The following is a 576,716-nucleotide window of genomic DNA, read 5'->3' on the forward strand; positions in this document are numbered from 1 at the left end:
TCCATTCCTTACATATATATGGGGAGGTACTAGCTCCAACTCGGTTTTACAGTGAAAACTGCAGGAACTTCAAACCGGCACTAGTAAACAGACTGAGAAAGCAGAGAAAAAGTGTCAGCTGCCACCCGATCCCTTGGTGCTAGATGAACGAACGTCTCTCCACTTGCTCAGTTCTGAGAGATCAGTGTGTGTGAAAGCCGTCCTTCAACTAACTTGTTGGGAACACAAAGTTTCTTTTCAGTTGCAAACTCCATTCCATACATATACATGGGGAGGTACCAGCTCCAACTCGGATTTACAGTGAAAAATGCAGGAACTTCAAACCGGCACTAATAAACAGACTGAGAAAGCAGAGAAAAAGTGTCTCCTCAACCCGTTCCCCTGGTGCTAGATGAACGAACGTCTCTCCACATACTCAGTTCTCAGAGATAAGTGTGTGTGAAAGCCGTCCTTCACCTAGCTTGTTGGGAACACAAAGTTTCTTTTCAGTTGCAAATTCCATTCCATACATATATATGGTGAGGTACATGCTCCAACTCGGTTTTACAGTGAAAACTGCAGGAACTTCAAACCGGCACTAGGAAACAGACTGAGAAAGCAGAGAAAAAATGTCTCCTGCAACCCATTCCCTTGGTGCTAGATGAACGAACGTCTCACCACTTGCTCAGTTCTGAGAGATAAGTGTGTGTGAAAGCCGTCCTTCAACTAACTTGTTGGGAACACAAATTTTCTTTTCAGGTGCAAACTCCATTCCATATATATACATGGGGAGGTACCAGCTCCAACTCGGATTTACAGTGAAAACTGCAGGAACTTCAAACCGGCACTAATAAACAGACTGAGAAAGCAGAGAAAAAGTGTCTCCTGCAACCCGTTCCCCTGGTGCTAGATGAACGAACGTCTCTCCACATACTCAGTTCTGAGAGATAAGTGTGTTTGAAAGCCGTTCTTCAACTAGCTTGTTGGGAACACAAAGTTTCTTTTCAGTTGCAAACTCCATTCCATACATATATATGGGGAGGTACAGGCTCCAACTCGGTTTTACAGTGAAAACTCCAGGAACTTCAAACCGGCACTAGGAAACAGAGTGAGAAAGCAGAGAAAAAGTGTCTCCTGCAACCCGTTCCCTTGGTGCTAGATGAACGAAAGTCTCTCCACTTGCTCAGTTCTGAGAGATAAGTGTGTGTGAAAGCCGTCCTTCACCTAGCTTGTTGTGAACACAAAGTTTCTTTTCAGTTGCAAACTCCATTCCATACATATATATGGGGAGGTACTAGCTCCAACTCGGTTTTACAGTGAAAACTGCAGGAACTTCAAACCGGCACTAGGAAACAGAATGAGAAAGCAGAGAAAAAATGTCTCCTGCAACCCGTTCCTTTGTGCTAGATGAACGAACGTCTCTCCACTTGCTCAGTTCTGAGAGATGTGTGTGTGAGAGCAGTCCTTCACCTAGCTTGTTGGGAACACAAATTTTTTTCAGTTGCAAACTCCATTCCTTACATATATATGGGGAGGTACTAGCTCCAACTCGGATTTACAGTGAAAACTGCAGGAACTTCAAACCGGCACTAGGAAACAGACTGAGAAAGCAGAGAAAAAGTGTCTCCTGCAACCCGTTCCCTTGGTGCTAGATGAACGAACGTCTCTCCACTTGCTCAGTTCTGAGAGATATGTGTGTGTGAAAGCCGTCCTTCAACTAACTTGTTGGGAACACAAAGTTTCTTTTCAGTTGCAAAATCCATTCCATACATATACATGGGGAGGTACCAGCTCCAACTCGGATTTACAGTGAAAATTGCAGGAACTTCAAACCGGCACTAATAAACAGACTGAGAAAGCAGAGAAAAAGTGTCTCCTCCATCCCGTTCCCCTGGTGCTAGATGAAAGAACGTCTCTCCACATACTCAGTTCTCAGAGATAAGTGTGTGTGAAAGCCGTCCTTCACCTAGCTTGTTGGGTACACAAAGTTTCTTTTCAGTTGCAAATTCCATTCCATACATATATATGGGGAGGTACAGGCTCCAACTCGGTTTTACAGTGAAAACTGCAGGAACTTCAAACCGGCACTAGGAAACAGACTGAAAAAGCAGAGAAAAAGTGTCTCCTCCAACCCGTTCCCCTGGTGCTAGATGAACGAACGTCTCTCCACATACTCAGTTCTGAGAGATAAGTGTGTTTGAAAGCCGTCCTTCAACTAGCTTGTTGGGAACACAAAGTTTCTTTTCAGTTGAAACTCCATTTCATACATATATATGGGTAGGTACATTCTCCAACTCGATTTTACAGTGAAAACTGCAGGAACTTCAAACCGGCACTAGGAAAAATGCTGAGAAAGCAGAGAAAAAGTGTCTCCTGCAACCCGTTCCCTTGGTGCTAGATGAACGAACGTCTCTCCACTTGCTCAGTTCTGAGAGATAAGTGTGTGTGAAAGCCGTCCTTCACCTAGCTTGTTGGGAACACAAAGTTTCTTTTCAGTTGCAAACTCCATTCCATACATATATATGGGGAGGTACATTCTCCAACTCGGTTTTACAGTGAAAACTGCAGGAACTTCAAACCGGCACTAGGAAACAGACTGAGAAAGCAGAGAAAAAGTGTCTCCTGCAACCCGTTCCCTTGGTGCTAGATGAACGAACGTCTCTCCACTTGCTCAGTTCTGAGAGATAAGTGTGTGTGAAAGGCGTCCTTCACCTAGCTTGTTGGGAACACAAAGTTTCTTTTCAGTTGCAAACTCCATTCCTTACATATATATGGGGAGGTACTAGCTCCAACTCGGTTTTACAGTGAAAACTGCAGGAACTTCAAACCGGCACTAGTAAACAGACTGAGAAAGCAGAGAAAAAGTGTCTCCTGCAACCCGTTCCCTTGGTGCTAGATGAACGAACGTCTCTCCACTTGCTCAGTTCTGAGAGATAAGTGTGTGTGAAAGCCGTCCTTCAACTAACTTGTTGGGAACACAAAGTTTCTTTTCAGTTGCAAACTCCATTCCATACATATACATGGGGAGGTACCAGCTCCAACTCGGATTTACAGTGAAAAATGCAGCAACTTCAAACCGGCACTAATAAACAGACTGAGAAAGCAGAGAAAAAGTGGCTCCTCAACCCGTTCCCCTGGTGCTAGATGAACGAACGTGTCTCCACATACTCAGTTCTCAGAGATAAGTGTGTGTGAAAGCCGTCCTTCACCTATCTTGTTGGGAACACAAAGTTTCTTTTCAGTTGCAAATTCCATTCCATACATATATATGGTGAGGTACATGCTTCAAATCGGTTTTACAGTGAAAACTGCAGGAACTTCAAACCGGCACTAGGAAACAGACTGAGAAAGCAGAGAAAAAGTGTCTCCTGCAACCCGTTCCCTTGGTGCTAGATGAACGAACGTCTCTCCACTTGCTCAGTTCTGAGAAATAAGTGTGTGTGAAAGCCGTCCTTCAACTAACTTGTTGGGAACACAAATTTTCTTTTCAGGTGCAAACTCCATTCCATATATATACATGGGGAGGTACCAGCTCCAACTCGGATTTACAGTGAAAACTGCAGGAACTTCAAACCGGCACTAATAAACAGACTGAGAAAGCAGAGAAAAAGTGTCTCCTCCAACCCGTTCCCCTGGTGCTAGATGAACGAACGTCTCTCCACATACTCAGTTCTGAGAGATAAGTGTGTTTGAAAGCCGTCCTTCAACTAGCTTGTTGGGAACACAAAGTTTCTTTTCAGTTGCAAACTCCATTCCATACATATATATGGGGAGGTACATTCTCCAAATCGGTTTTACAGTGAAAACTGCAGGAACTTCAAACCGGCACTAGGAAACAGACTGAGAAAGCAGAGAAAAAGTGTCTCCTGCAACCCGTTCCCTTGGTGCTAGATGAACGAAGGTCTCTCCACTTGCTCAGTTCTGAGAGATAAGTGTGTGTGAAAGCCGTCCTTCACCTAGCTTGTTGGGAACACAAAGTTTCTTTTCAGTTGCAAACTCCATTCCATACATATATATAGGAAGGTACTAGCTCCAACTCGGTTTTACAGTGAAAACTGCAGGAACTTCAAACCGGCACTAGGAAACAGACTGAGAAAGCAGAGAAAAAGTGTCTCCTGCAACCCGTTCCCTTGGTGCTAGATGAACGAACGTCTCTCCAATTGCTCAGTTCTGAGAGATAAGTGTGTGTGAAAGCCGTCCTTCAACTAACTTGTTGGGAACACAAAGTTTCTTTTCAGTTGCAAACTCCATTCCATACATATACATGGGGAGGTACTAGGTCCAACTCGGTTTTACAGTGAAAACTGCAGGAACTTCAAACCGGCACTAAGAAACAGACTGAGAAAGCAGAGAAAAAGTGTCTCCTGCAACCCGTTCCCTTGGTGCTAGATGAACGAACGTCTCTCCACTTGCTCAGTTCTGAGAGATAAGTGTGTGTGAAAGCCGTCCTTCAACTAACTTGTTGGGAACACAAAGTTTCTTTTCAGTTGCAAACTCCATTCCATACATATACATGGGGAGGTACAAGCTCCAACTCGGATTTACAGTGAAAAATGCAGGAACTTCAAACCGGCACTAATAAACAGACTGAGAAAGCAGAGAAAAAGTGTCTCCTCAACCCATTCCCCTGGTGCTAGATGAACGAACGTCTCTCCACATACTCAGTTCTCAGAGATAAGTGTGTGTGAAAGCCGTCCTTCACCTAGCTTGTTGGGAACACAAAGTTTCTTTTCAGTTGCAAATTCCATTCCATACATATATATGGTGAGGTACATGCTCCAACTCGGTTTTACAGTGAAAACTGCAGGAACTTCAAACCGGCACTTGGAAACAGACTGAGAAAGCAGAGAAAAAGTGTCTCCTGCAACCCATTCCCTTGGTGCTAGATGAACGAACGTCTCTCCACTTGCTCAGTTCTGAGAGATAAGTGTGTGTGAAAGCCGTCCTTCAACTAACTTGTTGGGAACACAAATTTTCTTTTCAGGTGCAAACTCCATTCCATATATATACATGGGGAGGTACCAGCTCCAACTCGGATTTACACTGAAAACTGCAGGAACTTCAAACCGGCACTAATAAACAGACTGAGATAGCAGAGAAAAAGTGTCTCCTCCAACCCGTTCCCCTGGTGCTAGATGAACGAACGTCTCTCCACATACTCAGTTCTGAGAGATAAGTGTGTTTGAAAGCCGTCCTTCAACTAGCTTGTTGGGAACACAAAGTTTCTTTTCAGTTGCAAACTCCATTCCATACATATATATGGGGAGGTACATTCTCCAACGCGGTTTTACAGTGAAAACTGCAGGAACTTCAAACCGGCACTAGGAAACAGACTGAGAAAGCAGAGAAAAAGTGTCTCCTCCAACCCGTTCCCCTGGTGCTAGATGAACGAACGTCTCTCCACTTGCTCAGTTCTGAGAGATAAGTGTGTGTGAAAGCCATCCTTCACCTAGATTGTTGGGAACACAAAGTTTTTTTCAGTTGCAAACTCCATTCCTTACATATATATGGGGAGGTACTAGCTCCAACTCGGTTTTACAGTGAAAACTGCAGGAACTTCAAACCGGCACTAGGTAACAGACTGAGAAAGCAGAGAAAAAGTGTCTCCTGCAACCCGTTCCCTTGGTGCTAGATGAACGAACGTCTCTCCACTTGCTCAGTTCTGAGAGATAAGTGTGTGTGAAAGCCGTCCTTCACCTAGCTTGTTGGGAACACAAAGTTTCTTTCCAGTTGCAAACTCCATTCCTTACATATATATGGGGAGGTACTAGCTCCAACTCGGTATTACAGTGAAAATTGCAGGAACTTCAAACTAGCACTAGGAAACAGACTGAGAAAGCAGAGAAAAAGTGTCTCCTGCAACACGTTCCCTTGGTGCTAGATAAACGAACGTCTCTCCACCTGCTCAGTTCTGAGAGATAAGTGTGTGTGAAAGCCGTCCTTCAACTAACTTGTTGGGAACACAAAGTTTCTTTTCAGTTGCAAACTCCATTCCATACATATACATGGGGAGGTAACAGCTCCAACTCGGATTTACAGTGAAAATTGCAGGAACTTCCAACCGGCACTAATAAACAGACTGAGAAAGCAGAGAAAAAGTATCTCTTCCAACCCGTTCCCCTGGTGCTAGATGAACGAACGTCTCTCCACATACTCAGTTCTCAGAGATAAGTGTGTGTGAAAGCCGTCCTTCACCTAGCTTGTTGGGAACACAAAGTTTCTTTTCAGTTGCAAATTCCATTCCATACATATATATGGTGAGGTACATGCTCCAACTCGGTTTTACAGTGAAAACTGCAGGAACTTCAAACCGGCACTTGGAAACAGACTGAGAAAGCAGAGAAAAAGTGTCTCCTGCAACCCATTCCCTTGGTGCTAGATGAACGAACGTCTCTCCACTTGCTCAGTTCTGAGAGATAAGTGTGTGTGAAAGCCGTCCTTCAACTAACTTGTTGGGAACACAAATTTTCTTTTCAGGTGCAAACTCCATTCCATATATATACATGGGGAGGTACCAGCTCCAACTCGGATTTACACTGAAAACTGCAGGAACTTCAAACCGGCACTAATAAACAGACTGAGATAGCAGAGAAAAAGTGTCTCCTCCAACCCGTTCCCCTGGTGCTAGATGAACGAACGTCTCTCCACATACTCAGTTCTGAGAGATAAGTGTGTTTGAAAGCCGTCCTTCAACTAGCTTGTTGGGAACACAAAGTTTCTTTTCAGTTGCAAACTCCATTCCATACATATATATGGGGAGGTACATTCTCCAACGCGGTTTTACAGTGAAAACTGCAGGAACTTCAAACCGGCACTAGGAAACAGACTGAGAAAGCAGAGAAAAAGTGTCTCCTCCAACCCGTTCCCCTGGTGCTAGATGAACGAACGTCTCTCCACTTGCTCAGTTCTGAGAGATAAGTGTGTGTGAAAGCCATCCTTCACCTAGATTGTTGGGAACACAAAGTTTTTTTCAGTTGCAAACTCCATTCCTTACATATATATGGGGAGGTACTAGCTCCAACTCGGTTTTACAGTGAAAACTGCAGGAACTTCAAACCGGCACTAGGTAACAGACTGAGAAAGCAGAGAAAAAGTGTCTCCTGCAACCCGTTCCCTTGGTGCTAGATGAACGAACGTCTCTCCACTTGCTCAGTTCTGAGAGATAAGTGTGTGTGAAAGCCGTCCTTCACCTAGCTTGTTGGGAACACAAAGTTTCTTTCCAGTTGCAAACTCCATTCCTTACATATATATGGGGAGGTACTAGCTCCAACTCGGTATTACAGTGAAAATTGCAGGAACTTCAAACTAGCACTAGGAAACAGACTGAGAAAGCAGAGAAAAAGTGTCTCCTGCAACACGTTCCCTTGGTGCTAGATAAACGAACGTCTCTCCACCTGCTCAGTTCTGAGAGATAAGTGTGTGTGAAAGCCGTCCTTCAACTAACTTGTTGGGAACACAAAGTTTCTTTTCAGTTGCAAACTCCATTCCATACATATACATGGGGAGGTAACAGCTCCAACTCGGATTTACAGTGAAAATTGCAGGAACTTCCAACCGGCACTAATAAACAGACTGAGAAAGCAGAGAAAAAGTATCTCTTCCAACCCGTTCCCCTGGTGCTAGATGAACGAACGTCTCTCCACATACTCAGTTCTGAGAGATAAGTGTGTTTGAAAGCCGTCCTTCAAATAGCTTGTTGGGAAGACAAAGTTTCTTTTCAGTTGCAAATTCCATTCCATACATATATATGGTGAGGTACATGCTTCAAATCGGTTTTACAGTGAAAACTGCAGGAACTTCAAACCGGCACTAGGAAACAGACTGAGAAAGCAGAGAAAAAGTATCTCTTCCAACCCGTTCCCCTGGTGCTAGATGAACGAACGTCTCTCCACATACTCAGTTCTCAGAGATAAGTGAGTGTGAAAGCCGTCCTTCACCTAGCTTGTTGGGAACACAAAGTTTCTTTTCAGTTGCAAATTCCATTCCATACATATATATGGTGAGGTACATGCTTCAAATCGGTTTTACAGTGAAAACTGCAGGAACTTCAAACCGGCACTAGGAAACAGACTGAGAAAGCAGAGAAAAAGTGTCTCCTGCAATCCGTTCCCTTGGTGTTAGATGAACGAACGTCTCTCCACTTGCTCAGTTCTGAGAAATAAGTGTGTGTGAAAGCCGTCCTTCAACTAACTTGTTGGGAACACAAATTTTCTTTTCAGGTGCAAACTCCATTCCATATATATACATGGGGAGGTACCAGCTCCAACTCGGATTTACAGTGAAAACTGCAGGAACTTCAAACCGGCACTAATAAACAGACTGAGAAAGCAGAGAAAAAGTGTCTCCTCCAACCCGTTCCCCTGGTGCTAGATGAACGAACGTCTCTCCACATACTCAGTTCTGAGAGATAAGTGTGTTTGAAAGCCGTTCTTCAACTAGCTTGTTGGGAACACAAAGTTTCTTTTCAGTTGCAAACTCCATTCCATACATATATATGGGGAGGTACATTCTCCAAATCGGTTTTACAGTGAAAACTGCAGGAACTTCAAACCGGCACTAGGAAACAGACTGAGAATGCAGAGAAAAAGTGTCTCCTGCAACCCGTTCCCTTGGTGCTAGATGAACGAACGTCTCTCCACTTGCTCAGTTCTGAGAGATAAGTGTGTGTGAAAGCCTTCTTTCACCTAGCTTGTTGGGAACACAAAGTTTCTTTTCAGTTGCAAACTCCATTCCATACATATATATAGGAAGGTACTAGCTCCAACTCGGTTTTACAGTGAAAACTGCAGGAACTTCAAACCGGCACTAGGAAACAGACTGAGAAAGCAGAGAAAAAGTGTCTCCTGCAACCCGTTCCCTTGGTGCTAGATGAACGAACGTCTCTCCAATTGCTCAGTTCTGAGAGATAAGTGTGTGTGAAAGCCGTCCTTCAACTAACTTGTTGGGAACACAAAGTTTCTTTTCAGTTGCAAACTCCATTCCATACATATACATGGGGAGGTACTAGGTCCAACTCGGTTTTACAGTGAAAACTGCAGGAACTTCAAACCGGCACTAGGAAACAGACTGAGAAAGCAGAGAAAAAGTGTCTCCTGCAACCCGTTCCCTTGGTGCTAGATGAACGAACGTCTCTCCACTTGCTCAGTTCTGAGAGATAAGTGTGTGTGAAAGCCGTCCTTCAACTAACTTGTTGGGAACACAAAGTTTCTTTTCAGTTGCAAACTCCATTCCATACATATACATGGGGAGGTACAAGCTCCAACTCGGATTTACAGTGAAAAATGCAGGAACTTCAAACCGGCACTAATAAACAGACTGAGAAAGCAGAGAAAAAGTGTCTCCTCAAACCGTTCCCCTGGTGCTAGATGAACGAACGTCTCTCCACATACTCAGTTCTCAGAGATAAGTGTGTGTGAAAGCCGTCCTTCACCTAGCTTGTTGGGAACACAAAGTTTCTTTTCAGTTGCAAATTCCATTCCATACATATATATGGTGAGGTACATGCTCCAACTCGGTTTTACAGTGAAAACTGCAGGAACTTCAAACCGGCACTTGGAAACAGACTGAGAAAGCAGAGAAAAAGTGTCTCCTGCAACCCATTCCCTTGGTGCTAGATGAACGAACGTCTCTCCACTTGCTCAGTTCTGAGAGATAAGTGTGTGTGAAAGCCGTCCTTCAACTAACTTGTTGGGAACACAAATTTTCTTTTCAGGTGCAAACTCCATTCCATATATATACATGGGGAGGTACCAGCTCCAAATCGGATTTACACTGAAAACTGCAGGAACTTCAAACCGGCACTAATAAACAGACTGAGATAGCAGAGAAAAAGTGTCTCCTCCAACCCGTTCCCCTGGTGCTAGATGAACGAACGTCTCTCCACATACTCAGTTCTGAGAGATAAGTGTGTTTGAAAGCCGTCCTTCAACTAGCTTGTTGGGAACACAAAGTTTCTTTTCAGTTGCAAACTCCATTCCATACATATATATGGGGAGGTACATTCTCCAACGCGGTTTTACAATGAAAACTGCAGGAACTTCAAACCGGCACTAGGAAACAGACTGAGAAAGCAGAGAAAAAGTGTCTCCTCCAACCCGTTCCCCTGGTGCTAGATGAACGAACGTCTCTCCACTTGCTCAGTTCTGAGAGATAAGTGTGTGTGAAAGCCATCCTTCACCTAGATTGTTGGGAACACAAAGTTTCTTTTCAGTTGCAAACTCCATTCCATACATATATATAGGAAGGAACTAGCTCCAACTCGGTTTTACAGTGAAAACTGCAGGAACTACAAACCGGCACTAGGGAAATAATTAGAAACAGAGAAAAAATTTCTCCTGCAACCCGTTCCCTTTGTGCTAGATGAACGAACGTCTCTCCACTTGCTCAGTTCTGAGAGATGTGTGTGTGAAAGCCATCCTTCACCTAGATTGTTGGGAACACAAAGTTTTTTTCAGTTGCAAACTCCATTCCTTACATATATATGGGGAGGTACTAGCTCCAACTCGGTTTTACAGTGAAAACTGCAGGAACTTCAAAGCGGCACTAATAAACATACTGAGAAAGCAGAGAAAAAGTGTTTCCTCCAACCCATTCCCCTGGTGCTAGATGAACGAACGTCTCTCCACATACTCAGTTCTGAGAGATAAGTGTGTGTGAAAGCCGTCCTTCACAAAGCTTGTTGGGAACACAAAGTTTATTTTCAGTTGCAAACTCCATTCCATACATATATATGGTGAGGCACATGCTCCAACTCGGTTTTACAGTGAAAACTGCAGGAACTTCAAACCGGCACTAGGTAACAGACTGAGAAAGCAGAGAAAAAGTGTCTCCTGCAACCCGTTCCCTTGGTGCTAGATGAACGAACGTCTCTCCACTTGCTCAGTTCTGAGAGATAAGTGTGTGTGAAAGCCGTCCTTCACCTAGCTTGTTGGGAACACAAAGTTTCTTTCCAGTTGCAAACTCCATTCCTTACATATATATGGGGAGGTACTAGCTCCAACTCGGTATTACAGTGAAAACTGCAGGAACTTCAAACTAGCACTAGGAAACAGACTGAGAAAGCAGAGAAAAAGTTTCTCCTGCAACACGTTCCCTTGGTGCTAGATAAACGAACGTCTCTCCACCTGCTCAGTTCTGAGAGATAAGTGTGTGTGAAAGCCGTCCTTCAACTAACTTGTTGTTAACACAAAGTTTCTTTTCAGTTGCAAACTCCATTCCATACATATACATGGGGAGGTAACAGCTCCAACTCGGATTTACAGTGAAAATTGCAGGAACTTCCAACCGGCACTAATAAACAGACTGAGAAAGCAGAGAAAAAGTATCTCTTCCAACCCGTTCCCCTGGTGCTAGATGAACGAACGTCTCTCCACATACTCAGTTCTGAGAGATAAGTGTGTTTGAAAGCCGTCCTTCAAATAGCTTGTTGGGAAGACAAAGTTTCTTTTCAGTTGCAAACTCCATTCCATACATATATATGGGGAGGTACAGGCTCCAACTCGGTTTTACAGTGAAAACTGCAGGAACTTCAAAACGGCACTAGGAAACAGACTGAGAAAGCAGAGAAAAAGTGTCTCCTGCAACCCGTTCCCTTGGTGCTAGATGAACGAACGTCTCTCCACTTGCTCAGTTCTGAGAGATAAGTGTGTGAAAGCCGTCCTTCAACTAACTTGTTGGGAACACAAAGTTTCTTTTCAGTTGCAAACTCCATTCCATACATATACATGGGGAAGTACCAGCTCCAACTCGGATTTACAGTGAAAACTGCAGGAACTTCAAACCGGCACTAATAAACAGACGGAGAATGCAGAGAAAATGTGTCTCCTCCAACACGTTCCCCTGGTGCTAGATGAACGAACGTCTCTCCACATACTCAGTTCTCAGAGATAAGTGTGTGTGAAAGCCGTCCTTCACCTAGCTTGTTGGGAACACAAAGTTTCTTTTCAGTTGCAAACTCCATTCCATACATATATATGGGGAGGTACATTCTCCAACTCGGTTTTACAGTGAAAACTCCAGGAACTTCAAACCGGCACTAGGAAAAAGACTGAGAAAGCAGAGAAAAAGTGTCTCCTCCAACCCGTTCCCCTGGTGCTAGATGAACGAACGTCTCTCCACATACTCAGTTCTGAGAGATAAGTGTGTTTGAAAGCCGTCCTTCAACTAGCTTGTTGGGAACACAAAGTTTCTTTTCAGTTGCAAACTCCATTCAATACATATATATATGGAGGTACATTCTCCAACTCGGTTTTACAGTGAAAACTGCAGGAACTTCAAACCGGCACTAGGAAACAGACTGAGAAAGCAGAGAAAAAGTGTCTCCTGCAACCCGTTCCCTTGGTGCTAGATGAACGAACGTCTCTCCACTTGCTCAGTTCTGAGAGATAAGTGTGTGTGAAAGCCGTCCTTCAACTAACTTGTTGGGAACACAAAGTTTCTTTTCAGTTGCAAACTCCATTCCATACATATACATGGGGAGGTACAAGCTCCAACTCGGATTTACAGTGAAAAATGCAGGAACTTCAAACCGGCACTAATAAACAGACTGAGAAAGCAGAGAAAAAGTGTCTCCTCAAACCGTTCCCCTGGTGCTAGATGAACGAACGTCTCTCCACATACTCAGTTCTCAGAGATAAGTGTGTGTGAAAGCCGTCCTTCACCTAGCTTGTTGGGAACACAAAGTTTCTTTTCAGTTGCAAATTCCATTCCATACATCTATATGGTGAGGTACATGCTCCAACTCGGTTTTACAGTGAAAACTGCAGGAACTTCAAACCGGCACTTGGAAACAGACTGAGAAAGCAGAGAAAAAGTGTCTCCTGCAACCCATTCCCTTGGTGCTAGATGAACGAACGTCTCTCCACTTGCTCAGTTCTGAGAGATAAGTGTGTGTGAAAGCCGTCCTTCAACTAACTTGTTGGGAACACAAATTTTCTTTTCAGGTGCAAACTCCATTCCATATATATACATGGGGAGGTACCAGCTCCAACTCGGATTTACACTGAAAACTGCAGGAACTTCAAACCGGCACTAATAAACAGACTGAGATAGCAGAGAAAAAGTGTCTCCTCCAACCCGTTCCCCTGGTGCTAGATGAACGAACGTCTCTCCACATACTCAGTTCTGAGAGATAAGTGTGTTTGAAAGCCGTCCTTCAACTAGCTTGTTGGGAACACAAAGTTTCTTTTCAGTTGCAAACTCCATTCCATACATATATATGGGGAGGTACATTCTCCAACGCGGTTTTACAATGAAAACTGCAGGAACTTCAAACCGGCACTAGGAAACAGACTGAGAAAGCAGAGAAAAAGTGTCTCCTCCAACCCGTTCCCCTGGTGCTAGATGAACGAACGTCTCTCCACTTGCTCAGTTCTGAGAGATAAGTGTGTGTGAAAGCCATCCTTCACCTAGATTGTTGGGAACACAAAGTTTCTTTTCAGTTGCAAACTCCATTCCATACATATATATAGGAAGGAACTAGCTCCAACTCGGTTTTACAGTGAAAACTGCAGGAACTACAAACCGGCACTAGGGAAATAATTAGAAACAGAGAAAAAATTTCTCCTGCAACCCGTTCACTTTGTGCTAGATGAACGAACGTCTCTCCACTTGCTCAGTTCTGAGAGATGTGTGTGTGAAAGCCATCCTTCACCTAGATTGTTGGGAACACAAAGTTTTTTTCAGTTGCAAACTCCATTCCTTACATATATATGGGGAGGTACTAGCTCCAACTCGGTTTTACAGTGAAAACTGCAGGAACTTCAAAGCGGCACTAATAAACATACTGAGAAAGCAGAGAAAAAGTGTTTCCTCCAACCCATTCCCCTGGTGCTAGATGAACGAACGTCTCTCCACATACTCAGTTCTGAGAGATAAGTGTGTGTGAAAGCCGTCCTTCACAAAGCTTGTTGGGAACACAAAGTTTATTTTCAGTTGCAAACTCCATTCCATACATATATATGGTGAGGCACATGCTCCAACTCGGTTTTACAGTGAAAACTGCAGGAACTTCAAACCGGCACTAGGTAACAGACTGAGAAAGCAGAGAAAAAGTGTCTCCTGCAACCCGTTCCCTTGGTGCTAGATGAACGAACGTCTCTCCACTTGCTCAGTTCTGAGAGATAAGTGTGTGTGAAAGCCGTCCTTCACCTAGCTTGTTGGGAACACAAAGTTTCTTTCCAGTTGCAAACTCCATTCCTTACATATATATGGGGAGGTACTAGCTCCAACTCGGTATTACAGTGAAAACTGCAGGAACTTCAAACTAGCACTAGGAAACAGACTGAGAAAGCAGAGAAAAAGTTTCTCCTGCAACACGTTCCCTTGGTGCTAGATAAACGAACGTCTCTCCACCTGCTCAGTTCTGAGAGATAAGTGTGTGTGAAAGCCGTCCTTCAACTAACTTGTTGTTAACACAAAGTTTCTTTTCAGTTGCAAACTCCATTCCATACATATACATGGGGAGGTAACAGCTCCAACTCGGATTTACAGTGAAAATTGCAGGAACTTCCAACCGGCACTAATAAACAGACTGAGAAAGCAGAGAAAAAGTATCTCTTCCAACCCGTTCCCCTGGTGCTAGATGAACGAACGTCTCTCCACATACTCAGTTCTGAGAGATAAGTGTGTTTGAAAGCCGTCCTTCAAATAGCTTGTTGGGAAGACAAAGTTTCTTTTCAGTTGCAAACTCCATTCCATACATATATATGGGGAGGTACAGGCTCCAACTCGGTTTTACAGTGAAAACTGCAGGAACTTCAAAACGGCACTAGGAAACAGACTGAGAAAGCAGAGAAAAAGTGTCTCCTGCAACCCGTTCCCTTGGTGCTAGATGAACGAACGTCTCTCCACTTGCTCAGTTCTGAGAGATAAGTGTGTGAAAGCCGTCCTTCAACTAACTTGTTGGGAACACAAAGTTTCTTTTCAGTTGCAAACTCCATTCCATACATATACATGGGGAAGTACCAGCTCCAACTCGGATTTACAGTGAAAACTGCAGGAACTTCAAACCGGCACTAATAAACAGACGGAGAATGCAGAGAAAATGTGTCTCCTCCAACACGTTCCCCTGGTGCTAGATGAACGAACGTCTCTCCACATACTCAGTTCTCAGAGATAAGTGTGTGTGAAAGCCGTCCTTCACCTAGCTTGTTGGGAACACAAAGTTTCTTTTCAGTTGCAAACTCCATTCCATACATATATATGGGGAGGTACATTCTCCAACTCGGTTTTACAGTGAAAACTCCAGGAACTTCAAACCGGCACTAGGAAAAAGACTGAGAAAGCAGAGAAAAAGTGTCTCCTCCAACCCGTTCCCCTGGTGCTAGATGAACGAACGTCTCTCCACATACTCAGTTCTGAGAGATAAGTGTGTTTGAAAGCCGTCCTTCAACTAGCTTGTTGGGAACACAAAGTTTCTTTTCAGTTGCAAACTCCATTCAATACATATATATATGGAGGTACATTCTCCAACTCGGTTTTACAGTGAAAACTGCAGGAACTTCAAACCGGCACTAGGAAACAGACTGAGAAAGCAGAGAAAAAGTGTCTCCTGCAACCCGTTCCCTTGGTGCTAGATGAACGAACGTCTCTCCACTTGCTCAGTTTTGAGAGATAAGTGTGTGTGAAAGCCGCCCTTCACCTAGCTTGTTGGGAACACAAAGTTTCTTTTCAGTTGCAAACTCCATTCCATACATATATATGGGGAGGTACATTCTCCAACTCGGTTTTACAGTGAAAACTGCAGGAACTTCAAACCGGCACTAGGAAAGAGACTGAGAAAGCAGAGAAAAGTGTCTCCTGCAACCCGTTCCCTTGGTGCTAGATGAACGAACGTCTCTCCACTTGCTCAGTTCTGAGAGATAAGTGTGTGTGAAACCCGTCCTTCATCTAGCTTGTTGGGAACACAAAGTTTATTTTCAGTTGCAAACTCCATTCCTTACATATATATGGGGAGGTACTAGCTCCAACTCGGTTTTACAGTGAAAACTGCAGGAACTTCAAACCGGCACTAGGAAACTGACTGAGAAAGCAGACAAAAAGTGTCCCCTGCAACCCGTTCCCTTGGTGCTAGATGAACGAACGTCTCTCCAATTGCTCAGTTCTGAGAGATAAGTGTGTGTGAAAGCCGTCCTTCAAGTAACTTGTTGGGAACACAAAGTTTCTTTTCCGTTGCAAACTCCATTCCATACATATACATGGGGAGGTACCAGCTCCACCTCGGATTTACAGTGAAAATTGCAGGAACTTCAAACCGGCACTAATAAACAGACTGAGATAGCAGAGAAAAAGTGTCTCCTCCAACCCGTTCCCCTGGTGCTAGATGAACGAACGTCTCTCCACATACTCAGTTCTCAGAGATAAGTGTGTGTGAAAGCCGTACTTCACCTAGCTTGTTGGGAACACAAAGTTTCTTTTCAGTTGCAAATTCCATTCAATACATATATATGGGGAGGTACAGGCTCCAACTCGGTTTTACAGTGAAAACTCCAGGAACTTCAAACCGGCACTAGGAAACAGACTGAGAAAGCAGACAAAAAGTGTCCCCTGCAACCCGTTCCCTTGGTGCTAGATGAACGAACGTCTCTCAACTTGCTCAGTTCTGAGAGATAAGTGTGTGTGAAAGCCGTCCTTCAACTAACTTGTTGGGAACACAAATTTTCTTTTCAGGTGCAAACTCCATTCCATATATATACATGGGGAGGTACCAGCTCCAACTCGGATTTACAGTGAAAACTGCAGGAACTTCAAACCGGCACTAGGAAACAGACTGAGAAAGCAGAGAAAAAGTGTCTCCTGCAACCCGTTCCCTTGGTGCTAGATGAACGAACGTCTCTCCACTTGCTCAGTTTTGAGAGATAAGTGTGTGTGAAAGCCGCCCTTCACCTAGCTTGTTGGGAACACAAAGTTTCTTTTCAGTTGCAAACTCCATTCCATACATATATATGGGGAGGTACATTCTCCAACTCGGTTTTACAGTGAAAACTGCAGGAACTTCAAACCGGCACTAGGAAAGAGACTGAGAAAGCAGAGAAAAGTGTCTCCTGCAACCCGTTCCCTTGGTGCTAGATGAACGAACGTCTCTCCACTTGCTCAGTTCTGAGAGATAAGTGTGTGTGAAACCCGTCCTTCATCTAGCTTGTTGGGAACACAAAGTTTATTTTCAGTTGCAAACTCCATTCCTTACATATATATGGGGAGGTACTAGCTCCAACTCGGTTTTACAGTGAAAACTGCAGGAACTTCAAACCGGCACTAGGAAACAGACTGAGAAAGCAGACAAAAAGTGTCCCCTGCAACCCGTTCCCTTGGTGCTAGATGAACGAACGTCTCTCCACTTGCTCAGTTCTGAGAGATAAGTGTGTGTGAAAGCCGTCCTTCAAGTAACTTGTTGGGAACACAAAGTTTCTTTTCCGTTGCAAACTCCATTCCATACATATACATGGGGAGGTACCAGCTCCAACTCGGATTTACAGTGAAAATTGCAGGAACTTCAAACCGGCACTAATAAACAGACTGAGATAGCAGAGAAAAAGTGTCTCCTCCAACCCGTTCCCCTGGTGCTAGATGAACGAACGTCTCTCCACATACTCAGTTCTCAGAGATAAGTGTGTGTGAAAGCCGTACTTCACCTAGCTTGTTGGGAACACAAAGTTTCTTTTCAGTTGCAAATTCCATTCAATACATATATATGGGGAGGTACAGGCTCCAACTCGGTTTTACAGTGAAAACTCCAGGAACTTCAAACCGGCACTAGGAAACAGACTGAGAAAGCAGACAAAAAGTGTCCCCTGCAACCCGTTCCCTTGGTGCTAGATGAACGAACGTCTCTCAACTTGCTCAGTTCTGAGAGATAAGTGTGTGTGAAAGCCGTCCTTCAACTAACTTGTTGGGAACACAAATTTTCTTTTCAGGTGCAAACTCCATTCCATATATATACATGGGGAGGTACCAGCTCCAACTCGGATTTACAGTGAAAACTGCAGGAACTTCAAACCGGCACTAGGTAACAGACTGAGAAAGCAGAGAAAAAGTGTCTCCTGCAACCCGTTCCCTTGGTGCTAGATGAACGAACGTCTCTCCACTTGCTCAGTTCTGAGAGATAAGTGTGTGTGAAAGCCGTCCTTCACCTAGCTTGTTGGGAACACAAAGTTTCTTTCCAGTTGCAAACTCCATTCCTTACATATATATGGGGAGGTACTAGCTCCAACTCGGTATTACAGTGAAAATTGCAGGAACTTCAAACTAGCACTAGGAAACAGACTGAGAAAGCAGAGAAAAAGTGTCTCCTGCAACACGTTCCCTTGGTGCTAGATAAACGAACGTCTCTCCACCTGCTCAGTTCTGAGAGATAAGTGTGTGTGAAAGCCGTCCTTCAACTAACTTGTTGGGAACACAAAGTTTCTTTTCAGTTGCAAACTCCATTCCATACATATACATGGGGAGGTAACAGCTCCAACTCGGATTTACAGTGAAAATTGCAGGAACTTCCAACCGGCACTAATAAACAGACTGAGAAAGCAGAGAAAAAGTATCTCTTCCAACCCGTTCCCCTGGTGCTAGATGAACGAACGTCTCTCCACATACTCAGTTCTGAGAGATAAGTGTGTTTGAAAGCCGTCCTTCAAATAGCTTGTTGGGAAGACAAAGTTTCTTTTCAGTTGCAAATTCCATTCCATACATATATATGGTGAGGTACATGCTTCAAATCGGTTTTACAGTGAAAACTGCAGGAACTTCAAACCGGCACTAGGAAACAGACTGAGAAAGCAGAGAAAAAGTATCTCTTCCAACCCGTTCCCCTGGTGCTAGATGAACGAACGTCTCTCCACATACTCAGTTCTCAGAGATAAGTGTGTGTGAAAGCCGTCCTTCACCTAGCTTGTTGGGAACACAAAGTTTCTTTTCAGTTGCAAATTCCATTCCATACATATATATGGTGAGGTACATGCTTCAAATCGGTTTTACAGTGAAAACTGCAGGAACTTCAAACCGGCACTAGGAAACAGACTGAGAAAGCAGAGAAAAATTGTCTCCTGCAACCCGTTCCCTTGGTGTTAGATGAACGAACGTCTCTCCACTTGCTCAGTTCTGAGAAATAAGTGTGTGTGAAAGCCGTCCTTCAACTAACTTGTTGGGAACACAAATTTTCTTTTCAGGTGCAAACTCCATTCCATATATATACATGGGGAGGTACCAGCTCCAACTCGGATTTACAGTGAAAACTGCAGGAACTTCAAACCGGCACTAATAAACAGACTGAGAAAGCAGAGAAAAAGTGTCTCCTCCAACCCGTTCCCCTGGTGCTAGATGAACGAACGTCTCTCCACATACTCAGTTCTGAGAGATAAGTGTGTTTGAAAGCCGTTCTTCAACTAGCTTGTTGGGAACACAAAGTTTCTTTTCAGTTGCAAACTCCATTCCATACATATATATGGGGAGGTACATTCTCCAAATCGGTTTTACAGTGAAAACTGCAGGAACTTCAAACCGGCACTAGGAAACAGACTGAGAATGCAGAGAAAAAGTGTCTCCTGCAACCCGTTCCCTTGGTGCTAGATGAACGAACGTCTCTCCACTTGCTCAGTTCTGAGAGATAAGTGTGTGTGAAAGCCGTCCTTCACCTAGCTTGTTGGGAACACAAAGTTTCTTTTCAGTTGCAAACTCCATTCCATACATATATATAGGAAGGTACTAGCTCCAACTCGGTTTTACAGTGAAAACTGCAGGAACTTCAAACCGGCACTAGGAAACAGACTGAGAAAGCAGAGAAAAAGTGTCTCCTGCAACCCGTTCCCTTGGTGCTAGATGAACGAACGTCTCTCCAATTGCTCAGTTCTGAGAGATAAGTGTGTGTGAAAGCCGTCCTTCAACTAACTTGTTGGGAACACAAAGTTTCTTTTCAGTTGCAAACTCCATTCCATACATATACATGGGGAGGTACTAGGTCCAACTCGGTTTTACAGTGAAAACTGCAGGAACTTCAAACCGGCACTAGGAAACAGACTGAGAAAGCAGAGAAAAAGTGTCTCCTGCAACCCGTTCCCTTGGTGCTAGATGAACGAACGTCTCTCCACTTGCTCAGTTCTGAGAGATAAGTGTGTGTGAAAGCCGTCCTTCAACTAACTTGTTGGGAACACAAAGTTTCTTTTCAGTTGCAAACTCCATTCCATACATATACATGGGGAGGTACAAGCTCCAACTCGGATTTACAGTGAAAAATGCAGGAACTTCAAACCGGCACTAATAAACAGACTGAGAAAGCAGAGAAAAAGTGTCTCCTCAACCCGTTCCCCTGGTGCTAGATGAACGAACGTCTCTCCACATACTCAGTTCTCAGAGATAAGTGTGTGTGAAAGCCGTCCTTCACCTAGCTTGTTGGGAACACAAAGTTTCTTTTCAGTTGCAAATTCCATTCCATACATATATATGGTGAGGTACATGCTCCAACTCGGTTTTACAGTGAAAACTGCAGGAACTTCAAACCGGCACTTGGAAACAGACTGAGAAAGCAGAGAAAAAGTGTCTCCTGCAACCCATTCCCTTGGTGCTAGATGAACGAACGTCTCTCCACTTGCTCAGTTCTGAGAGATAAGTGTGTGTGAAAGCCGTCCTTCAACTAACTTGTTGGGAACACAAATTTTCTTTTCAGGTGCAAACTCCATTCCATATATATACATGGGGAGGTACCAGCTCCAACTCGGATTTACACTGAAAACTGCAGGAACTTCAAACCGGCACTAATAAACAGACTGAGATAGCAGAGAAAAAGTGTCTCCTCCAACCCGTTCCCCTGGTGCTAGATGAACGAACGTCTCTCCACATACTCAGTTCTGAGAGATAAGTGTGTTTGAAAGCCGTCCTTCAACTAGCTTGTTGGGAACACAAAGTTTCTTTTCAGTTGCAAACTCCATTCCATACATATATATGGGGAGGTACATTCTCCAACGCGGTTTTACAATGAAAACTGCAGGAACTTCAAACCGGCACTAGGAAACAGACTGAGAAAGCAGAGAAAAAGTGTCTCCTCCAACCCGTTCCCCTGGTGCTAGATGAACGAACGTCTCTCCACTTGCTCAGTTCTGAGAGATAAGTGTGTGTGAAAGCCATCCTTCACCTAGATTGTTGGGAACACAAAGTTTCTTTTCAGTTGCAAACTCCATTCCATACATATATATAGGAAGGAACTAGCTCCAACTCGGTTTTACAGTGAAAACTGCAGGAACTACAAACCGGCACTAGGGAAATAATTAGAAACAGAGAAAAAATTTCTCCTGCAACCCGTTCCCTTTGTGCTAGATGAACGAACGTCTCTCCACTTGCTCAGTTCTGAGAGATGTGTGTGTGAAAGCCATCCTTCCCCTAGATTGTTGGGAACACAAAGTTTTTTTCAGTTGCAAACTCCATTCCTTACATATATATGGGGAGGTACTAGCTCCAACTCGGTTTTACAGTGAAAACTGCAGGAACTTCAAAGCGGCACTAATAAACATACTGAGAAAGCAGAGAAAAAGTGTTTCCTCCAACCCATTCCCCTGGTGCTAGATGAACGAACGTCTCTCCACATACTCAGTTCTGAGAGATAAGTGTGTGTGAAAGCCGTCCTTCACAAAGCTTGTTGGGAACACAAAGTTTATTTTCAGTTGCAAACTCCATTCCATACATATATATGGTGAGGCACATGCTCCAAATCGGTTTTACAGTGAAAACTGCAGGAACTTCAAACCGGCACTAGGTAACAGACTGAGAAAGCAGAGAAAAAGTGTCTCCTGCAACCCGTTCCCTTGGTGCTAGATGAACGAACGTCTCTCCACTTGCTCAGTTCTGAGAGATAAGTGTGTGTGAAAGCCGTCCTTCACCTAGCTTGTTGGGAACACAAAGTTTCTTTCCAGTTGCAAACTCCATTCCTTACATATATATGGGGAGGTACTAGCTCCAACTCGGTATTACAGTGAAAACTGCAGGAACTTCAAACTAGCACTAGGAAACAGACTGAGAAAGCAGAGAAAAAGTGTCTCCTGCAACACGTTCCCTTGGTGCTAGATAAACGAACGTCTCTCCACCTGCTCAGTTCTGAGAGATAAGTGTGTGTGAAAGCCGTCCTTCAACTAACTTGTTGTTAACACAAAGTTTCTTTTCAGTTGCAAACTCCATTCCATACATATACATGGGGAGGTAACAGCTCCAACTCGGATTTACAGTGAAAATTGCAGGAACTTCCAACCGGCACTAATAAACAGACTGAGAAAGCAGAGAAAAAGTATCTCTTCCAACCCGTTCCCCTGGTGCTAGATGAACGAACGTCTCTCCACATACTCAGTTCTGAGAGATAAGTGTGTTTGAAAGCCGTCCTTCAAATAGCTTGTTGGGAAGACAAAGTTTCTTTTCAGTTGCAAACTCCATTCCATACATATATATGGGGAGGTACAGGCTCCAACTCGGTTTTACAGTGAAAACTGCAGGAACTTCAAAACGGCACTAGGAAACAGACTGAGAAAGCAGAGAAAAAGTGTCTCCTGCAACCCGTTCCCTTGGTGCTAGATGAACGAACGTCTCTCCACTTGCTCAGTTCTGAGAGATAAGTGTGTGAAAGCCGTCCTTCAACTAACTTGTTGGGAACACAAAGTTTCTTTTCAGTTGCAAACTCCATTCCATACATATACATGGGGAAGTACCAGCTCCAACTCGGATTTACAGTGAAAACTGCAGGAACTTCAAACCGGCACTAATAAACAGACGGAGAATGCAGAGAAAATGTGTCTCCTCCAACACGTTCCCCTGGTGCTAGATGAACGAACGTCTCTCCACATACTCAGTTCTCAGAGATAAGTGTGTGTGAAAGCCGTCCTTCACCTAGCTTGTTGGGAACACAAAGTTTCTTTTCAGTTGCAAACTCCATTCCATACATATATATGGGGAGGTACATTCTCCAACTCGGTTTTACAGTGAAAACTCCAGGAACTTCAAACCGGCACTAGGAAAAAGACTGAGAAAGCAGAGAAAAAGTGTCTCCTGCAACCCGTTCCCCTGGTGCTAGATGAACGAACGTCTCTCCACATACTCAGTTCTGAGAGATAAGTGTGTTTGAAAGCCGTCCTTCAACTAGCTTGTTGGGAACACAAAGTTTCTTTTCAGTTGCAAACTCCATTCAATACATATATATATGGAGGTACATTCTCCAACTCGGTTTTACAGTGAAAACTGCAGGAACTTCAAACCGGCACTAGGAAACAGACTGAGAAAGCAGAGAAAAAGTGTCTCCTGCAACCCGTTCCCTTGGTGCTAGATGAACGAACGTCTCTCCACTTGCTCAGTTTTGAGAGATAAGTGTGTGTGAAAGCCGCCCTTCACCTAGCTTGTTGGGAACACAAAGTTTCTTTTCAGTTGCAAACTCCATTCCATACATATATATGGGGAGGTACATTCTCCAACTCGGTTTTACAGTGAAAACTGCAGGAACTTCAAACCGGCACTAGGAAAGAGACTGAGAAAGCAGAGAAAAGTGTCTCCTGCAACCCGTTCCCTTGGTGCTAGATGAACGAACGTCTCTCCACTTGCTCAGTTCTGAGAGATAAGTGTGTGTGAAACCCGTCCTTCATCTAGCTTGTTGGGAACACAAAGTTTATTTTCAGTTGCAAACTCCATTCCTTACATATATATGGGGAGGTACTAGCTCCAACTCGGTTTTACAGTGAAAACTGCAGGAACTTCAAACCGGCACTAGGAAACAGACTGAGAAAGCAGACAAAAAGTGTCCCATGCAACCCGTTCCCTTGGTGCTAGATGAACGAACGTCTCTCCACTTGCTCAGTTCTGAGAGATAAGTGTGTGTGAAAGCCGTCCTTCAAGTAACTTGTTCGGAACACAAAGTTTCTTTTCAGTTGCAAATTCCATTCAATACATATATATGGGGAGGTACAGGCTCCAACTCGGTTTTACAGTGAAAACTCCAGGAACTTCAAACTGGCACTAGGAAACAGACTGAGAAAGCAGACAAAAAGTGTCCCCTGCAACCCGTTCCCTTGGTGCTAGATGAACGAACGTCTCTCAACTTGCTCAGTTCTGAGAGATAAGTGTGTGTGAAAGCCGTCCTTCAACTAACTTGTTGGGAACACAAATTTTCTTTTCAGGTGCAAACTCCATTCCATATATATACATGGGGAGGTACCAGCTCCAACTCGGATTTACAGTGAAAACTGCAGGAACTTCAAACCGGCACTAGGAAACAGACTGAGAAAGCAGAGAAAAAGTGTCTCCTGCAACCCGTTCCCTTGGTGCTAGATGAACGAACGTCTCTCCACTTGCTCAGTTTTGAGAGATAAGTGTGTGTGAAAGCCGCCCTTCACCTAGCTTGTTGGGAACACAAAGTTTCTTTTCAGTTGCAAACTCCATTCCATACATATATATGGGGAGGTACATTCTCCAACTCGGTTTTACAGTGAAAACTGCAGGAACTTCAAACCGGCACTAGGAAAGAGACTGAGAAAGCAGAGAAAAGTGTCTCCTGCAACCCGTTCCCTTGGTGCTAGATGAACGAACGTCTCTCCACTTGCTCAGTTCTGAGAGATAAGTGTGTGTGAAACCCGTCCTTCATCTAGCTTGTTGGGAACACAAAGTTTATTTTCAGTTGCAAACTCCATTCCTTACATATATATGGGGAGGTACTAGCTCCAACTCGGTTTTACAGTGAAAACTGCAGGAACTTCAAACCGGCACTAGGAAACAGACTGAGAAAGCAGACAAAAAGTGTCCCCTGCAACCCGTTCCCTTGGTGCTAGATGAACGAACGTCTCTCCACTTGCTCAGTTCTGAGAGATAAGTGTGTGTGAAAGCCGTCCTTCAAGTAACTTGTTGGGAACACAAAGTTTCTTTTCCGTTGCAAACTCCATTCCATACATATACATGGGGAGGTACCAGCTCCAACTCGGATTTACAGTGAAAATTGCAGGAACTTCAAACCGGCACTAATAAACAGACTGAGATAGCAGAGAAAAAGTGTCTCCTCCAACCCGTTCCCCTGGTGCTAGATGAACGAACGTCTCTCCACATACTCAGTTCTCAGAGATAAGTGTGTGTGAAAGCCGTACTTCACCTAGCTTGTTGGGAACACAAAGTTTCTTTTCAGTTGCAAATTCCATTCAATACATATATATGGGGAGGTACAGGCTCCAACTCGGTTTTACAGTGAAAACTCCAGGAACTTCAAACCGGCACTAGGAAACAGACTGAGAAAGCAGACAAAAAGTGTCCCCTGCAACCCGTTCCCTTGGTGCTAGATGAACGAACGTCTCTCAACTTGCTCAGTTCTGAGAGATAAGTGTGTGTGAAAGCCGTCCTTCAACTAACTTGTTGGGAACACAAATTTTCTTTTCAGGTGCAAACTCCATTCCATATATATACATGGGGAGGTACCAGCTCCAACTCGGATTTACAGTGAAAACTGCAGGAACTTCAAACCGGCACTAGGAAACAGACTGAGAAAGCAGAGAAAAAGTGTCTCCTCCAACCCGTTCCCCTGGTGCTAGATGAACGAACGTCTCTCCACATACTCAGTTCTGAGAAATAAGTGTGTTTGAAAGCCGTCCTTCAACTAGCTTTTTGGGAACACTAAGTTTCTTTTCAGTTGCAAACTCCATTCCATACATATATATGGGGAGGTACTAGCTCCAACTCGGTTTTACGGTGAAAACTCCAGGAACTTCAAACCGGCACTAGGAAACAGACTGAGAAAGCAGAGAAAAAGTGTCTCCTGCAACCCGTTCCCTTGGTGCTAGATGAACGAACGTCTCTCCACTTGCTCAGTTCTGAGAGATAAGTGTGTGTGAAAGCCGTCCTTCAACTAACTTTTTGGGAACACAAATTTTCTTTTCAGGTGCAAACTCCATTCCATATATATACATGGGGAGGTACCAGCTCCAACTCGGATTTACAGTGAAAACTGCAGGAACTTCAAACCGGCACTAATAAACAGACTGAGAAAGCAGAGAAAAAGTGTCTCCTCCAACCCGTTCCCCTGGTGCTAGATGAACGAACGTCTCTCCACATACTCAGTTCTGAGAGATAAGTGTGTTTGAAAGCCGTCCTTCAACTAGCTTGTTGGGAACACAAAGTTTCTTTTCAGTTGCAAACTCCATTCCATACATATATATGGGGAGGTACATTCTCCAACCCGGTTTTACAGTGAAAACTGCAGGAACTTCAAACCGGCACTAGGAAACAGACTGAGAAAGCAGAGAAAAAGTGGCTCCTGCAACCCGTTCCCTTGGTGCTAGATGAACGAAAGTCTCTCCACTTGCTCAGTTCTGAGAGATAAGTGTGTGTGAAAGACGTCCTTCACCTAGCTTGTTGGGAACACAAAGTTTCTTTTCAGTTGCAAACTCCATTCCTTACATATATATGGGGAGGTACATTCTCCAACTCGGTTTTACAGTGAAAACTGCAGGAACTTCAAACCGGCACTAGGAAACAGACTGAGAAAGCAGAGAAAAAGTGTCTCCTGCAACCCGTTCCCTTGGTGCTAGATGAACGAACGTCTCTCCACTTGCTCAGTTCTGTGAGATATGTGTGTTGAAAGCCGTCCTTCAACTAACTTGTTGGGAACACAAAGTTTCTTTTCAGTTGCAAACTCCATTCCATACATATACATGTGGAGGTACCAGCTCCAACTCGGATTTCAAGTGAAAATTGCAGGAACTTCAAACCGGCCCTAATAAACAGACTGAGAAAGCAGAGAAATAGTGTCTCCTCCAACCCGTTCCCCTGGTGCTAGATGAACGAACGTCTCTCCACATACTCAGTTCTCAGAGATAAGTGTGTGTGAAAGCCGTCCTTCACCTAGCTTGTTGGGTACACAAAGTTTCTTTTCAGTTGCAAATTCCATTCCATACATATATATGGGGAGGTACAGGCTCCAACTCGGTTTTACAGTGAAAACTCCAGGAACTTCAAACCGGCACTAGGAAACAGACTGAAAAAGCAGAAAAAAAGTGTCTCCTCCAACCCGTTCCCCTGGTGCTAGATGAACGAACGTCTCTCCACATACTCAGTTCTGAGAGATAAGTGTGTGTGAAAGCCGTCCTTCAACTAGCTTGTTGGGAACACAAAGTTTCTTTTCAGTTGAAACTCCATTCCATACATATATATGGGGAGGTACATTCTCCAACACGGTTTTACAGTGAAAACTGCAGGAACTTCAAACCGGCACTAGGAAACAGTCTGAGAAAGCAGAGAAAAAGTGTCTCCTGCAACCCGTTCCCTTGGTGCTAGATGAACGAACGTCTATCCACTTGCTCAGTTTTGAGAGATAAGTGTGTGTGAAAGCCGTCCTTCACCTAGCTTGTTGGGAACACAAAGTTTCTTTTCAGTTGCAAACTCCATTCCATACATATATATGGGGAGGTACATTCTCCAACTCGGTTTTACAGTGAAAACTGCAGGAACTTCAAACCGGCACTAGGAAACAGACTGAGAAAGCAGAGAAAAAGTGTCTCCTGCAACACGTTCCCTTGGTGCTAGATGAACGAACGTCTCTCCACTTGCTCAGTTCTGAGAGATAAGTGTGTTTGAAAGGCGTCCTTCACCTAGCTTGTTGGGAACACAAAGTTTCTTTTCAGTTGCAAACTCCATTCCTTACATATATATGGGGAGGTACTAGCTCCAACTCGGTTTTACAGTGAAAACTGCAGGAACTTCAAACCGGCACTAGTAAACAGACTGAGAAAGCAGAGAAAAAGTGTCTCCTGCAACCCGTTCCCTTGGTGCTAGATGAACGAACGTCTCTCCACTTGCTCAGTTCTGAGAGATAAGTGTGTGTGAAAGGCGTCCTTCACCTAGCTTGTTGGGAACACAAAGTTTCTTTTCAGTTGCAAATACCATTCCATACATATATATGGGGAGGTACAGGCTCCAACTCGGTTTTACAGTGAAAACTCCAGGAACTTCAATCGGCACTAGGAAACAGAGTGAGAAAGCAGAGAAAAAGTGTCTCCTGCAACCAGTTCCCTTGGTTCTAGATGAACGAAAGTCTCTCCACATGCTCAGTTCTGAGAGATAAGTGTGTGTGAAAGCCGTCCTTCACCTAGCTTGTTGTGAACACAAAGTTTCTTTTCAGTTGCAAACTCCATTCCATACATATATATGGGGAGGTACTAGCTCCAACTCGGTTTTACAGTGAAAACTGCAGGAACATCAAACCGGCACTAGGAAACAGAATGAGAAAGCAGAGAAAAAATGTCTCCTGCAACCCGTTCCTTTGTGCTAGATGAACGAACGTCTCTCCTCTTGCTCAGTTCTGAGAGAGGTGTGTGTGAGAGCAGTCCTTCACCTAGCTTGTTGGGAACACAAATTTTTTTCAGTTGCAAACTCCATTCCTTACATATATATGGGGAGGTACTAGCTCCAAATCGGATTTACAGTGAAAACTGCAGGAACTTCAAAACGGCACTAATAAACAGACTGAGAAAGCAGAGAAAAAGTGTCTCCTCCAACCCGTTCCCCTGGTGCTAGATGAACGAACGTCTCTCCACATACTCAGTTCTGAGAGATAAGTGTGTGTGAAAGCCGTCCTTCACCTAGCTTGTTGGGAACACAAAGTTTCTTTTCAGTTGCAAATTCCATTCCATACATATATATGGGGAGGTACAGGCTCCAACTCGGTTTTACAGTGAAAACTCCAGGAACTTCAAACCGGCACTAGGAAACAGAGTGAGAAAGCAGAGAAAAAGTGTCTCCTGCAACCCGTTCCCTTGGTGCTAGATGAACGAACGTCTCTCCACTTGCTCAGTTCTGAGAGATAAGTGTGTGTGAAAGCCGTCCTTCACCTAGCTTGTTGTGAACACAAAGTTTCTTTTCAGTTGCAAACTCCATTCCATACATATATATGGGGAGGTACTAGCTCCAACTCGGTTTTACAGTGAAAACTGCAGGAACTTCAAACCGGCACTAGGAAACAGAATGAGAAAGCAGAGAAAAAATGTCTCCTGCAACCCGTTCCTTTGTGCTAGATGAACGAACGTCTCTCCACTTGCTCAGTTCTGAGAGATGTGTGTGTGAGAGCAGTCCTTCACCTAGCTTGTTGGGAACACAAATTTTTTTCAGTTGCAAACTCCATTCCTTACATATATATGGGGAGGTACTAGCTCCAACTCGGATTTACAGTGAAAACTGCAGGAACTTCAAAACGGCACTAATAAACAGACTGAGAAAGCAGAGAAAAAGTGTCTCCTCCAACCCGTTCCCCTGGTGCTAGATGAACGAACGTCTCTCCACATACTCAGTTCTCAGAGATAAGTGTGTGTGAAAGCCGTCCTTCACCTAGCTTGTTGGGTACACAAAGTTTCTTTTCAGTTGCAAATTCCATTCCATACATATATATGGGGAGGTACAGGCTCCAACTCGGTTTTACAGTGAAAACTGCAGGAACTTCAAACCGGCACTAGGAAAAAGACTGAAAAAGCAGAGAAAAAGTGTCTCCTGCAACCCGTTCCCTTGGTGCTAGATGAACGAACGTCTCTCCACTTGCTCAGTTCTGAGAGATAAGTGTGTGTGAAAGCCGTCCTTCAACTAACTTGTTGGGAACACAAAGTTTCTTTTCAGTTGCAAACTCCATTCCATACATATACATGGGGAGGTACCAGCTCCAACTCTGATTTACAGTGAAAAATGCAGGAACTTCAAAACGGCACTAATAAACAGACTGAGAAAGCAGAGAAAAAGTGTCTCCTCAACCCGTTCCCCTGGTGCTAGATGAACGAACGTCTCTCCACATACTCAGTTCTCAGAGATAATTGTGTGTGAAAGCCGTCCTTCACCTAGCTTGTTGGGAACACAAAGTTTCTTTTCAGTTACAAATTCCATTCCATACATATATATGGTGAGGTACATGCTTCAACTCGGTTTTACAGTGAAAACTGCAGGAACTTCAAACCGGCACTAGGAAACAGACTGAGAAGGCAGAGAAAAAATGTCTCCTGCAACCCATTCCCTTGGTGCTAGATGAACGAACGTCTCTCCACTTGCTCTGTTCTGAGAGATAAGTGTGTGTGAAAGCCGTCCTTCAACTAACTTGTTGGGAACACAAATTTTCTTTTCAGGTGCAAACTCCATTCCATATATATACATGGGGAGGTACCAGCTCCAACTCGGATTTACACTGAAAACTGCAGGAACTTCAAACCGGCACTAATAAACAGACTGAGAAAGCAGAGAAAAAGTGTCTCCTCCAACCCGTTCCCCTGGTGCTAGATGAACGAACGTCTCTCCACATACTCAGTTCTGAGAGATAAGTGTGTTTGAAAGCCGTTCTTCAACTAGCTTGTTGGGAGCACAAAGTTTCTTTTCAGTTGCAAACTCCATTCCATACATATATATGAGGAAGTACATTCTCCAACTCGGTTTTACAGTGAAAACTGCAGGAACTTCAAACCTGCACTAGGAAACAGACTGAGAAAGCAGAGAAAAAGTGTCTCCTGCAACCCGTTCCCTTGGTGCTAGATGAACGAACGTCTCTCCACTTGCTCAGTTCTGAGAGATAAGTGTGTGTGAAAGCCGTCCTTCACCTAGCTTGTTGGGAACACAAAGTTTCTTTTCAGTTGCAAACTCCATTCCATACATATATATAGGAAGGTACTAGCTCCAACTCGGGTTTACAGTGAAAACTGTAGGATATTCAAACCGGCACTAGGAAAAAGACTGAGAAAGCATAGAAAAAGTGTCTAATGCAACCCATTCACTTGGTGCTAGATGAACGAACGTCTCTCCACTTGCTCAGTTCTGAGAGATAAGTGTGTGTGAAAGCCGTCCTTCAACTAACTTGTTGGGAACACAAAGTTTCTTTTCAGTTGCAAACTCCATTCCATACATATACATGGGGTGGTACTAGGTCCAACTCGGTTTTACAGTGAAAACTGCAGGAACTTCAAACCGGCACTAGGAAACAGACTGAGAAAGCAGAGAAAAAGTGTCTCCTGCAACCCGTTCCCTTGGTGCTAGATGAACGAACGTCTCTCCACTTGCTCAGTTCTGAGAGATAAGTGTGTGTGAAAGCCGTCCTTCAACTAACTTGTAGGGAACACAAAGTTTCTTTTCAGTTGCAAACTCCATTCCATACATATACATGGGGAGGTACCAGCTCCAACTCGGATTTACAGTGAAAAATGCTGGAACTTCAAACCGGCACTAATAAACAGACTGAGAAAGCAGAGAAAAAGTGTCTCCTCAACCCGTTCCCCTGGTGCTAGATGAACGAACGTCTCTCCACATACTCAGTTCTCAGAGATAAGTGTGTGTGAAAGCCGTCCTTCACCTAGCTTGTTGGGAACACAAAGTTTCTTTTCAGTTGCAAATTCCATTCCATACATATATATGGTGAGGTACATGCTCCAACTCGGTTTTACAGTGAAAACTGCAGGAACTTCAAACCGGCACTAGGAAACAGACTGAGAAAGCAGAGAAAAAGTGTCTCCTGCAACCCATTCCCTTGGTGCTAGATGAACGAACGTCTCTCCACTTGCTCAGTTCTGAGAGATAAGTGTGTGTGAAAGCCGTCCTTCAACTAACTTGTTTGGAACACAAATTTTCTTTTCAGGTGCAAACTCCATTCCATATATATACATGGGGAGGTACCAGCTCCAACACGGATTTACACTGAAAACTGCAGGAACTTCAAACAGGCACTAATAAACAGACTGAGAAAGCAGAGAAAAAGTGTCTCCTCCAACCCGTTCCCCTGGTGCTAGATGAACGAACGTCTCTCCACTTGTTCAGTTCTGAGAGATATGTGTGTGTGAAAGCCGTCCTTCAACTAACTTGTTGGGAACACAAAGTTTCTTTTCAGTTGCAAACTCCATTCCATACATATACATGGAGAGGTAACAGCTCCAACTCGGATTTACAGTGAAAATTGCAGGAACTTCCAACCGGCACTAATAAACAGACTGAGAAAGCAGAGAAAAAGTATCTCTTCCAACCCGTTCCCCTGGTGCTAGATGAACGAACGTCTCTCCACATACTCAGTTCTGAGAGATAAGTGTGTTTGAAAGCCGTCCTTCAACTAGCTTGTTGGGAAGACAAAGTTTCTTTTCAGTTGCAAACTCCATTCCATACATATATATGGGGAGGTACTAGCTCCAACTCGGTTTTACAGTGAAAACTGCAGGAACTTCAAAACGGCACTAGGAAACAGACTGAGAAAGCAGAGAAAAAGTGTCTCCTCCAACCCATTCCCCTGGTGCTAGATGAACGAACGTCTCTCCACATACTCAGTTCTGAGAGATAAGTGTGTGTGAAAGCCGTCCTTCACCAAGCTTGTTGGGAACACAAAGTTTATTTTCAGTTGCAAACTCCATTCCATACATATATATGGTGAGGTACATGCTCCAACTCGGTTTTACAGTGAAAACTGCAGGAACTTCAAACCGGCACTAGGTAACAGACTGAGAAAGCAGAGAAAAAGTGTCTCCTGCAACCCGTTCCCTTGGTGCTAGATGAACGAACGTCTCTCCACTTGCTCAGTTCTGAGAGATAAATGTGTGTGAAAGCCGTCCTTCAACTAGCTTTATGGGAACACAAAGTTTCTTTCCAGTTGCAAACTCCATTCCTTACATATATATGGGGAGGTACTTGCTCCAACTCGGTTGTACGGTGAAAACTGCAGGAACTTCAAACTAGCACTACGAAACAGACTGAGAAAGCAGAGAAAAAGTGTCTCCTGCAACCCGTTCCCTTGGTGCTAGATAAACGAACGTCTCTCCACCTGCTCAGTTCTGAGAGATAAGTGTGTGTGAAAGCCGTCCTTCAACTAACTTGTTGGGAACACAAAGTTTCTTTTCAGTTGCAAACTCCATTCCATACATATACATGGAGAGGTAACAGCTCCAACTCGGATTTACAGTGAAAATTGCAGGAACATCCAACCGGCACTAATAAACAGACTGAGAAAGCAGAGAAAAAGTATCTCTTCCAACCCGTTCCCCTGGTGCTAGATGAACGAACGTCTCTCCACATACTCAGTTCTGAGAGATAAGTGTGTTTGAAAGCCGTCCTTCAACTAGCTTGTTGGGAAGACAAAGTTTCTTTTCAGTTGCAAACTCCATTCCATACATATATATGGGGAGGTACAGGCTCCAACTCGGTTTTACAGTGAAAACTGCAGGAACTTCAAAACGGCACTAGGAAACAGACTGAGAAAGCAGAGAAAAAGTGTCTCCTGCAACCCGTTCCCTTGGTGCTAGATGAACGAAAGTATCTCCACTTGCTCAGTTCTGAGAGATAAGTGTGTGAAAGCCGTCCTTCAACTAACTTGTTGGGAACACAAAGTTTCTTTTCAGTTGCAAACTCCATTCCATACATATACATGGGGAAGTACCAGCTCCAACTCGGATTTACAGTGAAAACTGCAGGAACTTCAAACCGGCACTAATAAACAGACGGAGAATGCAGAGAAAATGTGTCTCCTCCAACACGTTCCCCTGGTGCTAGATGAACGAACGTCTCTCCACATACTCAGTTCTCAGAGATAAGTGTGTGTGAAAGCCGTCCTTCACCTAGCTTGTTGGGAACACAAAGTTTCTTTTCAGTTGCAAACTCCATTCCATACATATATATGGGGAGGTACATTCTCCAACTCGGTTTTACAGTGAAAACTCCAGGAACTTCAAACCGGCACTAGGAAAAAGACAGAGAAAGCAGAGAAAAAGTGTCTCCTCCAACCCGTTCCCCTGGTGCTAGATGAACGAACGTCTCTCCACATACTCAGTTCTGAGAGATAATTGTGTTTGAAAGCCGTCCTTCAACTAGCTTGTTGGGAACACAAAGTTTCTTTTCAGTTGCAAACTCCATTCAATACATATATATGGGGAGGTACATTCTCCAACTCGGTTTTATAGTGAAAACTGCAGGAACTTCAAACCGGCACTAGGAAACAGACTGAGAAAGCAGAGAAAAAGTGTCTCCTGCAACCCGTTCCCTTGGTGCTAGATGAACGAACGTCTCTCCACTTGCTCAGTTCTGAGAGATAAGTGTGTGAAAGCCGTCCTTCAACTAACTTGTTGGGAACACAAAGTTTCTTTTCAGTTGCAAACTCCATTCCATACATATACATGGGGAAGTACCAGCTCCAACTCGGATTTACAGTGAAAACTGCAGGAACTTCAAACCGGCACTAATAAACAGACGGAGAATGCAGAGAAAATGTGTCTCCTCCAACACGTTCCCCTGGTGCTAGATGAACGAACGTCTCTCCACATACTCAGTTCTCAGAGATAAGTGTGTGTGAAAGCCGTCCTTCACCTAGCTTGTTGGGAACACAAAGTTTCTTTTCAGTTGCAAACTCCATTCCATACATATATATGGTCAGGTACATGCTCCAACTCGGTTTTACAGTGAAAACTGCAGGAACTTCAAACCGGCACTAGGAAAAAGAATTAGAAACAGAGAAAAAATGTCTCCTGCAACCCGTTCCCTTTGTGCTAGATGAACGAACGTCTCTCCACTTGCTCAGTTCTGAGAGATGTGTGTGTGAAAGCCATCCTTCACCTAGATTGTTGGGAACACAAAGTTTTTTTCAGTTGCAAACTCCATTCCTTACATATATATGGGGAGGTACTAGCTCCAACTCGGTTTTACAGTGAAAACTGCAGGAACTTTAAACCGGCACTAATAAACAGACTGAGAAAGCAGAGAAAAAGTGTCTCCTCCAACCCATTCCACTGGTGCTAGATGAACGAACGTCTCTCCACATACTCAGTTCTGAGAGATAAGTGTGTGTGAAAGCCGTCCTTCACCAAGCTTGTTGGGAACACAAAGTTTATTTTCAGTTGCAAACTCCATTCCATACATATATATGGTGAGGTACATGCTCCAACTCGGTTTTACAGTGAAAACTGCAGGAACTTCAAACCGGCACTAGGTAAAAGACTGAGAAAGCAGAGAAAAAGTGTCTCCTGCAACCCTTTCCCTTGGTGCTAGATGAACGAACGTCTCTCCACTTGCTCAGTTCTGAGAGATAAATGTGTGTGAAAGCCGTCCTTCAACTAGCTTGTTGGGAACACAAAGTTTCTTTCCAGTTGCAAACTCCATTCCTTACATATATATGGGGAGGTACTAGCTCCAACTCGGTTTTACAGTGAAAACTGCAGGAACTTCAAACTAGCACTAGGAAACAGACTGAGAAAGCAGAGAAAAAGTGTCTCCTGCAACCCGTTCCCTTGGTGCTAGATAAACGAACGTCTCTCCACCTGCTCAGTTCTGAGAGATAAGTGTGTGTGAAAGCCGTCCTTCAACTAACTTGTTGGGAACACAAAGTTTCTTTTCAGTTGCAAACTCCATTCCATACATATACATGGAGAGGTAACAGCTCCAACTCGGATTTACAGTGAAAATTGCAGGAACTTCCACCCGGCACTAATAAACAGACTGAGAAAGCAGAGAAAAAGTATCTCTTCCAACCCGTTCCCCTGGTGCTAGATGAACGAACGTCTCTCCACATACTCAGTTCTGAGAGATAAGTGTGTTTGAAAGCCGTCCTTCAACTAGCTTGTTGGGAAGACAAAGTTTCTTTTCAGTTGCAAACTCCATTCCATACATATATATGGGGAGGTACAGGCTCCAACTCGGTTTTACAGTGAAAACTGCAGGAACTTCAAAACGGCACTAGGAAACAGACTGAGAAAGCAGAGAAAAAGTGTCTCCTGCAACCCGTTCCCTTGGTGCTAGATGAACGAACGTCTCTCCACTTGCTCAGTTCTGAGAGATAAGTGTGTGAAAGCCGTCCTTCAACTAACTTGTTGGGAACACAAAGTTTCTTTTCAGTTGCAAACTCCATTCCATACATATACATGGGGAAGTACCAGCTCCAACTCTGATTTACAGTGAAAACTGCAGGAACTTCAAACCGGCACTAATAAACAGACGGAGAATGCAGAGAAAATGTGTCTCCTCCAACACGTTCCCCTGGTGCTAGATGAACGAACGTCTCTCCACATACTCAGGTCTCAGAGATAAGTGTGTGTGAAAGCCGTCCTTCACCTAGCTTGTTGGGAACACAAAGTTTCTTTTCAGTTGCAAACTCCATTCCATACATATATATGGGGAGGTACATTCTCCAACTCGGTTTTACAGTGAAAACTCCAGGAACTTCAAAACGGCACTAGGAAAAAGACTGAGAAACAGAGAAAAAGTGTCTCCTCCAACCCGTTCCCCTGGTGCTAGATGAACGAACGTCTCTCCACATACTCAGTTCTGAGAGATAAGTGTGTTTGAAAGCCGTCCTTCAACTAGCTTGTTGGGAACACAAAGTTTCTTTTCAGTTGCAAACTCCATTCAATACATATATATGGGGAGGTACATTCTCCAACTCGGTTTTACAGTGAAAACTGCAGGAACTTCAAACCGGCACTAGGAAACAGACTGAGAAAGCAGAGAAAAAGTGTCTCCTGCAACCCGTTCCATTGGTGCTAGATGAACGAACGTCTCTCCACTTGCTCAGTTCTGAGAGATAAGTGTGTGAAAGTCGTCCTTCAACTAACTTGTTGGGAACACAAAGTTTCTTTTCAGTTGCAAACTCCATTCCATACATATACATGGGGAAGTACCAGCTCCAACTCGGATTTACAGTGAAAACTGCAGGAACTTCAAACCGGCACTAATAAACAGACGGAGAATGCAGAGAAAATGTGTCTCCTCAAACACGTTCCCCTGGTGCTAGATGAACGAACGTCTCTCCACATACTCAGTTCTCAGAGATAAGTGTGTGTGAAAGCCGTCCTTCACATAGCTTGTTGGGAACACAAAGTTTCTTTTCAGTTGCAAACTCCATTCCATACATATATATGGGGAGGTACATCCTCCAACTCGGTTTTACAGTGAAAACTCCAGGAACTTCAAACCGGCACTAGGAAAAAGACTGAGAAAGCAGAGAAAAAGTGTCTCCTCCAACCCGTTCCCCTGGTGCTAGATGAACGAACGTCTCTCCACATACTCAGTTCTGAGAGATAAGTGTGTTTGAAAGCCGTCCTTCAACTAGCTTGTTGGGAACACAAAGTTTCTTTTCAGTTGCAAACTCCATTCAATACATATATATGGGGAGGTACATTCTCCAACTCGGTTTTACAGTGAAAACTGCAGGAACTTCAAACCGGCACGAGGAAACAGACTGAGAAAGCAGAGAAAAAGTGTCTCCTGCAACCCGTTCCCTTGGTGCTAGATGAACGAACGTCTGTCCACTTGCTCAGTTTTGAGAGATAAGTGTGTGTGAAAGCCGTCCTTCACCTAGCTTGTTGGGAACACAAAGTTTCTTTTCAGTTGCAAACTCCATTCCATACATATATATGGGGAGGTACATTCTCCAACTCGGTTTTACAGTTAAAACTGCAGGAACTTCAAACCGACACTAGGAAAGAGACTGAGAAAGCAGAGAAAAGTGTCTCCTGCAACCCGTTCCCTTGGTGCTAGATGAACGAACGTCTCTCCACTTGCTCAGTTCTGAGAGATAAGTGTGTGTGAAAGCCGTCCTTCATCTAGCTTGTTGGGAACACAAAGTTTATTTTCAGTTGCAAACTCCATTCCTTACATATATATGGGGAGGTACTAGCTCCAACTCGGTTTTACAGTGAAAACTGCAGGAACTTCAAACCGGCACTAGTAAACAGACTGAGAAAGCAGAAAAAAGTGTCCCCTGCAACCCGTTCCCTTGGTGCTAGATGAACGAACGTCTCTCCACTTGCTCAGTTCTGAGAGATAAGTGTGTGTGAAAGCCGTCCTTCAAGTAACTTGTTGGGAACACAAAGTTTCTTTTCAGTTGCAAACTCCATTCCATACATATACATGGGGAGGTACCAGCTCCAACTCGGATTTACAGTGAAAATTGCAGGAACTTCAAACCGGCACTAATAAACAGACTGAGAAAGCAGAGAAAAAGTGTCTCCTCCAACCCGTTCCCCTGGTGCTAGATGAACGAACGTCTCTCCACATACTCAGTTCTCAGAGATAAGTGTGTGTGAAAGCCGTCCTTCACCTAGCTTGTTGGGAACACAAAGTTTCTTTTCAGTTGCAAATTCCATTCAATACATATATATGGGGAGGTACAGGCTCCAACTCGGTTTTACAGTGAAAACTCCAGGAACTTCAAACCGGCACTAGGAAACAGACTGAGAAAGCAGAGAAAAAGTGTCTCCTGCAACCCATTCCCTTGGTGCTAGATGAACGAACGTCTCTCCACTTGCTCAGTTCTGAGAGATAAGTGTGTGTGAAAGCCGTCCTTCACCTAGCTTGTTGGGAACACAAATTTTCTTTTCAGGTGCAAACTCCATTCCATATATATACATGGGGAGGTACAAGCTCCAACTCGGATTTACAGCGAAAACTGCAGGAACTTCAAACCGGCACTAATAAACAGACTGAGAAAGCAGAGAAAAAGTGTCTCCTCCAACCCGTTCCCCTGGTGCTTGATGAACGAACGTCTCTCCACATACTCAGTTCTGAGAGATAAGTGTGTTTGAAAGCCGTCCTTCAACTATCTTGTTGGGAACACAAAGTTTCTTTTCAGTTGCAAACTCCATTCCATACATATATATGGGGAGGTACAGGCTCCAACTCGGTTTTACGGTGAAAACTCCAGGAACTTCAAACCGGCACTAGGAAACAGACTGAGAAAGCAGAGAAAAAGTGTCTCCTGCTACCCGTTCCCTTGGTGCTAGATGAACGAACGTCTCTCCACTTGCTCAGTTCTGAGAGATAAGTGTGTGTGAAAGCCGTCCTTCAACTAACTTTTTGTGAACACAAAGTTTCTTTTCAGTTGCAAACTCCATTCCATACATATACATGTGGAGGTACCAGCTCCAACTCGGATTTAAAGTGAAAATTGCAGGAACTTCAAACCGTCCCTAATAAACAGACTGAGAAAGCAGAGAAAAAGTGTCTCCTCCAACCCGTTCCCCTGGTGCTAGATGAACGAACGTCTCTCCACATACTCAGTTCTCAGTGATAAGTGTGTGTGAAAGCCGTCCTTCACCTAGCTTGTTGGGTACACAAAGTTTCTTTTCAGTTGCAAATTCCATTCCATACATATATATGGGGAGGTACAGGCTCCAACTCGGTTTTACAGTGAAAACTCCAGGAACTTCAAACCGGCACTAGGAAACAGACTGAAAAAGCAGAGAAAAAGTGTCTCCTCCAACCCGTTCCCCTGGTGCTAGATGAACGAACGTCTCTCCACATACTCAGTTCTGAGAGATAAGTGTGTGTGAAAGCCGTCCTTCAACTAGCTTGTTGGGAACACAAAGTTTCTTTTCAGTTGAAACTCCATTCCATACATATATATGGGGAGGTACATTCTCCAACTCGGTTTTACAGTGAAAACTGCAGGAACTTCAAACCGGCACTAGGAAACAGTCTGAGAAAGCAGAGAAAAAGTGTCTCCTGCAACCCGTTCCCTTGGTGCTAGATGAACGAACGTCTATCCACTTGCTCAGTTTTGAGAGATAAGTGTGTGTGAAAGCCGTCCTTCACCTAGCTTGTTGGGAACACAAAGTTTCTTTTCAGTTGCAAACTCCATTCCATACATATATATGGGGAGGTACATTCTCCAACTCGGTTTTACAGTGAAAACTGCAGGAACTTCAAACCGGCACTAGGAAAGAGACTGAGAAAGCAGAGAAAAAGTGTCTCCTGCAACCCGTTCCCTTGGTACTAGATGAACGAACGTCTCTCCACTTGCTCAGTTCTGAGAGATAAGTGTGTGTGAAAGCCGACCTTCATCTAGCTTGTTGGGAACACAAAGTTTCTTTTCAGTTGCAAACTCCATTCCTTACATATATATGGGGAGGTACTAGCTCCAACTCGGTTTTACAGTGAAAACTGCAGGAACTTCAAACCGGCACTAGGAAACAGACTGAGAAAGCAGACAAAAAGTGTCCCCTGCAACCCGTTCCCTTGGTGCTAGATGAACGAACGTCTCTCCACTTGCTCAGTTCTGAGAGATAAGTGTGTGTGAAAGCCGTCCTTCAACTAACTTTTTGGGAACACAAATTTTCTTTTCAGGTGCAAACTCCATTCCATATATATACATGGGGAGGTACCAGCTCCAACTCGGATTTACAGTGAAAACTGCAGGAACTTCAAACCGGCACTAATAAACAGACTGAGAAAGCAGAGAAAAAGTGTCTCCTGCAACCCGTTCCCTTGGTGCTAGATGAACGAACGTCTCTCCACTTGCTCAGTTCTGAGAGATATGTGTGTGTGAAAGCCGTCCTTCAACTAACTTGTTGGGAACACAAAGTTTCTTTTCAGTTGCAAACTCCATTCCATACATATACATGGGGAGGTACCAGCTCCAACTCGGATTTACAGTGAAAATTGCAGGAACTTCAAGCCGGCCCTAATAAACAGACTGAGAAAGCAGAGAAAAAGTGTCTCCTCCAACCCGTTCCCCTGGTGCTAGATGAACGAACGTCTCTCCACATACTCAGTTCTCAGAGATAAGTGTGTGTGAAAGCCGTCCTTCACCTAGCTTGTTGGGTACACAAAGTTTCTTTTCAGTTGCAAATTCCATTCCATACATATATATGGGTAGGTACAGGCTCCAACTCGGTTTTACAGTGAAAAATCCAGGAACTTCAAACCGGCACTAGGAAACAGACTGAAAAAGCAGAGAAAAAGTGTCTCCTCCAACCCGTTCCCCTGGTGGTAGATGAACGAACGTCTCTCCACATACTCAGTTCTGAGAGATAAGTGTGTGTGAAAGCCGTCCTTCAACTAGCTTGTTGGGAACACAAAGTTTCTTTTCAGTTGAAACTCCATTCCATACATATATATGGGGAGGTACATTCTCCAACTCGGTTTTACAGTGAAAACTGCAGGAACTTCAAACCGGCACTAGGAAACAGTCTGAGAAAGCAGAGAAAAATTGTCTCCTGCAACCCGTTCCCTTGGTGCTAGATGAACGAACGTCTTTCCACTTGCTCAGTTTTGAGAGATAAGTGTGTGTGAAAGCCGTCCTTCACCTAGCTTGTTGGGAACACAAAGTTTCTTTTCAGTTGCAAACTCCATTCCATACATATATATGGGGAGGTACATTCTCCAACTCGGTTTTACAGTGAAAACTGCAGGAACTTCAAACCGGCACTAGGAAAGAGACTGAGAAAGCAGAGAAAAAGTGTCTCCTGCAACCCGTTCCCTTGGTGCTAGATGAACGAAAGTCTCTACACTTGCTCAGTTCTGAGAGATAAGTGTGTGTGAAAGCCGTCCTTCATCTAGCTTGTTGGGAACACAAAGTTTCTTTTCAGTTGCAAACTCCATTCCTTACATATATATGGGGAGGTACTAGCTCCAACTCGGTTTTACAGTGAAAACTGCAGGAATTTCAAACCGGCACTAATAAACAGACTGAGAAAGCAGAGAAAAAGTGTCTCCTGCAACCCGTTCCCTTGGTGCTAGATGAACGAACGTCTCTCCACTTGCTCAGTTCTGAGAGATAAGTGTGTGTGAAAGCCGTTCTTCAACTAACTTTTTGGGAACACAAATTTTCTTTTCAGGTGCAAACACCATTCCATATATATACATGGGGAGGTACCAGCTCCAACTCGGATTTACAGTGAAAACTGCAGGAACATCAAACCGGCACTAATAAACAGACTGAGAAAGCAGAGAAAAAGTGTCTCCTACAAACCGTTCCCCTGGTGGTAGATGAACGAACGTCTCTCCACATACTCAGTTCTGAGAGATAAGTGTGTTTGAAAGCCGTCCTTCAACTAGCTTGTTGGGAACACAAAGTTTCTTTTCAGTTGCAAACTCCATTCCATACATATATATGGGGAGGTACATTCTCCAACCCGGTTTTACAGTGAAAACTGCAGGAACTTCAAACCGGCACTAGGAAACAGACTGAGAAAGCAGAGAAAAAGTGGCTCCTGCAACCCGTTCCCTTGGTGCTAGATGAACGAAAGTCTCTCCACTTGCTCAGTTCTGAGAGATAAGTGTGTGTGAAAGCCGTCCTTCACCTAGCTTGTTGGGAACACAAAGTTTCTTTTCAGTTGCAAACTCCATTCCTTACATATATATGGGGAGGTACTAGCTCCAACTCGGTTTTACAGTGAAAACTGCAGGAACTTCAAACCGGCACTAGGAAACAGACTGAGAAAGCAGAGAAAAAGTGTCTCCTGCAACCCGTTCCCTTGGTGCTAGATGAACGAACGTCTCTCCACTTGCTCAGTTCTGAGAGATATGTGTGTGTGAAAGCCGTCCTTCAACTAACTTGTTGGGAACACAAAGTTTCTTTTCAGTTGCAAACTCCATTCCATAAATATACATGGGGATGTACCAGCTCCAACTCGGATTTACAGTGAAAATTGCAGGAACTTCAAGCCGGCCCTAATAAACAGACTGAGAAAGCAGAAAAAAGTGTCTCCTCCAACCCGTTCCCCTGGTGCTAGATGAACGAACGTCTCTCCACATACTCAGTTCTCAGAGATAAGTGTGTGTGAAAGCCGTCCTTCACCTACCTTGTTGGGTACACAAAGTTTCTTTTCAGTTGCAAATTCCATTCCATACATATATATGGGGAGGTACAGGCTCCAACTCGGTTTTACAGTGAAAACTCCAGGAACTTCAAACCGGCACTAGGAAACAGACTGAAAAAGCAGAGAAAAAGTGTCTCCTCCAACCCGTTCCCCTGGTGCTAGATGAACGAACGTCTCTCCACATACTCAGTTCTGAGAGATAAGTGTGTGTGAAAGCCGTCCTTCAACTAGCTTGTTGGGAACACAAAGTTTCTTTTCAGTTGAAACTCCATTCCATACATATATATGGGGAGGTACATTCTCCAACTCGGTTTTACAGTGAAAACTGCAGGAACTTCAAACCGGCACTAGGAAACAGTCTGAGAAAGCAGAGAAAATTGTCTCCTGCAACCCGTTCCCTTGGTGCTAGATGAACGAACGTCTCTCCACTTGCTCAGTTTTGAGAGATAAGTGTGTGTGAAAGCCGTCCTTCACCTAGCTTGTTGGGAACACAAAGTTTCTTTTCAGTTGCAAACTCCATTCCATACATATATATGGGGAGGTACATTCTCCAACTCGGTTTTACAGTGAAAACTGCAGGAACTTCAAACCGGCACTAGGAAAGAGACTGAGAAAGCAGAGAAAAAGTGTCTCCTGCAACCCGTTCCCTTGGTGCTAGATGAACGAACGTCTCTCCACTTGCTCAGTTCTGAGAGATAAGTGTGTGTGAAAGCCGTCCTTCATCTAGCTTGTTGGGAACACAAAGTTTCTTTTCAGTTGCAAACTCCATTCCTTACATATATATGGGGAGGTACTAGCTCCAACTCGGTTTTACAGTGAAAACTGCAGGAACTTCAAACCGGCACTAGGAAATAGACTGAAAAAGCAGACAAAAAGTGTCCCCTGCAACCCATTCCCTTGGTGCTAGATGAACGAACGTCTCTCCACTTGCTCAGTTCTGAGAGATAAGTGTGTGTGAAAGCCGTCCTTCAAGTAACTTGTTGGGAACACAAAGTTTCTTTTCAGTTGCAAACTCCATTCCATACATATACATGGGGAGGTACCAGCTCCAACCCGGATTTACAGTGAAAATTGCAGGAACTTCAAACCGGCACTAATAAACAGACTGAGAAAGCAGAGAAAAAGTGTCTCCTCCAACCCGTTCCCCTGGTGCTAGATGAACGAACGTCTCTCCACATACTCAGTTCTCAGAGATAACTGTGTGTGAAAGCCGTCCTTCACCTAGCTTGTTGGGTACACAAAGTTTCTTTTCAGTTGCAAATTCCATTCCATACATATATATGGGTAGGTACAGGCTCCAACTCGGTTTTACAGTGAAAAATCCAGTAACTTCAAACCGGCACTAGGAAACAGACTGAAAAAGCAGAGAAAAAGTGTCTCCTCCAACCCGTTCCCCTGGTGCTAGATGAACGAACGTCTCTCCACATACTCAGTTCTGAGAGATAAGTGTGTGTGAAAGCCGTCCTTCAACTAGCTTGTTGGGAACACAAAGTTTCTTTTCAGTTGAAACTCCATTCCATACATATATATGGGGAGGTACATTCTCCAACTCGGTTTTACAGTGAAAACTGCAGGAACTTCAAACCGGCACTAGGAAACAGTCTGAGAAAGCAGAGAAAAATTGTCTCCTGCAACCCGTTCCCTTGGTGCTAGATGAACGAACGTCTTTCCACTTGCTCAGTTTTGAGAGATAAGTGTGTGTGAAAGCCGTCCTTCACCTAGCTTGTTGGGAACACAAAGTTTCTTTTCAGTTGCAAACTCCATTCCATACATATATATGGGGAGGTACATTCTCCAACTCGGTTTTACAGTGAAAACTGCAGGAACTTCAAACCGGCACTAGGAAAGAGACTGAGAAAGCAGAGAAAAAGTGTCTCCTGCAACCCGTTCCCTTGGTGCTAGATGAACGAAAGTCTCTACACTTGCTCAGTTCTGAGAGATAAGTGTGTGTGAAAGCCGTCCTTCATCTAGCTTGTTGGGAACACAAAGTTTCTTTTCAGTTGCAAACTCCATTCCTTACATATATATGGGGAGGTACTAGCTCCAACTCGGTTTTACAGTGAAAACTGCAGGAATTTCAAACCGGCACTAATAAACAGACTGAGAAAGCAGAGAAAAAGTGTCTCCTGCAACCCGTTCCCTTGGTGCTAGATGAACGAACGTCTCTCCACTTGCTCAGTTCTGAGAGATAAGTGTGTGTGAAAGCCGTTCTTCAACTAACTTTTTGGGAACACAAATTTTCTTTTCAGGTGCAAACACCATTCCATATATATACATGGGGAGGTACCAGCTCCAACTCGGATTTACAGTGAAAACTGCAGGAACATCAAACCGGCACTAATAAACAGACTGAGAAAGCAGAGAAAAAGTGTCTCCTACAAACCGTTCCCCTGGTGGTAGATGAACGAACGTCTCTCCACATACTCAGTTCTGAGAGATAAGTGTGTTTGAAAGCCGTCCTTCAACTAGCTTGTTGGGAACACAAAGTTTCTTTTCAGTTGCAAACTCCATTCCATACATATATATGGGGAGGTACATTCTCCAACCCGGTTTTACAGTGAAAACTGCAGGAACTTCAAACCGGCACTAGGAAACAGACTGAGAAAGCAGAGAAAAAGTGGCTCCTGCAACCCGTTCCCTTGGTGCTAGATGAACGAAAGTCTCTCCACTTGCTCAGTTCTGAGAGATAAGTGTGTGTGAAAGCCGTCCTTCACCTAGCTTGTTGGGAACACAAAGTTTCTTTTCAGTTGCAAACTCCATTCCTTACATATATATGGGGAGGTACTAGCTCCAACTCGGTTTTACAGTGAAAACTGCAGGAACTTCAAACCGGCACTAGGAAACAGACTGAGAAAGCAGAGAAAAAGTGTCTCCTGCAACCCGTTCCCTTGGTGCTAGATGAACGAACGTCTCTCCACTTGCTCAGTTCTGAGAGATATGTGTGTGTGAAAGCCGTCCTTCAACTAACTTGTTGGGAACACAAAGTTTCTTTTCAGTTGCAAACTCCATTCCATAAATATACATGGGGATGTACCAGCTCCAACTCGGATTTACAGTGAAAATTGCAGGAACTTCAAGCCGGCCCTAATAAACAGACTGAGAAAGCAGAAAAAAGTGTCTCCTCCAACCCGTTCCCCTGGTGCTAGATGAACGAACGTCTCTCCACATACTCAGTTCTCAGAGATAAGTGTGTGTGAAAGCCGTCCTTCACCTACCTTGTTGGGTACACAAAGTTTCTTTTCAGTTGCAAATTCCATTCCATACATATATATGGGGAGGTACAGGCTCCAACTCGGTTTTACAGTGAAAACTCCAGGAACTTCAAACCGGCACTAGGAAACAGACTGAAAAAGCAGAGAAAAAGTGTCTCCTCCAACCCGTTCCCCTGGTGCTAGATGAACGAACGTCTCTCCACATACTCAGTTCTGAGAGATAAGTGTGTGTGAAAGCCGTCCTTCAACTAGCTTGTTGGGAACACAAAGTTTCTTTTCAGTTGAAACTCCATTCCATACATATATATGGGGAGGTACATTCTCCAACTCGGTTTTACAGTGAAAACTGCAGGAACTTCAAACCGGCACTAGGAAACAGTCTGAGAAAGCAGAGAAAATTGTCTCCTGCAACCCGTTCCCTTGGTGCTAGATGAACGAACGTCTCTCCACTTGCTCAGTTTTGAGAGATAAGTGTGTGTGAAAGCCGTCCTTCACCTAGCTTGTTGGGAACACAAAGTTTCTTTTCAGTTGCAAATTCCATTCCATACATATATATGGGGAGGTACATTCTCCAACTCGGTTTTACAGTGAAAACTGCAGGAACTTCAAACCGGCACTAGGAAAGAGACTGAGAAAGCAGAGAAAAAGTGTCTCCTGCAACCCGTTCCCTTGGTGCTAGATGAACGAACGTCTCTCCACTTGCTCAGTTCTGAGAGATAAGTGTGTGTGAAAGCCGTCCTTCATCTAGCTTGTTGGGAACACAAAGTTTCTTTTCAGTTGCAAACTCCATTCCTTACATATATATGGGGAGGTACTAGCTCCAACTCGGTTTTACAGTGAAAACTGCAGGAACTTCAAACCGGCACTAGGAAATAGACTGAAAAAGCAGACAAAAAGTGTCCCCTGCAACCCATTCCCTTGGTGCTAGATGAACGAACGTCTCTCCACTTGCTCAGTTCTGAGAGATAAGTGTGTGTGAAAGCCGTCCTTCAAGTAACTTGTTGGGAACACAAAGTTTCTTTTCAGTTGCAAACTCCATTCCATACATATACATGGGGAGGTACCAGCTCCAACTCGGATTTACAGTGAAAATTGCAGGAACTTCAAACCGGCACTAATAAACAGACTGAGAAAGCAGAGAAAAAGTGTCTCCTCCAACCCGTTCCCCTGGTGCTAGATGAACGAACGTCTCTCCACATACTCAGTTCTCAGAGATAACTGTGTGTGAAAGCCGTCCTTCACCTAGCTTGTTGGGAACACAAAGTTTCTTTTCAGTTGAAAACTCCATTCCTTACATATATATGGGGAGGTACTAGCTCCAACTCGGTTTTACAGTGAAAAATGCAGGAACTTCAAACCGGCACTAGGAAACAGACTGAGAAAGCAGAGAAAAAGTGTCTCCTGCAACCCGTTCCCTTGGTGCTAGATGAACGAACGTCTCTCCACATACTCAGTTCTGAGAGATAAGTGTGTTTGAAAGCCGTCCTTCAACTAGCTTGTTGGGAACACAAAGTTTCTTTTCAGTTGCAAACTCCATTCCATACATATATATGGGGAGGTACAGGCTCCAACTCGATTTTATGGTGAAAACTCCAGGAAGTTCAAATCGGCACTAAGAAACAGACTGAGAAAGCAGAGAAATAGTGTCTCCTGCAACCCGTTCCCTTGGTGCTAGATGAACGAACGTCTCTCCACTTGCTCAGTTCTGAGAGATAAGTGTGTGTGAAAGCCGTTCTTCAACTAACTTTTTGGGAACACAAATTTTCTTTTCAGGTGCAAACTCCATTCCATATATATACATGGGGAGGTACCAGCTCCAACTCGGATTTACAGTGAAAACTGCAGGAACTTCAAACCGGCACTAATAAACAGACTGAGAAAGCAGAGAAAAAGTGTCTCCTCCAACCCGTTCCCCTGGTGCTAGATGAACGAACGTCTCTCCACATACTCAGTTCTCAGAGATAACTGTGTGTGAAAGCCGTCCTTCACCTAGCTTGTTGGGAACACAAAGTTTCTTTTCAGTTGAAAACTCCATTCCTTACATATATATGGGGAGGTACTAGCTCCAACTCGGTTTTACAGTGAAAAATGCAGGAACTTCAAACCGGCACTAGGAAACAGACTGAGAAAGCAGAGAAAAAGTGTCCCCTGCAACCCGTTCCCTTGGTGCTAGATGAACGAACGTCTCTCCACATACTCAGTTCTGAGAGATAAGTGTGTTTGAAAGCCGTCCTTCAACTAGCTTGTTGGGAACACAAAGTTTCTTTTCAGTTGCAAACTCCATTCCATACATATATATGGGGAGGTACAGGCTCCAACTCGATTTTATGGTGAAAACTCCAGGAAGTTCAAACCGGCACTAAGAAACAGACTGAGAAAGCAGAGAAATAGTGTCTCCTGCAACCCGTTCCCTTGGTGCTAGATGAACGAACGTCTCTCCACTTGCTCAGTTCTGAGAGATAAGTGTGTGTGAAAGCCGTTCTTCAACTAACTTTTTGGGAACACAAATTTTCTTTTCAGGTGCAAACTCCATTCCATATATATACATGGGGAGGTACCAGCTCCAACTCGGATTTACAGTGAAAACTGCAGGAACTTCAAACCGGCACTAATAAACAGACTGAGAAAGCAGAGAAAAAGTGTCTCCTCCAACCCGTTCCCCTGGTGGTAGATGAACGAACGTCTCTCCACATACTCAGTTCTGAGAGATAAGTGTGTTTGAAAGCCGTCCTTCAACTAGCTTGTTGGGAACACAAAGTTTCTTTTCAGTTGCAAACTCCATTCCATACATATATATGGGGAGGTACATTCTCCAACTCGGTTTTACATTGAAAACTGCAGGAACTTAAAACCGGCACTAGGAAACAGACTGAGAAAGCAGAGAAAAAGTGGCTCCTGCAACCCGTTCCCTTGGAGCTAGATGAACGAAAGTCTCTCCACTTGCTCAGTTCTGAGAGATAAGTGTGTGTGAAAGCCGTCCTTCACCTAGCTTGTTGGGAACACAAAGTTTCTTTTCAGTTGAAAACTCCATTCCTTACATATATATGGGGAGGTACTAGCTCCAACTCGGTTTTACAGTGAAAACTGCAGGAACTTCAAACCGGCACTAGGAAACAGACTGAGAAAGCAGAGAAAAAGTGTCTCCTGCAACCTGTTCCCTTGGTGCTAGATGAACGAACGTCTCTCCACTTGCTCAGTTCTGAGAGATATGTGTGTGTGAAAGCCGTCCTTCAAATAACTTGTTGGGAACACAAAGTTTCTTTTCAGTTGCAAATTCCATTCCATACATATACATGGGGAGGTAACAGCTCCAACTCGGATTTACAGTGAAAATTGCAGGAACTTCAAACCGGCACTAATAAACAGACTGAGAAAGCAGAGAAAAAGTGTCTCCTCCAACCCGTTCCCCTGGTGCTAGATGAACGAACGTCTCTCCACATACTCAGTTCTGAGAGATAAGTGTGTTTGAAAGCCGTCCTTCAACTAGCTTGTTGGGAACACAAAGTTTCTTTTCAGTTGCAATCTACATTCCATACATATATATGGGGAGGTACATTCTCCAACTCGGTTTTACAGTGAAAACTGCAGGAACTTCAAACCGGCACTAGGAAACAGACTGAGAAAGCAGAGAAAAAGTGGCTCCTGCAACCCGTTCCCTTGGTGCTAGATGAACGAAAGTCTCTCCACTTGCTCAGTTCTGAGAGATAAGTGTGTGTGAAAGCCGTCCTTCACCTAGCTTGTTGGGAACACAAAGTTTCTTTTCAGTTGCAAACTCCATTCCTTACATATATATGGGGAGGTACTAGCTCCAACTCGGTTTTACAGTGAAAACTGCAGGAACTTCAAACCGGCACTAGGAAACAGACTGAGAAAGCAGAGAAAAAGTGTCTCCTGCAACCCGTTCCCTTGGTGCTAGATGAACGAACGTCTCTCCACTTGCTCAGTTCTGAGAGATATGTGTGTGTGAAAGCCGTCCTTCAACTAACTTGTTGGGAACACAAAGTTTCTTTTCAGTTGCAAACTCCATTCCATACATATACATGGGGAGGTACCAGCTCCAACTCGGATTTACAGTGAAAATTGCAGGAACTTCAAACCGGCCCTAATAAACAGACTGAGAAAGCAGAGAAAAAGTGTCTCCTCCAACCCGTTCCCCTGGTGCTAGATGAACGAACGTCTCTCCACATACTCAGTTCTCAGTGATAAGTGTGTGTGAAAGCCGTCCTTCACTTAGCTTGTTGGGTACACAAAGTTTCTTTTCAGTTGCAAATTCCATTCCATACATATATATGGGGAGGTACAGGCTCCAACTCGGTTTTACAGTGAAAACTCCAGGAACTTCAAACCGGCACTAGGAAAGAGACTGAAAAAGCAGAGAAAAAGTGTCTCCTCCAACCCGTTCCCCTGGTGCTAGATGAACGAACGTCTCTCCACATACTCAGTTCTGAGAGATAAGTGTGTGTGAAAGCCGTCCTTCAACTTGCTTGTTGGGAACACAAAGTTTCTTTTCAGTTGAAACTCCATTCCATACATATATATGGGGAGGTACATTCTCCAACTCGGTTTTACAGTGAAAACTGCAGGAACTTCAAACCGGCACTAGGAAACAGACTGAGAAAGCAGAGAAAAAGTGTCTCCTGCAACCCGTTCCCTTGGTGCTAGATGAACGAACGTCTCTCCACTTGCTCAGATCTGAGAGATAAGTGTGTGTGAAAGCCGTCCTTCACCTAGCTTGTTGGGAACACAAAGTTTCTTTTCAGTTGCAAACTCCATTCCATACATATATATGGGGAGGTACTAGCTCCAACTCGGTTTTACAGTGAAAACTGCAGGAACTTCAAACCGGCACTAGGAAACAGACTGAGAAAGCAGAGAAAAAGTGTCTCCTGCAACCCGTTCCCTTGGTGCTAGATGAACGAACGTCTCTCCACTTGCTCAGTTCTGAGAGATAAGTGTGTGTGAAAGCCGTCCTTCAACTAGCTTGTTGGGAACACAAAGATTCTTTTCAGTTGCAAACTCCATTCCTTACATATATATGGGGAGGTACTAGCTCCAACTCGGTTTTACAGTGAAAACTGCAGGAACTTCAAACCGGCACTAGTAAACAGACTGAGAAAGCAGAGAAAAAGTGTCTCCTGCAACCCGTTCCCTTGGTGCTAGATGAACGAACGTCTCTCCACTTGCTCAGTTCTGAGAGATATGTGTGTGTGAAAGCCGTCCTTCAACTAACTTGTTGGGAAAACAAAGTTTCTTTTCAGTTGCAAACTCCATTCCATACATATACATGGGGAGGTACCAGCTCCAACTCGGATTTACAGTGAAAAATGCAGGAATTTCAAACCGGCACTAATAAACATACTGAGAAAGCAGAGAAAAAGTGTCTCCTCCAAACCGTTCCCCTGGTGCTAGATGATCGAACGTCTCTCCACATACTCAGTTCTCAGAGATAAGTGTGTGTGAAAGCCGTCCTTCACCTAGCTTGTTGGGAACACAAAGTTTCTTTTCAGTTGCAAATTCCATTCCATACATATATATGGTGAGGTACATGCTCCAACTCGCTTTTACAGTGAAAACTGCAGGAACTTCAAACCGGCACTAGGAAACAGACTGAGAAAGCAGAGAAAAAGTGTCTCCTGCAACCCATTCCCTTGGTGCTAGATGAACGAACGTCTCTCCACCTGCTAAGTTCTGAGAGATAAGTGTGTGTGAAAGCCGTCCTTCAACTAACTTGTTGGGAACACAAATTTTCTTTTCAGATGCAAACTCCATTCCATATATATACATGGGGAGGTACCAGCTCCAAATCGGATTTACAGTTAAAACTGCAGGAACTTCAAACCGGCACTAATAAACAGACTGAGAAAGCAGAGAAAAAGTGTCTCCTCCAACCCGTTCCCCTGGTGCTAGATGAACGAACGTCTCTCCACATACTCAGTTCTGAGTGATAAGTGTGTTTGAAAGCCGTCCTTCAACTAGCTTGTTGGGAACACAAAGTTTCTTTTCAGTTGCAAACTCCATTCCATACATATATATGGGGAGGTACATTCTCCAACTCGGTTTTACAGTGAAAACTGCAGGAACTTCAAACCGGCACTAGGAAACAGACTGAGAAAGCAGAGAAAAAGTGTCTCCTGCAACCCGTTCCCTTGGTGCTAGATGAACGAACGTCTCTCCACTTGCTCAGTTCTGAGAGATAATTGTGTGTGAAAGCCGTCCTTCAACTAACTTGTTGGGAACGCAAATTTTCTTTTCAGGTGCAAACTCCATTCCATATATGTACATGGGGAGGTACAAGCTCCAACTCGGATTTACAGTGAAAACTGCAGGAACTTCAAACCGGCACTAATAAACAGACTGAGAAAGCAGAGAAAATGTGTCTCCTCCAACCCGTTCCCCTGGTGCTAGATGAACGAATGTCTCTCCACATACTCAGTTCTGAGAGATAAGTGTGTTTGAAAGCCGTCCTTCAACTAGCTTGTTGGGAACACAAAGTTTCTTTTCAGTCGCCAACTCCATTCCATACATATATATGGGGAGGTACATTCTCCAACTCGGTTTTACAGTGAAAACTGCAGGAACTTCAAACCGGCACTAGGAAACAGACTGAGAAAATAGGGAAAAAGTGTCTCCTGCAACCCGTTCCCTTGGTGCTAGATGAACGAACGTCTCTCCACTTGCTCAGTTCTGAGAGATAAGTGTGTGTGAAAGCCGTCCTTCACCTAGCTTGTTGGGAACACAAAGTTTCTTTTCAGTTGCAAACTCCATTCCATACATATATATAGGTAGGTACTAGCTCCAACTCGGTTTTACAGTGAAAACTGCAGGAACTTCAAACCGGCACTAGGAAAAAGAATTAGAAACAGAGAAAAAATGTCTCCTGCAAACCGTTCCCTTTGTGCTAGATGAACGAACGTCTCTCCACTTGCTCAGTTTTGAGAGATGTGTGTGGGAAAGCCGTCCTTCACCTAGATTGTTGGGAACACAAAGTTATTTTCAGTTGCAAACCCATTCCATACATATACATGGGGAGGTACCAGCTCCAACTCGGATTTACAGTGAAAACTGCAGGAACTTCAAACCGGCACTAATAAACAGACTGAGAAAGCAGAGAAAAAGTGTCTCCTCCAACCCATTCCCCTGGTGCTAGATGAACGAACGTCTCTCCACATACTCAGTTCTGAGAGATAAGTGTGTGTGAAAGCCGTCCTTCACCTAGCTTGTTGGGAACACAAAGTTTATTTTCAGTTGCAAACTCCATTCCATACATATATATGGTGAGGTACATGCTCCAACTCGGTTTTACAGTGAAAACTGCAGGAACTTCAAACCGGCACTAATTAACAGACTGAGAAAGCAGAGAAAAAGTGTCTCCTGCAAAACGTTCCCTTGGTTCTAGATGAACGAACGTCTCTCCACTTGCTCAGTTCTGAGAGATAAGTGTGTGTGAAAGCCGTCCTTCACCTAGCTTGTTGGGAACACAAAGTTTCTTTCCAGTTGCAAACTCCATTCCTTACATATATATGGGGAGGTACTAGCTCCAACTCGGTTTTACAGTGAAATCTGCAGGAACTTCAAACCGGCACTAGGAAACAGACTGAGAAAATAAAGAAAAAGTGTCTCCTGCAACCCGTTCCCTTGGTGCTAGATGAACGAACGTCTCTCCACTTGCTCAGTTCTGAGAGATAAGTGTGTGTGAAAGCCGTCCTTCACCTAGCTTGTTGGGAACACAAAGTTTCTTTTCAGTTGCAAACTCCATTCCATACATATATATAGGAAGGTACTAGCTCCAACTCGGTTTTACAGTGAAAACTGCAGGAACTTCATACCGGCACTAGGAAAAAGAATTAGAAACAGAGAAAAAATGTCTCCTGCAACCCGTTCCCTTTGTGCTAGATGAACGAACGTCTCTCCACTTGCTCAGTTTTGAGAGATGTGTGTGGGAAAGCCGTCCTGCACCTAGATTGTTGGGAACACAAAATTATTTTCAGTTGCAAACTCCATTCCTTACATATATATGGGGAGGTACATTCTCCAACTCGGTTTTACAGTGAAAACTGCAGGAACTTCAAACCGGCACTAATAAACAGACTGAGAAAGCAGAGAAAAAGTGTCTCCTACAACCCATTCCCCTGGTGCTAGATGAACGAACGTATCTCCACTTGCTCAGTTCTGAGAGATAAGTGTGTGTGAAAGCCGTCCTTCACCTAGCTTGTTGGGAACACAAAGTTTCTTTTCAGTTGCAAACTCCATTCCATACATATATATGGTGAGGTACATGCTCCAACTCGGTTTTACAGTGAAAACTGCAGGAACTACAAACCGGCACTAATTAACAGACTGAGAAAGCAGAGAAAAAGTGTCTCCTGCAACCCGTTCCCTTGGTGCTAGATGAACGAACGTCTCTCCACTTGCTCAGTTCTGAGAGATAAGTGTGTGTGAAAGCCGTCCTTCACCTAGCTTGTTGGGAACACAAAGTTTCTTTCCAGTTGCAAACTCCATTCCTTACATATATATGGGGAGGTACTAGCTCCAACTCGGTTTTACAGTGAAATCTGCAGGAACTTCAAACCGGCACTAGGAAACAGACTGAGAAAGCAGAGAAAAAGTGTCTCCTGCAACCCGTTCCCTTGGTGCTAGATGAACGAACGTCTCTCCACTTGCTCAGTTCTGAGAGATAAGTGTGTGTGAAAGCCGTCCTTCACCTAGCTTGTTGGGAACACAAAGTTTCTTTTCAGTTGCAAACTCCATTCCATACATATACATGGGGAGGTACCAGCTCCAACTCGGATTTACAGTGAAAATTGCAGGAACTTCAAACCGGCACTAATAAACAGACTGAGAAAGCAGAGAAAATGTGTCTCCTCCAACCCGGTCCCCTGGTGCTAGATGAACGAACGTCTCTCCACATACTAAGTTCTCAGAGATAAGTGTGTGTGAAAGCCGTCCTTCACCTAGCTTGTTGGGTACACAAAGTTTCTTTTCAGTGGCAAATTCCATTCCATACATATATATGGGGAGGTACAGGCTCCAACTCGTTTTTACAGTGAAAACTCCATTAACTTCAAACCGGCACTACGAAACAGACTGAAAAAGCAGAGAAAAAGTGTCTCCTCCAACCCGTTTCCTTGGTGCTAGATGAACGAACGTCTCTCCACATACTCAGTTCTGAGAGATAAGTGTGTTTGAAAGCCGTCCTTCAACTAGCTTGTTGGGAACACAAAGATTCTTTTCAGTTGAAACTCCATTCCATACATATATATGGGGAGGTACATTCTCCAACTCGGTTTTACAGTGAAAACTGCAGGAACTTCAAACCGGCACTTGGAAACAGACTGAGAAAGCGGAGAAAAAGTGTCTCCTGCAACCCGTTCCCTTGGTGTTAGGTGAACGAACGTCTCTCCACTTGCTCAGTTCTGAGAGATAAGTGTGTGTGAAAGCCGTCCTTCACCTAGCAAGTTGGGAACACAAAGTTTCTTTTCAGTTGCAAACTCCATTCCTTACATATATATGGGGAGGTACTAGCTCCAACTCGGTTTTACAGTGAAAACTGCAGGAACTTCAAACCGGCACTAGGAAACAGACTGAGAAAGTAGAGAAAAAGTGTCTCCTGCAACCCGTTCCCTTGGTGCTAGATGAACGAACGTCTCTCCACTTGCTCAGTTCTGAGAGATAAGTGTGTGTGAAAGCCGTCCTTCACCTAGCTTGTTGGGTACACAAAGTTTCTTTTCAGTTGCAAACTCCATTCCTTACATATATATGGGGAGGTACTAGCTCCAACTCGGTTTTACAGTGAAAACTGCAGGAACTTCAAACCGGCACTAGGAAACAGACTGAGAAAGCGGAGAAAAAGTGTCTCCTGCAACCCGTTCCCTTGGTGCTAGATGAACGAACGTCTCTCCACTTGCTCACTTCTGAGAGATAAGTGTGTGTGAAAGCCGTCCTTCACCTAGCTTGTTGGGAACACAAAGTTTCTTTTCAGTTGTAAACTCCATTCCTTACATATATATGGGGAGGTACTAGCTCCAACTCGGTTTTACAGTGAAAACTGCAGGAACTTCAAACCGGCACTAGGAAACAGACTGAGAAAGTAGAGAAAAAGTGTCTCCTGCAACCAGTTCCCTTGGTGCTAGATGAACGAACGTCTCTCCACTTGCTCAGTTCTGAGAGATAAGTGTGTGTGAAAGCCGTCCTTCACCTAGCTTGTTAGGAACACAAAGTTTCTTTTCAGTTGCAAACTCCATTCCTTACATATATATGGGGAGGTACTAGCTCCAACTCGGTTTTACAGTGAAAACTGCAGGAACTTCAAACCGGCACTAGGAAACAGACTGAGAAAGCACAGAAAAAGGGTCTCCTGCAACCCGTTCCCTTGGTGCTAGATGAACGAACGTCTCTCCACTTGCTCAATTCTGAGAGATAAATGTGTGTGAAAGCCGTACTTCACCTAGCTTGTTGGGAACACAAAGTTTCTTTTCAGTTGCAAACTCCATTCCTTACTTATATATGGGGAGGTACTAGCTCCAACTCGGTTTTACAGTGAAAACTGCAGGAACTTCAAACCGGCACTTGGAAACAGACTGAGAAAGCAGAGAAAAAGTGTCTCCTGCAACCCGTTCCCTTGGTGCTAGATGAACGAACGTCTCTCCACTTGCTCAGTTCTGAGAGATAAGTGTGTGTGAAAGACGTCCTTCAACTAACTTGTTGGGAACACAAAGTTTCTTTTCAGTTGCAAACTCCATTCCATACATATACATGGGGAGGTACCACCTCCAACTCGGATTTACAGTGAAAATTGCAGGAACTTCAAACCGGCACTAATAAACAGACTGAGAAAGCAGAGAAAAAGTGTCTCCTCCAACCCGTTCCCCTGGTGCTAGATGAACGAAAGTCTCTCCACTTGCTCAGTTCTCAGAGATATGTGTGTGTGAAAGCCGTCCTTCATCTAGCTTGTTGGGAACACAAAGTTTCTTTTCAGTTGCAAATTCCATTCCATACATATATATGGGGAGGTACAGGCTCCAACTCGGTTTTACAGTGAAAACTCCAGGAACTTCAAACCGGCACTAGGAAACAGAGTGAGAAAGCAGAGAAAAAGTGTCTCCTGCAACCCGTTCCCTTGGTGCTAGATGAACGAACGTCTCTCCACTTGCTCAGTTCTGAGAAATAAGTGTGTGTGAAAGCCGTCCTTCACCTAGCTTGTTGGGAACACAAAGTTTCTTTTCAGTTGCAAACTCCATTCCATACATATATATGGGGAGGTACTAGCTCCAACTCGGTTTTACAGTGAAAACTGCAGGAACTTCAAACCGGTACTAGGAAACAGAATGAGAAAGCAGAGAAAAAATGTCTCCTGCAACCCGTTCCTTTGTGCTAGATGAACGAACGTCTCTCCACTTGCTCAGTTCTGAGAAATGTGTGTGTGAAAGCCGTCCTTCACCTAGCTTGTTGGGAACACAAATTTTTTTCAGTTGCAAACTCCATTCCTTACATATATATGGGGAGGTACTAGCTCCAACTCGGATTTACAGTGAAAACTGCAGGAACTTCAAAACGGCACTAATAAACAGACTGAGAAAGCAGAGAAAAACTGTCTCCTCCATCCCGTTCCCCTGGTGCTAGAAGAACGAACGTCTCTCCACATACTCAGTTCTGAGAGATAAGTGTGTGTGAAAGACGTCCTTCAACTAACTTGTTGGGAACACAAAGTTTCTTTTCAGTTGCAAACTCCATTCCATACATATATATGGGGAGGTACCACCTCCAACTCGGATTTAAAGTGAAAATTGCAGGAACTTCAAACCGGCACTAATAAACAGACTGAGAAAGCAGAGAAAAAGTGTCTCCTCCAACCCGTTCCCCTGGTGCTAGATGAACGAAAGTCTCTCCACATACTCAGTACTCAGAGATATGTGTGTGTGAAAGCCGTCCTTCACCTAGCTTGTTGGGAACACAAAGTTTCTTTTCAGTTGCAAATTCCATTCCATACATATATATGGGGAGGTACAGGCTCCAACTCGGTTTTACAGTGAAAACTCCAGGAACTTCAAACCGGCACTAGGAAACAGAGTGAGAAAGCAGAGAAAAAGTGTCTCCTGCAACCCGTTCCCTTGGTGCTAGATGAACGAACGTCTCTCCACTTGCTCAGTTCTGAGAGATAAGTGTGTGTGAAAGCCGTCCTTCACCTAGCTTGTTGGGAACACAAAGTTTCTTTTCAGTTGCAAACTCCATTCCATACATATATATGGGGAGGTACTAGCTCCAACTCGGTTTTACAGTGAAAACTGCAGGAACTTCAAACCGGCACTAGGAAACAGAATGAGAAAGCAGAGAAAAAATGTCTCCTGCAACCCGTTCCTTTGTGCTAGATGAACGAACGTCTCTCCACTTGCTCAGTTCTGAGAGATAAGTGTGTGTGAAAGCCGTCCTTCACCTAGCTTGTTGGGAACACAAAGTTTCTTTTCAGTTGCAAACTCCATTCCATGCATATATATGGTGAGGTACATGCTCCAACACGGTTTTACAGTGAAAACTGCAGGAATTTCAAACCGGCACTAGGAAACAGACTGAGAAAGCAGAGAAAAAGTGGCTCCTGCAACCCGTTCCCTTGGTGCTAGATGAACGAAAGTCTCTCCACTTGCTCAGTTCTCAGAGATATGTTTGTGTGAAAGCCGTCCTTCACCTAGCTTGTTGGGAACACAAAGTTTCTTTTCAGTTGCAAATTCCATTCCATACATATATATGGGGAGGTACAGGCTCCAACTCGGTTTTACAGTGAAAACTCCAGGAACTTCAAACCGGCACTAGGAAACAGAGTGAGAAAGCAGAGAAAAAGTGTCTCCTGCAACCCGTTCCTTTGGTGCTAGATGAACGAACGTCTCTCCACTTGCTCAGTTCTGAGAAATAAGTGTGTGTGAAAGCCGTCCTTTACCTAGCTTGTTGGGAACACAAAGTTTCTTTTCAGTTGCAAACTCCATTCCATACATATATATGGGGAGGTACTAGCTCCAACTCGGTTTTACAGTGAAAACTGCAGGAACTTCAAACCGGTACTAGGAAACAGAATGAGAAAGCAGAGAAAAAATGTCTCCTGCAACCCGTTCCTTTGTGCTAGATGAACGAAAGTCTCTCCACTTGCTCAGTTCTGAGAGATGTGTGTGTGAAAACCGTCCTTCACCTAGCTTGTTGGGAACACAAATTTTTTTCAGTTGCAAACTCCATTCCTTACATATATATGGGGAGGTACTAGCTCCAACTCGGATTTACATTGAAAACTGCAGGAACTTCAAAACGGCACTAATAAACAGACTGAGAAAGCAGAGAAAAACTGTCCCTTCCAACCCGTTCCCCTGGTGCTAGATGAACGAACGTCTCTCCACATACTCAGTTCTGAGAGATAAGTGTGTGTGAAAGCCGTCCTTCACCTAGCTTGTTGGGAACACAAAGTTTCTTTTCAGTTGCAAACTCCATTCCTTACATATATGGGGAGGTACAGGCTCCAACTCGGTTTCACAGTGAAAACTGCAGGAACTTCAAACCGGCACTAGGAAACAGACTGAGAAAGCACAGAAAAAGTGTCTCCTGCAACCCGTTCCTTTGTGCTAGATGAACGAACGTCTCTCCACTTGCTCAGTTCTGAGAGATGTGTGTGTGAAAACCGTCCTTCACCTAGCTTGTTGGGAACACAAATTTTTTTCAGTTGCAAACTCCATTCCTTACATATATATGGGGAGGTACTAGCTCCAACTCGGATTTACATTGAAAACTGCAGGAACTTCAAAACGGCACTAATAAACAGACTGAGAAAGCAGAGAAAAACTGTCCCTTCCAACCCGTTCCCCTGGTGCTAGATGAACGAACGTCTCTCCACATACTCAGTTCTGAGAGATAAGTGTGTGTGAAAGCCGTCCTTCACCTAGCTTGTTGGGAACACAAAGTTTCTTTTCAGTTGCAAACTCCATTCCTTACATATATGGGGAGGTACAGGCTCCAACTCGGTTTCACAGTGAAAACTGCAGGAACTTCAAACCGGCACTAGGAAACAGACTGAGAAAGCACAGAAAAAGTGTCTCCTGCAACCCGTTCCCTTGGTGCTAGATGAACGAACGTCTCTCCACTTGCTCAGTTCTGAGAGATAAGTGTGTGTGAAAGCCGTCCTTCAACTAACTTGTTGGGAACACAAAGTTTCTTTTCAGTTGCAAACTCCATTCCATACATATACATGGGGAGGTACCAGCTCCAACTCGGATTTACAGTGAAAATTGCAGGAACTTCAAACCGACACTAATAAACAGACTGAGAAAGCAGAGAAATAGTGACTCCTCCAACCCGTTCCCCTGGTGCTAGATGAACGAACATCTCTCCACATACTCAGTTCTCAGAGATAAGTGTGTGTGAAAGCCGTCCTTCACCTAGCTTGTTGGGTACACAAAGTTTCTTTTCAGTTGCAAATTCCATTCCATACATATATATGGGGAGGTACAGGCTCCAACTCGGTTTTACAGTGAAAACTCCAGGAACATCAAACCGGCACTAGGAAACAGACTGAAAAAGCAGAGAAAAAGTGTCTCCTCCAACCCGTTCCCCTGGTGCTAGATGAACGAACGTCTCTCCACATACTCAGTTCTGAGAGATAAGTGTGTTTGAAAGCCGTCCTTCAAATAGCTTGTTGGGAACACAAAGTTTCTTTTCAGTTGCAAACTCCATTCCATACATATATATGGGGAGGTACATTCTCCAACTCGGTTTTACAGTGAAAACTGCAGGAACTTCAAACCGGCACTAGGAAACAGACTGAGAATGCAGAGAAAAAGTGTCTCCTGCAACCCGTTCCCTTGGTGCTAGGTGAACGAACGTCTCTCCACTTGCTCAGTTCTGAGAGATAAGTGTGTGTGAAAGCCGTCCTTCACCTAGCTTGTTGGGAACACAAAGTTTCTTTTCAGTTACAAACTCCATTCCTTACATATATATGGGGAGGTACTAGCTCCAACTCGGTTTTACAGTGAAAACTTCAGGAACTCAAACCGGCACTAGGAAACAGACTGAGAAAGCAGAGAAAAAGTGTCTCCTGCAACCCGTTCCCTTGGTGCTAGATGAACGAACGTCTCTCCACTTGCTCAGTTCTGAGAGATAAGTGTGTGTGAAAGCCGTCCTTCACCTAGCTTGTTGGGAACACAAAGTTTCTTTTCAGTTGCAAACTCCATTATATACAAATATATGGGGAGGTACTAGCTCCAACTCGGTTTTACAGTGAAAACTGCAGGAACTTCAAACCGGCACTAGGAAACAGACTGAGAAAGCAGAGAAAAAGTGTCTCCTGCAAACCGTTCCCTTGGTGCTAGATGAACGAACGTCTCTCCACTTGCTCAGTTCTGAGAGATAAGTGTGTGTGAAAGCCGTACTTCACCTAGCTTGTTGGGAACACAAAGTTTCTTTTCAGTTGCAAACTCCATTCCATACATATATATGGGGAGGTACATGCTCCAACACGGTTTTACAGTGAAAACTGCAGGAACTTCAAACCGGCACTAGGAAACAGACTGAGAAAGCAGAGAAAAAGTGGATCCTGCAACCCGTTCCCTTGGTGCTAGATGAACGAAAGTCTCTCCACTTGCTCAGTTCTGAGAGATAAGTGTGTGTGAAAGCCGTCCTTCACCTAGCTTGTTGGGAACACAAAGTTTCTTTTCAGTTGCAAACTCCATTCCTTACATATATATGGGGAGGTACAGGCTCCAACTCGGTTTCACAGTGAAAACTGCAGGAACTTCAAACCGGCACTAGGAAACAGACTGAGAAAGCACAGAAAAAGTGTCTCCTGCAACCCGTTCCCTTGGTGCTAGATGAACGAACGTCTCTCCACTTGCTCAGTTCTGAGAGATATGTGTGTGTGAAAGCCGTCCTTCAACTAACTTGTTGGGAACACAAAGTTTCTTTTCAGTTGCAAACTCCATTCCATACATATACATGGGGAGGTACCAGCTCCAACTCGGATTTACAGTGAAAATTGCAAGAACTTCAAACCGGCACTAATAAACAGACTGAGAAAGCAGAGAAAAAGTGACTCCTCCAACCCGTTCCCCTGGTGCTAGATGAACGAACGTCTCTCCACATACTCAGTTCTCAGAGATAATTGTGTGTGAAAGCCGTCCTTCACCTAGCTTGTTGGGTTCACAAAGTTTCTTTTCAGTTGCAAATACCATTCCATACATATATATGGGGAGGTACTAGCTCCAACTCGGTTTTACAGTGAAAACTCCAGGAACTTCAAACCGGCACTAGGAAACAGACTAAAATAGCAGAGAAAAAGTGCCGCCTCCAACCCGTTCCCCTGGTGCTAGATGAACGAACGTCTCTCCACATACTCAGTTCTGAGAGATAAGTGTGTTTGAAAGCCGTCCTTCAACTAGCTTGTTGGGAACACAAAGTTTCTTTTCAGTTGCAAACTCCATTCCTTACATATATATGGGGAGGTACAGGCTCCAACTCGGTTTCACAGTGAAAACTCCAGGAACTTCAAACCGGCACTAGGAAACAGACTGAGAAAATACAGAAATAGTGTCTCCTGCAACCCGTTCCCTTGGTGCTAGATGAACGAACGTCTCTACACTTGCTCAGATTTGAGAGATATGTGTGTGTGAAAGCCGTCCTTCAACTAACTTGTTGGGAACACAAAGTTTCTTTTCAGTTGCAAACTCCATTCCATACATATACATGGGGAGGTACCAGCTCCAACTCGGATTTACAGTGAAAATTGCAGGAACTTCAAACCGGCACTAATAAACAGACTGAGAAAGCAGAGAAAAAGTGACTCCTCCAACCCGTTCCCCTGGTGCTAGATGAATGAACGTCTCTCCACATACTCAGTTCTGAGAGATAAGTGTGTTTGAAAGCCGTACTTCAACTAGCTTGTTGGGAACACAAAGTTTCTTTTCAGTTGCAAACTCCATTCCATACATATATATGGGGAGGTACATTCTCCAACTCGGTTTTACAGTGAAAACTGCAGGAACTTCAAACCGGCACTAGGAAACAGACTGAGAAAGCAGAGAAAAAGTGTCTCCTGCAACCCGTTCCCTTGGTGCTAGATGAACGAACGTCTCTCCACTTGCTCAGTTCTGAGAGATAAGTGTGTGTGAAAGCCGTCCTTCTCCTAGCTTGTTGGGAACAAAAAGTTTCTTTTCAGTTGCAAACTCCATTCCTTACATATATATGGGGAGGTACAGGCTCCAACTCGTTTTCACAGTGAAAACTGCAGGAACTTCAAACCGGCACTAGGAAACAGACTGAGAAAGCACAGAAAAAGTGTATCATGCAACCCGTTCCCTTGGTGCTAGATGAACGAACGTCTCTCCACTTGCTCAGTTCTGAGAGATATGTGTGTGTGAAAGCCGTCCTTCAACTAACTTGATGGGAACACAAAGTTTCTTTTCAGTTGCAAACTCCATTCCATACATATACATGGGGAGGTACCAGCTCCAAATCGGATTTACAGTGAAAATTGCAGGAACTTCAAACCGGCACTAATAAACATACTGAGAAAGCAGAGAAAAAGTGTCTCCTCCAACCCGTTCCCCTGGTGCTAGATGAACGAACGTCTCTCCACATACTCAGTTCTCAGACATAAGTGTGTGTGAAATCCGTCCTTCACCTAGCTTGTTGGGTACACAAAGTTTCTTTTCAGTTGCAAATTCCATTCCATACATATATATGGGGAGGTACAGGCTCCAACTCGGTTTTACAGTGAAAACTCCAGGAACTTCAAACCGGCACTAGGAAACAGACTAAAAAAGCAGAGAAAAAGTGTCTCCTCCAACCCGTTCCCCTGGTGCTAGATGAACGAACGTCTCTCCACATACTCAGTTCTGAGAGAAAAGTGTGTTTGAAAGCCGTCCTTCAACTAGCTTGTTGGGAACACAAAGTTTCTTTTCAGTTGCAAACTCCATTCCTTACATATATATGGGGAGGTACAGGCTCCAACTCGGTTTCACAGTGAAAACTGCAGGAACTTCAAACCGGCACTAGGAAACAGACTGAGAAAGCACAGAAAAAGTGTCTCCTGCAACCCGTTCCCTTGGTGCTAGATGAACGAACGTCTCTCAACTTGCTCAGTTCTGAGAGATATGTGTGTGTGAAAGCCGTCCTTCAACTAACTTGTTGGGAACACAAAGTTTCTTTTCAGTTGCAAACTCCATTCCATACATATACATGGGGAGGTACCAGCTCCAACTCGGATTTACAGTGAAAATGGCAGGAACTTCAAACCGGCACTAATAAACAGACTGAGAAAGCAGAGAAAAAGTGACTCCTCCAACCCGTTCCCCTGGTGCTAGATGAACGAACGTCTCTCCACATACTCAGTTCTCAGACATAAGTATGTGAGAAAGCCGTCCTTCACCTAGCTTGTTGGGTACACAAAGTTTCTTTTCAGTTGCAAATTCCATTCCATACATATATATGGGGAGGTACAGGCTCCAACTCGGTTTTACAGTGAAAACTCCAGGAACTTCAAACCGGCACTAGCAAACAGACTAAAAAGCAGAGAAAAAGTGTCTCCTCCAACCCGTTCCCCTGGTGCTAGATGAACGAACGTCTCTCCACATACTCAGTTCTGAGAGATAAGTGTGTTTGAAAGCCGTCCTTCAACTAGCTTGTTGGGAACACAAAGTTTCTTTTCAGTTGCAAACTCCATTCCATTCATATATATGGGGAGGTACATTCTCCAACTCGGTTTTACAGTGAAAACTGCAGGAACTTCAAACCGGCACTAGGAAACAGACTGAGAAAGCAGAGAAAAAGTGTCTCCTGCAACCCGTTCCCTTGGTGCTAGATGAACGAACGTCTCTCCACTTGCTCAGTTGTGAGAGATAAGTGTGTGTGAAAGCCGTCCTTCACCTAGCTTGTTGGGAACACAAAGTTTCTTTTCAGTTGCAAACTCCATTCCATACATATATATGGGGAGGTACATTCTCCAACTCGGTTTTATAGTGAAAACTGCAGGAACTTCAAACCGGCACTAGGAAACAGACTGAGAAAGCACAGAAAAAGTGTCTCCTGCAACCCGTTCCCTTGGTGCTAGATGAACGAACGTCTCTCCACTTGCTCAGTTCTGAGAGATATGTGTGTGTGAAAGCCGTCCTTCAACTAACTTGATGGGAACACAAAGTTTCTTTTCAGTTGCAAACTCCATTCCATACATATACATGGGGAGGTACCAGCTCCAACTCGGATTTACAGTGAAAATTGCAGGAACTTCAAACCGGCACTAATAAACAGACTGAGAAAGCAGAGAAAAAGTGTCTCCTCCAACCCGTTCCCCTGGTGCTAGATGAACGGACGTCTCTCCACATACTCAGTTCTCAGACATAAGTGTGTGTGAAATCCGTCCTTCACCTAGCTTGTTGGGTACACAAAGTTTCTTTTCAGTTGCAAATTCCATTCCATACATATATATGGGGAGGTACAGGCTCCAACTCGGTTTCACAGTGAAAACTGCAGGAACTTCAAACCGGCACTAGGAAACAGACTGAGAAAGCACAGAAAAAGTGTCTCCTGCAACCCGTTCCCTTGGTGCTAGATGAGCGAACGTCTCTCCACTTGCTCAGTTCTGAGAGATATGTGTGTGTGAAAGCCGTCCTTCAACTAACTTGTTGGGAACACAAAGTTTCTTTTCAGTTGCAAACTCCATTCCATACATATACATGGGGAGGTACCAGCTCCAACTCGGATTTACAGTGAAAATTGCAGGAAATTCAAACCGGCACTAATAAACAGACTGAGAAAGCAGAGAAAAAGTGACTCCTCCAACCCGTTCCCTTGGTGCTAGATGAACGAACGTCTCTCCACATACTCAGTTCTCAGAGATAAGTGTGTGTGAAAGCCGTCCTTCACCTAGCTTGTTGGGTTCACAAAGTTTCTTTTCAGTTGCAAATACCATTCCATACATATATATGGGGAGGTACTAGCTCCAACTCGGTTTTACAGTGAAAACTCCAGGAACTTCAAACCGGCACTAGGAAACAGTCTAAAATAGCAGAGAAAAAGTGTCGCCTCCAACCCGTTCCCCTGGTGCTAGATGAACGAACGTCTCTCCACATACTCAGTTCTGAGAGATAAGTGTGTTTGAAAGCCGTCCTTCAACTAGCTTGTTGGGAACACAAAGTTTCTTTTCAGTTGCAAACTCCATTCCTTACATATATATGGGGAGGTACAGGCTCCAACTCGGTTTCACAGTGAAAACTCCAGGAACTTCAAACCGGCACTAGGAAACAGACTGAGAAAATACAGAAATAGTGTCTCCTGCAACCCGTTCCCTTGGTGCTAGATGAACGAACGTCTCTCCACTTGCTCAGATTTGAGAGATATGTGTGTGTGAAAGCCGTCCTTCAACTAACTTGTTGGGAACACAAAGTTTCTTTTCAGTTGCAAACTCCATTCCATACATATACATGGGGAGGTACCAGCTCCAACTCGGATTTACAGTGAAAATTGCAGGAACTTCAAACCGGCACTAATAAACAGACTGAGAAAGCAGAGAAAAAGTGACTCCTCCAACCCGTTCCCCTGGTGCTAGATGGATGAACGTCTCTCCACATACTCAGTTCTGAGAGATAAGTGTGTTTGAAAGCCGTCCTTCAACTAGCTTGTTGGGAACACAAAGTTTCTTTTCAGTTGCAAACTCCATTCCATACATATATATGGGGAGGTACATTCTCCAACTCGGTTTTACAGTGAAAACTGCAGGAACTTCAAACCGGCACTAGGAAACAGACTGAGAAAGCAGAGAAAAAGTGTCTCCTGCAACCCGTTCCCTTGGTGCTAGATGAACGAACGTCTCTCCACTTGCTCAGTTCTGAGAGATAAGTGTGTGTGAAAGCCGTCCTTCACCTAGCTTGTTGGGAACACAAAGTTTCTTTTCAGTTGCAAACTCCATTCCTTACATATATATGGGGAGGTACAGGCTCCAACTCGTTTTCACAGTGAAAACTGCAGGAACTTCAAACCGGCACTAGGAAACAGACTGAGAAAGCACAGAAAAAATGTCTCTTGCAACCCGTTCCCTTGGTGCTAGATGAACGAACGTCTCTCCACTTGCTCAGTTCTGAGAGATATGTGTGTGTGAAAGCCGTCCTTCAACTAACTTGATGGGAACACAAAGTTTCTTTTCAGTTGCAAACTCCATTCCATACATATACATGGGGAGGTACCAGCTCCAACTCGGATTTACAGTGAAAATTGCAGGAACTTCAAACCGGCACTAATAAACATACTGAGAAAGCAGAGAAAAAGTGTCTCCTCCAACCCGTTCCCCTGGTGCTAGATGAACGAACGTCTCTCCACATACTCAGTTCTCAGACATAAGTGTGTGTGAAATCCGTCCTTCAACTAGCTTGTTGGGTACACAAAGTTTCTTTTCAGTTGCAAATTCCATTCCATACATATATATGGGGAGGTACAGGCTCCAACTCGGTTTTACAGTGAAAACTCCAGGAACTTCAAACCGGCACTAGGAAACAGACTAAAAAAGCAGAGAAAAAGTGTCTCCTCCAACCCGTTCCCCTGGTGCTAGATGAACGAACGTCTCTCCACATACTCAGTTCTGAGAGAAAAGTGTGTTTGAAAGCCGTCCTTCAACTAGCTTGTTGGGAACACAAAGTTTCTTTTCAGTTGCAAACTCCATTCCTTACATATATATGGGGAGGTACAGGCTCCAACTCGGTTTCACAGTGAAAACTGCAGGAACTTCAAACCGGCACTAGGAAACAGACTGAGAAAGCACAGAAAAAGTGACTCCTGCAACCCGTTCCCTTGGTGCTAGATGAACGAACGTCTCTCCACTTGCTCAGTTCTGAGAGATATGTGTGTGTGAAAGCCGTCCTTCAACTAACTTGTTGGGAACACAAAGTTTCTTTTCAGTTGTAAACTCCATTCCATACATATACATGGGGAGGTACCAGCTCCAACTCGGATTTACAGTGAAAATGGCAGGAACTTCAAACCGGCACTAATAAACAGACTGAGAAAGCAGAGAAAAAGTGACTCCTCCAACCGGTTCCCCTGGTGCTAGATGAACGAACGTCTCTCCACATACTCAGTTCTCAGACATAAGTATGTGTGAAAGCCGTCCTTCACCTAGCTTGTTGGGTACACAAAGTTTCTTTTCAGTTGCAAATTCCATTCCATACATATATATGGGGAGGTAAAGGCTCCAACTCGGTTTTACAGTGAAAACTCCAGGAACTTCAAACCGGCACTAGCAAACAGACTAAAAAGCAGAGAAAAAGTGTCTCCTCCAACCCGTTCCCCTGGTGCTAGATGAACGAACGTCTCTCCACATACTCAGTTCTGAGAGATAAGTGTGTTTGAAAGCCGTCCTTCAACTAGCTTGTTGGGAACACAAAGTTTCTTTTCAGTTGCAAACTCCATTCCATACATATATATGGGGAGGTACATTCTCCAAATCGGTTTTACAGTGAAAACTGCAGGAACTTCAAACCGGCACTAGGAAACAGACTGAGAAAGCAGAGAAAAAGTGTCTCCTGCAACCCGTTCCCTTGGTGCTAGATGAACGAACGTCTCTCCACTTGCTCAGTTCTGAGAGATAAGTGTGTGTGAAAGCCGTCCTTCACCTAGCTTGTTGGGAACACAAAGTTTCTTTTCAGTTGCAAACTCCATTCCATACATATATATGGGGAGGTACATTCTCCAACTCGGTTTTATAGTGAAAACTGCAGGAACTTCAAACCGGCACTAGGAAACAGACTGAGAAAGCACAGAAAAAGTGTCTCCTGCAACCCGTTCCCTTGGTGCTAGATGAACGAACGTCTCTCCACTTGCTCAGTTCTGAGAGATATGTGTGTTTGAAAGCCGTCCTTCAACTAACTTGATGGGAACACAAAGTTTCTTTTCAGTTGCAAACTCCATTCCATACATATACATGGGGAGGTACCAGCTCCAACTCGGATTTACAGTGAAAATTTCAGGAACTTCAAACCGGCACTAATAAACAGACTGAGAAAGCAGAGAAAAAGTGTCTCCTCCAACCCGTTCCCCTGGTGCTAGATGAACGGACGTCTCTCCACATACTCAGTTCTCAGACATAAGTGTGTGTGAAATCCGTCCTTCACCTAGCTTGTTGGGTACACAAAGTTTCTTTTCAGTTGCAAATTCCATTCCATACATATATATGGGGAGGTACAGGCTCCAACTCGGTTTCACATTGAAAACTGCAGGAACTTCAAACCGGCACTAGGAAACAGACTGAGAAAGCACAGAAAAAGTGTGTCCTGCAACCCGTTCCCTTGGTGCTAGATGAACGAACGTCTCTCCACTTGCTCAGTTCTGAGAGATATGTGTGTGTGAAAGCCGTCCTTCAACTAACTTGTTGGGAACACAAAGTTTCTTTTCAGTTGCAAACTCCATTCCATACATATACATGGGGAGGTACCAGCTCCAAATCGGATTTACAGTAAAAATGGCAGGAACTTCAAACCGGCACTAATAAACAGACTGAGAAAGCAGAGAAAAAGTGACTCCTCCAACCCGTTCCCCTGGTGCTAGATGAACGAACGTCTCTCCACATACTCAGTTCTCAGAGATAAATGTGTGTGAAAGCCGTCCTTCACCTAGCTTGTTGGGTACACAAAGTTTCTTTTCAGTTGCAAATTCCATTCCATACATATATATGGGGAGGTAAAGGCTCCAACTCGGTTTTACAGTGAAAACTCCAGGAACTTCAAACCGGCACTAGGAAACAGACTAAAAAAGCAGAGAAAAAGTGTCTCCTCCAACCCGTTCCCCTGGTGCTAGATGAACGAACGTCTCTCCACATACTCAGTTCTGAGAGATAAGTGTGTTTGAAAGCAGTCCTTCAACTAGCTTGTTGGGAACACAAAGTTTCTTTTCAGTTGCAAACTCCATTCCATACATATATATGGGGAGGTACATTCTCCAACTCGGTTTTACAGTGAAAACTGCAGGAACTTCAAACCGGCACTAGGAAACAGACTGAGAAAGCAGAGAAAAAGTGTCCCCTGCAACCCGTTCCCTTGGTGCTAGATGAACGAACGTCTCTCCACTTGCTCAGTTCTGAGAGATAAGTGTGTGTGAAAGCCGTCCTTCACATAGTTTGTTGGGAACACAAAGTTTCTTTTCCGTTGCAAACTCCATTCCATACATATACATGGGGAGGTACATTCTCCAACTCGGTTTTATAGTGAAAACTGCAGGAACTTCAAACCGGCACTAGGAAACAGACTGAGAAAGCAGAGAAAAAGTGTCTCCTGCAACCCGTTCCCTTGGTGCTAGATGAACGAACGTCTCTCCACTTGCTCAGTTCTGAGAGATAAGTGTGTGTGAAAGCCGTCCTTCACATAGCTTGTTGGGAACACAAAGTTTCTTTTCAGTTGCAAACTCCATTCCTTACATATATATGGGGAGGTACTAGCTCCAACTAGGTTTTACAGTGAAAACTGCAGGAACTTCAAACCGGCACTAGGAAAAAGACTGAGAAAGCAGAGAAAAAGTGTCTCCTGCAACCCGTTCCCTTGGTGCTAGATGAACGAACGTCTCTCCACTTGCTCAGTTCTGAGAGATAAGTGTGTGTGAAAGCCGTCCTTCAACTAACATGTTGGGAACACAAAGTTTCTTTTCAGTTGCAAAATCCATTCCATACATATACATGGGGAGGTACCAGCTCCAACTCGGATTTACAGTGAAAATGTCAGGAACTTCAAACCAGCACTAATAAACAGACTGAGAAAGCAGAGAAAAAGTGACTCCTCCAACCCGTTCCCCTGGTGCTAGATGAACGAACGTCTCTCCACATACTCAGTTCTCAGAGATAAGTGTGTGTGAAAGCCGTCCTTCACCTAGCTTGTTGGGTACACAAAGTTTCTTTTCAGTTGCAAATTCCATTCCATACATATATATGGGGAGGTACAGGCTCCAACTCGGTTTTACAGTGAAAACTCCAGGAACTTCAAACCGGCACTAGGAAACAGACTGAAAAACAGAGAAAAAGTGTCTCCTCCAACCCGTTCCCCTGGTGCTAGATGAACGAACGTCTCTCCACATACTCAGTTCTCAGAGATAAGTGTGTTTGAAAGCCGTCCTTCAACTAGCTTGTTGGGAACACAAAGTTTCTTTTCAGTTGCAAACTCCATTCCATACATATATATGGGGAGGTACATTCTCCAACTCGGTTTTACAGTGAAAACTGCAGGAACTTCAAACCGGCACTAATAAACAAACTGAGAAAGCAGAGAAAAAGTGTCTCCTGCAACCCGTTCTCTTGGTGCTAGATGAACGAACGTCTCTCCACTTGCTCAGTTCTGAGAGATAAGTGTGTGTGAAAGACGTCCTTCACCTAGCTTGTTGGGAACACAAAGTTTCTTTTCAGTTGCAAACTCTATTCCATACATATATATGGGGAGGTACATTCTCCAACTCGGTTTTACAGTGAAAACTGCAGGAACTTCAAACCGGCACTAGGAAACAGACTGAGAAAGCAGAGAAAAAGTGTCTCCTCCAACCCGTTCCCCTGGTGCTAGATGAACGAACGTCTCTCCACATACTCAGTTCTGAGAGATAAGTGTGTTTGAAAGCCGTCCTTCAACTAGCTTGTTGGGAACACAAAGTTTCTTTTCAGTTGTAAACTCCATTCCTTACATATATATGGGGAGGTACAGGCTCCAACTCGGTTTCACAGTGAAAACTGCAGGAACTTCAAACCGGCACTAGGAAACAGACTGAGAAAGCACAGAAAAAGTGTCTCCTGCAACCCGTTCCCTTGGTTCTAGATGAACGAACGTCTCTCCACTTGCTCAGTTCTGAGAGATATGTGTGTGTGAAAGCCGTCCTTCAACTAACTTGTTGGGAACACAAAGTTTCTTTTCAGTTGCAAACTCCATTCCATACATATACATGGGGAGGTACCAGCTCCAACTCGGATTTACAGTGAAAATTGCAGGAACTTCAAACCGGCACTAATAAACAGACTGAGAAAGCAGAGAAAAAGTGACTCCTCCAACCCGTTCCCCTGGTGCTAGATGAACGAACGTCTCTCCACATACTCAGTTCTCAGAGATAAGTGTGTGTGAAAGCCGTCCTTCACCTAGCTTGTTGGGTACACAAAGTTTCTTTTCAGTTGCAAATTCCATTCCATACATATATATGGGGAGGTACAGGCTCCAACTCGGTTTTACAGTGAAAACTCCAGGAACTTCAAACCGGCACTAGGAAACAGACTAAAAAAGAAGAGAAAAAGTGTTTCCTCCAACCCGTTCCCCTGGTGCTAGATGAACGAACGTCTCTCCACATACTCAGTTCTGAGAGAAAAGTGTGTTTGAAAGCCGTCCTTCAACTAGCTTGTTGGGAACACAAAGTTTCTTTTCAGTTGCAAACTCCATTCCATACATATATATGGGGAGGTACATTCTCCAACTCGGTTTTACAGTGAAAACTGCAGGAACTTCAAACCGGCACTAGGAAACAGACTGAGAAAGCAGAGAAAAAGTGTCTCCTGCAACCCGTTCCCTTGGTGCTAGATGAACGAACGTCTCTCCACTTGCTCAGTTCTGAGAGATAAGTGTGTGTGAAAGCCGTCCTTCACCTAGCTTGTTGGGAACACAAAGTTTCTTTTCAGTTGCAAACTCCATTTCATACATATATATTGGGAGGTACATTCTCCAACTCGGTTTTATAGTGAAAACTGCAGGAACTTCAAACCGGCACTAGGAAACAGACTGAGAAAGCAGAGAAAAAGTGTCTCCTGCAACCCGTTCCCTTGGTGCTAGATGAACGAACGTCTCTCCACTTGCTCAGTTCTGAGAGATTAGTGTGTGTGAAAGCCGTCCTTAACCTAGCTTGTTGGGAACACAAAGTTTCTTTTCAGTTGCAAACTCCATTCCTTACATATATATGGGGAGGTACTAGCTCCAAATCGGTTTTACAGTGAAAACTGCAGGAACTTCAAACCGGCACTAGGAAACAGACTGAGAAAGCAGAGAAAAAGTGTCTCCTGCAACCCGTTCCTTTGGTACTAGATGAACGAACGTCTCTCCACTTGCTCAGTTCTGAGAGATAAGTGTGTGTGAAAGCCGTCCTTCAACTAACTTGTTGGGAACACAAAGTTTCTTTTCAGTTGCAAACTCCATTCCATACATATATATGGGGAGGTAGCAGCTCCAACTCGGATTTACAGTGAAAATGGCAGGAACTTCAAACCGGCACTAATAAACAGACTGAGAAAGCAGAGAAAAAGTGACTCCTCCAACCCGTTCCCCTGGTGCTAGATGAACGAACGTCTCTCCACATACTCAGTTCTCAGAGATAAGTGTGTGTGAAAGCCGTCCTTCACCTAGCTTGTTGGGTACACACAGTTTCTTTTCAGTTGCAAATTCCATTTCATACATATATATGGGGAGGTATAGGCTCCAACTCGGTTTTTCAGTGAAAACTCCAGGAACTTCAAACCGGCACTAGGAAACAGACTGAGAAAGCAGAGAAAAAGTGTCTCCTGCAACCCGTTCCCTTGGTGCTAGATGAACGAACGTCTCTCCACTTGCTCAGTTCTGAGAGATAAGTGTGTGTGAAAGCCGTACTTCACCTAGCTTGTTGGGAACACAAAGTTTCTTTTCAGTTGCAAACTCCATTCCATACATATATATGGGGAGGTACATTCTCCAACTCGGTTTTACAGTGAAAACTGCAGGAACTTCAAACCGGCACTAGGAAACAGACTGAGAAAGCAGAGAAAAAGTGTCTCCTGCAACCCGTTCCCTTGGTGCTAGATGAACGAACGTCTCTCCACTTGCTCAGTTCTGAGAGATAAGTGTGTGTGAAAGCCGTCCTTAACCTAGCTTCTTGGGAAAACAAAGTTTCTTTTCAGTTGCAAACTCCACTCCTTACATATATATGGGGAGGTACTAGCTCCAACACGGTTTTACAGTGAAAACTGCAGGAACTTCAAACCGGCACTAGGAAACAGACTGAGAAAGCAGAGAAAAAGTGTCTCCTGCAACCCGTTCCCTTGGTGCTAGATGAACGAACGTCTCTCCACTTGCTCAGTTCTGAGAGATAAGTGTGTGTGAAAGCCGTCCTTCAACTAACTTGTTGGGAACACAAAGTTTCTTTTCAGTTGCAAACTCCATTCCATACATATACATGGGGAGGTACAAGCTCCAAATCAGATTTACAGTGAAAACTGCAGGAACTTCAAACCGGCACTAATAAACAGACTGAGAAAGCAGAGAAAAAGTGTCTCCTCCAACCCGTTCCCCTGGTGCTAGATGAACGAACGTCTCTCCACATACTCAGTTCTCAGGGATAAGTGTGTGTGAAAGCCGTCCTTCACCTAGCTTGTTGGGAACACAAAGTTTATTTTCAGTTGCAAACTCCATTCCATACATATATATGGTGAGGTACATGCTCCAACTCGGTTTTACAGTGAAAACTGCAGGAACTTCAAACCGGCACTAATAAACAGACTGATAAAGCAGAGAAAAAGTGTCTCTTCCAACCCGTTCCCCTGGTGCTAGATGAACGAACGTCTCTCCACTTGCTCAGTTCTGAGAGATAATTGTGTGTGAAATCCGTCCTTCAACTAACTTGTTGGGAACACAAAGTTTATTTTCAGTTGCAAACTCCATTCCATACATATATATGGTGAGGTACATGCTCCAACTCGGTTTTACAGTGAAAACTGCAGGAACTTCAAACCGGCACTAATAAACAGACTGATAAAGCAGAGAAAAAGTGTCTCTTCCAACCCGTTCCCCTGGTGCTAGATGAACGAACGTCTCTCCACTTGCTCAGTTCTGAGAGATAATTGTGTGTGAAATCCGTCCTTCAACTAACTTGTTGGGAACGCAAATTTTCTTTTCAGGTGCAAACTCCATTCCATATATATACAAGGGGAGGTACCAGCTCCAACTCGGATTTACAGTGAAAACTGCAGGAACTTCAAACCGGCACTAATAAACAGACTGAGAAAGCAGAGAAAAAGTGTCTCCTCCAACCCGTTCCCCTGGTGCTAGATGAACGAACGTCTCTCCACATACTCAGTTCTGAGAGATAAGTGTGTGTGAAAGCCGTCCTTCAACTAGCTTGTTGGGAACACAAAGTTTCTTTTCAGTTGCAAACTCCATTCCATACATATATATGTGGAGGTACTAGCTCCAACTCGGTTTTACAGTGAAAACTGCAGGAACTTCAAACCGGCACTAGGAAAAAGAATTAGAAACAGAGAAAAAATATCTCCTGCAACCCGCTCCCTTTGTGCTAGATGAACGAAAGTCTCTCCACTTGCTCAGTTCTGAGAGATGTGTGTGTGAAAGCCGTCCTTCACCTAGATTGTTGGGAACAAAAAGTTTTTTTCAGTTGCAAACTCCATTTTTACATATATATGGGGAGATACTAGCTCCAACTCGGTTTTACAGTGAAAACTGCAGGAACTTCAACCCGGCACTAATAAACAGACTGAGAAAGCAGAGAAAAAGTGTCTCCTACAACCCATTCCCCTGGTGCTAGATGAACGAACGTCTCTCCACATACTCAGTTCTGAGAGATAAGTGTGTGTGAAAGCCGTCCTTCACCTAGCTTGTTGTGAACACAAAGTTTATTTTCAGTTGGAAACTCCATTCCATACATATATATGGTGAGGTACATGCTCCAACTCGGTTTTACAGTGAAAACTGCAGGAACTTCAAACCGGAACTAGGAAACAGACTGAGAAGGCAGAGAAAAAGTGTCTCCTGCAACCCGTTCCCTTGGTGCTAGATGAACGAACGTCTCTCCACTTGCTCAGTTCTGAGAGATAAGTGTGTGTGAAAGCCGTCCTTCACCTAGCTTGTTGGGAACACAAAGTTTCTTTTCAGTTGCAAACTCCATTCCATACATATACATGGGGAGGTAACAGCTCCAACTCGGATTTACAGTGAAATTTGCAGGAACTTCCAACCGGCACTAATAAACAGACTGATAAAGCAGAGAAAAAGTGTCTCTTCCAACCCGTTCCCCTGGTGCTAGATGAACGAACGTCTCTCCACATACTCAGTTCTGAGAGATAAGTGTGTTTGAAAGCCGTCCTTCAACTAGCTTGTTGGGAAGACAAAGTTTCTTTTCAGTTGCAAACTCCATTCCATACATATATATGGGGAGGTACAGGCTCCAACTCGGTTTTACAGTGAAAACTGCAGGAACTTCAAACCGGCACTAGGAAACAGACTGAGAAAGCACAGAAAAAGTGACTCCTGCAACCCGTTCCCTTGGTGCTAGATGAACGAACGTCTCTCCACTTGCTCAGTTCTGAGAGATATGTGTGTGTGAAAGCCGTCCTTCAACTAACTTGTTGGGAACACAAAGTTTCTTTTCAGTTGCAAACTCCATTCCATACATATACATGGGGAGGTACCAGCTCCAACTCGGATTTACAGTGAAAATGGCAGGAACTTCAAACCGGCACTAATAAACAGACTGAGAAAGCAGAGAAAAAGTGACTCCTCCAACCCGTTCCCCTGGTGCTAGATGAACGAACGTCTCTCCACATACTCAGTTCTCAGACATAAGTATGTGTGAAAGCCGTCCTTCACCTAGCTTGTTGGGTACACAAAGTTTCTTTTCAGTTGCAAATTCCATTCCATACATATATATGGGGAGGTACAGGCTCCAACTCGGTTTTACAGTGAAAACTCCAGGAACTTCAAACCGGCACTAGCAAACAGACTAAAAAGCAGAGAAAAAGTGTCTCCTCCAACCCGTTCCCCTGGTGCTAGATGAACGAACGTCTCTCCACATACTCAGTTCTGAGAGATAAGTGTGTTTGAAAGCCGTCCTTCAACTAGCTTGTTGGGAACACAAAGTTTCTTTTCAGTTGCAAACTCCATTCCATACATATATATGGGGAGGTACATTCTCCAACTCGGTTTTACAGTGAAAACTGCAGGAACTTCAAACCGGCACTAGGAAACAGACTGAGAAAGCAGAGAAAAAGTGTCTCCTGCAACCCGTTCCCTTGGTGCTAGATGAACGAACGTCTCTCCACTTGCTCAGTTCTGAGAGATAAGTGTGTGTGAAAGCCGTCCTTCACCTAGCTTGTTGGGAACACAAAGTTTCTTTTCAGTTGCAAACTCCATTCCATACATATATATGGGGAGGTACATTCTCCAACTCGGTTTTATAGTGAAAACTGCAGGAACTTCAAACCGGCACTAGGAAACAGACTGAGAAAGCACAGAAAAAGTGTCTCCTGCAACCCGTTCCCTTGGTGCTAGATGAACGAACGTCTCTCCACTTGCTCAGTTCTGAGAGATATGTGTGTTTGAAAGCCGTCCTTCAACTAACTTGATGGGAACACAAAGTTTCTTTTCAGTTGCAAACTCCATTCCATACATATACATGGGGAGGTACCAGCTCCAACTCGGATTTACAGTGAAAATTGCAGGAACTTCAAACCGGCACTAATAAACAGACTGAGAAAGCAGAGAAAAAGTGTCTCCTCCAACCCGTTCCCCTGGTGCTAGATGAACGGACGTCTCTCCACATACTCAGTTCTCAGACATAAGTGTGTGTGAAATCCGTCCTTCACCTAGCTTGTTGGGTACACAAAGTTTCTTTTCAGTTGCAAATTCCATTCCATACATATATATGGGGAGGTACAGGCTCCAACTCGGTTTCACATTGAAAACTGCAGGAACTTCAAACCGGCACTAGGAAACAGACTGAGAAAGCACAGAAAAAGTGTGTCCTGCAACCCGTTCCCTTGGTGCTAGATGAACGAACGTCTCTCCACTTGCTCAGTTCTGAGAGATATGTGTGTGTGAAAGCCGTCCTTCAACTAACTTGTTGGGAACACAAAGTTTCTTTTCAGTTGCAAACTCCATTCCATACATATACATGGGGAGGTACCAGCTCCAAATCGGATTTACAGTAAAAATGGCAGGAACTTCAAACCGGCACTAATAAACAGACTGAGAAAGCAGAGAAAAAGTGACTCCTCCAACCCGTTCCCCTGGTGCTAGATGAACGAACGTCTCTCCACATACTCAGTTCTCAGAGATAAATGTGTGTGAAAGCCGTCCTTCACCTAGCTTGTTGGGTACACAAAGTTTCTTTTCAGTTGCAAATTCCATTCCATACATATATATGGGGAGGTAAAGGCTCCAACTCGGTTTTACAGTGAAAACTCCAGGAACTTCAAACCGGCACTAGGAAACAGACTAAAAAAGCAGAGAAAAAGTGTCTCCTCCAACCCGTTCCCCTGGTGCTAGATGAACGAACGTCTCTCCACATACTCAGTTCTGAGAGATAAGTGTGTTTGAAAGCAGTCCTTCAACTAGCTTGTTGGGAACACAAAGTTTCTTTTCAGTTGCAAACTCCATTCCATACATATATATGGGGAGGTACATTCTCCAACTCGGTTTTACAGTGAAAACTGCAGGAACTTCAAACCGGCACTAGGAAACAGACTGAGAAAGCAGAGAAAAAGTGTCCCCTGCAACCCGTTCCCTTGGTGCTAGATGAACGAACGTCTCTCCACTTGCTCAGTTCTGAGAGATAAGTGTGTGTGAAAGCCGTCCTTCACATAGTTTGTTGGGAACACAAAGTTTCTTTTCCGTTGCAAACTCCATTCCATACATATACATGGGGAGGTACATTCTCCAACTCGGTTTTATAGTGAAAACTGCAGGAACTTCAAACCGGCACTAGGAAACAGACTGAGAAAGCAGAGAAAAAGTGTCTCCTGCAACCCGTTCCCTTGGTGCTAGATGAACGAACGTCTCTCCACTTGCTCAGTTCTGAGAGATAAGTGTGTGTGAAAGCCGTCCTTCACATAGCTTGTTGGGAACACAAAGTTTCTTTTCAGTTGCAAACTCCATTCCTTACATATATATGGGGAGGTACTAGCTCCAACTAGGTTTTACAGTGAAAACTGCAGGAACTTCAAACCGGCACTAGGAAAAAGACTGAGAAAGCAGAGAAAAAGTGTCTCCTGCAACCCGTTCCCTTGGTGCTAGATGAACGAACGTCTCTCCACTTGCTCAGTTCTGAGAGATAAGTGTGTGTGAAAGCCGTCCTTCAACTAACATGTTGGGAACACAAAGTTTCTTTTCAGTTGCAAAATCCATTCCATACATATACATGGGGAGGTACCAGCTCCAACTCGGATTTACAGTGAAAATGTCAGGAACTTCAAACCAGCACTAATAAACAGACTGAGAAAGCAGAGAAAAAGTGACTCCTCCAACCCGTTCCCCTGGTGCTAGATGAACGAACGTCTCTCCACATACTCAGTTCTCAGAGATAAGTGTGTGTGAAAGCCGTCCTTCACCTAGCTTGTTGGGTACACAAAGTTTCTTTTCAGTTGCAAATTCCATTCCATACATATATATGGGGAGGTACAGGCTCCAACTCGGTTTTACAGTGAAAACTCCAGGAACTTCAAACCGGCACTAGGAAACAGACTGAAAAACAGAGAAAAAGTGTCTCCTCCAACCCGTTCCCCTGGTGCTAGATGAACGAACGTCTCTCCACATACTCAGTTCTCAGAGATAAGTGTGTTTGAAAGCCGTCCTTCAACTAGCTTGTTGGGAACACAAAGTTTCTTTTCAGTTGCAAACTCCATTCCATACATATATATGGGGAGGTACATTCTCCAACTCGGTTTTACAGTGAAAACTGCAGGAACTTCAAACCGGCACTAATAAACAAACTGAGAAAGCAGAGAAAAAGTGTCTCCTGCAACCCGTTCTCTTGGTGCTAGATGAACGAACGTCTCTCCACTTGCTCAGTTCTGAGAGATAAGTGTGTGTGAAAGACGTCCTTCACCTAGCTTGTTGGGAACACAAAGTTTCTTTTCAGTTGCAAACTCTATTCCATACATATATATGGGGAGGTACATTCTCCAACTCGGTTTTACAGTGAAAACTGCAGGAACTTCAAACCGGCACTAGGAAACAGACTGAGAAAGCAGAGAAAAAGTGTCTCCTCCAACCCGTTCCCCTGGTGCTAGATGAACGAACGTCTCTCCACATACTCAGTTCTGAGAGATAAGTGTGTTTGAAAGCCGTCCTTCAACTAGCTTGTTGGGAACACAAAGTTTCTTTTCAGTTGCAAACTCCATTCCTTACATATATATGGGGAGGTACAGGCTCCAACTCGGTTTCACAGTGAAAACTGCAGGAACTTCAAACCGGCACTAGGAAACAGACTGAGAAAGCACAGAAAAAGTGTCTCCTGCAACCCGTTCCCTTGGTTCTAGATGAACGAACGTCTCTCCACTTGCTCAGTTCTGAGAGATATGTGTGTGTGAAAGCCGTCCTTCAACTAACTTGTTGGGAACACAAAGTTTCTTTTCAGTTGCAAACTCCATTCCATACATATACATGGGGAGGTACCAGCTCCAACTCGGATTTACAGTGAAAATTGCAGGAACTTCAAACCGGCACTAATAAACAGACTGAGAAAGCAGAGAAAAAGTGACTCCTCCAACCCGTTCCCCTGGTGCTAGATGAACGAACGTCTCTCCACATACTCAGTTCTCAGAGATAAGTGTGTGTGAAAGCCGTCCTTCACCTAGCTTGTTGGGTACACAAAGTTTCTTTTCAGTTGCAAATTCCATTCCATACATATATATGGGGAGGTACAGGCTCCAACTCGGTTTTACAGTGAAAACTCCAGGAACTTCAAACCGGCACTAGGAAACAGACTAAAAAAGAAGAGAAAAAGTGTTTCCTCCAACCCGTTCCCCTGGTGCTAGATGAACGAACGTCTCTCCACATACTCAGTTCTGAGAGAAAAGTGTGTTTGAAAGCCGTCCTTCAACTAGCTTGTTGGGAACACAAAGTTTCTTTTCAGTTGCAAACTCCATTCCATACATATATATGGGGAGGTACATTCTCCAACTCGGTTTTACAGTGAAAACTGCAGGAACTTCAAACCGGCACTAGGAAACAGACTGAGAAAGCAGAGAAAAAGTGTCTCCTGCAACCCGTTCCCTTGGTGCTAGATGAACGAACGTCTCTCCACTTGCTCAGTTCTGAGAGATAAGTGTGTGTGAAAGCCGTCCTTCACCTAGCTTGTTGGGAACACAAAGTTTCTTTTCAGTTGCAAACTCCATTTCATACATATATATTGGGAGGTACATTCTCCAACTCGGTTTTATAGTGAAAACTGCAGGAACTTCAAACCGGCACTAGGAAACAGACTGAGAAAGCAGAGAAAAAGTGTCTCCTGCAACCCGTTCCCTTGGTGCTAGATGAACGAACGTCTCTCCACTTGCTCAGTTCTGAGAGATAAGTGTGTGTGAAAGCCGTCCTTAACCTAGCTTGTTGGGAACACAAAGTTTCTTTTCAGTTGCAAACTCCATTCCTTACATATATATGGGGAGGTACTAGCTCCAAATCGGTTTTACAGTGAAAACTGCAGGAACTTCAAACCGGCACTAGGAAACAGACTGAGAAAGCAGAGAAAAAGTGTCTCCTGCAACCCGTTCCTTTGGTACTAGATGAACGAACGTCTCTCCACTTGCTCAGTTCTGAGAGATAAGTGTGTGTGAAAGCCGTCCTTCAACTAACTTGTTGGGAACACAAAGTTTCTTTTCAGTTGCAAACTCCATTCCATACATATATATGGGGAGGTAGCAGCTCCAACTCGGATTTACAGTGAAAATGGCAGGAACTTCAAACCGGCACTAATAAACAGACTGAGAAAGCAGAGAAAAAGTGACTCCTCCAACCCGTTCCCCTGGTGCTAGATGAACGAACGTCTCTCCACATACTCAGTTCTCAGAGATAAGTGTGTGTGAAAGCCGTCCTTCACCTAGCTTGTTGGGTACACACAGTTTCTTTTCAGTTGCAAATTCCATTTCATACATATATATGGGGAGGTACAGGCTCCAACTCGGTTTTTCAGTGAAAACTCCAGGAACTTCAAACCGGCACTAGGAAACAGACTGAGAAAGCAGAGAAAAAGTGTCTCCTGCAACCCGTTCCCTTGGTGCTAGATGAACGAACGTCTCTCCACTTGCTCAGTTCTGAGAGATAAGTGTGTGTGAAAGCCGTACTTCACCTAGCTTGTTGGGAACACAAAGTTTCTTTTCAGTTGCAAACTCCATTCCATACATATATATGGGGAGGTACATTCTCCAACTCGGTTTTACAGTGAAAACTGCAGGAACTTCAAACCGGCACTAGGAAACAGACTGAGAAAGCAGAGAAAAAGTGTCTCCTGCAACCCGTTCCCTTGGTGCTAGATGAACGAACGTCTCTCCACTTGCTCAGTTCTGAGAGATAAGTGTGTGTGAAAGCCGTCCTTAACCTAGCTTCTTGGGAAAACAAAGTTTCTTTTCAGTTGCAAACTCCACTCCTTACATATATATGGGGAGGTACTAGCTCCAACACGGTTTTACAGTGAAAACTGCAGGAACTTCAAACCGGCACTAGGAAACAGACTGAGAAAGCAGAGAAAATGTGTCTCCTGCAACCCGTTCCCTTGGTGCTAGATGAACGAACGTCTCTCCACTTGCTCAGTTCTGAGAGATAAGTGTGTGTGAAAGCCGTCCTTCAACTAACTTGTTGGGAACACAAAGTTTCTTTTCAGTTGCAAACTCCATTCCATACATATACATGGGGAGGTACAAGCTCCAAATCAGATTTACAGTGAAAACTGCAGGAACTTCAAACCGGCACTAATAAACAGACTGAGAAAGCAGAGAAAAAGTGTCTCCTCCAACCCGTTCCCCTGGTGCTAGATGAACGAACGTCTCTCCACATACTCAGTTCTCAGGGATAAGTGTGTGTGAAAGCCGTCCTTCACCTAGCTTGTTGGGAACACAAAGTTTATTTTCAGTTGCAAACTCCATTCCATACATATATATGGTGAGGTACATGCTCCAACTCGGTTTTACAGTGAAAACTGCAGGAACTTCAAACCGGCACTAATAAACAGACTGATAAAGCAGAGAAAAAGTGTCTCTTCCAACCCGTTCCCCTGGTGCTAGATGAACGAACGTCTCTCCACTTGCTCAGTTCTGAGAGATAATTGTGTGTGAAATCCGTCCTTCAACTAACTTGTTGGGAACACAAAGTTTATTTTCAGTTGCAAACTCCATTCCATACATATATATGGTGAGGTACATGCTCCAACTCGGTTTTACAGTGAAAACTGCAGGAACTTCAAACCGGCACTAATAAACAGACTGATAAAGCAGAGAAAAAGTGTCTCTTCCAACCCGTTCCCCTGGTGCTAGATGAACGAACGTCTCTCCACTTGCTCAGTTCTGAGAGATAATTGTGTGTGAAATCCGTCCTTCAACTAACTTGTTGGGAACGCAAATTTTCTTTTCAGGTGCAAACTCCATTCCATATATATACAAGGGGAGGTACCAGCTCCAACTCGGATTTACAGTGAAAACTGCAGGAACTTCAAACCGGCACTAATAAACAGACTGAGAAAGCAGAGAAAAAGTGTCTCCTCCAACCCGTTCCCCTGGTGCTAGATGAACGAACGTCTCTCCACATACTCAGTTCTGAGAGATAAGTGTGTGTGAAAGCCGTCCTTCAACTAGCTTGTTGGGAACACAAAGTTTCTTTTCAGTTGCAAACTCCATTCCATACATATATATGTGGAGGTACTAGCTCCAACTCGGTTTTACAGTGAAAACTGCAGGAACTTCAAACCGGCACTAGGAAAAAGAATTAGAAACAGAGAAAAAATATCTCCTGCAACCCGCTCCCTTTGTGCTAGATGAACGAAAGTCTCTCCACTTGCTCAGTTCTGAGAGATGTGTGTGTGAAAGCCGTCCTTCACCTAGATTGTTGGGAACAAAAAGTTTTTTTCAGTTGCAAACTCCATTTTTACATATATATGGGGAGATACTAGCTCCAACTCGGTTTTACAGTGAAAACTGCAGGAACTTCAACCCGGCACTAATAAACAGACTGAGAAAGCAGAGAAAAAGTGTCTCCTACAACCCATTCCCCTGGTGCTAGATGAACGAACGTCTCTCCACATACTCAGTTCTGAGAGATAAGTGTGTGTGAAAGCCGTCCTTCACCTAGCTTGTTGTGAACACAAAGTTTATTTTCAGTTGCAAACTCCATTCCATACATATATATGGTGAGGTACATGCTCCAACTCGGTTTTACAGTGAAAACTGCAGGAACTTCAAACCGGAACTAGGAAACAGACTGAGAAGGCAGAGAAAAAGTGTCTCCTGCAACCCGTTCCCTTGGTGCTAGATGAACGAACGTCTCTCCACTTGCTCAGTTCTGAGAGATAAGTGTGTGTGAAAGCCGTCCTTCACCTAGCTTGTTGGGAACACAAAGTTTCTTTTCAGTTGCAAACTCCATTCCATACATATACATGGGGAGGTAACAGCTCCAACTCGGATTTACAGTGAAATTTGCAGGAACTTCCAACCGGCACTAATAAACAGACTGATAAAGCAGAGAAAAAGTGTCTCTTCCAACCCGTTCCCCTGGTGCTAGATGAACGAACGTCTCTCCACATACTCAGTTCTGAGAGATAAGTGTGTTTGAAAGCCGTCCTTCAACTAGCTTGTTGGGAAGACAAAGTTTCTTTTCAGTTGCAAACTCCATTCCATACATATATATGGGGAGGTACAGGCTCCAACTCGGTTTTACAGTGAAAACTGCAGGAACTTCAAAACGGCACTAGGAAACAGACTGAGAAAGCAGAGAAAATGTGTCTCCTGCAACCCGTTCCCCTGGTGCTAGATGAACGAACGTCTCTCCACTTGCTCAGTTCTGAGAGATGTGTGTGTGAAAGCCGTCCTTCACCTAGATTGTTGGGAACACAAACTTTTTTTCAGTTGCAAACTCCATTCCTTACATATATATGGGGAGGTACTAGCTCCAACACGGTTTTACAGTGAAAACTGCAGGAACTTCAACCCGGCACTAGGAAACAGACTGAGAAAGCAGAGAAAAAGTGTCTCCTGCAACCCATTCCCTTGGTGCTAGATGAACGAACGTCTCTCCACTTGCTCAGTTCTGAGAGATAAGTGTGTGTGAAAGTCGTCCTTCAACTAACTTGTTTGGAACACAAATTTTCTTTTCAGTTGCAAACTCCATTCCATATATATACATGGGGAGGTACCAGCTCCAACTCGGATTTACAGTGAAAACTGCAGGAACTTCAAACCGGCACTAATAAACAGACTGATAAACCAGAGAAAAAGTGTCTCCTCCAACCCGTTCCCCTGGTGCTAGATGAACGAACGTCTCTCCACATACTCAGTTCTCAAAGATAAGTGTGTTTGAAAGCCGTTCTTCAACTAGCTTGTTGGGAACACAAAGTTTCTTTTCAGTTGCAAACTCCATTCCATACATATATAAGGGGATGTACATTCTCCAACTCGGTTTTACAGTGAAAACTGCAGGAACTTCAAACCGGCACTAGGAAACAGACTGAGAAAGCAGAGAAAAAGTGTCTCCTGCAACCCGTTCCCTTGGTGCTAGATGAACGAACGTCTCTCCACTTGCTCAGTTCTGAGAGATAATTGTGTGTGAAATCCGTCCTTCAACTAACTTGTTGGGAACGCAAATTTTCTTTTCAGGTGCAAACTCCATTCCATATATATACATGGGGAGGTACCAGCTCCAACTCGGATTTACAGTGAAAACTGCAGGAACTTCAAACCGGCACTAATAAACAGACTGAGAAAGCAGAGAAAAAGTGTCTCCTCCAACCCGTTCCCCTGGTGCTAGATGAACGAACGTCTCTCCACATACTCAGTTCTGAGAGATAAGTGTGTGTGAAAGCCGTCCTTCAACTAGCTTGTTGGGAACACAAAGTTTCTTTTCAGTTGCAAACTCCATTCCATACATATATATGTGGAGGAACTAGCTCCACCTCGGTTTTACAGTGAAAACTGCAGGAACTTCAAACCGGCACTAGGAAAAAGAATTAGAATCAGAGAAAAAGTGTCTCCTGCAACCCGTTCCCTTGGTGCTAGATGAACGAACGTCTCTCCACTTGCTCAGTTCTGAGAGATAAGTGTGTGTGAAAGCCATCCTTCACCTAGCTTGTTGGGAACACAAAGTTACTTTCCAGTTGCAAACTCAATTACTTACATATATATGGTGAGGTACATGCTCCAACTCGGTTTTACAGTGAAAACTGCAGGAACTTCAAACCGGCACTAATAAACAGACTGATAAAGCAGAGAAAAAGTGTCTCTTCCAACCCGTTCCCCTGGTGCTAGATGAACGAACGTCTCTCCACTTGCTCAGTTCTGAGAGATAATTGTGTGTGAAATCCGTCCTTCAACTAACTTGTTGGGAACGCAAATTTTCTTTTCAGGTGCAAACTCCATTCCATATATATACAAGGGGAGGTACCAGCTCCAACTCGGATTTACAGTGAAAACTGCAGGAACTTCAAACCGGCACTAATAAACAGACTGAGAAAGCAGAGAAAAAGTGTCTCCTCCAACCCGTTCCCTTGGTGCTAGATGAACGAACGTCTCTCCACATACTCAGTTCTCAGAGATAAGTGTGTGTGAAAGCCGTCCTTCACCTAGCTTGTTGGGTTCACAAAGTTTCTTTTCAGTTGCAAATACCATTCCATACATATATATGGGGAGGTACTAGCTCCAACTCGGTTTTACAGTGAAAACTCCAGGAACTTCAAACCGGCACTAGGAAACAGTCTAAAATAGCAGAGAAAAAGTGTCGCCTCCAACCCGTTCCCCTGGTGCTAGATGAACGAACGTCTCTCCACATACTCAGTTCTGAGAGATAAGTGTGTTTGAAAGCCGTCCTTCAACTAGCTTGTTGGGAACACAAAGTTTCTTTTCAGTTGCAAACTCCATTCCTTACATATATATGGGGAGGTACAGGCTCCAACTCGGTTTCACAGTGAAAACTCCAGGAACTTCAAACCGGCACTAGGAAACAGACTGAGAAAATACAGAAATAGTGTCTCCTGCAACCCGTTCCCTTGGTGCTAGATGAACGAACGTCTCTCCACTTGCTCAGATTTGAGAGATATGTGTGTGTGAAAGCCGTCCTTCAACTAACTTGTTGGGAACACAAAGTTTCTTTTCAGTTGCAAACTCCATTCCATACATATACATGGGGAGGTACCAGCTCCAACTCGGATTTACAGTGAAAATTGCAGGAACTTCAAACCGGCACTAATAAACAGACTGAGAAAGCAGAGAAAAAGTGACTCCTCCAACCCGTTCCCCTGGTGCTAGATGGATGAACGTCTCTCCACATACTCAGTTCTGAGAGATAAGTGTGTTTGAAAGCCGTCCTTCAACTAGCTTGTTGGGAACACAAAGTTTCTTTTCAGTTGCAAACTCCATTCCATACATATATATGGGGAGGTACATTCTCCAACTCGGTTTTACAGTGAAAACTGCAGGAACTTCAAACCGGCACTAGGAAACAGACTGAGAAAGCAGAGAAAAAGTGTCTCCTGCAACCCGTTCCCTTGGTGCTAGATGAACGAACGTCTCTCCACTTGCTCAGTTCTGAGAGATAAGTGTGTGTGAAAGCCGTCCTTCACCTAGCTTGTTGGGAACACAAAGTTTCTTTTCAGTTGCAAACTCCATTCCTTACATATATATGGGGAGGTACAGGCTCCAACTCGTTTTCACAGTGAAAACTGCAGGAACTTCAAACCGGCACTAGGAAACAGACTGAGAAAGCACAGAAAAAATGTCTCTTGCAACCCGTTCCCTTGGTGCTAGATGAACGAACGTCTCTCCACTTGCTCAGTTCTGAGAGATATGTGTGTGTGAAAGCCGTCCTTCAACTAACTTGATGGGAACACAAAGTTTCTTTTCAGTTGCAAACTCCATTCCATACATATACATGGGGAGGTACCAGCTCCAACTCGGATTTACAGTGAAAATTGCAGGAACTTCAAACCGGCACTAATAAACATACTGAGAAAGCAGAGAAAAAGTGTCTCCTCCAACCCGTTCCCCTGGTGCTAGATGAACGAACGTCTCTCCACATACTCAGTTCTCAGACATAAGTGTGTGTGAAATCCGTCCTTCAACTAGCTTGTTGGGTACACAAAGTTTCTTTTCAGTTGCAAATTCCATTCCATACATATATATGGGGAGGTACAGGCTCCAACTCGGTTTTACAGTGAAAACTCCAGGAACTTCAAACCGGCACTAGGAAACAGACTAAAAAAGCAGAGAAAAAGTGTCTCCTCCAACCCGTTCCCCTGGTGCTAGATGAACGAACGTCTCTCCACATACTCAGTTCTGAGAGAAAAGTGTGTTTGAAAGCCGTCCTTCAACTAGCTTGTTGGGAACACAAAGTTTCTTTTCAGTTGCAAACTCCATTCCTTACATATATATGGGGAGGTACAGGCTCCAACTCGGTTTCACAGTGAAAACTGCAGGAACTTCAAACCGGCACTAGGAAACAGACTGAGAAAGCACAGAAAAAGTGACTCCTGCAACCCGTTCCCTTGGTGCTAGATGAACGAACGTCTCTCCACTTGCTCAGTTCTGAGAGATATGTGTGTGTGAAAGCCGTCCTTCAACTAACTTGTTGGGAACACAAAGTTTCTTTTCAGTTGCAAACTCCATTCCATACATATACATGGGGAGGTACCAGCTCCAACTCGGATTTACAGTGAAAATGGCAGGAACTTCAAACCGGCACTAATAAACAGACTGAGAAAGCAGAGAAAAAGTGACTCCTCCAACCCGTTCCCCTGGTGCTAGATGAACGAACGTCTCTCCACATACTCAGTTCTCAGACATAAGTATGTGTGAAAGCCGTCCTTCACCTAGCTTGTTGGGTACACAAAGTTTCTTTTCAGTTGCAAATTCCATTCCATACATATATATGGGGAGGTACAGGCTCCAACTCGGTTTTACAGTGAAAACTCCAGGAACTTCAAACCGGCACTAGCAAACAGACTAAAAAGCAGAGAAAAAGTGTCTCCTCCAACCCGTTCCCCTGGTGCTAGATGAACGAACGTCTCTCCACATACTCAGTTCTGAGAGATAAGTGTGTTTGAAAGCCGTCCTTCAACTAGCTTGTTGGGAACACAAAGTTTCTTTTCAGTTGCAAACTCCATTCCATACATATATATGGGGAGGTACATTCTCCAAATCGGTTTTACAGTGAAAACTGCAGGAACTTCAAACCGGCACTAGGAAACAGACTGAGAAAGCAGAGAAAAAGTGTCTCCTGCAACCCGTTCCCTTGGTGCTAGATGAACGAACGTCTCTCCACTTGCTCAGTTCTGAGAGATAAGTGTGTGTGAAAGCCGTCCTTCACCTAGCTTGTTGGGAACACAAAGTTTCTTTTCAGTTGCAAACTCCATTCCATACATATATATGGGGAGGTACATTCTCCAACTCGGTTTTATAGTGAAAACTGCAGGAACTTCAAACCGGCACTAGGAAACAGACTGAGAAAGCACAGAAAAAGTGTCTCCTGCAACCCGTTCCCTTGGTGCTAGATGAACGAACGTCTCTCCACTTGCTCAGTTCTGAGAGATATGTGTGTTTGAAAGCCGTCCTTCAACTAACTTGATGGGAACACAAAGTTTCTTTTCAGTTGCAAACTCCATTCCATACATATACATGGGGAGGTACCAGCTCCAAATCGGATTTACAGTGAAAATTGCAGGAACTTCAAACCGGCACTAATAAACAGACTGAGAAAGCAGAGAAAAAGTGTCTCCTCCAACCCGTTCCCCTGGTGCTAGATGAACGGACGTCTCTCCACATACTCAGTTCTCAGACATAAGTGTGTGTGAAATCCGTCCTTCACCTAGCTTGTTGGGTACACAAAGTTTCTTTTCAGTTGCAAATTCCATTCCATACATATATATGGGGAGGTACAGGCTCCAACTCGGTTTCACATTGAAAACTGCAGGAACTTCAAACCGGCACTAGGAAACAGACTGAGAAAGCACAGAAAAAGTGTGTCCTGCAACCCGTTCCCTTGGTGCTAGATGAACGAACGTCTCTCCACTTGCTCAGTTCTGAGAGATATGTGTGTGTGAAAGCCGTCCTTCAACTAACTTGTTGGGAACACAAAGTTTCTTTTCAGTTGCAAACTCCATTCCATACATATACATGGGGAGGTACCAGCTCCAAATCGGATTTACAGTAAAAATGGCAGGAACTTCAAACCGGCACTAATAAACAGACTGAGAAAGCAGAGAAAAAGTGACTCCTCCAACCCGTTCCCCTGGTGCTAGATGAACGAACGTCTCTCCACATACTCAGTTCTCAGAGATAAATGTGTGTGAAAGCCGTCCTTCACCTAGCTTGTTGGGTACACAAAGTTTCTTTTCAGTTGCAAATTCCATTCCATACATATATATGGGGAGGTAAAGGCTCCAACTCGGTTTTACAGTGAAAACTCCAGGAACTTCAAACCGGCACTAGGAAACAGACTAAAAAAGCAGAGAAAAAGTGTCTCCTCCAACCCGTTCCCCTGGTGCTAGATGAACGAACGTCTCTCCACATACTCAGTTCTGAGAGATAAGTGTGTTTGAAAGCAGTCCTTCAACTAGCTTGTTGGGAACACAAAGTTTCTTTTCAGTTGCAAACTCCATTCCATACATATATATGGGGATGTACATTCTCCAACTCGGTTTTACAGTGAAAACTGCAGGAACTTCAAACCGGCACTAGGAAACAGACTGAGAAAGCAGAGAAAAAGTGTCCCCTGCAACCCGTTCCCTTGGTGCTAGATGAACGAACGTCTCTCCACTTGCTCAGTTCTGAGAGATAAGTGTGTGTGAAAGCCGTCCTTCACATAGTTTGTTGGGAACACAAAGTTTCTTTTCCGTTGCAAACTCCATTCCATACATATACATGGGGAGGTACATTCTCCAACTCGGTTTTATAGTGAAAACTGCAGGAACTTCAAACCGGCACTAGGAAACAGACTGAGAAAGCAGAGAAAAAGTGTCTCCTGCAACCCGTTCCCTTGGTGCTAGATGAACGAACGTCTCTCCACTTGCTCAGTTCTGAGAGATAAGTGTGTGTGAAAGCCGTCCTTCACATAGCTTGTTGGGAACACAAAGTTTCTTTTCAGTTGCAAACTCCATTCCTTACATATATATGGGGAGGTACTAGCTCCAACTAGGTTTTACAGTGAAAACTGCAGGAACTTCAAACCGGCACTAGGAAAAAGACTGAGAAAGCAGAGAAAAAGTGTCTCCTGCAACCCGTTCCCTTGGTGCTAGATGAACGAACGTCTCTCCACTTGCTCAGTTCTGAGAGATAAGTGTGTGTGAAAGCCGTCCTTCAACTAACATGTTGGGAACACAAAGTTTCTTTTCAGTTGCAAAATCCATTCCATACATATACATGGGGAGGTACCAGCTCCAACTCGGATTTACAGTGAAAATGTCAGGAACTTCAAACCAGCACTAATAAACAGACTGAGAAAGCAGAGAAAAAGTGACTCCTCCAACCCGTTCCCCTGGTGCTAGATGAACGAACGTCTCTCCACATACTCAGTTCTCAGAGATAAGTGTGTGTGAAAGCCGTCCTTCACCTAGCTTGTTGGGTACACAAAGTTTCTTTTCAGTTGCAAATTCCATTCCATACATATATATGGGGAGGTACAGGCTCCAACTCGGTTTTACAGTGAAAACTCCAGGAACTTCAAACCGGCACTAGGAAACAGACTGAAAAACAGAGAAAAAGTGTCTCCTCCAACCCGTTCCCCTGGTGCTAGATGAACGAACGTCTCTCCACATACTCAGTTCTCAGAGATAAGTGTGTTTGAAAGCCGTCCTTCAACTAGCTTGTTGGGAACACAAAGTTTCTTTTCAGTTGCAAACTCCATTCCATACATATATATGGGGAGGTACATTCTCCAACTCGGTTTTACAGTGAAAACTGCAGGAACTTCAAACCGGCACTAATAAACAAACTGAGAAAGCAGAGAAAAAGTGTCTCCTGCAACCCGTTCTCTTGGTGCTAGATGAACGAACGTCTCTCCACTTGCTCAGTTCTGAGAGATAAGTGTGTGTGAAAGACGTCCTTCACCTAGCTTGTTGGGAACACAAAGTTTCTTTTCAGTTGCAAACTCTATTCCATACATATATATGGGGAGGTACATTCTCCAACTCGGTTTTACAGTGAAAACTGCAGGAACTTCAAACCGGCACTAGGAAACAGACTGAGAAAGCAGAGAAAAAGTGTCTCCTCCAACCCGTTCCCCTGGTGCTAGATGAACGAACGTCTCTCCACATACTCAGTTCTGAGAGATAAGTGTGTTTGAAAGCCGTCCTTCAACTAGCTTGTTGGGAACACAAAGTTTCTTTTCAGTTGTAAACTCCATTCCTTACATATATATGGGGAGGTACAGGCTCCAACTCGGTTTCACAGTGAAAACTGCAGGAACTTCAAACCGGCACTAGGAAACAGACTGAGAAAGCACAGAAAAAGTGTCTCCTGCAACCCGTTCCCTTGGTTCTAGATGAACGAACGTCTCTCCACTTGCTCAGTTCTGAGAGATATGTGTGTGTGAAAGCCGTCCTTCAACTAACTTGTTGGGAACACAAAGTTTCTTTTCAGTTGCAAACTCCATTCCATACATATACATGGGGAGGTACCAGCTCCAACTCGGATTTACAGTGAAAATTGCAGGAACTTCAAACCGGCACTAATAAACAGACTGAGAAAGCAGAGAAAAAGTGACTCCTACAACCCGTTCCCCTGGTGCTAGATGAACGAACGTCTCTCCACATACTCAGTTCTCAGAGATAAGTGTGTGTGAAAGCCGTCCTTCACCTAGCTTGTTGGGTACACAAAGTTTCTTTTCAGTTGCAAATTCCATTCCATACATATATATGGGGAGGTACAGGCTCCAACTCGGTTTTACAGTGAAAACTCCAGGAACTTCAAACCGGCACTAGGAAACAGACTAAAAAAGAAGAGAAAAAGTGTTTCCTCCAACCCGTTCCCCTGGTGCTAGATGAACGAACGTCTCTCCACATACTCAGTTCTGAGAGAAAAGTGTGTTTGAAAGCCGTCCTTCAACTAGCTTGTTGGGAACACAAAGTTTCTTTTCAGTTGCAAACTCCATTCCATACATATATATGGGGAGGTACATTCTCCAACTCGGTTTTACAGTGAAAACTGCAGGAACTTCAAACCGGCACTAGGAAACAGACTGAGAAAGCAGAGAAAAAGTGTCTCCTGCAACCCGTTCCCTTGGTGCTAGATGAACGAACGTCTCTCCACTTGCTCAGTTCTGAGAGATAAGTGTGTGTGAAAGCCGTCCTTCACCTAGCTTGTTGGGAACACAAAGTTTCTTTTCAGTTGCAAACTCCATTTCATACATATATATTGGGAGGTACATTCTCCAACTCGGTTTTATAGTGAAAACTGCAGGAACTTCAAACCGGCACTAGGAAACAGACTGAGAAAGCAGAGAAAAAGTGTCTCCTGCAACCCGTTCCCTTGGTGCTAGATGAACGAACGTCTCTCCACTTGCTCAGTTCTGAGAGATAAGTGTGTGTGAAAGCCGTCCTTAACCTAGCTTGTTGGGAACACAAAGTTTCTTTTCAGTTGCAAACTCCATTCCTTACATATATATGGGGAGGTACTAGCTCCAAATCGGTTTTACAGTGAAAACTGCAGGAACTTCAAACCGGCACTAGGAAACAGACTGAGAAAGCAGAGAAAAAGTGTCTCCTGCAACCCGTTCCTTTGGTACTAGATGAACGAACGTCTCTCCACTTGCTCAGTTCTGAGAGATAAGTGTGTGTGAAAGCCGTACTTCAACTAACTTGTTGGGAACACAAAGTTTCTTTTCAGTTGCAAACTCCATTCCATACATATATATGGGGAGGTAGCAGCTCCAACTCGGATTTACAGTGAAAATGGCAGGAACTTCAAACCGGCACTAATAAACAGACTGAGAAAGCAGAGAAAAAGTGACTCCTCCAACCCGTTCCCCTGGTGCTAGATGAACGAACGTCTCTCCACATACTCAGTTCTCAGAGATAAGTGTGTGTGAAAGCCGTCCTTCACCTAGCTTGTTGGGTACACACAGTTTCTTTTCAGTTGCAAATTCCATTTCATACATATATATGGGGAGGTACAGGCTCCAACTCGGTTTTTCAGTGAAAACTCCAGGAACTTCAAACCGGCACTAGGAAACAGACTGAGAAAGCAGAGAAAAAGTGTCTCCTGCAACCCGTTCCCTTGGTGCTAGATGAACGAACGTCTCTCCACTTGCTCAGTTCTGAGAGATAAGTGTGTGTGAAAGCCGTACTTCACCTAGCTTGTTGGGAACACAAAGTTTCTTTTCAGTTGCAAACTCCATTCCATACATATATATGGGGAGGTACATTCTCCAACTCGGTTTTACAGTGAAAACTGCAGGAACTTCAAACCGGCACTAGGAAACAGACTGAGAAAGCAGAGAAAAAGTGTCTCCTGCAACCCGTTCCCTTGGTGCTAGATGAACGAACGTCTCTCCACTTGCTCAGTTCTGAGAGATAAGTGTGTGTGAAAGCCGTCCTTAACCTAGCTTCTTGGGAAAACAAAGTTTCTTTTCAGTTGCAAACTCCACTCCTTACATATATATGGGGAGGTACTAGCTCCAACACGGTTTTACAGTGAAAACTGCAGGAACTTCAAACCGGCACTAGGAAACAGACTGAGAAAGCAGAGAAAAAGTGTCTCCTGCAACCCGTTCCCTTGGTGCTAGATGAACGAACGTCTCTCCACTTGCTCAGTTCTGAGAGATAAGTGTGTGTGAAAGCCGTCCTTCAACTAACTTGTTGGGAACACAAAGTTTCTTTTCAGTTGCAAACTCCATTCCATACATATACATGGGGAGGTACAAGCTCCAAATCAGATTTACAGTGAAAACTGCAGGAACTTCAAACCGGCACTAATAAACAGACTGAGAAAGCAGAGAAAAAGTGTCTCCTCCAACCCGTTCCCCTGGTGCTAGATGAACGAACGTCTCTCCACATACTCAGTTCTCAGGGATAAGTGTGTGTGAAAGCCGTCCTTCACCTAGCTTGTTGGGAACACAAAGTTTATTTTCAGTTGCAAACTCCATTCCATACATATATATGGTGAGGTACATGCTCCAACTCGGTTTTACAGTGAAAACTGCAGGAACTTCAAACCGGCACTAATAAACAGACTGATAAAGCAGAGAAAAAGTGTCTCTTCCAACCCGTTCCCCTGGTGCTAGATGAACGAACGTCTCTCCACTTGCTCAGTTCTGAGAGATAATTGTGTGTGAAATCCGTCCTTCAACTAACTTGTTGGGAACACAAAGTTTATTTTCAGTTGCAAACTCCATTCCATACATATATATGGTGAGGTACATGCTCCAACTCGGTTTTACAGTGAAAACTGCAGGAACTTCAAACCGGCACTAATAAACAGACTGATAAAGCAGAGAAAAAGTGTCTCTTCCAACCCGTTCCCCTGGTGCTAGATGAACGAACGTCTCTCCACTTGCTCAGTTCTGAGAGATAATTGTGTGTGAAATCCGTCCTTCAACTAACTTGTTGGGAACGCAAATTTTCTTTTCAGGTGCAAACTCCATTCCATATATATACAAGGGGAGGTACCAGCTCCAACTCGGATTTACAGTGAAAACTGCAGGAACTTCAAACCGGCACTAATAAACAGACTGAGAAAGCAGAGAAAAAGTGTCTCCTCCAACCCGTTCCCCTGGTGCTAGATGAACGAACGTCTCTCCACATACTCAGTTCTGAGAGATAAGTGTGTGTGAAAGCCGTCCTTCAACTAGCTTGTTGGGAACACAAAGTTTCTTTTCAGTTGCAAACTCCATTCCATACATATATATGTGGAGGTACTAGCTCCAACTCGGTTTTACAGTGAAAACTGCAGGAACTTCAAACCGGCACTAGGAAAAAGAATTAGAAACAGAGAAAAAATATCTCCTGCAACCCGCTCCCTTTGTGCTAGATGAACGAAAGTCTCTCCACTTGCTCAGTTCTGAGAGATGTGTGTGTGAAAGCCGTCCTTCACCTAGATTGTTGGGAACAAAAAGTTTTTTTCAGTTGCAAACTCCATTTTTACATATATATGGGGAGATACTAGCTCCAACTCGGTTTTACAGTGAAAACTGCAGGAACTTCAACCCGGCACTAATAAACAGACTGAGAAAGCAGAGAAAAAGTGTCTCCTACAACCCATTCCCCTGGTGCTAGATGAACGAACGTCTCTCCACATACTCAGTTCTGAGAGATAAGTGTGTGTGAAAGCCGTCCTTCACCTAGCTTGTTGTGAACACAAAGTTTATTTTCAGTTGCAAACTCCATTCCATACATATATATGGTGAGGTACATGCTCCAACTCGGTTTTACAGTGAAAACTGCAGGAACTTCAAACCGGAACTAGGAAACAGACTGAGAAGGCAGAGAAAAAGTGTCTCCTGCAACCCGTTCCCTTGGTGCTAGATGAACGAACGTCTCTCCACTTGCTCAGTTCTGAGAGATAAGTGTGTGTGAAAGCCGTCCTTCACCTAGCTTGTTGGGAACACAAAGTTTCTTTTCAGTTGCAAACTCCATTCCATACATATACATGGGGAGGTAACAGCTCCAACTCGGATTTACAGTGAAATTTGCAGGAACTTCCAACCGGCACTAATAAACAGACTGATAAAGCAGAGAAAAAGTGTCTCTTCCAACCCGTTCCCCTGGTGCTAGATGAACGAACGTCTCTCCACATACTCAGTTCTGAGAGATAAGTGTGTTTGAAAGCCGTCCTTCAACTAGCTTGTTGGGAAGACAAAGTTTCTTTTCAGTTGCAAACTCCATTCCATACATATATATGGGGAGGTACAGGCTCCAACTCGGTTTTACAGTGAAAACTGCAGGAACTTCAAACCGGCACTAGGAAACAGACTGAGAAAGCACAGAAAAAGTGACTCCTGCAACCCGTTCCCTTGGTGCTAGATGAACGAACGTCTCTCCACTTGCTCAGTTCTGAGAGATATGTGTGTGTGAAAGCCGTCCTTCAACTAACTTGTTGGGAACACAAAGTTTCTTTTCAGTTGCAAACTCCATTCCATACATATACATGGGGAGGTACCAGCTCCAACTCGGATTTACAGTGAAAATGGCAGGAACTTCAAACCGGCACTAATAAACAGACTGAGAAAGCAGAGAAAAAGTGACTCCTCCAACCCGTTCCCCTGGTGCTAGATGAACGAACGTCTCTCCACATACTCAGTTCTCAGACATAAGTATGTGTGAAAGCCGTCCTTCACCTAGCTTGTTGGGTACACAAAGTTTCTTTTCAGTTGCAAATTCCATTCCATACATATATATGGGGAGGTACAGGCTCCAACTCGGTTTTACAGTGAAAACTCCAGGAACTTCAAACCGGCACTAGCAAACAGACTAAAAAGCAGAGAAAAAGTGTCTCCTCCAACCCGTTCCCCTGGTGCTAGATGAACGAACGTCTCTCCACATACTCAGTTCTGAGAGATAAGTGTGTTTGAAAGCCGTCCTTCAACTAGCTTGTTGGGAACACAAAGTTTCTTTTCAGTTGCAAACTCCATTCCATACATATATATGGGGAGGTACATTCTCCAACTCGGTTTTACAGTGAAAACTGCAGGAACTTCAAACCGGCACTAGGAAACAGACTGAGAAAGCAGAGAAAAAGTGTCTCCTGCAACCCGTTCCCTTGGTGCTAGATGAACGAACGTCTCTCCACTTGCTCAGTTCTGAGAGATAAGTGTGTGTGAAAGCCGTCCTTCACCTAGCTTGTTGGGAACACAAAGTTTCTTTTCAGTTGCAAACTCCATTCCATACATATATATGGGGAGGTACATTCTCCAACTCGGTTTTATAGTGAAAACTGCAGGAACTTCAAACCGGCACTAGGAAACAGACTGAGAAAGCACAGAAAAAGTGTCTCCTGCAACCCGTTCCCTTGGTGCTAGATGAACGAACGTCTCTCCACTTGCTCAGTTCTGAGAGATATGTGTGTTTGAAAGCCGTCCTTCAACTAACTTGATGGGAACACAAAGTTTCTTTTCAGTTGCAAACTCCATTCCATACATATACATGGGGAGGTACCAGCTCCAACTCGGATTTACAGTGAAAATTGCAGGAACTTCAAACCGGCACTAATAAACAGACTGAGAAAGCAGAGAAAAAGTGTCTCCTCCAACCCGTTCCCCTGGTGCTAGATGAACGGACGTCTCTCCACATACTCAGTTCTCAGACATAAGTGTGTGTGAAATCCGTCCTTCACCTAGCTTGTTGGGTACACAAAGTTTCTTTTCAGTTGCAAATTCCATTCCATACATATATATGGGGAGGTACAGGCTCCAACTCGGTTTCACATTGAAAACTGCAGGAACTTCAAACCGGCACTAGGAAACAGACTGAGAAAGCACAGAAAAAGTGTGTCCTGCAACCCGTTCCCTTGGTGCTAGATGAACGAACGTCTCTCCACTTGCTCAGTTCTGAGAGATATGTGTGTGTGAAAGCCGTCCTTCAACTAACTTGTTGGGAACACAAAGTTTCTTTTCAGTTGCAAACTCCATTCCATACATATACATGGGGAGGTACCAGCTCCAAATCGGATTTACAGTAAAAATGGCAGGAACTTCAAACCGGCACTAATAAACAGACTGAGAAAGCAGAGAAAAAGTGACTCCTCCAACCCGTTCCCCTGGTGCTAGATGAACGAACGTCTCTCCACATACTCAGTTCTCAGAGATAAATGTGTGTGAAAGCCGTCCTTCACCTAGCTTGTTGGGTACACAAAGTTTCTTTTCAGTTGCAAATTCCATTCCATACATATATATGGGGAGGTAAAGGCTCCAACTCGGTTTTACAGTGAAAACTCCAGGAACTTCAAACCGGCACTAGGAAACAGACTAAAAAAGCAGAGAAAAAGTGTCTCCTCCAACCCGTTCCCCTGGTGCTAGATGAACGAACGTCTCTCCACATACTCAGTTCTGAGAGATAAGTGTGTTTGAAAGCAGTCCTTCAACTAGCTTGTTGGGAACACAAAGTTTCTTTTCAGTTGCAAACTCCATTCCATACATATATATGGGGAGGTACATTCTCCAACTCGGTTTTACAGTGAAAACTGCAGGAACTTCAAACCGGCACTAGGAAACAGACTGAGAAAGCAGAGAAAAAGTGTCCCCTGCAACCCGTTCCCTTGGTGCTAGATGAACGAACGTCTCTCCACTTGCTCAGTTCTGAGAGATAAGTGTGTGTGAAAGCCGTCCTTCACATAGTTTGTTGGGAACACAAAGTTTCTTTTCCGTTGCAAACTCCATTCCATACATATACATGGGGAGGTACATTCTCCAACTCGGTTTTATAGTGAAAACTGCAGGAACTTCAAACCGGCACTAGGAAACAGACTGAGAAAGCAGAGAAAAAGTGTCTCCTGCAACCCGTTCCCTTGGTGCTAGATGAACGAACGTCTCTCCACTTGCTCAGTTCTGAGAGATAAGTGTGTGTGAAAGCCGTCCTTCACATAGCTTGTTGGGAACACAAAGTTTCTTTTCAGTTGCAAACTCCATTCCTTACATATATATGGGGAGGTACTAGCTCCAACTAGGTTTTACAGTGAAAACTGCAGGAACTTCAAACCGGCACTAGGAAAAAGACTGAGAAAGCAGAGAAAAAGTGTCTCCTGCAACCCGTTCCCTTGGTGCTAGATGAACGAACGTCTCTCCACTTGCTCAGTTCTGAGAGATAAGTGTGTGTGAAAGCCGTCCTTCAACTAACATGTTGGGAACACAAAGTTTCTTTTCAGTTGCAAAATCCATTCCATACATATACATGGGGAGGTACCAGCTCCAACTCGGATTTACAGTGAAAATGTCAGGAACTTCAAACCAGCACTAATAAACAGACTGAGAAAGCAGAGAAAAAGTGACTCCTCCAACCCGTTCCCCTGGTGCTAGATGAACGAACGTCTCTCCACATACTCAGTTCTCAGAGATAAGTGTGTGTGAAAGCCGTCCTTCACCTAGCTTGTTGGGTACACAAAGTTTCTTTTCAGTTGCAAATTCCATTCCATACATATATATGGGGAGGTACAGGCTCCAACTCGGTTTTACAGTGAAAACTGCAGGAACTTCAAACCGGCACTAGGAAACAGACTGAGAAAGCAGAGAAAAAGTGTCTCCTCCAACCCGTTCCCCTGGTGCTAGATGAACGAACGTCTCTCCACATACTCAGTTCTGAGAGATAAGTGTGTTTGAAAGCCGTCCTTCAACTAGCTTGTTGGGAACACAAAGTTTCTTTTCAGTTGCAAACTCCATTCCTTACATATATATGGGGAGGTACAGGCTCCAACTCGGTTTCACAGTGAAAACTGCAGGAACTTCAAACCGGCACTAGGAAACAGACTGAGAAAGCACAGAAAAAGTGTCTCCTGCAACCCGTTCCCTTGGTTCTAGATGAACGAACGTCTCTCCACTTGCTCAGTTCTGAGAGATATGTGTGTGTGAAAGCCGTCCTTCAACTAACTTGTTGGGAACACAAAGTTTCTTTTCAGTTGCAAACTCCATTCCATACATATACATGGGGAGGTACCAGCTCCAACTCGGATTTACAGTGAAAATTGCAGGAACTTCAAACCGGCACTAATAAACAGACTGAGAAAGCAGAGAAAAAGTGACTCCTCCAACCCGTTCCCCTGGTGCTAGATGAACGAACGTCTCTCCACATACTCAGTTCTCAGAGATAAGTGTGTGTGAAAGCCGTCCTTCACCTAGCTTGTTGGGTACACAAAGTTTCTTTTCAGTTGCAAATTCCATTCCATACATATATATGGGGAGGTACAGGCTCCAACTCGGTTTTACAGTGAAAACTCCAGGAACTTCAAACCGGCACTAGGAAACAGACTAAAAAAGAAGAGAAAAAGTGTTTCCTCCAACCCGTTCCCCTGGTGCTAGATGAACGAACGTCTCTCCACATACTCAGTTCTGAGAGAAAAGTGTGTTTGAAAGCCGTCCTTCAACTAGCTTGTTGGGAACACAAAGTTTCTTTTCAGTTGCAAACTCCATTCCATACATATATATGGGGAGGTACATTCTCCAACTCGGTTTTACAGTGAAAACTGCAGGAACTTCAAACCGGCACTAGGAAACAGACTGAGAAAGCAGAGAAAAAGTGTCTCCTGCAACCCGTTCCCTTGGTGCTAGATGAACGAACGTCTCTCCACTTGCTCAGTTCTGAGAGATAAGTGTGTGTGAAAGCCGTCCTTCACCTAGCTTGTTGGGAACACAAAGTTTCTTTTCAGTTGCAAACTCCATTTCATACATATATATTGGGAGGTACATTCTCCAACTCGGTTTTATAGTGAAAACTGCAGGAACTTCAAACCGGCACTAGGAAACAGACTGAGAAAGCAGAGAAAAAGTGTCTCCTGCAACCCGTTCCCTTGGTGCTAGATGAACGAACGTCTCTCCACTTGCTCAGTTCTGAGAGATAAGTGTGTGTGAAAGCCGTCCTTAACCTAGCTTGTTGGGAACACAAAGTTTCTTTTCAGTTGCAAACTCCATTCCTTACATATATATGGGGAGGTACTAGCTCCAAATCGGTTTTACAGTGAAAACTGCAGGAACTTCAAACCGGCACTAGGAAACAGACTGAGAAAGCAGAGAAAAAGTGTCTCCTGCAACCCGTTCCTTTGGTACTAGATGAACGAACGTCTCTCCACTTGCTCAGTTCTGAGAGATAAGTGTGTGTGAAAGCCGTCCTTCAACTAACTTGTTGGGAACACAAAGTTTCTTTTCAGTTGCAAACTCCATTCCATACATATATATGGGGAGGTAGCAGCTCCAACTCGGATTTACAGTGAAAATGGCAGGAACTTCAAACCGGCACTAATAAACAGACTGAGAAAGCAGAGAAAAAGTGACTCCTCCAACCCGTTCCCCTGGTGCTAGATGAACGAACGTCTCTCCACATACTCAGTTCTCAGAGATAAGTGTGTGTGAAAGCCGTCCTTCACCTAGCTTGTTGGGTACACACAGTTTCTTTTCAGTTGCAAATTCCATTTCATACATATATATGGGGAGGTACAGGCTCCAACTCGGTTTTTCAGTGAAAACTCCAGGAACTTCAAACCGGCACTAGGAAACAGACTGAGAAAGCAGAGAAAAAGTGTCTCCTGCAACCCGTTCCCTTGGTGCTAGATGAACGAACGTCTCTCCACTTGCTCAGTTCTGAGAGATAAGTGTGTGTGAAAGCCGTACTTCACCTAGCTTGTTGGGAACACAAAGTTTCTTTTCAGTTGCAAACTCCATTCCATACATATATATGGGGAGGTACATTCTCCAACTCGGTTTTACAGTGAAAACTGCAGGAACTTCAAACCGGCACTAGGAAACAGACTGAGAAAGCAGAGAAAAAGTGTCTCCTGCAACCCGTTCCCTTGGTGCTAGATGAACGAACGTCTCTCCACTTGCTCAGTTCTGAGAGATAAGTGTGTGTGAAAGCCGTCCTTAACCTAGCTTCTTGGGAAAACAAAGTTTCTTTTCAGTTGCAAACTCCACTCCTTACATATATAAGGGGAGGTACTAGCTCCAACACGGTTTTACAGTGAAAACTGCAGGAACTTCAAACCGGCACTAGGAAACAGACTGAGAAAGCAGAGAAAATGTGTCTCCTGCAACCCGTTCCCTTGGTGCTAGATGAACGAACGTCTCTCCACTTGCTCAGTTCTGAGAGATAAGTGTGTGTGAAAGCCGTCCTTCAACTAACTTGTTGGGAACACAAAGTTTCTTTTCAGTTGCAAACTCCATTCCATACATATACATGGGGAGGTACAAGCTCCAAATCAGATTTACAGTGAAAACTGCAGGAACTTCAAACCGGCACTAATAAACAGACTGAGAAAGCAGAGAAAAAGTGTCTCCTCCAACCCGTTCCCCTGGTGCTAGATGAACGAACGTCTCTCCACATACTCAGTTCTCAGGGATAAGTGTGTGTGAAAGCCGTCCTTCACCTAGCTTGTTGGGAACACAAAGTTTATTTTCAGTTGCAAACTCCATTCCATACATATATATGGTGAGGTACATGCTCCAACTCGGTTTTACAGTGAAAACTGCAGGAACTTCAAACCGGCACTAATAAACAGACTGATAAAGCAGAGAAAAAGTGTCTCTTCCAACCCGTTCCCCTGGTGCTAGATGAACGAACGTCTCTCCACTTGCTCAGTTCTGAGAGATAATTGTGTGTGAAATCCGTCCTTCAACTAACTTGTTGGGAACACAAAGTTTATTTTCAGTTGCAAACTCCATTCCATACATATATATGGTGAGGTACATGCTCCAACTCGGTTTTACAGTGAAAACTGCAGGAACTTCAAACCGGCACTAATAAACAGACTGATAAAGCAGAGAAAAAGTGTCTCTTCCAACCCGTTCCCCTGGTGCTAGATGAACGAACGTCTCTCCACTTGCTCAGTTCTGAGAGATAATTGTGTGTGAAATCCGTCCTTCAACTAACTTGTTGGGAACGCAAATTTTCTTTTCAGGTGCAAACTCCATTCCATATATATACAAGGGGAGGTACCAGCTCCAACTCGGATTTACAGTGAAAACTGCAGGAACTTCAAACCGGCACTAATAAACAGACTGAGAAAGCAGAGAAAAAGTGTCTCCTCCAACCCGTTCCCCTGGTGCTAGATGAACGAACGTCTCTCCACATACTCAGTTCTGAGAGATAAGTGTGTGTGAAAGCCGTCCTTCAACTAGCTTGTTGGGAACACAAAGTTTCTTTTCAGTTGCAAACTCCATTCCATACATATATATGTGGAGGTACTAGCTCCAACTCGGTTTTACAGTGAAAACTGCAGGAACTTCAAACCGGCACTAGGAAAAAGAATTAGAAACAGAGAAAAAATATCTCCTGCAACCCGCTCCCTTTGTGCTAGATGAACGAAAGTCTCTCCACTTGCTCAGTTCTGAGAGATGTGTGTGTGAAAGCCGTCCTTCACCTAGATTGTTGGGAACAAAAAGTTTTTTTCAGTTGCAAACTCCATTTTTACATATATATGGGGAGATACTAGCTCCAACTCGGTTTTACAGTGAAAACTGCAGGAACTTCAACCCGGCACTAATAAACAGACTGAGAAAGCAGAGAAAAAGTGTCTCCTACAACCCATTCCCCTGGTGCTAGATGAACGAACGTCTCTCCACATACTCAGTTCTGAGAGATAAGTGTGTGTGAAAGCCGTCCTTCACCTAGCTTGTTGTGAACACAAAGTTTATTTTCAGTTGCAAACTCCATTCCATACATATATATGGTGAGGTACATGCTCCAACTCGGTTTTACAGTGAAAACTGCAGGAACTTCAAACCGGAACTAGGAAACAGACTGAGAAGGCAGAGAAAAAGTGTCTCCTGCAACCCGTTCCCTTGGTGCTAGATGAACGAACGTCTCTCCACTTGCTCAGTTCTGAGAGATAAGTGTGTGTGAAAGCCGTCCTTCACCTAGCTTGTTGGGAACACAAAGTTTCTTTTCAGTTGCAAACTCCATTCCATACATATACATGGGGAGGTAACAGCTCCAACTCGGATTTACAGTGAAATTTGCAGGAACTTCCAACCGGCACTAATAAACAGACTGATAAAGCAGAGAAAAAGTGTCTCTTCCAACCCGTTCCCCTGGTGCTAGATGAACGAACGTCTCTCCACATACTCAGTTCTGAGAGATAAGTGTGTTTGAAAGCCGTCCTTCAACTAGCTTGTTGGGAAGACAAAGTTTCTTTTCAGTTGCAAACTCCATTCCATACATATATATGGGGAGGTACAGGCTCCAACTCGGTTTTACAGTGAAAACTGCAGGAACTTCAAAACGGCACTAGGAAACAGACTGAGAAAGCAGAGAAAATGTGTCTCCTGCAACCCGTTCCCCTGGTGCTAGATGAACGAACGTCTCTCCACTTGCTCAGTTCTGAGAGATGTGTGTGTGAAAGCCGTCCTTCACCTAGATTGTTGGGAACACAAACTTTTTTTCAGTTGCAAACTCCATTCCTTACATATATATGGGGAGGTACTAGCTCCAACACGGTTTTACAGTGAAAACTGCAGGAACTTCAACCCGGCACTAGGAAACAGACTGAGAAAGCAGAGAAAAAGTGTCTCCTGCAACCCATTCCCTTGGTGCTAGATGAACGAACGTCTCTCCACTTGCTCAGTTCTGAGAGATAAGTGTGTGTGAAAGTCGTCCTTCAACTAACTTGTTTGGAACACAAATTTTCTTTTCAGTTGCAAACTCCATTCCATATATATACATGGGGAGGTACCAGCTCCAACTCGGATTTACAGTGAAAACTGCAGGAACTTCAAACCGGCACTAATAAACAGACTGATAAACCAGAGAAAAAGTGTCTCCTCCAACCCGTTCCCCTGGTGCTAGATGAACGAACGTCTCTCCACATACTCAGTTCTCAAAGATAAGTGTGTTTGAAAGCCGTTCTTCAACTAGCTTGTTGGGAACACAAAGTTTCTTTTCAGTTGCAAACTCCATTCCATACATATATAAGGGGATGTACATTCTCCAACTCGGTTTTACTGTGAAAACTGCAGGAACTTCAAACCGGCACTAGGAAACAGACTGAGAAAGCAGAGAAAAAGTGTCTCCTGCAACCCGTTCCCTTGGTGCTAGATGAACGAACGTCTCTCCACTTGCTCAGTTCTGAGAGATAATTGTGTGTGAAATCCGTCCTTCAACTAACTTGTTGGGAACGCAAATTTTCTTTTCAGGTGCAAACTCCATTCCATATATATACATGGGGAGGTACCAGCTCCAACTCGGATTTACAGTGAAAACTGCAGGAACTTCAAACCGGCACTAATAAACAGACTGAGAAAGCAGAGAAAAAGTGTCTCCTCCAACCCGTTCCCCTGGTGCTAGATGAACGAACGTCTCTCCACATACTCAGTTCTGAGAGATAAGTGTGTGTGAAAGCCGTCCTTCAACTAGCTTGTTGGGAACACAAAGTTTCTTTTCAGTTGCAAACTCCATTCCATACATATATATGTGGAGGAACTAGCTCCACCTCGGTTTTACAGTGAAAACTGCAGGAACTTCAAACCGGCACTAGGAAAAAGAATTAGAAACAGAGAAAAAGTGTCTCCTGCAACCCGTTCCCTTGGTGCTAGATGAACGAACGTCTCTCCACTTGCTCAGTTCTGAGAGATAAGTGTGTGTGAAAGCCATCCTTCACCTAGCTTGTTGGGAACACAAAGTTACTTTCCAGTTGCAAACTCCATTACTTACATATATATGGTGAGGTACATGCTCCAACTCGGTTTTACAGTGAAAACTGCAGGAACTTCAAACCGGCACTAATAAACAGACTGATAAAGCAGAGAAAAAGTGTCTCTTCCAACCCGTTCCCCTGGTGCTAGATGAACGAACGTCTCTCCACTTGCTCAGTTCTGAGAGATAATTGTGTGTGAAATCCGTCCTTCAACTAACTTGTTGGGAACGCAAATTTTCTTTTCAGGTGCAAACTCCATTCCATATATATACAAGGGGAGGTACCAGCTCCAACTCGGATTTACAGTGAAAACTGCAGGAACTTCAAACCGGCACTAATAAACAGACTGAGAAAGCAGAGAAAAAGTGTCTCCTCCAACCCGTTCCCCTGGTGCTAGATGAACGAACGTCTCTCCACATACTCAGTTCTGAGAGATAAGTGTGTGTGAAAGCCGTCCTTCAACTAGCTTGTTGGGAACACAAAGTTTCTTTTCAGTTGCAAACTCCATTTCATACATATATATGTGGAGGTACTAGCTCCAACTCGGTTTTACAGTGAAAACTGCAGGAACTTCAAACCGGCACTAGGAAAAAGAATTAGAAACAGAGAAAAAATATCTCCTGCAACCCGCTCCCTTTGTGCTAGATGAACGAAAGTCTCTCCACTTGCTCAGTTCTGAGAGATGTGTGTGTGAAAGCCGTCCTTCACCTAGATTGTTGGGAACAAAAAGTTTTTTTCAGTTGCAAACTCCATTTTTACATATATATGGGGAGATACTAGCTCCAACTCGGTTTTACAGTGAAAACTGCAGGAACTTCAACCCGGCACTAATAAACAGACTGAGAAAGCAGAGAAAAAGTGTCTCCTACAACCCATTCCCCTGGTGCTAGATGAACGAACGTCTCTCCACATACTCAGTTCTGAGAGATAAGTGTGTGTGAAAGCCGTCCTTCACCTAGCTTGTTGTGAACACAAAGTTTATTTTCAGTTGCAAACTCCATTCCATACATATATATGGTGAGGTACATGCTCCAACTCGGTTTTACAGTGAAAACTGCAGGAACTTCAAACCGGAACTAGGAAACAGACTGAGAAGGCAGAGAAAAAGTGTCTCCTGCAACCCGTTCCCTTGGTGCTAGATGAACGAACGTCTCTCCACTTGCTCAGTTCTGAGAGATAAGTGTGTGTGAAAGCCGTCCTTCACCTAGCTTGTTGGGAACACAAAGTTTCTTTTCAGTTGCAAACTCCATTCCATACATATACATGGGGAGGTAACAGCTCCAACTCGGATTTACAGTGAAATTTGCAGGAACTTCCAACCGGCACTAATAAACAGACTGATAAAGCAGAGAAAAAGTGTCTCTTCCAACCCGTTCCCCTGGTGCTAGATGAACGAACGTCTCTCCACATACTCAGTTCTGAGAGATAAGTGTGTTTGAAAGCCGTCCTTCAACTAGCTTGTTGGGAAGACAAAGTTTCTTTTCAGTTGCAAACTCCATTCCATACATATATATGGGGAGGTACAGGCTCCAACTCGGTTTTACAGTGAAAACTGCAGGAACTTCAAACCGGCACTAGGAAACAGACTGAGAAAGCACAGAAAAAGTGACTCCTGCAACCCGTTCCCTTGGTGCTAGATGAACGAACGTCTCTCCACTTGCTCAGTTCTGAGAGATATGTGTGTGTGAAAGCCGTCCTTCAACTAACTTGTTGGGAACACAAAGTTTCTTTTCAGTTGCAAACTCCATTCCATACATATACATGGGGAGGTACCAGCTCCAACTCGGATTTACAGTGAAAATGGCAGGAACTTCAAACCGGCACTAATAAACAGACTGAGAAAGCAGAGAAAAAGTGACTCCTCCAACCCGTTCCCCTGGTGCTAGATGAACGAACGTCTCTCCACATACTCAGTTCTCAGACATAAGTATGTGTGAAAGCCGTCCTTCACCTAGCTTGTTGGGTACACAAAGTTTCTTTTCAGTTGCAAATTCCATTCCATACATATATATGGGGAGGTACAGGCTCCAACTCGGTTTTACAGTGAAAACTCCAGGAACTTCAAACCGGCACTAGCAAACAGACTAAAAAGCAGAGAAAAAGTGTCTCCTCCAACCCGTTCCCCTGGTGCTAGATGAACGAACGTCTCTCCACATACTCAGTTCTGAGAGATAAGTGTGTTTGAAAGCCGTCCTTCAACTAGCTTGTTGGGAACACAAAGTTTCTTTTCAGTTGCAAACTCCATTCCATACATATATATGGGGAGGTACATTCTCCAACTCGGTTTTACAGTGAAAACTGCAGGAACTTCAAACCGGCACTAGGAAACAGACTGAGAAAGCAGAGAAAAAGTGTCTCCTGCAACCCGTTCCCTTGGTGCTAGATGAACGAACGTCTCTCCACTTGCTCAGTTCTGAGAGATAAGTGTGTGTGAAAGCCGTCCTTCACCTAGCTTGTTGGGAACACAAAGTTTCTTTTCAGTTGCAAACTCCATTCCATACATATATATGGGGAGGTACATTCTCCAACTCGGTTTTATAGTGAAAACTGCAGGAACTTCAAACCGGCACTAGGAAACAGACTGAGAAAGCACAGAAAAAGTGTCTCCTGCAACCCGTTCCCTTGGTGCTAGATGAACGAACGTCTCTCCACTTGCTCAGTTCTGAGAGATATGTGTGTTTGAAAGCCGTCCTTCAACTAACTTGATGGGAACACAAAGTTTCTTTTCAGTTGCAAACTCCATTCCATACATATACATGGGGAGGTACCAGCTCCAACTCGGATTTACAGTGAAAATTGCAGGAACTTCAAACCGGCACTAATAAACAGACTGAGAAAGCAGAGAAAAAGTGTCTCCTCCAACCCGTTCCCCTGGTGCTAGATGAACGGACGTCTCTCCACATACTCAGTTCTCAGACATAAGTGTGTGTGAAATCCGTCCTTCACCTAGCTTGTTGGGTACACAAAGTTTCTTTTCAGTTGCAAATTCCATTCCATACATATATATGGGGAGGTACAGGCTCCAACTCGGTTTCACATTGAAAACTGCAGGAACTTCAAACCGGCACTAGGAAACAGACTGAGAAAGCACAGAAAAAGTGTGTCCTGCAACCCGTTCCCTTGGTGCTAGATGAACGAACGTCTCTCCACTTGCTCAGTTCTGAGAGATATGTGTGTGTGAAAGCCGTCCTTCAACTAACTTGTTGGGAACACAAAGTTTCTTTTCAGTTGCAAACTCCATTCCATACATATACATGGGGAGGTACCAGCTCCAAATCGGATTTACAGTAAAAATGGCAGGAACTTCAAACCGGCACTAATAAACAGACTGAGAAAGCAGAGAAAAAGTGACTCCTCCAACCCGTTCCCCTGGTGCTAGATGAACGAACGTCTCTCCACATACTCAGTTCTCAGAGATAAATGTGTGTGAAAGCCGTCCTTCACCTAGCTTGTTGGGTACACAAAGTTTCTTTTCAGTTGCAAATTCCATTCCATACATATATATGGGGAGGTAAAGGCTCCAACTCGGTTTTACAGTGAAAACTCCAGGAACTTCAAACCGGCACTAGGAAACAGACTAAAAAAGCAGAGAAAAAGTGTCTCCTCCAACCCGTTCCCCTGGTGCTAGATGAACGAACGTCTCTCCACATACTCAGTTCTGAGAGATAAGTGTGTTTGAAAGCAGTCCTTCAACTAGCTTGTTGGGAACACAAAGTTTCTTTTCAGTTGCAAACTCCATTCCATACATATATATGGGGAGGTACATTCTCCAACTCGGTTTTACAGTGAAAACTGCAGGAACTTCAAACCGGCACTAGGAAACAGACTGAGAAAGCAGAGAAAAAGTGTCCCCTGCAACCCGTTCCCTTGGTGCTAGATGAACGAACGTCTCTCCACTTGCTCAGTTCTGAGAGATAAGTGTGTGTGAAAGCCGTCCTTCACATAGTTTGTTGGGAACACAAAGTTTCTTTTCCGTTGCAAACTCCATTCCATACATATACATGGGGAGGTACATTCTCCAACTCGGTTTTATAGTGAAAACTGCAGGAACTTCAAACCGGCACTAGGAAACAGACTGAGAAAGCAGAGAAAAAGTGTCTCCTGCAACCCGTTCCCTTGGTGCTAGATGAACGAACGTCTCTCCACTTGCTCAGTTCTGAGAGATAAGTGTGTGTGAAAGCCGTCCTTCACATAGCTTGTTGGGAACACAAAGTTTCTTTTCAGTTGCAAACTCCATTCCTTACATATATATGGGGAGGTACTAGCTCCAACTAGGTTTTACAGTGAAAACTGCAGGAACTTCAAACCGGCACTAGGAAAAAGACTGAGAAAGCAGAGAAAAAGTGTCTCCTGCAACCCGTTCCCTTGGTGCTAGATGAACGAACGTCTCTCCACTTGCTCAGTTCTGAGAGATAAGTGTGTGTGAAAGCCGTCCTTCAACTAACATGTTGGGAACACAAAGTTTCTTTTCAGTTGCAAAATCCATTCCATACATATACATGGGGAGGTACCAGCTCCAACTCGGATTTACAGTGAAAATGTCAGGAACTTCAAACCAGCACTAATAAACAGACTGAGAAAGCAGAGAAAAAGTGACTCCTCCAACCCGTTCCCCTGGTGCTAGATGAACGAACGTCTCTCCACATACTCAGTTCTCAGAGATAAGTGTGTGTGAAAGCCGTCCTTCACCTAGCTTGTTGGGTACACAAAGTTTCTTTTCAGTTGCAAATTCCATTCCATACATATATATGGGGAGGTACAGGCTCCAACTCGGTTTTACAGTGAAAACTCCAGGAACTTCAAACCGGCACTAGGAAACAGACTGAAAAACAGAGAAAAAGTGTCTCCTCCAACCCGTTCCCCTGGTGCTAGATGAACGAACGTCTCTCCACATACTCAGTTCTCAGAGATAAGTGTGTTTGAAAGCCGTCCTTCAACTAGCTTGTTGGGAACACAAAGTTTCTTTTCAGTTGCAAACTCCATTCCATACATATATATGGGGAGGTACATTCTCCAACTCGGTTTTACAGTGAAAACTGCAGGAACTTCAAACCGGCACTAATAAACAAACTGAGAAAGCAGAGAAAAAGTGTCTCCTGCAACCCGTTCTCTTGGTGCTAGATGAACGAACGTCTCTCCACTTGCTCAGTTCTGAGAGATAAGTGTGTGTGAAAGACGTCCTTCACCTAGCTTGTTGGGAACACAAAGTTTCTTTTCAGTTGCAAACTCTATTCCATACATATATATGGGGAGGTACATTCTCCAACTCGGTTTTACAGTGAAAACTGCAGGAACTTCAAACCGGCACTAGGAAACAGACTGAGAAAGCAGAGAAAAAGTGTCTCCTCCAACCCGTTCCCCTGGTGCTAGATGAACGAACGTCTCTCCACATACTCAGTTCTGAGAGATAAGTGTGTTTGAAAGCCGTCCTTCAACTAGCTTGTTGGGAACACAAAGTTTCTTTTCAGTTGCAAACTCCATTCCTTACATATATATGGGGAGGTACAGGCTCCAACTCGGTTTCACAGTGAAAACTGCAGGAACTTCAAACCGGCACTAGGAAACAGACTGAGAAAGCACAGAAAAAGTGTCTCCTGCAACCCGTTCCCTTGGTTCTAGATGAACGAACGTCTCTCCACTTGCTCAGTTCTGAGAGATATGTGTGTGTGAAAGCCGTCCTTCAACTAACTTGTTGGGAACACAAAGTTTCTTTTCAGTTGCAAACTCCATTCCATACATATACATGGGGAGGTACCAGCTCCAACTCGGATTTACAGTGAAAATTGCAGGAACTTCAAACCGGCACTAATAAACAGACTGAGAAAGCAGAGAAAAAGTGACTCCTCCAACCCGTTCCCCTGGTGCTAGATGAACGAACGTCTCTCCACATACTCAGTTCTCAGAGATAAGTGTGTGTGAAAGCCGTCCTTCACCTAGCTTGTTGGGTACACAAAGTTTCTTTTCAGTTGCAAATTCCATTCCATACATATATATGGGGAGGTACAGGCTCCAACTCGGTTTTACAGTGAAAACTCCAGGAACTTCAAACCGGCACTAGGAAACAGACTAAAAAAGAAGAGAAAAAGTGTTTCCTCCAACCCGTTCCCCTGGTGCTAGATGAACGAACGTCTCTCCACATACTCAGTTCTGAGAGAAAAGTGTGTTTGAAAGCCGTCCTTCAACTAGCTTGTTGGGAACACAAAGTTTCTTTTCAGTTGCAAACTCCATTCCATACATATATATGGGGAGGTACATTCTCCAACTCGGTTTTACAGTGAAAACTGCAGGAACTTCAAACCGGCACTAGGAAACAGACTGAGAAAGCAGAGAAAAAGTGTCTCCTGCAACCCGTTCCCTTGGTGCTAGATGAACGAACGTCTCTCCACTTGCTCAGTTCTGAGAGATAAGTGTGTGTGAAAGCCGTCCTTCACCTAGCTTGTTGGGAACACAAAGTTTCTTTTCAGTTGCAAACTCCATTTCATACATATATATTGGGAGGTACATTCTCCAACTCGGTTTTATAGTGAAAACTGCAGGAACTTCAAACCGGCACTAGGAAACAGACTGAGAAAGCAGAGAAAAAGTGTCTCCTGCAACCCGTTCCCTTGGTGCTAGATGAACGAACGTCTCTCCACTTGCTCAGTTCTGAGAGATAAGTGTGTGTGAAAGCCGTCCTTAACCTAGCTTGTTGGGAACACAAAGTTTCTTTTCAGTTGCAAACTCCATTCCTTACATATATATGGGGAGGTACTAGCTCCAAATCGGTTTTACAGTGAAAACTGCAGGAACTTCAAACCGGCACTAGGAAACAGACTGAGAAAGCAGAGAAAAAGTGTCTCCTGCAACCCGTTCCTTTGGTACTAGATGAACGAACGTCTCTCCACTTGCTCAGTTCTGAGAGATAAGTGTGTGTGAAAGCCGTCCTTCAACTAACTTGTTGGGAACACAAAGTTTCTTTTCAGTTGCAAACTCCATTCCATACATATATATGGGGAGGTAGCAGCTCCAACTCGGATTTACAGTGAAAATGGCAGGAACTTCAAACCGGCACTAATAAACAGACTGAGAAAGCAGAGAAAAAGTGACTCCTCCAACCCGTTCCCCTGGTGCTAGATGAACGAACGTCTCTCCACATACTCAGTTCTCAGAGATAAGTGTGTGTGAAAGCCGTCCTTCACCTAGCTTGTTGGGTACACACAGTTTCTTTTCAGTTGCAAATTCCATTTCATACATATATATGGGGAGGTACAGGCTCCAACTCGGTTTTTCAGTGAAAACTCCAGGAACTTCAAACCGGCACTAGGAAACAGACTGAGAAAGCAGAGAAAAAGTGTCTCCTGCAACCCGTTCCCTTGGTGCTAGATGAACGAACGTCTCTCCACTTGCTCAGTTCTGAGAGATAAGTGTGTGTGAAAGCCGTACTTCACCTAGCTTGTTGGGAACACAAAGTTTCTTTTCAGTTGCAAACTCCATTCCATACATATATATGGGGAGGTACATTCTCCAACTCGGTTTTACAGTGAAAACTGCAGGAACTTCAAACCGGCACTAGGAAACAGACTGAGAAAGCAGAGAAAAAGTGTCTCCTGCAACCCGTTCCCTTGGTGCTAGATGAACGAACGTCTCTCCACTTGCTCAGTTGTGAGAGATAAGTGTGTGTGAAAGCCGTCCTTAACCTAGCTTCTTGGGAAAACAAAGTTTCTTTTCAGTTGCAAACTCCACTCCTTACATATATATGGGGAGGTACTAGCTCCAACACGGTTTTACAGTGAAAACTGCAGGAACTTCAAACCGGCACTAGGAAACAGACTGAGAAAGCAGAGAAAATGTGTCTCCTGCAACCCGTTCCCTTGGTGCTAGATGAACGAACGTCTCTCCACTTGCTCAGTTCTGAGAGATAAGTGTGTGTGAAAGCCGTCCTTCAACTAACTTGTTGGGAACACAAAGTTTCTTTTCAGTTGCAAACTCCATTCCATACATATACATGGGGAGGTACAAGCTCCAAATCAGATTTACAGTCAAAACTGCAGGAACTTCAAACCGGCACTAATAAACAGACTGAGAAAGCAGAGAAAAAGTGTCTCCTCCAACCCGTTCCCCTGGTGCTAGATGAACGAACGTCTCTCCACATACTCAGTTCTCAGGGATAAGTGTGTGTGAAAGCCGTCCTTCACCTAGCTTGTTGGGAACACAAAGTTTATTTTCAGTTGCAAACTCCATTCCATACATATATATGGTGAGGTACATGCTCCAACTCGGTTTTACAGTGAAAACTGCAGGAACTTCAAACCGGCACTAATAAACAGACTGATAAAGCAGAGAAAAAGTGTCTCTTCCAACCCGTTCCCCTGGTGCTAGATGAACGAACGTCTCTCCACTTGCTCAGTTCTGAGAGATAATTGTGTGTGAAATCCGTCCTTCAACTAACTTGTTGGGAACACAAAGTTTATTTTCAGTTGCAAACTCCATTCCATACATATATATGGTGAGGTACATGCTCCAACTCGGTTTTACAGTGAAAACTGCAGGAACTTCAAACCGGCACTAATAAACAGACTGATAAAGCAGAGAAAAAGTGTCTCTTCCAACCCGTTCCCCTGGTGCTAGATGAACGAACGTCTCTCCACTTGCTCAGTTCTGAGAGATAATTGTGTGTGAAATCCGTCCTTCAACTAACTTGTTGGGAACGCAAATTTTCTTTTCAGGTGCAAACTCCATTCCATATATATACAAGGGGAGGTACCAGCTCCAACTCGGATTTACAGTGAAAACTGCAGGAACTTCAAACCGGCACTAATAAACAGACTGAGAAAGCAGAGAAAAAGTGTCTCCTCCAACCCGTTCCCCTGGTGCTAGATGAACGAACGTCTCTCCACATACTCAGTTCTGAGAGATAAGTGTGTGTGAAAGCCGTCCTTCAACTAGCTTGTTGGGAACACAAAGTTTCTTTTCAGTTTCAAACTCCATTCCATACATATATATGTGGAGGTACTAGCTCCAACTCGGTTTTACAGTGAAAACTGCAGGAACTTCAAACCGGCACTAGGAAAAAGAATTAGAAACAGAGAAAAAATATCTCCTGCAACCCGCTCCCTTTGTGCTAGATGAACGAAAGTCTCTCCACTTGCTCAGTTCTGAGAGATGTGTGTGTGAAAGCCGTCCTTCACCTAGATTGTTGGGAACAAAAAGTTTTTTTCAGTTGCAAACTCCATTTTTACATATATATGGGGAGATACTAGCTCCAACTCGGTTTTACAGTGAAAACTGCAGGAACTTCAACCCGGCACTAATAAACAGACTGAGAAAGCAGAGAAAAAGTGTCTCCTACAACCCATTCCCCTGGTGCTAGATGAACGAACGTCTCTCCACATACTCAGTTCTGAGAGATAAGTGTGTGTGAAAGCCGTCCTTCACCTAGCTTGTTGTGAACACAAAGTTTATTTTCAGTTGCAAACTCCATTCCATACATATATATGGTGAGGTACATGCTCCAACTCGGTTTTACAGTGAAAACTGCAGGAACTTCAAACCGGAACTAGGAAACAGACTGAGAAGGCAGAGAAAAAGTGTCTCCTGCAACCCGTTCCCTTGGTGCTAGATGAACGAACGTCTCTCCACTTGCTCAGTTCTGAGAGATAAGTGTGTGTGAAAGCCGTCCTTCACCTAGCTTGTTGGGAACACAAAGTTTCTTTTCAGTTGCAAACTCCATTCCATACATATACATGGGGAGGTAACAGCTCCAACTCGGATTTACAGTGAAATTTGCAGGAACTTCCAACCGGCACTAATAAACAGACTGATAAAGCAGAGAAAAAGTGTCTCTTCCAACCCGTTCCCCTGGTGCTAGATGAACGAACGTCTCTCCACATACTCAGTTCTGAGAGATAAGTGTGTTTGAAAGCCGTCCTTCAACTAGCTTGTTGGGAAGACAAAGTTTCTTTTCAGTTGCAAACTCCATTCCATACATATATATGGGGAGGTACAGGCTCCAACTCGGTTTTACAGTGAAAACTGCAGGAACTTCAAAACGGCACTAGGAAACAGACTGAGAAAGCAGAGAAAATGTGTCTCCTGCAACCCGTTCCCCTGGTGCTAGATGAACGAACGTCTCTCCACTTGCTCAGTTCTGAGAGATGTGTGTGTGAAAGCCGTCCTTCACCTAGATTGTTGGGAACACAAACTTTTTTTCAGTTGCAAACTCCATTCCTTACATATATATGGGGAGGTACTAGCTCCAACACGGTTTTACAGTGAAAACTGCAGGAACTTCAACCCGGCACTAGGAAACAGACTGAGAAAGCAGAGAAAAAGTGTCTCCTGCAACCCATTCCCTTGGTGCTAGATGAACGAACGTCTCTCCACTTGCTCAGTTCTGAGAGATAAGTGTGTGTGAAAGTCGTCCTTCAACTAACTTGTTTGGAACACAAATTTTCTTTTCAGTTGCAAACTCCATTCCATATATATACATGGGGAGGTACCAGCTCCAACTCGGATTTACAGTGAAAACTGCAGGAACTTCAAACCGGCACTAATAAACAGACTGATAAACCAGAGAAAAAGTGTCTCCTCCAACCCGTTCCCCTGGTGCTAGATGAACGAACGTCTCTCCACATACTCAGTTCTCAAAGATAAGTGTGTTTGAAAGCCGTTCTTCAACTAGCTTGTTGGGAACACAAAGTTTCTTTTCAGTTGCAAACTCCATTCCATACATATATAAGGGGATGTACATTCTCCAACTCGGTTTTACAGTGAAAACTGCAGGAACTTCAAACCGGCACTAGGAAACAGACTGAGAAAGCAGAGAAAAAGTGTCTCCTGCAACCCGTTCCCTTGGTGCTAGATGAACGAACGTCTCTCCACTTGCTCAGTTCTGAGAGATAATTGTGTGTGAAATCCGTCCTTCAACTAACTTGTTGGGAACGCAAATTTTCTTTTCAGGTGCAAACTCCATTCCATATATATACATGGGGAGGTACCAGCTCCAACTCGGATTTACAGTGAAAACTGCAGGAACTTCAAACCGGCACTAATAAACAGACTGAGAAAGCAGAGAAAAAGTGTCTCCTCCAACCCGTTCCCCTGGTGCTAGATGAACGAACGTCTCTCCACATACTCAGTTCTGAGAGATAAGTGTGTGTGAAAGCCGTCCTTCAACTAGCTTGTTGGGAACACAAAGTTTCTTTTCAGTTGCAAACTCCATTCCATACATATATATGTGGAGGAACTAGCTCCACCTCGGTTTTACAGTGAAAACTGCAGGAACTTCAAACCGGCACTAGGAAAAAGAATTAGAAACAGAGAAAAAGTGTCTCCTGCAACCCGTTCCCTTGGTGCTAGATGAACGAACGTCTCTCCACTTGCTCAGTTCTGAGAGATAAGTGTGTGTGAAAGCCATCCTTCACCTAGCTTGTTGGGAACACAAAGTTACTTTCCAGTTGCAAACTCCATTACTTACATATATATGGGGAGGTACTAGCTCCAACTCGGTTTTACAGTGAAAACTGCAGGAACTTCAACCCGGCACTAATAAACAGACTGAGAATGCAGAGAAAAAGTGTCTCCTCCAACCCATTCCCCTGGTGCTAGATGAACGAACGTCTCTCCACATACTCAGTTCTGAGAGATAAGTGTGTGTGAAAGCTGTCCTTCACCTAGCTTGTTGGGAACACAAAGTTTATTTTCAGTTGCAAACTCCATTCCATACATATATATGGTGAGGTACATGCTCCAACTCGGTTTTACAGTGAAAACTGCAGGAACTTCAAACCGGCACTAATAAACAGACTGATAAAGCAGAGAAAAAGTGTCTCTTCCAACCCGTTCCACTGGTGCTAGATGAACGAACGTCTCTCCACATACTCAGTTCTGAGAGATAAGTGTGTTTGAAAGCCGTCCTTCAACTAGCTTGTTGGGAAGACAAAGTTTCTTTTCAGTTGTAAACTCCATTCAATACATATATATGGGGAGGTACAGGCTCCAACTCTGTTTTACAGTGAAAACTGCAGGAACTTCAAAACGGCACTAGGAAACAGACTGAGAAAGCAGAGAAAATGTGTCTCCTGCAACCCGTTCCCCTGGTGCTAGATGAACGAACGTCTCTCCACTTGCTCAGTTCTGAGAGATGTTTGTGTGAAAGCCGTCCTTCACCTAGATTGTTGGGAACACAAAGTTTTTTTCAGTTGCAAACACCATTCCTTACATATATATGGGGAGGTACTAGCTCCAACTCGGTTTTACAGTGAAAACTACAGGAACTTCAACCCGGCACTAATAAACAGACTGAGAAAGCAGAGAAAAAGTGTCTCCTCCAACCCATTCCCCTGGTGCTAGATGAACGAACGTCTCTCCACATACTCAGTTCTGAGAGATAAGTGTGTGTGAAAGCCGTCCTTCACCTAGCTTGTTGGGAACACAAAGTTTCTTTTCAGTTGCAAACCCCATTCCATACATATACATGGGGAGGTACAGGCTCCAACTCGGTTTTACAGTATAAACTCCAGGAACTTCAAACCGGCACTAGGAAACAGACTGAAAAAGCAGAGAAAAAGTGTCTCCTCCAACCCGTTCCCCTGGTGCTAGATGAACGAACGTCTCTCCACATACTCAGTTCTGAGAGATAAGTGTGTTTGAAAGCCGTCCTTCAACTAGCTTGTTGGGAACACAAAGTTTCTTTTCAGTTGCAAACTCCATTCCATACATATATATGGGGAGGTACATTCTCCAACTCGGTTTTACAGTGAAAACTGCAGGAACTTCAAACCGGCACTAGGAAACATACTGAGAAAGCAGAGAAAAAGTGTCTCCTGCAACCCGTTCCCTTGGTGCTAGATGAACGAACGTCTCTCCACTTGCTCAGTTTTGAGAGATAAGTGTGTGTGAAAGCCGTCCTTCACCTAGCTTGTTGGGAACACAAACTTTCTTTTCAGTTGCAAACTCCATTCCATACATATATATGGGGAGGTACATTCTCCAACTCGGATTTACAGTGAAAACTGCAGGAACTTCATACCGGCACTAGGAAAGAGACTGAGAAAGCAGAGAAAAAGTGTCTCCTGCAACACGTTCCCTTGGTGCTAGATGAACGAACGTCTCTCCACTTGCTCAGTTCTGAGAGATAAGTGTGTGTGAAAGCCGTCCTTCAACTAGCTTGTTGGGAACACAAAGTTTCTTTTCAGTTGCAAACTCCATTCCTTACATATATATGGGGAGGTACTAGCTCCAACTCGGTTTTACAGTGAAAACTGCAGGAACTTCAAACAGGCACTAGGAAACAGACTGAGAAAGCAGAGAAAAAGTGTCCCCTGCAACCCGTTCCCTTGGTGCTAGATGAACGAACGTCTCTCCACTTGCTCAGTTCTGAGAGATAAGTGTGTGTGAAAGCCGTCCTTCAAGTAACTTGTTGGGAACACAAAGTTTCTTTTCAGTTGCAAACTCCATTCCATACATATACATGGGGAGGTACCAGCTCCAACTTGGATTTACAGTGAAAATTGCAGGAACTTCAACCCGGCACTAATAAACAGACTGAGAAAGCAGAGAAAAAGTGTCTCCTCCAACCCGTTCCCCTGGTGCTAGATGAACGAACGTCTCTCCACATACTCAGTTCTCAGAGATAAGTGTGTGTGAAAGCCGTCCTTCAACTAGCTTGTTGGGAACACAAAGTTTCTTTTCAGTTGCAAACTCCATTCCATACATATATATGGTGAGGTACATGCTCCAACTCGGTTTTACTGTGTAAACTGCAGGAACTTCAAACCGGCACTAGGAAACAGACTGAGAAAGCAGAGAAAAAGTGTCTCCTGCAACCCGTTCCCTTGGTGCTAGATGAACGAACGTCTCTCCACTTGCTCAGTTCTGAGAGATAAGTGTGTGTGAAAGCCGTCCTTCACCTAGCTTGTTGGGAACACAAAGTTACTTTCCAGTTGCAAACTCCATTCCTTACATATATATGGGGAGGTACTAGCTCCAACTCGGTTTTACAGTGAAAACTGCAGGAACTTCAAACCGGCACTAGGAAACAGACTGAGAAAGCAGAGAAAAAGTGTCCCCTGCAACCCGTTCCCTTGGTGCTAGATGAACGAACGTCTCTCCACTTGCTCAGTTCTGAGAGATAAGTGTGTGTGAAAGCCGTCCTTCAACTAACTTGTTGGGAACACAAAGTTTCTTTTCAGTTGCAAACTCCAATCCATACATATACATGGGGAGGTAACAGCTCCAACTCGGATTTACAGTGAAAATTGCAGGAACTTCCAACCGGCACTAATAAACAGACTGAGAAAGCAGAGAAAAAGTGTCTCTTCCAACCCGTTCCCCTGGTGCTAGATGAACGAACGTCTCTCCACATACTCAGTTCTGAGAGATAAGTGTGTTTGAAAGCCGTCCTTCAACTAGCTTGTTGGGAAGACAAAGTTTCTTTTCAGTTGCAAACTCCATTCCATACATGTATATGGGGAGGTACAGGCTCCAACTCGGTTTTACAGTGAAAACTGCAGGAACTTCAAAACGGCACTAGGAAACAGACTGAGAAAGCAGAGAAAATGTGTCTCCTGCAACCCGTTCCCTTGGTGCTAGATGAACGAACGTCTCTCCACTTGCTCAGTTCTGAGAGATAAGTGTGTGAAAGCCGTCCTTCAACTAACTTGTAGGGAACACAAAGTTTCTTTTCAGTTGCAAACTCCATTCCATACATATACATGGGGAGGTACCAGCTCCAACTCGTATTTACAGTGAAAAATGCAGGAACTTCAAACCGGCACTAATAATCAGACGGAGAAAGCAGAGAAAATGTGTCTCCTCCAACACGTTCCCCTGGTGCTAGATCAACGAACGTCTCTCCACATACTCAGTTCTGATAGATAAGTGTGTGTGAAAGCCGTCCTTCACCTAGCTTGTTGGGAACACAAAGTTTCTTTTCAGTTGCAAACTCCATTCCATACATATACATGGGGAGGTACAGGCTCCAACTCGGTTTTACAGTAAAAACTCCAGGAACTTCAAACCGGCACTAGGAAACAGACTGAAAAAGCAGAGAAAAAGTGTCTCTTCCAACCCGTTCCCCTGGTGCTAGATGAACGAACGTCTCTCCACATACTCAGTTCTGAGAGATAAGTGTGTTTGAAAGCCGTCCTTCAACTAGCTTGTTGGGAACACAAAGTTTCTTTTCAGTTGCAAACTCCATTCCATACATGTATATGGGGAGGTACATTCTCCAACTCGGTTTTACAGTGAAAACTGCAGGAACTTCAAACCGGCACTAGGAAACAGACTGAGAATGCAGAGAAAAAGTGTCTCCTGCAACCCGTTCCCTTGGTGCTAGATGAACGAACGTCTCTCCACTTGCTCAGTTTTGAGAGATAAGTGTGTGTGAAAGTCGTCCTTCACGTAGCTTGTTGGGAACACAAAGTTTCTTTTCAGTTGCAAACTCCATTCCATACATATATATGGGGAGGTACATTCTACAACTCGGATTTACAGTGAAAACTGCAGGAACTTCAAACCGGCACTAGGAAAGAGACTGAGAAAGCAGAGAAAAAGTGTCTCCTGCAACCCGTTCCCTTGGTGCTAGATGAACGAACGTCTCTCCACTTGCTCAGTTCTGAGAGATAAGTGTGTGTGAAAGCCGTCCTTCACCTAGCTTGTTGGGAACACAAAGTTTCTTTTCAGTTGCAAACTCCATTCCTTACATATATATGGTGAGGTACTAGCTCCAACTCGGTTTTACAGTGAAAACTGCAGGAACTTCAAACAGGCACTAGGAAACAGACTGAGAAAGCAGAGAAAAAGTGTCCCCTGCAACCCGTTCCCTTGGTGCTAGATGAACGAACGTCTCTCCACTTGCTCAGTTCTGAGAGAGAATTGTGTGTGAAAGCCGTCCTTCAAGTAACTTGTTGGGAACACAAAGTTTCTTTTCAGTTGCAAACTCCATTCCATACATATACATGGGGAGGTACCAGCTCCAACTCGGATTTACAGTGGAAATTGCAGGAACTTCAACCCGGCACTAATAAACATACTGAGAAAGCAGAGAAAAAGTGTCTCCTCCAACCCGTTCCCCTGGTGCTAGATGAACGAACGTCTCTCCACATACTCAGTTCTGAGAGATAAGTGTGTTTGAAAGCCGTCCTTCACCTAGCTGGTTGGGAACACAAAGTTTATTTTCAGTTGCAAACTCCATTCCATACATATATATGGTGAGGTACATGCTCCAACTCGGTTTTACTGTGTAAACTGCAGGAACTTCAAACCGGCACTAGGAAACAGACTGAGAAAGCAGAGAAAAAGTGTCTCCTGCAACCCGTTCCCTTGGTGCTAGATGAACGAACGCCTCTCCACTTGCTCAGTTCTGAGAGATAAGTGTGTGTGAAAGCCGTCCTTCACCTAGCTTGTTGGGAACACAAAGTTACTTTCCAGTTGCAAACTCCATTCCTTACATATATATGGGGAGGTACTAGCTCCAACTCGGTTTTACAGTGAAAACTGCAGGAACTTCAAACCGGCACTAGGAAACAGACTGAGAAAGCAGAGAAAAAGTGTCCCCTGCAACCCGTTCCCTTGGTGCTAGATGAACGAACGTCTCTCCACTTGCTCAGTTCTGAGAGATAAGTGTGTGTGAAAGCCGTCCTTCAACTAACTTGTTGGGAACACAAAGTTTCTTTTCAGTTGCAAACTCCAATCCATACATATACATGGGGAGGTAACAGCTCCAACTCGGATTTACAGTGAAAATTGCAGGAACTTCCAAGCGGCACTAATAAACAGACTGAGAAAGCAGAGAAAAAGTGTCTCTTCCAACCCGTTCCCCTGGTGCTAGATGAACGAACGTCTCTCCACATACTCAGTTCTGAGAGATAAATGTGTTTGAAAGCCGTCCTTCAAATAGCTTGTTGGGAAGACAAAGTTTCTTTTCAGTTGCAAACTCCATTCCATACATGTATATGGGGAGGTACAGGCTCCAACTCGGTTTTACAGTGAAAACTGCAGGAACTTCAAAACGGCACTAGGAAACAGACTGAGAAAGCAGAGAAAATGTGTCTCCTGCAACCCGTTCCCTTGGTGCTAGATGAACGAACGTCTCTCCACTTGCTCAGTTCTGAGAGATAAGTGTGTGAAAGCCGTCCTTCAACTAACTTGTAGGGAACACAAAGTTTCTTTTCAGTTGCAAACTCCATTCCATACATATACATGGGGAGGTACCAGCTCCAACTCGTATTTACAGTGAAAAATGCAGGAACTTCAAACCGGCACTAATAATCAGACGGAGAAAGCAGAGAAAATGTGTCTCCTCCAACACGTTCCCCTGGTGCTAGATCAACGAACGTCTCTCCACATACTCAGTTCTGAGAGATAAGTGTGTGTGAAAGCCGTCCTTCACCTAGCTTGTTGGGAACACAAAGTTTCTTTTCACTTGCAAACTCCATTCCATACATATACATGGGGAGGTACAGGCTCCAACTCGGTTTTACAGTAAAAACTCCAGGAACTTCAAACCGGCACTAGGAAACAGACTGAAAAAGCAGAGAAAAAGTGTCTCTTCCAACCCGTTCCCCTGGTGCTAGATGAACGAACGTCTCTCCACATACTCAGTTCTGAGAGATAAGTGTGTTTGAAAGCCGTCCTTCAACTAGCTTGTTGGGAACACAAAGTTTCTTTTCAGTTGCAAACTCCATTCCATACATATATATGGGGAGGTACATTCTCCAACTCGGTTTTACAGTGAAAACTGCAGGAACTTCAAACCGGCACTAGGAAACAGACTGAGAATGCAGAGAAAAAGTGTCTCCTGCAACCCGTTCCCTTGGTGCTAGATGAACGAACGTCTCTCCACTTGCTCAGTTTTGAGAGATAAGTGTGTGTGAAAGTCGTCCTTCACGTAGCTTGTTGGGAACACAAAGTTTCTTTTCAGTTGCAAACTCCATTCCATACATATATATGGGGAGGTACATTCTACAACTCGGATTTACAGTGAAAACTGCAGGAACTTCAAACCGGCACTAGGAAAGAGACTGAGAAAGCAGAGAAAAAGTGTCTCCTGCAACCCGTTCCCTTGGTGCTAGATGAACGAACGTCTCTCCACTTGCTCAGTTCTGAGAGATAATTGTGTGTGAAAGCCGTCCTTCAACTAACTTGTTGGGAACACAAATTTTCTTTTCAGGTGCAAACTCCATTCCATAAATATACATGGGATGGTACCAGCTCCAACTCGGATTTACAGTGAAAACTGCAGGAACTTCAAACTGGCACTAATAAACAGACTGAGAATGCAGAGAAAAAGTGTCTCCTCCAACCCCTTCCCCTGGTGCTAGATGAACGAACGTCTCTCCACATACTCAGTTCCGAGAGATAAGTGTGTTTGAAAGCCGTCCTTCACCTAGCTTGTTGGGAACACAAAGTTTCTTTTCAGTTGCAAACTCCATTCCATACATATATATGGGGAGGTACATTCTCCAATTCGGTTTTACAGTGAAAACTGCAGGAACTTCAAACCGGCACTAGGAAACATACTGAGAAAGCAGAGAAAAAGTGTCTAATGCAACCCGTTCCCTTGGTGCTAGATGAACGAACGTCTCTCCACTTGCTCAGTTCTGATAGATAAGTGTGTGTGAAAGCCGTCCTTCAACTAACTTGTTGGTAACAAAAATTTTCTTTTCAGGTGCAAACTCCAATCCATATATATACATGGGGAGGTACCAGCTCCAACTCGGATTTACAGTGAAAACTGCAGGAACTTCAAACCGGCACTAGGAAACAGGCTGAGAAAGCAGAGAAAAAGTGTCTCTTCCAACCCGTTCCCCTGGTGCTAGATGAACGAACGTCTCTCCACATACTCAGTTCTGAGAGATAAGTGTGTTTGAAAGCCGTCCTTCAACTAGCTTGTTGGGAACACAAAGTTTCTTTTCAGTTGCAAACTCCATTCCATACATATATATGGGGAGGTACATTCTCCAACTCGGTTTTACAGTGTAAACTGCAGGAACTTCAAACCGGCACTAGGAAACAGACTGAGAAAACAGAGAAAAAGTGTCTCCTGCAACCCGTTCCCTTGGTGCTAGATGAACGAACGTCTCTCCACTTGCTCAGTTCTGAGTGATGTGTGTGTGAAAGCCTACCTTCACCTAGATTGTTGGGAACACAAAGTTTTTTTCAGTTGCAAACTCCATTCCTTACATATATATGGGGAGGTACTAGCTCCAACTCGGTTTTACAGTGAAAACTGCAGGAACTTCAACCCGGCACTAATAAACAGACAGAGAAAGCAGAGAAAAAGTGTCTCCTCCAACCCATTCCCCTGGTGCTAGATGAACGAACGTCTCTCCACATACTCAGTTCCGAGAGATAAGTGTGTGTGAAAGCCGTCCTTCACCTAGCTTGTTGGGAACACAAAGTTTATTTTCAGTTGCAAACTCCATTCCATACATATATATGGTGAGGTACATGCTCCAACTCGGTTTTACAGTGAAAACTGCAGGAACTTCAAACCGGCACTAGGAAACATACTGAGAAAGCAGAGAAAAAGTGTCTCCTGTAACCCGTTCCCTTGGTGCTAGATGAACAAACGTCTCTCCACTTGATCAGTTCTGAGAGATAAGTGTGTGTGAAAGCCGTCCTTCAACTAACTTGTTGGGAACACAAAGTTTCTTTTCAGTTGCAAACTCCATTCCATACATATACATGGGGAGGTACCAGCTCCAACTCGGATTTACAGTGAAAATTGCAGGAACTTCCAACCGGCACTAATAAACAGACTGAGAAAGCAGAGAAAAAGTGTCTCTTCCAACCCGTTCCCCTGGTGCTAGATGAACGAACGTCTCTCCACATACTCAGTTCTGAGCGATAAGTGTGTTTGAAAGCCGTTCTTCAACTAACTTGTTGGGAAGACAAAGTTTCTTTTCAGTTGCAAACTCCATTCCATACATATATATGGGGAGGTACAGGCTCCAACTCGGTTTTACAGTGAAAACTGCAGGAACTTCAAAACGGCACTAGGAAACAGACTGAGAAAGCAGAGAAATAGTGTCTCCTGCAACCCGTTCCCTTGGTGCTAGATGAACGAACGTCTCTCCACTTGCTCAGTTTTGAGAGATAAGTGTGTGTGAAAGCCGTCCTTCACCTAGCTTGTTGGGAACACAAAGTTTCTTTTCAGTTGCAAACTCCATTCCATACATATATATGGGGAGGTACATTCTCCAACTCGGTTTTACAGTGAAAACTGCAGGAACTTCAAACCGGCACTAGGAAAGAGACTGAGAAAGCAGAGAAATAGTGTCTCCTGCAACCCGTTCCCTTGGTGCTAGATGAACGAACGTCTCTCCACTTGCTCAGATCTGAGAGATAAGTGTGTGTGAAAGCCGTCCTTCACCTAGCTTGTTGGGAACACAAAGTTTCTTTTCAGTTGCAAACTCCATTCCTTACATAGATATGGGGAAGTACTAGCTCCAACTCGGTTTTACAGTGAATACTGCAGGAACTTCAAACCGGCACTAGGAAACAGACTGAGAAAGCAGAGAAAAAGTGTCCCCTGCAACCCGTTCCATTGGTGCTAGATGAACGAAAGTCTCTCCACTTGCTCAGTTCTGAGAGATAAGTGTGTGTGAAAGCCGTCCTTTAAGTAACTTGTTGGGAACACAAAGTTTCTTTTCAGTTGCAAACTCCATTCCATACATATACATGGGGAGGTACCAGCTCCAACTCGGATTTACAGTGAAAATTGCAGGAACTTCATACCGGCACTAAGAAACAGACTGAGAAAGCAGAGAAAAAGTGTCTCCTCCAACCCGTTCCCCTGGTGCTAGTTGAACGAACGTCTCTCCACTTGCTCAGTTCTGAGAAATAATTGTGTGTGAAAGCCGTCCTTCACCTAGCCTGTTGGGATCACAAAGTTTCTTTTCAGTTGCAAACTCCAATCCATACATATACATGGGGAGGTACCAGCTCCAACTCGGATTTACAGTGAAAATTGCAGGAACTTCCAACCGGCACTAATAAACAGACTGAGAAAGCAGAGAAAAAGTGTCTCTTCCAACCCGTTCCCCTGGTGCTAGATGAACGAACGTCTCTCCACATACTCAGTTCTGAGCGATAAGTGTGTTTGAAAGCCGTTCTTCAACTAACTTGTTGGGAAGACAAAGTTTCTTTTCAGTTGCAAACTCCATTCCATACATATATATGGGGAGGTACAGGCTCCAACTCGGTTTTACAGTGAAAACTGCAGGAACTTCAAACCGGCACTAGGAAACAGACTGAGAAAGCAGAGAAATAGTGTCTCCTGCAACCCGTTCCCTTGGTGCTAGATGAACGAACGTCTCTCCACTTGCTCAGTTTTGAGAGATAAGTGTGTGTGAAAGCCGTCCTTCACCTAGCTTGTTGGGAACACAAAGTTTCTTTTCAGTTGCAAACTCCATTCCATACATATATATGGGGAGGTACATTCTCCAACTCGGTTTTACAGTGAAAACTGCAGGAACTTCAAACCGGCACTAGGAAAGAGACTGAGAAAGCAGAGAAATAGTGTCTCCTGCAACCCGTTCCCTTGGTGCTAGATGAACGAACGTCTCTCCACTTGCTCAGATCTGAGAGATAAGTGTGTGTGAAAGCCGTCCTTCACCTAGCTTGTTGGGAACACAAAGTTTCTTTTCAGTTGCAAACTCCATTCCTTACATAGATATGGGGAAGTACTAGCTCCAACTCGGTTTTACAGTGAATACTGCAGGAACTTCAAACCGGCACTAGGAAACAGACTGAGAAAGCAGAGAAAAAGTGTCCCCTGCAACCCGTTCCCTTGGTGCTAGATGAACGAAAGTCTCTCCACTTGCTCAGTTCTGAGAGATAAGTGTGTGTGAAAGCCGTCCTTTAAGTAACTTGTTGGGAACACAAAGTTTCTTTTCAGTTGCAAACTCCATTCCATACATATACATGGGGAGGTACCAGCTCCAACTCGGATTTACAGTGAAAATTGCAGGAACTTCATACCGGCACTAAGAAACAGACTGAGAAAGCAGAGAAAAAGTGTCTCCTCCAACCCGTTCCCCTGGTGCTAGTTGAACGAACGTCTCTCCACTTGCTCAGTTCTGAGAAATAATTGTGTGTGAAAGCCGTCCTTCACCTAGCCTGTTGGGATCACAAAGTTTCTTTTCAGTTGCAAACTCCAATCCATACATATACATGGGGAGGTAACAGCTCCAACTCGGATTTACAGTGAAAATTGCAGGAAATTCTAACCGGCACTAATAAACAGACTGAGAAAGCAGAGAAAAAGTGTCTCTTCCAACCCGTTCCCCTGGTGCTAGATGAACGAACGTCTCTCCACATACTCAGTTCTGAGAGATAAGTGTGTTTGAAAGCCGTCCTTCAACTAGCTTGTTGGGAAGACAAAGTTTCTTTTCAGTTGCAAACTCCATTCCATACATATATATGGGGAGGTACATGCTCCAACTCGATTTTACAGTGAAAACTGCAGGAACTTCAAACCGGCACTAGGAAACAGACTGAGAAAACAGAGAAAAAGTGTCTCCTGCAACCCGTTCCCTTTGTGCTAGATGAACGAAAGTCTCTCCACTTGCTCAGTTCTGAGAGATAAGTGTGTGTGAAAGCCGTCCTTCACCTAGCTTGTTGGGAACACAAAGATTCTTTCCAGTTGCAAACTCCGTTCCTTACATATATATGGGGAGGTACTAGCTCCAACTCGGTTTTACAGTGAAAACTGCAGGAACTTCAAACCGGCACTAGGAAACAGACTGAGAAAGCAGAGAAAAAGTGTCTCCTGCAACCCGTTCCCTTGATGCTGGATGAACGAACGTCTCTCCACTTGCTCAGTTCTGAGAGATAAGTGTGTGTGAAAGCCGTTCTTCAACTAACTTGTTGGGAACACAAAGTTTCTTTTCAGTTGCAAACTCCATTCCATACATATACATGGGGAGGTAAAAGCTCCAAATCGGATTTACAGTGAAAATTGCAGAAACTTCCAACCCCCACTAATAAACAGACTGAGAAAGCAGAGAAAAAGTGTCTCTTCCAACCCGTTCCCCTGGTGCTAGATGAACGAACGTCTCTCCACATACTCAGTTCTGAGAGATAAGTGTGTTTGAAAGCCGTACTTCACCCAGCTTGTTGGGAACACAAAGTTTCTTTTCAGTTGCAAACTCCATTCCATACATATACATGGGGAGGTACCAGCTCCAAATCGTATTTACAGTGAAAACTGCAGGAACTTCAAACCGGCACTAATAAACTGACGGAGAAAGCAGAGAAAATGTGTCTCCTCCAACCCGTTCCCCTGGTGCTAGATGAACGAACGTCTCTCCACATACTCAGTTCTGAGAGATAAGTGTGTGTGAAAGCCGTCCTTCACCTAGCTTGTTGGGAACACAAAGTTTCTTTTCAGTTGCAAACTCCATTCCATACATATACATGGGGAGGTACAGGCTCCAACACGGATTTACAGTGAAAACTCCAGGAACTTCAAACCGGCACTAGGAAACAGACTGAAAAAGCAGAGAAACAGTGTTTCCCCCAACCCGTTCCCCTGGTGCTAGATGAACGAACGTCTCTCCACATACTCAGTTCTGAGAGTTAAGTGTGTTTGAAAGCCGTCCTTCAACTAGCTTGTTGGGAACACAAAGTTACTTTTCAGTTGCAAACTCCATTCCATACATATATATGGGGAGGTACATTCTCCAACTCGGTTTTACAGTGAAAACTGCAGGAACTTCAAACCGGCACTAGGAAACAGACTGAGAAAGCAGAGAAAAAGTGTCTCCTGCAACCCGTTCCCTTGGTGCTAGATGAACGAACGTCTCTCCACTTGCTCAGTTTTGAGAGATAAGTGTGTGTGAAAGCCGTCCTTCACCTAGCTTGATGGGAACACAAAGTTTCTTTTCAGTTGCAAACTCCATTCCATACATATACATGGGGAGGTACTAGCTCCAACTCGGTTTTACAGTGAAAACTGCAGGAACTTCAAACCGGCACTAGGAAAAAGAATTAGAAACAGAGAAAAAATGTCTCCTGCAACCCGTTCCCTTTGTGCTAGATGAACGAACGTCTCTCCACTTGCTCAGTTCTGAGAGATGTGTGTGTGAAAGCCGTCCTTCACCTAGATTGTTGGGAACACAAAGTTTTTTTCAGTTGCAAACTCCATTCCTTACATATATATGGGGAGGTACTAGCTCCAACTCGGTTTTACAGTGAAAACTGCAGGAACTTCAAACCGGCACTAATAAACAGACTGAGAAAGCAGAGAAAAAGTGTCTCCTCCAACACATTCCCCTGGTGCTAGATGAACGAACGTCTCTCCACATACTCAGTTCTGAGAGATAAGTGTGTGTGAAAGCCGTCCTTCACCTAGCTTGTTGGGAACACAAAGTTTATTTTAAGTTGCAAACTCCATTCCTTACATATATATGGTGAGGTACATGCTCCAACTCGTTTTTACAGTGAAAACTGCAGGAACTTCAAACCGGCACTAGGAAACAGACTGAGAAAGCAGAGAAAAAGTGTCTCCTGCAACCCGTTCCCTTTGTGCTAGATGAACGAACGTATCTCCACTTGCTCAGTTCTGAGAGATAAGTGTGTGTGAAAGCCGTCCTTCAACTAACTTGTTGGTAACAAAAATTTTCTTTTCAGGTGCAAACTCCAATCCATATATATACATGGGGAGGTACCAGCTCCAACTCGGATTTACAGTGAAAACTGCAGGAACTTCAAACCGGCACTAGGAAACAGGCTGAGAAAGCAGAGAAAAAGTGTCTCCTCCAACCCATTCCCCTGGTGCTAGATGAACGAACGTCTCTCCACATACTCAGTTCTGAGAGATAAGTGTGTTTGAAAGCCGTCCTTCAACTAGCTTGTTGGGAACACAAAGTTTCTTTTCAGTTGCAAACTCCATTCCATACATATATATGGGGAGGTACATTCTCCAACTCGGTTTTACAGTGTAAACTGCAGGAACTTCAAACCGGCACTAGGAAACAGACTGAGAAAACAGAGAAAAAGTGTCTCCTGCAACCCGTTCCCTTGGTGCTAGATGAACGAACGTCTCTCCACTTGCTCAGTTCTGAGTGATGTGTGTGTGAAAGCCATCCTTCACCTAGATTGTTGGGAACACAAAGTTTTTTTCAGTTGCAAACTCCATTCCTTACATATATATGGGGAGGTACTAGCTCCAACTCGGTTTTACAGTGAAAACTGCAGGAACTTCAACCCGGCACTAATAAACAGACAGAGAAAGCAGAGAAAAAGTGTCTCCTCCAACCCATTCCCCTGGTGCTAGATGAACGAACGTCTCTCCACATACTCAGTTCCGAGAGATAAGTGTGTGTGAAAGCCGTCCTTCACCTAGCTTGTTGGGAACACAAAGTTTATTTTCAGTTGCAAACTCCATTCCATACATATATATGGTGAGGTACATGCTCCAACTCGGTTTTACAGTGAAAACTGCAGGAACTTCAAACCGGCACTAGGAAACATACTGAGAAAGCAGAGAAAAAGTGTCTCCTGCAACCCGTTCCCTTGGTGCTAGATGAACAAACGTCTCTCCACTTGATCAGTTCTGAGAGATAAGTGTGTGTGAAAGCCGTCCTTCAACTAACTTGTTGGGAACACAAAGTTTCTTTTCAGTTGCAAACTCCATTCCATACATATATATGGGGAGGTACTAGCTCCAACTCGGATTTACAGTGAAAATTGCAGGAACTTCCAACCGGCACTAATAAACAGACTGAGAAAGCAGAGAAAAAGTGTCTCTTCCAACCCGTTCCCCTGGTGCTAGATGAACGAACGTCTCTCCACATACTCAGTTCTGAGAGATAAGTGTGTTTGAAAGCCGTCCTTCAACTAACTTGTTGGGAAGACAAAGTTTCTTTTCAGTTGCATACTCCATTCCATACATATATATGGGGAGGTACAGGCTCCAACTCGGTTTTACAGTGAAAACTGCAGGAACTTCAAAACGGCACTAGGAAACAGACTGAGAAAGCAGAGAAATAGTGTCTCCTGCAACCCGTTCCCTTGGTGCTAGATGAACGAACGTCTCTCCACTTGCTCAGTTTTGAGAGATAAGTGTGTGTGAAAGCCGTCCTTCACCTAGCTTGTTGGGAACACAAAGTTTCTTTTCAGTTGCAAACTCCATTCCATACATATATATGGGGAGGTACATTCTCCAACTCGGTTTTACAGTGAAAACTGCAGGAACTTCAAACCGGCACTAGGAAAGAGACTGAGAAAGCAGAGAAATAGTGTCTCCTGCAACCCGTTCCCTTGGTGCTAGATGAACGAACGTCTCTCCACTTGCTCAGATCTGAGAGATAAGTGTGTGTGAAAGCCGTACTTCACCTAGCTTGTTGGGAACACAAAGTTTCTTTTCAGTTGCAAACTCCATTCCTTACATAGATATGGGGAAGTACTAGCTCCAACTCGGTTTTACAGTGAAAACTGCAGGAACTTCAAACCGGCACTAGGAAACAGACTGAGAAAGCAGAGAAAAAGTGTCCCCTGCAACCCGTTCCCTTGGTGCTAGATGAACGAAAGTCTCTCCACTTGCTCAGTTCTGAGAGATAAGTGTGTGTGAAAGCCGTCCTTTAAGTAACTTGTTGGGAACACAAATTTCTTTTCAGTTGCAAACTCCATTCCATACATATACATGGGGAGGTACCAGCTCCAACTCGGATTTACAGTGAAAATTGCAGGAACTTCATACCGGCACTAAGAAACAGACTGAGAAAGCAGAGAAAAAGTGTCTCCTCCAACCCGTTCCCCTGGTGCTAGTTGAACGAACGTCTCTCCACTTGCTCAGTTCTGAGAAATAATTGTGTGTGAAAGCCGTCCTTCACCTAGCCTGTTGGGATCACAAAGTTTCTTTTCAGTTGCAAACTCCAATCCATACATATACATGGGGAGGTAACAGCTCCAACTCGGATTTACAGTGAAAATTGCAGGAAATTCTAACCGGCACTAATAAACAGACTGAGAAAGCAGAGAAAAAGTGTCTCTTCCAACCCGTTCCCCTGGTGCTAGATGAACGAACGTCTCTCCACATACTCAGTTCTGAGAGATAAGTGTGTTTGAAAGCCGTCCTTCAACTAGCTTGTTGGGAAGACAAAGTTTCTTTTCAGTTGCAAACTCCATTCCATACATATATATGGGGAGGTACATGCTCCAACTCGAATTTACAGTGAAAACTGCAGGAACTTCAAACCGGCACTAGGAAACAGACTGAGAAAGCAGAGAAAAAGTGTCTCCTGCAACCCGTTCCCTTTGTGCTAGATGAACGAACGTCTCTCCACTTGCTCAGTTCTGAGAGATAAGTGTGTGTGAAAGCCGTCCTTCACCTAGCATGTTGGGAACACAAAGTTTCTTTCCAGTTGCAAACTCCGTTCCTTACATATATATGGGGAGGTACTAGCTCCAACTCGGTTTTACAGTGAAAACTGCAGGAACTTCAAACCGGCACTAGGAAACAGACTGAGAAAGCAGAGAAAAAGTGTCTCCTGCAACCCGTTCCCTTGATGCTGGATGAACGAACGTCTCTCCACTTGCTCAGTTCTGAGAGATAAGTGTGTGTGAAAGCCGTTCTTCAACTAACTTGTTGGGAACACAAAGTTTCTTTTCAGTTGCAAACTCCATTCCATACATATACATGGGGAGGTAAAAGCTCCAAATCGGATTTACAGTGAAAATTGCAGGAACTTCCAACCCCCACTAATAAACAGACTGAGAAAGCAGAGAAAAAGTGTCTCTTCCAACCCGTTCCCCTGGTGCTAGATGAACGAACGTTTCTCCACATACTCAGTTCTGAGAGATAAGTGTGTTTGAAAGCCGTACTTCACCCAGCTTGTTGGGAACACAAAGTTTCTTTTCAGTTGCAAACTCCATTCCATACATATACATGGGGAGGTACCAGCTCCAAATCGTATTTACAGTGAAAACTGCAGGAACTTCAAACCGGCACTAATAAACTGACGGAGAAAGCAGAGAAAATGTGTCTCCTCCAACCCGTTCCCCTGGTGCTAGATGAACGAACGTCTCTCCACATACTCAGTTCTGAGAGATAAGTGTGTGTGAAAGCCGTCCTTCACCTAGCTTGTTGGGAACACAAAGTTTCTTTTCAGTTGCAAACTCCATTCCATACATATACATGGGGAGGTACAGGCTCCAACACGGATTTACAGTGAAAACTCCAGGAACTTCAAACCGGCACTAGGAAACAGACTGAAAAAGCAGAGAAACAGTGTTTCCTCCAACCCGTTCCCCTGGTGCTAGATGAACGAACGTCTCTCCACATACTCAGTTCTGAGAGATAAGTGTGTTTGAAAGCCGTCCTTCAACTAGCTTGTTGGGAACACAAAGTTTTTTTCAGTTGCAAACTCCATTCCTTACATATATATGGGGAGGTACTAGCTCCAACTCGGTTTTACAGTGAAAACTGCAGGAACTTCAAACCGGCACTAATAAACAGACTGAGAAAGCAGAGAAAAAGTGTCTCCTCCAACACATTCCCCTGGTGCTAGATGAACGAACGTCTCTCCACATACTCAGTTCTGAGAGATAAGTGTGTGTGAAAGCCGTCCTTCACCTAGCTTGTTGGGAACACAAAGTTTATTTTAAGTTGCAAACTCCATTCCTTACATATATATGGTGAGGTACATGCTCCAACTCGTTTTTACAGTGAAAACTGCAGGAACTTCAAACCGGCACTAGGAAACAGACTGAGAAAGCAGAGAAAAAGTGTCTCCTGCAACCCGTTCCCTTTGTGCTAGATGAACGAACGTATCTCCACTTGCTCAGTTCTGAGAGATAAGTGTGTGTGAAAGCCGTACTTCACCTAGCTTGTTGGGAACACAAAGTTTCTTTCCAGTTGCAAACTCCATTCCTTACATATATATGGGGAGGTACTAGCTCCAACTCGGTTTTACAGTGAAAACTGCAGGAACTTCAAACCGGCACTAGGAAACAGACTGAGAAAGCAGAGAAAAAGTGTCTCCTGCAACCCGTGCCCTTGGTGCTGGATGAACGAACGTCTCTACACTTGCTCAGTTCTGAGAGATAAGTGTGTGTGAAAGCCGTTCTTCAACTAACTTGTTGGGAACATAAAGTTTCTTTTCAGTTGCAAACTCCATTCCATACATATACATGGGGAGGTAAAAGCTCCAAATCGGATTTACAGTGAAAATTGCAGGAACTTCCAACCCCCACTAATACACAGACTGAGAAAGCAGAGAAAAAGTGTCTCTTCCAACCCGTTCCCCTGGTGCTAGATGAACGAACGTCTCTCCACATACTCAGTTCTGAGAGATAAGTGTGTTTGAAAGCCGTCCTTCACCCAGCTTGTTGGGAACACAAAGTTTCTTTTCAGTTGCAAACTCCATTCCATACATATACATGGGGAGGTACCAGCTCCAAATCGTATTTACAGTGAAAACTGCAGGAACTTCAAACCGACACTAATAAACAGACGGAGAAAGCAGAGAAAATGTGTCTCCTCCAACCCGTTCCCCTGGTGCTAGATGAACGAATGTCTCTCCACATACTCAGTTCTGAGAGATAAGTGTGTGTGAAAGCCGTCCTTCACCTAGCTTGTTGGGAACACAAAGTTTCTTTTCAGTTGCAAACTCCATTCCATACATATACATGGGGAGGTACAGGCTCCAACACGGTTTTACAGTGAAAACTCCAGGAACTTCAAACCGGCACTAAGAAACAGACTGAGAAAGCAGAGAAAAAGTGTCTCCTCCAACCCGTTCCCCTGGTGCTAGATGAACGAACGTCTCTCCACATACTCAGTTCTGAGATATAAGTGTGTTTGAAAGCCGTCCTTCAACTAGCTTGTTGGGAACACAAAGTTTCTTTTCAGTTGCAAACTCCATTCCATACATATATATGGGGAGGTACATTCTCCAACTCGTTTTTACAGTGAAAACTGCAGGAACTTCAAACCGGCACTAGGAAAAAGACTGAGAAAGCAGAGAAAAAGTGTCTCCTGCAACCCGTTCCCTTGGTGCTAGATGAACGAACGTCTCTCCACTTGCTCAGTTTTGAGAGATAAGTGTGTGTGAAAGCCGTCCTTCACCTAGCTTGTTGGGAACACAAAGTTTCTTTTCAGTTGCAAACTACATTCCATACATATACATGGGGAGGTACTAGCTCCAACTCGGTTTTACAGTGAAAACTGCAGGAACTTCAAACCGGCACTAGGAAAAAGAATTAGAAACAGAGAAAAAATGTCTCCTGCAACCCGTTCCCTTTGTGCTAGATGAACGAACGTCTCTCCACTTGCTCAGTTCTGAGAGATGTGTGTGTGAAAGCCGTCCTTCACCTAGATTGTTGGGAACACAAAGTTTTTTTCAGTTGCAAACTCCATTCCTTACATATATATGGGGAGGTACTAGCTCCAACTCGGTTTTACAGTGAAAACTGCAGGAACTTCAAACCGGCACTAATAAACAGACTGAGAAAGCAGAGAAAAAGTGTCTCCTCCAACACATTCCCCTGGTGCTAGATGAACGAACGTCTCTCCACATACTCAGTTCTGAGAGATAAGTGTGTGTGAAAGCCGTCCTTCACCTAGCTTGTTGGGAACACTAAGTTTATTTTAAGTTGCAAACTCCATTCCTTACATATATATGGTGAGGTACATGCTCCAACTCGTTTTTACAGTGAAAACTGCAGGAACTTCAAACCGGCACTAGGAAACAGACTGAGAAAGCAGAGAAAAAGTGTCTCCTGCAACCCGTTCCTTTTGTGCTAGATGAACGAACGTATCTCCACTTGCTCAGTTCTGAGAGATAAGTGTGTGTGAAAGCCGTCCTTCACATAGCTTGTTGGGAACACAAAGTTTGTTTCCAGTTGCAAACTCCATTCCTTACATATATATGGGGAGGTACTAGCTCCAACTCGGTTTTACAGTGAAAACTGCAGGAACTTCAAACCGGCACTAGGAAACAGACTGAGAAAGCAGAGAAAAAGTGTCTCCTGCAACCCGTTCCCTTGGTGCTGGATGAACGAACGTCTCTACACTTGCTCAGTTCTGAGAGATAAGTGTGTGTGAAAGCCGTTCTTCAACTAACTTGTTGGGAACATAAAGTTTCTTTTCAGTTGCAAACTCCATTCCATACATATACATGGGGAGGTAAAAGCTCCAAATCGGATTTACAGTGAAAATTGCAGGAACTTCCAACCCCCACTAATACACAGACTGAGAAACAGAGAAAAAGTGTCTCTTCCAACCCGTTCCCCTGGTGCTAGATGAACGAACGTCTCTCCACATACTCAGTTCTGAGAGATAAGTGTGTTTGAAAGCCGTCCTTCACCCAGCTTGTTGGGAACACAAAGTTTCTTTTCAGTTGCAAACTCCATTCCATACATATACATGGGGAGGTACCAGCTCCAAATCGTATTTACAGTGAAAACTGCAGGAACTTCAAACCGACACTAATAAACAGACGGAGAAAGCAGAGAAAATGTGTCTCCTCCAACCCGTTCCCCTGGTGCTAGATGAACGAACGTCTCTCCACATACTCAGTTCTGAGAGATAAGTGTGTGTGAAAGCCGTCCTTCACCTAGCTTGTTGGGAACACAAAGTTTCTTTTCAGTTGCAAACTCCATTCCATACATATACATGGGGAGGTACAGGCTCCAACACGGTTTTACAGTGAAAACTGCAGGAACTTCAAACCGGCACTAAGAAACAGACTGAGAAAGCAGAGAAAAAGTGTCTCCTCCAACCCGTTCCCCTGGTGCTAGATGAACGAACGTCTCTCCACATACTCAGTTCTGATATATAAGTGTGTTTGAAAGCCGTCCTTCAACTAGCTTGTTGGGAACACAAAGTTTCTTTTCAGTTGCAAACTCCATTCCATACATATATATGGGGAGGTACATTCTCCAACTCGGTTTTACAGTGAAAACTGCAGGAACTTCAAACCGGCACTAGGAAACAGACTGAGAAAGCAGAGAAAAAGTGTCTCCTGCAACCCGTTCCCTTGGTGCTAGATGAACGAACGTCTCTCCACTTGCTCAGTTTTGAGAGATAAGTGTGTGTGAAAGCCGTCCTTCACCTAACTTGTTGGGAACACAAAGTTTCTTTTCAGTTGCAAACACCATTCCATACATATACATGGGGAGGTACAAGCTCCAAATCGGTTTTACAGTGAAAACTGCAGGAACTTCAAACCGGCACTAGGAAACAGACTGAGAAAGCAGAGAAAAAGTGTCTCCTGCAACCCGTTCCCTTGGTTCTAGATGAACGAACGTCTCTCCACTTACTCATTTCTGAGAGATAAGTGTGTGTGAAAGCCGTCCTTCACCTAGCTTGTTGGGAACACAAAGTTTCTTTTCAGTTGCAAACACCATTCCATACATATACATGGGGAGGTACCAGCTCCAACTCGGTTTTACAGTGAAATCTGCAGGAACTTCAAACCGGCACTAGGAAACAGACTGAGAAAGCAGAGAAAAAGTGTCTCCTGCAACCCGTTCCCTTGGTGCTAGATGAACGAACGTCTCTCCACTTGCTCAGTTCTGAGAGATAATTGTGTGTGAAAGCCGTCCTTCACCTAGCTTGTTGGGAACACAAAGTTTCTTTTCAGTTGAAACTACATTCCATTCAAATTTATGGGGAGGTACTAGCTCCAACTCGGTTTTACAGGGAAAACTGCAGGAACTTCAAACCGGCACTAGGAAACAGACTGAGAAAGCAGAGAAAAAGTGTCTCCTGTAAACCGTTCCCTTGGTGCTAGTTGAACGAACGTCTCTCCACTTGCTCAGTTCTGAGAGATAAGTGTGTGTGTAAGCCGTACTTCACCTAGCTTGTTGGGAACACAAAGTTTCTTTTCAGTTGCAAATTCCATTCCATACATATATATGGGGAGGTACCAGCTCCTAACACGGTTTTACAGTGAAAACTGCAGGAACTTCAAACCGGCACTAGGAAACAGACTGAGAAAGAAGAGAAAAAGTGTCTCCTGCAACCCGTTCCCTTTGTGCTAGATGAACGAACGTCTCTCCACTTGCTCAGTTCTGAGAGATGTGTGTGTGAAAGCCGTCCTTCACCTAGATTGTTGGGAACACAAAGTTTTTTTCACTTGCAAACTCCATTGCTTACATATATATGGGGAGGTACTAGCTCCAACTCGGTTTTACAGTGAAAACTGCAGGAACTTCAAACCGGCACTAATAAACAGACTGAGAAAGCAGAGAAAATGTGTCTCCTCCAACCCATTCCCCTGGTGCTAGATGAACGAACGTCTCTCCACATACTCAGTTCTGAGAGATAAGTGTGTGTGAAAGCCGTCCTTCACCTAGCTTGTTGGGAACACAAAGTTTATTTTCAGTTGCAAACTCCATTCCTTACATACATAAGGTGAGGTACATGCTCCAACTCGGTTTTACAGTGAAAACTGCAGGAACTTCAAACCGGCACTAGGAAACATACTGAGAAAGCAGAGAAAAAGTGTCTCCTGCAACCCGTTCCCTTTGTGCTAGATGAACGAACGTCTCTCCACTTGCTCAGTTCTGAGAGATAATTGTGTGTGAAAGCCGTCCTTCACCTAGCTTGTTGGGAACACAAAGTTTCTTTCCAGTTGCAAACTCCATTCCTTACATATATATGGGGAGGTACTAGCTCCAACTCGGTTTTACAGTGAAAACTGCAGGAACTTCAAACTGGCACTAGGAAACAGACTGAGAAAGCAGAGAAAAAGTGTCTCCTGCAACCCGTTCCCTTGGTGCTGGATGAACGAACGTCTCTCCACTTGCTCAGTTCTGAGAGATAAGTGTGTGTGAAAGCCGTCCTTCAACTAACTTGTTGGGAACACAAAGTTTCTTTTCAGTTGCAAACTCCATTCCATACATATACATGGGGAGGTAAAAGCTCCAACTCGGATTTACAGTGAAAATTGCAGGAACTTCCAACCCCCACTAATAAACAGACTGAGAAAGCAGAGAAAAAGTGTCTCTTCCAAACCGTTCCCCTGGTGCTAGATGAACGAACGTCTCTCCACATACTCAGTTCTGAGAGATAAGTGTGTTTGAAAGCCGTCCTTCAACTAGCTTGTTGGGAAGACAAAGTTTCTTTTCAGTTGCAAACTCCATTCCATATATGTACATGGGGAGGTACCGGCTCCAACTCGGATTTACAGTGAAAACTGCAGGAACTTCAAACCGGCACTAATAAACAGACGGAGAAAGCAGAGAAAATGTGTCTCCTCCAACACATTCCCATGGTGCTAGATGAACGAACGTCTCTCCACATACTCAGTTCTGAGAGATAAGTGTGTGTGAAAGCCGTCCTTCACCTAGCTTGTAGGGAACACAAAGTTTCTTTTCACTTGCAAACTCCATTCCATATATATACATGGGGAGTTACCAGCTCCAACTCGGATTTACAGTGAAAACTGCAGGAATTTCAAACCGGCACTAATAAACAGACTGAGAATGCAGAGAAAAATTGTGTCCTCCAACCCGTTCCCTTGGTTCTAGATGAACGAACGTCTCTCCACTTGCTCAGTTCTGAGAGATAATTGGGTGTGAAAGCCGTCCTTCACCTAACTTGTTGGGAACACAAAGTTTCTTTTCAGTTGCAAACACCATTCCATGCATATACATGGGGAGGTACCAGCTCCAAATCGGTTTTACAGTGAAAACTGCAGGAACTTCAAACCGGCACTAAGAAACAGACTGAGAAAGCAGAGAAAAAGTGTCTCTGCAACCCGTTCCCCTGGTGCTAGATGAACGAACGTCTCTCCACATACTCAGTTCTGAGAGATAAGTGTGTGTGAAAGCCGTCCTTCACCTAGCTTGTTGGGAACACAAAGTTTCTTTTCAGTTGCAAACTCCATTCCATACATATATATTGGGAGGTACTAGCTCCAACTCGGTTTTACAGTGAAAACTGCAGGAACTTCAAACCGGCACTAGGAAACAGACTGAGAAAGCAGAGAAAAAGTGTCTCCTGCAACCCGTTCCCTTGGTGCTAGATGAACGAACGTCTCTCCACTTGCTCAGTTCTGAGGATAAGTGTGTGTGAAAGCCGTCCTTCACCTAGCTTGTTGGGAACACAAAGTTTCTTTTCAGTTGCAAACTCCATTCCATACATATATATGGTGAGGTACATGCTCCAACTCGGTTTTACAGTGAAAACTGCAGGAACTTCAAACCGGCACTAGGAAACAGACTGAGAAAGCAGAGAAAAAGTGTCTCCTGTAACCCGTTCCCTTGGTGCTAGGTGAACGAACGTCTCTCCACTTGCTCAGTTCTGAGAGATAAGTGTGTGTGTAAGCCGTCCTTCACCTAGCTTGTTGGGAACGCAAAGTTTCTTTTCAGTTGCAAATTCCATTCCATACATATATATGGGGAGGTACTAGCTCCAACTCGGTTTTACAGTGAAAACTGCAGGAACTTCAAACCGGCACTAGGAAACAGACTGAGAAAGCAGAGAAAAAGTATCTCCTGCAACCCGTTCCCTTGGTTCTAGATGAACGAACGTCTCTCCACTTACTCAGTTCTGAGAGATAAGTGTGTGTGAAAGCCGTCCTTCACCTAGCTTGTTGGGAACACAAAGTTTCTTTTCAGTTGCAAACACCATTCCATACATATACATGGGGAGGTACCAGCTCCAACTCGGTTTTACAGTGAAATCTGCAGGAACTTCAAACCGGCACTAGGAAACAGACTGAGAAAGAAGAGAAAAAGTGTCTCCTGCAACCCGTTCCCTTGGTGCTAGATGAACGAACGTCTCTCCACTTGCTCAGTTCTGAGAGATAAGTGTGTGTGAAAGCCGTCCTTCACCTAGCTTGTTGGGAACACAAAGTTTCTTTTCAGTTGCAAACTCCATTCCATACATATATATGGGTAGGTACTAGCTCCAACTCGGTTTTACAGTGAAAACTGTAGGAACTTCAAACCGGCACTAGGAAACAGACTGAGAAAGCAGAGAAAAAGTGTCTCCTGCAACCCGTTCCCTTGGTGCTAGATGAACGAACATCTCTCCACTTGCTCAGTTCAGAGAGATAAGTGTGTGTGTAAGCCGTCCTTCACCTAGCTTGTTGGGAACACAAAGTTTCTTTTCAGTTGCAAATTCCATTCCATACATATATATGGGGAGGTACCAGCTCCTAACACGGTTTTACAGTGAAAACTGCAGGAACTTCAAACCGGCACTAGGAAACAGACTGAGAAAGAAGAGAAAAATTGTCTCCTGCAACCCGTTCCCTTGGTGCTAGATGAACGAACGTCTCTCCACTTGCTCAGTTCTGAGAGATAAGTGTGTGTGAAAGCCGTCCTTCAACTAGCTTTTTGGGAACACAAAGTTTCTTTTCAGTTGCAAACTCCATTCCATACATATATATGGGGAGGTACTAGCTCCAACTCGCTTTTACAGTGAAAACTGCAGGAACTTCAAACCGGCACTAGGAAACATACTGAGAAAGCAGAGAAAAAGTGTCTCCTGCAACCCGTTCCCTTGGTGCTAGATGAAAGAACGTCTCTCCACTTGCTCAGTTCTGAGAGATAAGTGTGTGTGAAAGCCGTCCTTCAACTAGCTTGTTGGGTACACAAAGTTTCTTTTCAGTTGCAAACTCCATTCCATACATATATATGGGGAGGTACTAGCTCCAACTCGGTTTTACAGTGAAAACTGCAGGAACTTCAAACCGGCACTAGGAAACAGACTGAGAAAGCAGAGAAAAAATGTCTCCTGAAACCCGTTCCCTTGGTGCTAGATGAACGAACGTCTCTCCACTTGCTCAGTTCTGAGAGATAAGTGTGTGTGAAAGCCGTCCTTCACCTAGCTTGTTGGGAACACAAAGTTTCTTTTCAGTTGCAAACTCCATTCCATACATATATATGGGGAGGTACTAGCTCCAACTCGGTTTTACAGTGAAAACTGCAGGAACTTCAAACCGGCACTAGGAAACAGACTGAGAAAGCAGAGAAAAAGTGTCTCCTGCAACCCGTTCCCTTGGTTCTAGATGAACGAACGTCTCTCCACTTACTCAGTTCTGAGAGATAAGTGTGTGTGAAAGCCGTCCTTCACCTAGCTTGTTGGGAACACAAAGTTTCTTTTCAGTTGCAAACACCATTCCATACATATACATGGGGAGGTACCAGCTCCAACTCGGTTTTACAGTGAAATCTGCAGGAACTTCAAACCGGCACTAGGAAACAGACTGAGAAAGAAGAGAAAAAGTGTCTCCTGCAACCCGTTCCCTTGGTGCTAGATGAACGAACGTCTCTCCACTTGCTCAGTTCTGAGAGATAAGTGTGTGTGAAAGCCGTCCTTCACCTAGCTTGTTGGGAACACAAAGTTTCTTTTCAGTTGCAAACTCCATTCCATACATATATATGGGTAGGTACTAGCTCCAACTCGGTTTTACAGTGAAAACTGTAGGAACTTCAAACCGGCACTAGGAAACAGACTGAGAAAGCATAGAAAAAGTGTCTCCTGCACCCGTTCCCTTGGTGCTAGATGAACGAACATCTCTCCACTTGCTCAGTTCAGAGAGATAAGTGTGTGTGTTAGCCGTCCTTCACCTAGCTTGTTGGGAACACAAAGTTTCTTTTCAGTTGCAAATTCCATTCCATACATATATATGGGGAGGTACCAGCTCCTAACACGGTTTTACAGTGAAATCTGCAGGAACTTCAAACCGGCACTAGGAAAAAGACTGAGAAAGAAGAGAAAAAGTGTCTCCTGCAACCCGTTCCCTTGGTGCTAGATGAACGAACGTCTCTCCACTTGCTCAGTTCTGAGAGATAAGTGTGTGTGAAAGCCGTCCTTCAACTAGCTTTTTGGGAACACAAAGTTTCTTTTCAGTTGCAAACTCCATTCCATACATATATATGGGGAGGTACTAGCTCCAACTCGCTTTTACAGTGAAAACTGCAGGAACTTCAAACCGGCACTAGGAAACAGACTGAGAAAGCAGAGAAAAAGTGTCTCCTGCAACCCGTTCCCTTGGTGCTAGATGAACGAACGTCTCTCCACTTGCTCAGTTCTGAGAGATAAGTGTGTGTGAAAGCCGTCCTTCAACTAGCTTGTTGGGAACACAAAGTTTCTTTTCAGTTGCAAACTCCATTCCATACATATATATGGGGAGGTACTAGCTCCAACTCGGTTTTACAGTGAAAACTGCAGGAACTTCAAACCGGCACTAGGAAACAGACTGAGAAAGCAGAGAAAAAATGTCTCCTGAAACCCGTTCCCTTGGTGCTAGATGAACGAACGTCTCTCCACTTGCTCAGTTCTGAGAGATAAGTGTGTGTGAAAGCCGTCCTTCACCTAGCTTGTTGGGAACACAAAGTTTCTTTTCAGTTGCAAACTCCATTCCATACATATATATGGGGAGGTACTAGCTCCAACTCTGTTTTACAGTGAAAACTGCAGGAACTTCAAACCGGCACTAGGAAACAGACTGAGAAAGCAGAGAAAAAGTGTCTCCTGCAACCAGTTCCCTTGGTGCTAGATGAACGAACGTCTCTCCACTTGCTCAGTTCAGAGAGATAAGTGTGTGAAAGCCGTCCTTCACCTAGCTTGTTGGGAACACAAAGTTTCTTTTCAGTTGAAACTCCATTCCATTCAAATATATGGGGAGGTACTAGCTCCAACTCGGTTTTACAGTGAAAACTGCAGGAACTTCAAACCGGCACTAGGAAAAAGACTGAGAAAGCAGAGAAAAAGTGTCTCCTGTAACCCGTTCCCTTGGTGCTAGGTGAACGAAAGTCTCTCCACTTGCTCAGTTCTGAGAGATAAGTGTGTGTGTAAGCCGTCCTTCACCTAGCTTGTTGGGAACACAAAGTTTCTTTTCAGTTGCAAATTCCATTCCATACATATATATGGGGAGGTACCAGCTCCTAACACGGTTTTACAGTGAAAACTGCAGGAACTTCAAACCGGCACTAGGAAACAGACTGAGAAAGAAGAGAAAAAGTGTCTCCTGCAACCCGTTCCCTTGGTGCTAGATGAACGAACGTCTCTCCACTTGATCAGTTCTGAGAGATAAGTGTGTGTGAAAGCCGTCCTTCACCTAGCTTGTTGGGAACACAAAGTTTCTTTTCAGTTGCAAACTCCATTCCATACATATATATAGGGAGGTACTAGCTCCAACTCGGTTTTACAGTGAAAACTGCAGGAATTTCAAACCGGCACTAGGAAACAGACTGAGAAAGCAGAGAAAAAGTGTCTCCTGCAACCCGTTCCCTTGGTGCTAGATGAACGAACGTCTCTCCACTTGCTCAGTTCAGAGAGATAAGTGTGTGTGAAAGCCGTCCTTCACCTAGCTTGTTGGGAACACAAAGTTTCTTTTCAGTTGCAAACTCCATTCCATACATATATATGGGGAGGTACTAGCTCCAACTCGGTTTTACAGTGAAAACTGCAGGAACTTCAAACCGGCACTAGGAAACAGACTGAGAAAGCAGAGAAAAAATGTCTCCTGAAACCCGTTCCCTTGGTGCTAGATGAACGAACGTCTCTCCACTTGCTCAGTTCTGAGAGATAAGTGTGTGTGAAAGCCGTCCTTCACCTAGCTTGTTGGGAACACAAAGTTTCTTTTCAGTTCCAAACTCCATTCCATACATATATATGGGGAGGTACTAGCTCCAACTCGGTTTTACAGTGAAAACTGCAGGAACTTCAAACCGGCACAAGGAAAGAGACTGAGAAAGCAGAGAAAATGTGTCTCCTGCAACCCGTTCCCTTGGTGCTAGGTGAACGAACGTCTCTCCACTTGCTCAGTTCTGAGAGATAAGTGTGAGTGAAAGCCGTCCTTCACCTAGCTTGTTGGGTACACAAAGTTTCTTTTCAGTTGCAAACTCCATTATATACAAATATATGGGGAGGTACTAGCTCCAACTCGGTTTTACAGTGAAAACTGCAGGAACTTCAAACAGGCACTAGGAAACAGACTGAGAAAGCAGAGAAAAAGTGTCTCCTGCAACCCGTTCCCTTGGTGCTAGATGAACGAACGTCTCTCCACTTGCTCAGTTCAGAGAGATAAGTGTGTGAAAGCCGTCCTTCACCTAGCTTGTTGGGAACACAAAGTTTCTTTTCAGTTGAAACTCCATTCCATACAAATATATGGGGAGGTACTAGCTCCAACTCGGTTTTACAGTGAAAACTGCAGGAGCTTCAAACCGGAACTAGGAAACAGACTGAGAAAGCAGAGAAAAAGTGTCTCCTGTAACCCGTTCCATTGGTGCTAGGTGAACGAACGTCACTCCACTTGCTCAGTTCTGAGAGATATGTGCGTGTGTAAGCCGTCCTTCACCTAGCTTGATGGTAACACAAAGTTTCTTTTCAGTTGCAAATTCCATTCCATAAATATATATGGGGAGGTACTAGCTCCAAATCGGTTTTACAGTGAAAACTGCAGGAACTTCAAACCGGCACTAAGAAACAGTCTGAGAAAGCAGAGAAAAAGTGTCTCCTGCAACCCGTTCCCTTGGTTCTAGATGAACGAACGTCTCTCCACTTACTCAGTTCAGAGAGATAAGTGTGTGTGAAAGCCGTCCTTCACCTAGCTTGTTGGGAACACAAAGTTTCTTTTCAGTTGCAAACACCATTCCATATATATACATGGGGAGGTACCAGCTCCAACTCGGTTTTACAGTGAAAACTGCAGCCACTTCAAACAGGCACTAGGAAACAGACTGAGAAAGCAGAGAAAAAGTGTCTCCTGCAACCCGTTCCCTTGGTGCTAGATGAACGAACGTCTCTCCACTTGCTCAGTTCTGAGAGATAAGTGTGTGTGAAAGCCGTCCTTCACCTAGCTTCTTGGGAACACAAAGTTTCTTTTCAGTTGCAAACTCCATTCCATACATATATATGGGGAGGTACTAGCTCCAACTCGGTTTTACAGTGAAAACTGCAGGAACTTCAAACCGGCACTAGGAAACAGACTGAGAAAGCAGAGAAAAAGTGTCTCCTGTAACCCGTTCCCTTGGTGCTAGGTGAACGAACGTCTCTCCACTTGCTCAGTTCTGAGAGATAAGTGCGTGTGTAAGCCGTCCTTCACCTAGCTTGTTGGGAACACAAAGTTTCTTTTCAGTTGCAAATTCCATTCCATACATATATATGGGGAGGTACTAGCTCCAAATCGGTTTTACAGTGAAAACTGCAGGAACTTCAAACCGGCACTAGGAAACAGCCTGAGAAAGCAGAGAAAAAGTGACTCCTGCAACCCGTTCCCTTGGTGCTAGATGAACGAACGTCTCTCCACTTGCTCAGTTCAGAGAGATAAGTGTGTGTGAAAGCCGTCCTTCACCTAGCTTGTTGGGAACACAAAGTTTCTTTTCAGTTGCAAACTCCATTCCATACATATATATGGGGAGGTACTAGCTCCAACTCGGTTTTACAGTGAAAACTTCAGGAACTTCAAACCGGCACTAGGAAACAGACTGAGAAAGCAGAGAAAAAATGTCTCCTGCAACCCGTTCCCTTGGTGCTAGATGAACGAACGTCTCTCCACTTGCTCAGTTCTGAGAGATAAGTGTGTGTGAAAGCCGTCCTTCACCTAGCTTGTTGGGAACACAAAGTTTCTTTTCAGTTGCAAACTCCATTCCATACATATATATGGGGAGTTACTAGCTCCAACTCGGTTTTACAGTGAAAACTGCAGGAACTTCAAACCGGCACAAGGAAAGAGACTGAGAAAGCAGAGAAAAAGTGTCTCCTGCAACCCGTTCCCTTGGTGCTAGGTGAACGAACGTCTCTCCACTTGCTCAGTTCTGAGAGATAAGTGTGTGTGAAAGCCGTCCTTCACCTAGCTTGTTGGGTACACAAAGTTTCTTTTCAGTTGCAAACTCCATTCCATACAAATATATGGGGAGGTACAAGCTCCAACTCTGTTTTACAGTGAAAACTGCAGGAACTTCAAACCGGCACTAGGAAAAAGACTGAGAAAGCAGAGAAAAAGTGTCTCCTGCAACCCGTTCCCTTGGTGCTAGTTGAACGAACGTCTCTCCACTTGCTCAGTTCAGAGAGATAAGTGTGTGAAAGCCGTCCTTCACCTAGCTTGTTGGGAACACAAAGTTTCTTTTCAGTTGAAACTCCATTCCATACAAATATATGGGGAGATACTAGCTCCAACTCGGTTTTACAGTGAAAACTGCAGGAACTTCAAACCGGCACTAGGAAACAGACTGAGAAAGCAGAGAAAAAGTGTCTCCTGTAACCCGTTCCCTTGGTGCTAGGTGAACGAACGTCTCTCCACTTGCTCAGTTCTGAGAGATAAGTGCGTGTGTAAGCCGTCCTTCACCTAGCTTGTTGGGAACACAAAGTTTCTTTTCAGTTGCAAATTCCATTCCATACGTATATATGGGGAGGTACTAGCTCCAAATCGGTTTTACAGTGAAAACTGCAGGAACTTCAAACCGGCACTAGGAAACAGACTGAGAAAGCAGAGAAAAAGTGTCTCCTGCAACCCGTTCCCCTGGTGCTAGATGAACGAACGTCTCTCCACTTGCTCAGTTCAGAGAGATAAGTGTGTGTGAAAGCCGTCCTTCACCTAGCTTGTTGGGAACACAAAGTTTCTTTTCAGTTGCAAACTCCATTCCTTACATATATATGGGGAGGTACTAGCTCCAAATCGGTTTTACAGTGAAAACTGCAGGAACTTCAAACCGGCAGTAGGAAACAGACTGAGAAAGCAGAGAAAAAGTGTCTCCTGCAAACCGTTCCCTTGGTTCTAGATGAACGAACGTCTCTCCACTTGCTCAGTTCTGAGAGATAAGTGTGTGTGAAAGCCGTCCTTCACCTAACTTGTTGGGAACACAAAGTTTCTTTTCAGTTGCAAACACCATTCCATACATATACATGGGGAGGTACCAGCTCCAACTCGGTTTTACAGTGAAATCTGCAGGAACTTCAAACCGGCACTAGGAAACAGACTGAGAAAGCAGAGAAAAAGTTTCCCTGCAACCCGTTGCATTGGTTCTAGATGAACGAACGTCTCTCCACTTGCTCAGTTCAGAGAGATAAGTGTGTGTGAAAGCCGTCCTTCACCTAGCTGGTTGGGAACACAAAGTTTCTTTTCAGTTGCAAACTCCATTCCATACAAATATATGGGTAGGTACTAGCTCCAACTCTGTTTTACAGTGAAAACTGCAGGAACTTCAAACCGGCAATAGGAAACAGGATGAGAAAGCAGAGAAAAAGTGTCTCCTGCAACCCGTTCCCTTGGTGCTAGATGAACGAACGTCTCTCCACTTGCTAATTTCTGAGAGAAAAGTGTGTGTGAAAGCCATCCTTCACATAGCTTGTAGGGAACACAAAGTTTCTTTTCACTTGCAAAATCCATTCCATACATATATATGGGGAGGTACTAGCTCCAACTCGGTTTTACAGTGAAAACTGCAGTAACGTCAAACCGGCACTAGGAAACAGAATGAAAAAGCAGAGAAAAAGTGTCTCCTGCAACCCGTTCCCTTGGTGCTAAATGAACGAACGTCTCTCCACTTGCTCAGTTCTGAGTGATAAGTGTGTGTGAAAGCCGTCCTTCACCTAGCTTGTTGGGAACACAAAGTTTCTTTTCAGTTGCAAACTCCATTCCATACAAATATATGGGGAGGTACTAGCTCCAACTCCGTTTTACAGTGAAAACTGCAGGAACTTCAAACCGGCACTAGGAAAAAGACTGAGAAAGCAGAGAAAAAGTGTTTCCTGCAACCCGTTCCCTTGGTGCTAGATGATCAAACGTCTCTACACTTGCTCAGTTCTGAGAGATAAGTGTGTGGGAAAGCCGTCCTTCACCTAGCTTGTTGGGAACACAAAGTTTCTTTTCAGTTGCAAACTCCATTCCATACAAATATATGGGGAGGTACTAGCTTCAACTCGGTTTTACAGTGAAAACTGCAGGAACTTCAAACGGGCGCTAGGAAACAGAATGAGAAAGCAGAGAAAAAGTGTCTCCTGCAACCCGTTCCCTTGGTGCTAGATGAACGAACGTCTCTCCACTTGCTCAGTTCTGAGAGATAAGTGTGTGTGAAAGCCGTCCTTCACCTAGCTTGTTGGGAACACAAAGTTTCTTTTCAGGTGCAAACTCCATTCCATACATATATATGGGGAGGTACTAGCTGCAACACGGTTTTAAAGTGAAAACTGCAGGAACATCAAACCGGCACTAGGAAACAGAATGAGAATGCAGAGAAAAATTGTCTCCTGCAAACCGTTCCCTTGGTGCTAGATGAACGAACGTCTCTCCACTTGCTAATTTCTGAGAGAAAAGTGTGTGTGAAAGCCATCCTTCACCTAGCTTGTAGGGAACACAAAGTTTCTTTTCACTTGCAAAATCCATTCCATACATATATATGGGGAGGTACTAGCTCCAACTCGGTTTTACAGTGAAAACTGCAGTAACGTCAAACCGGCACTAGGAAACAGAATGAAAAAGCAGAGAAAAAGTGTCTCCTGCAACCCGTTCCCTTGGTGCTAGATGAACGAACGTCTCTCCACTTGCTCAGTTCTGAGAGATAAGTGTGTGTGAAAGCCGTCCTTCAACTAACTTGTTGGGAACACAAATTTTCTTTTCAGGTGCAAACTCCATTCCATATATATACATGGGGAGGTACCAGCTCCAACTCGGATTTACAGTGAAAACTGCAGGAACTTCAAACCGGCACTAGGAAACAGACTGAGAAAGCAGAGAAAAAGTGTCACCTTCAACCCGTTCCCTTGGTGCTAGATGAACGAACGTCTGTCCACTTGCTCAGTTCTGAGAGATAAGTGTGTGAAAGCCGTCCTTCAACTAACTTGTTGGGAACACAAAGTTTCTTTTCAGTTGCAAACTCCATTCCATACATATACATGGGGAGGTACCAGCTCCAACTCTTATTTACAGTGAATACTGCAGGAACTTCAAACCGGCACTTATAAACAGACGGAGAAAGCAGAGAAAATATGTCTCCTCCAACACGTTCCCCTGGTGCTAGATGAACGAACGTCTCTCCACATACTCAGTTCTGAGAGATAAGTGTGTGTGAAAGCCGTACTTCACCTAGCTTGTTGGGAACACAAAGTTTCTTTTCAGTTGCAAACTCCTTTCCATACATATACATGGGGAGGTACCAGCTCCAACTCGGATTTACAGTGAAATCTGCAGGATCTTCTGCCGGCACTAATAAACAGACTGAGAAAGCAGAGAAATATTGTGTCCTCCAACCCGTTCCCCTGGTGCTAGATGAACGAACGTCTCTCCAATTGCTCAGTTCTGAGAGATAATTGGGTGTGAAAGCCGTACTTCACCTAGCTTGTTGGGAACACAAAGTTTCTTTTCAGTTGCAAACTCCATTCCATACATATATATGGGGAGGTACTAGCTCCAACTCGGTTTTACTGTGAAAACTGCAGGAACTTCAAACCGGCACTAGGAAACAGACTGAGAAAGAAGAGAAAAAGTGTCTCCTGCAACCCGTTCCCTTGGTTCTAGATGAACGAACATCTCTCCACTTGCTCAGTTCTGAGAGATAATTGTGTGTGAAAGCCGTCCTTCACCTAACTTGTTGGGAACACAAAGTTTCTTTTCAGTTGCAAACACCATTCCATACATATACATGGGGAGGTACCAGCTCCAACTCGGTTTTACAGTGAAAACTGCAGGAACTTCAAACCATCACTAGGAAACAGACTGAGAAAGAAGAGAAAAAGTGTCTCCTGCAACCCGTTCCACTGGTGCTAGATGAACGAACGTCTCTCCACTTGCTCAGTTCTGAGTGATAAGTGTGTGTGAAAGCCGTCCTTCACCTAGCTTGTTGGGAACACAAAGTTTCTTTTCAGTTGCAAACTCCCTTCCATACAAATATATGGGGAGGTACTAGCTCCAACTCGTTTTTACAGTGAAAAAAGCAGGAACTTCAAACCGGCACTAGGAAACAGACTGAGAAAGCAGAGAAAAAGTGTCTCCTGCAACCCGTTCCCTTGGTGCTAGATGATCGAACGTCTCTACACTTGCTCAGTTCTGAGAGATAAGGGTTTGTGAAAGCCGTCCTTCACCTAGCTTGTTGGGAACACAAAGTTTCTTTTCAGTTGCAAACTCCATTCCATACAAATATATGGGGAGGTACTAGCTTCAACTCGGTTTTACAGTGAAAACTGCAGGAACTTCAAACGGGCACTAGGAAACAGAATGAGAAAGCAGAGAAAAAGAGTCTCCTGCAACCCGTTCCCTTGGTGCTAGATGAACGAACGTCTCTCCACTTGCTCAGTTCTGAGAGATAAGTGTGTGTGAAAGCCGTCCTTCACCTAGCTTGTTGGGAACACAAAGTTTCTTTTCAGGTGCAAACTCCATTCCATACATATATATGGGGAGGTACTAGCTCCAACTCGGTTTTACAGTGAAAACTGCAGGAACTTCCAAAGGCACTAGGAAACAGACTGAAAAAGCAGAGATAAAGTGTCTCCTGCAACCCGTTCCCTTGGTGCTAGGTGAATGAACGTCTCTCCACTTGCTCAGTTATGAGAGATATGTGTGTGTGAAAGCCGTCCTTCACCTAGCTTGTTGGGAACACAAAGTTTCTTTTCAGTTGCAAACTCCACTCCATACATATATATGGGGAGGTACTAGTTCCATCTCGGTTTTAAAGTGAAAACTGCAGGAAATTCAAACCGGCACTAGGAAACAGACTGAGAATGCAGAGAAAAAGTGTCCCCTGCAACCCGTTCCCTTGGTGCTAGATGAACGAACGTCTCTCCACTTGCTCAGTTCTGAGAGATAAGTGTGTGTGCAAGCCGTCCTTCACCTAGCTTGTTGGGAACACAAAGTTTCTTTTCAGTGCAAACTCCATTCCTTACATATATATGGGGAGGTACTAGCTCCAAATCGGTTTTACAGTGAAAACTGCAGGAACTTCAAACCGGCACTAGGAAACAGACTGAGAAAGCAGAGAAAAAGTGTCTCCTGCAAACCGTTCCCTTGGTTCTAGATGAACGAACGTCTCTCCACTTACTCAGTTCTGAGAGATAAGTGTGTGTGAAAGCCGTCCTTCACCTAACTTGTTGGGAACACAAAGTTTCTTTTCAGTTGCAAACACCATTCCATACATATACATGGGGAGGTACCAGCTCCAACTCTGTTTTACAGTGAAATCTGCAGGAACTTCAAAACGGCACTAGGAAACAGACTGAGAAAGCAGAGAAAAAGTGTCCCTGCAACCCGTTCCATTGGTTCTAGATGAACGAACGTCTCTCCACTTGCTCAGTTCTGAGAGATAAGTGTGTGTGAAAACCGTCCTTCACCTAGCTTGTTGGGAACACAAAGTTTCTTTTCAGGTGCAAACTCCATTCCATACATATATATGGGGAGGTACTAGCTCCAACACGGTTTTACAGTGAAAACTGCAGGAAATTCAAACCGGCACTAGGAAACAGACTGAGAAAGCAGAGAAAAAGTGTCTCCTGCAACCCGTTCCCCTGGTGCTAGATGAACGAACGTCTCTCCACTTGCTCAGTTCAGAGAGATAAGTGTGTGTGAAAGCCGTCCTTCAAATAGCTTGTTGGGAACACAAAGTTTCTTTTCAGTTGCAAACTCCATTCCTTACATATATATGGGGAGGTACTAGCTCCAAATCGGTTTTACAGTGAAAACTGCAGGAACTTCAAACCGGCACTAGGAAACAGACTGAGAAAGCAGAGAAAAAGTGTCTCCTGCAACCCGTTCCCTTGGTGCTAGATGAACGAACGTCTCTCCACTTGCTCAGTTCTGAGAGATAAGTGTGTGTGAAAGCCGTCCTTCACCTAGCTTGTTGGGTACACAAAGTTTCTTTTCAGTTGCAAACTCCATTCCATACAAATATATGGGGAGGTACAAGCTCCAACTCTGTTTTACAGTGAAAACTGCAGGAACTTCAAACCGGCACTAGGAAAAAGACTGAGAAAGCAGAGAAAAAGTGTCTCCTGCAAACCGTTCCCTTGGTGCTAGTTGAACGAACGTCTCTCCACTTGCTCAGTTCTGAGAGATAAGTGTGTGAAAGCCGTCCTTCACCTAGCTTGTTGGGAACACAAAGTTTCTTTTCAGTTGAAACTCCATTCCATTCAAATATATGGGGAGATACTAGCTCCAACTCGGTTTTACAGTGAATACTGCAGGAACTTCAAACCGGCACTAGGAAACAGACTGAGAAAGCAGAGAAAAAGTGTCTCCTGTAACCCGTTCCCTTGGTGCTAGGTGAACGAACGTCTCTCCACTTGCTCAGTTCTGAGAGATAAGTGCGTGTGTAAGCCGTCCTTCACCTAGCTTGTTGGGAACACAAAGTTTCTTTTCAGTTGCAAATTCCATTCCATACATATATATGGGGAGGTACTAGCTCCAAATCGGTTTTACAGTGAAAACTGCAGGAACTTCAAACCGGCACTAGGAAACAGACTGAGAAAGCAGAGAAAAAGTGTCTCCTGCAACCCGTTCCCCTGGTGCTAGATGAACGAACGTCTCTCCACTTGCTCAGTTCAGAGAGATAAGTGTGTGTGAAAGCCGTCCTTCACCTAGCTTGTTGGGAACACAAAGTTTCTTTTCAGTTGCAAACTCCATTCCTTACATATATATGGGGAGGTACTAGCTCCAAATCGGTTTTACAGTGAAAACTGCAGGAACTTCAAACCGGCAGTAGGAAACAGACTGAGAAAGCAGAGAAAAAGTGTCTCCTGCAAACCGTTCCCTTGGTTCTAGATGAACGAACGTCTCTCCACTTACTCAGTTCTGAGAGATAAGTGTGTGTGAAAGCCGTCCTTCACCTAACTTGTTGGGAACACAAAGTTTCTTTTCAGTTGCAAACACCATTCCATACATATACATGGGGAGGTACCAGCTCCAACTCGGTTTTACAGTGAAATCTGCAGGAACTTCAAACCGGCACTAGGAAACAGACTGAGAAAGCAGAGAAAAAGTTTCCCTGCAACCCGTTGCATTGGTTCTAGATGAACGAACGTCTCTCCACTTGCTCAGTTCAGAGAGATAAGTGTGTGTGAAAGCCGTCCTTCACCTAGCTGGTTGGGAACACAAAGTTTCTTTTCAGTTGCAAACTCCATTCCATACAAATATATGGGTAGGTACTAGCTCCAACTCTGTTTTACAGTGAAAACTGCAGGAACTTCAAACCGGCAATAGGAAACAGGATGAGAAAGCAGAGAAAAAGTGTCTCCTGCAACCCGTTCCCTTGGTGCTAGATGAACGAACGTCTCTCCACTTGCTAATTTCTGAGAGAAAAGTGTGTGTGAAAGCCATCCTTCACATAGCTTGTAGGGAACACAAAGTTTCTTTTCACTTGCAAAATCCATTCCATACATATATATGGGGAGGTACTAGCTCCAACTCGGTTTTACAGTGAAAACTGCAGTAACGTCAAACCGGCACTAGGAAACAGAATGAAAAAGCAGAGAAAAAGTGTCTCCTGCAACCCGTTCCCTTGGTGCTAGATGAACGAACGTCTCTCCACTTGCTCAGTTCTGAGTGATAAGTGTGTGTGAAAGCCGTCCTTCACCTAGCTTGTTGGGAACACAAAGTTTCTTTTCAGTTGCAAACTCCATTCCATACAAATATATGGGGAGGTACTAGCTCCAACTCCGTTTTACAGTGAAAACTGCAGGAACTTCAAACCGGCACTAGGAAAAAGACTGAGAAAGCAGAGAAAAAGTGTTTCCTGCAACCCGTTCCCTTGGTGCTAGATGATCGAACGTCTCTACACTTGCTCAGTTCTGAGAGATAAGTGTGTGGGAAAGCCGTCCTTCACCTAGCTTGTTGGGAACACAAAGTTTCTTTTCAGTTGCAAACTCCATTCCATACAAATATATGGGGAGGTACTAGCTTCAACTCGGTTTTACAGTGAAAACTGCAGGAACTTCAAACGGGCGCTAGGAAACAGAATGAGAAAGCAGAGAAAACGTGTCTCCTGCAACCCGTTCCCTTGGTGCTAGATGAACGAACGTCTCTCCACTTGCTCAGTTCTGAGAGATAAGTGTGTGTGAAAGCCGTCCTTCACCTAGCTTGTTGGGAACACAAAGTTTCTTTTCAGGTGCAAACTCCATTCCATACAAATATATGGGGAGGTACTAGCTGCAACACGGTTTTAAAGTGAAAACTGCAGGAACATCAAACCGGCACTAGGAAACAGAATGAGAATGCAGAGAAAAATTGTCTCCTGCAAACCGTTCCCTTGGTGCTAGATGAACGAACGTCTCTCCACTTGCTAATTTCTGAGAGAAAAGTGTGTGTGAAAGCCATCCTTCACCTAGCTTGTAGGGAACACAAAGTTTCTTTTCACTTGCAAAATCCATTCCATACATATATATGGGGAGGTACTAGCTCCAACTCGGTTTTACAGTGAAAACTGCAGTAACGTCAAACCGGCACTAGGAAACAGAATGAAAAAGCAGAGAAAAAGTGTCTCCTGCAACCCGTTCCCTTGGTGCTAGATGAACGAACGTCTCTCCACTTGCTCAGTTCTGAGAGATAAGTGTGTGTGAAAGCCGTCCTTCAACTAACTTGTTGGGAACACAAATTTTCTTTTCAGGTGCAAACTCCATTCCATATATATACATGGGGAGGTACCAGCTCCAACTCGGATTTACAGTGAAAACTGCAGGAACTTCAAACCGGCACTAGGAAACAGACTGAGAAAGCAGAGAAAAAGTGTCACCTTCAACCCGTTCCCTTGGTGCTAGATGAACGAACGTCTGTCCACTTGCTCAGTTCTGAGAGATAAGTGTGTGAAAGCCGTCCTTCAACTAACTTGTTGGGAACACAAAGTTTCTTTTCAGTTGCAAACTCCATTCCATACATATACATGGGGAGGTACCAGCTCCAACTCTTATTTACAGTGAAAACTGCAGGAACTTCAAACCGGCACTTATAAACAGACGGAGAAAGCAGAGAAAATATGTCTCCTCCAACACGTTCCACTGGATCTAGATGAACGAACGTCTCTCCACATACTCAGTTCTGAGAGATAAGTGTGTGTGAAAGCCGTACTTCACCTAGCTTGTTGGGAACACAAAGTTTCTTTTCAGTTGCAAACTCCTTTCCATACATATACATGGGGAGGTACCAGCTCCAACTCGGATTTACAGTGAAATCTGCAGGAACTTCTGCCGGCACTAATAAACAGACTGAGAAAGCAGAGAAAAATTGTGTCCTCCAACCCGTTCCCCTGGTGCTAGATGAACGAACGTCTCTCCAATTGCTCAGTTCTGAGAGATAATTGGGTGTGAAAGCCGTACTTCACCTAGCTTGTTGGGAACACAAAGTTTCTTTTCAGTTGCAAACTCCATTCCATACATATATATGGGGAGGTACTAGCTCCAACTCGGTTTTACTGTGAAAACTGCAGGAACTTCAAACCGGCACTAGGAAACAGACTGAGAAAGAAGAGAAAAAGTGTCTCCTGCAACCCGTTCCCTTGGTTCTAGATGAACGAACATCTCTCCACTTGCTCAGTTCTGAGAGATAATTGTGTGTGAAAGCCGTCCTTCACCTAACTTGTTGGGAACACAAAGTTTCTTTTCAGTTGCAAACACCATTCCATACATATACATGGGGAGGTACCAGCTCCAACTCGGTTTTACAGTGAAAACTGCAGGAACTTCAAACCATCACTAGGAAACAGACTGAGAAAGAAGAGAAAAAGTGTCTCCTGCAACCCGTTCCACTGGTGCTAGATGAACGAACGTCTCTCCACTTGCTCAGTTCTGAGTGATGTGTGTGTGAAAGCCGTCCTTCACCTAGCTTGTTGGGAACACAAAGTTTCTTTTCAGTTGCAAACTCCCTTCCATACAAATATATGGGGAGGTACTAGCTCCAACTCGTTTTTACAGTGAAAAAAGCAGGAACTTCAAACCGGCACTAGGAAACAGACTGAGAAAGCAGAGAAAAAGTGTCTCCTGCAACCCGTTCCCTTGGTGCTAGACGATCGAACGTCTCTACACTTGCTCAGTTCTGAGAGATAAGGGTTTGTGAAAGCCGTCCTTCACCTAGCTTGTTGGGAACACAAAGTTTCTTTTCAGTTGCAAACTCCATTCCATACAAATATATGGGGAGGTACTAGCTTCAACTCGGTTTTACAGTGAAAACTGCAGGAACTTCAAACGGGCACTAGGAAACAGAATGAGAAAGCAGAGAAAAAGAGTCTCCTGCAACCCGTTCCCTTGGTGCTAGATGAACGAACGTCTCTCCACTTGCTCAGTTCTGAGAGATAAGTGTGTGTGAAAGCCGTCCTTCACCTAGCTTGTTGGGAACACAAAGTTTCTTTTCAGGTGCAAACTCCATTCCATACATATATATGGGGAGGTACTAGCTCCAACTCGGTTTTACAGTGAAAACTGCAGGAACTTCCAAAGGCACTAGGAAACAGACTGAAAAAGCAGAGATAAAGTGTCTCCTCCAACCCGTTCCCCTGGTGCTAGGTGAACGAACGTCTCTCCACTTGCTCAGTTATGAGAGATATGTGTGTGTGAAAGCCGTCCTTCACCTAGCTTGTTGGGAACACAAAGTTTCTTTTCAGTTGCAAACTCCACTCCATACATATATATGGGGAGGTACTAGTTCCATCTCGGTTTTAAAGTGAAAACTGCAGGAAATTCAAACCGGCACTAGGAAACAGACTGAGAATGCAGAGAAAAAGTGTCCCCTGCAACCCGTTCCCTTGGTGCTAGATGAACGAACGTCTCTCCACTTGCTCAGTTCTGAGAGATAAGTGTGTGTGAAAGCCGTCCTTCACCTAGCTTGCTGGGAACACAAAGTTTCTTTTCAGTGCAAACTCCATTCCTTACATATATATGGGGAGGTACTAGCTCCAAATCGGTTTTACAGTGAAAACTGCAGGAACTTCAAACCGGCACTAGGAAACAGACTGAGAAAGCAGAGAAAAAGTGTCTCCTGCAAACCGTTCCCTTGGTTCTAGATGAACGAACGTCTCTCCACTTACTCAGTTCTGAGAGATAAGTGTGTGTGAAAGCCGTCCTTCACCTAACTTGTTGGGAACACAAAGTTTCTTTTCAGTTGCAAACACCATTCCATACATATACATGGGGAGGTACCAGCTCCAACTCTGTTTTACAGTGAAATCTGCAGGAACTTCAAAACGGCACTAGGAAACAGACTGAGAAAGCAGAGAAAAAGTGTCCCTGCAACCCGTTCCATTGGTTCTAGATGAACGAACGTCTCTCCACTTGCTCAGTTCTGAGAGATAAGTGTGTGTGAAAGCCGTCCTTCACCTAGCTTGTTGGGAACACAAAGTTTCTTTTCAGTTGCAAACTCCATTCCTTACATATATATGGGGAGGTACTAGCTCCAAATCGGTTTTACAGTGAAAACTGCAGGAACTTCAAACCGGCAGTAGGAAACAGACTGAGAAAGCAGAGAAAAAGTGTCTCCTGCAAACCGTTCCCTTGGTTCTAGATGAACGAACGTCTCTCCACTTACTCAGTTCTGAGAGATAAGTGTGTGTGAAAGCCGTCCTTCACCTAACTTGTTGGGAACACAAAGTTTCTTTTCAGTTGCAAACACCATTCCATACATATACATGGGGAGGTACCAGCTCCAACTCGGTTTTACAGTGAAATCTGCAGGAACTTCAAACCGGCACTAGGAAACAGACTGAGAAAGCAGAGAAAAAGTTTCCCTGCAACCCGTTGCATTGGTTCTAGATGAACGAACGTCTCTCCACTTGCTCAGTTCAGAGAGATAAGTGTGTGTGAAAGCCGTCCTTCACCTAGCTGGTTGGGAACACAAAGTTTCTTTTCAGTTGCAAACTCCATTCCATACAAATATATGGGTAGGTACTAGCTCCAACTCTGTTTTACAGTGAAAACTGCAGGAACTTCAAACCGGCAATAGGAAACAGGATGAGAAAGCAGAGAAAAAGTGTCTCCTGCAACCCGTTCCCTTGGTGCTAGATGAACGAACGTCTCTCCACTTGCTAATTTCTGAGAGAAAAGTGTGTGTGAAAGCCATCCTTCACATAGCTTGTAGGGAACACAAAGTTTCTTTTCACTTGCAAAATCCATTCCATACATATATATGGGGAGGTACTAGCTCCAACTCGGTTTTACAGTGAAAACTGCAGTAACGTCAAACCGGCACTAGGAAACAGAATGAAAAAGCAGAGAAAAAGTGTCTCCTGCAACCCGTTCCCTTGGTGCTAGATGAACGAACGTCTCTCCACTTGCTCAGTTCTGAGTGATAAGTGTGTGTGAAAGCCGTCCTTCACCTAGCTTGTTGGGAACACAAAGTTTCTTTTCAGTTGCAAACTCCATTCCATACAAATATATGGGGAGGTACTAGCTCCAACTCCGTTTTACAGTGAAAACTGCAGGAACTTCAAACCGGCACTAGGAAAAAGACTGAGAAAGCAGAGAAAAAGTGTTTCCTGCAACCCGTTCCCTTGGTGCTAGATGATCGAACGTCTCTACACTTGCTCAGTTCTGAGAGATAAGTGTGTGGGAAAGCCGTCCTTCACCTAGCTTGTTGGGAACACAAAGTTTCTTTTCAGTTGCAAACTCCATTCCATACAAATATATGGGGAGGTACTAGCTTCAACTCGGTTTTACAGTGAAAACTGCAGGAACTTCAAACGGGCGCTAGGAAACAGAATGAGAAAGCAGAGAAAAAGTGTCTCCTGCAACCCGTTCCCTTGGTGCTAGATGAACGAACGTCTCTCCACTTGCTCAGTTCTGAGAGATAAGTGTGTGTGAAAGCCGTCCTTCACCTAGCTTGTTGGGAACACAAAGTTTCTTTTCAGGTGCAAACTCCATTCCATACAAATATATGGGGAGGTACTAGCTCCAACTCGTTTTTACAGTGAAAAAAGCAGGAACTTCAAACCGGCACTAGGAAACAGACTGAGAAAGCAGAGAAAAAGTGTCTCCTGCAACCCGTTCCCTTGGTGCTAGACGATCGAACGTCTCTACACTTGCTCAGTTCTGAGAGATAAGGGTTTGTGAAAGCCGTCCTTCACCTAGCTTGTTGGGAACACAAAGTTTCTTTTTAGTTGCAAACTCCATTCCATACAAATATATGGGGAGGTACTAGCTTCAACTCGGTTTTACAGTGAAAACTGCAGGAACTTCAAACGGGCACTAGGAAACAGAATGAGAAAGCAGAGAAAAAGAGTCTCCTGCAACCCGTTCCCTTGGTGCTAGATGAACGAACGTCTCTCCACTTGCTCAGTTCTGAGAGATAAGTGTGTGTGAAAGCCGTCCTTCACCTAGCTTGTTGGGAACACAAAGTTTCTTTTCAGGTGCAAACTCCATTCCATACATATATATGGGGAGGTACTAGCTCCAACTCGGTTTTACAGTGAAAACTGCAGGAACTTCCAAAGGCACTAGGAAACAGACTGAAAAAGCAGAGATAAAGTGTCTCCTCCAACCCGTTCCCCTGGTGCTAGGTGAACGAACGTCTCTCCACTTGCTCAGTTATGAGAGATATGTGTGTGTGAAAGCCGTCCTTCACCTAGCTTGTTGGGAACACAAAGTTTCTTTTCAGTTGCAAACTCCACTCCATACATATATATGGGGAGGTACTAGTTCCATCTCGGTTTTAAAGTGAAAACTGCAGGAAATTCAAACCGGCACTAGGAAACAGACTGAGAATGCAGAGAAATAGTGTCCCCTGCAACCCGTTCCCTTGGTGCTAGATGAACGAACGTCTCTCCACTTGCTCAGTTCTGAGAGATAAGTGTGTGTGAAAGCCGTCCTTCACCTAGCTTGTTGGGAACACAAAGTTTCTTTTCAGTGCAAACTCCATTCCTTACATATATATGGGGAGGTACTAGCTCCAAATCGGGTTTACAGTGAAAACTGCAGGAACTTCAAACCGGCACTAGGAAACAGACTGAGAAAGCAGAGAAATAGTGTCTCCTGCAAACCGTTCCCTTGGTTCTAGATGAACGAACTTCTCTCCACTTACTCAGTTCTGAGAGATAAGTGTGTGTGAAAGCCGTCCTTCACCTAACTTGTTGGGAACACAAAGTTTCTTTTCAGTTGCAAACACCATTCCATACATATACATGGGGAGGTACCAGCTCCAACTCTGTTTTACAGTGAAATCTGCAGGAACTTCAAAACGGCACTAGGAAACAGACTGAGAAAGCAGAGAAAAAGTGTCCCTGCAACCCGTTCCATTGGTTCTAGATGAACGAACGTCTCTCCACTTGCTCAGTTCTGAGAGATAAGTGTGTGTGAAAACCGTCCTTCACCTAGCTTGTTGGGAACACAAAGTTTCTTTTCAGGTGCAAACTCCATTCCATACATATATATGGGGAGGTACTAGCTCCAACACGGTTTTACAGTGAAAACTGCAGGAAATTCAAACCGGCACTAGGAAACAGACTGAGAAAGCAGAGAAAAAGTGTCTCCTGCAACCCGTTCCCCTGGTGCTAGATGAACGAACGTCTCTCCACTTGCTCAGTTCAGAGAGATAAGTGTGTGTGAAAGCCGTCCTTCACCTAGCTTGTTGGGAACACAAAGTTTCTTTTCAGTTGCAAACTCCATTCCTTACATATATATGGGGAGGTACTAGCTCCAAATCGGTTTTACAGTGAAAACTGCAGGAACTTCAAACCGGCACTAGGAAACAGACTGAGAAAGCAGAGAAAAAGTGTCTCCTGCAAACCGTTCCCTTGGTTCTAGATGAACGAACGTCTCTCCACTTACTCAGTTCTGAGAGATAAGTGTGTGTGAAAGCCGTCCTTCACCTAACTTGTTGGGAACACAAAGTTTCTTTTCAGTTGCAAACACCATTCCATATATATACATGGGGAGGTACCAGCTCCAACTCGGTTTTACAGTGAAATCTGCAGGAACTTCAAACCGGCACTAGGAAACAGACTGAGAAAGCAGAGAAAAAGTTTCCCTGCAACCCGTTGCATTGGTTCTAGATGAACGAACGTCTCTCCACTTGCTCAGTTCAGAGAGATAAGTGTGTGTGAAAGCCGTCCTTCACCTAGCTGGTTGGGAACACAAAGTTTCTTTTCAGTTGCAAACTCCATTCCATACAAATATATGGGTAGGTACTAGCTCCAACTCTGTTTTACAGTGAAAACTGCAGGAACTTCAAACCGGCAATAGGAAACAGGATGAGAAAGCAGAGAAAAAGTGTTTCCTGCAACCCGTTCCCTTGGTGCTAGATGAACGAACGTCTCTCCACTTGCTAATTTCTGAGAGGAAAGTGTGTGTGAAAGCCATTCTTCACCTAGCTTGTAGGGAACACAAAGTTTCTTTTCACTTGCAAAATCCATTCCATACATATATATGGGGAGGTACTAACTCCAACTCGGTTTTACAGTGAAAACTGCAGTAACGTCAAACCGGCACTAGGAAACAGAATGAAAAAGCAGAGAAAAAGTGTCTCCTGCAACCCGTTCCCTTGGTGCTAGATGAACGAACGTCTCTCCACTTGCTCAGTTCTGAGTGATAAGTGTGTGTGAAAGCCGTCCTTCACCTAGCTTGTTGGGAACACAAAGTTTCTTTTCAGTTGCAAACTCCATTCCATACAAATATATGGGGAGGTACTAGCTCCAACTCGGTTTTACAGTGAAAACTGCAGGAACTTCAAACCGGCACTAGGAAAAAGACTGAGAAAGCAGAGAAAAAGTGTTTCCTGCAACCCGTTCCCTTGGTGCTAGATGATCGAACGTCTCTACACTTGCTCAGTTCTGAGAGTTAAGTGTGTGGGAAAGCCGTCCTTCACCTAGCTTGTTGGGAACACAAAGTTTCTTTTCAGTTGCAAACTCCATTCCATACAAATATATGGGGAGGTACTAGCTTCAACTCGGTTTTACAGTGAAAACTGCAGGAACTTCAAACGGGCGCTAGGAAACAGACTGAGAAAGCAGAGAAAAAGTGTCTCCTGCAACCCGTTCCCTTGGTGCTAGATGAACGAACGTCTCTCCACTTGCTCAGTTCTGAGAGATAAGTGTGTGTGAAAGCCGTCCTTCACCTACCTTGTTGGGAACACAAAGTTTCTTTTCAGGTGCAAACTCCATTCCATACATATATATGGGGAGGTACTAGCTGCAACACGGTTTTAAAGTGAAAACTGCAGGAAATTCAAACCGGCACTAGGAAACAGAATGAGAATGCAGAGAAAAATTGTCTCCTGCAAACCGTTCCCTTGGTGCTAGATGAACGAACGTCTCTCCACTTGCTAATTTCTGAGAGAAAAGTGTGTGTGAAAGCCATCCTTCACCTAGCTTGTAGGGAACACAAAGTTTCTTTTCACTTGCAAAATCCATTCCATACATATATATGGGGAGGTACTAGCTCCAACTCGGTTTTACAGTGAAAACTGCAGTAACGTCAAACCGGCACTAGGAAACAGAATGAAAAAGCAGAGAAAAAGTGTCTCCTGCAACCCGTTCCCTTGGTGCTAGATGAACGAACGTCTCTCCACTTGCTCAGTTCTGAGTGATAAGTGTGTGTGAAAGCCGTCCTTCATCTAGCTTGTTGGGAACACAAAGTTTCTTTTCAGTTGCAAACTCCATTCCATACAAATATATGGGGAGGTACTAGCTCCAACTCGGTTTTACAGTGAAAACTGCAGGAACTTCAAACCGGCACTAGGAAAAAGACTGAGAAAGCAGAGAAAAAGTGTTTCCTGCAACCCGTTCCCTTGGTGCTAGATGATCGAACGTCTCTACACTTGCTCAGTTCTGAGAGATAAGTGTGTGGGAAAGCCGTCCTTAACCTAGCTTGTTGGGAACACAAAGTTTCTTTTCAGTTGCAAACTCCATTCCATACAAATATATGGGGAGGTACTAGCTTCAACTCGGTTTTACAGTGAAAACTGCAGGAAATTCAAACGGGCACTAGGAAACAGAATGAGAAAGCAGAGAAAAAGTGTCTCCTGCAACCCGTTCCCTTGGTGCTAGATGAACGAACGTCTCTCCACTTGCTCAGTTCTGAGAGATAAGTGTGTGTGAAAGCCGTCCTTCACCTAGCTTGTTGGGAACACAAAGTTTCTCTTCAGGTGCAAACTCCATTCCATACATATATATGGGGAGGTACTAGCTGCAACACGGTTTTAAAGTGAAAACTGCAGGAAATTCAAACCGGCACTAGGAAACAGAATGAGAATGCAGAGAAAAATTGTCTCCTGCAAACCGTTCCCTTGGTGCTAGATGAACGAATATCTCTCCACTTGCTCAGTTCTGAGAGATAAGTGTGTGTGAAAGCCTTCCTTCACCTAGCTTGTTGGGAACACAAAGTTTCTTTTCAGTTGCAAACAACATTCCATACATATACATGGGGAGGTACCAGCTCCAACTCGGTTTTACAGTGAAATCTGCAGGAACTTCAAACCGGCACTAGGAAACAGACTGAGAAAGCAGAGAAAAAGTGTCTCCTGCAACCCGTTCCCCTGGTGCTAGATGAACGAACGTCTCTCCACTTGCTCAGTTCTGAGAGATAAGTGTGTGTGAAAGCCGTCCTTCACCTAGCTGGTTGGGAACACAAAGTTTCTTTTCAGTTGCAAACTCCATTCCATACAAATATATGGGGAGGTACTAGCTCCAACTCTGTTTTACAGTGAAAACTGCAGGAACTTCAAACCGGCAATAGGAAACAGGATGAGAAAGCAGAGAAAAAGTGTCTCCTGCAACCCGTTCCCTTGGTGCTAGATGAACGAACGTCTCTCCACTTGCTAATTTCTGAGAGAAAAGTGTGTGTGAAAGCCATCCTTCACTTAGCTTGTTGGGAACACAAAGTTTCTTTTCACTTGCAAAATCCATTCCATACATATATATGGGGAGGTACTAGCTCCAACTCGGTTTTACAGTGAAAACTGCAGTAACGTCAAACCGGCACTAGGAAACAGAATGAAAAAGCAGAGAAAAAGTGTCTCCTGCAACCCGTTCCCTTGGTTCTAGGAGAACGAACGTCGCTCCACTTGCTCAGTTCTGAGTGATAAGTGTGTGTGAAGGCCGTCCTTCACTTGGCTTGTTGGGAACACAAAGTTTCTTTTCAGTTGCAAACTCCATTCCATACAAATATATGGGGAGGTACTAGCTCCAACTCGGTTTTACAGTGAAAAATGCAGGAAATTCAAACCGGCACTAGGAAAAAGACTGAGAAAGCAGAGAAAAAGTGTTTCCTTCAACCCGTTCCCTTGGTGCTAGATGATCGAACGTCTCTACACTTGCTCAGTTCTGAGAGATAAGTGTGTGTGAAAGCCGTCCTTCACCTAGCTTGTTGGAAACACAAAGTTTCTTTTCAGGTGCAAACTCCATTCCGTACATATATATGGGGAGGTACTAGCTCCAACTCGGTTTTACAGTGAAAACTGCAGGAACTTCAAACCGGCACTAGGAAACAGACTGAGAAATAGAGAAAAAGTGTCTCCTGCAACCCGTTCCCTTGGTGGTATGAGAACGAACGTCTCTCCACTTGCACAGTTGTGAGAGGTAAGTGTGTGTGAAAGCCGTTCTTCACGTAGCTTGTTGGGAACACAAAGTTTCTTTTCAGTTGCAAACACCATTCCATACATATATATGGGGAGGTACTAGCTCCAACTCGGTTTTACAGTGAAAACTGCAGGAACTTCAAACCGGCACTAGGAAACAGGCTGAGAAAGCAGAGAAATAGTGTCTCCTTCAACCCGTTCCCTTGGTGCTAGATGAACGAACGTCTCTCCACTTGCTCAGTTCTGAGAGGTAATTGTGTGTGAAAGCCGTCCTTCACCTAGCTTGTTTGGAACACAAAGTTTCTTTTCAGTTGCAAACTCCATTCCATACAAATATATGGGGAGGTACTAGCTCCAACTCGGTTTTACAGTGAAAACTGCAGGAACTTCAAACCGGCACTAGGAAACAGACTGAGAAAGCAGAGAAAAAGTGTCTCCTGCAACCCGTTCCCTTGGTTCTAGGTGAACGAACGTCTCTCCACTTGCTCAGTTCTGAGAGAAAAGAGTGTGTGAAAGCCATCCTTCACCTAGCTTGTAGGGAACACAAAGTTTCTTTTCACTTGCAAAATCCATTCCATACATATATATGGGGAGGTACTAACTCCAACTCGGTTTTACAGTGAAAACTGCAGTAACGTCAAACCGGCACTAGGAAACAGAATGAAAAAGCAGAGAAAAAGTGTCTCCTGCAACCCGTTCCCTTGGTGCTAGATGAACGAACGTCTCTCCACTTGCTCAGTTCTGAGTGATAAGTGTGTGTGAAAGCCGTCCTTCACCTAGCTTGTTGGGAACACAAAGTTTCTTTTCAGTTGCAAACTCCATTCCATACAAATATATGGGGAGGTACTAGCTCCAACTCGGTTTTACAGTGAAAACTGCAGGACCTTCAAACCGGCACTAGGAAAAAGACTGAGAAAGCAGAGAAAAAGTGTATCCTGCAACCCGTTCCCTTGGTGCTAGATGATCGAACGTCTCTACACTTGCTCAGTTCTGAGAGTTAAGTGTGTGGGAAAGCCGTCCTTCACCTAGCTTGTTGGGAACACAAAGTTTCTTTTCAGTTGCAAACTCCATTCCATACAAATATATGGGGAGGTACTAGCTTCAACTCGGTTTTACAGTGAAAACTGCAGGAACTTCAAACGGGCGCTAGGAAACAGACTGAGAAAGCAGAGAAAAAGTGTCTCCTGCAACCCGTTCCCTTGGTGCTAGATGAACGAACGTCTCTCCACTTGCTCAGTTCTGAGAGATAAGTGTGTGTGAAAGCCGTCCTTCACCTAGCTTGTTGGGAACACAAAGTTTCTTTTCAGGTGCAAACTCCATTCCATACATATATATGGGGAGGTACTAGCTGCAACACGGTTTTAAAGTGAAAACTGCAGGAAATTCAAACCGGCACTAGGAAACAGAATGAGAATGCAGAGAAAAATTGTCTCCTGCAAACCGTTCCCTTGGTGCTAGATGAACGAACGTATCTCCACTTGCTAATTTCTGAGAGAAAAGTGTGTGTGAAAGCCATCCTTCACCTAGCTTGTAGGGAACACAAAGTTTCTTTTCACTTGCAAAATCCATTCCATACATATATATGGGGAGGTACTAGCTCCAACTCGGTTTTACAGTGAAAACTGCAGTAACGTCAAACCGGCACTAGGAAACAGAATGAAAAAGCAGAGAAAAAGTGTCTCCTGCAACCCGTTCCCTTGGTGCTAGATGAACGAACGTCTCTCCACTTGCTCAGTTCTGAGTGATAAGTGTGTGTGAAAGCCGTCCTTCATCTAGCTTGTTGGGAACACAAAGTTTCTTTTCAGTTGCAAACTCCATTCCATACAAATATATGGGGAGGTACTAGCTCCAACTCGGTTTTACAGTGAAAACTGCAGGAACTTCAAACCGGCACTAGGAAAAAGACTGAGAAAGCAGAGAAAAAGTGTTTCCTGCAACCCGTTCCCTTGGTGCTAGATGATCGAACGTCTCTACACTTGCTCAGTTCTGAGAGATAAGTGTGTGGGAAAGCCGTCCTTAACCTAGCTTGTTGGGAACACAAAGTTTCTTTTCAGTTGCAAACTCCATTCCATACAAATATATGGGGAGGTACTAGCTTCAACTCGGTTTTACAGTGAAAACTGCAGGAACTTCAAACGGGCACTAGGAAACAGAATGAGAAAGCAGAGAAAAAGTGTCTCCTGCAACCCGTTCCCTTGGTGCTAGATGAACGAACGTCTCTCCACTTGCTCAGTTCTGAGAGATAAGTGTGTGTGAAAGCCGTCCTTCAACTAACTTGTTGGGAACACAAAGTTTCTTTTCAGGTGCAAACTCCATTCCATACATATATATGGGGAGGTACTAGCTGCAACACGGTTTTAAAGTGAAAACTGCAGGAAATTCAAACCGGCACTAGGAAACAGAATGAGAATGCAGAGAAAAATTGTCTCCTGCAAACCGTTCCCTTGGTGCTAGATGAACGAATGTCTCTCCACTTGCTCAGTTCTGAGAGATAAGTGTGTGTGAAAGCCGTCCTTCACCTAGCTTGTTGGGAACACAAAGTTTCTTTTCAGTTGCAAACAACATTCCATACATATACATGGGGAGGTACCAGCTCCAACTCGGTTTTACAGTGAAATCTGCAGGAACTTCAAACCGGCACTAGGAAACAGACTGAGAAAGCAGAGAAAAAGTGTCTCCTGCAACCCGTTCCCCTGGTGCTAGATGAACGAACGTCTCTCCACTTGCTCAGTTCTGAGAGATAAGTGTGTGTGAAAGCCGCCCTTCACCTAGCTGTTGGGAACACAAAGTTTCTTTTCAGTTGCAAACTCCATTCCATACAAATATATGGGGAGGTACTAGCTCCAACTCTGTTTTACAGTGAAAACTGCAGGAACTTCAAACCGGCAATAGGAAACAGGATGAGAAAGCAGAGAAAAATGTCTCCTGCAACCCGTTCCCTTGGTGCTAGATGAACGAACGTCTCTCCACTTGCTAATTTCTGAGAGAAAAGTGTGTGTGAAAGCCATCCTTCACTTAGCTTGTTGGGAACACAAAGTTTCTTTTCACTTGCAAAATCCATTCCATACATATATATGGGGAGGTACTAGCTCCAACTCGGTTTTACAGTGAAAACTGCAGTAACGTCAAACCGGCACTAGGAAACAGAATGAAAAAGCAGAGAAAAAGTGTCTCCTGCAACCCGTTCCCTTGGTTCTAGGAGAACGAACGTCGCTCCACTTGCTCAGTTCTGAGTGATAAGTGTGTGTGAAGGCCGTCCTTCACCTAGCTTGTTGGGAACACAAAGTTTCTTTTCAGTTGCAAACTCCATTCCATACAAATATATGGGGAGGTACTAGCTCCAACTCGGTTTTACAGTGAAAAATGCAGGAAATTCAAACCGGCACTAGGAAAAAGACTGAGAAAGCAGAGAAAAAGTGTTTCCTTCAACCCGTTCCCTTGGTGCTAGATGATCGAACGTCTCTACACTTGCTCAGTTCTGAGAGATAAGTGTGTGTGAAAGCCGTCCTTCACCTAGCTTGTTGGAAACACAAAGTTTCTTTTCAGGTGCAAACTCCATTCCGTACATATATATGGGGAGGTACTAGCTCCAACTCGGTTTTACAGTGAAAACTGCAGGAACTTCAAACCGGCACTAGGAAACAGACTGAGAAATAGAGAAAAAGTGTCTCCTGCAACCCGTTCCCTTGGTGGTATGAGAACGAACGTCTCTCCACTTGCTCAGTTGTGAGAGGTAAGTGTGTGTGAAAGCCGTCCTTCACGTAGCTTGTTGGGAACACAAAGTTTCTTTTCAGTTGCAAACACCATTCCATACATATATATGGGGAGGTACTAGCTCCAACTCGGTTTTACAGTGAAAACTGCAGGAACTTCAAACCGGCACTAGGAAACAGGCTGAGAAAGCAGAGAAATAGTGTCTCCTTCAACCCGTTCCCTTGGTGCTAGATGAACGAACGTCTCTCCACTTGCTCAGTTCTGAGAGGTAATTGTGTGTGAAAGCCGTCCTTCACCTAGCTTGTTTGGAACACAAAGTTTCTTTTCAGTTGCAAACTCCATTCCATACAAATATATGGGGAGGTACTAGCTCCAACTCGGTTTTACAGTGAAAACTGCAGGAACTTCAAACCGGCACTAGGAAACAGACTGAGAAAGCAGAGAAAAAGTGTCTCCTGCAACCCGTTCCCTTGGTTCTAGGTGAACGAACGTCTCTCCACTTGCTCAGTTCTGAGAGAAAAGAGTGTGTGAAAGCCATCCTTCACTTAGCTTGTTGGGAACACAAAGTTTCTTTTCACTTGCAAAATCCATTCCATACATATATATGGGGAGGTACTAGCTCCAACTCGGTTTTACAGTGAAAACTGCAGTAACGTCAAACCGGCACTAGGAAACAGAATGAAAAAGCAGAGAAAAAGTGTCTCCTGCAACCCGTTCCCTTGGTTCTAGGAGAACGAACGTCGCTCCACTTGCTCAGTTCTGAGTGATAAGTGTGTGTGAAGGCCGTCCTTCACCTAGCTTGTTGGGAACACAAAGTTTCTTTTCAGTTGCAAACTCCATTCCATACAAATATATGGGGATGTACTAGCTCCAACTCGGTTTTACAGTGAAAAATGCAGGAAATTCAAACCGGCACTAGGAAAAAGACTGAGAAAGCAGAGAAAAAGTGTTTCCTTCAACCCGTTCCCTTGGTGCTAGATGATCGAACGTCTCTACACTTGCTCAGTTCTGAGAGATAAGTGTGTGTGAAAGCCGTCCTTCACCTAGCTTGTTGGGAACACAAAGTTTCTTTTCAGGTGCAAACTCCATTCCGTACATATATATGGGGAGGTACTAGCTCCAACTCGGTTTTACAGAGAAAACTGCAGGAACTTCAAACCGGCACTAGGAAACAGACTGAGAAATAGAGAAAAAGTTTCTCCTGCAACCCGTTCCCTTGGTGGTATGAGAACGAACGTCTCTCCACTTGCTCAGTTTTGAGAGGTAAGTGTGTGTGAAAGCCGTCCTTCACGTAGCTTGTTGGGAACACAAAGTTTCTTTTCAGTTGCAAACACCATTCCATACATATATATGGGGAGGTACTAGCTCCAACTCGGTTTTACAGTGAAAACTGCAGGAACTTCAAACCGGCACTAGGAAACAGGGTGAGAAAGCAGAGAAATAGTGTCTCCTTCAACCCGTTCCCTTGGTGCTAGATGAACGAACGTCTCTCCACTTGCTCAGTTCTGAGAGTTAATTGTGTGTGAAAGCCGTCCTTCACCTAGCTTGTTTGGAACACAAAGTTTCTTTTCAGTTGCAAACTCCATTCCATACAAATATATGGGGAGGTACAAGCTCCAACTCGGTTTTACAGTGAAAACTGCAGGAACTTCAAACCGGCACTAGGAAACAGACTGAGAAAGCAGAGAAAAAGTGTCTCCTGCAACCCGTTCCCTTGGTGCTAGATGAACGAACGTCTCTCCACTTGCTCAGTTCTGAGAGTTAATTGTGTGTGAAAGCCGTCCTTCACCTAGCTTGTTTGGAACACAAAGTTTCTTTTCAGTTGCAAACTCCATTCCATACAAATATATGGGGAGGTACAAGCTCCAACTCGGTTTTACAGTGAAAACTGCAGGAACTTCAAACCGGCACTAGGAAACAGACTGAGAAAGCAGAGAAAAAGTGTCTCCTGCAAACCGTTCCCTTGGTTCTAGGTGAACGAACGTCTCTCCACTTGCTCAGTTCTGAGAGAAAAGAGTGTGTGAAAGCCATCCTTCACTTAGCTTGTTGGGAACACAAAGTTTCTTTTCAGTTGCAAACACCATTCCATACATACATATGGGGAGGTACTAGCTCCAACTCGATTTTACAGTGAAAACTGCAGGAACTTCAAACCGGCACTAGGAAACAGACTGAGAAACCAGAGAAAAAGTGTCTCCTGCAACCCGTTCCCTTGGTTCTAGATGAATGAACGTCTCTCCACTTACTCAGTTCTGAGAGATAAGTGTGTGTGAAAGCCGTCCTTCACCTAACTTGTTGGGAACACAAAGTTTCTTTTCAGTTGCAAACACCATTCCATACATATACATGGGGAGGTACCAGCTCCAACTCGGTTTTACAGTGAAATCTGCAGGAACTTCAAACCGGCACTAGGAAACAGACTGAGAAAGCAGAGAAAAAGTGTCTCCTGCAACCCGTTCCCCTGGTGCTAGATGAACGAACGTCTCTCCACTTGCTCAGTTCAGAGAGATAAGTGTGTGTGTAAGCCGTCCTTCACCTAGCTGGTTGGGAACACAAAGTTTCTTTTCAGTTGCAAACTCCATTCCATACAAATATATGGGGAGGTACTAGCTCCAACTCTGTTTTACAGTGAAAACTGCAGGAACTTCAAACCGGCAATAGGAAACAGGATGAGAAAGCAGAGAAAAAGTGTCTCCTGCAACCCGTTCCCTTGGTGCTAGATGAACGGACGTCTCTCCACTTGCTAATTTCTGAGAGAAAAGTGTGTGTGAAAGCCATCCTTCACCTAGCTTGTTGGGAACACAAAGTTTCTTTTCACTTGCAAAATCCATTCCATACATATATATGGGGAGGTACTAGCTCCAACTCGGTTTTACAGTGAAAACTGCAGTAACGTCAAACCGGCACTAGGAAACAGAATGAAAAAGCAGAGAAAAAGTGTCTCCTGCAACCCGTTCCCTTGGTTCTAGGAGAACGAACGTCGCTCCACTTGCTCAGTTCTGAGTGATAAGTGTGTGTGAAGGCCGTCCTTCACCTAGCTTGTTGGGAACACAAAGTTTCTTTTCAGTTGCAAACTCCATTACATACATATATATGGGGAGGTACTAGCTCCAACTCGGTTTTACAGTGAAAAATGCAGGAAATTCAAACCGGCACTAGGAAAAAGACTGAGAAAGCAGAGAAAAAGTGTTTCCGGCAACCCGTTCCCTTGGTGCTAGATGATCGAACGTCTCTACACTTGCTCAGTTCTGAGAGATAAGTGTGTGTGAAAGCCGTACTTCACCTAGCTTGTTGGGAACACAAAGTTTCTTTTCAGTTGCAAACACCATTCAATAAATATACATGCGGAGGTACCAGATCCAACTCGGTTTTACAGTGAAAACTGCAGGAACTTCAAACCGGCACTAGGAAACAGACTGAGAAAGAAGAGAAAAAGTGTCTCCTGCAACCCGTTCCCTTGGTGCTAGATGAACGAACGTCTCTCCACCTGCTCAGTTCTGAGAGATAAGTGTGTGTGAAAGCCGTCCTTCACCTAGCTTGTTGGGAACACAAAGTTTCTTTTCAGTTGCAAACTCCTTCCCATACATATATAAGGGGAGGAACTAGCTCCAACACGGTTTTACAGTGAAAACTGCAGGAACTTCAAACCGGCAATAGGAAACAGGATGAGAAAGCAGAGAAAAAGTGACTCCTGCAACCTGTTCCCTTGGTGCTAGATGAACGAACGTCTCTCCACTTGCTCATTTCTGAGAGAAAAGTGTGTGTGAAAGCCATTCTTCACCTAGCTTGTTGGGAACACATAGTTTCTTTTCACTTGCAAAATCCATTCCATACATATATATGGGGAGGTAAAAGCTCCAACTCGGTTTTACAGTGAAAACTGCAGTAACGTCAAACCGGCACTAAGAAACAGAATGAAAAAGCAGAGAAAAAGTGTCTCCTGCATCCCGTTCCCTTGGTGCTAGATGAACGAACGTCTCTCCACTTGCTCAGTTCTGAGTGATAAGTGAGTGTGAAAGCCGTCCTTCACCTAGCTTGTTGGGAACACAAAGTTTCTTTTCAGTTGCAAACTCCATTCCATACAAATATATGGGGAGGTACTAGCTCCAACTCGGTTTTACAGTGAAAACTGCAGGAACTTCAAACCGGCACTAGGAAAAAGACTGAGAAAGCAGAGAAAAAGTGTCTCCTGCAACCCGTTCCCTTGGTGCTAGATGATCGAACGTCTCTACACTTGCTCAGTTCTGAGAGATAAGTGTGTGTGAAAGCCGTCCTTCACCTAGCTTGTTGGAAACACAAAGTTTCTTTTCAGGTGCAAACTCCATTCCGTACATATATATGGGGAGGTAATAGCTCCAACTCGGTTTTACAGTGAAAACTGCAGGAACTTCAAACCGGCACTAGGAAACAGACTGAGAAATAGAGAAAAAGTGTCTCCTGCAACCGGTTCCCTTGGTGGTATGAGAACGAACGTCTCTCCACTTGCTCAGTTGTGAGAGGTAAGTGTGTGTGAAAGCCGTCCTTCACGTAGCTTGTTGGGAACACAAAGTTTCTTTTCAGTTGCAAACACCATTCCATTCATATATATGCGGAGGTACTAGCTCCAACTCGGTTTTACAGTGAAAACTGCAGGAACTTCAAACCGGCACTAGGAAACAGGCTGAGAAAGCAGAGAAATAGTGTCTCCTTCAACCCGTTCCCTTGGTGCTAGATGAACGAACGTCTCTCCACTTGCTCAGTTCTGAGAGGTAATTGTGTGTGAAAGCCGTCCTTCACCTAGCTTGTTTGGAACACAAAGTTTCTTTTCAGTTGCAAACTCCATTCCATACAAATATATGGGGAGGTACTAGCTCCAACTCGGTTTTACAGTGAAAACTGCAGGAACTTCAAACCGGCACTAGGAAACAGACTGAGAAAGCAGAGAAAAAGTGTCTCCTGCAACCCGTTCCCTTGGTTCTAGGTGAACGAACGTCTCTCCACTTGCTCAGTTCTGAGAGAAAAGAGTGTGTGAAAGCCATCCTTCACTTAGCTTGTTGGGAACACAAAGTTTCTTTTCACTTGCAAAATCCATTCCATACATATATATGGGGAGGTACTAGCTCCAACTCGGTTTTACAGTGAAAACTGCAGTAACGTCAAACCGGCACTAGGAAACAGAATGAAAAAGCAGAGAAAAAGTGTCTCCTGCAACCCGTTCCCTTGGTTCTAGGAGAACGAACGTCGCTCCACTTGCTCAGTTCTGAGTGATAAGTGTGTGTGAAGGCCGTCCTTCACCTAGCTTGTTGGGAACACAAAGTTTCTTTTCAGTTGCAAACTCCATTCCATACAAATATATGGGGATGTACTAGCTCCAACTCGGTTTTACAGTGAAAAATGCAGGAAATTCAAACCGGCACTAGGAAAAAGACTGAGAAAGCAGAGAAAAAGTGTTTCCTTCAACCCGTTCCCTTGGTGCTAGATGATCGAACGTCTCTACACTTGCTCAGTTCTGAGAGATAAGTGTGTGTGAAAGCCGTCCTTCACCTAGCTTTTTGGGAACACAAAGTTTCTTTTCAGGTGCAAACTCCATTCCGTACATATATATGGGGAGGTACTAGCTCCAACTCGGTTTTACAGTGAAAACTGCAGGAACTTCAAACCGGCACTAGGAAACAGACTGAGAAATAGAGAAAAAGTGTCTCCTGCAACCCGTTCCCTTGGTGGTATGAGAACGAACGTCTCTCCACTTGCTCAGTTGTGAGAGGTAAGTGTGTGTGAAAGCCGTCCTTCACGTAGCTTGTTGGGAACACAAAGTTTCTTTTCAGTTGCAAACACCATTCCATACATATATATGGGGAGGTACTAGCTCCAACTCGGTTTTACAGTGAAAACTGCAGGAACTTCAAACCGGCACTAGGAAACAGGTTGAGAAAGCAGAGAAATAGTGTCTCCTTCAACCCGTTCCCTTGGTGCTAGATGAACGAACGTCTCTCCACTTGCTCAGTTCTGAGAGTTAATTGTGTGTGAAAGCCGTCCTTCACCTAGCTTGTTTGGAACACAAAGTTTCTTTTCAGTTGCAAACTCCATTCCATACAAATATATGGGGAGGTACAAGCTCCAACTCGGTTTTACAGTGAAAACTGCAGGAACTTCAAACCGGCACTAGGAAACAGACTGAGAAAGCAGAGAAAAAGTGTCTCCTGCAACCCGTTCCCTTGGTTCTAGGTGAACGAACGTCTCTCCACTTGCTCAGTTCTGAGAGAAAAGAGTGTGTGAAAGCCATCCTTCACTTAGCTTGTTGGGAACACAAAGTTTCTTTTCAGTTGCAAACACCATTCCATACATACATATGGGGAGGTACTAGCTCCAACTCGATTTTACAGTGAAAACTGCAGGAACTTCAAACCGGCACTAGGAAACAGACTGAGAAACCAGACAAAAAGTGTCTCCTGCAACCCGTTCCCTTGGTTCTAGATGAATGAACGTCTCTCCACTTACTCAGTTCTGAGAGATAAGTGTGTGTGAAAGCCGTCCTTCACCTAACTTGTTGGGAACACAAAGTTTCTTTTCAGTTGCAAACACCATTCCATACATATACAAGGGGAGGTACCAGCTCCAACTCGGTTTTACAGTGAAATCTGCAGGAACTTCAAACCGGCACTAGGAAACAGACTGAGAAAGCAGAGAAAAAGTGTCTCCTGCAACCCGTTCCCCTGGTGCTAGATGAACGAACGTCTCTCCACTTGCTCAGTTCAGAGAGATAAGTGTGTGTGTAAGCCGTCCTTCACCTAGCTGGTTGGGAACACAAAGTTTCTTTTCAGTTGCAAACTCCATTCCATACAAATATATGGGGAGGTACTAGCTCCAACTCTGTTTTACAGTGAAAACTGCAGGAACTTCAAACCGGCAATAGGAAACAGGATGAGAAAGCAGTGAAAAAGTGTCTCCTGCAACCCGTTCCCTTGGTGCTAGATGAACGGACGTCTCTCCACTTGCTAATTTCTGAGAGAAAAGTGTGTGTGAAAGCCATCCTTCACCTAGCTTGTTGGGAACACAAAGTTTCTTTTCACTTGCAAAATCCATTCCATACATATATATGGGGAGGTACTAGCTCCAACTCGGTTTTACAGTGAAAACTGCAGTAACGTCAAACCGGCACTAGGAAACAGAATGAAAAAGCAGAGAAAAAGTGTCTCCTGCAACCCGTTCCCTTGGTTCTAGGAGAACGAACGTCGCTCCACTTGCTCAGTTCTGAGTGATAAGTGTGTGTGAAGGCCGTCCTTCACCTAGCTTGTTGGGAACACAAAGTTTCTTTTCAGTTGCAAACTCCATTACATACATATATATGGGGAGGTACTAGCTCCAACTCGGTTTTACAGTGAAAAATGCAGGAAATTCAAACCGGCACTAGGAAAAAGACTGAGAAAGCAGAGAAAAAGTGTTTCCGGCAACCCGTTCCCTTGGTGCTAGATGATCGAACGTCTCTACACTTGCTCAGTTCTGAGAGATAAGTGTGTGTGAAAGCCGTACTTCACCTAGCTTGTTGGGAACACAAAGTTTCTTTTCAGTTGCAAACACCATTCAATAAATATACATGCGGAGGTACCAGATCCAACTCGGTTTTACAGTGAAAACTGCAGGAACTTCAAACCGGCACTAGGAAACAGACTGAGAAAGAAGAGAAAAAGTGTCTCCTGCAACCCGTTCCCTTGGTGCTAGATGAACGAACGTCTCTCCACCTGCTCAGTTCTGAGAGATAAGTGTGTGTGAAAGCCGTCCTTCACCTAGCTTGTTGGGAACACAAAGTTTCTTTTCAGTTGCAAACTCCTTTCCATACATATATAAGGGGAGGAACTAGCTCCAACACGGTTTTACAGTGAAAACTGCAGGAACTTCAAACCGGCAATAGGAAACAGGATGAGAAAGCAGAGAAAAAGTGTCTCCTGCAACCTGTTCCCTTGGTGCTAGATGAACGAACGTCTCTCCACTTGCTCATTTCTGAGAGAAAAGTGTGTGTGAAAGCCATTCTTCACCTAGCTTGTTGGGAACACATAGTTTCTTTTCACTTGCAAAATCCATTCCATACATATATATGGGGAGGTAAAAGCTCCAACTCGGTTTTACAGTGAAAACTGCAGTAACGTCAAACCGGCACTAAGAAACAGAATGAAAAAGCAGAGAAAAAGTGTCTCCTGCAACCCGTTCCCTTGGTGCTAGATGAACGAACGTCTCTCCACTTGCTCAGTTCTGAGTGATAAGTGAGTGTGAAAGCCGTCCTTCACCTAGCTTGTTGGGAACACAAAGTTTCTTTTCAGTTGCAAACTCCATTCCATACAAATATATGGGGAGGTACTAGCTCCAACTCGGTTTTACAGTGAAAACTGCAGGAACTTCAAACCGGCACTAGGAAAAAGACTGAGAAAGCAGAGAAAAAGTGTCTCCTGCAACCCGTTCCCTTGGTGCTAGATGATCGAACGTCTCTACACTTGCTCAGTTCTGAGAGATAAGTGTGTGTGAAAGCCGTCCTTCACCTAGCTTGTTGGGAACACAAAGTTTCTTTTCAGGTGCAAACTCCATTCCATATATATATATGGGGAGGTACTAGCTGCAACACGGTTTTAAAGTGAAAACTGCAGGAAATTCAAACCGGCACTAGGAAACAGAATGAGAATGCAGAGAAAAATTGTCTCCTGCAAACCGTTCCCTTGGTGCTAGATGAACGAACGTCTCTCCACTTGCTCAGTTCTGAGAGATAAGTGTGTGTGAAAGCCGTCCTTCACCTAGCTTGTTGGGAACACAAAGTTTCTTTTCAGTTGCAAACTCCATTCCATACAAATATATGGGGAGGTACAAGCTCCAACTCGGTTTTACAGTGAAAACTGCAGGAACTTCAAACCGGCACTAGGAAACAGACTGAGAAAGCAGAGAAAAGTGTCTCCTGCAACCCGTTCCCTTGGTTCTAGGTGAACGAACGTCTCTCCACTTGCTCAGTTCTGAGAGAAAAGAGTGTGTGAAAGCCATCCTTCACTTAGCTTGTTGGGAACACAAAGTTTCTTTTCAGTTGCAAACACCATTCCATACATATATATGGGGAGGTACCAGCTCCAACTCGGTTTTACAGTGAAATCTGCAGGAACTTCAAACCGGCACTAGGAAACAGACTGAGAAAGCAGAGAAAAAGTGTCTCCTGCAACCCGTTCCCCTGGTGCTAGATGAACGAACGTCTCTCCACTTGCTCAGTTCAGAGAGATAAGTGTGTGTGTAAGCCGACCTTCACCTAGATGGTTGGGAACACAAAGTTTCTTTTCAGTTGCAAACTCAATTCCATACAAATATATGGGGAGGTACTAGCTCCAACTCTGTTTTACAGTGAAAACTGCAGGAACTTCAAACCGGCAATAGGAAACAGGATGAGAAAGCAGAGAAAAAGTGTCTCCTGCAACCCGTTCCCTTGGTGCTAGATGAACGAACGTCTCTCCACTTGCTAAATCTGAGAGAAAAGTGTGTGTGAAAGCCATCCTTCACCTAGCTTGTTGGGAACACAAAGTTTCTTTTCACTTGCAAAATCCATTCCATACATATATATGGGGAGGTACTAGCTCCAACTCGGTTTTACAGTGAAAACTGCAGTAACGTCAAACCGGCACTAGGAAACAGAATGAAAAAGCAGAGAAAAAGTGTCTCCTGCAACCCGTTCCCTTGGTTCTAGGAGAACGAACGTCGCTCCACTTGCTCAGTTCTGAGTGATAAGTGTGTGTGAAGGCCGTCCTTCACCGAGCTTGTTGGGAACACAAAGTTTCTTTTCAGTTGCAAACTCCATTCCATACATATATATGGGGAGGTACTAGCTCCAACTCGGTTTTACAGTGAAAAATGCAGGAAATTCAAACCGGCACTAGGAAAAAGACTGAGAAAGCAGAGAAAAAGTGTTTCCGGCAACCCGTTCCCTTGGTGCTAGATGATCGAACGTCTCTACACTTGCTCAGTTCTGAGAGATAAGTGTGTGTGAAAGCCGTACTTCACCTAGCTTGTTGGGAACACAAAGTTTCTTTTCAGTTGCAAACTCCATTACATACAAATATATGGGGAGGTACAAGCTCCAACTCGGTTTTACAGTGAAAACTGCAGGAACATCAAACGGGCACTAGGAAACAGAATGAGAAAGCAGAGAAAAAGTGTCTCCTGCAAACCGTTCCCTTGGTGCTAGATGAACGAACGTCTATCCACTTACTCAGTTCTGAGAGATAAGTGTGTGTGAAAGCCGTCCTTCAACTAGCTTGTTGGGAACACAAAGTTTCTTTCCAGTTGCAAACACCATTCAATAAATATACATGCGGAGGTACCAGCTCCAACTCGGTTTTACAGTGAAAACTGCAGGAACTTCAAACCGGCACTAGGAAACAGACTGAGAAAGAAGAGAAAAAGTGTCTCCTTCAACCCGTTCCCTTGGTGCTAGATGAACGAACGTCTCTCCACCTGCTCAGTTCTGAGAGATAAGTGTGTGTGAAAGCCGTCCTTCACCTAGCTTGTTGGGAACACAAAGTTTCTTTTCAGTTGCAAACACCATTCCATACATATACATGGGGAGGTACCAGCTCCAACTCGGTTTTACAGTGAAATCTGCAGGAACTTCAAACCGGCACTAGGAAACAGACTGAGAAAGCAGAGAAAAAGTGTCTCCTGCAACCCGTTCCCCTGGTGCTAGATGAACGAACGTCTCTCCACATGCTAAGTTCTGAGAGATAAGTGTGTGTGAAAGCCGTCCTTCACCTAGCTTGTTGGGAACACAAAGTTTCTTTTCAGTTGCAAACTCCTTTCCATACATATATAAGGGGAGGTACTAGCTCCAACACGGTTTTACAGTGAAAACTGCAGGAACTTCAAACCGGCAATAGGAAACAGGATGAGAAAGCAGAGAAAAAGTGTCTCCTGCAACCTGTTCCCTTGGTGCTAGATGAACGAACGTCTCTCCACTTGCTCATTTCTGAGAGAAAAGTGTGTGTGAAAGCCATTCTTCACCTAGCTTGTTGGGAACATATAGTTTCTTTTCACTTGCAAAATCCATTCCATACATATATATGGGGAGGTAAAAGCTCCAACTCGGTTTTACAGTGAAAACTGCAGTAACGTGAAACCGGCACTAAGAAACAGAATGAAAAAGCAGAGAAAAAGTGTCTCCTGCAACCCGTTCCATTGGTGCTAGATGAACGAACGTCTCTCCACTTGCCCAGTTCTGAGTGATAAGTGTGTGTTAAAGCCGTCCTTCACCTAGCTTGTTGGGAACACAAAGTTTCTTTTCAGTTGCAAACTCCATTCCATACAAATATATGGGGAGGTACTAGCTCCAACTCGGTTTTACAGTGAAAACTGCAGGAACTTCAAACCGGCACTAGGAAAAAGACTGAGAAAGCAGAGAAAAAGTGTCTCCTGCAACCCGTTCCCTTGGTGCTAGATGATCGAACGTCTCTACACTTGCTCAGTTCTGAGAGATAAGTGTGTGTGAAAGCTGTCCTTCACCTAGCTTGTTGGGAACACAAAGTTTCTTTTCAGTTGCAAATTCCATTCCATACAAATATATGGGGAGGTACTAGCTCCAACTCGGTTTTACAGTGAAAACTGCAGGAACTTCAAACGGGCACTAGGAAACAGAATGAGAAACCAGAGAAAAAGTGTCTCCTGCAACCCGTTACATTGGTGCTAGATGAACGAAAGTCTGTCCACTTACTCAGTTCTGAGAGATAAGTGTGTGTGAAAGCCGTCCTTCACCTAACTTGTTGGGAACACAAAGTTTCTTTTCAGTTGCAAACACCATTCCATACATATACATGGGGAGGTACCAGCTGCAACTCGGTTTTACAGTGAAAACTGCAGGAACTTCAAACTGGCACTAGGAAACAGACTGAGAAAGAAGAGAAAAAGTGTCTCCTGCAACCCGTTCCCTTGGTGCTAGATGAAAGAACGTATCTCCACTTGCTCAGTTCTGAGAGATAAGTGTGTGTGTAAGCCGTCCTTCACCTAGCTGGTTGGGAACACAAAGTTTCTTTTCAGTTGCAAACTCCATTCCATACAAATATATGGGGAGGTACTAGCTCCAACTCTGTTTTACAGTGAAAACTGCAGGAACTTCAAACCGGCAATAGGAAACAGGATGAGAAAGCAGAGAAAAAGTGTCTCCTGCAACCCTTTCCCTTGGTGCTAGATGAACGAACGTCTCTCCACTTGCTAATTTCTGAGAGAAAAGTGTGTGTGAAAGCCATCCTTCACCTAGCTTGTTGGGAACACAAAGTTTCTTTTCACTTGCAAAATCCATTCCATACATATATATGGGGAGGTACTAGCTCCAACTCGGTTTTACAGTGAAAACTGCAGTAACGTCAAACCGGCACTAGGAAACAGAATGAAAAAGCAGAGAAAAAGTGTCTCCTGCAACCCGTTCCCTTGGTTCTAGGAGAACGAACGTCGCTCCACTTGCTCAGTTCTGAGTGATAAGTGTGTGTGAAGGCCGTCCTTCACCTAGCTTGTTGGGAACACAAAGTTTCTTTTCAGTTGCAAACTCCATTCCATACATATATATGGGGAGGAACTAGCTCCAACTCGGTTTTACAGTGAAAAATGCAGGAAATTCAAACCGGCACTAGGAAAAAGACTGAGAAAGCAGAGAAAAAGTGTTTCCGGCAACCCGTTCCCTTGGTGCTAGATGATCGAACGTCTCTACACTTGCTCAGTTCTGAGAGATAAGTGTGTGTGAAAGCCGTACTTCACCTAGCTTGTTGGGAACACAAAGTTTCTTTTCAGTTGCAAACTCCATTCCATACAAATATATGGGGAGGTACAAGCTCCAACTCGGATTTACAGTGAAAACTGCAGGAACTTCAAACGGGCACTAGGAAACAGAATGAGAAAGCAGAGAAAAAGTGTCTCCTGCAAACCGTTCCCTTGGTGCTAGATGAACGAACGTCTCTCCACTTACTCAGTTCTGAGAGATAAGTGTGTGTGAAAGCCGTCCTTCAACTAGCTTGTTGGGAACACAAAGTTTCTTTCCAGTTGCAAACACCATTCAATAAATATACATGCGGAGGTACCAGCTCCAACTCGGTTTTACAGTGAAAACTGCAGGAACTTCAAACCGGCACTAGGAAACAGACTGAGAAAGAAGAGAAATAGTGTCTCCTGCAACCCGTTCCCTTGGTGCTAGATGAACGAACGTCTCTCCACCTGCTCAGTTCTGAGAGATAAGTGTGTGTGAAAGCCGTCCTTCACCTAGCTTGTTGGGAACACAAAGTTTCTTTTCAGTTGCAAACACCATTCCATACATATACATGGGGAGGTACAAGCTCCAACTCGGTTTTACAGTGAAATCTGCAGGAACTTCAAACCGGCACTAGGAAACAGACTGAGAAAGCAGAGAAAAAGTGTCGCCTGCAACCCGTTCCCTTGGTGCTAGATGAACGAACGTCTCTCCACATGCTCAGTTCTGAGAGATAAGTGTGTGTGAAAGCCGTCCTTCACCTAGCTTGTTGGGAACACAAAGTTTCTTTTCAGTTGCAAACTCCTTTCCATACATATATAAGGGGAGGTACTAGCTCCAACACGGTTTTACAGTGAAAACTGCAGGAACTTCAAACCGGCAATAGGAAACAGGATGAGAAAGCAGAGAAAAAGTGTCTCCTGCAACCTGTTCCCTTGGTGCTAGATGAACGAACGTCTCTCCACTTGCTCATTTCTGAGAGAAAAGTGTGTGTGAAAGCCATTCTTCACCTAGCCTGTTGGGAACACATAGATTCTTTTCACTTGCAAAATCCATTCCATACATATATATGGGGAGGTAAAAGCTCCAACTCGGTTTTACAGTGAAAACTGCAGTAACGTCAAACCGGCACTAAGAAACAGAATGAAAAAGCAGAGAAAAAGTGTCTCCTGCAACCCGTTCCATTGGTGCTAGATGAACGAACGTCTCTCCACTTGCTCAGTTCTGAGTGATAAGTGTGTGTGAAAGCCGTCCTTCACCTAGCTTGTTGGGAACACAAAGTTTCTTTTCAGTTGCAAACTCCATTCCATACAAATATATGGGGAGGTACTAGCTCCAACTCGGTTTTACAGTGAAAACTGCAGGAACTTCAAACCGGCACTAGGAAACAGACTGAGAAAGCAGAGAAAAAGTGTCTCCTGCAACCCGTTCCCTTGGTTCTAGGTGAACGAACGTCTCTCCACTTGCTCAGTTCTGAGAGAAAAGAGTGTGTGAAAGCCAACCTTCACCTAGCTTGTTGGGAACACAAAGTTTCTTTTCAGTTGCAAACACCATTCCATACATATATATGGGGAGGTACTAGCTCCAACTCGGATTTACAGTGAAAACTGCAGGAACTTCAAACCGGCACTAGGAAACAGACTGAGAAAGCAGAGAAAAAGTGTCTACTGCAACCCGTTTCCTTGGTTCTAGATGAATGAACGTCTCTCCACTTTCTCAGTTCTGAGAGATAAGTGTGTGTGAAAGCCGTCCTTCACCTAACTTGTTGGGAACACAAAGTTTCTTTTCAGTTGCAAACACCATTCCATACATATACATGGGGAGGTACCAGCTCCAACTCGGTTTTACAGTGAAATCTGCAGGAACTTCAAACCGGCACTAGGAAACAGACTGAGAAAGAAGAGAAAAAGTGTCTCCTGCAACCGTTCCCTTGGTGCTAGGTGAACGAACGTCGCTCCACTTGCTCAGTTCTGAGTGATAAGTGTGTGTGAAGGCCGTCCTTCACCTAGCTTGTTGGGAACACAAAGTTTCTTTTCAGTTGCAAACTCCATTCCATACAAATATATGGGGAGGTACTAGCTCCAACTCGGTTTTACAGTGAAAAATGCAGGAACTTCAAACCGGCACTAGGAAAAAGACTGAGAAAGCAGAGAAAAAGTGTTTCCTGCAACCCGTTCCCTTGGTGCTAGATGATCGAACGTCTCTACACTTGCTCAGTTCTGAGAGATAAGTGTGTGTGAAAGCCGTCCTTCACCTAGCTTGTTGGGAACACAAAGTTTCTTTTCAGTTGCAAACTCCATTCCATACAAATATATGGGGAGGTACAAGCTCCAACTCGGTTTTACAGTGAAAACTGCAGGAACTTCAAACGGGCACTAGGAAACAGAATGAGAAAGCAGAGAAAAAGTGTCTCCTGCAACCCGTTCCCTTGGTGCTAGATGAACGAACGTCTCTCCACTTACTCAGTTCTGAGAGATAAGTGTGTGTGAAAGCCGTCCTTCACCTAACTTGTTGGGAACACAAAGTTTCTTTTCAGTTGCAAACACCATTCCATACATATACATGCGGAGGTACCAGCTCCAACTCTGTTTTACAGTGAAAACTGCAGGAACTTCAAACCGGCACTAGGAAACAGACTGAGAAAGCAGAGAAAAAGTGTCTCCTGCAACCCGTTCCCTTGGTGCTATATGAACGAACGTCTCTCCACTTGCTCATTTCTGAGAGAAAAGTGTGTGTGAAAGCCATCCTTCACCTAGCTTGTTGGGAACACAAAGTTTCCTTTCACTTGCAAAATCCATTCCATACATATATATGGGGAGGTAAAAGCTCCAACTCGGTTTTACAGTGAAAACTGCAGTAACGTCAAACCGGCACTAAGAAACAGAATGAAAAACAGAGAAAAAGTGTCTCCTGCAACCCGTTCCCTTGGTGCTAGATGAACGAACGTCTCTCCACTTGCTCATTTCTGAGAGATAAGTGTGTGTGAAAGCCGTCCTTCACCTAACTTGTTGGGAACACAAAGTTTCTTTTCAGTTGCAAACTCCATTCCATACAAATATATGGGGAGGTACTAGCTCCAACTCGGTTTTACAGTGAAAACTGCAGGAACTTCAAACCGGCACTAGGAAACAGACTGAGAAAGCAGAGAAAAAGTGTCTCCTGCAACCCGTTCCCTTGGTTCTAGGTGAACGAACGTCTCTCCACTTGCTCAGTTCTGAGAGAAAAGAGTGTGTGAAAGCCAACCTTCACCTAGCTTGTTGGGAACACAAAGTTTCTTTTCAGTTGCAAACACCATTCCATACATATATATGGGGAGGTACTAGCTCCAACTCGGATTTACAGTGAAAACTGCAGGAACTTCAAACCGGCACTAGGAAACAGACTGAGAAAGCAGAGAAAAAGTGTCTACTGCAACCCGTTTCCTTGGTTCTAGATGAATGAACGTCTCTCCACTTTCTCAGTTCTGAGAGATAAGTGTGTGTGAAAGCCGTCCTTCACCTAACTTGTTGGGAACACAAAGTTTCTTTTCAGTTGCAAACACCATTGCATACATATACATGGGGAGGTACCAGCTCCAACTCGGTTTTACAGTGAAATCTGCAGGAACTTCAAACCGGCACTAGGAAACAGACTGAGAAAGAAGAGAAAAAGTGTCTCCTGCAACCGTTCCCTTGGTGCTAGGTGAACGAACGTCGCTCCACTTGCTCAGTTCTGAGTGATAAGTGTGTGTGAAGGCCGTCCTTCACCTAGCTTGTTGGGAACACAAAGTTTCTTTTCAGTTGCAAACTCCATTCCATACAAATATATGGGGAGGTACTAGCTCCAACTCGGTTTTACAGTGAAAAATGCAGGAACTTCAAACCGGCACTAGGAAAAAGACTGAGAAAGCAGAGAAAAAGTGTTTCCTGCAACCCGTTCCCTTGGTGCTAGATGATCGAACGTCTCTACACTTGCTCAGTTCTGAGAGATAAGTGTGTGTGAAAGCCGTCCTTCACCTAGCTTGTTGGGAACACAAAGTTTCTTTTCAGTTGCAAACTCCATTCCATACAAATATATGGGGAGGTACAAGCTCCAACTCGGTTTTACAGTGAAAACTGCAGGAACTTCAAACGGGCACTAGGAAACAGAATGAGAAAGCAGAGAAAAAGTGTCTCCTGCAACCCGTTCCCTTGGTGCTAGATGAACGAACGTCTCTCCACTTACTCAGTTCTGAGAGATAAGTGTGTGTGAAAGCCGTCCTTCACCTAACTTGTTGGGAACACAAAGTTTCTTTTCAGTTGCAAACACCATTCCATACATATACATGCGGAGGTACCAGCTCCAACTCTGTTTTACAGTGAAAACTGCAGGAACTTCAAACCGGCACTAGGAAACAGACTGAGAAAGCAGAGAAAAAGTGTCTCCTGCAACCCGTTCCCTTGGTGCTATATGAACGAACGTCTCTCCACTTGCTCATTTCTGAGAGAAAAGTGTGTGTGAAAGCCATCCTTCACCTAGCTTGTTGGGAACACAAAGTTTCCTTTCACTTGCAAAATCCATTCCATACATATATATGGGGAGGTAAAAGCTCCAACTCGGTTTTACAGTGAAAACTGCAGTAACGTCAAACCGGCACTAAGAAACAGAATGAAAAACAGAGAAAAAGTGTCTCCTGCAACCCGTTCCCTTGGTGCTAGATGAACGAACGTCTCTCCACTTGCTCATTTCTGAGAGATAAGTGTGTGTGAAAGCCGTCCTTCACCTAACTTGTTGGGAACACAAAGTTTCTTTTCAGTTGCAAACACCATTCCATACATATACATGGGGAGGTACTAGCTCCAACACTGTTTTACAGTGAAAACTGCAGGAACTTCAAACCGGCACTAGGAAAAAGACTGAGAAAGCAGGGAAAAAGTGTCTCCTGCAACCCGTTCCCTTGGTGCTAGATGATCGAACGTCTCTACACTTGCTCAGTTCTGAGAGATAAGTGTGTGTGAAAGCTGTCCTTCACCTAGCTTGTTGGGAACACAAAGTTTCTTTTAAGTTGCAAACTCCATTCCATACAAATATATGGGGAGGTACTAGCTCCAACTCGGTTTTACAGTGAAAACTGCAGGAACTTCAAACGGGCACTAGGAAACACAATGAGAAAGCAGAGAAAAAGTGTCTCCTGCAACCCTTTTCCTTGGTGCTAGATGAACGAACGTCTGTCCACTTGCTAATTTGTGAGAGAAAAATGTGTGTGAAAGCCATACTTCACCTAGCTTGTTGGGAACACAAAGTTTCTTTTCACTTGCAAAATCCATTCCATACATATATATGGGGAGGTACTAGCTCCAACTCGGTTTTACAGTGAAAACTGCAGTAACGTCAAACCGGCACTAGGAAAAAGGCTGAGAAAGCAGAGAAAAATTGTTTCCTGCAACACGTTCCCTTGGTGCTAGATGATCCAACGTCTCTAAACTTGCTCAGTTTTGAGAGATAAGTGTGTGTGAAAGCCGTCCTTCACCTAGCTTGTTGGGAACACAAAGTTTCTTTTCAGTTGCAAACCCCATTCCATACAAATATATGGGGAGGTACAAGCTCCAACTCGTTTTTACAGTGAAAACTGAAGGAACTTCAAACGGGCACTAGGAAACCGAATGAGAAAGCAGAGAAAAGTGTCTCCTGCAAACCGTTCCCTTGGTGCTAGATGAACGAACGTCTCTCCACTTACTCAGTTCTGAGAGATAAGTGTGTGTGAAAGCCTTCCTTCACCTAACTTGTTGGGAACACAAAGTTTCTTTTCCGTTGCAAACACAATTCCATACATATACATGGGGAGGTACCAGCTCCAACACGATTTTACAGTGAAAACTGCAGGAACTTCAAACCGGCACTAGGAAACAGACTGAGAAAGCAGAGAAAATGTGTCTCCTGCAACCCGTTCCCTTGGTGCTAGATGAACGAATGTATCTCCACTTGCTCAGTTCTGAGAGATAAGTGTGTGTGAAAGCCGTCCTTCACCTAGCTTGTTGGGAACACAAAGTTTCTTTTCAGGTGCAAACTCCATTCCGTACATATATATGGGGAGGTACTAGCTCCAACTCGGTTTTACAGTGAAAACTGCAGGAACTTCAAACCGGCACTAGGAAACAGACTGAGAAAGCAGAGAAAAAGTGTCTCCTGCAACCCGTTCCTTTGGTGCTAGATGAACGAACGTATCTCCACTTGCTCAGTTCTGAGAGATAAGTGTGTGTGAAAGCCGTCCTTCACCTAACTTGTAGGGAACACAAAGTCTCTTTTCAGTTGCAAACCCCACACCATACATATATATGGGGAGGTACTAGCTCCAACTCGGTTTTAGAGTGAAAACTGCAGGAACTTCAAACCGGCACTAGGAAACAGACTGAGAAAGCAGAGAAAAAGTGTCTCCTGCAACCCGTTCCCTTGGTGCTAGATGAACGAACGTCTCTCCACTTGCTCAGTTCTGAGAGGTAATTGTGTGTGAAAGCCGTCCTTCAACTAGCTTGTTGGGAACACAAAGTTTCTTTTCAGTTGCAAACTCCATTCCATACAAATATATGGGGAGGTACTAGCTCAAACTCGGTTTTACAGTGAAAACTGCAGGAACTTCAAACCGGCACTAGGAAACAGACTGAGAAAGCAGAGAAAAAGTGTCTCCTGCAACCCGTTCCCTTGGTTCTAGGTGAACGAACGTCGCTCCACTTGCTCAGTTCTGAGAGATAAGTGTGTGTGAAAGCCGTCCTTCACCTAGCTTGTTGGGAACACAAAGTTTCTTTTCAGTTGCAAACACCATTCCATACATATACATGGGGAGGTACCAGCTCCAACTCGGTTTTAAAGTGAAATCTGCAGGAACTTCAAACCGGCACTAGGAAACAGACTGAGAAAGCAGAGAAAAAGTGTCTCCTGCAACCCGTTCCCTTGGTGCTAGATGAACGAACGTCTCTCCACTTGCTCAGTTCTGAGAGATAAGTGTGTGTGAAAGCCGTCCTTCACCTAGCTGGTTGGGAACACAAAGTTTCTTTTCAGTTGCAAACTCCATTCCATACAAATATATGGGGAGGTACTAGCTCCAACTCGGTTTTACAGTGAAAACTGCAGGAACTTCAAACCGGCAATAGGAAACAGACTGAGAAAGCAGAGAAAAAGTGTCTAATGCAACCCGTTCCCTTGGTTCTAGATGAACGAACGTCTCCCACTTGCTCATTTCTGAGAGAAAAGTGTGTGTGAAAGCCATCCTTCACCTAGCTTGTTGGGAACACAAAGTTTCTTTTCACTTGCAAAATCCATTCCATACATATATATGGGGAGGTAAAAGCTCCAAATCGGTTTTACAGTGAAAACTGCAGTTACGTCAAACCGGCACTAGGAAACAGAATGAAAAAGCAGAGAAAAAGTGTCTCCTGCAACCCGTTCCCTTGGTGCTAGATGAACGAACGTCTCTCCACTTGCTCAGTTCTGAGTGATAAGTGTGTGTGAAAGCCGTACTTCACCTAGCTTGTTGGGAACACAAAGTTTCTTTTCAGTTGCAAACTCCATTCCATACAAATATAGGGGAGGTACAAGCTCCAACTCGATTTTACAGTGAAAAATGCAGGAACTTCAAACCGGCACTAGGAAAAAGACTGAGAAAGCAGAGAAAAAGTGTCTCCTGCAACCCGTTCCCTTGGTGCTAGATGATCGAACGTCTCTACACTTGCTCAGTTCTGAGAGATAAGTGTGTGTGAAAGCCGTCCTTCAACTAGCTTGTTGGGAACACAAAGTTTCTTTTCAGTTGCAAACTCCATTCCATACAAATATATGGGGAGGTACTAGCTCCAACTCGGTTTTACAGTGAAAACTGCAGGAACTTCATACGGGCACTAGGAAACAGAATGAGAAAGCAGAGAAAAAGTGTCTCCTGCAACCCGTTCCCTTGGTGCTAGATGAACGAACGTCTCTCCACTTACTCAGTTCTGAGAGATAAGTGTGTGTGAAAGCCGTCCTTCACCTAACTTGTTGGGAACACAAAGTTTCTTTTCAGTTGCAAACACCATTCCATACATATACATGGGGAGGTACTAGCTCCAACTCGGTTTTACAGTGAAAACTGCAGGAACTTCTAACCGGCACTAGGAAACAGACTGAGAAAGCAGAGAAAATGTGTCTCCTGCAACCCGTTCCCTTGGTGCTAGATGAACGAACGTATCTCCACTTGCTCAGTTCTGAGAGATAAGTGTGTGTGAAAGCCGTCCTTCACCTAGCTTGTTGGGAACACAAAGTTTCTTTTCAGGTGCAAACTCCATTCCTTACATATATATGGGGAGGTACAAGCTCCAACTCCGTTTTACAGTGAAAACTGCAGGAACTTCAAACCGGCACTAGGAAACAGACTGAGAAAGCAGAGAAAAAGTGTCTCCTGCAACCCTTTCCCTTGGTGCTAGATGAACGAACGTCTCTCCACTTGCTCAGTTCTGAGAGTTAATTGTGTGTGAAAGCCGTCCTTCACCTAGCTTGTTCGGAACACAAAGTTTCTTTTCAGGTGCAAACTCCATTCCGTACATATATATGGGGAGGTACTAGCTCCAACTCGGTTTTACAGTGAAAACTGCAGGAACTTCAAACCGGCACTAGGAAACATACTGAGAAAGCAGAGAAAAAGTGTCTCCTGCAACCCGTTCCCTTGGTGCTAGATGAACGAACGTCTCTCCACTTGCTTAGTTCTGAGTGATAAGTGTGTGTGAAAGCCGTCCTTCACCTAGCTTGTTGGGAACACAAAGTTTCTTTTCAGTTGCAAAATCCATTATATACAAATATATGTGGAGGTACTAGCTCCAACTCGGTTTTACAGTGAAAACTGCAGGAAATTCAAACCGGCACTAGGAAACAGACTGAGAAAGCAGAGAAAAAGTGTCTCTTGCAACCCGTTCCCTTGGTTCTAGGTGAACGAAAGTCGCTCCACTTGCTCAGTTCTGAGAGATAAGTGTGTGTGAAAGCCGTCCTTCACCTAGCTTGTTGGGAACACAAAGTTTCTTTTCAGTTGCAAACACCATTCCATACATATATATGGGGAGGTACTAGCTCCAACTCGGTTTTACAGTGAAAACTGCAGGAACTTCAAACCGGCACTAGGAAACAGACTGAGAAAGCAGAGAAAAAGTGTCTCCTGCAACCCGTTCCCTTGGTTCTAGATGAATGAACGTCTCTCCACTTACTCAGTTCTGAGAGATAAGTGTGTGTGAAAGCCGTCCTTCACCTAACTTTTTGGGAACACAAAGTTTCTTTTCAGTTGCAAACACCATTCCATACATATACATGGGAAGGTACCAGCTCCAACACGGTTTTACAGTGAAAACTGCAGGAACTTCAAACCGGCACTAGGAAACAGACTGAGAAAGCAGAGAAAAAGTGTCTCCTGCAACCCGTTCCCTTGGGGCTAGATGAACGAACGTCTCTCCACTTGCTCAGTTCTGAGAGATAAGTGTGTCTGAAAGCCGTCCTTCACCTAGCTGGTTGGGAACACAAAGTTTCTTTTCAGTTGCAAACTCCATTCCATACAAATATATGGGGAGGTACTAGCTCCAACTCGGTTTTACAGTGAAAACTGCAGGAACTTCAAACCGGCAATAGGAAACAGACTGAGAAAGCAGAGAAAAAGTGTCTCCTGCAACCCGTTCCCTTGGTGCTAGATGAACGAACGTCTCTCCACTTTCTCATTTCTGAGAGAAAAGTGTGTGTGAAAGCCATTCTTCACCTAGCTTGCTGGGAACACAAAGTTTCTTTTCACTTGCAAAATCCATTCCATACATATATATGGGGAGGTAAAAGCTCCAACTCGGTTTTACAGTGAAAACTGCAGTAACGTCAAACCGGCACTAGGAAACAGAATGAAAAAGCAGAGAAAAAGTGTCTCCTGCAACCCGTTCCCTTGGTGCTAGATGAACGAAAGTCTCTCCCCTTACTCAGTTATGAGAGATAAGTGTGTGTGAAAGCCGTCCTTCACCTAACTTGTTGGGAACACAAAGTTTCTTTTCAGTTGCAAACACCATTCCATACATATACATGGGGAGGTACCAGCTCCAACATGGTTTTACAGTGAAATCTGCAGGAACTTCAAACCGGCACTAGGAAACAGACTGAGAAAGCAGAGAAAAAGTGTCCCTGCAACCCGTTCACTTGGTGCTAGATGAACGAACGTCTCTCCACTTGCTCAGTTCTGAGAGATAAGTGTGTGTGAAAGCCGTCCTTCACCTAGCTTGTTGGGAACACAAAGTTTCTTTTCAGGTGCAAACTCCATTGCATACATATATATGGGGAGGTACTAGTTCCAACACGGTTTTACTGTGAAAACTGCAGGAACTTCAAACCGGCACTAGGAAACAGACTGAGAAAGCAGAGAAAAAGTGTCTCCTGCAACCCGTTCCCCTGGTGCTAGATGAACGAAAGTCTCTCCACTTGCTCAGTTCAGAGAGATAAGTGTGTGTGAAAACCGTCCTTCACCTAGCTGGTTGGGAACACAAAGTTTCTTTTCAGTTGCAAACTCCATTTCATACAAATATATGGGTAGGTACTAGCTCCAACTCGGTTTTACAGTGAAAACTGCAGGAACTTCCAACCGGCACTAGGAAAAAGACTGAGAATGCAGAGAAAAAGTGTCTCCTGCAACCCGTTCCCTTGGTGCTAGATGAACGAACGTCTCTCCACTTGCTCAGTTCTGAGAAGTAACTGTGTGTGAAAGCCGTCCTTCACCTAGCTTGTTGGGAACACAAAGTTTCTTTTCAGTTGCAAACTCCATTCCTTACATATATATGGGGAGGTACTAGCTCCAAATCGGTTTTACAGTGAAAACTGCAGGAACTTCAAACCGGCACTAGGAAACAGACTGAGAAAGCAGAGAAAAAGTGTCTCCTGCAACCCGTTCCCTTGGTTCTAGATGAACGAAAGTCTCTCCACTTACTCAGTTATGAGAGATAAGTGTGTGTGAAAGCCGTCCTTCACCTAACTTGTTGGGAACACAAAGTTTCTTTTCAGTTGCAAACACCATTCCATACATATACATGGGGAGGTACCAGCTCCAACACGATTTTACAGTGAAAACTGCAGGAACTTCAAACCGGCACTAGGAAACAGACTGAGAAAGCAGAGAAAAAGTGTCCCTGCAACCCGTTCACTTGGTGCTAGATGAACGAACGTCTCTCCACTTGCTCAGTTCTGAGAGATAAGTGTGTGTGAAAGCCGTCCTTCACCTAGCTTGTTGGGAACACAAAGTTTCTTTTCAGGTGCAAACTCCATTCCATACATATATATGGGGAGGTACTAGTTCCAACACGGTTTTACTGTGAAAACTGCAGGAACTTCAAACCGGCACTAGGAAACAGACTGAGAAAGCAGAGAAAAAGTGTCTCCTGCAACCCGTTCCCCTGGTGCTAGATGAACGAACGTCTCTCCACTTGCTCAGTTCAGAGAGATAAGTGTGTGTGAAAGCCGTCCTTCACCTAGCTGGTTGGGAACACAAAGTTTCTTTTCAGTTGCAAACTCCATTTCATACAAATATATGGGTAGGTACTAGCTCCAACTAGGTTTTACAGTGAAAACTGCAGGAACTTCAAACCGGCAATAGGAAACAGGATGAGAAAGCAGAGAAAAATTTTCTCCTTCAACCCGTTCCCTTGGTGCTAGATGAACGAACGTCTCTCCACTTGCTAATTTCTGAGAGAAAAGTGTGTGTGAAAGCCATCCTTCACCTAGCTTGTTGGGAACACAAAGTTTCTTTTCACTTGCAAAATCCATTCCATACATATATATGGGGAGGTACTAGCTCCAACTCGGTTTTACAGTGAAAACTGCAGTAACGTCAAACCGGCACTAGGAAACAGAATGAAAAAGCAGAGAAAAAGTGTCTCCTGCAACCCGTTCCCTTGGTGCTAGATGAACGAACGTGTCTCCCCTTGCTCAGTTCTGAGTGATAAGTGTGTGTGAAAGCCGTCCTTCACCTAGCTTGTTGGGAACACAAAGTTTCTTTTCAGTTGCAAACTCCATTCCATACAAATATATGGGGAGGTACTAGCTCCAACTCGGTTTTACAGTGAAAACTGCAGGAACTTCAAACCGGCACTAGGAAACAGACTGAGAAAGCAGAGAAAAAGTGTCTCCTGCAACCCGTTCCCTTGGTTCTAGGTGAACGAACGTCGCTCCACTTGCTCAGTTCTGAGAGATAAGTGTGTGTGAAAGCCGTCCTTCACCTAGCTTGTTGGGAACACAAAGTTTCTTTTCAGTTGCAAACTCCATTCCATACAAATATATGGGCAGGTACTAGCTCCAACTCGGTTTTGCAGTGAAAACTGCAGGAATTTCAAACCGGCACTAGGAAACAGACTGAGAAAGCAGAGAAAAAGTGTCTCCTGCAACCCGTTCCCTTGGTTCTAGGTGAACGAACGTCTCTCCACTTGCTCATTTCTCAGAGAAAAGTGTGTGTGAAAGCCATCCTTCACGTAGATTGTTGGGAACACAAAGTTTCTTTTCACTTGCAAAATCCATTCCATACATATATATGGGGAGGTACTAGCTCCAACTCGGTTTTACAGTGAAAACTGCAGTAACGTCAAACCGGCACTAGGAAACAGAATGAAAAAGCAGAGAAAAAGTGTCTCCTGCAACCCGTTCCCTTGGTGCTAGATGAACGAACGTCTCTCCACTTGCTCAGTTCTGAGTGATAAGTGTGTGTGAAAGCCGTCCTTCACCTAGCATGTTGGGAACACAAAGTTTCTTTTCAGTTGCAAACTCCATTCCATACAAATATATGGGGAGGTACTAGCTCCAACTCGGTTTACAGTGAAAAATGCAAGAACTTCAAACCGGCACTAGGAAAAAGACTGAGAAAGCAGAGAAAAAGTGTTTCCTGCAACCCGTTCCCTTGGTGCTAGATGATCGAACGTCTCTACACTTGCTCAGTTCTGAGAGATAAGTGTGTGTGAAAGCCGTCCTTCACCTAGCTTGTTGGGAACACAAAGTTTCTTTTCAGTTGCAAACTCCATTCCATACAAATATATGGGGAGGTACTAGCTCCAACTCGGTTTTACAGTGAAAACTGCAGGAACTTCAAACCGGCACTAGGAAACAGAATGAGAAAGCAGAGAAAAAGTGTCTCCTGCAACCCGTTCCCTTGGTTCTAGGTTAACGAACGTCGCTCCACTTGCTCATTTCTGAGAGATAAGTGTGTGTGAAAGCCGTCCTTCACCTAGCTGGTTGGGAACACATAGTTTCTTTTCAGTTGCAAACACCATTCCATACATATATATGGGGAGGTACTAGCTCCAACTCGGTTTTACAGTGAAAACTGCAGGAACATCAAACCGGCACTAGGAAACAGACTGAGAAAGCAGAGAAAAAGTGTCACCTGCAACCCGTTCCATTGGTTCTAGATGAATGAACGTCTCTCCACTTACTCAGTTCTGAGAGATAAGTGTGTGTGAAAGCCGTCCTTCACCTAACTTGTTGGGAACACAAAGTTTCTTTTCAGTTGCAAACACCATTCCATACATATACATGGGGAGGTACCAGCTCCAACTCGTTTTTACAGTGAAATCTGCAGGAACTTCAAACCGGCACTAGGAAACAGAATGAGAAAGCAGAGAAAAAGTGTCTCCTGTATCCCGTTCCCTTGGTTCTAGATGAACGAACGTCTCTCCACTTGCTCAGTTCTGAGAGATATGTGTGTGTGAAAGCCGTCCTTCACCTAACTGGTTGGGAACACAAAGATTCTTTTCAGTTGCAAAATCCATTCCATACAAATATATGGGGAGGTACTAGCTCCAACTCGGTTTTACAGTGAAAACTGCAGGAACTTCAAACCAGCACTAGGAAAAAGACTGAGAATGCAGAGAAAAAGTGTCTCCTGCAACCCGTTCCCTTGGTGCTAGATGAACGAACGTCTCTCCACTTGCTCAGTTCTGAGAAGTAACTGTGTGTGAAAGCCGTCCTTCACCTAGCTTGTTGGGAACACAAAGTTTCTTTTCAGTTGAAAACTCCATTCCTTACATATATATGGGGAGGTACTAGCTCCAAATCGGTTTTACAGTGAAAACTGCAGGAACTTCAAACCGGCACTAGGAAACAGACTGAGAAAGCAGAGAAAAAGTGTCTCCTGCAACCCGTTCCCTTGGTTCTAGATGAACGAAAGTCTCTCCACTTACTCAGTTATGAGAGATAAGTGTGTGTGAAAGCCGTCCTTCACCTAACTTGTTGGGAACACAAAGTTTCTTTTCAGTTGCAAACACCATTCCATACATATACATGGGGAGGTACCAGCTCCAACACGGTTTTACAGTGAAATCTGCAGGAACTTCAAACCGGCACTAGGAAACAGACTGAGAAAGCAGAGAAAAAGTGTCCCTGCAACCCGTTCGCTTGGTGCTAGATGAACGAACGTCTCTCCACTTGCTCAGTTCTGAGAGATAAGTGTGTGTGAAAGCCGTCCTTCACCTAGCTTGTTGGGAACACAAAGTTTCTTTTCAGGTGCAAACTCCTTTCCATACATATATATGGGGAGGTACTAGTTCCAACACGGTTTTACTGTGAAAACTGCAGGAACTTCAAACCGGCACTAGGAAACAGACTGAGAAAGCAGAGAAAAAGTGTCTCCTGCAACCCGTTCCCCTGGTGCTAGATGAACGAACGTCTCTCCACTTGCACAGTTCAGAGAGATAAGTGTGTGTGAAAGCCGTCCTTCACCTAGCTGGTTGGGAACACAAAGTTTCTTTTCAGTTGCAAACTCCATTTCATACAAATATATGGGTAGGTACTAGCTCCAACTCGGTTTTACAGTGAAAACTGCAGGAACTTCAAACCGGCAATAGGAAACAGGATGAGAAAGCAGAGAAAAACTTTCTCCTTCAACCCGTTCCCTTGGTGCTAGATGAACGAACGTCTCTCCACTTGCTAATTTCTGAGAGAAAAGTGTGTGTGAAAGCCATCCTTCACCTAGCTTGTTGGGAACACAAAGTTTCTTTTCACTTGCAAAATCCATTCCATACATATATATGGGGAGGTACTAGCTCCAACTCGGTTTTACAGTGAAAACTGCAGAAACGTCAAACCGGCACTAGGAAACAGAATGAAAAAGCAGAGAAAAAGTGTCTCCTGCAACCCGTTCCCTTGGTGCTAGATGAACGAACGTGTCTCCCCTTGCTCAGTTCTGAGTGATAAGTGTGTGTGAAAGCCGTCCTTCAACTAACTTGTTGGGAACACAAAGTTTCTTTTCAGTTGCAAACTCCATTCCATACAAATATATGGGGAGGTACTAGCTCCAACTCGGTTTTACAGTGAAAAATGCAGGAACTTCAAACCGGCACTAGGAAAAAGACTGAGAAAGCAGAGAAAAAGTGTTTCCTGCAACCCGTTCTCTTGGTGCTAGATGATCGAACGTCTCTACACTTGCTCAGTTCTGAGAGATAAGTGTGTGTGAAAGCCGTCCTTCACCTAGCTTGTTGGGAACACAAAGTTTCTTTTCAGTTGCAAACTCCATTCCATACAAATATATGGGGAGGTACTAGCTCCAACTCGGTTTTACAGTGAAAACTGCAGGAACTTCAAACCGGCACTAGGAAACAGACTGAGAAAGCAGAGAAAAAGTGTCTCCTGCAACCCGTTCCCTTGGTTCTAGGTGAACGAACGTCGCTCCACTTGCTCAGTTCTGAGAGATAAGTGTGTGTGAAAGCCGTCCTTCACCTAGCTTGTTGGGAACACAAAGTTTCTTTTCAGTTGCAAACTCCATTCCATACAAATATATGGGCAGGTACTAGCTCCAACTCGATTTTACAGTGAAAACTGCAGGAATTTCAAACCGGCACTAGGAAACAGACTGAGAAAGCAGAGAAAAAGTGTCTCCTGCAACCCGTTCCCTTGGTTCTAGGTGAACGAACGTCTCTCCACTTGCTCATTTCTCAGAGAAAAGTGTGTGTGAAAGCCATCCTTCACGTAGATTGTTGGGAACACAAAGTTTCTTTTCACTTGCAAAATCCATTCCATACATATATATGGGGAGGTACTAGCTCCAACTCGGTTTTACAGTGAAAACTGCAGTAACGTCAAACCGGCACTAGGAAACAGAATGAAAAAGCAGAGAAAAAGTGTCTCCTGCAACCCGTTCCCTTGGTGCTAGATGAACGAACGTCTCTCCACTTGCTCAGTTCTGAGTGATAAGTGTGTGTGAAAGCCGTCCTTCAGCTAGCATGTTGGGAACACAAAGTTTCTTTTCAGTTGCAAACTCCATTCCATACAAATATATGGGGAGGTACTAGCTCCAACTCGGTTTTACAGTGAAAAATGCAAGAACTTCAAACCGGCACTAGGAAAAAGACTGAGAAAGCAGAGAAAAAGTGTTTCCTGCAACCCGTTCCCTTGGTGCTAGATGATCGAACGTCTCTACACTTGCTCAGTTCTGAGAGATAAGTGTGTGTGAAAGCCGTCCTTCACCTAGCTTGTTGGGAACACAAAGTTTCTTTTCAGTTGCAAACTCCATTCCATACAAATATATGGGGAGGTACTAGCTCCAACTCGGTTTTACAGTGAAAACTGCAGGAACTTCAAACCGGCACTAGGAAACAGAATGAGAAAGCAGAGAAAAAGTGTCTCCTGCAACCCGTTCCCTTGGTTCTAGGTTAACGAACGTCGCTCCACTTGCTCATTTCTGAGAGATAAGTGTGTGTGAAAGCCGTCCTTCACCTAGCTGGTTGGGAACACATAGTTTCTTTTCAGTTGCAAACACCATTCCATACATATATATGGGGAGGTACTAGCTCCAACTCGGTTTTACAGTGAAAACTGCAGGAACATCAAACCGGCACTAGGAAACAGACTGAGAAAGCAGAGAAAAAGTGTCTCCTGCAACCCGTTCCATTGGTTCTAGATGAATGAACGTCTCTCCACTTACTCAGTTCTGAGAGATAAGTGTGTGTGAAAGCCGTCCTTCACCTAACTTGTTGGGAACACAAAGTTTCTTTTCAGTTGCAAACACCATTCCATACATATACATGGGGAGGTACCAGCTCCAACTCGTTTTTACAGTGAAATCTGCAGGAACTTCAAACCGGCACTAGGAAACAGAATGAGAAAGCAGAGAAAAAGTGTCTCCTGTAACCCGTTCCCTTGGTTCTAGATGAACGAACGTCTCTCCACTTGCTCAGTTCTGAGAGATATGTGTGTGTGAAAGCCGTCCTTCACCTAGCTGGTTGGGAACACAAAGATTCTTTTCAGTTGCAAAATCCATTCCATACAAATATAAGGGGAGGTACTAGCTCCAACTCGGTTTTACAGTGAAAACTGCAGGAATTTCAAACCGGCACTAGGAAACAGACTGAGAAAGCAGAGAAAAAGTGTCTCCTGCAACCCGTTCCCTTGGTTCTAGGTGAACGAACGTCTCTCCACTTGCTCATTTCTGAGAGAAAAGTGTGTGTGAAAGCCATCCTTCACCTAGATTGTTGGGAACACGAAGTTTCTTTTCACTTGCAAAATCCATTCCATACATATATATGGGGAGGTACTAGCTCCAACTCGATTTTACAGTGAAAAATGCAGGAACTTCAAACCGGCACTAGGAAAAAGACTGAGAAAGCAGAGAAAAGTGTCTGCTGCAACCCGTTCCCTTGGTTCTAGATGAACGAACGTCTCTCCACTTACTCAGTTCTGAGAGATAAGTGTGTGTGAAAGCCGTCCTTCACCTAACTTGTTGGGAACACAAAGTTTCTTTTCAGTTGCAAACACCATTCCAAACATATACATGTGGAGGTACCAGCTCCAACTCGGTTTTACAGTGAAAAATGCAGGAACTTCAAACCGGCACTAGGAAACAGACTGAGAAAGCAGAGAAAAAGTGTCTCCTGCAACCCGTTCCCTTGGTGCTAGGTGAACGAACGTCTCACCAATTGCTCAGTTCTGAGAGGTACGTTTGTGTGAAAGCCGTCCTTCACCTAGCTTGTTGGGAACACAAAGTTTCTTTTCAGTTGCAAACACCATTCCATACATATATATGGGGAGGTACTAGCTCCAAATCGGTTTTACAATGAAAACTGCAGGAACTTCAAACCGGCACTAGGAAACAGACTGAGAATGCAGAGAAAAACTGTCTCCTGCAACCCGTTCCCTTGGTGCTAGATGAACGAACGTCTCTCCACTTGCTCAGTTCTGAGAGAAAAGTGTGTGTGAAAGCCGTCCTTCACCTAGCTTGTTGGGAACACAAAGTTTCTTTTCAGTTGCAAACTCCATTCCTTACATATATATGGGGAGGTACTAGCTCCAACACGGTTTTACATTGAAAACTGCAGGAACTTCAAACCGGCACTAGGAAACAGACTGAGAAAGCAGGGAAAAAGTGTCTCCTGCAACCCATTCCCTTGGTGCTAGATGAACGAACATCTCTCCACTTACCCAGTTCTGAGAGATAAGTGTGTGTGAAAGCCGTCCTTCACCTAACTTTTTGGGAACACAAAGTTTCTTTTCAGTTGCAAACACCATTCCATACATATATATGGGGAGGTACCAGCTCCAACTCGGTTTTACAGTGAAATCTGCAGGAACTTCAAACCGGCACTAGGAAACAGACTGAGAAAGCAGAGAAAAAGTGTCTCCTGCAAACCGTTCCCCTGGTGCTAGATGAACGAACGTCTCTCCACTTGCTCAGTTCTGAGAGATAAGTGTGTGTGAAAGCCGTACTTCACCTAGCTTGTTGGGAACACAAAGTTTCTTTTCAGTTGCAAACTCCTTTCCATACATATATATGGGGAGGTACTAGCTCCAACACGGTTTTACATTGAAAACTGCAGGAACTTCAAACCGGCACTAAGAAACAGACTGAGAAAGCAGAGAAAAAGTGTCTCCTGCAAACTGTTCCCCTGGTGCTAGATGAAAGAACGTCTCTCCACATACTCATTTTTGAGAGATAATTGTGTGTAAACGCCGTCCTTCAACTAGCTGGTTGGGAACACAAAGTTTCTTTTCAGTTGCAAACTCCATTCCATACATATATATGGTGAGGTACATGCTCCAACTCGGTTTTACAGTGAAAACTGCAGGAACTTCAAACCGGCACTAGGAAACAGACTGAGAAAGCAGAGAAAAAGTGTCTCCTGCAACCCGTTCCCTTGGTGCTAGATGAACGAACGTCTCTCCACTTGCTCAGTTCTGAGTGATAAGTGTGTGTGAAAGCCGTCCTTCACCTAGCTTGTTGGGAACACAAAGTTTCTTTTCAGTTGCAAACTCCATTCCATACAAATATATGGGTAGGTACTAGCTCCAACTCGATTTTACAGTGAAAAATGCAGGAACTTCAAACCGGCACTAGGAAAAAGACTGAGAAAGCAGAGAAAAGTGTCTGCTGCAACCCGTTCCCTTGGTTCTAGATGAACGAACGTCTCTCCACTTACTCAGTTCTGAGAGATAAGTGTGTGTGAAAGCCGTCCTTCACCTAACTTGTTGAGAACACAAAGTTTCTTTTCAGTTGCAAACACCATTCCAAACATATACATGTGGAGGTACCAGCTCCAACTCGGTTTTACAGTGAAAACTGCAGGAACTTCAAACCGGCACTAGGAAACAGACTGAGAAAGAAGAGAAAAAGTGTCTCCTGCAACCCGTTCCCTTGGTGCTAGATGAACGAACGTATCTCCACTTGCTCAGTTCTGAGAGATAAGTGTGTGTGAAAGCCGTCCTTCACCTAGCTTGTTGGGAACACAAAGTTTCTTTTCAGGTGCAAACTCCATTCCATACATATATATGGGGAGGTACTAGCTCCAACTCGGTTTTACAGTGAAAACTGCAGGAACTTCAAACCGGCACTAGGAAACAGACTGAGAAAGCAGAGAAAAAGTGTCTCCTGCAACCCGTTCCCTTCGTGGTAGGTGAACGAACGTCTCTCCACTTGCTCAGTTCTGAGAGGTAAGTGTGTGTGAAAGCCGTCCTTCACCTAGCTTGTTGGGAACACAAAGTTTCTTTTCAGTTGCAAACACCATTCCATACATATATATGGGGAGTTACTAGCTCCAACTCGGTTTTACAGTGAAAACTGCAGGAACTTCAAACCGGCACTAGGAAACAGACTGAGAAAGCAGAGAAAAAGTGTCTCCTGCAACCCGTTCCCTTGGTGCTAGATGAACGAACGTCTCTCCACTTGCTCAGTTCTGAGAGATAAGTGTGTGTGAAAGCCGACCTTCACCTAGCTTGTTGGGAACACAAAGTTTCTTTTCAGTTGCAAACCCCATTCCATACATATATATGGGGAGGTACTAGCTCCAACTCGGTTTTACAGTGAAAATTGCAGGAACTTCAAACCGGCACTAGGAAACAGACTGAGAAAGCAGAGAAAAAGTGTCTGCTGCAAACCGTTCCCTTGGTTCTAGATGAACGAACGTCTCTCCACTTACTCAGTTCTGAGAGATAAGTGTGTGTGAAAGCCGTCCTTCAACTAGCTTGTTGGGAACACAAAGTTTCTTTTCAGTTGCAAACTCCATTCCTTACATATATATGGGGAGGTACTAGCTCCAACTCGGTTTTACAGTGAAAACTGCAGGAACTTCAAACCGGCACTAGGAAACAGACTGAGAAAGCAGAGAAATAGTGTCTCCTGCAACCCATTCCGTTGGTTCTAGATGAACGAACGTCTCTCTACTTACTCAGTTCTGAGAGTTAAGTGTGTGTGAAAGCCGTCATTCACCTAACTTGTTGGGAACACAAATTTTCTTTTCAGTTGCAAACACCATTCCATACATATACATGGGGAGGAAATAGCTCCAACTCGGTTTTACAGTGAAAACTGCAGGAACTTCAAACCGGCACTAGGAAACAGACTGAGAAAGCAGAGAAAAAGTGTCTCCTGCAACCCGTTCCCTTGGTGCTAGATGAACGAACGTCTCTCCACTTGCTCAGTTCTGAGAGATAAGTGTGTGTGAAAGCCGTCCTTCACCTAGCTTGTTGGGAACACAAAGTTTCTTTTCAGTTGCAAACTCCATTCCATACAAATATGTGGGTAGGTACTAGCTCCATCTCGGTTTTACAGTGAAAACTGCAGGAACTTAAAACCGGCACTAGGAAACAGACTGAGAAAGCAGAGAAAAAGTGTCTCCTGCAACCCGTTCCCTTGGTGCTAGGTGAACGAACGTCTCTCCAATTGCTCAGTTCTGAGAGGTACGTTTGTGTGAAAGCCGTCCTTCACCTAGCTTGTTGGGAACACAAAGTTTCTTTTCAGTTGCAAACACCATTCCATTCATATATATGCGGAGGTACTAGGTCCAAATCGGTTTTACAGTGAAAACTGCAGGAACTTCAAACCGGCACTAGGAAACAGACTGAGAAAGCAGAGAAAAACTGTCTCCTGCAACCCGTTCCCTTGGTGCTAGATGAACGAACGTCTCTCCACTTGCTCAGTTCTGAGAGAAAAGTGTGTGTGAAAGCCGTCCTTCACCTAGCTTGTTGGGAACACAAAGTTTCTTTTCAGTTGCAAACTCCATTCCTTACATATATATGGGGAGGTACTAGCTCCAACACGGTTTTACATTGAAAACTGCAGGAACTTCAAACCGGCACTAGGAAACAGACTGAGAAAGCAGGGAAAAAGTGTCTCCTGCAACCCGTTCCATTGGTGCTTGATGAACGAACGTCTATCCACTTGCTCAATTCTGAGAGATAAGTGTGTGTGAAAGCCGTCCTTCACCTAGCTTGTTGGGAACACAAAGTTTCTTTTCAGTTGCAAACTCCATTCCATACAAATATATGGGCAGGTACTAGCTCCAACTCGGTTTTACAGTGAAAACTGCAGGAACTTCAAACGGGCACTAGGGAACAGAATGAGAAAGCTGAGAAAAAGTGTCTCCTGCATCCCGTTCCCTTGGTTCTAGGTGAACGAACGTCTCTCCACTTGCTCATTTCTGAGAGAAAAGTGTGTGTGAAAGCCATCCTTCACCTAGATTGTTTGGAACACAAAGTTTCTTTTCACTTGCAAAATCCATTCCATACATATATATGGGGAGGTACTAGCTCCAACTCGGTTTTACAGTGAAAACTGCAGTAACGTCAAACCGGCACTAGGAAACAGAATGAAAAAGCAGAGAAAAAGTGTCTCCTGCAACCCGTTCCCTTGGTGCTAGATGAACGAACGTCTCTCCACTTGCTCAGTTCTGAGTGATAAGTGTGTGTGAAAGCCGTTCTTCACCTAGCTTGTTGGGAACACAAAGTTTCTTTTCAGTTGCAAACTCCATTCCATACAAATATATGGGGAGGTACTAGCTCCAACTCGGTTTTACAGTGAAAAATGCAGGAACTTCAAACCGGCACTAGGAAAAAGACTGAGAAAGCAGAGAAAAAGTGTTTCCTGCAACCCGTTCCCTTGGTGCTAGATGATCGAACGTCTCTACACTTGCTCAGTTCTGAGAGATAAGTGTGTGTGAAAGCCGTCCTTCACCAAGCTTGTTGGGAACACAAAGTTTCTTTTCAGTTGCAAACTCCATTCCATACAAATATATGGGGAGGTACTGGCTCCAACTCGGTTTTACAGTGAAAACTGCAGGAACATCAAACCGGCACTAGGAAACAGACTGAGAAAGCAGAGAAAAAGTGTCTCCTGCAACCCGTTCCCTTGGTTCTAGGTGAACGAACGTCGCTCCACTTGCTCATTTCTGAGAGATAAGTGTGTGTGAAAGCCGTCCTTCACCTCGCTTGTTGGGAACACATAGTTTCTTTTCAGTTGCAAACACCATTCCATACATATATATGGGGAGGTACTAGCTCCAACTCGGTTTTACAGTGAAAACTGCAGGAACATCAAACCGGCACTAGGAAACAGACAGAGAAAGCAGAGAAAAAGTGTCTCCTGCAACCCGTTCCCTTGGTTCTAGATGAATGAACGTCTCTCCACTTACTCAGTTCTGAGAGATAAGTGTGTGTGAAAGCCGTCCTTCACCTAACTTGTTGGGAACACAAAGTTTCTTTTCAGTTGCAAACACCATTCCATACATATACATGGGGAGGTACCAGCTCCAACTCGTTTTTACAGTGAAATCTGCAGGAACTTCAAACCGGCACTAGGAAACAGAATGAGAAAGCAGAGAAAAAGTGTCTCCTGCAACCCGTTCCCTTGGTTCTAGATGAACGAACGTCTCTCCACTTGCTCAGTTCTGAGAGATAAGTGTGTGTGAAAGCCGTCCTTCACCTAGCTGGTTGGGAACACAAAGTTTCTTTTCAGTTGCAAAATCCATTCCATACAAATATATGGGGAGGTACTAGCTCCAACTCGGTTTTACAGTGAAAACTGCAGGAATTTCAAACCGGCACTAGGAAACAGACTGAGAAAGCAGAGAAAAAGTGTCTCCTGCAACCCGTTCCCTTGGTTCTAGGTGAACGAACGTCTCTCCACTTGCTCATTTCTGAGAGAAAACTGTGTGTGAAAGCCATCCTTCAACTAGATTGTTGGGAACACAAAGTTTCTTTTCACTTGCAAAATCCATTCCATACAAATATATGGGGAGGTACTAGCTCCAACTCGGTTTTACAGTGAAAACTGCAGGAACTTCAAACCGGCACTAGGAAAAAGACTGAGAAAGCAGAGAAAAGTGTCTGCTGCAACCCGTTCCCTTGGTTCTAGATGAACGAACGTCTCTCCACTTACTCAGTTCTGAGAGATAAGTGTGTGTGAAAGCCGTCCTTCATCTAACTTGTTGGGAACACAAAGTTTCTTTTCAGTTGCAAACACCATTCCAAACATATACATGTGGAGGTACAAGCTCCAACTCGGTTTTACAGTGAAAACTGCAGGAACTTCAAACCGGCACTAGGAAACAGACTGAGAAAGAAGAGAAAAAGTTTCTCCTGCAACCCGTTCCCTTGGTGCTAGATGAACGAACGTATCTCCACTTGCTCAGTTCTGAGAGATAAGTGTGTGTGAAAGCCGTCCTTCACCTAGCTTGTTGGGAACACAAAGTTTCTTTTCAGGTGCAAACTCCATTCCATACATATATATGGGGAGGTACTAGCTCCAACTCGGTTTTACAGTGAAAACTGCAGGAACTTCAAACCGGCACTAGGAAACAGACTGAGAAAGCAGAGAAAAAGTGTCTCCTGCAACCCGTTCCCTTCGTGGTAGGTGAACGAACGTCTCTCCACTTGCTCAGTTCTGAGAGGTAAGTGTGTGTGAAAGCCGTCCTTCACCTAGCTTGTTGGGAACACAAAGTTTCTTTTCAGTTGCAAACACCATTCCATACATATATATGGGGAGGTACTAGCTCCAACTCGGTTTTACAGTGAAAACTGCAGGAACTTCAAACCGGCACTAGGAAACAGACTGAGAAAGCAGAGAAAAAGTGTCTCCTGCAACCCGTTCCCTTGGTGCTAGATGAACGAACGTCTCTCCACTTGCTCAGTTCTGAGAGATAAGTGTGTGTGAAAGCCGTCCTTCACCTAGCTTGTTGGGAACACAAAGTTTCTTTTCAGTTGCAAACTCCATTCCTTACATATATATGGGGAGGTACTAGCTCCAACTCGGTTTTACAGTGAAAATTGCAGGAACTTCAAACCGGCACTAGGAAACAGACTGAGAAAGCAGAGAAAAAGTGTCTGCTGCAAACCGTTCCCTTGGTTCTAGATGAACGAACGTCTCTCCACTTACTCATTTCTGAGAGATAAGTGTGTGTGAAAGCCGTCCTTCAACTAGCTTGTTGGGAACACAAAGTTTCTTTTCAGTTGCAAACCCCATTCCTTACATATATATGGGGAGGTACTAGCTCCAACACGGTTTTACAGTGAAAACTGCAGGAACTTCAAACCGGCACTAGGAAACAGACTGAGAAAGCAGAGAAATAGTGTCTCCTGCAACCCATTCCGTTGGTTCTAGATGAACGAACGTCTCTCCACTTACTCAGTTCTGAGAGATAAGTGTGTGTTAAAGCCGTCATTCACCTAACTTGTTGGGAACACAAATTTTCTTTTCAGTTGCAAACACCATTCCATACATATACATGGGGAGGAAACAGCTCCAACTCGGTTTTACAGTGAAATCTGCAGGAACTTCAAACCGGCACTAGGAAACAGACTGAGAAAGCAGAGAAAAAGTGTCTCCTGCAACCCGTTCCCTTGGTGCTAGATGAACGAACGTCTCTCCACTTGCTCAGTTCTGTGAGATAAGTGTGTGTGAAAGCCGTCCTTCACCTAGCTTGTTGGGAACACAAAGTTTCTTTTCAGTTGCAAACTCCATTCCATACAAATATGTGGGGAGGTACTAGCTCCATCTCGGTTTTACAGTGAAAACTGCAGGAACTTAAAACCGGCACTAGGAAACAGACTGAGAAAGCAGAGAAAAAGTGTCTCCTGCAACCCGTTCCCTTGGTTCTAGGTGAACGAACGTCTCTCCAATTGCTCAGTTCTGAGAGGTACGTTTGTGTGAAAGCCGTCCTTCACCTAGCTTGTTGGGAACACAAAGTTTCTTTTCAGTTGCAAACACCATTCCATTCATATATATGCGGAGGTACTAGCTCCAAATCGGTTTTACAGTGAAAACTGCAGGAACTTCAAACCGGCACTAGGAAACAGACTGAGAAATCAGAGAAAAACTGTCTCCTGCAACCCGTTCCCTTGGTGCTAGATGAACGAACGTCTCTCCACTTGCTCAGTTCTGAGAGAAAAGTGTGTGTGAAAGCCGTCCTTCACCTAGCTTGTTGGGAAAACAAAGTTTCTTTTCAGTTGCAAACTCCATTCCTTACATATATATGGGGAGGTACTAGCTCCAACTCGGTTTTACATTGAAAACTGCAGGAACTTCAAACCGGCACTAGGAAACAGACTGAGAAAGCAGGGAAAAAGTGTCTCCTGCAACCCGTTCCCTTGGTGCTAGATGAACGAACATCTCTCCACTTACTCAGTTCTGAGAGATAAGTGTGTGTGAAAGCCGTCCTTCACCTAACTTTTTGGGAACACAAAGTTTCTTTTCAGTTGCAAACACCATTCCATACATATACATGGGGAGGTACCAGCTCCAACTCGGTTTTACAGTGAAATCTGCAGGAACTTCAAACCGGCACTAGGAAACAGACTGAGAAAGAAGAGAAAAAGTGTCTCCTGAACCCGTTCCCCTGGTGCTAGATGAACGAACGTCTCCCACTTGCTCATTTCTGAGAGAAAAGTGTGTGTGAAAGCCATCCTTCACCTAGCTTGTTGGGAACACAAAGTTTCTTTTCACTTGCAAAATCCATTCCATACATATATATGGGGAGGTAAAAGCTCCAAATCGGTTTTACAGTGAAAACTGCAGTAACGTCAAACCGGCACTAGGAAACAGAATGAAAAAGCAGAGAAAAAGTGTCTCCTGCAACCCGTTCCCTTGTTGCTAGATGAACGAACGTCTCTCCACTTGCTCAGTTCTGAGTGATAAGTGTGTGTGAAAGCCGTACTTCACCTAGCTTGTTGGGAACACAAAGTTTCTTTTCAGTTGCAAACTCCATTCCATACAAATATAGGGGAGGTACAAGCTCCAACTCGATTTTACAGTGAAAAATGCAGGAACTTCAAACCGGCACTAGGAAAAAGACTGAGAAAGCAGAGAAAAAGTGTCTCCTGCAACCCGTTCCCTTGGTGCTAGATGATCGAACGTCTCTACACTTGCTCAGTTCTGAGAGATAAGTGTGTGTGAAAGCCGTCCTTCAACTAGCTTGTTGGGAACACAAAGTTTCTTTTCAGTTGCAAACTCCATTCCATACAAATATATGGGGAGGTACTAGCTCCAACTCGGTTTTACAGTGAAAACTGCAGGAACTTCATACGGGCACTAGGAAACAGAATGAGAAAGCAGAGAAAAAGTGTCTCCTGCAACCCGTTCCCTTGGTGCTAGATGAACGAACGTCTCTCCACTTACTCAGTTCTGAGAGATAAGTGTGTGTGAAAGCCGTCCTTCACCTAACTTGTTGGGAACACAAAGTTTCTTTTCAGTTGCAAACACCATTCCATACATATACATGGGGAGGTACCAGCTCCAACTCGGTTTTACAGTGAAAACTGCAGGAACTTCAAACCGGCACTAGGAAACAGACTGAGAAAGAAGAGAAAAAGTGTCTCCTGCAACCCGTTCCCTTGGTGCTAGATGAAAGAACGTATCTCCACTTGCTCAGTTCTGAGAGATAAGTGTGTGTGAAAGCCGTCCTTCACCTAGCTTGTTGGGAACACAAAGTTTCTTTTCAGGTGCAAACTCCATTCCTTACATATATATGGGGAGGTACAAGCTCCAACTCCGTTTTACAGTGAAAACTGCAGGAACTTCAAACCGGCAATAGGAAACAGACTGAGAAAGCAGAAAAAAAGTGTCTCCTGCAACCCTTTCCCTTGGTGCTAGACGAACGAACGTCTCTCCACTTGCTCAGTTCTGAGAGTTAATTGTGTGTGAAAGCCGTCCTTCACCTAGCTTGTTGGGAACACAAAGTTTCTTTTCAGGTGCAAACTCCATTCCGTACATATATATGGGGAGGTACTAGCTCCAACTCGGTTTTACAGTGAAAACTGCAGGAACTTCAAACCGGCACTAGGAAACAGACTGAGAAAGCAGAGAAAAAGTGTCTCCTGCAAACCGTTCCCTTGGTGCTAGATGAACGAACGTCTCTCCACTTGCTTAGTTCTGAGAGGTAATTGTGTGTGAAAGCCGTCCTTCACCTAGCTTGTTGGGAACACAAACTTTCTTTTCAGTTGCAAACTCCATTATATACAAATATATGTGGAGGTACTAGCTCCAACTCGGTTTTACAGTGAAAACTGCAGGAAATTCAAACCGGCACTAGGAAACAGACTGAGAAAGCAGAGAAAAAGTGTCTCTTGCAACCCGTTCCCTTGGTTCTAGGTGAACGAAAGTCGCTCCACTTGCTCAGTTCTGAGAGATAAGTGTGTGTGAAAGCCGTCCTTCACCTAGCTTGTTGGGAACACAAAGTTTCTTTTCAGTTGCAAACACCATTCCATACATATATATGGGGAGGTACTAGCTCCAACTCGGTTTTACAGTGAAAACTGCAGGAACTTCAAACCGGCACTAGGAAACAGACTGAGAAAGCAGAGAAAAAGTGTCTCCTGCAACCCGTTCCCTTGGTTCTAGATGAATGAACGTCTCTCCACTTACTCAGTTCTGAGAGATAAGTGTGTGTGAAAGCCGTCCTTCACCTAACTTTTTGGGAACACAAAGTTTCTTTTCAGTTGCAAACACCATTCCATACATATACATGGGAAGGTACCAGCTCCAACACGGTTTTACAGTGAAAACTGCAGGAACTTCAAACCGGCACTAGGAAGCAGACTGAGAAAGCAGAGAAAAAGTGTCTCCTGCAACCCGTTCCCTTCGTGCTAGATGAACGAACGTCTCTCCACTTGCTCAGTTCTGAGAGATAAGTGTGTGTGAAAGCCGTCCTTCACCTAGCTGGTTGGGAACACAAAGTTTCTTTTCAGTTGCAAACTCCATTCCATACAAATATATGGGGAGGTACTAGCTCCAACTCGGTTTTACAGTGAAAACTGCAGGAACTTCAAACCGGCAATAGGAAACAGACTGAGAAAGCAGAGAAAAAGTGTCTCCTGCAATCCGTTCCCTTGGTGCTAGATGAACGAACGTCTCTCCACTTTCTCATTTCTGAGAGAAAAGTGTGTGTGAAAGCCATTCTTCACCTAGCTTGCTGGGAACACAAAGTTTCTTTTCACTTGCAAAATCCATTCCATACATATATATGGGGAGGTAAAAGCTCCAACTCGGTTTTACAGTGAAAACTGCAGTAACGTCAAACCGGCACTAGGAAACAGAATGAAAAAGCAGAGAAAAAGTGTCCCCTGCAACCCGTTCCCTTGGTGCTAGATGAACGAAAGTCTCTCCCCTTACTCAGTTATGAGAGATAAGTGTGTGTGAAAGCCGTCCTTCACCTAACTTGTTGGGAACACAAAGTTTCTTTTCAGTTGCAAACACCATTCCATACATATACATGGGGAGGTACCAGCTCCAACACGGTTTTACAGTGAAATCTGCAGGAACTTCAAACCGGCACTAGGAAACAGACTGAGAAAGCAGAGAAAAAGTGTCCCTGCAACCCGTTCACTTGGTGCTAGATGAACGAACGTGTCTCCCCTTGCTCAGTTCTGAGTGATAAGTGTGTGTGAAATCCGTCCTTCAACTAACTTGTTGGGAACACAAAGTTTCTTTTCAGTTGCAAAATCCATTCCATACAAATATATGGGGAGGTACTAGCTCCAACTCGGTTTTACAGTGAAAACTGCAGGAACTTCAAACCGGCACTAGGAAAAAGACTGAGAATGCAGAGAAAAAGTGTCTCCTGCAACCCGTTCCCTTGGTGCTAGATGAACGAACGTCTCTCCACTTGCTCAGTTCTGAGAAGTAACTGTGTGTGAAAGCCGTCCTTCACCTAGCTTGTTGGGAACACAAAGTTTCTTTTCAGTTGAAAACTCCATTCCTTACATATATATGGGGAGGTACTAGCTCCAAATCGGTTTTACAGTGAAAACTGCAGGAACTTCAAACCGGCACTAGGAAACAGACTGAGAAAGCAGAGAAAAAGTGTCCCTGCAACCCGTTCCCTTGGTGCTAGATGAACGAACGTCTCTCCACTTGCTCAGTTCTGAGAGATAAGTGTGTGTGAAAGCCGTCCTTCACCTAGCTTGTTGGGAACACAAAGTTTCTTTTCAGGTGCAAACTCCATTCCATACATATATATGGGGAAGTACTAGTTCCAACACGGTTTTACTGTGAAAACTGCAGGAACTTCAAACCGGCACTAGGAAACAAACTGAGAAAGCAGAGAAAAAGTGTCTCCTGCAACCCGTTCCCCTGGTGCTAGATGAACGAACGTCTCTCCACTTGCTCAGTTCAGAGAGATAAGTGTGTGTGAAAGCCGTCCTTCACCTAGCTGGTTGGGAACACAAAGTTTCTTTTCAGTTGCAAACTCCATTTCATACAAATATATGGGTAGGTACTAGCTCCAACTCGGTTTTACAGTGAAAACTGCAGGAACTTCAAACCGGCAATAGGAAACAGGATGAGAAAGCAGAGAAAAACTTTCTCCTTCAACCCGTTCCCTTGGTGCTAGATGAACGAACGTCTCTCCACTTGCTAATTTCTGAGAGAAAAGTGTGTGTGAAAGCCATCCTTCACCTAGCTTGTTGGGAACACAAAGTTTCTTTTCACTTGCAAAATCCATTCCATACATATATATGGGGAGGTACTAGCTCCAACTCGGTTTTACAGTGAAAACTGCAGAAACGTCAAACCGGCACTAGGAAACAGAATGAAAATGCAGAGAAAAAGTGTCTCCTGCAACCCGTTCCCTTGGTGCTAGATGAACGAACGTGTCTCCCCTTGCTCAGTTCTGAGTGATAAGTGTGTGTGAAAGCCGTCCTTCAACTAACTTGTTGGGAACACAAAGTTTCTTTTCAGTTGCAAACTCCATTCCATACAAATATAAGGGGAGGTACTAGCTCCAACTCGGTTTTACAGTGAAAAATGCAGGAACTTCAAACCGGCACTAGGAAAAAGACTGAGAAAGCAGAGAAAAAGTGTTTCCTGCAACCCGTTCTCTTGGTGCTAGATGATCGAACGTCTCTACACTTGCTCAGTTCTGAGAGATAAGTGTGTGTGAAAGCCGTCCTTCACCTAGCTTGTTGGGAACACAAAGTTTCTTTTCAGTTGCAAACTCCATTCCATACAAATATATGGGGAGGTACAAGCTCCAACTCGGTTTTACAGTGAAAACTGCAGGAACTTCAAACCGGCACTAGGAAACAGACTGAGAAACCAGAGAAAAAGTGTCTCCTGCAACCCGTTCCCTTGGTTCTAGGTGAACGAACGTCGCTCCACTTGCTCAGTTCTGAGAGATAAGTGTGTGTGAAAGCCGTCCTTCACCTAGCTTGTTGGGAACACAAAGTTTCTTTTCAGTTGCAAACTCCATTCCATACAAATATATGGGCAGGTACTAGCTCCAACTCGATTTTACAGTGAAAACTGCAGGAATTTCAAACCGGCACTAGGAAACTGACTGAGAAAGCAGAGAAAAAGTGTCTCCTGCAACCCGTTCCCTTGGTTCTAGGTGAACGAACGTCTCTCCACTTGCTCATTTCTCAGAGAAAAGTGTGTGTGAAAGCCATCCTTCACGTAGATTGTTGGGAACACAAAGTTTCTTTTCACTTGCAAAATCCATTCCATACATATATATGGGGAGGTACTAGCTCCAACTCGGTTTTACAGTGAAAACTGCAGTAACGTCAAACCGGCACTAGGAAACAGAATGAAAAAGCAGAGAAAAAGTGTCTCCTGCAACACGTTCCCTTGGTGCTAGATGAACGAACGTCTCTCCACTTGCTCAGTTCTGAGTGATAAGTGTGTGTGAAAGCCGTCCTTCACCTAGCATGTTGGGAACACAAAGTTTCTTTTCAGTTGCAAACTCCATTCCATACAAATATATGGGGAGGTACTAGCTCCAACTCGGTTTTACAGTGAAAAATGCAAGAACTTCAAACCGGCACTAGGAAAAAGACTGAGAAAGCAGAGAAAAAGTGTTTCCTGCAACCCGTTCCCTTGGTGCTAGATGATCGAACGTCTCTACACTTGCTCAGTTCTGAGAGATAAGTGTGTGTGAAAGCCGTCCTTCACCTAGCTTGTTGGGAACACAAAGTTTCTTTTCAGTTGCAAACTCCATTCCATACAAATATATGGGGAGGTCCTAGCTCCAACTCGGTTTTACAGTGAAAACTGCAGGAACTTCAAACCGGCACTAGGAAACAGAATGAGAAAGCAGAGAAAAAGTGTCTCCTGCAACCCGTTCCCTTGGTACTAGGTTAACGAACGTCGCTCCACTTGCTCATTTCTGAGAGATAAGTGTGTGTGAAAGCCGTCCTTCACCTAGCTGGTTGGGAACACATAGTTTCTTTTCAGTTGCAAACACCATTCCATACATATATATGGGGAGGTACTAGCTCCAACTCGGTTTTACAGTGAAAACTGCAGGAACATCAAACCGGCACTAGGAAACAGACTGAGAAAGCAGAGAAAAAGTGTCTCCTGCAACCCGTTCCATTGGTTCTAGATGAATGAACGTCTCTCCACTTACTCAGTTCTGAGAGATAAGTGTGTGTGAAAGCCGTCCTTCACCTAACTTGTTGGGAACACAAAGTTTCTTTTCAGTTGCAAACACCATTCCATACATATACATGGGGAGGTACCAGCTCCAACTCGTTTTTACAGTGAAATCTGCAGGAACTTCAAACCGGCACTAGGAAACAGAATGAGAAAGCAGAGAAAAAGTGTCTCCTGTAACCCGTTCCCTTGGTTCTAGATGAACGAACGTCTCTCCACTTGCTCAGTTCTGAGAGATATGTGTGTGTGAAAGCCGTCCTTCACCTAGCTGGTTGGGAACACAAAGATTCTTATCAGTTGCAAAATCCATTCCATACAAATATATGGGGAGGTACTAGCTCCAACTCGGTTTTACAGTGAAAACTGCAGGAATTTCAAACCGGCACTAGGAAACAGACTGAGAAAGCAGAGAAAAAGTGTCTCCTGCAACCCGTTCCCTTGGTTCTAGGTGAACGAACGTCTCTCCACTTGCTCATTTCTGAGAGAAAAGTGTGTGTGAAAACCATCCTTCACCTAGATTGTTGGGAACACGAAGTTTCTTTTCACTTGCAAAATCCATTCCATACATATATATGGGGAGGTACTAGCTCCAACTCGATTTTACAGTGAAAAATGCAGGAACTTCAAACCGGCACTAGGAAAAAGACTGAGAAAGCAGAGAAAAGTGTCTGCTGCAACCCGTTCCCTTGGTTCTAGATGAACGAACGTCTCTCCACTTACTCAGTTCTGAGATATAAGTGTGTGTGAAAGCCGTCCTTCACCTAACTTGTTGGGAACACAAAGTTTCTTTTCAGTTGCAAACACCATTCCAAACATATACATGTGGAGGTACCAGCTCCAACTCGGTTTTACAGTGAAAACTGCAGGAATTTCAAACCGGCACTAGGAAACTGACTGAGAAAGCAGAGAAAAAGTGTCTCCTGCAACCCGTTCCCTTGGTTCTAGGTGAACGAACGTCTCTCCACTTGCTCATTTCTCAGAGAAAAGTGTGTGTGAAAGCCATCCTTCACGTAGATTGTTGGGAACACAAAGTTTCTTTTCACTTGCAAAATCCATTCCATACATATATATGGGGAGGTACTAGCTCCAACTCGGTTTTACAGTGAAAACTGCAGTAACGTCAAACCGGCACTAGGAAACAGAATGAAAAAGCAGAGAAAAAGTGTCTCCTGCAACACGTTCCCTTGGTGCTAGATGAACGAACGTCTCTCCACTTGCTCAGTTCTGAGTGATAAGTGTGTGTGAAAGCCGTCCTTCACCTAGCATGTTGGGAACACAAAGTTTCTTTTCAGTTGCAAACTCCATTCCATACAAATATATGGGGAGGTACTAGCTCCAACTCGGTTTTACAGTGAAAAATGCAAGAACTTCAAACCGGCACTAGGAAAAAGACTGAGAAAGCAGAGAAAAAGTGTTTCCTGCAACCCGTTCCCTTGGTGCTAGATGATCGAACGTCTCTACACTTGCTCAGTTCTGAGAGATAAGTGTGTGTGAAAGCCGTCCTTCACCTAGCTGGTTGGGAACACAAAGATTCTTATCAGTTGCAAAATCCATTCCATACAAATATATGGGGAGGTACTAGCTCCAACTCGGTTTTACAGTGAAAACTGCAGGAATTTCAAACCGGCACTAGGAAACAGACTGAGAAAGCAGAGAAAAAGTGTCTCCTGCAACCCGTTCCCTTGGTTCTAGGTGAACGAACGTCTCTCCACTTGCTCATTTCTGAGAGAAAAGTGTGTGTGAAAACCATCCTTCACCTAGATTGTTGGGAACACGAAGTTTCTTTTCACTTGCAAAATCCATTCCATACATATATATGGGGAGGTACTAGCTCCAACTCGATTTTACAGTGAAAAATGCAGGAACTTCAAACCGGCACTAGGAAAAAGACTGAGAAAGCAGAGAAAAGTGTCTGCTGCAACCCGTTCCCTTGGTTCTAGATGAACGAACGTCTCTCCACTTACTCAGTTCTGAGATATAAGTGTGTGTGAAAGCCGTCCTTCACCTAACTTGTTGGGAACACAAAGTTTCTTTTCAGTTGCAAACACCATTCCAAACATATACATGTGGAGGTACCAGCTCCAACTCGGTTTTACAGTGAAAACTGCAGGAATTTCAAACCGGCACTAGGAAACTGACTGAGAAAGCAGAGAAAAAGTGTCTCCTGCAACCCGTTCCCTTGGTTCTAGGTGAACGAACGTCTCTCCACTTGCTCATTTCTCAGAGAAAAGTGTGTGTGAAAGCCATCCTTCACGTAGATTGTTGGGAACACAAAGTTTCTTTTCACTTGCAAAATCCATTCCATACATATATATGGGGAGGTACTAGCTCCAACTCGGTTTTACAGTGAAAACTGCAGTAACGTCAAACCGGCACTAGGAAACAGAATGAAAAAGCAGAGAAAAAGTGTCTCCTGCAACACGTTCCCTTGGTGCTAGATGAACGAACGTCTCTCCACTTGCTCAGTTCTGAGTGATAAGTGTGTGTGAAAGCCGTCCTTCACCTAGCATGTTGGGAACACAAAGTTTCTTTTCAGTTGCAAACTCCATTCCATACAAATATATGGGGAGGTACTAGCTCCAACTCGGTTTTACAGTGAAAAATGCAAGAACTTCAAACCGGCACTAGGAAAAAGACTGAGAAAGCAGAGAAAAAGTGTTTCCTGCAACCCGTTCCCTTGGTGCTAGATGATCGAACGTCTCTACACTTGCTCAGTTCTGAGAGATAAGTGTGTGTGAAAGCCGTCCTTCACCTAGCTTGTTGGGAACACAAAGTTTCTTTTCAGTTGCAAACTCCATTCCATACAAATATATGGGGAGGTCCTAGCTCCAACTCGGTTTTACAGTGAAAACTGCAGGAACTTCAAACCGGCACTAGGAAACAGAATGAGAAAGCAGAGAAAAAGTGTCTCCTGCAACCCGTTCCCTTGGTACTAGGTTAACGAACGTCGCTCCACTTGCTCATTTCTGAGAGATAAGTGTGTGTGAAAGCCGTCCTTCACCTAGCTGGTTGGGAACACATAGTTTCTTTTCAGTTGCAAACACCATTCCATACATATATATGGGGAGGTACTAGCTCCAACTCGGTTTTACAGTGAAAACTGCAGGAACATCAAACCGGCACTAGGAAACAGACTGAGAAAGCAGAGAAAAAGTGTCTCCTGCAACCCGTTCCATTGGTTCTAGATGAATGAACGTCTCTCCACTTACTCAGTTCTGAGAGATAAGTGTGTGTGAAAGCCGTCCTTCACCTAACTTGTTGGGAACACAAAGTTTCTTTTCAGTTGCAAACACCATTCCATACATATACATGGGGAGGTACCAGCTCCAACTCGTTTTTACAGTGAAATCTGCAGGAACTTCAAACCGGCACTAGGAAACAGAATGAGAAAGCAGAGAAAAAGTGTCTCCTGTAACCCGTTCCCTTGGTTCTAGATGAACGAACGTCTCTCCACTTGCTCAGTTCTGAGAGATATGTGTGTGTGAAAGCCGTCCTTCACCTAGCTGGTTGGGAACACAAAGATTCTTATCAGTTGCAAAATCCATTCCATACAAATATATGGGGAGGTACTAGCTCCAACTCGGTTTTACAGTGAAAACTGCAGGAATTTCAAACCGGCACTAGGAAACAGACTGAGAAAGCAGAGAAAAAGTGTCTCCTGCAACCCGTTCCCTTGGTTCTAGGTGAACGAACGTCTCTCCACTTGCTCATTTCTGAGAGAAAAGTGTGTGTGAAAACCATCCTTCACCTAGATTGTTGGGAACACGAAGTTTCTTTTCACTTGCAAAATCCATTCCATACATATATATGGGGAGGTACTAGCTCCAACTCGATTTTACAGTGAAAAATGCAGGAACTTCAAACCGGCACTAGGAAAAAGACTGAGAAAGCAGAGAAAAGTGTCTGCTGCAACCCGTTCCCTTGGTTCTAGATGAACGAACGTCTCTCCACTTACTCAGTTCTGAGATATAAGTGTGTGTGAAAGCCGTCCTTCACCTAACTTGTTGGGAACACAAAGTTTCTTTTCAGTTGCAAACACCATTCCAAACATATACATGTGGAGGTACCAGCTCCAACTCGGTTTTACAGTGAAAACTGCAGGAACTTCAAACCGGCACTAGGAAACAGACTGAGAAAGCAGAGAAAAAGTGTCTCCTGCAACCCGTTCCCTTGGTGCTAGGTGAACGAACGTCTCACCAATTGCTCAGTTCTGAGAGGTACGTTTGTGTGAAAGCCGTCCTTCACCTAGCTTGTTGGGAACACAAAGTTTCTTTTCAGTTGCAAACACCATTCCATACATATATATGGGGAGGTACTAGCTCCAAATCGGTTTTACAATGAAAACTGCAGGAACTTCAAACCGGCACTAGGAAACAGACTGAGAAAGCAGAGAAAAACTGTCTCCTGCAACCCGTTCCCTTGGTGCTAGATGAACGAACGTCTCTCCACTTGCTCAGTTCTGAGAGAAAAGTGTGTGTGAAAGCCGTCCTTCACCTAGCTTGTTGGGAACACAAAGTTTCTTTTCAGTTGCAAACTCCATTCCTTACATATATATGGGGAGGTACTAGCTCCAACACGGTTTTACATTGAAAACTGCAGGAACTTCAAACCGGCACTAGGAAACAGACTGAGAAAGCAGGGAAAAAGTGTCTCCTGCAACCCATTCCCTTGGTGCTAGATGAACGAACATCTCTCCACTTACTCAGTTCTGAGAGATAAGTGTGTGTGAAAGCCGTCCTTCACCTAACTTTTTGGGAACACAAAGTTTCTTTTCAGTTGCAAACACCATTCCATACATATATATGGGGAGGTACCAGCTCCAACTCGGTTTTACAGTGAAATCTGCAGGAACTTCAAACCGGCACTAGGAAACAGACTGAGAAAGCAGAGAAAAAGTGTCTCCTGCAAACCGTTCCCCTGGTGCTAGATGAACGAACGTCTCTCCACTTGCTCAGTTCTGAGAGATAAGTGTGTGTGAAAGCCGTCCTTCACCTAGCTTGTTGGGAACACAAAGTTTCTTTTCAGTTGCAAACTCCTTTCCATACATATATATGGGGAGGTACTAGCTCCAACACGGTTTTACATTGAAAACTGCAGGAACTTCAAACCGGCACTAAGAAACAGACTGAGAAAGCAGAGAAAAAGTGTCTCCTGCAAACTGTTCCCCTGGTGCTAGATGAAAGAACGTCTCTCCACATACTCATTTTTGAGAGATAATTGTGTGTAAAAGCCGTCCTTCAACTAGCTGGTTGGGAACACAAAGTTTCTTTTCAGTTGCAAACTCCATTCCATAGAAATATATGGGGAGGTACAAGCTCCAACTCGGTTTTACAGTGAAAACTGCAGGAACTTCAAACCGGCACTAGGAAACAGACTGAGAAAGCAGAGAAAAGTGTCTCCTGCAACCCGTTCCCTTGGTGCTAGATGAACGAACGTCTCTCCACTTGCTCATTTCTGAGAGAATAGTGTGTGTGAAAGCCATCCTTCACGTAGCTTGTTGGGAACACAAAGTTTCTTTTCACTTGCAAAATCCATTCCATACATATATATGGGGAGGTACAAGCTCCAACTCGGTTTTACAGTGAAAAATGCAGTAACGTCAAACCGGCATTAGGAAACAGAATGAGAAAGCAGAGAAAAAGTGTCTCCTGCAACCCGTTCCCTTGGTGCTAGATGAACGAACTTCTATCCACTTGCTCAGTTCTGAGAGATAAGTGTGTGTGAAAGCCGTCCTTCACCTAGCTGGTTGGGAACACAAAGTTTCTTTTCAGTTGCAAACTCCATTCCATACATATATATGGGGAGGTACTAGCTCCAACTCGGTTTTACAGTGAAAACTGCAGGAACATCAAACCGGCACTAGGAAACAGACTGAGAAAGCAGAGAAAAAGTGTCTCCTGCAACCCGTTCCATTGGTGCTAGATGAACGAACGTCTCTCCACTTGCTCAGTTCTGAGTGATAAGTGTGTGTGAAAGCCGTCCTTCACCTAGCTTGTTGGGAACACAAAGTTTCTTTTCAGTTGCAAACTCCATTCCATACAAATATATGGGGAGGTACTAGCTCCAACTCGGTTTTACAGTGAAAAGTGCAGGAACTTCAAACCGGCACTAGGAAAAAGACTGAGAAAGCAGAGAAAAAGTGTTTCCTGCAACCCGTTCCCTTGGTGCTAGATGATCGAACGTCTCTACACTTGCTCAGTTCTGAGAGATAAGTGTGTGTGAAAGCCGTCCTTCACCTAGCTTGTTGGGAACACAAAGTTTCTTTTCAGTTGCAAACTCCATTCCATACAAATATATGGGGAGGTACTGGCTCCAACTCGGTTTTACAGTGAAAACTGCAGGAACATCAAACCGGCACTAGGAAACAGACTGAGAAAGCAGAGAAAAAGTGTCTCCTGCAACCCGTTCCCTTGGTTCTAGGTGAACGAACGTCGCTCCACTTGCTCATTTCTGAGAGATAAGTGTGTGTGAAAGCCGTCCTTCACCTAGCTTGTTGGGAACACATAGTTTCTTTTCAGTTGCAAACACCATTCCATACATATATATGGGGAGGTACTAGCTCCAACTCGGTTTTACAGTGAAAACTGCAGGAACATCAAACCGGCACTAGGAAACAGACTGAGAAAGCAGAGAAAAAGTGTCTCCTGCAACCCGTTCCCTTGGTTCTAGATGAATGAACGTCTCTCCACTTACTCAGTTCTGAGAGATAAGTGTGTGTGAAAGCCGTCCTTCACCTAACTTGTTGGGAACACAAAGTTTCTTTTCAGTTGCAAACACCATTCCATACATATACATGGGGAGGTACCAGCTCCAACTCGTTTTTACAGTGAAATCTGCAGGAACTTCAAACCGGCACTAGGAAACAGAATGAGAAAGCAGAGAAAAAGTGTCTCCTGCAACCCGTTCCCTTGGTTCTAGATGAACGAACGTCTCTCCACTTGCTCAGTTCTGAGAGATAAGTGTGTGTGAAAGCCGTCCTTCACCTAGCTGGTTGGGAACACAAAGTATCTTTTCAGTTGCAAAATCCATTCCATACAAATATAGGGGGAGGTACTAGCTCCAACTCGGTTTTACAGTGAAAACTGCAGGAATTTCAAACCGGCACTAGGAAACAGACTGAGAAAGCAGAGAAAAAGTGTCTCCTGCAACCCGTTCCCTTGGTTCTAGGTGAACGAACGTCTCTCCACTTGCTCATTTCTGAGAGAAAACTGTGTGTGAAAGCCATCCTTCAACTAGATTGTTGGGAACACAAAGTTTCTTTTCACTTGCAAAATCCATTCCATACAAATATATTGGGAGGTACTAGCTCCAACTCGGTTTTACAGTGAAAACTGCAGTAACGTCAAACCGGCACTAGGAAACAGAATGAAAAAGCAGACAAAAAGTGTCTCCTGCAACCCGTTCCCTTGGTGCTAGATGAACGAACGTCTCTCCACTTGCTCAGTTCTGAGTGATAAGTGTGTGTGAAAGCCGTCCTTCACCTAGCTTGTTGGGAACACAAAGTTTCTTTTCAGTTGCAAACTCCATTCCATACAAATATATGGGTAGGTACTAGCTCCAACTCGATTTTACAGTGAAAAATGCAGGAACTTCAAACCGGCACTAGGAAAAAGACTGAGAAAGCAGAGAAAAGTGTCTGCTGCAACCCGTTCCCTTGGTTCTAGATGAACGAACGTCTCTCCACTTACTCAGTTCTGAGAGATAAGTGTGTGTGAAAGCCGTCCTTCACCTAACTTGTTGGGAACACAAAGTTTCTTTTCAGTTGCAAACACCATTCCAAACATATACATGTGGAGGTACCAGCTCCAACTCGGTTTTACAGTGAAAACTGCAGGAACTTCAAACCGGCACTAGGAAACAGACTGAGAAAGAAGAGAAAAAGTGTCTCCTGCAACCCGTTCCCTTGGTGCTAGATGAACGAACGTATCTCCACTTGCTCAGTTCTGAGAGATAAGTGTGTGTGAAAGCCGTCCTTCACCTAGCTTGTTGGGAACACAAAGTTTCTTTTCAGGTGCAAACTCCATTCCATACATATATATGGGGAGGTACTAGCTCCAACTCGGTTTTACAGTGAAAACTGCAGGAACTTCAAACCGGCACTAGGAAACAGACTGAGAAAGCAGAGAAAAGTGTCTCCTGCAACCCGTTCCCTTCGTGGTAGGTGAACGAACGTCTCTCCACTTGCTCAGTTCTGAGAGGTAAGTGTGTGTGAAAGCCGTCCTTCACCTAGCTTGTTGGGAACACAAAGTTTCTTTTCAGTTGCAAACACCATTCCATACATATATATGGGGAGTTACTAGCTCCAACTCGGTTTTACAGTGAAAACTGCAGGAACTTCAAACCGGCACTAGGAAACAGACTGAGAAAGCAGAGAAAAAGTGTCTCCTGCAACCCGTTCCCTTGGTGCTAGATGAACGAACGTCTCTCCACTTGCTCAGTTCTGAGAGATAAGTGTGTGTGAAAGCCGTCCTTCACCTAGCTTGTTGGGAACACAAAGTTTCTTTTCAGTTGCAAACTCCATTCCATACATATATATGGGGAGGTACTAGCTCCAACTCGGTTTTACAGTGAAAATTGCAGGAACTTCAAACCGGCACTAGGAAACAGACTGAGAAAGCAGAGAAAAAGTGTCTGCTGCAAACCGTTCCATTGGTTCTAGATGAACGAACGTCTCTCCACTTACTCAGTTCTGAGAGATAAGTGTGTGTGAAAGCCGTCCTTCAACTAGCTTGTTGGGAACACAAAGTTTCTTTTCAGTTGCAAACTCCATTCCTTACATATATATGGGGAGGTACTAGCTCCAACTCGGTTTTACAGTGAAAACTGCAGGAACTTCAAACCGGCACTAGGAAACAGACTGAGAAAGCAGAGAAATAGTGTCTCCTGCAACCCATTCCGTTGGTTCTAGATGAACGAACGTCTCTCCACTTACTCAGTTCTGAGAGATAAGTGTGTGTGAAAGCCGTCATTCACCTAACTTGTTGGGAACACAAATTTTCTTTTCAGTTGCAAACACCATTCCATACATATACATGGGGAGGAAACAGCTCCAACTCGGTTTTACAGTGAAATCTGCAGGAACTTCAAACCGGCACTAGGAAACAGACTGAGAAAGCAGAGAAAAAGTGGCTCCTGCAACCCGTTCCCTTGGTGCTAGATGAACGAACGTCTCTCCACTTGCTCAGTTCTGAGAGATAAGTGTGTGTGAAAGCCGTCCTTCACCTAGCTTGTTGGGAACACAAAGTTTCTTTTCAGTTGCAAACTCCATTCCATACAAATATGTGGGGAGGTACTAGCTCCATCTCGGTTTTACAGTGAAAACTGCAGGAACTTAAAACCGGCACTAGGAAACAGACTGAGAAAGCAGAGAAAAAGTGTCTCCTGCAACCCGTTCCCTTGGTGCTAGGTGAACGAACGTCTCTCCAATTGCTCAGTTCTGAGAGGTACGTTTGTGTGAAAGCCGTCCTTCACCTAGCTTGTTGGGAACACAAAGTTTCTTTTCAGTTGCAAACACCATTCCATTCATATATATGCGGAGGTACTAGGTCCAAATCGGTTTTACAGTGAAAACTGCAGGAACTTCAAACCGGCACTAGGAAACAGACTGAGAAAGCAGAGAAAAACTGTCTCCTGCAACCCGTTCCCTTGGTGCTAGATGAACGAACGTCTCTCCACTTGCTCAGTTCTGAGAGAAAAGTGTGTGTGAAAGCCGTCCTTCACCTAGCTTGTTGGGAACACAAAGTTTCTTTTCAGTTGCAAACTCCATTCCTTACATATATATGGGGAGGTACTAGCTCCAACACGGTTTTACATTGAAAACTGCAGGAACTTCAAACCGGCACTAGGAAACAGACTGAGAAAGCAGGGAAAAAGTGTCTCCTGCAACCCGTTCCCTTGGTGCTTGATGAACGAACGTCTATCCACTTGCTCAATTCTGAGAGATAAGTGTGTGTGAAAGCCGTCCTTCACCTAGCTTGTTGGGAACACAAAGTTTCTTTTCAGTTGCAAACTCCATTCCATACAAATATATGGGCAGGTACTAGCTCCAACTCGGTTTTACAGTGAAAACTGCAGGAACTTCAAACGGGCACTAGGGAACAGAATGAGAAAGCTGAGAAAAAGTCTCTCCTGCAACCCGTTCCCATGGTTCTAGGTGAACGAACGTCTCTCCACTTGCTCATTTCTGAGAGAAAAGTGTGTGTGAAAGCCATCCTTCACCTAGATTGTTTGGAACACAAAGTTTCTTTTCACTTGCAAAATCCATTCCATACATATATATGGGGAGGTACTAGCTCCAACTCGGTTTTACAGTGAAAACTGCAGTAACGTCAAACCGGCACTAGGAAACAGAATGAAAAAGCAGACAAAAAGTGTCTCCTGCAACCCGTTCCCTTGGTGCTAGATGAACGAAAGTCTCTCCACTTGCTCAGTTCTGAGTGATAAGTGTGTGTGAAAGCCGTCCTTCACCTAGCTTGTTGGGAACACAAAGTTTCTTTTCAGTTGCAAACTCCATTCCATACAAATATATGGGTAGGTACTAGCTCCAACTCGATTTTACAGTGAAAAATGCAGGAACTTCAAACCGGCACTAGGAAAAAGACTGAGAAAGCAGAGAAAAGTGTCTGCTGCAACCCGTTCCCTTGGTTCTAGATGAACGAACGTCTCTCCACTTACTCAGTTCTGAGAGATAAGTGTGTGTGAAAGCCGTCCTTCACCTAACTTGTTGGGAACACAAAGTTTCTTTTCAGTTGCAAACACCATTCCAAACATATACATGTGGAGGTACCAGCTCCAACTCGGTTTTACAGTGAAAACTGCAGGAACTTCAAACCGGCACTAGGAAACAGACTGAGAAAGCAGAGAAAAAGTGTCTCCTGCAACCCGTTCCCTTGGTGCTAGATGAACGAACGTCTCTCCACTTGCTCAGTTCTGAGAGATATGTGTGTGTGAAAGCCGTCCTTCAACTAACTTGTTGGGAACACAAAGTTTCTTTTCAGTTGCAAACTCCATTCCATACATATACATGGGGAGGTACCAGCTCCAACTCGGAATTACAGTGAAAATTGCAGGAACTTCAAACTGGCCCTAATAAACAGACTGAGAAAGCAGAGAAAAAGTGTCTCCTCCAACCCGTTCCCCTGGTGCTAGATGAACGAACGTCTCTCCACATACTCAGTTCTCAGAGATAAGTGTGTGTGAAAGCCGTCCTTCATCTAGCTTGTTGGGTAAACAAAGTTTCTTTTCAGTTGCAAACACCATTCCATACATATACATGGGGAGGTACCAGCTCCAACACGGTTTTACAGTGAAAACTGCAGGAACTTCAAACCGGCACTAGGAAACAGATAGAGAAAGCAGAGAAAAAGTGTCTCCTGCAACCCGTTCCCTTGGTGCTAGATGAACGAACGTCTCTCCACTTGCTCAGTTCTGAGAGATAAGTGTGTGTGAAAGCCGTCCTTCACCTAGCTTGTTGGGAACACAAAGTTTCTTTTCAGTTGCAAACCCCATTCCTTACATATATATGGGGAGGTACTAGCTCCAACTCGGTTTTACAGTGAAAACTGCAGGAACTTCAAACCGGCACTAGGAAACAGACTGAGAAAGCAGAGAAATAGTGTCTCCTGCAACCCATTCCGTTGGTTCTAGATGAACGAACGTCTCTCCACTTACTCAGTTCTGAGAGATAAGTGTGTGTGAAAGCCGTCATTCACCTAACTTGTTGGGAACACAAATTTTCTTTTCAGTTGCAAACACCATTCCATACATATACATGGGGAGGAAACAGCTCCAACTCGGTTTTACAGTGAAATCTGCAGGAACTTCAAACCGGCACTAGGAAACAGACTGAGAAAGCAGAGATAAAGTGTCTCCTGCAACCCGTTCCCTTGGTGCTAGATGAACGAACGTCTCTCCACTTGCTCAGTTCTGTGAGATAAGTGTGTGTGAAAGCCGTCCTTCACCTAGCTTGTTGGGAACACAAAGTTTCTTTTCAGTTGCAAACTCCATTCCATACAAATATGTGGGGAGGTACTAGCTCCATCTCGGTTTTACAGTGAAAACTGCAGGAACTTAAAACCGGCACTAGGAAACAGACTGAGAAAGCAGAGAAAAAGTGTCTCCTGCAACCCGTTCCCTTGGTGCTAGGTGAACGAACGTCTCTCCAATTGCTCAGTTCTGTGAGGTACGTTTGTGTGAAAGCCGTCCTTCACCTAGCTTGTTGGGAACACAAAGTTTCTTTTCAGTTGCCAACACCATTCCATTCATATATATGCGGAGGTACTAGCTCCAAATCGGTTTTACAGTGAAAACTGCAGGAACTTCAAACCGGCACTAGGAAACAGACTGAGAAAGCAGAGAAAAACTGTCTCCTGCAACCCGTTCCCTTGGTGCTAGATGAACGAACGTCTCTCCACTTGCTCAGTTCTGAGAGAAAAGTGTGTGTGAAAGCCGTCCTTCACCTAGCTTGTTGGGAAAACAAAGTTTCTTTTCAGTTGCAAACTCCATTCCTTACATATATATGGGGAGGTACTAGCTCCAACACGGTTTTACATTGAAAACTGCAGGAACTTCAAACCGGCACTAGGAAAAAGACTGAGAAAGCAGAGAAAAAGTGTCTCCTGCAACCCGTTCCCTTGGTGCTAGATGATCGAACGTCTCTACACTTGCTCAGTTCTGAGAGATAAGTGTGTGTGAAAGCCGTCCTTCAACTAGCTTGTTGGGAACACAAAGTGTCTTTTCAGTTGCAAACTCCATTCCATACAAATATATGGGGAGGTACTAGCTCCAACTCGGTTTTACAGTGAAAACTGCAGGAACTTCATACGGGCACTAGGAAACAGAATGAGAAAGCAGAGAAAAAGTGTCTCCTGCAACCCGTTCCCTTGGTGCTAGATGAACGAACGTCTCTCCACTTACTCAGTTCTGAGAGATAAGTGTGTGTGAAAGCCGTCCTTCACCTAACTTGTTGGGAACACAAAGTTTCTTTTCAGTTGCAAACACCATTCCATACATATACATGGGGAGGTACCAGCTCCAACTCGGTTTTACAGTGAAAACTGCAGGAACTTCAAACCGGCACTAGGAAACAGACTGAGAAAGAAGAGAAAAAGTGTCTCCTGCAACCCGTTCCCTTGGTGCTAGATGAACGAACGTATCTCCACTTGCTCAGTTCTGAGAGATAAGTGTGTGTGAAAGCCGTACTTCACCTAGCTTGTTGGGAACACAAAGTTTCTTTTCAGGTGCAAACTCCATTCCTTACATATATATGGGGAGGTACAAGCTCCAACTCCGTTTTACAGTGAAAACTGCAGGAACTTCAAACCGGCACTAGGAAACAGACTGAGAAAGCAGAAAAAAAGTGTCTCCTGCAACCCTTTCCCTTGGTGCTAGATGAACGAACGTCTCTCCACTTGCTCAGTTCTGAGAGTTAATTGTGTGTGAAAGCCGTCCTTCACCTAGCTTGTTGGGAACACAAAGTTTCTTTTCAGGTGCAAACTCCATTCCGTACATATATATGGGGAGGTACTAGCTCCAACTCGGTTTTACAGTGAAAACTGCAGGAACTTCAAACCGGCACTAGGAAACAGACTGAGAAAGCAGAGAAAAAGTGTCTCCTGCAACCCGTTCCCTTGGTGCTAGATGAACGAACGTCTCTCCACTTGCTTAGTTCTGAGAGGTAATTGTGTGTGAAAGCCGTCCTTCACCTAGCTTGTTGGGAACACAAAGTTTCTTTTCAGTTGCAAACTCCATTATATACAAATATATGTGGAGGTACTAGCTCCAACTCGGTTTTACAGTGAAAACTGCAGGAAATTCAAACCGGCACTAGGAAACAGACTGAGAAAGCAGAGAAAAAGTGTCTCTTGCAACCCGTTCCCTTGGTTCTAGGTGAACGAAAGTCGCTCCACTTGCTCAGTTCTGAGAGATAAGTGTGTGTGAAAGCCGTCCTTCACCTAGCTTGTTGGGAACACAAACTTTCTTTTCAGTTGCAAACACCATTCCATACATATATATGGGGAGGTACTAGCTCCAACTCGGTTTTACAGTGAAAACTGCAGGAACTTCAAACCGGCACTAGGAAACAGACTGAGAAAGCAGAGAAAAAGTGTCTCCTGCAACCCGTTCCCTTGGTTCTAGATGAATGAACGTCTCTCCACTTACTCAGTTCTGAGAGATAAGTGTGTGTGAAAGCCGTCCTTCACCTAACTTTTTGGGAACACAAAGTTTCTTTTCAGTTGCAAACACCATTCCATACATATACATGGGAAGGTACCAGCTCCAACACGGTTTTACAGTGAAAACTGCAGGAACTTCAAACCGGCACTAGGAAGCAGACTGAGAAAGCAGAGAAAAAGTGTCTCCTGCAACCCGTTCCCTTGGTGCTAGATGAACGAACGTCTCTCCACTTGCTCAGTTCTGAGAGATAAGTGTGTGTGAAAGCCGTCCTTCACCTAGCTGGTTGGGAACACAAAGTTTCTTTTCAGTTGCAAACTCCATTCCATACAAATATATGGGGAGGTACTAGCTCCAACTCGGTTTTACAGTGAAAACTGCAGGAACTTCAAACCGGCAATAGGAAACAGACTGAGAAAGCAGAGAAAAAGTGTCTCCTGCAATCCGTTCCCTTGGTGCTAGATGAACGAACGTCTCTCCACTTTCTCATTTCTGAGAGAAAAGTGTGTGTGAAAGCCATTCTTCACCTAGCTTGCTGGGAACACAAAGTTTCTTTTCACTTGCAAAATCCATTCCATACATATATATGGGGAGGTAAAAGCTCCAACTCGGTTTTACAGTGAAAACTGCAGTAACGTCAAACCGGCACTAGGAAACAGAATGAAAAAGCAGAGAAAAAGTGTCCCCTGCAACCCGTTCCCTTGGTGCTAGATGAACGAAAGTCTCTCCCCTTACTCAGTTATGAGAGATAAGTGTGTGTGAAAGCCGTCCTTCACCTAACTTGTTGGGAACACAAAGTTTCTTTTCAGTTGCAAACACCATTCCATACATATACATGGGGAGGTACCAGCTCCAACACGGTTTTACAGTGAAATCTGCAGGAACTTCAAACCGGCACTAGGAAACAGACTGAGAAAGCAGAGAAAAAGTGTCCCTGCAACCCGTTCACTTGGTGCTAGATGAACGAACGTGTCTCCCCTTGCTCAGTTCTGAGTGATAAGTGTGTGTGAAATCCGTCCTTCAACTAACTTGTTGGGAACACAAAGTTCCTTTTCAGTTGCAAAATCCATTCCATACAAATATATGGGGAGGTACTAGCTCCAACTCGGTTTTACAGTGAAAACTGCAGGAACTTCAAACCGGCACTAGGAAAAAGACTGAGAATGCAGAGAAAAAGTGTCTCCTGCAACCCGTTCCCTTGGTGCTAGATGAACGAACGTCTCTCCACTTGCTCAGTTCTGAGAAGTAACTGTGTGTGAAAGCCGTCCTTCACCTAGCTTGTTGGGAACACAAAGTTTCTTTTCAGTTGAAAACTACATTCCTTACATATATATGGGGAGGTACTAGCTCCAAATCGGTTTTACAGTGAAAACTGCAGGAACTTCAAACCGGCACTAGGAAACAGACTGAGAAAGCAGAGAAAAAGTGTCCCTGCAACCCGTTCGCTTGGTGCTAGATGAACGAACGTCTCTCCACTTGCTCAGTTCTGAGAGATAAGTGTGTGTGAAAGCCGTCCTTCACCTAGCTTGTTGGGAACACAAAGTTTCTTTTCAGGTGCAAACTCCATTCCATACATATATATGGGGAAGTACTAGTTCCAACACGGTTTTACTGTGAAAACTGCAGGAACTTCAAACCGGCACTAGGAAACAGACTGAGAAAGCAGAGAAAAAGTGTCTCCTGCAACCCGTTCCCCTGGTGCTAGATGAACGAACGTCTCTCCACTTGCTCAGTTCTGAGAGATAAGTGTGTGTGAAAGCCGTCCTTCACCTAGCTGGTTGGGAACACAAAGTTTCTTTTCAGTTGCAAACTCCATTTCATACAAATATATGGGTAGGTACTAGCTCCAACTCGGTTTTACAGTGAAAACTGCAGGAACTTCAAACCGGCAATAGGAAACAGGATGAGAAAGCAGAGAAAAACTTTCTCCTTCAACCCGTTCCCTTGGTGCTAGATGAACGAACGTCTCTCCACTTGCTAATTTCTGAGAGAAAAGTGTGTGTGAAAGCCATCCTTCACCTAGCTTGTTGGGAACACAAAGTTTCTTTTCACTTGCCAAATCCATTCCATACATATATATGGGGAGGTACTAGCTCCAACTCGGTTTTACAGTGAAAACTGCAGAAACGTCAAACCGGCACTAGGAAACAGAATGAAAAAGCAGAGAAAAAGTGTCTCCTGCAACCCGTTCCCTTGGTGCTAGATGAACGAACGTGTCTCCCCTTGCTCAGTTCTGAGTGATAAGTGTGTGTGAAAGCCGTCCTTCAACTAACTTGTTGGGAACACAAAGTTTCTTTTCAGTTGCAAACTCCATTCCATACAAATATATGGGGAGGTACTAGCTCCAACTCGGTTTTACAGTGAAAAATGCAGGAACTTCAAACCGGCACTAGGAAAAAGACTGAGAAAGCAGAGAAAAAGTGTTTCCTGCAACCCGTTCTCTTGGTGCTAGATGATCGAACGTCTCTACACTTGCTCAGTTCTGAGAGATAAGTGTGTGTTAAAGCCGTCCTTCACCTAGCTTGTTGGGAACACAAAGTTTCTTTTCAGTTGCAAACTCCATTCCATACAAATATATGGGGAGGTACGAGCTCCAACTCGGTTTTACAGTGAAAACTGCAGGAACTTCAAACCGGCACTAGGAAACAGACTGAGAAAGCAGAGAAAAAGTGTCTCCTGCAACCCGTTCCTTTGGTTCTAGGTGAACGAACGTCGCTCCACTTGCTCAGTTCTGAGAGATAAGTGTGTGTGAAAGCCGTCCTTCACCTAGCTTGTTGGGAACACAAAGTTTCTTTTCAGTTGCAAACTCCATTCCATACAAATATATGGGCAGGTACTAGCTCCAACTCGATTTTACAGTGAAAACTGCAGGAATTTCAAACCGGCACTAGGAAACTGACTGAGAAAGCAGAGAAAAAGTGTCTCCTGCAACCCGTTCCCTTGGTTCTAGGTGAACGAACGTCTCTCCACTTGCTCATTTCTCAGAGAAAAGTGTGTGTGAAAGCCATCCTTCACGTAGATTGTTGGGAACACAAAGTTTCTTTTCACTTGCAAAATCCATTCCATACATATATATGGGGAGGTACTAGCTCCAACTCGGTTTTACAGTGAAAACTGCAGTAACGTCAAACCGGCACTAGGAAACAGAATGAAAAAGCAGAGAAAAAGTGTCTCCTGCAACACGTTCCCTTGGTGCTAGATGAACGAACGTCTCTCCAGTTGCTCAGTTCTGAGTGATAAGTGTGTGTGAAAGCCGTCCTTCACCTAGCATGTTGGGAACACAAAGTTTCTTTTCAGTTGCAAACTCCATTCCATACAAATATATGGGGAGGTACTAGCTCCAACTCGGTGTTACAGTGAAAAATGCAAGAACTTCAAACCGGCACTAGGAAAAAGACTGAGAAAGCAGAGAAAAAGTGTTTCCTGCAACCCGTTCCCTTGGTGGTAGATGATCGAACGTCTCTACACTTGCTCAGTTCTGAGAGATAAGTGTGTGTGAAAGCCGTCCTTCACCTAGCTTGTTGGGAACACAAAGTTTCTTTTCAGTTGCAAACTCCATTCCATACAAATATATGGGGAGGTACTAGCTCCAACTCGGTTTTACAGTGAAAACTGCAGGAACATCAAACCGGCACTAGGAAACAGACTGAGAAAGCAGAGAAAAAGTGTCTCCTGCAACCCGTTCCCTTGGTTCTAGGTGAACGAACGTCTCTCCACTTGCTCATTTCTGAGAGAAAAGTGTGTGTGAAAACCATCCTTCACCTAGATTGTTGGGAACACGAAGTTTCTTTTCACTTGCAAAATCCATTCCATACATATATATGGGGAGGTACTAGCTCCAACTCGATTTTACAGTGAAAAATGCAGGAACTTCAAACCGGCACTAGGAAAAAGACTGAGAAAGCAGAGAAAAGTGTCTGCTGCAACCCGTTCCCTTGGTTCTAGATGAACGAACGTCTCTCCACTTACTCAGTTCTGAGATATAAGTGTGTGTGAAAGCCGTCCTTCACCTAACTTGTTGGGAACACAAAGTTTCTTTTCAGTTGCAAACACCATTCCAAACATATACATGTGGAGGTACCAGCTCCAACTCGGTTTTACAGTGAAAACTGCAGGAACTTCAAACCGGCACTAGGAAACAGAATGAGAAAGCAGAGAAAAAGTGTCTCCTGCAACCCGTTCCCTTGGTGCTAGGTGAACGAACGTCTCACCAATTGCTCAGTTCTGAGAGGTACGTTTGTGTGAAAGCCGTCCTTCACCTAGCTTGTTGGGAACACAAAGTTTCTTTTCAGTTGCAAACACCATTCCATACATATATATGGGGAGGTACTAGCTCCAAATCGGTTTTACAATGAAAACTGCAGGAACTTCAAACCGGCACTAGGAAACAGACTGAGAAAGCAGAGAAAAACTGTCTCCTGCAACCCGTTCCCTTGGTGCTAGATGAACGAACGTCTCTCCACTAGCTCAGTTCTGAGAGAAAAGTGTGTGTGAAAGCCGTCCTTCACCTAGCTTGTTGGGAACACAAAGTTTCTTTTCAGTTGCAAACTCCATTCCTTACATATATATGGGGAGGTACTAGCTCCAACACGGTTTTACATTGAAAACTGCAGGAACTTCAAACCGGCACTAGGAAACAGACTGAGAAAGCAGGGAAAAAGTGTCTCCTGCAACCCATTCCCTTGGTGCTAGATGAACGAACATCTCTCCACTTACTCAGTTCTGAGAGATAAGTGTGTGTGAAAGCCGTCCTTCACCTATCTTTTTGGGAACACAAAGTTTCTTTTCAGTTGCAAACACCATTCCATACATATATATGGGGAGGTACCAGCTCCAACTCGGTTTTACAGTGAAATCTGCAGGAACTTCAAACCGGCACTAGGAAACAGACTGAGAAAGCAGAGAAAAAGTGTCTCCTGCAAACCGTTCCCCTGGTGCTAGATGAACGAACGTCTCTCCACTTGCTCAGTTCTGAGAGATAAGTGTGTGTGAAAGCCGTCCTTCACCTAGCTTGTTGGGAACACAAAGTTTCTTTTCAGTTGCAAACTCCTTTCCATACATATATATGGGGAGGTACTAGCTCCAACACGGTTTTACATTGAAAACTGCAGGAACTTCAAACCGGCACTAAGAAACAGACTGAGAAAGCAGAGAAAAAGTGTCTCCTGCAAACTGTTCCCCTGGTGCTAGATGAAAGAACGTCTCTCCACATAATCATTTTTGAGAGATAATTGTGTGTAAAAGCCGTCCTTCAACTAGCTGGTTGGGAACACAAAGTTTCTTTTCAGTTGCAAACTCCATTCCATACAAATATATGGGGAGGTACAAGCTCCAACTCGGTTTTACAGTGAAAACTGCAGGAACTTCAAACCGGCACTAGGAAACAGACTGAGAAAGCAGAGAAAAGTGTCTCCTGCAACCCGTTCCCTTGGTGCTAGATGAACGAACGTCTCTCCACTTGCTCATTTCTGAGAGATAGTGTGTGTGAAAGCCATCCTTCACGTAGCTTGTTGGGAACACAAAGTTTCTTTTCACTTGCAAAATCCATTCCATACATATATATGGGGAGGTACAAGCTCCAACTCGGTTTTACAGTGAAAAATGCAGTAACGTCAAACCGGCATTAGGAAACAGAATGAGAAAGCAGAGAAAAAGTGTCTCCTGCAACCCGTTCCCTTGGTGCTAGATGAACGAACTTCTATCCACTTGCTCAGTTCTGAGAGATAAGTGTGTGTGAAAGCCGTCCTTCACCTAGCTGGTTGGGAACACAAAGTTTCTTTTCAGTTGCAAACTCCATTCCATACATATATATGGGGAGGTACTAGCTCCAACTCGGTTTTACAGTGAAAACTGCAGGAACATCAAACCGGCACTAGGAAACAGACTGAGAAAGCAGAGAAAAAGTGTCTCCTGCAACCCGTTCCATTGGTGCTAGATGAACGAACGTCTCTCCACTTGCTCAGTTCTGAGTGATAAGTGTGTGTGAAAGCCGTCCTTCACCTAGCTTGTTGGGAACACAAAGTTTCTTTTCAGTTGCAAACTCCATTCCATACAAATATATGGGGAGGTACTAGCTCCAACTCGGTTTTACAGTGAAAACTGCAGGAACTTCAAACCGGCACTAGGAAAAAGACTGAGAAAGCAGAGAAAAAGTGTTTCCTGCAACCCGTTCCCTTGGTGCTAGATGATCGAACGTCTCTACACTTGCTCAGTTCTGAGAGATAAGTGTGTGTGAAAGCCGTCCTTCACCTAGCTTGTTGGGAACACAAAGTTTCTTTTCAGTTGCAAACTCCATTCCATACAAATATATGGGGAGGTACTGGCTCCAACTCGGTTTTACAGTGAAAACTGCAGGAACATCAAACCGGCACTAGGAAACAGACTGAGAAAGCAGAGAAAAAGTGTCTCCTGCAACCCGTTCCCTTGGTTCTAGGTGAACGAACGTCGCTCCACTTGCTCATTTCTGAGAGATAAGTGTGTGTGAAAGCCGTCCTTCACCTAGCTTGTTGGGAACACATAGTTTCTTTTCAGTTGCAAACACCATTCCATACATATATATGGGGAGGTACTAGCTCCAACTCGGTTTTACAGTGAAAACTGCAGGAACATCAAACCGGCACTAGGAAAGAGACTGAGAAAGCAGAGAAAAAGTGTCTCCTGCAACCCGTTCCCTTGGTTCTAGATGAATGAACGTCTCTCCACTTACTCAGTTCTGAGAGATAAGTGTGTGTGAAAGCCGTCCTTCACCTAACTTGTTGGGAACACAAAGTTTCTTTTCAGTTGCAAACACCATTCCATACATATACATGGGGAGGTACCAGCTCCAACTCGTTTTTACAGTGAAATCTGCAGGAACTTCAAACCGGCACTAGGAAACAGAATGAGAAAGCAGAGAAAAAGTGTCTCCTGCAACCCGTTCCCTTGGTTCTAGATGAACGAACGTCTCTCCACTTGCTCAGTTCTGAGAGATAAGTGTGTGTGAAAGCCGTCCTTCACCTAGCTGGTTGGGAACACAAAGTATCTTTTCAGTTGCAAAATCCATTCCATACAACTATAGGGGGAGGTACTAGCTCCAACTCGGTTTTACAGTGAAAACTGCAGGAATTTCAAACCGGCACTAGGAAACAGACTGAGAAAGCAGAGAAAAAGTGTCTCCTGCAACCCGTTCCCTTGGTTCTAGGTGAACGAACGTCTCTCCACTTGCTCATTTCTGAGAGAAAACTGTGTGTGAAAGCCATCCTTCAACTAGATTGTTGGGAACACAAAGTTTCTTTTCACTTGCAAAATCCATTCCATACAAATATATTGGGAGGTACTAGCTCCAACTCGGTTTTACAGTGAAAACTGCAGTAACGTCAAACCGGCACTAGGAAACAGAATGAAAAAGCAGACAAAAAGTGTCTCCTGCAACCCGTTCCCTTGGTGCTAGATGAACGAACGTCTCTCCACTTGCTCAGTTCTGAGTGATAAGTGTGTGTGAAAGCCGTCCTTCACCTAGCTTGTTGGGAACACAAAGTTTCTTTTCAGTTGCAAACTCCATTCCATACAAATATATGGGTAGGTACTAGCTCCAACTCGATTTTACAGTGAAAAATGCAGGAACTTCAAACCGGCACTAGGAAAAAGACTGAGAAAGCAGAGAAAAGTGTCTGCTGCAACCCGTTCCCTTGGTTCTAGATGAACGAACGTCTCTCCACTTACTCAGTTCTGAGAGATAAGTGTGTGTGAAAGCCGTCCTTCACCTAACTTGTTGGGAACACAAAGTTTCTTTTCAGTTGCAAACACCATTCCAAACATATACATGTGGAGGTACCAGCTCCAACTCGGTTTTACAGTGAAAACTGCAGGAACTTCAAACCGGCACTAGGAAACAGACTGAGAAAGAAGAGAAAAAGTGTCTCCTGCAACCCGTTCCCTTGGTGCTAGATGAACGAACGTATCTCCACTTGCTCAGTTCTGAGAGATAAGTGTGTGTGAAAGCCGTCCTTCACCTAGCTTGTTGGGAACACAAAGTTTCTTTTCAGGTGCAAACTCCATTCCATACATATATATGGGGAGGTACTAGCTCCAACTCGGTTTTACAGTGAAAACTGCAGGAACTTCAAACCGGCACTAGGAAACAGACTGAGAAAGCAGAGAAAAGTGTCTCCTGCAACCCGTTCCCTTCGTGGTAGGTGAACGAACGTCTCTCCACTTGCTCAGTTCTGAGAGGTAAGTGTGTGTGAAAGCCGTCCTTCACCTAGCTTGTTGGGAACACAAAGTTTCTTTTCAGTTGCAAACACCATTCCATACATATATATGGGGAGTTACTAGCTCCAACTCGGTTTTACAGTGAAAACTGCAGGAACTTCAAACCGGCACTAGGAAACAGACTGAGAAAGCAGAGAAAAAGTGTCTCCTGCAACCCGTTCCCTTGGTGCTAGATGAACGAACGTCTCTCCACTTGCTCAGTTCTGAGAGATAAGTGTGTGTGAAAGCCGTCCTTCACCTAGCTTGTTGGGAACACAAAGTTTCTTTTCAGTTGCAAACTCCATTCCATACATATATATGGGGAGGTACTAGCTCCAACTCGGTTTTACAGTGAAAATTGCAGGAACTTCAAACCGGCACTAGGAAACAGACTGAGAAAGCAGAGAAAAAGTGTCTGCTGCAAACCGTTCCATTGGTTCTAGATGAACGAACGTCTCTCCACTTACTCAGTTCTGAGAGATAAGTGTGTGTGAAAGCCGTCCTTCAACTAGCTTGTTGGGAACACAAAGTTTCTTTTCAGTTGCAAACTCCATTCCTTACATATATATGGGGAGGTACTAGCTCCAACTCGGTTTTACAGTGAAAACTGCAGGAACTTCAAACCGGCACTAGGAAACAGACTGAGAAAGCAGAGAAATAGTGTCTCCTGCAACCCATTCCGTTGGTTCTAGATGAACGAACGTCTCTCCACTTACTCAGTTCTGAGAGATAAGTGTGTGTGAAAGCCGTCATTCACCTAACTTGTTGGGAACACAAATTTTCTTTTCAGTTGCAAACACCATTCCATACATATACATGGGGAGGAAACAGCTCCAACTCGGTTTTACAGTGAAATCTGCAGGAACTTCAAACCGGCACTAGGAAACAGACTGAGAAAGCAGAGAAAAAGTGTCTCCTGCAACCCGTTCCCTTGGTGCTAGATGAACGAACGTCTCTCCACTTGCTCAGTTCTGAGAGATAAGTGCGTGTGAAAGCCGTCCTTCACCTAGCTTGTTGGGAACACAAAGTTTCTTTTCAGTTGCAAACTCCATTCCATACAAATATGTGGGGAGGTACTAGCTCCATCTCGGTTTTACAGTGAAAACTGCAGGAACTTAAAACCGGCACTAGGAAACAGACTGAGAAAGCAGAGAAAAAGTGTCTCCTGCAACCCGTTCCCTTGGTGCTAGGTGAACGAACGTCTCTCCAATTGCTCAGTTCTGAGAGGTACGTTTGTGTGAAAGCCGTCCTTCACCTAGCTTGTTGGGAACACAAAGTTTCTTTTCAGTTGCAAACACCATTCCATTCATATATATGCGGAGGTACTAGGTCCAAATCGGTTTTACAGTGAAAACTGCAGGAACTTCAAACCGGCACTAGGAAACAGACTGAGAAAGCAGAGAAAAACTGTCTCCTGCAACCCGTTCCCTTGGTGCTAGATGAACGAACGTCTCTCCACTTGCTCAGTTCTGAGAGAAAAGTGTGTGTGAAAGCCGTCCTTCACCTAGCTTGTTGGGAACACAAAGTTTCTTTTCAGTTGCAAACTCCATTCCTTACATATATATGGGGAGGTACTAGCTCCAACACGGTTTTACATTGAAAACTGCAGGAACTTCAAACCGGCACTAGGAAACAGACTGAGAAAGCAGGGAAAAAGTGTCTCCTGCAACCCGTTCCATTGGTGCTTGATGAACGAACGTCTATCCACTTGCTCAATTCTGAGAGATAAGTGTGTGTGAAAGCCGTCCTTCACCTAGCTTGTTGGGAACACAAAGTTTCTTTTCAGTTGCAAACTCCATTCCATACAAATATATGGGCAGGTACTAGCTCCAACTCGGTTTTACAGTGAAAACTGCAGGAACTTCAAACGGGCACTAGGGAACAGAATGAGAAAGCTGAGAAAAAGTCTCTCCTGCAACCCGTTCCCATGGTTCTAGGTGGACGAACGTCTCTCCACTTGCTCATTTCTGAGAGAAAAGTGTGTGTGAAAGCCATACTTCACCTAGATTGTTTGGAACACAAAGTTTCTTTTCACTTGCAAAATCCATTCCATACATATATATGGGGAGGTACTAGCTCCAACTCGGTTTTACAGTGAAAACTGCAGTAACGTCAAACCGGCACTAGGAAACAGAATGAAAAAGCAGACAAAAAGTGTCTCCTGCAACCCGTTCCCTTGGTGCTAGATGAACGAACGTCTCTCCACTTGCTCAGTTCTGAGTGATAAGTGTGTGTGAAAGCCGTCCTTCACCTAGCTTGTTGGGAACACAAAGTTTCTTTTCAGTTGCAAACTCCATTCCATACAAATATATGGGTAGGTACTAGCTCCAACTCGATTTTACAGTGAAAAATGCAGGAACTTCAAACCGGCACTAGGAAAAAGACTGAGAAAGCAGAGAAAAGTGTCTGCTGCAACCCGTTCCCTTGGTTCTAGATGAACGAACGTCTCTCCACTTACTCAGTTCTGAGAGATAAGTGTGTGTGAAAGCCGTCCTTCACCTAACTTGTTGGGAACACAAAGTTTCTTTTCAGTTGCAAACACCATTCCAAACATATACATGTGGAGGTACCAGCTCCAACTCGGTTTTACAGTGAAAACTGCAGGAACTTCAAACCGGCACTAGGAAACAGACTGAGAAAGAAGAGAAAAAGTGTCTCCTGCAACCCGTTCCCTTGGTGCTAGATGAACGAACGTATCTCCACTTGCTCAGTTCTGAGAGATAAGTGTGTGTGAAAGCCGTCCTTCACCTAGCTTGTTGGGAACACAAAGTTTCTTTTCAGGTGCAAACTCCATTCCATACATATATATGGGGAGGTACTAGCTCCAACTCGGTTTTACAGTGAAAACTGCAGGAACTTCAAACCGGCACTAGGAAACAGACTGAGAAAGCAGAGAAAAGTGTCTCCTGCAACCCGTTCCCTTCGTGGTAGGTGAACGAACGTCTCTCCACTTGCTCAGTTCTGAGAGGTAAGTGTGTGTGAAAGCCGTCCTTCACCTAGCTTGTTGGGAACACAAAGTTTCTTTTCAGTTGCAAACACCATTCCATACATATATATGGGGAGTTACTAGCTCCAACTCGGTTTTACAGTGAAAACTGCAGGAACTTCAAACCGGCACTAGGAAACAGACTGAGAAAGCAGAGAAAAAGTGTCTCCTGCAACCCGTTCCCTTGGTGCTAGATGAACGAACGTCTCTCCACTTGCTCAGTTCTGAGAGATAATTGTGTGTGAAAGCCGTCCTTCACCTAGCTTGTTGGGAACACAAAGTTTCTTTTCAGTTGCAAACTCCATTCCATACATATATATGGGGAGGTACTAGCTCCAACTCGGTTTTACAGTGAAAATTGCAGGAACTTCAAACCGGCACTAGGAAACAGACTGAGAAAGCAGAGAAAAAGTGTCTGCTGCAAACCGTTCCATTGGTTCTAGATGAACGAACGTCTCTCCACTTACTCAGTTCTGAGAGATAAGTGTGTGTGAAAGCCGTCCTTCAACTAGCTTGTTGGGAACACAAAGTTTCTTTTCAGTTGCAAACTCCATTCCTTACATATATATGGGGAGGTACTAGCTCCAACTCGGTTTTACAGTGAAAACTGCAGGAACTTCAAACCGGCACTAGGAAACAGACTGAGAAAGCAGAGAAATAGTGTCTCCTGCAACCCATTCCGTTGGTTCTAGATGAACGAACGTCTCTCCACTTACTCAGTTCTGAGAGATAAGTGTGTGTGAAAGCCGTCATTCACCTAACTTGTTGGGAACACAAATTTTCTTTTCAGTTGCAAACACCATTCCATACATATACATGGGGAGGAAACAGCTCCAACTCGGTTTTACAGTGAAATCTGCAGGAACTTCAAACCGGCACTAGGAAACAGACTGAGAAAGCAGAGAAAAAGTGTCTCCTGCAACCCGTTCCCTTGGTGCTAGATGAACGAACGTCTCTCCACTTGCTCAGTTCTGAGAGATAAGTGTGTGTGAAAGCCGTCCTTCACCTAGCTTGTTGGGAACACAAAGTTTCTTTTCAGTTGCAAACTCCATTCCATACAAATATGTGGGGAGGTACTAGCTCCATCTCGGTTTTACAGTGAAAACTGCAGGAACTTAAAACCGGCACTAGGAAACAGACTGAGAAAGCAGATTAAAAGTGTGTCCTGCAACCCGTTCCCTTGGTGCTAGGTGAACGAACGTCTCTCCAATTGCTCAGTTCTGAGAGGTACGTTTGTGTGAAAGCCGTCCTTCACCTAGCTTGTTGGGAACACAAAGTTTCTTTTCAGTTGCAAACACCATTCCATTCATATATATGCGGAAGTACTAGGTCCAAATCGGTTTTACAGTGAAAACTGCAGGAACTTCAAACCGGCACTAGGAAACAGACTGAGAAAGCAGAGAAAAACTGTCTCCTGCAACCCGTTCCCTTGGTGCTAGATGAACGAACGTCTCTCCACTTGCTCAGTTCTGAGAGAAAAGTGTGTGTGAAAGCCGTCCTTCACCTAGCTTGTTGGGAACACAAAGTTTCTTTTCAGTTGCAAACTCCATTCCTTACATATATATGGGGAGGTACTAGCTCCAACACGGTTTTACAGTGAAAACTGGAGGAACTTCAAACCGGCACTAGGAAACAGACTGAGAAAGCAGGGAAAAAGTGTCTCCTGCAACCCGTTCCATTGGTGCTTGATGAACGAACGTCTATCCACTTGCTCAATTCTGAGAGATAAGTGTGTGTGAAAGCCGTCCTTCACCTAGCTTGTTGGGAACACAAAGTTTCTTTTCAGTTGCAAACTCCATTCCATACAAATATATGGGCAGGTACTAGCTCCAACTCGGTTTTACAGTGAAAACTGCAGGAACTTCAAACGGGCACTAGGGAACAGAATGAGAAAGCTGAGAAAAAGTGTCTCCTGCAACCCGTTCCCATGGTTCTAGCTGAACGAACGTCTCTCCACTTGCTCATTTCTGAGAGAAAAGTGTGTGTGAAAGCCATCCTTCACCTAGATTGTTTGGAACACAAAGTTTCTTTTCACTTGCAAAATCCATTCCATACATATATATGGGGAGGTACTAGCTCCAACTCGGTTTTACAGTGAAAACTGCAGTAACGTCAAACCGGCACTAGGAAACAGAATGAAAAAGCAGAGAAAAAGTGTCTCCTGCAACCCGTTCCCTTGGTGCTAGATGAACGAACGTCTCTCCACTTGCTCAGTTCTGAGTGATAAGTGTGTGTGAAAGCCGATCTTCACCTAGCTTGTTGGGAACACAAAGTTTCTTTTCAGTTGCAAACTCCATTCCATACAAATATATGGGGAGGTACTAGCTCCAACTCGGTTTTACAGTGAAAAATGCAGGAACTTCAAACCGGCACTAGGAAAAAGACTGAGAAAGCAGAGAAAAAGTGTTTCCTGCAACCCGTTCCCTTGGTGCTAGATGATCGAACGTCTCTACACTTGCTCAGTTCTGAGAGATAAGTGTGTGTGAAAGCCGTCCTTCACCTAGCTTGTTGGGAACACAAAGTTTCTTTTCAGTTGCAAACTCCATTCCATACAAATATATGGGGAGGTACTGGCTCCAACTCGGTTTTACAGTGAAAACTGCAGGAACATCAAACCGGCACTAGGAAACAGACTGAGAAAGCAGAGAAAAAGTGTCTCCTGCAACCCGTTCCCTTGGTTCTAGGTGAACGAACGTCGTTCCACTTGCTCATTTCTGAGAGATAAGTGTGTGTGAAAGCCATCCTTCACCTAGCTTGTTGGGAACACATAGTTTCTTTTCAGTTGCAAACACCATTCCATACATATATATGGGGAGGTACTAGCTCCAACTCGGTTTTACAGTGAAAACTGCAGGAACATCAAACCGGCACTAGGAAACAGACTGAGAAAGCAGAGAAAAAGTGTCTCCTGCAACCCGTACCCTTGGTTCTAGATGAATGAACGTCTCTCCACTTACTCAGTTCTGAGAGATAAGTGTGTGTGAAAGCCGTCCTTCACCTAACTTGTTGGGAACACAAAGTTTCTTTTCAGTTGCAAACACCATTCCATACATATACATGGGGAGGTACCAGCTCCAACACGTTTTTACAGTGAAATCTGCAGGAACTTCAAACCGGCACTAGGAAACAGACTGAGAAAGCAGAGAAAAAGTGTCTCCTGCAACCCGTTCCCTTGGTTCTAGATGAACGAACGTTTCTCCACTTGCTCAGTTCTGAGAGATAAGTGTGTGTGAAAGCCGTCGTTCACCTAGCTGGTTGGGAACACAAAGTTTCTTTTCACTTGCAAAATCCATTCCATACAAATATATGGGGAGGTACTAGCTCCAACTCGGTTTTACAGTGAAAACTGCAGGAATTTCAAACCGGCACTAGGAAACAGACTGAGAAAGCAGAGAAAAAGTGTCTCCTGCAACCCGTTCCCTTGGTTCTAGGTGAACGAACGTCTCTCCACTTGCTCATTTCTGAGAGAAAACTGTGTGTGAAAGCCATCCTTCAACTAGATTGTTGGGAACACAAAGTTTCTTTTCACTTGCAAAATCCATTCCATACAAATATATGGGGAGGTACTAGCTCCAACTCGGTTTTACAGTGAAAACTGCAGGAACTTCAAACCGGCACTAGGAAAAAGACTGAGAAAGCAGAGAAAAGTGTCTGCTGCAACCCGTTCCCTTGGTTCTAGATGAACGAACGTCTCTCCACTTACTCAGTTCTGAGAGATAAGTGTGTGTGAAAGCCGTCCTTCATCTAACTTGTTGGGAACACAAAGTTTCTTTTCAGTTGCAAACACCATTCCAAACATATACATGTGGAGGTACAAGCTCCAACTCGGTTTTACAGTGAAAACTGCAGGAACTTCAAACCGGCACTAGGAAACAGACTGAGAAAGAAGAGAAAAAGTTTCTCCTGCAACCCGTTCCCTTGGTGCTAGATGAACGAACGTATCTCCACTTGCTCAGTTCTGAGAGATAAGTGTGTGTGAAAGCCGTCCTTCACCTAGCTTGTTGGGAACACAAAGTTTCTTTTCAGGTGCAAACTCCATTCCATACATATATATGGGGAGGTACTAGCTCCAACTCGGTTTTACAGTGAAAACTGCAGGAACTTCAAACCGGCACTAGGAAACAGACTGAGAAAGCAGAGAAAAAGTGTCTCCTGCAACCCGTTCCCTTCGTGGTAGGTGAACGAACGTCTCTCCACTTGCTCAGTTCTGAGAGGTAAGTGTGTGTGAAAGCCGTCCTTCACCTAGCTTGTTGGGAACACAAAGTTTCTTTTCAGTTGCAAACACCATTCCATACATATATATGGGGAGGTACTAGCTCCAACTCGGTTTTACAGTGAAAACTGCAGGAACTTCAAACCGGCACTAGGAAACAGAATGAGAAAGCAGAGAAAAAGTGTCTCCTGCAACCCGTTCCCTTGGTGCTAGATGAACGAACGTCTCTCCACTTGCTCAGTTCTGAGAGATAAGTGTGTGTGAAAGCCGTCCTTCACCTAGCTTGTTGGGAACACAAAGTTTCTTTTCAGTTGCAAACTCCATTCCTTACATATATATGGGGAGGTACTAGCTCCAACTCGGTTTTACAGTGAAAATTGCAGGAACTTCAAACCGGCACTAGGAAACAGACTGAGAAAGCAGAGAAAAAGTGTCTGCTGCAAACCGTTCCCTTGGTTCTAGATGAACGAACGTCTCTCCACTTACTCATTTCTGAGAGATAAGTGTGTGTGAAAGCCGTCCTTCAACTAGCTTGTTGGGAACACAAAGTTTCTTTTCAGTTGCAAACCCCATTCCTTACATATATATGGGGAGGTACAAGCTCCAACTCGGTTTTACAGTGAAAACTGCAGGAACTTCAAACCGGCACTAGGAAACAGACTGAGAAAGCAGAGAAATAGTGTCTCCTGCAACCCATTCCGTTGGTTCTAGATGAACGAACGTCTCTCCCCTTACTCAGTTCTGAGAGATAAGTGTGTGTGAAAGCCGTCATTCACCTAACTTGTTGGGAACACAAATTTTCTTTTCAGTTGCAAACACCATTCCATACATATACATGGGGAGGAAACAGCTCCAACTCGGTTTTACAGTGAAATCTGCAGGAACTTCTAACCGGCACTAGGAAACAGACTGAGAAAGCAGAGAAAAAGTGTCCCCTGCAACCCGTTCCCTTGGTGCTAGATGAACGAACGTCTCTCCACTTGCTCAGTTCTGTGAGATAAGTGTGTGTGAAAGCCGTCCTTCACCTAGCTTGTTGGGAACACAAAGTTTCTTTTCAGTTGCAAACTCCATTCCATACAAATATGTGGGGAGGTACTAGCTCCATCTCGGTTTTACAGTGAAAACTGCAGGAACTTAAAACAGGCACTAGGAAACAGACTGAGAAAGCAGAGAAAAAGTGTCTCCTGCAACCCGTTCCCTTGGTGCTAGGTGAACGAACGTCTCTCCAATTGCTCAGTTCTGAGAGGTAAGTTTGTGTGAAAGCCGTCCTTCACCTAGCTTGTTGGGAACACAAAGTTTCTTTTCAGTTGCAAACACCATTCCATTCATATATATGCGGAGGTACTAGCTCCAAATCGGTTTTACAGTGAAAACTGCAGGAACTTCAAACCGGCACTAGGAAACAGACTGAGAAAGCAGAGAAAAACTGTCTCCTGCAACCCGTTCCCTTGGTGCTAGATGAACGAACGTCTCTCCACTTGCTCAGTTCTGAGAGAAAAGTGTGTGTGAAAGCCGTCCTTCACCTAGCTTGTTGGGAAAACAAAGTTTCTTTTCAGTTGCAAACTCCATTCCTTACATATATATGGGGAGGTACTAGCTCCAACACGGTTTTACATTGAAAACTGCAGGAACTTCAAACCGGCACTAGGAAACAGACTGAGAAAGCAGGGAAAAAGTGTCTCCTGCAACCCGTTCCCTTGGTGCTAGATGAAAGAACATCTCTCCACTTACTCAGTTCTGAGACATAAGTGTGTGTGAAAGCCGTCCTTCACCTAACTTTTTGGGAACACAAAGTTTCTTTTCAGTTGCAAACACCATTCCATACATATACATGGGGAGGTACAAGCTCCAACTCGGTTTTACAGTGAAAATTGCAGGAACTTCAAACCGGCACTAGGAAACAGACTGAGAAAGCAGAGAAAAAGTGTCTCCTGCAACCCGTTCCCTTGGTGCTAGGTGAACGAACGTCTCTCCAATTGCTCAGTTCTGAGAGGTACGTTTGTGTGAAAGCCGTCCTTCACCTAGCTTGTTGGGAACACAAAGTTTCTTTTCAGTTGCAAACACCATTCCATTCATATATATGCGGTGGTACTAGCTCCAAATCTGTTTTACAGTGAAAACTGCAGGAACTTCAAACCGGCACTAGGAAACAGACTGAGAAAGAAGAGAAAAACTGTCTCCTGCAACCCGTTCCCTTGGTGCTAAATGAACGAACGTCTCTCCACTTGCTCAGTTCTGAGAGAAAAGTGTGTGTGAAAGCCGTCCTTCACCTAGCTTGTTGGGAACACAAAGTTTATTTTCAGTTGCAAACTCCATTCCTTACATATATATGGGGAGGTACTAGCTCCAACACGGTTTTACATTGAAAACTGCAGGAACTTCAAACCGGCACTAGGAAACAGACTGAGAAAGCAGGGAAAAAGTGTCTCCTGCAACCCGTTCCCTTGGTGCTAGATGAACGAACATCTCTCCACTTACTCAGTTCTGAGAGATAAGTGTGTGTGAAACCCGTCCTTCACCTAACTTTTTGGGAACACAAAGTTTCTTTTCAGTTGCAAACACCATTCCATACATATACATGGGGAGGTACCAGCTCCAACTCGGTTTTACAGTGAAATCTGCAGGAACTTCAAACCGGCACTAGGAAACAGACTGAGAAAGAAGAGAAAAAGTGTCTCCTGCAACCCGTTCCCCTGGTGCTAGATGAACGAACGTCTCTCCACTTGCTCAGTTCTGAGAGATAAGTGTGTGTGAAAGCCGTCCTTCACCTAGCTTGTTGGGAACACAAAGTTTCTTTTCAGTTGCAAACTCCTTTCCATACATATATATGGGGAGGTACTAGCTCCAACACGGTTTTACATTGAAAACTGCAGGAATTTCAAACCGGCACTAGGAAACAGACTGAGAAAGCAGAGAAAAAGTGTCTCCTGCAACCCGTTCCCTTGGTGCTAGATGAACGAACGTCTCTCCACTTGCTCATTTCTGAGAGAATAGTGTGTGTGAAAGCCATTCTTCACCTAGCTTGTTGGGAACACAAAGTTTCTTTTCACTAGCAAAATCCATTCCATACATATATATGGGGAGGTACAAGCTCCAACTCGGTTTTACAGTGAAAACTGCAGTAACGTCAAACCGGCATTAGGAAACAGAATGAGAAAGCAGAGAAAAAGTGTCTCCTGCAACCCGTTCCCTTGGTGCTAGATGAACGAACTTCTATCCACTTGCTCAGTTCTGAGAGATAAGTGTGTGTGAAAGCCGTCCTTCACCTAGCTGGTTGGGAACACAAAGATTCTTTTCAGTTGCAAACTTCATTCCATACATATATATGGGGAGGTACTAGCTCCAACTCGGTTTTACAGTGAAAACTGCAGGAACATCAAACCGGCACTAGGAAACAGACTGAGAAAGCAGAGAAAAAGTGTCTCCTGCAACCCGTTCCATTGGTGCTTGATGAACGAACGTCTATCCACTTGCTCAGTTCTGAGAGATAAGTGAGTGTGAAAGCCGTCCTTCACCTAGCTTGTTGGGAACATAAAGTTTCTTTTCAGTTGCAAACTCCATTCCTTACATATATATGGGGAGGTACTAGCTCCAACTCGGTTTTACAGTGAAAACTGCAGGAACTTCAAACCGGCACTAGGAAACAGACTGAGAAAGCAGGGAAAAAGTGTCTCCTGCAACCCGTTGCCTTGGTTCTAGATGAACGAACGTCTCTTCACTTACTAAGTTCTGAGAGATAACTGTGTGTGAAAGCCGTCCTTCACCTAGCTTGTTGGGAACACAAAGTTTCTTTTCAGTTTTAAACACCATTCCATACATATACATGGGGAGGTTCCAGCTCCAACTCGGTTTTACAGTGAAAACTGCAGGAACTTCAAACCGGCACTAGGAAACAGACTGAGAAAGGAGAGAAAAAGTGTCCCCTGCAACCCGTTCCCTTGGTGCTAGATGAACGAACGTCTCTCCACTTGCTCAGTTCTGAGAGATAAGTGTGTGTGAAAGCCGTCCTTCACCTAGCTTGTTGGGAACACAAAGTTTCTTTTCAGTTGCAACTCCATTCCTTACATATATATGGGGAGGTACTAACTCCAACTCGGTTTTACAGTGAAAACTGCAGGAACTTCAAACCGGCACTAGGAATCAGACTGAGAATGCAGAGAAAAACTGTCTCCTGCAACCCGTTCCCTTGGTGCTAGACGAACGAACGTCTCTCCACTTGCTCAGTTCTGAGAGATAAGTGTGTGTGAAAGCCGTCCTTCACCTAGCTTGTTGGGAACACAAAGTTTCTTTTCAGTTGCAAACTCCTTTCCATACATATATTTGGGGAGGTACTAGCTCCAACACTGTTTTACAATGAAAACTGAAGGAACTTCAAACCGGCACTAGGAAACAGACTGAGAAAGCAGAGAAAAAGTGTCTCCTGCAACCCGTTCCCTTGGTGGTAGATGAACGAACGTCTCTATTCTTGCTCAGCTTTGAGAGATAAGGGTGTGTGAAAGCCGTCCTTCACCTAGCTTGTTGGGAACACAAAGTTTCTTTTCAGTTGCAAACTTCATTCCTTACATATATATGGGGAGGTACTAGCTCCAACTCGGTTTTACAGTGAAAACTGCAGGAACTTCAAACCGGCACTAGGAAACAGACTGAGAAAGCAGAGAAAAAGTGTCTCCTGCAACCCGTTTCCTTGGTTCTAGATGAACGAACATCTCTCCACTTACTCAGTTCTGAGAGATAAGTGTGTGTGAAAGCCATCCTTCACCTAACTTGTTGGGAACACAAAGTTTCTTTTCAGTTGCAAACACCATTCCATACATATACATGGGGAGGTACAAGCTCCAACTCGGTTTTACAGTGAAATCTGCAGGAACTTCAAACCGGCACTAGGAAACAGACTGAGAAAGAAGAGAAAAAGTGTCTCCTGCAACCCGTTCCCCTGGTGCTAGATGAACGAACGTCTCTCCACTTGCTCAGTTCTGAGAGATAAGTGCGTGTGAAAGCCGTCCTTCACCTAGCTTGTTGGGAACACAAAGTTTCTTTTCAGTTGCAAACTCCTTTCCATACATATATATGGGGAGGTACTAGCTCCAACACGGTTTTACATTGAAAACTGCATGAACTTCAAACCGGCACTAGGAAACAGACTGAGAATGCAGAGAAAAACTGTCTCCTGCAAACCGTTCCCCTGGTGCTAGATGAACGAACGTCTCTCCACATACTCATTTCAGAGAGATAATTGAGTGTAAAAGCCGTCCTTCAACTAGCTTGTTGGGAACACAAAGTTTCTTTTCAGTTGCAAACTCCTTTCCATACATATATATGGGGAGGTACTAGCTCCAACACGGTTTTACAGTGAAAACTGCAGGAACTTCAAACCGGCACTAGGAAACAGACTGAGAAAGCAGAGAAAAGTGTCTCCTGCAACACGTTCCCTTGGTGCTAGATGAACGAACGTCTCTCCACTTGCTCATTTCTGAGAGAAAAGTGTGTGTGAAAGCCATCCTTCACCTATCTTGTTGGGAACACAAAGTTTCTTTTCACTTGGAAAATGAATTACATACGTATATATGGGGAGGTACAAGCTCCAACTCGGTTTTACAGTGAAAACTGCAGTAACGTCAAACCGGCATTAGGAAACAGAATGAGAAAGCAGAGAAAAAGTGTCTCCTGCAACCCGTTCCCTTGGTGCAAGATGAACGAACGTCTCTCCAATTGTTCAGTTCTGAGAGATAAGTGTGTTTGAAAGCCGTCCTTCACCTAGCTTGTTGGGAACACAAAGATAATTTTCAGTTGCAAACAGCACTCCATTCATATATATGGGGAGGTTCAAGTTCCAAATGAGTTTTACAGTGAAAACTGCAGGAACTTCAAACCGGCACTAGGAAACATACTGAGAAAGCAGAGCAAAAGTGTCTCCTGCAAACCGTTCCCTTGGTGCTAGATGAACGAACTTCTCTCGACTTGCTCAGTTGTGAGAGATAAGTGCGTGTGAAAGCCGTCCTTCACCTAGCTTGTTGGGAACACAAAGTTTCTTTTCAGTTGCAAATTCCATTCCATACATATATAAGGGAAGGTACTAGCTCCAACTCGGGTTTACAGTGAAATCTGCAGGAACTTCAAACCGGCACTAGGAAACAGACTGAGAAAGCAGAGAAAAAGTGTTTCCTGCAACCCATTTCCTTGGTTCTAGATGAACGAACATCTCTCCACTTACTCAGTTCTGAGAGATAATTGTGTGTGAAAGCCGTCCTTCACCTAACTTGTTGGGAACACAAAGTTTCTTTTCAGTTGCAAACACCATTCCATACATATACATGGGGAGGTACCAGCTCCAACTCGGTTTTACAGTGAAATCTGCAGGAACTTCAAACCGGCACTAGGAAACAGACTGAGAAAGAAGAGAAAAAGTGCCTCCTGCAACCCGTTCCCCTGGTGCTAGATGAACGAACGTCTCTCCACTTGCTCAGTTCTGAGAGATAAGTGTGTGTGAAAGCCGTCCTTCACCTAGCTTGTTGGGAACACAAAGTTTCTTTTCTGTTGCAAACTCCTTTCCATACATATATATGGGGAGGTACTAGCTCCAACACGGTTTTACATTGAAAACTGGAGGAACTTCAAACCGGCACTAGGAAACAGACTGAGAATGCAGAGCAAAAGTGTCTCCTGCAACCCGTTCCCCTGGTGCTAGATGAACGAACGTCTCTCCACTTGCTCAGTTCTGAGAGATAAGTGTGTGTAAAAGCCGTCCTTCACCTACCTGGATGGGAACACAAAGTTTCTTTTCAGTTGCAAACTCCATTCCATACAAATATATGGGGAGGTACCAGCTCCAACTCGGTTTTACAGTGAAAACTGCAGGAACTTCAAACCGGCACTAGGAAACAGACTGAGAAAGAAGAGAAAAAGTGCCTCCTGCAACCCGTTCCCCTGGTGCTAGATGAACGAACGTCTCTCCACTTGCTCAGTTCTGAGAGATAATTGTGTGTAAAAGCCGTCCTTCACCTAGCTGGATGGGAACACAAAGTTTCTTTTCAGTTGCAAACTCCATTCCATACAAATATATGGGGAGGTACCAGCTCCAACTCGGTTTTACAGTGAAAACTGCAGGAACTTCAAACCGGCACTAGGAAACAGACTGAGAAAGCAGAGAAAAAGTGTCTCCTGCAACCCGTTCCCTTGGTGCTAGATGAACGAAAGTCTCTCCACTTGCTCATTTCTGAGAGAAAAGTGTGTGTGAAAGCCATACTTCACGTAGCTTGTTGGGAACACAAAGTTTCTTTTCACTTGCAAAATGAATTCCATACATATATATGGGGAGGTACAAGCTCCAACTCGGTTTTACAGTGAAAACTGCAGTAACGTCAAACCGGCATTAGGAAACAGAATGAGAAAGCAGAGAAAAAGTGTCTCCTGCAACCCGTTCCCTTGGTGCAAGATGAACGAACGTCTCTCCACTTGCTCAGTTCTGAGAGATAAGTGTGTGTGAAAGCCGTCCTTCACCTAGATTGTTGGGAACACAAAGATACTTTTCAGTTGCAAACTCCACTCCATTCATATATATGGGGAGGTTCAAGTTCCAAATCGGTTTTACAGTGAAAACTGCAGGAACTTCAAACCGGCACTAGGAAACATACTGAGAAAGCAGAGCAAAAGTGTCTCCTGCAACCCGTTCCCTTGGTGCTAGATGAACGAACGTCTCTCCACTTGCTCAGTTCTGAGAGATAAGTGTGTGTGAAAGCCGTCCTTCACCTAGCTTGTTGGGAACACAAAGTTTCTTTTCAGTTGCAACTCCATTCCTTACATATATATGGGGAGGTACTAGCTCCAACTCGGTTTTACAGTGAAAACTGCAGGAACTTCAAACCGGCACTAGGAAACAGACTGAGAATGCAGAGAAAAACTGTCTCCTGCAACCCGTTCCCTTGGTGCTAGATGAACGAACGTCTCTCCACTTGCTCAGTTCTGAGAGAAAATTGTGTGTGAAAGCCGTCCTTCACCTAGCTTGTTGGGAACACAAAGTTTCTTTTCAGTTGCAAACTCCATTCCTTACATATATATGGGGAGGTACTAGCTCCAACACGGTTTTACATTGAAAACTGCAGGAACTTCAAACCGGCACTAGGAAACAGACTGAGAAAGCAGGGAAAAAGTGTCTCCTGCAACCCGTTCCATTGGTGCTAGATGAACGAACATCTCTCCACTTACTCAGTTCTGAGAGATAAGTGTGTGTGAAAGCCGTCCTTCACCTAACTTTTTGGGAACACAAAGTTTCTTTTCAGTTGCAACTCCATTCCTTACATATATATGGGGAGGTAGTAGCTCCAACTCGGTTTTACAGTGAAAACTGCAGGAACTTCAAACCGGCACTAGGAAACAGACTGAGAATGCAGAGAAAAACTGTCTCCTGCAACCCGTTCCCTTGGTGCTAGACGAACGAACGTCTCTCCACTTGCTCAGTTCTGAAAGATAAGTGTGTGTGAAAGCCGTCCTTCACCTAGCTTGTTGGGAACACAAAGTTTCTTTTCAGTTGCAAACTCCTTTCCATACATATATTTGAGGAGGTACTAGCTCCAACACGGTTTTACATTGAAAACTGCAGGAACTTCAAACCGGCCCTAGGAAACAGACTGAGAAAGCAGAGAAAAAGTGTCTCCTGCAACCCGTTGCCTTGGTGCTAGATGAACGAACGTCTCTCCACTTGCTCAGTTCTGAGAGAAAATTGTGTGTGAAAGCCGTCCTTCACCTAGCTTGTTGGGAACACAAAGTTTCTTTTCAGTTGCAAACTCCATTCCTTACATATATATGGGGAGGTACTAGCTCCAACACGGTTTTACATTGAAAACTGCAGGAACTTCAAACCGGCACTAGGAAACAGACTGAGAAAGCAGGGAAAAAGTGTCTCCTGCAACCCGTTCCATTGGTGCTAGATGAACGAACATCTCTCCACTTACTCAGTTCTGAGAGATAAGTGTGTGTGAAAGCCGTCCTTCACCTAACTTTTTGGGAACACAAAGTTTCTTTTCAGTTGCAAACACCATTCCATACATATACATGGGGAGGTACCAGCTCCAACTCGGTTTTACAGTGAAATCTGCAGGAACTTCAAACCGGCACTAGGAAACAGACTGAGAAAGAAGAGAAAAAGTGTCTCCTGCAACCCGTTCCCCTGGTGCTAGATGAACGAACGTCTCTCCACTTGCTCATTTCTGAGAGAATAGTGTGTGTGAAAGCCATCCTTCACCTAGCTTGTTGGGAACACAAAGTTTCTTTTCACTTGCAAAATCCATTCCATACATATATATGGGGAGGTACAAGCTCCAACTCGGTTTTACAGTGAAAACTGCAGTAACGTCAAACCGGCATTAGGAAACAGAATGAGAAAGCAGAGAAAAAGTGTCTCCTGCAACCCGTTCCCTTGGTGCTAGATGAACGAACTTCTATCCACTTGCTCAGTTCTGAGAGATAAGTGTGTGTGAAAGCCGTCCTTCACCTAGCTGGTTGGGAACACAAAGTTTCTTTTCAGATGCAAACTCCATTCCATACATATATATGGGGAGGTACTAGCTCCAACTCGGTTTTACAGTGAAAACTGCAGGAACATCAAACCGGCACTAGGAAACAGACTGAGAAAGCAGAGAAAAAGTGTCTCCTGCAACCCGTTCCATTGGTGCTTAATGAACGAACGTCTATCCACTTGCTCAGTTCTGAGTGATCAGTGTGTGTGAAAGCCGTCCTTCACCTAGCTTGTTGGGAACACAAAGTTTCTTTTCAGTTGCAAACTCCATTCCATACATATATATGGGGAGGTACTAGCTCCAACTCGGTTTTACAGTGAAAGCTGCAGGAACTTCAAACCGGCACTAGGAAACAGACTGAGAAAGCAGAGAAAAAGTGTGTCCTGCAACCCGTTCCCTTGGTGCTAGATGATCGAAAGTCTCTACACTTGCTCAATTCTGAGAGATAAGTGTGTGTGAAAGCCGTCCTTCACCTAGCTTGTTGGGAACACAAAGTTTCTTTTCAGTTGCAAACTCCATTCCATACAAATATATGGGCAGGTACTAGCTCCAACTCGGTTTTACGGTGAAAACTGCAGGAACTTCAAACGGGCACTAGGAAACAGATTGAGAAAGCTGAGAAAAAGTGTCTCCTGCAACCCGTTCCCTTGGTGCTAGGTGAACGAACGTCTCTCCACTTGCTCAGTTCTGAGAGATAAGTGAGTGTGAAAGCCGTCCTTCACCTAACTTATTGGGAATATAAAGTTTCTTTTCAGTTGCAAACTCCATTCCTTACATATATATGGGGAGGTACTAGCTCCAACTCGGTTTTACAGTGAAAACTGCAGGAACTTCAAACCGGCACTAGGAAACAGACTGAGAAAGAAGAGAAAAAGTGTCTCCTGCAACCCGTTCCCCTGGTGCTAGATGAACGAACGTCTCTCCACTTGCTCAGTTCTGAGAGATAAGTGTGTGTGAAAGCCGTCCTTCACCTAGCTTGTTGGGAACACAAAGTTTCTTTTCTGTTGCAAACTCCTTTCCATACATATATATGGGGAGGTACTAGCTCCAACACGTTTTTACATTGAAAACTGGAGGAACTTCAAACCGGCACTAGGAAACAGACTGAGAATGCAGAGAAAAAGTGTCTCCTGCAAACCGTTCCCCTGGTGCTAGATGAACGAACGTCTCTCCACATACTCATTTCTGAGAGATAATTGTGTGTAAAAGCCGTCCTTCACCTAGCTGGATGGGAACACAAAGTTTCTTTTCAGTTGCAAACTCCATTCCATACAAATATATGGGGAGGTACTAGCTCCAACTCGATTTTACAGTGAAAACTGCAGGAACTTCAAACCGGCACTAGGAAAAAGACTGAGAAAGCAGAGAAAAGTGTCTGCTGCAACCCGTTCCCTTGGTTCTAGATGAACGAACGTCTCTCCACTTACTCAGTTCTGAGAGATAAGTGTGTGTGAAAGCCGTCCTTCACCTAACTTGTTGGGAACACAAAGTTTCTTTTCAGTTGCAAACACCATTCCAAACATATAGATGTGGAGGTACAAGCTCCAACTCGGTTTTACAGTGAAAACTGCAGGAACTTCAAACCGGCACTAGGAAACAGACTGAGAAAGAAGAGAAAAAGTTTCTCCTGCAACCCGTTCCCTTGGTGCTAGATGAACGAACGTATCTCCACTTGCTCAGTTCTGAGAGATAAGTGTGTGTGAAAGCCGTCCTTCACCTAGCTTGTTGGGAACACAAAGTTTCTTTTCAGGTGCAAAATCCATTCCATACATATATATGGGGAGGTACTAGCTCCAACTCGGTTTTACACTGAAAACTGCAGGAACTTCAAACCGGCACTAGGAAACAGACTGAGAAAGCAGAGAAAAAGTGTCTCCTGCAACCCGTTCCCTTCGTGGTAGGTGAACGAACGTCTCTCCACTTGCTCAGTTCTGAGAGGTAAGTGTGTGTGAAAGCCGTCCTTCACCTAGCTTGTTGGGAACACAAAGTTTCTTTTCAGTTGCAAACACCATTCCATACATATATATGGGGAGGTACTAGCTCCAACTCGGTTTTACAGTGAAAACTGCAGGAACTTCAAACCGGCACTAGGAAACAGACTGAGAAAGCAGAGAAAAAGTGTCTCCTGCAACCCGTTCCCTTGGTGCTAGATGAACGAACGTCTCTCCACTTGCTCAGTTCTGAGAGATAAGTGTGTGTGAAAGCCGTCCTTCACCTAGCTTGTTGGGAACACAAAGTTTCTTTTCAGTTGCAAACTCCATTCCTTACATATATATGGGGAGGTACTAGCTCCAACTCGGTTTTACAGTGAAAACTGCAGGAACTTCAAACCGGCACTAGGAAACAGACTGAGAAAGCAGAGAAATAGTGTCTCCTGCAACCCATTCCGTTGGTTCTAGATGAACGAACGTCTCTCCACTTACTCAGTTCTGAGAGATAAGTGTGTGTGAAAGCCGTCATTCACCTAACTTGTTGGGAACACAAATTTTCTTTTCAGTTGCAAACACCATTCCATACATATACATGGGGAGGAAACAGCTCCAAATCGGTTTTACAGTGAAATCTGCAGGAACTTCAAACCGGCACTAGGAAACAGAATGAGAAAGCAGAGAAAAAGTGTCTCCTGCAACCCGTTCCCTTGGTGCTAGATGAACGAACGTCTCTCCACTTGCTCAGTTCTGAGAGATAAGTGTGTGTGAAAGCCGTCCTTCACCTAGCTTGTTGGGAACACAAAGTTTCTTTTCAGTTGCAAACTCCATTCCATACAAATATGTGGGGAGGTACTAGCTCCATCTCGGTTTTACAGTGAAAACTGCAGGAACTTCAAACCGGCACTAGGAAACAGACTGAGAAAGCAGAGAAAAAGTGTCTCCTGCAACCCGTTCCCTTGGTGCTAGATGAACGAACGTCTCTCCACTTGCTCAGTTCTGAGAGGTACGTTTGTGTGAAAGCCGTCCTTCACCTAGCTTGTTGGGAACACAAAGTTTCTTTTCAGTTGCAAACACCATTCCATTCATATATATGCGGAGGTACTAGCTCCAAATCGGTTTTACAGTGAAAATTGCAGGAACTTCAAACCGGCACTAGGAAACAGACTGAGAAAGCAGAGAAAAAGTGTCTGCTGCAAACCGTTCCCTTGGTTCTAGATGAACGAACGTCTCTCCACTTACTCAGTTCTGAGAGTTAAGTGTGTGTGAAAGCCGTCCTTCAACTAGCTTGTTGGGAACACAAAGTTTCTTTTCAGTTGCAAACTCCATTCCTTACATATATATGGGGAGGTACTAGCTCCAACTCGGTTTTACAGTGAAAACTGCAGGAACTTCAAACCGGCACTAGGAAACAGACTGAGAAAGCAGAGAAATAGTGTCTCCTGCAAACCATTCCGTTGGTTCTAGATGAACGAACGTCTCTCCACTTACTCAGTTCTGAGAGATAAGTGTGTGTGAAAGCCGTCATTCACCTAACTTGTTGGGAACACAAATTTTCTTTTCAGTTGCAAACACCATTCCATACATATACATGGGGAGGAAACAGCTCCAACTCGGTTTTACAGTGAAATCTGCAGGAACTTCAAACCGGCACTAGGAAACAGACTGAGAAAGCAGAGAAAAAGTGTCTCCTGCAACCCGTTCCCTTGGTGCTAGATGAACGAACGTCTCTCCACTTGCTCAGTTCTGAGAGATAAGTGTGTGTGAATGCCGTCCTTCACCTAGCTTGTTGGGAACACAAAGTTTCTTTTCAGTTGAAAACTCCATTCCATACAAATATGTGGGGAGGTACTAGCTCCAGCTCGGTTTTACATTGAAAACTGCAGGAACTTCAAACCGGCACTAGGAAACAGACTGAGAAAGCAGAGAAAAAGTGTCTCCTGCAACCCGTTCCCTTGGTGCTAGGTGAACGAACGTCTCTCCAATTGCTCAGTTCTGAGAGGTACGTTTGTGTGAAAGCCGTCCTTCACCTAGCTTGTTGGGAACACAAAGTTTCTTTTCAGTTGCAAACACCATTCCATTCATATATATGCGGAGGTACTAGCTCCAAATCGGTTTTACAGTGAAAACTGCAGGAACTTCAAACCGGCACTAGGAAACAGACTGAGAAAGCAGAGAAAAACTGTCTCCTGCAACCCGTTCCCTTTGTGCTAGATGAACGAACGTCTCTCCACTTGCTCAGTTCTGAGAGAAAAGTGTGTGTGAAAGCCGTCCTTCACCTAGCTTGTTGGGAACACAAAGTTTCTTTTCAGTTGCAAACTCCATTCCTTACATATATATGGGGAGGTACTAGCTCCAACACGGTTTTACATTGAAAACTGCAGGAACTTCAAACCGGCACTAGGATACAGACTGAGAAAGCAGGGAAAAAGTGTCTCCTGCAACCCGTTCCCTTGGTGCTAGATGAACGAACATCTCTCCACTTACTCAGTTCTGAGAGATAAGTGTGTGTGAAAGCCGTCCTTCACCTAACTTTTTGGGAACACAAAGTTTCTTTTCAGTTGCAAACAACATTCCATACATATACATGGGGAGGTACCAGCTCCAACTCGGTTTTACAGTGAAATCTGCAGGAACTTAAAACCGGCACTAGGAAACAGACTGAGAAAGAAGAGAAAAAGTGTCTCCTGCAACCCGTTCCCCTGGTGCTAAATGAACGAACGTCTCTCCACTTGCTCAGTTCTGAGAGATAAGTGTGTGTGAAAGCCGTCCTTCACCTAGCTTGTTGGGAACACAAAGTTTCTTTTCAGTTGCAAACTCCTTTCCATACATATATATGGGGAGGTACTAGCTCCAACACGGTTTTACATTGAAAACTGCAGGAACTTCAAACCGGCACTAGGAAACAGACTGAGAAAGCAGAGAAAAAGTGTCTCCTGCAACCCGTTCCCTTGGTGCTAGATGAACGAACGTCTCTCCACTTGCTCATTTCTGAGAGAATAGTGTGTGTGAAAGCCATCCTTCACCTAGCTTGTTGGGAACACAAAGTTTCTTTTCACTAGCAAAATCCATTCCATACATATATATGGGGAGGTACAAGCTCCAACTCGGTTTTACAGTGAAAACTGCAGTAACGTCAAACCGGCATTAGGAAACAGAATTAGAAAGCAGAGAAAAATTGTCTCCTGCAACCCGTTCCCTTGGTGCTAGATGAACGAACTTCTATCCACTTGCTCAGTTCTGAGAGATAAGTGTGTGTGAAAGCCGTCCTTCACCTAGCTGGTTTGGAACACAAAGTTTCTTTTCAGTTGCAAACTCCATTCCATACATATATATGGGGAGGTACTAGCTCCAACTCGGTTTTACAGTGAAAACTGCAGGAACATCAAACCGGCACTAGGAAACAGACTGAGAAAGCAGAGAAAAAGTGTCTCCTGCAACCCGTTCCATTGGTGCTTGATGAACGAAAGTCTGTCCACTTGCTCAGTTCTGAGAGATAAGTGAGTGTGAAAGCCGTCCTTCACCTAAATTATTGGGAACATAAAGTTTCTTTTCAGTTGCAAACTCCATTCCTTACATATATATGGGGAGGTACTAGCTCCAACTCGGTTTTACAGTGAAAACTGCAGGAACTTCAAACCGGCACTAGGAAACAGACTGAGAATGCAGAGAAAAACTGTCTCCTGCAACCCGTTCCCTTGGTGCTAGACGAACGAACGTCTCTCCACTTGCTCAGTTCTGAGAGATAAGTGTGTGTGAAAGCCGTCCTTCATCTAGCTTGTTGGGAACACAAAGTTTCTTTTCAGTTGCAAACTCCTTTCCATACATATATTTGGGGAGGTACTAGCTCCAACACGGTTTTACATTGAAAACTGCAGGAACTTCAAACCGGCACTAGGAAACAGACTGAGAAAGCAGAAAAAAAGTGTCTCCTGCAACCCGTTTCCTTGGTGCTAGATGAACGAACGTCTCTATTCTTGCTCAGTTCTGAGAGATAAGGGTGTGTGAAAGCCGTCCTTCACCTAGCTTGTTGGGAACACAAAGTTTCTTTTCAGTTGCAAACTCCATTCCTTACATATATATGGGGAGGTACTAGCTCCAACCCGGTTTTACAGTGAAAACTGCAGGAACTTCAAACCGGCACTAGGAAACAGACTGAGAAAGCAGAGAAAAAGTGTCTCCAGCAACCCGTTTCCTTGGTTCTAGATGAACGAACATCTCTCCACTTACTCAGTTCTGAGAGATAAGTGTGTGTGAAAGCCATCCTTCACCTAACTTGTTGGGAACACAAAGTTTCTTTTCAGTTGGAAACACCATTCCATACATATACATGGGGAGGTACAAGCTCCAACACGGTTTTACAGTGAAATCTGCAGGAACTTCAAATCGGCACTAGGAAACAGACTGAGAAAGAAGAGAAAAAGTGTCTCCTGCAAACCGTTCCCCTGGTGCTAGATGAACGAACGTCTCTCCACTTGCTCAGTTCTGAGAGATAAGTGTGTGTGAAAGCCGTCCTTCACCTAGCTTGTTGGGAACACAAAGTTTCTTTTCAGTTGCAAACTCCTTTCCATACATATATATGGGGAGGTACTAGCTCCAACACGGTTTTACATTGAAAACTGCAGGAACTTCAAACTGGCACTAGGAAACAGACTGAGAATGCAGAGAAAAACTGTCTCCTGCAAACCGTTCCCCTGGTGCTAGATGAACGAACGTCTTTCCACATACTCATTTCTGAGAGATAATTGTGTGTAAAAGCCGTCCTTCACCTAGCTTGTTGGGAACACAAAGTTTCTTTTCAGTTGCAAACTCCTTTCCATACATATATATGGGGAGGTACTAGCTCCAACACGGTTTTACAGTGAAAACTGCAGGAACTTCAAACCGGCACTAAGAAACAGACTGAGAAAGCAGAGAAAAAGTGTCTCCTGCAACCCGTTCCCTTGGTGCTAGATGAACGAACGTCTCTCCACTTGCTCATTTCTGAGAGAAAAGTGTGTGTGAAAGCCATCCTTCACCTATCTTGTTGGGAACACAAAGTTTCTTTTCACTTGCAAAATGAATTCCATACGTATATATGGGGAGGTACAAGCTCCAACTCGGTTTTACAGTGAAAACTGCAGTAACGTCAAACCGGCATTAGGAAACAGAATGAGAAAGCAGAGAAAAAGTGTCTCCTGCAACCCGTTCAATTGGTGCAAGATGAACGAACGTCTCTCCACTTGCTGAGTTCTGAGAGATAAGTATGTTTGAAAGCCGTCCTTCACCTAGTTTGTTGGGAACACAAAGATACTTTTCAGTTGCAAACTCCACTCCATTCATATATATGGGGAGGTTCAAGTTCCAAATGAGTTTTACAGTGAAAACTGCAGGAACTTCAAACCGGCACTAGGAAACATACTGAGAAAGCAGAGCAAAAGTGTCTCCTGCAAACCGTTCCCTTGGTGCTAGATGAACGAACTTCTCTCGACTTGCTCAGTTGTGAGAGATAAGTGCGTGTGAAAGCCGTCCTTCACCTAGCTTGTTGGGAACACAAAGTTTCTTTTCAGTTGCAAATTCCATTCCATACATATATATGGGAAGTTACTAGCTCCAACTAGGTTTTACAGTGAAAACTGCAGGAACTTCAAACCGGCACTAGGAAACAGACTGAGAAAGCAGAGAAAAAGTGTTTCCTGCAACCCGTTTCCTTTTTCTAGATGAACGAACATCTCTCCACTTACTCAGTTCTGAGAGATAAGTGTGTGTGAAAGCCGTCCTTCACCTAGCTTGTTGGGAACACAAAGTTTCTTTTCAGTTGCAAACACCATTCCATACATATACATGGGGAGGTACCAGCTCCAACTCGGTTTTACAGTGAAATCTGCAGGAACTTCAAACCGGCACTAGGAAACAGACTGAGAAAGAAGAGAAAAAGTGTCTCCTGCAACCCGTTCCCCTGGTGCTAGATGAACGAACGTCTCTCCACTTGCTCAGTTCTGAGAGATAAGTGTGTGTGAAAGCCGTCCTTCACCTAGCTTGTTGGGAACACAAAGTTTCTTTTCTGTTGCAAACTCCTTTCCATACATATATATGGGGAGGTACTAGCTCCAACACGGTTTTACATTGAAAACTGGAGGAACTTCAAACCGGCACTAGGAAACAGACTGAGAATGCAGAGAAAGAGTGTCTCCTCCAAACCGTTCCCCTGGGGCTAGATGAACGAACGTCTCTCCACATACTCATTTCTGAGAGATAATTGTGTGTAAAAGCCGTCATTCACCTAGCTGGATGGGAACACAAAGTTTCTTTTCAGTTGCAAATTCCATTCCATACAAATATATGGGGAGGTACCAGCTCCAACTCGGTTTTACAGTGAAAACTGCAGGAACTTCAAACCGGCACTAGAAAACAGAATGAGAAAGCAGAGAAAAAGTGTCTCCTGCAACCTGTTCCCTTGGTGCTAGATGAACGAACGTCTCTCCACTTGCTAATTTCTGAGAGAAAAGTGTGTGTGAAAGCCATACTTCACGTAGCTTGTTGGGAACACAAAGTTTCTTTTCACTTGCAAAATGAATTCCATACATATATATGGGGAGGTACAATCTCCAACTCGGTTTTACAGTGAAAACTGCAGTAACGTCAAACCGGCATTAGGAAACAGAATGAGAAAGCAGAGAAAAAGTGTATCCTGCAACCCGTTCCCTTGGTGCAAGATGAACGAACGTCTCTCCACTTGCTCAGTTCTGAGAGATAAGTGTGTGTGAAAGCCGTCCTTCACTTAGCTTGTTAGGAACACAAAGATACTTTTCAGTTGCAAACTCCACTCCATTCATATATATGGGGAGGTTCAAGTTCCAAATCGGTTTTACAGTGAAAACTGCAGGAACTTCAAACCGGCACTAGGAAACATACTGAAAAAGCAGAGCAAAAGTGTCTCCTGCAAACCGTTCCCTTTGTGCTAGATGAACGAACTTCTCTCGACTTGCTCAGTTCTGAGAGATAAGTGTGTGTGAAAACCGTCCTTCACCTAACTTGTTGGGAACACAAAGTTTCTTTTCAGTTGCAAACACCATTCCATACATATACATGGGGAGGTACCAGCTCCAACTCGGTTTTACAGTGAAATCTGCAGGAACTTCAAACCGGCACTAGGAAACAGACTGAGAAAGAAGAGAAAAAGTGTCTCCGGCAACCCGTTCCCCTGGTGCTAGATGAACGAACGTCTCTCCACTTGCTCAGTTCTGAGAGATAAGTGTGTGTGAAAGCCGTCCTTCACCTAGCTTGTTGGGAACACAAAGTTTCTTTTCAGTTGCAAACTCCTTTCCATACATATATATGGGGAGGTACTAGCTCCAACACGGTTTTACATTGAAAACTGCAGGAACTTCAAACCGGCACTAGGAAACAGACTGAGAATGCAGAGAAAAATTGTCTCCTGCAAACCGTTCCCTTGGTGCTAGATGAACGAACTTCTCTCGACTTGCTCAGTTCTGAGAGATAAGTGTGTGTGAAAGCCGTCCTTCACCTAGCTGGTTGGGAACACAAAGTTTCTTTTCAGTTGCAAACTCCATTCCATACATATATATGGGAAGGTACTAGCTCCAACTCTGTTTTACAGTGAAAACTGCAGGAACTTCAAACCGGCACTAGGAAACAGTCTGAGAAAGCAGAGAAAAAATGTCTCCTGCAACCCGTTCCCTTGGTGCTTGATGAACGAACGTCTCTCAACTTGCTCAGGTCTGATAGATTAGTGTGTGTGAAAGCCGTCCTTCACCTAGCTTTTTGGGAACACAAAGTTTCTTTTCAGTTGGACACCTCATTCCATACATATATATGGGTAGGTACTAGCTCCAACTCGGTTTTACAGTGAAAACTGCAGGAACTTCAAACCGGCACTAGGAAACAGGCTGAGAAAGCAGAGAAAAAGTGTCTCCTGCAACCCGTTCCCTTGGTGCTAGATGAACGAACGTCTCTCCACTTGCTCAGTTCTGAGAGATAAGTGTGTGTGAAAGCCGTTCTTCACTTAGCCTGTTGGGAACACAAAGTTTCTTTTCAGTTGCAAACTCCATTCCTTACATATATATGTGGAGGTACTAGCTCCAACTCGGTTTTACAGTGAAAACTGCAGGAACTTCAAACCGGCACTAGGAAACAGACTGAGAAAGCAGAGAAAAAGTGTCTGCTGCAACCCGTTCCATTGGTTCTAGATGAACGAACGTCTCTCCACTTACTCAGTTCTGAGAGATAAGTGTGTGTGACAGCCTTCCTTCACCTATCTTGTTGGGAACACAAAGTTTCTTTTCAGTTGCAAACACCATTCCATACATATAGATGGGGAGGTACCAGCTCCAACTCGGTTTTACAGTGAAATCTGCAGGAACTTCAAACCGGCACTAGGAAACATACTGAGAAAGCAGAGAAAAAGTATCACCTGCAACCCGTTCCCTTGGTGCTAGATGAACGAACGTCTCTCCACTTGCTCAGTTCTGAGAGATAAGTGTGTGTGAAAGCCGTCCTTCACCTAGCTTGTTGGGAACACAAAGTTTCTTTTCAGTTGCAAACTCCTTTCCATACATATATATGGGGAGGTACTAGCTCCAACACGGTTTTACATTGAAAACTGCAGGAACTTCAAACCGGCACTAGGAAACAGACTGAGAAAGCAGAGAAAAAGTGTCTCCTGCAACCCGTTCCCTTGGTGCTAGATGAACGAACGTCTCTCCTCTTGCTCAGTTCTGAGAGATAAGTGTGTGTGAAAGCCGTCCTTCACCTAGCTTGTTGGGAACACAAAGTTTCTTTTCAGTTGCAAACTCCATTCCTTACATATATATGGGGAGGTACTCGCTCCAACTCGGTTTTACAGTGAAAACTGCAGGAACTTCAAACCGGCACTAGGAAACAGACTGAGAAAGCAGAGAAAAAGTGTCTCCTGCAACCCGTTTCCTTGGTTCTAGATGAACGAACATCTCTCCACTTGCTCAGTTCTGAGAGATAAGTGTGTGTGAAAGCCGTCCTTCACCTAACTTGTTGGGAACACAAAGTTTCTTTTCAGTTGCAAACACCATTCCATACATATACATGGGGAGGTACCAGCTCCAACTCGGTTTTACAGTGAAATCTGCAGGAACTTCCAAACGGCACTAGGAAACAGACTGAGAAAGAAGAGAAAAAGTGTCTCCTGCAACCCGTTCCCCTGGTGCTAGATGACTGAACGTCTCTCCACTTGCTCAGTTCTGAGAGATAAGTGTGTGTGAAAGCCGTCCTTCACCTAGCTTGTTGGGAACACAAAGTTTCTTTTCAGTTGCAAACTCCTTTCCATACATATATATGGGGAGTTACTAGCTCCAACACGATTTTACATTGAAAACTGCAGGAACTTCAAACCGGCACTAGGAAACAGACTGAGAATGCAGAGAAAAAGTGTCTCCTGCAAACCGTTCCCCTAGTGCTAGATGAACGAACGTCTCTCCACATACTCATTTCTGAGAGATAATTTTGTGTAAAAGCCGTCCTTCACCTAGCTGGTTTGGAACACAATGTTTCTTTTCAGTTGCAAACTCCATTCCTTACAAATATATGGGGAGGTACAAGCTCCAACTCGGTTTTACAGTGAAATCTGCAGGAACTTCAAACCGGCACTAGGAAACAGACTGAGAAAGCAGAGAAAAGTGTCTCCTGCAACCCGTTCCCTTGGTGCTAGATGAACGAACGTCTCTCCACTTGCTCATTTCTGAGAGAAAAGTGTGTGTGAAAGCCGTCCTTCACCTAGCTTGTTGGGAACACAAAGTTTCTTTTCACTTGCAAAATGAATTCCATACATATATATGGGGAGGTACAAGCTCCAACTCGGTTTTACAGTGAAAACTGCAGTAACGTCAAACCGGCATTAGGAAACAGAATAAGAAAGCAGAGAAAAAGTGTCTCCTGCAAACCGTTTCCTTGGTGCTAGATGAACGAACGTCTCTCCACTTGCTCAGTTCTCAGAGATATGTGTGTGTGAAAGCCGTCCTTCACCTAGCTTGTTGGGAACACAAAGATTCTTTTCAGTTGCAAACTCCACTCCATTCATATATATGGGGAGGTTCAAGTTCCAAATCGATTTTACTGTGAAAACTGCAGGAACTTCAAACCGGCACTAGGAAACATACTGAGAAAGCAGAGCAAAAGTGTCTCCTGCAAACCGTTCCATTGGTGCTAGATGAACGAACGTCTATCCACTTGCTCATTTCTCAGTTATAAGTGTGTGTGAAAGCCGTCCTTCACCTAGCTTGTTGGGAAAACAAAGTTTGTTTTCAGTTGCAAACTCCATTCCATACATATATATGGGGAGGTACTAGCTCCAACTCGGTTTTACAGTGAAAACTGCAGGAACTTCAAACCGGCACTAGGAAACAGACTGAGAAAGCAGAGAAAAAGTGTCTCCTGCAACCCGTTCCCTTGGTGCTAGATGATCGAACGTCTCTACACTTGCTCAGTTCTGAGAGATAAGTGTGTGTGAAAGCCGTCCTTCAACTAACTTGTTGGGAACACAAAGTTTCTTTTCAGTTGCAAACCCCATTCCATACAAATATATGGGCAGGTACTAGCTCCAACTCGGTTTTACAGTGAAAACTGCAGGAACTTCTACGGGCACTAGGAAACAGAATGAGAAACCTGAGAAAAAGTGTCTCCTGCAACCCGTTCCCTTGGTGCTAGGTGAACGAACGTCTCTCCACTTGCTCAATTCTGAGAGATAAGTGTGTGTGAAAGCCGTCCTTCAACTAACTTGTTGGGAACACAAAGTTTCTTTTCAGTTGCAAACCCCATTCCTTACATATATATGGGGAGGTACTAGCTCCAACTCGGTTTTACAGTGAAAATTGCAGGAACTTCAAACCGGCACTAGGAAACAGACTGAGAAAGCAGAGAATAAGTGTCTCCTGCAACCCGTTGCCTTGGTTCTAGATGAACGAACGTCTCTCCACTTACTAAGTTCTGAATGATAAGTGTGTGTGAAAGCCGTCCTTCACCTAACTTGTTGGGAACACAAAGTTTCTTTTCAGTTGCAAACTCCATTCCATAAAGATATATGGGGAGATACCAGCTCCAACTCTGTTTTACAGTGAAAACTGCAGGAACTTCAAACCGGCACTAGGAAACAGACTGAGAAAGCAGAGAAAAAGTGTCTCCTGCAATCCGTTCCCTGGGTGATAGGTGAACGAACGTCTCTCCACTTGCTCAGTTCTGAGAGATAAGTGTGTGTGAAAGCCGTCCTTCAACTAGCTTGTTGGGAACACAAAGTTTCTTTTCAGTTGCAAACTCCATTCCTTACATATATATGGGGAGGTACTAGCTCCAACTCGGTTTTACAGTGAAAACTGCAGGAACTTCAAACCGGCACTAGGAAACAGACTGAGAAAGCAGAGAAAAAGTGTTTCCTGCAACCCGTTTCCTTGGTTCTAGATGAACGAACACCTCTCCACTTACTCAGTTCTGAGAGATAAGTGTGTGTGAAAGCCGTCCTTCACCTAACTTGTTGGGAACACAAAGTTTCTTTTCAGTTGCAAACACCATTCCATACATATACATGGGGAGGTACCAGCTCCAACTCGGTTTTACAGTGAAATCTGCAGGAACTTCAAACCGGCACTAGGAAACAGACTGATAAAGAGGAGAAAAAGTGTCTCCTGCAACCCGTTCCCCTGGTGCTAGATGAACGAACGTCTCTCCACTTGCTCAGTTCTGAGAGATAAGTGTGTGTGAAAGCCGTCCTTCACCTAGCTTGTTGGGAACACAAAGTTTCTTTTCAGTTGCAAACTCCTTTCCATACATATATATGGGGAGGTACTAGCTCCAACAAGGTTTTACATTGAAAACTGCAGGAATTTCAAACCGGCACTAGGAAACAGACTGAGAATGCAGAGCAAAAGTGTCTCCTGCAAACCGTTCCCCTGGTGCTAGATGAACGAACGTCTCTCCACATACTCATTTCTGAGAGATAATTGTGAGTAAAAGCCGTCCTTCACCTAGCTGGTTTGGAACACAATGTTTCTTTTCAGTTGCAAACTCCATTCCATACAAATATATGAGGAGGTACAAGCTCCAACTCGGTTTTACACTGAAAACTGCAGGAACTTCAAACCGGCACTAGGAAACAGACTGAGAAAGCAGAAAAAAGTGTCTCCTGCAACCCGTTCCCTTGGTGCTAGATGAACGAACGTCTCTCCACTTGCTCATTTCTGAGAGAAAAGTGTGTGTGAAAGCCATCCTTCACCAAGCTTGTTGGGAACACAAAGTTTCTTTTCACTTGCAAAATGAATTCCATACATATATATGGGGAGATACAAGCTCCAACTCGGATTTACAGTGAAAACTGCAGTAACGTCAAACCGGCACTAGGAAACAGACTGAGAAAGCAGAGAAAAAGTGTCTCCTGCAATCCGTTCCCTGGGTGATAGGAGAACGAACGTCTCTCCACTTGCTCAGTTCTGAGAGATAAGTGTGTGTGAAAGCCGTCCTTCAACTAGCTTGTTGGGAACACAAAGTTTCTTTTCAGTTGCATACCCCATTCCATACAAATATATGGGGAGGTACTAGCTCCAACTCGGTTTTACAGTGAAAACTGCAGGAACTTGAAACCGGCACTAGGAAACAGACTGAGAAAGCAGAGAAAAAGTGTCTCCTGAAACCCGTTCCCTTGGTGCTAGATGAACGAACGTCTCTCCTCTTGCTCTGTTCTGAGAGATAAGTGTGTGTGAAAGCCGTCCTTCACCTAGCTTGTTGGGAACACAAAGTTTCTTTTCAGTTGCAAACTCCATTCTTTACATATATATGGGGAGGTACTAGCTCCAACTCGGTTTTACAGTGAAAACGGCAGGAACTTCAAACCGGCACTAGGAAACAGACTCAGAAAGCAGAGAAAAAGTGTCTCCTGCAACCCGTTTCCTTGGTTCTAGATGAACGAACATCTCTCCACTTACTCAGTTCTGAGAGATAAGTGTGTGTGAAAGCCGTGCTTCACCTAACTTGTTGGGAACACAAAGTTTCTTTTCAGTTGCAAACACCATTCCATACATATACATGGGTAGGTACCAGCTCCAACTCGGTTTTACAGTGAAATCTGCAGGAACTTCAAACCGGCACTAGGAAACAGAATGAGAAATAAGAGAAAAAGTGTCTCCTGCAACCCGTTCCCCTGGTGCTAGATGAACGAACGTCTCTCCACTTGCTCAGTTCTGAGAGATAAGTGTGTGTGAAAGCCGTCCTTCACCTAGCTTTTGGGAACACAAAGTTTCTTTTCAGTTGCAAACTCCTTTCCATACATATATATGGGGAGGTACTAGCTCCAACACGGTTTTACATTGAAAACTGCAGGAACTTCAAACCGGCACTAGGAAACAGACTGAGAATGCAGAGCAAAAGTGTCTCCTGCAAACCGTTCCCCTGGTGCTAGATGAACGAACGTCTCTCCACATACTCATTTCTGAGAGATAATTGTGTGTAAATGCCGTCCTTCACCTAGCTGGTTTGGAACACAATGTTTCTTTTCAGTTGCAAACTCCATTCCATACAAATATATGGGGAGGTACAAGCTCCAACTCGGTTTTACAGTGAAAACTGCAGGAACTTCAAACCGGAACTAGGAAACAGACTGAGAAAGCAGAGAAAAAGTGTCTCCTGCAACCCGTTCCCTTGGTGCTAGATGAACGAACGTCTCTCCACTTGCTCATTTCTGAGAGAAAAGTGTGTGTGAAAGCCATCCTTCACCTAGCTTGTTGGGAACACAAAGTTTCTTTTCACTTGCAAAATGAATTCCATACGTATATATGGGGAGATACAAGCTCCAACTCGGTTTTACAGTGAAAACTGCAGTAACGTCAAACCGGGACTAGGAAACAGACTGAGAATGCAGAGAAAAAGTGTCTCCTGCAATCCGTTCCCTGGGTGATAGGAGAACGAACGTCTCTCCACTTGCTCAGTTCTGAGAGATAAGTGTGTGTGAAAGCCGTCCTTCAACTAGCTTGTTGGGAACACAAAGTTTCTTTTCAGTTGCATACCCCATTCCATAAAAATATATGGGGAGGTACTAGCTCCAACTCGGTTTTACAGTGAAAACTGCAGGAACTTGAAACCGGCACTAGGAAACAGACTGAGAAAGCAGAGAAAAAGTGTCTCCTGAAACCCGTTCCCTTGGTGCTAGATGAACGAACGTCTCTCCTCTTGCTCTGTTCTGAGAGATAAGTGTGTGTGAAAGCCGTCCTTCACCTAGCTTGTTGGGAACACAAAGTTTCTTTTCAGTTGCAAACTCCATTCTTTACATATATATGGGGAGGTACTAGCTCCAACTCTGTTTTACAGTGAAAACTGCAGGAACTTCAAACCGGCACTAGGAAACAGACTGAGAAAGCAGAGAAAAAGTGTCTCCTGCAACCCGTTCCCCTGGTGCTAGATGAACGAACGTCTCTCCACATGCTCAGTTCTGAGAGATAAGTATGTGTGAAAGCCGTCCTTCACCTAGCTTGTTGGGAACACAAAGTTTCTTTTCAGTTGCAAACTCCTTTCCATACATATATATGGGGAGGTACTAGCTCCAACACGGTTTTACATTGAAAACTGCAGGAACTTCAAACCGGCACTAGGAAACAGACTGAGAATGCAGAGCAAAAGTGTCTCCTGCAAACCGTTCCCCTGGTGCTAGATGAACGAACGTCTCTCCACATACTCATTTCTGAGAGATAATTGTGTGTAAAAGCCATCCTTCACCTAGCTGGTTTGGAACACAATGTTTCTTTTCAGTTGCAAACTCCATTCCTTACAAATATATGGGGAGGTACAAGCTCCAACTCGGTTTTACAGTGAAAACTGCAGGAACTTCAAACCGGCACTAGGAAACAGACTGAGAAAGCAGAGAAAAAGTGTCTCCTGCCACCCGTTCCCTTGGTGCTAGATGAACGAACGTCTCTCCACTTGCTCATTTCTGAGAGAAAAGTGTGTGTGAAAGCCATCCTTCACCTAGCTTGTTGGGAACACAAAGTTTCTTTTCACTTGCAAAATGAATTCCGTACGTATATATGGGGAGGTACAAGCTCCAACTCGGTTTTACAGTGAAAACTGCAGTAACGTCAAACCGGCATTAGGAAACAGAATGAGAAAGCAGAGAAAAAGTGTCTCCTGCAACCCCTTCCCTTGGTGCAAGATGAACGAACGTCTCTCCACTTGCTCAGTTCTGAGAGATAAGTGTGTTTGAAAGCCGTCCTTCACCTAGCTTGTTGGGAACACAAAGTTTCTTTTCAGTTGCAAACTCCACTCCATTCATACATATGGGGCGGTTCAAGTTCCAAATCAGTTTTACAGTGAAAACTGCAGGAACTTCAAACCGGCACTAGGAAACATACTGAGAAAGCAGAGCAAAAGTGTCTCCTGCAAACCGTTCCCTTGGTGCTAGATGAACGAACTTCTCTCGACTTGCTCAGTTGTGAGACATAAGTGCGTGTGAAAGCCGTCCTTCACCTAGCTTGTTGGGAACACAAAGTTTCTTTTCAGTTGCAAACTCCATTCCATACATATATATGGGAAGGTACTAGCTCCAACTCGGTTTTACAGTGAATTCTGCAGTAACTTCCAACCGGCACTAGGAAACAGACTGAGAAAGCAGAGAAAAAGTGTCTCCTGCAACACGTTTCCTTGGTTCTAGATGAACGAACATCTCTCCACTTACTCAGTTCTGAGAGATAAGTGTGTGTGAAAGCCGTACTTCACCTAACTTGTTGGGAACACAAAGTTTCTTTTCAGTTGCAAACACCATTCCATACATATACATGGGGAGGTACCAGCTCCAACTCGGTTTACAGTGAAATCTGCAGGAACTTCAAACCGGCACTAGGAAACAAACTGAGAAAGAAGAGAAAAAGTGTCTCCTGCAACCCGTTCCCCTGGTGCTAGATGAACGAACGTCTCTCCACTTGCTCAGTTCTGAGAGATAAGTGTGTGTGAAAGCCGTCCTTCACCTAGCTTGTTGGGAACACAAAGTTTCTTTTCTGTTGCAAATTCCTTTCCATACATATATATGGGGAGGTACTAGCTCCAACACGGTTTTACATTGAAAACTGGAGGAACTTCAAACCGGCACTAGGAAACAGACTGAGAATGCAGAGAAAAAGTGTCTCCTGCAAACCGTTCCCCTGGTGCTAGATGAACGAACGTCTCTCCACATACTCATTTCTGAGAGATAATTGTGTGTAAAAGCCGTCCTTCACCTAGCTGGTTGGGAACACAAAGTTTCTTTTCAGTTGCAAACTCCATTCCATACAAATATATGCGGAGGTACCAGCTCCAACTCGGTTTTACAGTGAAAACTGCAGGAACTTCAAACCGGCACTAGGAAACAGACTGAGAAAGCAGAGAAAAACTGTCTCCTGCAACCCGTTCCCTTGGTGCTAGATGAACGAACGTCTCTCCACTTGCTCATTTCTGAGAGAAAAGTGTGTGTGAAAGCCGTCCTTCACCTAGCTTGTTGGGAACACAAAGATACTTTTCAGTTGCAAACTCCACTCCATTCATATATATGGGGAGGTTCAAGTTCCAAATCTGTTTTACAGTGAAAATTGCAGGAACTTCAAACCGGCACTAGGAAACATACTGAGAAAGCAGAGCAAAAGTGTCTCCTGCAAACCGTTCCCTTTGTGCTAGATGAACGAACTTCTCTCGACTTGCTCAGTTCTGAGAGATAAGTGTGTGTGAAAGCCGTCCTTCACCTAGCTTGTTGGGAACACAAAGTTTCTTTTCAGTTGAAAACTCCTTTCCATACATATATATGGGGAGGTACAAGCTCCAACACGGTTTTACATTGAAAACGGCAGGAACTTCAAACCGGCACTAGGAAACAGACTGAGAAAGCAGAGAAAAAGTGTCTCCTGCAACCCGTTCCTTTGGTGCTAGATGAACGAACGTCTCTCCTCTTGCTCAGTTCTGAGAGATAAGTGTGTGTGAAAGCCATCCTTCACCTAGCTTGTTGGGAACACAAAGTTTCTTTTCAGTTGCAAACACCATTCCATACATATACATGGGGAGGTACCAGCTCCAACTCGGTTTTACAGTGAAATCTGCAGGAACTTCAAACCGGCACTAGGAAACAGACTGAGAAAGAAGAGAAAAAGTGTCTCCTGCAACCCGTTCCCCTGGTGCTAGATGAACGAACGTCTCTCCACTTGCTCAGTTCTGAGAGATAAGTGTGTGTGAAAGCCGTCCTTCACCTAGCTTGTTGGGAACACAAAGTTTCTTTTCAGTTGCAAACTCCTTTCCATACATATATATGGGGAGGTACTAGCTCCAACACGGTTTTACATTGAAAACTGCAGGAACTTCAAACCGGCACTAGGAAACAGACTGAGAATGCAGAGAAAAAGTGTCTCCTGCAAACCGTTCCCCTGGTGCTAGATGAACGAACGTCTCTCCACATACTCATTTCTGAGAGATAATTGTGTGTAAAAGCCGTCCTTCACCTAGCTGGTTTGGAACACAATGTTTCTTTTCAGTTGCAAACTCCATTCCTTACAAATATATGGGGAGGTACAAGCTCCAACTCGGTTTTACAGTGAAATCTGCAGGAACTTCAAACTGGCACTAGGAAACAGACTGAGAAAGCAGAGAAAAAGTGTCTCCTGCAACCCGTTCCCTTGGTGCTAGATGAACGAACGTCTCTCCACTTGCTCATTTCTGAGAGAAAAGTGTGTGTGAAAGCCATCCTTCACCTAGCTTGTTGGGAACACAAAGTTTCTTTTCACTTGCAAAATGAATTCCATACATATATATGGGGAGGTACAAGCTCCAACTCGGTTTTACAGTGAAAACTGCAGTAACGTCAAACCGGCATTAGGAAACAGAATAAGAAAGCAGAGAAAAAGTGTCTCCTGCAAACCGTTCCCTTGGTGCTAGATGAACGAACGTCTCTCCACTTGCTCAGTTCTGAGAGTTATGTGTGTGTGAAAGCCGTCCTTCACCTAGATTGTTGGGAACACAAAGATTCTTTTCAGTTGCAAACTCCACTCCATTCATATATATGGGGAGGTTCAAGTTCCAAATCGGTTTTACAGTGAAAACTGCAGGAACTTCAAACCGGCACTAGGAAACATACTGAGAAAGCAGAGCAAAAGTGTCTCCTGCAAACCGTTCCCTTGGTGCTAGATGAACGAACTTCTCACGACTTGCTCAGTTCTGAGAGATAAGTGTGTGTGAAAGCCGTCCTTCACCTAGCTGGTTGGGAACACAAAGTTTCTTTTCAGTTGCATACTCCATTCCATACATATATATGGGAAGGTACTAGCTCCAACTCGGTTTTACAGTGAAAACTGCAGGAACTTCAAACCGGCACTAGGAAACAGACTGAGAAAGCACAGAAAAAATGACTCCTGAAACCCGTTCCCTTGGTGCTTGATGAACGAACGTCTCTCCACTTTCTCAGTTCTGAGAGATAAGTGTGTGTGAAAGCCGTCCTTCACCTAGCTTGTTGGGAACACAAAGTTTCTTTTCAGTTGAAAACTCCTTTCCATACATATATATGGGGAGGTACCAGCTCCAACTCGGTTTTACAGTGTAAACTGCAGGAACTTCAAACCGGCACTAGGAAACAGAATGAGAAAGCAGAGAAAAAGTGTCTCCTGCAACCCGTTCCCTTGGTGCTAGATGAACGAACGTCTCTCCTCTTGCTCAGTTCTGAGAGATAAGTGTGTGTGAAAGCCGTCCTTCACCTAGCTTGTTGGGAACACAAAGTTTCTTTTCAGTTGCAAACACCATTCCATACATATACATGGGGAGGTACCAGCTCCAACTCGGTTTTACAGTGAAATCTGCAGGAACTTCAAACCGGCACTAGGAAACAGACTGAGAAAGAAGAGAAAAAGTGTCTCCTGCAACCCGTTCCCCTGGTGCTAGATGAACGAACGTCTCTCCACTTGCTCAGTTCTGAGAGATAAGTGTGTGTGAAAGCCGTCCTTCACCTAGCTTGTTGGGAACACAAAGTTTCTTTTCAGTTGCAAACTCCTTTCCATACATATATATGGGGAGGTACTAGCTCCAACACGGTTTTACATTGAAAACTGCAGGAAATTCAAACCGGCACTAGGAAACAGACTGAGAATGCAGAGAAAAAGTGTCTCCTGCAAACCGTTCCCCTGGTGCTAGATGAACGAACGTCTCTCCACATACTCATTTCTGAGAGATAATTGTGTGTAAAAGCCGTCCTTCACCTAGCTGGTTTGGAACACAATGTTTCTTTTCAGTTGCAAACTCCATTCCTTACAAATATATGGGGAGGTACAAGCTCCAACTCGGTTTTACAGTGAAATCTGCAGGAACTTCAAACCGGCACTAGGAAACAGACTGAGAAAGCAGAGAAAAAGTGTCTCCTGCAACCCGTTCCCTTGGTGCTAGATGAACGAACGTCTCTCCACTTGCTCATTTCTGAGAGAAAAGTGTGTGTGAAAGCCATCCTTCAACTAGCTTGTTGGGAACACAAAGTTTCTTTTCACTTGCAAAATGAATTCCATACATATATATGGGGAGGTACAACCTCCAACTCGGTTTTACAGTGAAAACTGCAGTAACGTCAAACCGGCATTAGGAAACAGAATAAGAAAGCAGAGAAAATGTGTCTCCTGCAAACCGTTCCCTTGGTGCTAGATGAACGAACGTCTCTCCACTTGCTCAGTTCTGAGAGTTATGTGTGTGTGAAAGCCGTCCTTCACCTAGCTTGTTGGGAACACAAAGATTCTTTTCAGTTGCAAACTCCACTCCATTCATATATATGGGGAGGTTCAAGTTCCAAATCGGTTTTACAGTGAAAACTGCAGGAACTTCAAACCGGCACTAGGAAACATACTGAGAAAGCAGAGCAAAAGTGTCTCCTGCTAACCGTTCCCTTGGTGCTAAATGAACGAACTTCTCTCGACTTGCTCATTTCTGAGAGATAAGTGTGTGTGAAAGCCGTCCTTCACCTAGCTGGTTGGGAACACAAAGTTTCTTTTCAGTTGCAAACTCCATTCCATACATATATATGGGAAGGTACTAGCTCCAACTCGGTTTTACAGTGAAAACTGCAGGAACTTCAAACCGGCACTAGGAAACAGACTGAGAAAGCACAGAAAAAATGACTCCTGAAACCCGTTACCTTGGTGCTTGATGAACGAACGTCTCTCCACTTGCTCAGTTCTGAGAGATAAGTGTGGGTGAAAGCCGTCCTTCACCTAGCTTTTTGGGAACACAAAGTTTCTTTTCAGTTGCAAACTCCATTCCATACATATATATGGGGAGGTACTAGCTCCAACTCGGTTTTACAGTGAAAACTGCAGGAACTTCAAACCGGCACTAGGAAACAGAATGAGAAAGCAGAGAAAAAGTGTCTCCTGCAACCCGTTCCCCTGCTGCTAGATGAACGAACGTCTATCCACTTGCTCATTTCTGAGTTATAATTGTGTGTGAGAGCCGTCCTTCACCTAGCTTGTTGGGAACACAAAGTTTCTTTTCAGTTGCAAACTCCTTTCCATACATATATATGGGGAGGTACTAGCTCCAACACGGTTTTACATTGAAAACTGCAGGAACTTCAAACCGGCACTAGGAAACAGACTGAGAATGCAGAGCAAAAGTGTCTCCTGCAAACCGTTCCCCTGGTGCTAGATGAACGAACGTCTCTCCACATACTCATTTCTGAGAGATAATTGTGTGTAAAAGCCATCCTTCACCTAGCTGGTTTGGAACACAATGTTTCTTTTCAGTTGCAAACTCCATTCCATACAAATATATGGGGAGGTACAAGCTCCAACTCGGTTTTACAGTGAAAACTGCAGGAACTTCAAACCGGCACTAGGAAACAGACTGAGAAAGCAGAGAAAAAGTGTCTCCTGCAACCCGTTCCCTTGGTGCTAGATGAACGAACGTCTCTCCACTTGCTCATTTCTGAGAGAAAAGTGTGTGTGAAAGCCGTCCTTCACCTAGCTTGTTGGGAACACAAAGTTTCTTTTCAGTTGCAAACACCATTCCATACATATACATGGGGAGGTACCAGCTCCAACTCGGTTTTACAGTGAAATCTGCAGGAACTTCAAACCGGCACTAGGAAACAGACTGAGAAAGAAGAGAAAAAGTGTCTCCTGCAACCCGTTCCCCTGGTGCTAGATGAACGAACGTCTCTCCACTTGCTCAGTTCTGAGAGATAAGTGTGTGTGAAAGCCGTCCTTCACCTAGCTTGTTGGGAACACAAAGTTTCTTTTCAGTTGCAAACTCCTTTCCATACATATATATGGGGAGGTACTAGCTCCAACACGGTTTTACATTGAAAACTGCAGGAACTTCAAACCGGCACTAGGAAACAGACTGAGAATGCAGAGAAAAAGTGTCTCCTGCAAACCGTTCCCCTGGTGCTAGATGAACGAACGTCTCTCCACATACTCATTTCTGAGAGATAATTGTGTGTAAAAGCCGTCCTTCACCTAGCTGGTTTGGAACACAATGTTTCTTTTCAGTTGCAAACTCCATTCCTTACAAATATATGGGGAGGTACAAGCTCCAACTCGGATTTACAGTGAAATCTGCAGGAACTTCAAACTGGCACTAGGAAACAGACTGAGAAAGCAGAGAAAAAGTGTCTCCTGCAACCCGTTCCCTTGGTGCTAGATGAACGAACGTCTCTCCACTTGCTCATTTCTGAGAGAAAATTGTGTGTGAAAGCCATCCTTCACCTAGCTTGTTGGGAACACAAAGTTTCTTTTCACTTGCAAAATGAATTCCATACATATATATGGGGAGGTACAAGCTCCAACTCTGTTTTACAGTGAAAACTGCAGTAACGTCAAACCGGCATTAGGAAACAGAATAAGAAAGCAGAGAAAAAGTGTCTCCTGCAAACCGTTCCCTTGGTGCTAGATGAACGAACGTCTCTCCACTTGCTCAGTTCTGAGAGTTATGTGTGTGTGAAAGCCGTCCTTCACCTAATTTGTTGGGAACACAAAGATTCTTTTCAGTTGCAAACTCCACTCCATTCATATATATGGGGAGGTTCAAGTTCCAAATCGGTTTTACAGTGAAAACTGCAGGAACTTCAAACCGGCACTAGGAAACATACTGAGAAAGCAGAGCAAAAGTGTCTCCTGCAAACCGTTCCCTTGGTGCTAGATGAACGAACTTCTCACGACTTGCTCAGTTCTGAGAGATAAGTGTGTGTGAAAGCCGTCCTTCACCTAGCTGGTTGGGAACACAAAGTTTCTTTTCAGTTGCATACTCCATTCCATACATATATATGGGAAGGTACTAGCTCCAACTCGGTTTTACAGTGAAAACTGCAGGAACTTCAAACCGGCACTAGGAAACAGACTGAGAAAGCACAGAAAAAATGACTCCTGAAACCCGTTCCCTTGGTGCTTGATGAACGAACGTCTCTCCACTTGCTCAGTTCTGAGAGATAAGTGTGTGTGAAAGCCGTCCTTCACCTAGCTTGTTGGGAACACAAAGTTTCTTTTCAGTTGAAAACTCCTTTCCATACATATATATGGGGAGGTACTAGCTCCAACTCGGTTTTACAGTGTAGACTGCAGGAACTTCAAACCGGCACTAGGAAACAGAATGAGAAAGCAGAGAAAAAGTGTCTCCTGCAACCCGTTCCCTTGGTGCTAGATGAACGAACGTCTCTCCTCTTGCTCAGTTCTGAGAGATAAGTGTGTGTGAAAGCCGTCCTTCACCTAGCTTGTTGGGAACACAAAGTTTCTTTTCAGTTGCAAACACCATTCCATACATATACATGGGGAGGTACCAGCTCCAACTCGGTTTTACAGTGAAATCTGCAGGAACTTCAAACCGGCACTAGGAAACAGACTGAGAAAGAAGAGAAAAAGTGTCTCCTGCAACCCGTTCCCCTGGTGCTAGATGAACGAACGTCTCTCCACTTGCTCAGTTCTGAGAGATAAGTGTGTGTGAAAGCCGTCCTTCACCTAGCTTGTTGGGAACACAAAGTTTCTTTTCAGTTGCAAACTCCTTTCCATACATATATATGGGGAGGTACTAGCTCCAACACGGTTTTACATTGAAAACTGCAGGAAATTCAAACCGGCACTAGGAAACAGACTGAGAATGCAGAGAAAAAGTGTCTCCTGCAAACCGTTCCCCTGGTGCTAGATGAACGAACGTCTCTCCACATACTCATTTCTGAGAGATAATTGTGTGTAAAAGCCGTCCTTCACCTAGCTGGTTTGGAACACAATGTTTCTTTTCAGTTGCAAACTCCATTCCTTACAAATATATGGGGAGGTACAAGCTCCAACTCGGTTTTACAGTGAAATCTGCAGGAACTTCAAACCGGCACTAGGAAACAGACTGAGAAAGCAGAGAAAAAGTGTCTCCTGCAACCCGTTCCCTTGGTGCTAGATGAACGAACGTCTCTCCACTTGCTCATTTCTGAGAGAAAAGTGTGTGTGAAAGCCATCCTTCAACTAGCTTGTTGGGAACACAAAGTTTCTTTTCACTTGCAAAATGAATTCCATACATATATATGGGGAGGTACAAGCTCCAACTCGGTTTTACAGTGAAAACTGCAGTAACGTCAAACCGGCATTAGGAAACAGAATAAGAAAGCAGAGAAAATGTGTCTCCTGCAAACCGTTCCCTTGGTGCTAGATGAACGAACGTCTCTCCACTTGCTCAGTTCTGAGAGTTATGTGTGTGTGAAAGCCGTCCTTCACCTAGCTTGTTGGGAACACAAAGATTCTTTTCAGTTGCAAACTCCACTCCATTCATATATATGGGGAGGTTCAAGTTCCAAATCGGTTTTACAGTGAAAACTGCAGGAACTTCAAACCGGCACTAGGAAACATACTGAGAAAGCAGAGCAAAAGTGTCTCCAGCTAACCGTACCCTTGGTGCTAAATGAACGAACTCCTCTCGACTTGCTCAGTTCTGAGAGATAAGTGTGTGTGAAAGCCGTCCTTCACCTAGCTGGTTGGGAACACAAAGTTTCTTTTCAGTTGCATACTCCATTCCATACATATATATGGGAAGGTACTAGCTCCAACTCGGTTTTACAGTGAAAACTGCAGGAACTTCAAACCGGCACTAGGAAACAGACTGAGAAAGCACAGAAAAAATGACTCCTGAAACCCGTTCCCTTGGTGCTTGATGAACGAACGTCTCTCCACTTGCTCAGTTCTGAGAGATAAGTGTGTGTGAAAGCCGTCCTTCACCTAGCTTGTTGGGAACACAAAGTTTCTTTTCAGTTGAAAACTCCTTTCCATACATATATATGGGGAGGTACTAGCTCCAACTCGGTTTTACAGTGTAAACTGCAGGAACTTCAAACCGGCACTAGGAAACAGAATGAGAAAGCAGAGAAAAAGTGTCTCCTGCAACCCGTTCCCTTGGTGCTAGATGAACGAACGTCTCTCCTCTTGCTCAGTTCTGAGAGATAAGTGTGTGTGAAAGCCGTCCTTCACCTAGCTTGTTGGGAACACAAAGTTTCTTTTCAGTTGCAAACACCATTCCATACATATACATGGGGAGGTACCAGCTCCAACTCGGTTTTACAGTGAAATCTGCAGGAACTTCAAACCGGCACTAGGAAACAGACTGAGAAAGAAGAGAAAAAGTGTCTCCTGCAACCCGTTCCCCTGGTGCTAGATGAACGAACGTCTCTCCACTTGCTCAGTTCTGAGAGATAAGTGTGTGTGAAAGCCGTCCTTCACCTAGCTTGTTGGGAACACAAAGTTTCTTTTCAGTTGCAAACTCCTTTCCATACATATATATGGGGAGGTACTAGCTCCAACACGGTTTTACATTGAAAACTGCAGGAAATTCAAACCGGCACTAGGAAACAGACTGAGAATGCAGAGAAAAAGTGTCTCCTGCAAACCGTTCCCCTGGTGCTAGATGAACGAACGTCTCTCCACATACTCATTTCTGAGAGATAATTGTGTGTAAAAGCCGTCCTTCACCTAGCTGGTTTGGAACACAATGTTTCTTTTCAGTTGCAAACTCCATTCCTTACAAATATATGGGGAGGTACAAGCTCCAACTCGGTTTTACAGTGAAATCTGCAGGAACTTCAAACCGGCACTAGGAAACAGACTGAGAAAGCAGAGAAAAAGTGTCTCCTGCAACCCGTTCCCTTGGTGCTAGATGAACGAACGTCTCTCCACTTGCTCATTTCTGAGAGAAAAGTGTGTGTGAAAGCCATCCTTCAACTAGCTTGTTGGGAACACAAAGTTTCTTTTCACTTGCAAAAAGAATTCCATACATATATATGGGGAGGTACAACCTCCAACTCGGTTTTACAGTGAAAACTGCAGTAACGTCAAACCTTCATTAGGAAACAGAATAAGAAAGCAGAGAAAATGTGTCTCCTGCAAACCGTTCCCTTGGTGCTAGATGAACGAACGTCTCTCCACTTGCTCAGTTCTGAGAGTTATGTGTGTGTGAAAGCCGTCCTTCACCTAGCTTGTTGGGAACACAAAGATTCTTTTCAGTTGCAAACTCCACTCCATTCATATATATGGGGAGGTTCAAGTTCCAAATCGGTTTTACAGTGAAAACTGCAGGAACTTCAAACCGGCACTAGGAAACATACTGAGAAAGCAGAGCAAAAGTGTCTCCAGCTAACCGTACCCTTGGTGCTAAATGAACGAACTCCTCTCGACTTGCTCAGTTCTGAGAGATAAGTGTGTGTGAAAGCCGTCCTTCACCTAGCTGGTTGGGAACACAAAGTTCCTTTTCAGTTGCAAACTCCATTCCATACATATATATGGGAAGGTACTAGCTCCAACTCGGTTTTACAGTGAAAACTGCAGGAACTTCAAACCGGCACTAGGAAACAGACTGAGAAAGCACAGAAAAAATGACTCCTGAAACCCGTTACCTTGGTGCTTGATGAACGAACGTCTCTCCACTTGCTCAGGTCTGAGAGATAAGTGTGGGTGAAAGCCGTCCTTCACCTAGCTTTTTGGGAACACAAAGTTTCTTTTCAGTTGCAAACTCCATTCCATACATATATATGGGGAGGTACTAGCTCCAACTCGGTTTTACAGTGAAAACTGCAGGAACTTCAAACCGGCACTAGGAAACAGAATGAGAAAGCAGAGAAAAAGTGTCTCCTGCAACCCGTTCCCCTGCTGCTAGATGAACGAACGTCTATCCACTTGCTCATTTCTGAGTTATAATTGTGTGTGAAAGCCGTCCTTCACCTAGCTTGTTGGGAACACAAAGTTTCTTTTCAGTTGCAAACTCCAATCCATACATATATATGGGGAGGTACTAGCTCCAACTCGGTTTTACAGTGAAAACTGCAGGAACTTCAAACCGGCACTAGGAAACAGACTGAGAAAGCAGAGAAAAAGTGTCTCCTGCAACCCGTTCCCTTGGTGCTAGATGATCGAACGTCTCTCACTTGCTCAGTTCTGAGAGATAAGTGTGTGTGAAAGCCGTCCTTCACCTAGCTTGTTGGGAACACAAAGTTTCTTTTCAGTTGCAAACCCCATTCCATACAAATATATGGGCAGGTACTAGCTCCAACTCGGTTTTACAGTGAAAACTGCAGGAACTTCAACGGGCACTAGGAAACAGAATGAGAAAGCTGAGAAAAAGTGTCTCCTGCAACCCGTTCCCTTGGTGCTAGGTGAACGAACGTCTCTCCACTTGCTCAATTCTGAGAGATAAGTGTGTGTGAAAGCCGTACTTCAACTAACTTGTTGGGAACACAAAGTTTCTTTTCAGTTGCAAACTCCATTCCTTACATATATATGGGGAGGTACTAGCTCCAACTCGGTTTTACAGTGAAAACTGCAGGAACTTCAAACCGGCACTAGGAAACAGACTGAGAAAGCAGAGAAAAAGTGTCTCCTGCAACCCGTTGCCTTGGTTCTAGATGAACGAACGTCTCTCCACTTACTAAGTTCTGAAAGTTAAGTGTGTGTGAAAGCCGTCCTTCACCTAACTTGTTGGGAACACAAAGTTTCTTTTCAGTTGCAAACACCATTCCAACAAATACATGGGGAGGTTCCAGCTCCAACTCGGTTTTACAGTGAAAACTGCAGGAACTTCAAACCGGCACTAGGAAACAGACTGAGAAAGCAGAGAAAAAGAGTCTCCTGCAACCCTTTCCCTTGGTGCTAGGTGAACGAACGTCTCCCCACTTGCTCAGTTCTGAGAGATAAGTGTGTGTGAAAGCCGTCCTTCAACTAGCTTTTTGGGAACACAAAGTTTCTTTTCAGTTGCATACTCCATTCCATACAAATATATGGGGAGGTACCAGCTCCAACTCGGTTTTACAGTTAAAACTGCAGGAACTTGAAACCGGCACTAGGAAACAGACTGAGGAAGCAGAGAAAAAGTGTCTCCTGCAACCCGTTCCCTTGGTGCTAGATGAACGAAAGTCTCTCCTCTTGCTCAGTTCTGAGAGATAAGTGTGTGTGAAAGCCGTCCTTCAACTAGCTTGTTGGGAACACAAAGTTTCTTTTCAGTTGCAAAATCCATTCCTTACATATATATGGGGAGGTACTAGCTCCAACTCGGTTTTACAGTGAAAACTGCAGGAACTTCAAACCGGCACTAGGAAACAGACTGAGAAAGCAGATAAAAGTGTCTCCTGCAACCCGTTTCCTTGGTTCTAGATGAACGAACATCTCTCCACTTACTCAGTTCTGAGAGATAAGTGTGTGTGAAAGCCGTCCTTCACCTAACTTGTTGGGAACACAAAGTTTCTTTTCAGTTGCAAACACCATTCCATACATATACATGGGGAGGTACCAGCTCCAACTCGGTTTTACAGTGAAAACTGCAGGAACTTCAAACCGGCACTAGGAAACAGACTGAGAAAACAGAGAAAAAGTGTCTCCTGCAATCCGTTCCCTGGGTGATAGGTGAACGAACGTCTCTCCACTTGCTCAGTTCTGAGAGATAAGTGTGTGTGAAAGCCGTCCTTCAACTAGCTTGTTGGGAACACAAAGTTTCTTTTCAGTTGCAAACTCCACTCCATTCATATATATGGTGAGGTACAAGTTCCAACTCGGTTTTACTGTGAAAACTGCAGGAACTTCAAACCGGCACTAGGAAACAGACTGAGAAAGCAGAGAAAAAGTGTCTCCTGCAACCCGTTCCCTTGGTGGTAGGTGAACGAACGTCTCTCCACTTGCTCATTTCTGAGAGATAAGTGTGTGTGAAAGCCGTCCTTCACCTACCTTGTTGGGAACACAAAGTTTCTTTTCAGTTGCAAACTCCATTCCATACATATATATGGGGAGGTACTAGCTCCAACTCGGTTTTACAGTGAAAACTGCAGGAACATCAAACCGGCACTAGGAAACAGACTGAGAAAGCAGAGAAAAAGTGTCTCCTGCAACCCGATCCCTTGGTGGTAGGTGAACGAACGTCTCTCCACTTGCTCAGTTCTGAGAGATAAGTGTGTGTGAAAGCCGTCCTTCACCTAGCTTGTTGGGAACACAAATTTTCTTTTCAGTTGCAAACTCCTTTCCATACATATATATGGGGAAGTACTAGCTCCAACTCGGTTTTACAGTGAAAACTGCAGGAACTTCAAACCGGCACTAGGAAACAGACTGAGAAAGCAGAGAAAAGGTGTCTCCTGCAACCCGTTCCCTAGGTGCTTGATGAACGAACGTCTCTCCACTTGCTCATTTCTGTGAGATAAGTGTGTGTGAAAGCCGTCCTTCACCTAGCTTGTTGGGAACACAAAGTTTCTTTTCAGTTGCAAACTCCATTCCATACATATATATGGGGAGATACTAGCTCCAACTCGGTTTTACAGTGAAAACTGCAGGAACTTCAAACCGGCACTAGGAAAAATACTGAGAAAGCATAGAAAAAGAATCTCCTGCAACCTGTTCCCTTGGTGCTAGGTGAACGAACGTCTCTCCACTTGCTCAGTTCTGATAGAAAAGTGTGTGTGAAAGCCATACTTCACCTAGCTTGTTGGGAACACAAAGTTTCTTTTCAGTTGCAAACTCCATTCCATACATATATATGGGGAGGTACCAGCTCCAACTCGGTTTTACAGTGAAAACTGCAGGAACTTCAAACCGGCACTAGGAAACAGACTGAGAAAGTAGAGAAAAAGTGTCTCCTGCAATCCGTTCCCTGGGTGATATGTGAACGAACGTCTCTCCACTTGCTCAGTTATGAGAGATAAGTGTGTGTGAAAGCCGTCCTTCACCTAACTTGTTGGGAACACAAAGTTTCTTTTCAGTTGCAAACTCCTTTCCATACATATATAAGGGGAGGTACTAGCTCCAACTCGGTTTTACAGTGAAAACTGCAGGAACTTCAAACCGGCACTAGGAAACAGACTGAGAAAGCAGAGAAAAAGTGTCTCCTGCAACCCGTTCCCTTGGTGCTTGATGAACGAACGTCTCTCCACTTGCTCATTTCTGTGAGATAAGTGTGTGTGAAAGCCGTCCTTCACCTAGCTTGTTGGGAACACAAAGTTTCTTTTCAGTTGCAAACTCCATTCCATACATATATATGGGGAGATACTAGCTCCAACTCGGTTTTACAGTGAAAACTGCAGGAACTTCAAACCGGCACTAGGAAAAATACTGAGAAAACAGAGAAAAAGAGTCTCCTGCAACCTGTTCCCTTGGTGCTAGGTGAACGAACGTCTCTCCACTTGCTCAGTTCTGAGAGAAAAGTGTGTGTGAAAGCCATACTTCACCTAGCTTGTTGGGAACACAAAGTTTCTTTTCAGTTGCAAACTCCATTCCATACATATATATGGGGAGGTACCAGCTCCAACTCGGTTTTACAGTGAAAACTGCAGGAACTTCAAACCGGCACTAGGAAACAGACTGAGAAAGCAGAGAAAAAGTGTCTCCTGCAATCCGTTCCCTGGGTGATAGTTGAACGAACGTCTCTCCACTTGCTCAGTTCTGAGAGATAAGTGTGTGTGAAAGCCGTCCTTCAACTAGCTTGTTGGGAACACAAAGTTTCTTTTCAGTTGCAAACTCCACTCCATTCATATATATGGTGAGGTACAAGTTCCAACTCGGTTTTACTGTGAAAACTGCAGGAACTTCAAACCGGCACTAGGAAACAGACTGAGAAAGCAGAGAAAAAGTGTCTCCTGCAACCCGTTCCCTTGGTGCTAGATGAACGAACGTCTCTCCACTTGCTCAGTTCTGAGAGATAAGTGTGTGTGAGAGCCGTCCTTCACCTAGCTTGTTGGGAACACAAAGTTTCTTTTCAGTTGCAAACTCCATTCGATACATATATATGGGGAGGTACTAGCTCCAACACGGTTTTACAGTGAAAACTGCAGGAACTTCAAACCGGCACTAGGAAACAGACTGAGAAAGCAGAGAAAAAGTGTCTCCTGAAAACCGTTCCGTTGGTGCTTGATGAACGAACGTCTCTCCACTTGCTCAGTTCTGAGAGATAATTGTGTGTGAAAGCCGTCCTTCAATTAACTTGTTGGGAACACAAAGTTTCTTTTCAGTTGCAAACTCCATTCCATACATATATATGGGGAGGTACTAGCTCCAACACGGTTTACCATTGAAAACTGCAGGAACTTCAAACCGGCACTAGGAAACAGAATGAGAAAGCAGAGAAAAAGTGTCTCCTTCAACCCGTTCCCCTGGTGCTAGATGAACGAACGTCTCTCCACATATTCAGTTCTGAGGGATAAGTGTGTCTGAAAGCCGTCATTCACCTAGCTTGTTGGGAACACAAAGTTTCTTTTCAGTTGCAAACTCCATTCCATACAAATATATGGGGAGGTACAAGCTCCAACTCGGTTTTACAGTGAAAACTGCAGGAACTTCAAACCGGCACTAGGAAACAGAATGAGAAAGCAGAGAAAAAGTGTCTCCTGCAACCCGTTCCCTTGGTGCTAGATGAACGAACGTCTCTCCACTTGCTCAGTTCTGAGAGATAAGTGTGTGTGAAAGCCATCCTTCACCTTGCTTGTTGGGAACACAAAGTTTCTTTTCAGTTGCAAACTCCATTCCATACAAATATATGGGGAGGTACTAGCTCCAACTCGGTTTTACAGTGAAAACTGCAGGAACTTCAAACCGGCACTAGGAAACAGACTGAGAAAGCAGAGAAAAAGTGTCTCCTGCAACCCGTTCCCTTGGTGCTAGGTGAACGAACGTCTCTCCACTTGCTCAGTTCTGAGAGATAAGTGTGTGTGAAAGCCGTCCTTCACCTAACTTGTTGGGAACACAAAGTTTCTTTTCAGTTGCAAACTCCTTTCCATACATATATATGGGGAGGTACTAGCTCCAACACGGTTTTACAGTGAAAACTGCAGGAACTTCAAACCGGCACTAGGAAACAGACTGAGAAAGCAGAGAAAAAGTGTCTCCTGCAACCCGTTCCCTTGGTGCTTGATGAACGAACGTCTCTCCACTTGCTCAGTTCTGAGAGATAAGTGTGTGTGAAAGCCGTCCTTCAATTAACTTGTTGGGAACACAAAGTTTCTTTTCAGTTGCAAACTCCTTTCCATACATATATATGGGGAGGTACTAGCTCCAACACGGTTTTACATTGAAAACTGCAGGAACTTCAAACAGGCACTAGGAAACAGACTGAGAAAGCAGAGAAAAAGTGTCTCCTGCAACCCGTTCCCTTGGTGCTACTTGAACGAAAGTCTCTCCACATACTCAGTTCTGAGGGATAAGTGTGTGTGAAAGCCGTCCTTCACCTAGCTTGTTGGGAACACAAAGTTTCTTTTCAGTTGCAAACTCTATTCCGTACAAATATATAGGGAGGTACAAGCTCCAACTCGGATTTACAGTGAAAACTGCAGGAAATTCAAACCGGCACTAGGAAACAGACTGAGAAATCAGAGAAAAAGTGTCTCCTGCAACCCGTTCCCTTGGTGCTAGATGAACGAACGTCTCTCCACTTGCTCAGTTCTGAGAGATAAGTGTGTGTGAAAGCCGTCATTCACTTAGGTTGTTGGGAACACAAAGTTTCTTTTCAGTTGCAAACTCCATTCCATACAAATATATGGGAGGTACAAGCTCCAACTCGGTTTTACAGTGAAAACTGCAGGAACATCAAACCGGCACTAGGAAACAGACTGAGAAATCAGAGAATAAGTGTCTCCTGCAAGCCGTTCCCTGGGTGATAGGTGAACGAACGTCTCTCCACTTCCTCAGTTCTGAGAGTTAAGTGTGTGTGAAAGCCGTCCTTCACCTAGCTTGTTGGGAACACAAAGTTTCTTTTAAGTTGCAAACTCCATTCCATACAAATATATGGGGAGGTACTAGCTCCAACACGGTTTTACATTGAAAACTGCAGGAACTTCAAACCGGCACTAGGAAATAGACTGATAAAGCAGAGAAAAAGTGTGTCATGCCACCCGTTCCCCTGGTGCTAGATGAACGAACGTCTCTCCACATACTCAGTTCTGAGAGATAAGTGTGTGTGAAAGCCATCCTTCACCTAGCTTGTTGGGAACACAAAGTTTCTTTTCAGTTGCAAACTCCATTCCATACATATATATGGGGAGGTACCAGCTCCAACTCGGTTTTACAGTGAAAACTGCAGGAACTTCAAACCGGCACTAGGAAACAGACTGAGAAAGCAGAGAAAAAGTGTCTCCTGCAATCCGTTCCCTGGGTGATAGGTGAACGAACGTCTCTCCACTTGCTCAGTTCTGAGAGATAAGTGTGTGTGAAAGCCGTCCTTCACCTAGCTTGTTGGGAACACAAAGTTTTTTTCAGTTGCAAACTCCACTCCATTCATATATATGGGGAGGTACAAGTTCCAACTCGGTTTTACTGTGAAAACTGCAGGAACTTCAAACCGGCACTAGGAAACAGACTGAGAAAGCAGAGAAAAAGTGTCTCCAGCAACCCGTTCCCTTGGTGCTAGATGAACGAACGTCTCTCCACTTGCTCAGTTCTGAGAGATAAGTGTGTGTGAAACCGTCCTTCACCTAGCTTGTTGGGAACACAAAGTTTCTTTTCAGTTCCAAACTCCATTCCATACATATATATGGGGAGGTACTAGCTCCAACTCGGTTTTACAGTGAAAACTGCAGGAACTTCAAACCGGCACTAGGAAACAGACTGAGAAAGCAGAGAAAAAGTGTCTCCTGCAACCCGTTCCCTTGGTGCTAGGTGAACGAACGTCTATCCACTTGCTCAGTTCTGAGAGATAAGTGTGAGTGAAAGCCGTACTTCACCTAACTTTTTGGGAACACAAAGTTTCTTTTCAGTTGCAAACTCCTTTCCATACATATATATGGTGAGGTACTAGCTCCAACTCGGTTTTACAGTGAAAACTGCAGGAACTTCAAACCGGCACTAGGAAACAGACTGAGAAAGCAGAGAAAAAGTGTCTCCTGCAACCCGTTCCCTTGGTGCTTGATGAACGAACGTCTCTCCACTTGCTCAGTTCTGAGAGATAAGTGTGTGTGAAAGCCGTCCTTCAATTAACTTGTTGGGAACACAAAGTTTCTTTTCAGTTGCAAACTCCTTTCCATACATATATATGGGAAGGTACAGGCTCCAACACGGTTTTACATTGAAAACTGCAGGAACTTCAAACCGGCACTAGGAAACAGACTGAGAAAGCAGAGAAAAAGTGTCTCCTGCAACCCGTTCCCCTGGTGTTAAATGAATGAACGTCTCTCCACATACTAAGTTCTGAGGGATAAGTGTGTGTGAAAGCCGTCCTTCACCTAGCTTGTTGGGAACACAAAGTTTCTTTTCAGTTGCAAACTCTATTCCATACAAATATATGGGGAGGTACAAGCTCCAACTCGGATTTACAGTGAAAACTGCAGGAACTTCAAACCGGCACTAGGAAACAGAATGAGAAAGCAGAGAAAAAGTGTCTCCTGCAACCCGTTCCCTTGGTGCTAGATGAACGAACGTCTCTCCACTTGCTCAGTTCTGAGAGATAAGTGTGTGTGAAAGCCGTCCTTCACCTAGCTTGTTGGGAACACGAAGTTTCTTTTAAGTTGCAAACTCCATTCCATACAAATATATGGGGAGGTACAAGCTCCAACTCGGTTTTACAGTGAAAACTGCAGGAACATCAAACCGGCACTAGGAAACAGACTGAGAAAGCAGAGAAAAAGTGTCTCCTGCAACCCGTTCCGCGGGTGATAGGTGAACGAACGTCTCTCCACTTCCTCAGTTCTGAGAGTTAAGTGTGTGTGAAAGCCGTCCTTCACCTAGCTTGTTGGGAACACAAGTTTCTTTTCAGTTGCAATCTCCATTCCATACATATATATGGGGAGGTACTAGCTCCAACTCGGTTTTACAGTGAAAACTGCAGGAACTTCAAACCGGCACTAGGAAACAGACTGAGAAAGCAGAGAAAAAGTGTCTCCTGCAACCCGTTCCGCGGGTGATAGGTGAACGAACGTCTCTCCACTTCCTCAGTTCTGAGAGTTAAGTGTGTGTGAAAGCCGTCCTTGACCTAGTTTGTTGGGAACACAAGTTTCTTTTCAGTTGCAATCTCCATTCCATACATATATATGGGGAGGTACTAGCTCCAACTCGGTTTTACAGTGAAAACTGCAGGAACTTCAAACCGGCACTAGGAAACAGACTGAGAAAGCAGAGAAAAAGTGTCTCCTGCAACCCGTTCCCTTGGTGCTAGATGAACGAACGTCTCTCCACTTGCTCAGTTCTGAGAGATAAGTGTGTGTAAAAGCCGTCCTTCACCTAGCTTGTTGCGAACACAAAGTTTCTTTTCAGTGGCAAACTCCATTCCATACATATATATGGGGAGGTACCAGCTCCAACTCGGTTTTACAGTTAAAACTGCAGGAACTTCAAACCGGCACTAGGAAACAGACTGAGAAAGCAGAGATAAAGTGTCTCCTGCAACCCGTTCCCTTGGTGCTAGATGAACGAACGTCTCTCCACTTGCTCAGTTCTGAGAGATAAGTGTGTGTGAAAGCCGTCCTTCACCTAGCTTGTTGAGAACACAAAGTTTCTTTTCAGTTGCAAACTCATTTCCATACATATATATGGGGAGGTACTAGCTCCAACACGGTTTTACATTGAAAACTGCAGGAACTTCAAACCGGCACTAGGAAACAGACTGAGAAAGCAGAGAAAAAGTGTCTCCTGCAACCCGTTCCGCGGGTGATAGGTGAACGAACGTCTCTCCACTTGCTCAGTTCTGAGAGTTAAGTGTGTGTGAAAGCCGTCCTTCACCTAGCTTGTTGGGAACACGAAGTTTCTTTTAAGTTGCAAACTCCATTCCATATAAATATATGGGGAGGTACAAGCTCCAACTCGGTTTTACAGTGAAAACTGCAGGAAATTCATACCGGCACTAGGAAACAGAATGAGAAAGCAGAGAAAAAGTGTCTCCTGCAACCCGTTCCCTTGGTGCTAGATGAACGAACGTCTCTCCACTTACTCAGTTCTGAGAGATAAGTGTGTGTGAAAGCCATCCTTCACCTAGCTTGTTGGGAACACAAAGTTTCTTTTCAGTTGCAAACTCCATTCCATACAAATATATGGGGAGGTACTAGCTCCAACTCGGTTTTACAGTGAAAACTGGAGGAACTTCAAACCGGCACTAGGAAACAGAGTGAGAAAGCAGAGAAAATGTGTCTCCTGCAACCCGTTCCCTTGGTGCTAGGTGAACGAACGTCTCTCCACTTCCTCAGTTCTGAGAGTTAAGTGTGTGTGAAAGCCGTCCTTTAACTAGATTGTTGGGAACACAAAATTTCTTTTCAGTTGCAAACTCCATTCCATACATATATATGGGGAGGTACTAGCTCCAACTCTGTTTTACAGTGAAAACTGGAGGAACTTCAAACCGGCACTAGGAAACAGACTGAGAAAGCAGAGAAAAAGTGTCCCCTGCAACCCGTTCCCTTGGTGCTAGATGAACGAACGTCTCTCCACTTGCTCAGTTCTTAGAAAAAAGTGTGTGTAAAAGCCAACCTTCACCTAGCTTGTTGGGAACACAAAGTTTCTTTTCAGTTGCAAACTCCATTCCTTACATATATATGGGGAGGTACAAGCTCCAACTCGGTTTTACAGTGAAAACTGCAGGAACTTCAAACCGGCACTAGGAAACAGACTGAGAAAGCAGAGAAAAAGTGTCTCCTGCAACGCGTTCCCTTGGTGCTAGATGAACGAACGTCTCTCCACTTGCTCAGTTCTGAGAGATAAGTGTGTGTGAAAGCCGTCCTTCACCTAGCTTGTTGGGAACACAAAGTTTCTTTTCAGTTGCAAACTCCTTTCCATACATATATATGGGGAGGTACTAGCTCCAACACGGTTTTACATTGAAAACTGCAGGAACTTCAAACCGGCACTAGGAAACAGACTGAGAATGCAGAGAAAAATTGTCTCCTGCAACGCGTTCCCTTGTTGCTAGATGAACGAACGTCTCTCCACTTGCTCAGTTCTGAGAGATAAGTGTGTGTGAAAGCCGTCCTTCAACTAGCTTGTTGGGAACATAAAGTTTCTTTTCAGTTGCAAACTCCTTTCCATACATATATATGGGGAGGTACTAGCTCCAACACTGTTTTACATAGAAAACTGCAGGAACTTCAAACCGGCACTAGGAAACAGAATGAGAAAGCAGAGAAAAAGTGTCTCCTGCAACCCGTTCCCTTGGTGCTAGATGAACGAACGTCTCTCCACTTGCTCAGTTCTGAGAGATAAGTGTGTGTGAAAGCCGTCCTTCACCTAGCTTGTGGGGAACACGAAGTTTCTTTTAAGTTGCAAACTCCATTCCATACAAATATATGGGGAGGTACAAGCTCCAACTCGGTTTTACAGTGAAAACTGCAGGAACATCAAACCGGCACTAGGAAACAGACTGAGAAAGCAGAGAAAAAGTGTCTCCTGCAACCCGTTCCGCGGGTGATATGTGAACGAACGTCTCTCCACTTCCTCAGTTCTGAGAGTTAAGTGTGTGTGAAAGCCGTCCTTCACCTAGCTTGTTGGGAACACAAGTTTCTTTTCAGTTGCAATCTACATTCCATACATATATATGGGGAGGTACTAGCTCCAACTCGGTTTTACAGTGAAAACTGCAGGAACTTCAAACCGGCACTAGGAAACAGACTGAGAAAGCAGAGAAAAAGTGTCTCCTGCAACCCGTTCCGCGGGTAATAGGTGAACGAACGTCTCTCCACTTCCTCAGTTCTGAGAGTTAAGTGTGTGTGAAAGCCGTCCTTCACCTAGCTTGTTGGGAACACAAGTTTCTTTTCAGTTGCAATCTCCATTCCATACATATATATGGGGAGGTACTAGCTCCAACTCGGTTTTACAGTGAAAACTGCAGGAACTTCAAACCGGCACTAGGAAACAGACTGAGAAAGCAGAGAAAAAGTGTCTCCTGCAACCCGTTCCCTTGGTGCTAGATGAACGAACGTCTCTCCACTTGCTCAGTTCTGAGAGATAAGTGTGTGTAAAAGCCGTCCTTCACCTAGCTTGTTGCGAACACAAAGTTTCTTTTCAGTGGCAAACTCCATTCCATACATATATATGGGGAGGTACCAGCTCCAACTCGGTTTTACAGTGAAAACTGCAGGAACTTCAAACCGGCACTAGGAAACAGACTGAGAAAGCAGAGAAAAAGAGTCTCCTGCAACCCTTTCCCTTGGTGCTAGGTGAACGAACGTCTCCCCACTTGCTCAGTTCTGAGAGATAAGTGTGTGTGAAAGCCGTCCTTCAACTAGCTTTTTGGGAACACAAAGTTTCTTTTCAGTTGCATACTCCATTCCATACAAATATATGGTGAGGTACCAGCTCCAACTCGGTTTTACAGTTAAAACTGCAGGAACTTGAAACCGGCACTAGGAAACAGACTGAGGAAGCAGAGAAAAAGTGTCTCCTGCAACCCGTTCCCTTGGTGCTAGATGAACGAACGTCTCTCCTCTTGCTCAGTTCTGAGAGATAAGTGTGTGTGAAAGCCGTCCTTCAACTAGCTTGTTGGGAACACAAAGTTTCTTTTCAGTTGCAAACTCCATTCCTTACATATATATGGGGAGGTACTAGCTCCAACTCGGTTTTACAGTGAAAACTGCAGGAACTTCAAACCGGCACTAGGAAACAGACTCAGAAAGCAGATAAAAAGTGTCTCCTGCAACCCGTTTCCTTGGTTCTAGATGAACGAACATCTCTCCACTTACTCAGTTCTGAGAGATAAGTGTGTGTGAAAGCCGTCCTTCACCTAACTTGTTGGGAACACAAAGTTTCTTTTCAGTTGCAAACACCATTCCATACATATACATGGGGAGGTACCAGCTCCAACTCGGTTTTACAGTGAAAACTGCAGGAACTTCAAACCGGCACTAGGAAACAGACTGAGAAAGCAGAGAAAAAGTGTCTCCTGCAATCCGTTCCCTGGGTGATAGGTGAACGAACGTCTCTCCACTTGCTCAGTTCTGAGAGATAAATGTGTGTGAAAGCCGTCCTTCAACTAGCTTGTTGGGAACACAAAGTTTCTTTTCAGTTGCAAACTCCACTCCATTCATATATATGGTGAGGTACAAGTTCCAACTCGGTTTTACTGTGAAAACTGCAGGAACTTCAAACCGGCACTAGGAAACAGACTGAGAAAGCAGAGAAAAAGTGTCTCCTGCAACCCGTTCCCTTGGTGGTAGGTGAACGAACGTCTCTCCACTTGCTCATTTCTGAGAGATAAGTGTGTGTGAAAGCCGTCCTTCACCTAACTTGTTGGGAACACAAAGTTTCTTTTCAGTTGCAAACTCCATTCCATACATATATATGGGGAGGTACTAGCTCCAACTCGGTTTTACAGTGAAAACTGCAGGAACATCAAACCGGCACTAGGAAACAGACTGAGAAAGCAGAGAAAAAGTGTCTCCTGCAACCCGATCCCTTGGTGGTAGGTGAACGAACGTCTCTCCACTTCTCAGTTCTGAGAGATAAGTGTGTGTGAAAGCCGTCCTTCACCTAGCTTGTTGGGAACACAAAGTTTCTTTTCAGTTGCAAACTCCTTTCCAAACATATATATGGGGAGGTTCAAGCTCCAACTCGGTTTTACAGTGAAAACTGCAGGAACTTCAAACCGGCACTAGGAAACAGACTGAGAAAGCAGAGAAAAGGTGTCTCCTGCAACCCGTTCCCTTGGTGCTTGATGAACGAACGTCTCTCCACTTGCTCATTTCTGTGAGATAAGTGTGTGTGAAAGCAGTCCTTCACCTAGCTTGTTGGGAACACAAAGTTTCTTTTCAGTTGCAAACTCCATTCCATACATATATATGGGGAGATACTAGCTCCAACTCGGTTTTACAGTGAAAACTGCAGGAACTTCAAACCGGCACTAGGAAAAATACTGAGAAAGCATAGAAAAAGAATCTCCTGCAACCTGTTCCCTTGGTGCTAGGTGAACGAACGTCTCTCCACTTGCTCAGTTCTGATAGAAAAGTGTGTGTGAAAGCCATACTTCACCTAGCTTGTTGGGAACACAGAGTTTCTTTTCAGTTGCAAACTCCATTCCATACATATATATGGGGAGGTACCAGCTCCAACTCGGTTTTACAGTGAAAACTGCAGGAACTTCAAACCGGCACTAGGAAACAGACTGAGAAAGTAGAGAAAAAGTGTCTCCTGCAATCCGTTCCCTGGGTGATAGGTGAACGAACGTCTCTCCACTTGCTCAGTTATGAGAGATAAGTGTGTGTGAAAGCCGTCCTTCACCTAACTTGTTGGGAACACAAAGTTTCTTTTCAGTTGCAAACTCCTTTCCATACATATATATGGGGAGGTACTAGCTCCAACTCGGTTTTACAGTGAAAACTGCAGGAACTTCAAACCGGCACTAGGAAACAGACTGAGAAAGCAGAGAAAAAGTGTCTCCTGCAACCCGTTCCCTTGGTGCTTGATGAACGAACGTCTCTCCACTTGCTCATTTCTGTGAGATAAGTGTGTGTGAAAGCCGTCCTTCACCTAGCTTGTTGGGAAAACAAAGTTTCTTTTCAGTTGCAAACTCCATTCCATACAAATATATGGGGAGATACTAGCTCCAACTCGGTTTTACAGTGAAAACTGCAGGAACTTCAAACCGGCACTAGGAAAAATACTGAGAAAACAGAGAAAAAGAGTCTCCTGCAACCTGTTCCCTTGGTGCTAGGTGAACGAACGTCTCTCCACTTGCTCAGTTCTGAGAGAAAAGTGTGTGTGAAAGCCATACTTCACCTAGCTTGTTGGGAACACAAAGTTTCTTTTCAGTTGCAAACTCCATTCCATACATATATATGGGGAGGTACCAGCTCCAACTCGGTTTTACAGTGAAAACTGCAGGAACTTCAAGCCGGCACTAGGAAACAGACTGAGAAAGCAGAGAAAAAGTGTCTCCTGCAATCCGTTCCCTGGGTGATAGTTGAACGAACGTCTCTCCACTTGCTCAGTTCTGAGAGATAAGTGTGTGTGAAAGCCGTCCTTCAACTAGCTTGTTGGGAACACAAAGTTTCTTTTCAGTTGCAAACTCCACTCCATTCATATATATGGTGAGGTACAAGTTCCAACTCGGTTTTACTGTGAAAACTGCAGGAACTTCAAACCGGCACTAGGAAACAGACTGAGAAAGCAGAGAAAAAGTGTCTCCTGCAACCCGTTCCCTTGGTGCTAGATGAACGAACGTCTCTCCACTTGCTCAGTTCTGAGAGATAAGTGTGTGTGAAAGCCGTCCTTCACCTAGCTTGTTGGGAACACAAAGTTTCTTTTCAGTTGCAAACTCCATTCGATACATATATATGGGGAGGTACTAGCTCCAACACGGTTTTACAGTGAAAACTGCAGGAACTTCAAACCGGCACTAGGAAACAGACTGAGAAAGCAGAGAAAAAGTGTCTCCTGCAAACCGTTCCGTTGGTGCTTGATGAACGAACGTCTCTCCACTTGCTCAGTTCTGAGAGATAATTGTGTGTGAAAGCCGTCCTTCAATTAACTTGTTGGGAACACAAAGTTTCTTTTCAGTTGCAAACTCCATTCCATACATATATATGGGGAGGTACTAGCTCCAACACGGTTTTACATTGAAAACTGCAGGAACTTCAAACCGGCACTAGGAAACAGACTGAGAAAGCAGAGAAAAAGTGTATCCTGCAACCCGTTCCCCTGGTGCTAGATGAACGAACGTCTCTCCACATATTCAGTTCTGAGGGATAAGTGTGTCTGAAAGCCGTCATTCACCTAGCTTGTTGGGAACACAAAGTTTCTTTTCAGTTGCAAACTCCATTCCATACAAATATATGGGGAGGTACAAGCTCCAACTCGGTTTTACAGTGAAAACTGCAGGAACTTCAAACCGGCACTAGGAAACAGAATGAGAAAGCAGAGAAAAAGTGTCTCCTGCAACCCGTTCCCTTGGTGCTAGATGAACGAACGTCTCTCCACTTGCTCAGTTCTGAGAGATAAGTGTGTGTGAAAGCCATCCTTCACCTTGCTTTTTGGGAACACAAAGTTTCTTTTCAGTTGCAAACTCCATTCCATACAAATATATGGGGAGGTACTAGCTCCAACTCGGTTTTACAGTGAAAACTGCAGGAACTTCAAACCGGCACTAGGAAACAGACTGAGAAAGCAGAGAAAAAGTGTCTCCTGCAACCCGTTCCCTTGGTGCTAGGTGAACGAACGTCTCTCCACTTGCTCAGTTCTGAGAGATAAGTGTGTGTGAAAGCCGTCCTTCACCTAACTTGTTGGGAACACAAAGTTTCTTTTCAGTTGCAAACTCCTTTCCATACATATATATGGGGAGGTACTAGCTCCAACTCGGTTTTACAGTGAAAACTGCAGGAACTTCAAACCGGCACTAGGAAACAGACTGAGAAAGCAGAGAAAAAGTGTCTCCTGCAACCCGTTCCCTTGGTGCTACTTGAACGAACGTCTCTCCACATACTCAGTTCTGAGGGATAAGTGTGTGTGAAAGCCGTCCTTCACCTAGCTTGTTGGGAACACAAAGTTTCTTTTCAGTTGCAAACTCTATTCCATACAAATATATAGGGAGGTACAAGCTCCAACTCGGATTTACAGTGAAAACTGCAGGAAATTCAAACCGGCACTAGGAAACAGACTGAGAAAGCAGAGAAAAAGTGTCTCCTGCAACCCGTTCCCTTGGTGCTAGATGAACGAACGTCTCTCCACTTGCTCAGTTCTGAGAGATAAGTGTGTGTGAAAGCCGTCCTTCACCTAGCTTGTTGGGAACACAAAGTTTCTTTTCAGTTGCAAACTCCATTCCATACAAATATATGGGAGGTACAAGCTATAACTCGGTTTTACAGTGAAAACTGCAGGAACATCAAACCGGCACTAGGAAACAGACTGAGAAAGCAGAGAATAAGTGTCTCCTGCAAGCCGTTCCCTGGGTGATAGGTGAACGAACGTCTCTCCACTTCCTCAGTTCTGAGAGTTAAATGTGTGTGAAAGCCGTCCTTCACCTAGCTTGTTGGGAACACAAAGTTTCTTTTAAGTTGCAAACTCCATTCCATACAAATATATGGGGAGGTACAAGCTCCAACTCGGTTTTACAGTGAAAACTGCAGGAACATCAAACCGGCACTAGGAAACAGACTGAGAAAGCAGAGAAAAAGTGTCTCCTGCAACGCGTTCCCTTGGTGCTTGATGAACGAACGTCTCTCCACTTGCTCATTTCTGAGAGATAAGTGTGTGTGAAAGCCGTCCTTCACCTATCTTGTTGGCAACACAAAGTTTCTTTTCAGTTGCAAACTCCTTTGCATACATATATATGGGGAGGTACTAGCTCCAACACGGTTTAACATTGAAAACTGCAGGAATTTCAAACCGGCACTAGGAAACACACTGAGAAAGCAGAGAAATAGTTTCTCCTGCAACGCGTTCCCTTGGTGCTAGATGAACGAACGTCTCTCCACTTGCTCAGTTCTGAGAGAAAAGTGTGTGTGAAAGCCGTCCTTCACCTAGCTTGTTGGGAACACAAAGTTTCTTTTCAGTTGCAAACTCCTTTCCATACATATATATGGGGAGGTACTAGCTCCAACACGGTTTTACATTGAAAACTGCAGGAACTTCAAACCGGCACTAGGAAATAGACTGATAAAGCAGAGAAAAAGTGTGTCATGCAACCCGTTCCCCTGGTGCTAGATGAACGAACGTCTCTCCACATACTCAGTTCTGAGAGATAAGTGTGTGTGAAAGCCATCCTTCACCTAGCTTGTTGGGAACACAAAGTTTCTTTTCAGTTGCAAACTCCATTCCATACATATATATGGGGAGGTACCAGCTCCAACTCGGTTTTACAGTGAAAACTGCAGGAACTTCAAACCGGCACTAGGAAACAGACTGAGAAAGCAGAGAAAAAGTGTCTCCTGCAATCCGTTCCCTGGGTGATAGGTGAACGAACGTCTCTCCACTTGCTCAGTTCTGAGAGATAAGTGTGTGTGAAAGCCGTCCTTCAACTAGCTTGTTGGGAACACAAAGTTTTTTTCAGTTGCAAACTCCACTCCATTCATATATATGGGGAGGTACAAGTTCCAACTCGGTTTTACTGTGAAAACTGCAGGAACTTCAAACCGGCACTAGGAAACAGACTGAGAAAGCAGAGAAAAAGTGTCTCCAGCAACCCGTTCCCTTGGTGCTAGATGAACGAACGTATCTCCACTTGCTCAGTTCTGAGAGATAAGTGTGTGTGAAAGCCGTCCTTCACCTAGCTTGTTGGGAACACAAAGTTTCTTTTCAGTTCCAAACTCCATTCCATACATATATATGGGGAGGTACTAGCTCCAACTCGGTTTTACAGTGAAAACTGCAGGAACTTCAAACCGGCACTAGGAAACAGACTGAGAAAGCAGAGAAAAAGTGTCTCCTGCAACCCGTTCCCTTGGTGCTAGGTGAACGAACGTCTCTCCACTTGCTCAGTTCTGAGAGATAAGTGTGAGTGAAAGCCGTCCTTCACCTAACTTTTTGGGAACACAAAGTTTCTTTTCAGTTGCAAACTCCTTTCCATACATATATATGGTGAGGTACTAGCTCCAACTCGGTTTTACAGTGAAAACTGCAGGAACTTCAAACCGGCACTAGGAAACAGACTGAGAAAGCAGAGAAAAAGTGTCTCCTGCAACCCGTTCCCTTGGTGCTTGATGAACGAACGTCTCTCCACTTGCTCAGTTCTGAGAGATAAGTGTGTGTGAAAGCCGTCCTTCAATTAACTTGTTGGGAACACAAAGTTTCTTTTCAGTTGCAAACTCCTTTCCATACATATATATGGGAAGGTACTAGCTCCAACACGGTTTTACATTGAAAACTGCAGGAACTTCAAACCGGCACTAGGAAACAGACTGAGAAAGCAGAGAAAAAGTGTCTCCTGCAACCCGTTCCGCGGGTGATAGGTGAACGAACGTCTCTCCACTTGCTCAGTTCTGAGAGTTAAGTGTGTGTGAAAGCCGTCCTTCACCTAGCTTGTTGGGAACACGAAGTTTCTTTTAAGTTGCAAACTCCATTCCATACAAATATATGGGGAGGTACAAGCTCCAACTCGGTTTTACAGTGAAAACTGCAGGAACATCAAACCGGCACTAGGAAACAAACTGAGAAAGCAGAGAAAAAGTGTCTCCTGCAACCCGTTCCGCGGGTGATAGGTGAACGAACGTCTCTCCACTTCCTCAGTTCTGAGAGTTAAGTGTGTGTGAAAGCCGTCCTTCACCTAGCTTGTTGGGAACACAAGTTTCTTTTCAGTTGCAATCTCCATTCCATACATATATATGGGGAGGTACTAGCTCCAACTCGGTTTTACAGTGAAAACTGCAGGAACTTCAAACCGGCACTAGGAAACAGACTGAGAAAGCAGAGAAAAAGTGTGTCATGCAACCCGTTCCCCTGGTGCTAGATGAACGAACGTCTCTCCACATACTCAGTTCTGAGAGATAAGTGTGTGTGAAAGCCATCCTTCACCTAGCTTGTTGGGAACACAAAGTTTCTTTTCAGTTGCAAACTCCATTCCATACATATATATGGGGAGGTACCAGCTCCAACTCGGTTTTACAGTAAAAACTGCAGGAACTTCAAACCGGCACTAGGAAACAGACTGAGAAAGCAGAGAAAAAGTGTCTCCTGCAATCCGTTCCCTGGGTGATAGGTGAACGAACGTCTCTCCACTTGCTCAGTTCTGAGAGATAAGTGTGTGTGAAAGCCGTCCTTCAACTAGCTTGTTGTGAACACAAAGTTTTTTTCAGTTGAAAACTCCACTCCATTCATATATATGGGGAGGTACTAGCTCCAACTCGGTTTTACAGTGAAAACTGCAGGAACTTCAAACCGGCACTAGGAAACAGACTGAGAAAGCAGAGAAAAAGTGTCTCCTGCAACCAGTTCCCTTGGTGCTAGGTGAACGAACGTCTCTCCACTTGCTCAGTTCTGAGAGATAAGTGTGAGTGAAAGCCGTCCTTCACCTAACTTTTTGGGAACACAAAGTTTCTTTTCAGTTGCAAACTCCTTTCCAGACATATATATGGTGAGGTACTAGCTCCAACTCGGTTTTACAGTGAAAACTGCAGGAACTTCAAACCGGCACTAGGAAACAGACTGAGAAAGCAGAGAAAAAGTGTCTCCTGCAACCCGTTCCGCGGGTGATAGGTGAACGAACGTCTCTCCACTTGCTCAGTTCTGAGAGTTAAGTGTGTGTGAAAGCCGTCCTTCACCTAGCTTGTTGGGAACACGAAGTTTCTTTTAAGTTGCAAACTCCATTCCATACAAATATATGGGGAGGTACAAGCTCCAACTCGGTTTTACAGTGAAAACTGCAGGAACATCAAACCGGCACTAGGAAACAGACTGAGAAAGCAGAGAAAAAGTGTCTCCTGCAACCCGTTCCGCGGGTGATAGGTGAACGAACGTCTCTCCACTTCCTCAGTTCTGAGAGTTAAGTGTGTGTGAAAGCCGTCCTTCACCTAGCTTGTTGGGAACACAAGTTTCTTTTCAGTTGCAATCTCCATTCCATACATATATATGGGGAGGTACTAGCTCCAACTCGGTTTTACAGTGAAAACTGCAGGAACTTCAAACCGGCACTAGGAAACAGACTGAGAAAGCAGAGAAAAAGTGTGTCATGCAACCCGTTCCCCTGGTGCTAGATGAACGAACGTCTCTCCACATACTCAGTTCTGAGAGATAAGTGTGTGTGAAAGCCATCCTTCACCTAGCTTGTTGGGAACACAAAGTTTCTTTTCAGTTGCAAACTCCATTCCATACATATATATGGGGAGGTACCAGCTCCAACTCGGTTTTACAGTGAAAACTGCAGGAACTTCAAACCGGCACTAGGAAACAGACTGAGAAAGCAGAGAAAAAGTGTCTCCTGCAATCCGTTCCCTGGGTGATAGGTGAACGAACGTCTCTCCACTTGCTCAGTTCTGAGAGATAAGTGTGTGTGAAAGCCGTCCTTCAACTAGCTTGTTGGGAACACAAAGTTTTTTTCAGTTGCAAACTCCACTCCATTCATATATATGGGGAGGTACAAGTTCCAACTCGGTTTTACTGTGAAAACTGCAGGAACTTCAAACCGGCACTAGGAAACAGACTGAGAAAGCAGAGAAAAAGTGTCTCCAGCAACCCGTTCCCTTGGTGCTAGATGAACGAACGTCTCTCCACTTGCTCAGTTCTGAGAGATAAGTGTGTGTGAAAGCCGTCCTTCACCTAGCTTGTTGGGAACACAAAGTTTCTTTTCAGTTCCAAACTCCATTCCATACATATATATGGGGAGGTACTAGCTCCAACTCGGTTTTACAGTGAAAACTGCAGGAACTTCAAACCGGCACTAGGAAACAGACTGAGAAAGCAGAGAAAAAGTGTCTCCTGCAACCCGTTCCCTTGGTGCTAGGTGAACGAACGTCTCTCCACTTGCTCAGTTCTGAGAGATAAGTGTGAGTGAAAGCCGTCCTTCACCTAACTTTTTGGGAACACAAAGTTTCTTTTCAGTTGCAAACTCCTTTCCATACATATATATGGTGAGGTACTAGCTCCAACCCGGTTTTACAGTGAAAACTGCAGGAACTTCAAACCGGCACTAGGAAACAGACTGAGAAAGCAGAGAAAAAGTGTCTCCTGCAACCCGTTCCCTTGGTGCTTGATGAACGAACGTCTCTCCACTTGCTCAGTTCTGAGAGATAAGTGTGTGTGAAAGCCGTCCTTCAATTAACTTGTTGGGAACACAAAGTTTCTTTTCAGTTGCAAACTCCTTTCCATACATATATATGGGAAGGTACTAGCTCCAACACGGTTTTACATTGAAAACTGCAGGAACTTCAAACCGGCACTAGGAAACAGACTGAGAAAGCAGAGAAAAAGTGTCTCCTGCAACCCGTTCCGCGGGTGATAGGTGAACGAACGTCTCTCCACTTGCTCAGTTCTGAGAGTTAAGTGTGTGTGAAAGCCGTCCTTCACCTAGCTTGTTGGGAACACGAAGTTTCTTTTACGTTGCAAACTCCATTCCATATAAATATATGGGGAGGTACAAGCTCCAACTCGGTTTTACAGTGAAAACTGCAGGAACTTCAAACCGGCACTAGGAAACAGACTGAGAAAGCAGAGAAAAAGTGTCTCCTGCAACCCGTTCCGCGGGTGATAGGTGAACGAACGTCTCTCCACTTCCTCAGTTCTGAGAGTTAAGTGTGTGTGAAAGCCGTCCTTCACCTAGCTTGTTGGGAACACAAGTTTCTTTTCAGTTGCAATCTCCATTCCATACATATATATGGGGAGGTACTAGCTCCAACTCGGTTTTACAGTGAAAACTGCAGGAACTTCAAACCGGCACTAGGAAACAGACTGAGAAAGCAGAGAAAAAGTGTCTCCTGCAAACCGTTCCGCGGGTGATAGGTGAACGAACGTCTCTCCACTTCCTCAGTTCTGAGAGTTAAGTGTGTGTGAAAGCCGTCCTTCACCTAGCTTGTTGGGAACACAAGTTTCTTTTCAGTTGCAATCTCCATTCCATACATATATATGGGGAGGTACTAGCTCCAACTCGGTTTTACAGTGAAAACTGCAGGAACTTCAAACCGGCACTAGGAAACAGACTGAGAAAGCAGAGAAAAAGTGTCTCCTGCAACCCGTTCCCTTGGTGCTAGATGAACGAACGTCTCTCCACTTGCTCAGTTCTGAGAGATAAGTGTGTGTAAAAGCCGTCCTTCACCTAGCTTGTTGCGAACACAAAGTTTCTTTTCAGTGGCAAACTCCATTCCATACATATATATGGGGAGGTACCAGCTCCAACTCGGTTTTACAGTGAAAACTGCAGGAACTTCAAACCGGCACTAGGAAACAGACTGAGAAAGCAGAGAATAAGTGTCTCCTGCAACGCGTTCCCTTGGTGCTAGATGAACGAACGTCTCTCCACTTGCTCAGTTCTGAGAGATAAGTGAGTGTGAAAGCCGTCCTTCACCTAGCTTGTTGGGAACACAAAGTTTCTTTTCAGTTGCAAACACCTTTCCATACATATATATGGGGAGGTACTAGCTCCAACACGGTTTTACATTGAAAACTGCAGGAACTTCAAACCGGCACTAGGAAACAGACTGATAAAGCAGAGAAAAATTGTGTCCTTCAACCCGTTCCCCTGGTGCTAGATGAACGAACGTCTCTCCACATACTCAGTTCTGAGAGATAAGTGTGTGTGAAAGCCGTCCTTCAACTAGCTTGTTGGGAACACAAAGTTTCTTTTCAGTTGCAAACTCCATTCCATACATATATAAGGGGAGGTACTAGCTCCAACTCGGTTTTACAGTGAAAACTGCAGGAACTTCAAACCGGCACTAGGAAACAGACTGAGAAAGCAGAGAAAAAGTGTCTCCTGCAACCCGTTCCCTTGGTGCTAGATGAACGAACGTCTCTCCACTTTCTCAGTTCTGAGAGATAAGTGTGTGTAAAAGCCGTCCTTCACCTAGCTTGTTGGGAACACAAAGTTTCTTTTCAGTTGCAAACTCCATTCCATACATATATATGGGGAGGTACCAGCTCCACTCGGTTTTACAGTGAAAACTGCAGGAACTTCAAACCGGCACTAGGAAACGGACTGAGAAAGCAGAGATAAAGTGTCTCCTGCAACCCGTTCCCTTGGTGCTAGATGAACGAACGTCTCTCCACATACTCAGTTCTGAGGGATAAGTGTGTGTGAAAGCCGTCCTTCACCTAGCTTGCTGGGAACACAAAGTTTCTTTTCAGTTGCAAAATCCATTCCATTCAAATATAAGGGGAGGTACAAGCACCAACTCGTTTTTACAGTGAAAACTGCAGGAAATTCATACCGGCACTAGGAAACAGAATGAGAAAGCAGAGAAAAAGTGTCTCCTGCAACCCGTTCCCTTGGTGCTAGATGAACGAACGTCTCTCCACTTACTCAGTTCTGAGAGATAAGTGTGTGTGAAAGCCATCCTTCACCTAGCTTGTTGGGAACACAAAGTTTCTTTTCAGTTGCAAACTCCATTCCATACAAATATATGGGGAGGTACTAGCTCCAACTCGGTTTTACAGTGAAAACTGGAGGAACTTCAAACCGGCACTAGGAAACAGAGTGAGAAAGCAGAGAAAATGTGTCTCCTGCAACCCGTTCCCTTGGTGCTAGGTGAACGAACGTCTCTCCACTTCCTCAGTTCTGAGAGTTAAGTGTGTGTGAAAGCCGTCCTTTAACTAGCTTGTTGGGAACACAAAATTTCTTTTCAGTTGCAAACTCCATTCCATACATATATATGGGGAGGTACTAGCTCCAACTCTGTTTTACAGTGAAAACTGGAGGAACTTCAAACCGGCACTAGGAAACAGACTGAGAAAGCAGAGAAAAAGTGTCTCCTGCAACCCGTTCCCTTGGTGCTAGATGAACGAACGTCTCTCCACTTACTCAGTTCTGAGAGATAAGTGTGTGTGAAAGCCATCCTTCACCTAGCTTGTTGGGAACACAAAGTTTCTTTTCAGTTGCAAACTCCATTCCATACAAATATATGGGGAGGTACTAGCTCCAACTCGGTTTTACAGTGAAAACTGGAGGAACTTCAAACCGGCACTAGGAAACAGAGTGAGAAAGCAGAGAAAATGTGTCTCCTGCAACCCGTTCCCTTGGTGCTAGGTGAACGAACCTCTCTCCACTTCCTCAGTTCTGAGAGTTAAGTGTGTGTGAAAGCCGTCCTTTAACTAGCTTGTTGGGAACACAAAATTTCTTTTCAGTTGCAAACTCCATTCCATACATATATATGGGGAGGTACTAGCTCCAACTCTGTTTTACAGTGAAAACTGGAGGAACTTCAAACCGGCACTAGGAAACAGACTGATAAAGCAGAGAAAAATTGTGTCCTTCAACCCGTTCCCCTGGTGCTAGATGAACGAACGTCTCTCCACATACTCAGTTCTGAGAGATAAGTGTGTGTGAAAGCCGTCCTTCAACTAGCTTGTTGGGAACACAAAGTTTCTTTTCAGTTGCAAACTCCATTCCATACATATATAAGGGGAGGTACTAGCTCCAACTCGGTTTTACAGTGAAAACTGCAGGAACTTCAAACCGGCACTAGGAAACAGACTGAGAAAGCAGAGAAAAAGTGTCTCCTGCAACCCGTTCCCTTGGTGCTAGATGAACGAACGTCTCTCCACTTTCTCAGTTCTGAGAGATAAGTGTGTGTAAAAGCCGTCCTTCACCTAGCTTGTTGGGAACACAAAGTTTCTTTTCAGTTGCAAACTCCATTCCATACATATATATGGGGAGGTACCAGCTCCACTCGGTTTTACAGTGAAAACTGCAGGAACTTCAAACCGGCACTAGGAAACGGACTGAGAAAGCAGAGATAAAGTGTCTCCTGCAACCCGTTCCCTTGGTGCTAGATGAACGAACGTCTCTCCACATACTCAGTTCTGAGGGATAAGTGTGTGTGAAAGCCGTCCTTCACCTAGCTTGCTGGGAACACAAAGTTTCTTTTCAGTTGCAAACTCCATTCCATTCAAATATAAGGGGAGGTACAAGCACCAACTCGTTTTTACAGTGAAAACTGCAGGAAATTCATACCGGCACTAGGAAACAGAATGAGAAAGCAGAGAAAAATTGTCTCCTGCAACCCGTTCCCTTGGTGCTAGATGAACGAACGTCTCTCCACTTACTCAGTTCTGAGAGATAAGTGTGTGTGAAAGCCATCCTTCACCTAGCTTGTTGGGAACACAAAGTTTCTTTTCAGTTGCAAACTCCATTCCATACAAATATATGGGGAGGTACTAGCTCCAACTCGGTTTTACAGTGAAAACTGGAGGAACTTCAAACCGGCACTAGGAAACAGAGTGAGAAAGCAGAGAAAATGTGTCTCCTGCAACCCGTTCCCTTGGTGCTAGGTGAACGAACGTCTCTCCACTTCCTCAGTTCTGAGAGTTAAGTGTGTGTGAAAGCCGTCCTTTAACTAGCTTGTTGGGAACACAAAATTTCTTTTCAGTTGCAAACTCCATTCCATACATATATATGGGGAGGTACTAGCTCCAACTCTGTTTTACAGTGAAAACTGGAGGAACTTCAAACCGGCACTAGGAAACAGAATGAGAAAGCAGAGAAAAAGTGCCTCCTGCAACCCGTTCCCTTGGTGCTAGATGAACGAACGTCTCTCCACTTACTCAGTTCTGAGAGATAAGTGTGTGTGAAAGCCATCCTTCACCTAGCTTGTTGGGAACACAAAGTTTCTTTTCAGTTGCAAACTCCATTCCATACAAATATATGGGGAGGTACTAGCTCCAAATCGGTTTTACAGTGAAAACTGGAGGAACTTCAAACCGGCACTAGGAAACAGAGTGAGAAAGCAGAGAAAATGTGTCTCCTGCAACCCGTTCCCTTGGTGCTAGGTGAACGAACCTCTCTCCACTTCCTCAGTTCTGAGAGTTAAGTGTGTGTGAAAGCCGTCCTTTAACTAGCTTGTTGGGAACACAAAATTTCTTTTCAGTTGCAAACTCCATTCCATACATATATATGGGGAGGTACTAGCTCCAACTCTGTTTTACAGTGAAAACTGGAGGAACTTCAAACCGGCACTAGGAAACAGACTGATAAAGCAGAGAAAAATTGTGTCCTTCAACCCGTTCCCCTGGTGCTAGATGAACGAACGTCTCTCCACATACTCAGTTCTGAGAGATAAGTGTGTGTGAAAGCCGTCCTTCAACTAGCTTGTTGGGAACACAAAGTTTCTTTTCAGTTGCAAACTCCATTCCATACATATATAAGGGGAGGTACTAGCTCCAACTCGGTTTTACAGTGAAAACTGCAGGAACTTCAAACCGGCACTAGGAAACAGACTGAGAAAGCAGAGAAAAAGTGTCTCCTGCAACCCGTTCCCTTGGTGCTAGATGAACGAACGTCTCTCCACTTTCTCAGTTCTGAGAGATAAGTGTGTGTAAAAGCCGTCCTTCACCTAGCTTGTTGGGAACACAAAGTTTCTTTTCAGTTGCAAACTCCATTCCATACATATATATGGGGAGGTACCAGCTCCACTCGGTTTTACAGTGAAAACTGCAGGAACTTCAAACCGGCACTAGGAAACGGACTGAGAAAGCAGAGATAAAGTGTCTCCTGCAACCCGTTCCCTTGGTGCTAGATGAACGAACGTCTCTCCACATACTCAGTTCTGAGGGATAAGTGTGTGTGAAAGCCGTCCTTCACCTAGCTTGCTGGGAACACAAAGTTTCTTTTCAGTTGCAAACTCCATTCCATTCAAATATAAAGGGAGGTACAAGCACCAACTCGTTTTTACAGTGAAAACTGCAGGAAATTCATACCGGCACTAGGAAACAGAATGAGAAAGCAGAGAAAAAGTGTCTCCTGCAACCCGTTCCCTTGGTGCTAGATGAACGAACGTCTCTCCACTTACTCAGTTCTGAGAGATAAGTGTGTGTGAAAGCCATCCTTCACCTAGCTTGTTGGGAACACAAAGTTTCTTTTCAGTTGCAAACTCCATTCCATACAAATATATGGGGAGGTACTAGCTCCAACTCGGTTTTACAGTGAAAACTGGAGGAACTTCAAACCGGCACTAGGAAACAGAGTGAGAAAGCAGAGAAAATGTGTCTCCTGCAACCCGTTCCCTTGGTGCTAGGTGAACGAACGTCTCTCCACTTCCTCAGTTCTGAGAGTTAAGTGTGTGTGAAAGCCGTCCTTCAACTAGCTTGTTGGGAACATAAAGTTTCTTTTCAGTTGCAAACTCCTTTCCATACATATATATGGGGAGGTACTAGCTCCAACACTGTTTTACATTGAAAACTGCAGGAACTTCAAACCGGCACTAGGAAACAGAATGAGAAAGCAGAGAAAAAGTGTCTCCTGCAACCCGTTCCCTTGGTGCTAGATGAACGAACGTCTCTCCACTTGCTCAGTTCTGAGAGATAAGTGTGTGTGAAAGCCGTCCTTCACCTAGCTTGTTGGGAACACGAAGTTTCTTTTAAGTTGCAAACTCCATTCCATACAAATATATGGGGAGGTAAAAGCTCCAACTCGGTTTTACAGTGAAAACTGCAGGAACATCAAACCGGCACTAGGAAACAGACTGAGAAAGCAGAGAAAAAGTGTCTCCTGCAACCCGTTCCGCGGGTGATAGGTGAACGAACGTCTCTCCACTTCCTCAGTTCTGAGAGTTAAGTGTGTGTGAAAGCCGTCCTTCACCTAGCTTGTTGGGAACACAAGTTTCTTTTCAGTTGCAATCTCCATTCCATACATATATATGGGGAGGTACTAGCTCCAACTCGGTTTTACAGTGAAAACTGCAGGAACTTCAAACCGGCACTAGGAAACAGACTGAGAAAGCAGAGAAAAAGTGTCTCCTGCAACCCGTTCCGCGGGTGATAGGTGAACGAACGTCTCTCCACTTCCTCAGTTCTGAGAGTTAAGTGTGTGTGAAAGCCGTCCTTCACCTAGCTTGTTGGGAACACAAGTTTCTTTTCAGTTGCAATCTCCATTCCATACATATATATGGGGAGGTACTAGCTCCAACTCGGTTTTACAGTGAAAACTGCAGGAACTTCAAACCGGCACTAGGAAACAGACTGAGAAAGCAGAGAAAAAGTGTCTCCTGCAACCCGTTCCCTTGGTTCTAGATGAACGAACGTCTCTCCACTTGCTCAGTTCTGAGAGATAAGTGTGTGTAAAAGCCGTCCTTCACCTAGCTTGTTGCGAACACAAAGTTTCTTTTCAGTGGCAAACTCCATTCCATACATATATATGGGGAGGTACCAGCTCCAACTCGGTTTTACAGTGAAAACTGCAGGAACTTCAAACCGGCACTAGGAAACAGACTGAGAAAGCAGAGATAAAGTGTCTCCTGCAACCCGTTCCCTTGGTGCTTAATGAACGAACGTCTCTCCACTTGCTCAGTTCTGAGAGATAAGTGTGTGTGAAAGCCGTCCTTCACCTAGCTTGTTGAGAACACAAAGTTTCTTTTCAGTTGCAAACTCCTTTCCATACATATATATGGGGAGGTACTAGCTCCAACACGGTTTTACATTGAAAACTGCAGGAACTTCAAACCGGCACTAGGAAACAGACTGAGAAAGCAGAGAAAAAGTGTCTCCTGCAACGCGTTCCCTTGGTGCTAGATGAACGAACGTCTCTCCACTTGCTCAGTTCTGAGTGATAAGTGAGTGTGAAAGCCGTCCTTCACCTAGCTTGTTGGGAACACAAAGTTTCTTTTCAGTTGCAAACACCTTTCCATACATATATATGGGGAGGTACTAGCTCCAACACGGTTTTACATTGAAAACTGCAGGAACTTCAAACCGGCACTAGGAAACAGACTGATAAAGCAGAGAAAAATTGTGTCCTTCAACCCGTTCCCCTGGTGCTAGATGAACGAACGTCTCTCCACATACACAGTTCTGAGAGATAAGTGTGTGTGAAAGCCGTCCTTCAACTAGCTTGTTGGGAACACAAAGTTTCTTTTCAGTTGCAAACTCCATTCCATACATATATATGGGGAGGTACTAGCTCCAACTCGGTTTTACAGTGAAAACTGCAGGAACTTCAAACCGGCACTAGGAAACAGACTGAGAAAGCAGAGAAAAAGTGTCTCCTGCAACCCGTTCCATTGGTTCTAGATGAACGAACGTCTCTCCACTTTCTCAGTTCTGAGAGATAAGTGTGTGTAAAAGCCGTCCTTCACCTAGCTTGTTGGGAACACAAAGTTTCTTTTCAGTTGCAAACTCCATTCCATACATATATATGGGGAGGTACCAGCTCCACTCGGTTTTACAGTGAAAACTGCAGGAACTTCAAACCGGCACTAGGAAACGGACTGAGAAAGCAGAGATAAAGTGTCTCCTGCAACCCGTTCCCTTGGTGCTTAATGAACGAACGTCTCTCCACTTGCTCAGTTCTGAGAGATATCTGTGTGTGAAAGCCGTCCTTCAACTAGCTTGTTGGGAACACTAAGTTTCTTTTCAGTTGCAAACTCCATTCCATACATATATATGGGGAGGTACCAGCTCCAACTCGGTTTTACAGTGAAAACTGCAGGAACTTCAAACCGGCACTAGGAAACAGAATGAGAAAGCAGAGAAAAAGTGTCTCCTGCAACTCGTTCCCTTGGTGCTAGATGAACGAACGTCTCTCCACATACTCAGTTCTGAGGGATAAGTGTGTGTGAAAGCCGTCCTTCACCTAGCTTGCTGGGAACACAAAGTTTCTTTTCAGTTGCAAACTCCATTCCATTCAAATATAAGGGGAGGTACAAGCACCAACTCGTTTTTACAGTGAAAACTGGAGGAACTTCAAACCGGCACTAGGAAACAGAGTGAGAAAGCAGAGAAAATGTGTCTCCTGCAACCCGTTCCCTTGGTGCTAGGTGAACGAACGTCTCTCCACTTCCTCAGTTCTGAGAGTTAAGTGTGTGTGAAAGCCGTCCTTTAACTAGCTTGTTGGGAACACAAAATTTCTTTTCAGTTGCAAACTCCATTCCATACATATATACGGGAAGGTAATAGCTCCAACTCTGTTTTACAGTGAAAACTGGAGGAACTTCAAACCGGCACTAGGAAACAGACTGAGAAAGCAGAGAAAAAGTGTCTCCTGCAACGCGTTCCCTTGGTGCTTGATGAACGAACGTCTCTCCACTTGCTCAGTTCTGAGAGATAAGTGTGTGTGAAAGCCGTCCTTCACCTAGCTTGTTGGGAACACAAAGTTTCTTTTCAGTTGCAAACTCCTTTCCATACATATATATGGGGAGGTACTAGCTCCAACACGGTTTTACATTGAAAACTGCAGGAACTTCAAACCGGCACTAGGAAACAGACTGAGAATGCAGAGAAAAAGTGTCTCCTGCAACGCGTTCCCTTGGTGCTAGATGAACGAACGTCTCTCCACTTGCTCAGTTCTGAGAGAAAAGTGTGTGTGAAAGCCGTCCTTCAACTAGCTTGTTGGGAACATAAAGTTTCTTTTCAGTTGCAAACTCCTTTCCATACATATATATGGGGAGGTACTAGCTCCAACACTGTTTTACATTGAAAACTGCAGGAACTTCAAACCGGCACTAGGAAACAGAATGAGAAAGCAGAGAAAAAGTGTCTCCTGCAACCCGTTCCCTTGGTGCTAGATGAACGAACGTCTCTCCACTTGCTCAGTTCTGAGAGATAAGTGTGTGTGAAAGCCGTCCTTCACCTAGCTTGTTGGGAACACGAAGTTTCTTTTAAGTTGCAAACTCCATTCCATACAAATATATGGGGAGGTACAAGCTCCAACTCGGTTTTACAGTGAAAACTGCAGGAACATCAAACCGGCACTAGGAAACAGACTGAGAAAGCAGAGAAAAAGTGTCTCCTGCAACCCGTTCCGCGGGTGATAGGTGAACGAACGTCTCTCCACTTCCTAAGTTCTGAGAGTTAAGTGTGTGTGAAAGCCGTCCTTCACCTAGCTTGTGGGGAACACAAGTTTCTTTTCAGTTGCAATCTCCATTCCATACATATATATGGGGAGGTACTAGCTCCAACTCGGTTTTACAGTGAAAACTGCAGGAACTTCAAACCGGCACTAGGAAACAGACTGAGAAAGCAGAGAAAAAGTGTCTCCTGCAACCCGTTCCGCGGGTGATAGGTGAACGAACGTCTCTCCACTTCCTCAGTTCTGAGAGATAAGTGTGTGTGAAAGCCGTCCTTCACCTAGCTTGTTGGGAACACAAGTTTCTTTTCAGTTGCAATCTCCATTCCATACATATATATGGGGAGGTACTAGCTCCAACTCGGTTTTACAGTGAAAACTGCAGGAACTTCAAACCGGCACTAGGAAACAGACTGAGAAAGCAGAGAAAAAGTGTCTCCTGCAACCCGTTCCCTTGGTGCTAGATGAACGAACGTCTCTCCACTTGCTCAGTTCTGAGAGATAAGTGTGTGTAAAAGCCGTCCTTCACCTAGCTTGTTGAGAACACAAAGTTTCTTTTCAGTTGCAAACTCCTTTCCATACATATATATGGGGAGGTACTAGCTCCAACACGGTTTTACATTGAAAACTGCAGGAACTTCAAACCGGCACTAGGAAACAGACTGAGAAAGCAGAGAAAAAGTGTCTCCTGCAACGCGTTCCCTTGGTGCTAGATGAACGAACGTCTCTCCACTTGCTCAGTTCTGAGAGATAAGTGAGTGTGAAAGCCGTCCTTCACCTAGCTTGTTGGGAACACAAAGTTTCTTTTCAGTTGCAAACACCTTTCCATACATATATATGGGGAGGTACTAGCTCCAACACGGTTTTACATTGAAAACTGCAGGAACTTCAAACCGGCACTAGGAAACAGACTGATAAAGCAGAGAAAAATTGTGTCCTTCAACCCGTTCCCCTGGTGCTAGATGAACGAACGTCTCTCCACATACTCAGTTCTGAGAGATAAGTGTGTGTGAAAGCCGTCCTTCAACTAGCTTGTTGGGAACACAAAGTTTCTTTTCAGTTGCAAACTCCATTCCATACATATATATGGGGAGGTACTAGCTCCAACTCGGTTTTACAGTGAAAACTGCAGGAACTTCAAACCGGCACTAGGAAACAGACTGAGAAAGCAGAGAAAAAGTGTCTCCTGCAACCCGTTCCCTTGGTGCTAGATGAACGAACGTCTCTCCACTTTCTCAGTTCTGAGAGATAAGTGTGTGTAAAAGCCGTCCTTCACCTAGCTTGTTGGGAACACAAAGTTTCTTTTCAGTTGCAAACTCCATTCCATACATATATATGGGGAGGTACCAGCTCCACTCGGTTTTACAGTGAAAACTGCAGGAACTTCAAACCGGCACTAGGAAACAGACTGAGAAAGCAGAGATAAAGTGTCTCCTGCAACCCGTTCCCTTGGTGCTTAATGAACGAACGTCTCTCCACTTGCTCAGTTCTGAGAGATATCTGTGTGTGAAAGCCGTCCTTCACCTAGCTTGTTGGGAACACTAAGTTTCTTTTCAGTTGCAAACTCCATTCCATACATATATATGGGGAGGTACCAGCTCCAACTCGGTTTTACAGTGAAAACTGCAGGAACTTCAAACCGGCACTAGGAAACAGAATGAGAAAGCAGAGAAAAAGTGTCTCCTGCAACTCGTTCCCTTGGTGCTAGATGAACGAACGTCTCTCCACATACTCAGTTCTGAGGGATAAGTGTGTGTGAAAGCCGTCCTTCACCTAGCTTGCTGGGAACACAAAGTTTCTTTTCAGTTGCAAACTCCATTCCATTCAAATATAAGGGGAGGTACAAGCACCAACTCGTTTTTACAGTGAAAATTGCAGGAAATTCATACCGGCACTAGGAAACAGAATGAGAAAGCAGAGAAAAAGTGTCTCCTGCAACCCGTTCCCTTGGTGCTAGATGAACGAACGTCTCTCCACTTACTCAGTTCTGAGAGATAAGTGTGTGTGAAAGCCATCCTTCACCTAGCTTGTTGGGAACACAAAGTTTCTTTTCAGTTGCAAACTCCATTCCATACAAATATATGGGGAGGTACTAGCTCCAACTCGGTTTTACAGTGAAAACTGGAGGAACTTCAAACCGGCACTAGGAAACAGAGTGAGAAAGCAGAGAAAATGTGTCTCCTGCAACCCGTTCCCTTGGTGCTAGGTGAACGAACGTCTCTCCACTTCCTCAGTTCTGAGAGTTAAGTGTGTGTGAAAGCCGTCCTTTAACTAGCTTGTTGGGAACACAAAATTTCTTTTCAGTTGCAAACTCCACTCCATACATATATAAGGGAAGGTACTAGCTCCAACTCTGTTTTACAGTGAAAACTGGAGGAACTTCAAACCGGCACTAGGAAACAGACTGAGAAAGCAGAGAAAAAGTGTCTCCTGCAACCCGTTCCCTTGGTGCTAGATGAACGAACGTCTCTCCACTTGCTCAGTTCTTAGAGACAAGTGTGTGTAAAAGCCAACCTTCACCTAGCTTGTTGGGAACACAAAGTTTCTTTTCAGTTGCAAACTCCATTCCTTACATATATATGGGGAGGTACAAGCTCCAACTCGGTTTTACAGTGAAAACTGCAGGAACTTCAAAGCGGCACTAGGAAACAGACTGAGAAAGCAGAGAAAAAGTGTCTCCTGCAACGCGTTCCCTTGGTGCTAGATGAACGAACGTCTCTCCACTTGCTCAGTTCTGAGAGATAAGTGTGTGTGAAAGCCGTCCTTCACCTAGCTTGTTGGGAACACAAAGTTTCTTTTCAGTTGCAAACTCCTTTCCATACATATATATGGGGAGGTACTAGCTCCAACACGGTTTTACATTGAAAACTGCAGGAACTTCAAACCGGCACTAAGAAACAGACTGAGAATGCAGAGAAAAAGTGTCTCCTGCAACGCGTTCCCTTGGTGCTAGATGAACGAACGTCTCTCCACTTGCTCAGTTCTGAGAGATAAGTGTGTGTGAAAGCCGTCCTTCAACTAGCTTGTTGGGAACATAAAGTTTCTTTTCAGTTGCAAACTCCTTTCCATACATATATATGGGGAGGTACTAGCTCCAACACTGTTTTACATTGAAAACTGCAGGAACTTCAAACCGGCACTAGGAAACAGTCTGATAAAGCAGAGAAAAAGTGTGTCCTGCAAACCGTTTCCCTGGTGCTAGATGAACGAACGTCTCTCCACATACTCAGTTCTGAGAGATAAGTGTGTGTGAAAGCCGTCTTTCAGCTAGCTTGTTGCGAACACAAAGTTTGTTTTCAGTTGCAAACTCCATTCCATACATATATATGGGGAGGTACCAGCTCCAACTCGGTTTTACAGTGAAAACTGCAGGAACTTCAAACCGGCACTAGGAAACAGACTGAGAAAGCAGAGAAAAAGTGTCTCCTGCAACCCGTTCCCTTGGTGCTTGATGAACGAACGTCTCTCCACTTGCTCAGTTCTGAGAGATAAGTGAGTGTAAAAGCCGTCCTTCACCTAGATTGTTGGGAACACAAAGTTTCTTTTCAGTTGCAAACTCCATTCCATACATATATATGAGGAGGTACCAGCTCCAACTCGGTTTTACAGTGAAAACTGCAGGAACTTCAAACCGGCACTAGGAAACAGAGTGAGAAAGCAGAGAAAAAGTGTCTCCTGCAACCCGTTCCCTTGGTGCTAGATGAACGAACGTCTCTCCACATACTCAGTTCTGAGGGATAAGTGTGTGTGAAAGCCGTCCTTCACCTATCTTGCTGGAAACACAAAGTTTCTTTTCAGTTGCAAACTCCATTCCATTCAAATATAAGGGGAGGTACAAGCACCAACTCGTTTTTACAGTGAAAACTGCAGGAACTTCAAACCGGCACTAGGAAACAGACTGAGAAAGCAGAGAAAAAGTGTCTCCTGCAACCCGTTCCCTTGGTGCTAGATGAACGAACGTCTCTCCACATACTCAGTTCTGAGGTATAAGTGTGTGTGAAAGCCGTCCTTCACCTAGCTTGTTGGGAACACAAAGTTTCTTATCAGTTGCAAACTCTATTCCATACAAATATATGGGAAGGTACAAGCTCCAACTCGGTTTTACAGTGAAAACTGCAGGAACTTCAAACGGGCACTAGGAAACAGAATGAGAAAGCAGAGAAAAAGTGTCTCCAGCAACCCGTTCCCTTGGTGCTAGATGAACGAACGTCTCTCCACTTGCTCAGTTCTGAGAGATAAGTGTGTGTGAAAGCCGTTCTTCACCTAGCTTGTTGGGAACACAAAGTTGCTTTTAAGTTGCAAACTCCATTCCATACAAATATATGGGGAGGTACAAGCTCCAACTCGGTTTTACAGTGAAAACTGCAGGAACATCAAACCGGCACTAGGAAACAGACTGAGAAAGCAGAGAAAAAGTGTCTCCTGCAACCCGTTCCCTGGGTGATAGGTGAACGAACGTCTCTCCACTTCCTCAGTTCTGAGAGTTAAGTGTGTGTGAAAGCCGTCCTTCACCTAGCTTGTTGGGAACACAAAGTTTCTTTTAAGTTGCAAACTCCATTCCATACAAATATGTGGGGAGGTACAAGCTCCAACTCTGTTTTACAGTGAAAACTGCAGGAACATCAAACCGGCACTAGGAAACAGACTGAGAAATCAGAGAAAAAGTGTCCCCTGCAACGCGTTCCCTTGGTGCTAGATGAACGAACGTCTCTCCACTTGCTCAGTTCTGAGAGAAAAGTGTGTGTGAAAGCCGCCTTCACCTATCTTGTTGGGAACACAAAGTTTCTTTTCAGTTGCAAACTCCTTTCCATACATATATATGGGGAGGTACTAGCTCCAACACGGTTTTACATTGAAAACTGGAGGAACTTCAAACCGGCACTAGGAAACAGACTGAGAAAGCAGAGAAAAAGTTTCTCCTGCAACGCGTTCCCTTGGTGCTAGATGAACGAACGTCTCTCCACTTGCTCAGTTCTGAGAGATAAGTGTGTGTGAAAGCCGTCCTTCACATAGCTTGTTGGGAACACAAAGTTTCTTTTCAGTTGCAAACTCCTTTCCATACATATATATGGGGAGGTACTAGCTCCAACACGGTTTTACATTGAAAACTGCAGGAACTTCAAACCGGCACTAGGAAACAGACTGAGAAAGCAGAGAAAAAGTGTCTCCTGCAACCCGTTCCCTTGGTGCTAGATGAACGAACGTCTCTCCACATACTCAGTTCTGAGGGATAAGTGTGTGTGAAAGCCGTCCTTCACCTAGCTTGTTGGGAACACAAAGTTTCTTTTCAGTTGCAAACTCTATTCCATACAAATATATGGGGAGGTACAAGCTCCAACTCGGTTTTACAGTGAAAACTGCAGGAACTTCAAACCGGCACTAGGAAACAGAATGAGAAAGCAGAGAAAAAGTGTCTCCTGCAACCCGTTCCCTTGGTGCTAGATGAACGAACGTGTCTCCACTTGCTCAGTTCTTAGAGATAAGTGTGTGTGAAAGCCGTCCTTCACCTAGCTTGTTGGGAACACAAAGTTGATTTTAAGTTGCAAACTTCATTCCATACAAATATATGGGGAGGTACAACCTCCAACTCGGTTTTACAGTGAAAACTGCAGGAACATCAAACCGGCACTAGGAAACAGACTGAGAAAGCAGAGAAAAAGTGTCTCCTGCAACCCGTTCCCTGGGTGATAGTTGAACGAGCGTCTCTCCACTTCCTCAGTTCTGAGAGTTAAGTGTGTGTGAAAGCCGTCCTTCACCTAGCTTGTTGGGAACACAAAGTTTCTTTTAAGTTGCAAACTCCATTCCATACAAATATATGGGGAGGTACAAGCTCCAACTCTGTTTTACAGTGAAAACTGCAGGAACATCAAACCGGCACTAGGAAACAGACTGAGAAAGCAGAGAAAAAGTGTCTCCTGCAACGGGTTCCCTTGGTGCTAGATGAACGAACGTCTCTCCACTTGCTCAGTTCTGAGAGATAAGTGTGTGTGAAAGCCGTCCTTCACCTATCTTGTTGGGAACACAAAGTTTCTTTTCAGTTGCAAACTCCTTTCCATACATATATATGGGGAGGTACTAGCTCCAACACGGTTTTACATTGAAAACTGCAGGAACTTCAAACCGGCACTAGGAAACAGACTGAGAAAGCAGAGAAAAAGTTTCTCCTGCAACGCGTTCCCTTGGTGCTAGATGAACGAACGTCTCTCCACTTGCTCAGTTCTGAGAGATAAGTGTGTGTGAAAGCCGTCATTCACATAGCTTGTTGGGAACACAAAGTTTCTTTTCAGTTGCAAACTCCATTCCATACATATATATGGGGAGGTACTAGCTCCAACACGGTTTTACATTGAAAACTGCAGGAACTTCAAACCGGCACTAGGAAACAGACTGATAAAGCAGAGAAAAAGTGTGAACTGCATCCCGTTCCCCTGGTGCTAGATGAACGAACGTCTCTCCACATACTCAGTTCTGAGAGATAAGTGTGTGTGAAAGCCATCCTTCACCTAGCTTGTTGGGAACACAAAGTTTCTTTTCAGTTGCAAACTCCATTCCATACATATATATGGGGAGGTACAAGCTCCAACTCGGTTTTACAGTGAAAACTGCAGGAACTTCAAACCGGCACTAGGAAACAGACTGAGAAACAGAGAAAAAGTGTCTCCTACAACCCGTTCCCTTGGTGCTAGATGAACGAAAGTCTCTCCACTTGCTCAGTTCTGAGAGATAAGTGTGTGTAAAAGCCGTCCTTCACCTAGCTTGTTGGGAACACAAAGTTTCTTTTCAGTTGCAAACTCCTTTCCATACATATATATGGGAAGGTCCAAGCTCCAACAGGGTTTTACATTGAAAATTGCAGGAACTTGAAACCGGCACTAGGAAACAGACTGAGAAAGCAGAGAAAAAGTGCCTCCTGCAACCCGTTCCCCTGGTGTTAGATGAACGAACGTCTCTCCACATACTCAGTTCTGAGGGATAAGTGTGTGTGAAAGCCGTCCTTCACCTAGCTTGTTGGGAACACAAAGTTTCTTTTCAGTTGCAAACTCTATTCCATACAAATATATGGGGAGGTACAAGCTCCAACTCGGATTTACAGTGAAAACTGCAGGAACTTCAAACCGGCACTAGGAAACAGAATGAAAAAGCAGAGAAACAGTGCCTCCTGCAACCCGTTCCCTTGGTGCTAGATGAACGAACGTCTCTCCACTTGCTCAGTTCTGAGAGATAAGTGTGTGTAAAAGCCGTCCTTCACCTAGCTTGTTGGGAACACAAAGTTTCTTTTCAGTTGCAAACTCCATTCCATACATATATATGGGGAGGTACCAGCTACAACTCGGTTTTACAGTGAAAACTGCAGGAACTTCAAACCGGCACTAGGAAACAGACTGTGAAAGCAGAGAAAAGTGTCTCCTGCAATCTGTTCCCTGGGTGATAGGTGAACGAACGTCTCTCCACTTGCTCAGTTCTGAGAGATAAGTGTGTGTGAAAGCCGTCCTTCAACTAGCTTGTTGGGAACACAAAGTTTCTTTTCAGTTGCAAACTCCACTCCATTCATATATATGGGGAGGTACAAGTTCCAACTCGGTTTTACATTGAAAACTGCAGGAAATTCAAACCGGCACTAGGAAACAGACTGAGAAAGCAGAGAAAAAGTGTCTCCAGCAACCCGTTCCCTTGGTGCTAGATGAACGAACGTCTCTCCACTTGCTCAGTTCTGAGAGATAAGTGTGTGTGAAAGCCGTCCTTCACCTAGCTTGTTGGGAACACAAAGTTTCTTTTCAGTTGCAAACTCCATTCCATACATATATATGGGGAGGTACTAGCTCCAACTCGGTTTTACAGTGAAAACTGCAGGAACTTCAAACCGGCACTAGGAAACAGACTGAGAAAGCAGAGAAAAAGTGTCTCCTGCAACCCGTTCCCTTGGTGCTAGGTGAACGAACGTCTCTCCACTTGCTCAGTTCTGAGAGATAAGTGGGTGTGAAAGCCGTCCTTCACCTAACTTTTTGGGAACACAAAGTTTCTTTTCAGTTGCAAACTCCTTTCCATACATATATATGGGGAGGTACTAGCTCCAACTCGGTTTTACAGTGAAAACTGCAGGAACTTCAAACCGGCACTAGGAAACAGACTGAGAAAGCAGAGAAAAAGTGTCTCCTGCAACCCGTTCCCTTGGTGCTTGATGAACGAACGTCTCTCCACTTGCTCAGTTCTGAGAGATAAGTGTGTGTGAAAGCCGTCCTTCAATTAACTTGTTGGGAACACAAAGTTTCTTTTCAGTTGCAAACTCCTTTCCATACATATATATGGGAAGGTACTAGCTCCAACACGGTTTTACATTGAAAATTGCAGGAACTTCAAACCGGCACTAGGAAACAGACTGAGAAAGCAGAGAAAAAGTGTCTCCTGCAACCCATTCCCTTGGTGCTAGATGAACGAACGTCTCTCCACATACTCAGTTCTGAGTGATAAGTGTGTGTGAAAGCCGTCCTTCACCTAGCTTGTTGGGAACACAAAGTTTCTTTTCAGTTGCAAACACTATTCCATACAAATATATGGGGAGGTACAAGCTCCAACTCGGTTTTACAGTGAAAACTGCAGGAACTTCAAACCGGCACTAGGAAACAGAATGAGAAAGCAGAGAAAAAGTGTCTCCTGCAACCCGTTCCCTTGGTGCTAGATGAACGAACGTCTCTCCACTTGCTCAGTTCTGAGAGATAAGTGTGTGTAAAAGCCGTCCTTCACCTAGCTTGTTGGGAACACAAAGTTTCTTTTCAGTTGCAAACTCCATTCCATACATATATATGGGGAGGTACCAGCTACAACTCGGTTTTACAGTGAAAACTGCAGGAACTTCAATCCGGCACTAGGAAACAGACTGAGAAAGCAGAGAAAAAGTGTCTCCAGCAACCCGTTCCCTTGGTGCTAGATGAACGAACGTCTCTCCACTTGCTCAGTTCTTAGAGATAAGTGTGTGTGAAAGCCGTCCTTCACCTAGCTTGTTGGGAACACAAAGTTTCTTTTCAGTTGCAAACTCCATTCCATACATATATATGGGGAGGTACTAGCTCCAACTCGGTTTTACAGTGAAAACTGCAGGAACTTCAAACCGGCACTAGGAAACAGACTGAGAAAGCAGAGAAAAAGTGTCTCCTGCAACCCGTTCCCTTGGTGCTAGGTGAACGAACGTCTCTCCACTTGCTCAGTTCTGAGAGATAAGTGGGTGTGAAAGCCGTCCTTCACCTAACTTTTTGGGAACACAAAGTTTCTTTTCAGTTGCAAACTCCTTTCCATACATATATATGGGGAGGTACTAGCTCCAACTCGGTTTTACAGTGAAAACTGCAGGAACTTCAAACCGGCACTAGGAAACAGACTGAGAAAGCAGAGAAAAAGTGTCTCCTGCAACCCGTTCCCTTGGTGCTTGATGAACGAACGTCTCTCCACTTGCTCAGTTCTGAGAGATAAGTGTGTGTGAAAGCCGTCCTTCAATTAACTTGTTGGGAACACAAAGTTTCTTTTCAGTTGCAAACTCCTTTCCATACATATATATGGGAAGGTACTAGCTCCAACACGGTTTTACATTGAAAATTGCAGGAACTTCAAACCGGCACTAGGAAACAGACTGAGAAAGCAGAGAAAAAGTGTCTCCTGCAACCCATTCCCTTGGTGCTAGATGAACGAACGTCTCTCCACATACTCAGTTCTGAGTGATAAGTGTGTGTGAAAGCCGTCCTTCACCTAGCTTGTTGGGAACACAAAGTTTCTTTTCAGTTGCAAACACTATTCCATACAAATATATGGGGAGGTACAAGCTCCAACTCGGTTTTACAGTGAAAACTGCAGGAACTTCAAACCGGCACTAGGAAACAGAATGAGAAAGCAGAGAAAAAGTGTCTCCTGCAACCCGTTCCCTTGGTGCTAGATGAACGAACGTCTCTCCACATACTCAGTTCTGAGAGATAAGTGTGTGTGAAAGCCATCCTTCACCTAGCTTGTTGGGAACACAAAGTTTCTTTTCAGTTGCAAACTCCATTCCATACATATATATGGGGAGGTACTAGCTCCAACTCGGTTTTACAGTGAAAACTGCAGGAACTTCAAACCGGCACTAGGAAACAGACTGAGAAAGCAGAGAAAAAGTGTCTCCTGCAATCCGTTCCCTTGGTGCTAGATGAACGAAAGTCTCTCCACTTGCTCAGTTCTGAGAGATAAGTGTGTGTAAAAGCCGTCCTTCACCTAGCTTGTAGGGAACACAAAGTATCTTTTCAGTTGCAAACTCCATTCCATACATATATATGGGGAGGTACCAGCTCCAACTCGGTTTTACAGTGAAAACTGCAGGAACTTCAAAACGGCACTAGGAAACAGACTGAGAAAGCAGAGAAAAATTGTCTCCTGCAACCCGTTCCCCTGGTGTTAGATGAACGAACGTCTCTCCACATACTCAGTTCTGAGGGATAAGTGTGTGTGAAAGCCGTCCTTCACCTAGCTTGTTGGGAACACAAAGTTTCTTTTCAGTTGCAAACTCTATTCCATACAAATATATGGGGAGGTACAAGCTCCAACTCGGATTTACAGTGAAAACTGCAGGAACTTCAAATCGGCACTAGGAAACAGAATGAGAAAGCAGAGAAAAAGTGTCTCCTGCAACCCGTTCCCTTGGTGCTAGATGAACGAACGTCTCTCCACTTGCTCAGTTCTGAGAGATAAGTGTGTGTGAAAGCCGTCCTTCACCTAGCTTGTTGGGAACACAAAGTTTCTTTTAAGTTGCAAACTCCATTCCATACAAATATATGGGGAGGTACAAGCTCCAACTCGGTTTTACAGTGAAAACTGCAGGAACATCAAACCGGCACTAGGAAACAGACTGAGAAAGCAGAGAAAAAGTGTCTCCTGCAACCCGTTCCCTTGGTGCTTGATGAAAGAACGTCTCTCCACTTGCTCAGTTCTGAGAGATAAGTGTGTGTGAAAGCCGTCCTTCAATTAACTTGTTGGGAACACAAAGTTTCTTTTCAGTTGCAAACTCCTTTCCATACATATATATGGGGAGGTACTATCTCCAACACGGTTTTACATTGAAAACTGCAGGAACTTCAAACCGGCACTAGGAAACAGACTGAGAAAGCAGAGAAAAAGTGTCTCCTGCAACCCGTTCCCTTGGTGCTAGATGAACGAACGTCTCTCCACATACTCAGTTCTGAGGGATAAGTGTGTGTGAAAGCCGTCCTTCACTTAGCTTGTTGGGAACACAAAGTTTCTTTTCAGTTGCAAACTCTATTCCATACAAATATATGGGGAGGTACAAGCTCCAACTCGGTTTTACAGTGAAAACTGCAGGAACTTCAAACCGGCACTAGGAAACAGAATGAGAAAGCAGAGAAAAAGTGTCTCCTGCAACCCGTTCCCTTGGTGCTAGATGAACGAACGTCTCTCCACATACTCAGTTCTGAGATATAAGTGTGTGTGAAAGCCATCCTTCACCTAGCTTGTTGGGAACACAAAGTTTCTTTTCAGTTGCAAACTCCATTCCATACATATATATGGGGAGGTACTAGCTCCAACTCGGTTTTACAGTGAAAACTGCAGGATCTTCAAACCGGCACTAGGAAACAGACTGAGAAAGCAGAGAAAAAGTGTCTCCTGCAACCCGTTCCCTTGGTGCTAGATGAACGAAAGTCTCTCCACTTGCTCAGTTCTGAGAGATAAGTGTGTGTAAAAGCCGTCCTTCACCTAGCTTGTTGGGAACACAAAGTTTCTTTTCAGTTGCAAACTCCATTCCATACATATATATGGGGAGGTACCAGCTCCAACTCGGTTTTACAGTGAAAACTGCAGGAACTTCAAACCGGCACTAGGAAACAGACTGAGAAAGCAGAGAAAAAGTGTCTCCTGCAATCCGTTCCCTGGGTGATAGGTGAACGAACGTCTCTCCACTTGCTCAGTTCTGAGAGATAAGTGTGTGTGAAAGCCGTCCTTCAACTAGCTTGTTGGGAACACAAAGTTTCTTTTCAGTTGCAAACTCCACTCCATTCATATATATGGGGAGGTACAAGTTCCAACTCGGTTTTACTGTGAAAACTGCAGGAACTTCAAACCGGCACTAGGAAACAGACTGAGAAAGCAGAGAAAAAGTGTCACCAGCAACCCGTTTCCTTGGTGCTAGATGAACTAACGTCTCTCCACTTGCTCAGTTCTGAGAGATAAGTGTGTGTGAAAGCCGTCCTTCACCTAGCTTGTTGGGAACACAAAGTTTCTTTTCAGTTGCAAACTCCATTCCATACATATATATGGGGAGGTACTAGCTCCAACTCGCTTTTACAGTGAAAACTGCAGGAACTTCAAACCGGCACTAGGAAACAGACTGAGAAAGCAGAGAAAAAGTGTCTCCTGCAACCCGTTCCCTTGGTGCTAGGTGAACGAACGTCTCTCCACTTGCTCAGTTCTGAGAGATAAGTGTGTGTGAAAGCCGTCCTTCACCTAACTTTTTGGGAACACAAAGTTTCTTTTCAGTTGCAAACTCCTTTCCATACATATATATGGGGAGGTACTAGCTCCAACTCGGTTTTACAGTGAAAACTGCAGGAACTTCAAACCGGCACTAGGAAACAGACTGAGAAAGCAGAGAAAAAGTGTCTCCTGCAACCCGTTCCCTTGGTGCTTGATGAACGAACGTCTCTCCACTTGCTCAGTTCTGAGAGATAAGTTTGTGTGAAAGCCGTCCTTCAATTAACTTGTTGGGAACACAAAGTTTCTTTTCAGTTGCAAACTCCTTTCCATACATATATATGGGAAGGTACTAGCTCCAACACGGTTTTACATTGAAAACTGCAGGAACTTCAAACCGGCACTAGGAAACAGACTGAGAAAGCAGAGAAAAAGTGTCTCCTGCAACCCGTTCCCCTGGTGTTAGATGAACGAACGTCTCTCCACATACTCAGTTCTGAGGGATAAGTGTGTGTGAAAGCCGTCCTTCACCTAGTTTGTTGGGAACACAAAGTTTCTTTTCAGTTGCAAACTCTATTCCATACAAATATATGGGGAGGTACAAGCTCCAACTCGGATTTACAGTGAAAACTGCAGGAACTTCAAACCGGCACTAGGAAACAGAATGAGAAAGCAGAGAAAAAGTGTCTCCTGCAACCCGTTCCCTTGGTGCTAGATGAACGAACGTCTCTCCACTTGCTCAGTTCTGAGAGATAAGTGTGTGTGAAAGCCGTCCTTCACCTAGCTTGTTGGGAACACAAAGTTTCTTTTAAGTTGCAAACTCCATTCCATACAAATATATGGGGAGGTACAAGCTCCAACTCGGTTTTACAGTGAAAACTGCAGGAACATCAAACCGGCACTAGGAAACAGACTGAGAAAGCAGAGAAAAAGTGTCTCCTGCAACCCGTTCCCTGGGTGATAGGTGAACGAACGTCTCTCCACTTCCTCAGTTCTGAGAGTTAAGTGTGTGTGAAAGCCGTCCTTTACCTAGCTTGTTGGGAACACAAGTTTCTTTTCAGTTGCAAACTCCATTCCATACATATATATGGGGAGGTACTAGCTCCAACTCGGTTTTACAGTGAAAACTGCAGGAACTTCAAACCGGCACTAGGAAACAGACTTAGAAAGCAGAGAAAAAGTGTCTCCTGCAACCCGTTCCCCTGGTGTTAGATGAACGAACGTCTCTCCACTTGCTCAGTTCTGAGAGATAAGTGTGTGTGAAAGCCGTCCTTCACATAGCTTGTTGGGAACACAAAGTTTCTTTTAAGTTGCAAACTCCATTCCATACAAATATATGGGGAGGTACAAGCTCCAACTCGGTTTTACAGTGAAAACTGCAGGAACATCAAACCGGCACTAGGAAACAGACTGAGAAAGCAGAGAAAAGTGTCTCCTGCAACCCGTTCCCCAGGTGTTAGATGAACGAACGTCTCTCCACATACTCAGTTCTGACGGATAAGTGTGTGTGAAAGCCGTCCTTCACCTAGCTTGTTGGGAACACAAAGTTTCTTTTCAGTTGCAAACTCTATTCCATACAAATATATGGGGAGGTACAAGCTCCAACTCGGATTTACATTGAAAACTGCAGGAACTTCAAACCGGCACTAGGAAACAGACTGAGAAACAGAGAAAAAGTTTCTCCTGCTTCGCGTTCCCTTGGTGCTAGATGAACGAACGTCTCTCCACTTGCTCAGTTCTGAGAGATAAGTGTGTGTGAAAGCCGTCCTTCACATAGCTTGTTGGGAACACAAAGTTTCTTTTCAGTTGCAAACTCCTTTCCATACATATATATGGGGAGGTACTAGCTCCAACACGGTTTTACATTGAAAACTGCAGGAACTTCAAACCGGCACTAGGAAACAGACTGATAAAGCAGAGAAAATGTGTCTCCTGCAACCCATTCCCCTGGTGCTAGATGAACGAACGTCTCTCCACTTGCTCAGTTCTGAGAGATAAGTGTGTGTGAAAGCCGTCCTTCACCTAGCTTGTTGGGAAAACAAAGTTTCTTTTCAGTTGCAAACTCCACTCCATTCATATATATGGGGAGGTACAAGTTCCAACTCGGTTTTACTGTGAAAACTGCAGGAACATCAAACCGGCACTAGGAAACAGACTGAGAAAGCAGAGAAAAAGTGTCTACAGCAACCCGTTCCCTTGGTGCTAGATGAACGAACGTCTCTCCACTTGCTCATTTCTGAGAGATAAGTGTGTGTGAAAGCCGTCCTTCACCTAGCTTGTTGGGAACACAAAGTTTCTTTTCAGGTGCAAACTCCATTCCATACATATATATGGGGAGGTACTAGCTCCAACTCGGTTTTACAGTGAAAACTGCAGGAACTTCAAACCGGCACTAGGAAACAGACTGAGAAAGCAGAGAAAAAGTGTCTCCTGCAACCCGTTCCCTTGGTGCTAGGTGAACGAACGTCTCTCCACTTGCTCAGTTCTGAGAGATAAGTGTGTGTGAAAGCCGTCCTTCACCTAACTTTTTGGGAACACAAAGTTTCTTTTCAGTTGCAAACTCCTTTCCATACATATATATGGGGAGGTACTAGCTCCAACTCGGTTTTACAGTGAAAACTGCAGGAACTTCAAACCGGCACTAGGAAACAGACTGAGAAAGCAGAGAAAAAGTGTCTCCTGCAACCCGTTCCCTTGGTGCTTGATGAACGAACGTCTCTCCACTTGCTCAGTTCTGAGAGATAAGTGTGTGTGAAAGCCGTCCTTCACCTAGCTTGTTGGGAACACAAAGTTTCTTTTAAGTTGCAAACTCCAATCCATACAAATATATGGGGAGGTACAAGCTCCAACTCGGTTTTACAGTGAAAACTGCAGGAACATCAAACCGGCACTAGGAAACAGACTGAGAAAGCAGAGAAAAAGTGTCTCCTGCAACCCGTTCCCTGGGTGATAGGTGAACGTACGTCTCTCCACTTCCTCAGTTCTGAGAGTTAAGTGTTTGTGAAAGCCGTCCTTCACCTAGCTTGTTGGGAACACAAGTTTCTTTTCAGTTGCAAACTCCATTCCATACATATATATGGGGAGGTACTAGCTCCAACTCGGTTTTACAGTGAAAACTGCAGGAACTTCAAACCGGCACTAGGAAACAGACTGAGAAAGCAGAGAAAAAGTGTCTCCTGCAACCCGTTCCCTTGGTGCTAGATGAACGAACGTCTCTCCACTTGCTCAGTTCTGAGAGATAAGTGTGTGTAAAAGCCGTCCTTCACCTAGCTTGTTGGGAACACAAAGTTTCTTTTCAGTTGCAAACTCCATTCCATACATATATATGGGGAGGTACCAGCTCCAACTCGGTTTTACAGTGAAAACTGCAGGAACTTCAAACCGGCACTAGGAAACAGACTGAGAAAGCAGAGAAAAAGTGTCTCCTGCAACCCGTTCCCTTGGTTCTAGGTGAACGAACGTCTCTCCACTTGCTCAGTTCTGAGAGATAAGTGTGTGTGAAAGCCGTCCTTCACCTAACTTTTTGGGAACACAAAGTTTCTTTTCAGTTGCAAACTCCTTTCCATACATATATATGGGGAGGTACTAGCTCCAACTCGGTTTTACAGTGAAATCTGCAGGAACTTCAAACCGGCACTAGGAAACAGACTGAGAAAGCAGAGAAAAAGTGTCTCCTGCAACCCGTTCCCTTGGTGCTTGATGAACGAACGTCTCTACACTTGCTCAGTTCTGAGAGATAAGTGTGTGTGAAAGCCGTCCTTCAATTAACTTGTTGGGAACACAAAGTTTCTTTTCAGTTGCAAACTCCTTTCCATACATATATATGGGGAGGTACTAGCTCCAACACGGTTTTACATTGAAAACTGCAGGAACTTCAAACCGGCACTAGGAAACAGACTGAGAATGCAGAGAAAAAGTGTCTCCTGCAACCCGTTCCCCTGGTGTTAGATGAACGAACGTCCCTCCACATACTCAGTTCTGAGGGATAAGTGTGTGTGAAAGCCGTCCTTCACCTAGCTTGTTGGGAACACAAAGTTTCTTTTCAGTTGCAAACTCTATTCCATACAAATATATGGGGAGGTACAAGCTCCAACTCGGATTTACAGTGAAAACTGCAGGAACTTCAAACCGGCACTAGGAAACAGAATGAGAAAGCAGAGAAAAAGTGTCTCCTGCAACCCGTTCCCTTGGTGCTAGATGAACGAACGTCTCTCCACTTGCTCAGTTCTGAGAGATAAGTGTGTGTGAAAGCCGTCCTTCACCTAGCTTGTTGGGAACACAAAGTTTCTTTTCAGTTGCAAACTCCATTCCATACATATATATGGGGAGGTACCAGCTCCAACTCGGTTTTACAGTGAAAACTGCAGGAACTTCAAACCGGCACTAGGAAACAGACTGAGAAAGCAGAGATAAAGTGTCTCCTGCAACCCGTTCCCTTGGTGCTAGATGAACGAACGTCTCTCCACTTGCTCAGTTCTGAGAGATAAGTGTGTGTGAAAGCCGTCCTTCACCTAGCTTGTTGGGAACACAAAGTTTCTTTTAAGTTGCAAACTCCATTCCATACAAATATATGGGGAGGTACAAGCTCCAACTCGGTTTTACAGTGAAAACTGCAGGAACATCAAACCGGCACTAGGAAACAGACTGAGAAAGCAGAGAAAAAGTGTCTCCTGCAACCCGTTCCCTGGGTGATATGTGAACGAACGTCTCTCCACTTCCTCAGTTCTGAGAGTTAAGTGTGTGTGAAAGCCGTCCTTCACCTAGCTTGTTGGGAACACAAGTTTCTTTTCAGTTGCAAACTCCATTCCATACATATATATGGGGAGGTACTAGCTCCAACTCGGTTTTACAGTGAAAACTGCAGGAACTTCAAACCGGCACTAGGAAACAGACTGAGAAAGCAGAGAAAAAGTGTCTCCTGCAACCCGTTCCCTTGGTGCTAGATGAACGAACGTCTCTCCACTTGCTCAGTTCTGAGAGATAAGTGTGTGTAAAAGCCGTCCTTCACCTAGCTTGTTGGGAACACAAAGATTCTCTTCAGTTGCAAACTCCATTCCATACATATATATGGGGAGGTACAAGCTCCAACTCGGTTTTACAGTGAAAACTGCAGGAACTTCAAACCGGCACTAGGAAACAGACTGAGAAAGCAGAGATAAAGTGTCTCCTGCAACCCGTTCCCTTGGTGCTTAATGAACGAACGTCTCTCCACTTGCTCAGTTCTGAGAGATATCTGTGTGTGAAAGCCTTCCTTCACCTAGCTTGTTGGGAACACAAAGTTTCTTTTCAGTTGCAAACTCCATTCCATACATATATATGGGGAGGTACCAGCTCCAACTCGGTTTTACAGTGAAAACTGCAGGAACTTCAAACCGGCACTAGGAAACAGACTGAGAAAGCAGAGAAAAAGTGTCTCCTGCAATCCGTTCCCTGGGTGATAGGTGAACGAACGTCTCTCCACATACTCAGTTCTGAGGAATAAGTGTGTGTGAAAGCCGTCCTTCAACTAGCTTGTTGGGAACACAAAGTTTCTTTTCAGTTGCAAACTCCACTCCATTCATATATATGGTGAGGTACAAGTTTCAACTCGGTTTTACTGTGAAAACTGCAGGAACTTCAAACCGGCACTAGGAAACAGACTGAGAAAGCAGAGAAAAAGTGTCTCCAGCAAACCGTTCCCTTGGTGCTAGATGAACGAACGTCTCTCCACTTGCTCAGTTCTGAGAGATAAGTGTGTGTGAAAGCCGTCCTTCACCTAGCTTGTTGGGAACACAAAGTTTCTTTTCAGTTGCAAACTCCATTCCATACATATATATGGGGAGGTACTAGCTCCAACTCGGTTTTACAGTGAAAACTGCAGGAACTTCAAACCGGCACTAGGAAACAGACTGAGAAAGCAGAGAAAAAGTGTCTCCTGCAACCCGTTCCCTTGGTGCTAGGTGAACGAACGTCTCTCCACTTGCTCAGTTCTGAGAGATAAGTGTGTGTGAAAGCCGTCCTTCACCTAACTTGTTGGGAACACAAAGTTTCTTTTAAGTTGCAAACTCCTTTCCATACTTATATATGGGGAGGTACTAGCTCCAACTCGGTTTTACAGTGAAAACTGCAGGAACTTCAAACCGGCACTAGGAAGCAGACTGAGAAAGCAGAGAAAAAGTGTCTCCAGCAAACCGTTCCCTTGGTGCTAGATGAACGAAAGTCTCTCCACTTGCTCAGTTCTGAGAGATAAGTGTGTGTGAAAGCCGTCCTTCACCTAGCTTGTTGGGAACACAAAGTTTCTTTTCAGTTGCAAACTCCATTCCATACATATATATGGGGAGGTACTAGCTCCAACACGGTTTTACAGTGAAAACTGCAGGAACTTCAAACCGGCACTAGGAAACAGACTGAGAAAGCAGAGAAAAAGTGTCTCCTGCAACCCGTTCCCTTGGTGCTAAGTGAACGAACGTCTCTCCACTTGCTCAGTTCTGAGAGATAAGTGTGTGTGAAAGCCTTCCTTCACCTATCTTGTTGGGAACACAAAGTTTCTTTTCAGTTGCAAACTCTATTCCATACAAATATATGGGGAGGTACAAGCTCCAACTCGGATTTACAGTGAAAACTGCAGGAACTTCAAACCGGCACTAGGAAACAGAATGAGAAAGCAGAGAAAAAGTGTCTCCTGCAACCCGTTCCCTTGGTGCTAGATGAACGAACGTCTCTCCACTTGCTCAGTTCTGAGAGATAAGTGTGTGTGAAAGCCGTCCTTCACCTAGCTTGTTTGGAACACAAGTTTCTTTTCAGTTGCAAACTCCATTCCATACATATATATGGGGAGGTACTAGATCCAACTCGGTTTTACAGTGAAAACTGCAGGAACTTCAAACCGGTACTAGGAAAAAGACTGAGATAGCAGAGAAAAAGTGTCTCCTGCAACCCGTTCCCTTGGTGCTAGATGAACGAACGTCTCTCCACTTGCTCAGTTCTGAGAGATAAGTGTGTGTAAAAGCCGTCCTTCACCTAGCTTGTTGGGAACACAAAGTTTCTTTTCAGTTGCAAACTCCATTCCATACATATATATGGGGAGGTACAAGCTCCAACTCGGTTTTACAGTGAAAACTGCAGGAACTTCAAACCGGCACTAGGAAACAGACTGAGAAAGCAGAGATAAAGTGTCTCCTGCAACCCGTTCCCTTGGTGCTAGATGAACGAACGTCTCTCCACTTGCTAAGTTCTGAGAGATAAGTGTGTGTGAAAGCCGTCCTTCACCTAGCTTGTTGGGAACACAAGTTTCTTTTCAGTTGCAAACTCCATTCCATACATATATATGGGGAGGTACTAGCTCCAACTCGGTTTTACAGTGAAAACTGCAGGAACTTCAAACCGGCACTAGGAAACGGACTGAGAAAGCAGAGAAAATGTGTCTCCTGCAACCCGTTCCCTTGGTGCTAGATGAACGAACGTCTCTCCACTTGCTCAGTTCTGAGAGATAAGTGTGTGTAAAAGCCGTCCTTCACCTAGCTTGTTGGGAACACAAAGTTTCTTTTCAGTTGCAAACTCCATTCCATACATATATATGGGGAGGTACCAGCTCCAACTCGGTTTTACAGTGAAAACTGCAGGAACTACAAACCGGCACTAGGAAACAGACTGAGAAAGCAGAGAAAAAGTGTCTCCTGCAACCCGTTTCCTTGGTGCTAGGTGAACGAACGTCTCTCCACTTGCTCAGTTCTGAGAGATAAGTGTGTGTGAAAGCCGTCCTTCACCTAACTTGTTGGGAACACAAAGTTTCTTTTAAGTTGCAAACTCCTTTCCATACATATATATGGGGAGGTACTAGCTCCAACACGGTTTTACATTGAAAACTGCAGGAACTTCAAACCGGCACTAGGAAACAGACTGAGAAAGCAGAGAAAAAGTGTCTCCTGCAACCCGTTCCCTTGGTGCTAGGTGAACGAACGTCTCTCCACTTGCTCAGTTCTGAGAGATAAGTGTGTGTGAAAGCCGTCCTTCACCTAACTTGTTGGGAACACAAAGTTTCTTTTAAGTTGCAAACTCCTTTCCATACATATATATGGGGAGGTACTAGCTCCAACTCGGTTTTACAGTGAAAACTGCAGGAACTTCAAACCGGCACTAGGAAACAGACTGAGAAAGCAGAGAAAAAGTGTCTCCTGCAACCCGTTCCCTTGGTGCTTGATGAACGAAGGTCTCTCCACTTGCTCAGTTCTGAGAGATAAGTGTGTGTGAAAGCCGTCCTTCACCTAACTTGTTGGGAACACAAAGATTCTTTTCAGTTGCAAACTCGTTTCCATACATATATATGGGGAGGTTCTAGCTCCAACTCGGTTTTACAGTGAAAACTGCAGGAACTTCAAACCGGCACTAGGAAACAGACTGATAAAGCAGAGAAAAAGTGTCTCCTGCAATCCGTTCCCTGGGTGATAGGTGAACGAACGTCTCTCCACATACTCAGTTCTGAGGGATAAGTGTGTGTGAAAGCCGTCCTTCAACTATCTTGTTGGGAACACAAAGTTTCTTTTCAGTTGCAAAATCCACTCCATTCATATATATGGTGAGGTACAAGTTCCAACTCGGTTTTACTGTGAAAACTGCAGGAACTTCAAACCGGCACTAGGAAACAGACTGAGAAAGCAGAGAAAAAGTGTCTCCAGCAAACCGGTCCCTTGGTGCTAGATGAACGAACGTCTCTCCACTTGCTCAGTTCTGAGAGATAAGTGTGTGTGAAAGCCGTCCTTCACCTAGCTTGTTGGGAACACAAAGTTTCTTTTCAGATGCAAACTCCATTCCATACATATATATGGGGAGGTACATTCTCCAACTCGGTTTTACAGTGAAAACTGCAGGAACTTCAAACCGGCACTAGGAAACAGACTGAGAAAGCAGAGAAAAAGTGTCTCCTGCAACCCGTTCCCTTGGTGCTAGGTGAACGAACGTCTCTCCACTTGCTCAGTTCTGAGAGATAAGTGTGTGTGAAAGCCGTCCTTCACCTAACTTGTTGGGAACACAAAGTTTCTTTTAAGTTGCAAACTCCTTTCCATACATATATATGGGGAGGTACTAGCTCCAAATCGGTTTTACAGTGAAAACTGCAGGAACTTCAAACCGGCACTAGGAAGCAGACAGAGAAAGCAGAGAAAAAGTGTCTCCTGCAACCCGTTCCATTGGTGCTTGATGAACGAACGTCTCTCCACTTGCTCAGTTCTGAGAGATAAGTGTGTGTGAAAGCCGTCCTTCAATTAACTTGTTGGGAACACAAAGTTTCTTTTCAGTTGCAAACTCCTTTCCATACATATATATGGGGAGGTACTAGCTCCAACACGGTTTTACATTGAAAACTGCAGGAACTTCAAACCGGCACTAGGAAACAGACTGAGAAAGCAGGGAAAAAGTGTCTCCTGCAACCCGTTCCCCTGGTGCTAGATGAACGAACGTCTCTCCACATACTCAGTTCTGAGGGATAAGTGTGTGTGAAAGCCGTCCTTCACCTAGCTTGTTGGGAACACAAAGTTTCTTTTCAGTTGCAAACTCTATTCCATACAAATATATGGGGAGGTACAAGCTCCAACTCGGATTTACAGTGAAAACTGCAGGAACTTCAAACCGGCACTAGGAAACAGACTGAGAAAGCAGAGAAAAAGTGTCTCCTGCAACCCGTTCCCTTGGTTCTAGGTGAACGAACGTCTCTCCACTTGCTCAGTTCTGAGAGATAAGTGTGTGTGAAAGCCGTCCTTCACCTAACTTTTTGGGAACACAAAGTTTCTTTTCAGTTGCAAACTCCTTTCCATACATATATATGGGGAGGTACTAGCTCCAACTCGGTTTTACAGTGAAATCTGCAGGAACTTCAAACCGGCACTAGGAAACAGACTGAGAAAGCAGAGAAAAAGTGTCTCCTGCAACCCGTTCCCTTGGTGCTTGATGAACGAACGTCTCTACACTTGCTCAGTTCTGAGAGATAAGTGTGTGTGAAAGCCGTCCTTCAATTAACTTGTTGGGAACACAAAGTTTCTTTTCAGTTGCAAACTCCTTTCCATACATATATATGGGGAGGTACTAGCTCCAACACGGTTTTACATTGAAAACTGCAGGAACTTCAAACCGGCACTAGGAAACAGACTGAGAATGCAGAGAAAAAGTGTCTCCTGCAACCCGTTCCCCTGGTGTTAGATGAACGAACGTCCCTCCACATACTCAGTTCTGAGGGATAAGTGTGTGTGAAAGCCGTCCTTCACCTAGCTTGTTGGGAACACAAAGTTTCTTTTCAGTTGCAAACTCTATTCCATACAAATATATGGGGAGGTACAAGCTCCAACTCGGATTTACAGTGAAAACTGCAGGAACTTCAAACCGGCACTAGGAAACAGAATGAGAAAGCAGAGAAAAAGTGTCTCCTGCAACCCGTTCCCTTGGTGCTAGATGAACGAACGTCTCTCCACTTGCTCAGTTCTGAGAGATAAGTGTGTGTGAAAGCCGTCCTTCACCTAGCTTGTTGGGAACACAAAGTTTCTTTTCAGTTGCAAACTCCATTCCATACATATATATGGGGAGGTACCAGCTCCAACTCGGTTTTACAGTGAAAACTGCAGGAACTTCAAACCGGCACTAGGAAACAGACTGAGAAAGCAGAGATAAAGTGTCTCCTGCAACCCGTTCCCTTGGTGCTAGATGAACGAACGTCTCTCCACTTGCTCAGTTCTGAGAGATAAGTGTGTGTGAAAGCCGTCCTTCACCTAGCTTGTTGGGAACACAAAGTTTCTTTTAAGTTGCAAACTCCATTCCATACAAATATATGGGGAGGTACAAGCTCCAACTCGGTTTTACAGTGAAAACTGCAGGAACATCAAACCGGCACTAGGAAACAGACTGAGAAAGCAGAGAAAAAGTGTCTCCTGCAACCCGTTCCCTGGGTGATATGTGAACGAACGTCTCTCCACTTCCTCAGTTCTGAGAGTTAAGTGTGTGTGAAAGCCGTCCTTCACCTAGCTTGTTGGGAACACAAGTTTCTTTTCAGTTGCAAACTCCATTCCATACATATATATGGGGAGGTACTAGCTCCAACTCGGTTTTACAGTGAAAACTGCAGGAACTTCAAACCGGCACTAGGAAACAGACTGAGAAAGCAGAGAAAAAGTGTCTCCTGCAACCCGTTCCCTTGGTGCTAGATGAACGAACGTCTCTCCACTTGCTCAGTTCTGAGAGATAAGTGTGTGTAAAAGCCGTCCTTCACCTAGCTTGTTGGGAACACAAAGATTCTCTTCAGTTGCAAACTCCATTCCATACATATATATGGGGAGGTACAAGCTCCAACTCGGTTTTACAGTGAAAACTGCAGGAACTTCAAACCGGCACTAGGAAACAGACTGAGAAAGCAGAGATAAAGTGTCTCCTGCAACCCGTTCCCTTGGTGCTTAATGAACGAACGTCTCTCCACTTGCTCAGTTCTGAGAGATATCTGTGTGTGAAAGCCTTCCTTCACCTAGCTTGTTGGGAACACAAAGTTTCTTTTCAGTTGCAAACTCCATTCCATACATATATATGGGGAGGTACCAGCTCCAACTCGGTTTTACAGTGAAAACTGCAGGAACTTCAAACCGGCACTAGGAAACAGACTGAGAAAGCAGAGAAAAAGTGTCTCCTGCAATCCGTTCCCTGGGTGATAGGTGAACGAACGTCTCTCCACATACTCAGTTCTGAGGGATAAGTGTGTGTGAAAGCCGTCCTTCAACTAGCTTGTTGGGAACACAAAGTTTCTTTTCAGTTGCAAACTCCACTCCATTCATATATATGGTGAGGTACAAGTTTCAACTCGGTTTTACTGTGAAAACTGCAGGAACTTCAAACCGGCACTAGGAAACAGACTGAGAAAGCAGAGAAAAAGTGTCTCCAGCAAACCGTTCCCTTGGTGCTAGATGAACGAACGTCTCTCCACTTGCTCAGTTCTGAGAGATAAGTGTGTGTGAAAGCCGTCCTTCACCTAGCTTGTTGGGAACACAAAGTTTCTTTTCAGTTGCAAACTCCATTCCATACATATATATGGGGAGGTACTAGCTCCAACTCGGTTTTACAGTGAAAACTGCAGGAACTTCAAACCGGCACTAGGAAACAGACTGAGAAAGCAGAGAAAAAGTGTCTCCTGCAACCCGTTCCCTTGGTGCTAGGTGAACGAACGTCTCTCCACTTGCTCAGTTCTGAGAGATAAGTGTGTGTGAAAGCCGTCCTTCACCTAACTTGTTGGGAACACAAAGTTTCTTTTAAGTTGCAAACTCCTTTCCATACTTATATATGGGGAGGTACTAGCTCCAACTCGGTTTTACAGTGAAAACTGCAGGAACTTCAAACCGGCACTAGGAAGCAGACTGAGAAAGCAGAGAAAAAGTGTCTCCTGCAACCCGTTCCCTTGGTGCTTGATGAACGAAGGTCTCTCCACTTGCTCAGTTCTGAGAGATAAGTGTGTGTGAAAGCCGTCCTTCACCTAACTTGTTGGGAACACAAAGATTCTTTTCAGTTGCAAACTCGTTTCCATACAAATATATGGGGAGGTACAAGCTCCAACTCGGATTTACAGTGAAAACTGCAGGAACTTCAAACCGGCACTAGGAAACAGACTGAGAAAGCAGAGAAAAAGTGTCTCCTGCAACCCGTTCCCTTGGTGCTAGATGAACGAACGTCTCTCCACTTGCTCAGTTCTGAGAGATAAGTGTGTGTGAAAGACGTCCTTCACCTAGCTTGTTGGGAACACAAGTTTCTTTTCAGTTGCAAACTCCATTCCATACATATATATGGGGAGGTACAAGATCCAACACGGTTTTACAGTGAAAACTGCAGGAACTTCAAACCGGCACTAGGAAACAGACTGAGATAGCAGAGAAAAAGTGTCTCCTGCAACCCGTTCCCTTGGTGCTAGATGAACGAACGTCTCTCCACTTGCTCAGTTCTGAGAGATAAGTGTGTGTAAAAGCCGTCCTTCACCTTGCTTGTTGGGAACACAAAGTTTCTTTTCAGGTGCAAACTCCATTCCATACATATATATGGGGAGGTACCAGCTCCAACTCGGTTTTACAGTGAAAACTGCAGGAACTTCAAACCGGCACTAGGAAACAGACTGAGAAAGCAGAGATAAAGTGTCTCCTGCAACCCGTTCCCTTGGTGCTAGATGAACGAACGTCTCTCCACTTGCTCAGTTCTGAGAGATAAGTGTGTGTGAAAGCCGTCCTTCACCTAGCTTGTTGGGAACACAAGTTTCTTTTCAGTTGCAAACTCCATTCCATACATATATATGGGGAGGTACTAGCTCCAACTCGGTTTTACAGTGAAAACTGCAGGAACTTCAAACCGGCACTAGGAAACGGACTGAGAAAGCAGAGAAAAAGTGTCTCCTGCAACCCGTTCCCTTGGTGCTAGATGAACGAACGTCTCTCCACTTGCTCAGTTCTGAGAGATAAGTGTGTGTAAAAGCCGTCCTTCACATAGCTTGTTGGGAACACAAAGTTTCTTTTCAGTTGCAAACTCCATTCCATACATATATATGGGGAGGTACCAGCTCCAACTCGGTTTTACAGTGAAAACTGCAGGAACTACAAACCGGCACTAGGAAACAGACTGAGAAAGCAGAGAAAAAGTGTCTCCTGCAACCCGTTTCATTGGTGCTAGGTGAACGAACGTCTCTCCACTTGCTCAGTTCTGAGAGATAAGTGTCTGTGAAAGCCGTCCTTCACCTAACTTGTTGGGAACACAAAGTTTCTTTTAAGTTGCAAACTCCTTTCCATACATATATATGGGGAGGTACTAGCTCCAACTCGGTTTTACAGTGAAAACTGCAGGAACTTCAAACCGGCACTAGGAAACAGACTGAGAAAGCAGAGAAAAAATGTCTCCTGCAACCCGTTCCCTTGGTGCTAGGTGAACGAACGTCTCTCCACTTGCTCAGTTCTGAGAGATAAGTGTGTGTGAAAGCCGTCCTTCACCTAACTTGTTGGGAACACAAAGTTTCTTTTAAGTTGCAAACTCCTTTCCATACATATATATGGGGAGGTACTAGCTCCAACTCGGTTTTACAGTGAAAACTGCAGGAACTTCAAACCGGCACTAGGAAACAGACTGAGAAAGCAGAGAAAAAGTGTCTCCTGCAACCCGTTCCCTTGGTGCTTGATGAACGAAGGTCTCTCCACTTGCTCAGTTCTGAGAGATAAGTGTGTGTGAAAGCCGTCCTTCACCTAACTTGTTGGGAACACAAAGATTCTTTTTAGTTGCAAACTCCTTTCCATACATATATATGGGGAGGTTCTAGCTCCAACTCGGTTTTACAGTGAAAACTGCAGGAACTTCAAACCGGCACTAGGAAACAGACTGAGAAAGCAGAGAAAAAGTGTCTCCTGCAATCCGTTCCCTGGGTGATAGGTGAACGAACGTCTCTCCACATACTCAGTTCTGAGGGATAAGTGTGTGTGAAAGCCGTCCTTCAACTATCTTGTTGGGAACACAAAGTTTCTTTTCAGTTGCCAAATCCACTCCATTCATATATATGGTGAGGTACAAGTTCCAACTCGGTTTTACTGTGAATACTGCAGGAACTTCAAACCGGCACTAGGAAACAGACTGAGAAAGCAGAGAAAAAGTGTCTCCAGCAAACCGTTCCCTTGGTGCTAGATGAACGAACGTCTCTCCACTTGCTCAGTTCTGAGAGATAAGTGTGTGTGAAAGCCGTCCTTCACCTAGCTTGTTGGGAACACAAAGTTTCTTTTCAGTTGCAAACCCCATTCCATACATATATATGGGGAGGTACATTCTCCAACTCGGTTTTACAGTGAAAACTGCAGGAACTTCAAACCGGCACTAGGAAACAGACTGAGAAAGCAGAGAAAAAGTGTCTCCTGCAACCCGTTCCCTTGGTGCTAGGTGAACGAACGTCTCTCCACTTGCTCAGTTCTGAGAGATAAGTGTGTGTGAAAGCCGTCCTTCACCTAACTTGTTGGGAACACAAAGTTTCTTTTAAGTTGCAAACTCCTTTCCATACATATATATGGGGAGGTACTAGCTCCAACTCGGTTTTACAGTGAAAACTGCAGGAACTTCAAACCGGCACTAGGAAACAGACAGAGAAAGCAGAGAAAAAGTGTCTCCTGCAACCCGTTCCCTTGGTGCTTGATGAACGAACGTCTCTCCACTTGCTCAGTTCTGAGAGATAAGTGTGTGTGAAAGCCGTCCTTCAATTAACTTGTTGGGAACACAAAGTTTCTTTTCAGTTGCAAACTCCTTTCCATACATATATATGGGGAGGTACTAGCTCCAACACGGTTTTACATTGAAAACTGCAGGAACTTCAAACCGGCACTAGGAAACAGACTGAGAAAGCAGGGAAAAAGTGTCTCCTGCAACCCGTTCCCCTGGTGCTAGATGAACGAACGTCTCTCCACTTGCTCAGTTCTGAGGGATAAGTGTGTGTGAAAGCCGTCCTTCACCTAGCTTGTTGGGAACACAAAGTTTCTTTTCAGTTGCAAACTCTATTCCATACAAATATATGGGGAGGTACAAGCTCCAACTCGGATTTACAGTGAAAACGGCAGGAACTTCAAACCGGCACTAGGAAACAGAATGAGAAAGCAGAGAAAAAGTGTCTCCTGCAACCCGTTCCCATGGTGCTAGATGAACGAACGTCTCTCCACTTGCTCAGTTCTGAGAGATAAGTGTGTGTGAAAGCCGTCCTTCACCTAGCTTGTTGGGAACACAAAGTTTCTTTTCAGTTGCAAACTCCATTCTTTACATATATATGGGTAGGTAATAGCTCCAACACGGTTTTACATTGAAAACTGCAGGAACTTCAAACCGGCACTAGGAAACAGACTGATAAAGCAGAGAAAAAGTGTGTCCTGCAACCCGTTCCCCTGGTGCTAGATGAACGAACGTCTCTCCACATACTCAGTTCTGAGAGATAAGTGTGTGTGAAAGCCGTACTTCAGCTAGCTTGTTGGGAACACAAAGTTTCTTTTCAGTTGCAAACTCCATTCCATACATATATATGGGGAGGTACTAGCTCCAACTCTGTTTTACAGTGAAAACTGCAGGAACTTCAAACCGGCACTAGGAAATAGACTGAGAAAGCAGAGAAAAAGTGTCTCCTGCAACCCGTTCCCTTGGTGCTAGATGAACGAACGTCTCTCCACTTGCTCAGTTCTGAGAGATAAGTGTGTGTAAAAGCCGTCCTTCACCTAGCTTGTTGGGAACACAAAGTTTCTTTTCAGTTGCAAACTCCATTCCATACATATATATGGGGAGGTACCAGCTCCAACTCGGTTTTACAGTGAAAACTGCAGGAACTTCAAACCGGCACTAGGAAACAGAATGAGAAAGCAGAGATAAAGTGTCTCCTGCAACCCGTTCTCTTGGTGCTTAATGAACGAACGTCTCTCCACTTGCTCAGTTCTGAGAGATATCTGTGTGTGAAAGCCGTCCTTCACCTAGCTTGTTGGGAACACAAAGTTTCTTTTCAGTTGCAAACTCCATTCCATACATATATATGGGGAGGTACCAGCTCCAACTCGGTTTTACAGTGAAAACTGCAGGATCTTCAAACCGGCACTAGGAAACAGAATGAGAAAGCAGAGAAAAAGTGTCTCCTGCAACTCGTTCCCTTGGTGCTAGATGAACGAACGTCTCTCCACATACTCAGTTCTGAGGGAAAAGTGTGTGTGAAAGCCGTCCTTCACCTAGCTTGCTGGGAACACAAAGTTTCTTTTCAGTTGCAAACTCCATTCCATTCAAATATATGGGGAGGTACAAGCACCAACTCGGTTTTACAGTGAAAACTGCAGGAACTTCAAACCGGCACTAGGAAACAGAATGAGAAAGCAGAGGAAAAGTGTCTCCTGCAACACGTTCCCTTGGTGCTAGATGAACGAACGTCTCTCCACTTGCTCAGTTCTGAGAGATAAGTGTGTGTGAAAGCCATCCTTCACCTAGCTTGTTGGGAACACAAAGTTTCTTTTCAGTTGCAAACTCCATTCCATAAATATATATGGGGAGGTACAAGCTCCAACTCGGTTTTACAGTGAAAACTGGAGGAACTTCAAACCGGCACTAGGAAACAGACTGAGAAAGCAGAGAAAAAGTGTCTCCTGCAACCCGTTCCCTTGGTGCTAGGTGAACGAACGTCTCTCCACTTCCTCAGTTCTGAGAGTTAAGTGTGTGTGAAAGCCGTCCTTTACCTAGCTTGTTGGGAACACAAAGTTTCTTTTCAGTTGCAAACTCCATTCCATACATATATATGGGGAGGTACTAGCTCGAAGTCTGTTTTACAGTGAAAACTGCAGGAACTTCAAACCGGCACTAGGAAACAGACTGAGAAAGCAGAGAAAAAGTGTCTCCTGTAACCCGTTCCCTTGGTGCTAGATGAACGAATGTCTCTCCACTTGCTCAGTTCTTAGAGAAAAGTGTGTGTAAAAGCCAAACTTCACCTAGCTTGTTGGGAACACAAAGTTTCTTTTCAGTTGCAAACTCCATTCCTTACATATATATGGGGAGGTACAAGCTCCAACACGGTTTTACAGTGAAAACTGCAGGAACTTCAAACCGGCACTAGGAAACAGACTGAGAAAGCAGAGAAAAAGTGTCTCCTGCAACGCATTCCCTTGGTGCTAGATGAACGAACGTCTCTCCACTTGCTCAGATCTGAGAGATAAGTGTGTGTGAAAGCCGTCCTTCACCTAGCTTGTTGGGAACACAAAGTTTCTTTTCAGTTGCAAACTCCTTTCCATACATATATATGGGGAGGTACTAGCTCCAACACGGTTTTACATTGAAAACTGCAGGAACTTCAAACCGGCACTAGGAAACAGACTGAGAAAGCAGAGAAAAAGTGTCTCCTGCAACGCGTTCCCTTGGTGCTAGATGAACGAAGGTCTCTCCACTTGCTCAGTTCTGAGAGATAAGTGTGTGTGAAAGCCGTCCTTCAACTAGCTTGTTGGGAACATAAAGTTTCTTTTCAGTTGCAAACTCCTTTCCATACATATATATGGGTAGGTACTAGCTCCAACACGGTTTTACATTGAAAACTGCAGGAACTTCAAACCGGCACTAGGAAACAGACTGAGAAAGCAGAGAAATAGTGTGTCCTGCAACCCGTTCCCCTGGTGCTAGATGAACGAACGTCTCTCCACTTGCTCAGTTCTGAGAGATAAGTGTGTGTGAAAGCCGTCCTTCACCTAGCTTGTTGGGAACACAAAGTTTCTTTTCAGTTGCAAACTCCTTTCCATACATATATATGGGGAGGTACTAGCTCCAACACGGTTTTACATTGAAAACTGCAGGAACTTCAAACCGGCACTAGGAAACAGACTGAGTAATCAGAGAAAAAAGTGTCACCTGCAACGCGTACCCTTGCTGCTAGATGAACGAACGTCTCTCCACTTGCTCAGTTCTGAGAGATAAGTGTGTGTGAAAGCCGTCCTTCAACTAGCTTGTTGGGAACACAAAGTTTCTTTTCAGTTGCAAACTCCTTTCCATACATATATATGGGGAGGTACTAGCTCCAACACGGTTTTACATTGAAAACTGCAGGAACTTCAAACCGGCACTAGGAAACAGACTGAGAAAGCAGAGAAAAAGTGTGTCCTGCAACCCGTTCCCTTGGTGCTTGATGAACGAACGTCTCTCCACTTGCTCAGTTCTGAGAGATAAGTGTGTGTAACAGCCGTCCTTCAACTAGCTTGTTGGGAACACAAAGTTTCTTTTCAGTTGCAAACTCCATTCCATACATATATATGGTGAGGTTCAAGCTCCAACTCGGATTTACAGTGAAAACTGCAGGAACTTCAAACCGGCACTAGGAAACAGACTGAGAAAGCAGAGAAAAAGTGTCTCCTGCAACCCGTTCCCTTGGTGCTTGATGAACGAACGTCTCTCCACTTGCTAAGTTCTGAGAGATATCTGTGTGTGAAAGCCGTCCTTCACCTTGCTTGTTGGGAACACAAAGTTTCTTTTCAGTTGCAAACTCCATTCCATACATATATATGGGGAGGTACCAGCTCCAACTCTGTTTTACAGTGAAAACTGCAGGAACTTCAAACCGGCACTAGGAAACAGACTGAGAAAGCAGAGAAAAAGTGTCTCCTGCAATCCGTTCCCTGGGTGCTAGGTGAACGAACGTCTCTACACTTGCTCAGTTCTGAGAGATAAGTGTGTGTGAAAGCCGTCCTTCAACCAGCTTGTTGGGAACACAAACTTTCTTTTCAGTTGCAAACTCCATTCCATACATATATATGGGGAGGTACAAGTTCCAAGTCGGTTTTACTGTGAAAACTTCAGGAACTTCAAACCGGCACTAGGAAACAGACTGAGAAAGCAGAGAAAAAGTGTCTCCTGCAACGCGTTCCCTTCGTGCTAGATGAACGAACGTCTCTCCACTTGCACAGTTCTGAGAGATAAGTGTGTGTGAAAGCCGTCCTTCAACTAGCTTGTTGGGAACACAAAGTTCCTTTTCAGTTGCAAACTCCATTCCATACATATATATGGGGAGGTACTAGCTCCAATACGGTTTTACATTGAAAACTGCAGGAACTTCAAACCGGCACTAGGAAACAGACTGAGAAAGCAGAGAAAAAGTGTCTCCTGCAACGCGTTCCCTTGGTGCTAGATGAACGAACGTCTCTCCACTTGCTCAGTTCTGAGAGATAAGTGTGTGTGAAAGCCGTCCTTCAACTAGCTTGTTGGGAACACAAAGTTCCTTTTCAGTTGCAAACTCCATTCCATACATATATATGGGGAGGTACTAGCTCCAAATCTGTTTTACAGTGAAAACTGCAGGAACTTCAAACCGGCACTAGGAAACATACTGAGAAAGCAGAGAAAAAGTGTCTCCTGCAACCCGTTCCCTTGGTGCTTGATGAACGAACGTCTCTCAACTTGCTCAGTTCTTAGAGAAAAGTGTGTGTAAAAGCCAACCTTCACCTAGCTTGTTGGGAACACAAAGTTTCTTTTCAGTTGCAAACTCCACTCCTTACATATATATGGGGAGGTACAAGCTCCAACTCGGTTTTACAGTGAAAACTGCAGGAACTTCAAACCGGCACTAAGAAACAGACTGAGAAAGCAGAGAAAAAGTGTCTCCTGCAACCCGTTCCCTTGGTGCTTGATGAACGAACGTCTCTCCACTTGCTAAGTTCTGAGAGATATCTGTGTGTGAAAGCCGTCCTTCACCTTGCTTGTTGGGAACACAAAGTTTCTTTTCAGTTGCAAACTCCATTCCATACATATATATGGGGAGGTACCAGCTCCAACTCAGTTTTACAGTGAAAACTGCAGGAACTTCAAACCGGCACTAGGAAACAGACTGAGAAAGCAGAGAAAAAGTGTCTCCTGCAATCCGTTCCCTGGGTGCTAGTTGAACGAACGTCTCTACACTTGCTCAGTTCTGAGAGATAAGTGTGTGTGAAAGCCGTCCTTCAACCAGCTTGTTGGGAACACAAACTTTCTTTTCAGTTGCAAACTCCATTCCATACATATATATGGGGAGGTACAAGTTCCAAGTCGGTTTTACTGTGAAAACTTCAGGAACTTCAAACCGGCACTAGGAAACAGACTGAGAAAGCAGAGAAAAAGTGTCTCCTGCAACGCGTTCCCTTGGTGCTAGATGAACGAACGTCTCTCCACTTGCTCAGTTCTGAGAGATAAGTGTGTGTGAAAGCCGTCCTTCAACTAGCTTGTTGGGAACACAAAGTTCCTTTTCAGTTGCAAACTCCATTCCATACATATATATGGGGAGGTACTAGCTCCAAATCTGTTTTACAGTGAAAACTGCAGGAACTTCAAACCGGCACTAGGAAACAGACTGAGAAAGCAGAGAAAAAGTGTCTCCTGCAACCCGTTCCCTTGGTGCTTGATGAACGAACGTCTCTCCACTTGCTCGGTTCTGAGAGATAAGTGTGTGTAAAAGCAGTCCTTCACTTAGCTTGTTGGGAACACAAAGTTTCTTTTCAGTTGCAAACTCCATTCCATACATATATATGGTGAGGTACTAGCTCCAAATCGGTTTTACACTGAAAACTGCAGGAACTTCAAACCGGCACTAGGAAACAGACTGAGAAAGCAGAGAAAAAGTGTCTCCTGCAACCCGTTCCCTTGGTGCTAGATGAACGAACGTCTCTACACTTGCTCAGTTCTGAGAGTTAAGTGTGTGTGAAAGCCGTCCTTCAACCAGCTTGTTGGGAACACAAAGTTCCTTTTCAGTTGCAAACTCCATTCCATACATATATATGGGGAGGTACTAGCTCCAAATCTGTTTTACAGTGAAAACTGCAGGAACTTCAAACCGGCACTAGGAAACAGACTGAGAAAGCAGAGAAAAAGTGTCTCCTGCAACCCGTTCCCTTGGTGCTTGATGAACGAACGTCTCTCCACTTGCTCGGTTCTGAGAGATAAGTGTGTGTAAAAGCAGTCCTTCACTTAGCTTGTTGGGAACACAAAGTTTCTTTTCAGTTGCAAACTCCATTCCATACATATATATGGTGAGGTACTAGCTCCAAATCGGTTTTACACTGAAAACTGCAGGAACTTCAAACCGGCACTAGGAAACAGACTGAGAAAGCAGAGAAAAAGTGTCTCCTGCAACCCGTTCCCTTGGTGCTAGATGAACGAACGTCTCTACACTTGCTCAGTTCTGAGAGTTAAGTGTGTGTGAAAGCCGTCCTTCAACCAGCTTGTTGGGAACACAAAGTTTCTTTTCAGTTGCAAACTCCACTCCATTCATATATATGGTGAGGTACAAGTTCCAACTCGGTTTTACTGTGAAAACTGCAGGAACTTCAAACCGGCACTAGGAAACAGACTGAGAAAGCAGAGAAAAAGTGTCTCCTGCAACCCGTTCCCTTGGTGCTAGGTGAACGAACGTCTCTCCACTTGCTCAGTTCTCAGAGATAAGTGTGTGTGAAAGCCGTTCTTCACCTAGCTTGTTGGGAACACAAAGTTTCTTTTCAGTTGCAAACTCCATTCCATACATATATATGGGGAGGTACTAGCTCCAACTCGGTTTTACAGTGAAAACTGCAGGAACTTCAAACCGGCACTAGGAAACAGACTGAGAAAGCAGAGAAAAAGTGTCTCCTGCAACCCGTTCCCTTGTTGCTAGATGAACGAACGTCTCTCCACTTGCTCAGTTCTGAGAGAAAGGTGTGTGTGAAAGCCATACTTCACCTAGCTTGTTGGGAACACAAAGTTTCTTTTCAGTTGCAAAGTCCATTCCATACATATATATGGGGAGGTACAAGCTCCAACTCTGTTTTACAGTGAAACCTGCAGGAACATCAAACCGGCACTAGGAAAGAGACTGAGAAAGCAGAGAAAAAGTGTCCCAGCAATCCGTTCCCTGGGTGATAGGTGAACGAACATCTCTCCACTTGCTCAGTTCTGAGAGATAAGTGTGTGTGAAAGCCGTCCTTCACCTAGCTTGCTGGGAACACAAAGATTCTTTTCAGTTGCAAACTCCATTCCATACATATATATGGGGAGGTACTAGCTCCAACTCGGTTTTACAGTGAAAACTGCAGGAACTTCAAACCGGCACTAGGAAACAGACTGAGAAAGCAGAGAAAAAGTGTCTCCTGCAACCCGTTCCCTTGGTGCTAGATGAACGAACGTCTCTCCACTTGCTCAGTTCTGAGAGATAAGTGTGTGTGAAAGCCGTCCTTCACCTAGCTTGTTGGGAACACAAAGTTTCTTTTCAGTTGCAAACTCCATTCCATACATACATATGGGGAGGTACATTCTCCAACTCGGTTTTACAGTGAAAACTGCAGGAACTTCAAACCGGCACTAGGAAAGAGACTGAGAAAGCAGAGAAAAAGTGTCTCCTGCAACCCGATCCCTTGGTGCTAGATGAACGAACGTCTCTCCACTTGCTCAGTTCTGAGAGATAAGTGTGTGTGAAAGCCGTCCTTCACCTAGCTTGTTGGGAACACAATGTTTCTTTTCAGTTGCAAACTCCATTCCATACATATATATGGGGAGGTACTAGCTCCAACACGGTTTTACAGTGAAAACTGCAGGAAATTCAAACCGGCACTAGGAAACAGACTGAGAAAGCAGAGAAAAAGTGTCTCCTGCAACCCGTTCCATTGGTGCTAGATGAACGAACGTCTCTCCACTTGCTCAGTTCTGAGAGATAAGTGTGTGTGAAAGCCGTCCTTCACCTAGCTTGTTGGGAACACAAAGTTTCTTTTCAGTTGCAAACTCCATTCCTTACATATATATGGGGAGGTACTAGCTCCAACACGGTTTTACAGTGAAAACTGCAGGAAATTCAAACCGGCACTAGGAAACAGACTGAGAAAGCAGAGAAAAAGTGTCTCCTGCAACCCGTTCCCTTGGTGCTAGATGAACGAATGTCTCTCCACTTGCTCAGTTCTGAGAGATAAGTGTGTGTGAAAGCCGTCCTTCACCTAGCTTGCTGGGGACACAAAGATTCTTTTCAGTTGCAAACTCCATTCCATACATATATAAGGGGAGGTACAAGCTCCAACTCGGTTTTACAATGAAAACTGCAGGAACTTCAAACCGGCACTAGGAAACAGACTGAGAAAGCAGAGAAAAAGTGTCTCCTGCAACCCGTTCCCTTGGTGCTAGATGAACGAACGTCTCTCCACTTGCTCATTTCTGAGAGATAAGTGTGTGTGAAAGCCGTCCTTCAACTAGCTTGTTGGGAACACAAAGTTCCTTTTCAGTTGCAAACTCCATTCCATACATATATATGGGGAGGTACTAGCTCCAAATCTGTTTTACAGTGAAAACTGCAGGAACTTCAAACCGGCACTAGGAAACAGACTGAGAAAGCAGAGAAAAAGTGTCTCCTGCAACCCGTTCCCTTGGTGCTTGATGAACGAACGTCTCTCAACTTGCTCAGTTCTTAGAGAAAAGTGTGTGTAAAAGCCAACCTTCACCTAGCTTGTTGGGAACACAAAGTTTCTTTTCAGTTGCAAACTCCACTCCTTACATATATATGGGGAGGTACAAGCTCCAACTCGGTTTTACAGTGAAAACTGCAGGAACTTCAAACCGGCACTAAGAAACAGACTGAGAAAGCAGAGAAAAAGTGTCTCCTGCAACCCGTTCCCTTGGTGCTTGATGAACGAACGTCTCTCCACTTGCTAAGTTCTGAGAGATATCTGTGTGTGAAAGCCGTCCTTCACCTTGCTTGTTGGGAACACAAAGTTTCTTTTCAGTTGCAAACTCCATTCCATACATATATATGGGGAGGTACCAGCTCCAACTCAGTTTTACAGTGAAAACTGCAGGAACTTCAAACCGGCACTAGGAAACAGACTGAGAAAGCAGAGAAAAAGTGTCTCCTGCAATCCGTTCCCTGGGTGCTAGTTGAACGAACGTCTCTACACTTGCTCAGTTCTGAGAGATAAGTGTGTGTGAAAGCCGTCCTTCAACCAGCTTGTTGGGAACACAAACTTTCTTTTCAGTTGCAAACTCCATTCCATACATATATATGGGGAGGTACAAGTTCCAACTCGGTTTTACAATGAAAACTGCAGGAACTTCAAACCGGCACTAGGAAACAGACTGAGAAAGCAGAGAAAAAGTGTCTCCTGCAACGCGTTCCCTTGGTGCTAGATGAACGAACGTCTCTCCACTTGCTCATTTCTGAGAGATAAGTGTGTGTGAAAGCCGTCCTTCAACTAGCTTGTTGGGAACACAAAGTTCCTTTTCAGTTGCAAACTCCATTCCATACATATATATGGGGAGGTACTAGCTCCAAATCTGTTTTACAGTGAAAACTGCAGGAACTTCAAACCGGCACTAGGAAACAGACTGAGAAAGCAGAGAAAAAGTGTCTCCTGCAACCCGTTCCCTTGGTGCTTGATGAACGAACGTCTCTCAACTTGCTCAGTTCTTAGAGAAAAGTGTGTGTAAAAGCCAACCTTCACCTAGCTTGTTGGGAACACAAAGTTTCTTTTCAGTTGCAAACTCCACTCCTTACATATATATGGGGAGGTACAAGCTCCAACTCGGTTTTACAGTGAAAACTGCAGGAACTTCAAACCGGCACTAAGAAACAGACTGAGAAAGCAGAGAAAAAGTGTCTCCTGCAACCCGTTCCCTTGGTGCTTGATGAACGAACGTCTCTCCACTTGCTAAGTTCTGAGAGATATCTGTGTGTGAAAGCCGTCCTTCACCTTGCTTGTTGGGAACACAAAGATTCTTTTCAGTTGCAAACTCCATTCCATACATATATATGGGGAGGTACCAGCTCCAACTCAGTTTTACAGTGAAAACTGCAGGAACTTCAAACCGGCACTAGGAAACAGACTGAGAAAGCAGAGAAAAAGTGTCTCCTGCAATCCGTTCCCTGGGTGCTAGTTGAACGAACGTCTCTACACTTGCTCAGTTCTGAGAGATAAGTGTGTGTGAAAGCCGTCCTTCAACCAGCTTGTTGGGAACACAAACTTTCTTTTCAGTTGCAAACTCCATTCCATACATATATATGGGGAGGTACTAGCTCCAAATCTGTTTTACAGTGAAAACTGCAGGAACTTCAAACCGGCACTAGGAAAGAGACTGAGAAAGCAGAGAAAAAGTGTCTCCTGCAACCCGATCCCTTGGTGCTAGATGAACGAACGTCTCTCCACTTGCTCAGTTCTGAGAGATAAGTGTGTGTGAAAGCCGTCCTTCACCTAGCTTGTTGGGAACACAATGTTTCTTTTCAGTTGCAAACTCCATTCCATACATATATATGGGGAGGTACTAGCTCCAACACGGTTTTACAGTGAAAACTGCAGGAAATTCAAACCGGCACTAGGAAACAGACTGAGAAAGCAGAGAAAAAGTGTCTCCTGCAACCCGTTCCATTGGTGCTAGATGAACGAACGTCTCTCCACTTGCTCAGTTCTGAGAGATAAGTGTGTGTGAAAGCCGTCCTTCACCTAGCTTGTTGGGAACACAAAGTTTCTTTTCAGTTGCAAACTCCATTCCTTACATATATATGGGGAGGTACTAGCTCCAACACGGTTTTACAGTGAAAACTGCAGGAAATTCAAACCGGCACTAGGAAACAGACTGAGAAAGCAGAGAAAAAGTGTCTCCTGCAACCCGTTCCCTTGGTGCTAGATGAACGAATGTCTCTCCACTTGCTCAGTTCTGAGAGATAAGTGTGTGTGAAAGCCGTCCTTCACCTAGCTTGCTGGGGACACAAAGATTCTTTTCAGTTGCAAACTCCATTCCATACATATATAAGGGGAGGTACAAGCTCCAACTCGGTTTTACAATGAAAACTGCAGGAACTTCAAACCGGCACTAGGAAACAGACTGAGAAAGCAGAGAAAAAGTGTCTCCTGCAACCCGTTCCCTTGGTGCTAGATGAACGAACGTCTCTCCACTTGCTCATTTCTGAGAGATAAGTGTGTGTGAAAGCCGTCCTTCAACTAGCTTGTTGGGAACACAAAGTTCCTTTTCAGTTGCAAACTCCATTCCATACATATATATGGGGAGGTACTAGCTCCAAATCTGTTTTACAGTGAAAACTGCAGGAACTTCAAACCGGCACTAGGAAACAGACTGAGAAAGCAGAGAAAAAGTGTCTCCTGCAACCCGTTCCCTTGGTGCTTGATGAACGAACGTCTCTCAACTTGCTCAGTTCTTAGAGAAAAGTGTGTGTAAAAGCCAACCTTCACCTAGCTTGTTGGGAACACAAAGTTTCTTTTCAGTTGCAAACTCCACTCCTTACATATATATGGGGAGGTACAAGCTCCAACTCGGTTTTACAGTGAAAACTGCAGGAACTTCAAACCGGCACTAAGAAACAGACTGAGAAAGCAGAGAAAAAGTGTCTCCTGCAACCCGTTCCCTTGGTGCTTGATGAACGAACGTCTCTCCACTTGCTAAGTTCTGAGAGATATCTGTGTGTGAAAGCCGTCCTTCACCTTGCTTGTTGGGAACACAAAGTTTCTTTTCAGTTGCAAACTCCATTCCATACATATATATGGGGAGGTACCAGCTCCAACTCAGTTTTACAGTGAAAACTGCAGGAACTTCAAACCGGCACTAGGAAACAGACTGAGAAAGCAGAGAAAAAGTGTCTCCTGCAATCCGTTCCCTGGGTGCTAGTTGAACGAACGTCTCTACACTTGCTCAGTTCTGAGAGATAAGTGTGTGTGAAAGCCGTCCTTCAACCAGCTTGTTGGGAACACAAACTTTCTTTTCAGTTGCAAACTCCATTCCATACATATATATGGGGAGGTACAAGTTCCAACTCGGTTTTACAATGAAAACTGCAGGAACTTCAAACCGGCACTAGGAAACAGACTGAGAAAGCAGAGAAAAAGTGTCTCCTGCAACGCGTTCCCTTGGTGCTAGATGAACGAACGTCTCTCCACTTGCTCATTTCTGAGAGATAAGTGTGTGTGAAAGCCGTCCTTCAACTAGCTTGTTGGGAACACAAAGTTCCTTTTCAGTTGCAAACTCCATTCCATACATATATATGGGGAGGTACTAGCTCCAAATCTGTTTTACAGTGAAAACTGCAGGAACTTCAAACCGGCACTAGGAAACAGACTGAGAAAGCAGAGAAAAAGTGTCTCCTGCAACCCGTTCCCTTGGTGCTTGATGAACGAACGTCTCTCAACTTGCTCAGTTCTTAGAGAAAAGTGTGTGTAAAAGCCAACCTTCACCTAGCTTGTTGGGAACACAAAGTTTCTTTTCAGTTGCAAACTCCACTCCTTACATATATATGGGGAGGTACAAGCTCCAACTCGGTTTTACAGTGAAAACTGCAGGAACTTCAAACCGGCACTAAGAAACAGACTGAGAAAGCAGAGAAAAAGTGTCTCATGCAACCCGTTCCCTTGGTGCTTGATGAACGAACGTCTCTCCACTTGCTAAGTTCTGAGAGATATCTGTGTGTGAAAGCCGTCCTTCACCTTGCTTGTTGGGAACACAAAGTTTCTTTTCAGTTGCAAACTCCATTCCATACATATATATGGGGAGGTACCAGCTCCAACTCAGTTTTACAGTGAAAACTGCAGGAACTTCAAACCGGCACTAGGAAACAGACTGAGAAAGCAGAGAAAAAGTGTCTCCTGCAATCCGTTCCCTGGGTGCTAGTTGAACGAACGTCTCTACACTTGCTCAGTTCTGAGAGATAAGTGTGTGTGAAAGCCGTCCTTCAACCAGCTTGTTGGGAACACAAACTTTCTTTTCAGTTGCAAACTCCATTCCATACATATATATGGGGAGGTACAAGTTCCAAGTCGGATTTACTGTGAAAACTTCAGGAACTTCAAACCGGCACTAGGAAACAGACTGAGAAAGCAGAGAAAAAGTGTCTCCTGCAACGCGTTCCCTTGGTGCTAGATGAACGAACGTCTCTCCACTTGCTCAGTTCTGAGAGATAAGTGTGTGTGAAAGCCGTCCTTCAACTAGCTTGTTGGGAACACAAAGTTCCTTTTCAGTTGCAAACTCCATTCCATACATATATATGGGGAGGTACTAGCTCCAAATCTGTTTTACAGTGAAAACTGCAGGAACTTCAAACCGGCACTAGGAAACAGACTGAGAAAGCAGAGAAAAAGTGTCTCCTGCAACCCGTTCCCTTGGTGCTTGATGAACGAACGTCTCTCCACTTGCTCGGTTCTGAGAGATAAGTGTGTGTAAAAGCAGTCCTTCACTTAGCTTGTTGGGAACACAAAGTTTCTTTTCAGTTGCAAACTCCATTCCATACATATATATGGTGAGGTACTAGCTCCAAATCGGTTTTACACTGAAAACTGCAGGAACTTCAAACCGGCACTAGGAAACAGACTGAGAAAGCAGAGAAAAAGTGTCTCCTGCAACCCGTTCCCTTGGTGCTAGATGAACGAACGTCTCTACACTTGCTCAGTTCTGAGAGTTAAGTGTGTGTGAAAGCCGTCCTTCAACCAGCTTGTTGGGAACACAAAGTTCCTTTTCAGTTGCAAACTCCATTCCATACATATATATGGGGAGGTACTAGCTCCAAATCTGTTTTACAGTGAAAACTGCAGGAACTTCAAACCGGCACTAGGAAACAGACTGAGAAAGCAGAGAAAAAGTGTCTCCTGCAACCCGTTCCCTTGGTGCTTGATGAACGAACGTCTCTCCACTTGCTCGGTTCTGAGAGATAAGTGTGTGTAAAAGCAGTCCTTCACTTAGCTTGTTGGGAACACAAAGTTTCTTTTCAGTTGCAAACTCCATTCCATACATATATATGGTGAGGTACTAGCTCCAAATCGGTTTTACACTGAAAACTGCAGGAACTTCAAACCGGCACTAGGAAACAGACTGAGAAAGCAGAGAAAAAGTGTCTCCTGCAACCCGTTCCCTTGGTGCTAGATGAACGAACGTCTCTACACTTGCTCAGTTCTGAGAGTTAAGTGTGTGTGAAAGCCGTCCTTCAACCAGCTTGTTGGGAACACAAAGTTTCTTTTCAGTTGCAAACTCCACTCCATTCATATATATGGTGAGGTACAAGTTCCAACTCGGTTTTACTGTGAAAACTGCAGGAACTTCAAACCGGCACTAGGAAACAGACTGAGAAAGCAGAGAAAAAGTGTCTCCTGCAACCCGTTCCCTTGGTGCTAGGTGAACGAACGTCTCTCCACTTGCTCAGTTCTCAGAGATAAGTGTGTGTGAAAGCCGTTCTTCACCTAGCTTGTTGGGAACACAAAGTTTATTTTCAGTTGCAAACTCCATTCCATACATATATATGGGGAGGTACTAGCTCCAACTCGGTTTTACAGTGAAAACTGCAGGAACTTCAAACCGGCACTAGGAAACAGACTGAGAAAGCAGAGAAAAAGTGTCTCCTGCAACCCGTTCCCTTGTTGCTAGATGAACGAACGTCTCTCCACTTGCTCAGTTCTGAGAGAAAGGTGTGTGTGAAAGCCATACTTCACCTAGCTTGTTGGGAACACAAAGTTTCTTTTCAGTTGCAAAGTCCATTCCATACATATATATGGGGAGGTACAAGCTCCAACACTGTTTTACAGTGAAACCTGCAGGAACATCAAACCGGCACTAGGAAAGAGACTGAGAAAGCAGAGAAAAAGTGTCCCAGCAATCCGTTCCCTGGGTGATAGGTGAACGAACATCTCTCCACTTGCTCAGTTCTGAGAGATAAGTGTGTGTGAAAGCCGTCCTTCACCTAGCTTGCTGGGAACACAAAGATTCTTTTCAGTTGCAAACTCCATTCCATACATATATATGGGGAGGTACTAGCTCCAACTCGGTTTTACAGTGAAAACTGCAGGAACTTCAAACCGGCACTAGGAAACAGACTGAGAAAGCAGAGAAAAAGTGTCTCCTGCAACCCGTTCCCTTGGTGCTAGATGAACGAACGTCTCTCCACTTGCTCAGTTCTGAGAGATAAGTGTGTGTGAAAGCCGTCCTTCACCTAGCTTGTTGGGAACACAAAGTTTCTTTTCAGTTGCAAACTCCATTCCATACATACATATGGGGAGGTACATTCTCCAACTCGGTTTTACAGTGAAAACTGCAGGAACTTCAAACCGGCACTAGGAAAGAGACTGAGAAAGCAGAGAAAAAGTGTCTCCTGCAACCCGATCCCTTGGTGCTAGATGAACGAACGTCTCTCCACTTGCTCAGTTCTGAGAGATAAGTGTGTGTGAAAGCCGTCCTTCACCTAGCTTGTTGGGAACACAATGTTTCTTTTCAGTTGCAAACTCCATTCCATACATATATATGGGGAGGTACTAGCTCCAACACGGTTTTACAGTGAAAACTGCAGGAAATTCAAACCGGCACTAGGAAACAGACTGAGAAAGCAGAGAAAAAGTGTCTCCTGCAACTCGTTCCATTGGTGCTAGATGAACGAACGTCTCTCCACTTGCTCAGTTCTGAGAGATAAGTGTGTGTGAAAGCCGTCCTTCACCTAGCTTGTTGGGAACACAAAGTTTCTTTTCAGTTGCAAACTCCATTCCTTACATATATATGGGGAGGTACTAGCTCCAACACGGTTTTACAGTGAAAACTGCAGGAAATTCAAACCGGCACTAGGAAACAGACTGAGAAAGCAGAGAAAAAGTGTCTCCTGCAACCCGTTCCCTTGGTGCTAGATGAACGAATGTCTCTCCACTTGCTCAGTTCTGAGAGATAAGTGTGTGTGAAAGCCGTCCTTCACCTAGCTTGCTGGGGACACAAAGATTCTTTTCAGTTGCAAACTCCATTCCATACATATATAAGGGGAGGTACAAGCTCCAACTCGGTTTTACAATGAAAACTGCAGGAACTTCAAACCGGCACTAGGAAACAGACTGAGAAAGCAGAGAAAAAGTGTCTCCTGCAACCCGTTCCCTTGGTGCTAGATGAACGAACGTCTCTCCACTTGCTCATTTCTGAGAGATAAGTGTGTGTGAAAGCCGTCCTTCACCTAGCTTGTTGGGAACACAAAGTTTCTTTTCAGTTGCAAACTCCATTCCATACATACATATGGGGAGGTACATTCTCCAACTCGGTTTTACAGTGAAAACTGCAGGAACTTCAAACCGGCACTAGGAAAGAGACTGAGAAAGCAGAGAAAAAGTGTCTCCTGCAACCCGATCCCTTGGTGCTAGATGAACGAACGTCTCTCCACTTGCTCAGTTCTGAGAGATAAGTGTGTGTGAAAGCCGTCCTTCACCTAGCTTGTTGGGAACACAATGTTTCTTTTCAGTTGCAAACTCCATTCCATACATATATATGGGGAGGTACTTGCTCCAACACGGTTTTACAGTGAAAACTGCAGGAAATTCAAACCGGCACTAGGAAACAGACTGAGAAAGCAGAGAAAAAGTGTCTCCTGCAACCCGTTCCATTGGTTCTAGATGAACGAACGTCTCTCCACTTGCTCAGTTCTGAGAGATAAGTGTGCGTGAAAGCCGTCCTTCACCTAGCTTGCTGGGAACACAAAGTTTCTTTTCAGTTGCAAACTCCATTCCATACATATATATGGGGTGGTACTAGCTCCAACACGGTTTTACAGTGAAAACTGCAGGAACTTCAAACCGGCACTAGGAAACAGACTGAGAAAGCAGAGAAAAAGTGTCTCCTGCAACCCGTTCCCTTGGTGCTAGATGAACGAACGTCTCTCCACTTGCTCAGTTCTGAGAGATAAGTGTGTGTGAAAGCCGTCCTTCACATAGCTTGTTGGGAACACAAAGTTTCTTTTCACTTGCAAACTTCATTCCATACATATATATGGGGAAGTACTAGCTCCAACTCGGTTTTACAGTGAAAACTGCAGGAACTTCAAACCGGCACTAGGAAACAGACTGAGAAAGCAGAGAAAAAGTGTCTCCTGCAACCCGTTCCCTTGGTGCTAGATGAACGAACGTCTCTCCACTTGCTCAGTTCTGAGAGATAAGTGTGTGTGAAAGCCGTCCTTCACCTAGCTTGCTGGGAACACAAAGTTTCTTTTCAGTTGCAAACTCCATTCCATACATATATATGGGGAGGTACTAGCTCCAACTCGGTTTTACAGTGAAAACTGCAGGAACTTCAAACCGGCACTAGGAAACAGACTGAGAAAGCAGAGAAAAAGTGTCTCCTGCAACCGTTCCCTTGGTGCTAGATGAACGAACGTCTCTCCACTTGCTCATTTCTGAGAGATAAGTGTGTGTGAAAGCCATTCTTCACCTAGCTTATTGGGAACACAAAGTTTCTTTTCAGTTGCAAACTCCATTCCATACAAATATGTGGGGAGGTACTAGCTCCAACTCGTTTTTACAGTGAAAACTGCAGGAACTTCAAACCGGCACTAGGAAACAGACTGAGAAAGCAGAGAAAAAGTGTCTCCTGCAACCCGTTCCCTTGGTGCTAGATGAACGAACGTCTCTCCACTTGCTCAGTTCTGAGGGATAAGTGTTTGTGAAAGCCGTCCTTCACCCAGCTTTTTGGGAACACAAAGTTTCTTTTCAGTTGCAAACTCCACTCCATTCATATATATGGTGAGGTACAAGTTCCAACTCGGTTTTACTGTGAAAACTGCAGGAACTTCAAACCGGCACTAGGAAACAGTCTGAGAAAGCAGAGAAAAAGTGTCTCCTGCAACCCGTTCCCTTGGTGCTAGGTGAACGAACGTCTCTCCACTTGCTCAGTTCTGAGAGATAAGTGTGTGTGAAAGCCGTCCTTCACCTAGCTTGTTGGGAACACAAAGTTTATTTTCAGTTGCAAACTCCATTCCATACATATATATGGGGAGGTACTAGCTCCAACTCGGTTTTACAGTGAAAACTGCAGGAACTTCAAACCGGCACTAGGAAACAGACTGAGAAAGCAGAGAAAAAGTGTCTCCTGCAACCCGATCCCTTGGTGCTAGATGAACGAACGTCTCTCCACTTGCTCAGTTCTGAGAGAAAGGTGTGTGTGAAAGCCATACTTCACCTAGCTTGTTGGGAACACAAAGTTTCTTTTCAGTTGCAAAGTCCATTCCATACATATATATGGGGAGGTACAAGCTCCAACTCAGTTTTACAGTGAAAACTGCAGGAACATCAAACCGGCACTAGGAAAGAGACTGAGAAACCAGAGAAAAAGTGTCCCAGCAATCCGTTCCCTGGGTGATAGGTGAACGAACGTCTCTCCACTTGCTCAGTTCTGAGAGATAAGTGTGTGTGAAAGCCGTCCTTCAACTAGCTTGTTGGGAACACAAAGTTTCTTTTCAGTTGCAAACTCCACTCCATTCATATATATGGGGAGGTACAAGTTCCATCTCGTTTTTACTGTGAAAACTGCAGGAACTTCAAACCGGCACTAGGAAACAGACTGAGAAAGCAGAGAAAAAGTGTCTCCTGCAACCCGTTCCCTTGGTGCCAAATGAACGAACGTCTGTCCACTTGTTCAGTTCTGAGAGATAAGTGTGTGTGAAAGCCATCCTTCACCTAGCTTGTAGTGAACACAAAGTTTCTTTTCAGTTGCAAACTCCATTCCATACAAATATGTGGGGAGGTACTAGCTCCAACTCGTTTTTACAGTGAAAACTGCAGGAACTTCAAACCGGCACTAGGAAACAGACTGAGAAAGCAGAGAAAAAGTGTCTCCTGCAACCCGTTCCCTTGGTGCTATATGAACGAATGTCTCTCCACTTGCTCAGTTCTGAGGGATAAGTGTTTGTGAAAGCCGTCCTTCACCCAGCTTTTTGGGAACACAAAGTTTCTTTTCAGTTGCAAACTCCATTCCATACATATATATGGGGAGGTACTAGCTCCAACTCGGTTTTACAGTGAAAACTGCAGGAACTTCAAACCGACACTAGGAAACAGACTGAGAAAGCAGAGAAAAAGTGTCTCCTTCAACCCGTTCCCTTGTTGCTTGATGAACGAACGTCTCTCCACTTGCTCAGTTCGGAGAGATAAGTGTGTGTGAAAGCCGTCCTTCAATTAACTTGTTGGGAACACAAAGTTTCTTTTCAGTTGCAAATTCCTTTCCATACATATATATGGGGAGGTAGTAGCTCCAACACGTTTTTACATTGAAAACTGCAGGAACTTCAAACCGCCACTAGGAAACAGACTGAGAAAGCAGAGAAAAAGTGTCTCCTGCAACCCGCTCCCCTGGTGCTAGATGAACGAACGTCTCTCCACTTGCTCAGTTCTGAGAGATAAGTGTGTGTGAAAGCCGTCCTTCACCTAGCTTGCTGGGAACACAAAGTTTCTTTTCAGTTGCAAACTCCATTCCATACATATATATGGGGTGGTACTAGCTCCAACACGGTTTTACAGTGAAAACTGCAGGAACTTCAAACCGGCACTAGGAAACAGACTGAGAAAGCAGAGAAAAAGTGTCTCCTGCAACCCGTTCCCTTGGTGCTAGATGAACGAACGTCTCTCCACTTGCTCAGTTCTGAGAGATAAGTGTGTGTGAAAGCCGTCCTTCACATAGCTTGTTGGGAACACAAAGTTTCTTTTCACTTGCAAACTTCATTCCATACATATATATGGGGAAGTACTAGCTCCAACTCGGTTTTACAGTGAAAACTGCAGGAACTTCAAACCGGCACTAGGAAACAGACTGAGAAAGCAGAGAAAAAGTGTCTCCTGCAACCCGTTCCCTTGGTGCTAGATGAACGAACGTCTCTCCACTTGCTCAGTTCTGAGAGATAAGTGTGTGTGAAAGCCGTCCTTCACCTAGCTTGCTGGGAACACAAAGTTTCTTTTCAGTTGCAAACTCCATTCCATACATATATATGGGGAGGTACTAGCTCCAACTCGGTTTTACAGTGAAAACTGCAGGAACTTCAAACCGGCACTAGGAAACAGACTGAGAAAGCAGAGAAAAAGTGTCTCCTGCAACCGTTCCCTTGGTGCTAGATGAACGAACGTCTCTCCACTTGCTCATTTCTGAGAGATAAGTGTGTGTGAAAGCCATTCTTCACCTAGCTTGTTGGGAACACAAAGTTTCTTTTCAGTTGCAAACTCCATTCCATACAAATATGTGGGGAGGTACTAGCTCCAACTCGTTTTTACAGTGAAAACTGCAGGAACTTCAAACCGGCACTAGGAAACAGACTGAGAAAGCAGAGAAAAAGTGTCTCCTGCAACCCGTTCCCTTGGTGCTAGATGAACGAACGTCTCTCCACTTGCTCAGTTCTGAGGGATAAGTGTTTGTGAAAGCCGTCCTTCACCCAGCTTTTTGGGAACACAAAGTTTCTTTTCAGTTGCAAACTCCACTCCATTCATATATATGGTGAGGTACAAGTTCCAACTCGGTTTTACTGTGAAAACTGCAGGAACTTCAAACCGGCACTAGGAAACAGTCTGAGAAAGCAGAGAAAAAGTGTCTCCTGCAACCCGTTCCCTTGGTGCTAGGTGAACGAACGTCTCTCCACTTGCTCAGTTCTGAGAGATAAGTGTGTGTGAAAGCCGTCCTTCACCTAGCTTGTTGGGAACACAAAGTTTATTTTCAGTTGCAAACTCCATTCCATACATATATATGGGGAGGTACTAGCTCCAACTCGGTTTTACAGTGAAAACTGCAGGAACTTCAAACCGGCACTAGGAAACAGACTGAGAAAGCAGAGAAAAAGTGTCTCCTGCAACCCGATCCCTTGGTGCTAGATGAACGAACGTCTCTCCACTTGCTCAGTTCTGAGAGAAAGGTGTGTGTGAAAGCCATACTTCACCTAGCTTGTTGGGAACACAAAGTTTCTTTTCAGTTGCAAAGTCCATTCCATACATATATATGGGGAGGTACAAGCTCCAACTCAGTTTTACAGTGAAAACTGCAGGAACATCAAACCGGCAATAGGAAAGAGACTGAGAAACCAGAGAAAAAGTGTCCCAGCAATCCGTTCCATGGGTGATAGGTGAACGAACGTCTCTCCACTTGCTCAGTTCTGAGAGATAAGTGTGTGTGAAAGCCGTCCTTCAACTAGCTTGTTGGGAACACAAAGTTTCTTTTCAGTTGCAAACTCCACTCCATTCATATATATGGGGAGGTACAAGTTCCATCTCGTTTTTACTGTGAAAACTGCAGGAACTTCAAACCGGCACTAGGAAACAGACTGAGAAAGCAGAGAAAAAGTGTCTCCTGCAACCCGTTCCCTTGGTGCCAAATGAACGAACGTCTGTCCACTTGTTCAGTTCTGAGAGATAAGTGTGTGTGAAAGCCATCCTTCACCTAGCTTGTAGTGAACACAAAGTTTCTTTTCAGTTGCAAACTCCATTCCATACAAATATGTGGGGAGGTACTAGCTCCAACTCGTTTTTACAGTGAAAACTGCAGGAACTTCAAACCGGCACTAGGAAACAGACTGAGAAAGCAGAGAAAAAGTGTCTCCTGCAACCCGTTCCCTTGGTGCTATATGAACGAATGTCTCTCCACTTGCTCAGTTCTTAGGGATAAGTGTTTGTGAAAGCCGTCCTTCACCCAGCTTTTTGGGAACACAAAGTTTCTTTTCAGTTGCAAACTCCATTCCATACATATATATGGGGAGGTACTAGCTCCAACTCGGTTTTACAGTGAAAACTGCAGGAACTTCAAACCGACACTAGGAAACAGACTGAGAAAGCAGAGAAAAAGTGTCTCCTTCAACCCGTTCCCTTGTTGCTTGATGAACGAACGTCTCTCCACTTGCTCAGTTCTGAGAGATAAGTGTGTGTGAAAGCCGTCCTTCAATTAACTTGTTGGGAACACAAAGTTTCTTTTCAGTTGCAAATTCCTTTCCATACATATATATGGGGAGGTAGTAGCTCCAACACGTTTTTACATTGAAAACTGCAGGAACTTCAAACCGCCACTAGGAAACAGACTGAGAAAGCAGAGAAAAAGTGTCTCCTGCAACCCGCTCCCCTGGTGCTAGATGAACGAACGTCTCTCCACTTGCTCAGTTCTGAGAGATAAGTGTGTGTGAAAGCCGTCCTTCACCTAGCTTGTTGGGAACACAAACTTTCTTTTCAGTTGCAAACTCCTTTCAATACATATATATGGGGAGGTACTAGCTCCAATACGGTTTTACATTGAAAACTGCAGGAACTTCAAACCGGCACTAGGAAACAGACTGAGAAAGCAGAGAAAAAGTGTCTCCTGCAACGCGTTCCCTTGGTGCTAGATGAACGAACGTCTCTCCACTTGCTCAGTTCTGAGAGATAAGTGTGTGTGAAAGCCGTCCTTCAACTAGCTTGTTGGGAACACAAAGTTCCTTTTCAGTTGCAAACTCCATTCCATACATATATATGGGGAGGTACTAGCTCCAACTCTGTTTTACAGTGAAAACTGCAGGAACTTCAAACCGGCACTAGGAAACAGACTGAGAAAGCAGAGAAAAAGTGTCTCCTGCAACCCGTTCCCTTGGTGCTTGATGAACGAACGTCTCTCCACTTGCTCAGTTCTGAGAGATAAGTGTGTGTAAAAGCCGTCCTTCACCTAGCTTGTTGGGAACACAAAGTTTCTTTTCAGTTGCAAACTCCATTCCATACATATATATGGTGAGGTACTAGCTCCAAATCGGTTTTACACTGAAAACTGCAGGAACTTCAAACCGGCACTAGGAAACAGACTGAGAAAGCAGAGAAAAAGTGTCTCCTGCAACCCGTTCCCTTGGTGCTAGATGAACGAAAGTCTCTACACTTGCTCAGTTCTGAGAGATATGTGTGTGTGAAAGCCGTCCTTCAACCAGCTTGTTTGGAACACAAAGTTTCTTTTCAGTTGCAAACTCCACTCCATTCATATATATGGTGAGGTACAAGTTCCAACTCGGTTTTACTGTGAAAACTGCAGGAACTTCAAACCGGCACTAGGAAACAGACTGAGAAAGCAGAGAAAAAGTGTCTCCTGCAACCCGTTCCCTTGGTGCTAGGTGAACGAACGTCTCTCCACTTGCTCAGTTCTGAGAGATAAGTGTGTGTGAAAGCCGTACTTCACCTAGCTTGTTGGGAACACAAAGTTTATTTTCAGTTGCAAACTCCATTCCATACATATATATGGGGAGGTACTAGCTCCAACTCGGTTTTACAGTGAAAACTGCAGGAACTTCAAACCGGCACTAGGAAACAGACTGAGAAAGCAGAGAAAAAGTGTCTCCTGCAACCCGTTCCCTTGGTGCCAAATGAACGAACGTCTGTCCACTTGTTCAGTTCTGAGAGATAAGTGTGTGTGAAAGCCATCCTTCACCTAGCTTGTTGTGAACACAAAGTTTCTTTTCAGTTGCAAACTCCTTTCCATACAAATATGTGGGGAGGTACTAGCTCCAACTCGTTTTTACAGTGAAAACTGCAGGAACTTCAAACCGGCACTAGGAAACAGACTGAGAAAGCAGAGAAAAAGTGTCTCCTGCAACCCGTTCCCTTGGTGCTATATGAACGAATGTCTCTCCACTTGCTCAGTTCTGAGGGATAAGTGTTTGTGAAAGCCGTCCTTCACCCAGCTTTTTGGGAACACAAAGTTTCTTTTCAGTTGCAAACTCCATTCCATACATATATATGGGGAGGTACTAGCTCCAACTCGGTTTTACAGTGAAAACTGCAGGAACTTCAAACCGACACTAGGAAACAGACTGAGAAAGCAGAGAAAAAGTGTCTCCTTCAACCCGTTCCCTTGTTGCTTGATGAACGAACGTCTCTCCACTTGCTCAGTTCGGAGAGATAAGTGTGTGTGAAAGCCGTCCTTCAATTAACTTGTTGGGAACACAAAGTTTCTTTTCAGTTGCAAATTCCTTTCCATACATATATATGGGGAGGTAGTAGCTCCAACACGTTTTTACATTGAAAACTGCAGGAACTTCAAACCGCCACTAGGAAACAGACTGAGAAAGCAGAGAAAAAGTGTCTCCTGCAACCCGTTCCCTTGGTGCTGGATGAACGAACGTCTCTCCACTTGCTCAGTTCTGAGAAATATGTGTGTGTGAAAACCATCCTTCACCTAGCTTGTTGGGAACACAAAGTTTTTTACACTTGCAAACTCCATTCCATACAAATACATGGGGAGGTACTAGCTCCAAATCGGTTTTACATGGAAAACTGCAGGAACTTCAAACCGGCACTAGGAAACAGACTGAGAAAGCAGAGAAAAAGTGTCTCCTGCAACCCGTTCCCTTGGTGCTAGGTGAACGAACGTCTCTCCACTTGCTCAGTTCTGAGAGATAAATGTGTGTGAAAGCCGTCCTTCAACTAGCTTGTTGGGAACACAAAGTTTCTTTTCAGTTGGAAACTCCATTCCATACATATATATGGGGAGGTACTAGCTCCAACTCGGTTTTACAGTGAAAACTGCAGGAACTTCAAACCGGCACTAGGAAACAGACTGAGAAAGCAGAGAAAAAGTGTCTCCTGCAACCCGTTCCCTTGGGGCTAGGTGAATGAACGTCTCTCCACTTGCTGAGTTCTGAGAGATAAGTGTGTGTGAAAGCCGTCGTTCACCTAGCTTGTTGGGAACACAAAGTTTCTTTTCAGTTGCAAACTCCATTCCATACATATATATGGGGAGGTACTAGCTCCAACTCGGTTTTACAGTGAAAACTGCAGGAACCTCAAACCGGCACTAGGAAACACACTGAGAAAGCAGAGAAAAAGTGTCTCCTGCAACCCGTTCCCTTGGTGCTATATGAACGAACGTCTCTCCACTTGCTCAGATCTGAGGGATAAGTGTTTGTGAAACCCGTCCTTCACCCAGCTTGTTGGGAACACAAACTTTCTTTTCAGTTGCAAACTCCATTCCATACATATATATGGGGAGGTACTAGCTCCAACTCGGTTTTACAGTGAAAACTGCAGGAACTTCAAACCGGCACTAGGAAGCAGACTGAGAAAGCAGAGAAATAGTGTCTCCTGCAACCCGTTCCCTTGTTGCTTGATGAACGAACGTCTCTCCACTTGCTCAGTTCGGAGAGATAAGTGTGTGTGAAAGCCGTCCTTCACCTAGCTTGTTGGGAACACAAAGTTTCTTTTCAGTTGCAAACTCCATTCCATACAAATATATGGGGAGGTACAAGCTCCAACTCGGTTTTACAGTGAAAACTGCAGGAACTTCAAACCGGCACTAGGAAACAGAATGAGAAAGCAGAGAAAAAGTGTCTCCTGCAACCCGTTCCCTTGGTGCTAGATGAACGAACGTCTCTCCACTTGCTCAGTTCTGAGAGATATGTGTGTGTGAAAACCATCCTTCACCTAGCTTGTTGGGAACACAAAGTTTCTTTTCAGTTGCAAACTCCATTCCATACAAATACATTGGGAGGTACTAGCTCCAAATCGGTTTTACAGTGAAAACTGCAGGAACTTCAAACCGGCACTAGGAAACAGACTGAGAAAGCAGAGAAAAAGTGTCTCCTGCAACCCGTTCCCTTGGTGCTAGGTGAACGAACGTCTCTCCACTTGCTCAGTTCTGAGAGATAAGTGTGTGTGAAAGCCGAACTTCAACTAGCTTGTTGGGAACACAAAGTTTCTTTTCAGTTGGAAACTCCATTCCATATATATATATGGGGAGGTACAAGCTCTAACTCGGTTTTACAGTGAAAACTGCAGGAACTTCAAACCGGCACTAGGAAACAGACTGAGAAAGCAGAGAAAAAGTGTCTCCTGCAACCCGTTCCCTTGGTGCTAGGTGAACGAACGTCTCTCCACTTGCTCAGTTCTGAGAGATAAGTGTGTGTGAAAGCCGTCCTTCACTTAACTTGTTGGGAACACAAAGTTTCTTTTCAGTTGCAAACTCCTTTCCATACATATATATGGGGAGGTACTAGCTCCAACTCGGTTTTACATTGAAAACTGCAGGAACTTCAAACCGGCACTAGGAAACAGACTGAGAAAGTAGAGAAAAAGTGTCTCCTGCAACCCGTTCCCCTGGTGCTAGATGAACGAACGTCTCTCCACATACTCAGTTCTGGGAGATAAGTGTGTGTGAAAGCCGCCCTTCACCTAGCTTGTTGGGAACACAAAGTTTCTTTTCAGTTGCAAACTCCATTCCATACAAATATATGGGGAGGTACTAGCTCCAACTCGGTTTTACAGTGAAAACAGCAGGAACTTCAAACCGGCACTAGGAAACAGAATGAGAAAGCAGAGAAAAAGTGTCTCCTGCAACACGTTCCCTTGGTGCTAGATGAACGAACGTCTCTCCACTTGCTCAGTTCTGAGAGATAAGTGTGTGTGAAAGCCATCCTTCACCTAGCTTGTTGGGAACACAAAGTTTCTTTTCAGTTGCAAACTCCATTCCATACAAATATATGGGGAGGTACTAGCTCCAACTCGGTTTTACAGTGAAAACCGCAGGAACTTCAAACCGGCACTAGGAAACAGACTGAGAAAGCAGAGAAAAAGTGTCTCCTGCAACCCGTTCCCTTGGTGCTAGGTGATCGAATGTCTCTCCACTTGCTCAGTTCTGAGAGATAAGTGTGTGTGAAAGCCATCCTTCACCTAGCTTGTTGGGAACACAAAGTTTCTTTTCAGTTGCAAACTTCATTCCATACATATATATGGGGAGGTACTAGCTCCAACTCGGTTTTACAGTGAAAACTGCAGGAACTTCAAACCGGCACTAGGAAACAGAATGAGAAAGCAGAGAAAAAGTATCTCCTGCAACCCGTTCCCTTGGTGCTAGATGAACGAACGTCTCTCCACTTGCTCAGTTCTGAGAGATAAGTGTGTGTGAAAGCCGTCCTTCACCTAGCTTGTTGGGAACACAAAGTTTCTTTTCAGTTGCAAACTCCATTCCATACAAATATATGGGGAGGTACTAGCTCCAACTCGGTTTTACATTGAAAACTGCAGGAACTTCAAACCGCCACTAGGAAACAGACTGAGAAAGCAGAGAAAAAGTGTCTACTGCAACCCGTTCCCTTGGTGCTAGGTGAACGAACGTCTCTCCACTTAGTTCATAGAGATAAGTGTGTGTGAAAGCCGTCCTTCACCTAGCTTGTTGGGAACACAAAGTTTCTTTTCAGTTGCAAACTCCATTCCATACATATATATGGGGAGGTACTTGCTCCAACTCGGTTTTACATTGAAAACTGCAGGAACTTCAAACCGGCACTAGGAAACAGACTGAGAAAGTAGAGAAAAAGTGTCTCCTGCAACCCGTTCCCTTGGTGCTAGGTGAACGAATGTCTCTCCACTTGCTCAGTTCTGAGAGATAAGTGTGTGTGAAAGCCGTCCTTCACCTAGCTTGTTGGGAACACAAAGTTTCTTTTCAGTTGCAAACTCCATTCCATACATATATATGGGGAGGTACTAGCTCCAACTCGGTTTTACACTGAAAACTGCAGGAACTTCAAACCGGCACTAGGAAACAGACTGAGAAAGCAGAGAAAAAGTGTCTCCTGCAACCCGTTCCCTTGGTGCTAGATGAACGAACGTCTCTCCACTTGCTCAGTTCTGAGAGATAAGTGTGTGTGAAAGCCGTATTTCACCTAGCTTGTTGGGAACACAAAGTTTCTTTTCAGTTGCAAACTGCATTCCATACAAATATATGGGGAGGTACTAGCTCCAACTCGGTTTTACATTGAAAACTGCAGGAACTTCAAACCGGCACTAGGAAACAGACTGAGAAAGCAGAGGCAAAGTGTCTCCTGCAACCCGTTCCCTTGGGTCTAGATGAACGAACGTCTCTCCACTTGCTCAGGTCTGAGAGATAATTGTGTGTGAAAGCCGCCCTTCACCTAACTTGTTGGGAACACAAAGTTTCTTTTCAGTTGCAAACACCATTCCATACATATACATGGGGAGGTACCAGCTCCAACTCGGTTTTACAGTGAAAACTGCAGGAACTTCAAACCGGCACTAGGAAACAGACTGAGAAAGAAGAGAAAAAGTGTCTCCTGCAACCCGTTCCCCTGGTGCTAGATGAACGAACGTCTCTCCACATACTCAGTTCTGAGAGAAAAGTGTGTGTGAAAGCCATCCTTCACCTAGCTTGCTGGGAAGACAAAGTTTCTTTTCAGTTTCAAACTCCATTCTATACATATATATGGGGAGGTACAAGCTCTAACTCGGTTTTACAGTGAAAACTGCAGGAACTTCAAACCGGCACTAGGAAACAGACTGAGAAAGCAGAGAAAAAGTGTCTCCTGCAACCCGTTCCCTTGGTGCTAGATGAACAAACGTCTCTCCACTTGCTCAGTTCTGAGAGATAAGTGTGTGTGAAAGCCGTCCTTCACCTAGCTTGTTGGGAACACAAAGTTTCTTTTCAGTTGCAAACTCCATTCCATACATATATATGGGGAGGTACTAGCTCCAACTCGGTTTTACAGTGAAAACCGCAGGAACTTCAAACCGGCACTAGGAAACAGACTGAGAAAGCAGAGAAAAAGTGTCTCCTGCAACCCGTTCCCTTGGTGCTAGGTGAACGAACGTCTCTCCACTTGCTCAGTTCTGAGAGATAAGTGTGTGTGAAAGCCGTCGTTCACCTAGCTTGTTGGGAACACAAAGTTTCTTTTCAGTTGCAAACTCCATTCCATACATATATATGGGGAGGTACTAGCTCCAACTCGGTTTTACAGTGAAAACTGCAGGAACTTCAAACCGGCACTAGGAAACAGACTGAGAAAGCAGAGAAAAAGTGTCTCCTGCAACCCGTTCCCTTGGTGCTATATGAACGAACGTCTCTCCACTTGCTCAGTTCTGAGAGATAAGTGTGTGTGAAAGCCGTCCTTCACCCATCTTCTTGGGAACACAAAGTTTCTTTTCAGTTGCAAACTGCATTCCATACAAATATATGGGGAGGTACTAGCTCCAACTCGGTTTTACATTGAAAACTAAAGGAACTTCAAACCGGTACTAGGAAACAGACTGAGAAAGCAGAGAAAAAGTGTCTCCTGCAAACGGTTCCCTTGTTGCTTGATGAACGAACGTCTCTCCACTTGCTCAGTTCGGAGAGATAAGTGTGTGTGAAAGCCGCCCTTCAATTAACTTGTTGGGAACACAAAGTTTCTTTTCAGTTGCAAACTCCTTTCCATACATATATATGGGGAGGTACTTGCTCCAACACGTTTTTACATTGAAAACTGCAGGAACTTCAAACCGCCACTAGGAAACAGACTGAGAAAGAAGAGAAAAAGTGTCTCCTGCAACCCGCTCCCCTGGTGCTAGATGAACGAACGTCTCTCCACATACTCAGTTCTGAGAGATAAGTGTGTGTGAAAGCCGTCCTTCACCTAGCTTGTTGGGAACACAAAGTTTCTTTTCAGTTGCAAACTCCATTCCATACAAATATATGGGGAGGTACAAGCTCCAACTCGGTTTTACAGTGAAAACTGCAGGAACTTCAAACCGGCACTAGGAAACAGACTGAGAAAGAAGAGAAAAAGTGTCTCCTGCAACCCGTTCCCCTGGTGCTAGATGAACGAACGTCTCTCCACATACTCAGTTCTGAGAGAAAAGTGTGTGTGAAAGCCATCCTTCACCTAGCTTGCTGGGAAGACAAAGTTTCTTTTCAGTTTCAAACTCCATTCTATACATATATATGGGGAGGTACAAGCTCTAACTCGGTTTTACAGTGAAAACTGCAGGAACTTCAAACCGGCACTAGGAAACAGACTGAGAAAGCAGAGAAAAAGTGTCTCCTGCAACCCGTTCCCTTGGTGCTAGATGAACAAACGTCTCTCCACTTGCTCAGTTCTGAGAGATAAGTGTGTGTGAAAGCCGTCCTTCACCTAGCTTGTTGGGAACACAAAGTTGCTTTTCAGTTGCAAACTCCATTCCATACATATATATGGGGAGGTACTAGCTCCAACTCGGTTTTACAGTGAAAACCGCAGGAACTTCAAACCGGCACTAGGAAACAGACTGAGAAAGCAGAGAAAAAGTGTCTCCTGCAACCCGTTATCTTGGTGATAGGTGAACGAACGTCTCTCCACTTGCTCAGTTCTGAGAGATAAGTGTGTGTGAAAACCGTCGTTCACCTAGCTTGTTGGGAACACAAAGTTTCTTTTCAGTTGCAAACTCCATTCCATACATATATATGGGGAGGTACTAGCTCCAACTCGGTTTTACAGTGAAAACTGCAGGAACTTCAAACCGGCACTAGGAAACAGACTGAGAAAGCAGAGAAAAAGTGTCTCCTGCAACCCGTTCCCTTGGTGCTATATGAACGAACGTCTCTCCACTTGCTCAGTTCTGAGAGATAAGTGTGTGTGAAAGCCGTCCTTCACCCATCTTCTTGGGAACACAAAGTTTCTTTTCAGTTGCAAACTGCATTCCATACAAATATATGGGGAGGTACTAGCTCCAACTCGGTTTTACATTGAAAACTAAAGGAACTTCAAACCGGTACTAGGAAACAGACTGAGAAAGCAGAGAAAAAGTGTCTCCTGCAAACGGTTCCCTTGTTGCTTGATGAACGAACGTCTCTCCACTTGCTCAGTTCGGAGAGATAAGTGTGTGTGAAAGCCGCACTTCAATTAACTTGTTGGGAACACAAAGTTTCTTTTCAGTTGCAAACTCCTTTCCATACATATATATGGGGAGGTACTTGCTCCAACACGTTTTTACATTGAAAACTGCAGGAACTTCAAACCGCCACTAGGAAACAGACTGAGAAAGAAGAGAAAAAGTGTCTCCTGCAACCCGCTCCCCTGGTGCTAGATGAACGAACGTCTCTCCACATACTCAGTTCTGAGAGATAAGTGTGTGTGAAAGCCGTACTTCACCTAGCTTGTTGGGAACACAAAGTTTCTTTTCAGTTGCAAACTCCATTCCATACAAATATATGGGGAGGTACAAGCTCCAACTCGGTTTTACAGTGAAAACTGCAGGAACTTCAAACCGGCACTAGGAAACAGAATGAGAAAGCAGAGAAAAAGTGTCTCCTGCAACCCGTTCCCTTGGTGCTAGATGAACGAACGTCTCTCCACTTGCTAAGTTCTGAGAGATATGTGTGTGTGAAAACGATCCTACACCTAGCTTGTTGGGAACACAAAGTTTCTTTTCAGTTGCAAACTCCATTCCATACAAATACATGGGGAGGTACTAGCTCCAACACGGTTTTACATTGAAAACTGCAGGAACTTCAAACCGGCACTAGGAAACAGACTGAGAAAGCAGAGAAAAAGTGTCTCCTGCAACCCGTTCCCTTGGTGCTAGGTGAATGAACGTCTCTCCAATTGCTCAGTTCTGAGAGATAATTGTGTGTGAAAGCCGTCCTTCAACTAGCTTTTTGGGAACACAAAGTTTCTTTTCAGTTGGAAACTCCATTCCATACATATATATGGGGAGGTACTAGCTCCAACACGGTTTTACAGTGAAAACTGCAGGAACTTCAAACCGGCACTAGGAAACAGACTGAGAAAGCAGAGAAAAAGTGTCTCCTGCAACCCGTTCCCTTGGTGCTAGGTGAACGAACGTCTCTCCACTTGCTCAGTTCTGAGAGATAAGTGTGTGTGAAAGCCGTCCTTCACTTAAATTGTTGGGAACACAAAGTTTCTTTTCAGTTGCAAACTCCTTTCCATACATATATATGGGGAGGTACTAGCTCCAACACGGTTTTACATTGAAAACTGCAGGAACTTCAAACCGGCACTAGGAAACAGACTGAGAAAGTAGAGAAAAAGTGTCTCCTGCAACCCGTTCCCCTGGTGCTAAATGAACGAACGTCTCTCCACATACTCAGTTCTGAGAGATAAGTGTGTGTGAAAGCGGCCCTTCACCTAGCTTGTTGGGAACACAAAGTTTCTTTTCAGTTGCAAACACCATTCCATTCAAATATATGGGGAGGTACTAGCTCCAACTCGGTTTTACAGTGAAAACAGCAGGAAATTCAAACCGGCACTAGGAAACAGAATGAGAAAGCAGAGAAAATGTGTCTCCTGCAAACCGTTCCCTTGGTGCTAGATGAACGAACGTCTCTCCACTTGCTCAGTTCTGAGAGATAAGTGTGTGTGAAAGCCATCCTTCACCTAGCTTGTTGGGAACACAAATTTTCTTTTCAGTTGCAAACTCCATTCCATACAAATATATGGGGAGGTACTAGCTCCAACTCGGTTTTACAGTGAAAACAGCAGGAACTTCAAACCGGCACTAGGAAACAGACTGAGAAAGCAGAGAAAAAGTGTCTCCTGCAATCCGTTCCCTGGGTGATAGGTGAACGAACGTCTCTCCACTTACTCAGTTCTGAGAGATAAGTGTGTGTGAAAGCCGTCCTTCACTTAACTTGTTGGGAACACAAAGTTTCTTTTCAGTTGCAAACTCCTTTCCATACATATATATGGGGAGGTACTAGCTCAAACACGGTTTTACATTGAAAACTGCAGGAACTTCAAACCGGCACTAGGAAACAGACTGAGAAAGTAGAGTAAAAGTGTCTCCTGCAACCCGTTCCCCTGGTGCTAGATGAACGAACGTCTCTCCACATACTCAGTTCTGGGAGATAAGTGTGTGTGAAAGCCGCCCTTCACCTAGCTTGTTGGGAACACAAAGTTTCTTTTCAGTTGCAAACTCCATTCCATACAAATATATGGGGAGGTACTTGCTCCAACTCCGTTTTACAGTGAAAACAGCAGGAACTTCAAACCGGCACTAGGAAACAGAATGAGAAAGCAGAGAAAAAGTGTCTCCTGCAACCCGTTCCCTTGGTGCTAGATGAACGAACGTCTCTCCACTTGCTCAGTTCTGAGAGATAAGTGTGTGTGAAAGCCATCCTTCACCTAGCTTGTTGGGAACACAAAGTTTCTTTTCAGTTGCAAACTCCATTCCATACAAATATATGGGGAGGTACTAGCTCCAACACGGTTTTACAGTGAAAACTGCAGGAACTTCAAAGCGGCACTAGGAAACAGACTGAGAAAGCAGAGAAAAAGTGTCTCCTGCAACCCGTTCCCTTGGTGCTAGGTGAACGAATGTCTCTCCACTTGCTCAGTTCTGAGAGATAAGTGTGTGTGAAAGCCATCCTTCACCTAGCTTGTTGGGAACACAAAGTTTCTTTTCAGTTGCAAACTCCATTCCATACATATATATGGGGAGGTACTAGCTCCAACTCGGTTTTACAGTGAAAACTGCAGGAACTTCAAAACGGCACTAGGAAACAGACTGAGAAAGCAGAGAAAAAGTGTCTCCTGCAACCCGTTCCCTTGGTGCTAGATGAACGAACGTCTCTCCACTTGCTCAGTTCTGAGAGATAAGTGTGTGTGAAAGCCGTCCTTCACCTAGCTTGTTGGGAACACAAAGTTTCTTTTCAGTTGCAAACACCATTCCATACAAATATATGGGGAGGTACTAGCTCCAACTCGGTTTTACATTGAAAACTGCAGGAACTTCAAACCGCCACTAGGAAACAGACTGAGAAAGCAGAGAAAAAGTGTCTCCTGCAACCCGCTCCCCTGGTGCTAGATGAACGAACGTCTCTCCACATACTCAGTTCTGAGAGATAAGTGTGTGTGAAAGCCGTCCTTCACCTAGCTTGTTGGGAACACAAAGTTTCTTTTCAGTTGCAAACTCCATTCCATACAAATACATGGGGAGGTACTAGCTCCAACACGGTTTTACATTGAAAACTGCAGGAACTTCAAACCGCCACTAGGAAACAGACTGAGAAAGCAGAGAAAAGTGTCTCCTGCAACCCGTTCCCTTGGTGCTAGATGAACGAACGTCTCTCCACTTGCTCAGTCCTGAGAGATAAGTGTGTGTGAAAGCCATCCTTCACCTAGCTTGTTGGGAACACAAAGTTTCTTTTCAGTTGCAAACTCCATTCCATACAAATATATGGGGAGGTACTAGCTCCAACTCGGTTTTACAGTGAAAACAGCAGGAACTTCAAACCGGCACTAGGAAACAGACTGAGAAAGCAGAGAAAAAGTGTCTCCTGCAATCCGTTCCCTGGGTGATAGGTGAACGACCGTCTCTACACTTGCTCAGTTCTGAGAGATAAGTGTGTGTGAAAGCCGTCCTTCAACCAGCTTGTTGGGAACACAAACTTTCTTTTCAGTTGCAAACTCCATTCCATACATATATATGGGGAGGCACAAGTTCCAAGTCGGTTTTACTGTGAAAACTACAGGAACTTTAAACCGGCACTAGGAAACAGACTGAGAAAGCAGAGAAAAAGTGTCCCCTGCAAACCGTTCCCTTGGTGCTAGGTGAACGAACGTCTCTCCACTTGCTCAGTTCTGAGAGATAAGTGTGTGTGAAAGCCGTCCTTCACTTAAATTGCTGGGAACACAAAGTTTCTTTTCAGTTGCAAACTCCTTTCCATACATATATATGGGGAGGTACTAGCTCCAACACGGTTTTACAGTGAAAACTGCAGGAACTTCAAACCGGCACTAGGAAACAGACTGAGAAAGTAGAGAAAAAGTGTCTCCTGCAACCCGTTCCCCTGGTGCTAAATGAACGAACGTCTCTCCACATACTCAGTTCTGAGAGATAAGTGTGTGTGAAAGCCGCCCTTCACCTAGCTTGTTGGGACACAAAGTTTCTTTTCAGTTGCAAACTCCATTCCATACAAATATATGGGGAGGTACTAGCTCCAACTCGGTTTTACAGTGAAAACAGCAGGAACTTCAAACCGGCACTAGGAAACAGAATGAGAAAGCAGAGAAAAAGTGTCTCCTGCAAACCGTTCCCTTGGTGCTAGATGAACGAACGTCTCTCCACTTGCTCAGTTCTGAGAGATAAGTGTGTGTGAAAGCCATCCTTCACCTAGCTTGTTGGGAACACAAAGTTTCTTTTCAGTTGCAAACTCCATTCCATACAAATATATGGGGAGGTACTAGCTCCAACTCGGTTTTACACTGAAAACAGCAGGAACTTCAAACCGGCACTAGGAAACAGACTGAGAAAGCAGAGAAAAAGTGTCTCCTGCAATCCGTTCCCTGGGTGATAGGTGAACGAACGTCTCTCCACTTACTCAGTTCTGAGAGATAAGTGTGTGTGAAAGCCGTCCTTCACTTAACTTGTTGGGAACACAAAGTTTCTTTTCAGTTGCAAACTCCTTTCCATACATATATATGGGGAGGTACTAGCTCCAACACGGTTTTACATTGAAAACTGCAGGAACTTCAAACCGGCACTAGGAAACAGACTGAGAAAGTAGAGAAAAAGTGTCCCCTGCAACCCGTTCCCCTGGTGCTAGATGAACGAACGTCTCTCCACATACTCAGTTCTGGGAGATAAGTGTGTGTGAAAGCCGCCCTTCACCTAGCTTGTTGGGAACACAAAGTTTCTTTTCAGTTGCAAACTCCATTCCATACAAATATATGGGGAGGTACTTGCTCCAACTCCGTTTTACAGTGAAAACAGCAGGAACTTCAAACCGGCACTAGGAAACAGAATGAGAAAGCAGAGAAAAAGTGTCTCCTGCAACCCGTTCCCTTGGTGCTAGATGAACGAACGTCTCTCCACTTGCTCAGTTCTGAGAGATAAGTGTGTGTGAAAGCCATCCTTCACCTAGCTTGTTGGGAACACAAAGTTTCTTTTCAGTTGCAAACTCAATTCCATACAAATATATGGGGAGGTACTAGCTCCAACTCGGTTTTACAGTGAAAACTGCAGGAACTTCAAAGCGGCACTAGGAAACAGACTGAGAAAGCAGAGAAAAAGTGTCTCCTGCAACCCGTTCCCTTGGTGCTAGGTGAACGAATGTCTCTCCACTTGCTCAGTTCTGAGAGATAAGTGTGTGTGAAAGCCATCCTTCACCTAGCTTGTTGGGAACACAAAGTTTCTTTTCAGTTGCAAACTCCATTCCATACATATATATGGGGAGGTACTAGCTCCAACTCGGTTTTACATTGAAAACTGCAGGAACTTCAAACCGGCACTAGGAAAAAGACTGAGAAAGCAGAGAAAAAGTGTCTCCTGCAACACGTTCCCTTGGTGCTAGATGAACGAACGTCTCTCCACTTGCTCTGTTCTGAGAGATAAGTGTGTGTGAAAGCCGTCCTTCACCTAGCTTGTTGGGAACACAAAGTTTCTTTTCAGTTGCAAACACCATTCCATACAAATATATGGGGAGGTACTAGCTCCAACTCGGTTTTACATTGAAAACTGCAGGAACTTCAAACCGCCACTAGGAAACAGACTGAGAAAGCAGAGAAAAAGTGTCTACTGCAACCCGTTCCCTTGGTGCTAGGTGAACGAACGTCTCTCCACTTACTCAGTTCATAGAGATAAGTGTGTGTGAAAGCCGTACTTCACCTAGCTTGTTGGGAACACAAAGTTTCTTTTCAGTTGCAAACTCCATTCCATACATATATATGGGGAGGTACTAGCTCCAACTCGGTTTTACATTGAAAACTACAGGAACTTCAAACCGGCACTAGGAAACAGACTGAGAACGCAGAGAAAAAGTGTCTCCTGCAACCCGTTCCCCTGGTGCTAGATGAACGAACGTCTCTCCACATACTCAGTTCTGAGAGAAAAGTGTGTGTTAAAGCCATCCTTCACCTAGCTTGCTGGGAAGAAAAAGTTTCTTTTCAGTTTCAAACTCCATTCTATACATATATATGGGGAGGTACAAGCTCTAACTCGGTTTTACAGTGAAAACTGCAGGAACTTCAAACCGGCACTAGGAAACAGACTGAGAAAGCGGAGAAAAAGTGTCTCCTGCAACCCGTTCCCTTGGTGCTAGATGAACAAACGTCTCTCCACTTGCTCAGTTCTGAGAGATAAGTGTGTGTGAAAGCCGTCCTTCACATAGCTTGTTGGGAACACAAAGTTTCTTTTCAGTTGCAAACTCCATTCCATACATATATATGGGGAGGTACTAGCTCCAACTCGGTTTTACAGTGAAAACTGCAGGAACTTCAAACCGGCACTAGGAAACAGACTGAGAAAGCAGAGAAAAAGTGTCTCCTGCAACCCGTTCCCTTGGTGCTAGGTGAACGAACGTCTCTCCACTTGCTCAGTTCTGAGAGATAAGTGTGTGTGAAAGCCGTCGTTCACCTAGCTTGTTGGGAACACAAAGTTTCTTTTCAGTTGCAAACTCCATTCCATACATATATATGGGGAGGTACTAGCTCCAACTAGGTTTTACAGTGAAAACTGCAGGAACTTCAAACCGGCACTAGGAAACAGACTGAGAAAGCAGAGAAAAAGTGCCTCCTGCAACCCGTTCCCTTGTTGCTTGATGAATGAACGTCTCTCCACTTGCTCAGTTCGGAGAGATAAGTGTGTGTGAAAGCCGTCCTTCAATTAACTTGTTGGGAACACAAAGTTTCTTTTCAGTTGCAAACTCCTTTCCATACATATATATGGGGAGGTACTAGCTCCAACACGTTTTTACATTGAAAACTGCAGGAACTTCAAACCGCCACTAGGAAACAGACTGAGAAAGCAGAGAAAAAGTGTCTCCTGCAACCCGCTCCCCTGGTGCTAGATGAACGAACGTCTCTCCACATACTCAGTTCTGAGAGATAAGTGTGTGTGAAAGCCGTCCTTCACCTAGCTTGTTGGGAACACAAAGTTTCTTTTCTGTTGCAAACTCCATTCCATACAAATACATGGGGAGGTACTAGCTCCAACACGGTTTTACATTGAAAACTGCAGGAACTTCAAACCGGCACTAGGAAACAGACTGAGAAAGCAGAGAAAAAGTGTCTCCTGCAACCCGTTCCCTTGGTGCTAGGTGAACGAACGTCTCTCCACTTGCTCAGTCCTGAGAGATAAGTGTGTGTGAAAGCCGTCCTTCAACTAGCTTTTTGGGAACACAAAGTTTCTTTTCAGTTGGAAACTCCATTCCATACATATATAAGGGGAGGTACTAGCTCCAACTCGGTTTTACAGTGAAAACTGCAGGAACTTCAAACCGGCACTAGGAAACAGACTGAGAAAGCAGAGAAAAAGTGTCTCCTGCAACCCGTTCCCTTGGTGCTAGGTGAACGAACGTCTCTCCACTTGCTCAGTTCTGAGAGATAAGTGTGTGTGAAAGCCGTCCTTCACTTAACTTGTTGGGAACACAAAGTTTCTTTTCAGTTGCAAACTCCTTTCCATACATATATATGGGGAGGTACTAGCTCCAACTCGGTTTTACATTGAAAACTGCAGGAATTTCAAACCGGCACTAGGAAACAGACTGAGAAACTAGAGAAAAAGTGTCTCCTGCAACCCGTTCCCCTGGTGCTAAATGAACGAACGTCTCTCCACATACTCAGTTCTGAGAGATAAGTGTGTGTGAAAGCCGCCCTTCACCTAGCTTGTTGGGAACACAAAGTTTCTTTTCAGTTGCAAACTCCATTCCATACAAATATATGGGGAGGTACTAGCTCCAACTCGGTTTTACAGTGAAAACAGCAGGAACTTCAAACCGGCACTAGGAAACAGAATGAGAAAGCAGAGAAAAAGTGTCTCCTGCAACCCGTTCCCTTGGTGCTAGATGAACGAACGTCTCTCCACTTGCTCAGTTCTGAGAGATAAGTGTGTGTGAAAGCCATCCTTCACCTAGCTTGTTGGGAACACAAAGTTTCTTTTCAGTTGCAAACTCCATTCCATACAAATATATGGGGAGGTACTAGCTCCAACTCGGTTTTACTGTGAAAACAGCAGGAACTTCAAACCGGCACTAGGAAACAGACTGAGAAAGCAGAGAAAAAGTGTCTCCTGCAATCCGTTCCCTGGGTGATAGGTGAACGAACGTCTCTACACTTGCTCAGTTCTGAGAGATAAGTGTGTGTGACAGCCGTCCTTCACCTAGCTTGTTGGGAACACAAAGTTTCTTTTCAGTTGCAAACTCCATTCCATACATATATATGGGGAGGTACTAGCTCCAACTCGGTTTTACAGTGAAAACTGCAGGAACTTCAAACCGGCACTAGGAAACAGACTGAGAAAGCAGAGAAAAAGTGTCTCCTGCAACCCGTTCCCTTGGTGCTAGGTGAACGAACGTCTCTCCACTTGCTCAGTTCTGAGAGATAAGTGTGTGTGAAAGCCGTCGTTCACCTAGCTTTTTGGGAACACAAAGTTTCTTTTCAGTTGCAAACTCCATTCCATACATATATATGGGGAGGTACTAGCTCCAACTAGGTTTTACAGTGAAAACTGCAGGAACTTCAAACCGGCACTAGGAAACAGACTGAGAAAGCAGAGAAAAAGTGTCTCCTGCAACCCGTTCCCTTGTTGCTTGATGAACGAACGTCTCTCCACTTGCTCAGTTCGGAGAGATAAGTGTGTGTGAAAGCCGTCCTTCAATTAACTTGTTGGGAACACAAAGTTTCTTTTCAGTTGCAAACTCCTTTCCATACATATATATGGGGAGGTACTAGCTCCAACACGTTTTTACATTGAAAACTGCAGGAACTTCAAACCGCCACTAGGAAACAGACTGAGAAAGCAGAGAAAAAGTGTCTCCTGCAACCCGCTCCCCTGGTGCTAGATGAACGAACGTCTCTCCACATACTCAGTTCTGAGAGATAAGTGTGTGTGAAAGCCGTCCTTCACCTAGCTTGTTGGGAACACAAAGTTTCTTTTCTGTTGCAAACTCCATTCCATACAAATACATGGGGAGGTACTAGCTCCAACACGGTTTTACATTGAAAACTGCAGGAACTTCAAACCGGCACTAGGAAACAGACTGAGAAAGCAGAGAAAAAGTGTCTCCTGCAACCCGTTCCCTTGGTGCTAGGTGAACGAACGTCTCTCCACTTGCTCAGTCCTGAGAGATAAGTGTGTGTGAAAGCCGTCCTTCAACTAGCTTTTTGGGAACACAAAGTTTCTTTTCAGTTGGAAACTCCATTCCATACATATATATGGGGAGGTACTAGCTCCAACTCGGTTTTACAGTGAAAACTGCAGGAACTTCAAACCGGCACTAGGAAACAGACTGAGAAAGCAGAGAAAAAGTGTCTCCTGCAACCCGTTCCCTTGGTGCTAGGTGAACGAACGTCTCTCCACTTGCTCAGTTTTGAGAGATAAGTGTGTGTGAAAGCCGTCCTTCACTTAACTTGTTGGGAAAACAAAGTTTCTTTTCAGTTGCAAACTCCATTCCATACATATATATGGGGAGGTACTAGCTCCAACACGGTTTTACATTGAAAACTGCAGGAATTTCAAACCGGCACTAGGAAACAGACTGAGAAAGTAGAGAAAAAGTGTCTCCTGCAACCCGTTCCCCTGGTGCTAAATGAACGAACGTCTCTCCACATACTCAGTTCTGAGAGATAAGTGTGTGTGAAAGCCGCCCTTCACCTAGCTTGTTGGGAACACAAAGTTTCTTTTCAGTTGCAAACTCCATTCCATACAAATATATGGGGAGGTACTAGCTCCAACTCGGTTTTACAGTGAAAACAGCAGGAACTTCAAACCGGCACTAGGAAACAGAATGAGAAAGCAGAGAAAAAGTGTCTCCTGCAACCCGTTCCCTTGGTGCTAGATGAACGAACGTCTCTCCACTTGCTCAGTTCTGAGAGATAAGTGTGTGTGAAAGCCATCCTTCACCTAGCTTGTTGGGAACACAAAGTTTCTTTTCAGTTGCAAACTCCATTCCATACAAATATATGGGGAGGTACTAGCTCCAACTCGGTTTTACAGTGAAAACAGCAGGAACTTCAAACCGGCACTAGGAAACAGACTGAGAAAGCAGAGAAAAAGTGTCTCCTGCAATCCGTTCCCTGGGTGATAGGTGAACGAACGTCTCTACACTTGCTCAGTTCTGAGAGATAAGTGTGTGTGAAAGCCGTCCTTCAACCAGCTTGTTGGGAACACAAACTTTCTTTTCAGTTGCAAACTCCATTCCATACATATATATGGGGAGGTACAAGTTCCAAGTCGGTTTTACTGTGAAAACTACAGGAACTTTAAACCGGCACTAGGAAACAGACTGAGAAAGCAGAGAAAAAGTGTCTCCTGCAACCCGTTCCCTTGGTGCTAGATGAACGAACGTCTCTCCACTTGCTCAGTTCGGAGGGATAAGTATGTGTGAAAGCCGTCCTTCAATTAACTTGTTGGGAACACAAAGTTTCCTTTCAGTTGCAAACTCCTTTCCATACATATATATGGGGAGGTACTAGCTCCAACACGTTTTTACATTGAAAACTGCAGGAACTTCAAACCGCCACTAGGAAACAGACTGAGAAAGCAGAGAAAAAGTGTCTCCTGCAACCCGCTACCCTGGTGCTAGATGAACGAACGTCTCTCCACTTACTCAGTTCTGAGAGATAAGTGTGTGTGAAAGCCGTCCTTCACCTAGCTTGTTGGGAACACAAAGTTTCTTTTCAGTTGCAAACTCCATTCCATACAAATATATGGGGAGGTACAAGCTCCAACTCGGTTTTACAGTGAAAACTGCAGGAACTTCAAACAGGCACTAGGAAACAGAATGAGAAAGCAGAGATAAAGTGTCTCCTGCAACCCGTTCCCTTGGTGCTAGATGAACGAACGTCTCTCCACTTGCTCAGTTCTGAGAGATATGTGTGTGTGAAAGCCATCCTTCACCTAGCTTGTTGGGAACACAAAGTTTCTTTTCAGTTGCAAACTCCATTCCATACAAATATATGGGGAGGTACTAGCTCCAGCTCGGTTTTACAGTGAAAACAGCAGGAACTTCAAACCGGCACTAGGAAACAGACTGAGAAAGCAGAGAAAAAGTGTCTCCTGCAATCCGTTCCCTGGGTGATAGGTGAACGAACGTCTCTACACTTGCTCAGTTCTGAGAGATAAGTGTGTGTGAAAGCCGTCCTTCAACCAGCTTGTTGGGAACACAAACTTTCTTTTCAGTTGCAAACTCCATTCCATACATATATATGGGGAGGTACAAGTTCCAAGTCGGTTTTACTGTGAAAACTGCAGGAACTTCAAACCGGCACTAGGAAACAGACTGAGAAAGCAGAGAAAAAGTGTCTCCTGCAACCCGTTCCCTTGGTGCTAGATGAACGAACTTCTCTCCACTTGCTCAGTTCGGAGGGATAAGTGTGTGTGAAAGCCGTCCTTCAATTAACTTGTTGGGAACACAAAGTTTCTTTCAGTTGCAAACTCCTTTCCATACATATATATGGGGAGGTACTAGCTCCAACACGTTTTTACATTGAAAACTGCAGGAACTTCAAACCGCCACTAGGAAACAGACTGAGAAAGCAGAGAAAAAGTGTCTCCTGCAACCCGCTACCCTGGTGCTAGATGAACGAACGTCTCTCCACTTACTCAGTTCTGAGAGATAAGTGTGTGTGAAAGCCGTCCTTCACCTAGCTTGTTGGGAACACAAAGTTTCTTTTCAGTTGCAAACTCCATTCCATACAAATACATGGGGAGGTACTAGCTCCAACACGGTTTTACATTGAAAACGGCAGGAACTTCAAACCGGCACTAGGAAACAGACTGAGAAAGCAGAGAAAAAGTGTCTCCTGCAACCCGTTCCCTTGGTGCTAGGTGAACGAACGTCTCTCCACTTGCTCAGTTCTGAGAGATAAGTGTGTGTGAAAGCCGTCCTTCAACTAGCTTTTTGGGAACACAAAGTTTCTTTTCAGTTGGAAACTCCATTCCATACATATATATGGGGAGGTACTAGCTCCAACTCGGTTTTACAGTGAAAACTGCAGGAACTTCAAACCGGCACTAGGAAACAGACTGAGAAAGCAGAGAAAAAGTGTCTCCTGCAATCCGTTCCCTTGGTGCTAGGTGAACGAACGTCTCTCCACTTGCTCAGTTCTGAGAGATAAGTGTGTGTGAAAGCCGTCCTTCACTTAACTTGTTGGGAACACAAAGTTTCTTTTCAGTTGCAAACTCCTTTCCATACATATATATGGGGAGGTACTAGCTCCAACAAGGTTTTACATTGAAAACTGCAGGAACTTCAAACCGGCACTAGGAAAAAGACTGAGAAAGTAGAGAAAAAGTGTCTCCTGCAACCCGTTCCCCTGGTGCTAGATGAACGAACGTCTCTCCACATACTATGTTCTGAGAGATAAGTGTGTGTGAAAGCCGCCCTTCACCTAGCTTGTTGGGAACACAAAGTTTCTTTTCAGTTGCAAACTCCATTCCATACAAATATATGGGGAGGTACTAGCTCCAACTCGGTTTTACAGTGAAAACAGCAGGAAATTCAAACCGGCACTAGGAAACAGAATGAGAAAGCAGAGAACAAGTGTCTCTTGCAACCCGTTCCCTTGGTGCTAGGTGAACGAACGTCTCTCCACTTGCTCAGTTCTGAGAGATAAGTGTGTGTGAAAGCCGTCCTTCACTTAACTTGTTGGGAACACAAAGTTTCTTTTCAGTTGCAAACTCCTTTCCATACATATATATGGGGAGGTACTAGCTCCAACACGGTTTTACATTGAAAACTGCAGGAACTTCAAACCGGCACTAGGAAACAGACTGAGAAAGTAGAGAAAAAGTGTCTCCTGCAACCCGTTCCCCTGGTGCTAAATGAACGAACGTCTCTCCACATACTCAGTTCTGAGAGATAAGTGTGTGTGAAAGCCGCCCTTCACCTAGCTTGTTGGGAACACAAAGTTTCTTTTCAGTTGCAAACTCCATTCCATACAAATATATGGGGAGGTACTAGCTCCAACTCGGTTTTACAGTGAAAACAGCAGGAACTTCAAACCGGCACTAGGAAACAGAATGAGAAAGCAGAGAAAAAGTGTCTCCTGCAACCCGTTCCCTTGGTGCTAGATGAACGAACGTCTCTCCACTTGCTCAGTTCTGAGAGATAAGTGTGTGTGAAAGCCATCCTTCACCTAGCTTGTTGGGAACACAAAGTTTCTTTTCAGTTGCAAACTCCATTCCATACAAATATTTGGGGAGGTACTAGCTCCAACTCGGTTTTACAGTGAAAACAGCAGGAACTTCAAACCGGCACTAGGAAACAGACTGAGAAAGCAGAGAAAAAGTGTCTCCTGCAATCCGTTCCCTGGGTGATAGGTGAACGAACGTCTCTACACTTGCTCAGTTCTGAGAGATAAGTGTGTGTGAAAGCCGTCCTTCAACCAGCTTGTTGGGAACACAAACTTTCTTTTCAGTTGCAAACTCCATTCCATACATACATATGGGGAGGTACAAGTTCCAAGTCGGTTTAACTGTGAAAACTGCAGGAACTTCAAACCGGCACTAGGAAACAGACTGAGAAAGCAGAGAAAAAGTGTTTCCTGCAACCCGTTCCCTTGGTGCTAGATGAACGAACGTCTCTCCACTTGCTCAGTTCGGAGGGATAAGTGTGTGTGAATGCCGTCCTTCAATTAACTTGTTGGGAACACAAAGTTTCTTTTCAGTTGCAAACTCCTTTCCATACATATATATGGGGAGGTACTAGCTCCAAAACGTTTTTACATTGAAAACTGCAGGAACTTCAAACCGCCACTAGGAAACAGACTGAGAAAGCAGAGAAAAAGTGTCTCCAGCAACCCGCTACCCTGGTGCTAGATGAACGAACGTCTCTCCACTTACTCAGTTCTGAGAAATAAGTGTGTGTGAAAGCCGTCCTTCACCTAGCTTGTTGGGAACACAAAGTTTCTTTTCAGTTGCAAACTCCATTCCATACAAATATATGGGGAGGTACAAGCTCCAACACGGTTTTACAGTGAAAACTGCAGGAACTTCAAACCGGCACTAGGAAACAGAATGAGAAAGCAGAGAAAAAGTGTCTCCTGCAACCCGTTCCCTTGGTGCTAGATGAACGAACGTCTCTCCACTTGCTCAGTTCTGAGAGATATGTGTGTGTGAAAGCCATCCTTCACCTAGCTTGTTGGGAACACAAAGTTTCTTTTCAGTTGCAAACTCCATTCCATACAAATATATGGGGAGGTACTAGCTCCAACTCGGTTTTACAGTGAAAACAGCAGGAACTTCAAACCGGCACTAGGAAACAGACTGAGAAAGCAGAGAAAAAGTGTCTCCTGCAATCCGTTCCCTGGGTGATAGGTGAACGAACGTCTCTACACTTGCTAAGTTCTGAGAGATAAGTGTGTGTGAAAGCCGTCCTTCAACCAGCTTGTTGGGAACACAAACTTTCTTTTCAGTTGCAAACTCCATTCCATACATATATATGGGGAGGTACAAGTTCCAAGTCGGTTTTACATTGAAAACTGCAGGAACTTCAAACCGGCACTAGGAAACAGACTGAGAAAGTAGAGAAAAAGTGTCTCCTGCAACCCGTTCCCCTGGTGCTAGATGAACGAACGTCTCTCCACATACTAGGTTCTGAGAGATAAGTGTGTGTGAAAGCCGCCCTTCACCTAGCTTGTTGGGAACACAAAGTTTCTTTTCAGTTGCAAACTCCATTCCATACAAATATATGGGGAGGTACTAGCTCCAACTCGGTTTTACAGTGAAAACAGCAGGAAATTCAAACCGGCACTAGGAAACAGAATGAGAATGCAGAGAAAAAGTGTCTCCTGCAACCCGTTCCCTTGGTGCTAGATGAACGAACGTCTCTCCACTTGCTCAGTTCTGAGAGATAAGTGTGTGTGAAAGCCATCCTTCACCTAGCTTGTTGGGAACACAAAGTTTCTTTTCAGTTGCAAACTCCATTCCATACAAATATATGGGGAGGTACTAGCTCCAACTCGGTTTTACAGTGAAAACAGCAGGAACTTCAAACCGGCACTAGGAAACAGAATGAGAAAGCAGAGAAAAAGTGTCTCCTAAAATCCGTTCCCTGGGTGATAGGTGAACGAACGTCTCTACACTTGCTCAGTTCTGAGAGATAAGTGTGTGTGAAAGCCGTCCTTCAACCAGCTTGTTGGGAACACAAACTTTCTTTTCAGTTGCAAACTCCATTCCATACATATATATGGGGAGGTACAAGTTCCAAGTCGGTTTTACTGTGAAAACTGCAGGAACTTCAAACCGGCACTAGGAAACAGACTGAGAAAGCAGAGAAAAAGTGTCTCCTGCAACCCGTTCCCTTGGTGCTAGATGAACGAACGTCTCTCCACTTGCTCAGTTCGGAGGGATAAGTGTGTGTGAAAGCCGTCCTTCAATTAACTTGTTGCGAACACAAAGTTTCTTTTCAGTTGCAAACTCCTTTCCATACATTTATATGGGGAGGTACTAGCTCCAACACATTTTTACATTGAAAACTGCAGGAACTTCAAACCGCCACTAGGAAACAGACTGAGAAAGCAGAGAAAAAGTGTCTCCTGCAACCCGCTACCCTGGTGCTAGATGAACGAACGTCTCTCCACTTACTCAGTTCTGAGAGATAAGTGTGTGTGAAAGCCGTCCTTCACCTAGCTTGTTGGGAACACAAAGTTTCTTTTCAGTTGCAAACTCCATTCCATACAAATATATGGGGAGGTACAAGCTCCAACTCGTTTTTACAGTGAAAACTGCAGGAACTTCAAACCGGCACTAGGAAACAGAATGAGAAAGCAGAGAAAAAGTGTCTCCTGCAACCCGTTCCCTTGGTGCTAGATGAACGAACGTCTCTCCACTTGCTCAGTTCTGAGAGATATGTGTGTGTGAAAACCAAACTTCACCTAGCTTGTTGGGAACACAAAGTTTCTTTTCAGTTGCAAACTCCATTCCATACAAATACATGGGGAGGTACTAGCTCCAAATCGGTTTTACAGTGAAAACTGCAGGAATTTCAAACCGGCACTAGGAAACAGACTGAGAAAGCAGAGAAAAAGTGTCTCCTGCAACCCGTTCCCTTGGTGCTAGGTGAACGAACGTCTCTCCACTTGCTCAGTTCTGAGAGATAAGTGTGTGTGAAAGCCGTCCTTCAACTAGCTTGTTGGGAACACAAAGTTTCTTTTCAGTTGGAAACTCCATTCCATACATATATATGGGGAGGTACTAGCTCCAACTCGGTTTTACAGTGAAAACTGCAGGAACTTCAAACCGGCACTAGGAAACAGACTGAGAAAGCAGAGAAAAAGTGTCTCCTGCAACCCGTTCCCTTGGTGCTAGGTGAACGAACGTCTCTCCACTTGCTCAGTTCTGAGAGATAAGTGTGTGTGAAAGCCGTCCTTCACTTTACTTGTTGGGAACACAAAGTTTCTTTTCAGTTGCAAACTCCTTTCCATACATATATATGGGGAGGTACTAGCTCCAACACGGTTTTACATTGAAAACTGCAGGAACTTCAAACCGGCACTAGGAAGCAGACTGAGAAAGTAGAGAAAAAGTGTCTCCTGCAACCCGTTCCCTTGGTGCTAGGTGAACGAATGTCTCTCCACTTGCTCAGTTCTGAGAGATAAGTGTGTGTGAAAGCCGTCCTTCACCTAGCTTGTTGGGAACACAAAGTTTCTTTTCAGTTGCAAACTCCATTCCATACATATATATGGGGAGGTACTAGCTCCAACTCGGTTTTACAGTGAAAACTGCAGGAACTTCAAACCGGCACTAGGAAACAGACTGAGAAAGTAGAGAAAAAGTGTCTCCAGCAACCCGTTCCCCTGGTGCTAGATGAACGAACGTCTCTCCACATACTCAGTTCTGGGAGATAAGTGTGTGTGAAAGCCATCCTTCACCTAGCTTGTTGGGAACACAAAGTTTCTTTTCAGTTGCAAACTCCTTTCCATACAAATATATGGGGAGGTACTAGCTCCAACTCGGTTTTACAGTTAAAACAGCAGGAACTTCAAACCGGCACTAGGAAACAGAATGAGAAAGCAGAGAAAAAGTGTCTCCTGCAACCCGTTCCCTTGGTGCTAGATGAACGAACGTCTCTCCACTTGCTCAGTTCTGAGAGATAAGTGTGTGTGAAAGCCATCCTTCACCTAGCTTGTTGGGAACACAAAGTTTCTTTTCAGTTGGAAACTCCATTCCATACAAATATATGGGGAGGTACTAGCTCCAACTCGGTTTTACAGTGAAAACTGCAGGAACTTCAAACCGGCACTAGGAAACAGACTGAGAAAGCAGAGAAAAAGTGTCTCCTGCAACCCGTTCCCTTGGTGCTAGGTGAACGAATGTCTCTCCACTTGCTCAGTTCTGAGAGATAAGTGTGTGTGAAAGCCATCCTTCACCTAGCTTCTTGGGAACACAAAGTTTCTTTTCAGTTGCAAACTCCATTCCATACATATATATGGGGAGGTACTAGCTTCAACTCGGTTTTACAGTGAAAACTGCAGGAACTTCAAACCGGCACTAGGAAACAGACTGAGAAAGCAGAGAAAAAGTGTCTCCTGCAATCCGTTCCCTTGGTGCTAGATGAACGAACGTCTCTCCAATTGCTCAGTTCTGAGAGATAAGTGTGTGTGAAAGCCGTCCTTCACCTAGCTTGTTGGGAACACAAAGTTTCTTTTCAGTTGCAAACTCCATTCCATACAAATATATGGGGAGATACTAGCTCCAACTCGGTTTTACATTGAAAACTGCAGGAACTTCAAACCGCCACTAGGAAACAGACTGAGAAAGCAGAGAAAAAGTGTCTCCTGCAACCCGTTCCCTTGGTGCTAGGTGAACGAACGTCTCTCCACTTACTCAGTTCTGAGAGATAAGTGTGTGTGAAAGCCGTACTTCACCTAGCTTGTTGGGAACACAAAGTTTCTTTTCAGTTGCAAACTCCATTCCATACATATATATGGGGAGGTACTAGCTCCAACTCGGTTTTACATTGAAAACTGCAGGAACTTCAAACCGGCACTAGGAAACAGACTGAGAAAGCAGAGAAAAAGTGTCTCCTGCAACCCGTTCCCTTGGTGCTAGGTGAACGAATGTCTCTCCACTTGCTCAGTTCTGAGAGATAAGTGTGTGTGAAAGCCATCCTTCACCTAGCTTGTTGGGAACACAAAGTTTCTTTTCAGTTGCAAACTCCATTCCATACATATATAAGGGGAGGTACTAGCTCCAACTCGGTTTTACAGTGAAAACTGCAGGAACTTCAAACCGGCACTAGGAAACAGACTGAGAAAGCAGAGAAATGTGTCTCCTGCAACCCGTTCCCTTGGTGCTAGATGAACGAACGTCTCTCCACTTGCTCAGTTCTGAGAGATAAGTGTGTGTGAAAGCCGTATTTCACCTAGCTTGTTGGGAACACAAAGTTTCTTTTCAGTTGCAAACTGCATTCCATACAAATATATGGGGAGGTACTAGCTCCAACTCGGTTTTACAGTGAAAACTGCAGGAACTTCAAACCGGCACTAGGAAACAGACTGAGAAAGCAGAGAAAAAGTGTCTCCTGCAACCCGTTCTTTTGGGTCTAGATGAACGAACGTCTCTCCACTTGCTCAGGTCTGAGAGATAATTGTGTGTGAAAGCCGCCCTTCAACTAACTTGTTGGGAACACAAAGTTTCTTTTCAGTTGCAAACACCATTCCATACATATACATGTTGAGGTACCAGCTCCAACTCGGTTTTACAGTGAAAACTGCAGGAACTTCAAACCGGCACTAGGAAACAGACTGAGAAAGAAGAGAAAAAGTGTCTCCTGCAACCCGTTCCCCTGGTGCTAGATGAACGAACGTCTCTCCACATACTCAGTTCTGAGAGAAAAGTGTGTGTGAAAGCCATTCTTCACCTAGCTTGCTGGGAAGACAAAGTTTCTTTTCAGTTTCAAACTCCATTCTATACATATATATGGGGAGGTACAAGCTCTAACTCGGTTTTACAGTGAAAACTGCAGGAACTTCAAACCGGCACTAGGAAACAGACTGAGAAAGCAGAGAAAAAGTGTCTCCTGCAACCCGTTCCCTTGGTGCTAGATGAACAAACGTCTCTCCACTTGCTCAGTTCTGAGAGATAAGTATGTGTGAAAGCCGTCCTTCACCTAGCTTGTTGGGAACACAAAGTTTCTTTTCAGTTGCAAACTCCATTCCATACATATATATGGGGAGGTACTAGCTCCAACTCGGATTTACAGTGAAAACTGCAGGAACTTCAAACCGGCACTAGGAAACAGACTGAGAAAGCAGAGAAAAAGTGTCTCCTGCAACCCGTTCCCTTGGGTCTAGATGAACGAACGTCTCTCCACTTGCTCAGGTCTGAGAGATAATTGTGTGTGAAAGCCGCCCTTCACCTAACTTGTTGGGAACACAAAGTTTCTTTTCAGTTGCAAACACCATTCCATACATATACATGGGGAGGTACCAGCTCCAACTCGGTTTTACAGTGAAAACTGCAGGAACTTCAAACCGGCACTAGGAAACAGACTGAGAAAGAAGAGAAAAAGTGTCTCCTGCAACCCGTTCCCCTGGTGCTAGATGAACGAACGTCTCTCCACATACTCAGTTCTGAGAGAAAATTGTGTGTGAAAGCCATCCTTCACATAGCTTGCTGGGAAGACAAAGTTTCTTTTCAGTTGCAAACCCCATTCCATACATATATATGGGGAGGTACTAGCTCCAACTCGGTTTTACAGTGAAAACTGCAGGAACTTCAAACCGGCACTAGGAAACAGACTGAGAAAGCAGAGAAAAAGTGTCTCCTGCAACCCGTTCCCTTGGTGCTAGATGAACAAACGTCTCTCCACTTGCTAAGTTCTGAGAGATAAGTGTGTGTGAAAGCCGTACTTCACCTAGCTTGTTGGGAACACAAAGTTTCTTTTCAGTTGCAAACTCCATTCCATACATATATATGGGGAGGTACTAGCTCCAACTCGGTTTTACAGTGAAAACTGCAGGAACTTCAAACCGGCACTAGGAAACAGACTGAGAAAGCAGAGAAAAAGTGTCTCCTGCAACCAGTTCCCTTGGTGCTAGGTGAACGAACGTCTCTCCACTTGCTCAGTTCTGAGAGATAAGTGTGTGTGAAAGCCGTACTTCACCTAGCTTGTTGGGAACACAAAGTTTCTTTTCAGTTGCAAACTCCATTCCATACATATATATGGGGAGGTACTAGCTCCAACTCGGTTTTACATTGAAAACTGCAGGAACTTCAAACCGGCACTAGGAAACAGACTGAGAAAGCAGAGAAAAAGTGTCTCCTGCAACCCTTTTCCTTGGTGCTAGATGAACGAACGTCCCTCCACTTGCTCAGTTCTGAGAGATAAGTGTGTGTGAAAGCCGTCCTTCACCTAGCTTGATGGGAACACAAAGTTTCTTTTCAGTTGCAAACTCCATTCCATACAAATATATGGGGAGGTACTAGCTCCAACTCGGTTTTACATTGAAATCTGCAGGAACTTCAAACCGGCACTAGGAAACAGACTGAGAAAGCAGAGAAAAAGTGTCTCCTGCAACCCGTTCCCTTGGTGCTAGGTGAACGAACGTCTCTCCACTTGCTCAGTTCTGAGAGATAAGTGTGTGTGAAAGCCGTCCTTCACCTAGCTTGTTGGGAACACAAAGTTTCTTTTCAGTTGCAAACTCCATTCCATACATATATATGGGGAGGTACTAGCTCCAACTCGGTTTTACAGTGAAAACTGCAGGAACTTCAAACCGGCACTAGGAAACAGACTGAGAAAGCAGAGAAAAATTGTCTCCTGCAACCCGTTCCCTTGGGTCTAGATGAACGAACGTCTCTCCACTTGCTCAGTTCTGAGAGATAATTGTGTGTGAAAGCCGCCCTTCACCTAACTTGTTGGGAACACAAAGTTTCTTTTCAGTTGCAAACACCATTCCATACATATACATGGGGAGGTACCAGCTCCAACTCGGTTTTACAGTGAAAACTGCAGGAACTTCAAACCGGCACTAGGAAACAGACTGAGAAAGAAGAGAAAAAGTGTCTCCTGCAACCCGTTCCCCTGGTGCTAGATGAACGAACGTCTCTCCAATACTCAGTTCTGAGAGAAAATTGTGTGTGAAAGCCATCCTTCACCTAGCTTGCTGGGAAGACAAAGTTTCTTTTCAGTTTCAAACTCCATTCTATACATATATATGGGGAGGTACAAGCTCTAACTCGGTTTTACAGTGAAAACTGCAGGAACTTCAAACCGACACTAGGAAACAGACTGAGAAAGCAGAGAAAAAGTGTCTCCTGCAACCCGTTCCCTTGGTGCTAGATGAACAAACGTCTCTCCACTTGCTCAGTTCTGAGAGATAATTGTGTGTGAAAGCCGTCCTTCACCTAGCTTGTTGGGAACACAAAGTTTCTTTTCAGTTGCAAACTCCAGTCCATACATATATATGGGGAGGTACTAGCTCCAACTCGGTTTTACAGTGAAAACTGCAGGAACTTCAAACCGGCACTAGGAAACAGACTGAGAAAGCAGAGAAAAAGTGTCTCCTGCAACCCGTTCCCTTGGGTCTAGATGAACGAACGTCTCTCCACTTGCTCAGTTCTGAGAGATAATTGTGTGTGAAAGCCGCACTTCACCTAACTTGTTGGGAACACAAAGTTTCTTTTCAGTTGCAAACACCATTCCATACATATACATGGGGAGGTACCAGCTCCAACTCGGTTTTACAGTGAAAACTGCAGGAACTTCAAACCGGCACTAGGAAACAGACTGAGAAAGAAGAGAAAAAGTGTCTCCTGCAACCCGTTCCCCTGGTGCTAGATGAACGAACGTCTCTCCAAATACTCAGTTCTGAGAGAAAAGTGTGTGTGAAAGCCATCCTTCACCTAGCTTGCTGGGAAGACAAAGTTTCTTTTCAGTTTCAAACTCCATTCTATACATATATATGGGGAGGTACAAGCTCTAACTCGGTTTTACAGTGAAAACTGCAGGAACTTCAAACCGGCACTAGGAAACAGACTGAGAAAGCAGAGAAAAAGTGTCTCCTGCAACACGTTCCCTTGGTGCTAGATGAACAAACGTCTCTCCACTTGCTCAGTTCTGAGAGATAAGTGTGTGTGAAAGCCGTCCTTCACCTATCTTGTTGGGAACACAAAGTTTCTTTTCAGTTGCAAACTCCATTCCATACATATATATGGGGAGGTACTAGCTCCAACTCGGTTTTACAGTGAAAACTGCAGGAACTTCAAACCGGCACTAGGAAACAGACTGAGAAAGCAGAGAAAAAGTGTCTCCTGCAACCAGTTCCCTTGGTGCTAGGTGAACGAACGTCTCTCCACTTGCTCAGTTCTGAGAGATAAGTGTGTGTGAAAGCCGTACTTCACCTAGCTTGTTGGGAACACAAAGTTTCTTTTCAGTTGCAAACTCCATTCCATACATATATATGGGGAGGTACTAGCTCCAACTCGGTTTTACATTGAAATCTGCAGGAACTTCAAACCGGCACTAGGAAACAGACTGAGAAAGCAGAGAAAAAGTGTCTCCTGCAACCCGTTCCCTTGGTGCTAGGTGAACGAACGTCTCTCCACTTGCTCAGTTCTGAGAGATAAGTGTGTGTGAAAGCCGTCCTTCACCTAGCTTGTTGGGAACACAAAGTTTCTTTTCAGTTGCAAACTCCAATCCACACATATAAATGGGGAGGTACTACTCCAACTCGGTTTTACTGTGAAAACTGCAGGAAATTCAAACTGGCACTAGGAAACAGACTGAGAAAGCTGAAAAAAGTGTCTCCTGCAACCCGTTCCCTTGGTTCTAGATGAACGAACGTCTCTCCACTTGCTCAGTTCTGAGAGATAAGTGTGTGTGAAAGCCGTACTTCACCTAGCTTGTTGGGAACACAAAGTTTCTTTTCAGTTGCAAACACCATTCCTTACATATATATGGGGAGGTACTAACTCCAACTCGGTTTTACATTGAAAACTGCAGGAACTTCAAACCGGCACTAGGAAACAGACTGAGAAAGCAGAGAAAAAGTGTCTCCTGCAACCCATTCCCTTGGTGCTAGATGAACGAACGTCTCTCCACTTCCTCAGTTCTGAGAGATAAGTGTGTGTGAAAGCCATCCTTCACCTAGCTTGTTGGGAACACAAAGTTTCTTTTCAGTTGCAAACACCATTCCATACATATACATGGGGAGGTACCAGCTCCAACTCGGTTTTACAGTGAAAACTGCAGGAACTTCAAACCGGCACTAGGAAACAGACTGAGAAAGAAGAGAAAAAGTGTCTCCTGCAACCCGTTCCCCTGGTGCTAGATGAACGAACGTCTCTCCACATACTCAGTTCTGAGAGAAAAGTGTGTGTGAAAGCCATCCTTCACCTAGCTTGCTGGGAAGACAAAGTTTCTTTTCAGTTTCAAACTCCATTCTATACATATATATGGGGAGGTACAAGCTCTAACTCGGTTTTACAGTGAAAACTGCAGGAACTTCAAACCGGCACTAGGAAACAGACTGAGAAAGCAGAGAAAAAGTGTCTCCTGCAACCCGTTCCCTTGGTGCTAGATGAACAAACGTCTCTCCACTTGCTCAGTTCTGAGAGATAAGTGTGTGTGAAAGCCGTCCTTCACCTAGCTTGTTGGGAACACAAAGTTTCTTTTCAGTTGCAAACTCCATTCCATACATATATATGGGGAGGTACTAGCTCCAACTCGGTTTTACAGTGAAAACTGCAGGAACTTCAAACCGGCACTAGGAAACAGACTGAGAAAGCAGAGAAATAGTGTCTCCTGCAACCAGTTCCCTTGGTGCTAGGTGAACGAACGTCTCTCCACTTGCTCAGCTCTGAGAGATAAGTGTGTGTGAAAGCCGTACTTCACCTAGCTTGTTGGGAACACAAAGTTTCTTTTCAGTTGCAAACTCCATTCCATACATATATATGGGGAGGTACTAGCTCCAACTCGGTTTTACATTGAAAACTGCAGGAACTTCAAACCGGCACTAGGAAACAGACTGAGAAAGCAGAGAAAAAGTGTCTCCTGCAACCCGTTCCCTTGGTGCTAGATGAACGAACGTCTCTCCACTTGCTCAGTTCTGAGAGATAAGTGTGTGTGAAAGCCATCCTTCACCTAGCTTGCTGGGAACACAAAGTTTCTTTTCAGTTGCAAACTCCATTCCATACAAATATATGGGGAGGTACTAGCTCCCACTCGGTTTTACATTGAAATCTGCAGGAACTTCAAACCGGCACTAGGAAACAGACTGAGAAAGCAGAGAAAAAGTGTCTCCTGCAACCCGTTCCCTTGGTGCTAGGTGAACGAACGTCTCTCCACTTGCTCAGTTCTGAGAGATAAGTGTGTGTGAAAGCCGTCCTTCACCTAGCTTGTTGGGAACACAAAGTTTCTTTTCAGTTGCAAACCCCAATCCACACATATATATGGGGAGGTACTAGCTCCAACTCGGTATTACTGTGAAAACAGCAGGAAATTCAAACTGGCACTAGGAAACAGACTGAGAAAGCTGAAAAAAGTGTCTCCTGCAACCCGTTCCCTTGGTTCTAGATGAACGAACGTCTCTCCACTTGCTCAGTTCTGAGAGATAAGTGTGTGTGAAAGCCGTACTTCGCCTAGATTGTTGGGAACACAAAGTTTCTTTTCAGTTGCAAACTTCATTCCATACATATATATTGGGAGGTACAAGCTCCAACTCGGTTTTACATTGAAAACTGCAGGAACTTCAAACCGGCACTAGGAAACAGACTGAGAAAGCAGAGAATAAGTGTCTCCTGCAACCCGTTCCCTTGGTGCTAGATGAAGAACGTCTCTCCACTTGCTCAGTTCTGAGAGATAAGTGTGTGTGAAAGCCGTCCTTCACCTAGCTTGTTGGGAACACAAAGTTTCTTTTCAGTTGCAAACTCCATTCCATACATATATATGGGGAGGTACTAGCTCCAACTCGGTTTTACATTGAAAACTGCAGGAACTTCAAACCGGCACTAGGAAACAGAATGAGAAAGCAGAGAAAAAGTGTCTCCTGCAACCCGTTCCCTTTGTGCTAGGTGAACGAACGTCTCTCCACTTGCTCAGTTCTGAGAGATAAGTGTGTGTGAAAGCGGTCCTTCAACTAGCTTGTTGGGAACACAAAGTTTCTTTTCAGTTGCAAACTCCATTCCATACATATATATGGGGAGGTACTAGCTCCAACTCGGTTTTACATTGAAAACTGCAGGAACTTCAAACCGGCACTAGGAAACAGACTGAGGATCAGAGAAAAAGTGTCTCCTGCAACCCCTTCCCCTGGTGCTAGATGAACGAACGTCTCTCCACATACTCAGTTCTGAGGGATAATTGTGTGTGAAAGCCGTCCTTCACCTAGCTTGTTGGGAACACAAAGTTTCTTTTCAGTTGCAAACTCCATTCCATACAAATATATGGGGAGGTACTAGCTCCAACTCGGTTTTACATTGAAATCTGCAGGAACTTCAAACCGGCACTAGGAAACAGACTGAGAAAGCAGAGAAAAAGTGTCTCCTGCAACCCGTTCCCTTGGTGCTAGGTGAACGAACGTCTCTCCACTTGCTCAGTTCTGAGAGATAAGTGTGTGTGAAAGCCGTCCTTCACCTAGCTTGTTGGGAACACAAAGTTTCTTTTCAGTTGCAAACTCCAATCCACACATATATATGGGGAGGTACTAGCTCCAACTCGGTTTTACTGTGAAAACTGCAGGAAATTCAAACTGGCACTAGGAAACAGACTGAGAAAGCTGAAAAAAGTGTCTCCTGCAACCCGTTCCCTTGGTTCTAGATGAATGAACGTCTCTCCACTTGCTCAGTTCTGAGAGATAAGTGTGTGTGAAAACCGTACTTCACCTAGCTTGTTGGGAACACAAAGTTTCTTTTCAGTTGCAAACTCCATTCCATACATATATATGGGGAGGTACTAGCTCCAACTCGGTTTTACATTGAAAACTGCAGGAACTTCAAACCGGCACTAGGAAACAGAATGAGAAAGCAGAGAAAAAGTGTCTCCTGCAACCCGTTCCCTTTGTGCTAGGTGAACGAACGTCTCTCCACTTGCTCAGTTCTGAGATATAAGTGTGTGTGAAAGCGGTCCTTCAACTAGCTTGTAGGGAACACAAAGTTTCTTTTCAGTTGCAAACTCCATTCCATACATATATATGGGGAGGTACTAGCTCCAACTCGGTTTTACATTGAAAACTGCAGGAACTTCAAACCGGCACTAGGAAACAGACTGAGGAAGCAGAGAAAAAGTGTCTCCTGCAACCCCTTCCCCTGGTGCTAGATGAACGAACGTCTCTCCACATACTCAGTTCTGAGGGATAATTGTGTGTGAAAGCCGTCCTTCACCTAGCTTGTTGGGAACACAAAGTTTCTTTTCAGTTGCAAACTCCATTCCATACAAATATATGGGGAGGTACAAGCTCCAACTCTGTTTTACAGTGAAAACTGCAGGAACTTCAAACCGGCACTAGGAAACAGAATGAGAAAGCAGAGAAAAAGTGTCTCCTGCAACTCCTTCCCTTGGTGCTAGATGAACGAACGTCTCTCCACTTGCTCAGTTCTGAGAGAAAACTGTGTGTGAAAGCCATCCTTCACCTAGCTTGTTGGGAACACAAAGTTTCTTTTCAGTTGCCAACTACACTCCATACATATATATGGGTTGGTATTAGCTCCAACTCGTTTTACAGTGAAAACTGCAGGAACATCAAATCGGCACTAGGAAACACAATGAGAACCCAGAGTAAAAGTTTCTCCTGCAACCCGTTCCCTTTGTGCTAGATGAACGAACGTCTCTCCACATGCTCAGTTCTGAGAGATAAGTGTGTGTGAAAGCCGCCCTTCACCTAACTTGTTGGGAACACAAAGTTTCTTTTCAGTTGCAAACACCATTCCATACATATACATGGGGAGGTACCAGCTCCAACTCGGTTTTACAGTGAAAACTGCAGGAACTTCCAACCGGCACTAGGAAACAGACTGAGAAAGCAGAGAAATGTGTCTCCTGCAACCCGTTCCCTTGGTGCTAGATGAACGAACGTCTCTCCACTTGCTCAGTTCTGAGAGATAAGTGTGTGTGAAAGCCATCCTTCACCTAGCTTGTTGGGAACACAAAGTTTCTTTTCAGTTGCAAACTGCATTCCATACAAATATATGGGGAGGTACTAGCTCCAACTCGGTTTTACAGTGAAAACTGCAGGAACTTCAAACCGGCACTAGGAAACAGACTGAGAAAGCAGAGAAAAAGTGTCTCCTGCAACCCGTTCTTTTGGGTCTAGATGAACGAACGTCTCTCCACTTGCTCAGGTCTGAGAGATAATTGTGTGTGAAAGCCGCCCTTCAACTAACTTGTTGGGAACACAAAGTTTCTTTTCAGTTGCAAACACCATTCCATACATATACATGTTGAGGTACCAGCTCCAACTCGGTTTTACAGTGAAAACTGCAGGAACTTCAAACCGGCACTAGGAAACAGACTGAGAAAGAAGAGAAAAAGTGTCTCCTGCAACCCGTTCCCCTGGTGCTAGATGAACGAACGTCTCTCCACATACTCAGTTCTGAGAGAAAAGTGTGTGTGAAAGCCATTCTTCACCTAGCTTGCTGGGAAGACAAAGTTTCTTTTCAGTTTCAAACTCCATTCTATACATATATATGGGGAGGTACAAGCTCTAACTCGGTTTTACAGTGAAAACTGCAGGAACTTCAAACCGGCACTAGGAAACAGACTGAGAAAGCAGAGAAAAAGTGTCTCCTGCAACCCGTTCCCTTGGTGCTAGATGAACAAACGTCTCTCCACTTGCTCAGTTCTGAGAGATAAGTATGTGTGAAAGCCGTCCTTCACCTAGCTTGTTGGGAACACAAAGTTTCTTTTCAGTTGCAAACTCCATTCCATACATATATATGGGGAGGTACTAGCTCCAACTCGGATTTACAGTGAAAACTGCAGGAACTTCAAACCGGCACTAGGAAACAGACTGAGAAAGCAGAGAAAAAGTGTCTCCTGCAACCCGTTCCCTTGGGTCTAGATGAACGAACGTCTCTCCACTTGCTCAGGTCTGAGAGATAATTGTGTGTGAAAGCCGCCCTTCACCTAACTTGTTGGGAACACAAAGTTTCTTTTCAGTTGCAAACACCATTCCATACATATACATGGGGAGGTACCAGCTCCAACTCGGTTTTACAGTGAAAACTGCAGGAACTTCAAACCGGCACTAGGAAACAGACTGAGAAAGAAGAGAAAAAGTGTCTCCTGCAACCCGTTCCCCTGGTGCTAGATGAACGAACGTCTCTCCACATACTCAGTTCTGAGAGAAAATTGTGTGTGAAAGCCATCCTTCACCTAGCTTGCTGGGAAGACAAAGTTTCTTTTCAGTTGCAAACTCCATTCCATACATATATATGGGGAGGTACTAGCTCCAACTCGGTTTTACAGTGAAAACTGCAGGAACTTCAAACCGGCACTAGGAAACAGACTGAGAAAGCAGAGAAAAAGTGTCTCCTGCAACCCGTTCCCTTGGTGCTAGATGAACAAACGTCTCTCCACTTGCTAAGTTCTGAGAGATAAGTGTGTGTGAAAGCCGTACTTCACCTAGCTTGTTGGGAACACAAAGTTTCTTTTCAGTTGCAAACTCCATTCCATACATATATATGGGGAGGTACTAGCTCCAACTCGGTTTTACAGTGAAAACTGCAGGAACTTCAAACCGGCACTAGGAAACAGACTGAGAAAGCAGAGAAAAAGTGTCTCCTGCAACCAGTTCCCTTGGTGCTAGGTGAACGAACGTCTCTCCACTTGCTCAGTTCTGAGAGATAAGTGTGTGTGAAAGCCGTACTTCACCTAGCTTGTTGGGAACACAAAGTTTCTTTTCAGTTGCAAACTCCATTCCATACATATATATGGTGAGGTACTAGCTCCAACTCGGTTTTACATTGAAAACTGCAGGAACTTCAAACCGGCACTAGGAAACAGACTGAGAAAGCAGAGAAAAAGTGTCTCCTGCAACCCGTTTCCTTGGTGCTAGATGAACGAACGTCCCTCCACTTGCTCAGTTCTGAGAGATAAGTGTGTGTGAAAGCCGTCCTTCACCTAGCTTGATGGGAACACAAAGTTTCTTTTCAGTTGCAAACTCCATTCCATACAAATATATGGGGAGGTACTAGCTCCAACTCGGTTTTACATTGAAATCTGCAGGAACTTCAAACCGGCACTAGGAAACAGACTGAGAAAGCAGAGAAAAAGTGTCTCCTGCAACCCGTTCCCTTGGTGCTAGATGAACAAACGTCTCTCCACTTGCTCAGTTCTGAGAGATAAGTGTGTGTGAAAGCCGTCCTTCACCTAGCTTGTTGGGAACACAAAGTTTCTTTTCAGTTGCAAACTCCATTCCATACATATATATGGGGAGGTACTAGCTCCAACTCGGTTTTACAGTGAAAACTGCAGGAACTTCAAACCGGCACTAGGAAACAGACTGAGAAAGCAGAGAAAAATTGTCTCCTGCAACCCGTTCCCTTGGGTCTAGATGAACGAACGTCTCTCCACTTGCTCAGTTCTGAGAGATAATTGTGTGTGAAAGCCGCCCTTCACCTAACTTGTTGGGAACACAAAGTTTCTTTTCAGTTGCAAACACCATTCCATACATATACATGGGGAGGTACCAGCTCCAACTCGGTTTTACAGTGAAAACTGCAGGAACTTCAAACCGGCACTAGGAAACAGACTGAGAAAGAAGAGAAAAAGTGTCTCCTGCAACCCGTTCCCCTGGTGCTAGATGAACAAACGTCTCTCCACTTGCTCAGTTCTGAGAGATAAGTATGTGTGAAAGCCGTCCTTCACCTAGCTTGTTGGGAACACAAAGTTTCTTTTCAGTTGCAAACTCCATTCCATACATATATATGGGGAGGTACTAGCTCCAACTCGGATTTACAGTGAAAACTGCAGGAACTTCAAACCGGCACTAGGAAACAGACTGAGAAAGCAGAGAAAAAGTGTCTCCTGCAACCCGTTCCCTTGGGTCTAGATGAACGAACGTCTCTCCACTTGCTCAGGTCTGAGAGATAATTGTGTGTGAAAGCCGCCCTTCACCTAACTTGTTGGGAACACAAAGTTTCTTTTCAGTTGCAAACACCATTCCATACATATACATGGGGAGGTACCAGCTCCAACTCGGTTTTACAGTGAAAACTGCAGGAACTTCAAACCGGCACTAGGAAACAGACTGAGAAAGAAGAGAAAAAGTGTCTCCTGCAACCCGTTCCCCTGGTGCTAGATGAACGAACGTCTCTCCACATACTCAGTTCTGAGAGAAAATTGTGTGTGAAAGCCATCCTTCACCTAGCTTGCTGGGAAGACAAAGTTTCTTTTCAGTTGCAAACTCCATTCCATACATATATATGGGGAGGTACTAGCTCCAACTCGGTTTTACAGTGAAAACTGCAGGAACTTCAAACCGGCACTAGGAAACAGACTGAGAAAGCAGAGAAAAAGTGTCTCCTGCAACCCGTTCCCTTGGTGCTAGATGAACAAACGTCTCTCCACTTGCTAAGTTCTGAGAGATAAGTGTGTGTGAAAGCCGTACTTCACCTAGCTTGTTGGGAACACAAAGTTTCTTTTCAGTTGCAAACTCCATTCCATACATATATATGGGGAGGTACTAGCTCCAACTCGGTTTTACAGTGAAAACTGCAGGAACTTCAAACCGGCACTAGGAAACAGACTGAGAAAGCAGAGAAAAAGTGTCTCCTGCAACCAGTTCCCTTGGTGCTAGGTGAACGAACGTCTCTCCACTTGCTCAGTTCTGAGAGATAAGTGTGTGTGAAAGCCGTACTTCACCTAGCTTGTTGGGAACACAAAGTTTCTTTTCAGTTGCAAACTCCATTCCATACATATATATGGTGAGGTACTAGCTCCAACTCGGTTTTACATTGAAAACTGCAGGAACTTCAAACCGGCACTAGGAAACAGACTGAGAAAGCAGAGAAAAAGTGTCTCCTGCAACCCGTTTCCTTGGTGCTAGATGAACGAACGTCCCTCCACTTGCTCAGTTCTGAGAGATAAGTGTGTGTGAAAGCCGTCCTTCACCTAGCTTGATGGGAACACAAAGTTTCTTTTCAGTTGCAAACTCCATTCCATACAAATATATGGGGAGGTACTAGCTCCAACTCGGTTTTACATTGAAATCTGCAGGAACTTCAAACCGGCACTAGGAAACAGACTGAGAAAGCAGAGAAAAAGTGTCTCCTGCAACCCGTTCCCTTGGTGCTAGATGAACAAACGTCTCTCCACTTGCTCAGTTCTGAGAGATAAGTGTGTGTGAAAGCCGTCCTTCACCTAGCTTGTTGGGAACACAAAGTTTCTTTTCAGTTGCAAACTCCATTCCATACATATATATGGGGAGGTACTAGCTCCAACTCGGTTTTACAGTGAAAACTGCAGGAACTTCAAACCGGCACTAGGAAACAGACTGAGAAAGCAGAGAAAAATTGTCTCCTGCAACCCGTTCCCTTGGGTCTAGATGAACGAACGTCTCTCCACTTGCTCAGTTCTGAGAGATAATTGTGTGTGAAAGCCGCCCTTCACCTAACTTGTTGGGAACACAAAGTTTCTTTTCAGTTGCAAACACCATTCCATACATATACATGGGGAGGTACCAGCTCCAACTCGGTTTTACAGTGAAAACTGCAGGAACTTCAAACCGGCACTAGGAAACAGACTGAGAAAGAAGAGAAAAAGTGTCTCCTGCAACCCGTTCCCCTGGTGCTAGATGAACAAACGTCTCTCCACTTGCTCAGTTCTGAGAGATAAGTATGTGTGAAAGCCGTCCTTCACCTAGCTTGTTGGGAACACAAAGTTTCTTTTCAGTTGCAAACTCCATTCCATACATATATATGGGGAGGTACTAGCTCCAACTCGGATTTACAGTGAAAACTGCAGGAACTTCAAACCGGCACTAGGAAACAGACTGAGAAAGCAGAGAAAAAGTGTCTCCTGCAACCCGTTCCCTTGGGTCTAGATGAACGAACGTCTCTCCACTTGCTCAGGTCTGAGAGATAATTGTGTGTGAAAGCCGCCCTTCACCTAACTTGTTGGGAACACAAAGTTTCTTTTCAGTTGCAAACACCATTCCATACATATACATGGGGAGGTACCAGCTCCAACTCGGTTTTACAGTGAAAACTGCAGGAACTTCAAACCGGCACTAGGAAACAGACTGAGAAAGAAGAGAAAAAGTGTCTCCTGCAACCCGTTCCCCTGGTGCTAGATGAACGAACGTCTCTCCACATACTCAGTTCTGAGAGAAAATTGTGTGTGAAAGCCATCCTTCACCTAGCTTGCTGGGAAGACAAAGTTTCTTTTCAGTTGCAAACTCCATTCCATACATATATATGGGGAGGTACTAGCTCCAACTCGGTTTTACAGTGAAAACTGCAGGAACTTCAAACCGGCACTAGGAAACAGACTGAGAAAGCAGAGAAAAAGTGTCTCCTGCAACCCGTTCCCTTGGTGCTAGATGAACAAACGTCTCTCCACTTGCTAAGTTCTGAGAGATAAGTGTGTGTGAAAGCCGTACTTCACCTAGCTTGTTGGGAACACAAAGTTTCTTTTCAGTTGCAAACTCCATTCCATACATATATATGGGGAGGTACTAGCTCCAACTCGGTTTTACAGTGAAAACTGCAGGAACTTCAAACCGGCACTAGGAAACAGACTGAGAAAGCAGAGAAAAAGTGTCTCCTGCAACCAGTTCCCTTGGTGCTAGGTGAACGAACGTCTCTCCACTTGCTCAGTTCTGAGAGATAAGTGTGTGTGAAAGCCGTACTTCACCTAGCTTGTTGGGAACACAAAGTTTCTTTTCAGTTGCAAACTCCATTCCATACATATATATGGTGAGGTACTAGCTCCAACTCGGTTTTACATTGAAAACTGCAGGAACTTCAAACCGGCACTAGGAAACAGACTGAGAAAGCAGAGAAAAAGTGTCTCCTGCAACCCGTTTCCTTGGTGCTAGATGAACGAACGTCCCTCCACTTGCTCAGTTCTGAGAGATAAGTGTGTGTGAAAGCCGTCCTTCACCTAGCTTGATGGGAACACAAAGTTTCTTTTCAGTTGCAAACTCCATTCCATACAAATATATGGGGAGGTACTAGCTCCAACTCGGTTTTACATTGAAATCTGCAGGAACTTCAAACCGGCACTAGGAAACAGACTGAGAAAGCAGAGAAAAAGTGTCTCCTGCAACCCGTTCCCTTGGTGCTAGATGAACAAACGTCTCTCCACTTGCTCAGTTCTGAGAGATAAGTGTGTGTGAAAGCCGTCCTTCACCTAGCTTGTTGGGAACACAAAGTTTCTTTTCAGTTGCAAACTCCATTCCATACATATATATGGGGAGGTACTAGCTCCAACTCGGTTTTACAGTGAAAACTGCAGGAACTTCAAACCGGCACTAGGAAACAGACTGAGAAAGCAGAGAAAAATTGTCTCCTGCAACCCGTTCCCTTGGGTCTAGATGAACGAACGTCTCTCCACTTGCTCAGTTCTGAGAGATAATTGTGTGTGAAAGCCGCCCTTCACCTAACTTGTTGGGAACACAAAGTTTCTTTTCAGTTGCAAACACCATTCCATACATATACATGGGGAGGTACCAGCTCCAACTCGGTTTTACAGTGAAAACTGCAGGAACTTCAAACCGGCACTAGGAAACAGACTGAGAAAGAAGAGAAAAAGTGTCTCCTGCAACCCGTTCCCCTGGTGCTAGATGAACAAACGTCTCTCCACTTGCTCAGTTCTGAGAGATAAGTATGTGTGAAAGCCGTCCTTCACCTAGCTTGTTGGGAACACAAAGTTTCTTTTCAGTTGCAAACTCCATTCCATACATATATATGGGGAGGTACTAGCTCCAACTCGGATTTACAGTGAAAACTGCAGGAACTTCAAACCGGCACTAGGAAACAGAATGAGAAAGCAGAGAAAAAGTGTCTCCTGCAACTCCTTCCCTTGGTGCTAGATGAACGAACGTCTCTCCACTTGCTCAGTTCTGAGAGAAAACTGTGTGTGAAAGCCATCCTTCACCTAGCTTGTTGGGAACACAAAGTTTCTTTTCAGTTGCCAACTACACTCCATACATATATATGGGTTGGTATTAGCTCCAACTCGTTTTACAGTGAAAACTGCAGGAACATCAAATCGGCACTAGGAAACACAATGAGAACCCAGAGTAAAAGTTTCTCCTGCAACCCGTTCCCTTTGTGCTAGATGAACGAACGTCTCTCCACATGCTCAGTTCTGAGAGATAAGTGTGTGTGAAAGCCGCCCTTCACCTAACTTGTTGGGAACACAAAGTTTCTTTTCAGTTGCAAACACCATTCCATACATATACATGGGGAGGTACCAGCTCCAACTCGGTTTTACAGTGAAAACTGCAGGAACTTCCAACCGGCACTAGGAAACAGACTGAGAAAGCAGAGAAATGTGTCTCCTGCAACCCGTTCCCTTGGTGCTAGATGAACGAACGTCTCTCCACTTGCTCAGTTCTGAGAGATAAGTGTGTGTGAAAGCCATCCTTCACCTAGCTTGTTGGGAACACAAAGTTTCTTTTCAGTTGCAAACTGCATTCCATACAAATATATGGGGAGGTACTAGCTCCAACTCGGTTTTACAGTGAAAACTGCAGGAACTTCAAACCGGCACTAGGAAACAGACTGAGAAAGCAGAGAAAAAGTGTCTCCTGCAACCCGTTCTTTTGGGTCTAGATGAACGAACGTCTCTCCACTTGCTCAGGTCTGAGAGATAATTGTGTGTGAAAGCCGCCCTTCAACTAACTTGTTGGGAACACAAAGTTTCTTTTCAGTTGCAAACACCATTCCATACATATACATGTTGAGGTACCAGCTCCAACTCGGTTTTACAGTGAAAACTGCAGGAACTTCAAACCGGCACTAGGAAACAGACTGAGAAAGAAGAGAAAAAGTGTCTCCTGCAACCCGTTCCCCTGGTGCTAGATGAACGAACGTCTCTCCACATACTCAGTTCTGAGAGAAAAGTGTGTGTGAAAGCCATTCTTCACCTAGCTTGCTGGGAAGACAAAGTTTCTTTTCAGTTTCAAACTCCATTCTATACATATATATGGGGAGGTACAAGCTCTAACTCGGTTTTACAGTGAAAACTGCAGGAACTTCAAACCGGCACTAGGAAACAGACTGAGAAAGCAGAGAAAAAGTGTCTCCTGCAACCCGTTCCCTTGGTGCTAGATGAACAAACGTCTCTCCACTTGCTCAGTTCTGAGAGATAAGTATGTGTGAAAGCCGTCCTTCACCTAGCTTGTTGGGAACACAAAGTTTCTTTTCAGTTGCAAACTCCATTCCATACATATATATGGGGAGGTACTAGCTCCAACTCGGATTTACAGTGAAAACTGCAGGAACTTCAAACCGGCACTAGGAAACAGACTGAGAAAGCAGAGAAAAAGTGTCTCCTGCAACCCGTTCCCTTGGGTCTAGATGAACGAACGTCTCTCCACTTGCTCAGGTCTGAGAGATAATTGTGTGTGAAAGCCGCCCTTCACCTAACTTGTTGGGAACACAAAGTTTCTTTTCAGTTGCAAACACCATTCCATACATATACATGGGGAGGTACCAGCTCCAACTCGGTTTTACAGTGAAAACTGCAGGAACTTCAAACCGGCACTAGGAAACAGACTGAGAAAGAAGAGAAAAAGTGTCTCCTGCAACCCGTTCCCCTGGTGCTAGATGAACGAACGTCTCTCCACATACTCAGTTCTGAGAGAAAATTGTGTGTGAAAGCCATCCTTCACCTAGCTTGCTGGGAAGACAAAGTTTCTTTTCAGTTGCAAACTCCATTCCATACATATATATGGGGAGGTACTAGCTCCAACTCGGTTTTACAGTGAAAACTGCAGGAACTTCAAACCGGCACTAGGAAACAGACTGAGAAAGCAGAGAAAAAGTGTCTCCTGCAACCCGTTCCCTTGGTGCTAGATGAACAAACGTCTCTCCACTTGCTAAGTTCTGAGAGATAAGTGTGTGTGAAAGCCGTACTTCACCTAGCTTGTTGGGAACACAAAGTTTCTTTTCAGTTGCAAACTCCATTCCATACATATATATGGGGAGGTACTAGCTCCAACTCGGTTTTACAGTGAAAACTGCAGGAACTTCAAACCGGCACTAGGAAACAGACTGAGAAAGCAGAGAAAAAGTGTCTCCTGCAACCAGTTCCCTTGGTGCTAGGTGAACGAACGTCTCTCCACTTGCTCAGTTCTGAGAGATAAGTGTGTGTGAAAGCCGTACTTCACCTAGCTTGTTGGGAACACAAAGTTTCTTTTCAGTTGCAAACTCCATTCCATACATATATATGGTGAGGTACTAGCTCCAACTCGGTTTTACATTGAAAACTGCAGGAACTTCAAACCGGCACTAGGAAACAGACTGAGAAAGCAGAGAAAAAGTGTCTCCTGCAACCCGTTTCCTTGGTGCTAGATGAACGAACGTCCCTCCACTTGCTCAGTTCTGAGAGATAAGTGTGTGTGAAAGCCGTCCTTCACCTAGCTTGATGGGAACACAAAGTTTCTTTTCAGTTGCAAACTCCATTCCATACAAATATATGGGGAGGTACTAGCTCCAACTCGGTTTTACATTGAAATCTGCAGGAACTTCAAACCGGCACTAGGAAACAGACTGAGAAAGCAGAGAAAAAGTGTCTCCTGCAACCCGTTCCCTTGGTGCTAGATGAACAAACGTCTCTCCACTTGCTCAGTTCTGAGAGATAAGTGTGTGTGAAAGCCGTCCTTCACCTAGCTTGTTGGGAACACAAAGTTTCTTTTCAGTTGCAAACTCCATTCCATACATATATATGGGGAGGTACTAGCTCCAACTCGGTTTTACAGTGAAAACTGCAGGAACTTCAAACCGGCACTAGGAAACAGACTGAGAAAGCAGAGAAAAATTGTCTCCTGCAACCCGTTCCCTTGGGTCTAGATGAACGAACGTCTCTCCACTTGCTCAGTTCTGAGAGATAATTGTGTGTGAAAGCCGCCCTTCACCTAACTTGTTGGGAACACAAAGTTTCTTTTCAGTTGCAAACACCATTCCATACATATACATGGGGAGGTACCAGCTCCAACTCGGTTTTACAGTGAAAACTGCAGGAACTTCAAACCGGCACTAGGAAACAGACTGAGAAAGAAGAGAAAAAGTGTCTCCTGCAACCCGTTCCCCTGGTGCTAGATGAACAAACGTCTCTCCACTTGCTCAGTTCTGAGAGATAAGTGTGTGTGAAAGCCGTCCTTCACCTATCTTGTTGGGAACACAAAGTTTCTTTTCAGTTGCAAACTCCATTCCATACATATATATGGGGAGGTACTAGCTCCAACTCGGTTTTACAGTGAAAACTGCAGGAACTTCAAACCGGCACTAGGAAACAGACTGAGAAAGCAGAGAAAAAGTGTCTCCTGCAACCAGTTCCCTTGGTGCTAGGTGAACGAACGTCTCTCCACTTGCTCAGTTCTGAGAGATAAGTGTGTGTGAAAGCCGTACTTCACCTAGCTTGTTGGGAACACAAAGTTTCTTTTCAGTTGCAAACTCCATTCCATACATATATATGGGGAGGTACTAGCTCCAACTCGGTTTTACATTGAAATCTGCACGAACTTCAAACCGGCACTAGGAAACAGACTGAGAAAGCAGAGAAAAAGTGTCTCCTGCAACCCGTTCCCTTGGTGCTAGGTGAACGAACGTCTCTCCACTTGCTCAGTTCTGAGAGATAAGTGTGTGTGAAAGCCGTCCTTCACCTAGCTTGTTGGGAACACAAAGTTTCTTTTCAGTTGCAAACTCCAATCCACACATATAAATGGGGAGGTACTAGCTCCAACTCGGTTTTACTGTGAAAACTGCAGGAAATTCAAACTGGCACTAGGAAACAGACTGAGAAAGCTGAAAAAAGTGTCTCCTGCAACCCGTTCCCTTGGTTCTAGATGAACGAACGTCTCTCCACTTGCTCAGTTCTGAGAGATAAGTGTGTGTGAAAGCCGTACTTCACCTAGCTTGTTGGGAACACAAAGTTTCTTTTCAGTTGCAAACACCATTCCTTACATATATATGGGGAGGTACTAACTCCAACTCGGTTTTACATTGAAAACTGCAGGAACTTCAAACCGGCACTAGGAAACAGACTGAGAAAGCAGAGAAAAAGTGTCTCCTGCAACCCATTCCCTTGGTGCTAGATGAACGAACGTCTCTCCACTTCCTCAGTTCTGAGAGATAAGTGTGTGTGAAAGCCATCCTTCACCTAGCTTGTTGGGAACACAAAGTTTCTTTTCAGTTGCAAACACCATTCCATACATATACATGGGGAGGTACCAGCTCCAACTCGGTTTTACAGTGAAAACTGCAGGAACTTCAAACCGGCACTAGGAAACAGACTGAGAAAGAAGAGAAAAAGTGTCTCCTGCAACCCGTTCCCCTGGTGCTAGATGAACGAACGTCTCTCCACATACTCAGTTCTGAGAGAAAAGTGTGTGTGAAAGCCATCCTTCACCTAGCTTGCTGGGAAGACAAAGTTTCTTTTCAGTTTCAAACTCCATTCTATACATATATATGGGGAGGTACAAGCTCTAACTCGGTTTTACAGTGAAAACTGCAGGAACTTCAAACCGGCACTAGGAAACAGACTGAGAAAGCAGAGAAAAAGTGTCTCCTGCAACCCGTTCCCTTGGTGCTAGATGAACAAACGTCTCTCCACTTGCTCAGTTCTGAGAGATAAGTGTGTGTGAAAGCCGTCCTTCACCTAGCTTGTTGGGAACACAAAGTTTCTTTTCAGTTGCAAACTCCATTCCATACATATATATGGGGAGGTACTAGCTCCAACTCGGTTTTACAGTGAAAACTGCAGGAACTTCAAACCGGCACTAGGAAACAGACTGAGAAAGCAGAGAAAAAGTGTCTCCTGCAACCCGTTCCCTTGGTGCTAGATGAACGAACGTCTCTCCACTTGCTCAGTTCTGAGAGATAAGTGTGTGTGAAAGCCATCCTTCACCTAGCTTGCTGGGAACACAAAGTTTCTTTTCAGTTGCAAACTCCATTCCATACAAATATATGGGGAGGTACTAGCTCCAACTCGGTTTTACATTGAAATCTGCAGGAACTTCAAACCGGCACTAGGAAACAGACTGAGAAAGCAGAGAAAAAGTGTCTCCTGCAACCCGTTCCCTTGGTGCTAGGTGAACGAACGTCTCTCCACTTGCTCAGTTCTGAGAGATAAGTGTGTGTGAAAGCCGTCCTTCACCTAGCTTGTTGGGAACACAAAGTTTCTTTTCAGTTGCAAACTCCAATCCACACATATATATGGGGAGGTACTAGCTCCAACTCGGTTTTACTGTGAAAACTGCAGGAAATTCAAACTGGCACTAGGAAACAGACTGAGAAAGCTGAAAAAAGTGTCTCCTGCAACCCGTTCCCTTGGTTCTAGATGAATGAACGTCTCTCCACTTGCTCAGTTCTGAGAGATAAGTGTGTGTGAAAGCCGTACTTCACCTAGCTTGTTGGGAACACAAAGTTTCTTTTCAGTTGCAAACTCCATTCCATACATATATATGGGGAGGTACTAGCTCGAACTCGGTTTTACATTGAAAACTGCAGGAACTTCAAACCGGCACTAGGAAACAGAATGAGAAAGCAGAGAAAAAGTGTCTCCTGCAACCCGTTCCCTTTGTGCTAGGTGAACGAACGTCTCTCCACTTGCTCAGTTCTGAGATATAAGTGTGTGTGAAAGCGGTCCTTCAACTAGCTTGTAGGGAACACAAAGTTTCTTTTCAGATGCAAACTCCATTCCATACATATATATGGGGAGGTACTAGCTCCAACTCGGTTTTACATTGAAAACTGCAGGAACTTCAAACCGGCACTAGGAAACAGACTGAGGAAGCAGAGAAAAAGTGTCTCCTGCAACCCCTTCCCCTGGTGCTAGATGAACGAACGTCTCTCCACATACTCAGTTCTGAGGGATAATTGTGTGTGAAAGCCGTCCTTCACCTAGCTTGTTGGGAACACAAAGTTTCTTTTCAGTTGCAAACTCCATTCCATACAAATATATGGGGAGGTACAAGCTCCAACTCTGTTTTACAGTGAAAAATGCAGGAACTTCAAACCGGCACTAGGAAACAGAATGAGAAAGCAGAGAAAAAGTGTCTCCTGCAACTCCTTCCCTTGGTGCTAGATGAACGAACGTCTCTCCACTTGCTCAGTTCTGAGAGAAAACTGTGTGTGAAAGCCATCCTTCACCTAGCTTGTTGGGAACACAAAGTTTCTTTTCAGTTGCCAACTACACTCCATACATATATATGGGTTGGTATTAGCTCCAACTCGTTTTACAGTGAAAACTGCAGGAACATCAAATCGGCACTAGGAAACACACTGAGAACCCAGAGTAAAAGTTTCTCCTGCAACCCGTTCCCTTTGTGCTAGATGAACGAACGTCTCTCCACATGCTCAGTTCTGAGAGAAAAGTGTGTGTGAAAGCCGCCCTTCACCTAACTTGTTGGGAACACAAAGTTTCTTTTCAGTTGCAAACACCATTCCATACATATACATGGGGAGGTACCAGCTCCAACTCGGTTTTACAGTGAAAACTGCAGGAACTTCCAACCGGCACTAGGAAACAGACTGAAAAAGCAGAGAAAAAGTGTCTCCTGCAACCCGTTCCCTTGGTTCTAGATGAACGAACGTCTCTCCACTTGCTCAGTTCTGAGAGATAAGTGTGTGTGAAAGCCGTCCTTCACCTAGCTTGTTGGGAACACAGAGTTTCTTTTCAGTTGCAAACTCCATTCCATACATATACATGGGGTGGTACTAGCTCCAACTCGGATTTACAGTGAAAACTGCAGGAACTTCAAACCGGCACAAATAAACAGACTGAGAAAGTAGAGAAATAGTGTGTCCTCCAAACCGTTCCCCTGGTGCTAGATGAACGAACGTCTCTGCACTTGCTCAGTTCTGAGAGATAAGTGTGTGTGAAAGCCGTCCTTCACCTAGCTTGTTGGGAACACAAAGTTGCTTTTCAGTTGCAAACTCCATTCCATACATATATATGGGGAGGTACTAGCTCCAACTCGGTTTTACTGTGAAAACTGCAGGAACTTCAAACTGGCACTAGGAAACAGACTGAGAAAGCAGAGAAAAAGTGTCCCCTGCAACCAGTTCCCTTGGTGCTAGGTGAACGAACGTCTCTCCACTTGCTCAGTTCTGAGAGATAAGTGTGTGTGAAAGCCGTCCTTCACCTAGCTTGTTGGGAACACAAAGTTTCTTTTCAGTTGCAAACTCCAATCCACACATATATATGGGGAGGTACTAGCTCCAACTCGGTTTTACTGTGAAAACTGCAGGAAATTCAAACTGGCACTAGGAAACAGACTGAGAAAGCTGAAAAAAGTGTCTCCTGCAACCCGTTCCCTTGGTTCTAGATGAACGAACGTCTCTCCACTTGCTCAGGTCTGAGAGATAAGTGTGTGTGAAAGCCGTACTTCACCTAGATTGTTGGGAACACAAAGTTTCTTTTCAGTTGCAAACTTCATTCCATACATATATATGGGGAGGTACAAGCTCCAACTCGGTTTTACATTGAAAACTGCAGGAACTTCCAACCGGCACTAGGAAACAGACTGAGAAAGCAGAGAAAAAGTGTCTCCTGCAACCCGTTCCCTTGGTGCTAGATGAAGAACGTCTCTCCACTTGCTCAGTTCTGAGAGATAAGTGTGTGTGAAAGCCATCCTTCACCTAGCTTGTTGGGAACACAAAGTTTCTTTTCAGTTGCAAACTCCATTCCATACATATATATGGGGAGGTACTAGCTCCAACTCGGTTTTACATTGAAAACTGCAGGAACTTCAAACCGGCACTAGGAAACAGAATGAGAAAGCAGAGAAAAAGTGTCTCCTGCAACCCGTTCCCTTTGTGCTATGTGAACGAACGTCTCTCCACTTGCTCAGTTCTGAGAGATAAGTGTGTGTGAAAGCGGTCCTTCAACTAGCTTGTTGGGAACACAAAGTTTCTTTTCAGTTGCAAACTCCATTCCATACATATATATGGGGAGGTACTAGCTCCAACTCGGTTTTACATTGAAAACTGCAGGAACTTCAAACCGGCACTAGGAAACAGACTGAGGAAGCAGAGAAAAAGTGTCTCCTGCAACCCCTTCCCCTGGTGCTAGATGAACGAACGTCTCTCCACATACTCAGTTCTGAGGGATAATTGTGTGTGAAAGCCGTCCTTCACCTAGCTTGTTGGGAACACAAAGTTTCTTTTCAGTTGCAAACTCCATTCCATACAAATATATGGGGAGGTACTAGCTCCAACTCGGTTTTACATTGAAATCTGCAGGAACTTCAAACCGGCACTAGGATACAGACTGAGAAAGCAGAGAAAAAGTGTCTCCTGCAACCCGTTCCCTTGGTGCTAGGTGAACGAACGTCTCTCCACTTGCTCAGTTCTGAGAGATAAGTGTGTGTGAAAGCCGTCCTTCACCTAGCTTGTTGGGAACACAAAGTTTCTTTTCAGTTGCAAACTCCAATCCACACATATATATGGGGAGGTACTAGCTCCAACTCGGTTTTACTGTGAAAACTGCAGGAAATTCAAACTGGCACTAGGAAACAGACTGAGAAAGCTGAAAAAAGTGTCTCCTGCCACCCGTTCCCTTGGTGCTAGGTGAACGAACGTCTCTCCACTTGCTCAGTTCTGAGAGATAAGTGTGTGTGAAAGCCGTACTTCACATAGCTTGTTGGGAACACAAAGTTTCTTTTCAGTTGCAAACTCCATTCCATACATATATATGGGGAGGTACTAGCTCCAACTCGGTTTTACATTGAAAACTGCAGGAACTTCAAACCGGCACTAGGAAACAGAATGAGAAAGCAGAGAAAAAGTGTCTCCTGCAACCCGTTCCCTTTGTGCTAGGTGAACGAACGTCTCTCCACTTGCTCAGTTCTGAGAGATAAGTGTGTGTGAAAGCGGTCCTTCAACTAGCTTGTTGGGAACACAAAGTTTCTTTTCAGTTGCAAACTCCATTCCATACATATATATGGGGAGGTACTAGCTCCAACTCGGTTTTACATTGAAAACTGCAGGAACTTCAAACCGGCACTAGGAAACAGACTGAGGAAGCAGAGAAAAAGTATCTCCTGCAACCCCTTCCCCTGGTGCTAGATGAACGAACGTCTCTCCACATACTCAGTTCTGAGGGATAATTGTGTGTGAAAGCCGTCCTTCACATAGCTTGTTGGGAACACAAAGTTTCTTTTCAGTTGCAAACTCCATTCCATACAAATATATGGGGAGGTACAAGCTCCAACTCGGTTTTACAGTGAAAACTGCAGGAACTACAAACCGGCACTAGGAAACAGAATGAGAAAGCAGAGAAAAAGTATCTCCTGCAACTCCTTCCCTTGGTGCTAGATGAACGAACGTCTCTCCACTTGCTCAGTTCTGAGAGAAAAGTGTGTGTGAAAGCCATCCTTCACCTAGCTTGTTGGGAACACAAAGTTTCTTTTCAGTTGCCAACTACACTCCATACATATATATGGGTTGGTATTAGCTCCAACTCGTTTTACAGTGAAAACTGCAGGAACATCAAATCGGCACTAGGAAACACACTGAGAACCCAGAGTAAAAGTTTCTCCTGCAACCCGTTCCCTTTGTGCTAGATGAACGAAAGTCTCTCCACATGCTCAGTTCTGAGAGATAAGTGTGTGTAAAAGCCGTCCTTCACCTAGCTTGTTGGGAACACAAAGTTTCTTTTCAGTTGCAAACTCCATTCCATACATATACATGGGGAGGTACTAGCTCCATCTCGGATTTACAGTGAAAACTGCAGGAACTTCAAACCGGCACTAATACACAGACTGAGAAAGCAGAGAAAAAGTGTGTCCTCCAAACCGTTCCCCTGGTGCTAGATGAACGAACGTCTCTCCACTTGCTCAGTTCTGAGAGATAAGTGTGTGTGAAAGCCGTCCTTCACCTAGCTTGTTGGGAACACAAAGTTTCTTTTCAGTTGCAAACTCCATTCCTTACATATATATGGGGAGGTACTAGCTCCAACTCTGTTTTACAGTGAAAACTGCAGGAACTTCAAACCGGCACTAGGAAACAGACTGAGAAAGCAGAGAAAAAGTGTCTCCTGCAACCCGTTCCCTTGGTTCTAGATGAACGAACGTCTCTCCACTTACACAGTTCTGAGAGATAAGTGTGTGTGAAAGCCGTCCTTCACCTAGCTTGTTGGGAACACAGAGTTTCTTTTCAGTTGCAAACTCCATTCCATACATATACATGGGGTGGTACTAGCTCCAACTCGGATTTACAGTGAAAACTGCAGGAACTTCAAACCGGCACAAATAAACAGACTGAGAAAGCAGAGAAATAGTGTGTCCTCCAAACCGTTCCCCTGGTGCTAGATGAACGAACGTCTCTCCACTTGCTCAGTTCTGAGAGATAAGTGTGTGTGAAAGCCGTCCTTCACTTAGCTTGTTGGGAACACAAAGTTTCTTTTCAGTTGCAAACTCCATTCCAAACATATATATGGGGAGGTACTAGCTCCAACTCGGTTTTACTGTGAAAACTGCAGGAACTTCAAACTGGCACTAGGAAACAGACTGAGAATGCAGAGAAAATGTGTCTCCTGCAACCCGTTCCCTTGGTTCTAGATGAACGAACGTCTCTCCACTTGCTCAGGTCTGAGAGATAATTGTGTGTGAAAGCCGCCCTTCACCTAACTTGTTGGGAACACAAAGTTTCTTTTCAGTTGCAAACACCATTCCATACATATACATGGGGAGGTACCAGCTCCAACTCGGTTTTACAGTGAAAACTGCAGGAACTTCAAACCGGCACTAGGAAACAGACTGAGAAAGAAGAGAAAAAGTGTCTCATGCAACCCGTTCCCCTGGTGCTAGATGAACGAACGTCTCAACACATACTCAGTTCTGAGAGAAAAATGTGTGTGAAAGCCATCCTTCACCTAGCTTGTTGGGAACACAAAGTTTCTTTTCAGTTGCCAACTACACTCCATACATATATATGGGTTGGTATTAGCTCCAACTCTTTTTACAGTGAAAACTGCAGGAACATCAAATCGGCACTAGGAAACACACTGAGAACCCAGAGTAAAAGTTTCTCCTGCAACCCGTTCCCTGTGTGCTAGATGAACGAACGTCTCTCCAATTGCTCAGTTCTGAGAGATAAGTGTGTGTGAAAGCCGTCCTTCACCTAGCTTGTTGGGAACACAAAGTTTCTTTTCAGTTGCAAACTCCATTCCATACATATACATGGGGAGGTACTAGCTCCAACTCGGATTTACAGTGAAAACTGCAGGAACTTCAAACCGGCACTAATACACAGACTGAGAAAGCAGAGAAAAAGTGTGTCCTCCAAACCGTTCCCCTGGTGCTAGATGAACGAACGTCTCTCCACTTGCTCAGTTCTGAGAGATAAGTGTGTGTGAAAGCCGTCCTTCACCTAGCTTGTTGGGAACACAAAGTTTCTTTTCAGTTGCAAACTCCATTCCTTACATATATATTGGGAGGTACTAGCTCCAACTCGGTTTTACAGTGAAAACTGCAGGAACTTCAAACCGGCACTAGGAAACAGACTGAGAAAGCAGAGAAAAAGTTTCTCCTGCAACCCGTTCCCTTGGTTCTAGATGAACGAACGTCTCTCCACTTACTCAGTTCTGAGAGATAAGTGTGTGTGAAAGCCGTCCTTCACCTAGCTTGTTGGGAACACAAAGTTTCTTTTCAGTTGCAAACTCCATTCCTTACATATATATGGGGAGGTACTGGCTCCAACACGGTTTTACAGTGAAAACTGCAGGAACTTCAAACCGGCACAAATAAACAGACTGAGAAAGCAGAGAAATAGTGTGTCCTCCAAACCGTTCCCCTGGTGCTAGATGAACGAACGTCTCTCCACTTGCTCAGTTCTGAGAGATAAGTGTGTGTGAAAGCCGTCCTTCACTTAGCTTGTTGGGAACACAAAGTTTCTTTTCAGTTGCAAACTCCATTCCAAACATATATATGGGGAGGTACTAGCTCCAACTCGGTTTTACTGTGAAAACTGCAGGAACTTCAAACTGGCACTAGGAAACAGACTGAGAATGCAGAGAAAATGTGTCTCCTGCAACCCGTTCCCTTGGTTCTAGATGAACGAACGTCTCTCCACTTGCTCAGGTCTGAGAGATAATTGTGTGTGAAAGCCGCCCTTCACCTAACTTGTTGGGAACACAAAGTTTCTTTTCAGTTGCAAACACCATTCCATACATATACATGGGGAGGTACCAGCTCCAACTCGGTTTTACAGTGAAAACTGCAGGAACTTCAAACCGGCACTAGGAAACAGACTGAGAAAGAAGAGAAAAAGTGTCTCATGCAACCCGTTCCCCTGGTGCTAGATGAACGAACGTCTCAACACATACTCAGTTCTGAGAGAAAAATGTGTGTGAAAGCCATCCTTCACCTAGCTTGTTGGGAACACAAAGTTTCTTTTCAGTTGCCAACTACACTCCATACATATATATGGGTTGGTATTAGCTCCAACTCTTTTTACAGTGAAAACTGCAGGAACATCAAATCGGCACTAGGAAACACACTGAGAACCCAGAGTAAAAGTTTCTCCTGCAACCCGTTCCCTGTGTGCTAGATGAACGAACGTCTCTCCAATTGCTCAGTTCTGAGAGATAAGTGTGTGTGAAAGCCGTCCTTCACCTAGCTTGTTGGGAACACAAAGTTTCTTTTCAGTTGCAAACTCCATTCCATACATATACATGGGGAGGTAATAGCTCCATCTCGGATTTACAGTGAAAACTGCAGGAACTTCAAACCGGCACTAATACACAGACTGAGAAAGCAGAGAAAAAGTGTGTCCTCCAAACCGTTCCCCTGGTGCTAGATGAACGAACGTCTCTCCACTTGCTCAGTTCTGAGAGATAAGTGTGTGTGAAAGCCGTCCTTCACCTAGCTTGTTGGGAACACAAAGTTTCTTTTCAGTTGCAAACTCCATTCCTTACATATATATTGGGAGGTACTAGCTCCAACTCGGTTTTACAGTGAAAACTGCAGGAACTTCAAACCGGCACTAGGAAACAGACTGAGAAAGCAGAGAAAAAGTGTCTCCTGCAACACGTTCCCTTGGTTCTAGATGAACGAACGTCTCTCCACTTACTCAGTTCTGAGAGATAAGTGTGTGTGAAAGCCGTCCTTCACCTAGCTTGTTGGGAACACAAAGTTTCTTTTCAGTTGCAAACTCCATTCCTTACATATATATGGGGAGGTACTGGCTCCAACTCGGTTTTACAGTGAAAACTGCAGGAACTTCCAACCGGCACTAGGAAACAGACTGAGAAAGCAGAGAAATAGTGTGTCCTCCAAACCGTTCCCCTGGTGCTAGATGAACGAACGTCTCTCCACTTGCTCAGTTCTGAGAGATAAGTGTGTGTGAAAGCCGTCCTTCACCTAGCTTGTTGGGAACACAAAGTTTCTTTTCAGTTGCAAACTCCATTCCATACATATATATGGGGAGGTACTAGCTCCAACTCGGTTTTACTGTGAAAACTGCAGGAACTTCAAACTGGCACTAGGAAACAGACTGAGAAAGCAGAGAAAATGTGTCTCCTGCAACCCGTTCCCTTGGTTCTAGATGAACGAACGTCTCTCCACTTGCTCAGGTCTGAGAGATAATTGTGTGTGAAAGCCGCCCTTCACCTAACTTGTTGGGAACACAAAGTTTCTTTTCAGTTGCAAACAACATTCCATACATATACATGGGGAGGTACCAGCTCCAACTCGGTTTTACAGTGAAAACTGCAGGAACTTCAAACCGGCACTAGGAAAGAGACTGAGAAAGAAGAGAAAAAGTGTCTCATGCAACCCGTTCCCCTGGTGCTAGATGAACGAACGTCTCAACACATACTCAGTTCTGAGAGAAAAATGTGTGTGAAAGCCATCCTTCACCTAGCTTGTTGGGAACACAAAGTTTCTTTTCAGTTGCCAACTACACTCCATACATATATATGGGTTGGTATTAGCTCCAACTCGTTTTACAGTGAAAACTGCAGGAACATCAAATCGGCACTAGGAAACACACTGAGAACCCAGAGTAAAAGTTTCTCCTGCAACCCGTTCCCTTTGTGCTAGATGAACGAACGTCTCTCCACATGCTCAGTTCTGAGAGATAAGCGTGTGTGAAAGCCGTCCTTCACCTAGCTTGTTGGGAACACAAAGTTTCTTTTCAGTTGCAAACTCCATTCCATACGTATACATGGGGAGGTACTGGCTCCAACTCGGATTTACAGTGAAAACTGCAGGAACTTCAAACCGGCACTAATAAACAGACTGAGAAAGCAGAGAAAAAGTGTGTCCTCCAAACCGTTCCCCTGGTGCTAGATGAACGAACGTCTCTCCACTTGCTCAGTTCTGAGAGATAAGTGTGTGTGAAAGCCGTTCTTCACCTAGCTTGTTGGGAACACAAAGTTTCTTTTCAGTTGCAAACTCCATTCCATACATATACATGGGGAGGTACTGGCTCTAACTCGGTTTTACAGTGAAAACTGCAGGAACTTCAAACCGGCACAAAAAAACAGACTGAGAAAGCAGAGAAAAAGTGTGTCCTCCAAACCGTTCCCCTGGTGCTAGATGAACGAACGTCTCTCCACTTGCTCAGTTCTGAGAGATAAGTGTGTGTGAAAGCCGTCCTTCACCTAGCTTGTTGGGAACACAAAGATTCTTTTCAGTTGCAAACTCCATTCCATACATATATATGGGGAGGTACTAGCTCCAACTCGGTTTTACTGTGAAAACTGCAGGAAATTCAAACTGGCACTAGGAAACAGACTGAGAAAGCAGAGAAAAAGTGTCTCCTGCAACCCGTTCCCTTGGTTCTAGATGAACGAACGTCTCTCCACTTGCTCAGGTCTGAGAGATAATTTTGTGTGAAAGCCGTACTTCACCTAACTTGTTGGGAACACAAAGTTTCTTTTCAGTTGCAAACACCATTCCATAAATATACATGGGAGGTACCAGCTCCAACACGGTTTTACAGTGAAAACTGCAGGAACTTCAAACCGGCACTAGGAAACAGACTGAGAAAGAAGAGAAAAAGTGTCTCATGCAACCCGTTCCCCTGGTGCTAGATGAACGAACGTCTCAACACATACTCAGTTCTGAGAGAAAAGTGTGTGTGAAAGCCATCCTTCACCTAGCTTGCTGGGAAGACAAAGTATCTTTTCAGTTTCAAACTCCATTCCATACATATATATGGGGAGGTACAAGCTCCAACTCGGTTTTACAGTGAAAACTGCAGGAACATCAAATCGGCACTAGGAAACAGACTGAGAAAGCAGAGAAAAAGTGTCTCCTGCAACACCTTCCCTTGGTGCTAGATGAACGAACGTCTCTCCACTTGCTCAGTTCTGAGAGAAAAGTGTGTGTGAAAGCCATCCTTCACCTAGCTTGTTGGGAACACAAAGTTTCTTTTCAGTTGCCAACTACACTCCATAGATATATATGGGTTGGTATTAGCTCCAACTCTTTTTACAGTGAAAACTGCAGGAACATCAAATCGGCACTAGGAAACACACTGAGAACCCAGAGTAAAGGTTTCTCCTGCAACCCGTTCCCTTTGTGCTAGATGAACGAACGTCTCTCCACATGCTCAGTTCTGAGAGATAAGTGTGTGTGAAAGCCGTCCTTCACCTAGCTTGTTGGGAACACAAAGTTTCTTTTCAGTTGCAAACTCCATTTCATACATATACATGGGGAGGTACTAGCTCCAACTCGGATTTACAGTGAAAACTGCAGGAACTTCAAACCGGCACTAATAAACAGACTGAGAAAGCAGAGAAAAAGTGTGTCCTTCAAACCGTTCCGCTGGTGCTAGATGAACGAACGTCTCTCCACTTGCTCAGTTCTGAGAGATAAGTGTGTGTGAAAGCCGTCCTTCACCTAGCTTGTTGGGAACACAAAGTTTCTTTTCAGTTGCAAACTCCATTCCTTACATATATATGGGGAGGTACAAGCTCCAACTCGGTTTTACAGTGAAAACTGCAGGAACTTCAAACTGGCACTAGGAAACAGACTGAGAAAGCAGAGAAAATGTGTCAACTGCAACCCGTTCCATTGGTTCTAGATGAACGAACGTCTCTCCACTTGCTCAGGTCTGAGAGATAATTGTGTGTGAAAGCCGCCCTTCACCTAACTTGTTGGGAACACAAAGTTTCTTTTCAGTTGCAAACAACATTCCATACATATACATGGGGAGGTACCAGCTCCAACTCGGTTTTACAGTGAAAACTGCAGGAACTTCAAACCGGCACTAGGAAACAGACTGAGAAAGAAGAGAAAAAGTGTCTCATGCAACCCGTTCCCCTGGTGCTAGATGAACGAACGTCTCAACACATACTCAGTTCTGAGAGAAAAGTGTGTGTGAAAGCCATCCTTCACCTAGCTTGCTGGGAAGACAAAGTAACTTTTCAGTTTCAAACTCCATTCCATACATATATATGTGGAGGTACAAGCTCTAACTCGGATTTACAGTGAAAACTGCAGGAACTTCAAACCGGCACTAGGAAACAGACTGAGAAAGCAGAGAAAAAGTGTCTCCTGCAACCCGTTCCCTTGGTGCTAGATGAACAAACGTCTCTCCACTTGCTCAGTTCTGAGAGATAAGTGTGTGTGAAAGCCGTCCTTCAACAAGCTTGTTGGGAACACAAAGTTTCTTTTCAGTTGCAAACTCCATTCCATACATATATATGGGGAGGTACTAGCTCCAACTCGGTTTTACAGTGAAAACTGCAGGAACTTCAAACCGGCACTAGGAAACAGACTGAGAAAGCAGAGAAAAAGTGTCTCCTGCAAAACGTTCCCTTGGTGCTAGATGAACGAACGTCTCTCCACTTGCTCAGTTCTGAGAGAAAAGTGTGTGTGAAAGCCATCCTTCACCTAGCTTGTTGGGAACACTAGTTTCTTTTCAGTTGCAAACTCCATTCCATACATATATATGGGGAGGTACAAGCTCCAACTCGGTTTTACAGTGAAAACTGCAGGAACATCAAACTGGCACTAGGAAACAGACTGAGAAAGCAGAGAAAAAGTGTCTCCTGCAACTCCTTCCCTTGGTGCTAGATGAACGAACGTCTCTCCACTTGCTCAGTTCTGAGAGATAAGTGTGTGTGAAAGCCGTCCTTCAACTAACTTGTTGGGAACACAAAGTTTCTTTTCAGTTGCAAACTCCATTCCATACATATACATGGGGAGGTACTAGCTCCAACTCGGATTTACAGTGAAAACTGCAGGAACTTCAAACCAGCACTAATAAACAGACTGAGAAAGCAGAGAAAAATTGTGTCCTCCAACCCGTTCCCCTGGTGCTGGATGAACGAACGTCTCTCCACTTGCTCAGTTCTGAGAGATAAGTGTGTGTGAAAGCCGTCCTTCACCTAGCTTGTTGGGAACACAAAGTTTCTTTTCAGTTGCAAACTCCATTCCATACATATACATGGGGAGGTACTAGCTCCAACTCGGTTTTACAGTGAAAACTGCAGGAACTTCAAACCGGCACTAGGAAACAGACTGAGAATGCAGAGAAAAAGTGTCTCCTGCAACTCGTTCCCTTGGTGCTAGATGAACGAACGTCTCTCCACTTGCTCAGTTCTGAGAGAAAAGTGTGTGTGAAAGCCATCCTTCACCTAGCTTGTTGGGAACACTAGTTTCTTTTCAGTTGCAAACTCCATTCCATACATATATATGGGGAGGTACAAGCTCCAACTCGGTTTTACAGTGAAAACTGCAGGAACATCAAACCGGCACTAGGAAACAGACTGAGAAAGCAGAGAAAAAGTGACTCCTGCAACTCCTTCCCTTGGTGCTAGATGAACGAACGTCTCTCCACTTGCTCAGTTCTGAGAGAAAAGTGTGTGTGAAAGCCATCCTTCACCTAGCTTGTTGGGAACACAAAGTTTCTTTTCAGTTGCCAACTACACTCCATACATATATATGGGTTGGTATTAGCTCCAACTCGTTTTACAGTGAAAACTGCAGGAACATCAAATCGGCACTAGGAAACACACTGAGAACCCAGAGTAAAAGTTTCTCCTGCAACCCGTTCCCTTTGTGCTAGATGAACGAACGTCTCTCCACATGCTCAGTTCTGAGAGATAAGTGTGTGTGAAAGCCGTCCTTCACCTAGCTTGTTGGGAACACAAAGTTTCTTATCAGTTGCAAACTCCATTCCATACATATACATGGGGAGGTACTAGCTCCAACTCGGATTTACAGTGAAAACTGCAGGAACTTCAAACCGGCACTAATAAACAGACTGAGAAAGCAGAGAAAAAGTGTGTCCTCCAAACCGTTCCCCTGGTGCTAGATGAACGAACGTCTCTCCACTTGCTCAGTTCTGAGAGATAAGTGTGTGTGAAAGCCGTCCTTCACCTAGCTTGTTGGGAACACAAAGTTTCTTTTCAGTTGCAAACTCCATTCCATACATATATATGGGGAGGTACAAGCTCCAACTCGGTTTTACAGTGAAAACTGCAGGAACTTCAAACCGGCACTAGGAAACAGACTGAGAAAGCAGAGAAAAAGTGTCTCCTGCAACCCGTTCCCTTGGTGCTAGATGAACAAACGTCTCTCCACTTGCTCAGTTCTGAGAGATAAGTGTGTGTGAAAGCCGTCCTTCACCTAGCTTGTTGGGAACACAAAGTTTCTTTTCAGTTGCAAACTCCATTCAATACATATATATGGGGAGGTACTAGCTCCAACTCGGTTTTACAGTGAAAACTGCAGGAACTTCAAACCGGCACTAGGAAACAGACTGAGAAAGCAGAGAAAAAGTGTCTCCTGCAAAACGTTCCCTTGGTGCTAGATGAACGAACGTCTCTCCACTTGCTCAGTTCTGAGAGAAAAGTGTGTGTGAAAGCCATCCTTCACCTAGCTTGTTGTGAACACTAGTTTCTTTTTAGTTGCAAACCCCATTCCATACATATATATGGGGAGGTACAAGCTCCAACTCGGTTTTACAGTGAAAACTGCAGGAACATCAAACCGGCACTAGGAAACAGACTGAGAAAGCAGAGAAAAAGTGTCTCGTGCAACTCCTTCCCTTGGTGCTAGATGAACGAACGTCTCTCCACTTGCTCAGTTCTGAGAGAAAAGTGTGTGTGAAAGCCATCCTTCCCCTAGCTTGTTGGGAACACAAAGTTTCTTTTCAGTTGCCAACTACACTCCATACATATATATGGGTTGGTATTAGCTCCAACTCGTTTTACAGTGAAAACTGCAGGAACATCAAATCGGCACTAGGAAACACACTGAGAACCCAGAGTAAAAGTTTCTCCTGCAACCCGTTCCCTTTGTGCTAGATGAACGAACGTCTCTCCACATGCTCAGTTCTGAGAGATAAGTGTGTGTGAAAGCCGTCCTTCACCTAGCTTGTTGGGAACACAAAGTTTCTTATCAGTTGCAAACTCCATTCCATACATATACATGGGGAGGTACTAGCTCCAACTCGGATTTACAGTGAAAACTGCAGGAACTTCAAACCGGCACTAATAAACAGACTGAGAAAGCAGAGAAAAAGTGTGTCCTCCAAACCGTTCCCCTGGTGCTAGATGAACGAACGTCTCTCTACTTGCTCAGTTCTGAGAGATAATTGTGTGTGAAAGCCGTCCTTCACCTAGCTTGTTGGGAACACAAAGTTTCTTTTCAGTTGCAAACTCCATTCCTTACATATATATGGGGAGGTACTAGCTCCAACTCGGTTTTACAGTGAAAACTGCAGGAACTTCAAACCGGCACTAGGAAACAGACTGAGAAAGCAGAGAAAAAGTGTCTCCTGCAAACCGTTCCCTTGGTTCTAGATGAACGAACGTCTCTCCACTTACTCAGTTCTGAGAGATATGTGTGTATGAAAGCCGTCCTTCACCTAGCTTGTTGGGAACACAAAGTTTCTCTTCAGTTGCAAACTCCATTCCTTACATATATATGGGGAGGTACTAGCTCCAACTCGGTTTTACAGTGAAAACTGCAGGAACTTCAAACCGGCACTAGGAAACAGACTGAGAAAGCAGAGAAAAAGTGTCCCCTGCAACCCGTTCCCTTGGTTCTAGATGAACGAACGTCTCTCCACTTACTCAGTTCTGAGAGATACGTGTGTGTGAAAGCCGTCCTTCATCTAGCTTGTTGGGAACACAGAGTTTCTTTTCAGTTGCAAACTCCATTCCATACATATACATGGGGAGGTACTAGCTCCAACTCGGATTTACAGTGAAAACTGCAGGAACTTCAAACCGGCACAAATAAACAGACTGAGAAAGCAGAGAAAAAGTGTGTCCTCCAAACCGTTCCCCTGGTGCTAGATGAACGAACGTCTCTCCACTTGCTCAGTTCTGAGAGATAAGTGTGTGTGAAAGCCGTCCTTCACCTAGCTTGTTGTGAACACAAAGTTTCTTTTCATTTGCAAACTCCATTCCATACATATATATGGGGAGGTACAAGCTCCAACTCGGTTTTACAGTGAAAACTGCAGGAACTTCAAACCGGCACTAGGAAACAGACTGAGAAAGCAGAGAAAAAGTGTCTCCTGCAACCCGTTCCCTTGGTGCTAGATGAACAAACGTCTCTCCACTTGCTCAGTTCTGAGAGATAAGTGTGTGTGAAAGCCGTCCTTCACCTAGCTTGTTGGGAACACAAAGTTTCTTTTCAGTTGCAAACTCCATTCCATACATATATATGGGGAGGTACTAGCTCCAACTTGGTTTTACAGTGAAAACTGCAGGAACTTCAAACCGGCACTAGGAAACAGACTGAGAAAGCAGAGAAAAAGTGTCTCGTGCAACTCCTTCCCTTGGTGCTAGATGAACGAACGTCTCTCCACTTGCTCAGTTCTGAGAGATAAGTGTGTGTGAAAGCCATCCTTCCCCTAGCTTGTTGGGAACACAAAGTTTCTTTTCAGTTGCCAACTACACTCCATACATATATATGGGTTGGTATTAGCTCCAACTCGTTTTACAGTGAAAACTGCAGGAACATCAAATCGGCACTAGGAAACACACTGAGAACCCAGAGTAAAAGTTTCACCTGCAACCCGTTCCCTTTGTGCTAGATGAACGAACGTCTCTCCACATGCTCAGGTCTGAGAGATAATTGTGTGTGAAAGCCGCCCTTCACCTAACTTGTTGGGAACACAAAGTTTCTTTTCAGTTGCAAACAACATTCCATACATATACATGGGGAGGTACCAGCTCCAACTCGGTTTTACAGTGAAAACTGCAGGAACTTCAAACCGGCACTAGGAAACAGACTGAGAAAGAAGAGAAAAAGTGTCTCATGCAACCCGTTCCCCTGGTGCTAGATGAACGAACGTCTCAACACATACTCAGTTCTGAGAGAAAAGTGTGTGTGAAAGCCATCCTTCACATAGCTTGCTGGGAAGACAAAGTATCTTTTCAGTTTCAAACTCCATTCCATACATATATATGGGGAGGTAGAAGCTCTAACTCGGTTTTACAGTGAAAACTGCAGGAACTTCAAACCGGCACTAGGAAACAGACTGAGAAAGCAGAGAAAAAGTGTCTCCTGCAACCCGTTCCCTTGGTGCTAGATGAACAAACGTCTCTCCACTTGCTCAGTTCTGAGAGATAAGTGTGTGTGAAAGCCGTCCTTCAACAAGCTTGTTGGGAACACAAAGTTTCTTTTCAGTTGCAAACCCCATTCCATACATATATATGGGGTGGTACTAGCTCCAACTCGGTTTTACATTGAAAACTGCAGGAACTTCAAACCGGCACTAGGAAACAGACTGAGAAAGCAGAGAAAAAGTGTCTCCTGCAAAACGATCCCTTGGTGCTAGATGAACGAACGTCTCTCCACTTGCTCAGTTCTGAGAGAAAAGTGTGTGTGAAAGCCATCCTTCACCTAGCTTGTTGGGAACACTAGTTTCTTTTCAGTTGCAAACTCCATTCCATACATATATATGGGGAGGTTCAAGCTCCAACTCGGTTTTACAGTGAAAACTGCAGGAACATCAAACCGGCACTAGGAAACAGACTGAGAAAGCAGAGAAAAAGTGTCTCCTGCAACTCCTTCCCTTGGTGCTAGATGAACGAACGTCTCTCCACTTGCTCAGTTCTGAGAGATAAGTGTGTGTGAAAGCCGTCCTTCAACTAACTTGTTGGGAACACAAAGTTTCTTTTCAGTTGCAAACTCCATTCCATACATATACATGGGGAGGTACTAGCTCCAACTCGAATTTACAATGAAAACTGCAGGAACTTCAAACCGGCACTAATAAACAGACTGAGAAAGCAGAGAAAAAGTGTGTCCTCCAACCCGTTCCCCTGGTGCTGGATGAACGAACGTCTCTCCACTTGCTCAGTTCTGAGAGATAAGTGTGTGTGAAAGCCGTCCTTCACCTAGCTTGTTGGGAACACAAAGTTTCTTTTCAGTTGCAAACTCCATTCCATACATATACATGGGGAGATACTAGCTCCAACTCGGTTTTACAGTGAAAACTGCAGGAACTTCAAACCGGCACTAGGAAACAGACTGAGAATGCAGAGAAAAAGTGTCTCCTGCAACTCGTTCCCTTGGTGCTAGATGAACGAACGTCTCTCCACTTGCTCAGTCCTGAGACATAAGTGTGTGTGAAAGCCGTCCTTCACCTAACTTGTTGGAAACACAATGTTTCTTTTCAGTTGCAAACTCCATTCCTTACATATATATGGGGAGGTACTAGCTCCAACTCGGTTTTACAGTGAAAACTGCAGGAACTTCAAACCGGCACTAGGAAACAGACTGAGAAAGCAGAGAAAAAGTGTCTCCTGCAACCCGTTCCCTTGGTTCTAGATGAACGAACGTCTCTCCACATACTCAGTTCTGAGAGATAAGTGTGTGTGAAAGCCGTCCTTCACCTAGCTTGTTGGGAACACAAAGTTTCTTTTCAGTTGCAAACTCCATTCCATACATATACATGGGGAGGTACTAGCTCCAACACGGATTTACAGTGAAAACTGCAGGAACTTCAAACCGGCACTAATAAACAGACTGAGAAAGCAGAGAAAAAGTGACTCCTGCAACCCGTTCCCTTGGTTCTAGATGAACGAACGTCTCTCCACATACTCAGTTCTGAGAGATAAGTGTGTGTGAAAGCCGTCCTTCACCTAGCTTGTTGGGAACACAAAGTTTCTTTTCAGTTGCAAACTCCATTCCATACATATACATGGGGAGGTACTAGCTCCAACTCGGATTTACAGTGAAAACTGCAGGAACTTCAAACCGGCACTAATAAACAGACTGAGAAAGCAGAGAAAAAGTGTGTCCTCCAAACCGTTCCCCTGGTGCAAGATGAACGAACGTCTCTCCACTTGCTCAGTTCTGAGAGATAAGTGTGTGTGAAAGCCGTCCTTCACCTAGCTTGTTCTGAACACAAAGTTTCTTTTCAGTTGCAAACTCCATTCCTTACATATATATGGGGAGGTACTAGCTCCAACTCGGTTTTACAGTGAAAACTGCAGGAACTTCAAACCGGCACTAGGAAACAGACTGAGAAAGCAGAGAAATAGTGTCTCCTGCAACCCGTTCCCTTGGTTCTAGATGAACGAACGTCTCTCCACATACTCAGTTCTGAGGGATAAGTGTGTGTGAAAGCCGTCCTTCACCTAGCTTGTTGGGAACACAAAGTTTCTTTTCAGTTGCAAACTCCATTCCATACATATATATGGGGAGGTACAAGCTCCAACTCGGTTTTACAGTGAAAACTGCAGGAACATCAAACCGGCACTAGGAAACAGACTGAGAAAGCAGAGAAAAAGTTTCTCCTGCAATCCGTTCCCTGGGTGATAGGTGAACGAACGTCTCTCCACTTGCTCAGTTCTGAGAGATAAGTGTGTGTGAAAGCCGTCCTTCAATTAACTTGTTGGGAACACAAAGTTTCTTTTCAGTTGCAAACTCCTTTCCATGCATATATATGGGGGGGTACTAGCTCCAACACGGTTTTACATTGAAAACTGCAGGAACATCAAACCGGCACTAGGAAACAGAATGAGAAAGCAGAGAAAAAGTGTCTCCTGCAACCCGTTCCCTTGGTGCTAGATGAACGAACGTCTCTCCACTTGCTCAGTTTTGGGAGATAAGTGTGTGTGAAAGCCGTCCTTCACCTAACTTGTTGGAAACACAATGTTTCTTTTCAGTTGCAAACTCCATTCCTTACATATATATGGGGAGGTACTAGCTCCAACTCGGTTTTACAGTGAAAACTGCAGGAACTTCAAACCGGCACTAGGAAACAGACTGAGAAAGCAGAGAAATAGTGTCTCCTGCAACCCGTTCCCTTGGTTCTAGGTGAACGAACGTCTCTCCACTTGCTCAGTTCTGAGAGATAAGTGTGTGTGAAAGCCGTCCTTCAATTAACTTGTTGGGAACACAAAGTTTCTTTTCAGTTGCAAACTCCTTTCCATGCATATATATGGGGGGGTACTAGCTCCAACACGGTTTTACATTGAAAACTGCAGGAACTTCAAACCGGCACTAGGAAACAGAATGAGAAAGCAGAGAAAAAGTGTCTCCTGCAACCCGTTCCCTTGGTGCTAGATGAACGAACGTCTCTCCACTTGCTCAGTTTTGGGAGATAAGTGTGTGTGAAAGCCGTCCTTCACCTAACTTGTTGGAAACACAATGTTTCTTTTCAGTTGCAAACTCCATTCCTTACATATATATGGGGAGGTACTAGCTCCAACTCGGTTTTACAGAGAAAACTGCAGGAACTTCAAACCGGCACTAGGAAACAGACTGAGAAAGCAGAGAAAAAGTGTCTCCTGCAACCCGTTCCCTTGGTTCTAGATGAACGAACGTCTCTCCACATACTCAGTTCTGAGAGATAAGTGTGTGTGAAAGCCGTCCTTCACCTAGCTTGTTGGGAACACAAAGTTTCTTTTCAGTTGCAAACTCCATTCCATACATATACATGGGGAGGTACTAGCTCCAACACGGATTTACAGTGAAAACTGCAGGAACTTCAAACCGGCACTAATAAACAGACTGAGAAAGCAGAGAAAAAGTGTCTCCTGCAACCCGTTCCCTTGGTTCTAGATGAACGAACGTCTCTCCACATACTCAGTTCTGAGAGATAAGTGTGTGTGAAAGCCGTCCTTCACCTAGCTTGTTGGGAACACAAAGTTTCTTTTCAGTTGCAAACTCCATTCCATACATATACATGGGGAGGTACTAGCTCCAACTCGGATTTACAGTGAAAACTGCAGGAACTTCAAACCGGCACTAATAAACAGACTGAGAAAGCAGAGAAAAAGTGTGTCCTCCAAACCGTTCCCCTGGTGCAAGATGAACGAACGTCTCTCCACTTGCTCAGTTCTGAGAGATAAGTGTGTGTGAAATCCGTCCTTCACCTAGCTTGTTCTGAACACAAAGTTTCTTTTCAGTTGCAAACTCCATTCCTTACATATATATGGGGAGGTACTAGCTCCAACTCGGTTTTACAGTGAAAACTGCAGGAACTTCAAACCGGCACTAGGAAACAGACTGAGAAAGCAGAGAAATAGTGTCTCCTGCAACCCGTTCCCTTGGTTCTAGATGAACGAACGTCTCTCCACATACTCAGTTCTGAGGGATAAGTGTGTGTGAAAGCCGTCCTTCACCTAGCTTGTTGGGAACACAAAGTTTCTTTTCAGTTGCAAACTCCATTCCATACATATATATGGGGAGGTACAAGCTCCAACTCGGTTTTACAGTGAAAACTGCAGGAACATCAAACCGGCACTAGGAAACAGACTGAGAAAGCAGAGAAAAAGTTTCTCCTGCAATCCGTTCCCTGGGTGATAGGTGAACGAACGTCTCTCCACTTGCTCAGTTCTGAGAGATAAGTGTGTGTGAAAGCCGTCCTTCAATTAACTTGTTGGGAACACAAAGTTTCTTTTCAGTTGCAAACTCCTTTCCATGCATATATATGGGGGGGTACTAGCTCCAACACGGTTTTACATTGAAAACTGCAGGAACTTCAAACCGGCACTAGGAAACAGAATGAGAAAGCAGAGAAAAAGTGTCTCCTGCAACCCGTTCCCTTGGTGCTAGATGAACGAACGTCTCTCCACTTGCTCAGTTTTGGGAGATAAGTGTGTGTGAAAGCCATCCTTCACCTAGCTTGTTGGGAACACAAAGTTTCTTTTCAGTTGCAAACTCCATTCCATAAAAATATATGGGGAGGTTCTAGCTCCAACTCGGTTTTACAGTGAAAACTGCAGGAACTTCAAACCGGCACTAGGAAACAGACTGAGAAAGCAGAGAATAAGTTTCTCTTGCAACCCGTTCCCTTGGTGCTAGGTGAACGAACGTCTCTCCACATACTCAGTTCTGAGAGATAAGTGTGTGTGAAAGCCGTCATTCACCTAGCTTGTTGGGAACACAAAGTTTCTTTTCAGTTGCAAACTCCATTCCATACATATACATGGGGAGGTACTAGCTCCAACACGGATTTACAGTGAAAACTGCAGGAACTTCAAACCGGCACTAATAAACAGACTGAGAAAGCAGAGAAAAAGTGTCTCCTGCAACCCGTTCCCTTGGTTCTAGATGAACGAACGTCTCTCCACATACTCAGTTCTGAGAGATAAGTGTGTGTGAAAGCCGTCCTTCACCTAGCTTGTTGGGAACACAAAGTTTCTTTTCAGTTGCAAACTCCATTCCATACATATACATGGGGAGGTACTAGCTCCAACTCGGATTTACAGTGAAAACTGCAGGAACTTCAAACCGGCACTAATAAACAGACTGAGAAAGCAGAGAAAAAGTGTGTCCTCCAAACCGTTCCCCTGGTGCAAGATGAACGAACGTCTCTCCACTTGCTCAGTTCTGAGAGATAAGTGTGTGTGAAAGCCGTCCTTCACCTAGCTTGTTGGGAACACAAAGTTTCTTTTCAGTTGCAAACTCCATTCCTTACATATATATGGGGAGGTACTAGCTCCAACTCGGTTTTACAGTGAAAACTGCAGGAACTTCAAACCGGCACTAGGAAACAGACTGAGAAAGCAGAGAAATAGTGTCTCCTGCAACCCGTTCCCCTGGTTCTAGATGAACGAACGTCTCTCCACATACTCAGTTCTGAGGGATAAGTGTGTGTGAAAGTCGTCCTTCACCAAGCTTGTTGGGAACACAAAGTTTCTTTTCAGTTGCAAACTCCATTCCATACATATATATGGGGAGGTACAAGCTCCAACTCGGTTTTACAGTGAAAACTGCAGGAACATCCAACCGGCACTAGGAAACAGACTGAGAAAGCAGAGAAAAAGTTTCTCCTGCAATCCGTTCCCTGGGTGATAGGTGAACGAACGTCTCTCCACTTGCTCAGTTCTGAGAGATAAGTGTGTGTGAAAGCCGTCCTTCAATTAACTTGTTGGGAACACAAAGATTCTTTTCAGTTGCAAACTCCTTTCCATGCATATATATGGGGGGGTACTAGCTCCAACACGGTTTTACATTGAAAACTGCAGGAACTTCAAACCGGCACTAGGAAACAGAATGAGAAAGCAGAGAAAAAGTGTCTCCTGCAACCCGTTCCCTTGGTGCTAGATGAACGAACGTCTCTCCACTTGCTCAGTTTTGGGAGATAAGTGTGTGTGAAAGCCATCCTTCACCTAGCTTGTTGGGAACACAAAGTTTCTTTTCAGTTGCAAACTCCATTCCATAAAAATATATGGGGAGGTACTAGCTCCAACTCGGTTTTACAGTGAAAACTGCAGGAACTTCAAACCGGCACTAGGAAACAGACTGAGAAAGCAGAGAATAAGTTTCTCTTGCAACCCGTTCCCTTGGTGCTAGGTGAACGAACGTCTCTCCACATACTCAGTTCTGAGAGATAAGTGTGTGTGAAAGCCGTCATTCACCTAGCTTGTTGGGAACACAAAGTTTCTTTTCAGTTGCAACCTCCATTCCATAGATATATATGGGGAGGTACTAGCTCCAACACGGTTTTACATTGAAAACTGCAGGAACTTCAAACCGGTAGTAGGAAACAGACTGAGAAAGCAGAGAAAAAGTGTCTCCTGCAACCAGTTCCCCTGGTGCTAGATGAACGAACGTCTCTCCACTTTCTCAGTTCTGAGGGATAAGTGTGTGTGAAAGCCGTCCTTCACCTAGCTTGTTGGGAACACAAAGTTTCTTTTCAGTTGCAAACTCCATTCCATACAAATATATGGGGAGGTACTAGCTCCAACTCGGTTTTACAGTGAAAACTGCAGGAACTTCAAACCGGCACTAGGAAACAGACTGAGAAAGCAGAGAAAAAGTGTCTCCTGCAACCCGTTCCATTGGTGCTTGATGAACGAACGTCTCTCCACTTGCTCAGTTCTGAGAGATAAGTGTGTGTGAAAGCCATTCTTCACCAAGCTTGTTCGGAACACAAAGTTTCTTTTCAGTTGCAAACTCCATTCCATACAAATATATGGGGAGGTACTAGCTCCAACTCGGTATTACAGTGAAAACTGCAGGAACTTCAAACCGGCACTAGGAAACAGACTGAGAAAGCAGAGAAATAGTGTCTCCTGCAACCCATTCCCTTGGTGCTAGGTGAACGAACGTCTCTCCACTTGCTCAGTTCTGAGAGATAAGTGTGTGTGAAAGCCGTCCTTCACCTAGCTTGTTGGGAACACAAAGTTTCTTTTCAGTTGCAACCTCCATTCCATACATATATATGGGGAGGTACTAGCTCCAACTCGGTTTTACAGTGAAAACTGCAGGAACTTCAAACCGGCACTAATAAACAGACTGAGAAAGCAGAGAAAAAGTGTGTCCTCCAAACCGTTCCCCTGGTGCTAGATGAACGAACGTCTCTCCACTTGCTCAGTTCTGAGAGATAAGTGTGTGTGAAAGCCGTCCTTCACCTAGCTTGTTGGGAACACAAAGTTTCTTTTCAGTTGAAAACTCCATTCCTTACATATATATGGGGAGGTACTAGCTCCAACTCGGTTTTACAGTGAAAACTGCAGGAACTTCAAACCGGCACTAGGAAACAGACTGAGAAAGCAGAGAAAAAGTGTCTCCTGCAACCCGTTCCCTTGGTTCTAGATGAACGAACGTCTCTCCACTTACTCAGTTCTGAGAGATAATTGTGTGTGAAAGCCGTCCTTCACCTAGCTTGTTGGGAACACAAAGTTTCTTTTCAGTTGCAAACTCCATTCCATACATATACATGGGGAGGTACTAGCTCCAACTCGGATTTACAGTGAAAACTGCAGGAACTTCAAACCGGCACTAATAAACAGACTGAGAAAGCAGAGAAAAAGTGTGTCCTCCAAACCGTTCCCCTGGTGCAAGATGAACGAACGACTCTCCACTTGCTCAGTTCTGAGAGATAAGTGTGTGTGAAAGCCGTCCTTCACCTAGCTTGTTGGGAACACAAAGTTTCTTTTCAGTTGCAAACTCCATTCCTTACATATATATGGGGAGGTACTAGCTCCAACTCGGTTTTACAGTGAAAACTGCAGGAACTTCAAACCGGCACTAGGAAACAGACTGAGAAAGCAGAGAAATAGTGTCACCTGCAACCCGTTCCCTTGGTTCTAGATGAACGAACGTCTTTTCACATACTCAGTTCTGAGGGATAAGTGTGTGTGAAAGCCGTCCTTCACCTAGCTTGTTGGGAACACAAAGTTTCTTTTCAGTTGCAAACTCCATTCCATACATATATATGGGGAGGTACAAGCTCCAACTCGGTTTTACAGTGAAAACTGCAGGAACATCAAACCGGCACTAGGAAACAGACTGAGAAAGCAGAGAAAAAGTTTCTCCTGCAATCCGTTCCCTGGGTGATAGGTGAACGAACGTCTCTCCACTTGCTCAGTTCTGAGAGATAAGTGTGTGTGAAAGCCGTCCTTCAATTAACTTGTTGGGAACACAAAGTTTCTTTTCAGTTGCAAAGTCCTTTCCATGCATATATATGGGGGGGTACTAGCTCCAACACGATTTTACATTGAAAACTGCAGGAACTTCAAACCGGCACTAGGAAACAGAATGAGAAAGCAGAGAAAAAGTGTCTCCTGCAACCCGTTCCCTTGGTGCTAGATGAACGAACGTCTCTCCACTTGCTCACTTTAGGGAGATAAGTGTGTGTGAAAGCCATCTTTCACCTAGCTTGTTGGGAACACAAAGTTTCTTTTCAGTTGCAAACTCCATTCCATAAAAATATATGGGGAGGTACTAGCTCCAACTCGGTTTTACAGTGAAAACTGCAGGAACTTCAAACCGGCACTAGGAAACAGACTGAGAAAGCAGAGAATAAGTTTCCCCTGCAACCCGTTCCCTTGGTGCTAGGTGAACGAACGTCTCTCCACTTGCTCAGTTCTGAGAGATAAGTGTGTGTGAAAGCCGTCATTCACCTAGCTTGTTGGGAACACAAAGTTTCTTTTCAGTTGCAACCTCCATTCCATAGATATATATGGGGAGGTACTAGCTCCAACACGGTTTTACATTGAAAACTGCAGGAACTTCCAACCGGCACTAGGAAACAGACTGAGAAAGCAGAGAAAAAGTGTCTCCTGCAACCAGTTCCCCTGGTGCTAGATGAACGAACGTCTCTCCACATACTCAGTTCTGAGGGATAAGTGTGTGTGAAAGCCGTCCTTCACCTAGCTTGTTGGGAACACAAAGTTTCTTTTCAGTTGCAAACTCCATTCCATACAAATATATGGGGAGGTACTAGCTCCAACTCGGTTTTACAGTGAAAACTGCAGGAACTTCAAACCGGCACTAAGAAACAGACTGAGAAAGCAGAGAAAAAGTGTCTCCTGCAACCCGTTCCATTGGTGCTTGATGAACGAACGTCTCTCCACTTGCTCAGTTCTGAGAGATATGTGTGTGTGAAAGCCATTCTTCACCAAGCTTGTTCGGAACACAAAGTTTCTTTTCAGTTGCAACCTCCATTCCATACAAATATATGGGGAGGTACTAGCTCCAACTCGGTTTTACAGTGAAAACTGCAGGAACTTCAAACCGGCACTAGGAAACAGACTGAGAAAGCAGAGAAATAGTGTCTCCTGCAACCCATTCCCTTGGTGCTAGGTGAACGAAAGTCTCTCCACTTGCTCAGTTCTGAGAGATAAGTGTGTGTGAAAGCCGTCCTTCACCTAGCTTGTTGGGAACACAAAGTTTCTTTTCAGTTGCAACCTCCATTCCATACATATATATGGGGAGGTACTAGCTCCAACTCGGTTTTACAGTGAAAACTGCAGGAACTTCAAACCGGCACTAGGAAACAGACTGAGAAAGCAGAGAAAAAGTGTCTCCTGCAACCCGTTCCCTTGGTGCTAGATGAACGAACGTCTCTCCACTTGCTCAGTTCTGAGAGAAAAGTGTGTGTGAAAGCCATCCTTCACCTAGCTTGTTGGGAACACAAAGTTTCTTTTCAGTTGCAAACTCCATTCCATACATATATATGGGGAGGTACAAGCTCCAACTCGGTTTTACAGTGAAAACTGCAGGAACATCAAACCGGCACTAGGAAACAGACTGAGAAAGCAGAGAAAAAGTTTCTCCTGCAATCCGTTCCCTGGGTGATAGGTGAACGAACGTCTCTCCACTTGCTCAGTTCTGAGAGATAAGTGTGTGTGAAAGCCATCCTTCACCTAGCTTGTTGGGAACACAAAGTTTCTTTTCAGTTGCAAACTCCATTCCATACATATATATGGGGAGGTACAAGCTCCAACTCGGTTTTACAGTGAAAACTGCAGGAACATCAAACCGGCACTAGGAAACAGACTGAGAAAGCAGAGAAAAAGTTTCTCCTGCAATCCGTTCCCTGGGTGATAGGTGAACGAACGTCTCTCCACTTGCTCAGTTCTGAGAGATAAGTGTGTGTGAAAGCCGTCCTTCACCTAGCTTGTTGGGAACACAAAGTTTCTTTTCAGTGGCAAACTCCACTCCATTCATATATATGGGGAGGTACAAGTTCCAACTCGGTTTTACTGTGAAAACTGCAGTAACTTCAAACCGGCACTAGGAAACAGACTGAGAAAGCAGAGAAAAAGTGTCTCCTGCAACCCGTTCCATTGGTGCTTGATGAACGAACGTCTCTCCACTTGCTCAGTTCTGAGAGATATGTGTGTGTGAAAGCCATTCTTCACCAAGCTTGTTCGGAACACAAAGTTTCTTTTCAGTTGCAACCTCCATTCCATACAAATATATGGGGAGGTACTAGCTCCAACTCGGTTTTACAGTGAAAACTGCAGGAACTTCAAACCGGCACTAGGAAACAGACTGAGAAAGCAGAGAAATAGTGTCTCCTGCAACCCATTCCCTTGGTGCTAGGTGAACGAAAGTCTCTCCACTTGCTCAGTTCTGAGAGATAAGTGTGTGTGAAAGCCGTCCTTCACCTAGCTTGTTGGGAACACAAAGTTTCTTTTCAGTTGCAACCTCCATTCCATACATATATATGGGGAGGTACTAGCTCCAACTCGGTTTTACAGTGAAAACTGCAGGAACTTCAAACCGGCACTAGGAAACAGACTGAGAAAGCAGAGAAAAAGTGTCTCCTGCAACCCGTTCCCTTGGTGCTAGATGAACGAACGTCTCTCCACTTGCTCAGTTCTGAGAGAAAAGTGTGTGTGAAAGCCATCCTTCACCTAGCTTGTTGGGAACACAAAGTTTCTTTTCAGTTGCAAACTCCATTCCATACATATATATGGGGAGGTACAAGCTCCAACTCGGTTTTACAGTGAAAACTGCAGGAACATCAAACCGGCACTAGGAAACAGACTGAGAAAGCAGAGAAAAAGTTTCTCCTGCAATCCGTTCCCTGGGTGATAGGTGAACGAACTTCTCTCCACTTGCTCAGTTCTGAGAGATAAGTGTGTGTGAAAGCCGTCCTTCACCTAGCTTGTTGGGAACACAAAGTTTCTTTTCAGTGGCAAACTCCACTCCATTCATATATATGGGGAGGTACAAGTTCCAACTCGGTTTTACTGTGAAAACTGCAGTAACTTCAAACCGGCACTAGGAAACAGACAGAGAAAGCAGAGAAAAAGTGTCTCCTGCAACCCGTTCCCTTGGTGCTAGATGAACGAACGTCTCTCCACTTGCTCAGTTCTGAGAGATAAGTGTGTGTGAAAGCCGTCCTTCACCTAGCTTGTTGGGAACACAAAGTTTCATTTCAGTTGCAAACTCCATTCCATACATATACATGGGGAGGTACTAGCTCCAACTCGGTTTTACAGTGAAAACTGCAGGAACTTCAAACCGGCACTAATAAACAGACTGAGAAAGCAGAGAAAAAGTGTGTCCTCCAAACCGTTCCCCTGGTGCAAGATGAACGAACGTCTCTCCACTTGCTCAGTTCTGAGAGATAAGTGTGTGTGAAAGCCGTCCTTCACCTAGCTTGTTGGGAACACAAAGTTTCTTTTCACTTGCAAACTCCATTCCTTACATATATATGGGGAGGTACTAGCTCCAACTCGGTTTTACAGTGAAAACTGCAGGAACTTCAAACCGGCACTAGGAAACAGACTGAGAAAGCAGAGAAATAGTGTCTCCTGCAACCCGTTCCCTTGGTTCTAGATGAACGAACGTCTCTTCACATACTCAGTTCTGAGGGATAAGTGTGTGTGAAAGCCGTCCTTCACCTAGCTTGTTGGGAACACAAAGTTTCTTTTCAGTTGCAAACTCCATTCCATACATATATATGGGGAGGTACAAGCTCCAACACGGTTTTACAGTGAAAACTGCAGGAACATCAAACCGGCACTAGGAAAAAGACTGAGAAAGCAGAGAAAAAGTTTCTCCTGCAATCCGTTCCCTGGGTGATAGGTGAACGAACGTCTCTCCACTTGCTCAGTTCTGAGAGATAAGTGTGTGTGAAAGCCGTCCTTCAATTAACTTCTTGGGAACACAAAGTTTCTTTTCAGTTGCAAACTCCTTTCCATGCATATATATGGGGGGGTACTAGCTCCAACACGGTTTTACATTGAAAACTGCAGGAACTTCAAACCGGCACTAGGAAACAGAATGAGAAAGCAGAGAAAAATTGTCTCCTGCAACCCGTTCCCTTGGTGCTAGATGAACGAACGTCTCTCCACTTGCTCAGTTTTGGGAGATAAGTGTGTGTGAAAGCCATCTTTCACCTAGCTTGTTGGGAACACAAAGTTTCTTTTCAGTTGCAAACTCCATTCCATAAAAATATATGGGGAGGTACTAGCTCCAACTCGGTTTTACAGTGAAAACTGCAGGAACTTCAAACCGGCACTAGGAAACAGACTGAGAAAGCAGAGAATAAGTTTCCCCTGCAACCCGTTCCCTTGGTGCTAGGTGAACGAACGTCTCTCCACTTGCTCAGTTCTGAGAGATAAGTGTGTGTGAAAGCCGTCATTCACCTAGCTTGTTGGGAACACAAAGTTTCTTTTCAGTTGCAACCTCCATTCCATAGATATATATGGGGAGGTACTAGCTCCAACACGGTTTTACATTGAAAACTGCAGGAACTTCAAACCGGCACTAGGAAACAGACTGAGAAAGCAGAGAAAAAGTGTCTCCTGCAACCAGTTCCCCTGGTGCTAGATGAACGAACGTCTCTCCACATACTCAGTTCTGAGGGATAAGTGTGTGTGAAAGCCGTCCTTCAACTAGCTTGTTGGGAACACAAAGTTTCTTTTCAGTTGCAAACTCCATTCCATACAAATATATGGGGAGGTACTAGCTCCAACTCGGTTTTACAGTGAAAACTGCAGGAACTTCAAACCGGCACTAGGAAACAGACTGAGAAAGCAGAGAAAAAGTGTCTCCTGCAACCCGTTCCCTTGGTGCTTGATGAACGAACGTCTCTCCACTTGCTAAGTTCTGAGAGATAAGTGTGTGTGAAAGCCGTCCTTCAATTAACTTGTTGGGAACACAAAGTTTCTTTTCAGTTGCAAACTCCTTTCCATGCATATATATGGGGGGGTACTAGCTCCAACACGGTTTTACATTGAAAACTGCAGGAACTTCAAACCGGCACTAGGAAACAGACTGAGAAAGCAGAAAAAAAGTGTCTCCTGCAACCCGTTCCCCTGGTGCTAGATGAACGAACGTCTCTCCACATACTCAGTTCTGAGGGATAAGTGTGTGTGAAAGCCGTCCTTCACCTAGCTTGTTGGGAACACAAAGTTTCTTTTCAGTTGCAAACTCCATTCCATACAAATATATGGGGAGGTACAAGCTCCAACTCGGTTTTACAGTGAAAACTGCAGGAACTTCAAACCGGCACTAGGAAACAGAATGAGAAAGCAGAGAAAAAGTGTCTCCTGCAACCCGTTCCCTTGGTGCTAGATGAACGAACGTCTCTCCACTTGCTCAGTTTTGGGAGATAAGTGTGTGTGAAAGCCATTCTTCACCTAGCTTGTTGGGAACACAAAGTTTCTTTTCAGTTGCAAACTCCATTCCATACAAATATATGGGGATGTACTAGCTCCAACTCGGTTTTACAGTGAAAACTGCAGGAACTTCAAACCGGCACTAGGAAACAGACTGAGAAAGCAGAGAAAAAGTGTCTCCTGCAACCCGTTCCCTTGGTGCTAGGTGAACGAACGTCTCTCCACTTGCTCAGTTCTGAGAGATAAGTGTGTGTGAAAGCCGTCCTTCACCTAGCTTGTTGGGAACACAAAGTTTCTTTTCAGTTGCAAACTACATTCCATACATATATATGGGGAGGTACAAGCTCCAACTCGGTTTTACAGTGAAAACTGCAGGAACTTCAAACCGGCACTAGGAAACAGAATGAGAAAGCAGAGAAAAAGTGTCTCCTGCAACCCGTTCCCTTGGTGCTAGATGAACGAACGTCTCTCCACTTGCTCAGTTTTGGGAGATAAGTGTGTGTGAAAGCCATCCTTCACCTAGCTTGTTGGGAACACAAAGTTTCTTTTCAGTTGCAAACTCCATTCCATAAAAATATATGGGGAGGTACTAGCTCCAACTCGGTTTTACAGTGAAAACTGCAGGAACTTCAAACCGGCACTAGGAAACAGCCTGAGAAAGCAGAGAAAAAGTGTCTCCTGCAACCCGTTCCCTTGGTGCTAGGTGAACGAACGTCTCTCCACTTGCTCAGTTCTGAGAGATAAGTGTGTGTGAAAGCCGTCCTTCACCTAGCTTGTTGGGAACACAAAGTTTCTTATCAGTTGCAAACTCCATTCCATACATATACATGGGGAGGTACTAGCTCCAACTCGGATTTACAGTGAAAACTGCAGGAACTTCAAACCGGCACTAATAAACAGACTGAGAAAGCAGAGAAAAAGTGTGTCCTCCAAACCGTTCCCCTGGTGCTAGATGAACGAACGTCTCTCTACTTGCTCAGTTCTGAGAGATAAGTGTGTGTGAAAGCCGTCCTTCACCTAGCTTGTTGGGAACACAAAGTTTCTTTTCAGTTGCAAACTCCATTCCTTACATATATATGGGGAGGTACTAGCTCCAACTCGGTTTTACAGTGAAATCTGCAGGAACTTCAAACCGGCACTAGGAAACAGACTGAGAAAGCAGAGAAAAAGTGTCTCCTGCAACCCGTTCCCTTGGTGCTAGATGAACAAACGTCTCTCCACTTGCTCAGTTCTGAGAGATAAGTGTGTGTGAAAGCCGTCCTTCAACAAGCTTGTTGGGAACACAAAGTTTCTTTTCAGTTGCAAACCCCATTCCATACATATATATGGGGTGGTACAAGCTCCAACTCGGTTTTACAGTGAAAACTGCAGGAACTTCAAACCGGCACTAGGAAACAGACTGAGAATGCAGAGAAAAAGTGTCTCCTGCAAAACGATCCCTTGGTGCTAGATGAACGAACGTCTCTCCACTTGCTCAGTTCTGAGAGAAAAGTGTGTGTGAAAGCCATCCTTCACCTAGCTTGTTGGGAACACTAGTTTCTTTTCAGTTGCAAACTCCATTCCATACATATATATGGGGAGGTACAAGCTCCAACTCGGTTTTACAGTGAAAACTGCAGAAACATCAAACCGGCACTAGGAAACAGACTGAGAAAGCAGAGAAAAAGTGTCTCCTGCAACTCCTTCCCTTGGTGCTAGATGAACGAACGTCTCTCCACTTGCTCAGTTCTGAGAGATAAGTGTGTGTGAAAGCCGTCCTTCAACTAACTTGTTGGGAACACAAAGTTTCTTTTCAGTTGCAAACTCCATTCCATACATATACATGGGGAGGTACTAGCTCCAACTCGGATTTACAATGAAAACTGCAGGAACTTCAAACCGGCACTAATAAACAGACTGAGAAAGCAGAGAAAAAGTGTGTCCTCCAACCCGTTCCCCTGGTGCTGGATGAACGAACGTCTCTCCACTTGCTCAGTTCTGAGAGATAAGTGTGTGTGAAAGCCGTCCTTCACCTAGCTTGTTGGGAACACAAAGTTTCTTTTCAGTTGCAAACTCCATTCCATACATATACATGGGGAGGTACAAGCTCCAACTCGGTTTTACAGTGAAAACTGCAGGAACTTCAAACCGGCACTAGGAAACAGACTGAGAATGCAGAGAAAAAGTGTCTCCTGCAACTCGTTCCCTTGGTGCTAGATGAACGAACGTCTCTCCACTTGCTCAGTCCTGAGACATAAGTGTGTGTGAAAGCCGTCCTTCACCTAGCTTGTTGGAAACACAATGTTTCTTTTCAGTTGCAAACTCCATTCCTTACATATATATGGGGAGGTACTAGCTCCAACTCGGTTTTACAGTGAAAACTGCAGGAACTTCAAACCGGCACTAGGAAACAGACTGAGAAAGCAGAGAAAAAGTGTCTCCTGCAACTCGTTCCCTTGGTTCTAGATGAACGAACGTCTCTCCACATACTCAGTTCTGAGAGATAAGTGTGTGTGAAAGCCGTCCTTCACCTAGCTTGTTGGGAACACAAAGTTTCTTTTCAGTTGCAAACTCCATTCCATACATATACATGGGGAGGTACTAGCTCCAACTCGGATTTACAGTGAAAACTGCAGGAACTTCAAACCGGCACTAATAAACAGACTGAGAAAGCAGAGAAAAAGTGTGTCCTCCAAACCGTTCCCCTGGTGCAAGATGAACGAACGTCTCTCCACTTGCTCAGTTCTGAGAGATAAGTGTGTGTGAAAACCGTCCTTCACCTAGCTTGTTGGGAACACAAAGTTTCTTTTCAGTTGCAAACTCCATTCCTTACATATATATGGGGAGGTACTAGCTCCAACTCGGTTTTACAGTGAAAACTGCAGGAACTTCAAACCGGCACTAGGAAACAGACTGAGAAAGCAGAGAAATAGTGTCTCCTGCAACCCGTTCCCTTGGTTCTAGATGAACGAACGTCTCTCCACATACTCAGTTCTGAGGGATAAGTGTGTGTGAAAGCCGTCCTTCACCTAGCTTGTTGGGAACACAAAGTTTCTTTTCAGTTGCAAACTCCATTCCATACATATATATGGGGAGGTACAAGCTCCAACTCGGTTTTACAGTGAAAACTGCAGGAACATCAAACTGGCACTAGGAAACAGACTGAGAAAGCAGAGAAAAAGTTTCTCCTGCAATCCGTTCCCTGGGTGATAGGTGAACGAACGTCTCTCCACTTGCTCAGTTCTGAGAGATAAGTGTGTGTGAAAGCCGTCCTTCAATTAACTTGTTGGGAACACAAAGTTTCTTTTCAGTTGCAAACTCCTTTCCATGCATATATATGGGGGGGTACTAGCTCCAACACGGTTTTACATTGAAAACTGCAGGAACTTCAAACCGGCACTAGGAAACAGAATGAGAAAGCAGAGAAAAAGTGTCTCCTGCAACCCGTTCCCTTGGTGCTAGATGAACGAACGTCTCTCCACTTGCTCAGTTTTGGGAGATAAGTGTGTGTGAAAGCCATCATTCACCTAGCTTGTTGGGAACACAAAGTTTCTTTTCAGTTGCAAACTCCATTCCATAAAAATATATGGGGAGGTACTAGTTCCAACTCGGTTTTACAGTGAAAACTGCAGGAACTTCAAACCGGCACTAGGAAACAGACTGAGAAAGCAGAGAATAAGTTTCTCCTGCAACCCGTTCCCTTGGTGCTAGGTGAACGAACGTCTCTCCACTTGTTCAGTTCTGAGAGATAAGTGTGTGTGAAAGCCGTCATTCACCTAGCTTGTTGGGAACACAAAGTTTCTTTTCAGTTGCAACCTCCATTCCATACATATATATGGGGAGGTACTAGCTCCAACACGGTTTTACATTGAAAACTGCAGGAAATTCAAACCGGCACTAGGAAACAGACTGAGAAAGCAGAGAAAAAGTGTCTCCTGCAACCAGTTCCCCTGGTGCTAGATGAACGAACGTCTCTCCACATACTCAGTTCTGAGGGATAAGTGTGTGTGAAAGCCGTCCTTCACCTAGCTTGTTGGGAACACAAAGTTTCTTTTCAGTTGCAAACTCCATTCCATACAAATATATGGGGAGGTACTAGCTCCAACTCGGTTTTACAGTGAAAACTGCAGGAACTTCAAACCGGCACTAGGAAACAGACTGAGAAAGCAGAGAAAAAGTGTCTCCTGCAACCCGTTCCATTGGTGCTTGATGAACGAACGTCTCTCCACTTGCTCAGTTCTGAGAGATAAGTGTGTGTGAAAGCCATTCTTCACCAAGCTTGTTCGGAACACAAAGTTTCTTTTCAGTTGCAAACTCCATTCCATACAAATATATGGGGAGGTACTAGCTCCAACTCGGTATTACAGTGAAAACTGCAGGAACTTCAAACCGGCACTAGGAAACAGACTGAGAAAGCAGAGAAATAGTGTCTCCTGCAACCCATTCCCTTGGTGCTAGGTGAACGAACGTCTCTCCACTTTCTCAGTTCTGAGAGATAAGTGTGTGTGAAAGCCGTCCTTCACCTAGCTTGTTGGGAACACAAAGTTTCTTTTCAGTTGCAACCTCCATTCCATACATATATATGGGGAGGTACTAGCTCCAACTCGGTTTTACAGTGAAAACTGCAGGAACTTCAAACCGGCACTAATAAACAGACTGAGAAAGCAGAGAAAAAGTGTGTCCCCCAAACCGTTCCCCTGGTGCTAGATGAACGAACGTCTCTCCACTTGCTCAGTTCTGAGAGATAAGTGTGTGTGAAAGCCGTCCTTCACCTAGCTTGTTGGGAACACAAAGTTTCTTTTCAGTTGCAAACTCCATTCCTTACATATATATGGGGAGGTACTAGCTCCAACTCGGTTTTACAGTGAAAACTGCAGGAACTTCAAACCGGCACTAGGAAACAGACTGAGAAAGCAGAGAAAAAGTGTCTCCTGCAACCCGTTCCCCTGGTGCTAGATGAACGAACGTCTCTCCACTTACTCAGTTCTGAGAGATAAGTGTGTGTGAAAGCCGTCCTTCACCTAGCTTGTTGGGAACACAAAGTTTCTTTTCAGTTGCAAACTCCATTCCATACATATACATGGGGAGGTACTAGCTCCAACTCGGATTTACAGTGAAAACTGCAGGAACTTCAAACCGGCACTAATAAACAGACTGAGAAAGCAGAGAAAAAGTGTGTCCTCCAAACCGTTCCCCTGGTGCAAGATGAACGAACGTCTCTCCACTTGCTCAGTTCTGAGAGATAAGTGTGTGTGAAAGCCGTCCTTCACCTAGCTTGTTGGGAACACAAAGTTTCTTTTCAGTTGCAAACTCCATTCCTTACATATATATGGGGAGGTACTAGCTCCAACTCGGTTTTACAGTGAAAACTGCAGGAACTTCAAACCGGCACTAGGAAACAGACTGAGAAAGCAGAGAAATAGTGTCTCCTGCAACCCGTTCCCTTGGTTCTAGATGAACGAACGTCTCTCCACATACTCAGTTCTGAGGGATAAGTGTGTGTGAAAGCCGTCCTTCACCTAGCTTGTTGGGAACACAAAGTTTCTTTTCAGTTGCAAACTCCATTCCATACATATATATGGGGAGGTACAAGCTCCAACTCGGTTTTACAGTGAAAACTGCAGGAACATCCAACCGGCACTAGGAAACAGACTGAGAAAGCAGAGAAAAAGTTTCTCCTGCAATCCGTTCCCTGGGTGATAGGTGAACGAACGTCTCTCCACTTGCTCAGTACTGAGAGATAAGTGTGTGTGAAAGCCGTCCTTCAATTAACTTGTTGAGAACACAAAGTTTCTTTTCAGTTGCAAACTCCTTTCCATGCATATATATGGGGGGGTACTAGCTCCAACACGGTTTTATATTGAAAACTGCAGGAACTTCAAACCGGCACTAGGAAACAGAATGAGAAAGCAGAGAAAAAGTGTCTCCTGCAACCCGTTCCCTTGGTGCTAGATGAACGAACGTCTCTCCACTTGCTCAGTTTTGTGAGATAAGTGTGTGTGAAAGCCATCTTTCACCTAGCTTGTTGGGAACAAAAAGTTTCTTTTCAGTTGCAAACTCCATTCCATAAAAATATATGGGGAGGTACTAGCTCCAACTCGGTTTTACAGTGAAAACTGCAGGAACTTCAAACCGGCACTAGGAAACAGACTGAGAAAGCAGAGAATAAGTTTCTCCTGCAACCCGTTCCCTTGGTGCTAGGTGAACGAACGTCTCTCCACTTGCTCAGTTCTGAGAGATAAGTGTGTGTGAAAGCCATTCTTCACCAAGCTTGTTCGGAACACAAAGTTTCTTTTCAGTTGCAAACTCCATTCCATACAAATATATGGGGAGGTACTAGCTCCAACTCGGTTTTACAGTGAAAACTGCAGGAACTTCAAACCGGCACTAGGAAACAGAATGAGAAAGCAGAGAAAAAGTGTCTCCTGCAACCCGTTCCCTTGGTGCTAGATGAACGAACGTCTCTCCACTTGCTCAGTTCTGAGAGATAAGTGTGTGTGAAAGCCGTCCTTCACCTAGCTTGTTGGGAACACAAAGTTTCTTTTCAGTTGCAAACTCCATTCCTTACATATATATGGGGAGGTACTAGCTCCAACTCGGTTTTACAGTGAAAACTGCAGGAACTTCAAACCGGCACTAGGAAACAGACTGAGAAAGCAGAGAAAAAGTGTCTCCTGCAACCCGTTCCATTGGTGCTTGATGAACGAACGTCTCTCCACTTGCTCAGTTCTGAGAGATATGTGTGTGTGAAAGCCATTCTTCACCAAGCTTGTTCGGAACACAAAGTTTCTTTTCAGTTGCAAACTCCATTCCATACAAATATATGGGGAGGTACTAGCTCCAACTCGGTTTTACAGTGAAAACTGCAGGAACTTCAAACCGGCACTAGGAAACAGACTGAGAAAGCATAGAAAAAGTGTCTCCTGCAACCCGTTCCCTTGGTTCTAGATGAACGAACGTCTCTCCACTTACTAAGTTCTGAGAGATAAGTGTGTGTGAAAGCCGTCCTTCACCTAGCTTGTTGGGAACACAAAGTTTCTTTTCAGTTGCAAACTCCATTCCTTACATATATATGGGGAGGTACTAGCTCCAACTCGGTTTTACAGTGAAAACTGCAGGAACTTCAAACCGGCACTAGGAAACAGACTGAGAAAGTAGAGAAAATGTGTCTCCTGCAACCCGTTCCCTTGGTTCTAGATGAACGAACGTCTCTCCACTTACTCAGTTCTGAGAGATAAGTGTGTGTGAAAGCCGTCCTTCACCTAGCTTGTTGGGAACACAGAGTTTCTTTTCAGTTGCAAACTCCATTCCGTACATATATATGGGAAGGTACTAGCTCCAACTCGGTTTTACAGTGAAAACTGCAGGAACTTCAAACCGGCACAAATAAACAGACTGAGAAAGCAGAGAAAAAGTGTGTCCTCCAAAACGTTCCCCTGGTGCTAGATGAACGAACGTCTCTCCACTTGCTCAGTTCTGAGAGATAACTGTGTGTGAAAGCCGTCCTTCACCTAGCTTGTTGGGAACACAAAGTTTCTTTTCAGTTGCAAACTCCATTCCATACATATATATGGGGAGGTACTAGCTCCAACTCGGTTTTACTGTGAAAACTGCAGGAAATTCAAACTGGCACTAGGAAACAGACTAAGAAAGCAGAGAAAATGTGTCTACTGCAACCCGTTCCATTGGTTCTAGATGAACGAACGTCTCTCCACTTGCTCAGGTCTGAGAGATAATTGTGTGTGAAAGCCGCCCTTCACCTAACTTGTTGGGAACACAAAGTTTCTTTTCAGTTGCAAACAACATTCCATACATATACATGGGGAGGTACCAGCTCCAACTCGGTTTTACAGTGAAAACTGCAGGAACTTCAAACCGGCACTAGGAAACAGACTGAGAAAGAAGAGAAAAAGTGTCTCATGCAACCCGTTCCCCTGGTGCTAGATGAACGAACGTCTCAACACATACTCAGTTCTGAGAGAAAAGTGTGTGTGAAAGCCATCCTTCACCTAGCTTGCTGGGAAGACAAAGTATCTTTTCAGTTTCAAACTCCATTCCATACATATATATGGGGAGGTACAAGCTCTAACTCGGATTTACAGTGAAAACTGCAGGAACTTCAAACCGGCACTAGGAAACAGACTGAGAAAGCAGAGAAAAAGTGTCTCCTGCAACCCGTTCCCTTGGTGCTAGATGAACAAACGTCTCTCCACTTGCTCAGTTCTGAGAGATAAGTGTGTGTGAAAGCCGTCCTTCAACAAGCTTGTTGGGAACACAAAGTTTCTTTTCAGTTGCAAACTCCATTCCATACATATATATGGGGAGGTACTAGCTCCAACTCGGTTTTACAGTGAAAACTGCAGGAACTTCAAACCGGCACTAGGAAACAGACTGAGAAAGCAGAGAAAAAGTGTCTCCTGCAAAACGTTCCCTTGGTGCTAGATGAACGAACGTCTCTCCACTTGCTCAGTTCTGAGAGAAAAGTGTGTGTGAAAGCCATCCTTCACCTAGCTTGTTGGGAACACTAGTTTCTTTTCAGTTGCAAACTCCATTCCATACATATATATGGGGAGGTACAAGCTCCAACTCGGTTTTACAGTGAAAACTGCAGGAACATCAAACTGGCACTAGGAAACAGACTGAGAAAGCAGAGAAAAAGTGTCTCCTGCAACTCCTTCCCTTGGTGCTAGATGAACGAACGTCTCTCCACTTGCTCAGTTCTGAGAGATAAGTGTGTGTGAAAGCCGTCCTTCAACTAACTTGTTGGGAACACAAAGTTTCTTTTCAGTTGCAAACTCCATTCCATACATATACATGGGGAGGTACTAGCTCCAACTCGGATTTACAGTGAAAACTGCAGGAACTTCAAACCAGCACTAATAAACAGACTGAGAAAGCAGAGAAAAAGTGTGTCCTCCAACCCGTTCCCCTGGTGCTGGATGAACGAACGTCTCTCCACTTGCTCAGTTCTGAGAGATAAGTGTGTGTGAAAGCCGTCCTTCACCTAGCTTGTTGGGAACACAAACTTTCTTTTCAGTTGCAAACTCCATTCCATACATATACATGGGGAGGTACTAGCTCCAACTCGGTTTTACAGTGAAAACTGCAGGAACTTCAAACCGGCACTAGGAAACAGACTGAGAATGCAGAGAAAAAGTGTCTCCTGCAACTCGTTCCCTTGGTGCTAGATGAACGAACGTCTCTCCACTTGCTCAGTTCTGAGAGAAAAGTGTGTGTGAAAGCCATCCTTCACCTAGCTTGTTGGGAACACTAGTTTCTTTTCAGTTGCAAACTCCATTCCATACATATATATGGGGAGGTACAAGCTCCAACTCGATTTTACAGTGAAAACTGCAGGAACATCAAACCGGCACTAGGAAACAGACTGAGAAAGCAGAGAAAAAGTGACTCCTGCAACTCCTTCCCTTGGTGCTAGATGAACGAACGTCTCTCCACATGCTCAGTTCTGAGAGATAAGTGTGTGTGAAAGCCGTCCTTCACCTAGCTTGTTCGGAACACAAAGTTTCTTTTCAGTTGCAAACTCCATTCCATACAAATATATGGGGAGGTACTAGCTCCAACTCGGTATTACAGTGAAAACTGCAGGAACTTCAAACCGGCACTAGGAAACAGACTGAGAAAGCAGAGAAATAGTGTCTCCTGCAACCCATTCCCTTGGTGCTAGGTGAACGAACGTCTCTCCACTTTCTCAGTTCTGAGAGATAAGTGTGTGTGAAAGCCGTCCTTCACCTAGCTTGTTGGGAACACAAAGTTTCTTTTCAGTTGCAACCTCCATTCCATACATATATATGGGGAGGTACTAGCTCCAACTCGGTTTTACAGTGAAAACTGCAGGAACTTCAAACCGGCACTAATAAACAGACTGAGAAAGCAGAGAAAAAGTGTGTCCCCCAAACCGTTCCCCTGGTGCTAGATGAACGAACGTCTCTCCACTTGCTCAGTTCTGAGAGATAAGTGTGTGTGAAAGCCGTCCTTCACCTAGCTTGTTGGGAACACAAAGTTTCTTTTCAGTTGCAAACTCCATTCCTTACATATATATGGGGAGGTACTAGCTCCAACTCGGTTTTACAGTGAAAACTGCAGGAACTTCAAACCGGCACTAGGAAACAGACTGAGAAAGCAGAGAAAAAGTGTCTCCTGCAACCCGTTCCCCTGGTGCTAGATGAACGAACGTCTCTCCACTTACTCAGTTCTGAGAGATAAGTGTGTGTGAAAGCCGTCCTTCACCTAGCTTGTTGGGATCACAAAGTTTCTTTTCAGTTGCAAACTCCATTCCATACATATACATGGGGAGGTACTAGTTCCAACTCGGATTTACAGTGAAAACTGCAGGAACTTCAAACCGGCACTAATAAACAGACTGAGAAAGCAGAGAAAAAGTGTGTCCTCCAAACCGTTCCCCTGGTGCAAGATGAACGAACGTCTCTCCACTTGCTCAGTTCTGAGAGATAAGTGTGTGTGAAAGCCGTCCTTCACCTAGCTTGTTGGGAACACAAAGTTTCTTTTCAGTTGCAAACTCCATTCCTTACATATATATGGGGAGGTACTAGCTCCAACTCGGTTTTACAGTGAAAACTGCAGGAACTTCAAACCGGCACTAGGAAACAGACTGAGAAAGCAGAGAAATAGTGTCTCCTGCAACCCGTTCCCTTGGTTCTAGATGAACGAACGTCTCTCCACATACTCAGTTCTGAGGGATAAGTGTGTGTGAAAGCCGTCCTTCACCTAGCTTGTTGGGAACACAAAGTTTCTTTTCAGTTGCAAACTCCATTCCATACATATATATGGGGAGGTACTAGCTCCAACTCGGTTTTACTGTGAAAACTGCAGGAAATTCAAACTGGCACTAGGAAACAGACTAAGAAAGCAGAGAAAATGTGTCTACTGCAACCCGTTCCATTGGTTCTAGATGAACGAACGTCTCTCCACTTGCTCAGGTCTGAGAGATAATTGTGTGTGAAAGCCGCCCTTCACCTAACTTGTTGGGAACACAAAGTTTCTTTTCAGTTGCAAACAACATTCCATACATATACATGGGGAGGTACCAGCTCCAACTCGGTTTTACAGTGAAAACTGCAGGAACTTCAAACCGGCACTAGGAAACAGACTGAGAAAGAAGAGAAAAAGTGTCTCATGCAACCCGTTCCCCTGGTGCTAGATGAACGAACGTCTCAACACATACTCAGTTCTGAGAGAAAAGTGTGTGTGAAAGCCATCCTTCACCTAGCTTGCTGGGAAGACAAAGTATCTTTTCAGTTTCAAACTCCATTCCATACATATATATGGGGAGGTACAAGCTCTAACTCGGATTTACAGTGAAAACTGCAGGAACTTCAAACCGGCACTAGGAAACAGACTGAGAAAGCAGAGAAAAAGTGTCTCCTGCAACCCGTTCCCTTGGTGCTAGATGAACAAACGTCTCTCCACTTGCTCAGTTCTGAGAGATAAGTGTGTGTGAAAGCCGTCCTTCAACAAGCTTGTTGGGAACACAAAGTTTCTTTTCAGTTGCAAACTCCATTCCATACATATATATGGGGAGGTACTAGCTCCAACTCGGTTTTACAGTGAAAACTGCAGGAACTTCAAACCGGCACTAGGAAACAGACTGAGAAAGCAGAGAAAAAGTGTCTCCTGCAAAACGTTCCCTTGGTGCTAGATGAACGAACGTCTCTCCACTTGCTCAGTTCTGAGAGAAAAGTGTGTGTGAAAGCCATCCTTCACCTAGCTTGTTGGGAACACTAGTTTCTTTTCAGTTGCAAACTCCATTCCATACATATATATGGGGAGGTACAAGCTCCAACTCGGTTTTACAGTGAAAACTGCAGGAACATCAAACTGGCACTAGGAAACAGACTGAGAAAGCAGAGAAAAAGTGTCTCCTGCAACTCCTTCCCTTGGTGCTAGATGAACGAACGTCTCTCCACTTGCTCAGTTCTGAGAGATAAGTGTGTGTGAAAGCCGTCCTTCAACTAACTTGTAGGGAACACAAAGTTTCTTTTCAGTTGCAAACTCCATTCCATACATATACATGGGGAGGTACTAGCTCCAACTCGGATTTACAGTGAAAACTGCAGGAACTTCAAACCAGCACTAATAAACAGACTGAGAAAGCAGAGAAAAAGTGTGTCCTCCAACCCGTTCCCCTGGTGCTGGATGAACGAACGTCTCTCCACTTGCTCAGTTCTGAGAGATAAGTGTGTGTGAAAGCCGTCCTTCACCTAGCTTGTTGGGAACACAAACTTTCTTTTCAGTTGCAAACTCCATTCCATACATATACATGGGGAGGTACTAGCTCCAACTCGGTTTTACAGTGAAAACTGCAGGAACTTCAAACCGGCACTAGGAAACAGACTGAGAATGCAGAGAAAAAGTGTCTCCTGCAACTCGTTCCCTTGGTGCTAGATGAACGAACGTCTCTCCACTTGCTCAGTTCTGAGAGAAAAGTGTGTGTGAAAGCCATCCTTCACCTAGCTTGTTGGGAACACTAGTTTCTTTTCAGTTGCAAACTCCATTCCATACATATATATGGGGAGGTACAAGCTCCAACTCGATTTTACAGTGAAAACTGCAGGAACATCAAACCGGCACTAGGAAACAGACTGAGAAAGCAGAGAAAAAGTGACTCCTGCAACTCCTTCCCTTGGTGCTAGATGAACGAACGTCTCTCCACATGCTCAGTTCTGAGAGATAAGTGTGTGTGAAAGCCGTCCTTCACCTAGCTTGTTCGGAACACAAAGTTTCTTTTCAGTTGCAAACTCCATTCCATACAAATATATGGGGAGGTACTAGCTCCAACTCGGTATTACAGTGAAAACTGCAGGAACTTCAAACCGGCACTAGGAAACAGACTGAGAAAGCAGAGAAATAGTGTCTCCTGCAACCCATTCCCTTGGTGCTAGGTGAACGAACGTCTCTCCACTTTCTCAGTTCTGAGAGATAAGTGTGTGTGAAAGCCGTCCTTCACCTAGCTTGTTGGGAACACAAAGTTTCTTTTCAGTTGCAACCTCCATTCCATACATATATATGGGGAGGTACTAGCTCCAACTCGGTTTTACAGTGAAAACTGCAGGAACTTCAAACCGGCACTAATAAACAGACTGAGAAAGCAGAGAAAAAGTGTGTCCCCCAAACCGTTCCCCTGGTGCTAGATGAACGAACGTCTCTCCACTTGCTCAGTTCTGAGAGATAAGTGTGTGTGAAAGCCGTCCTTCACCTAGCTTGTTGGGAACACAAAGTTTCTTTTCAGTTGCAAACTCCATTCCTTACATATATATGGGGAAGTACTAGCTCCAACTCGGTTTTACAGTGAAAACTGCAGGAACTTCAAACCGGCACTAGGAAACAGACTGAGAAAGCAGAGAAAAAGTGTCTCCTGCAACCCGTTCCCCTGGTGCTAGATGAACGAACGTCTCTCCACTTACTCAGTTCTGAGAGATAAGTGTGTGTGAAAGCCGTCCTTCACCTAGCTTGTTGGGATCACAAAGTTTCTTTTCAGTTGCAAACTCCATTCCATACATATACATGGGGAGGTACTAGTTCCAACTCGGATTTACAGTGAAAACTGCAGGAACTTCAAACCGGCACTAATAAACAGACTGAGAAAGCAGAGAAAAAGTGTGTCCTCCAAACCGTTCCCCTGGTGCAAGATGAACGAACGTCTCTCCACTTGCTCAGTTCTGAGAGATAAGTGTGTGTGAAAGCCGTCCTTCACCTAGCTTGTTGGGAACACAAAGTTTCTTTTCAGTTGCAAACTCCATTCCTTACATATATATGGGGAGGTACTAGCTCCAACTCGGTTTTACAGTGAAAACTGCAGGAACTTCAAACCGGCACTAGGAAACAGACTGAGAAAGCAGAGAAAAAGTGTCTCCTGCAACCCGTTCCCTTGGTTCTAGATGAACGAACGTCTCTCCACATACTCAGTTCTGAGGGATAAGTGTGTGTGAAAGCCGTCCTTCACCTAGCTTGTTGGGAACACAAAGTTTCTTTTCAGTTGCAAACTCCATTCCATACATATATATGGGGAGGTACAAGCTCCAACTCGGTTTTACAGTGAAAACTGCAGGAACATCCAACCGGCACTAGGAAACAGACTGAGAAAGCAGAGAAAAAGTTTCTCCTGCAATCCGTTCCCTGGGTGATAGGTGAACGAACGTCTCTCCACTTGCTCAGTACTGAGAGATAAGTGTGTGTGAAAGCCGTCCTTCAATTAACTTGTTGAGAACACAAAGTTTCTTTTCAGTTGCAAACTCCTTTCCATGCATATATATGGGGGGGTACTAGCTCCAACACGGTTTTACATTGAAAACTGCAGGAACTTCAAACCGGCACTAGGAAACAGAATGAGAAAGCAGAGAAAAAGTGTCTCCTGCAACCCGTTCCCTTGGTGCTAGATGAACGAACGTCTCTCCACTTGCTCAGTTTTGTGAGATAAGTGTGTGTGAAAGCCATCTTTCACCTAGCTTGTTGGGAACAAAAAGTTTCTTTTCAGTTGCAAACTCCATTCCATAAAAATATATGGGGAGGTACTAGCTCCAACTCGGTTTTACAGTGAAAACTGCAGGAACTTCAAACCGGCACTAGGAAACAGACTGAGAAAGCAGAGAATAAGTTTCTCCTGCAACCCGTTCCCTTGGTGCTAGGTGAACGAACGTCTCTCCACTTGCTCAGTTCTGAGAGATAAGTGTGTGTGAAAGCCATTCTTCACCAAGCTTGTTCGGAACACAAAGTTTCTTTTCAGTTGCAAACTCCATTCCATACAAATATATGGGGAGGTACTAGCTCCAACTCGGTTTTACAGTGAAAACTGCAGGAACTTCAAACCGGCACTAGGAAACAGAATGAGAAAGCAGAGAAAAAGTGTCTCCTGCAACCCGTTCCCTTGGTGCTAGATGAACGAACGTCTCTCCACTTGCTCAGTTCTGAGAGATAAGTGTGTGTGAAAGCCGTCCTTCACCTAGCTTGTTGGGAACACAAAGTTTCTTTTCAGTTGCAAACTCCATTCCTTACATATATATGGGGAGGTACTAGCTCCAACTCGGTTTTACAGTGAAAACTGCAGGAACTTCAAACCGGCACTAGGAAACAGACTGAGAAAGCAGAGAAAAAGTGTCTCCTGCAACCCGTTCCATTGGTGCTTGATGAACGAACGTCTCTCCACTTGCTCAGTTCTGAGAGATATGTGTGTGTGAAAGCCATTCTTCACCAAGCTTGTTCGGAACACAAAGTTTCTTTTCAGTTGCAAACTCCATTCCATACAAATATATGGGGAGGTACTAGCTCCAACTCGGTTTTACAGTGAAAACTGCAGGAACTTCAAACCGGCACTAGGAAACAGACTGAGAAAGCATAGAAAAAGTGTCTCCTGCAACCCGTTCCCTTGGTTCTAGATGAACGAACGTCTCTCCACTTACTAAGTTCTGAGAGATAAGTGTGTGTGAAAGCCGTCCTTCACCTAGCTTGTTGGGAACACAAAGTTTCTTTTCAGTTGCAAACTCCATTCCTTACATATATATGGGGAGGTACTAGCTCCAACTCGGTTTTACAGTGAAAACTGCAGGAACTTCAAACCGGCACTAGGAAACAGACTGAGAAAGTAGAGAAAATGTGTCTCCTGCAACCCGTTCCCTTGGTTCTAGATGAACGAACGTCTCTCCACTTACTCAGTTCTGAGAGATAAGTGTGTGTGAAAGCCGTCCTTCACCTAGCTTGTTGGGAACACAGAGTTTCTTTTCAGTTGCAAACTCCATTCCGTACATATATATGGGAAGGTACTAGCTCCAACTCGGTTTTACAGTGAAAACTGCAGGAACTTCAAACCGGCACAAATAAACAGACTGAGAAAGCAGAGAAAAAGTGTGTCCTCCAAAACGTTCCCCTGGTGCTAGATGAACGAACGTCTCTCCACTTGCTCAGTTCTGAGAGATAACTGTGTGTGAAAGCCGTCCTTCACCTAGCTTGTTGGGAACACAAAGTTTCTTTTCAGTTGCAAACTCCATTCCATACATATATATGGGGAGGTACTAGCTCCAACTCGGTTTTACTGTGAAAACTGCAGGAAATTCAAACTGGCACTAGGAAACAGACTAAGAAAGCAGAGAAAATGTGTCTACTGCAACCCGTTCCATTGGTTCTAGATGAACGAACGTCTCTCCACTTGCTCAGGTCTGAGAGATAATTGTGTGTGAAAGCCGCCCTTCACCTAACTTGTTGGGAACACAAAGTTTCTTTTCAGTTGCAAACAACATTCCATACATATACATGGGGAGGTACAAGCTCCAACTCGGTTTTACAGTGAAAACTGCAGGAACTTCAAACCGGCACTAGGAAACAGACTGAGAAAGAAGAGAAAAAGTGTCTCATGCAACCCGTTCCCCTGGTGCTAGATGAACGAACGTCTCAACACATACTCAGTTCTGAGAGAAAAGTGTGTGTGAAAGCCATCCTTCACCTAGCTTGCTGGGAAGACAAAGTATCTTTTCAGTTTCAAACTCCATTCCATACATATATATGGGGAGGTACAAGCTCTAACTCGGATTTACAGTGAAAACTGCAGGAACTTCAAACCGGCACTAGGAAACAGACTGAGAAAGCAGAGAAAAAGTGTCTCCTGCAACCCGTTCCCTTGGTGCTAGATGAACAAACGTCTCTCCACTTGCTCAGTTCTGAGAGATAAGTGTGTGTGAAAGCCGTCCTTCAACAAGCTTGTTGGGAACACAAAGTTTCTTTTCAGTTGCAAACTCCATTCCATACATATATATGGGGAGGTACTAGCTCCAACTCGGTTTTACAGTGAAAACTGCAGGAACTTCAAACCGGCACTAGGAAACAGACTGAGAAAGCAGAGAAAAAGTGTCTCCTGCAAAACGTTCCCTTGGTGCTAGATGAACGAACGTCTCTCCACTTGCTCAGTTCTGAGAGAAAAGTGTGTGTGAAAGCCATCCTTCACCTAGCTTGTTGGGAACACTAGTTTCTTTTCAGTTGCAAACTCCATTCCATACATATATATGGGGAGGTACAAGCTCCAACTCGGTTTTACAGTGAAAACTGCAGGAACATCAAACTGGCACTAGGAAACAGACTGAGAAAGCAGAGAAAAAGTGTCTCCTGCAACTCCTTCCCTTGGTGCTAGATGAACGAACGTCTCTCCACTTGCTCAGTTCTGAGAGATAAGTGTGTGTGAAAGCCGTCCTTCAACTAACTTGTTGGGAACACAAAGTTTCTTTTCAGTTGCAAACTCCATTCCATACATATACATGGGGAGGTACTAGCTCCAACTCGGATTTACAGTGAAAACTGCAGGAACTTCAAACCAGCACTAATAAACAGACTGAGAAAGCAGAGAAAAAGTGTGTCCTCCAACCCGTTCCCCTGGTGCTGGATGAACGAACGTCTCTCCACTTGCTCAGTTCTGAGAGATAAGTGTGTGTGAAAGCCGTCCTTCACCTAGCTTGTTGGGAACACAAACTTTCTTTTCAGTTGCAAACTCCATTCCATACATATACATGGGGAGGTACTAGCTCCAACTCGGTTTTACAGTGAAAACTGCAGGAACTTCAAACCGGCACTAGGAAACAGACTGAGAATGCAGAGAAAAAGTGTCTCCTGCAACTCGTTCCCTTGGTGCTAGATGAACGAACGTCTCTCCACTTGCTCAGTTCTGAGAGAAAAGTGTGTGTGAAAGCCATCCTTCACCTAGCTTGTTGGGAACACTAGTTTCTTTTCAGTTGCAAACTCCATTCCATACATATATATGGGGAGGTACAAGCTCCAACTCGATTTTACAGTGAAAACTGCAGGAACATCAAACCGGCACTAGGAAACAGACTGAGAAAGCAGAGAAAAAGTGACTCCTGCAACTCCTTCCCTTGGTGCTAGATGAACGAACGTCTCTCCACTTGCTCAGTTCTGAGAGAAAAGTGTGTGTGAAAGCCATCCTTCACCTAGCTTGTTGGGAACACAAAGTTTCTTTTCAGTTGCCAACTACACTCCATACATATATATGGGTTGGTATTAGCTCCAACTCGTTTTACAGTGAAAACTGCAGGAACATAAAATCGGCACTAGGAAACACACTGAGAACCCAGAGTAAAAGTTTCTCCTGCAACCCGTTCCCTTTGTGCTAGATGAACGAACGTCTCTCCACATGCTCAGTTCTGAGAGATAAGTGTGTGTGAAAGCCGTCCTTCACCTAGCTTGTTGGGAACACAAAGTTTCTTATCAGTTGCAAACTCCATTCCATACATATACATGGGGAGGTACTAGCTCCAACTCGGATTTACAGTGAAAACTGCAGGAACTTCAAACCGGCACTAATAAACAGACTGAGAAAGCAGAGAAATAGTGTGTCCTCCAAACCGTTCCCCTGGTGCTAGATGAACGAACGTCTCTCTACTTGCTCAGTTCTGAGAGATAAGTGTGTGTGAAAGCCGTCCTTCACCTAGCTTGTTGGGAACACAAAGTTTCTTTTCAGTTGCAAACTCCATTCCTTACATATATATGGGGAGGTACTAGCTCCAACTCGGTTTTACAGTGAAAACTGCAGGAACTTCAAACCGGCACTAGGAAACAGACTGAGAAAGCAGAGAAAAAGTGTCTCCTGCAAACCGTTCCCTTGGTTCTAGATGAACGAACGTCTCTCCACTTACTCAGTTCTGAGAGATATGTGTGTATGAAAGCCGTCCTTCACCTAGCTTGTTGGGAACACAAAGTTTCTATTCAGTTGCAAACTCCATTCCTTACATATATATGGGGAGGTACTAGCTCCAACTCGGTTTAACAGTGAAAACTGCAGGAACTTCAAACCGGCACTAGGAAACAGACTGAGAAAGCAGAGAAAAAGTGTCCCCTGCAACCCGTTCCCTTGGTTCTAGATGAACGAACGTCTCTCCACTTACTCAGTTCTGAGAGATAAGTGTGTGTGAAAGCCGTCCTTCATCTAGCTTGTTGGGAACACAGAGTTTCTTTTCAGTAGCCAACTCCATTCCATACATATACATGGGGAGGTACTAGCTCCAACTCGGATTTACAGTGAAAACTGCAGGAACTTCAAACCGGCACAAATAAACAGACTGAGAAAGCAGAGAAAAAGTGTGTCCTCCAAACCGTTCCCCTGGTGCTAGATGAACGAACGTCTCTCCACTTGCTCAGTTCTGAGAGATAAGTGTGTGTGAAAGCCGTCCTTCACCTAGCTTGTTGGGAACACAAAGTTTCTTTTCAGTTGCAAACTCCATTCCATACATATATATGGGGAGGTACAAGCTCCAACTCGGTTTTACAGTGAAAACTGCAGGAACTTCAAACCGGCACTAGGAAACAGACTGAGAAAGCAGAGAAAAAGCGTCTCCTGCAACCCGTTCCCTTGGTGCTAGATGAACAAACGTCTCTCCACTTGCTCAGTTCTGAGAGATAAGTGTGTGTGAAAGCCGTCCTTCACCTAGCTTGTTGGGAACACAAAGTTTCTTTTCAGTTGCAAACTCCATTCCATACATATATATGGGGAGGTACTAGCTCCAACTCGGTTTTACAGTGAAAACTGCAGGAACTTCAAACCGGCACTAGGAAACAGACTGAGAAAGCAGAGAAAAAGTGTCTCCTGCAAAATGTTCCCTTGGTGCTAGATGAACGAACGTCTCTCCACTTGCTCAGTTCTGAGAGAAAAGTGTGTGTGAAAGCCATCCTTCACCTAGCTTGTTGTGAACACTAGTTTCTTTTTAGTTGCAAACCCCATTCCATACATATATATGGGGAGGTACAAGCTCCAACTCGGTTTTACAGTGAAAACTGCAGGAACATCAAACCGGCACTAGGAAACAGACTGAGAAAGCAGAGTAAAAGTTTCTCCTGCAACCCGTTCCCGTTGTGCTAGATGAACGAACGTCTCTCCACATGCTCAGTTCTGAGAGATAATTGTGTGTGAATGCCGTCCTTCACCTAGCTTGTTGGGAACACAAGGTTTCTTTCAGTTGCAAACATCTCTCCATACATATATATGGGGAGGTACTAACTGCAACTCGGTTTTACAGTGAAAACTGCAGGAACTTCAAACCGGCACTAGGAAACAGACTGAGAAACCAGAGTAAAAGTTTCTCCTGCAACCCGTTCCCTTTATGGTAGATGAACGAACGTCTCTCCACATGCTCAGTTCTGAGAGATAATTGTGTGTGAAAGCCGCCCTTCACCTAACTTGTTGGGAACACAAAGTTTCTTTTCAGTTGCAAACAACATTCCATACATATACATGGGGAGGTACAAGCTCCAACTCGGTTTTACAGTGAAAACTGCAGGAACTTCAAACCGGCACTAGGAAACAGACTGAGAAAGAAGAGAAAAAGTGTCTCATGCAACCCGTTCCCCTGGTGCTAGATGAACGAACGTCTCAACACATACTCAGTTCTGAGAGAAAAGTGTGTGTGAAAGCCATCCTTCACATAGCTTGCTGGGAAGACAAAGTATCTTTTCAGTTTCAAACTCCATTCCATACATATATATGGGGAGGTAGAAGCTCTAACTCGGTTTTACAGTGAAAACTGCAGGAACTTCAAACCGGCACTAGGAAACAGACTGAGAAAGCAGAGAAAAAGTGTCTCCTGCAACCCGTTCCCTTGGTGCTAGATGAACAAACGCCTCTCCACTTGCTCAGTTCTGAGAGATAAGTGTGTGTGAAAGCCGTCCTTCAACAAGCTTGTTGGGAACACAAAGTTTCTTTTCAGTTGCAAACCCCATTCCATACATATATATGGGGTGGTACTAGCTCCAACACGGTTTTACATTGAAAACTGCAGGAACTTCAAACCGGCACTAGGAAACAGACTGAGAAAGCAGAGAAAAAGTGTCTCCTGCAAAACGATCCCTTGGTGCTAGATGAACGAACGACTCTCCACTTGCTCAGTTCTGAGAGAAAAGTGTGTGTGAAAGCCATCCTTCACCTAGCTTGTTGGGAACACTAGTTTCTTTTCAGTTGCAAACTCCATTCCATACATATATATGGGGAGGTTCAAGCTCCAACTCGGTTTTACAGTGAAAACTGCAGGAACATCAAACCGGCACTAGGAAACAGACTGAGAAAGCAGAGAAAAAGTGTCTCCTGCAACTCCTTCTCTTGGTGCTAGATGAACGAACGTCTCTCCACTTGCTCAGTTCTGAGAGATAAGTGTGTGTGAAAGCCGTCCTTCAACTAACTTGTTGGGAACACAAAGTTTCTTTTCAGTTGCAAACTCCATTCCATACATATACATGGGGAGGTAATAGCTCCAACTCGAATTTACAATGAAAACTGCAGGAACTTCAAACCGGCACTAATAAACAGACTGAGAAAGCAGAGAAAAAGTGTGTCCTACAACCCGTTCCCCTGGTGCTGGATGAACGAACGTCTCTCCACTTGCTCAGTTCTGAGAGATAAGTGTGTGTGAAAGCCGTCCTTCACCTAGCTTGTTGGGAACACAAAGTTTCTTTTCAGTTGCAAACTCCATTCCATACATATACATGGGGAGGTACTAGCTCCAACTCGGTTTTACAGTGAAAACTGCAGGAACTTCAAACCGGCACTAGGAAACAGACTGAGAATGCAGAGAAAAAGTGTCTCCTGCAACTCGTTCCCTTGGTGCTAGATGAACGAACGTCTCTCCACTTGCTCAGTCCTGAGACATAAGTGTGTGTGAAAGCCGTCCTTCACCTAACTTGTTGGAAACACAATGTTTCTTTTCAGTTGCAAACTCCATTCCTTACATATATATGGGGAGGTACTAGCTCCAACTCGGTTTTACAGTGAAAACTGCAGGAACTTCAAACCGGCACTAGGAAACAGACTGAGAAAGCAGAGAAAAAGTGTCTCCTGCAACCCTTTCCCTTGGTTCTAGATGAACGAACGTCTCTCCACATACTCAGTTCTGAGAGATAAGTGTGTGTGAAAGCCTTCCTTCACCTAGCTTGTTGGGAACACAAAGTTTCTTTTCAGTTGCAAACTCCATTCCATACATATATATGGGGAGGTACCAGCTCCAACTCGGTTTTACAGTGAAAACTGCAGGAACTACAAACCGGCACTAGGAAACAGACTGAGAAAGCAGAGAAAAAGTGTCCCCTGCAACCCGTTCCCTTGGTTCTAGATGAACGAACGTCTCTCCACTTACTCAGTTCTGAGAGATAAGTGTGTGTGAAAGCCGTCCTTCATCTAGCTTGTTGGGAACACAGAGTTTCTTTTCAGTTGCAAACTCCATTCCATACATATACATGGGGAGGTACTAGCTCCAACTCGGATTTACAGTGAAAACTGCAGGAACTTCAAACCGGCACAAATAAACAGACTGAGAAAGCAGAGAAAAAGTGTGTCCTCCAAACCGTTCCCCTGGTGCTAGATGAACGAACGTCTCTCCACTTGCTCAGTTCTGAGAGATAAGTGTGTGTGAAAGCCGTCCTTCACCTAGCTTGTTGGGAACACAAAGTTTCTTTTCAGTTGCAAACTCCATTCCATACATATATATGGGGAGGTACAAGCTCCAACTCGGTTTTACAGTGAAAACTGCAGGAACTTCAAACCGGCACTAGGAAACAGACTGAGAAAGCAGAGAAAAAGTGTCTCCTGCAACCCGTTCCCTTGGTGCTAGATGAACAAACGTCTCTCCACTTGCTCAGTTCTGAGAGATAAGTGTGTGTGAAAGCCGTCCTTCACCTAGCTTGTTGGGAACACAAAGTTTCTTTTCAGTTGCAAACTCCATTCCATACATATATATGGGGAGGTACTAGCTCCAACTCGGTTTTACAGTGAAAACTGCAGGAACTTCAAACCGGCACTAGGAAACAGACTGAGAAAGCAGAGAAAAAGTGTCTCCTGCAAAACGTTCCCTTGGTGCTAGATGAACGAACGTCTCTCCACTTGCTCAGTTCTGAGAGAAAAGTGTGTGTGAAAGCCATCCTTCACCTAGCTTGTTGTGAACACTAGTTTCTTTTTAGTTGCAAACCCCATTCCATACATATATATGGGGAGGTACAAGCTCCAACTCGGTTTTACAGTGAAAACTGCAGGAACATCAAACCGGCACTAGGAAACAGACTGAGAAAGCAGAGAAAAAGTGTCTCCTGCAACTCCTTCCCTTGGTGCTAGATGAACGAAAGTCTCTCCACTTGCTCAGTTCTGAGAGAAATGTGTGTGTGAAAGCCATCCTTCCCCTAGCTTGTTGGGAACACAAAGTTTCTTTTCAGTTGCCAACTACACTCCATACATATATATGGGTTGGTATTAGCTCCAACTCGTTTTACAGTGAAAACTGCAGGAACATCAAATCGGCACTAGGAAACACACTGAGAACCCAGAGTAAAAGTTTCACCTGCAAACCGTTCCCTTTGTGCTAGATGAACGAACGTCTCTCCACATGCTCAGGTCTGAGAGATAATTGTGTGTGAAAGCCGCCCTTCACCTAACTTGTTGGGAACACAAAGTTTCTTTTCAGTTGCAAACTCCATTCCATACAAATATATGGGGATGTACTAGCTCCAACTCGGTTTTACAGTGAAAACTGCAGGAACTTCAAACCGGCACTAGGAAACAGACTGAGAAAGAAGAGAAAAAGTGTCTCATGCAACCCGTTCCCCTGGTGCTAGATGAACGAACGTCTCAACACATACTCAGTTCTGAGAGAAAAGTGTGTGTGAAAGCCATCCTTCACATAGCTTGCTGGGAAGACAAAGTATCTTTTCAGTTTCAAACTCCATTCCATACATATATATGGGGAGGTAGAAGCTCTAACTCGGTTTTACAGTGAAAACTGCAGGAACTTCAAACCGGCACTAGGAAACAGACTGAGAAAGCAGAGAAAAAGTGTCTCCTGCAACCCGTTCCCTTGGTGCTAGATGAACAAACGTCTCTCCACTTGCTCAGTTCTGAGAGATAAGTGTGTGTGAAAGCCGTCCTTCAACAAGCTTGTTGGGAACACAAAGTTTCTTTTCAGTTGCAAACCCCATTCCATACATATATATGGGGTGGTACTAGCTCCAACTCGGTTTTACATTGAAAACTGCAGGAACTTCAAACCGGCACTAGGAAACAGACTGAGAAAGCAGAGAAAAAGTGTCTCCTGCAAAACGATCCCTTGGTGCTATATGAACGAACGTCTCTCCACTTGCTCAGTTCTGAGAGAAAAGTGTGTGTGAAAGCCATCCTTCACCTAGCTTGTTGGGAACACTAGTTTCTTTTCAGTTGCAAACTCCATTCCATACATATATATGGGGAGGTTCAAGCTCCAACTCGGTTTTACAGTGAAAACTGCAGGAACATCAAACCGGCACTAGGAAACAGACTGAGAAAGCAGAGAAAAAGTGTCTCCTGCAACTCCTTCCCTTGGTGCTAGATGAACGAACGTCTCTCCACTTGCTCAGTTCTGAGAGATAAGTGTGTGTGAAAGCCGTCCTTCAACTAACTTGTTGGGAACACAAAGTTTCTTTTCAGTTGCAAACTCCATTCCATACATATACATGGGGAGGTACGAGCTCCAACTCGGATTTACAATGAAAACTGCAGGAACTTCAAACCGGCACTAATAAACAGACTGAGAAAGCAGAGAAAAAGTGTGTCCTCCAACCCGTTCCCCTGGTGCTGGATGAACGAACGTCTCTCCACTTGCTCAGTTCTGAGAGATAAGTGTGTGTGAAAGCCGTCCTTCACCTAGCTTGTTGGGAACACAAAGTTTCTTTTCAGTTGCAAACTCCTTTCCATACATATACATGGGGAGGTACTAGCTCCAACTCGGTTTTACAGTGAAAACTGCAGGAACTTCAAACCGGCACTAGGAAACAGACTGAGAATGCAGAGAAAAAGTGTCTCCTGCAACTCGTTCCCTTGGTGCTAGATGAACGAACGTCTCTCCACTTGCTCAGTCCTGAGACATAAGTGTGTGTGAAAGCCGTCCTTCACCTAACTTGTTGGAAACACAATGTTTCTTTTCAGTTGCAAACTCCATTCCTTACATATATATGGGGAGGTACTAGCTCCAACTCGGTTTTACAGTGAAAACTGCAGGAACTTCAAACCGGCACTAGGAAACAGACTGAGAAAGCAGAGAAAAAGTGTCTCCTGCAACCCGTTCCCTTGGTTCTAGATGAACGAACGTCTCTCCACATACTCAGTTCTGAGAGATAAGTGTGTGTGAAAGCCGTCCTTCACCTAGCTTGTTGGGAACACAAAGTTTCTTTTCAGTTGCAAACTCCATTCCATACATATACATGGGGAGGTACTAGCTCCAACACGGATTTACAGTGAAAACTGCAGGAACTTCAAACCGGCACTAATAAACAGACTGAGAAAGCAGAGAAAAAGTGTCTCCTGCAACCCGTTTCCTTGGTTCTAGATGAACGAACGTCTCTCCACATACTCAGTTCTGAGAGATAAGTGTGTGTGAAAGCCGTCCTTCACCTAGCTTGTTGGGAACACAAAGTTTCTTTTCAGTTGCAAACTCCATTCCATACATATACATGGGGAGGTACTAGCTCCAACTCTGATTTACAGTGAAAACTGCAGGAACTTCAAACCGGCACTAATAAACAGACTGAGAAAGCAGAGAAAAAGTGTGTCCTCCAAACCGTTCCCCTGGTGCAAGATGAACGAACGTCTCTCCACTTGCTCAGTTCTGAGAGATAAGTGTGTGTGAAAGCCGTCCTTCACCTAGCTTGTTGGGAACACAAAGTTTCTTTTCAGTTGCAAACTCCATTCCTTACATATATATGGGGAGGTACTAGCTCCAACTCGGTTTTACAGTGAAAACTGCAGGAACTTCAAACCGGCACTAGGAAACAGACTGAGAAAGCAGAGAAATAGTGTCTCCTGCAACCCGTTCCCTTGGTTCTAGATGAACGAACGTCTCTCCACATACTCAGTTCTGAGGGATAAGTGTGTGTGAAAGCCGTCCTTCACCTAGCTTGTTGGGAACACAAAGTTTCTTTTCAGTTGCAAACTCCATTCCATACATATATATGGGGAGGTACAAGCTCCAACTCGGTTTTACAGTGAAAACTGCAGGAACATCAAACCGGCACTAGGAAACAGACTGAGAAAGCAGAGAAAAAGTTTCTCCTGCAATCCGTTCCCTGGGTGATAGGTGAACGAACGTCTCTCCACTTGCTCAGTTCTGAGAGATAAGTGTGTGTGAAAGCCGTCCTTCAATTAACTTGTTGGGAACACAAAGTTTCTTTTCAGTTGCAAACTCCTTTCCATGCATATATATGGGGGGGTACTAGCTCCAACACGGTTTTACATTGAAAACTGCAGGAACTTCAAACCGGCACTAGGAAACAGAATGAGAAAGCAGAGAAAAAGTGTCTCCTGCAACCCGTTCCCTTGGTGCTAGATGAACGAACGTCTCTCCACTTGCTCAGTTTTGGGAGATAAGTGTGTGTGAAAGCCATCCTTCACCTAGCTTGTTGGGAACACAAAGTTTCTTTTCAGTTGCAAACTCCATTCCAAAAAATATATGGGGAGGTACTAGCTCCAACTCGGTTTTACAGTGAAAACTGCAGGAACTTCAAACCGGCACTAGGAAACAGACTGAGAAAGCAGAGAATAAGTTTCTCTTGCAACCCGTTCCCTTGGTGCTAGGTGAACGAACGTCTCTCCACATACTCAGTTCTGAGAGATAAGTGTGTGTGAAAGCCGTCATTCACCTAGCTTGTTGGGAACACAAAGTTTCTTTTCAGTTGCAACCTCCATTCCATACATATATATGGGGAGGTACTAGCTCCAACACGGTTTTACATTGAAAACTGCAGGAACTTCAAACCGGTACTAGGAAACAGACTGAGAAAGCAGAGAAAAAGTGTCTCCTGCAACCAGTTCCCCTGGTGCTAGATGAACGAACGTCTCTCCACATACTCAGTTCTGAGTGATAAGTTTGTGTGAAAGCCGTCCTTCACCTAGCTTGTTGGGAACACAAAGTTTCTTTTCAGTTGCAAACTCCATTCCATACAAATATATGGGGAGGTACTAGCTCCAAATCGGTTTTACAGTGAAAACTGCAGGAACTTCAAACCGGCACTAGGAAACAGACTGAGAAAGCAGAGAAAAAGTGTCTCCTGCAACCCGTTCCATTGGTGCTTGATGAACGAACGTCTCTCCACTTGCTCAGTTCTGAGAGATAAGTGTGTGTGAAAGCCATTCTTCACCAAGCTTGTTCGGAACACAAAGTTTCTTTTCAGTTGCAAACTCCATTCCATACAAATATATGGGGAGGTACTAGCTCCAACTCGGTATTACAGTGAAAACTGCAGGATCTTCAAACCGGCACTAGGAAACAGACTGAGAAAGCAGAGAAATAGTGTCTCCTGCAACCCATTCCCTTGGTGCTAGGTGAACGAACGTCTCTCCACTTTCTCAGTTCTGAGAGATAAGTGTGTGTGAAAGCCGTCCTTCACCTAGCTTGTTGGGAACACAAAGTTTCTTTTCAGTTGCAACCTCCATTCCATACATATATATGGGGAGGTACTAGCTCCAACTCGGTTTTACAGTGAAAACTGCAGGAACTTCAAACCGGCACTAATAAACAGACTGAGAAAGCAGAGAAAAAGTGTGTCCTCCAAACCGTTCCCCTGGTGCTAGATGAACGAACGTCTCTCCACTTGCTCAGTTCTGAGAGATAAGTGTGTGTGAAAGCCGTCCTTCACCTAGCTTGTTGGGAACACAAAGTTTCTTTTCAGTTGCAAACTCCATTCCTTACATATATATGGGGAGGTACTAGCTCCAACTCGGTTTTACAGTGAAAACTGCAGGAACTTCAAACCGGCACTAGGAAACAGACTGAGAAAGCAGAGAAAAAGTGTCTCCTGCAACCCGTTCCCTTGGTTCTAAATGAACGAACGTCTCTCCACTTACTCAGTTCTGAGAGATAAGTGTGTGTGAAAGCCGTCCTTCACCTAACTTGTTGGGAACACAAAGTTTCTTTTCAGTTGCAAACTCCATTCCATACATATACATGGGGAGGTACTAGCTCCAACTCGGATTTACAGTGAAAACTGCAGGAACTTCAAACCGGCACTAATAAACAGACTGAGAAAGCAGAGAAAAAGTGTGTCCTCCAAACCGTTCCCCTGGTGCAAGATGAACGAACGACTCTCCACTTGCTCAGTTCTGAGAGATAAGTGTGTGTGAAAGCCGTCCTTCACCTAGCTTGTTGGGAACACAAAGTTTCTTTTCAGTTGCAAACTCCATTCCTTACATATATATGGGGAGGTACTAGCTCCAACTCGGTTTTACAGTGAAAACTGCAGGAACTTCAAACCGGCACTAGGAAACAGACTGAGAAAGCAGAGAAAAAGTGTGTCCTCCAAACCGTTCCCCTGTTGCAAGATGAACGAACGTCTCTCCACTTGCTCAGTTCTGAGAGATAAGTGTGTGTGAAAGCCGTCCTTCACCTAGCTTGTTGGGAACACAAAGTTTCTTTTCAGTTGCAAACTCCATTCCATACATATATATGGGGAGGTACAAGCTCCAACTCGGTTTTACAGTGAAAACTGCAGGAACATCAAACCGGCACTAGGAAACAGACTGAGAAAGCAGAGAAAAAGTTTCTCCTGCAATCCGTTCCCTGGGTGATAGGTGAACGAACGTCTCTCCACTTGCTCAGTTCTGAGAGATAAGTGTGTGTGAAAGCCGTCCTTCAATTAACTTGTTGGGAACACAAAGTTTCTTTTCAGTTGCAAACTCCTTTCCATGCATATATATGGGGGGGTACTAGCTCCAACATGGTTTTACATTGAAAACTGCAGGAACTTCAAACCGGCACTAGGAAACAGAATGAGAAAGCAGAGAAAAAGTGTCTCCTGCAACCCGTTCCCTTGGTGCTAGATGAACGAACGTCTCTCCACTTGCTCAGTTTTGGGAGATAAGTGTGTGTGAAAGCCATCTTTCACCTAGCTTGTTGGGAACACAAAGTTTCTTTTCAGTTGCAAACTCCATTCCATAAAAATATATGGGGAGGTACTAGCTCCAACTCGGTTTTACAGTGAAAACTGCAGGAACTTCAAACCGGCACTAGGAAACAGACTGAGAAAGCAGAGAATAAGTTTCCCCTGCAACCCGTTCCCTTGGTGCTAGGTGAACGAACGTCTCTCCACTTGCTCAGTTCTGAGAGATAAGTGTGTGTGAAAGCCGTCATTCACCTAGCTTGTTGGGAACACAAAGTTTCTTTTCAGTTGCAACCTCCATTCCATAGATATATATGGGGAGGTACTAGCTCCAACACGGTTTTACATTGAAAACTGCAGGAACTTCAAACCGGCACTAGGAAACAGACTGAGAAAGCAGAGAAAAAGTGTCTCCTGCAACCAGTTCCCCTGGTGCTAGATGAACGAACGTCTCTCCACATACTCAGTTCTGAGGGATAAGTGTGTGTGAAAGCCGTCCTTCACCTAGCTTGTTGGGAACACAAAGTTTCTTTTCAGTTGCAAACTCCATTCCATACAAATATATGGGGAGGTACTAGCTCCAACTCGGTTTTACAGTGAAAACTGCAGGAACTTCAAACCGGCACTAGGAAACAGACTGAGAAAGCAGAGAAAAAGTGTCTCCTGCAACCCGTTCCATTGGTGCTTGATGAACGAACGTCTCTCCACTTGCTCAGTTCTGAGAGATATGTGTGTGTGAAAGCCATTCTTCACCAAGCTTGTTCGGAACACAAAGTTTCTTTTCAGTTGCAACCTCCATTCCATACAAATATATGGGGAGGTACTAGCTCCAACTCGGTTTTACAGTGAAAACTGCAGGAACTTCAAACCGGCACTAGGAAACAGACTGAGAAAGCAGAGAAATAGTGTCTCCTGCAACCCATTCCCTTGGTGCTAGGTGAACGAACGTCTCTCCACTTGCTCAGTTCTGAGAGATAAGTGTGTGTGAAAGCCGTCCTTCACCTAGCTTGTTGGGAACACAAAGTTTCTTTTCAGTTGCAACCTCCATTCCATACATATATATGGGGAGGTACTAGCTCCAACTCGGTTTTACAGTGAAAACTGCAGGAACTTCAAACCGGCACTAGGAAACAGACTGAGAAAGCAGAGAAAAAGTGTCTCCTGCAACCCGTTCCCTTGGTGCTAGATGAACGAACGTCTCTCCACTTGCTCAGTTCTGAGAGAAAAGTGTGTGTGAAAGCCATCCTTCACCTAGCTTGTTGGGAACACAAAGTTTCTTTTCAGTTGCAAACTCCATTCCATACATATATATGGGGAGGTACAATCTCCAACTCGGTTTTACAGTGAAAACTGCAGGAACATCAAACCGGCACTAGGAAACAGACTGAGAAAGCAGAGAAAAAGTTTCTCCTGCAATCCGTTCCCTGGGTGATAGGTGAACGAACGTCTCTCCACTTGCTCAGTTCTGAGAGATAAGTGTGTGTGAAAGCCGTCCTTCACCTAGCTTGTTGGGAACACAAAGTTTCTTTTCAGTGGCAAACTCCACTCCATTCATATATATGGGGAGGTACAAGTTCCAACTCGGTTTTACTGTGAAAACTGCAGTAACTTCAAACCGGCACTAGGAAACAGACAGAGAAAGCAGAGAAAAAGTGTCTCCTGCAACCCGTTCCCTTGGTGCTAGATGAACGAACGTCTCTCCACTTGCTCAGTTCTGAGAGATAAGTGTGTGTGAAAGCCGTCCTTCACCTAGCTTGTTGGGAACACAAAGTTTCATTTCAGTTGCAAACTCCATTCCATACATATACATGGGGAGGTACTAGCTCCAACTCGGTTTTACAGTGAAAACTGCAGGAACTTCAAACCGGCACTAATAAACAGACTGAGAAAGCAGAGAAAAAGTGTGTCCTCCAAACCGTTCCCCTGGTGCAAGATGAACGAACGTCTCTCCACTTGCTCAGTTCTGAGAGATAAGTGTGTGTGAAAGCCGTCCTTCACCTAGCTTGTTGGGAACACAAAGTTTCTTTTCAGTTGCAAACTCCATTCCTTACATATATATGGGGAGGTACTAGCTCCAACTCGGTTTTACAGTGAAAACTGCAGGAACTTCAAACCGGCACTAGGAAACAGACTGAGAAAGCAGAGAAATAGTGTCTCCTGCAACCCGTTCCCTTGGTTCTAGATGAACGAACGTCTCTTCTAATACTCAGTTCTGAGGGATAAGTGTGTGTGAAAGCCGTCCTTCACCTAGCTTGTTGGGAACACAAAGTTTCTTTTCAGTTGCAAACTGCATTCCATACATATATATGGGGAGGTACAAGCTCCAACTCGGTTTTACAGTGAAAACTGCAGGAACATCAAACCGGCACTAGGAAACAGACTGAGAAAGCAGAGAAAAAGTTTCTCCTGCAATCCGTTCCCTGGGTGATAGGTGAACGAACGTCTCTCCACTTGCTCAGTTCTGAGAGATAAGTGTGTGTGAAAGCCGTCCTTCAATTAACTTGTTGGGAACACAAAGTTTCTTTTCAGTTGCAAACTCCTTTCCATGCATATATATGGGGGGGTACTAGCTCCAACACGGTTTTACATTGAAAACTGCAGGAACTTCAAACCGGCACTAGGAAACAGAATGAGAAAGCAGAGAAAAAGTGTCTCCTGCAACCCGTTCCCTTGGTGCTAGATGAACGAACGTCTCTCCACTTGCTCAGTTTTGGGAGATAAGTGTGTGTGAAAGCCATCTTTCACCTAGCTTGTTGGGAACACAAAGTTTCTTTTCAGTTGCAAACTCCATTCCATAAAAATATATGGGGAGGTACTAGCTCCAACTCGGTTTTACAGTGAAAACTGCAGGAACTTCAAACCGGCACTAGGAAACAGACTGAGAAAGCAGAGAATAAGTTTCCCCTGCAACCCGTTCCCTTGGTGCTAGGTGAACGAACGTCTCTCCACTTGCTCAGTTCTGAGAGATAAGTGTGTGTGAAAGCCGTCGTTCACCTAGCTTGTTGGGAACACAAAGTTTCTTTTCAGTTGCAACCTCCATTCCATAGATATATATGGGGAGGTACTAGCTCCAACACGGTTTTACATTGAAAACTGCAGGAACTTCAAACCGGCACTAGGAAACAGACTGAGAAAGCAGAGAAAAAGTGTCTCCTGCAACCAGTTCCCCTGGTGCTAGATGAACGAACGTCTCTCCACATACTCAGTTCTGAGGGATAAGTGTGTGTGAAAGCCGTCCTTCACCTAGCTTGTTGGGAACACAAAGTTTCTTTTCAGTTGCAAACTCCATTCCATACAAATATATGGGGAGGTACTAGCTCCAACTCGGTTTTACAGTGAAAACTGCAGGAACTTCAAACCGGCACTAGGAAACAGACTGAGAAAGCAGAGAAAAAGTGTCTCCTGCAACCCGTTCCCTTGGTGCTTGATGAACGAACGTCTCTCCACTTGCTCAGTTCTGAGAGATAAGTGTGTGTGAAAGCCGTCCTTCAATTAACTTGTTGGGAACACAAAGTTTCTTTTCAGTTGCAAACTCCTTTCCATGCATATATATGGGGGGGTACTAGCTCCAACACGGGTTTACATTGAAAACTGCAGGAACTTCAAACCGGCACTAGGAAACAGACTGAGAAAGCAGAAAAAAATTGTCTCCTGCAACCCGTTCCCCTGGTGCTAGATGAACGAAAGTCTCTCCACATACTCAGTTCTGAGGGATAAGTGTGTGTGAAAGCCGTCCTTCACCTAGCTTGTTGGGAACACAAAGTTTCTTTTCAGTTGCAAACTATATTCCATACAAATATATGGGGAGGTACAAGCTCCAACTCGGTTTTACAGTGAAAACTGCAGGAACTTCAAACCGGCACTAGGAAACAGAATGAGAAAGCAGAGAAAAAGTGTCTCCTGCAACCCGTTCCCTTGGTGCTAGATGAACGAACGTCTCTCCACTTGCTCAGTTTTGGGAGATAAGTGTGTGTGAAAGCCATTCTTCACCTAGCTTGTTGGGAACACAAAGTTTCTTTTCAGTTGCAAACTCCATTCCATACAAATATATGGGGATGTACTAGCTCCAACTCGGTTTTACAGTGAAAACTGCAGGAACTTCAAACCGGCACTAGGAAACAGACTGAGAAAGCAGAGAAAAAGTGTCTCCTGCAACCCGTTCCCTTGGTGCTAGGTGAACGAACGTCTCTCCACTTGCTCAGTTCTGAGAGATAAGTGTGTGTGAAAGCCGTCCTTCACCTAGCTTGTTGGGAACACAAAGTTTCTTTTCAGTTGAAACCTCCATTCAATATATATATATGGGGAGGTACTAGCTCCAACACGGTTTTACATTGAAAACTGCAGGAACTTCAAACCGGCACTAGGAAACAGACTGAGAAAGCAGAGAAAAAGTGTCTCCTGCAACCCGTTCCCCTGGTGCTAGATGAACGAACGTCTCTCCACATACTCAGATCTGAGGGATAAGTGTGTGTGAAAGCCGTCCTTCACATAGCTTGTTGGGAACACAAAGTTTCTTTTCAGTTGCAAACTCCATTCCATACATATATATGGGGAGGTACAAGCTCCAACTCGGTTTTACAGTGAAAACTGCAGGAACTTCAAACCGGCACTAGGAAACAGAATGAGAAAGCAGAGAAAAAGTGTCTCCTGCAACCCGTTCCCTTGGTGCTAGATGAACGAACGTCTCTCCACTTGCTCAGTTTTGGGAGATAAGTGTGTGTGAAAGCCATCCTTCACCTAGCTTGTTGGGAACACAAAGTTTCTTTTCAGTTGCAAACTCCATTCCATAAAAATATATGGGGAGGTACTAGGTCCAACTCGGTTTTACAGTGAAAACTGCAGGAACTTCAAACCGGCACTAGGAAACAGCCTGAGAAAGCAGAGAAAAAGTGTCTCCTGCAACCCGTTCCCTTGGTGCTAGGTGAACGAACGTCTCTCCACTTGCTCAGTTCTGAGAGATAAGTGTGTGTGAAAGCCGTCCTTCACCTAGCTTGTTGGGAACACAAAGTTTCTTATCAGTTGCAAACTCCATTCCATACATATACATGGGGAGGTACTAGCTCCAACTCGGATTTACAGTGAAAACTGCAGGAACTTCAAACCGGCACTAATAAACAGACTGAGAAAGCAGAGAAAAAGTGTGTCCTCCAAACCGTTCCCCTGGTGCTAGATGAACGAACGTCTCTCTACTTGCTCAGTTCTGAGAGATAAGTGTGTGTGAAAGCCGTCCTTCACCTAGCTTGTTGGGAACACAAAGTTTCTTTTCAGTTGCCAACTACACTCCATAGATATATATGGGTTGGTATTAGCTCCAACGCGTTTTACAGTGAAAACTGCAGGAACATCAAATCGGCACTAGGAAACACACTGAGAACCCAGAGTAAAAGTTTCACCTGCAACCCGTTCCCTTTGTGCTAGATGAACGAACGTCTCTCCACATGCTCAGGTCTGAGAGATAATTGTGTGTGAAAGCCGCCCTTCACCTAACTTGTTGGGAACACAAAGTTTCTTTTCAGTTGCAAACAACATTCCATACATATACATGGGGAGGTACCAGCTCCAACTCGGTTTTACAGTGAAAACTGCAGGAACTTCAAACCGGCACTAGGAAACAGACTGAGAAAGAAGAGAAAAAGTGTCTCATGCAACCCGTTCCCTGGTGCTAGATGAACGAACGTCTCAACACATACTCAGTTCTGAGAGAAAAGTGTGTGTGAAAGCCATCCTTCACATAGCTTGCTGGGAAGACAAAGTATCTTTTCAGTTTCAAACTCCATTCCATACATATATATGGGGAGGTAGAAGCTCTAACTCGGTTTTACAGTGAAAACTGCAGGAACTTCAAACCGGCACTAGGAAACAGACTGAGAAAGCAGAGAGAAAGTGTCTCCTGCAACCCGTTCCCTTGGTGCTAGATGAACAAACGTCTCTCCACTTGCTCAGTTCTGAGAGATAAGTGTGTGTGAAAGCCGTCCTTCAACAAGCTTGTTGGGAACACAAAGTTTCTTTTCAGTTGCAAACCCCATTCCATACATATATATGGGGTGGTACTAGCTCCAACACGGTTTTACATTGAAAACTGCAGGAACTTCAAACCGGCACTAGGAAACAGACTGAGAAAGCAGAGAAAAAGTGTCTCCTGCAAAACGATCCCTTGGTGCTAGATGAACGAACGACTCTCCACTTGCTCAGTTCTGAGAGAAAAGTGTGTGTGAAAGCCATCCTTCACCTAGCTTGTTGGGAACACTAGTTTCTTTTCAGTTGCAAACTCCATTCCATACATATATATGGGGAGGTTCAAGCTCCAACTCGGTTTTACAGTGAAAACTGCAGGAACATCAAACCGGCACTAGGAAACAGACTGAGAAAGCAGAGAAAAAGTGTCTCCTGCAACCCGTTCCCTTGGTGCTAGATGAACGAACGTCTCTCCACTTGCTCAGTTCTGAGAGATAAGTGTGTGTGAAAGCCATCCTTCAACTAACTTGTTGGGAACACAAAGTTTCTTTTCAGTTGCAAACTCCATTCCATACATATACATGGGGAGGTAATAGCTCCAACTCGAATTTACAATGAAAACTGCAGGAACTTCAAACCGGCACTAATAAACAGACTGAGAAAGCAGAGAAAAAGTGTGTCCTACAACCCGTTCCCCTGGTGCTGGATGAACGAACGTCTCTCCACTTGCTCAGTTCTGAGAGATAAGTGTGTGTGAAAGCCGTCCTTCACCTAGCTTGTTGGGAACACAAAGTTTCTTTTCAGTTGCAAACTCCATTCCATACATATACATGGGGTGGTACTAGCTCCAACTCGGTTTTACAGTGAAAACTGCAGGAACTTCAAACCGGCACTAGGAAACAGACTGAGAATGCAGAGAAAAAGTGTCTCCTGCAACTCGTTCCCTTGGTGCTAGATGAACGAACGTCTCTCCACTTGCTCAGTCCTGAGACATAAGTGTGTGTGAAAGCCGTCCTTCACCTAACTTGTTGGAAACACAATGTTTCTTTTCAGTTGCAAACTCCATTCCTTACATATATATGGGGAGGTACTAGCTCCAACTCGGTTTTACAGTGAAAACTGCAGGAACTTCAAACCGGCACTAGGAAACAGACTGAGAAAGCAGAGAAAAAGTGTCTCCTGCAACCCTTTCCCTTGGTTCTAGATGAACGAACGTCTCTCCACATACTCAGTTCTGAGAGATAAGTGTGTGTGAAAGCCGTCCTTCACCTAGCTTGTTGGGAACACAAAGTTTCTTTTCAGTTGCAAACTCCATTCCATACATATATATGGGGAGGTACCAGCTCCAACTCGGTTTTACAGTGAAAACTGCAGGAACTACAAACCGGCACTAGGAAACAGACTGAGAAAGCAGAGAAAAAGTGTCCCCTGCAACCCGTTCCCTTGGTTCTAGATGAACGAACGTCTCTCCACTTACTCAGTTCTGAGAGATAAGTGTGTGTGAAAGCCGTCCTTCATCTAGCTTGTTGGGAACACAGAGTTTCTTTTCAGTTGCAAACTCCATTCCATACATATACATGGGGAGGTACTAGCTCCAACTCGGATTTACAGTGAAAACTGCAGGAACTTCAAACCGGCACAAATAAACAGACTGAGAAAGCAGAGAAAAAGTGTGTCCTCCAAACCGTTCCCCTGTTGCTAGATGAACGAACGTCTCTCCACTTGCTCAGTTCTGAGAGATAAGTGTGTGTGAAAGCCGTCCTTCACCTAGCTTGTTGGGAACACAAAGTTTCTTTTCAGTTGCAAACTCCATTCCATACATATATATGGGGAGGTACTAGCTCCAACTCGGTTTTACAGTGAAAACTGCAGGAACTTCAAACCGGCACTAGGAAACAGACTGAGAAAGCAGAGAAAAAGTGTCTCCTGCAAAACGTTCCCTTGGTGCTAGATGAACGAACGTCTCTCCACTTGCTCAGTTCTGAGAGAAAAGTGTGTGTGAAAGCCATCCTTCACCTAGCTTGTTGTGAACACTAGTTTCTTTTTAGTTGCAAACCCCATTCCATACATATATATGGGGAGGTACAAGCTCCAACTCGGTTTTACAGTGAAAACTGCAGGAACATCAAACCGGCACTAGGAAACAGACTGAGAAAGCAGAGAAAAAGTGTCTCCTGCAACTCCTTCCCTTGGTGCTAGATGAACGAACGTCTCTCCACTTGCTCAGTTCTGAGAGAAATGTGTGTGTGAAAGCCATCCTTCCCCTAGCTTGTTGGGAACACAAAGTTTCTTTTCAGTTGCCAACTACACTCCATACATATATATGGGTTGGTATTAGCTCCAACTCGTTTTACAGTGAAAACTGCAGGAACATCAAATCGGCACTAGGAAACACACTGAGAACCCAGAGTAAAAGTTTCACCTGCAAACCGTTCCCTTTGTGCTAGATGAACGAACGTCTCTCCACATGCTCAGGTCTGAGAGATAATTGTGTGTGAAAGCCGCCCTTCACCTAACTTGTTGGGAACACAAAGTTTCTTTTCAGTTGCAAACTCCATTCCATACAAATATATGGGGATGTACTAGCTCCAACTCGGTTTTACAGTGAAAACTGCAGGAACTTCAAACCGGCACTAGGAAACAGACTGAGAAAGAAGAGAAAAAGTGTCTCATGCAACCCGTTCCCCTGGTGCTAGATGAACGAACGTCTCAACACATACTCAGTTCTGAGAGAAAAGTGTGTGTGAAAGCCATCCTTCACATAGCTTGCTGGGAAGACAAAGTATCTTTTCAGTTTCAAACTCCATTCCATACATATATATGGGGAGGTAGAAGCTCTAACTCGGTTTTACAGTGAAAACTGCAGGAACTTCAAACCGGCACTAGGAAACAGACTGAGAAAGCAGAGAAAAAGTGTCTCCTGCAACCCGTTCCCTTGGTGCTAGATGAACAAACGTCTCTCCACTTGCTCAGTTCTGAGAGAAAAGTGTGTGTGAAAGCCATCCTTCACCTAGCTTGTTGGGAACACTAGTTTCTTTTCAGTTGCAAACTCCATTCCATACATATATATGGGGAGGTTCAAGCTCCAACTCGGTTTTACAGTGAAAACTGCAGGAACATCAAACCGGCACTAGGAAACAGACTGAGAAAGCAGAGAAAAAGTGTCTCCTGCAACTCCTTCCCTTGGTGCTAGATGAACGAACGTCTCTCCACTTGCTCAGTTCTGAGAGATAAGTGTGTGTGAAAGCCGTCCTTCAACTAACTTGTTGGGAACACAAAGTTTCTTTTCAGTTGCAAACTCCATTCCATACATATACATGGGGAGGTACTAGCTCCAACTCGGATTTACAATGAAAACTGCAGGAACTTCAAACCGGCACTAATAAACAGACTGAGAAAGCAGAGAAAAAGTGTGTCCTCCAACCCGTTCCCCTGGTGCTGGATGAACGAACGTCTCTCCACTTGCTCAGTTCTGAGAGATAAGTGTGTGTGAAAGCCGTCCTTCACCTAGCTTGTTGGGAACACAAAGTTTCTTTTCAGTTGCAAACTCCTTTCCATACATATACATGGGGAGGTACTAGCTCCAACTCGGTTTTACAGTGAAAACTGCAGGAACTTCAAACCGGCACTAGGAAACAGACTGAGAATGCAGAGAAAAAGTGTCTCCTGCAACTCGTTCCCTTGGTGCTAGATGAACGAACGTCTCTCCACTTGCTCAGTCCTGAGACATAAGTGTGTGTGAAAGCCGTCCTTCACCTAACTTGTTGGAAACACAATGTTTCTTTTCAGTTGCAAACTCCATTCCTTACATATATATGGGGAGGTACTAGCTCCAACTCGGTTTTACAGTGAAAACTGCAGGAACTTCAAACCGGCACTAGGAAACAGACTGAGAAAGCAGAGAAAAAGTGTCTCCTGCAACCCGTTCCCTTGGTTCTAGATGAACGAACGTCTCTCCACATACTCAGTTCTGAGAGATAAGTGTGTGTGAAAGCCGTCCTTCACCTAGCTTGTTGGGAACACAAAGTTTCTTTTCAGTTGCAAACTCCATTCCATACATATACATGGGGAGGTACTAGCTCCAACACGGATTTACAGTGAAAACTGCAGGAACTTCAAACCGGCACTAATAAACAGACTGAGAAAGCAGAGAAAAAGTGTCTCCTGCAACCCGTTTCCTTGGTTCTAGATGAACGAACGTCTCTCCACATACTCAGTTCTGAGAGATAAGTGTGTGTGAAAGCCGTCCTTCACCTAGCTTGTTGGGAACACAAAGTTTCTTTTCAGTTGCAAACTCCATTCCATACATATACATGGGGAGGTACTAGCTCCAACTCTGATTTACAGTGAAAACTGCAGGAACTTCAAACCGGCACTAATAAACAGACTGAGAAAGCAGAGAAAAAGTGTGTCCTCCAAACCGTTCCCCTGGTGCAAGATGAACGAACGTCTCTCCACTTGCTCAGTTCTGAGAGTTAAGTGTGTGTGAAAGCCGTCCTTCACCTAGCTTGTTGGGAACACAAAGTTTCTTTTCAGTTGCAAACTCCATTCCTTACATATATATGGGGAGGTACTAGCTCCAACTCGGTTTTACAGTGAAAACTGCAGGAACTTCAAACCGGCACTAGGAAACAGACTGAGAAAGCAGAGAAATAGTGTCTCCTGCAACCCGTTCCCTTGGTTCTAGATGAACGAACGTCTCTCCACATACTCAGTTCTGAGGGATAAGTGTGTGTGAAAGCCGTCCTTCACCTAGCTTGTTGGGAACACAAAGTTTCTTTTCAGTTGCAAACTCCATTCCATACATATATATGGGGAGGTACAAGCTCCAACTCGGTTTTACAGTGAAAACTGCAGGAACATCAAACCGGCACTAGGAAACAGACTGAGAAAGCAGAGAAAAAGTTTCTCCTGCAATCCGTTCCCTGGGTGATAGGTGAACGAACGTCTCTCCACTTGCTCAGTTCTGAGAGATAAGTGTGTGTGAAAGCCGTCCTTCAATTAACTTGTTGGGAACACAAAGTTTCTTTTCAGTTGCAAACTCCTTTCCATGCATATATATGGGGGGGTACTAGCTCCAACACGGTTTTACATTGAAAACTGCAGGAACTTCAAACCGGCACTAGGAAACAGAATGAGAAAGCAGAGAAAAAGTGTCTCCTGCAACCCGTTCCCTTGGTGCTAGATGAACGAACGTCTCTCCACTTGCTCAGTTTTGGGAGATAAGTGTGTGTGAAAGCCATCCTTCACCTAGCTTGTTGGGAACACAAAGTTTCTTTTCAGTTGCAAACTCCATTCCATAAAAATATATGGGGAGGTACTAGCTCCAACTCGGTTTTACAGTGAAAACTGCAGGAACTTCAAACCGGCACTAGGAAACAGACTGAGAAAGCAGAGAATAAGTTTCTCTTGCAACCCGTTCCCTTGGTGCTAGGTGAACGAACGTCTCTCCACATACTCAGTTCTGAGAGATAAGTGTGTGTGAAAGCCGTCATTCACCTAGCTTGTTGGGAACACAAAGTTTCTTTTCAGTTGCAACCTCCATTCCATACATATATATGGGGAGGTACTAGCTCCAACACGGTTTTACATTGAAAACTGCAGGAACTTCAAACCGGTACTAGGAAACAGACTGAGAAAGCAGAGAAAAAGTGTCTCCTGCAACCAGTTCCCCTGGTGCTAGATGAACGAACGTCTCTCCACATACTCAGTTCTGAGTGATAAGTGTGTGTGAAAGCCGTCCTTCACCTAGCTTGTTGGGAACACAAAGTTTCTTTTCAGTTGCAAACTCCATTCCATACAAATATATGGGGAGGTACTAGCTCCAAATCGGTTTTACAGTGAAAACTGCAGGAACTTCAAACCGGCACTAGGAAACAGACTGAGAAAGCAGAGAAAAAGTGTCTCCTGCAACCCGTTCCATTGGTGCTTGATGAACGAACGTCTCTCCACTTGCTCAGTTCTGAGAGATAAGTGTGTGTGAAAGCCATTCTTCACCAAGCTTGTTCGGAACACAAAGTTTCTTTTCAGTTGCAAACTCCATTCCATACAAATATATGGGGAGGTACTAGCTCCAACTCGGTATTACAGTGAAAACTGCAGGATCTTCAAACCGGCACTAGGAAACAGACTGAGAAAGCAGAGAAATAGTGTCTCCTGCAACCCATTCCCTTGGTGCTAGGTGAACGAACGTCTCTCCACTTTCTCAGTTCTGAGAGATAAGTGTGTGTGAAAGCCGTCCTTCACCTAGCTTGTTGGGAACACAAAGTTTCTTTTCAGTTGCAACCTCCATTCCATACATATATATGGGGAGGTACTAGCTCCAACTCGGTTTTACAGTGAAAACTGCAGGAACTTCAAACCGGCACTAATAAACAGACTGAGAAAGCAGAGAAAAAGTGTGTCCTCCAAACCGTTCCCCTGGTGCTAGATGAACGAACGTCTCTCCACTTGCTCAGTTCTGAGAGATAAGTGTGTGTGAAAGCCGTCCTTCACCTAGCTTGTTGGGAACACAAAGTTTCTTTTCAGTTGCAAACTCCATTCCTTACATATATATGGGGAGGTACTAGCTCCAACTCGGTTTTACAGTGAAAACTGCAGGAACTTCAAACCGGCACTAGGAAACAGACTGAGAAAGCAGAGAAAAAGTGTCTCCTGCAACCCGTTCCCTTGGTTCTAAATGAACGAACGTCTCTCCACTTACTCAGTTCTGAGAGATAAGTGTGTGTGAAAGCCGTCCTTCACCTAGCTTGTTGGGAACACAAAGTTTCTTTTCAGTTGCAAACTCCATTCCATACATATACATGGGGAGGTACTAGCTCCAACTCGGATTTACAGTGAAAACTGCAGGAACTTCAAACCGGCACTAATAAACAGACTGAGAAAGCAGAGAAAAAGTGTGTCCTCCAAACCGTTCCCCTGGTGCAAGATGAACGAACGACTCTCCACTTGCTCAGTTCTGAGAGATAAGTGTGTGTTAAAGCCGTCCTTCACCTAGCTTGTTGGGAACACAAAGTTTCTTTTCAGTTGCAAACTCCATTCCTTACATATATATGGGGAGGTACTAGCTCCAACTCGGTTTTACAGTGAAAACTGCAGGAACTTCAAACCGGCACTAGGAAACAGACTGAGAAAGCAGAGAAAAAGTGTGTCCTCCAAACCGTTCCCCTGTTGCAAGATGAACGAACGTCTCTCCACTTGCTCAGTTCTGAGAGATAAGTGTGTGTGAAAGCCATCCTTCACCTAGCTTGTTGGGAACACAAAGTTTCTTTTCAGTTGCAAACTCCATTCCATACATATATATGGGGAGGTACAAGCTCCAACTCGGTTTTACAGTGAAAACTGCAGGAACATCAAACCGGCACTAGGAAACAGACTGAGAAAGCAGAGAAAAAGTTTCTCCTGCAATCCGTTCCCTGGGTGATAGGTGAACGAACGTCTCTCCACTTGCTCAGTTCTGAGAGATAAGTGTGTGTGAAAGCCGTCCTTCAATTAACTTGTTGGGAACACAAAGTTTCTTTTCAGTTGCAAACTCCTTTCCATGCATATATATGGGGGGGTACTAGCTCCAACACGGTTTTACATTGAAAACTGCAGGAACTTCAAACCGGCACTAGGAAACAGAATGAGAAAGCAGAGAAAAAGTGTCTCCTGCAACCCGTTCCCTTGGTGCTAGATGAACGAACGTCTCTCCACTTGCTCAGTTTTGGGAGATAAGTGTGTGTGAAAGCCATCTTTCACCTAGCTTGTTGGGAACACAAAGTTTCTTTTCAGTTGCAAACTCCATTCAATAAAAATATATGGGGAGGTACTAGCTCCAACTCGGTTTTACAGTGAAAACTGCAGGAACTTCAAACCGGCACTAGGAAACAGACTGAGAAAGCAGAGAATAAGTTTCCCCTGCAACCCGTTCCCTTGGTGCTAGGTGAACGAACGTCTCTCCACTTGCTCAGTTCTGAGAGATAAGTGTGTGTGAAAGCCGTCATTCACCTAGCTTGTTGGGAACACAAAGTTTCTTTTCAGTTGCAACCTCCATTCCATAGATATATATGGGGAGGTACTAGCTCCAACACGGTTTTACATTGAAAACTGCAGGAACTTCAAACCGGCACTAGGAAACAGACTGAGAAAGCAGAGAAAAAGTGTCTCCTGCAACCAGTTCCCCTGGTGCTAGATGAACGAACGTCTCTCCACATACTCAGTTCTGAGGGATAAGTGTGTGTGAAAGCCGTCCTTCACCTAGCTTGTTGGGAACACAAAGTTTCTTTTCAGTTGCAAACTCCATTCCATACAAATATATGGGGAGGTACTAGCTCCAACTCGGTTTTACAGTGAAAACTGCAGGAACTTCAAACCGGCACTAGGAAACAGACTGAGAAAGCAGAGAAAAAGTGTCTCCTGCAACCCGTTCCATTGGTGCTTGATGAACGAACGTCTCTCCACTTGCTCAGTTCTGAGATATATGTGTGTGTGAAAGCCATTCTTCACCAAGCTTGTTCGGAACACAAAGTTTCTTTTCAGTTGCAACCTCCATTCCATACAAATATATGGGGAGGTACTAGCTCCAACTCGGTTTTACAGTGAAAACTGCAGGAACTTCAAACCGGCACTAGGAAACAGACTGAGAAAGCAGAGAAATAGTGTCTCCTGCAACCCATTCCCTTGGTGCTAGGTGAACGAACGTCTCTCCACTTGCTCAGTTCTGAGAGATAAGTGTGTGTGAAAGCCGTCCTTCACCTAGCTTGTTGGGAACACAAAGTTTCTTTTCAGTTGCAACCTCCATTCCATACATATATATGGGGAGGTACTAGCTCCAACTCGGTTTTACAGTGAAAACTGCAGGAACTTCAAACCGGCACTAGGAAACAGACTGAGAAAGCAGAGAAAAAGTGTCTCCTGCAACCCGTTCCCTTGGTGCTAGATGAACGAACGTCTCTCCACTTGCTCAGTTCTGAGAGAAAAGTGTGTGTGAAAGCCGTCCTTCACCTAGCTTGTTGGGAACACAAAGTTTCTTTTCAGTGGCAAACTCCACTCCATTCATATATATGGGGAGGTACAAGTTCCAACTCGGTTTTACTGTGAAAACTGCAGTAACTTCAAACCGGCACTAGGAAACAGACAGAGAAAGCAGAGAAAAAGTGTCTCCTGCAACCCGTTCCCTTGGTGCTAGATGAACGAACGTCTCTCCACTTGCTCAGTTCTGAGAGATAAGTGTGTGTGAAAGCCGTCCTTCACCTAGCTTGTTGGGAACACAAAGTTTCATTTCAGTTGCAAACTCCATTCCATACATATACATGGGGAGGTACTAGCTCCAACTCGGTTTTACAGTGAAAACTGCAGGAACTTCAAACCGGCACTAATAAACAGACTGAGAAAGCAGAGAAAAAGTGTGTCCTCCAAACCGTTCCCCTGGTGCAAGATGAACGAACGTCTCTCCACTTGCTCAGTTCTGAGAGATAAGTGTGTGTGAAAGCCGTCCTTCACCTAGCTTGTTGGGAACACAAAGTTTCTTTTCAGTTGCAAACTCCATTCCTTACATATATATGGGGAGGTACTAGCTCCAACTCGGTTTTACAGTGAAAACTGCAGGAACTTCAAACCGGCACTAGGAAACAGACTGAGAAAGCAGAGAAATAGTGTCTCCTGCAACCCGTTCCCTTGGTTCTAGATGAACGAACGTCTCTTCACATACTCAGTTCTGAGGGATAAGTGTGTGTGAAAGCCGTCCTTCACCTAGCTTGTTGGGAACACAAAGTTTCTTTTCAGTTGCAAACTCCATTCCATACATATATATGGGGAGGTACAAGCTCCAACTCGGTTTTACAGTGAAAACTGCAGGAACATCAAACCGGCACTAGGAAACAGACTGAGAAAGCAGAGAAAAAGTTTCTCCTGCAATCCGTTCCCTGGGTGATAGGTGAACGAACGTCTCTCCACTTGCTCAGTTCTGAGAGATAAGTGTGTGTGAAAGCCGTCCTTCAATTAACTTGTTGGGAACACAAAGTTTCTTTTCAGTTGCAAACTCCTTTCCATGCATATATATGGGGGGGTACTAGCTCCAACACGGTTTTACATTGAAAACTGCAGGAACTTCAAACCGGCACTAGGAAACAGAATGAGAAAGCAGAGAAAAAGTGTCTCCTGCAACCCGTTCCCTTGGTGCTAGATGAACGAACGTCTCTCCACTTGCTCAGTTTTGGGAGATAAGTGTGTGTGAAAGCCATCTTTCACCTAGCTTGTTGGGAACACAAAGTTTCTTTTCAGTTGCAAACTCCATTCCATAAAAATATATGGGGAGGTACTAGCTCCAACTCGGTTTTACAGTGAAAACTGCAGGAACTTCAAACCGGCACTAGGAAACAGACTGAGAAAGCAGAGAATAAGTTTCCCCTGCAACCCGTTCCCTTGGTGCTAGGTGAACGAACGTCTCTCCACTTGCTCAGTTCTGAGAGATAAGTGTGTATGAAAGCCGTCATTCACCTAGCTTGTTGGGAACACAAAGTTTCTTTTCAGTTGCAACCTCCATTCCATAGATATATATGGGGAGGTACTAGCTCCAACACGGTTTTACATTGAAAACTGCAGGAACTTCAAACCGGCACTAGGAAACAGACTGAGAAAGCAGAGAAAAAGTGTCTCCTGCAACCAGTTCCCCTGGTGCTAGATGAACGAACGTCTCTCCACATACTCAGTTCTGAGGGATAAGTGTGTGTGAAAGCCGTCCTTCACCTAGCTTGTTGGGAACACAAAGTTTCTTTTCAGTTGCAAACTCCATTCCATACAAATATATGGGGAGGTACTAGCTCCAACTCGGTTTTACAGTGAAAACTGCAGGAACTTCAAACCGGCACTAGGAAACAGACTGAGAAAGCAGAGAAAAAGTGTCTCCTGCAACCCGTTCCCTTGGTGCTTGATGAACGAACGTCTCTCCACTTGCTCAGTTCTGAGAGATAAGTGTGTGTGAAAGCCGTCCTTCAATTAACTTGTTGGGAACACAAAGTTTCTTTTCAGTTGCAAACTCCTTTCCATGCATATATATGGGGGGGTACTAGCTCCAACACGGGTTTACATTGAAAACTGCAGGAACTTCAAACCGGCACTAGGAAACAGACTGAGAAAGCAGAAAAAAATTGTCTCCTGCAACCCGTTCCCCTGGTGCTAGATGAACGAAAGTCTCTCCACATACTCAGTTCTGAGGGATAAGTGTGTGTGAAAGCCGTCCTTCACCTAGCTTGTTGGGAACACAAAGTTTCTTTTCAGTTGCAAACTATATTCCATACAAATATATGGGGAGGTACAAGCTCCAACTCGGTTTTACAGTGAAAACTGCAGGAACTTCAAACCGGCACTAGGAAACAGACTGAGAAAGCAGAGAAAAAGTGTCTCCTGCAACCCGTTCCCTTGGTGCTAGATGAACGAACGTCTCTCCACTTGCTCAGTTTTGGGAGATAAGTGTGTGTGAAAGCCATTCTTCACCTAGCTTGTTGGGAACACAAAGTTTCTTTTCAGTTGCAAACTCCATTCCATACAAATATATGGGGATGTACTAGCTCCAACTCGGTTTTACAGTGAAAACTGCAGGAACTTCAAACCGGCACTAGGAAACAGACTGAGAAAGCAGAGAAAAAGTGTCTCCTGCAACCCGTTCCCTTGGTGCTAGGTGAACGAACGTCTCTCCACTTGCTCAGTTCTGAGAGATAAGTGTGTGTGAAAGCCGTCCTTCACCTAGCTTGTTGGGAACACAAAGTTTCTTTTCAGTTGAAACCTCCATTCAATATATATATATGGGGAGGTACTAGCTCCAACACGGTTTTACATTGAAAACTGCAGGAACTTCAAACCGGCACTAGGAAACAGACTGAGAAAGCAGAGAAAAAGTGTCTCCTGCAACCCGTTCCCCTGGTGCTAGATGAACGAACGTCTCTCCACATACTCAGATCTGAGGGATAAGTGTGTGTGAAAGCCGTCCTTCACATAGCTTGTTGGGAACACAAAGTTTCTTTTCAGTTGCAAACTCCATTCCATACATATATATGGGGAGGTACAAGCTCCAACTCGGTTTTACAGTGAAAACTGCAGGAACTTCAAACCGGCACTAGGAAACAGAATGAGAAAGCAGAGAAAAAGTGTCTCCTGCAACCCGTTCCCTTGGTGCTAGATGAACGAACGTCTCTCCACTTGCTCAGTTTTGGGAGATAAGTGTGTGTGAAAGCCATCCTTCACCTAGCTTGTTGGGAACACAAAGTTTCTTTTCAGTTGCAAACTCCATTCCATAAAAATATATGGGGAGGTACTAGGTCCAACTCGGTTTTACAGTGAAAACTGCAGGAACTTCAAACCGGCACTAGGAAACAGCCTGAGAAAGCAGAGAAAAAGTGTCTCCTGCAACCCGTTCCCTTGGTGCTAGGTGAACGAACGTCTCTCCACTTGCTCAGTTCTGAGAGATAAGTGTGTGTGAAAGCCGTCCTTCACCTAGCTTGTTGGGAACACAAAGTTTCTTATCAGTTGCAAACTCCATTCCATACATATACATGGGGAGGTACTAGCTCCAACTCGGATTTACAGTGAAAACTGCAGGAACTTCAAACCGGCACTAATAAACAGACTGAGAAAGCAGAGAAAAAGTGTGTCCTCCAAACCGTTCCCCTGGTGCTAGATGAACGAACGTCTCTCTACTTGCTCAGTTCTGAGAGATAAGTGTGTGTGAAAGCCGTCCTTCACCTAGCTTGTTGGGAACACAAAGTTTCTTTTCAGTTGCAAACTCCATTCCTTACATATATATGGGGAGGTACTAGCTCCAACTCGGTTTTACAGTGAAAACTGCAGGAACTTCAAACCGGCACTAGGAAACAGACTGAGAAAGCAGAGAAAAAGTGTCTCCTGCAACCCGTTCCCTTGGTGCTAGATGAACAAACGTCTCTCCACTTGCTCAGTTCTGAGAGATAAGTGTGTGTGAAAGCCGTCCTTCAACAAGCTTGTTGGGAACACAAAGTTTCTTTTCAGTTGCAAACACCATTCCATACATATATATGGGGTGGTACAAGCTCCAACTCGGTTTTACAGTGAAAACTGCAGGAACTTCAAACCGGCACTAGGAAACAGACTGAGAAAGCAGAGAAAAAGTGTCTCCTGCAAAACGATCCCTTGGTGCTAGATGAACGAACGTCTCTCCACTTGCTCAGTTCTGAGAGAAAAGTGTGTGTGAAAGCCATCCTTCACCTAGCTTGTTGGGAACACTAGTTTGTTTTCAGTTGCAAACTCCATTCCATACATATATATGGGGAGGTACAAGCTCCAACTCGGTTTTACATTGAAAACTGCAGGAAAATCAAACCGGCACTAGGAAACAGACTGAGAAAGCAGAGAAAAAGTGTCTCCTGCAACTCCTTCCCTTGGTGCTAGATGAACGAACGTCTCTCCACTTGCTCAGTTCTGAGAGATAAGTGTGTGTGAAAGCCGTCCTTCAACTAACTTGTTGGGAACACAAAGTTTCTTTTCAGTTGCAAACTCCATTCCATACATATACATGGGGAGGTACTAGCTCCAACTCGGATTTACAATGAAAACTGCAGGAACTTCAAACCGGCACTAATAAACAGACTGAGAAAGCAGAGAAAAAGTGTGTCCTCCAACCCGTTCCCCTGGTGCTGGATGAACGAACGTCTCTCCACTTGCTCAGTTCTGAGAGATAAGTGTGTGTGAAAGCCGTCCTTCACCTAGCTTGTTGGGAACACAAAGTTTCTTTTCAGTTGCAAACTCCATTCCATACATATACATGGGGAGGTACTAGCTCCAACTCGGTTTTACAGTGAAAACTGCAGGAACTTCAAACCGGCACTAGGAAACAGACTGAGAATGCAGAGAAAAAGTGTCTCCTGCAACTCGTTCCCTTGGTGCTAGATGAACGAACGTCTCTCCACTTGCTCAGTTCTGAGAGATAAGTGTGTGTGAAAGCCGTCCTTCACCTAGCTTGTTGGGAACACAACGTTTCTTTTCAGTTGCAAACTCCATTCCATACATATACATGGGGAGGTACTAGCTCCAACTCGGATTTACAGTGAAAACTGCAGGAACTTCAAACCGGCACTAATAAACAGACTGAGAAAGCAGAGAAAAAGTGTCTCCTGCAACCCGTTCCCTTGGTTCTAGATGAACGAACGTCTCTCCACATACTCAGTTCTGAGGGATAAGTGTGTGTGAAAGCCGTCCTTCACCTAGCTTGTTGGGAACACAAAGTTTCTTTTCAGTTGCAAACTCCATTCCATACATATATATGGGGAGGTACAAGCTCCAACTCGGTTTTACAGTGAAAACTGCAGGAACATCAAACCGGCACTAGGAAACAGACTGAGAAAGCAGAGAAAAAGTTTCTCCTGCAATCCGTTCCCTGGGTGATAGGTGAACGAACGTCTCTCCACTTGCTCAGTTCTGAGAGATATGTGTGTGTGAAAGCCGTCCTTCAATTAACTTGTTGGGAACACAAAGTTTCTTTTCAGTTGCAAACTCCTTTCCATGCATATATATGGGGGGGTACTAGCTCCAACACGGTTTTACATTGAAAACTGCAGGAACTTCAAACCGGCACTAGGAAACAGAATGAGAAAGCAGAGAAAAAGTGTCTCCTGCAACCCGTTCCCTTGGTGCTAGATGAACGAACGTCTCTCCACTTGCTCAGTTTTGGGAGATAAGTGTGTGTGAAAGCCATCCTTCACCTAGCTTGTTGGGAACACAAAGTTTCTTTTCAGTTGCAAACTCCATTCCATAAAAATATATGGGGAGGTACTAGTTCCAACTCGGTTTTACACTGAAAACTGCAGGAACTTCAAACCGGCACTAGGAAACAGACTGAGAAAGCAGAGAAAAAGTGTCTCCTGCAACCAGTTCCCCTGGTGCTAGATGAACGAACGTCTCTCCACATACTCAGTTCTGAGGGATAAGTGTGTGTGAAAGCCGTCCTTCACCTAGCTTGTTGGGAACACAAAGTTTCATTTCAGTTGCAAACTCCATTCCATACAAATATATGGGGAGGTACTAGCTCCAACTCGGTTTTACAGTGAAAACTGCAGGAACTTCAAACCGGCACTAGGAAACAGACTGAGAAAGCAGAGAAAAAGTGTCTCCTGCAACCCGTTCCATTGGTGCTTGATGAACGAACGTCTCTCCACTTGCTCAGTTCTGAGAGATAAGTGTGTGTGAAAGCCATTCTTCACCAAGCTTGTTCGGAACACAAAGTTTCTTTTCAGTTGCAAACTCCATTCCATACAAATATATGGTGAGGTACTAGCTCCAAATCGGTATTACAGTGAAAACTGCAGGAACTTCAAACCGGCACTAGGAAACAGACTGAGAAAGCAGAGAAATAGTGTCTCCTGCAACCCATTCCCTTGGTGCTAGGTGAACGAACGTCTCTCCACTTTCTCAGTTCTGAGAGATAAGTGTGTGTGAAAGCCGTCCTTCACCTAGCTTGTTGGGAACACAAAGTTTCTATTCAGTTGCAACCTCCATTCCATACATATATATGGGGAGGTACTAGCTCCAACTCGGTTTTACAGTGAAAACTGCAGGAACTTCAAACCGGCACTAATAAACAGACTGAGAAAGCAGAGAAAAAGTGTGTCCCCCAAACCGTTCCCCTGGTGCTAGATGAACGAACGTCTCTCCACTTGCTCAGTTCTGAGAGATAAGTGTGTGTGAAAGCCGTCCTTCACCTAGCTTGTTGGGAACACAAAGTTTCTTTTCAGTTGCAAACTCCAATCCTTACATATATATGGGGAGGTACTAGCTCCAACTCGGATTTACAGTGAAAACTGCAGGAACTTCAAACCGGCACTAGGAAACAGACTGAGAAAGCAGAGAAAAAGTGTCTCCTGCAACCCGTTCCCCTGGTGCTAGATGAACGAACGTCTCTCCACTTACTCAGTTCTGAGAGATAAGTGTGTGTGAAAGCCGTCCTTCACCTAGCTTGTTGGGAACACAAAGTTTCTTTTCAGTTGCAAACTCCATTCCATACATATACATGGGGAGGTACTAGTTCCAACTCGGATTTACAGTGAAAACTGCAGGAACTTCAAACCGGCACTAATAAACAGACTGAGAAAGCAGAGAAAAAGTGTGTCCTCCAAACCGTTCCCCTGGTGCAAGATGAACGAACGTCTCTCCACTTGCTCAGTTCTGAGAGATAAGTGTGTGTGAAAGCCGTCCTTCACCTAGCTTGTTGGGAACACAAAGTTTCTTTTCAGTTGCAAACTCCATTCCTTACATATATATGGGGAGGTACTAGCTCCAACTCGGTTTTACAGTGAAAACTGCAGGAACTTCAAACCGGCACTAGAAAACAGACTGAGAAAGCAGAGAAATAGTGTCTCCTGCAACCCGTTCCCTTGGTTCTAGATGAACGAACGTCTCTCCACATACTCAGTTCTGAGGGATAAGTGTGTGTGAAAGCCGTCCTTCACCTAGCTTGTTGGGAACACAAAGTTTCTTTTCAGTTGCAAACTCCATTCCATACATATATATGGGGAGGTACAAGCTCCAACTCGGTTTTACAGTGAAAACTGCAGGAACATCCAACCGGCACTAGGAAACAGACTGAGAAAGCAGAGAAAAAGTTTCTCCTGCAATCCGTTCCCTGGGTGATAGGTGAACGAACGTCTCTCCACTTGCTCAGTACTGAGAGATAAGTGTGTGTGAAAGCCGTCCTTCAATTAACTTGTTGAGAACACAAAGTTTCTTTTCAGTTGCAAACTCCTTTCCATGCATATATATGGGGGGGTACTAGCTCCAACACGGTTTTACATTGAAAACTGCAGGAACTTCAAACCGGCACTAGGAAACAGAATGAGAAAGCAGAGAAAAAGTGTCTAGTGCAACCCGTTCCCTTGGTGCTAGATGAACGAACGTCTCTCCACTTGCTCAGTTTTGGGAGATAAGTGTGTGTGAAAGCCATCTTTCACCTAGCTTGTTGGGAACACAAAGTTTCTTTTCAGTTGCAAACTCCATTCCATAAAAATATATGGGGAGGTACTAGCTCCAACTCTGTTTTACAGTGAAAACTGCAGGAACTTCAAACCGGCACTAGGAAACAGACTGAGAAAGCAGAGAATAAGTTTCTCCTGCAACCCGTTCCCTTGGTGCTAGGTGAACGAACGTCTCTCCACTTGCTCAGTTCTGAGAGATAAGTGTGTGTGAAAGCCGTCATTCACCTAGCTTGTTGGGAACACAAAGTTTCTTTTCAGTTGCAAACTCCATTCCATAGATATATATGGGGAGGTACTAGCTCCAACACGGTTTTACATTGAAAACTGCAGGAACTTCAAACCGGCACTAGGAAACAGACTGAGAAAGCAGAGAAAAAGTGTCTCCTGCAACCAGTTCCCCTGGTGCTAGATGAACGAACGTCTCTCCACATACTCAGTTCTGAGGGATAAGTGTGTGTGAAAGCCGTCCTTCACCTAGCTTGTTGGGAACACAAAGTTTCTTTTCAGTTGCAAACTCCATTCCATACAAATATATGGGGAGGTACTAGCTCCAACTCGGTTTTACAGTGAAAACTGCAGGAACTTCAAACCGGCACTAGGAAACAGACTGAGAAAGCAGAGAAAAAGTGTCTCCTGCAACCCGTTCCATTGGTGCTTGATGAACGAACGTCTCTCCACTTGCTCAGTTCTGAGAGATATGTGTGTGTGAAAGCCATTCTTCACCAAGCTTGTTCGGAACACAAAGATTCTTTTCAGTTGCAAACTCCATTCCATACAAATATATGGGGAGGTACTAGCTCCAACTCGGTTTTACAGTGAAAACTGCAGGAACTTCAAACCGGCACTAGGAAACAGACTGAGAAAGCAGAGAAATAGTGTCTCCTGCAACCCATTCCCTTGGTGCTAGGTGAACGAACGTCTCTCCACTTGCTCAGTTCTGAGAGATAAGTGTGTGTGAAAGCCGTCCTTCACCTAGCTTGTTGGGAACACAAAGTTTCTTTTCAGTTGCAACCTCCATTCCATACATATATATGGGGAGGTACTAGCTCCAACTCGGTTTTACAGTGAAAACTGCATGAACTTCAAACCGGCACTAGGAAACAGACTGAGAAAGCAGAGAAAAAGTGTCTCCTGCAACCCGTTCCCTTGGTGCTAGATGAACGAACGTCTCTCCACTTGCTCAGTTCTGAGAGAAAAGTGTGTGTGAAAGCCATCCTTCACCTAGCTTGTTGGGAACACAAAGTTTCTTTTCAGTTGCAAACTCCATTCCATACATATATATGGGGAGATACAAGCTCCAACTCGGTTTTACAGTGAAAACTGCAGGAACATCAAACCGGCACTAGGAAACAGACTGAGAAAGCAGAGAAAAAGTTTCTCCTGCAATCCGTTCCCTGGGTGATAGGTGAACGAACGTCTCTCCACTTGCTCAGTTCTGAGAGATAATTGTGTGTGAAAGCCGTCCTTAACCTAGCTTGTTGGGAATACAAAGTTTCTTTTCAGTGGCAAACTCCACTCCATTCATATATATGGGGAGGTACAAGTTCCAACTCGGTTTTACTGTGAAAACTGCAGGAACTTCAAACCGGCACTAGGAAACAGACAGAGAAAGCAGAGAAAAAGTGTCTCCTGCAACCCGTTCCCTTGGTGCTTGATGAACGAACGTCTCTCCACTTGCTCAGTTCTGAGAGATAAGTGTGTGTGAAAGCCGTCCTTCAATTAACTTGTTGGGAACACAAAGTTTCTTTTCAGTTGCAAACTCCTTTCCATGCATATATATGGGGGGGTACTAGCTCCAACACGGTTTTACATTGAAAACTGCAGGAACTTCAAACCGGCACTAGGAAACAGACTGAGAAAGCAGAAAAAAAGTGTCTCCTGCAACCCGTTCCCAAGGTGCTAGATGAACGAACGTCTCTCCACAGACTCAGTTCTGAGGGATAAGTGTGTGTGAAAGCCGTCCTTCACCTAGCTTGTTGGGAACACAAAGTTTCTTTTCAGTTGCAAACTCCATTCCATACAAATATATGGGGAGGTACAAGCTCCAACTCGGTTTTACAGTGAAAACTGCAGGAACTTCAAACCGGCACTAGGAAACAGAATGAGAAAGCAGAGAAAAAGTGTCTCCTGCAACCCGTTCCCTTGGTGCTAGATGAACGAACGTCTCTCCACTTGCTCAGTTTTGGGAGATAAGTGTGTGTGAAAGCCATCCTTCACCTAGCTTGTTGGGAACACAAAGTTTCTTTTCAGTTGCAAACTCCATTCCATACAAATATATGGGGAGGTACTAGCTCCAACTCGGTTTTACAGTGAAAACTGCAGGAACTTCAAACCGGCACTAGGAAACAGACTGAGAAAGCAGAGAAAAAGTGTCTCCTGCAACCCGTTCCATTGGTGCTTGATGAACGAACGTCTCTCCACTTGCTCAGTTCTGAGAGATAAGTGTGTGTGAAAGCCATTCTTCACCAAGCTTGTTCGGAACACAAAGTTTCTTTTCAGTTGCAAACTCCATTCCATACAAATATATGGGGAGGTACTAGCTCCAACTCGGTATTACAGTGAAAACTGCAGGAACTTCAAACCGGCACTAGGAAACAGACTGAGAAAGCAGAGAAATAGTGTCTCCTGCAACCCATTCCCTTGGTGCTAGGTGAACGAACGTCTCTCCACTTTCTCAGTTCTGAGAGATAAGTGTGTGTGAAAGCCGTCCTTCACCTAGCTTGTTGGGAACACAAAGTTTCTTTTCAGTTGCAACCTCCATTCCATACATATATATGGGGAGGTACTAGCTCCAACTCGGTTTTACAGTGAAAACTGCAGGAACTTCAAACCGGCACTAATAAACAGACTGAGAAAGCAGAGAAAAAGTGTGTCCCCCAAACCGTTCCCCTGGTGCTAGATGAACGAACGTCTCTCCACTTGCTCAGTTCTGAGAGATAAGTGTGTGTGAAAGCCGTCCTTCACCTAGCTTGTTGGGAACACAAAGTTTCTTTTCAGTTGCAAACTCCATTCCTTACATATATATGGGGAGGTACTAGCTCCAACTCGGTTTTACAGTGAAAACTGCAGGAACTTCAAACCGGCACTAGGAAACAGACTGAGAAAGCAGAGAAAAAGTGTCTCCTGCAACCCGTTCCCCTGGTGCTAGATGAACGAACGTCTCTCCACTTACTCAGTTCTGAGAGATAAGTGTGTGTGAAAGCCGTCCTTCACCTAGCTTGTTGGGAACACAAAGTTTCTTTTCAGTTGCAAACTCCATTCCATACATATACATGGGGAGGTACTTGTTCCAACTCGGATTTACAGTGAAAACTGCAGGAACTTCAAACCGGCACTAATAAACAGACTGAGAAAGCAGAGAAAAAGTGTGTCCTCCAAACCGTTCCCCTGGTGCAAGATGAACGAACGTCTCTCCACTTGCTCAGTTCTCAGAGATAAGTGTGTGTGAAAGCCGTCCTTCACCTAGCTTGTTGGGAACACAAAGTTTCTTTTCAGTTGCAAACTCCATTCCTTACATATATATGGGGAGGTACTAGCTCCAACTCGGTTTTACAGTGAAAACTGCAGGAACTTCAAACCGGCACTAGGAAACAGACTGAGAAAGCAGAGAAATAGTGTCTCCTGCAACCCGTTCCCTTGGTTCTAGATGAACGAACGTCTCTCCACATACTCAGTTCTGAGGGATAAGTGTGTGTGAAAGCCGTCCTTCACCTAGCTTGTTGGGAACACAAAGTTTCTTTTCAGTTGCAAACTCCATTCCATACATATATATGGGGAGGTACAAGCTCCAACTCGGTTTTACAGTGAAAACTGCAGGAACATCCAACCGGCACTAGTAAACAGACTGAGAAAGCAGAGAAAAAGTTTCTCCTGCCATCCGTTCCCTGGGTGATAGGTGAACGAACGTCTCTCCACTTGCTCAGTACTGAGAGATAAGTGTGTGTGAAAGCCGTCCTTCAATTAACTTGTTGAGAACACAAAGTTTCTTTTCAGTTGCAAACTCCTTTCCATGCATATATATGGGGGGGTACTAGCTCCAACACGGTTTTACATTGAAAACTGCAGGAACTTCAAACCGGCACTAGGAAACAGAATGAGAAAGCAGAGAAAAAGTGTCTCCTGAAACCCTTTCCCTTGGTGCTAGATGAACGAACGTCTCTCCACTTGCTCAGTTTTGGGAGATAAGTGTGTGTGAAAGCCATCTTTCACCTAGCTTGTTGGGAACACAAAGTTTCTTTTCAGTTGCAAACTCCATTCCATAAAAATATATGGGGAGGTACTAGCTCCAACTCGGTTTTACAGTGAAAACTGCAGGAACTTCAAACCGGCACTAGGAAACAGACTGAGAAAGCAGAGAATAAGTTTCTCCTGCAACCCGTTCCCTTGGTGCTAGGTGAACGAACGTCTCTCCACTTGCTCAGTTCTGAGAGATAAGTGTGTGTGAAAGCCGTCATTCACCTAGCTTGTTGGGAACACAAAGTTTCTTTTCAGTTGCAAACTCCATTCCATAGATATATATGGGGAGGTACTAGCTCCAACACGGTTTTACATTGAAAACTGCAGGAACTTCAAACCGGCACTAGGAAACAGACTGAGAAAGCAGAGAAAAAGTGTCTCCTGCAACCAGTTCCCCTGGTGCTAGATGAACGAACGTCTCTCCACATACTCAGTTCTGAGGGATAAGTGTGTGTGAAAGCCGTCCTTCACCTAGCTTGTTGGGAACACAAAGTTTCTTTTCAGTTGCAAACTCCATTCCATACAAATATATGGGGAGGTACTAGCTCCAACTCGGTTTTACAGTGAAAACTGCAGGAACTTCAAACCGGCACTAGGAAACAGACTGAGAAAGCAGAGAAAAAGTGTCTCCTGCAACCCGTTCCATTGGTGCTTGATGAACGAAAGTCTCTCCACTTGCTCAGTTCTGAGAGATATGTGTGTGTGAAAGCCATTCTTCACCAAGCTTGTTCGGAACACAAAGTTTCTTTTCAGTTGCAACCTCCATTCCATACATATATATGGGGAGGTACTAGCTCCAACTCGGTTTTACAGTGAAAACTGCAGGAACTTCAAACCGGCACTAGGAAACAGACTGAGAAAGCAGAAAAAAAGTGTCTCCTGCAACCCGTTCCCAAGGTGCTAGATGAACGAACGTCTCTCCACATACTCAGTTCTGAGGGATAAGTGTGTGTGAAAGCCGTCCTTCACCTAGCTTGTTGGGAACACAAAGTTTCTTTTCAGTTGCAAACTCCATTCCATACAAATATATGGGGAGGAACAAGCTCCAACTCGGTTTTACAGTGAAAACTGCAGGAACTTCAAACCGGCACTAGGAAACAGAATGAGAAAGCAGAGAAAAAGTGTCTCCTGCAACCCGTTCCCTTGGTGCTAGATGAACGAACGTCTCTCCACTTGCTCAGTTATGGGAGATAAGTGTGTGTGAAAGCCATCCTTCACCTAGCTTGTTGGGAACACAAAGTTTCTTTTCAGTTGCAAACTCCATTCCATACAAATATATGGGGATGTACTAGCTCCAACTCGGTTTTACAGTGAAAACTGCAGGAACTTCAAACCGGCACTAGGAAACAGACTGAGAAAGCAGAGAAAAAGTGTCTCCTGCAACCCGTTCCCTTGGTGCTAGGTGAACGAACGTCTCTCCACTTGCTCAGTTCTGAGAGATAAGTGTGTGTGAAAGCCGTCCTTCACCTAGCTTGTTGGGAACACAAAGTTTCTTTTCAGTTGAAACCTCCATTCAATACATATATATGGGGAGGTACTAGCTCCAACACGGTTTTACATTGAAAACTGCAGGAACTTCACACCGGCACTAGGAAACAGACTGAGAAAGCAGAGAAAAAGTGTCTCCTGCAACCCGTTCCCCTGGTGCTAGATGAACGAACGTCTCTCCACATACTCAGATCTGAGGGATAAGTGTGTGTGAAAGCCGTCCTTCACCTATCTTGTTGGGAACACAAAGTTTCTTTTCAGTTGCAAACTCCATTCCATACAAATATATGGGGAGGTACTAGCTCCAACTCGGTTTTACAGTGAAAACTGCAGGAACTTCAAACCGGCACTAGGAAAAAGACTGAGAAAGCAGAGAAATAGTGTCTCCTGCAACCCATACCCTTGGTGCTAGGTGAACGAACGTCTCTCCACTTGCTCAGTTCTGAGAGATAAGTGTGTGTGAAAGCTGTCCTTCACCTAGCTTGTTGGGAACACAAAGTTTCTTTTCAGTTGAAACCTCCATTCAATACATATATATGGGGAGGTACTAGCTCCAACACGGTTTTACATTGAAAACTGCAGGAACTTCAAACCGGCACTAGGAAACAGACTGAGAAAGCAGAGAAAAAGTGTCTCCTGCAACCCGTTCCCCTGGTGCTAGATGAACGAACGTCTCTCCACATACTCAGATCTGAGGGATAAGTGTGTGTGAAAGCCGACCTTCACCTAGCTTGTTGGGAACACAAAGTTTCTTTTCAGTTGCAAACTCCATTCCATACAAATATATGGGGAGGTACTAGCTCCAACTCGGTTTTACAGTGAAAACTGCAGGAACTTCAAACCGGCACTAGGAAACAGACTGAGAAAGCAGAGAAAAAGTGTCTCCTGCAACCCGTTCCATTGGTGCTTGATGAACGAACGTCTCTCCACTTGCTCAGTTCTGAGAGATAAGTGTGTGTGAAAGCCATTCTTCACCAAGCTTGTTCGGAACACAAAGTTTCTTTTCAGTTGCAAACTCCATTCCATACAAATATATGGGGAGGTACTAGCTCCAACTCGGTTTTACAGTGAAAACTGCAGGAACTTCAAACCGGCACTAGGAAACAGACTGAGAAAGCAGAGAAATAGTGTCTCCTGCAACCCATACCCTTGGTGCTAGGTGAACGAACGTCTCTCCACTTGCTCAGTTCTGAGAGATAAGTGTGTGTGAAAGCCGTCCTTCACCTAGCTTGTTGGGAACACAAAGTTTCTTTTCAGTTGCAACCTCCATTCCATACATATATATGGGGAGGTACTAGCTCCAACTCGGTTTTACAGTGAAAACTGCAGGAACATCAAACCGGCACTAGGAAACAGACTGAGAAAGCAGAGAAAAAGTTTCTCCTGCAATCCGTTCCCTGGGTGATAGGTGAACGAACGTCTCTCCACTTGCTCAGTTCTGAGAGATAAGTGTGTGTGAAAGCCGTCCTTCAATTAACTTGTTGGGAACACAAAGTTTCTTTTCAGTTGCAAACTCCTTTCCATGCATATATATGGGGGGGTACTAGCTCCAACACGGTTTTACATTGAAAACTGCAGGAACTTCAAACCGGCACTAGGAAACAGACTGAGAAAGCAGAAAAAAAGTGTCTCCTGCAACCCGTTCCCCTGGTTCTAGATGAACGAACGTCTCTCCACATACTCAGTTCTGAGGGATAAGTGTGTGTGAAAGCCGTCCTTCACCTAGCTTGTTGGGAACACAAAGTTTCTTTTCAGTTGCAAACTCCATTCCATACAAATATATGGGGAGGTACAAGCTCCAACTCGGTTTTACAGTGAAAACTGCAGGAACTTCAAACCGGCACTAGGAAACAGAATGAGAAAGCAGAGAAAAAGTGTCTCCTGCAACCCGTTCCCTTGGTGCTAGATGAACGAACGTCTCTCCACTTGCTCAGTTTTGGGAGATAAGTGTGTGTGAAAGCCATCCTTCACCTAGCTTGTTGGGAACACAAAGTTTCTTTTCAGTTGCAAACTCCATTCCATAAAAATATATGGGGAGGTACTAGCTCCAACTCGGTTTTACATTGAAAACTGCAGGAACTTCAAACCGGCACTAGGAAACAGACTGAGAAAGCAGAAAAAAAGTGTCTCCTGCAACCCGTTCCCTTGGTGCTAGGTGAACGAACGTCTCTCCACTTGCTCAGTTCTGAGAGATAAGTGTGTGTGAAAGCCGTCCTTCACCTAGCTTGTTGGGAACACAAAGTTTCTTTTCAGTTGCAACCTCCATTCCATACATATATATGGGGAGGTACTAGCTCCAACACGGTTTTACATTGAAAACTGCAGGAACTTCAAACCGGCACTAGGAAACAGACTGAGAAAGCAGAGAAAATGTGTCTCCTGCAACCCGTTCCATTGGTGCTTGATGAACGAACGTCTCTCCACTTGCTCAGTTCTGAGAGATAAGTGTGTGTGAAAGCCGTCCTTCAATTAACTTGTTGGGAACACAAAGTTTCTTTTCAGTTGCAAACTCCTTTCCATACATATATATGGGGTGGTACTAGCTCCAACACGGTTTTACATTGAAAACTGCAGGAACTTCAAACCGGCACTAGGAAACAGACTTAGAAAGCAGAGAAATAGTGTCTCCTGCAACCCGTTCCCCTGGTGCTAGATGAACGAACGTCTCTCCACATACTCAGTTCTGAGGGATAAGTGTGTGTGTAAGTCGTCCTTCACCTAGATTGTTGGCACACAATGTTTCTTTTCAGTTGCAAACTCCATTCCATACAAATATATGGGGAGGTACAAGTTCCAACTCGGTTTTACAGTGAAAACTGCAGGAACTTCAAACCGGCACTAGGAAACAGAATGAGAAAGCAGAGAAAAAGTGTCTCCTGCAACCCGTTCCCTTGGTGCTAGATGAACGAACGTCTCTACACTTGCTCAGTTTTGGGAGATAAGTGTGTGTGAAAGCCATCCTTCACCTAGCTTGTTGGGAACACAAAGTTTCTTTTCAGTTGCAAACTCCATTCCATAAAAATATATGGGGAGGTACTAGCTCCAACTCGGTTTTACAGTGAAAAGTGCAGGAACTTCAAACCGGCACTAGGAAACAGACTGAGAAAGCAGAGAAAAAGTGTCTCCTGCAACCCGTTCCCTTGGTGCTAGATGAACGAACGTCTCTCCACTTGCTCAGTTCTGAGAGAAAAGTGTGTGTGAAAGCCATCCTTCACCTAGCTTGTTCTGAACACAAAGTTTCTTTTCAGTTACAAACTCCATTCCATACATATATATGAGGAGGTACAAGGTCCAACACGGTTTTACAGTGAAAACTGCAGGAATATCAAACCGGCACTAGGAAACAGACTGAGAAAGCAGAGAAAAAGTGTCTCCTGCAACCCGTTCCCTTGGTGCTAGGTGAACGAACGTCTCTCCACTTGCTCAGTTCTGAGAGATAAGTGTGTGTGAAAGCCGTCCTTCAACTAGCTTGTTGGGAACACAAAGTTTCTTTTCAGTTGCAAACTCCACTCCATTCATAAATATGAGGAGGTACAAGTTCCAACTCGGTTTTACTGTGAAAACTGCAGGAACTTCAAACCGGCACTAGGAAACAGACTGAGAAAGCAGAGAAAAAGTGTCTCCTGCAACCCGTTCCCTTGGTGCTAGATGAACGAACGTCTCTCCACTTGCTCAGTTCTGAGAGAAAAGTGTGTGTGAAAGCCATGCTTCACCTAGCTTGTTGGGAACACAAAGTTTCTTTTCAGTTGCAAACTCCATTCCATACATATATATGGGGAGGTACAAGCTCCAACTCGGTTTTACAGTGAAAACTGCAGGAACATCAAACCGGCACTAGGAAACAGACTGAGAAAGCAGAGAAAAAGTTTCTCCTGCAATCCGTTCCCTGTGTGATAGGTGAACGAACGTCTCTCCACTTGCTCAGTTCTGAGAGATAAGTGTGTGTGAAAGCCGTCCTTCAACTAGCTTGTTGGGAACACAAAGTTTCTTTTCAGTTGCAAACTCCACTCCATTCATATATATGGGGAGGTACAAGTTCCAACTCGGTTTTACTGTGAAAACTGCGGGAACGTCAAACCGGCACTAGGAAACAGACAGAGAAAGCAGAGAAAAAGTGTCTCCTGCAACCCGTTCCCTTGGTGCTAGATGAACGAACGTCTCTCCACTTGCTCAGTTCTGAGAGATAAGTGTGTGTGAAAGCCGTCCTTCACCTAGCTTGTTGGGAACACAAAGTTTCTTTTCAGTTGCAAACTCCATTCCATACATATATATGGGGAGGTACATTCTCCAACTCGGTTTTACAGTGAAAACTGCAGGAAATTCAAACCGGCACTAGGAAACAGACTGAGAAAGCAGAGAAAAAGTGTCCCCTGCAACCCGTTCCCTTGGTGCTTGATGAACGAACGTCTCTCCACTTGCTCAGTTCTGAGAGATAAGTGTGTGTGAAAGCCGTCCTTCACCTAGCTTGTTGGGAACACAAAGTTTCTTTTCAGTTGCAAACACCATTCCATACATATATACGGGGAGGTACTAGCTCCAACTCAGTTTTACAGTGAAAACTGCAGGAACTTCAAACCGGCACTAGGAAACAGACTGAGAAAGCAGAGAAAAAGTGTCTCCTGCAACCCGTTCCCTTGGTGCTAGATGAACGAACGTCTCTCCACTTGCTCAGTTCTGAGAGAAAAGTGTGTGTGAAAGCCATCCTTCACCTAGCTTGTTGGGAACACAAAGTTTCTTTTCAGTTTCAAACTCCATTCCATACATATATATGGGGAGGTACAAGCTCCAACTCGGTTTTACAGTGAAAACTGCAGGAACATCAAACCGGCACTAGGAAACGGACTGAGAAAGCAGAGAAAAAGTTTCTCCTGCAATCCGTTCCCTGGGTGATAGGTGAACGAACGTCTCTCCACTTGCTCAGTTCTGAGAGATAAGTGTGTGTGAAAGCCGTCCTTCAACTAGCTTGTTGGGAACACAAAGTTTCTTTTCAGTTGCAAACTCCACTCCATTCATAAATATGGGGAGGTACAAGTTCCAACTCGGTTTTATTGTGAAAACTGCAGGAACTTCAAACCGGCACTAGGAAACAGACAGAGAAAGCAGAGAAAAAGTGTCTCCTGCAACCCGTTCCCTTGGTGCTAGATGAACGAACGTCTCTCCACTTGCTCAGTTCTGAGAGATAAGTGTGTGTGAAAGCCGTCCTTCACCTAGCTTGTTGGGAACACAAAGTTTCTTTTCAGTTGCAAACTCCATTCCATACATATATATGGGGAGGTACTAGCTCCAACTCGGTTTTAGAGTGAAAACTGCAGGAACTTCAAACCGGCACTAAGAAACAGACTGAGAAAACAGAGAAAAAGTGTCTCCTGCAACCCGTTCCCTTGGTGCTAGGTGAACGAACGTCTCTCAACTTGCTCAGTTCTGAGAGACAAGTGTGTGTGAAAGCCATCCTTCACCTAGCTTGTTGGGAACACAAAGTTTCTTTTCAGTTGCAACCTCCATTCCATACATATATATGGGGAGGTACTAGCTCCAACTCGGTTTTACAGTGAAAACTGCAGGAACTTCAAACCGGCAGTAGGAAACAGACTGAGAAAGCAGAGAAAAAGTGTCTCCTGCAACCCGTTGTCTTGGTGCTAGGTGAACGAACGTCTCTCCACTTACTCAGTTCTGAGAGATAAGTGTGTGTGAAAGCCGTCCTTCAACTAGCTTGTTGGGAACACAAAGTTTCTTTTCAGTTGCAAACTCCATTCCATAGATATATATTGGGAGGTACTAGCTCCAACTCGGATTTACAGTGAAAACTGCAGGAACTTCAAACCGGCACTAGGAAACAGACTGAGAAAGCAGAGAAAAAGTGTGTCCTGTAACCCGTTCCCTTGGTGCTAGATGAACGAACGTCTCTCCACTTGCTCAGTTCTGAGAGATAAGTGTGTGTGAAAGCCGTCCTTCAACTAGCTTGTTGGGAACACAAAGTTTCTTTTCAGTTGCAAACTCCATTCCTTACATATATATGGGGAGGAACTAGCTCCAACTCGGTTTTACAGTGAAAACTGCAGGAACTTCAAACCGTCACCAGGAAACAGACTGAGAAAGCAGAGAAAAAGTGTCTCCTGCAACCCGTTCCCTTGGTGCTAGGTGAACGAACGTCTCTCCACTTGCTCAGTTCTGAGAGATAAGTGTGTGTGAAAGCCGTCCTTCAACTAGCTTGTTGGGAACACAAAGTTTCTTTTCAGTTGCAAACTCCACTCCATTCATATATATGGGGAGGTACAAGTTCCAACTCGGTTTTACTGTGAAAACTGCAGGAACTTCAAACCGGCACTAGGAAACAGACAGAGAAAGCAGAGAAAAAGTGTCTCCTGCAACCCGTTCCCTTGGTGCTAGATGAACGAACGTCTCTCCACTTGCTCAGTTCTGAGAGATAAGTGTGTGTGAAAGCCGTCCTTCACCTAGCTTGTTGGGAACACAAAGTTTCTTTTCAGTTGCAAACTCCATTCCATACATATATATGGGGAGGTACTAGCTCCAACTCGATTTTACAGTGAAAACTGCAGGAACTTCAAACCGGCACTAGGAAACAGACTGAGAAAGCAGAGAAAAAGTGTCTCCTGCAACCCGTTCCCTTGGTGCTAGGTGAACGAACGTCTCTCCACTTGCTCAGTTCTGAGAGATAATTGTGTGTGAAAGCCATCCTTCACCTAGCTTGTTGGGAACACAAAGTTTCTTTTCAGTTGCAACCTCCATTCCATACATATATATGGGGAGGTACTAGCTCCAACTCGGTTTTACAGTGAAAACTGCAGGAACTTCAAACCGGCAGTAGGAAACAGACTGAGAAAGCAGAGAAAAAGTGTCTCCTGCAACCATTTGTCTTGGTGCTAGGTGAACGAACGTCTCTCCACTTACTCAGTTCTGAGAGATAAGTGTGTGTGAAAGCCGTCCTTCAACTAGCTTGTTGGGAACACAAAGTTTCTTTTCAGTTGCAAACTCCATTCCATAGATATATATTGGGAGGTACTAGCTCCAACTCGGATTTACAGTGAAAACTGCAGGAACTTCAAACCGGCACTAGGAAACAGACTGAGAAAGCAGAGAAAAAGTGTGTCCTGTAACCCGTTCCCTTGGTGCTAGATGAACGAACGTCTCTCCACTTGCACAGTTCTGAGAGATAAGTGTGTGTGAAAGCCGTTCTTCAACTAACTTGTTGGGAACACAAAATTTCTTTTCAGTTGCAAACTCCATTCCTTACATATATACGGGGAGGAACTAGCTCCAACTCGGTTTTACAGTGAAAACTGCAGGAACTTCAAACCGGCACCAGGAAACAGACTGAGAAAGCAGAGAAAAATTGTCTCCTGCAACCCGTTCCCTTGGTGCTAGGTGAACGAACGTCTCTCCACTTGCTCAGTTCTGAGAGATAAGTGTGTGTGAAAGCCGTCCTTCAACTAGCTTGTTGGGAACACAAAGTTTCTTTTCAGTTGCAAACTCCACTCCATTCATAAATATGGGGAGGTACAAGTTCCAACTCGGTTTTACTGTGAAAACTGCAGGAACTTCAAACCGGCACTAGGAAACAGACTGAGAAAGCAGAGAAAAAGTGTCTCCTGCAACCCGTTCCCTTGGTGCTAGATGAACGAACGTCTCTCCACTTGCTCAGTTCTGAGAGCAAAGTGTGTGTGAAAGCCATCCTTCACCTAGCTTGTTTGGAACACAAAGTTTCTTTTCAGTTGCAAACTCCATTCCATACATATATATGGGGAGGTACAAGCTCCAACTCTGTTTCACAGTGAAAACTGCAGGAACATCAAACCGGCACTAGGAAACGGACTGAGAAAGCAGAGAAAAAGTTTCTCCTGCAATCCGTTCCCTGGGTGATAGGTGAACGAACGTCTCTCCACTTGCTCAGTTCTGAGAGTTAAGTGTGTGTGAAAGCCGTCCTTCAACTAGCTTGTTGGGAACACAAAGTTTCTTTTCAGTTGCAAACTCCACTCCATTCATATATATGGGGAGGTACAAGTTCCAACTCGGTTTTATTGTGAAAACTGCAGGAACTTCAAACCGGCACTAGGAAACAGACAGAGAAAGCAGAGAAAAAGTGTCTCCTGCAACCCGTTCCCTTGGTGCTAGATGAACGAACGTCTCTCCACTTGCTCAGTTCTGAGAGATAAGTGTGTGTGAAAGCCGTCCTTCACCTAGCTTGTTGGGAACACAAAGTTTCTTTTCAGTTGCAAACTCCATTCCATACATATATATGGGGAGGTACTAGCTCCAACTCGGTTTTACAGTGAAAACTGCAGGAACTTCAAACCGGCACTAGGAAACAGACTGAGAAAGCAGAGAAAAAGTGTCTCCTGCAACCCGTTCCCTTGGTGCTAGGTGAACGAACGTCTCTCCACTTGCTCAGTTCTGAGAGATAAGTGTGTGTGAAAGCCATCCTTCACCTAACTTGTTGGGAACACAAAGTTTCTTTTCAGTTGCAACCTCCAATCCATACATATATATGGGGAGGTACTAGCTCCAACTAGGTTTTACAGTGAAAACTGCAGGAACTTCAAACCGGCAGTAGGAAACAGACTGAGAAAGCAGAGAAAAAGTGTCTCCTGCAACCCGTTGTCTTGGTGCTAGGTGAACGAACGTCTCTCCACTTACTCAGTTCTGAGAGATAAGTGTGTGTGAAAGCCGTCCTTCAACTAGCTTGTTGGGAACACAAAGTTTCTTTTCAGTTGCAAACTCCATTCCATAGATATATATTGGGAGGTACTAGCTCCAACTCGGATTTACAGTGAAAACTGCAGGAACTTCAAACCGGCACTAGGAAACAGACTGAGAAAGCAGAGAAAAAGTGTGTCCTGTAACCCGTTCCCTTGGTGCTAGATGAACGAACGTCTCTCCACTTGCTCAGTTCTGAGAGATAAGTGTGTGTGAAAGCCGTCCTTCAACTAGCTTGTTGGGAACACAAAGTTTCTTTTCAGTTGCAAACTCCACTCCATTCATAAATATGGGGAGGTACAAGTTCCAACTCGGTTTTACTGTGAAAACTGCAGGAACTTCAAACCGGCACTAGGAAACAGACTGAGAAAGCAGAGAAAAAGTGTCTCCTGCAACCCGTTCCCTTGGTGCTAGATGAACGAACGTCTCTCCACTTGCTCAGTTCTGAGAGAAAAGTGTGTGTGAAAGCCATCCTTCACCTAGCTTGTTGGGAACACAAAGTTTCTTTTCAGTTGCAAACTCCATTCCATACATATATATGGGGAGGTACAAGCTCCAACTCGGTTTTACAGTGAAAACTGCAGGAACATCAAACCGGCACTAGGAAACAGACTGAGAAAGCAGAGAAAAAGTTTCTCCTGCAATCCGTTCCCTGTGTGATAGGTGAACGAACGTCTCTCCACTTGCTCAGTTCTGAGAGATAAGTGTATGTGAAAGCCGTCCTTCAACTAGCTTGTTGGGAACACAAAGTTTCTTTTCAGTTGCAAACTCCACTCCATTCATATATATGGGGAGGTACAAGTTCCAACTCGGTTTTACTGTGAAAACTGCAGGAACTTCAAACCGGCACTAGGAAACAGACAGAGAATGCAGAGAAAAAGTGTCTCCTGCAACCCGTTCCCTTGGTGCTAGATGAACGAACGTCTCTCCACTTGCTCAGTTCTGAGAGATAAGTGTGTGTGAAAGCCGTCCTTCACCTAGCTTGTTGGGAACACAAAGTTTCTTTTCAGTTGCAAACTCCATTCCATACATATATATGGGGAGGTACTAGCTCCAACTCGGTTTTACAGTGAAAACTTCAGGAACTTCAAACCGGCACTAGGAAACAGACTGAGAAAGCAGAGAAAAAGTGTCTCCTGCAACACGTTCCCTTGGTGCTTGATGAACGAACGTCTCTCCACTTGCTCAGATCTGAGAGAAAAGTGTGTGTGAAAGCCGTCCTTCACCTAGCTTGTTGGGAACACAAAGTTTCTTTTCAGTTGCAAACACCATTCCATACTTGTATACGGGGAGGTACTAGCTCCAACTCGGTTTTACAGTGAAAACTGCAGGAACTTCAAACCGGCACTAGGAAACAGACTGAGAAAGCAGAGAAAAAGTGTCTCCTGCAACCCGTTCCCTTGGTGCTAGATGAACGAACGTCTCTCCACTTGCTCAGTTCTGAGAGATAAGTGTGTGTGAAAGCCGTCCTTCACCTAGCTTGTTGGGAACACAAAGTTTCTTTTCAGTTGCAAACTCCATTCCATACATATATATGGGGAGGTACTAGCTCCAACTCGGTTTTACAGTGAAAACTGCAGGAACTTCAAACCGGCACTAGGAAACAGACTGAGAAAGCAGAGAAAAAGTGTCTCCTGCAACCCGTTCCCTTGGTGCTAGGTGAACGAACGTCTCTCCACTTGCTCAGTTCTGAGAGATAAGTGTGTGTGAAAGCCATCCTTCACCTAACTTGTTGGGAACACAAAGTTTCTTTTCAGTTGCAACCTCCAATCCATACATATATATGGGGAGGTACTAGCTCCAACTAGGTTTTACAGTGAAAACTGCAGGAACTTCAAACCGGCAGTAGGAAACAGACTGAGAAAGCAGAGAAAAAGTGTCTCCTGCAACCCGTTGTCTTGGTGCTAGGTGAACGAACGTCTCTCCACTTACTCAGTTCTGAGAGATAAGTGTGTGTGAAAGCCGTCCTTCAACTAGCTTGTTGGGAACACAAAGTTTCTTTTCAGTTGCAAACTCCATTCCATAGATATATATTGGGAGGTACTAGCTCCAACTCGGATTTACAGTGAAAACTGCAGGAACTTCAAACCGGCACTAGGAAACAGACTGAGAAAGCAGAGAAAAAGTGTGTCCTGTAACCCGTTCCCTTGGTGCTAGATGAACGAACGTCTCTCCACTTGCTCAGTTCTGAGAGATAAGTGTGTGTGAAAGCCGTCCTTCAACTAGCTTGTTGGGAACACAAAGTTTCTTTTCAGTTGCAAACTCCACTCCATTCATAAATATGGGGAGGTACAAGTTCCAACTCGGTTTTACTGTGAAAACTGCAGGAACTTCAAACCGGCACTAGGAAACAGACTGAGAAAGCAGAGAAAAAGTGTCTCCTGCAACCCGTTCCCTTGGTGCTAGATGAACGAACGTCTCTCCACTTGCTCAGTTCTGAGAGAAAAGTGTGTGTGAAAGCCATCCTTCACCTAGCTTGTTGGGAACACAAAGTTTCTTTTCAGTTGCAAACTCCATTCCATACATATATATGGGGAGGTACAAGCTCCAACTCGGTTTTACAGTGAAAACTGCAGGAACATCAAACCGGCACTAGGAAACAGACTGAGAAAGCAGAGAAAAAGTTTCTACTGCAATCCGTTCCCTGTGTGATAGGTGAACGAACGTCTCTCCACTTGCTCAGTTCTGAGAGATAAGTGTATGTGAAAGCCGTCCTTCAACTAGCTTGTTGGGAACACAAAGTTTCTTTTCAGTTGCAAACTCCACTCCATTCATATATATGGGGAGGTACAAGTTCCAACTCGGTTTTACTGTGAAAACTGCAGGAACTTCAAACCGGCACTAGGAAACAGACAGAGAATGCAGAGAAAAAGTGTCTCCTGCAACCCGTTCCCTTGGTGCTAGATGAACGAACGTCTCTCCACTTGCTCAGTTCTGAGAGATAAGTGTGTGTGAAAGCCGTCCTTCATCTAGCTTGTTGGGAACACAAAGTTTCTTTTCAGTTGCAAACTCCATTCCATACATATATATGGGGAGGTACTAGCTCCAACTCGGTTTTACAGTGAAAACTTCAGGAACTTCAAACCGGCACTAGGAAACAGACTGAGAAAGCAGAGAAAAAGTGTCTCCTGCAACACGTTCCCTTGGTGCTTGATGAACGAACGTCTCTCCACTTGCTCAGTTCTGAGAGATAAGTGTGTGTGAAAGCCGTCCTTCACCTAGCTTGTTGGGAACACAAAGTTTCTTTTCAGTTGCAAACACCATTCCATACTTATATACGGGGAGGTACTAGCTCCAACTCGGTTTTACAGTGAAAACTGCAGGAACTTCAAACCGGCACTAGGAAACAGACTGAGAAAGCAGAGAAAAAGTGTCTCCTGCAACCCGTTCCCTTGGTGCTAGATGAACGAACGTCTCTCCACTTGCTCAGTTCTGAGAGAAAAGTGTGTGTGAAAGCCATCCTTCACCTAGCTTGTTGGGAACACAAAGTTTCTTTTCAGTTGCAAACTCCATTCCATACATATATATGGGGAGGTACAAGCTCCAACTCGGTTTTACAGTGAAAACTGCAGGAACATCAAACCGGCACTAGGAAACGGACTGAGAAAGCAGAGAAAAATTTCTCCTGCAATCCGTTCCCTGGGTGATAGGTGAACGAACGTCTCTCCACTTGCTCAGTTCTGAGAGTTAAGTGTGTGTGAAAGCCGTCCTTCAACTAGCTTGTTGGGAACACAAAGTTTCTTTTCAGTTGCAAACTCCACTCCATTCATATATATGGGGAGGTACAAGTTCCAACTCGGTTTTATTGTGAAAACTGCAGGAACTTCAAACCGGCACTAGGAAACAGACAGAGAAAGCAGAGAAAAAGTGTCTCCTGCAACCCGTTCCCTTGGTGCTAGATGAACGAACGTCTCTCCACTTGCTCAGTTCTGAGAGATAAGTGTGTGTGAAAGCCGTCCTTCACCTAGCTTGTTGGGAACACAAAGTTTCTTTTCAGTTGCAAACTCCATTCCATACATATATATGGGGAGGTACTAGCTCCAACTCGGTTTTACAGTGAAAACTGCAGGAACTTCAAACCGGCACTAGGAAACAGACTGAGAAAGCAGAGAAAAAGTGTCTCCTGCAATCCGTTCCCTTGGTTCTAGATGAACGAACGTCTCTCCACTTGCTCAGTTCTGAGAGGTAAGTGTGTGTGAAAGCCGTCCTTCACCTAGCTTGTTGGGAACACAAAGTTTCTTTTCAGTTGCAAACTCCATTCCTTACATATATATGGGGAGGTACTAGCTCCAACTCGGTTTTACAGTGAAAACTGCAGGAACTTCAAACCGGCACTAGGAAACAGACTGAGAAAGCAGAGAAAAAGTGTCTCCTGCAACCCGTTCCCTTGGTTCTAGATGAACGAACGTCTCTCCATTTGCCCAGTTCTGAGAGAAAAGTGTGTGTGAAAGCCATCCTTCACCTAGCTTGTTGGGAACACAAAGTTTCTTTTCAGTTGCAAACTCCATTCCATACATATATATGGGGAGGTACAAGCTCCAACTCGGTTTTACAGTGAAAACTGCAGGAACATCAAACCGGCACTAGGAAACAGACTGAGAAAGCAGAGAAAAAGTTTCTACTGCAATCCGTTCCCTGGGTGATAGGTGAACGAACGTCTCTCCACTTGCTCAGTTCTGAGAGATAAGTGTGTGTGAAAGCCGTCCTTCAACTAGCTTGTTGGGAACACAAAGTTTCTTTTCAGTTGCAAACTCCACTCCATTCATATATATGGGGAGGTACAAGTTCCAACTCGGTTTTACAGTGAAAACTGCAGGAACTTCAAACCGGCACTAGGAAACAGACAGAGAATGCAGAGAAAAAGTGTCTCCTGCAACCCGTTCCCTTTTTGCTAGATGAACGAACGTCTCTCCACTTGCTCAGTTCTGAGAGATAAGTGTGTGTGAAAGCCGTCCTTCACCTAGCTTGTTGGGAACACAAAGTTTCATTTCAGTTGCAAACTCCATTCCATACATATATATGGGGAGGTACTAGCTCCAACTCGGTTTTACAGTGAAAACTGCAGGAACTTCAAACAGGCACTAGGAAACAGACTGAGAAAGCAGAGAAAAAGTGTCTCCTGCAACCCGTTCCCTTGGTGCTTGATGAACGAACGTCTCTCCACTTGCTCAGTTCTGAGAGATAAGTGTGTGTGAAAGCCGTCCTTCAATTAACTTGTTGGGAACACAAAGTTTCTTTTCATTTGCAAACTCCTTTTCATACATATATATGGGGTGGTACTAGCTCCAACACGGTTTTACATTGAAAACTGCAGGAACTTCAAACCGGCACTAGGAAACAGACTGAGAAAGCAGAAAAAAATTGTCTCCTGCAACCCGTTCCCCTGGTGCTAGATGAACGAACGTCTCTCCACATACTCAGTTCTGAGGGATAAGTGTGTGTGAAAGCCGTCCTTCACCTAGCTTGTTGGGAACACAAAGTTTCTTTTCAGTTGCAAACTCCATTCCATACAAATATATGGGGAGGTACAAGCTCCAACTCGGTTTTACAGTGAAAAATGCAGGAACTTCAAACCGGCACTAGGAAACAGACTGAGAAAGCAGAGAAAAAGTGTCTCCTGCAACCCGTTCCCTTGGTGCTAGGTGAACGAACGTCTCTCAACTTGCTCAGTTCTGAGAGATAAGTGTGTGAAAGCCATACTTCACCTAGCTTGTTGGGAACACAAAGTTTCTTTTCAGTTGCAAACTCCATTCCATACAAATATATGGGGAGGTACTAGCTCCAAATCGGTTTTACAGTGAAAACTGCAGGAACTTCAAACCGGCACTAGGAAACAGACTGAGAAAGCAGAGAAAATGTGTCTCCTGCAATCCGATCCCTGGGTGATAGGTGAACGAACGTATCTCCACTTGCTCAGTTCTGAGAGATAAGTGTGTGTGAAAGCCGTCCTTCAACTAGATTGTTGGGAACACAAAGTTTCTTTTCAGTTGCAAACTCCACTCCATTCATATATATAGGGAGGTACAAGTTCCAACTCGGTTTTACAGTGAAAACTGCAGGAACTTCAAACCGGCACTAGGAAACAGACTGAGAAAGCAGAGAAAAAGTGTCCCCTGCAACCCGTTCCCTTGGTGCTTGATGAACGAACTTCTCTCCACATACTCAGTTCTGAGAGATAAGTGTGTGTGAAAGCCGTACTTCGATTAACTTGTTGGGAACACAAAGTTTCTTTTCAGTTGCAAACTCCTTTCCATACATATATATGGGGAGGTACTAGCTCCAACACGGTTTTACATTGAAAACTGCAGGAACTTCAAACCGGCACTAGGAAACAGACTGAGAAGCAGAGAAAAAGTGTCTCCTGCAACCCGTTCCCCTGGTGATAGATGAACGAACGTCTCTCCACATACTGAGTTCTGAGGGATATGTGTGTGTGAAAGCCGTCCTTCACCTAGCTTGTTGGGAACACAAAGTTTCTTTTCAGTTGCAAACTCTATTCCATACAAATATATGGGGAGGTAAAAGCTCCAACTCGGATTTACAGTGAAAACTGCAGGAACTTCAAACCGGCACTAGGAAACAGAATGAGAAGCAGAGAAAAAGTGTCTCCTGCAACCAGTTCCCTTGGTGCTAGATGAACGAACGTCTCTCCACTTGCCCAGTTCTGAGAGAAAAGTGTGTGTGAAAGCCATCCTTCACCTAGCTTGTTGGGAACACAAAGTTTCTTTTCAGTTGCAAACTCCATTCCATACATATATATGGGGAGGTACAAGCTCCAACTCGGTTTTACAGTGAAAACTGCAGGAACATCAAACCGGCACTAGGAAACAGACTGAGAAAGCAGAGAAAAAGTTTCTACTGCAATCCGTTCCCTGGGTGATAGGTGAACGAACGTCTCTCCACTTGCTCAGTTCTGAGAGATAAGTGTGTGTGAAAGCCGTCCTTCAACTAGCTTGTTGGGAACACAAAGTTTCTTTTCAGTTGCAAACTCCACTCCATTCATATATATGGGGAGGTACAAGTTCCAACTCGGTTTTACTGTGAAAACTGCAGGAACTTCAAACCGGCACTAGGAAACAGACAGAGAAAGCAGAGAAAAAGTGTCTCCTGCAACCCGTTCCCTTTTTGCTAGATGAACGAACGTCTCTCCACTTGCTCAGTTCTGAGAGATAAGTGTGTGTGAAAGCCGTCCTTCACCTAGCTTGTTGGGAACACAAAGTTTCATTTCAGTTGCAAACTCCATTCCATACATATATATGGGGAGGTACTAGCTCCAACTCGGTTTTACAGTGAAAACTGCAGGAACTTCAAACCGGCACTAGGAAACAGACTGAGAAAGCAGAGAAAAAGTGTCTCCTGCAACCCGTTCCCTTGGTGCTTGATGAACGAACGTCTCTCCACTTGCTCAGTTCTGAGAGATAATTGTGTGTGAAAGCCGTCCTTCAATTAACTTGTTGGGAACACAAAGTTTCTTTTCAGTTGCAAACTCCTTTTCATACATATATATGGGGTGGTACTAGCTCCAACACGGTTTTACATTGAAAACTGCAGGAACTTCAAACCGGCACTAGGAAACAGACTGAGAAAGCAGAAAAAAATTGTCTCCTGCAACCCGTTCCCCTGGTGCTAGATGAACGAACGTCTCTCCACATACTCAGTTCTGAGGGATAAGTGTGTGTGAAAGCCGTCCTTCACCTAGCTTGTTGGGAACACAAAGTTTCTTTTCAGTTGCAAACTCCATTCCATACAAATATATGGGGAGGTACAAGCTCCAACTCGGTTTTACAGTGAAAAATGCAGGAACTTCAAACCGGCACTAGGAAACAGACTGAGAAAGCAGAGAAAAAGTGTCTCCTGCAACCCGTTCCCTTGGTGCTAGGTGAACGAACGTCTCTCAACTTGCTCAGTTCTGAGAGATAAGTGTGTGAAAGCCATACTTCACCTAGCTTGTTGGGAACACAAAGTTTCTTTTCAGTTGCAAACTCCATTCCATACAAATATATGGGGAGGTACTAGCTCCAAATCGGTTTTACAGTGAAAACTGCAGGAACTTCAAACCGGCACTAGGAAACAGACTGAGAAAGCAGAGAAAATGTGTCTCCTGCAATCCGATCCCTGGGTGATAGGTGAACGAACGTATCTCCACTTGCTCAGTTCTGAGAGATAAGTGTGTGTGAAAGCCGTCCTTCAACTAGATTGTTGGGAACACAAAGTTTCTTTTCAGTTGCAAACTCCACTCCATTCATATATATAGGGAGGTACAAGTTCCAACTCGGTTTTACAGTGAAAACTGCAGGAACTTCAAACCGGCACTAGGAAACAGACTGAGAAAGCAGAGAAAAAGTGTCCCCTGCAACCCGTTCCCTTGGTGCTTGATGAACGAACTTCTCTCCACATACTCAGTTCTGAGAGATAAGTGTGTGTGAAAGCCGTACTTCGATTAACTTGTTGGGAACACAAAGTTTCTTTTCAGTTGCAAACTCCTTTCCATACATATATATGGGGAGGTACTAGCTCCAACACGGTTTTACATTGAAAACTGCAGGAACTTCAAACCGGCACTAGGAAACAGACTGAGAAGCAGAGAAAAAGTGTCTCCTGCAACCCGTTCCCCTGGTGATAGATGAACGAACGTCTCTCCACATACTGAGTTCTGAGGGATATGTGTGTGTGAAAGCCGTCCTTCACCTAGCTTGTTGGGAACACAAAGTTTCTTTTCAGTTGCAAACTCTATTCCATACAAATATATGGGGAGGTAAAAGCTCCAACTCGGATTTACAGTGAAAACTGCAGGAACTTCAAACCGGCACTAGGAAACAGAATGAGAAGCAGAGAAAAAGTGTCTCCTGCAACCAGTTCCCTTGGTGCTAGATGAACGAACGTCTCTCCACTTGCCCAGTTCTGAGAGAAAAGTGTGTGTGAAAGCCATCCTTCACCTAGCTTGTTGGGAACACAAAGTTTCTTTTCAGTTGCAAACTCCATTCCATACATATATATGGGGAGGTACAAGCTCCAACTCGGTTTTACAGTGAAAACTGCAGGAACATCAAACCGGCACTAGGAAACAGACTGAGAAAGCAGAGAAAAAGTTTCTACTGCAATCCGTTCCCTGGGTGATAGGTGAACGAACGTCTCTCCACTTGCTCAGTTCTGAGAGATAAGTGTGTGTGAAAGCCGTCCTTCAACTAGCTTGTTGGGAACACAAAGTTTCTTTTCAGTTGCAAACTCCACTCCATTCATATATATGGGGAGGTACAAGTTCCAACTCGGTTTTACTGTGAAAACTGCAGGAACTTCAAACCGGCACTAGGAAACAGACAGAGAAAGCAGAGAAAAAGTGTCTCCTGCAACCCGTTCCCTTTTTGCTAGATGAACGAACGTCTCTCCACTTGCTCAGTTCTGAGAGATAAGTGTGTGTGAAAGCCGTCCTTCACCTAGCTTGTTGGGAACACAAAGTTTCATTTCAGTTGCAAACTCCATTCCATACATATATATGGGGAGGTACTAGCTCCAACTCGGTTTTACAGTGAAAACTGCAGGAACTTCAAACCGGCACTAGGAAACAGACTGAGAAAGCAGAGAAAAAGTGTCTCCTGCAACCCGTTCCCTTGGTGCTTGATGAACGAACGTCTCTCCACTTGCTCAGTTCTGAGAGATAATTGTGTGTGAAAGCCGTCCTTCAATTAACTTGTTGGGAACACAAAGTTTCTTTTCAGTTGCAAACTCCTTTTCATACATATATATGGGGTGGTACTAGCTCCAACACGGTTTTACATTGAAAACTGCAGGAACTTCAAACCGGCACTAGGAAACAGACTGAGAAAGCAGAAAAAAATTGTCTCCTGCAACCCGTTCCCCTGGTGCTAGATGAACGAACGTCTCTCCACATACTCAGTTCTGAGGGATAAGTGTGTGTGAAAGCCGTCCTTCACCTAGCTTGTTGGGAACACAAAGTTTCTTTTCAGTTGCAAACTCCATTCCATACAAATATATGGGGAGGTACAAGCTCCAACTCGGTTTTACAGTGAAAAATGCAGGAACTTCAAACCGGCACTAGGAAACAGACTGAGAAAGCAGAGAAAAAGTGTCTCCTGCAACCCGTTCCCTTGGTGCTAGGTGAACGAACGTCTCTCAACTTGCTCAGTTCTGAGAGATAAGTGTGTGAAAGCCATACTTCACCTAGCTTGTTGGGAACACAAAGTTTCTTTTCAGTTGCAAACTCCATTCCATACAAATATATGGGGAGGTACTAGCTCCAAATCGGTTTTACAGTGAAAACTGCAGGAACTTCAAACCGGCACTAGGAAACAGACTGAGAAAGCAGAGAAAATGTGTCTCCTGCAATCCGATCCCTGGGTGATAGGTGAACGAACGTATCTCCACTTGCTCAGTTCTGAGAGATAAGTGTGTGTGAAAGCCGTCCTTCAACTAGATTGTTGGGAACACAAAGTTTCTTTTCAGTTGCAAACTCCACTCCATTCATATATATAGGGAGGTACAAGTTCCAACTCGGTTTTACAGTGAAAACTGCAGGAACTTCAAACCGGCACTAGGAAACAGACTGAGAAAGCAGAGAAAAAGTGTCCCCTGCAACCCGTTCCCTTGGTGCTTGATGAACGAACTTCTCTCCACATACTCAGTTCTGAGAGATAAGTGTGTGTGAAAGCCGTCCTTCGATTAACTTGTTGGGAACACAAAGTTTCTTTTCAGTTGCAAACTCCTTTCCATACATATATATGGGGAGGTACTAGCTCCAACACGGTTTTACATTGAAAACTGCAGGAACTTCAAACCGGCACTAGAAAACAGACTGAGAAGCAGAGAAAAAGTGTCTCCTGCAACCCGTTCCCCTGGTGATAGATGAACGAACGTCTCTCCACATACTGAGTTCTGAGGGATAAGTGTGTGTGAAAGCCGTCCTTCACCTAGCTTGTTGGGAACACAAAGTTTCTTTTCAGTTGCAAACTCTATTCCATACAAATATATGGGGAGGTAAAAGCTCCAACTCGGATTTACAGTGAAAACTGCAGGAACTTCAAACCGGCACTAGGAAACAGAATGAGAAGCAGAGAAAAAGTGTCTCCTGCAACCAGTTCCCTTGGTGCTAGATGAACGAACGTCTCTCCACTTGCTCAGTTCTGAGAGATAAGTGTGTGTGAAAGCCTTCCTTCACCTATCTTGTTGGGAACACAAAGTTTCTTTTCAGTTGCAAACTCCATTCCATGCAAATATATGGGGAGGTTCTAGCTCCAACTCGGTTTTACAGTGAAAACTGCAGGAACTTCAAACCGGCACTAGGAAACAGACTGAGAAAGCAGAGAAATAGTGTCTCCTGCAACCCGTTCCCCTGGTGATAGATGAACGAACGTCTCTCCACATACTCAGTTCTGAGAGATAAGTGTGTGTGAAAGCCGTCCTTCACCTAGCTTGTTGGGAACACAAAGTTTCTTTTCAGTTGCAAACTCTATTCCATACAAATATATGGGGAGGTAAAAGCTCCAACTCGGTTTTACAGTGAAAACTGCAGGAACTTCAAACCGGCACTAGGAAACAGACTGAGAAAGCAGAGAAAAAGTGTCCCCTGCAACCCGTTCCCTTGGTGCTTGATGAACGAACGTCTCTCCACATACTCAGTTCTGAGAGATAAGTGTGTGTGAAAGCCGTCCTTCGATTAACTTGTTGGGAACACAAAGTTTCTTTTCAGTTGCAAACTCCTTTCCATACATATATATGGGGAGGTACTAGCTCCAACACGGTTTTACATTGAAAAATGCAGGAACTTCAAACCGGCACTAGGAAACAGACTGAGAAGCAGAGAAAAAGTGTCTCCTGCAACCCGTTCCCCTGGTGATAGATGAACGAACGTCTCTCCACATACTGAGTTCTGAGGGATAATTGTGTGTGAAAGCCGTCCTTCACCTAGCTTGTTGGGAACACAAAGTTTCTTTTCAGTTGCAAACTCTATTCCATACAAATATATGGGGAGGTAAAAGCTCCAACTCGGATTTACAGTGAAAACTGCAGGAACTTCAAACCGGCACTAGGAAACAGAATGAGAAGCAGAGAAAAAGTGTCTCCTGCAACCAGTTCCCTTGGTGCTAGATGAACGAACGTCTCTCCACTTGCTCAGTTCTGAGAGATAAGTGTGTGTGAAAGCCTTCCTTCACCTATCTTGTTGGGAACACAAAGTTTCTTTTCAGTTGCAAACTCCATTCCATGCAAATATATGGGGAGGTTCTAGCTCCAACTCGGTTTTACACTGAAAACTGCAGGAACTTCAAACCGGCACTAGGAAACAGACTGAGAAAGCAGAGAATTAGTGTCCCCTGCAACCCGTTCCCCTGGTGATAGATGAACGAACGTCTCTCCACATACTCAGTTCTGAGGGATAAGTGTGTGTGAAAGCCGTCCTTCACCTAGCTTGTTGGGAACACAAAGTTTCTTTTCAGTTGCAAACTCTATTCCATACAAATATATGGTGAGGTAAAAGCTCCAACTCGGATTTACAGTGAAAACTGCAGGAACTTCAAACCGGCACTAGGAAACAGAATGAGAAAGCAGAGAAAAAGTGTCTCCTGCAACCCGTTCCCTTGGTGCTAGGTGAACGAACGTCTCTCCACTTGCTCAGTTCTGAGAGATATGTGTGTGTGAAAGCCTTCCTTCACCTATCTTGTTGGGAACACAAAGTTTCTTTTCAGTTGCAAACTCCATTCCATGCAAATATATGGGGAGGTACTAGCTCCAACTCGGTTTTACAGTGAAAACTGCAGGAACTTCAAACCGGCACTAGGAAACAGACTGAGAAAGCAGAGAAAAAGTGTCTCCTGCAACCCGTTCCCTTGGTGCTAGGTGAACGAACGTCACTCCACATGCCCAGTTCTAAGAGATAAGTGTGTGTGAAAGCCGTCCTTCACCTAGCTTGTTGGGAACACAAAGTTTCTTTTCAGTTGCAAACTCCATTCCATACATATATATTGGGAGGTACAAGCTCCAACTCGGTTTTACAGTGAAAACTGCAGGAACTTCAAACCGGCACTAGGAAACAGACTGAGAAAGCAGAGAAAAAGTGTCTCCTGCAACCCGTTGCCTTGGTGCTAGGTGAACGAACGTCTCTCCACTTACTCAGTTCTGAGAGATATGTGTGTGGGAAAGCCGTCCTTCAACTAGCTTGTTGGGAACACAAAGTTTCTTTTCAGTTGCAAACTCCATTCCATAGATATATATAGGGAGGTACTAGCTCCAACACGGTTTTACATTGAAAACTGCAGGAACTTCAAACCGGCACTAGGAAACAGACTGAGAAAGCAGAGAAATAGTGTCTCCTGCAACCCGTTCCCCTGGTGCTAGATGAACGAACGTCTCTCCACATACTCAGTTCTGAGGGATAAGTGTGTGTGAAAGCCGTACTTCACCTAGCTTGTTGGGAACACAAAGTTTCTTTTCAGTTGCAAACTCCATTCCATACAATTATATGGGGAGGTACAAGCTCCAACTCGGTTTTACATTGAAAACTGCAGGAACTTCAAACCGGCACTAGGAAACAGAATGAGAAAACAGAGAAAAAGTGTCTCCTGCAACCCGTTCCCTTGGTGCTAGGTGAACGAACGTCTCTCCACTTGCTCAGTTCTGAGAGATAAGTGTGTGTGAAAGCCGTCCTTCACCTAGCTTGTTGGGAACACAAAGTTTCTTTTCAGTTGCAAACTCCATTCCATACAAATATATGGGGAGGTACTAGCTCCAAATCGGTTTTACAGTGAAAACTGCAGGAACTTCAAACCGGCACTAGGAAACAGACTGAGAAAGCAGAGAAAATGTGTCTCCTGCAACCCGTTCCCTTGGTGCTAGATGAACGAACGTCTCTCCACTTGCTCAGTTCTGAGAGAAAAGTGTGTGTGAAAGCCATACTTCACTTAGGTTGTTGGGAACACAAAGTTTCTTTTCAGTTGCAAACTACATTCCATACATATATATGGGGAGGTACAAGCTCCAACTCGGTTTTACAGTGAAAACTGCAGGAACATCAAACCGGCACTAGGAAACAGACTGAGAAAGCAGAGAAATAGTGTCTCCTGCAACCCGTTCCCTTGGTGATAGGTGAACGAACGTCTCTCCACTTGCTCAGTTCTGAGAGATAAGTGTGTGTGAAAGCCGTCCTTCAACTAGCTTGTTGGGAACACAAAGTTTCTTTTCAGATGCAAACTCCATTCCATGCAAATATATGGGGAGGTACTAGCTCCAACTCGGTTTTACAGAGAAAACTGCAGGAACTTCAAACCGGCACTAGGAAACAGACTGAGAAAGCAGAGAAAAAGTGTCTCCTGCAACCCGTTCCCTTGGTGCTAGGTGAACGAACGTCTCTCCACTTGCTCAGTTCTGAGAGATAAGTGTGTGTGAAAGCCGTCCTTCACCTAGCTTGTTGGGAACACAAAGTTTCTTTTCAGTTGCAAACTCCATTCCATACATATATATTGGGAGGTACTAGCTCCAACACGGTTTTACATTGAAAACTGCAGGAACTTCAAACCGGCACTAGGAAACAGACTGAGAAAGCAGAGAAATAGTGTCTCCTGCAACCCGTTCCCCTGGTGCTAGATGAACGAACGTCTCTCCACATACTCAGTTCTGAGGGATAAGTGTGTGTGAAAGCCGTACTTCACCTAGCTTGTTGGGAACACAAAGTTTCTTTTCAGTTGCAAACTCCATTCCATACAATTATATGGGGAGGTACAAGCTCCAACTCGGTTTTACAGTGAAAACTGCAGGAACTTCAAACCGGCACTAGGAAACAGACTGAGAAAGCAGAGAAAAAGTGTCTCCTGCAACCCGTTCCCTTGGTGCTAGATGAACGAACGTCTCTCCACTTGCTCAGTTCTGAGAGATAAGTGTGTGTGAAAGCCATCCTTCACCTAGCTTGTTGGGAACACAAAGTTTCTTTTCAGTTGCAAACTCCATTCCATACAAATATATGGGGAGGTAAAAGCTCCAACTCTGATTTACAGTGAAAACTGCAGGAACTTCAAACAGGCACTAGGAAACAGAATGAGAAAGCAGAGAAAAAGTGTCTCCTGCAACCCGTTCCCTTGGTGCTAGATGAACGAACGTCTCTCCACTTGCTCAGTTCTGAGAGATAAGTGTGTGTGAAAGCCTTCCTTCACCTATCTTGTTGGGAACACAAAGTTTCTTTTCAGGTGCAAACTCCATTCCATGCAAATATATGGGGAGGTACTAGCTCCAACTCGGTTTTACAGTGAAAACTGCAGGAACTTCAAACCGGCACTAGGAAACAGACTGAGAAAGCAGAGAAATAGTGTCTCCTGCAACCCGTTCCCCTGGTGATAGATGAACGAACGTCTCTCCACATACTCAGTTCTGAGGGATAAGTGTGTGTGAAAGCCGTCCTTCACCTAGCTTGTTGGGAACACAAAGTTTCTTTTCAGTTGCAAACTCTATTCCATACAAATATATGGGGAGGTAAAAGCTCCAACTCATTTTACAGTGAAAACTGCAGGAACTTCAAACCGGCACTAGGAAACAGAATGAGAAAGCAGAGAAAAAGTGTCTCCTGGAACCCGTTCCCTTGGTGCTAGATGAACGAACGTCTCTCCACTTGCTCAGTTCTGAGAGATAAGTGTGTGTGAAAGCCTTCCTTCACCTATCTTGTTGGGAACACAAAGTTTCTTTTCAGGTGCAAACTCCATTCCATGCAAATATATGGGGAGGTACTAGCTCCAACTCGGTTTTACAGTGAAAACTTCAGGAACTTCAAACCGGCACTAGGAAACAGACTGAGAAAGCAGAGAAAAAGTGTCTCCTGCAACCCGTTCCCTTGGTGCTAGGTGAACGAACGTCTCTCCACTTGCTCAGTTCTGAGAGATAAGTGTGTGTGAAAGCCGTCCTTCACCTAGCTTGTTGGGAACACAAAGTTTATTTCAGTTGCAAACTCCATTCCATACATATATATTGGGAGGTACAAGCTCCAACTCGGTTTTACAGTGAAAACTGCAGGCACTTCAAACTGGCACTAGGAAACAGACTGAGAAAGCAGAGAAAAAGTGTCTCCTGCAACCCGTTGCCTTGGTGCTAGGTGAACGAACGTCTCTCCACTTACTCAGTTCTGAGAGATAAGTGTGTGGGAAAGCCGTCCTTCACCTAGCTTGTTGGGAACACAAAGTTTCTTTTCAGTTGCAAACTCCATTCCATAGATATATATTGGGAGGTACTAGCTCCAACACGGTTTTACATTGAAAACTGCAGGAACTTCAAACCGGCACTAGGAAACAGACTGAGAAAGCAGAGAAATAGTGTCTCCTGCAACCCGTTCCCCTGGTGCTAGATGAACGAACGTCTCTCCACATACTCAGTTCTGAGGGATAAGTGTGTGTGAAAGCCGTACTTCACCTAGCTTGTTGGGAACACAAAGTTTTTTTTCAGTTGCAAACTCCATTCCATACAATTATATGGGGAGGTACAAGCTCCAACTCGGTTTTACAGTGAAAACTGCAGGAACTTCAAACCGGCACTAGGAAACAGAATGAGAAAGCAGAGAAAAAGTGTCTCCTGCAACCCGTTCCCTTGGTGCTAGATGAAGGAACGTCTCTCCACTTGCTCAGTTCTGAGAGAAAAGTGTGTGTGAAAGCCATACTTCACTTAGGTTGTTGGGAACACAAAGTTTCTTTTCAGTTGCAAACTCCATTCCATACATATATATGGGGAGGTACAAGCTCCAACTCGGTTTTACAGTGAAAACTGCAGGAACATCAAACCGGCACTAGGAAACAGACTGAGAAAGCAGAGAAAAAGTGTCTCCTGCAACCCGTTCCCTTGGTGATAGGTGAACGAACGTCTCTCCACTTGCTCAGTTCTGAGAGATAAATGTGTGTGAAAGCCGTCCTTCAACTAGCTTGTTGGGAACACAAAGTTTCTTTTCAGTTGCAAACTCCATTCCATGCAAATATATGGGGAGGTAAAAGCTCCAACTCGGTTTTACAGTGAAAACTGCAGGAACTTCAAACCGGCACTAGGAAACAGAATGAGAAAGCAGAGAAAAAGTGTCTCCTGCAACCCGTTCCCTTGGTGCTAGATGAACGAACGTCTCTCCACTTGCTCAGTTCTGAGAGATAAGTGTGTGTGAAAGCCATCCTTCATCTAGCTTGTTGGGAACACAAAGTTTCTTTTCAGTTGCAAACTCCATTCCATACAAATATATGGGGAGGTACTAGCTCCAAATCGGTTTTACAGTGAAAACTGCAGGAACTTCAAACCGGCACTAGGAAACAGACTGAGAAAGCAGAGAAAATGTGTCTCCTGCAACCCGTTCCCTTGGTGCTAGATGAACGAACGTCTCTCCACTTGCTCAGTTCTGAGAGAAAAGTGTGTGTGAAAGCCATCCTTCACCTAGGTTGTTGGGAACACAAAGTTTCTTTTCAGTTGCAAACTCCATTCCATACATATATATGAGGAGGTACAAGCTCCAACTCGGTTTTACAGTGAAAACTGCAGGAACATCAAACCAGCACTAGGAAACAGACTGAGAAAGCAGAGAAAAAGTGTCTCCTGCAACCCGTTCCCTTGGTGATAGGTGAACGAACGTCTCTCCACTTGCTCAGTTCTGAGAGATAAGTGTGTGTGAAAGCCGTCCTTCAACTAGCTTGTTGGGAACACAAAGTTTCTTTTCAGTTGCAAACTCCACTCCATTCATATATATAGGGAGGTACAAGTTCCAACTCGGTTTTACTGTGAAAACTGCAGGAACTTCAAACCGGCACTAGGAAACAGACTGAGAAAGCAGAGAAAAAGTGTCTCCTGCAACCCGTTCCCTTGGTGCTAGATGAACTAACGTCTCTCCACTTGCTCAGTTCTGAGAGATAAGTGTGTGTGAAAGCCGTCCTTCACCTAGCTTGTTGGGAACACAAAGTTTCTTTTCAGTTGCAAACTCCATTCCATACATATATATGGGGAGGTACAAGCTCCAACTCGGTTTTACAGTGAAAACTGCAGGAACTTCAAACTGGCACTAGGAAAAAGACTGAGAAAGCAGAGAAAAAGTGTCTCCTGCAAACCGTTGCCTTGGTGCTAGGTGAACGAACGTCTCTCCACTTACTCAGTTCTGAGAGATAAGTGTGTGTGAAAGCCGTCCTTCAACTAGCTTGTTGGTAACACAAAGTTTCTTTTCAGTTGCGAACTCCATTCCATAGATATATATTGGGAGGTCCTAGCTCCAACACGGTTTTACATTGAAAACTGCAGGAACTTCAAACCGGCACTAGGAAACAGACTGAGAAAGCAGAGAAATACTGTCTCCTGCAACCCGTTCCCCTGGTGCTAGATGAACGAACGTCTCTCCACATACTCAGTTCTGAGGGATAAGTGTGTGTGAAAGCCGTACTTCACCTAGCTTGTTGGGAACACAAAGTTTCTTTTCAGTTGCAAACTCCATTCCATACAATTATATGGGGAGGTACAAGCTCCAACTCGGTTTTACAGTGAAAACTGCAGGAACTTCAAACCGGCACTAGGAAACAGACTGAGAAAGCAGAGAAAATGTGTCTCCTGCAACCCGTTCCCTTGGTGCTAGATGAACGAACGTCTCTCCACTTGCTCAGTTCTGAGAGATAAGTGTGTGTGAAAGCCTTCCTTCACCTATCTTGTTGGGAACACAAAGTTTCTTTTCAGGTGCAAACTCCATTCCATGCAAATATATGGGGAGGTACTAGCTCCAACTCGGTTTTACAGTGAAAACTGCAGGAACTTCAAACCGGCACTAGGAAACAGACTGAGAAACCAGAGAAAAAGTGTCTCCTGCAACCCGTTCCCTTGGTGCTAGGTGAACGAACGTCTCTCCACTTGCTCAGTTCTGAGAGATAAGTGTGTGTGAAAGCCGTCCTTCACCTAGCTTGTTGGGAACACAAAGTTTCTTTTCAGTTGCAAACTCCATTCCATACATATATATTGGGAGGTACAAGCTCCAACTCGGTTTTACAGTGAAAACTGCAGGCACTTCAAACTGGCACTAGGAAACAGACTGAGAAAGCAGAGAAAAAGTGTCTCCTGCAACCCGTTGCCTTGGTGCTAGGTGAACGAACGTCTCTCCACTTACTCAGTTCTGAGAGATAAGTGTGTGGGAAAGCCGTACTTCAACTAGCTTGTTGGGAACACAAAGTTTCTTTTCAGTTGCAAACTCCATTCCATAGATATATATTGGGAGGTACTAGCTCCAACACGGTTTTACATTGAAAACTGCAGGAACTTCAAACCGGCACTAGGAAACAGACTGAGAAAGCAGAGAAATAGTGTCTCCTGCAACCCGTTCCCCTGGTGCTAGATGAACGAACGTCTCTCCACATACTCAGTTCTGAGGGATAAGTGTGTGTGAAAGCCGTACTTCACCTAGCTTGTTGGGAACACAAAGTTTCTTTTCAGTTGCAAACTCCATTCCATACAATTATATGGGGAGGTACAAGCTCCAACTCGGTTTTACAGTGAAAACTGCAGGAACTTCAAACCGGCACTAGGAAACAGAATGAGAAAGCAGAGAAAAAGTGTCTCCTGCAACCCGTTCCCTTGGTGCTAGGTGAACGAACGTCTCTCCACTTGCTCAGTTCTGAGAGATAAGTGTGTGTGAAAGCCGTCCTTCACCTAGCTTGTTGGGAACACAAAGTTTCTTTTCAGTTGCAAACTCCATTCCATACAAATATATGGGGAGGTACTAGCTCCAAATCGGTTTTACAGTGAAAACTGCAGGAACTTCAAACCGGCACTAGGAAACAGACTGAGAAAGCAGAGAAAATGTGTCTCCTGCAACCCGTTCCCTGGGTGATAGGTGAACGAACGTCTCTCCACTTGCTCAGTTCTGAGAGAAAAGTGTGTGTGAAAGCCATACTTCAACTAGCTTGTTGGGAACACAAAGTTTCTTTTCAGTTGCAAACTCCATTCCATACATATATATGGGGAGGTACAAGCTCCAACTCGGTTTTACAGTGAAAACTGCAGGAACATCAAACCGGCACTAGGAAACAGACTGAGAAAGCAGAGAAAAAGTGTCTCCTGCAACCCGTTCCCTTGGTGATAGGTGAACGAACGTCTCTCCACTTGCTCAGTTCTGAGAGATAAATGTGTGTGAAAGCTGTCCTTCAACTAGCTTGTTGGGAACACAAAGTTTCTTTTCAGTTGCAAAATCCATTCCATGCAAATATATGGGGAGGTACTAGCTCCAACTCGGTTTTACAGTGAAAACTGCAGGAACTTCAAACCGGCACTAGGAAACAGACTGAGAAAGCAGAGAAAAAGTGTCTCCTGCAACCCGTTCCCTAGGTGCTAGGTGAACGAACGTCTCTCCACTTGCTCAGTTCTGAGAGAAAAGTGTGTGTGAAAGCCGTCCTTCACCTAGCTTGTTGGGAACACAAAGTTTCTTTTCAGTTGCAAACTCCATTCCATAAATATATATTGGGAGGTACTAGCTCCAACACGGTTTTACATTGAAAACTGCAGGAACTTCAAACCGGCACTAGGAAACAGACTGAGAAAGCAGAGAAATAGTGTCTCCTGCAACCCGTTCCCCTGGTGCTAGATGAACGAACGTCTCTCCACATACTCAGTTCTGAGGGGTAAGTGTGTGTGAAAGCCGTACTTCACCTAGCTTGTTGGGAACACAAAGTTTCTTTTCAGTTGCAAACTCCATTCCATACAATTATATGGGGAGGTAAAAGCTCCAACTCGGTTTTACAGTGAAAACTGCAGGAACTTCAAACCGGCACTAGGAAACAGAATGAGAAAGCAGAGAAAAAGTGTCTCCTGCAACCCGTTCCCTTGGTGCTAGATGAACGAACGTCTCTCCACTTGCTCAGTTCTGAGAGATAAGTGTGTGTGAAAGCCATCCTTCACCTAGCTTGTTGGGAACACAAAGTTTCTTTTCAGTTGCAAACTCCATTCCATACAAATATATGGGGAGGTACTAGCTCCAAATCGGTTTTACAGTGAAAACTGCAGGAACTTCAAACCGGCACTAGGAAACAGACTGAGAAAGCAGAGAAAATGTGTCTCCTGCAACCCGTTCCCTTGGTGCTAGATGAACGAACGTCTCTCCACTTGCTCAGTTCTGAGAGAAAAGTGTGTGTGAAAGCCATCCTTCACCTAGGTTGTTGGGAACACAAAGTTTCTTTTCAGTTGCAAACTCCATTACATACATATATATGAGGAGGTACAAGCTCCAACTCGGTTTTACAGTGAAAACTGCAGGAACATCAAACCAGCACTAGGAAACAGACTGAGAAAGCAGAGAAAAAGTGTCTCCTGCAACCCGTTCCCTTGGTGATAGGTGAACGAACGTCTCTCCACTTGCTCAGTTCTGAGAGATAAGTGTGTGTGAAAGCCGTCCTTCAACTAGCTTGTTGGGAACACAAAGTTTCTTTTCAGTTGCAAACTCCACTCCATTCATATATATAGGGAGGTACAAGTTCCAACTCGGTTTTACTGTGAAAACTGCAGGAACTTCAAACCGGCACTAGGAAACAGACTGAGAAAGCAGAGAAAAAGTGTCTCCTGCAACCCGTTCCCTTGGTGCTAGATGAACGAACGTCTCTCCACTTGCTCAGTTCTGAGAGATAAGTGTGTGTGAAAGCCGTCCTTCACTTAGCTTGTTGGGAACACAAAGTTTCTTTTCAGTTGCAAACTCCATTCCATACATATATATGGGGAGGTACAAGCTCCAACTCGGTTTTACAGTGAAAACTGCAGGAACTTCAAACTGGCACTAGGAAACAGACTGAGAAAGCAGAGAAAAAGTGTCTCCTGCAAACCGGTGCCTTGGTGCTAGGTGAACGAACGTCTCTCCACTTACTCAGTTCTGAGAGATAAGTGTGTGTGAAAGCCGTCCTTCAACTAGCTTGTTGGTAACACAAAGTTTCTTTTCAGTTGCAAACTCCATTCCATAGATATATATTGGGAGGTCCTAGCTCCAACACGGTTTTACATTGAAAACTGCAGGAACTTCAAACCGGCACTAGGAAACAGACTGAGAAAGCAGAGAAATACTGTCTCCTGCAACCCGTTCCCCTGGTGCTAGATGAACGAACGTCTCTCCACATACTCAGTTCTGAGGGATAAGTGTGTGTGAAAGCCGTCCTTCACCTAGCTTGTGGGGAACACAAAGTTTCTTTTCAGTTGCAAACTCCATTCCATACAATTATATGGGGAGGTACAAGCTCCAACTCGGTTTTACAGGGAAAACTGCAGGAACTTCAAACCGGCACTAGTAAACAGACTGAGAAAGCAGAGAAAAAGTGTCTCCTGAAAAACGTTCCCTTGGTGCTAGATGAACGAACGTCTCTCCACTTGCTCAGTTCTGAGAGAAAAGTGTATGTGAAAGCCATCCTTCACCTAGCTTGTTGGGAAAACAAAGTTTCTTTTCAGTTGCAAACACAATTCCATACATATATATGGGGAGGTACAAGCTCCAACACGGTGTTACAGTGAAAACTGCAGGAACATCAAACCGGCACTAGGAAACAGACTGAGAAAGCAGAGAAAAAGTTTCTCCTGCAATCCGTTCCCTGGTTGATAGGTGAACGTACGTCTCTCCACTTTCTCAGTTCTGAGAGATAATTGTGTGTGAAAGCTGTCCTTCACCTAGCTTGTTGGGAACACAAAGTTTCTTTTCAGTTGCAAACTCCATTCCATTCATATATATGGGGAGGTACAAGTTCCAACTCGCTTTTACTGTGAAAACTGCAGGAACTTCAAACCGGCACTAGGAAACAGACAGAGAAAGCAGAGAAAAAGTGTCTCCTGCAACCCGTTCCCTTGGTGATAGATGAACGAACGTCTCTCTACTTGCTCAGTTCTGAGAGATAAGTGTGTGTGAAAGCCGTACTTTACCTAGCTTGTTGGGAACACAAAGTTTCATTTCAGTTGCAAACTCCATTCCATACATATATATGGGGAGGTACAAGCTCCAACTCGGTTTTACAGTGAAAACTGCAGGAACTTCAAACCGGCACTAGGAAACAGACTGAGAAAGCAGAGAAAAAGTGTCTCCTGCAATCCGTTCCCTGGGTGATAGGTGAACGAACGTCTCTCCACTTGCTCAGTTCTGAGAGATAAGTGTGTGTGAAAGCCGTCCTTCAACTAGATTGTTGGGAACACAAAGTTTCTTTTCAGTTGAAAACTCCACTCCATTCATATATATAGGGAGGTACTAGCTCCAACTCGGTTTTACAGTGAAAACTGCAGGAACTTCAAACCGGCACTAGGAAACAGACTGAGAAAGCAGAGAAAAAGTGTCCCCTGCAACCCGTTCCCTTGGTGCTTGATGAACGAACGTCTCTCCACATACTCAGTTCTGAGAGATAAGTGTGTGTGAAAGCCGTCCTTCGATTAACTTGTTGGGAACACAAAGTTTCTTTTCAGTTGCAAACTCCTTTCCATACATATATATGGGGAGGTACTAGCTCCAACACGGTTTTACATTGAAAACTGCAGGAACTTCAAACCGGCACTAGGAAACAGACTGAGAAAGCAGAGAAAAAGTGTCTCCTGCAAACCGTTCCCCTGGTGCTAGATGAACGAACGTCTCTCCACATACTCAGTTCTGAGGGATATGTGTGTGAAAGCCGTCCTTCACCTAGCTTGTTGGGAACACAAAATTTCTTTTCAGTTGCAAACTCGATTCCATACAAATATATGGGGAGGTAAAAGCTCCAACTCGGATTTACAGTGAAAACTGCAGGAACTTCAAACCGGCACTAGGAAACAGAATGAGAAAGCAGAGAAAAAGTGTCTCCTGCAACCCGTTCCGTTGGTGCTAGATGAACGAACGTCTCTCCACTTGCTCAGTTCTGAGAGATAAGTGTGTGTGAAAGCCATCCTTCACCTATCTTGTTGGGAACACAAAGTTTCTTTTCAGTTGCAAACTCCATTCCATGCAAATATATGGGGAGGTACTAGCTCCAACTCGGTTTTACAGTGAAAACTGCAGGAACTTCAAACCGGCACTAGGAAACAGAGTGAGAAAACAGAGAAAAAGTGTGTCCTGCAACCCATTCCCTTGGTGCTTGATGAACGAACGTCTCTCCACATACTCAGTTCTGAGAGATAAGTGTGTGTGAAAGCCGTCCTTCGATTAACTTGTTGGGAACACAAAGTTTCTTTTCAGTTGCAAACTCCTTTCCATACATATATATGGGGAGGTACTAGCTCCAACACGGTTTTACATTGAAAACTTCAGGAACTTCAAACCGGCACTAGGAAACAGACTGAGAAAGCAGAGAAAAAGTGTCTCCTGCAACCCGTTCTCCTGGTGCTAGATGAACGAACGTCTCTCCACATACTCATTTCTGAGGGATAAGTGTGTGTGAAAGCCGTCCTTCACCTAGCTTGTTGGGAACACAAAGTTTCTTTTCAGTTGCAAACTCTATTCCATACAAATATATGGGGAGGTAAAAGCTCCAACTCGGATTTACAGTGAAAACTGCAGGAACTTCAAACCAGCACTAGGAAACAGAATGAGAAAGCAGAGAAAAAGTGTCTCCTGCAACCCGTTCCCTTGGTGCTACATGAACGAACGTCTCTCCACTTGCTCAGTTCTGAGAGATAAGTGTGTGTGAAAGCCATCCTTCACCTATCTTGTTGGGAACACAAAGTTTCTTTTCAGTTGCAAACTCCATTCCATGCAAATATATGGGGAGGTACTAGCTCCAACTCGGTTTTACAGTGCAAACTGCAGGAACTTCAATCCGGCACTAGGAAACAGACTGAGAAAGCAGAGAAAAAGTGTGTCCTGCAACACGTTCCCTTGGTGCTAGATGAACGAACGTCTCTCCACGTACTCAGTTCTGAGAGATAAGTGTGTGTGAAAGCCGTCCTTCGATTAACTTGTTGGGAACACAAAGTTTCTTTTCAGTTGCAAACTCCTTTCCATACATATATATGGGGAGGTACTAGCTCCAACACGATTTTACATTGAAAACTGCAGGAACTTCAAACCGGCACTAGGAAAAAGACTGAGAAAGCAGAGAAAAAGTGTCTCCTGCAACCCGTTCCCTGGTGCTAGATGAACGAACGTCTCTCCACATACTCAGTTCTGAGGGATAAGTGTGTGTGAAAGCCGTCCTTCACCTAGCTTGTTGGGAACACAAAGTTTCTTTTCAGTTGCAAACTCCATTCCATACAAATATATGGGGAGGTACAAGCTCCAACTCGGTTTTACAGTGAATACTGCAGGAACTTCAAACCAGCACTAGGAAACAGAATGAGAAAGCAGAGAAAAAGTGTCTCCTGCAACCCGTTCCCTTGGTGCTAGATGAACGAACGTCTCTCCACTTGCTCAGTTCTGAGAGATAAGTGTGTGTGAAAGCCATCCTTCACCTAGCTTGTTGGGAACACAAAGTTTCTTTTCAGTTGCAAACTCCATTCCATACAAATATATGGGGAGGTACTAGCTCCAAATCGGTTTTACACTGAAAACTGCAGGAACTTCAAACCGGCACTAGGAAACAGACTGAGAAAGCAGAGAAAATGTGTCTCCTGCAACCCGTTCCCTTGGTGCTAGATGAACGAACGTCTCTCCACTTGCTCAGTTCTGAGAGAAAAGTGTGTGTGAAAGCCATCCTTCACCTAGCTTGTTGGGAACACAAAGTTTCTTTTCAGTTGGAAACTCCATTCCATACATATATATGGGGAGGTACAAGCTCCAAATCGGTTTTACAGTGAAAACTGCAGGAACTTCAAACCGGCACTAGGAAACAGACTGAGAAAGCAGAGAAAAAGTGTCGCCTGCAATCCGTTCCCTGGGTGATAGGTGAACGAACGTCTCTCCACATACTCAGTTCTGAGAGATAAGTGTGTGTGAAAGCCGTCCTTCAACTAGATTGTTGGGAACACAAAGTTTCTTTTCAGTTGCAAACTCCACTCCATTCATATATATAGGGAGGTACAAGTTCCAACTCGGTTTTACAGTGAAAACTGCAGGAACTTCAAACCGGCACTAGGAAACAGACTGAGAAAGGAGAGAAAAAGTGTCCCCTGCAACCCGTTCCCTTGGTGCTTGATGAACGAACGTCTCTCCACATACTCAGTTCTGAGAGATAAGTGTGTGTGAAAGCCGTCCTTCGATTAACTTGTTGGGAACACAAAGTTACTTTTCAGTTGCAAACTCCTTTCCATACATATATATGGGGAGGTACTAGCTCCAACACGGTTTTACATTGAAAACTGCAGGAAATTCAAACAGGCACTAGTAAACAGACTGAGAAAGCAGAGAAAAAGTGTCTCCTGCAACCCGTTCCCCTGGTGCTAGATGAACGAACGTCTCTCCACATACTCAGTTCTGAGGGATAAGTGTGTGTGAAAGCCGTCCTTCACTTAGCTTGTTGGGAACACAAAGTTTCTTTTCAGTTGCAAACTCTATTCCATACAAATATATGGGGAGGTAAAAGCTACAACTCGGATTTACAGTGAAAACTGCAGGAACTACAAACCGGCACTAGGAAACAGAATGAGAAAGCAGAGAAAAAGTGTCTCCTGCAACCCGTTCCCTTGGTGCTAGATGAACGAACGTCTCTCCACTTGCTCAGTTCTGAGAGATAAGTGTGTGTGAAAGCCATCCTTCACCTATCTTGTTGGGAACACAAAGTTTCTTTTCAGTTGCAAACTCCATTCCATGCAAATATATGGGGAGGTACTAGCTCCAACTCTGTTTTACAGTGAAAACTGCAGGAACTTCAAACCGGCACTAGGAAACAGACTGAGAAAGCAGAGAAAAAGTGTCTCCTGCAACCCGTTCCCTTGGTGCTAGGTGAACGAACGTCTCTCCACTTGCTCAGTTCTGAGAGAAAAGTGTGTGTGAAAGCCGTCCTTCACCTAGCTTGTTGGGAACACAAAGTTTCTTTTCAGTTGCAAACTCCATTCCATACATATATATGGGGAGGTACAAGCTCCAACTCGGATTTACAGTGAAAACTGCAGGAACTTCAAACTGGCACTAGGAAACAGACGGAGAAAGCAGAGAAAAAGTGTCTCCTGCAACCCGTTGCCTTGGTGCTAGGTGAACGAACGTCTCTCCACTTGCTCAGTTCTGAGAGATAAGTGTGTGTGAAAGCCGTCCTTCAACTAGCTTGTTGGGAACACAAAGTTTCTTTTCAGTTGCAAACTCCATTCCATAGATATATATTGGGAGGTACTAGCTCCAACACGATTTTACATTGAAAACTGCAGGAACTTCAAACCGGCACTAGGAAACAGACTGAGGAAGCAGAGAAATAGTGTCTCCTGCAACCCGTTTCCCTGGTGCTAGATGAACGAACGTCTCTCCACATACTCAGTTCTGAGGGATAAGTGTGTGTGAAAGCCGTCCTTCACCTAGCTTGTTGGGAACACAAAGTTTCTTTTCAGTTGCAAACTCCATTCCATACAATTATATGGGGAGGTACAAGCTCCAACTCGGTTTTACAGTGAAAACTGCAGGAACTTCAAACCGGCACTAGGAAACAGAATGAGAAAGCAGAGAAAAAGTGTCTCCTGCAACCCGTTCCCTTGGTGCTAGATGAACGAACGTCTCTCCACTTGCTCAGTTCTGAGAGATAACTGTGTGTGAAAGACATCCTTCACCTAGGTTGTTGGGAACACAAAGTTTCTTTTCAGATGCAAACTCCATTCCATACAAATATATGGGGAGGTACTAGCTCCAAATCGGTTTTACAGTGAAAACTGCAGGAACTTCAAACCGGCACTAGGAAACAGACTGAGAAAGCAGAGAAAATGTGTCTCCTGCAACCCGTTCCCTTGGTGCTAGATGAACGATCGTCTCTCCACTTGCTCAGTTCTGAGAGAAAAGTGTGTGTGAAAGCCATCCTTCACCTAGGTTTTTGGGAACACAAAGTTTCTTTTCAGTTGCAAACTCCATTCCATACATATATATGGGGAGGTACAAGCTCCAACTCGGTTTTACAGTGAAAACTGCAGGAACATCAAACCGGCACTAGGAAACAGACTGAGAAAGCAGAGAAAAAGTGTCTCCTGCAACCCGTTCCCTTCGTGATAGGTGAACGAACGTCTCTCCACTTGCTCAGTTCTGAGAGATAAGTGTGTGTGAAAGACGTCCTTCAACTAGCTTGTTGGGAACACAAAGTTTCTTTTCAGTTGCAAACTCCACTCCATTCATATATATAGGGAGGTACAAGTTCCAAAACGGTTTTACTGTGAAAACTGCAGAAACTTCAAACCGGCACTAGGAAACAGACTGAGAAAGCAGAGAAAAAGTGTCTCCTGCAACCCGTTCCCTTGGTGCTAGATGAACGAACGTCTCTCCACCTGCTCAGTTCTGAGAGATAAGTGTGTTTGAAAGCCGTCCTTCACCTAGCTTGTTGGGAACACAAAGTTTCTTTTCAGTTGCAAACTCCATTCCAAACATATATATGGGGAGGTACAAGCTCCAACTCGGTTTTACAGTGAAAACTGCAGGAACTTCAAACTGGTACTAGGAAACAGACTGAGAAAGCAGAGAAAAAGTGTCTCCTGCAACCCGTTGCCTTGGTGCTAGGTGAACGAACGTCTCTCCACTTAATCAGTTCTGAGAGATAAGTGTGTGTGAAAGCCGTCCTTCAACTAGCTTGTTGGTAACACAAAGTTTCTTTTCAGTTGCAAACTCCATTCCATAGATATATATTTGGAGGTACTAGCTCCAACACGGTTTTACATTGAAAACTGCAGGAACTTCAAAACGGCACTAGGAAACAGACTGAGAAAGCAGAGAAATACTGTCTCCTGCAACCCGTTCCGCTGGTGCTAGATGAACGAACGTCTCTCCACATACTCAGTTCTGAGGGATAAGTGTGTGTGAAAGCCGTACTTCACCTAGCTTGTTGGGAAAACAAAGTTTCTTTTCAGTTGCAAACTCCATTCCATACAATTATATGGGGAGGTACAAGCTCCAACTCGGTTTTACAGTGAAAACTGCAGGAACTTCAAACCGGCACTAGGAAACAGACTGAGAAAGCAGAGAAAATGTGTCTCCTGCAACCCGTTCCCTTGGTGCTAGATGAACGAACGTCTCTCCACTTGCTCAGTTCTGAGAGAAAGGTGTGTGTGAAAGCCATTCTTCACCTAGGTTTTTGGGAACACAAAGTTTCTTTTCAGTTGCAAACTCCATTCCATACATATATATGGGGAGGTACAAGCTCCAACTCGGTTTTACAGTGAAAACTGCAGGAACATCAAACCGGCACTAGGAAACAGACTGAGAAAGCAGAGAAAAAGTCTCTCCTGCAACCCGTTCCCTTGGTGATAGGTGAACGAACGTCTCTCCACTTGCTCAGTTCTGAGAGATAAGTGTGTGTGAAAGACGTCCTTCAACTAGCTTGTTGGGAACACAAAGTTTCTTTTCAGTTGCAAACACCACTCCATTCATATATATAGGGAGGTACAAGTTCCAACTCGGTTTTACTGTGAAAACTGCAGAAACTTCAAACCGGCACTAGGAAACAGACTGAGAAAGCAGAGAAAAAGTGTCTCCTGCAACCCGTTCCCTTGGTGCTAGATGAACGAACGTCTCTCCACCTGCTCAGTTCTGAGAGATAAGTGTGTGTGAAAGCCGTACTTCACCTAGCTTGTTGGGAACACAAAGTTTCTTTTCAGTTGCAAACTCCATTCCACACATATATATGGGGAGGTACAAGCTCCAACTCGGTTTTACAGTGAAAACTGCAGGAACTTCAAACTGGTACTAGGAAACAGACTGAGAAAGCAGAGAAAAAGTGTCTCCTGCAACCCGTTGCCTTGGTGCTAGGTGAACGAACGTCTCTCCACTTACTCAGTTCTGAGAGATAAGTGTGTGTGAAAGCCGTCCTTCAACTAGCTTGTTGGAAACACAAAGTTTCTTTTCAGTTGCAAACTCCATTCCATAGATATATATTTGGAGGTACTAGCTCCAACACGGTTTTACATTGAAAACTGCAGGAACTTCAAAACGGCACTAGGAAACAGACTGAGAAAGCAGAGAAATACTGTCTCCTGCAACCCGTTCCGCTGGTGCTAGATGAACGAACGTCTCTCCACATACTCAGTTCTGAGGGATAAGTGTGTGTGAAAGCCGTACTTCACCTAGCTTGTTGGGAACACAAAGTTTCTTTTCAGTTGCAAACTCCATTCCATACAATTATATGGGGAGGTACAAGCTCCAACTCGGTTTTACAGTGAAAACTGCAGGAACTTCAAACCGGCACTAGGAAACAGACTGAGAAAGCAGAGAAAATGTGTCTCCTGCAACCCGTTCCCTTGGTGCTAGATGAATGAACGTCTCTCCACTTGCTCAGTTCTGAGAGAAATATGTGTGTGAAAGCCATCCTTCACCTAGGTTGTTGGGAACACAAAGTTTCTTTTCAGTTGCAAACTCCACTCCATTCATATATATAGGGAGGTACAAGTTCCAACTCGGTTTTACTGTGAAAACTGCAGGAACTTCAAATCGGCACTAGTAAACAGACTGAGAAAGCAGAGAAAAAGTGTCTCCTGCAACCCGTTCCCTTGGTGCTAGATGAACGAAAGTCTCTCCACCTGCTCAGTTCTGAGAGATAAGTGTGTGTGAAAGCCGTTCTTCACCTAGCTTGTTGGGAACACAAAGTTTCTTTTCAGTTGCAAACTCCATTCCACACATATATATGGGGAGGTACAAGCTCCAACTCGGTTTTACAGTGAAAACTGCAGGAACTTCAAACTGGCACTAGGAAACAGACTGAGAAAGCAGAGAAAAAGTGTCTCCTGCAACCCGTTGCCTTGGTGCTAGGTGAACGAACGTCTCTCCACTTACTCAGTTCTGAGAGATAAGTGTGTGTGAAAGCCGTTCTTCAAATAGCTTGTTGGTAACACAAAGTTTCTTTTCAGTTGCAAACTCCATTCCATAGATATATATTGGGAGGTACTAGCTCCAACACGGTTTTACATTGAAAACTGCAGGAACTTCAAACCGGCACTAGGAAACAGACTGAGAAAGCAGAGAAATACTGTCTCCTGCAACCCGTTCCCCTGGTGCTAGATGAACGAACGTCTCTCCACATACTCAGTTCTGAGGGATAAGTGTGTGTGAAAGCCGTACTTCACCTAGCTTGTTGGGAACACAAAGTTTCTTTTCAGTTGCAAACTCCATTCCATACAATTATATGGGGAGGTACAAGCTCCAACTCGGTTTTACAGTGAAAACTGCAGGAACTTCAAACCGGCACTAGGAAACAGACTGAGAAAGCAGAGAAAATGTGTCTCCTGCAACCCGTTCCCTTGGTGCTAGATGAACGAACGTCTCTCCACTTGCTCAGTTCTGAGAGAAAAGTGTGTGTGAAAGCCATCCTTCACCTAGGTTGTTGGGAACACTAAGTTTCTTTTCAGTTGCAAACTCCATTCCATACATATATATGGGGAGGTACAAGCTCCAACTCGGTTTTACAGTGAAAACTGCAGGAACATCAAACCGGCACTAGGAAACAGACTGAGAAAGCAGAGAAAAAGTGTCACCTGCACCCGTTATCTTGGTGATAGGTGAACGAAAGTCTCTCCACTTGCTCAGTTCTGAGAGATAAGTGTGTGTGAAAGCCGTCCTTCAACTAGCTTGTTGGGAACACAAAGTTTCTTTTCAGTTGCAAACTCCACTCCATTCATATATGTAGGGAGGTACAACTTCCAACTCGGTTTTACTGGTTTTACTGTGAAAACTGCAGGAACTTCAAACCGGCACTAGGAAACAGACTGAGAAAGCAGAGAAAAAGTGTCTCCTGCAACCCGTTCCCTTGGTGCTAGATGAACGAACGTCTCTCCACCTGCTCAGTTCTGAGAGATAAGTGTGTGTGAAAGCCGTCCTTCACCTAGCTTGTTGGGAACACAAAGTTTCATTTCAGTTGCAAACTCCATTCCATACATATATATGGGGAGGTACTAGCTCCAACTCGGTTTTACATTGAAAACTGCAGGAACTTCAAACCGGCACTAGGAAACAGACTGAGAAAGCAGAGAAAAAGTGTCTCCTGCAACCCGTTCCCTGGTGCTAGATGAACGAACGTCTCTCCACATACTCAGTTCTGAGGGATAAGTGTGTGTGAAAGCCGTCCTTCACCTAGCTTGTTGGGAACACAAAGTTTCTTTTCAGTTGCAAACTCCTTTCCATACAAATATAAGGGGAGGTACTAGCTCCAACTCGGTTTTACAGTGAAAACTGCAGGAACTTCAAACCGGCACTAGGAAACAGACTGAGAAAGCAGAGAAAAAGTGTCTCCTGAAAAACGTTCCCTTGGTGCTAGATGAACGAACGTCTCTCCACTTGCTCAGTTCTGAGAGAAAAGTGTATATGAAAGCCATCCTTCACCTAGCTTGTTGGGAACACAAAGTTTCTTTTCAGTTGCAAACACCATTCCATACATATATATGGGGAGGTACAAGCTCCAACACGGTTTTACAGTGAAAACTGCAGGAACATCAAACCGGCACTAGGAAACAGACTGAGAAAGCAGAGAAAAAGTTTCTCCTGCAATCCGTTCCCTGGTTGATAGGTGAACGTACGTCTCTCCACTTTCTCAGTTCTGAGAGATAATTCTGTGTGAAAGTCGTCCTTCACCTAGCTTGTTGGGAACACAAAGTTTCTTTTCAGTTGCAAACTCCACTCCATTCATATATATGGGGAGGTACAAGTTCCAACTCGCTTTTACTGTGAAAACTGCAGGAACATCAAACCGGCACTAGGAAACAGACAGAGAAAGCAGAGAAAAAGTGTCTCCTGCAACCCGTTCCCTTGGTGCTAGATGAACGAACGTCTCTCCACTTGCTCAGTTCTGAGAGATAAGTGTGTGTGAAAGCCGTCCTTTACCTAGCTTGTTGGGAACACAAAGTTTCATTTCAGTTGCAAACTCCATTCCATACATACATATGGGGAGGTACTAGCTCCAACTCGGTTTTACAGTGAAAACTGCAGGAACTTCAAACCGGCACTAGGAAACAGAATGAGAAAGCAGAGAAAAAGTGTCTCCTACAAACCGTTCCCTTGGTGCTAGATGAACGAACGTCTCTCAACTTGCTCAGTTCTGAGAGATAAGTGTGTGTGAAAGCCATCCTTCACCTATCTTGTTGGGAACACAAAGTTTCTTTTCAGTTGCAAACTCCATTCCATGCAAATATATGGGGAGGTACTAGCTCCAACTCGGTTTTACATTGAAAACTGCAGGAACTTCAAACCGGCACTAGGAATCAGACTGAGAAAGCAGAGAAAAAGTGTCTCCTGCAACCCGATCCCCTGGTGCTAGATGAACGAACGTCTCTCCACATACTCAGTTCTGAAGGATAAGTGTGTGTGAAAGCCGTCCTTCACCTAGCTTGTTGGGAACACAAAGTTTCTTTTCAGTTGCAAACTCCATTCCATACAAATATATGGGGAGGTACAAGCTAAAACTCCGTTTTACAGTGAAAACTGCAGGAACTTCAAACCAGCACTAGGAAACAGAATGAGAAAGCAGAGAAAAAGTGTCTCCTGCAACCCGTTCCCTTGGTGCTAGATGAACGAACGTCTCTCCACTTGCTCAGTTCTGAGAGATAAGTGTGTGTGAAAGCCATCCTTCACCTAGCTTGTTGGGAACACAAAGTTTCTTTTCAGTTGCAAACTCCATTCCATACAAATATATGGGGAGGTACTAGCTCCAAATCGGTTTTACAGTGAAAACTGCAGGAACTTCAAACCGGCACTAGGAAACAGACTGAGAAAGCAGAGAAAATGTGTCTCCTGCAACCCGTTCCCTTGGTGCTAGATGAACGAACGTCTCTCCACTTGCTCAGTTCTGAGAGAAAAGTGTGTGTGAAAGCCATCCTTCACCTAGCTTGTTGGGAACACAAAGTTTCTTTTCAGTTGCAAACTCCATTCCATACATATATATGGGGAGGTACAAGCTCCAACTCGGTTTTACAGTGAAAACTGCAGGAACTTCAAACAGGCACTAGGAAACAGAATGAGAAAGCAGAGAAAAAGTGTCTCCTGCAACCAGTTCCCTTGGTGCTAGATGAACGAACGTCTCTCCACTTGCTCAGTTCTGAGAGATAAGTGTGTGTGAAAGCCATCCTTCACCTATCTTGTTGGGAACACAAAGTTTCTTTTCAGTTGCAAACTCCATTCCATGCAAATATATGGGGAGGTACTAGCTCCAACTCGGTTTTACAGTGAAAACTGCAGGAACTTCAAACCGGCACTAGGAAACAGACTGAGAAAGCAGAGAAAAAGTGTCTCCTGCAACCCGTTCCCTTGGTGCTAGGTGAACGAACGTCTCTCCACTTGCTCAGTTCTGAGAGATAAGTGTGTGTGAAAGCCGTCCTTCACCTAGCTTGTTGGGAACACAAAGTTTCTTTTCAGTTGCAAACTCCATTCCATACATATATATGGGGAGGTACAAGCTCCAACTCGGTTTTACAGTGAAAACTGCAGGAACTTCAAACGGGCACTAGGAAACAGACTGAGAAAGCAGAGAAAAAGTGTCTCCTGCAACCCGTTGCCTTGGTGCTAGGTGAACGAACGTCTCTCCACTTACTCAGTTCTGAGAGATAAGTGTGTGTGAAAGCCGTCCTTCAACTAGCTTGTTGGGAACACAAAGTATCTTTTCAGTTGCAAACTCCATTCCACAGATATATATTGGTAGGTACTAGCTCCAACACGGTTTTACATTGAAAACTGCAGGAACTTTAAACCGGCACTAGGAAACAGACTGAGAAAGCAGAGAAATAGTGTCTCCTGCAACCCGTTCCCCTGGTGCTAGATGAACGAACGTCTCTCCACATACTCAGTTCTGAGGGATAAGTGTGTGTGAAAGCCGTCCTTCACCTAGCTTGTTGGGAACACAAAGTTTCTTATCAGTTGCAAACTCCATTCCATACAATTATATGGGGAGGTACAAGCTCCAACTCGGTTTTCCAGTGAAAACTGCAGGAACTTCAAACCGGCACTAGGAAACAGACTGAGAAAGCAGAGAAAAAGTGTCTCCTGCAACCCGTTCCCTTGGTGCTAGATGAACGAACGTCTCTCCACTTGCTCAGTTCTGAGAGATAACTGTGTGTGAAAGCCATCCTTCACCCAGCTTGTTGGGAACACAAAGTTTCTTTTCAGTTGCAAACTCCATTCCATACAAATATATGGGGAGGTACTAGCTCCAAATCGGTTTTACAGTGAAAACTGCAGGAACTTCAAACCGGCACTAGGAAACAGACTGAGAAAGCAGAGAAAATGTGTCTCCTGCAACCCGTTCCCTTGGTGCTAGATGAACGAACGTCTCTCCACTTACTCAGTTCTGAGAGAAAAGTGTGTGTGAAAGCCATCCTTCACCTAGGTTGTTGGGAACACAAAGTTTCTTTTCAGTTGCAAACTCCATTCCATACATATATATGGGGAGGTACAAGCTCCAACTCGGTTTTACAGTGAAAACTGCAGGAACATCAAACCGGCACTAGGAAACAGACTGAGAAAGCAGAGAAAAAGTGTCTCCTGCAACCCGTTCCCTTGGTGATAGGTGAACGAACGTCGATCCACTTGCTCAGTTCTGAGAGATATGTGTGTGTGAAAGACGTCCTTCAACTAGCTTGTTGGGAACACAAAGTTTCTTTTCAGTTGCAAACTCCACTCCATTCATATATATAGGGAGGTACAAGTTCCAACTCGGTTTTACTGTGAAAACTGCAGGAACTTCAAACCGGCACTAGGAAACAGACTGAGAAAGCAGAGAAAAAGTGTCTCCTGCAACCCGTTGCCTTGGTGCTAGGTGAACGAACGTCTCTCCACTTACTCAGTTCTGAGAGATAAGTGTGTGTGAAAGCCGTCCTTCAACTAGCTTGTTGGTAACACAAAGTTTCTTTTCAGTTGCAAACTCCATTCCATAGATATATATTGGGAGGTACTAGCTCTAACACGGTTTTCCATTGAAAACTGCAGGAACTTCAAACCGGCACTAGGAAACAGACTGAGAAAGCAGAGAAATACTGTCTCCTGCAACCCGTTCCCCTCGTGCTAGATGAACGAACGTCTCTCCACATACTCAGTTCTGAGGGATAAGTGTGGGTGAAAGCCGTACTTCACCTAGCTTGTTGGGAACACAAAGTTTCTTTTCAGTTGCAAACTCCATTCCATACAATTATATGGGGAGGTACAAGCTCCAACTCGGTTTTACAGTGAAAACTGCAGGAACTTCAAACCGGCACTAGGAAACAGACTGAGAAAGCAGAGAAAATGTGTCTCCTGCAACCCGTTCCCTTGGTGCTAGATGAACGAACGTCTCTCCACTTGCTCAGTTCTGAGAGAAAAGTGTGTGTGAAAGCCATCCTTCACCTAGGTTGTTGGGAACACAAAGTTTCTTTTCAGTTGCAAACTCCATTCCATACATATATATGGGGAGGTACAAGCTCCAACTCGGTTTTACAGTGAAAACTGCAGGAACATCAAACCGGCACTAGGAAACAGACTGAGAAAGCAGAGAAAAAGTGTCTCCTGCAACCCGTTCCCTTGGTGATAGGTGAAGGAACGTCTCTCCAATTGCTCAGTTCTGAGAGATAAGTGTGTGTGAAAGCCGTCCTTCAACTAGCTTGTTGGGAACACAAAGTTTCTTTTCAGTTACAAACTCCACTCCATTCATATATATAGGGAGGTACAACTTCCAACTCGGTTTTACTCGTTTTACTGTGAAAACTGCAGTAACTTCAAAACGGCACTAGGAAACAGACTGAGAAAGCAGAGAAAAAGTGTCTCCTGCAACCCGTTCCCTTGGTGCTAGATGAAAGAACATCTCTCCACCTGCTCAGTTCTGAGAGATAAGTGTGTGTGAAAGCCGTCCTTCACCTAGCTTGTTGGGAACACAAAGTTTCTTTTCAGTTGCAAACTCCATTCCATACATATATATGGGGAGGTACTAGCTCCAACTCGGTTTTACAGTGAAAACTGCAGGAACTTCAAACCGGCACTAGGAAACAGACTGCGAAAGCAGAGAAAAAGTGTCTCCTGCAACCCGTTCCCTGGTGCTAGATGAACGAACGTCTCTCCACATACTCAGTTCTGAGGGATAAGTGTGTGTGAAAGCCGTCCTTCACCTAGCTTGTTGGGAACACAAAGTTTCTTTTCAGTTGCAAACTCCTTTCCATACAAATATATGGGGAGGTACAAGCTCCAACTCGGTTTTACAGTAAAAACTGCAGGAACTTCAAACCGGCACTAGGAAACAGAATGAGAAAGCAGAGAAAAAGTGTCTCCTGCAACCCGTTCCCTTGGTGCTAGATGAACGAACGTCTCTCCACTTGCTCAGTTCTGAGAGATATGTGTGTGTGAAAGCCATCCTTCACCTAGCTTGTTGGGAACACAAAGTTTCTTTTCAGTTGCAAACTCCTTTCCATACAAATATAAGGGGAGGTACTAGCTCCAACTCGGTTTTACAGTGAAAACTGCAGGAACTTCAAACCGGCACTAGGAAACAGACTGAGAAAGCAGAGAAAAAGTGTCTCCTGCAACCGTTCCCTTGGTGCTAGGTGAACGAAAGTCTCTCCACCTGCTCAGTTCTGAGAGATAAGTGTGTGTGAAAGCCGTCCTTCACCTAGCTTGTTGGGAACACAAAGTTTCTTTTCAGTTGCAAATTCCATTCCATACATATATATGGGGAGGTACTAACTCCAACTCGGTTTTACAGTGAAAACTGCAGGAACTTCAAACCGGCACTAGGAAACAGACTGAGAAAGCAGAGAAAAAGTGTCTCCTGAAAAACGTTCCCTTGGTGCTAGATGAACGAACGTCTCTCCACTTGCTCAGTTCTGAGAGAAAAGTGTATGTGAAAGCCATCCTTCACCTAGCTTTTTGGGAACACAAAGTTTCTTTTCAGTTGCAAACACCATTCCATACATATATATGGGGAGGTACAAGCTCCAACACGGTTTTACAGTGAAAACTGCAGGAACATCAAACCGGCACTAGGAAACAGACTGAGAAAGCAGAGAAAAAGTTTCTCCTGCAATCCGTTCCCTGGTTGATAGGTGAACGTACGTCTCTCCACTTTCTCAGTTCTGAGAGATAATTGTGTGTGAAAGCCGTCCTTCACCTAGCTTGTTGGGAACACAAAGTTTCTTTTCAGTTGCAAACTCCACTCCATTCATATATATGGGGAGGTACAAGTTCCAACTCGTTTTACTGTGAAAACTGCAGGAACTTCAAACCGGCACTAGGAAACAGACAGAGAAAGCAGAGAAAAAGTGTCTCCTGCAACCCGTTCCCTTGGTGCTAGATGAACGAACGTCTCTCCACTTGCTCAGTTCTGAGAGATAAGTGTGTGTGAAAGCCGTCCTTTACCTAGCTTGTTGGGAACACAAAGTTTCTTTTCAGTTGCAAACTCCATTCCATACATATATATGGGGAGGTACAAGCTCCAACTCGGTTTTACAGTGAAAACTGCAGGAACATCAAACCGGCACTAGGAAACAGACTGAGAAAGCAGAGAAAAAGTGTCTCCTGCAACCCGTTCCCTTGGTGATAGGTGAAGGAACGTCTCTCCAATTGCTCAGTTCTGAGAGATAAGTGTGTGTGAAAGCCGTCCTTCAACTAGCTTGTTGGGAACACAAAGTTTCTTTTCAGTTACAAACTCCACTCCATTCATATATATAGGGAGGTACAACTTCCAACTCGGTTTTACTCGTTTTACTGTGAAAACTGCAGTAACTTCAAAACGGCACTAGGAAACAGACTGAGAAAGCAGAGAAAAAGTGTCTCCTGCAACCCGTTCCCTTGGTGCTAGATGAACGAACATCTCTCCACCTGCTCAGTTCTGAGAGATAAGTGTGTGTGAAAGCCGTCCTTCACCTAGCTTGTTGGGAACACAAAGTTTCTTTTCAGTTGCAAACTCCATTCCATACATATATATGGGGAGGTACTAGCTCCAACTCGGTTTTACAGTGAAAACTGCAGGAACTTCAAACCGGCACTAGGAAACAGACTGCGAAAGCAGAGAAAAAGTGTCTCCTGCAACCCGTTCCCTGGTGCTAGATGAACGAACGTCTCTCCACATACTCAGTTCTGAGGGATAAGTGTGTGTGAAAGCCGTCCTTCACCTAGCTTGTTGGGAACACAAAGTTTCTTTTCAGTTGCAAACTCCTTTCCATACAAATATATGGGGAGGTACAAGCTCCAACTCGGTTTTACAGTGAAAACTGCAGGAACTTCAAACCGGCACTAGGAAACAGAATGAGAAAGCAGAGAAAAAGTGTCTCCTGCAACCCGTTCCCTTGGTGCTAGATGAACGAACGTCTCTCCACTTGCTCAGTTCTGAGAGATATGTGTGTGTGAAAGCCATCCTTCACCTAGCTTGTTGGGAACACAAAGTTTCTTTTCAGTTGCAAACTCCTTTCCATACATATATAAGGGGAGGTACTAGCTCCAACTCGGTTTTACAGTGAAAACTGCAGGAACTTCAAACCGGCACTAGGAAACAGACTGAGAAAGCAGAGAAAAAGTGTCTCCTGCAACCGTTCCCTTGGTGCTAGGTGAACGAAAGTCTCTCCACCTGCTCAGTTCTGAGAGATAAGTGTGTGTGAAAGCCGTCCTTCACCTAGCTTGTTGGGAACACAAAGTTTCTTTTCAGTTGCAAAATCCATTCCATACATATATATGGGGAGGTACTAACTCCAACTCGGTTTTACAGTGAAAACTGCAGGAACTTCAAACCGGCACTAGGAAACAGACTGAGAAAGCAGAGAAAAAGTGTCTCCTGAAAAACGTTCCCTTGGTGCTAGATGAACGAACGTCTCTCCACTTGCTCAGTTCTGAGAGAAAAGTGTATGTGAAAGCCATCCTTCACCTAGCTTTTTGGGAACACAAAGTTTCTTTTCAGTTGCAAACACCATTCCATACATATATATGGGGAGGTACAAGCTCCAACTCGGTTTTACAGTGAAAACTGCAGGAACATCAAACCGGCACTAGGAAACAGACTGAGAAAGCAGAGAAAAAGTTTGTCCTGCAATCCGTTCCCTGGTTGATAGGTGAACGTACGTCTCTCCACTTTCTCAGTTCTGAGAGATAATTGTGTGTGAAAGCCGTCCTTCACCTAGCTTGTTGGGAACACAAAGTTTCTTTTCAGTTGCAAACTCCACTCCATTCATATATATGGGGAGGTACAAATTCCAACTCGCTTTTACTGTGAAAACTGCAGGAACTTCAAACCGGCACTAGGAAACAGACAGAGAAAGCAGAGAAATAGTGTCTCCTGCAACCCGTTCCCTTGGTGCTAGATGAACGAACGTCTCTCCACTTGCTCAGTTCTGAGAGATAAGTGTGTGTGAAAGCCGTCCTTTACCTAGCTTGTTGGGAACACAAAGTTTCATTTCAGTTGCAAACTCCATTCCATACATATATATGGGGAGGTACTAGCTCCAACTCGGTTTTACAGTGAAAACTGCAGGAACTTCAAACCGTCACTAGGAAACAGACTGAGAAAGCAGAGAAAATGTGTCTCCTGCAACCCGTTCCCTTGGTGCTTGATGAACGAACGTCTCTCCACTTGCTCAGTTCTGAGAGATAATTGTGTGTGAAAGCCGTCCTTCAATTAACTTGTTGGGAACACAAAGTTTCTTTTCAGTTGCAAACTCCTTTCCATACATATATATGGGGGGGTACTAGCTCCAACACGGTTTTACATTGAAAACTGCAGGAACTTCAAACCGGCACTAGGAAACAGACTGAGAAAGTAGAGAAAAAGTGTCTCCTGCAACCCGTTCCCTTGGTGCTAGAAGAACGAACGTCTCTCCACATACTCAGTTCTGAGGGATAAGTGTGTGTGAAAGCCGTCCTTCACCTAGCTTGTTGGGAACACAAAGTTTCTTTTCAGTTGCAAACTCCATTCCATACAAATATATGGGGAGGTACAAGCTCCAACTCGGTTTTACAGTGAAAACTGCAGGAACTTCAAACCGGCACTAGGAAACAGAATGAGAAAGCAGAGAAAAGTGTCTCCTGCAACCCGTTCCCTTGGTGCTACATGAACGAACGTCTCTCCACTTGCTCAGTTCTGGGAGATAAGTGTGTGTGAAAGCCGTCCTTCACCTAGCTTGTTGGGAACACAAAGTTTCTTTTCAGTTGCAAACTCCATTCCATACAAATATATGGGGAGGTACTAGCTCCAACTCGGTTTTACAGTGAAAACTGCAGGAACTTCAAACCGGCACTAAGAAACAGACTGAGAAAAAAGAGAAAAAGTGTCTCCTGCAACCCGTTGCCTTGGTGCTAGGTGAACGAACGTCTCTCCACTTACTCAGTTCTGAGAGATAAGTGTGTGTGAAAGCCGTCCTTCAACTAGCTTGTTGGGAACACAAAGTTTCTTTTCAGTTGCAAACTCCATTCCATAGATATATATTGGGAGGTACTAGCTCCAACTCGGATTTACAGTGAAAACTGCAGGAACTTCAAACCGGCACTAGGAAACAGAATGAGAAAGCAGAGAAAAAGTGTGTCCTGCAACCAGTTCCCTTGGTGCTAGATGAACGAACGTCTCTCCACTTGCTCAGTTCTGAGAGATAAGTGTGTGTGAAAGCCGTTCTTCACCTAGCTTGTTGGGAACACAAAGTTTCTTTTCAGTTGCAAACTCCATTCCTTACATATATATGGGGAGGTACTAGCTCCAACTCGGTTTTACAGTGAAAACTGCAGGAACTTCAAACCGGCACTAGGAAACAGACTGAGAATGCAGAGAAAAAGTGTCTCCAGCAACCCGTTCCCTTGGTGCTTGATGAACGAACGTCTCTTCCACTTACTCAGTTCTGAGAGATAAGTGTGTGTGAAAGCCGTCCTTCAATTAACTTGTTGGGAACACAAAGTTTCTTTTCAGTTGCAAACTCCTTTCCATACATATATATGGGGGGGTACTAGCTCCAACACGGTTTTACATTGAAAACTGCAGGAACTTCAAACCGGCACTAGGAAACAGAGTGAGAAAGCAGAAAAAAAGTGTCTCCTGCAACCCGTTCCCCTGGTGCTAGATGAACGAACGTCTCTCCACATACTCAGTTCTGAGGGATAAGTGGGTGTGAAAGCCGTCCTTCACCTAGCTTGTTGGGAACACAAAGATTCTTTTCAGTTGCAAACTCCATTCCATACAAATATATGGGGAGGTACAAGCTCCAACTCGGTTTTACAGTGAAAACTGCAGGAACTTCAAACCGGCACTAGGAAACAGAATGAGAAAGCAGAGAAAAAGTGTCTCCTGCAAACCGTTCCCTTGGTGCTAGATGAACGAACGTCTCTCCACTTGCTCAGTTTTGGGAGATAATTGTGTGTGAAATCCATCCTTAACCTAGCTTGTTGGGAACACAAAGTTTCTTTTCAGTTGCAAACTCCATTCCATAAAAATATATGGGGAGGTACAAGCTCCAACTCGGTTTTACAGTGAAAACTGCAGGAACTTCAAACCGGCACTAGGAAACAGACTGAGAAAGCAGAGAAAATGTGTCTCCTGCAACCCGTTCCCTTTGTGCTAGGTGAACGAACGTCTCTCCACTTGCTCAGTTCTGAGAGATAAGTGTGTGTGAAAGCCGTCCTTCAACTAGCTTGTTGGGAACACAAAGTTTCTTTTCAGTTGCAACCTCCATTCCATACATATATATGGGGAGGATCTAGCTCAAACACGGTTTTACATTGAAAACTGCAGGAACTTCAAACCGGTACTAGGAAACAGACTGAGAAAGCAGAGAAAAAGTGTCTCCTGCAACCCGTTCCCCTGGTGCTAGATGAACGAACGTCTCTCCACATACTCAGTTCTGAGGGATAAGTGTGTGTGAAAGCCGTTCTTCACCTAGCTTGTTGGGAACACAAAGTTTCTTTTCAGTTGCAAACTCCATTCCATACAAATATATGGGGAGGTACTAGCTCCAACTCGGTTTTACAGTGAAAACTGCAGGAACTTCAAACCGGCACTAGGAAACAGACTGAAAAAGCAGAGAAAAAGTGTCTCCTGCAACCCGTTCCATTGGTGCTAGATGAACGAACGTCTCTCACTTGCTCAGTTCTGAGAGATAAGTGTGTGTGAAAGCCGTCCTTTACCTAGCTTGTTGGGAACACAAAGTTTCATTTCAGTTGCAAACTCCATTCCATACATATATATGGGGAGGTACTAGCTCAAACTCGGTTTTACAGTGAAAACTGCAGGAACTTCAAACCGTCACTAGGAAACAGACTGAGAAAGCAGAGAAAAAGTGTCTCCTGCAACCCGTTCCCTTGGTGCTTGATGAACGAACGTCTCTCCACTTGCTCAGTTCTGAGAGATAAGTGTGTGTGAAAGCCGTCCTTCAATTAACTTGTTGGGAACACAAAGTTTCTTTTCAGTTGCAAACTCCTTTCCATACATATATATGGGGGGGTACTAGCTCCAACACGGATTTACATTGAAAACTGCAGGAACTTCAAACCGGCACTAGGAAACAGACTGAGAAAGCAGAGAAAAAGTGTCTCCTACAACCCGTTCCCTTGGTGCTAGATGAACGAACGTCTCTCCACATACTCAGTTCTGAGGGATAAGTGTGTGTGAAAGCCGTCCTTCACCTAGCTTGTTGGGAACACAAAGTTTCTTTTCAGTTGCAAACTCCATTCCATACAAATATATGGGGAGGTACAAGCTCCAACTCGATTTTACAGTGAAAACTGCAGGATCTTCAAACCGGCACTAGGAAACAGAATGAGAAAGCAGAGAAAAAGTGTCTCCTGCAACCCGTTCCCTTGGTGCTACATGAACGAACGTCTCTCCACTTGCTCAGTTCTGGGAGATAAGTGTGTGTGAAAGCCGTCCTTCACCTAGCTTGTTGGGAACACAAAGTTCTTTTCAGTTGCAAACTCCATTCCATAAAAATATATGGGGAGGTACTAGCTCCAACTCGGTTTTACAGTGAAAACTGCAGGAACTTCAAACCGGCACTAGGAAACAGAATGAGAAAGCAGAGAAAAAGTGTCTCCTGCAACCCGTTCCCTTGGTGCTAGGTGAACGAACGTCTCTCCACTTACTAAGTTCTGAGAGATAAGTGTGTGTGAAAGCCGTCCTTCACCTAGCTTGTTGGGAACACAAAGTTTCTTTTCAGGTGCAAACTCCATTCCGTACATATATATGGGGAGGTACTAGCTCCAACTCGGTTTTACAGTGAAAACTGCAGGAACTTCAAACCGGCTCTAGGAAACAGACTGAGAAATAGAGAAAAAGTGTATCCTGCAACCCGTTCCCTTGGTGGTATGAGAACGAACGTCTCTCCACTTGCTCAGTTCTGATAGGTAAGTGTGTGTGAAAGCCGTCCTTCACGTAGCTTGTTGGGAACACAAAGTTTCTTTTCAGTTGCAAACACCATTCCATACATATATATGGGGAGGTACTAGCTCAAACTCGGTTTTACAGTGAAAACTGCAGGAACTTCAAACCGGCACTAGGAAACAGACTGAGAAAGCAGAGAAAAAGATTCTCCTGCAACCCGTTCCCTTGGTTCTAGGTGAACGAACGTCTCTCCACTTGCTCAGTTCTGAGAGAAAAGAGTGTGTGAAAGCCATTCTTCACTTAGCTTGTTGGGAACACAAAGTTTCTTTTCAGTTGCAAACACCATTCCATACATATATATGGGGAGGTACTAGCTCCAACTCGGTTTCACAGTGAAAACTGCAGGAACTTCAAACCGGCACTAGGAAACAGACTGAGAAACCAGAGAAAAAGTGTCTCCTGCAACCCGTTCCCTTGGTTCTAGATGAATGAACGTCTCTCCACTTACTCAGTTCTGAGAGATAAGTGTGTGTGAAAGCCGTCCTTCACCTAACTTGTTGGGAACACAAAGTTTCTTTTCAGTTGCAAACACCATTCCATACATATACATGGGGAGGTACCAGCTCCAACTCGGTTTTACAGTGAAATCTGCAGGAACTTCAAACCGGCACTAGGAAACAGACTGAGAAAGCAGAGAAAAAGTGTCTCCTGCAACCCGTTCCCCTGGTGCTAGATGAACGAACGTCTCTCCACTTGCTCAGTTCAGAGAGATAAGTGTGTGTGAAAGCCGTCCTTCACCTAGCTGGTTGGGAACACAAAGTTTCTTTTCAGTTGCAAACTCAATTCCATACAAATATATGGGGAGGTACTAGCTCCAACTCTGTTTTACAGTGAAAACTGCAGGAACTTCAAACCGGCAATAGGAAACAGGATGAGAAAGCAGAGAAAAAGTGTCTCCTGCAACCCGTTCCCTTGGTGCTAGATGAACGAACGTCTCTCCACTTGCTAATTTCTGAGAGAAAAGTGTGTGTGAAAGCCATCCTTCACTTAGCATGTTGGGAACACAAAGTTTCTTTTCACTTGCAAAATCCATTCCATACATATATATGGGGAGGTACTAGCTCCAACTCGGTTTTACAGTGAAAACTGCAGTAACGTCAAACCGGCACTAGGAAACAGAATGAAAAAGCAGAGAAAAAGTGTCTCCTGAAACCCGTTCCCTTGGTTCTAGGAGAACGAACGTCGCTCCACTTGCTCAGTTCTGAGTGATAAGTGTGTGTGAAGGCCGTACTTCACCTAGCTTGTTGGGAACACAAAGTTTCTTTTCAGTTGCAAAATCCATTCCATACAAATATATGGGGAGGTACAAGCTCCAACTCGGTTTTACAGTGAAAACTGAAGGAACTTCAAACCGGCACTAGGAAACAGACTGAGAAAGCAGAGAAAAAGTGTTTCCTTCAACCCGTTCCATTGGTGCTAGATGATCGAACGTCTCTACACTTGCTCAGTTCTGAGAGATAAGTGTGTGTGAAAGCCGTCCTTCACCTAGCTTGTTGGGAACACAAAGTTTCTTTTCAGGTGCAAACTCCATTCCGTACATATATATGGGGAGGTACTAGCTCCAACTCGGTTTTACAGTGAAAACTGCAGGAACTTCAAACCGGCACTAGGAAACAGACTGAGAAATAGAGAAAAAGTGTCTCCTGCAACCCGTTCCCTTGGTGGTATGAGAACGAACGTCTCTCCACTTGCTCAGTTCTGAGAGGTAAGTGTGTGTGAAAGCCGTCCTTCACGTAGCTTGTTGGGAACACAAAGTTTCTTTTCAGTTGCAAACCCCATTCCATACATATATATGGGGAGGTACAAGCTCCAACTCGGTTTTACAGTGAAAACTGCAGGAACTTCAAACCGGCACTAGGAAACAGACTGAGAAAGCAGAGAAAAAGATTCTCCTGCAACCCGTTCCCTTGGTTCTAGGTGAACGAACGTCTCTCCACTTGCTCAGTTCTGAGAGAAAAGAGTGTGTGAAAGCCATTCTTCACTTAGCTTGTTGGGAACACAAAGTTTCTTTTCAGTTGCAAACACCATTCCATACATATATATGGGGAGGTACTAGCTCCAACTCGGTTTTACAGTGAAAACTGCAGGAACTTCAAACCGGCACTAGGAAACAGACTGAGAAACCAGAGAAAAAGTGTCTCCTGCAACCCGTTCCCTTGGTTCTAGATGAATGAACGTCTCTCCACTTACTCAGTTCTGAGAGATAAGTGTGTGTGAAAGCCGTCCTTCACCTAACTTGTTGGGAACACAAAGTTTCTTTTCAGTTGCAAACACCATTCCATACATATACATGGGGAGGTACCAGCTCCAACTCGGTTTTACAGTGAAATCTGCAGGAACTTCAAACCGGCACTAGGAAACAGACTGAGAAAGCAGAGAAAAAGTGTCTCCTGCAACCCGTTCCCCTGGTGCTAGATGAACGAACGTCTCTCCACTTGCTCAGTTCAGAGAGATAAGTGTGTGTGAAAGCCGTCCTTCACCTAGCTGGTTGGGAACACAAAGTTTCTTTTCAGTTGCAAACTCAATTCCATACAAATATATGGGGAGGTACTAGCTCCAACTCTGTTTTACAGTGAAAACTGCAGGAACTTCAAACCGGCAATAGGAAACAGGATGAGAAAGCAGAGAAAAAGTGTCTCCTGCAACCCGTTCCCTTGGTGCTAGATGAACGAACGTCTCTCCACTTGCTAATTTCTGAGAGAAAAGTGTGTGTGAAAGCCATCCTTCACTTAGCATGTTGGGAACACAAAGATTCTTTTCACTTGCAAAATCCATTCCATACATATATATGGGGAGGTACTAGCTCCAACTCGGTTTTACAGTGAAAACTGCAGTAACGTCAAACCGGCACTAGGAAACAGAATGAAAAAGCAGAGAAAAAGTGTCTCCTGAAACCCGTTCCCTTGGTTCTAGGAGAACGAACGTCGCTCCACTTGCTCAGTTCTGAGTGATAAGTGTGTGTGAAGGCCGTACTTCACCTAGCTTGTTGGGAACACAAAGTTTCTTTTCAGTTGCAAAATCCATTCCATACAAATATATGGGGAGGTACAAGCTCCAACTCGGTTTTACAGTGAAAACTGAAGGAACTTCAAACCGGCACTAGGAAACAGACTGAGAAAGCAGAGAAAAAGTGTTTCCTTCAACCCGTTCCGTTGGTGCTAGATGATCGAACGTCTCTACACTTGCTCAGTTCTGAGAGATAAGTGTGTGTGAAAGCCGTCCTTCACCTAGCTTGTTGGGAACACAAAGTTTCTTTTCAGGTGCAAACTCCATTCCGTACATATATATGGGGAGGTACTAGCTCCAACTCGGTTTTACAGTGAAAACTGCAGGAACTTCAAACAGGCACTAGGAAACAGACTGAGAAAGCAGAGAAAAAGTGTCTCCTGCAACCCGTTGCCTTGGTGCTAGGTGAACGAACGTCTCTCCACTTACTCAGTTCTGAGAGATAAGTGTGTGTGAAAGCCGTCCTTCAACTAGCTTGTTGGGAACACAAAGTATCTTTTCAGTTGCAAACTCCATTCCACAGATATATATTGGTAGGTACTAGCTCCAACACGGTTTTACATTGAAAACTGCAGGAACTTTAAACCGGCACTAGGAAACAGACTGAGAAAGCAGAGAAATAGTGTCTCCTGCAACCCGTTCCCCTGGTGCTAGATGAACGAACGTCTCTCCACATACTCAGTTCTGAGGGATAAGTGTGTGTGAAAGCCGTCCTTCACCTAGCTTGTTGGGAACACAAAGTTTCTTATCAGTTGCAAACTCCATTCCATACAATTATATGGGGAGGTACAAGCTCCAACTCGGTTTTCCAGTGAAAACTGCAGGAACTTCAAACCGGCACTAGGAAACAGACTGAGAAAGCAGAGAAAAAGTGTCTCCTGCAACCCGTTCCCTTGGTGCTAGATGAACGAACGTCTCTCCACTTGCTCAGTTCTGAGAGATAACTGTGTGTGAAAGCCATCCTTCACCCAGCTTGTTGGGAACACAAAGTTTCTTTTCAGTTGCAAACTCCATTCCATACAAATATATGGGGAGGTACTAGCTCCAAATCGGTTTTACAGTGAAAACTGCAGGAACTTCAAACCGGCACTAGGAAACAGACTGAGAAAGCAGAGAAAATGTGTCTCCTGCAACCCGTTCCCTTGGTGCTAGATGAACGAACGTCTCTCCACTTACTCAGTTCTGAGAGAAAAGTGTGTGTGAAAGCCATCCTTCACCTAGGTTGTTGGGAACACAAAGTTTCTTTTCAGTTGCAAACTCCATTCCATACATATATATGGGGAGGTACAAGCTCCAACTCGGTTTTACAGTGAAAACTGCAGGAACATCAAACCGGCACTAGGAAACAGACTGAGAAAGCAGAGAAAAAGTGTCTCCTGCAACCCGTTCCCTTGGTGATAGGTGAACGAACGTCGATCCACTTGCTCAGTTCTGAGAGATATGTGTGTGTGAAAGACGTCCTTCAACTAGCTTGTTGGGAACACAAAGTTTCTTTTCAGTTGCAAACTCCACTCCATTCATATATATAGGGAGGTACAAGTTCCAACTCGGTTTTACTGTGAAAACTGCAGGAACTTCAAACCGGCACTAGGAAACAGACTGAGAAAGCAGAGAAAAAGTGTCTCCTGCAACCCGTTGCCTTGGTGCTAGGTGAACGAACGTCTCTCCACTTACTCAGTTCTGAGAGATAAGTGTGTGTGAAAGCCGTCCTTCAACTAGCTTGTTGGTAACACAAAGTTTCTTTTCAGTTGCAAACTCCATTCCATAGATATATATTGGGAGGTACTAGCTCCAACACGGTTTTCCATTGAAAACTGCAGGAACTTCAAACCGGCACTAGGAAACAGACTGAGAAAGCAGAGAAATACTGTCTCCTGCAACCCGTTCCCCTGGTGCTAGATGAACGAACGTCTCTCCACATACTCAGTTCTGAGGGATAAGTGTGGGTGAAAGCCGTACTTCACCTAGCTTGTTGGGAACACAAAGTTTCTTTTCAGTTGCAAACTCCATTCCATACAATTATATGGGGAGGTACAAGCTCCAACTCGGTTTTACAGTGAAAACTGCAGGAACTTCAAACCGGCACTAGGAAACAGACTGAGAAAGCAGAGAAAATGTGTCTCCTGCAACCCGTTCCCTTGGTGCTAGATGAACGAACGTCTCTCCACTTGCTCAGTTCTGAGAGAAAAGTGTGTGTGAAAGCCATCCTTCACCTAGGTTGTTGGGAACACAAAGTTTCTTTTCAGTTGCAAACTCCATTCCATACATATATATGGGGAGGTACAAGCTCCAACTCGGTTTTACAGTGAAAACTGCAGGAACATCAAACCGGCACTAGGAAACAGACTGAGAAAGCAGAGAAAAAGTGTCTCCTGCAACCCGTTCCCTTGGTGATAGGTGAAGGAACGTCTCTCCAATTGCTCAGTTCTGAGAGATAAGTGTGTGTGAAAGCCGTCCTTCAACTAGCTTGTTGGGAACACAAAGTTTCTTTTCAGTTACAAACTCCACTCCATTCATATATATAGGGAGGTACAACTTCCAACTCGGTTTTACTCGTTTTACTGTGAAAACTGCAGTAACTTCAAAACGGCACTAGGAAACAGACTGAGAAAGCAGAGAAAAAGTGTCTCCTGCAACCCGTTCCCTTGGTGCTAGATGAACGAACATCTCTCCACCTGCTCAGTTCTGAGAGATAAGTGTGTGTGAAAGCCGTCCTTCACCTAGCTTGTTGGGAACACAAAGTTTCTTTTCAGTTGCAAACTCCATTCCATACATATATATGGGGAGGTACTAGCTCCAACTCGGTTTTACAGTGAAAACTGCAGGAACTTCAAACCGGCACTAGGAAACAGACTGCGAAAGCAGAGAAAAAGTGTCTCCTGCAACCCGTTCCCTGGTGCTAGATGAACGAACGTCTCTCCACATACTCAGTTCTGAGGGATAAGTGTGTGTGAAAGCCGTCCTTCACCTAGCTTGTTGGGAACACAAAGTTTCTTTTCAGTTGCAAACTCCTTTCCATACAAATATATGGGGAGGTACAAGCTCCAACTCGGTTTTACAGTGAAAACTGCAGGAACTTCAAACCGGCACTAGGAAACAGAATGAGAAAGCAGAGAAAAAGTGTCTCCTGCAACCCGTTCCCTTGGTGCTAGATGAACGAACGTCTCTCCACTTGCTCAGTTCTGAGAGATATGTGTGTGTGAAAGCCATCCTTCACCTAGCTTGTTGGGAACACAAAGTTTCTTTTCAGTTGCAAACTCCTTTCCATACAAATATAAGGGGAGGTACTAGCTCCAACTCGGTTTTACAGTGAAAACTGCAGGAACTTCAAACCGGCACTAGGAAACAGACTGAGAAAGCAGAGAAAAAGTGTCTCCTGCAACCGTTCCCTTGGTGCTAGGTGAACGAAAGTCTCTCCACCTGCTCAGTTCTGAGAGATAAGTGTGTGTGAAAGCCGTCCTTCACCTAGCTTGTTGGGAACACAAAGTTTCTTTTCAGTTGCAAATTCCATTCCATACATATATATGGGGAGGTACTAACTCCAACTCGGTTTTACAGTGAAAACTGCAGGAACTTCAAACCGGCACTAGGAAACAGACTGAGAAAGCAGAGAAAAAGTGTCTCCTGAAAAACGTTCCCTTGGTGCTAGATGAACGAACGTCTCTCCACTTGCTCAGTTCTGAGAGAAAAGTGTATGTGAAAGCCATCCTTCACCTAGCTTTTTGGGAACACAAAGTTTCTTTTCAGTTGCAAACACCATTCCATACATATATATGGGGAGGTACAAGCTCCAACACGGTTTTACAGTGAAAACTGCAGGAACATCAAACCGGCACTAGGAAACAGACTGAGAAAGCAGAGAAAAAGTTTCTCCTGCAATCCGTTCCCTGGTTGATAGGTGAACGTACGTCTCTCCACTTTCTCAGTTCTGAGAGATAATTGTGTGTGAAAGCCGTCCTTCACCTAGCTTGTTGGGAACACAAAGTTTCTTTTCAGTTGCAAACTCCACTCCATTCATATATATGGGGAGGTACAAGTTCCAACTCGCTTTTACTGTGAAAACTGCAGGAACTTCAAACCGGCACTAGGAAACAGACAGAGAAAGCAGAGAAAAAGTGTCTCCTGCAACCCGTTCCCTTGGTGCTAGATGAACGAACGTCTCTCCACTTGCTCAGTTCTGAGAGATAAGTGTGTGTGAAAGCCGTCCTTTACCTAGCTTGTTGGGAACACAAAGTTTCTTTTCAGTTGCAAACTCCATTCCATACATATATATGGGGAGGTACAAGCTCCAACTCGGTTTTACAGTGAAAACTGCAGGAACATCAAACCGGCACTAGGAAACAGACTGAGAAAGCAGAGAAAAAGTGTCTCCTGCAACCCGTTCCCTTGGTGATAGGTGAAGGAACGTCTCTCCAATTGCTCAGTTCTGAGAGATAAGTGTGTGTGAAAGCCGTCCTTCAACTAGCTTGTTGGGAACACAAAGTTTCTTTTCAGTTACAAACTCCACTCCATTCATATATATAGGGAGGTACAACTTCCAACTCGGTTTTACTCGTTTTACTGTGAAAACTGCAGTAACTTCAAAACGGCACTAGGAAACAGACTGAGAAAGCAGAGAAAAAGTGTCTCCTGCAACCCGTTCCCTTGGTGCTAGATGAACGAACATCTCTCCACCTGCTCAGTTCTGAGAGATAAGTGTGTGTGAAAGCCGTCCTTCACCTAGCTTGTTGGGAACACAAAGTTTCTTTTCAGTTGCAAACTCCATTCCATACATATATATGGGGAGGTACTAGCTCCAACTCGGTTTTACAGTGAAAACTGCAGGAACTTCAAACCGGCACTAGGAAACAGACTGCGAAAGCAGAGAAAAAGTGTCTCCTGCAACCCGTTCCCTGGTGCTAGATGAACGAACGTCTCTCCACATACTCAGTTCTGAGGGATAAGTGTGTGTGAAAGCCGTCCTTCACCTAGCTTGTTGGGAACACAAAGTTTCTTTTCAGTTGCAAACTCCTTTCCATACAAATATATGGGGAGGTACAAGCTCCAACTCGGTTTTACAGTGAAAACTGCAGGAACTTCAAACCGGCACTAGGAAACAGAATGAGAAAGCAGAGAAAAAGTGTCTCCTGCAACCCGTTCCCTTGGTGCTAGATGAACGAACGTCTCTCCACTTGCTCAGTTCTGAGAGATATGTGTGTGTGAAAGCCATCCTTCACCTAGCTTGTTGGGAACACAAAGTTTCTTTTCAGTTGCAAACTCCTTTCCATACAAATATAAGGGGAGGTACTAGCTCCAACTCGGTTTTACAGTGAAAACTGCAGGAACTTCAAACCGGCACTAGGAAACAGACTGAGAAAGCAGAGAAAAAGTGTCTCCTGCAACCGTTCCCTTGGTGCTAGGTGAACGAAAGTCTCTCCACCTGCTCAGTTCTGAGAGATAAGTGTGTGTGAAAGCCGTCCTTCACCTAGCTTGTTGGGAACACAAAGTTTCTTTTCAGTTGCAAAATCCATTCCATACATATATATGGGGAGGTACTAACTCCAACTCGGTTTTACAGTGAAAACTGCAGGAACTTCAAACCGGCACTAGGAAACAGACTGAGAAAGCAGAGAAAAAGTGTCTCCTGAAAAACGTTCCCTTGGTGCTAGATGAACGAACGTCTCTCCACTTGCTCAGTTCTGAGAGAAAAGTGTATGTGAAAGCCATCCTTCACCTAGCTTTTTGGGAACACAAAGTTTCTTTTCAGTTGCAAACACCATTCCATACATATATATGGGGAGGTACAAGCTCCAACTCGGTTTTACAGTGAAAACTGCAGGAACATCAAACCGGCACTAGGAAACAGACTGAGAAAGCAGAGAAAAAGTTTGTCCTGCAATCCGTTCCCTGGTTGATAGGTGAACGTACGTCTCTCCACTTTCTCAGTTCTGAGAGATAATTGTGTGTGAAAGCCGTCCTTCACCTAGCTTGTTGGGAACACAAAGTTTCTTTTCAGTTGCAAACTCCACTCCATTCATATATATGGGGAGGTACAAGTTCCAACTCGCTTTTACTGTGAAAACTGCAGGAACTTCAAACCGGCACTAGGAAACAGACAGAGAAAGCAGAGAAATAGTGTCTCCTGCAACCCGTTCCCTTGGTGCTAGATGAACGAACGTCTCTCCACTTGCTCAGTTCTGAGAGATAAGTGTGTGTGAAAGCCGTCCTTTACCTAGCTTGTTGGGAACACAAAGTTTCATTTCAGTTGCAAACTCCATTCCATACATTTATATGGGGAGGTACTAGCTCCAACTCGGTTTTACAGTGAAAACTGCAGGAACTTCAAACCGTCACTAGGAAACAGACTGAGAAAGCAGAGAAAATGTGTCTCCTGCAACCCGTTCCCTTGGTGCTTGATGAACGAACGTCTCTCCACTTGCTCAGTTCTGAGAGATAATTGTGTGTGAAAGCCGTCCTTCAATTAACTTGTTGGGAACACAAAGTTTCTTTTCAGTTGCAAACTCCTTTCCATACATATATATGGGGGGGTACTAGCTCCAACACGGTTTTACATTGAAAACTGCAGGAACTTCAAACCGGCACTAGGAAACAGACTGAGAAAGCAGAGAAAAAGTGTCTCCTGCAACCCGTTCCCTTGGTGCTAGAAGAACGAACGTCTCTCCACATACTCAGTTCTGAGGGATAAGTGTGTGTGAAAGCCGTCCTTCACCTAGCTTGTTGGGAACACAAAGTTTCTTTTCAGTTGCAAACTCCATTCCATACAAATATATGGGGAGGTACAAGCTCCAACTCGGTTTTACAGTGAAAACTGCAGGAACTTCAAACCGGCACTAGGAAACAGAATGAGAAAGCAGAGAAAAGTGTCTCCTGCAACCCGTTCCCTTGGTGCTACATGAACGAACGTCTCTCCACTTGCTCAGTTCTGGGAGATAAGTGTGTGTGAAAGCCGTCCTTCACCTAGCTTGTTGGGAACACAAAGTTTCTTTTCAGTTGCAAACTCCATTCCATACAAATATATGGGGAGGTACTAGCTCCAACTCGGTTTTACAGTGAAAACTGCAGGAACTTCAAACCGGCACTAAGAAACAGACTGAGAAAACAGAGAAAAAGTGTCTCCTGCAACCCGTTGCCTTGGTGCTAGGTGAACGAACGTCTCTCCACTTACTCAGTTCTGAGAGATAAGTGTGTGTGAAAGCCGTCCTTCAACTAGCTTGTTGGGAACACAAAGTTTCTTTTCAGTTGCAAACTCCATTCCATAGATATATATTGGGAGGTACTAGCTCCAACTCGGATTTACAGTGAAAACTGCAGGAACTTCAAACCGGCACTAGGAAACAGAATGAGAAAGCAGCGAAAAAGTGTGTCCTGCAACCAGTTCCCTTGGTGCTAGATGAACGAACGTCTCTCCACTTGCTCAGTTCTGAGAGATAAGTGTGTGTGAAAGCCGTTCTTCACCTAGCTTGTTGGGAACACAAAGTTTCTTTTCAGTTGCAAACTCCATTCCTTACATATATATGGGGAGGTACTAGCTCCAACTCGGTTTTACAGTGAAAACTGCAGGAACTTCAAACCGGCACTAGGAAACAGACTGAGAATGCAGAGAAAAAGTGTCTCCAGCAACCCGTTCCCTTGGTGCTTGATGAACGAACGTCTCTTCCACTTACTCAGTTCTGAGAGATAAGTGTGTGTGAAAGCCGTCCTTCAATTAACTTGTTGGGAACACAAAGTTTCTTTTCAGTTGCAAACTCCTTTCCATACATATATATGGGGGGGTACTAGCTCCAACACGGTTTTACATTGAAAACTGCAGGAACTTCAAACCGGCACTAGGAAACAGAGTGAGAAAGCAGAAAAAAAGTGTCTCCTGCAACCCGTTCCCCTGGTGCTAGATGAACGAACGTCTCTCCACATACTCAGTTCTGAGGGATAAGTGGGTGTGAAAGCCGTCCTTCACCTAGCTTGTTGGGAACACAAAGATTCTTTTCAGTTGCAAACTCCATTCCATACAAATATATGCGGAGGTACAAGCTCCAACTCGGTTTTACAGTGAAAACTGCAGGAACTTCAAACCGGCACTAGGAAACAGAATGAGAAAGCAGAGAAAAAGTGTCTCCTGCAAACCGTTCCCTTGGTGCTTGATGAACGAACGTCTCTCCACTTGCTCAGTTTTGGGAGATAATTGTGTGTGAAATCCATCCTTAACCTAGCTTGTTGGGAACACAAAGTTTCTTTTCAGTTGCAAACTCCATTCCATAAAAATATATGGGGAGGTACAAGCTCCAACTCGGTTTTACAGTGAAAACTGCAGGAACTTCAAACCGGCACTAGGAAACAGACTGAGAAAGCAGAGAAAATGTGTCACCTGCAACCCGTTCCCTTTGTGCTAGGTGAACGAACGTCTCTCCACTTGCTCAGTTCTGAGAGATAAGTGTGTGTGAAAGCCGTCCTTCAACTAGCTTGTTGGGAACACAAAGTTTCTTTTCAGTTGCAACCTCCATTCCATACATATATATGGGGAGGATCTAGCTCAAACACGGTTTTACATTGAAAACTGCAGGAACTTCAAACCGGTACTAGGAAACAGACTGAGAAAGCAGAGAAAAAGTGTCTCCTGCAACCCGTTCCCCTGGTGCTAGATGAACGAACGTCTCTCCACATACTCAGTTCTGAGGGATAAGTGTGTGTGAAAGCCGTTCTTCACCTAGCTTGTTGGGAACACAAAGTTTCTTTTCAGTTGCAAACTCCATTCCATACAAATATATGGGGAGGTACTAGCTCCAACTCGGTTTTACAGTGAAAACTGCAGGAACTTCAAACCGGCACTAGGAAACAGACTGAAAAAGCAGAGAAAAAGTGTCTCCTGCAACCCGTTCCATTGGTGCTAGATGAACGAACGTCTCTCACTTGCTCAGTTCTGAGAGATAAGTGTGTGTGAAAGCCGTCCTTTACCTAGCTTGTTGGGAACACAAAGTTTCATTTCAGTTGCAAACTCCATTCCATACATATATATGGGGAGGTACTAGCTCAAACTCGGTTTTACAGTGAAAACTGCAGGAACTTCAAACCGTCACTAGGAAACAGACTGAGAAAGCAGAGAAAAAGTGTCTCCTGCAACCCGTTCCCTTGGTGCTTGATGAACGAACGTCTCTCCACTTGCTCAGTTCTGAGAGATAAGTGTGTGTGAAAGCCGTCCTTCAATTAACTTGTTGGGAACACAAAGTTTCTTTTCAGTTGCAAACTCCTTTCCATACATATATATGGGGGGGTACTAGCTCCAACACGGATTTACATTGAAAACTGCAGGAACTTCAAACCGGCACTAGGAAACAGACTGAGAAAGCAGAGAAAAAGTGTCTCCTACAACCCGTTCCCTTGGTGCTAGATGAACGAACGTCTCTCCACATACTCAGTTCTGAGGGATAAGTGTGTGTGAAAGCCGTCCTTCACCTAGCTTGTTGGGAACACAAAGTTTCTTTTCAGTTGCAAACTCCATTCCATACAAATATATGGGGAGGTACAAGCTCCAACTCGATTTTACAGTGAAAACTGCAGGATCTTCAAACCGGCACTAGGAAACAGAATGAGAAAGCAGAGAAAAAGTGTCTCCTGCAACCCGTTCCCTTGGTGCTACATGAACGAACGTCTCTCCACTTGCTCAGTTCTGGGAGATAAGTGTGTGTGAAAGCCGTCCTTCACCTAGCTTGTTGGGAACACAAAGTTCTTTTCAGTTGCAATCTCCATTCCATAAAAATATATGGGGAGGTACTAGCTCCAACTCGGTTTTACAGTGAAAACTGCAGGAACTTCAAACCGGCACTAGGAAACAGAATGAGAAAGCAGAGAAAAAGTGTCTCCTGCAACCCGTTCCCTTGGTGCTAGGTGAACGAACGTCTCTCCACTTACTAAGTTCTGAGAGATAAGTGTGTGTGAAAGCCGTCCTTCACCTAGCTTGTTGGGAACACAAAGTTTCTTTTCAGGTGCAAACTCCATTCCGTACATATATATGGGGAGGTACTAGCTCCAACTCGGTTTTACAGTGAAAACTGCAGGAACTTCAAACCGGCTCTAGGAAACAGACTGAGAAATAGAGAAAAAGTGTATCCTGCAACCCGTTCCCTTGGTGGTATGAGAACGAACGTCTCTCCACTTGCTCAGTTCTGATAGGTAAGTGTGTGTGAAAGCCGTCCTTCACGTAGCTTGTTGGGAACACAAAGTTTCTTTTCAGTTGCAAACACCATTCCATACATATATATGGGGAGGTACTAGCTCAAACTCGGTTTTACAGTGAAAACTGCAGGAACTTCAAACCGGCACTAGGAAACAGGCTGAGAAAGCAGAGAAATAGTGTCTCCTTCAACCCGTTCCCTTGGTGCTAGATGAACGAACGTCTCTCCACTTGCTCAGTTCTGAGAGGTAATTGTGTGTGAAAGCCGTCCTTCACCTAGCTTGTTGGGAACACAAAGTTTCTTTTCAGTTGCAAACTCAATTCCATACAAATATATGGGGAGGTACAAGCTCCAACTCGGTTTTACAGTGAAAACTGCAGGAACTTCAAACCGGCACTAGGAAACAGACTGAGAAAGCAGAGAAAAAGATTCTCCTGCAACCCGTTCCCTTGGTTCTAGGTGAACGAACGTCTCTCCACTTGCTCAGTTCTGAGAGAAAAGAGTGTGTGAAAGCCATTCTTCACTTAGCTTGTTGGGAACACAAAGTTTCTTTTCAGTTGCAAACACCATTCCATACATATATATGGGGAGGTACTAGCTCCAACTCGGTTTTACAGTGAAAACTGCAGGAACTTCAAACCGGCACTAGGAAACAGACTGAGAAACCAGAGAAAAAGTGTCTCCTGCAACCCGTTCCCTTGGTTCTAGATGAATGAACGTCTCTCCACTTACTCAGTTCTGAGAGATAAGTGTGTGTGAAAGCCGTCCTTCACCTAACTTGTTGGGAACACAAAGTTTCTTTTCAGTTGCAAACACCATTCCATACATATACATGGGGAGGTACCAGCTCCAACTCGGTTTTACAGTGAAATCTGCAGGAACTTCAAACCGGCACTAGGAAACAGACTGAGAAAGCAGAGAAAAAGTGTCTCCTGCAACCCGTTCCCCTGGTGCTAGATGAACGAACGTCTCTCCACTTGCTCAGTTCAGAGAGATAAGTGTGTGTGAAAGCCGTCCTTCACCTAGCTGGTTGGGAACACAAAGTTTCTTTTCAGTTGCAAACTCAATTCCATACAAATATATGGGGAGGTACTATCTCCAACTCTGTTTTACAGTGAAAACTGCAGGAACTTCAAACCGGCAATAGGAAACAGGATGAGAAAGCAGAGAAAAAGTGTCTCCTGCAATCCGTTCCCTTGGTGCTAGATGAACGAACGTCTCTCCACTTGCTAATTTCTGAGAGAAAAGTGTGTGTGAAAGCCATCCTTCACTTAGCATGTTGGGAACACAAAGTTTCTTTTCACTTGCAAAATCCATTCCATACATATATATGGGGAGGTACTAGCTCCAACTCGGTTTTACAGTGAAAACTGCAGTAACGTCAAACCGGCACTAGGAAACAGAATGAAAAAGCAGAGAAAAAGTGTCTCCTGAAACCCGTTCCCTTGGTTCTAGGAGAACGAACGTCGCTCCACTTGCTCAGTTCTGAGTGATAAGTGTGTGTGAAGGCCGTACTTCACCTAGCTTGTTGGGAACACAAAGTTTCTTTTCAGTTGCAAAATCCATTCCATACAAATATATGGGGAGGTACAAGCTCCAACTCGGTTTTACAGTGAAAACTGAAGGAACTTCAAACCGGCACTAGGAAACAGACTGAGAAAGCAGAGAAAAAGTGTTTCCTTCAACCCGTTCCATTGGTGCTAGATGATCGAACGTCTCTACACTTGCTCAGTTCTGAGAGATAAGTGTGTGTGAAAGCCGTCCTTCACCTAGCTTGTTGGGAACACAAAGTTTCTTTTCAGGTGCAAACTCCATTCCGTACATATATATGGGGAGGTACTAGCTCCAACTCGGTTTTACAGTGAAAACTGCAGGAACTTCAAACCGGCACTAGGAAACAGACTGAGAAATAGAGAAAAAGTGTCTCCTGCAACCCGTTCCCTTGGTGGTATGAGAACGAACGTCTCTCCACTTGCTCAGTTCTGAGAGGTAAGTGTGTGTGAAAGCCGTCCTTCACGTAGCTTGTTGGGAACACAAAGTTTCTTTTCAGTTGCAAACTCCATTCCATACATATATATGGGGAGGTACAAGCTCCAACTCGGTTTTACAGTGAAAACTGCAGGAACTTCAAACCGGCACTAGGAAACAGACTGAGAAAGCAGAGAAAAAGATTCTCCTGCAACCCGTTCCCTTGGTTCTAGGTGAACGAACGTCTCTCCACTTGCTCAGTTCTGAGAGAAAAGAGTGTGTGAAAGCCATTCTTCACTTAGCTTGTTGGGAACACAAAGTTTCTTTTCAGTTGCAAACACCATTCCATACATATATATGGGGAGGTACTAGCTCCAACTCGGTTTTACAGTGAAAACTGCAGGAACTTCAAACCGGCACTAGGAAACAGACTGAGAAACCAGAGAAAAAGTGTCTCCTGCAACCCGTTCCCTTGGTTCTAGATGAATGAACGTCTCTCCACTTACTCAGTTCTGAGAGATAAGTGTGTGTGAAAGCCGTCCTTCACCTAACTTGTTGGGAACACAAAGTTTCTTTTCAGTTGCAAACACCATTCCATACATATACATGGGGAGGTACCAGCTCCAACTCGGTTTTACAGTGAAATCTGCAGGAACTTCAAACCGGCACTAGGAAACAGACTGAGAAAGCAGAGAAAAAGTGTCTCCTGCAACCCGTTCCCCTGGTGCTAGATGAACGAACGTCTCTCCACTTGCTCAGTTCAGAGAGATAAGTGTGTGTGAAAGCCGTCCTTCACCTAGCTGGTTGGGAACACAAAGTTTCTTTTCAGTTGCAAACTCAATTCCATACAAATATATGGGGAGGTACTAGCTCCAACTCTGTTTTACAGTGAAAACTGCAGGAACTTCAAACCGGCAATAGGAAACAGGATGAGAAAGCAGAGAAAAAGTGTCTCCTGCAACCCGTTCCCTTGGTGCTAGATGAACGAACGTCTCTCCACTTGCTAATTTCTGAGAGAAAAGTGTGTGTGAAAGCCATCCTTCACTTAGCATGTTGGGAACACAAAGTTTCTTTTCACTTGCAAAATCCATTCCATACATATATATGGGGAGGTACTAGCTCCAACTCGGTTTTACAGTGAAAACTGCAGTAACGTCAAACCGGCACTAGGAAACAGAATGAAAAAGCAGAGAAAAAGTGTCTCCTGAAACCCGTTCCCTTGGTTCTAGGAGAACGAACGTCGCTCCACTTGCTCAGTTCTGAGTGATAAGTGTGTGTGAAGGCCGTACTTCACCTAGCTTGTTGGGAACACAAAGTTTCTTTTCAGTTGCAAAATCCATTCCATACAAATATATGGGGAGGTACAAGCTCCAACTCGGTTTTACAGTGAAAACTGAAGGAACTTCAAACCGGCACTAGGAAACAGACTGAGAAAGCAGAGAAAAAGTGTTTCCTTCAACCCGTTCCGTTGGTGCTAGATGATCGAACGTCTCTACACTTGCTCAGTTCTGAGAGATAAGTGTGTGTGAAAGCCGTCCTTCACCTAGCTTGTTGGGAACACAAAGTTTCTTTTCAGGTGCAAACTCCATTCCGTACATATATATGGGGAGGTACTAGCTCCAACTCGGTTTTACAGTGAAAATTGCTGGAACTTCAAACCGGCACTAGGAAACAGACTGAGAAATAGAGAAAAAGTGTCTCCTGCAACCCGTTCCCTTGGTGGTATGAGAACGAAGGTCTCTCCACTTGCTCAGTTCTGAGAGGTAAGTGTGTGTGAAAGCCGTCCTTCACGTAGCTTGTTGGGAACACAAAGTTTCTTTTCAGTTGCAAACTCCATTCCATACAAATATATGGGGAGGTACAAGCTCCAACTCGGTTTTACAGTGAAAATTGCAGGAACTTCAAACCGGCACTAGGAAACAGACTGAGAAAGCAGAGAAAATGTGTCTCCTGCAACCCGTTCCCTTTGTGCTAGGTGAACGAACGTCTCTCCACTTGCTCAGTTCTGAGAGATAAGTGTGTTTGAAAGCCGTCCTTCACCTAGCTTGTTGGGAACACAAAGTTTCTTTTAAGTTGCAACCTCCATTCCATACATATATATGGGGAGGTTCTAGCTCAAACACGGTTTTACAGTGAAAACTGCAGGAACTTCAACCCGGCACTAGGAAACCGACTGAGAAAGCAGAGAAAAAGTGTCTCCTGCAACCCGTTCCCCTGGTGATAGATGAACGAACGTCTCTCCACATACTCAGTTCTGAGGGATAAGTGTGTGTGAAAGCCGTTCTTCACCTAGCTTGTTGGGAACACAATGTTTCTTTTCAGTTGCAAACTCCATTCCATACAAATATATGGGGAGGTACTAGCTCCAACTCGGTTTTACAGTGAAAACTGCAGGAACTTCAAACCGGCACTAGGAAACAGACTGAGAAAGCAGAGAAAAAGTGTCTCCTACAACCCGTTCCCTTGGTGCTAGATGAACGAACGTCTCTCCACTTGCTAATTTCTGAGAGAAAAGTGTGTGTGAAAGCCATCCTTCACTTAGCTTGTTGGGAACACAAAGTTTCTTTTCACTTGCAAAATCCATTCCATACATATATATGGGGAGGTACTAGCTCCAACTCGGTTTTACAGTGAAAACTGCAGTAACGTCAAACCGGCACTAGGAAACAGAATGAAAAAGCAGAGAAAAAGTGTCTCCTGCAACCCTTTCCCTTGGTTCTAGGAGAACGAACGTCGCTCCACTTGCTCAGTTCTGAGTGATAAGTGTGTGTGAAGGCCGTTCTTCACCTAGCTTGTTGGGAACACAAAGTTTCTTTTCAGTTGCAAACTCCATTCCATACAAATATATGGGGAGGTACTAGCTCCAACTCGGTTTTACAGTGAAAAATGCAGGAAATTCAAAACGGCACTAGGAAAAAGACTGAGAAAGCAGAGAAAAAGTGTTTCCTTCAACCCGTTCCCTTGGTGCTAGATGATCGAACGTCTCTACACTTGCTCAATTCTGAGAGATAAGTGTGTGTGAAAGCCATCCTTCACCTAGCTTGTTGGGAACACAAAGTTTCTTTTCAGGTGCAAACTCCATTCCGTACATATATATGGGGAGGTACTAGCTCCCACTCGGTTTTACAGTGAAAACTGCAGGAACTTCAAACCGGCACTAGGAAACAGACTGAGAAATAGAGAAAAAGTGTCTCCTGAAACCCGTTCCCTTGGTGGTATGAGAACGAACGTCTCTCCACTTGCTCAGTTCTGAGAGGTAAGTGTGTGTGAAAGCCGTCCTTCACGTAGCTTGTTGGGAACACAAAGTTTCTTTTCAGTTGCAAACACCATTCCATACATATATATGGGGAGGAACTAGCTCCAACTCGGTTTTACAGTGAAAACTGCAGGAACTTCAAACCGGCACTAGGAAACAGGCTGAGAAAGCAGAGAAATAGTGTCTCCTTCAACCCGTTCCCTTGGTGCTAGATGAACGAACGTCTCTCCACTTGCTCAGTTCTGAGAGGTAATTGTGTGTGAAAGCCGTCCTTCACCTAGCTTGTTGGGAACACAAAGTTTCTTTTCAGTTGCAAACTCCATTCCATACAAATATATGGGGAGGTACAAGCTCCAACTCGGTTTTACAGTGAAAACTGCAGGAACTTCAAACCGGCACTAGGAAACAGACTGAGAAAGCAGAGAATATGTGTCTCCTGCAACCCGTTCCCTTTGTGCTAGGTGAACGAACGTCTCTCCACTTGCTCAGTTCTGAGAGATAAGTGTGTTTGAAAGCCGTCCTTCACCTAGCTTGTTGGGAACACAAAGTTTCTTTTCAGTTGCAACCTCCATTCCATACATATATATGGGGAGGTTCTAGCTCAAACACGGTTTTACATTGAAAACTGCAGGAACTTCAAACCGGCACTAGGAAACAGACTGAGAAAGCAGAGAAAAAGTGTCTCCTGCAACCCGTTCCCCTGGTGCTAGATGAACGAACGTCTCTCCACATACTCAGTTCTGAGGGATAAGTGTGTGTGAAAGCCGTCCTTCACCTAGCTTGTTGGGAACACAAAGTTTCTTTTCAGTTGCAAACTCCATTCCATACAAATATAAGGGGAGGTACTAGCTCCAACTCGGTTTTACAATAAAAACTGCAGGAACTTCAACCCGGCACTAGGAAACAGACTGAGAAAGCAGAGAAAAAGTGTCTCCTGCAACCCGTTCCATTGGTGCTAGATGAACGAACGTCTCTCCACTTGCTCAGTTCTGAGAGATAAGTGTGTGTGAAAGCCGTCCTTTACCTAGCTTGTTGGGAACACAAAGTTTCATTTCAGTTGCAAACTCCATTCCATACATATATATGGGGAGGTACTATCTCAAACTCGGTTTTACAGTGAAAACTGCAGGAACTTCAAACCGGCACTAGGAAACAGACTGAGAAATAGAGAAAAAGTGTCTCCTGCAACCCGTTCCCTTGGTGGTATAAGAACGAACGTCTCTCCACTTCCTCAGTTCTGAGAGGTAAGTGTGTGTGAAAGCCGTCCTTCACGTAGCTTGTTGGGAACACAAAGTTTCTTTTCAGTTGCAAACACCATTCCATACATATATATGGGGAGGTACTAGCTCCAACTCGGTTTTACAGTGAAAACTGCAGGAACTTCAAACCGGCACTAGGAAACAGGCTGAGAAAGCAGAGAAATAGTGTCTCCTTCAACCCGTTCCCTTGGTGCTAGATGAACGAACGTCTCTCCACTTGCTCAGTTCTGAGAGGTAATTGTGTGTGAAAGCCGTACTTCACCTAGCTTGTTGGGAACACAAAGTTTCTTTTCAGTTGCAAACTCCATTCCATACAAATATATGGGGAGGTACAAGCTCCAACTCGGTTTTACAGTGAAAACTGCAGGAACTTCAAACCGGCACTAGGAAACAGACTGAGAAAGCAGAGAAAATGTGTCTCCTGCAACCCGTTCCCTTTGTGCTAGGTGAACGAACGTCTCTCCACTTGCTCAGTTCTGAGAGAAAAGTGTGTGTGAAAGCCGTCCTTCACCTAGCTTGTTGGGAACACAAAGTTTCTTTTCAGTTGCAACCTCCATTCCATACATATATATGGGGAGGTTCTAGCTCAAACACGGTTTTACATTGAAAACTGCAGGAACTTCAAACCGGCACTAGGAAACAGACTGAGAAAGCAGAGAAAAAGTGTCTCCTGCAACCCGTTCCCCTGGTGCTAGATGAACGAACGTCTCTCCCCATACTCAGTTCTGAGGGATAAGTGTGTGTGAAAGCCGTTCTTCACCTAGCTTGTTGGGAACACAAAGTTTCTTTTCAGTTGCAAACTCCATTCCATACAAATATATGGGGAGATACTAGCTCCAACTCGGTTTTACAGTGAAAACTGCAGGAACTTCAAACCGGCACTAGGAAACAGACTGAGAAAGCAGAGAAAAAGTGTCTCCTGCAACCCGTTCCATTGGTGCTAGATGAACGAACGTCTCTCCACTTGCTCAGTTCTGAGAGATAAGTGTGTTTGAAAGCCGTCCTTCACCTAGCTTGTTGGGAACACAAAGTTTCTTTTCAGTTGCAACCTCCATTCCATACATATATATGGGGAGGTTCTAGCTCAAACACGGTTTTACATTGAAAACTGCAGGAACTTCAAACCGGCACTAGGAAACAGACTGAGAAAGCAGAGAAAAAGTGTCTCCTGCAACCCGTTCCCCTGGTGCTAGATGAACGAACGTCTCTCCACATACTCAGTTCTGAGGGATAAGTGTGTGTGAAAGCCGTTCTTCACCTAGCTTGTTGGGAACACAAAGTTTCTTTTCAGTTGCAAACTCCATTCCATACAAATATAAGGGGAGGTACTAGCTCCAACTCGGTTTTACAGTAAAAACTGCAGGAACTTCAAACCGGCACTAGGAAACAGACTGAGAAAGCAGAGAAAAAGTGTCTCCTGCAACCCGTTCCATTGGTGCTAGATGAACGAACGTCTCTCCACTTGCTCAGTTCTGAGAGATAAGTGTGTGTGAAAGCCGTCCTTTACCTAGCTTGTTGGGAACACAAAGTTTCATTTCAGTTGCAAACTCCATTCCATACATATATATGGGGAGGTACTATCTCAAACTCGGTTTTACAGTGAAAACTGCAGGAACTTCAAACCGGCACTAGGAAACAGACTGAGAAATAGAGAAAAAGTGTCTCCTGCAACCCGTTCCCTTGGTGGTATAAGAACGAACGTCTCTCCACTTGCTCAGTTCTGAGAGGTAAGTGTGTGTGAAAGCCGTCCTTCACGTAGCTTGTTGGGAACACAAAGTTTCTTTTCAGTTGCAAACACCATTCCATACATATATATGGGGAGGTACTAGCTCCAACTCGGTTTTACAGTGAAAACTGCAGGAACTTCAAACCGGCACTAGGAAACAGGCTGAGAAAGCAGAGAAATAGTGTCTCCTTCAACCCGTTCCCTTGGTGCTAGATGAACGAACGTCTCTCCACTTGCTCAGTTCTGAGAGGTAATTGTGTGTGAAAGCCGTCCTTCACCTAGCTTGTTGGGAACACAAAGTTTCTTTTCAGTTGCAAACTCCATTCCATACAAATATATGGGGAGGTACAAGCTCCAACTCGGTTTTACAGTGAAAACTGCAGGAACTTCAAACCGGCACTAGGAAACAGACTGAGAAACAGAGAAAATGTGTCTCCTGCAACCCGTTCCCTTTGTGCTAGGTGAACGAACGTCTCTCCACTTGCTCAGTTCTGAGAGAAAAGTGTGTGTGAAAGCCGTCCTTCACCTAGCTTGTTGGGAACACAAAGTTTCTTTTCAGTTGCAACCTCCATTCCATACATATATATGGGGAGGTTCTAGCTCAAACACGGTTTTACATTGAAAACTGCAGGAACTTCAAACCGGCACTAGGAAACAGACTGAGAAAGCAGAGAAAAAGTGTCTCCTGCAACCCGTTCCCCTGGTGCTAGATGAACGAACGTCTCTCCCCATACTCAGTTCTGAGGGATAAGTGTGTGTGAAAGCCGTTCTTCACCTAGCTTGTTGGGAACACAAAGTTTCTTTTCAGTTGCAAACTCCATTCCATACAAATATATGGGGAGGTACTAGCTCCAACTCGGTTTTACAGTGAAAACTGCAGGAACTTCAAACCGGAACTAGGAAACAGAATGAGAAAGCAGAGAAAAAGTGTCTCCTGCAACCCGTTCCATTGGTGCTAGATGAACGAACGTCTCTCCACTTGCTCAGTTCTGAGAGATAAGTGTGTGTGAAAGCCGTCCTTTACCTAGCTTGTTGGGAACACAATGTTTCATTTCAGTTGCAAACTCCATTCCATACATATATATGGGGAGGTACTAGCTCAAACTCGGTTTTACAGTGAAAACTGCAGGAACTTCAAACCGTCACTAGAAAACAGACTGAGAAAGCAGAGAAAAAGTGTCTCCTGCAACCCGTTCCCTTGGTGCTTGATGAACGAACGTCTCTCCACTTGCTCAGTTCTGAGAGATAAGTGTGTGTGAAAGCCGTTCTTTAATTAACTTGTTGGGAACACAAAGTTTCTTTTCAGTTGCAAACTCCTTTCCATACATATATATGGGGGGGTACTAGCTCCAACACTGATTTACATTGAAAACTGCAGGAACTTCAAACCGGCACTAGGAAACAGACTGAGAAAGCAGAGAAAAAGTGTCTCCTGCAACCCGTTGCCTTGGTGCTAGGTGAACGAACGTCTCTCCACATACTCAGTTCTGAGGGATAAGTGTGTGTGAAAGCCGTCCTTCACCTAGCTTGTTGGGAACACAAAGTTTCTTTTCAGTTGCAAACTCCATTCCATACAAATATATGGGGAGGTACAAGCTCCAACTCGATTTTACAGTGAAAACTGCAGGAACTTCAAACCGGCACTAGGAAACAGAATGAGAAAGCAGAGAAAAAGTGTCTCTTGCAACCCGTTCCCTTGGTGCTACATGAACGAACGTCTCTCCACTTGCTCAGTTCTGGGAGATAAGTGTGTGTGAAAGCCGTCCTTCACCTAGCTTGTTGGGAACACAAAGTTTCTTTTCAGTTGCAAACTCCATTCCATACAAATATATGGGGAGGTACTAGCTCCAACTCGGTTTTACAGTGAAAACTGCAGGAACTTCAAACCGGCAATAGGAAACAGGATGAGAAAGCAGAGAAAAAGTGTCTCCTGCAACCCGTTCCCTTGGTGCTAGATGAACGAACGTCTCTCCACTTGCTAATTTCTGAGAGAAAAGTGTGTGTGAAAGCCATCCTTCACTTAGCATGTTGGGAACACAAAGTTTCTTTTCACTTGCAAAATCCATTCCATACATATATATGGGGAGGTACTAGCTCCAACTCGGTTTTACAGTGAAAACTGCAGTAACGTCAAACCGGCACTAGGAAACAGAATGAAAAAGCAGAGAAAAAGTGTCTCCTGAAACCCGTTCCCTTGGTTCTAGGAGAACGAACGTCGCTCCACTTGCTCAGTTCTGAGTGATAAGTGTGTGTGAAGGCCGTACTTCACCTAGCTTGTTGGGAACACAAAGTTTCTTTTCAGTTGCAAAATCCATTCCATACAAATATATGGGGAGGTACAAGCTCCAACTCGGTTTTACAGTGAAAACTGAAGGAACTTCAAACCGGCACTAGGAAACAGACTGAGAAAGCAGAGAAAAAGTGTTTCCTTCAACCCGTTCCGTTGGTGCTAGATGATCGAACGTCTCTACACTTGCTCAGTTCTGAGAGATAAGTGTGTGTGAAAGCCGTCCTTCACCTAGCTTGTTGGGAACACAAAGTTTCTTTTCAGGTGCAAACTCCATTCCGTACATATATATGGGGAGGTACTAGCTCCAACTCGGTTTTACAGTGAAAATTGCTGGAACTTCAAACCGGCACTAGGAAACAGACTGAGAAATAGAGAAAAAGTGTCTCCTGCAACCCGTTCCCTTGGTGGTATGAGAACGAAGGTCTCTCCACTTGCTCAGTTCTGAGAGGTAAGTGTGTGTGAAAGCCGTCCTTCACGTAGCTTGTTGGGAACACAAAGTTTCTTTTCAGTTGCAAACTCCATTCCATACAAATATATGGGGAGGTACAAGCTCCAACTCGGTTTTACAGTGAAAATTGCAGGAACTTCAAACCGGCACTAGGAAACAGACTGAGAAAGCAGAGAAAATGTGTCTCCTGCAACCCGTTCCCTTTGTGCTAGGTGAACGAACGTCTCTCCACTTGCTCAGTTCTGAGAGATAAGTGTGTTTGAAAGCCGTCCTTCACCTAGCTTGTTGGGAACACAAAGTTTCTATTAAGTTGCAACCTCCATTCCATACATATATATGGGGAGGTTCTAGCTCAAACACGGTTTTACAGTGAAAACTGCAGGAACTTCAACCCGGCACTAGGAAACCGACTGAGAAAGCAGAGAAAAAGTGTCTCCTGCAACCCGTTCCCCTGGTGATAGATGAACGAACGTCTCTCCACATACTCAGTTCTGAGGGATAAGTGTGTGTGAAAGCCGTTCTTCACCTAGCTTGTTGGGAACACAATGTTTCTTTTCAGTTGCAAACTCCATTCCATACAAATATATGGGGAGGTACTAGCTCCAACTCGGTTTTACAGTGAAAACTGCAGGAACTTCAAACCGGCACTAGGAAACAGACTGAGAAAGCAGAGAAAAAGTGTCTCCTGCAACCCGTTCCCTTGGTGCTAGATGAACGAACGTCTCTCCACTTGCTAATTTCTGAGAGAAAAGTGTGTGTGAAAGCCATCCTTCACTTAGCTTGTTGGGAACACAAAGTTTCTTTTCACTTGCAAAATCCATTCCATACATATATATGGGGAGGTACTAGCTCCAACTCGGTTTTACAGTGAAAACTGCAGTAACGTCAAACCGGCACTAGGAAACAGAATGAAAAAGCAGAGAAAAAGTGTCTCCTGCAACCCTTTCCCTTGGTTCTAGGAGAACGAACGTCGCTCCACTTGCTCAGTTCTGAGTGATAAGTGTGTGTGAAGGCCGTTCTTCACCTAGCTTGTTGGGAACACAAAGTTTCTTTTCAGTTGCAAACTCCATTCCATACAAATATATGGGGAGGTACTAGCTCCAACTCGGTTTTACAGTGAAAAATGCAGGAAATTCAAAACGGCACTAGGAAAAAGACTGAGAAAGCAGAGAAAAAGTGTTTCCTTCAACCCGTTCCCTTGGTGCTAGATGATCGAACGTCTCTACACTTGCTCAATTCTGAGAGATAAGTGTGTGTGAAAGCCATCCTTCACCTAGCTTGTTGGGAACACAAAGTTTCTTTTCAGGTGCAAACTCCATTCCGTACATATATATGGGGAGGTACTAGCTCCCACTCGGTTTTACAGTGAAAACTGCAGGAACTTCAAACCGGCACTAGGAAACAGACTGAGAAATAGAGAAAAAGTGTCTCCTGAAACCCGTTCCCTTGGTGGTATGAGAACGAACGTCTCTCCACTTGCTCAGTTCTGAGAGGTAAGTGTGTGTGAAAGCCGTCCTTCACGTAGCTTGTTGGGAACACAAAGTTTCTTTTCAGTTGCAAACACCATTCCATACATATATATGGGGAGGAACTAGCTCCAACTCGGTTTTACAGTGAAAACTGCAGGAACTTCAAACCGGCACTAGGAAACAGGCTGAGAAAGCAGAGAAATAGTGTCTCCTTCAACCCGTTCCCTTGGTGCTAGATGAACGAACGTCTCTCCACTTGCTCAG

This window comes from Camelus bactrianus, chromosome 4 (genome assembly GCF_048773025.1).
Source record: "Camelus bactrianus isolate YW-2024 breed Bactrian camel chromosome 4, ASM4877302v1, whole genome shotgun sequence".
NCBI lineage: Eukaryota > Metazoa > Chordata > Mammalia > Artiodactyla > Camelidae > Camelus > Camelus bactrianus.